At 42.4% G+C, this 576,716-nt stretch overlaps 1 protein-coding gene across 1 annotated transcript; it reads right to left on the bottom strand.

Annotated features, from left to right (window-relative positions):
- Nucleotides 1–207,576: 207,576 nt before the first annotated feature.
- LUZP2 (leucine zipper protein 2) lies at nt 207,577–530,679 on the bottom strand. The gene is made up of 12 exons (XM_075280836.1): nt 530,362–530,679; nt 347,448–347,565; nt 345,014–345,084; nt 339,759–339,840; nt 339,094–339,156; nt 294,642–294,704; nt 292,344–292,406; nt 262,658–262,732; nt 260,761–260,910; nt 230,578–230,673; nt 209,561–209,638; nt 207,577–207,915 (listed from the first exon to the last, which is right to left on the bottom strand). The coding sequence occupies exons 1-12, from the start codon at nt 530,424–530,426 to the stop codon at nt 207,811–207,813; spliced, it is 1,029 nt and encodes a 342-aa protein (XP_075136937.1). The 5' UTR covers nt 530,427–530,679; the 3' UTR covers nt 207,577–207,810.
- Between the last annotated feature and the right edge of the window lie 46,037 nt (nt 530,680–576,716).

The following is a 576,716-nucleotide window of genomic DNA, read 5'->3' as shown; positions in this document are numbered from 1 at the left end:
TCTATGTATATGTGTCTATGTATATGTGTCTATGTATATGTGTCTATGTAATATGTGTCTATGTATAGGTGTCTATGTATATGTGTCTATGTATAAGTGTCTATGTAATATGTGTCTATGTATAGGTGTCTATGTATAGGTGTCTATGTATATGTGTCTATGTATATGTGTCTATGTATATGTGTCTATGTAATATGTGTCTATGTATAGGTGTCTATGTATATGTGTCTATGTATATGTGTCTATGTATATGTGTCTATGTAATATGTGTCTATGTATATGTGTCTATGTATATGTGTCTATGTATATGTGTCTATGTAATATGTGTCTATGTATATGTGTCTATGTAATATGTGTCTATGTATAGGTGTCTATGTATATGTGTCTATGTATATGTGTCTATGTATATGTGTCTATGTAATATGTGTCTATGTATATGTGTCTATGTATATGTGTCTATGTATATGTGTCTATGTAATATGTGTCTATGTATATGTGTCTATGTATATGTGTCTATGTATAGGTGTCTATGTATATGTGTCTATGTATATGTGTCTATGTATATGTGTCTATGTATATGTGTCTATGTAATATGTGTCTATGTATAGGTGTCTATGTATATGTGTCTATGTATAAGTGTCTATGTAATATGTGTCTATGTATAGGTGTCTATGTATAGGTGTCTATGTATATGTGTCTATGTATATGTGTCTATGTATATGTGTCTATGTAATATGTGTCTATGTATAGGTGTCTATGTATATGTGTCTATGTATATGTGTCTATGTATATGTGTCTATGTAATATGTGTCTATGTATATGTGTCTATGTATATGTGTCTATGTATATGTGTCTATGTAATATGTGTCTATGTATATGTGTCTATGTAATATGTGTCTATGTATAGGTGTCTATGTATATGTGTCTATGTATATGTGTCTATGTAATATGTGTCTATGTATAGGTGTCTATGTATATGTGTCTATGTATATGTGTCTATGTATATGTGTCTATGTATATGTGTCTATGTATAAGTGTCTATGTATAGGTGTCTATGTAATATGTGTCTATGTATATGTGTCTATGTATATGTGTCTATGTATATGTGTCTATGTATATGTGTCTATGTATATGTGTCTATGTATATGTGTCTATGTAATATGTGTCTATGTATAAGTGTCTATGTATAGGTGTCTATGTAATATGTGTCTATGTATAGGTGTCTATGTAATATGTGTCTATGTATATGTGTCTATGTATATGTGTCTATGTATATGTGTCTATGTATATGTGTCTATGTATATGTGTCTATGTATATGTGTCTATGTAATATGTGTCTATGTATAAGTGTCTATGTAATATGTGTCTATGTATAAGTGTCTATGTATATGTGTCTATGTATAGGTGTCTATGTATATGTGTCTATGTATATGTGTCTATGTATATGTGTCTATGTATATGTGTCTATGTATAGGTGTCTATGTATATGTGTCTATGTATATGTGTCTATGTATATGTGTCTATGTAATATGTGTCTATGTATAAGTGTCTATGTAATATGTGTCTATGTATATGTGTCTATGTATATGTGTCTATGTATAGGTGTCTATGTATATGTGTCTATGTATATGTGTCTATGTATATGTGTCTATGTATAGGTGTCTATGTATATGTGTCTATGTATATGTGTCTATGTATATGTGTCTATGTATAGGTGTCTATGTATATGTGTCTATGTATATGTGTCTATGTATATGTGTCTATGTAATATGTGTCTATGTATAAGTGTCTATGTATAGGTGTCTATGTATAAGTGTCTATGTATAGGTGTCTATGTATATGTGTCTATGTATATGTGTCTATGTATAGGTGTCTATGTATATGTGTCTATGTATATGTGTCTATGTATATGTGTCTATGTATAGGTGTCTATGTATATGTGTCTATGTATAGGTGTCTATGTATATGTGTCTATGTATATGTGTCTATGTATAGGTGTCTATGTATATGTGTCTATGTATATGTGTCTATGTATATGTGTCTATGTATAGGTGTCTATGTATATGTGTCTATGTATATGTGTCTATGTATAGGTGTCTATGTATATGTGTCTATGTATATGTGTCTATGTATATGTGTCTATGTATAGGTGTCTATGTATATGTGTCTATGTATATGTGTCTATGTATATGTGTCTATGTAATATGTGTCTATGTATAAGTGTCTATGTATAGGTGTCTATGTATAAGTGTCTATGTATATGTGTCTATGTATAAGTGTCTATGTATAGGTGTCTATGTATATGTGTCTATGTATAGGTGTCTATGTATATGTGTCTATGTATAGGTGTCTATGTATATGTGTCTATGTATATGTGTCTATGTATATGTGTCTATGTAATATGTGTCTATGTATAAGTGTCTATGTATAGGTGTCTATGTATAAGTGTCTATGTATATGTGTCTATGTATAAGTGTCTATGTATAGGTGTCTATGTATATGTGTCTATGTATAGGTGTCTATGTATATGTGTCTATGTAATATGTGTGTATGTATAAGTGTCTATGTAATATGTGTCTATGTATAAGTGTCTATGTAATATGTGTCTATTAGAGATGAGCGAACACTAAAATGTTCGAGGTTCGAAATTCGATTCGAACAGCCGCTCAATGTTCGTGTGTTCGAACGGGTTTCGAACCCCATTATAGTCTATGGGGAACAGATACTCGTTAAGGGGGAAACCCAAATCCGTGTCTGGAGGGTCACCAAGTCCACTATGACACCCCAGGAAATGATGCCAACACCTCTGGAATGACACTGGGACAGCAGGGGAAGCATGTCTGGGGGCATCTAACACACCAAAGACCCTCTATTACCCCAACATCACAGCCTAACAACTACACACTTTACACACTCAATACCACCTCTCTGACAGTAGGAAAACACCTTGAAACATGTGTATTTGGCACTTGCAGTGAGGAGAGCTTGTCACCAGCAGTGAATTTGGCCCTTGTAGTAAGTTGAGGTTGGCACCAACATTTGTTTTGAAAATCAGGGTGGATTGAGCCTCTAACCAGCAGAGTTTGGGCAAATTCATGGTGGAGGGAGCCTCTAAAAACCCCAGTTTGGACCAATTCATGGTGGAGGGAGACTCTAAAAACCCCAGTTTGGACCAATTCATGGTGGAGGGAGACTCTAAAAACCCCAGTTTGGACCAATTCATGGTGGAGGGAGCCTCTAAAAACCCCAGTTTGGACCAATTCATGGTGGAGGGAGCCTCTAACCAGCCCAGTTTGGACCAATTAATGGTGGAGGGAGCCTCTAAACAGCCAAGTTTTGGGAAATTCATGGTGGAGGGAGCCTCTAACCAGCCCAGTTTGGACCAATTCATGGTGGAGGGAGCCTCTAAACAGCCCAGTTTGGGCAAATTCATGGTGGAGGGAGCCTCTAACCAGCCCAGTTTGGACCAATTAATGGTGGAGGGAGCCTCTAAACAGCCAAGTTTTGGGAAATTCATGGTGGAGGGAGCCTCTAACCAGCCCAGTTTGGACCAATTCATGGTGGAGGGAGCCTCTAAACAGCCCAGTTTGGACCAATTCATGGTGGAGGGAGCCTCTAAACAGCCCAGTTTGGGCAAATTCATGGTGGAGGGAGCCTCTAAAAAACCCAGTTTGGACCAATTCATGGTGGAGGGAGCCTCTAATTAGCCCAGTTTGGACCAATTAATTGTGGAGGGAGCCTCTAACCAGCCCAGTTTGGACCAATTAATGGTGGAGGGAGCCTCTAACCACCCCAGTTTGGGCAAATTCATGGTGGAGGGAGCCTCTAACCAGCCCAGTTTGGACCAATTAATGGTGGAGGGAGCCTCTAAACAGCCAAGTTTTGGGAAATTCATGGTGGAGGGAGCCTCTAACCAGCCCAGTTTGGGCAAATTCATGGTGGAGGGAGCCTCTAACCAGCCCAGTTTGGACCAATTAATGGTGGAGGGAGCCTCTAACCAGCCCAGTTTGGACCAATTAATGGTGGAGGGAGCCTCTAAACAGCCAAGTTTTGGGAAATTCATGGTGGAGGGAGCCTCTAACCAGCCCAGTTTGGACCAATTCATGGTGGAGGGAGCCTCTAAACAGCCCAGTTTGGGCAAATTCATGGTGGAGGGAGCCTCTAAAAAACCCAGTTTGGACCAATTCATGGTGGAGGGAGCCTCTAATTAGCCCAGTTTGGACCAATTAATTGTGGAGGGAGCCTCTAACCAGCCCAGTTTGGACCAATTAATGGTGGAGGGAGCCTCTAACCACCCCAGTTTGGACCAATTCATGGTGGAGGGAGCCTCTAACCAGCCCAGTTTGGACCAATTAATGGTGGAGGGAGCCTCTAAACAGCCAAGTTTTGGGAAATTCATGGTGGAGGGAGCCTCTAACCAGCCCAGTTTGGACCAATTCATGGTGGAGGGAGCCTCTAAACAGCCCAGTTTGGGCAAATTCATGGTGGAGGGAGCCTCTAACCAGCCCAGTTTGGACCAATTAATGGTGGAGGGAGCCTCTAAACAGCCAAGTTTTGGGAAATTCATGGTGGAGGGAGCCTCTAACCAGCCCAGTTTGGACCAATTCATGGTGGAGGGAGCCTCTAAACAGCCAAGTTTTGGGAAATTCATGGTGGAGGGAGCCTCTAAAAAACCCAGTTTGGACCAATTCATGGTGGAGGGAGCCTCTAATTAGCCCAGTTTGGACCAATTAATTGTGGAGGGAGCCTCTAACCAGCCCAGTTTGGACCAATTAATGGTGGAGGGAGCCTCTAACCACCCCAGTTTGGGCAAATTCATGGTGGAGGGAGCCTCTAACCAGCCCAGTTTGGACCAATTAATGGTGGAGGGAGCCTCTAAACAGCCAAGTTTTGGGAAATTCATGGTGGAGGGAGCCTCTAACCAGCCCAGTTTGGACCAATTCATGGTGGAGGGAGCCTCTAAACAGCCCAGTTTGGGCAAATTCATGGTGGAGGGAGCCTCTAAACAGCCCAGTTTGGGCAAATTCATGGTGGAGGGAGCCTCTAACCAGCCCAGTTTGGACCAATTAATGGTGGAGGGAGCCTCTAAACAGCCAAGTTTTGGGAAATTCATGGTGGAGGGAGCCTCTAACCAGCCCAGTTTGGACCAATTAATGGTGGAGGGAGCCTCTAACCAGCCCAGTTTGGACCAATTAATGGTGGAGGGAGCCTCTAACCAGCCCAGTTTGGACCAATTAATGGTGGAGGGAGCCTCTAACCACCCCAGTTTGGACCAATTCATGGTGGAGGGAGCCTCTAACCAGCCCAGTTTGGACCAATTAATGGTGGAGGGAGCCTCTAAACAGCCAAGTTTTGGGAAATTCATGGTGGAGGGAGCCTCTAACCAGCCCAGTTTGGACCAATTCATGGTGGAGGGAGCCTCTAAACAGCCCAGTTTGGGCAAATTCATGGTGGAGGGAGCCTCTAACCAGCCCAGTTTGGACCAATTAATGGTGGAGGGAGCCTCTAAACAGCCAAGTTTTGGGAAATTCATGGTGGAGGGAGCCTCTAACCAGCCCAGTTTGGACCAATTCATGGTGGAGGGAGCCTCTAAACAGCCAAGTTTTGGGAAATTCATGGTGGAGGGAGCCTCTAAAAAACCCAGTTTGGACCAATTCATGGTGGAGGGAGCCTCTAATTAGCCCAGTTTGGACCAATTAATTGTGGAGGGAGCCTCTAACCAGCCCAGTTTGGACCAATTAATGGTGGAGGGAGCCTCTAACCACCCCAGTTTGGGCAAATTCATGGTGGAGGGAGCCTCTAACCAGCCCAGTTTGGACCAATTAATGGTGGAGGGAGCCTCTAAACAGCCAAGTTTTGGGAAATTCATGGTGGAGGGAGCCTCTAACCAGCCCAGTTTGGACCAATTCATGGTGGAGGGAGCCTCTAAACAGCCCAGTTTGGGCAAATTCATGGTGGAGGGAGCCTCTAAACAGCCCAGTTTGGGCAAATTCATGGTGGAGGGAGCCTCTAACCAGCCCAGTTTGGACCAATTAATGGTGGAGGGAGCCTCTAAACAGCCAAGTTTTGGGAAATTCATGGTGGAGGGAGCCTCTAACCAGCCCAGTTCGGACCAATTAATGGTGGAGGGAGCCTCTAACCAGCCCAGTTTGGACCAATTAATGGTGGAGGGAGCCTCTAACCAGCCCAGTTTGGACCAATTAATGGTGGAGGGAGCCTCTAAACAGCCAAGTTTTGGGAAATTCATGGTGGAGGGAGCCTCTAACCAGCCCAGTTTGGACCAATTCATGGTGGAGGGAGCCTCTAAACAGCCCAGTTTGGGCAAATTCATGGTGGAGGGAGCCTCTAAAAAACCCAGTTTGGACCAATTCATGGTGGAGGGAGCCTCTAATTAGCCCAGTTTGGACCAATTAATTGTGGAGGGAGCCTCTAACCAGCCCAGTTTGGACCAATTAATGGTGGAGGGAGCCTCTAAAAAACCCAGTTTGGACCAATTCATGGTGGAGGGAGCCTCTAATTAGCCCAGTTTGGACCAATTAATTGTGGAGGGAGCCTCTAACCAGCCCAGTTTGGACCAATTAATGGTGGAGGGAGCCTCTAACCACCCCAGTTTGGACCAATTCATGGTGGAGGGAGCCTCTAACCACCCCAGTTTGGACCAATTCATGGTGGAGGGAGCCTCTAAACAGCCCAGTTTGGGCAAATTCATGGTGGAGGGAGCCTCTAACCAGCCCAGTTTGGACCAATTAATGGTGGAGGGAGCCTCTAAACAGCCCAGTTTGGGCAAATTCATGGTGGAGGGAGCCTCTAACCAGCCCAGTTTGGACCAATTAATGGTGGAGGGAGCCTCTAAACAGCCAAGTTTTGGGAAATTCATGGTGGAGGGAGCCTCTAACCAGCCCAGTTTGGACCAATTAATGGTGGAGGGAGCCTCTAACCACCCCAGTTTGGGCAAATTCATGGTGGAGGGAGCCTCTAACCAGCCCAGTTTGGACCAATTAATGGTGGAGGGAGCCTCTAAACAGCCCAGTTTGGGCAAATTCATGGTGGAGGGAGCCTCTAAACAGCCAAGTTTTGGGAAATTCATGGTGGAGGGAGCCTCTAACCAGCCCAGTTTGGACCAATTCATGGTGGAGGGAGCCTCTAAACAGCCCAGTTTGGGCAAATTCATGGTGGAGGGAGCCTCTAAAAAACCCAGTTTGGACCAATTCATGGTGGAGGGAGCCTCTAATTAGCCCAGTTTGGACCAATTAATTGTGGAGGGAGCCTCTAACCAGCCCAGTTTGGACCAATTAATGGTGGAGGGAGCCTCTAAAAAACCCAGTTTGGACCAATTCATGGTGGAGGGAGCCTCTAATTAGCCCAGTTTGGACCAATTAATTGTGGAGGGAGCCTCTAACCAGCCCAGTTTGGACCAATTAATGGTGGAGGGAGCCTCTAACCACCCCAGTTTGGACCAATTCATGGTGGAGGGAGCCTCTAACCACCCCAGTTTGGACCAATTCATGGTGGAGGGAGCCTCTAAACAGCCCAGTTTGGGCAAATTCATGGTGGAGGGAGCCTCTAACCAGCAGAGTTGGGGGAAATCAGGGTGGAGGGAGCCTAGTATTAGCAGAATTGTGCAACGCTTATGGTGGATGAGTATGAGGATGCGGAGGAATTGGAGAGGTTGAGTACAGACATGGAGTTTCATGTTGGGGTGCTTTACACAGGTGGGCACAAAAATGACGGCTCTACCCAGTGGTGGTTCATTTTTATCAAAGTGAGCCGGTCGGCACTCTCAGCTGACAGACGGGTGCGCTTGTCAGTGATGATGCCACCGGCTGCACTGAACACCCTCTCAGATAGGACGCTGGCGGCAGGACAGGACAGCACCTCCAAGGCATATAGGGCAAGTTCAAGCCACAGGTCCAACTTCGACACCCAATACGTGTAGGGCGCAGAGGGGTCGGAGAGGACAGGGCTGTGGTCGGAAAGGTATTCCCGCAACATGCGCCTATACTTCTCACGCCTGGTGACACTAGGACCCTCCGTGGCGGCACTTTGGCGAGGGGGTGCCATCAAGGTGTCCCAGACCTTAGACAGTGTGCCCCTCGTTTGTGTGGACCGGTGAGAACTTGGTTGCCTACTGGAGGAACTGCCCTCCCTGCCGCCAACGTCACATGCTGGAAACATCTCCATCATATTCTGCACCAATTGCCTGTGGCAAGCATTGATGCGATTGGCCCTCCCCTCTACCGGAATAAAAGACGAGATGTTGTTTTTATACCGGGGGTCAAGGATAGCAAAGATCCAGTACTGGTTGTCCTCCATGATTTTGACAATACGCTTGTCGGTTGTAAAGCACCCCAACATGAACTCAGCCATGTCTGCCACAGTGTTAGTTGGCATGACTCCTCTGGCCCCACCGGAAAGTTCAATCTCCATTTCCTCCTCATCCTCCATGTCTACCCATCCGCGCTGCAACAATGGGACGATTCGAAGTTGCCCGGAAGCCTCCTGTATCACCATCACATCATCGGACAACTCTTCTTCCTCCTCCTCCTCCTCCTCCTCCTCCATTAAACGCAGTGAAGCGGACAGATGTGTGGACCTACTCTCCAGCTGTGACGGATCGGATGCTATCCCTAACTCCTCTGTGTGATCTGAGTTATCCCTGATGTCAATCAGGGATTCTCTCAGAACACACAAGAGCGGGATTGTAAGGCTCACCATCGCATCCTCAGAGCTCACCCTCCTTGTGGACTCCTCAAAGACCCGTAGGATGTCACAAAGGTCTCTCATCCATGGCCACTCATGGATGTGAAACTGAGGCAGCTGACTTTGTGGCACCCTAGGGTTTTGTAGCTGGTATTCCATCAAAGGTCTCTGCTGCTCAACCACTCTATTCAACATCTGAAACGTTGAGTTCCAGCGTGTGGGGACGTCGCACAAAAGCCGGTGTTGTGGCACATGCAGGCGTTGCTGGAGAGATTTTAAGCTAGCAGCGGCTACTGTCGACTTGCGAAAGTGGGCGCACATGCGCCGCACTTTCACCAGTAGCTCTGGAACATTGGGGTAGCTCTTTAGGAAACGTTGCACCACTAGGTTGAAGACGTGGGCCAGGCATGGAACATGTTGGAGTCCGGCAAGCTCCAGAGCTGCTACCAGGTTCCGGCCGTTATCACAAACGACCATGCCTGGGCCCAGGTGCAGCGGCTCAAACCATATTGCCGTCTCATCGAGGAGGGCATCCCTCACCTCGGAGGCAGTGTGCTGTCTGTCCCCCAAGCTGATCAGCTTCAGCACAGCCTGCTGACGTCTACCAACGCCAGTGCTGCAACGTTTCCAACTCGTAGCTGGGGTCAATCTAACAGCGGAGGAGGAGGCGGTGGCGGAGGAGGAGGCGGTGGCGGAGGAGGAGGCGGTAGAGGAGGAGGAGGAGGGGGGTGTTCTTCTCGTGTCCCTGCCAGGAATGTTAGGCGGGGAGACGAGGTACACCGGGCCAGTTTGGGAAGCAGTCCCAGCCTCAACTACATTCACCCAGTGTGCCGTCAGTGAAATGTAGCGTCCCTGTCCGCATGCACTTGTCCACGCGTCGGTGGTCAAGTGGACCTTTGTGCAAAGCGCGGAACTAAGGGCCCGCCTGATGTTGAGTGACACGTGCTGGTGCAAGGCGGGGACGGCACACCGGGAGAAGTAGTGACGGCTAGGGACGGCATAGCGAGGTGCCGCAGTTGCCATCAGGTCCAGGAAGGCGGGAGTTTCAACAAGCCGGAACGCCAACATCTCCTGGGCCAGCAGTTTAGCGATGTTGGCGTTCAAGGCTTGCGCGTGTGGGTGGTTAGCAGTGTATTTCTGCCGCCGCTCCAATGTCTGAGAGATGGTGGGTTGTTGTAAAGAAACGCCTGATGGTGCCTTTGATGGTGCAGGAGAAGGAGATAAGACAGGACCAGGGGAGGATGAGGTAGAAGTCAACAAAGTGGCGGAGGCAGATGAAGTGGTGTCCTGGCTCGTCCTCTGGAGTGCATCGCCAGCACAGTCAGCAGTGGCAGTGGCAGAGGCAGAGGCAGAGGCAGTGGCAGTGGCGTGAACGGCAGTCGGCCTTTGTCCTGCCGTTGCTGCCTGCCACTGATTCCAGTGCTTGGATTCCAAATGACGGCGCATTGAAGTGGTGGACAGGTTGCTCTTCTCAGAGCCCCTAATCAATTTCGAGAGGCAAATTGTGCAGACAACACTATATCTGTCCTCGGCGCATTCCTTGAAAAAACTCCACACCTTCGAGAAACGTGCCCTCGAGGTGGGAGTTTTTCGGGGCTGGGTACGAACTGGAACATCTTGGGAGATTCCGGGTGTGGCCTGGCTTCGCCTAAGCTGCTGACCTCTGCCTCTGCCTCTAGCTACCCTTTTTGGTGCTGCACCTGCCTCAACATCCACACTACTTTCCCCGCTTGACATCCCCCCTGTCCAGGTCGGGTCAGTGTCCTCATCATCCACCACTTCCTCTTCCAACTCCTGTCTCATCTCCTCCTCCCGCACAATGCGCCGGTCAACTGGATGCCCTGACGGCAACTGCGTCACATCATCGTCGATGAGGGTGGGTTGCTGGTCATCCACCACCAAATCGAACGGAGATGGAGGAGACTCTAGTGTTTGAGCATCTGGATACAGATGCTCCTCTGTTAGGTTCGTGGAATCGTGACGTGGAGAGGCAGGTTGAGGGACAATGAAAGGAGCGGAGAACAGCTCTGGGGAGCAGGGACAGTTTGGGTTATTGTTCTGTAAAGCTTCGGAATTTTGGGAGGAAGGAAGACAAGACTGTTGGGTAATAGGAGGAGAGGAGGCAGAGTCTGACTGGCTGCTGGACAATGTGCTGTAAGCGTTCTCTGACAGCCATTGCAAGACCTGTTCCTGGTTCTCGGGCCTACTAAGGTTTGTACCCTGCAGTTTAGTTAATGTGGCAAGCAACCCTGGCACTGTGGAGTGGCGCAATGCTTGCTGCCCCACAGGAGTAGGCACGGGACGCCCTGTGGCTTCACTGCTACCTTGCTCCCCAGAACCATTCCCCCGACCTCGCCCACGGCCTCGTCCACGTCCCTTTCCGGGAGCCTTGCGCATTTTGAATTCCTAGTTAGAAATTGGCACTGTATACCAGTAGTAAAAATTGTGGGTGCACGTAACCCCAATATATTCTTTGAATTCCCAGTCAGAAACTGGCACTATATGGCAGTAGCAAGAAATGAGGGTATTTGTATTCCCAATATACTCTTTGAATTCCCAGTCAGACAATGGCACTGTATACCAGTAGTAAAAATTGTGGGTGCACGTAACCCCAATATATTCTTTGAATTACCAGTCAGAAACTGGCACTATATGGCAGTAGCAAGAAATGAGGGTATTTATAACCCCAATATATTCTTTGAATTCCCAGTCAGACAATGGCACTGTATACCAGTAGTAAAAATTGTGGGTGCACGTAACCCCAATATATTCTTTGAATTCCCAGTCAGAAACTGGCACTATATGGCAGTAGCAAGAAATGAGGGTATTTGTATTCCCAATATACTCTTTAAATTCCCAGTCAGACAATGGCACTGTATACCAGTAGTAAAAATTGTGGGTGCACGTAACCCCAATATATTCTTTGAATTCCCAGTCAGACACTGGCACTATATGGCAGTAGCAAGAAATGAGGGTATTTATAACCCCAATATATTCTTTGAATTCCCAGTCAGACAATGGCACTGTATACCAGTAGTAAAAATTGTGGGTGCACGTAACCCCAATATATTCTTTGAATTACCAGTCAGAAACTGGCACTATATGGCAGTAGCAAGAAATGAGGGTATTTATAACCCCAATATATTCTTTGAATTCCCAGTCAGACAATGGCACTGTATACCAGTAGTAAAAATTGTGGGTGCACGTAACCCCAATATATTCTTTGAATTCCCAGTCAGAAACTGGCACTATATGGCAGTAGCAAGAAATGAGGGTATTTATAACCCCAATATATTCTTTGAATTCCCAGTCAGACAATGGCACTGTATACCAGTAGTAAAAATTGTGGGTGCACGTAACCCCAATATATTCTTTGAATTCCCAGTCAGAAACTGGCACTATATGGCAGTAGCAAGAAATGAGGGTATTTGTATTCCCAATATACTCTTTGAATTCCCAGTCAGACAATGGCACTGTATACCAGTAGTAAAAATTGTGGGTGCACGTAACCCCAATATATTCTTTGAATTCCCAGTCAGAAACTGGCACTATATGGCAGTAGCAAGAAATGAGGGTATTTGTATTCCCAATATACTCTTTGAATTCCCAGTCAGACAATGGCACTGTATACCAGTAGTAAAAATTGTGGGTGCACGTAACCCCAATATATTCTTTGAATTCCCAGTCAGAAACTGGCACTATATGGCAGTAGCAAGAAATGAGGGTATTTATAACCCCAATATATTCTTTGAATTCCCAGTCAGACACTGGCACTATATGGCAGTAGCAAGAAATGAGGGTATTTGTATTCCCAATATACTCTTTGAATTCCCAGTCAGACAATGGCACTGTATACCAGTAGTAAAAATTGTGGGTGCACGTAACCCCAATATATTCTTTGAATTACCAGTCAGAAACTGGCACTATATGGCAGTAGCAAGAAATGAGGGTATTTATAACCCCAATATATTCTTTGAATTCCCAGTCAGACAATGGCACTGTATACCAGTAGTAAAAATTGTGGGTGCACGTAACCCCAATATATTCTTTGAATTCCCAGTCAGAAACTGGCACTATATGGCAGTAGCAAGAAATGAGGGTATTTGTATTCCCAATATACTCTTTGAATTCCCAGTCAGACAATGGCACTGTATACCAGTAGTAAAAATTGTGGGTGCACGTAACCCCAATATATTCTTTGAATTCCCAGTCAGAAACTGGCACTATATGGCAGTAGCAAGAAATGAGGGTATTTGTATTCCCAATATACTCTTTAAATTCCCAGTCAGACAATGGCACTGTATACCAGTAGTAAAAATTGTGGGTGCACGTAACCCCAATATATTCTTTGAATTCCCAGTCAGACACTGGCACTATATGGCAGTAGCAAGAAATGAGGGTATTTGTATTCCCAATATATTCTTTGAATTCCCAGTCAGACAATGGCACTGTATACCAGTAGTAAAAATTGTGGGTGCACGTAACCCCAATATATTCTTTGAATTACCAGTCAGAAACTGGCACTATATGGCAGTAGCAAGAAATGAGGGTATTTATAACCCCAATATATTCTTTGAATTCCCAGTCAGACAATGGCACTGTATACCAGTAGTAAAAATTGTGGGTGCACGTAACCCCAATATATTCTTTGAATTCCCAGTCAGAAACTGGCACTATATGGCAGTAGCAAGAAATGAGGGTATTTATAACCCCAATATATTCTTTGAATTCCCAGTCAGACAATGGCACTGTATACCAGTAGTAAAAATTGTGGGTGCACGTAACCCCAATATATTCTTTGAATTCCCAGTCAGAAACTGGCACTATATGGCAGTAGCAAGAAATGAGGGTATTTGTATTCCCAATATACTCTTTGAATTCCCAGTCAGACAATGGCACTGTATACCAGTAGTAAAAATTGTGGGTGCACGTAACCCCAATATATTCTTTGAATTCCCAGTCAGAAACTGGCACTATATGGCAGTAGCAAGAAATGAGGGTATTTGTATTCCCAATATACTCTTTGAATTCCCAGTCAGACAATGGCACTGTATACCAGTAGTAAAAATTGTGGGTGCACGTAACCCCAATATATTCTTTGAATTCCCAGTCAGAAACTGGCACTATATGGCAGTAGCAAGAAATGAGGGTATTTATAACCCCAATATATTCTTTGAATTCCCAGTCAGACACTGGCACTATATGGCAGTAGCAAGAAATGAGGGTATTTGTATTCCCAATATACTCTTTGAATTCCCAGTCAGACAATGGCACTGTATACCAGTAGTAAAAATTGTGGGTGCACGTAACCCCAATATATTCTTTGAATTACCAGTCAGAAACTGGCACTATATGGCAGTAGCAAGAAATGAGGGTATTTATAACCCCAATATATTCTTTGAATTCCCAGTCAGACAATGGCACTGTATACCAGTAGTAAAAATTGTGGGTGCACGTAACCCCAATATATTCTTTGAATTCCCAGTCAGAAACTGGCACTATATGGCAGTAGCAAGAAATGAGGGTATTTGTATTCCCAATATACTCTTTGAATTCCCAGTCAGACAATGGCACTGTATACCAGTAGTAAAAATTGTGGGTGCACGTAACCCCAATATATTCTTTGAATTCCCAGTCAGAAACTGGCACTATATGGCAGTAGCAAGAAATGAGGGTATTTGTATTCCCAATATACTCTTTGAATTCCCAGTCAGACAATGGCACTGTATACCAGTAGTAAAAATTGTGGGTGCACGTAACCCCAATATATTCTTTGAATTCCCAGTCAGACACTGGCACTATATGGCAGTAGCAAGAAATGAGGGTATTTGTATTCCCAATATACTCTTTGAATTCCCAGTCAGACAATGGCACTGTATACCAGTAGTAAAAATTGTGGGTGCACGTAACCCCAATATATTCTTTGAATTACCAGTCAGAAACTGGCACTATATGGCAGTAGCAAGAAATGAGGGTATTTATAACCCCAATATATTCTTTGAATTCCCAGTCAGACAATGGCACTGTATACCAGTAGTAAAAATTGTGGGTGCACGTAACCCCAATATATTCTTTGAATTCCCAGTCAGACACTGGCACTATATGGCAGTAGCAAGAAATGAGGGTATTTGTATTCCCAATATACTCTTTGAATTCCCAGTCAGACAATGGCACTGTATACCAGTAGTAAAAATTGTGGGTGCACGTAACCCCAATATATTCTTTGAATTCCCAGTCAGACACTGGCACTATATGGCAGTAGCAAGAAATGAGGGTATTTGTATTCCCAATATATTCTTTGAATTCCCAGTCAGACAATGGCACTGTATACCAGTAGTAAAAATTGTGGGTGCACGTAACCCCAATATATTCTTTGAATTACCAGTCAGACACTGGCACTATATGGCAGTAGCAAGAAATGAGGGTATTTGTATTCCCAATATATTCTTTGAATTCCCAGTCAGACAATGGCACTGTATACCAGTAGTAAAAATTGTGGGTGCACGTAACCCCAATATATTCTTTGAATTACCAGTCAGAAACTGGCACTATATGGCAGTAGCAAGAAATGAGGGTATTTATAACCCCAATATATTCTTTGAATTCCCAGTCAGACAATGGCACTGTATACCAGTAGTAAAAATTGTGGGTGCACGTAACCCCAATATATTCTTTGAATTCCCAGTCAGAAACTGGCACTATATGGCAGTAGCAAGAAATGAGGGTATTTATAACCCCAATATATTCTTTGAATTCCCAGTCAGACAATGGCACTGTATACCAGTAGTAAAAATTGTGGGTGCACGTAACCCCAATATATTCTTTGAATTCCCAGTCAGAAACTGGCACTATATGGCAGTAGCAAGAAATGAGGGTATTTGTATTCCCAATATACTCTTTGAATTCCCAGTCAGACAATGGCACTGTATACCAGTAGTAAAAATTGTGGGTGCACGTAACCCCAATATATTCTTTGAATTCCCAGTCAGAAACTGGCACTATATGGCAGTAGCAAGAAATGAGGGTATTTGTATTCCCAATATACTCTTTGAATTCCCAGTCAGACAATGGCACTGTATACCAGTAGTAAAAATTGTGGGTGCACGTAACCCCAATATATTCTTTGAATTCCCAGTCAGAAACTGGCACTATATGGCAGTAGCAAGAAATGAGGGTATTTGTATTCCCAATATACTCTTTGAATTCCCAGTCAGACAATGGCACTGTATACCAGTAGTAAAAATTGTGGGTGCACGTAACCCCAATATATTCTTTGAATTCCCAGTCAGACACTGGCACTATATGGCAGTAGCAAGAAATGAGGGTATTTGTATTCCCAATATACTCTTTGAATTCCCAGTCAGACAATGGCACTGTATACCAGTAGTAAAAATTGTGGGTGCACGTAACCCCAATATATTCTTTGAATTACCAGTCAGAAACTGGCACTATATGGCAGTAGCAAGAAATGAGGGTATTTATAACCCCAATATATTCTTTGAATTCCCAGTCAGACAATGGCACTGTATACCAGTAGTAAAAATTGTGGGTGCACGTAACCCCAATATATTCTTTGAATTCCCAGTCAGAAACTGGCACTATATGGCAGTAGCAAGAAATGAGGGTATTTGTATTCCCAATATACTCTTTGAATTCCCAGTCAGACAATGGCACTGTATACCAGTAGTAAAAATTGTGGGTGCACGTAACCCCAATATATTCTTTGAATTCCCAGTCAGACACTGGCACTATATGGCAGTAGCAAGAAATGAGGGTATTTGTATTCCCAATATATTCTTTGAATTCCCAGTCAGACAATGGCACTGTATACCAGTAGTAAAAATTGTGGGTGCACGTAACCCCAATATATTCTTTGAATTCCCAGTCAGAAACTGGCACTATATGGCAGTAGCAAGAAATGAGGGTATTTATAACCCCAATATATTCTTTGAATTCCCAGTCAGACAATGGCACTGTATACCAGTAGTAAAAATTGTGGGTGCACGTAACCCCAATATATTCTTTGAATTCCCAGTCAGAAACTGGCACTATATGGCAGTAGCAAGAAATGAGGGTATTTGTATTCCCAATATACTCTTTGAATTCCCAGTCAGACAATGGCACTGTATACCAGTAGTAAAAATTGTGGGTGCACGTAACCCCAATATATTCTTTGAATTCCCAGTCAGAAACTGGCACTATATGGCAGTAGCAAGAAATGAGGGTATTTGTATTCCCAATATACTCTTTGAATTCCCAGTCAGACAATGGCACTGTATACCAGTAGTAAAAATTGTGGGTGCACGTAACCCCAATATATTCTTTGAATTCCCAGTCAGACACTGGCACTATATGGCAGTAGCAAGAAATGAGGGTATTTGTATTCCCAATATACTCTTTGAATTCCCAGTCAGACAATGGCACTGTATACCAGTAGTAAAAATTGTGGGTGCACGTAACCCCAATATATTCTTTGAATTACCAGTCAGAAACTGGCACTATATGGCAGTAGCAAGAAATGAGGGTATTTATAACCCCAATATATTCTTTGAATTCCCAGTCAGACAATGGCACTGTATACCAGTAGTAAAAATTGTGGGTGCACGTAACCCCAATATATTCTTTGAATTCCCAGTCAGAAACTGGCACTATATGGCAGTAGCAAGAAATGAGGGTATTTGTATTCCCAATATACTCTTTGAATTCCCAGTCAGACAATGGCACTGTATACCAGTAGTAAAAATTGTGGGTGCACGTAACCCCAATATATTCTTTGAATTCCCAGTCAGACACTGGCACTATATGGCAGTAGCAAGAAATGAGGGTATTTGTATTCCCAATATATTCTTTGAATTCCCAGTCAGACAATGGCACTGTATACCAGTAGTAAAAATTGTGGGTGCACGTAACCCCAATATATTCTTTGAATTACCAGTCAGAAACTGGCACTATATGGCAGTAGCAAGAAATGAGGGTATTTGTATTCCCAATATATTCTTTGAATTCCCAGTCAGACAATGGCACTGTATACCAGTAGTAAAAATTGTGGGTGTATATAGCCCCAATTCTATTGCTAGGGGACTTGCAGGGTATTTCTGGGGTGAAGGTGGGGGGGCACACCGTTGGAACGGGTATCGGGGTATATATCGGGTATACGGGAATACACTGACAGTGTATTCCATTCAGGATCCTGGGAAAGCTGGGTTGCGGCGATTGAGCCCGTCAGTGCCACGTTACACTGACAAGCTTCTCCCTGGAATTTAGCTCTTACAAGAGCTGTTGGTTGTCTTCTCCTTCCTATCCTAGCCTGTCCCTGCCTACCCAGAATCTAAGCCCTAGCTAGCTGGACGGAAACCTCCGTCCTCGGTGAATTGCAAGCTCAGAATGACGCGAAGCTGGGCGGCGCTGTTCTTTTAAATTAGAGGTCACATGTTTTCGGCAGCCAATTGTTTTTGCCTACTTTTTTCAACGTCACCGGTGTCGTAGTTCCTGTCCCACCTACCCTGCGCTGTTATTGGAGCAAAAAAGGCGCCAGGGAAGGTGGGAGGGGAATCGAGTAATGGCGCACTTTACCACGCGGTGTTCGATTCGATTCGAACATGCCGAACAGCCTAATATCCGATCGAACATGAGTTCGATAGAACACTGTTCGCTCATCTCTAGTGTCTATGTATAAGTGTCTATGTATAGGTGTCTATGTATAAGTGTCTATGTATATGTGTCTATGTATAAGTGTCTATGTAATATGTGTCTATGTATAAGTGTCTATGTATAGGTGTCTATGTATAAGTGTCTATGCATATGTGTCTATGTATAAGTGTCTATGTATAGGTGTCTATGTAATATGTGTCTATGTATATGTGTCTATGTATAGGTGTCTATGTATATGTGTCTATGTATAGGTGTCTATGTATATGTGTCTATGTAATATGTGTCTATGTATATGTGTCTATGTATAGGTGTCTATGTATATGTGTCTATGTATAGGTGTCTATGTATATGTGTCTATGTAATATGTGTCTATGTATATGTGTCTATGTATAGGTGTCTATGTATATGTGTCTATGTATAGGTGTCTATGTATATGTGTCTATGTAATATGTGTGTATGTATATGTGTCTATGTATAGGTGTCTATGTACAGGTGTATCTCTGTATGTGCATACTTATCTGTGGCACGTGGTCCAGTATGGGGGGCTCCTGTTATAAATCGCGCACTGATGGAGTTTTTAGTTATGTTACTGCTTTTGCGCTTTCCCTATGACACGTCTTGTTCATCCGTGTGGATGTGAAGTCCATAGATAAGTCCATAGATATCACAGCCTTGTGAACCTGGCACCAAAGAAATGGCCGTAGTGGTGACATCGCTATGAGAGTGATCGTGTCATTAACATGGATGAAGGAGCAGCAAAGAGCGCACAAGTCTGGGGGTGGAATCGATAAGACTCCTGTATAACATGCACTGAGAATTCTGTATTCAGTTCGCTGATCGTTCCTCCTGTTGGTAACAGGGCGCCGCCTGTAGGCAGCAGGTTATAGAGCAGGTGGAGCACAGGCGGACGGATCATGGTAGAAAGATTCTGGAAGAATGAGTCATTTAGTATTGTAATTCTCTGCTTATACTGAGCCTAGGAGTCCGATGGGCGGTGCTATCTATTGTGTACATTAAGATAACTGTCAACCAGTCTAGGGGCATATTCCAGGATATTCCAGATGGGGGTTCTAGGAGGACACATATTGTGTGTGTGGGGGTATATATCATGTATGTGTGAGGGGGAGCATATTGTGCATGGGGGAGTTTACCCTCATACACTTCAGTATCATCTAAGTACTCCACCATAGTATAGCGCCCAGGTCCTACACAGTATAGTGTCCCCTATGTGGCACCATAGTACAGTGCACCCCATGTCCCTCATAGTATAGTGTCCCTCTAAATGTGCCCACATAGTGCAGTGCCCCCAGGTCCTACACAGTATAGTGCCCCCTATGTGCCACCATAGTACAGTGCACCCCATGTCCCACAAAGTATAATGTGGTAAGCACTTTGCATTTCAGTCTTTACCGATCCTTGAACTCTCCACTTCTTCTTTGTCCTACTTCTGAGTGATTCTGCAAACCCAAAAGCGCGGTGAACCTTGGAGCAGTAAGAGCTGCAAATCATCCTTACTGCCTCTCCCAGGACCCCCCCAAAACCACTACCGATGCCAGCATCCATTGGGTGAGGCCACTGAATCATCATTGGGAAGAGCGGTGATTAAACCGCCCCTTGTGTTTGCTCCTAGACCCGCCCACTGGACTCCTAAGCTTAGAACTTAGAGAGATACAAATGAATACATTAAAATTTAAATTAAGTTCTACTAAAAAATTTCCCAGAAAAGAGGGGGAGGGGGGATATGATGTGACATCATCTATTGTCAGTAGTGATGTAATGATGGCTCACTATAGGTGTTATTTTTCAAGGTGTCTTGTCTGTGATGTAAATGAGTGGACCAAGGGTCCCTTTAAGACCAGTGATTGTCCCATTCTTAATATCGTAAGCAGAGGGAGATCTCTTCCAAGTATTATGGCATTGTAATAATTTTGGTGCCCTGCAGAGAATTGTATAAATACAGGATAATAAAAGGTGATCGTTCACTTTTAAAGGGATTTTGCAGCTTCGGAGTCTTCATTCCCTGTAATCGGCCCCGGCCCATGTGACTTCACACAAATGTCTATGATGCAAATCTCCGTGAAGGAAATTGAAATGCAATCTAATCTATTGGCATATTTGTAGCCGAGCTCATCCCGCAGACAAATCTGATGCGGCAATGTTATTAGAGCCAGCAGATGACAATGATTCATATTTTATGTAGGTATGATCAACAAATGTCCCATTGTTTTATACAAACTGTCTTTCAAGGATGTGCCAGTTTTACGAATGTTGGCAGCGTCTGAATGCAATTCACCTGAGAATTAGGCAGAGCCGCCGTCTGGATTCAGTCACATCAGTTTTTATGCCATTTCCTAAAATTGTCTCCACTGCTGAAAGTGAATTATAAGTAACAGCTTAAAGTCAAATCTCTTCTCCGCCTCATTCCTCAGAGACTTGGTGTAACGAACCAGGTTTGACCCCAAAAGCCCCCAAAAATCGAAAGATTGGGGACAAATTAAATGTGTTGCCGAAAATTATTATACTCAGGGGTCTCTCCAGATCTCAGAGTATAAGGTGGAGGCCCAAGGGAGGTATAAAAAACTAAAAAAAAAACATTCCTACTCGCTTTCCCTCATCTCTTTCCAGCAATTGGAAATCTGTTGATATCATGCGCCTGTGGTTACCAAAGTGGCTGTGATTGGGCCACAATGGTCACATGAGCATGCCATGATTCCAGGGCCGCCACACCCACTGTCTGAAAAAGTAGAATGTTTGCTTGTTGCAAAGTTGAGCCTTCCCTTTAAGGTTTGCTTGCTTGTTGCAAAGTTTGAGCCTTCCCTTTAAGGTTTGCTTGCTTGTTACAAAGTTTGAGCCTTCCATTGTTTGTTGCAAAGTTGAGTCTTCCCTTTAAGATTTGTTTGCTTGTTGCAAAGTTGAGGCTTCCCTTTAAGGTTTGTTTGCTTGTTGCAAAGTTGAGCCTTCTCTTTAAGGTTTGTTTGTTATACAGTTGGACCTTCCCTTTAAGGTTTGTTTGTTACAAGTTGAGCCTTCCCTATAAGATTTGTTTGCTTGTTGCAAAGTTGAGCCTTCCCTTTAAGGTTTGTTTGTTGCAAAGTTGAGAATTCCCTTTAAGATTTGCTTGTTGCAAAGTTGAGCCTTTCCTTAAGGTTTGCTTGTTTCAAGTTGAGCCTTCCCTTTAAGCTTTATTTGCTGGTTGTAAAGTTGTGACTTCCCTTTCAGGTTTGTTTCTTGCACAGTTGGACCTTCCCTTTAAGGTTTGTTTGCTTGCATTCATTGCTTTGGGCAGATTCTTACTACTGGGAATGAATATTTCTATATAATATTTCTTCTGGCTAAAGGTTACTGGTATTTTCCCATCGGTGTCCTCGGGGACGGTATTAATGTCACGCGTTCGGTATCTATGTGTGTGATGATGGGATAATTAAGTGGTGCTCATCTATAATAGATCATCATTGAAGGCTACAGGGATAATTAGAAAGTATATACGTATGTTCTATATACTAACAATACGCACCATTACGAGTCCCTAAAGGCAGAGGTTCAATAGTAATGTCAGACTTCACATAGTAAAATATTCAAGTAATAATTTAAAGAGATCATTGGAATATCAGAGGAATTAGGAGATTATGACGACTTCTAGTATCCGACATAGAAAGATCATTCAGGTCTCCATAAGGCATCAAGAACCGAGCCTTATAGGTCTCCATATATGCTCCAGGTTGTATATTGCTGTAATATGACATGCATAGCAATCTATGAGGCCACGCTGCAACCCTGCGCCCCTCTCATTTACTACCAAAGCCCAATTACGGAAAAACATTGTAACACATTCCAGGAAGAAAGTAGATCTGAGATTCGAGGCTTCCATTGGTCAGACAAGATTTACATCTCAGGAGCCTGAAGTCATGGAAAGTCTGCAGAATGCCATAACAGACTGCAACTCGCAACGCAACCACTAGGTGGCCACACTGACACATATAGGATAGCCCAGAGTATCGCGACATCATGTATTTTTGAAAAGCTGCTCATCTTAGCCCCAAATCTTGAGTTATGTTGAGCCAAGAAGAAAGATATGGAAGGAAGGCTTTAAAATATGTGCTTGCTCTTACAAGAACATTGATGGGTGCACAAAAGTTACATTTTATTACCCTAATCAAAAGCATAATTTAATATTTCTGGGTGCTTTGCTATGGCTTTGCTATAGCTATGCCCCTGCCCCAATGCAGAATCGGTAACAGGGCTCCCACCTACCACATGCAAATTATAATACTGGTGCCATCTTATGTGCCAGAGGGGTCTTTGAGTGACTTCTGCTTACTTGCCAACTCTCCTGATACATAAAAGAGCAATAACAGTCTCGGAGTAACAGAAGAGTAGGCAAATCTCCCATCCTTGGTAGACTACACCGACCTCCACCAGGCTCCCTGTCATTGAGGAGAACAAGGGAACATGACCTACATAAAAGGGACTTGTCAGGGTCACTCCAAATGCAGCATGACCTCGTGTAAAACAAAAATTGCAGCACATAAAGTGTGACCGTCCTCATGAGGAACGGCAGACCTGGCATCTCACATCTAACATTACAGTATATGCAGTATCTTATAAGGCGTCCTCTCATCCCTAAAAACAGGGAAATCCTAAACAATATTACACGTGTTGTTTGGTCTCCACAATTCGAGGTAACATTACGGTATTATCATATCCACACTGCTACTTTTCACGAAATAACTTTGCCACCTGTACGTTCCGATTTTTTGCAGCGGTCACCGGGTCACTGGCAGATTGATTCCCTAAGGTAACGCTGACTTTAAGCAGCGACGCGGTCACATATTTTCCCCGCAGCCCTAAACCTTCGTTTACATTTCCTTTTCTTGGTTTCCTGGAAATGATATTTGCTCGGTGTTAAAGTATTGACAGCGACAATCATAACTATCTTTCCATACTGTCTGCAATAACCATTATCTCGCAGCACAAGTGAGATGGATACGGCCAGAAGTAGCCTTTAAGAACCCACAAGTAATAACCACTGATAGATTGCATTGTCCTCTGCCAACATTATCACTGACTTGTCAAGTAAGTCTGTATTATTCCCACTTAAATGGTGATATATGGCAGCATGATTTTGGCAAGAAGCTTTGGTTAATTTTGTATAATACAATTATTTGGCTTGGATTGCAGAGAGCGCAGAGGAAGACTTATCAGACATTTTCTTACGAGTTGGCACAAATATGAGCAGCAAACATGTGTAACGGAATATATTACTGAAGAGTAATCGCTCTGAAAACACAGAGGTATATTAGGGAGAAAAAGAGTGCAATAGGTGCAATATGCAAGGTGGGACGGAAACAGCAGCTGGAGAACAGCAGAGGAAAAGCAAACACTTATCTAATGACAACTACCCTGGTGCAGGCGCAATTCTGCAGTGACACCAGAGCAGTGCACCTTGGCATCATTGCACTTGCACCCCCAATCCATAAGAAGACCGATCCATAAGGAGTCCTGATCCATAAGGATCCCTGATCCATAAGAAACCCCGATCCATAGAGAGCCCCCAATCCATAAGGAGCCCTAATCCATAGGAAGCCCCAATCCATAAGGAGCTCCGATCCATAAGGAGTCCTGATCCATAAGAAGCCCCGATCCATAAGGATCCCTGATCCATAAGGAGCCCTGATCCATAAGAAGCCCCGATCCATAAGGATCCCTGATCCATAAGAAACCCCGATCCATAAAGAGCCCCCAATCCATAAGGAGCCCTAATCCATAGGAAGTCCCGATCCATAAGGAGTCCTGATCTATAAGGAGCCCCAATCCATAAGAAGCCCCGATCCATAAGGAGCCCCGATCCATAAGGACCCCTGATCCATAAGAAGCCCCGATCCATAAGGACCCCTGATCCATAAGAGGCCCCGATCCATAAGGAGTCCTGATCCATAAGGATCCCTGATCTATATGGAGCCCCGCTCCATAAGGTACCCCACTCCATAAGGACCCCTGATCCATAAGGAACCCCCGATCCATAAGGAGCCCCGATCCATAAGGAGCTCCGATCCATAAGAAGCCCCGATCCATAAGGAGCTCCGATCCATAAGAAGCCCCCGATCCATAAGGAGCCCTGATCCATAAGAAGCCCCCGATCCATAAGGAGCGCCAATCTATAAGGAGCCCCCAATACATAAGGAGCCACAATCTATAAGGAGCCCTCGATCCGTAATAACCCCCGATTTATAAGGTGCCCTGATCCATAAGGAGCCCCCGATCCATAAGGACCTGTTGATAGTTTAGTGTCCCAAACTTACACGACACTGATTTTCGTTGAAATCTAAGCATTAAATTGAGAAAATCAGATCTTTTGTCATGTTACCGCCTTTTCGCCCTAGTTTTGCTCCCACACATAATAAGATTGTTCTCCAGCTTTTGTGAATATATAGTCCAGCAGGGCTCATCTTGACATTTTCTGCAGTGCGATCTAATCACAGAACACAACACAAACCATTGAAATTGTCAGGACGAACGTCTTCAGAATAATGTAGTTAATACAATAAGTGCCGGGCGAAGCCTTGCCGCATTGTACGGTATATAAAGTCGCGCGTTGCTCTTTGTACTTGTATTTATATTCTGGTAGGTTTTTGCTTTGAATAACAGAATTAAAACTCTCTTTGTTGGAAAGCGTTTTGCTAAGCAGAAACTTGGATGACAAATCACTTTCCTTCTCTTTACCATACTTTAATAAGAGACGAATGACTAAGGGAAACGAAGAAAGAGGCGAGACGCAACGAAAGGAGAAAACAAAGCAGAATTGTGATGATGAATTGGGGCTCAACAGGGAGAGGGTTAAAACAATTTTCTCATAATTTCGAAATCCTTGGTGGTCTCTGCCCTATAGTATTGAAAGGGTCAGGCTGGGTCACACCTGTGCGGGGTCTCCGGTCAAAAGACTCCATCACAGCGCCTGCATTAAGGCTAAAGCCCCACAGGACGTCCTGCAGAAAATCACACTGGCAATTGCAGTTCTTCCCATTGCAACTTTGGACAGAAAGTTTGCAAAATTTTTCTCTGCAAATTTTTTGTTGCAATTATAACCAATGTGGGAACCACTGGCGTTCGTGTAGGTAAAATTGACATGCTGTGATTTCCAAAACCGCAACGTATGACTTTATGATTCAGCAGACGTCATTATTGCCATTGGGGTCCACTGGATTTCCTTATGTGTCCTTGTGTGCTTTTTTAACCCTTTCCCGACATTTGCCGTAATAGTACGGTGCATGCCAGGTGTGTAACTATGGTGGCCGCCATAGCCGCCAGGTGTCTACTGCTTTACGCAGTAGACAACAAGCGCTAATGGAGCATGCTCTGGCGCCACGGTTTTCCCGGCGATGCATGGGCGCCTCTATTTTGCCGGTGATCACCAGCGCCTGGAGCATGCTCCAGGGCCAACATAACGTTTCCATGACACCCGGGAGCCTTGTAATGGAGCCAAATCTAAACACAGAGTCCTTTGGAACTGAACAAAATTCACCAGCAGTGTTTTTGGCCCTTTGGGTGAGTTGAGCCTTGCACCAGCGTGTGTCCCTAAGTTCTGCTCTAAGTTGCACAAAGTTCCACTTGACCACCGACGTGTGGACAAGTGCATGTAGCCAGGGACGCTGCATCTCAATCACAGCACACTGGCTGAATGTAGTTGAGGCTGGGACCGGGTCACAAACTGTGGCGGCCTGCCTTGTCTCCCCGCCCAATATTCCTGGCAGGAGTGCTGAAACCCAACCCTCCTACTCCTCCGCCATTAAATCGACCCCAGCTACGAGCTGGAAACGCTGCAACACTGGTGTGGGGAGACGTCAGCAGGCCGTGCTGAAGCTCATCAGCTTGGGGGACAGACAGCACACTGCCTCCGAGGTCAGGGATGCCATCCTGGATGAGATGGCAATGTTTTTTGCCCCGCTGCACCTGGGCCCAGATGCAGGTTGGCGTATGTGGTAATGGCCGGAACCTGGTAGCAGATCTGGAGCTTGCCAGACTCAAACACGGTCCACACATGGCCCACGTTTTCAAATTATTGGTGCAAAGGTTTCTAACAACTTACCCTAATTTACACAAGCTAAATTGGGGAATACATATTCGATCGAACGGTGTTTGCTCATCTCTACTAAAAGTCTGTGCTGATGAGATCCTCCAACAGACCGAAACAGTGCTGTCCACAGCTGGGATTATGTTCCTTTTGGAATAGATTTACTGGTTTGACTAAACATCGCATCACACCATAAGTCTAGTTGCAAAAGTCAGGCATGATGTTTAAGGGGGCTGCCCCTGGAGGGCAGCAAGCAGAGGAACTGTTTTCCTAATTACATCCTGGAAAACAGTTTTGAATATTTCCCATAATCCCCTAGTGGAGCAAAAACGGCTTTGTAAGTCTCCATACGCCTGCAAAGCTGCTCTCTCCTTAAGGAGTGGTATTATCCCCAGAACCTATGAAATATTGGGTCAGAATTTTCAAAGTGTCTTGAGCCATATTGTTACAATAAACCAAACACAGAAAAAACTAGAACAAAGTGCCGTCATCTCCACTGTCTTTGCTGTGATCTCCACATATTGTTACAATGTCTAACATTCCACCACTTGTTATTTGACACATTTTTGGTTCATACTGTTGCAACGTAGACCACACCCCTTTCCTTATAGACCGCATTCTCTTTAAACTGAAGTGTCTATAACATTTGATAAATGTAACTCCCATCATATTAGATCATTATTCCAGAATTCTGATACATTTTGCTCCATAAATATCTCCCAAGAAGTCGCACCAGCAAACACTTCTTCAAGAAACTTTCACTAACTCTATCTTTGAACGGAAACTTTTAGTAAGCGATTTTTTTTGTGTTTTAAGCATTAATTTCGTCGAGTCAGACACTTTAGTCATCCGGCTGTGTTTGCTAGCATTGTTCTTCTATTGGCAGGGACCTCAGATAATAGGATGGGTCTTGGGCTTTGTGAATCCATGTACACGCAGCAGCTCTTTGTCCTTCTATGTGGTCTGTATTGTCGATGCAGGTAGCTTCTTGCTTTAAATAACAGAATTAAAAATCTCTTTGTTGGAACTCTTTTTACTAAGCGAAAAACCTGGAAGAAAAATCACTTTCATTCTCTTTACCATGCTTTAATAAGAGATGAATGACTAAGGGAAACGAAGAGAGACAAAGAGAGCGGTGATAGGGAAAATGGAGCTGAATTATTATGATGAATTAACCACACAGTAAGCGCCGCGCTCTCTTATCAGGGAGATGGGAGGCAAGAAAATGAAGTAGCACTTCAAGGAAATAAAAAGTAGCAAAACAGTTTCAAAGGAAAACAAAATATGTCGCTGAAAACCGAGCTGGGAATTCGAGACTGGAAATGAAGGGGGTCTGAGGTCAATCTCCAAAGTGGAGGACAGTCAATGCAAAATCTACTATGTATACGGAGTGTCTGATGTGTCACAGGGGTCGCTCTAGGCACCAGTGTCCAGTTGGGTGTTCACACCCTTTAGCTATCCCCTGCTATCGGAGACAATTTTCCACTGGTGCCCTGCCATGTCAAAGCTTCCTATATACTGATTACTATATGTAGGGCAGCATGGTGGCTCAATGGCTAGCCCTAGGGCCAGGGGTGTAACTTGAGGGGGTGCAGAAGGTGCAGTTGCATCCAGTCCCAGGAGCTTTAGAGGGCCCATAAGTAATGGTATCAGTATTGAGATTGTAGCTTCCATCTGGCCCATTAGCCAAGGAAACCCGCAGATTACCTGAACCACACAAAGGAGATTAAACTCCTTAACACACATAACCATCACTATCAAGAATTTGGTAGGGAGCCCCAGGCAAAAGATTGCACCGGGGCCCAGAAGAATTTAGTTACGCCACTAACTGCCACCGTGGAGTTCTAGGTTCTAATCCAACCAGAGACAACATCTTCAAGTTGTTCATATGTCTTCCCAGTGTTTGGTGGGTTTCCTCCGGGTACTCTGGTTTCCTCCCACTCTCCAAAGACATACTGATAGGTAATGTGGATTGTGAGCCCTGTATGGGACAATGCCTGTAAAGCGATGCAGAATAGATAATAAATGTTGCACCCTTTAGAATGATATCTATATCAGTTTATTGTGTGCTATATACATAGACCAATATACGGAGGACAGAATATAGACTGATTCTACTGAGATTGGTCAAGTCGTTTGTGAATTTCTCAACTGACTCATCCCCATTTTGTTTTATCGCACCACATCTTCCATGTCTCCCATTGCACAACAGCAAATGCAATTTTTTGGAACCAAAAATATACTTCACCCTATACACTGAATCTATTATAGTGATCAGTATCTCAGCCTGCAACAAACCTCACCTTTGTCCCAAATCTTGTTGGATTCCACCATTGGGACACTAATCCTAAGGACCTGTGGGTGGTTCCGTGTCCCAAATCGACCTGACAAGTTCCCTTTCATCTCTACCCTATCTATATAATTGAAACTGATTCATCCATAGCAATGAAATAGTGGGACAGACTTTATTTCTATCTATAAAGGAGTTTTATGGAACTTTCTATCCCACGTCCAGGACATAAGTCGTTTCATGGAAGAGATTGAGAAGTAATGAAAAGTCGAGAATTAACAATGGTACTTGACGGAAAAGTTTCAGGCTCTTTTACGAGCAATGGCAAGATTCTTTGTTCAATCCATCCATATTTAATACGGCTAATCATTGTAATATTAACAATTATTCTAAGTACAGAAAATTGTCCCGAAGCATTTCTAACTTGACATTTTTCCACTCTTAATTGTCAGATTCTTCAGAGAGTTAATTTCAGGCACATAAAATAGCGACTTCTCCAGTCTATAAAAGATGAGAATTGTCTCCGGGAGGACGGATCAGCCGCCATAGCAAGTCACTTTACTGGAAATGGAAGATTTTTTTTATACATAGGGGAAAGGCAATAGGTTTTTAGTTTTATTGTGTTTTATATGTAGATTTATTTGGCGTAGAAAAATATGAAATATTCATAACAGAGAATTAAATGTAAGAAGGCGACTACAATGGCAGAAAGTTCAAAACAGATTCTGAATAATTAATAGATTGTGTCTTCTAGTAATGACATGATATTCTAAGAACTTATGGTATAAATCCATCCTTATATGGTACTGGCGTCGCTTTAAGATCAGTTTTTCCAGATCCAAACTTAACTCTAAATCTTCTGCATTTATGGAAAATGAAGCGATAAAATTCTGGCTACCTGCAACCACCACTAGGGGGAGCTTGAGAGCTGAAGTCAATAATAAAAGAACGTGCCGGAAGATCCTAAGCGCACCTTAGTTCATTCTGAATCCGATGTATACTTTGGATAGTTGTCAGCCTAATGCTGACTCAGTCTACAGCTATCCCTCCCAACCCTCCATACACATGCAAATGTCCCCTTGTCACTGTCACTGGTCTAGGTGTAGAGGACGTCCCCTTGTCACTGTCACCGGACTAGGTGTAGAGGACGTCCCTTTGTGACTGTCACAGGCATAGGTGTAGAGGACATCTCCTTGTCACTGTCACTGGTCTCGGTGTAGAGGATGTCCCCTTGTCATTGTCACCGGTCTAGGTGTAGAGGACATTCCCCTGTCACCGGTCTAGGTGTAGAGGTCATCCCCTTGTCACTGTCACCAGTCTAGGTGTAGAGGACGTCTCCTTGTCGCTGTCACTGGTCTAGGTGTAGAGGATGTCCCTTGTCACTGTCACTGGTCTAGGTGTAGAGGACATTCCCCTGTCACCGGTCTAAGTGTAGAGGACGTCCCCTTGTCACTGTCACTGGCCTAGGTGTAGAGGACGTCTCCTTGTCACTGTCACCAGTCTAGGTGTAGAGGACGTCCCCTTGTCACTGTCACCGGCCTAGGTGTAGAGGACGTCCCCTTGTCACTGTCACCGGTCTAGATGTAGAGGACGTCCCCTTGTCAATGTCACTGGTCTAGGTGTAGAGGACGTCCCCTTGTCACTGTCACTGGTCTAGGTGTAGAGGACGTCCCCTTGTCACTGTCACTGGTCTAGGTGTAGAGGACGTCCCCTTGTCACTGTCACTGGCCTAGGTGTAGAGGACGTCCCCTTGTCACTGTCACCGGCCTAGGTGTAGAGGACGTCCCCTTGTCACTGTCACCGGTCTATGTGTAGAGGACGTCTCCTTGTCACTGTCACCGGTCTAGGTGTAGAGGACGTCTCCTTGTCACTGTCACCGGTCTAGGTGTAGAGGACGTCTCTTTGTCACTGTCACCGGTCTAGGTGTAGAGGACGTCCCCTTGTCACTGTCACCGGTCTAGGTGTAGAGGACGTCCCCTTGTCACTGTCACCGGTCTAGGTGTAGAGGACGTCCCCTTGTCACTGTCACCGGTCTAGGTGTAGAGGACGTCCCCTTGTCACTGTCACTGGTCTAGGTGTAGAGGACGTCCCCTTGTCACTGTCACCGGTCTAGGTGTAGAGGACGTTCCCTTGTCACTGTCACCGGTCTACGTGTAGAGGACGTCTCCTTGTCACTGTCACCGGTCTAGGTGTAGAGGACGTCTCCTTGTCACTGTCACCGGTCTAGGTGTAGAGGACGTCCCCTTGTCACTGTCACCGGTCTAGGTGTAGAGGACGTCTCTTTGTCACTGTCACCGGTCTAGGTGTAGAGGACGTCCCCTTGTCACTGTCACCGGTCTAGGTGTAGAGGACGTCCCCTTGTCACTGTCACCGATCTAGGTGTAGAGGACGTCCCCTTGTCACTGTCACCGGTCTAGGTGTAGAGGACGTCCCCTTGTCACTGTCACTGGTCTAGGTGTAGAGGACGCTAGGTGTAGAGGATGTCCCCTTGTCACTGTCACCAGGCTAGGTGTAGAGGACGTCCCCTTGTCACTGTCACTGGTCTAGGTGTAGAGGACGTCCCCTTGTCACTGTCACTGGTCTAGGTGTAGAGGACGTCCCCTTGTCACTGGTCTAGGTGTAGAGGACGTCCCCTTGTCACTGTCACCAGGCTAGGTGTAGAGGACGTCCCCTTGCCACTGTCACCGGTCTAGGTGTAGAGGACGTCCCCTTGTCACTGTCACTGGTCTAGGTGTAGAGGACGTCTCCTTGTCGCTGTCACTGGTCTAGGTGTAGAGGACGTCCCCTTGTCACTGTCACCGGTCTAGGTGTAGAGGACGTCCCCTTGTCACTGTCACTGGTCTAGGTGTAGAGGACGTCCCCTTGTCACTGTCACCGGTCTAGGTGTAGAGGACGTCCCCTTGTCACTGTCACTGGTCTAGGTGTAGAGGACGTCCCCTTGCCACTGTCACCATCCATAGATGTCTTCGATACCTTTTCTCTAAATTGAATAACCCAAAGTTTATTAATCTGCCATGGCCATGTTTGGTTAGTGATTTGTAGAGCGTAAGAATGTTCTTCTCATGACAGTCGAGGCCTCTTTTGATGCATCCCATAATTAAAATAATTGAATCTGAAACTTTTGGAAAACTGATAACAAACCCATCTCATTACAATCCGATTCACTAAAACCATTGAGACTTTTCCATGCCTTTAAGGCCAGAAAGCTGATATACAAGCCATGATAAATTTCTACTAATATTTTTTTAATTCCACTTCTCGACTTGCCTAATTTTATGTTTCGGAGGCTGCTGTCATTTTTTGCATTTTAGATGTCTACCAGGCACCAACGATTGTTGTAAAACTGAATCCAAAAGTTTCTTTCTGAAACTCCCCTAAGTGCCGTCTCTACAACAAGGTATTAATCATTCTTCTCGAAAGCATTGTAAAAATTTTATTGCAATCATTCCCTTGGCACAGCGAATATGCCAAGCTCCCTGGAGACACCGCAAGAGCAAATTATACATTTATTAGAAGATGCCATCAATGATTTAACGGAATGCATGTTACTGGTTTCATTAGATACAAAATGGCTATTTTAATGAGTGTAGATGTGTAGCCCGCGCCCTAGGAACATGTCTAATGAAAACAGTCTGCTCCCTCACAGACCGAGCCCCTTCATTGGCTCCATTTGTTTTAGACATTCGATATACATAATGTAATAAATAAGATACAAATGCAAAAAAAAAAAGTTACATTTCACCATTGGGCATCTTGTCAGATTTACATCTCACCGAATCCTCTTTTTTTTTGTAGTTTTTTTAAATGTATTTTAGAATTGCATTTGTAACATTAATGATGGAACGATGACGTCACACTGTAGGCACATGGTGATGCCATATTTCATTTTTGACTTACCATGGGTTGGAAATTAAACACCATTGCCGGGCAAACTTTGGCCAGTAAGGTTAACATGGAAGGAATCAGGGCCGTTTTAACACAATGGTAGGTCCTGTGCAAAGATTTTATAAGGGGACCCCCCAAAATCACCACCACTTAGAAATACCTGATCTGCACAAATTGCCCCCTCAATGGTCCCCACATACTCCTGAGTGGCCCCATTCAATATTCCCTTTCTAATGTTCCCCTTCAGGTTGTATTGCACAAAATAATACAGGAATTCATGACCCCCTTCAGGTTGCCCCCACAAATTGAGGTCTATCTACCCCCTCCAGCATAGCTGCCCCCCCCCGTGTCACCCCTCCCCAAGTTGCCCCCACCATCTCTTGCCCCCATCTGGTTTTCCCCCACAGCATCATGTCCCCCACACTGACATGTCCCTTCCACGTTGCCTCCTCAGTATCATGTCCCCTCCAGACCCCAGGTTGCCTCCGCAGTATCAAGCCCAGACCTCCCCCCCCCCCCCCCCGCCCAATTCATATTCTCACCCCAGGTTGTCCTCACAATATCATATCCCCTCACACTGATATGCCCCCCTCAATTTGGCCCTACAGTATCATATCTCTACCTCAGGTTGCCTCCACAGTATCATGTGTCCCCCCCAGACCCCAGGTTGCCCCCGCAGTATCAAGCCCAGACCTCCCCCCCACACCCATATCATATCCTCACCCCAGGTTGTCCTCACAGTATCATGTCCCCTCACACTATGCCCCCTCAATTTGGCCCTACAGTATCATATCCTCACCCCAGGTTGCCTCCACAGTATCATGTCCCCCCAGACCCCAGGTTGCCCCCACAGTATCATGTCCAGACCCCCACCACCACCGCCCATATCATATCCTCACCCCAGGTCGCCTCCACAGTATCATTTCTCCCACTGTATTTATCAAAGAAAAAAAAACAAATAACAAACCTTAATACTCACTTTTCCCAGTTCCTTGTTTCACTCTTCTCTAAGGTTGAGCGGTCAGGATCGGAAAAGATCTGATTCCGAACGGCGATCGAGTAAATTTCACGATCGCGATCGGAATTCCGATCCTGATTTTTCCCAGTGGGATCAAGGTCGGAGTTTATTTCCCACAATGCTTGGCTACTGTCCAATCATTGTGGGAAGAGCTAACATTAGGGTTGAGTGATCTGGATTGGGAAAGATTGGATTCTGATCTTCACGATCGCGATCGGGATCATCTGGAAAATAATCAAAAATCGGATTTTAAAAACGATCTTAAAATTCTCAAGATCGGCTCAACCCTACTCTTCTCTTTGGATCTGGATTCTCTAAGCAGTAACAGGTGCCATGTACAGTAAGTGATGTCACTGCAGGACACCTGGAGCAAAGACAGTGGCTGGGGGGTGAAGTGGGGAGCCACCGGCGTTGATGACTTGGGGTAGCTCAGAACCATTGCCCTGGACAGCGGAAAAGCAAATGTCCTGCTGTCCAAATGGAGCCCCTGCTACCATAGGGCCTGGTGCAAGTACACTGTTGGCCCTATAGTAAAAGCAGCCCTGGAAGGAAGATGATGAGAAGGTGATGTGTCGGGGTTTAGGGCCATTTGCCTCTACTAAGTGTCCAATCTCTGCTTGTGAAGAACTCCAGACTAGGCCTAGGAAGTACAAGAGTGGATGACGAATCCCAAAAATTTCAAACCCTGAATATTTTGCAAAATTTGTAATAAATCCATCTCATTACGAGCCAGTGATGATGAGACGTCTGCGACCTCTGCCACCCCTACATCAACACCGCTTAAAGGGACGCATCCACGTTGCCAAGTTGTTTGATGAAGTCTAAGGCGAAATGGAATAAAGTTCTCGCTCACTGACTGCACGTTGCAAACCCTATAATTATAACAGACATCTTCATTAAATAATTTGGGCATCATCTGGGCATGTGATAAAACTGATTTATCTTTTGTGCCTCGGTAGGAAATCTGAGTAAAATTGTAATATCGCAGCATAAATATGAAGATATCACATCACTGTAAGTGAGCGGTCATTAATCACAGCAGACTCGGCGTCTCTATTATTCTCTTATTGTGGATGCGAGCGCCCGCCTGTGCCTGGAATACAGTCTATAGGGCTGCTAAACATGCAGATCACACCTTTATGGAAGAACATGCAGAGTGGCCATAATAAATTCTGCACCGCGCATCCCCCGGCCGCGCTATATTGCTACATAGTGGAAGCAGCCAGGGAATTATTTCAGCCTTGGGAGCGATATATCGCTTCATATACTCAAAGCTGAACCTAATTACATTTTAAATAACATTGAATGAGGTAACCGATAAGGGAATTCTGACCTTAACTACTTCGCCATTCAGCGGATAAATCAAAACCACAGAGAAGAGAAGAGCGTTCCAAAAAATATTGGATGTTTGAAACCTCCGGAATTCTGTATCGTTTGGTTCAGTTCTTGGGAAAGAAAAGCTTTTGGGGCGATCGGGTTTCTATTCCATTGTTTGGGTCATTCATTGAGACATTCTAAAGTATCAATTTATAATATATTTGTAAGGGGGTATTGACATGAATGTTCTGTATGTCCATTACTCTTATCCATCATTGGATGGGAGTGATGGACTTTAACATCGAGAGTGATGGACACAGACAGAAATCATCCATCCAAGAAGAAAAAGTCTCCCTTGCCCCTTGTTCACATCATTCTGTAATTTAGGCTGATTAGATTAGTGTAGGGATTAGCTTTTATTCCGGACAACCCCTTTAATTTTTTTTATTATCGTCATTGGATTCTGGAATTTTTTATATTTATTTATACAATGCACCATTGAGTCTTGGGAGCTTTTTCCGAGCCCCAGGTAATAGGAATAGAGCAATTGGATTACTTGGATGAGCTCACCCCTCGTTCACATCCGCATGGGGGTCCCCCCAAATGGAATATCAAACGCATTGGCAAGTGGTGTGCAGTGAAAACACACGGACCCCATAGACTATAATAGGGTCCGTGTGCTCTCCACATGCACAAATCATGCGGACATGAAAGTAGATCACGAAGTAATTTTCTGTCCGTATGTACCGCGCGGAACGCACATGGACCTCATTATAGTCTATGGGGTCCATGTGCTTTCACTGCACACCACTTGCTAATGTGTTTGGTATTCCGTTCGGGGGGGACCCCATGCAGATTACCAAACGCAGAGGTGAACAAGGGGTGAGCTCATCCAAGTTCCTGTTACCTGGTGCTCGGAAAAAGCTACCAAGCCTCAATGGTGCATTGTATAAATAAATATAAAAAATTCCAGAATCCAATGATGATAACAAAAAATTAAAGGGGTTGTCCGGGATAAAAGCGAATCCCTACACTAATCTAAACAGCCTTTATCAAAAACATAAATTTACCCATATTCCTGGGGCAGTTATGTGACCACCCCAGGGTCATGTTATGGTCATCTGGTGATGATTTGTTTCCCTGTTTCTGGAAATGGAGTGTCCCTACTACTCCCCTCCCCCTCCCTCCAACCCTATCATACTTACCTCTCTTCCTTCCAGACTTTCGGCTTTTTACTGTCATGCTTATTCATCTTTGTGCTGCACGGAGGAGTTTTCCTTCCATCTGAAAAGTAAAAACAAACAAACGAAAAAACGGAATGTAGAGGAGAGTAACAGACACTTAAAGGGAACCTCTCTTAAAGGGAACCTGTCACCTTTATAATGCAGACTTATCCCTGGCATAATATTATAGAGTAGAAGAAGCAGAAAAGATTAATATATCATTGTTTAGTTAATTTTTAATTTCATTTAATTTTTTTGTCTTTTGAATTTGTTAGGAGTCCAGTGGGCGGTCCTACTTAATGATTGACATAGTAACATAGTTAATAAGGTTGGATACAAGTCTATCAAGTCCAGCCTATAATCTTGGTGATCACATGGTGAGACAAAGCTTTTTTTTTCTTTTTCTTTAAATAAAAAAAGTTACAAATTTCTACAAATTCATTCTAATTGGCTACAATAAAAGTGTTGTCACTCTCGGAAGACAAGGATGGAAAATAAATCAGAAACTGTCAGGAACAGGACGGGACAATGGACACAAAAAAAATGCAGACTTTGTTTTTACTCTTTGTGTATTTTTCACTATAAAACAGCCTTCTGCTCATAAAAAGGAAAATTTAGCAATTTTTACAACAGTGATTTGCAAGCTGATGGAATTTTCTCCATAAAAGCAAAACTTTTCTTTTAAGAGGAGAAAGAAATCTAAGGATAAAGTAAAGGCTGGTGATCAGCGGCAACACAATTTACGACTATAAAGAGATTATTTAGAGGGTCGGGGCAGATGTGACTTCTCTCTGCAGATGATACATAGCACATTACTCAACAGAGGTGCAAATGGTCACAGGGCAGGGGCCAACAACTCACAGGGACCCATAGAAAATTCACCAAAGGTCTCACCCCCAACTCTGACTAATGGGCTACATTGTATTAAACTATAAGTCATTGTAATTGTAGAATTTTTAAATAGTAAAATCTGTCTTTCTGCAAACCAGACCCAGCATATCACCCCAGTCCTGCAGATAGATAGGTTACTGTCACCAGACCCAGCATATCACCCCAGCCCTGCAGATAGATAGGTTACTGTCACCAGAACCAGCATATCACCCCAGTCCTGCAGATAGATAGGTTACTGTCACCAGACCCAGCATATCACCCCAGCCCTGCAGATAGATAGGTTACTGTCACCAGAACCAGCATATCACCCCAGCCCTGCAGATAGATAGGTTACTGTCACCAGACCCAGCATATCACCCCAGCCCTGCAGATAGATAGGTTACTGTCACCAGAACCAGCATATCACCCCAGCCCTGCAGATAGATAGGTTACTGTCACCAGACCCAGCATATCACCGCAGCCCTGCAGATAGATAGGTTACTGTCACCAGAACCAGCATATCACCCCAGCCCTGCAGATAGATAGGTTACTGTCACCAGAACCAGCATATCACCCCAGCCCTGCAGATAGATAGGTTACTGTCACCAGAACCAGCATATCACCCCAGCCCTGCAGATAGATAGGTTACTGTCACCAGATCAGCATATCACCCCAGCCCTGCAGATAGATAGGTTACTGTCACCAGAACCAGCATATCACCCCAGCCCTGCAGATAGATAGGTTACTGTCACCAGAACCAGCATATCACCCCAGCCCTGCAGATAGATAGGTTACTGTCACCAGAACCAGCATATCACCCCAGCCCTGCAGATAGATAGGTTACTGTCACCAGAACCAGCATATCACCCCAGCCCTGCAGATAGGTTACTGTCACCAGAACCAGCATATCACCCCAGCCCTGCAGATAGATAGGTTACTGTCACCAGACCCAGCATATTACCCCAGCCCTGCAGATAGATAGGTTACTGTCACCAGAACCAGCATATCACTCCAGCCCTGCAGATACATAGGTTACTGTCACCAGAACCAGCATATCACCCCAGCCCTGCAGATAGATAGGTTACTGTCACCAGAACCAGCATATCACCCCAGCCCTGCAGATAGGTTACTGTCACCAGAACCAGCATATCACCCCAGCCCTGCAGATAGATAGGTTACTGTCACCAGAACCAGCATATCACCCCAGCCCTGCAGATAGATAGGTTACTGTCACCAGACCCAGCATATTACCCCAGCCCTGTTAATAGATAGGTTACTGTCACCAGAACCAGCATATCACTCCAGCCCTGCAGATACATAGGTTACTGTCACCAGAACCAGCATATCACCCCAGCCCTGCAGATAGATAGGTTACTGTCACCAGAACCAGCATATCACCCCAGCCCTGCAGATAGATAGGTTACTGTCACCAGAACCAGCATATCACCCCAGCCCTGCAGATAGATAGGTTACTGTCACCAGAACCAGCATATCACCCCAGCCCTGCAGATAGATAGGTTACTGTCACCAGAACCAGCATATCACCCCAGCCCTGCAGATAGATAGGTTACTGTCACCAGAACCAGCAAATCACCCCAGCCCTGCAGATAGATAGGTTACTGTCACCAGAACCAGCATATCACTCCAGCCCTGCAGATACATAGGTTACTGTCACCAGAACCAGCATATCACTCCAGCCCTGCAGATACATAGGTTACTGTCACCAGAACCAGCATATCACCCCAGCCCTGCAGATAGGTTACTGTCACCAGAACCAGCATATCACCCCAGCCCTGCAGATAGATAGGTTACTGTCACCAGAACCAGCATATCATCCCAGCCCTGCAGATAGATAGGTTACTGTCACCAGAACCAGCATATCACCCCAGCCCTGCAGATAGATAGGTTACTGTCACCAGATCCAGCATATCACCCCAGCCCTGCAGATAGATAGGTTACTGTCACCAGAACCAGCATATCACCCCAGCCCTGCAGATAGATAGGTTACTGTCACCAGACCCAGCATATCACCCCAGCCCTGCAGATAGATAGGTTACTGTCACCAGTACCAGCATATCACCCCAGCCCTGCAGATAGATAGGTTACTGTCACCAGAACCAGCATATCACCCCAGTCCTGCAGATAGATAGGTTACTGTCACCAGAACTAGCATATCACCCCAGCCCTGCAGATAGATAGGTTACTGACACCAGAACCAGCATATCACCCCAGCCCTGCAGATAGATAGGTTACTGACACCAGAACCAGCATATCCCCCCAGCCCTGCAGATAGATAGGTTACTGTCACCAGAACCAGCATATCACCCCAGACCTGCAGATACATAGGTTACTGTCACCAGACCCAGTATATCACCCCAGCCCTGCAGATAGATAGGTTACTGTCACCAGAACCAGCATATCACCCCAGCCCTGCAGATAGATAGGTTACTGTCACCAGAACCAGCATATCACCCCAGCCCTGCAGATAGATAGGTTACTGTCACCAGAACCAGCATATCATCCCAGCCCTGCAGATAGATAGGTTACTGTCACCAGAACCAGCATATCACCCCAGCCCTGCAGATAGATAGGTTACTGTCACCAGACCCAGCATATCACCCCAGCCCTGCAGATAGATAGGTTACTGTCACCAGTACCAGCATATCACCCCAGCCCTGCAGATAGATAGGTTACTGTCACCAGAACCAGCATATCACCCCAGTCCTGCAGATAGATAGGTTACTGTCACCAGAACTAGCATATCACCCCAGCCCTGCAGATAGATAGGTTACTGACACCAGAACCAGCATATCACCCCAGCCCTGCAGATAGATAGGTTACTGACACCAGAACCAGCATATCACCCCAGCCCTGCAGATAGATAGGTTACTGTCACCAGAACCAGCATATCACCCCAGCCCTGCAGATAGATAGGTTACTGTCACCACAACCAGCATATCACCCCAGCCCTGCAGATACATAGGTTACTGTCACCAGAACCAGCATATCACCCCAGCCCTGCAGATAGATAGGTTACTGTCACCAGATCCAGCATATCACCCCAGCCCTGCAGATAGATAGGTTACTGTCACCAGAACCAGCATATCACCCCAGCCCTGCAGATAGATAGGTTACTGTCACCAGACCCAGCATATCACCCCAGCCCTGCAGATAGATAGGTTACTGTCACCAGTACCAGCATATCACCCCAGCCCTGCAGATAGATAGGTTACTGTCACCAGAACCAGCATATCACCCCAGTCCTGCAGATAGATAGGTTACTGTCACCAGAACTAGCATATCACCCCAGCCCTGCAGATAGATAGGTTACTGACACCAGAACCAGCATATCACCCCAGCCCTGCAGATAGATAGGTTACTGACACCAGAACCAGCATATCACCCCAGCCCTGCAGATAGATAGGTTACTGTCACCAGAACCAGCATATCACCCCAGCCCTGCAGATAGATAGGTTACTGTCACCAGAACCAGCATATCACCCCAGCCCTGCAGATAGATAGGTTACTGTCACCACAACCAGCATATCACCCCAGCCCTGCAGATAGATAGGTTACTGTCACCACAACCAGCATATCACCCCAGCCCTGCAGATACATAGGTTACTGTCACCAGAACCAGCATATCACCCCAGCCCTGCAGATAGATTAAGGTCACCTGAAACCATGTTTTCCCCTTGTGAATTGGTGTGTCTGTTGCCGGATATATTGCTGTTTTTCTTAATATACATATAAACTCCTTGGAGCAACAAGGGCATTGCCATTGCTCCAAAAAGGTTAGTGACACCACCTTAATTGCTCCTAAGAGCTAATTTCCATGTTGACACTACACATATGAGAAGATAACCCGACCACAATAAAGGACATCATGAACAGACTGTCACCACTAAGATGGTTAGAGAAAATCTTTAAAAGGGGTCATTCACACGGAGTAACGACGGGCATGTATCACAGCCGTACACGCCGGCGTTACGGCAGACTGCCAAACACTTCCCATTTACTTCAATGGGAGCGCTTGTAACAGCGGCGTTTACGAGCACTCCCATTGAAGTGAATGGGAAGTGTTCGTCAGTCTGCCGTAACGCCGGCGTGTATGGCTGTGATACACGCCCGGCGTTACTCCGTGTGAATGACCCCAAAGTCTGCAAAGTTTTTACTTATTTATATTTGCAAAGAGATTTACCTTTTATTGTCTATAAATGTTAATTTGGTTCTTTTCATGGGAAACCCCTTTAAGCTAATAGTATTAGGTCATAGCAGTGACTTCTCTACATCAACCTCTCTTTGATATATAGATATTATACTGTATATACACGATACGTAACAGTCGGCCAGCAGAGAAGTCATTCAGCGTTTATTAATCACCCATTGGTTTCCTTATTGTCCTGTTAGTTAGTAGTAATGATTAGAGATGAGCGAACAGTGTTCTATCGAACACATGTTCGATCGGATATCAGGGTGTTCGCCATGTTCGAATCGAATCGAACACCGCGTGGTAAAGTGCGCCAAAATTCGATTCCCCTCCCACCTTCCCTGGCGCCTTTTTTGCACCAATAACAGCGCAGGGGAGGTGGGACAGGAACTACGACACCGGGGGCATTGAAAAAAATTGGAAAAAGTCATTGGCTGCCGAAATCAGGTGACCTCCATTTTAGACGAATAGTGGATTTCAAATCCGGGTCATATGAGAATGTGAACTTTGTGACTATGAGACAGGGATAGCTGTACAGGCAGGGATAGCTAGGGAGAACCTTTATTTAGGGGGGAATGTTATTAAAAATAACTTTTTGGGGCTCTATCGGGTGTGTAATTGTGATTTTTGTGAGATAAACTTTTTCCCATAGGGATGCATTGGCCAGCGCTGATTGGCCGAATTCCGTACTCTGGCCAATCAGCGCTGGCCAATGCATTCTATTAGCGTGAACTGAGTTTGCACAGGGGTTCTAGTGCACCCTCGGCTCTGCTACATCAGATTGCTACATCTGATGTAGCAGTGCCGAGTGTGCATCAGATGTGTAGTTGAGCAAAACTGACTCAGCACTGCTAAGTCTCTGCATTCGCATAGGAATGCATTGGCCAGCCTTCGGCCAATCAACGCTGGCTCTGCCGGAGGAGGCGGAGTCTAAGGTTGGACCTGAATGGAGACTGGTGTGGAGCGATCTTAGACTCCGCCTCCTCCAGCAGAGCCAGCGCTGATTGGTCGAGTTCCGTACTCTGGCCAATCAGCACTGGCCAATGCATTTCTATGGGGAAAAGTTAGCTTGCGAAAATCGCAAACTGACAGGGATTTCCATGAAATAAAGTGACTTTTATGCCCCCAGACATGCTTCCCCTGCTGTCCCAGTGTCATTCCAGGGTGTTGGTATCATTTCCTGGGGTGTCATACTGGACTTGGTGACCCTCCAGACACGATTTTGGGTTTCCCCCTTAACGAGTTTATGTTCCCCATAGACTATAATGGGGTTCGAAACCCATTCGAACACTCGAACAGTGAGCGGCTGTTCGAATCGAATTTCGAACCTCGAACATTTTAGTGTTCGCTCATCTCTAGTAATGATAAGTATTCTCCTTTGTTGTCAATGTTCCTACAGTGCGGTTATTGTACAAGCAATGGAATTAATAAATTGGTGGTTGAAGTGTCCATAGTGCTGTTATTATATCCACTTGTAGCTTCCCTTGGACATCCAAACACTTATTTGGCGATATTCCACAGCACTTGTAGTTATTACTCACATACGGTGTTGCGGCTGCCGCCACTGCTGCCAAGTGTTGTTGATAAGTTCCTTGTTATACTGTAACTGCTACCCAGCGCTATAATAACCTGAGCTTCTAATAATCAGTTGCCAAGCACTGGCGCTCACCACCCATGTGAACGATGTAGATATCGGCCGATGCTCTTTGGAGAATCCATGGTCCCCTGTCTCACTCATAAAGAGGAATCAAGGATAAGTCAGGAAGGATAAGGATAAGGAGAAAGTCATCCTATACTACTATGTCTAGTGCCTGTTCTCATGTCTCTTACTTGTACCTACTTCTATTCCCTGTTTCTGCAGAACACCTCAGACCTAATGCTAAAATGCACCGTCCAGGACCTTAAGCCCTTGTAAACTGCTGCAGATTACACTGGGGAAGGTATTAAGGACCTGGGGACTGACTAAGAAACAAGGGGAACTATGGGAACCTGGTAAGAGGCCAAGGAGGAACAGGGACAAGATAAGGCAGAAGAACAAGGAAGAGACCAGTAGTTCTGGTAATATCTGCAGGAAGCAGAGCATGGTTAGTACAGCAACCCATACTAGAAAAGACAGGTCACACTGTGATCATGTCAATTACTGAAGAAGGTAAAAAGCAGGATAAGGATAAGGAAAGACACTGAGAGTAGACAATAGGGTTGGGCGATCGGGATCGGAAAAGATCGGATTCTGATCGGCGATTGAGTAAATTTCACGATTGCGATCGGAATTCCGACCCGATCTCTTCCAGCGGGATCCAGTTCGGAGGTTATCTCAAGATCGGCTCAACCCTAAAAGTGACTTTTCCCATAGAGAAGCATTGAATAGGGTTGAGCGATCGAGCAAATTTCACGATTGCGATCGGGATCAGCTGGAAAATGATTGGAAATTGGATTTTAATATTGATCCTGAAATCTCAAGTTCAGCTCAACCCTAGTAGACAACTATTACTATTGAAGGGAGTGTCTGTCAGTCAATGTAAAGAGTAAAAACAATGACCAGAGTGACCCTTAAAAAGAGTCATCGTAGGATATAGAGATAAGCACACCAGTTTGTAACGAACCAGGATCTTTACGAATATCATGTGGGGTTGACATTATGGTACTTGTATCTAAGAATCGTGATACTGGTGCACCCTCATGACCAATGCAACCTAATCTCAGGCTTCAGTGGTCCTTCAGGGTCGGCAAAGTTATTTGGGGTCTGGAAGAGGATGAGGGCCCGCACTGAATGCTGCAGCAGAGCCCAGGAGAGGTGAGTATGAGTCTTTTATACTTTGTCTCCATGTATTGTACCCTGGGTCTGTGTGTTTGTGAACCTGATCTAGCTCGAGTAGGTCGATAGGTTGTGTTGGATATTGCAGCCATGACGTGAGTCTCATCGAGGTGCAATTCCACTCTTAGCCTGCTTTACCAATGGGGCAGTGTGTTGGAAGACGACAGCTATGTTTTCTAATCTTATACAACTTCTTTTATCCCAAAGTCCTGAATCAGATCAATAACATAAGTTACCAATAAGATGCCAAAGCGTGCCGGATACGGTTTCAGTATGTTGGAACCTCCAAATAATTACTGTAAATAAAGCCAACACGTTTATTAGGCAGAAGATTACACTCAATTATAGCAAACCGCTGCGCGTTCCGCACACGACCAACACGTCCTCAGCAAATATTACTATGTTATAAGAGTCAACACAATATTTTGCCTTATCCCTTTCTAACTGTACATAATTCTGATGGAGAATAGCACTTAACAGTAATCTCTAAATTAATTTCCAGCAGTCTGAAAAAACGTTTAAGCACATTTTCACGTAAGAGGTAATTAGTGTTTATGTCCTTGTTTATCCACATCACACCGGCGCTGCTATACCGAATCCATCAAGCCTGGGTATACGGCTGCAATATCTCACTAGGTAAGCTTGGCTGGGTTCAGAACTCAGACTGCTGAACTCCATGACGTAAGTTTGCTATCTAATGATTCAGAACAAAGACTTGTAACAAAGCACATCAGACGGCTACTAATGGCAAGTGAACACAAAAACTATTCGGATTCAGGGGGACGTTGGGGAAAAATAAACTGTAGTGTCTAAGTGTAGTCACCGAAGAGAGTGATGTAGCAGGGGCGATACAAATAAGATCAAGGATAGTGGAGGATGGGGAAGAGGCGTGAGAAAAAACAGCATCATACTATATATATATCTGCATAGAGGGATGGAACACTGGTTTATACATTTAATGCAACGGAGTCCTTGCTTATAATTTGTGTGGCTGCATCTTCCACTAGGGGGAGCCCTAACTGCTTTCAGGCTGATTGCAAAGACCATAATCTGTCTTCTCCTGTAGTGTCAGACTGGTCCTGCAGAGCACCAGAGCTTCCTTTGGTGAGCCCAAGTAATGGTCCAGCAGAAGACACCCAAATATGAAGGGTACTATGGGGTAATCAGAGGGTGGGAGCTCAGAATTAATTTATATGGTGAGTCTAAGGATGCTGTAGCATGCTATTAAACAAGTTTAACGTGACCAAAATTTAGCAAGGTTTTTTGTGATGCATTCCTGATTTACAGGACATGTTCCTGATCTGATCCCATTTATTCCCAGGGTCCCACCAAATCTTCTCGTGCTAAGCACTACCCTTCTGGCCTGGTATTATAGAGAACCTCTAAGACAACTTATTCTGATGTATTGGACAGCAGGGTATGATAGAGAGAGTAAACTGAGTAATTCTTGACCAGACTCCTAGAAGAGATCACAAGACTTCCCAATCCCAAGTGGCACTGATATGAACTGGCAGAGACATGATCAGTGGAAAAGCTGAGGTCAGGACTGGCAGAGTCCATGCACTATGGTTAGCAGACCAGAGGTCAGGACTGGCAGAGTCCATGCACTATGGTTAGCAGATGAGAGGTCAGGACTGGCAGAGTCCATGCACTATGGTTAGCAGATGAGAGGTCAGGACTGGCAGAGTCCATGCACTATGGTTAGCAGACCAGAGGTCAGGACTGGCAGAGTCCATGCACTATGGTTAGCGGACCAGAGGTCAGGACTGGCAGAGTCCAAGCACTATGGTTAGCGGACCAGAGGTCAGGACTAGCAGAGTCCATGCACTATGGTTAGCGGACCAGAGGTCAGGACTGGCAGAGTCCAAGCACTATGGTTAGCGGACCAGAGGTCAGGACTGGCAGAGTCCATGCACTATGGTTAGCGGACCAGAGGTCAGGACTAGCAGAGTCCATGCACTATGGTTAGTGGACCAGAGGTCAGGACTGGCAGAGTCCATGCACTATGGTTAGCGGATCAGAGGTCAGGACTGGCAGAGTCCATGCACTATGGTTAGCAGACCAGCAGTCAGGACTGGCAGAGTCCATGCACTATGGTTAGCAGACCAGAGGTCAGGACTGGCAGAGTTCATGCACTATGGTTAGCAGACCAGAGGTCAGGGACGGAGGCACAGAATACAATAGCAAGAAAACACCTTTTATAAGTTAGGAAGCTTTTTGCTCAGGTCCCTTTCAGTGGATGAAGGTGTCTTAAACAACAAACAGGTATAGGAAGCAGGTTAGGAACAGATTATGGGATCCCACAGCTACTTAAAGGGCAAGTGCAAACTCCCTGCAGGCAGGGACTGGAGTACAGAGCACATGGCCTGAGTGGACTGAAAAATAATGTTGGAGGCCGTGACTTTATGGAACTACAGGTGGGCACATCTTTATTATGACATGACTTCCCTGACCCCCTTGTGTACTGTTTATGATGCTGCATATGCAGTTCTATATCACCTCCATGACCGGTCTAGCACATTCTTATTATTTGCTCTCATTTGGTTTTCTGTCCTTTATACTGATGTGTCCAGCTTAAAAAGTTAATACAATATTGCAACATTCTAGCAAATCCCTAGACACCAGGCGGTCACAGATAGACATGTGTAGCATTCTATCTTGTGACAGAGTATCATAAGACAATGTTATATTGGAAACTGCTCAACATCTCTGGGTATCTTGAGTCAAGAGAGAAGGTAAGAAAGATACATTTGTAACAATACTTTGCACTAGATGGATAGATCTAGAGTCATGGAGTCGATAAGTAACATTTCCTTCCAAAGTACAGCCATAAACTTTTAATGTCTCAGCTTATCATATACATTCATGGATGGAGCGATCCCACAGATGTCTTCTCTATAGGATGATATAAAACTAATGTAATTGTTCTAACAAGGAAATTTAAAAGCAATTTGGAAGTTCGAGAAAGTTAGTCAGTAGCTAAAAGAACCCGAATATCATTGCTATTATTTAAGACAGTATTTGATTTGCCAGTCAATGGAAAGGAAAGGTCTGTGTCTGTAATGAAGAGATAATTTAGATACTACGAGGTGAAAGATGTTGTGTAATAAAAATCCCACTGAAGCCTTTAATATCACTAATTGAAATGATAATAAGCCGACATTAACGTCATGCCTGAAAGGCTAATGCATTCACCTTCAGCTTCGTTTCTGCCAAAATGATCAAGGAATGGTTTAGAATAATGTTTAAAGACGGATACATCCTAAATAAAGAGAGTTTTCAATGAGATCAAATGAACAATCAGATCGGCTCAGCGTTCCGTCCTGAGTCTAACAATTGGGATGACACTCTGTTAGAAGGGACAAGGCTCAGATCCAGATGTGACCCCTTTGTGATTTTGTCTTCTGTTGTATGGAGAATCACATCGCCTTGTTCACTTGTCTCAATCTGAAACATTGTAGCAATAAATAATCAAAGCAAGTTTTCTCATTTGAATAATATAGTAACATACTTACAAATGACAATTGACTTCTGGAATGGAAGTGTCTGGACTGAGATACTCTCAGACCGAGGTCATTGACTCGGTGAGGCACCTTCTATGATCAGATATAGCAGTCTTTCTATGTGTTTAAAGGGGTTGTCCGACATGTTTTCATGACCTATCCGTAGGATAGCGGATAAATATATAATTGGCTGTTGGCCCCTCAACAATCTAAGTCAAGGCTATAGAGAACAAGGGGCCGGAAGCAGATAACTTCAGCCCCCGAGTAGTGGCTTGGTGCCAGTTCCAAAGCCCAACTCCCATTGAAGTTAATTGGAGCTAAGCTGCAGCACGTGCAGCGGCCGCGACATAGGGCAAGGAGACAACTGCTTCTGGCTCAATGTTGTATACACTACGGACATCGGAAGCGGACCTCAAACAGCTGATTAGTGGTGGGGTCACCTGTGGGCAATCCCTTTAAGGAAAATTCAAATTATCAGCTAGATAAAAACAGATGGAAACACTCAGCAGTCAGATGTGTAGTCCTGGATCGTCTCTGCAGGCATCACTTCTTACTTAACTCTTCTTGTCGCAACCATTTCTCATTTCAACATTTTTGGTTTTTACTCCCACCTTCCAGAAAGCCAAGACAGAACTTTTTTCAGAGCCGTACAAGGGCTTATCTTTTGTGGGATAAGTTATATTTTGTAATGGTGCTCCTTTATATAATTGCATGATGTTCTGGGGAGTGGGAGAAAGATCAGAATCGAGAATTATTGGGGGAAAAAAAACTAAATTTGCAACATTTTCTTTAGGGTTTTGCATTTATGGTGTTGACTGTGTAGTAAAAATGACACATTACATATAGGGTTGAGCTGATCTTGAGATTTCAGGATCATTTTTAAAATCCGATTTCCTATAGTTTTCCATCTGAACCCGATCCTGATCCCAATTCCGATCCTAACGTAAGTCAATGGGATTTTTAAATGATCGAAAATCGGATTTTAAAAACCATCCTGTTCACTACACAGTGTGGAGTCCAAAAATTGAAGGCTTCAATTTTTGGACTCCATGCTGTGTAGTAATTAGAAAATCCCCTGGCTACAAAGTCCCCCCCACTTACCTGCACAGAACTGCTGCTGCTCCCCGTTGTTCTCGGTCCGGTCCTCTCTCATTCACAGGCCTGCAGAGCGCCGTGCACGCCCCCGCCTCCCAGGCTAGTGTTACAGATGCTGGGAGTAAGCGGGGCTTGTGGCTTAGGAGAATGTGAGCGGGTACAGGGCAGGGAGACGTCAGTGCATCACTTACGTCTCTCCTCCCAGTACCCGCCCACACTATCCTAAGCCACAAGTCCCGCCTTCTCCCAGCATCTCTAACACTAGCCTAGGGAGGTGGGGGCGCACACGGGGCTCTGTGGGCATGTGAATGAGAGAAGAGGAGCGAGAAGAACATGGAGCGGCAGCAATTCTGTGCAGGTAAGTTGAGCGATCGGGATCAGAATTCCGTTCCCAATATTTTTTAGGTTTGATCGGAACCTGATCACGATCGTGAAATTTCCTCGATCAGGATCCGATCTTTTCCGATCCTGATCGCTCAACCCTAATTACGTATATTCCGTGGGTTGGAATGATCATGAGGATACCAAATTTATACATAGTGTTTATTATGTTCTAATCTTTCGATAGGACTTCTGGGTGGGTTTGGTTTCATGAGACAACCCCTTTAAGTCACTACAAATAAGAATGTTACTTTGTTACATATCCTTGCTAAATCCTGCAAGATGTATCATCAAATTTTTTTAAATGTATCTTTTTTCTTTTAACATGACAGGATTATTTCCCTCTAATATCTCATCCACCTCCAGTACTTTCGGCTTATCCTATAAGAGCTTGTGTCCCTTAATACTTTGCGAAGGTAATCACACCCCACCAAGTCGCTTATTCTCGCCTCTCATACCTAGTCATCATCTATTATAAAATCAATAGAATGCTTATTTGTCCTTGTGATCTTTCCTTGGACTGAGCCTGAAATCTCCACTTGAAGATTCCAAACATCTGTTCGCCCCATGTTTTGTAATTATTAACTGCGAATCCGAATAAATCTGCTCACAGAATCAATTTTAATCCACTTACTTGAGACTTAGCGCTGCTTTTCTCTGCTGCAAATAATTGTACCCATAAGGTTTTTCAGCTTAATAATGATGTGACAATAAACCTACTCCGAAGAAAAGGCAATCGTATATCTTGGATATTGGACGGCGAGTATTAATAAATTACAAGATTGATTGAATTTTTGAAGTGGGAGCTAAGGACTCGGTCTGCATTTAAAAGAACGCGGTGTTTTTCTTGCTATAGGCAAGGTCCGCTCTGAAGAATTTTTCATCACTCGGGTTTTTTTAGTTTGCCGTGTTGTGTCGCGGAGGATAAAGACGAGATCTGCTAGAGAATTCAGTTTGTGCAAAGCTAAATATTGACAGGCTGCTTTCATGTGTGTCTGCTGATGTCTGGGGGTTAAGTAGAGCGAAGGGTTAACTTAAAGGGATTGTTTAGTTGGAAGTCAAAAAGTGTTGAAAAATAAACTTACTGAATAATAGTCAGGCAGAACAGAAAAAGACAGATTTATCATGGTGGGTAATTCTGGGGGATATATTTGGCACAGCTTTAGACTGTCTAGTCCTGGCTTAGTTTTTGATATCAAAAGAGGAACACGAGTGGGATTCCAAATGATCGGACACTTACCTATTACCTAGTTTGTGATACATTGTGACTGTAGATAAACTGAATTAATAATAGACATAACAGTTACAACATTCAGCAGCTATAGCACAATGGGTCCCATTCCCATATTGGTCTTATGCAGGAAGATGAATGGGCCTCATCAGCAGGGTGTCAAGTCATGGACTCAAGCGGGACGCTTATTTTTTCGGAGTCATGCTGCAATCTTATCCTCCCAATGGGAGGTAGAATTAGGGTGGAATTCCGATTTTTGGGTGGAATCCATCTCAAACTCAGGCCAATACAAACCTGCGCTTGTTGCCCATTCAGCGATTCCATCCCCCATTCCACTTGAAAAATGCGGAGAGAAAAGTCTTGTTGCATGAAATCCAGTGGAAACCAGGTGAACTCCCATTATAGTCTATGGGGCTTGTCAGTTTCTGTGGGTAGTTGATTTTTAAGGCCCCATTCACACGGGACGCAGAATGGCGAATTTGGCCCCGAGAGTGATGGGCCAAAATGCGCCTGCCATGACTGTCATGGCTTCCCCCTCCGGAGTAGACTCAAATGAATGGGCCTACTCCGGAGGGTGCTGTCGCGAGGTGTAAACCAGGGCTGAATCAGCCGCAGAGTCCGCCTCAAGAAAGGACAGCTCGCTTCTTTCTACATAGACTTCCATTGTGAGGGGGCGGATTATGACGTTGATTCAGCACCATAATCCGCCCCCTCTTGGCCCATGTGATCTAGCCCTTTGTGGATTGGTTTTCCGTTTTGCACTTTGCTTGGGATCCAAAAAACGGAAACCCGAGGTGTGAACCTAGAATCAGCTACAATTCCACCATGTGAACAGGTCCTTGCTCTGTTTAGTATCAGTTTATTGTTTATTCATGAAAAAATTTTCAACAATTATGCATTGAACTGAAAAAGAAGATGTAAGGCCATGCCATATCTGGAAACTCAAAAATTGCAAAAATTTGCAACTCTCAGCAATTACGGTATACTTACGGAAATACTAGCATTTTTCATATAGGCATAACAGACACAGAAAGTAGACAGAGGAAAGCCCGGAGGACTTTCTGCAAAAAAAAGCAAGTTGCGTTGGCACCGTGGTATTTTCTGCAGCTTTTTTTCCCAGTGATTTGCTGCATGGCGCCTTGGCCTTAACCACAATTTAGAAGAATTTCAAAAAGTTGAACTTTTTTTGTGCATTGTGAGCCCTGTATGGGGCTCACAATGTACTTTTTTTCCCCCTCCCACCCTATCAGTATGCCCTTGGAGTATGATAGGAAATCCATGCAAACGCAGGGAGAACATACAAACTCCTTGCTAATGTTGGCCTTGGCGGAATTCTAACCCAGGACTTCAGCGCCACAAGGCTGCAGTGCTAACCAATGAGCCAATGTATTGCCCCAGTGCAAAAAAATTGTATGTTTACAGTTCAGGAATGTCTAGAGCTAACCATGGTGGATCTTGTTCTACCTCTTAATTTTTTTATTCCGACACTTCTTCTTTATCTTCTACTGATGAAGAGGAGACATTTATTAGGTTTATACCTTGCACTTTTTTGCCCCCCTCCCCCCCCAACTCTTAATTAGACAGGATCTAAGATAAGTCGTCTTGCATGGGCTTAAAATACGTCTGGTTATGTCATGGCAAACACATCCAGAACTTTTTATTCAATAGCCAATGCCCTTTGATGTTAAATTCTCTTAAATCACATCAACAGATATTCTCCATCTATAAAGCTGCCATGATTTGAAGCATATTTAATGGGTTCATTTTTTTTCTTTTCAGCTGTACAAAAATAAAAAAAAGTGAAAGGTTATTCAGTGAAACCCTGAGCGGAGGAGCGTTATATCTTCAGCAATGCCTGGCAGGTATACAAAAAAGAAGAGAGAACCATGAAAATCATACAGATTTCTGAATTTTTTAATAATATTACACTAAAAGAGGATTTGTCAAGTCCCCTGACGTGTCTTAGTAAACACTGGAATTCTCCACGACATAACAATACTGCTACATTTTTTTCTTAGGATTTTGGGTAGTGGTATTCCTCTACTATTCCTCTACTATTCCTCGAGAGGCCAAATGGGTTGCCAGTAGGGTTGAGCGATCGGGATCCGAAAAGATCGGATCCCGATTGGCGATTGAGTAAATTTCACAATCGCGATCGGGTTCCGATCCCATCTAAAAAAGATCGGGATCAGAATTCCATTCCACTCAACCCCTACCTGCAACTTAACTTAACTGTGACTTACCTGCACAGAACCGCTGCCGCTCCCCGTAGCTCCAGGTCATTGTTCCCTGTCTTCTCCTCTCTCATTCACATGCCGACAGAGTGCCATGCACGCCCTCGCCTCCCTAGGCTAGTGTTACTGTTGCTGGGAGTAGGCGGGGCTTGTTGCGGCTTAGTAGAGTGTGGGTGGGTACAGGGTGGGGAGATGTGAGTGATTCACTAGGGGGCGTGTATGGCACTCTGCCAGTGTCTGAATGAGAGAGGAGAGAAACGGACAGAGAACAACAGGCCGGAGCTCCAGGAATAGGCGTACACACTGGGTGGGGAGGCGGCATCGGTTCTGTGCAGGTAACTGGAAAGCCTGGGGGACTAAGTAGCCGGTGGGTTTTTTAAATCACTACCCAGCGTGGAGTCCAAAAATTGAAGCTTTCAATTTTTGGACTCCACGCTTTGTAGTGAATAGGATCATTTTTAAAATCTGATTTTTGATCATTAAAAAAATCCCATTGACTTGCGTTAGGATTAGGATTGGAATTGGGATCAGGATCGGGTTCGGATGGAAAATGATTGGAAATCAGATTTTAAAAATGATCTTGAAATCTCAAGATCGGCTCAACCCTAGTAGTGGTGTTCCTCTACTACTCCTCGAGGAGCCAAATGTTTTTTGTTGTTGTTGTTGTTTTTCTTAAAGGGATCCTATCATTAAAACTCAATTTTTCGTCCCTAATACGTAGGAATAGCCTTAAGAATGGCTATTCTTCTACCTTTAGATATCTTCTCCGCGCCGCCGTTCTGTAGAAATCCCGTTTTTCGCCAGTATGGAAATTAGTTCTCTTGTGGCACTGGGGGCGTCCCCAATGCAACGAGAGAACTCTCCAGCACCGCCTCCATCTTTTTCAGGAACGGGTCTTCTTTGTGTCTTCTTCCAGCGCTGGCTTTAAACTTCTAGGCCTCTGGCCTCGGGCAAAGCCGACTGCGCATGCCTGCTGGCCACAAGAAAATGGCCGCCTACACAGTATTGTAAGTGGCCATTTTCTTGTGGCCAGCAGGCATGCACAGTCGGCTGCCTGAGGCCTAGAAGTTTGAAGCCACCGCTGGAAGAAGATGCGAAGAAGACCCGTTCCTGAAGAAGATGGAGGCCGCGCTGGAGATTTCTCTCGCAGCATTGGGGACGCCCAAAGTGATGCGAGAGAACTCATTGGCATACTGGCGAAAAACGGGAAGATATCTAAAGATAGGAGAAGAATAACCTTTCTTAAGGCTATTCCTACGTGGTAGGCAGAAAAAAATTAGTTTTAATGACAGGATCCCTTTAATAAATAAAAAAGCAGAAGATAATAAAAAATTCATTCATTCATGGAAAGATAAAAGACTTGTAGCCCTTGGAAGCGCCCTAAAGTTCAAAATAAGCCCAATATGTAAGAAATTACGTGAAGTTTTTCTGATATATTTTTCCTATTCGAGTCACAGGAGTCACCAAGAACTTTTTCCAACACATAAAATGTAAATTTCAGTCTTGATTGTAAATACCGGAATTCTATGTTAATGTGAAAGCGAAAAGTGGTTGATTTATTTTAATAGGATCTCGAAAACTGCCATAAAAACTTCTTGCACTTGTTTTATTTTACAAGCAATTTACACCCTTTTTAGAAGCTGATAAAACAGTCGACTAATTATTGCAAACATTGATGAAGGCCCCGCGAGCCGATCAGGAGAATCATCCGAATACACAACCACCTTCTTATCACACAATTGGCTTCTCATTGGTTTTAACTACAAAGATTGTTAGGAAGAAATTTTGGCTTATTTTAGAACTTTTTAATTGTCTACTAATAATAATAATAAATTTGGTCCATAATCATGCAATTAAATCCAGCCTCCAATTTATTCATACAACAAATTGACAATTGGCTGTGAAGCAACCACCCATACCAATGTATCCGGGCACTGGTGACAACTCATCAGCACTGGTACAGTGGCAACATGGCGGTTCTGCTCGGTAAAAGGTCATATCAACAACAACAATCCCGGGAACATCCAATGAAGATGTGTATGAACTGCAGATGTGGCCTAGGTGGTTAATGCTTCCATCCCGCCTTCACCAACTCCAACCCCAGCTAAAGGGGTGCTTACACTATCTTCATCCTACTGGGTGGCTGGCTCATTGCCTTGGCTCCTAGCCTGGCCGGCAATACCCAGCACCTAAAGGATTCAAAGCTCCTTTGGCCTTTCTTTTTCCATCCATGTGAGTAGACTAAGTGTTCCGGTGACCCTTGTGGGTCCTGTTGACTATGCTAAGCTGTAATGAAGCACTGGCGACTAGTCAACAGCTCTTGGATAATGGCCATATGGCTGCTCCACTGTGGCTGGCAGTGTACTCCTTTGTGGTCAGTGCAACAATCTCCTCACCAGCTACCTTCTGGATATTGAACCATGCAAGTCACTTCAAGATCCTCAATGGCAATCTGCTCACTTCTATCCCAAGTGCTTTGCACTTCATGACTGTTACTGATTGTTTCAGCATTATGTCCTGGTCATGATGCAATAAACTACTTCTTCTTCTTCTTCTTCTTCTTCCTCCTCTTCCTCCTCTTCTTCTTCTTCTTCTTCTTCTTCTTCTTCTTCCTCCTCCTCCTCCTCCTCCTCCTCCTCCTCCTCCTCCTCCTCCTCCTCCTCCTCCTCCTCCTCTTCTTCTTCTTCTTCTTCTTCTTCTTCTTCTTCTTTTTCTTCCTCTTCCTATTCTCCTTCTTCCTCATCCCCTTCTTCTTCTTCTTCTACTTCTTCCTCCTCTTCTTCATCTTCTTCCTCTTCCTTCTCTTCTTCCTCCTCCTCCTCCTCCTCCTCATAATTGTGTGATGTTTTATATTCAGATACAGTAACTGTTTTGTACTTCTCACATTTTGCATATTCTTATATCTGCACCTTCCATATTCTGGGAGACGTAGTGAAATCCTTAGTAAAGTGGATCTCAATGTCCTCAAGACTTCTGTTTACTTTTCTTATTTTCTTTGGCCGGTCTTACATTCCTTGCCGTCAGATGCTTCAGTGATCAGACTTATGTAGTCGGCTTTCTACCTTAAATAATTTATTATTATACACTGTGACCACTCTGGCAATTTGTCTTAAGCAAGTCCGTAACCAGTTGCGAAACGCTCACTAACTTTCACAGCCAACTTTTAAACTTTGCTGATGAACGTATTTGCAACTCTTGACATTTGAACAATCCAACTTTATTTATTTGCCTATAACTAAATGGCTTTCATGCAGAACAGACAGTTAAGGGTATAGAGTTTGGCTTCTTAGAGGAATAATTTTGCACCTTGCAAGTAATCTTAATTCGAAGAGACAGTGCCAGCCAGGTTGACAGAGGATGTAGAGTGAGACAAAATGCACCTTCCTGAAGTCTGAAGCCGGTCTGAGCCTCAATTGCGCTATACATCAAAACACGGACATGCTTTAAAGTGATGGAAAATTGCCATAGAATGACCGAGGAAATAGAATAATGGATTGGAAAGTACATCCAAATAAAAGTGGTGAAAAAGCCAAAGCTAAAGGAAAAAGATCTAATATTTATAGCGTAATAATAATAATAATAATAATAATAATAATAATAATAATGTTTATTACAAGGGAGCTTACTTTTCATCAGCGCAACTGCAAGTGCTGTGCAGTTAATGCGCACGGACCCCATAGACTAAAATGGGGTCCATGTGCTTTAACTGCACAGCGCTCCTCCTAAACACTCTCCTCCTGCTACTCATGGACTTGGTGACTCTCCTTTAGTGGAATAGTGGTTTCCCCTGAAACGAGCATTTTTTTCCATAGACTATAATGGGGTTCGATATTTGATCGAGTAGTTGAATATTGAGGCTCTACTCGAAACGAATATCGGATCTTGAATATTTCACTGCTCGCTCATCTCTAGTCATTTCCACCTCGTTACTTTGTAACTTTTTATCGTTATGTAAATAAAAGTCATATTTCATACTTACCTTCTAATTCATGTGGATCCTTTCTGGTTGACGCTGGATTTCTACAATAACATTATATTTCCCTTTTTTCTGCTGCTCATGTTCCAGCTTTGCTGTGCAGACTGGATAAGAGTCAGCAGAGACAACTCATTATTATAAGAGTGCGATGGGTTTCAAGAAGTTGTCCAGGATTTTTTGGAATGTATGGCTTATCCTTAGGATGGGTTTTAGTCCTAATGTAATGTAGTTTGAGGGGGTTCTGACGCTCCGTTACCTTCTGAAGATTATGGAGTATATCTTTTCCAGATCCATATAAATGCATTGGACCGGATAAGTCCTTACTCATTGAAATCAATGTAAGATGAAAGACGTTTGGATGCCATCCTAGTGTCTTATATTAAAAATCGTGACCCCCTTAGGCTTCATACTTGGCATTAGTTTTAATAATATTGTACTGTAACAGAATCTACTATATAAGCAGGGACGGATAGGACTATGTAAAATACAGAATATAACCACAGTATTATCTTCACATATTATATTTTATCATAATCCCTTACCATAAGCCTATTAATGATATTACTGTCCCCCAGGACCTTTAATATATGTTATCACCCTTTCCCTTTAATATGTCATACGCTGCTTGAGTCTCTTTGTTATACCCCTAATATACTGCTAATGTGGGACTAATGATTTCAGACAGTCGTGAATAAGCCATACATTACACTTCACTAATATTCTAATTATATGTAAGATGACATTTATTATGAAGCATCACCGTGATTATCACAAGTAAGACAATGGCTGTAATGTAGGATCAATATCAGCATAAGATGTCCCATACATTGGGCTCTTCGGTGTATAATAGGCAATGGTCACTACGGGCGTAACGCAGCGTTAACGCGGCGTAATCGCGCACCGTAAAAAACCGCGGCGTACACGCGACGTAAACGCGCCACAATGCGCGGCGCGTTTACTCCATGTGAAGGGGCCCTAAGACTAACATCTCCTACGCCAGTCTTCATTCCTCCACTGGTTCCTGAATTATTCAGGGGCTCTGGTATATTCCTAGTTCAGGTGCACTGTGGGAGGTCCCTGCACCCGAAATGAAATCTATGCCAGTTCTTGGCATAGGTTATAGAAAATTTGTAGGGTCATCCCTACCCTGGCCTGCCCACTTTTGTAAAGATCTCAACCCTAGAATTAGATGCCCCCAATCCAATTAGTTATATGGACAATCCTCTGACTTGTATTAGCAGAGGTCCATCAGTAGTGTTAAAGAAGGGGGCCGCCATCAATGTGGCCGTGTATGATATTGTTATCCCGGCCACCATGTATCAGTTCCGGTATAGGGTGGGGCAGGGAATAACAATATAATAAATGGATACATTGATAGCTGCCCCTCTCTATTGCACTTAGCACCCCTGATGGACCTCTGCCAATACATAAGTCAGAATAGAAACACGTTAGGTGTATCCATAGGACTGATTGAATTGGGGTCGCCAAGTTCTAGGGTAATGCTGACTGTCCGGCATGCATAGATGGTATAGGAGCAGGCAGAGAGATAAGATTCTGCCTAAAAAACTCTATGACTAATCCATATAGAGATATTGGGGAGATTTAGCCCATGGCTGTACTACAATGGCAGCCCATTGATTTTGATAGAAACTATGTAATACTTGATTTTCCCAGTGAGGGTGGAAATAGTGGAATTCAACACTTTCTGCGCGCTGTTACAAAACTTTACATAATACAATGCAATTTTGGGAAAGAAAATGAAACACAATGTTCCTCTTTAATTCTTAGTTAGGATCACTGGTTTGCTGTCTACGGTTTCGGTACATCTCGTACACTCCGGTAACAATTAGTTGACAGGGTTTTAGCTGCAAGTTCATAAGTACAGGAAGCAAAAACGGTAAAGTGTATTTTCTTACTATTTAGGCAAATCCTTCCCTAATTATTGTCTATTCCTTTCGAGTTCTGTATAAAATACTAAGAAATACAAGAAGAAAATGCAAAGGCAACGCAGGAAATTATTATTTCTTTACTAATTGAAAATATAAAAAATACTATTTTCCTAAATTGTCTCCATTTTCCTGCTGTATATTGTATTTACTATAGGATCTTGTTGTTTCATGGGTCTACAGCAAGCAACACAAACAGTGCACAGGGGAGCTACACTGTTTCCACGGCTTAACAGTTATGGAAACAATGTAGAACATGTGAATGGTAACACCCAGTTGTCAATTTACGCAGACTACCAGGAGAATAATGCAACTCTAAATTCTAAAAATCATGGTGTTAGAGTTACAGGATTATGGGCAATGTTCCAAGTTTTCCATTTTGGAAATTCTAAATCTAAAAATTCCACCCCTGTAAATAGGCTTTGTTGACCTCCTTAGAACATTGGAGCCGATTTACTAATTAAAATTTGATAAAATGCTATGAAATGTCATGGCTAAAAACAACTACAACACTAGGGCAGATTTACTTATCCCCCTTTATAATCTGGCATGGGATTTCCCATGTCCCATACTCTAGCAATAGCAGTCCCGGTTCAGACCAATTTGAAACTGCTGGTTGAACCTTGTGAATATTTGTGAGATTTTTGAGTTTTGCCAGGTTTTGTTGGATTAGTCTGGCAAGGCCACTAGGCAGTGCATTGAGCAATCTGATTCTAGCTCCATCCACTGTGTAGTTTCAGCACATTCGGCTGCTATGAACTGTTGATCAATGGGGGTGTTGGCTGAAGGACCTCCCATTGATCTGATATAGATGTCCTACAGAATATTTAGAATAGTGTTTACAAAGAATGGCTTTTGTTTTGGAAGACCTGCCCTGTCTTATGTAACACAGAAAATATATTGATCTGAGTAGACATTGGGTAGACAGTGTTTAAAGGGGTGATCCAGTTTTATGGTCTATCGTTGGGAACCCAGGAACCCTACAAATCATCAGCATATCCACTTCAATGGGGCAGCACTCCAATTCCTACACTTGCCAATACAGTTGGTATGGTGGTTGAGTATTTGGCTCTCCCGCATTGCCTTGGTCGTCCTATGGATAGGCCATCAATCTTAGAAACTAGAGAATCCCTTTAATTTCCCCGATGGTGGCACGTACTGCCAAGGTCTTCCCCAGATTACAATTCATCCCTGGGAGTCCCAGCAGATTAACCCATTCTTCTTATAAGTAGGGACCTCATTTGATCTTCATCGAGGCAGACAGGTTGGGATCACCTATAATTTATACTCCGCCATATCTCCCATCCATAATCAGTTATGTCGTATATTGTGAGTCCCCAGCACATACTCATATAGCCGAAGGGCAGTTTTTAGGATCCTTTCCGCAGAGAAACCTCAGTACTATTTTCAATTATGGGACTTCCTGACTATGAATGATATTGCAATTAGAGAAGTGGCACAAAAATCTATGGATGTGTAATTATTGTGACACAATAGCTTTCCTAAGATGGATGGCGCGTTAACATGAAGATGAAAAATATAAGATCAGTAAGAAAAACAGAACTGCAAAACAGGTTTATATAAGGAAATATTCATTTTACTTTACACTGGGGTCTTATAGGCAACGGACTCAAATAAAATTTTTATTATGACACTAGACATCATTCTCAGCTCACTGAAGAGTTTGATGTCAAGAAAATGATGACATACTTTGATGGTTGACTGTAGAAATGCTGCGCTATTGGCAGGTAGGAAATGGATGCGGACCTTTGGCCCAACGGAGGAAATTATTACCATGCCTCACTCTCAGAGACGAGCAAACCAGTTTGTAATGATCGGGGTTGTCTGCAAATTTTCAAAAAATCTCAGGTGCAGACAAACCCAAGTAAAATCTGGATATTATTATAAGATAAGATAAGATAATCCTTTAATAGTCCCACCTTAATCTTCAGTCCCAGGATTAAGTGAAGGCCTCAGGAAAGGTGTGGCAAAATCGTAAACACTGGTAGGACTGTCACTTCATGGCACTCCGCCATCTTCCCGTCTCCTGAGAAACTTTATGGACATTATGATGGTTTGGTGCAAGTGTTATGAAGACAGCAGGCCACACGTGACTGATGAGGTTCTTCACCATCTTCTGGTCTCCTGAGAAACTACAGAAACTATGAGGGTCTGATGCAAGTGTCATGAAGAGAATGGTTCACACTTTACTGTTGAGGTCCTCCAACATCTTCCAGTCTCCTGAGAAACTTCATGGACACTATGATGGTTTGGTGCAAGTGTCATGAAGACAGCAGGCCGCACGTGACTGATGAGGTTCTTCACCATCTTCTGCTCTCCCGAGAAACTTCACGAGCACTATAACGGTTTGATATAAGTGTCATGAAGACAGCAGGCCACACATGACTGTTGAGGTCCTCCACCATCTTCAGGTCTCTTGAGAAACATCACGGACACTATGATGGTTTGGTGCAAGTGTCATGAAGACAGCAAGCCACACGTGACTGATGAGGTTCTTCACCATCTTCTGGTCTCCTGAGAAACTACGGAAACTATGAAGGTCTGATGCAAGTGTCATGAAGACAATGGTTCACACTTTACTCTTGAGGTCCTCCAACATCTTCAAGTCTCCTGAGAAACTTCATGGACACTATGATGGTTTGATGTAAGTGTCTTGAAGACAGCAGGCCACATGTGACTGTTGAGGTCCTTCACCATCTTCTGCTCTCCTGAGAAACTTTATGGAAACTATGATGGTTTGATGCAAGTGTCATGAAGACTGCGGGGCTTACTTGTCTATTGAGGTCCTCCACCATCTTCTGGTCTCCTGAGAAACTTCATGGAAACTATGATGGTTTGATGCAAGAGTCATGAAAACAGTGGGTCACACTTGACTGTTGAGGTTCTCCACCATCTTCCAATGTCCTGAGAAACGTCATGGACACTATGACTGTTTGATGTAAGTGTCGTGAAGACAGCAGGTCACACATGACTTGAGGTTCTTCACCATCTTCTGCTCTCCCAAGAAACTTCACGAGCACTATGACGGTTTGATGCAAGTGTCATGAAGACAGCAGGCCACATGTGACTATTGAGGTTCTCCACCATCTTCTGCTCTCCTGAGAAACCTCACAGACACTATGATGGTTTGATGCAAGTGTCATGGAGACATCAGGCCACACGTGACTGCTGAGGTCCAATCACAAGCCTCAAAGATCCCACAGGGAAGCTGACATTAGAAAGGATGACCACAATGGAGCTCCAGAAGCCATAAATGAAGCCAGGAGAGGTGATGGTAGCTGAGTACCAGTTTTTATTATTCACCTGGGTCTTCATTTTTTATGCTCTGGAGTCAAATGGACCCTAAAATATAAAAAAGCACTTCTTGTTTGAACCGAACAAGTCACCTATCGCTACTCGCTCTCTGTCTATACAGAACATGTACAGATTTGATAGCAGACCTCGGGGCCATTGGTAGGATCTTGTTCCATGTAGCAATCCATCAGAAACCTGCAATCACATCATGAAAGGAACCCTCGAGTTCTTGTGCAATACAAAGGTAGCACCAAAGATCCAGAATTGTTATTTAATGGAAAATCCAGGAATTGACTAAAACATACAAGCCAGGAAAGCTGATACGCCGTCTTTAAGGTGGACTGATACTGTACTTGTCCTATACAGATGGAAGGTAGACGCGCTAAACCCCATCTGGCAGAAGTAAGAATATTCTTGTATATCTTGTACTGTAGTTGCAGTTATCCCTTTTAATATAGAATGATACATCTAATCTGAGAAAAATCTTTTTGCACACGACTGAGCTCCCAAGGACTGTAATTAAATAATTACCTTCACCTCGCCTGATTGATTGATTATACATACATGTTCCTTAATGTATGAAGCAATTTACCACTGAATTGATTTGATTTGCATAAACTTATTCCAGCCTTGGTTACTAAATAGAGAAGAAACTAAATAAAGAGGTTTCCGCCGCTTTGCAGAACACACATCTATCAATTAAAATCATCTCGTTTTCTTGCCTTCAACAAAAATGAAAAATAAATCTGAATTCTGGGCTTGACTCATTTAAAGGGAGACCGATCCAGATAATGGTGATGGATTCTATAGGACTTAGTGATCACCAGGGTTTTATGAATAAGAAATTGGTCAATGGACACAATAGGATATGGATACAATTACAGGTTTATAGTAACACAAGTTTAGTTATGTCTCGTCCATATTATGGCCCCAATATGAAGAGCTATGGGGTGTATAGGTGTGTATGATAAAGTAAATCCATCCAGGACTCCTAGGAGAGATCGTAAGAGTCCTGATTACTCCGCCCACACAAAGTGATTGACAGCTCTCTTTGTTTCATTGTATCAGAAGACTGTCAATCACATGTGGGATCATCAGAACCTTCACTGTCTCTTCTAGGACTCCCCCTACATAGTAGGAAAGCGCTATCAGCTTGGGCTCAAATGGACCACTACTAAGGACGTCTTCTGTACAGTTATTGTATGACATGTTGCATTGTTTTATGTTGTTTCAATCCTGTTACAACCGGCCGTTTGCACTTTATAGCTTTATTGACCTCCTCAGCTCTATAGGTTAGATAATGGAAGTTAAAAACCAGGAAGCCCTATATCACTGGACCCCAGACTCGAGAAGTATTCGTAACATTGGTGTTGATTCACTCTCTACAATACTTACAAGTGAGGAAAGTTAGGTATCCATGGTCATGGCATGTTCTGTATTTCCTTAATAGTGGTTGGAAAGGAGGACTAGATTCCAGGGTTGGCCACAGATTGCCACAGTGGAAAGGGTCAGACGACTAAGGAAGGGGTGAAGAGCCATAGCCACTGCTTTCGGTGTATGCAAAGTGCCATATATGCGGAAGCTGCCGCTGTTAGTGAATTGTGCCTTCATGTTGTTCTGTGACTAGATGAACCTAGTGCTGCGATTTCAGACTGCTTCCACTGATCCGGCTTTCTGGAGCTTTATTTGACTTAACAACAAGGGCATGTTGTAACACCACCACATAGGAATCTGAGGAGCATGGAGTGCCCTGGGAGATCCTACATCATTAACCCAGTGCAATCCCCTCACCAGTCCTGAGGGTTGTAAGAAGATTTGGTCTCAAAAGACAAAGTGACCAGCTTGAGCCTCCTCCTGATTGTGTCATCTCCAAACTGTTGCACCACCGGTCCCTGCAAAAGAAAGAAACCTTGTAGCTATATGGAGAGCAGAGGTGGTGGTCACACAAGGACGTTGGTACCCAATAGCTCCCCTGCCATAGAAGAAGACACTGATATCATATATGTTACATTGGTTACAGAATTTGCATTTTATCTCTTGCAGGAGGGAGCGACGTTCCTTTTGTATAGCCATTACTGATACATTGTAACTTGGCCTTTCGCTATTAGAAGGACATATTAAAATGACTTGTTTTCTCAGATGTAAGCGGAATCTTTGACCCTCACATTGTTACACGTCGCTTCGAGGTCCCTGGAATCTGAAGATATTTGTGTAGCCGTCAATCATCCGTACAAAGATTCCGAATGTCAAGGCGGAGATAAAAATCTAAACATCAAGGAATTTAATGAAGAGAGGAACGGCTAGAACAATGGAGGCTGAAGTGTGGACATAACGCAGTAATTGTATTTGTGGAATTTATCTTATTGCTAATTGCTATCTCTGGGGGAATCGTTTTACTTACTAATAGAGATAGGAAAATGATCTGTCAGGTTGGAGATTTGCAGAGAATCCGGCTGCTTTACAGAATTAGGAAATGTTTTCTAGATTCTCTGTAATTGTTAAAGGGACCTGCCATCCGTTCCATACAACTGTGGTGAAGGAGGATGGAAACAGCAGATATCCCAGCTGTATCTCTTATATCATTACATAGTTAGATGGCATGGTAGCCATGTCAGATCCAGCTGTCACTGTATACTCCAAACGACTCCTCATCATAGGAGCGTTGATGGGATGGAACAGGGGGGATGGGAACTTTGTTCTAACAACCAGTAAGGTTTCCATCCCCTACTGTTAGAACGTTTATCACCAATCCCATAGACACAGCTGGAATATTCTTCTGACGGATTGCTTTAATAAAAGCCTCACAGCTATAGTGCCTATGACAAGTCGCCTTTCATCTTGGCTAGGTTGGATTTCGCTCTCTTTGATGGTCTTGGAATATCGAAAAACTTTCTAAATGTTTGATCAAAAGGACAATCAGATTGTAACTCAAGAGATGGAGGCAACAATAGTTTGTGCTAAAATTAGATTAGAATAGAATGGCTGATTTGTGACATCACAGTATTTAATAGTGACATCACAAGGGTGTATTTGGGCATCACAATTGTTGAATGAAACATCATCAATGGGCAATTGGTTAAACATGGCATCAATATAGTTAATTGTGACATCATAACAGAATAGAGTAACATCTCAAAGAGGTCTTGGGATGTAATTGATTAATTGTAACATTGTAATGACTAATTGTAACATCACAATGGTTAATTGTCATATCACAATGAGGTATTGGGACATAGAAGGGGCATAATACCCCAATGGTTAACCATGATATCAAAATGGAGCATTGTAATAGCACAATAGGTCAGTGATCCCCAACTCGTGACCTCCCATCTCTGTGGCTCATAATGGAAATCTTCAGTTATGGCCATAAACACTGATATGATATAAACTAAATACTGGCAATATAGAATATGTTACACGGATAGGACATGGACATCATTAGGGACACGGATAGCACATGGACATCATTGGGGACACTGATAGCACATGGACATCATCAGGGACACGGATAGCATACAGACATCATCGGGGACACGGATAACACATGGACATCATCAAGGACAAGGATAGCACATGGACATCATCGGAGACACTGATAGCAGGTGGACATCATCAGGGACAAGGATTGCACATGGATATCATCAGGAACATGGATAACACATGGACATCATCAGGGACTAGGGTGGAGTCGATCTTGAGATTTCCGGATCGATTTTAAAAATCCGATTTCCGATCATTTTCCAGCCGATCCCGGCCGTGAAATTTGCTCGATCGCCGATCGGAATCCGGATCTTTTCCGCTCCCAATCGCTCAACCCTATCAGGGACACGAATAGCACATGGACATCATCAGGGACATGGATAGCACATAAAATGCACTAGTATGTACAGTCTATACAACCAGCCCGTGAACAAGCTTGTGATCACGTTCCATGTCCCCCCATGCTGAGCACTTAGACTGCATTGAAGATAATAGGTAAATAGGTTAGGAATGGTTTACCAGGAATTCTCTGACATTTCAATGTCTTGTAGGGACCGAACGTCTCGGCTAAATTCCTTTTAGAGGAGAGAGGATTAAGCGTCTTAACAGTCCCGACTTTCAGCCCAACTCCTCCGTATTTGTCTACTGCAGGGATTTTACATTAAGTGCTTAATAATTCCAAAAGATATTTTTGTGTCAAGAAGACGTATTGAGATTCTTCTCAGAAGTCCCCCAAGAAAAAAAAATTGTCAGTTTTTCTCTCATCCACAGATCTCGGCTGCTCGGCAGACATTAGTATTCTTCTGTAGTGTCGACCCTTTGTCAGCCAATTTGCATCCTAAACCTGTTTATCCTTAAAGCTCACAATGAAAGTTACCAATAGATTTCACAATGAAAGCCGTAAACTATTCAGCCGGCGCAATTACCAGACGTGAGGATCCAAAACCGATTCACCTAAGGATACATTATAATCTGATGGTCCTCACATCTCACAGAAGCAAACATAACGATTTTTTCATGAAATGTGTTTTGATTTTTATCAATATATTGTTTTGCAACTATTTTTTTGTAACAATATTTCAGACTATTTTTATGATTTTTTAAATATTTATGTAATATTGGCACATATTATGGGGAATTAAATATTTTATACATTTGTTTTATGTGTTATATTCTTATTTTTAGGATCTTTCGTCAATAATTAGACCCATGTGTGTATGGGAAGACGGGAGCAATGCTAACTGACAGGTACTGATTAGGGTCGGGATCGGGATTGGAAAAGATCGGATTCCAATCGACGATTGAGTAAAATTCACGTTCGCGATCGGGTTCCGATCCCGCCTAAAAAAAGATCGGGAACGGAATTCCGATTCCATTTGCTCAACTTACCTGCACAGATTCACTGCCACTGCTGCTCCACGTTCTTCTCGCTCCTCTTCTCTCTCATTCACAGGCCTTCAGAGTGCCGTGCGCCCCCGCCTGCCAGGCTAGTGTTAGAGATGATGGGAGAAGGTGGGGTTTGTGGCTTAGGAGAGTGTGGGCGGGTACTGGGAGGGGAGACATGAGTGATGCACTCACGTCTCCCTGCCCTGTACCCGCCCACACTCTCCTAAACCACAACAAGTGCTGCCTACTCCCAGCCTCAGTAACACTAGCCTGGGAGGCAGGGGCACGCACGGTGCTCTGCCGGCATGTGAATTAGAGAGAAGAGGAGCGAGAAGAACGGGGAGCGGCAGTGGCAGTGATTCTGTGCAGGTAAGTTGAGCAAATGGAATTGGAAATCCGTTCCCGATCTTTTTTTAGGCGGGATCGGAACCCGATAGCAAACGTGAATTTTACTCGAGAAGAACGGGAAGTGGCACCGGCAGTGATTATGTGCAGGTAAGTGGGAGGTACTAAGTAGCCGGGGGATTTTTTAATCACTACACAGCGTGGAGTCCAAAAATTGAAGCGTTCAAATTTTGGACTCCATGCTGTGTAGTGAATAGGATCATTTTTAAAATCCGATCTTCGATGTTTTTTCTATATTCATTCCGAGCCATACTTTTTTTTTTTCAGCTCACAAACCCTTCCAGGACTTGTTTTTTGCCGGACACTTTTCACTTCCTAATGTCACCAGTTAATATTCTAAGCAATAAACTACAAAGCTGGAAAAAAATCAGAACGGGGTGGAATTGATAATACGATGCAGTTGCATCATTTTCTCATGGGATTTCTTCTTACGGCAGTGAAAACTAATTGTTACCTCTATTCTCTGGATCAGTACGTTATCAGTGATACAAAATTGACATAGTTTTTGTTACTTTGTTAATATTTTTATACTTATATTTTAAAAAATGATGCATGGTCATATCATGAAACCTGTAACTTTTTATATTTCTATGCATGGAACCGTGTAACACATCTATCTTGTAGGGGTAAGTTGTAGTTTTATTTATACTATTTTGGGTCCAGTCCCATTTTTTCTTGTCTATGGTCCCAACATGAGATTCGGTCGTTAGCTGCCTCCACTGAGTAACATTGTGAATGATTCGGCAAAATAAACCTATCGTGTTCAACCCCTTTAATCATTTCATTGCATATTTATGACCAAGGTTCAACGAGTCAACTTTCTGCAAAAATACAATGTGTCAGGTTTTTCTTCTTATTTTTTTCTTCCTTCCGTAATTTGAGACCAACATGTTTTTCCGCCAGATCTTGGCACAACTTACGGTCCTGTAAAATGGTGTTAACTACTTTGTTTTTGATCAATAAATCTCTCCATGTACAACCCGTCATAGCAGCCGATGCTTCGTCCAAAAGGCACCACGAGGGGTACGATTTACTGAAACTAGCGCTGGTTACTAAGTAGCAACATCTTTTCTAGAGCCACATGGAGGCAACACAGATTGAGTTTAGATAATCAACACATTTTCAGGTCTCACCGAGGATCTACAGTCCCCACACTGAATCCCATCTGCTCCAAAGTCTTCATTCTCTATATGTAATTTGAATGTTTTCATCCAAATGGAATAAACTATAACTATAGAGTTTCACAAAACACGTTGACTTCTATACCATAAAAGCCGCACACTGTTCTAGCACTTATGTCTTCATCCGCCAGCAGTGTATAATCCTGGAAAGCTGTACATTGCATGAAACCCCTCATCATTAGTTATGGCCCCCACTGAGTAACATAAGGACGGTATAATTATGGTTTTGTTGATCCAGGAAGAAAACTTTTCCTAGAATTCTCTGAAAAATTAAGCCTTTGATTGTCAATCTACAAAGATCGTAATAATCAACCATTTCTTTAAGTCCTTGTTTTCCTAAATTTCCGTTTCCTTGATGAGTTTCCATGTTCTCGTGATTTTGCTGTGTGATTTAGACAAAATGTCCGAAGACGGCTGATTTTAATATTTCAAAGGAAGATGAGGGGAATTGATATTTGGCACATAATTCTACTGAAGTTTATAAAGCCACTAACTCAAACAACTTATGCATTGGGTTCATTATTTTATTCTGGGGTCTGAAGTATTCCTATTTTTGTCAATATACAATGGAAGCTTATAGAGCAATAAGAGCATTACTGGTGCTTCAAAGAGAAAAACGGCAATGTCCCCATTGCTCCAAAAAACTCATTTGCATATTGACAAAACTGGCAATAGATTGTAAATGGTGGAAGCGATTCACAAAGGGTAAACAACATTTGATTCAGGTGACAGTAACCTATCTATCTACAGGGCTGGGGTGATATACTGGTTCTGGTGACAGTAACCTATCTGCAGGGCTGGGGTGATATGCTGGGTCTGGTGACAGTAACCTATCTATCTGCAGGGCTGTGGTGATATGCTGGGTCTGGTGACAGTAACCTATGTATCTGCAGGGCTGGGGTGATATGCTGGGTCTGGTGACAGTAACCTATCTATCTGCAGGGCTGGGGTGATATGCTGGGTCTGGTGACAGTAACCTATCTATCTGCAGGGCTGGGGTGATATGCTGGGTCTGGTGACAGTAACCTATGTATCTGCAGGGCTGGGGTGATATGCTGGTTCTGGTGACAGTAACCTATCTATCTGCAGGGCTGGGGTGATATGCTGGGTCTGGTGACAGTAACCTATCTATATGCAGGGCTGGGGTGATATGCTGGTTCTGGTGACAGTAACCTATCTATCTGCAGGGCTGGGGTGATGTGCTGGGTCTGGTGACAGTAACCTATCTATCTGCAGGGCTGGGGTGATATGCTGGGTCTGGTGACAGTAACCTATGTATCTGCAGGGCTGGGGTGATATGCTGGGTCTGGTGACAGTAACCTATCTATCTGCAGGGCTGGGGTGATATGCTGGGTCTGGTGACAGTAACCTATCTATCTGCAGGGCTGGGGTGATATGCTGGGTCTGGTGACAGTAACCTATGTATCTGCAGGGCTGGGGTTATATGCTGGTTCTGGTGACAGTAACCTATCTATCTGCAGGGCTGGGGTGATATGCTGGGTCTGGTGACAGTAACCTATCTATCTGCAGGGCTGGGGTGATATGCTGGTTCTGGTGACAGTAACCTATCTATCTGCAGGGCTGGGGTGATGTGCTGGGTCTGGTGACAGTAACCTATCTATCTGCAGGGCTGGGGTGATATGCTGGTGACAGTAACCTATCTATCTGCAGGGCTGGGGTGATATGCTGGTTCTGGTGACAGTAACCTATCTATCTGCAAGACTGGGGTGATATGCTGTTTCTGATGACAGTAACCTATCTATCTGCAGGGCTGGGGTGATATACTGGTTCTGGTGATAGTAACCTATCTATCTGCAGGGCTGGGGTGATATGCTGGTTCTGGTGACAGTAACCTATCTATCTGCAGGGATGGGGTGATATGCTGGTTCTGGTGACAGTAACCTATCTATCTGCAGGGCTGGGGTGATATGCTGGTTCTGGTGACAGTAACCTATCTATCTGCAGGGCTGGGGTGATATGCTGGGTCTGGTGACAGTAACTTATCTATTTGCAGGGCTGGGGTGATATGCTGGGTCTGGTGACAGTAACCTATCTATCTGCAGGGCTGGGGTGATATGCTGGTTCTGGTGACAGTAACCTATCTATCTGCAAGACTGGGGTGATATGCTGGTTCTGATGACAGTAACCTATCTATCTGCAGGGCTGGGGTGATATACTGGTTCTGGTGATAGTAACCTATCTATCTGCAGGGCTGGGGTGATATACTGGTTCTGGTGACAGTAACCTATCTATCTGCAAGACTGGGGTGATATGCTGGTTCTGATGACAGTAACCTATCTATCTGCAGGGCTGGGGTGATATGCTGGTTCTGATGACAGTAACCTATCTATCTGCAGGGATGGGGTGATATGCTGGTTCTGGTGACAGTATAACCTATCTATCTGCAGGGCTGGGATGATATGCTGGTTCTGGTGACAGTAACCTATCTATCTGCAGGACTGGGGTGATATGCTGGTTCTGGTGACAGTAACCTATCTATCTGCAGCGCTGGGGTGATATGCTGGGTCTGGTGACAGTAACCTATCTATCTGCAGGACTGGGGTGATATGCTGGTGACAGTAACCTATCTATCTGCAGGGCTGGGGTGATATGCTGGTTCTGGTGACAGTAACCTATCTATCTGCAAGACTGGGGTGATATGCTGGTTCTGATGACAGTAACCTATCTATCTGCAGGGCTGGGGTGATATACTGGTTCTGGTGATAGTAACCTATCTATCTGCAGGGCTGGGGTGATATGCTGGTTCTGGTGACAGTAACCTATCTATCTGCAGGGCTGGTGTGATATGCTGGGTCTGGTGACAGTAACTTATCTATTTGCAGGGCTGGGGTGATATGCTGGGTCTGGTGACAGTAACCTATCTATCTGCAGGGCTGGGGTGATATGCTGGTTCTGGTGACAGTAACCTATCTATCTGCAAGACTGGGGTGATATGCTGGTTCTGATGACAGTAACCTATCTATATGCAGGGCTGGGGTGATATACTGGTTCTGGTGATAGTAACCTATCTATCTGCAGGGCTGGGGTGATATGCTGGTTCTGGTGACAGTAACCTATCTATCTGCAGGGATGGGGTGATATACTGGTTCTGGTGATAGTAACCTATCTGCAGGGCTGGGGTGAAATGCTGGTTCTGGTGACAGTAACCTATCTATCTGCAGGGCTGGGGTGATATGCTGGTTCTGGTGACAGTAACCTATCTATCTGCAGGGCTGGGTGATATGCTGGTTCTGGTGACAGTAACCTATCTATCTGCAGGGCTGGGGTGATATACTGGTTCTGGTGATAGTAACCTATCTATCTGCAGGGCTGGGGTGAAATGCTGGTTCTGGTGACAGTAACTTATCTATCTGCAGGGCTGGGGTGATATACTGGTTCTGGTGATAGTAACCTATCTATCTGCAGGGCTGGGGTGATATGCTGGTTCTGGTGACAGTAACCTATCTATCTGCAGGGATGGGGTGATATGCTGGTTCTGGTGACAGTATAACCTATCTATCTGCAGGGCTGGGATGATATGCTGGTTGTGGTGACAGTAACCTATCTATCTGCAGGACTGGGGTGATATGCTGGTTCTGGTGACAGTAACCTATCTATCTGCAGCGCTGGGGTGATATGCTGGGTCTGGTGACAGTAACCTATCTATCTGCAGGACTGGGGTGATATGCTGGTGACAGTAACCTATCTATCTGCAGGGCTGGGGTGATATGCTGGTTCTGGTGACAGTAACCTATCTATCTGCAAGACTGGGGTGATATGCTGGTTCTGATGACAGTAACCTATCTATCTGCAGGGCTGGGGTGATATACTGGTTCTGGTGATAGTAACCTATCTATCTGCAGGGCTGGGGTGATATGCTGGTTCTGGTGACAGTAACCTATCTATCTGCAGGGATGGGGTGATATGCTGGTTCTGGTGACAGTATAACCTATCTATCTGCAGGGCTGGGGTGATATGCTGGTTCTGGTGACAGTAACCTATCTATCTGCAGGGCTGGGGTGATATACTGGTTCTGGTGATAGTAACCTATCTATCTGCAGGGCTGGGGTGATATGCTGGTTCTGGTGACAGTAACCTATCTATCTGCAGGGCTGGGGTGATATACTGGTTCTGGTGATAGTAACCTATCTATCTGCAGGGCTGGGGTGAAATGCTGGTTCTGGTGACAGTAACCTATCTATCTGCAGGGCTGGGGTGATATACTGGTTCTGGTGATAGTAACCTATCTATCTGCAGGGCTGGGGTGATATGCTGGTTCTGGTGACAGTAACCTATCTATCTGCAGGGCTGGGGTGATATGCTGGTTCTGGTGACAGTAACCTATCTATCTGCAAGACTGGGGTGATATGCTGGTTCTGATGACAGTAACCTATCTATCTGCAGGGCTGGGGTGATATACTGGTTCTGGTGATAGTAACCTATCTATCTGCAGGGCTGGGGTGATATGCTGGTTCTGGTGACAGTAACCTATCTATCTGCAGGGCTGGGGTGATATGCTGGTTCTGGTGACAGTAACCTATCTATCTGCAAGACTGGGGTGATATGCTGGTTCTGGTGACAGTAACCTATCTATCTGCAGGGCTGGGGTGATATACTGGTTCTGGTGATAGTAACCTATCTATCTGCAGGGCTGGGGTGATATGCTGGTTCTGGTGACAGTAACCTATCTATCTGCAGGGATGGGGTGATATGCTGGTTCTGGTGACAGTATAACCTATCTATCTGCAGGGCTGGGATGATATGCTGGTTCTGGTGACAGTAACCTATCTATCTGCAGGACTGGGGTGATATGCTGGTTCTGGTGACAGTAACCTATCTATCTGCAGCGCTGGGGTGATATGCTGGGTCTGGTGACAGTAACCTATCTATCTGCAGGACTGGGGTGATATGCTGGTGACAGTAACCTATCTATCTGCAGGGCTGGGGTGATATGCTGGTTCTGGTGACAGTAACCTATCTATCTGCAAGACTGGGGTGATATGCTGGTTCTGATGACAGTAACCTATCTATCTGCAGGGCTGGGGTGATATACTGGTTCTGGTGATAGTAACCTATCTATCTGCAGGGCTGGGGTGATATGCTGGTTCTGGTGACAGTAACCTATCTATCTGCAGGGCTGGTGTGATATGCTGGGTCTGGTGACAGTAACTTATCTATTTGCAGGGCTGGGGTGATATGCTGGGTCTGGTGACAGTAACCTATCTATCTGCAGGGCTGGGGTGATATGCTGGTTCTGGTGACAGTAACCTATCTATCTGCAAGACTGGGGTGATATGCTGGTTCTGATGACAGTAACCTATCTATATGCAGGGCTGGGGTGATATACTGGTTCTGGTGATAGTAACCTATCTATCTGCAGGGCTGGGGTGATATGCTGGTTCTGGTGACAGTAACCTATCTATCTGCAGGGATGGGGTGATATACTGGTTCTGGTGATAGTAACCTATCTATCTGCAGGGCTGGGGTGAAATGCTGGTTCTGGTGACAGTAACCTATCTATCTGCAGGGCTGGGGTGATATGCTGGTTCTGGTGACAGTAACCTATCTATCTGCAGGGCTGGGTGATATGCTGGTTCTGGTGACAGTAACCTATCTATCTGCAGGGCTGGGGTGATATACTGGTTCTGGTGATAGTAACCTATCTATCTGCAGGACTGGGGTGAAATGCTGGTTCTGGTGACAGTAACCTATCTATCTGCAGGGCTGGGGTGATATACTGGTTCTGGTGATAGTAACCTATCTATCTGCAGGGCTGGGGTGATATGCTGGTTCTGGTGACAGTAACCTATCTATCTGCAGGGATGGGGTGATATGCTGGTTCTGGTGACAGTATAACCTATCTATCTGCAGGGCTGGGATGATATGCTGGTTCTGGTGACAGTAACCTATCTATCTGCAGGACTGGGGTGATATGCTGGTTCTGGTGACAGTAACCTATCTATCTGCAGCGCTGGGGTGATATGCTGGGTCTGGTGACAGTAACCTATCTATCTGCAGGACTGGGGTGATATGCTGGTGACAGTAACCTATCTATCTGCAGGGCTGGGGTGATATGCTGGTTCTGGTGACAGTAACCTATCTATCTGCAAGACTGGGGTGATATGCTGGTTCTGATGACAGTAACCTATCTATCTGCAGGGCTGGGGTGATATACTGGTTCTGGTGATAGTAACCTATCTATCTGCAGGGCTGGGGTGATATGCTGGTTCTGGTGACAGTAACCTATCTATCTGCAGGGCTGGTGTGATATGCTGGGTCTGGTGACAGTAACTTATCTATTTGCAGGGCTGGGGTGATATGCTGGGTCTGGTGACAGTAACCTATCTATCTGCAGGGCTGGGGTGATATGCTGGTTCTGGTGACAGTAACCTATCTATCTGCAAGACTGGGGTGATATGCTGGTTCTGATGACAGTAACCTATCTATATGCAGGGCTGGGGTGATATACTGGTTCTGGTGATAGTAACCTATCTATCTGCAGGGCTGGGGTGATATGCTGGTTCTGGTGACAGTAACCTATCTATCTGCAGGGATGGGGTGATATACTGGTTCTGGTGATAGTAACCTATCTGCAGGGCTGGGGTGAAATGCTGGTTCTGGTGACAGTAACCTATCTATCTGCAGGGCTGGGGTGATATGCTGGTTCTGGTGACAGTAACCTATCTATCTGCAGGGCTGGGTGATATGCTGGTTCTGGTGACAGTAACCTATCTATCTGCAGGGCTGGGGTGATATACTGGTTCTGGTGATAGTAACCTATCTATCTGCAGGGCTGGGGTGATATGCTGGGTCTGGTGACAGTAACCTATCTATCTGCAGGACTGGGGTGATATGCTGGTGACAGTAACCTATCTATCTGCAGGGCTGGGGTGATATGCTGGTTCTGGTGACAGTAACCTATCTATCTGCAAGACTGGGGTGATATGCTGGTTCTGATGACAGTAACCTATCTATCTGCAGGGCTGGGGTGATATACTGGTTCTGGTGATAGTAACCTATCTATCTGCAGGGCTGGGGTGATATGCTGGTTCTGGTGACAGTAACCTATCTATCTGCAGGGCTGGTGTGATATGCTGGGTCTGGTGACAGTAACTTATCTATTTGCAGGGCTGGGGTGATATGCTGGGTCTGGTGACAGTAACCTATCTATCTGCAGGGCTGGGGTGATATGCTGGTTCTGGTGACAGTAACCTATCTATCTGCAAGACTGGGGTGATATGCTGGTTCTGATGACAGTAACCTATCTATATGCAGGGCTGGGGTGATATACTGGTTCTGGTGATAGTAACCTATCTATCTGCAGGGCTGGGGTGATATGCTGGTTCTGGTGACAGTAACCTATCTATCTGCAGGGATGGGGTGATATACTGGTTCTGGTGATAGTAACCTATCTGCAGGGCTGGGGTGAAATGCTGGTTCTGGTGACAGTAACCTATCTATCTGCAGGGCTGGGGTGATATGCTGGTTCTGGTGACAGTAACCTATCTATCTGCAGGGCTGGGTGATATGCTGGTTCTGGTGACAGTAACCTATCTATCTGCAGGGCTGGGGTGATATACTGGTTCTGGTGATAGTAACCTATCTATCTGCAGGGCTGGGGTGAAATGCTGGTTCTGGTGACAGTAACTTATCTATCTGCAGGGCTGGGGTGATATACTGGTTCTGGTGATAGTAACCTATCTATCTGCAGGGCTGGGGTGATATGCTGGTTCTGGTGACAGTAACCTATCTATCTGCAGGGATGGGGTGATATGCTGGTTCTGGTGACAGTATAACCTATCTATCTGCAGGGCTGGGATGATATGCTGGTTCTGGTGACAGTAACCTATCTATCTGCAGGACTGGGGTGATATGCTGGTTCTGGTGACAGTAACCTATCTATCTGCAGCGCTGGGGTGATATGCTGGGTCTGGTGACAGTAACCTATCTATCTGCAGGACTGGGGTGATATGCTGGTGACAGTAACCTATCTATCTGCAGGGCTGGGGTGATATGCTGGTTCTGGTGACAGTAACCTATCTATCTGCAAGACTGGGGTGATATGCTGGTTCTGATGACAGTAACCTATCTATCTGCAGGGCTGGGGTGATATACTGGTTCTGGTGATAGTAACCTATCTATCTGCAGGGCTGGGGTGATATGCTGGTTCTGGTGACAGTAACCTATCTATCTGCAGGGATGGGGTGATATGCTGGTTCTGGTGACAGTATAACCTATCTATCTGCAGGGCTGGGGTGATATGCTGGTTCTGGTGACAGTAACCTATCTATCTGCAGGGCTGGGGTGATATACTGGTTCTGGTGATAGTAACCTATCTATCTGCAGGGCTGGGGTGATATGCTGGTTCTGGTGACAGTAACCTATCTATCTGCAGGGCTGGGGTGATATACTGGTTCTGGTGATAGTAACCTATCTATCTGCAGGGCTGGGGTGAAATGCTGGTTCTGGTGACAGTAACCTATCTATCTGCAGGGCTGGGGTGATATACTGGTTCTGGTGATAGTAACCTATCTATCTGCAGGGCTGGGGTGATATGCTGGTTCTGGTGACAGTAACCTATCTATCTGCAGGGCTGGGGTGATATGCTGGTTCTGGTGACAGTAACCTATCTATCTGCAAGACTGGGGTGATATGCTGGTTCTGATGACAGTAACCTATCTATCTGCAGGGCTGGGGTGATATACTGGTTCTGGTGATAGTAACCTATCTATCTGCAGGGCTGGGGTGATATGCTGGTTCTGGTGACAGTAACCTATCTATCTGCAGGGCTGGGGTGATATGCTGGTTCTGGTGACAGTAACCTATCTATCTGCAAGACTGGGGTGATATGCTGGTTCTGGTGACAGTAACCTATCTATCTGCAGGGCTGGGGTGATATACTGGTTCTGGTGATAGTAACCTATCTATCTGCAGGGCTGGGGTGATATGCTGGTTCTGGTGACAGTAACCTATCTATCTGCAGGGATGGGGTGATATGCTGGTTCTGGTGACAGTATAACCTATCTATCTGCAGGGCTGGGATGATATGCTGGTTCTGGTGACAGTAACCTATCTATCTGCAGGACTGGGGTGATATGCTGGTTCTGGTGACAGTAACCTATCTATCTGCAGCGCTGGGGTGATATGCTGGGTCTGGTGACAGTAACCTATCTATCTGCAGGACTGGGGTGATATGCTGGTGACAGTAACCTATCTATCTGCAGGGCTGGGGTGATATGCTGGTTCTGGTGACAGTAACCTATCTATCTGCAAGACTGGGGTGATATGCTGGTTCTGATGACAGTAACCTATCTATCTGCAGGGCTGGGGTGATATACTGGTTCTGGTGATAGTAACCTATCTATCTGCAGGGCTGGGGTGATATGCTGGTTCTGGTGACAGTAACCTATCTATCTGCAGGGCTGGTGTGATATGCTGGGTCTGGTGACAGTAACTTATCTATTTGCAGGGCTGGGGTGATATGCTGGGTCTGGTGACAGTAACCTATCTATCTGCAGGGCTGGGGTGATATGCTGGTTCTGGTGACAGTAACCTATCTATCTGCAAGACTGGGGTGATATGCTGGTTCTGATGACAGTAACCTATCTATATGCAGGGCTGGGGTGATATACTGGTTCTGGTGATAGTAACCTATCTATCTGCAGGGCTGGGGTGATATGCTGGTTCTGGTGACAGTAACCTATCTATCTGCAGGGATGGGGTGATATACTGGTTCTGGTGATAGTAACCTATCTATCTGCAGGGCTGGGGTGAAATGCTGGTTCTGGTGACAGTAACCTATCTATCTGCAGGGCTGGGGTGATATGCTGGTTCTGGTGACAGTAACCTATCTATCTGCAGGGCTGGGTGATATGCTGGTTCTGGTGACAGTAACCTATCTATCTGCAGGGCTGGGGTGATATACTGGTTCTGGTGATAGTAACCTATCTATCTGCAGGACTGGGGTGAAATGCTGGTTCTGGTGACAGTAACCTATCTATCTGCAGGGCTGGGGTGATATACTGGTTCTGGTGATAGTAACCTATCTATCTGCAGGGCTGGGGTGATATGCTGGTTCTGGTGACAGTAACCTATCTATCTGCAGGGATGGGGTGATATGCTGGTTCTGGTGACAGTATAACCTATCTATCTGCAGGGCTGGGATGATATGCTGGTTCTGGTGACAGTAACCTATCTATCTGCAGGACTGGGGTGATATGCTGGTTCTGGTGACAGTAACCTATCTATCTGCAGCGCTGGGGTGATATGCTGGGTCTGGTGACAGTAACCTATCTATCTGCAGGACTGGGGTGATATGCTGGTGACAGTAACCTATCTATCTGCAGGGCTGGGGTGATATGCTGGTTCTGGTGACAGTAACCTATCTATCTGCAAGACTGGGGTGATATGCTGGTTCTGATGACAGTAACCTATCTATCTGCAGGGCTGGGGTGATATACTGGTTCTGGTGATAGTAACCTATCTATCTGCAGGGCTGGGGTGATATGCTGGTTCTGGTGACAGTAACCTATCTATCTGCAGGGATGGGGTGATATGCTGGTTCTGGTGACAGTATAACCTATCTATCTGCAGGGCTGGGGTGATATGCTGGTTCTGGTGACAGTAACCTATCTATCTGCAGGGCTGGGGTGATATACTGGTTCTGGTGATAGTAACCTATCTATCTGCAGGGCTGGGGTGATATGCTGGTTCTGGTGACAGTAACCTATCTATCTGCAGGGCTGGGGTGATATACTGGTTCTGGTGATAGTAACCTATCTATCTGCAGGGCTGGGGTGAAATGATGGTTCTGGTGACAGTAACCTATCTATCTGCAGGGCTGGGGTGATATACTGGTTCTGGTGATAGTAACCTATCTATCTGCAGGGCTGGGGTGATATGCTGGTTCTGGTGACAGTAACCTATCTATCTGCAGGGCTGGGGTGATATGCTGGTTCTGGTGACAGTAACCTATCTATCTGCAAGACTGGGGTGATATGCTGGTTCTGATGACAGTAACCTATCTATCTGCAGGGCTGGGGTGATATACTGGTTCTGGTGATAGTAACCTATCTATCTGCAGGGCTGGGGTGATATGCTGGTTCTGGTGACAGTAACCTATCTATCTGCAGGGATGGGGTGATATGCTGGTTCTGGTGACAGTATAACCTATCTATCTGCAGGGCTGGGATGATATGCTGGTTCTGGTGACAGTAACCTATCTATCTGCAGGACTGGGGTGATATGCTGGTTCTGGTGACAGTAACCTATCTATCTGCAGCGCTGGGGTGATATGCTGGGTCTGGTGACAGTAACCTATCTATCTGCAGGACTGGGGTGATATGCTGGTGACAGTAACCTATCTATCTGCAGGGCTGGGGTGATATGCTGGTTCTGGTGACAGTAACCTATCTATCTGCAAGACTGGGGTGATATGCTGGTTCTGATGACAGTAACCTATCTATCTGCAGGGCTGGGGTGATATACTGGTTCTGGTGATAGTAACCTATCTATCTGCAGGGCTGGGGTGATATGCTGGTTCTGGTGACAGTAACCTATCTATCTGCAGGGCTGGTGTGATATGCTGGGTCTGGTGACAGTAACTTATCTATTTGCAGGGCTGGGGTGATATGCTGGGTCTGGTGACAGTAACCTATCTATCTGCAGGGCTGGGGTGATATGCTGGTTCTGGTGACAGTAACCTATCTATCTGCAAGACTGGGGTGATATGCTGGTTCTGATGACAGTAACCTATCTATATGCAGGGCTGGGGTGATATACTGGTTCTGGTGATAGTAACCTATCTATCTGCAGGGCTGGGGTGATATGCTGGTTCTGGTGACAGTAACCTATCTATCTGCAGGGATGGGGTGATATGCTGGTTCTGGTGACAGTATAACCTATCTATCTGCAGGGCTGGGGTGATATGCTGGTTCTGGTGACAGTAACCTATCTATCTGCAGGGCTGGGTGATATGCTGGTTCTGGTGACAGTAACCTATCTATCTGCAGGGCTGGGGTGATATACTGGTTCTGGTGATAGTAACCTATCTATCTGCAGGGCTGGGGTGAAATGCTGGTTCTGGTGACAGTAACCTATCTATCTGCAGGGCTGGGGTGATATACTGGTTCTGGTGATAGTAACCTATCTATCTGCAGGGCTGGGGTGATATGCTGGTTCTAGTGACAGTAACCTATCTATCTGCAGGGATGGGGTGATATGCTGGTTCTGGTGACAGTATAACCTATCTATCTGCAGGGCTGGGATGATATGCTGGTTCTGGTGACAGTAACCTATCTATCTGCAGGGATGGGGTGATATGCTGGTTCTGGTGACAGTATAACCTATCTATCTGCAGGGCTGGGGTGATATGCTGGTTCTGGTGACAGTAACCTATCTATCTGCAGGGCTGGGGTGATATACTGGTTCTGGTGATAGTAACCTATCTATCTGCAGGGCTGGGGTGATATGCTGGTTCTGGTGACAGTAACCTATCTATCTGCAGGGCTGGGGTGATATACTGGTTCTGGTGATAGTAACCTATCTATCTGCAGGGCTGGGGTGAAATGCTGGTTCTGGTGACAGTAACCTATCTATCTGCAGGGCTGGGGTGATATACTGGTTCTGGTGATAGTAACCTATCTATCTGCAGGGCTGGGGTGATATGCTGGTTCTGGTGACAGTAACCTATCTATCTGCAGGGCTGGGGTGATATGCTGGTTCTGGTGACAGTAACCTATCTATCTGCAAGACTGGGGTGATATGCTGGTTCTGATGACAGTAACCTATCTATCTGCAGGGCTGGGGTGATATACTGGTTCTGGTGATAGTAACCTATCTATCTGCAGGGCTGGGGTGATATGCTGGTTCTGGTGACAGTAACCTATCTATCTGCAGGGATGGGGTGATATGCTGGTTCTGGTGACAGTATAACCTATCTATCTGCAGGGCTGGGATGATATGCTGGTTCTGGTGACAGTAACCTATCTATCTGCAGGACTGGGGTGATATGCTGGTTCTGGTGACAGTAACCTATCTATCTGCAGCGCTGGGGTGATATGCTGGGTCTGGTGACAGTAACCTATCTATCTGCAGGACTGGGGTGATATGCTGGTGACAGTAACCTATCTATCTGCAGGGCTGGGGTGATATGCTGGTTCTGGTGACAGTAACCTATCTATCTGCAAGACTGGGGTGATATGCTGGTTCTGATGACAGTAACCTATCTATCTGCAGGGCTGGGGTGATATACTGGTTCTGGTGATAGTAACCTATCTATCTGCAGGGCTGGGGTGATATGCTGGTTCTGGTGACAGTAACCTATCTATCTGCAGGGCTGGTGTGATATGCTGGGTCTGGTGACAGTAACTTATCTATTTGCAGGGCTGGGGTGATATGCTGGGTCTGGTGACAGTAACCTATCTATCTGCAGGGCTGGGGTGATATGCTGGTTCTGGTGACAGTAACCTATCTATCTGCAAGACTGGGGTGATATGCTGGTTCTGATGACAGTAACCTATCTATATGCAGGGCTGGGGTGATATACTGGTTCTGGTGATAGTAACCTATCTATCTGCAGGGCTGGGGTGATATGCTGGTTCTGGTGACAGTAACCTATCTATCTGCAGGGATGGGGTGATATGCTGGTTCTGGTGACAGTATAACCTATCTATCTGCAGGGCTGGGGTGATATGCTGGTTCTGGTGACAGTAACCTATCTATCTGCAGGGCTGGGTGATATGCTGGTTCTGGTGACAGTAACCTATCTATCTGCAGGGCTGGGGTGATATACTGGTTCTGGTGATAGTAACCTATCTATCTGCAGGGCTGGGGTGAAATGCTGGTTCTGGTGACAGTAACCTATCTATCTGCAGGGCTGGGGTGATATACTGGTTCTGGTGATAGTAACCTATCTATCTGCAGGGCTGGGGTGATATGCTGGTTCTGGTGACAGTAACCTATCTATCTGCAGGGATGGGGTGATATGCTGGTTCTGGTGACAGTATAACCTATCTATCTGCAGGGCTGGGATGATATGCTGGTTCTGGTGACAGTAACCTATCTATCTGCAGGACTGGGGTGATATGCTGGTTCTGGTGACAGTAACCTATCTATCTGCAGGGATGGGGTGATATGCTGGTTCTGGTGACAGTATAACCTATCTATCTGCAGGGCTGGGGTGATATGCTGGTTCTGGTGACAGTAACCTATCTATCTGCAGGGCTGGGGTGATATACTGGTTCTGGTGATAGTAACCTATCTATCTGCAGGGCTGGGGTGATATGCTGGTTCTGGTGACAGTAACCTATCTATCTGCAGGGCTGGGGTGAAATGCTGGTTCTGGTGACAGTAACCTATCTATCTGCAGGGCTGGGGTGATATACTGGTTCTGGTGATAGTAACCTATCTATCTGCAGGGCTGGGGTGATATGCTGGTTCTGGTGACAGTAACCTATCTATCTGCAGGGCTGGGGTGATATACTGGTTCTGGTGATAGTAACCTATCTATCTGCAGGGCTGGGGTGAAATGCTGGTTCTGGTGACAGTAACCTATCTATCTGCAGGGCTGGGGTGATATGCTGGTTCTGGTGACAGTAACCTATCTATCTGCAGGGATGGGGTGATATGCTGGTTCTGGTGACAGTATAACCTATCTATCTGCAGGGCTGGGGTGATATGCTGGTTCTGGTGACAGTAACCTATCTATCTGCAGGGCTGGGGTGATATACTGGTTCTGGTGATAGTAACCTATCTATCTGCAGGGCTGGGGTGATATGCTGGTTCTGGTGACAGTAACCTATCTATCTGCAGGGCTGGGGTGATATACTGGTTCTGGTGATAGTAACCTATCTATCTGCAGGGCTGGGGTGAAATGCTGGTTCTGGTGACAGTAACCTATCTATCTGCAGGGCTGGGGTGATAGGCTGGGTCTGGTGACAGTAACCTATCTATCTGCAGGGCTGGGGTGATATGCTGGTTCTGGTGACAGTAACCTATCTATCTGTAGGGCTGGGGTGATATGCTGGTTCTGGTGACAGTAACCTATCTATCTGCAGGGCTGGGGTGATATACTGGTTCTGGTGACAGTAACCTATCTATCTGCAGGCCTGGGGTGATATGCTGGTTCTGGTGACAGTAACCTATCTATCTGCAGGACTGGGGTGATATGCTGGTTCTGGTGACAGTAACCTATCTATCTGCAGGACTGGGGTGATATGCTGATTGCTGTTAAATCTTCCACCACTCCAATGTGGCACCTCTAGTGGTCAATGGCAGTTTTTGTTATGCCTACTGCACCTCCCTGTCTTTACCGGCCCCATTGGTTTCCTGTGTGTATGATACGTCATCGTTGCACAGACCGGTGGGGAGCAATGTGACTGCGACACTGGATGGAGCCTCAGTAGATATAACGGGTTTGCTAAAGCTCATCCCTTGCCGTGCTGTTAGATATTTTTTAATCCAAGCCCATCCCTTTAATTACCGTTAGTCGTTTATTTTTGCACTTTGTATTTGATGAGAACTGTTTTAATTATTATAAGCATTAATTACTATAAGGGTCCTCGTGTGCCTCGAGAGCTCTCCTTTTATGCTCTTCTGTAGTGTTCAGATCCTGTAGATGGCGAGGTCAGGACACGCGATGGGCGCGCTCTGGAGTCTTCTTCTCTAAGTTTACGCACTTCGGGAACAGAATCACTGGCGACGATTCGGAAACATTCATTAGTTGTTTTGCACAATGAAATATTGGAAAATTCCCAGGGTTTGATAATGAGCGAGTCCAAATCTATCGAATCTGTGCAAACACATTAACCATGTGACACCTGACGATGTCTCCTCTCGCGAGTGTCCTTGTGTTACCTTCACACTATATTTTAATCAATTGCCTTTGTTGCATTTTTGTGGAAAGTTCTGATAATAAAGATCCAATTCTCTGGGATTGCCTTAGAGTGAAAGCTATGACATCATCTATTATCAGTAGTGGATGCAACGATGGGTCACTTGGGGTGTTATCTTCTATTGTAATACTCTCTGTCCTGGCTGAGATGTAAGTAGGGTGACTTTGGAAAGGAAAACCTACAGAATTGGCCAGTGGTAGTCTATTATTATTGACTTAGTGGTCAGAGTTAAAATTACAGGTTATAGTACTCTATAGTTACATGCTTAGTGTTTAATGTACTTTAGTACAAAAAATTCCTTAAAGTGTAATTGTCTCATTTTATGTAATTTTTTTTTTTTTTGGCTAAGGTGTTGGGGGTTGTGAATATTTTTGTAATAAACTTTACTAACCTATCTAACTTTGTTTTAGTTGAAAGCTGTAATAACTTTGCTAAGCATTGCCAGGAAGACTCTGCCCTACCCCTGTACTCAATATAGTATATAGAGCTGAAGCATTTACAAAGGGGGGTTGGTCATTTCACATGGCTGTATTTTGGGTGTTTTACTACATTGAAAAATAATTCTGCTAAGATTCTCAGATCGCATATGCTAGGTGATATAAGACCAAAGATTCAGCCATTTGCAATGACCACCCCCCATTAGTAAACACTTCATGTCTGCATATTCATAACATAACTATGTACAGACTTTCCTTAGTAACAGCTCAGTTAGAGGGATGCTAAGGAAAAAGCTACAGCCTGTTTTCTATTAGAAAGGAAGTTACATAGGATAATAAAGTATATTACAAACATGGTTACCAACCCCCCCCCCCCCCCCGACACAATAGGAAAAAAAAAATATATATATATATATATATATATATATATATATATATATATATGTATATATATATATATATAACTATTCTTTACACAGTACATGTCATTGGTATCGATTGCACTGCCCCTTTAATTATGGCACAATTAAGTTTCCACTTTTGTAATATTCTGTCTAGATAGAGGAGATATCCTCGCCGCCTCGGTGTTGCTGAGAGCCGCTGAGATATTGTGCTAAGTGTTCTCACTTGGCTTTCTTTACCTCCTTAGCAACAGAATTCACACTGACAGTTCTTCAGAGCTCGCTGCCGTATTAAAAATTCACAAAACAGACAATGAGAAGTCGCTGACAACATGACAACATTGTATAGACTGTATTATGAAGCAAATCCCCGGGAGACTGGACCCGGGCCTGAATGCATTTATTTGTCCCTCTCCTAAGGTTAGGTTCACACCTCATGTGGACTCGATGTTCACTGTATAGGTTGGGACATAGCTCTCATGTATATATCTTGTTGTGTATATGGTGGTATACATTTGTCTTAGTTTTTTGTTTTTTTTTCATAAAACAGAGATCACAGTAGTTTTTTTTTTTTTAAAAAATTGGGTACAAAAAGGGGCTTAGTGTATGATCATTGGAGGACTGTCTATTGGGACCCCAAATGATCAGAAGTGATCCTTGAGTTCCCTATGTGAATGGAGCAGAGTTGTGCAGTGGTGTGCAGTGATATGCAGTGATATGCAATGATATGCAGTGGTGTGCAGTGTTATGCAATGATATGCAGTGGTGTGCAGTGATTTGCAGTGGTGTACAGTGATGTGCAGTGCTGTACAGTGATGTGCAGTGATGTGCAGTGGTGTGCAATGGTGTGCAGTGGTATACAGTGATGTGCAGTGATGTGCAGTGGTGTGCATATGGTGTGCAGTGGTGTGCAGTGGTGTGCAGTGGTATACAGTGATGTGCAGTGATGTGCAGTGGTGTGCAGTGTTGTGCAATGGTGTACAGTGATGTGCAGTGATGTGCAGTGCTGTACAGTGATGTGCAGTGGTGTGCAGTGATGTGCAGTGGTGTACAGTGATGAGCAGTGCAAGTCATGTCTCCATTAACTTATGTGGCACTTTGAGACGTGCGATCTTCGACGGTCCCATAGAACTGAATGGATTGGTGATCAAGCATGTGCACTAAGACTCCATTCACATATTGAACTTGGGTGCACTCGTGCACCTCAGCTCCCACAGGATGGAGAATAAGTGTCTGGTCACTGGGGGTCTGACTGCTGGTGCCCCCTGTGTGGGGACCTCGAAGCAGTATTATACTGTGTGGAGACCTCCAATGGAGCATTATACTGGTCTATACTATATGAGAGACACTAAGTGGACATTGTACTGGGTGGGGGCTCTAATTTGGCACTGTACTATATGGGGGGGGGGGGGCTAGACAAAATAGTTTAGCATGGTTCTCTGTTTTGTTCTAAATTTTTGAGGTGTAATGGTCATGGTTTGTAAATATGGAAAGTGTTCTGAAAAACTTTTCTTTCTAAAAAAAAATGCAATATTCTGGGAACTCCCACGCTCAAGTGTAAATGGGTAACACATTATAACCATTGTGTGCACAGAGCCTTACGTGATACATAGAATTATTAATGGATCTTGTTGCTCTTAGCAACCAATAAGGGCTCAGACCTAATTAACTATGTAAACAAGAACGTAAATAATAAAGACATTCCAAGAAGAAATCTGTGGCTTTTCCTCCCATTTTAATATGCAAATGTTGTGTTTATTCAGCTAATTTGCATCATTTGCATTGCATCTATTTGTGTACAGATGTGCTATCCTGGTGTCTCCATCGCTACCGAGATCAAATGTAATAGATGGCTGTGAATTGTAAACATGAATAATCTCAATAGCACTTTATTGCAGAATTGAAATGACATAGGAGATGCATAAAAAAAGAAACGAGCCTCCGGTGGGTCCTGCAGCATCTTGACTAAAACAAATTATTTGTATGCAGCAATAATATACTTAAAGCCTTCTGTGCAGCATCGGATAAATTACCTGAAGTGTTCCTGCACAAACCCCTATAGATTACAATAGAGAGACTTACAAAAAATTGCACAGGTCGGTGTCCAGCTGATAAATTGAGGAAACTACTTGGATGAGCCACGGTAATGTCCACTATCACTTTCTTAATCCCTTGAAAGTGGGGGCATAGTTGCAAAGGGTGCGGGGGTAACTCTGATGGACTTTGGGACCCTCTACCATATCAAAAATACCACTATTGTAAATTACACAAGGTAAGTAGGGGCCACATTATAGATCTTGCATTGGGGGTCAGAAGAGGCTTAAGTTGCCTGTTTGCTTGGAAGAGGTTTCCAGCCAAAATGGAAAACCTAGGGGTAGCGGGAGATGTAGGGAATATATATATATATATATATATATATATATATATATATATATATATAAAGCAACACCAACCACCTCCAGTCCTCAGTTTCAGCATCTGTTCCGCTCTGTTCTGTGCAAGCACTGACTTGACTCTGATCAGAAGGTTTCCATGCTATGCTCACATGTTGGGTATCAGGACCCTGTCTAAGCCTCTCACCTCTGCCAGATCAGTCCTCTCTGCGCCAAGCTGATGAGATGTAAATACATTGAAACAGCTGTCCTTGGCTGAGAAGACTGTATCTGATATAATCCCAACATCATTGCAAGCAAAGGCCTCTGAGAAGGTCGGCATGATGTTAAAGGGAGCGCCCTCTATAGGTTTGTTTGACTGAGACTCTGTCTTCCTAATTACATCATGGAAGATAGACTTGCACATTCTCAGTCAGCGCCCTCTATTGGTCTGCATACTTGAGGCACTGGCATCCTAACGAGGGAACGTTGCAACCTAAGAGGGTTCACGATGACCCATTTAATAAATGCAACCTCTCGTTTACCTGTGACAATAGTTGCACTGTATTAATCCGATTATAGTGTAAAGGATACAATAACCTCACATATGATACACTGTACGAATCCCAAAGGACACTACAAACAATACGGCTTTGTTAATCATCCCATACTCTTTTTGGATACCTTATACTTAGGATTCCTAACCCCAACTATTTCATGCTCGGCGCCCACTTGTCCATTGTTTTTAACAACTTGTAGCGCTGAATCTCATCAGTAATAATCATGAGCAGTAAATCATTCATCCCCCAACGCCATGTCATTCCTGCCCTCACACAATATCCCATTAATACAATATGATGTATGTGAGGATCAAGGGACCGCTACTATTTGACTCATTGTCTCTTTTTGACATCAGAACACCTTTGCGAAATGTTAGACTCCATAATTTAGACGTTTCCAATAGCCGGGTAACCTTTAGCACAGGGACGCCGTTCATCCTCATGCAGATGACAATTCAATTTTACTTCTTTTTTTTTTGGAGTTGATACCGGCAAACCCTTCACATGTGATAAGAATTCATTTACTCATAATTAAAAGTGATTCATACAGCGTACAGTCAATTAGACGCCAGAATTAAAAAAGAAAGTATTTTAATCAGCTGAAAAGGAAATAATCAAGGTAAGTGAATGCTGAAACCGTTACAATTGTTTCACTCTGCGGGAACTTGTTTGGTGGTTTCATTTTTCATCGCTAATCCCCATTTATTCTTAAAGGGAGTGTGCACCACCAGAATTGCTTGTCATGTACTATAGACATGCATGGCTAGAAACGCGCGGCGTCTGCAGCCAACCTTAATCAATGCCAAATAAGTGTGCACAACATATCATTGATCCATCCAGTATCTGGTGTGCTTTAAAACCCAAAAAGGAGGGTGGATTGGGTATTGTGCCCTGTTTAATTCTTTGGGCAAAATGGCCATTCCTCCAAGGTTCCTTTGCAAATAAGGTCATTTAAGACCTCCTCTATTTAGCTTTGCCCCCATACTTAAAGGGGTATTCCCATGACGCTTGTTCACTAACCTGCAGGCTGTTGTGCCCTCTTCACTTCCTGCTTTTCTCGACAAATTGGTGGGCAGGGTTTCACTTGCATGGGTTTGGTTGTAAATGAATTACCACAGTGTGAAGCTGATGTAACATAGCTGGATTTGAGTCAGTTTGCATTACATACAGAGGTAACGGACTCCCTATCTCAGCCCTTATCAGCCAAATTCAATTAAACTGACTGATAAGAGCTCAGAAATCCCGGAGCTCTCTGAGAAGCTCTGCTACTTAAAAGACACAAACAGCTCAGAGCTGCTCTCAGCCCCTCCCCCCCTGAGAGCAGGCAGCTACATCACTTGACAAATGAGCAGATAATCCCAAGGGCCATAGAAACTAAGTGTAAACAATGAAGTGAATAAAGTAAGATAGCGGCCAAACAAAGCAGTTTTGATAAAGCAATGTATTTAGGAAAAGTCTTACATCCACCTAAACTAGCAGTATAGATAGGATCCTTGTGATGGGACAGCCCCTTTAAAGGTTTAACTACATCGTAACAATCCTACAAAATGGCGACCTTTCTTAGGCTTCACCCCAAGTCCAGTTTTAGTGTATCCAGTAGGTTACTAAACTAGAATGTTATCATTTAAAGCGACCCTATCAGATTTGTTTGGGATGCTAAACTAACCACAAGTCTTTATGGACTGGTGGTTAAGTGCCCCAAATATCCTTACACTAACTCAGTCTTCGGACTTGGGTTAACCTTTTATACCTGTCTTAGTGATGACTCTCATCAGGCTCATCTATGGTGCTGCTTGTTTCTGCACAGTTGCTCAGCTTCACTGCGCTTGCGTCGGAAGTTCAGCGCATGTGCACTGAATCTACAGTGGACTGCTCTGACTTCAGTACAAGAGCCAGGACTGTGGGAACTGAGAAGGATGGAATAGGATTGTTTGGGACACTGTGGTTGGCTTAGTGTCCAAAATAGACCGGACAGGTTCCATATAAACCTCGTCTATCCACTAAATCAGAGAAATGGACAATTGATGGCTAAGTATAGCAACAATGTAACAAAATGGGATTCCGGGGTGTACGACTGCGTTAGTAACAACCACCTTAGGTATAGCAAGGGTTATCCTGAACCAGGCATCACACTTTAGATTCCGTACCCACTGACCTTATGGTTTCTATACATCTCCCAGTTTATATAACAAGGCCCCTATAAATGACTCCATATATAAACCCTTGTTAGGAAAAAATACACTTACTTAGAAATAATGACAAAAAATCAATTACTCCCTTATTTTCTATAAAGACAATCTAGGGAGAAGAAAAACAATCCAATAACATTTAGCTAGGAGGTAGGTGACACTCCAGAGTAATACAATCTACTGTCTACCAACTAAGGTCTACTGAAGGACATTCATCGGGTTTTTCTCCCATGCTGAGAATTCACTAACAAATAATGATTTGTTTATAATAGACAATTAGTTCCTCCCCCTCACAGGGAATTCGGACTGTTAAAGGGATATTCCCATCTCCAGGATTGCATTAAAAGTTGCGGCTTAAGATAACTGAAGTGTTTTACTCAATACATTGCTTATACTCATTAAGCCACCTCTGCATTTCAGCAGCAGTGGTCAAGAAGGGGACATCACTCCTTGTACCCAACCCCTCTATTCTTCTTACTATGATTTTTGGATACTGAAGCCTTCTGTCAGTTCTGCTTAACTACTGATAAGGATTTGTACAGGCTTGGAGTAAATCGCACAGACTTAGCCTATCCACCGAGTGGTCACTGAAATCATGAAGTAGAGGGGAGAAAAGAGAGGACAGCAGGTGAAACCATTACATGGAAAACCCATTTAATCTATGACATAGAATCCCCTCTCCTGCCCCCTAAATATACTATGATAATATATGGAGTACAGCAGTGACAAGTGTAGGGGAGAGCAGAGGTACAGAGGAGGTCATTCAGATGCCCCAATAGCACCAGGAGGATAACATGACTATAAACAGCAGGTATGTAGCCCTGTTACAGATTCCGGTTTTGGGCACAGTCTGCTCCAGAATTACACCTCTGCTATACAGTGTGGACCATAGAGTTGTGTTGATACTGTCATTGTCCTTAAAGGGGGTTTCCAGGCAATTTTTTTTTTTTTAAAGGTCTTAGTGCTATTAATGGGTTAATAAGTGCACCCATATAACTAGCCATGTTTTGAGTGATTTCTGGGTGTGTCTAAGAGAGCCTGGCATCTTCTGCATTTGTTTACAGGGTGTAGCTTCCTGCTGCCTTAGCTCATACAATGCATTCTGGTAGTTGTAGGCTCTTACACCATATCCCTCTCACTCCTCCCCCCTCCCTCTCTAATATCCCCCACTCTCCCTAGCTATTCTTCCCATTGTTAGTCCTTCCTAACTCATTCAGCCCACCCCCACACCTATTATACTTACCTGTCTTCTTGCTGTCTTCCTTCTGCAGGGAACGCACAGGACTGTGCCCGTAGCCTTCAGTAGGTCTCTATGCACAGGCTCCCAGTTGTGCAATAGAGATGTATTGTCGGCTTCAGCGCTAAGCCAGGACTCTGGTTCTATTGCGCATGCGCGTGCAGACATCAACTCTGGCTCTATTCCCTGGAGAAGGAAGCCTACGCAGGAAGAAGATAGGTAAATATGATGGAGTGGATTGGGGGGAGTAGTAGTAATGATCCATTTCTGGAAATGGGGAAATGGATCGTCACCGGATAATCAGAAAATGTCCCTGGGTCGGTAACATGACCACCCCAGGGATATGGGATTACGTACTTTAGAAAGTAGGAGGGGGAGGGTATTTAGATTAGTGTAGGGTTTTATAGTTATCCCGGACATCCCCTTTAATTAAAGCATTTAATTAATTTATTTATTTACATCATTCTAAGGCTATTAAAAAAAGAAACTTTTATTGTTTGGACAATCCCTTTAGGTGAAGAGTATGCGCACCTTTAAAATAGCCGAAGAATTTATATTTTTCTATAAAATAAAAAAAAAATTACATTCCGTTTATTAGATGTGAAAAACTAAAAATGACGGCAACAAAAAAAAACCCTTTATTGTTAGAAAGAGGAAATTAAAGATGAAGAGATTAGTTAAGGACACAGAATTGCTCATTTCTTGATTGCAGATGTTACATTTCCAACAACGACGCGAGATTCATCACGATCATAACATTTAAGGTTTGTCGAGATTTACAATATCGTGTTTGTATTTGCAAATTAGAAATTATCTGGAGGTTAAAGGTTATCTCTGGATGGTGCAGGATTTATTATAAATGGTATCAGTTATTTTGCTAACGTTACACACAAGCGATTTTCCTAATAGGAAGTTGTATAGTTATTATGTATTCCATGGGCCTGAACTGCAAACTTGTCACAGTCCTAGTTTTTCCCCTCCCCATATTCACATAATGATGTTTAGTTGCAACAAGCCCCATGATTGGTGGGGTTTTGACACTCATGACCACCATAGGTCATCTTAGGATTTAAGTTTTTTATGGCTTATTCGTAGGGTAGAGCATAAATATGTGATTGATGGGAGTGCCACATCAATGAGCTGTACAGGGCCACTTCCATGGGTGATACTTTATATAGCACAGGCCAGAGGTAGTTGGCTCAGTGCCCGGTATCGAGGACGGGCACCCGACTTGCAGTTCAGTTCCTATTGGCTTTGAGCTGAGTTGCAGTACCGGCACATGACCACTATACAGGAATGGGCGCTATCTGCTTCCTGCCTCTTATTGAGTATAGTACAGGTACTGGCATTGGCCCACTACAGCAGATTGGTTTGACCATTTAAAGATAAGCCATAAAAACCTAAATCCCAGACAACCCCTTGAAATTTTTGCTTGATGGGAGCTGAGCTGCAGTACTGGCACATGACCACTATACAGGAATCAGCGCTATCTGCTTCCTGACACTTATTGAGTATAGTACGGGTATTCGCCTTGGCCCACTACAGTACAATGTAATGGTCATTAAAGGATAAAATAAAAATCCTGGACAACCCCTTGAAATCTTGGCTTGATGGGAGCTGAGTTGCAGTACCGGCACATGACCACTATACAGGAATCAGCACTATTTGCTTCCTGCCTCTTATTGAGTATAGTATGGGTATTGGCATTGGCCCACTACAGCAGATTGGATTGACTATTTAAAGATAAGCCATAAAAACCTAAATCCCGGACAACCCCTTGAAATCTTTGCTTGATTGGAGATGAGCTGCAGTACCTGCACATAACCACTATACAGTAATCGGCACTATCTGCTTCCTACTTTTTATTGAGTATAGTACGGGTATTGGCATTGGCCCTCTACAGCAGATTGGATTGGCCATTAAAGGATAAGCCATAAAAACCTAAATCCTGGATAGCCCCTTGAAATCTTGGCTTGATGGAGGTGAGCTGCAGTACTGGCACATGACCACTATACACAAATCGGCGTTATCTGCTTCCTGCTTTTTATTGAGTATAGTATAAGCATAGGCTTGGCCCACTACAGCAGATTGGATTGACTATTAAAGAATAAGCCATAAAAACCTAAATCCTGGATAACCCCTTGGAATCTTCGCTTGACGGGAGCTGAGTTGCAGTACCGGCACATGACCACTATACAGGAATCGGTGCTATCTGCTTCCTGCCTCTTATTGAGTATAGTACGGGTATTCGCATTGGCCCACTACAGCAGATTGATAAGTCATGAAAACCTAAATCCTGGACAACCCCTTGAAATCTTGGCTCATGTTTCAACAAGAAAACCTTTGTCGGCTCTTTTGCTAGAATAACTTTACGTCTCTCTACTAGAGTAAAGTCAAAATACAGAAATTCTTTATTTTCGCTTAATTTTATAGCCCTCATTTGCTGCGTCAGTATTTTTCTAATTTAAATATATATTTCCTCAAAGACCTCGGTCAGCAAAAGTTCCAGACTTTCAATTTATATTAACAAGTAAAGTGTAAAGTAGTTTATGTTCTTAAGAAACAGAATCAGCGGCGACTTCTTAGACAGGAATGAGAAGTAGTCAGCGATTCTGCGGCGCTCGTGCTTGTCTATTAGATTCTTCTGTCTTTTGAGTCCCTTTTGCTGACAAACAGGAGCTTAATGTTTCCTCTAATGCTTCATCAATAGAAAATCACTTTGGAGCTTCCTCGGTGCCTTAGGCCTCGTACACATGGAGCGGTACCAGTGGGCGCCGTATGTTACCATCTTTATGACATTATCTCTACATATGGTTTTCCTCATGGGCAATGGATGAATTCTTTGTGGGAAACTTAATAAGACTAAGACATTTCACAAGTCAGTCTTAGGCTTTGGGGCCATTTCTAGACCATTTTTCTTTACTTTTGAATGGCCATCCAATCTTTTTCTTCTCTAGCCCCACCTTTCCTGGACAATTTATTAGCTTCAGCACCCGATTTGCTAAGCAGGTGGGTGATCCTTGACAGTGTGTTTCAGCCCAGCCCCGCCCACCTGACAATAGAGAGGCTAATTAGCATATTGGGTGTTGAAAAGAACACAAATGGCTCAGGAATGGCGGGGACACATCACATCTGTTCTGTATCAGTGGGGCAGCTCTTAGCAAAAGATGCAAAACGTTGGATGAGGTGGAGATGGAGGAAGGAGCTGTCCCCACTTCTGATGTGTCTGTTATAGTAATTACTTGTATTGTCCATGTTACTTCATAATATCTAATTAATCCTCTGCATTTCCACTTACAAATTTGGTTTCATTATAAGTTTTCCAAAAATTTCATATCTGGCCGATCCTGAGATTTTTGGAATTTGCCGCCTGCAAAAATAATCAAGGCCCCTTGGAGGTGCAAGAAACAGCCCACACTCACCAATCAGGTCCCGTCTTCTTTCCTTGTGTCCTTTGGACCCGTGCACAGGGCCCAGGATACACAATATGGATCCCGAATACCTGATTTGATCATCTGAATTAACAAATGACAGATTCAATTGTGGGGAAAATGAAAAGAAAAACAAAATATCAGACAAATTGTCAAAAGTAGTCAATGACTAAAACATCGCTCTGCCTGGTGAGGGTCGCCCAGCAGTAGAACTTGTGTATTTCGTACCAATCAGTTTATCGCTATTGTCACACAATCTTTAATTATTGTAATAATCCAGTTCTCCTGCAGCAAAAAAACACGTTCCTAGCATGAAGAGGAGAGCAGGCCGGCAATTATCCACAAGGACACGAATATTACAGGTTGCTTGTTTATTAACCATTTTGGTTCTGCTAGGGAAACACAATGTATCCATTTTTAAACACCCCCCCCCCCCCCCCCAATTTGTATCTACAAATAAAGGGGGGATTTAATAATCAAAATTTAGAGCCAAACGTCTTCAAAGTGGAATATTAATGTTATCAGAGATTTTTTTACTGACAGTCTTAGCTTAAAGGGGATGTCGCTAGAATCAAGTATATCAAGCCAGGCCCGCAGATAGATAGGTTAGTGTCTCCTAAATCAAATGTTTTTTTTTTTTAACTTTTGAATCAGTGCCATGGTTGCCGAGATGTTTTTTTTTTTTTTGTCAATACTCAACTGAGCTCTTTGGAGCAATGAGGACAACAAGAATCCAAAGAACTAATCTGAATATTCAAAAGGAATTTTGGTAACAGAGGCACTGATTCACTAAGGAAAATACTGTTTGATTCAGATGAACATAACCTATCTATCTGCGGGGCTGGGGTGATATGCTGGTTCTGGTGACAGTAACCTATCTATCTGCAGGGCTAGGGTGATATGCTGGTCCTGGTGACAGTAACCTATCTATCTGCAGGACTGGGGTGATTGCTGGTTCTGGTGACAGTAACCTATCTATCTGCAGGACTGGGGTGATATGCTGGTTCTGGTGACAGTAACCTATCTATCTGCAGGGCTAGGGTGATATGCTGGGTCTGGTGACAGTAACCTATCTATCTGCAGGGCTGGGGTGATATGCTGGTTCTGGTGACAGTAACCTATCTATCTGCAGGGCTGGGGTGATATGCTGGTTCTGGTGACAGTAACCTATCTATCTGCAGGGCTGGGGTGATATACTGGTTCTGGTGACAGTAACCTATCTATCTGCAGGGCTGGGGTGATATGCTGGTTCTGGTGACAGTAACCTATCTATCTGCAGGGCTGGGGTGATATGCGGATTCTGGTGACAGTAACCTATCTGCAGGACTGGGGTGATATGATGGTTCTGGTGACAGTAACCTATCTATCTGCAGGGCTGGGGTGATATGCTGGTTCTGGTGACAGTAACCTATCTATCTGCAGGGCTGGGGGGATATGCTGGTTCTGGTGACAGTAACCTATCTATCTGCAGGGCTGGGGTGATATGCTGGGTCTGGTGACAGTAACCTATCTATCTGCAGGGCTGGGGTGATATGATGGTTTTGGTGACAGTAACCTATCTATCTGCAGGGCTGGGGTGATATGCTGGTCCTGGTGACAGTAACCTATCTATCTGCAGGGCTGGGGTGATATGCTGGGGTCTGGTGACAGTAACCTATCTATCTGCAGGGCTGGGGTGATATGCTGGGGTCTGGTGACAGTAACCTATCTATCTGCAGGGCTGGGGGGATATGCTGGTTCTGGTGACAGTAACCTATCTATCTGCAGGGCTGGGGTGATATGCTGGGGTCTGGTGACAGTAACCTATCTATCTGCAGGGCTGGGGTGATATGCTGGGGTCTGGTGACAGTAACCTATCTATCTGCAGGGCTGGGGTGATATGCTGGGTCTGGTGACAGTAACCTATCTATCTGCAGGGCTGGGGTGATATGCTGGGTCTGGTGACAGTAACCTATCTATCTGCAGGGCTGGGGTGATATGCTGGGGTCTGGTGACAGTAACCTATCTATCTGCAGGGCTGGGGGGATATGCTGGTTCTGGTGACAGTAACCTATCTATCTGCAGGGCTGGGGTGATATGCTGGTTCTGGTGACAGTAACCTATCTATCTGCAGAGCTGGGGTGATATGCTGGGTCTGGTGACAGTAACCTATCTATCTGCAGGGCTGGGGTGATATGCTGGTTCTGGTGACAGTAACCTATCTATATGCAGGGCTGGGGTGATATGCTGGTTCTGGTGACAGTAACCTATCTATCTGCAGGGCTGGGGTGATATGCTGGTTCTGGTGACAGTAACCTATCTATCTGCAGGGCTGGGTGATATGCTGGTTCTGGTGACAGTAACCTATCTATCTGCAGGGCTGGGGTGATATGCTGGTTCTGGTGACAGTAACCTATCTATCTGCAGGGCTGGGGTGATATGCTGGTTCTGGTGACAGTAACCTATCTATATGCAGGGCTGGGGTGATATGCTGGTTCTGGTGACAGTAACCTATCTATCTGCAGGGCTGGGGTGATATGCTGGTTCTGGTGACAGTAACCTATCTATCTGCAGGGCTGGGTGATATGCTGGTTCTGGTGACAGTAACCTATCTATCTGCAGGGCTGGGGTGATATGCTGGTTCTGGTGACAGTAACCTATCTATCTGCAGGGCTGGGGTGATATGCTGCTCCTGGAGACACTAACCTACATTTCCCAGTTATCTTGATAATTTTTTACCCAGGAGGAATGATAATTAAGAATCCTAACATGGCTGATTAATAGGTTTTATAAGAATCTTCAGCCTAAAGTCAAAGCTTGACTATAACTTCCCTCCACAATCCCAGCTCTTATATTAAACCTTTTGCATTTTTTAAAACAAACAACAAGAAAACTTAAGATTTGTTATTTAGTACTGAGTAACTTTGATCTTGCTTCTTATTTAGCCTGCAAGGAACATTAAAGTGTGATGAATGGTTATTGTCTGGCTTAGCCTCTTATCTCTCCCTAATTCGACTGTTATGCATCAAACAAATTACCTTTTTAATATCAAAACAGAAAGCGCTTTATATTCGCTTCGTCTCTTCATTAAACTCTTTCAGGCACATTCCTGGAGACTGGGAACCGTTTATTAAAAATACAAGAGTAAAAAGTAAAAGAAAATGGAGAGAATGTGGATGAGGCGAATAGAAGAAAAAGAAGAGGAACAAATTAGCAAAGAAGAAGAAGAACTCTGAACCTTCTGCGTTGCAAATTGATGACTGATAAAAACTGAGGGTGCGGAATCTTCATGAGCAAATAGATGGGAATATGACAGCAGGATCAGACTACATAAGGTGTATCTGTAGTCTGTCACCATGTAGATACATAGGTCTGCATAGAATCTGTAGACTCAAAATGCTAGGAGAAGTTTAGTTAGGACTATTTGCAACTTTTCTGAGCTAGGGGCAGTTCCCATAGGTGAGACCAGGTATCACACATTGAGGACAACCCTATGGATAGACCATGAATATCTCTATGGGCAAACCCCTGTAACTTGTTACTTTTCCGTGTTCTTTAGCTTCTATCCGACTCCTGTGCAGGGACTGAATGTTCTTCCAGTTTATTTGGCTGATTTAATTACCACGACATGTTTCCCTTTGGTTGATTTCTACATTATAATAAAATATCTACAGCAATTACCCAGGCAAAGCCATAGATGTTACAGACGTGGACATTGCCTGGTAATAAGGTCACAGTTTGATGTTATTCTACTCTCAATATAATCTTGTTAAGAGAAATTGATTTTTATTGTGGATTACACCGAGGAAATAAATACAGACGCGAAAGTGTTCACGTAAAATCATTTGCTGGCATTGGTTGGATCTTTTTCTTACCTATAGCTAATGTGTACATACTGATAACATGACAAGTATAGTTAACAGTGCAAGTCCTAAAAATATATACAGGGCGATATGTATAGGATTGTTGAGCTGTGATATATAGGGGTATAGGATAGAGGAGAGAAGCTGAGCTGTGTGATATATAGGGTTATATGATAGAGGAGAGAAGCTGAGCTGTGTGATATATAGGGGTATAGGATAGAGGAGAGAAGCTGAGCTGTGTGATATATAGGGTTATAGGATAGAGGAGAGAAGCTGAGCTGTGTGATATATAGGGTTATAGGATGGAGGAGAGAAGCTGAGCTGTGTGATATATAGGGTTATAGGATGGAGGAGAGAAGCTGAGCTGTGTGATATATAGGGGTATATGATAGAGGAGAGAAGCTGAGCTGTGTGATATATAGGGGTATAGGATAGAGGAGAGAAGCTGAGCTCAGTGATATATAGGGTTATAGGATAGAGGAGAGAAGCTGAGCTGTGTGATATATAGGGTTATAGGATGGAGGAGAGAAGCTGAGCTGTGTGATATATAGGGGTATATGATAGAGGAGAGAAGCTGAGCTGTGTGATATATAGGGGTATAGGATAGAGGAGAGAAGCTGAGCTGTGTGATATATAGGGGTATAGGATAGAGGAGGGAAGCTGATCTGTGTGATATATAGGGTTATGGGATAGAGGAGAGAAGCTGAGCTGTGTGATATATAGGGGTATAGGATAGAGGAGAGAAGCTGAGCTGTGTGATATATAGGGGTATAGGATAGAGGAGGGAAGCTGATCTGTGTGATATATAGGGGTATATGATAGAGGAGAGAAGCTGAGCTGTGTGATATATAGGGGTATAGGATAGAGGAGAGAAGCTGAGCTGTGTGATATATAGGGGTATAGGATAGAGGAGGGAAGCTGATCTGTGTGATATATAGGGTTATGGGATAGAGGAGAGAAGCTGAGCTGTGTGATATATAGGGTTATAGGATAGAGGAGAGAAGCTGAGCTGTGTGATATATAGGGTTATAGGATAGAGGAGAGAAGCTGAGCTGTGTGATATATAGGGGTATAGGATAGAGGAGAGAAGCTGAGCTGTGTGATATATAGGGGTATAGGATAGAGGAGAGAAGCTGAGCTGTGTGATATATAGGGGTATATGATAGAGGAGAGAAGCTAAGCTGTGTGATATATAGGGGTATATGATAGAGGAGAGAAGCTGAGCTGTGTGATATATAGGGGTATAGGATAGAGGAGAGAAGCTGAGCTGTGTGATATATAGGGTTATAGGATAGAGGAGAGAAGCTGAGCTGTGTGATATATAGGAGTATAGGATAGAGGAGAGAAGCTGAGCTGTGTGATATATAGGGGTATAGTATAGAGGAGAGAAGCTAAGCTGTGTGATATATAGGGGTATATGATAGAGGAGAGAAGCTGAGCTGTGTGATATATAGGGGTATAGGATAGAGGAGAGAAGCTGAGCTGTGTGATATATAGGGGTATAGGATAGAGGAGAGAAGCTGAGCTGTGTGATATATAGGGTTATAGGATAGAGGAGAGAAGCTGAGCTCAGTGATATATAGGCTAATACAGAGAACATCCTGACAGGACACCTGGGATAGATAGCGAGATTCCTGATTATTCTACACACACACAGTGATTGATGGCTCTCCTTGTATTAGGGCCTGTGCATATAAACCTGTCAATCATCCTGTGTGTGGGCGGGGCTTCTCTTAGGAGTCCTGTCCGGATTTACTTTGCTTTCAATGATATAGTTCCCCTCTCTCATTAAGTTTGCACCAGCCCAATCCATCCAGATTTACCAAAACCTTTCTGAAACATGTGCTTGATTCCTACCGCAAAGGGCGCAGGAAGGGGTGGGGGCGGTGGAGGAGCATTGTACCCACGAGTGAATGTTATTCCTCAGATATGTGCTCAGTAATTGAATTTCCGAACAGAAGGATTTCAATCAGTTTCAGGGCGATTTCACTTTGTGCGTTATTGTAGTGTTTGCCTTGTTCTGACCATTGTGCGACATAGTGTAACACTTCACCCTGTATAACGGCACATTATAGGATTCCTAATATCCATTGTCGTTTTATTCCTTCCATAAGTGTCTGGCAATGACTTCCCTGCATATACAGTAACTTCATTGTTTCCAATCATACAAATATCAAACCTTGCTAAGACGTCTTTTATCATCTCCTTGGCCTTTCTGCACATTCTGCTACTTCATAACATTATCGCATTAACATTTGCTTTGCATCTCACAGCCTGAAGAATCTGATAAGAAAAGGTTGAGTACAAGCTAAATTGCTTTTTTCCCTGTAGCCGCCAATGATTTGTTTTTATTAACAGGATTTTTTTTTTTCAATTAAAAGATGCAATTTGCTGATTTCACGCTGAGAGGTAAAATTCAAATCCGGGATTTTTTTTTTTCCTAAAGTGTCCAAAGTACGGTTGCCATGTTGATGCGGGGGTCTGAAGTCGCCTTAACTCCTGTGTAGTTCCTAATACTGACTATATAAAAGAGACCCGTTGTCGCCGCTCATATACACGAAGGGATTTATTGTATCATTTTTAAGAAATCTTTAGCAACAATGTAAGATAAAAGAATCAAGGAGCCCTTAGCACAGAAAATGTACGGAACCAAAGAATATCCCAAACGAGGGGGGATTGGGAACCTGAAGTGGCCCCATCTTGTGAGCAGGTCACACCTTCACCCCGTTGTATTATCCAGTCTTTCCTATAGGTTAGTAAGTTACTAGGGTTGAGCCGATCTTGAGATTCCAGGATCGTTCTTAAAATCCTATTTTCCAGCCGATCCTGATCGTGAAATTTGCTCGATCTCCCATCGGAATACGACCTTTTCCGATCCCGATCGCTCAAACTTAATGTTAGCTTTTTCCACAATGATTGACCAGTAGCCAAACATTGTGGGAACTAACGTGAGACCTCGATCCTGCTGAAAAAGATCAGGATCGGAATTCCGAAATTGAAATTGACTCAATCGTCGATCGGAATCCGATCTTTTCCCATCTCGATCACTCAACCCTATAAGTTACTGATTCCCTTCCCATATGAACTATCCTCGGGCTTCTAAAACTTTATCTATTTGTTCTCATCGGATCATCTAACATGACACCGGGGCCCCACCAGCAAAGTGAGACAGTGCGGCCAAGGCCACATTTTTTTGTTTTTGTTTTCAAAAAGTTAGTGTTTTTAGATATTTAAAGCATTTAAAAAAAAATGTTAAACTTGGGTTGACAAACACATCAAGTTTATGTTATGTTTATGTTATGTTAAGTTATGATTCAATGAAAAACCTCCCAAACACTATGAACGGGGCTTCATCCCTACCCCGCTCCTCTGAAGTCCAGTTCTTGTATTTCCGAATGTTAATCTGTCCTTGAGGTTTTTTTTGATGGAAGTGACTCCTAAAGCAATGCCTGCCTGGAAAAGAAAAGGTGAGGCTGATAAGGTCAAAGCCGTGTTTATGACTAATTGATGAATAACGCTGGGTAACTGTCGTCGTCCTAATTAATTAGGCTGAGTGCCAGCAGTAAGGAAATGACACCAGACACACAATGTTGGTATTAGTTCCTCTCTCAACCAAGGAGGAAAAACTGACGCACTTTTATTAAAAAAAAAAAAAAAAAAAACCATGGGGTTAAATAGTAACAGAGTGGGGGCCACACGGTGGCTCAGTGGTTAGCACTGCAGCCTTGCAGCACTGGAGTCCTGGTGTTCAAATCCCACCAAGGGCAAAAAAAAATTTTGTATGTTCTCCCCATGTTTGCATGGATTTCCATCCCATATTCCAAAAAAGATATACTGATAGGGAAAAAATGTACATTGTGAGCTCTATGTGGAGCTCACAATCTACAAAAAATAAATAAATAAATAAATAATAATAATAATAATAATAAAAATAGTAACAGAGAAAGGAAGTGATATAACAACAATGTAAGTTTTCATATTCATTCCTGATTGGTATGGTACATTTCAATCAAACAGAAAACATTTAAGCAGTTCCATATATATAGCCAGCTACTCCCGGTCCTGCGTGGTCACCTTGGAGAGCGATCTTCTGATTGCAAGCCAAGCATTTGTTTTTCTTGCACCCATCCTGGATGCAGGCGCCATCTTATCATATACCTTTATACAAGTTTCAAGCATGAGCAACTGTATCTAGCATTCAGCTTTTAATGATAACAATGATTTTCATACATTGCATGATTATCACCTTCACAGTGACCATGAGACCTGTGTCATGCCAGCAGTAAAACTTCCTGAGACCCTCCATGTTTGGGGCTGATTTTCATCCAGGGGTTCATTCAGGGGTGAACCTACCCCTTTCGCCGCCCGAGGCGAACTACAGAAAGCCGCCCCCCCCCAGGAGGGGGCAGAGCGGAGGGGGCATGGCAGAGCGGAGGGGGCTGGCTTAGTACAGAGAGCAGGCAGAGAGCAGGCACGGAGATGACCTGCTCTCTGCCTGAGCGTGAGGGGAGGCTGCTGGAGCAGCGCTGCTTCAGTGGCCTCCCCAAACCACCACTCGGTGCTAAGCCAGCTTAGGTAATCAAAAATGCCGCCTTCCCTGGGGTCCTGACATAGCGCCGCCTGAAGCGGTCGCTTCAGGTCGCCTCATGGGAGGTGCGGCGCTGGGTTCATTCACAGTTCCCAGGAATATACACGGGTAGCTAAACATTCTCCAAGAACATTCTACCAACCATCCAGGAGTAATTTGGTGATGAACTATTATGCCAGCATGTAGGACGACCATGTCACAAGGAAAAAGTGATAATTAAGTGGCTCAGAAAACAAAACTTTAAATTTTGGTTCCATAGCCAGAAAACTCCCCAGATCTTAATCCAATGGAGAACTCATGGTCAATCATCAAAAAAAAAAAACAGGTGGACACAAAAACACAGAAATTGTGTTAAATTCACAGTACTAGTCAGGTAAGAATGGTTTATCCATCATGATGTGGCCCAGAAGTCTTGGAAAATAAGGAGTTGTTCGCAGGAAGGAATTCAATCCAGATTTGGTGGATTCTGTCCCCTGGCATGTTCTGCCCAGATGGTCAATCTTTCTGAGGATGTTGCAACTGATTTATCTGCAAAGTCCCTGGCAGAAAGCTGCAATGAGCAGCCCATTAAAGGCTCCATTAAAGGCTCGAAAATACTGGTCAAAGTAGTTCCGCATGGTGAGATATTGTGTATGGTAAAATGGCAGACTTCAAGATGGAAACTCAACAGACCCATCATGGCCAGTGGGATTTATCAAGCGCAGTTTGTGTTTGCATCATCTTTAATCTTCTGCTCCATTTTAGGAATAACAACCTTGGAATGAAGACGGAATCAGCTGTATAAAGAAATCTACACATGTCAACCACGTAAGCCAGTATTCTGATGGGGTCATTGTGGTCCATCGATGACCCATTGGCCAAACCTCCACCCCATCTTGTTCGACACTTTTTGTGGCGGAACGCAAATATATTTTTCTATTTTCGATTATTCATTGTTTTAATTCGAGTCTATCTAATTTTTCCTGATTTCTCGTTATCTCTTACACCCTTCGTGTGATTTCTTTGGTGCCTGTTAATAAGATCTGCCGCATAAAAGTCTTGTGTATTGTTACAGCACATAAGAAATAATTCACCATATGGATGTAACAAACCCCCATGGAATACATTGAAGATTTAGCATTGTGCTTAATAGCTTCTCTGCATGCAACATGGAGGTGTTGCAAGTGAAAAGCGAGGAATTAGTATTATTAGATGTGACGCAATAGGACACATATGGTATTGAAAGGTTCTATAGAAGACAGAGCTTAAGGAATGGATTTCTCTATTTAAAGGAATACTAAACATAGGAAAAGCACAAAACATTCCAGCTCTTCTTCTACTAATCTTTCTTTTCCTTTCTTCTGTTTTTAGATGTAGCAAAGTTTAACCCAAGACTAATAACTTTCTTCAGTGCGACGTCTTGTTGCATAACACAACACAATGCACTAAGAAGCTATAGGAAGAGTCAAGGCAAAGTTCATGTGTGGAGTTCTAAATGATACATTGCTGTAGGTGTAACCAATATCATAACTATACAGCAGAAACATATAAAGAAATCTTCCCTTCATCTCCCAGGAGTCAGTCTTGTCCACTCCTCCTCGCCAGGTTGTTGGACACTTGGCCAATGGTCCCATTCCCTTGGTTAAACCATTGCCTCAGTCTATTTCCAGCAAAAATTAGAATGGATTAGATGGAAATCACCCCACTAATATAATAATAAGGATCAGAGTTGCAACAGTTGCCACCAACTGGGTCCAGAAGCCAAAGGAGCCCACAGGTCGCCCTCAACACAGTCTGTGCGTAGCAAATGTATCCCCCTGTCCTCTGGTGCACTGGAGCGAGAAGATTTGTGATACACAGCCTGCCACTGTCAGAAGAGAGCAAAGGATAACCCTTGGTCAGCAGTATATAGTCAAGAAGGGATTCTATTTTATCAATATTTATTGATTTATTTTGTCTGATTTCCCATGTAGCCGTCACTGATACATTTAAAGGCGCTATGCAGCCTCCTAACCTTAACCGTAGGGCTGATCTGGGTCCTCTACGTCCCAACATCTCTTACAGTTCCTGATCCCTTGGGGTTCATGTGACCACCAGGTCGGAGGGGAGCAGCATCATGGCAGTTTCCATGTTAACTGAGCACCATATAGATATCAATCAGGAAGACAGGGATGATATTGAATCACCCCCCCCCCCCCTTTCTTTATAGGGCCTCCGGCTATCGTTATAGTCGGTTCTCCGGTTCTGCAGCGATTTTGTGCAGCTGCTTAATGCAAGGACATGGGGGGAGGGTTCCTTTAATTCTAAAATAACACCCATCCTTACCACCTTTATGTTCTGAGAAGATCAATGAGCTAAGAAAACAAAAATCTCCTTATGAACTTCCTCCTGTCTCGAGCAGCCGCACTGTTATTAACACTCTATAGGAAAAGCACCAAGATCGCCATCCATCTTATGAATTGAGAGGGCTTAAGAGCTTCTCGGGATGAGGAAGTAATTTCTATGCAAATTGCCTATGGGGAAATAAACAATAGATTAAGTGATATATTTGGATAGCCACTCAAACAATATCTGTACGCCAAAGTATTAAAAATGTTCTAGACCAACAAGTCATTATTGCTGGGAGAAATTTATTGGACGTTCCCCCGGTGTATAGTTCTCTCCGCATGAAGGATTCGCTTTATAGAGTCAGCCGTAGCAACAGGTCAACATCAAAAATATACGGCCAGTTCCTTTGCTTGAGGTCTATGAATAACGACGATGGGAATTTCCATGGAACTCGAGAATTGCCTGACTTAGATAAGACTGCGAGAACACTTCTAGAGCGATGGCTGGAAAAAGGAGGAAGATGGAGCCAAAAAGAGATCCTGGAAGGGAAAAATAAAACGTGGGTTTGTCCTAAAAAAAAAATCCATTAGATACAATTGTCATATCAGTTACATGGAAATAATGACAGTCAATGATACGTCGGCCAGTCCGTCTTCTTCTCCCCCAACTTTTTGGAAGCCTTTCCGAGATACCCCGGTAAAAAATACTTAAAGGGGCTATTCCCTACCTAATCTTGGTGTTACCATCTTACCCTCTGTGTTTTTTACTTATATGAATATATTATGGGATCAATCAATTATTATTTATATCTATTTTGTTATTTTTGCTCTTATCTTTTTGGGGGGATTTTTGGATGAACTCTCTCGTTGGTGGCCAGAACAGATGTTGAGGTATATCGGTGGTTAATGCTATCCCCATCAATAATAGATCAGCAGGGTCTGACTACCAGGACCCCTACAGATCAGCGCAGCTCCTGATAATGGCCGGAGTCACACTGCTCACTTGCTACCTGGGGTTATACAGTTTGTTAACATAGGCTATCGATATCAGATCTGCAGGGGTCCCACACCTGGGACTAGCGGATGCAGATCTAATAGTGATGGTTTATCATAATGCAACTTTACCTGTCCTAAAAGGACCTTTCTCCACCTCCAATAATTTTGGCACAGTTGGACATTTTTTTCTTGCCCTCGCTATTAAAAAGCAATCAATGTTGTTATTTGTAGTGTCTAATATTCTATTTAGACTCTGTACTGTCAGGAGGGAGGGGTCAAGCAGAAACAGACAAGGGGGTGTGGTTATGAGCTCTGTTAATGGCTGGAGCTCTGATTCACTTCCGCGACTGATGCCCCTTCCCCTTGTCCCCTTGCCTTCCAGTAGGGGCATACCTACGTTCAGCCTGGCTGCATTCACAACAGGGTCAGGGTCAGTGGGAATCTCAGCCATCAGAGCTCCACCGATCTTAGGGATTGATGATACATATGCTTTGTGACGTAACAATGATCACTGGTATAGTCAACGACAACCGATGAAAAAACCCTTTGCATAATATCCTATTGATTATAGTGAATAAAGAAGACGAAGGATATATAGGGTTGGATTTAGACAAAGCAAATGGAGTCTATTGGACACACCAACAAGTATGGCGGGTGAAGGTTAGAGCCTCAGTACTCGAGAGAGAATTTCTGGTTGATGGAAATATTATATTAATTCACACAGCTATTATGTGCAGCGCTAATAGATCTCACATCCTTGTATCCTTCGTATGACAAACAATCAGAAATGACAAGTCTTTGTTAGAGAAAAAATTCTGCAATGACTTAATAAACATGAACTAATAATGACATTCATCAAAAGAAACATCAAGAACTGAAGAACTGATGGAAATGAGTGCTAGAAGTGAATATCAAAAGATGACCCGGAAATGATAAGTCCGCGTTGTTTTTGGCAGAACCTTACACATACTGGGATGCTGAAACTACTTCATACAATCAATTTGGCAGGTTTGAGATCTTCAGTAAATCAAGGGAATTTGATTCTCAGAGGCTGGAAGCTTAGCGTCTGATTTGATGCATACTTTGGTGCGGACACCACCCCGAAATCCATGCCCAATCCAATAACAACCCCCCTCAGGTGCACACGAAAGGGATTTGTGCAACCCTGAATGATCGATATAGAAAATTTCAGCATTAGGTTTTGGTCACAAAAAGTCAGATTTAGACTTTGGCCAGACTTAAGATCATCGGGTCTTTCAATCACGTTAGTCAATGGAGTCAGATTGTGACCCTGAGGGTGAGACTGCAAATTCTAATTGCAAAAAAAATTGAGCAATGCTTGACAGTTTTGCAACTAGTAGAGAGATAAGGTGACTGTCGATCCTTGCTCATCGGCAAATCAGAAGCCAAGGCCAAAGCCACCACGTAGACCTAGCCTTAAAGTAGCTGAGCTAGTGAAGAAATGGAGAGCACGTGAATGGTAGGGTTGAGCGAACAGGATCGGAAAAGAATGGATTCCGATCGGCGATCAAGTAAATTTCACGATCGTGATCGGAATTCCGATCCCGATCTTTTCCGGCGGGATTGAGGTCAGAGGGTATCTCAAGATCGGCTCAATCCTATTCATGTATATATCATAAATAGGGTTGAGCGATCGGGATCGGGAAAGATCAGATCCCGATCGGCGATCGAGCAAACATCACGATCGGCTGGAAAATGATCGGAAATCGGATTTTAAAATCGATCCTGAAATCTCAAGATCGGCTCAACCGTAGTGAATGAAACCATTCACAGGTCCATCTTTTCAAGGAATGAGATATACTGGAAATATTGGATGACCTATGTCTGTCTCTCTCAACGTCTCAACTATGCAAGTCTATAGGTCCAGGAAAAAACACCTGACATCATCTATGTCTTCTCCATGTTTCATTATATTTTCAAAGAAAACAAGATATAGATGTTGGAATCCATTATGGCTTGTGGAAAAAATTGGATGGTACACAGACCAAATGCTATAGCTGAAGATTGAAATGCATCAGGATGTACAACATCCATTTGTTTCATAGCATTAACAACGTATCGTTCATAAGAAACTGTGATGACAATATGTGGAGACAGGATCGGTGAGGATAGACCTTCTGTATGCACAGCAACCAATGCTAGAAAAAAGAGGTCACACTGTGATCATGTGACTTTTTGAAGATGGTAAAAAACAGGATAAGAAAAGACAACTATAAGACAACTATACTATTGAGGGGCTGGTTTTTCAGACAATATATAGAGTTAAAAAAAATCTCCAGCAAGTCCCTTTAATAGGAGTGTAAACCTTTATGGCCACAAACCAATGAAACAATGTAGAAACAATCATATAGAGGGGTCAATTCTGTTTTACCTTAATTGCCAAGCAAATAACTGCACATATGGGAATAACTGGCCACAACTCTCCACCACCAGTGTGGGATTTATAGATCTAGGTGAGTGGTCCTGGTCTACGCTGTTTCTGTAATTCCCATAGAGATGAATGGGAGCTGTGGAAACAGTGTAGCTGTATCTGTGGAGCTGTGACAACAATGTAACTCAACTGTACTAAACTCATACTCATCTGTCATTCTAGAACTTGCAGAAGTTTTTGGGACTTTCAACCAGTTCTTATAATCTCAGAAGTGATTTGCAAAGATGGGAATAACCCTTTAAATCTACAGACATTTTGCAAGCTCTTCTAGTGAGTGAAGACAAGCTACTAATAGGATTCGGATCCTTGTATTCTCCGCTCACATATCTTATAGATAAATCCTTTACTGGTCATTTACGCTAAAGCAAAAATAAATAAATCCTGAATCAACATTTCCTACTTAACAAGACCCCATTGACCTCCTCCCGAACGCCTCCGAAAAGCTCATCCCCGCAGTATACTTTGGCATATTATGAGATTCTTGTCTTGTATTGTGAAGTTATTTTTTATCCATATTTAATCTTTCATATTGACCGGAGGAATACATTTCCTACCAGCTCAATATCTGAGTAACCGTCTTGGAGAAAATGGGATTCTTTGCATTTTGAGAACTTTGATTCTTCGTGTAGGTCATTATTCATGTTCTGCCGAGGAGTAACTCACAAGTCTCTTGTATAGATCGCTGTGTCTATTACATACATTACAAAACAAGTCTCTGTCCTTTCCTTGAAGGTCAAGCAAGAACACTGTACTTCTTAAATACTAGATCTGTAAAATAATGAAAACTACTTTAGAAGAAGAAAAGAATATCCTGAAACCAAAAATAAGTTACATTTGGTGAAAAACTAGAAACATTAAGTTTAGATACAATTAAACCAAACACTACACAAATGGATACATAGAGATGTCTCAGCAAATGTAATGTATGTAAAGATGGCTTTCATCCATGGGTATTCAGGGTATTGAGATTGGTAGTTGGCACATCTACACATTTCGTGCCACATGATTGGTCGATGGCTGATGTGTCCTGATATTTAACCACTTCATGGCCAGGCACATATTCATGTTTTTTTGGTACACGCCATTTTGAAGGCAACCAGTGTTTTGGCGGAGGTGCGATAGACATTGTTCACTTTTTATATTGCCCTTGGGGAAGAAATCCCGTGCTCAGACTTCCAATGAAATAATAATCTGATTTTGTAGAAAGTCAGTAAGTAAAGTAGCAGAAAGCTGATCATAATATTAATAATGGAGGATGATGAGATGTGTGTATGGCCATTTGGATGGGAAAAAGTAAGTCAACAGTGAAAAGCAAAATGTTAAAATTAAAGGGCTTGTCCAGCTTCAGACCAATATCAAGAGACAAATGTTATGGCTTATATAATGAAAAGTTACAATTTTCCAATATACTTTCTGCATCAATTCCTTATATTTTTCTAGATCATTGCTGGTTGTCGTTCATTCTGCTTACTTCCAGTGGATACAAATGAGTCCATAGTCATGTGATCTACAGTCCATAGTCATGTGATATACAGTCCATGCTCATGTGATATACAGTCCATGGTCATGTGATATACAGTCCATGGTCATGTGATGAACACACAGGTGCACAGATCGTTACAGTCACAGCACAGTAATCAGACATCTTCCTGGTAACGAGCCGTGCACCTGTGCTCATCACATGACCATGGACCATGACCATGGACTGTACATCACATGACCATCACATATTGTAGATCTTTTCATCATTGAAACAATAACATTTGAATGTCAATGTTGGTCTGAAAATGGACAACCCCTTTAAGGTTGGATTCAGAGGGCCATACGTGGTCCGACATTGTCCTCACTGTATCTCAGTCATCTATGTTATAATGTTTTGATTTCCACAAGGCTATTGCCCCATACTCAGATGCTGCTGTGCGCCCGGGGCAGTAGACCCAGGATGGGAATGGAATACCCTTGGTGGGGCTGGAACCGACAGCATCGTGTATCTTTGGTTTAGTTGATATGTTGTCAGTCCATGAAATGTATCCATCAGTCTGAATTGGCCCTAATAAAGTTAAGTTACAAACAGATAGAAAAGTAACACAAATATTGCTGAAGATGATGATGAAGAGGAGGATGGGGATGAAGAAAACCCAAATAAATCAATCAATAAAACAGCAAAACAAGGGACATGTACAAGGCACAGGGAGTATGACAAGCATAGCGATTTGTCAAGCAGGGACACAACTTGTAATTTTCTTCTTAGCCTGTAATTTCTGCTTTATTCCGGCTGTAATCTTCCCTCCATCGCAGTGATATTTGCAAGCTGCTAGATCAATATTCCACACTTCTGATTTTTTTCCTAATCACGCAGAGACATGAATAATTATTGCAGCCCCTGCCGTGAATGATAGCATACAGTGCGTTCTATTTGTTGACATCCTTCATCCGCTAATTGTTAGCTGCAAACTTAAATTATGGTGTAAAGATCAATAAATCCAGTGTTCCTAACACTGTGTAGTCGGCAAATTAGACAGGAGACGGCTGGGAAGTGGCAGATCAGCAGTTGCATGGAAGGTTTCGGCTCGGATATTTGGATCCGGGGTTGAGATTTGAATACCTCAATAAACTTATGTTTGTGTCAAGTACGTTCAAGATTTCTGCCAATCAGTGACATCGCATTTACTGAAACTTGTCTTGTCTTGTCTGTACACATACTGGGGAAGGCTTGATAGTGAAGAAGCGGCATAGCGGGCGCCAGCCAAAATGTGATCTGCAACATATCTGAAGCCCTGAATAAATCTGTCACTGTAGTGCGGATATAGAACTATACATTACATAGGTAAACCGCAGCCATTGCCCGAATAATGGTCATTTTATACCCAGTGCTAAGAGGGGCTTTAAAGGGGACAATTCCCCAAATTCCTCAAATTCTTGGTATTCTTTCATAGATTCTGCCCCATTGATTCTGACACGCCATTCCTGAGTAATTCATACTTAGTTTCAGCATTTCTATCTACGCCGATTCTGCCAGAGGAGGCGGAGTCTAGGATCAGTCCACAGCAGTCTCCATTGTGGTCCGGTTTTGCTTTGTCTTGTAAACTCCTCTTTAAAATCCAAATAAAATTCTGTATTTGTCCTTTAACGTTATAGAGAAAGTTTTCACCTTTTTCCCGTAGATTATAATGGGCACTAATGGCTTTGAGTCTTTCCGTCTGATATTATTGTGCAGAGTTTCAGATTTCAGTATTTTCTTGGTTAGGAAAATTTGAGTAGTCGCAGTTAGTTTGACAATGGATTACGTTACTTATCACATAACCTATTTGGCTTCTCAGACAATGACCTACTTCTGGTAACACGTCAATCTGAGACAACGTTCTCTATTGTCATCCGCTGAATATACACAATTACATGGGGAGAAATGTTTCTGGGTATCTGTTAATGATTTCAATAAGAGTTAGCCTAATATAAGAGACTAATGAGAAGTTTGGTATATCTCGCCATCTTCTATGGACTTACCTACAGATTTCAGCTCAGAAGGTCCAGGGAAGACTCTAAGGAAGGGAATCAGGAAGAGAATATGTGACTGTATCCACCATGGTGGTGAGTGGGGGAAATTCATCAACCAAGGTTGCCCAAATGTATCTTAAAGGGTGCGCTTAAAGGGGTTATCCACTTTCTGCAATTGATGGCCTATTCTTTACAGAGGCCACCAATATTAGATCTACCTATGGTAGTGAAGCATAGACTTCAATGGAACAGCACTGCAGTACCTACTACACTCACTGCCATAATTTATGTGGCAAATGAACAGCCTAGCGACAGGTGTCCGACCCCCACAGACCTAAAAATATGACCAGCAGTTGCAGAAAGTGGAGAATCCCTTTAACTCCTTCCCAGTCCTCTAAAAATGATATCACTTTTACTTTTACCGACTATATTCTGCATGGTAAATCATATACAGTTCCTTTAGGACTAGTCACAATGTATAAATGTAACAATAATGTAAACAATGTAAACAATAATGTAAACAATAATGTGACAATAATGTAAACAATAATGTAACAATAATGTAAACAATAATGTAACAATAATGTAAACAATGTAAACAATAATGTAAACAATAATGTGACAATAATGTAAACAATAATGTAACAATAATGTAAACAATAATGTAACAATAATGTAAACAATGTAAACAATAATGTAACAATAATGTAAACAATAATGTAAACAATGTAAACAATAATGTAACAATAATGTAAACAATGTAAACAATGATGTAAACAATAATGTAACAATAATGTAACAATAATGTAAACAATAATGTAACAATAATGTAAACAATGTAAACAATAATGTAACAACAATGTAAACAATAATGTAACAATAATGTAAACAATGTAAACAATAATGTATCATTCACAATATCACGTATTCATCCATCAAAATCCCATCCTAATTACAAAGCAATAAGATAATCTGTCCCGTGTAAAGCGCGTCTCCACCTCCAGGCGTTCATTCACCTTGTGCTTATTCCCCTCGCTCGTCATGAAGATCACTCGCCATACACCAGTTAATCTTCGCTACTCATGTCAATTAACCTTTATCCAATTTGTCCTCCAAAAAAATCCAGCGAGCGCCCTGGCCATGGAGGTTCGCGCTGCGTAGATAATTGGGCTACCTACATCTGGAGCCATTACCCAGTTTATAATCCCATATTAAATTGACCTTATTAAGTTTGGATTTATATTCATTGGCTTATAATTAAATTCCCAGACTTCTCGCTCCTGCAGATTATGTCACACAAAGGTTTGCAAACAAAGCGATAAATACCCGGACTGTAGAAGTCATTACTGACCCAAAAGATCTGCAGATATTGTAATGGCAAAAATTACAGGTTAAGAATATCTGAGCTGGTTATAATATGATTTATGACTTATCTTAGCTGGGAGCTTCAGCCACTGAATACAGTGGCTCAGTGGTTAGCAATATTGACTAGTTATTGTGTGCAGGCCAAGGACAATACTTGCATGGAGTTTGTATGTGTTCCCCACCTTTGCATTGGTTGCTCTAGGGGTGATCTGATTTCCTTCACATTCCAAAGACACATTATAGGGAATTTGGGTTGTGTCCTATTTTTGTCCATCTTCACATACACTAACAAGCCTATGAGGTATGTATGAAAAGGACAGCCGCCATTAAAAACAAACCTTTTTGAAACCATTTTTGTCAATGGCCATGTGACTGTTGCTTAAAGGGGTTGTCCTGTCTCACGGATCCTATATACACCGGTAGCTTATGTAAATTGAAGAGTTTTCCTATAGACATTGCTTTAGCAATGCTGCTTTGTTTTCCTGCCATATAAACTTATTCCTCCCAATGTTTACACATCGTTTCCATAGAGCCGGACCTGTGTGATAGGACAGGACAGATGATGTCACTCACTGCTCTCACTGCTAATTGCAGTTTGCTGATAAAGCCCTGTCTATTAACTCTCTATCTAAACTCACAGATAACACTGAGTCCATTCTCTAGAAGTATGTGTATATTATTTCATCAGCATTGATATAAAATGTCTGGTAATATTTATAAGTGTTGTGATATTCCATAGTGTCCTATTCAACACGCAGGGGGGAGGCGGTGACTTTAGCTGTATGATACAGAATGTATACAAGAAGTAAAGCTGCTGAAACAGGGAGATGGAAAATCCCTTTAAGAGCTTATGATCTGAAATCTTAAAGGGTAAATTTTTTGCACCAGTCTACAGATGTATATAGATATACAGTACAGTGCAAAACATTCTCAAGGAGAATTAGAGGTCAGACATCTTTCCTCTGTGGATACATTGTAGCAATCAATGTAAATCACAAAGTATCTTATAATGACCTTTATTGTAATCAGCTACACAAAGCTAGGACGATGACCATGGAAGATGTGGCCAATGTAATATACTGGATTATACTGGAGAATACTTAAGGCTCCTAATTCAGCCGCTGCCGAAAACAAAAGGAAAAAAAAAGAGAAGTTTCCTTTACTCATCGCAATTAAATCCATTTAATGTGTCCGTGAAAGTGCGAGAGCGGCTTAAAAGCTCCGTCGTACTGATAAATAATACAACACAACCCTTCACCTAAATGTAAAACCCGCCAATGTGTAAAAACGTCTCCTAGGATTAGGTGGCAAAATCATACTAAACAATATGTCAGAAGAAACATCGAAATGTAGAAGGAGCGCGACGATGAACATAAAGATATAAGGGGGGGTCGGGATGGTCAGGGGTGGATTTTACTATCTGGAGATTGATGTCTATTCCTTGAAGGCTGCGGGCAGAATATCAAGGAGGTGAATTTGGTGAACGTTACATTTCTTTACACAATCTTTAGTCTTCATTTACTTGTAAACAATGTTAACCCTTTCCTGCCAAAGTCATTTTACTCCCATTTTATTTTTTCCATTCACATGATGAGGGCTTATTTTTTGCGGGACAGGTTGTAGAAGTTCTTTAAAGCACAAAACGCTGAGTTTTAGCTACAATAAACCACTGTTTACAATGGGAGTCATCCAGGGCATCTCTATAAGGAGCACCCTGCTATTCATGTTACTCTGATGATCGGAGGGGTCGGCCATCTTTCATTGACTGTTTTATTTGGCTGGTTGTTCCTCCTCTTGCACTAGGTAAGTGTGGGCACTCATTATTTACCTTATTTTATGTAACACCAGACAATCCTTCACATTGGTGCACCCTTCTTTTTTTCTTTTGGTTTTATTTTTTTCCACGTTGCAAAAATTGAGCTTTTTTTGTTGCAGATTTTGTTGCTATTTTTTAGTCAAATCCAGGACTGAATAGAGTAACAGGGAGAACTATGAGAGCATCCGACATATTCTCTATTCCTTTTGTAACCATTTTTGGCTTTGACTCAAAAAACCGCAACAAAATTTGCAACAAAAAAAGCTGCATTTCCGCAACGTGGGGCCTCAGTCTTGCATTGGTATTCCAAAAAAGACAGCTGATTTTAGGTTTTTGCTCTTAGGATATTAGATGGCTTGATTTACTGCACATTTTACATTACAAAAAAAAAATTTGAAAAATGGGGAAATAATCTATTGTGTATTGTTTAGAGATGAGCGAGTAGTATTCGATAGAATATTACGGTATTCGAAATACTCGTACTTGTTTGAATTCTATCGCTATTTGCAGTAAAGATTCGATTCAGAACCAGCGTTGATTGGCCCAATGCTATACAGTATATAGCATTCAACAAATCAGCGCTAGTTCTGCAGCAGGCTCGTCCTTGCTAGTCGGGAGAGCTGGCAGCTTGCGTTAGGCAGGAGCTGACTTTTTCTCATAGGAATGCATTGACCAGCGTTGATTGGCTGAATGCTATAAAGTGTACAGCATTCGGCCAATCAACGCTGGTTCTGCAGCAGGCTCATCTGTGAGGAGGTGGAGTCTAAGATTGGACCACGATGGAGACTGCTGTGGTCCGATCTTAGACTCCGCCTCCTCACAGACGAGCCTCCGGCAGAACCAGCGTTGATTGGCCGTATGCTGTACAGTGTATAGCATTCGGCCAATCAATGCTGGTTCTGCAGGATGAGTAAGGGCCGGTTCACATTAGCACTTGCCTCCCGTCCGGAAGGAGTCCGCAGAAGGACCCCCCCCCCAATGGAATGCCAGTGCAACTGCAAGTGCTGTGCAGTTAAATTGCATTGACCCCATAGACTATAATGGGGTCCGTGTGCTTGCTGCGCACTGCCCACACAAATAATTCATGCGGGCAGTGCGCTGCAAGCATATGGACCCCGTTACAGTCTATGGGGTCTGTGCGCTTTAACTGTACTTCGCTCCTCCTAAACACTCTCCTCCTGCTACTCATGGACTTGGTGACTCCCCTTTAGTCGAATAGTGGTTTCCCCTGAAACAAGCATTTTTTTCCCCATAGACTATAATGGGATTCGATATTCAATCGAGGAATCAAATATTGAGGGGCTACTCGAAACGAATCTCGAATATTTCACTACTCGCTCATCTCCAGTATTGTTGTACAATCCTCCTTTCGTCATTGAGCTGTGAGAATCAGCTTTGCGCCATTAGCCGCTTTTATCTCTTATTTTCTCTCCTTTAAGGCCTCGAGCCCGTCTGAATAACAATAACGGCAAATTCCTTTATTATGACACAATCCCGAGCCCTCCATTATTATTCTAAGCAGTCACCGCGTATTGACAAACGCTCGGAAACCTCCTGAAAGCCGAGACGTAATCTCCGGGGATTGGACGTATTATTGCTCTTAAGTATCTTATTATTAGTCTTATTAATTTTAATGCCGACAATAGAGACAAGGAACGAGTAAATCCTTACAACTTAACCATGACATTGCCGAACGGAAATTCTATGAAGTTCTATTATTGCCAAAGCCAACGACTGTCTACGATGATAACTGGCACCAGCATCAGGTTTTCCCAATGTTTTTCCCTAATTGCAAAAAATCATCATTTCTTTTGCAGGCTGCATAGAGCAGCCTGCAACAGAAAGCGATTGCAGACAAGCCTGGGAGCCTTGTAAAGGCTCCCGGCTGTCATGGCAATGTGACGTCGGCACTGGAGCTTGCGCTAGGCGCCGGCAATCACCGGCAAAATGGTGGCGCCCATGCGCCGCTGGGAAAATGGTGCCTCCGGCGCCTTTGACCGTGGCGCCGGAGGGGTTAATGCCTCCAATCAGTCCCAAGACATTAGCGCCGGTTGTCTACTGCTTAGAGCAGTAGACACCCGTTGGCTATGGCGGCCAGCCGGCTCCCGGGCGGTCACCATAGTTACACACCCGGCATGCGCCGTACTATTACGGCGGATGTCGGGATGTCCGCCGAGGGCTGCAAACTATTGTCCCGAGGGCCGCAGTTGGCCTGCGGGCCGCGAGTTTGAGACCCCTGGCATAAAGGATGAGTATTGGAGCCGTTTCAACCAGCTGATTGGTGGGGGCGCCAGGGTTGTAACAATCTGATATTAAAAGTCTATCCTAACAATAGGCCATCAAGGTTAAAGCCCTGAAACTTTGAATAGTCAACTTGTATCGGCAGGGAAAAATTTCCCAAAATGTCCCACTTATTCCCGCACCCCTTAATTCCATAACCACACCTTTAATGTTTATGATCACACCCGCACATTGGAAATTGTCAACTCGCTCTTCAGACATTATATTAGGCCTATTTTTTTTTTTTTTTTATGGTGGGGGGTTAGGATCCCAATAGGCAGATTCTATAGGATAAGGCAGGGGTAGGGAACATACGGCTCTCCAGCTGTTGCAAAACTACAACTCCCAGCATGCATACTTGCTCTGCTGTTCCCATGGTCTATGGAGCATGTGGGAGTTGTGGTTTCGCAGCAGCTGGAGAGATGAAGGTTCCCTGGGCCTGGGATAAGGGATTGCATACATGTTATATTCACCTTCCTTCCTTCTCGGACGGGTGAGCTATTTCCTATATTTACTCCAGGGATATATTAATACAAGGATAAAGGCCTGATGGGATAAAAGACCTTGGCTTCTCCTTTCTTCTTCCTTGTAATATATCCCTTTACTACGAGGACAATGTCTTTGTCTCAGCCGCATTTTGCCTTTAAGTGGACATTTCGGTCTTTAATAGGATCATGAACTTCAAAATGCATGTAATGTACTTTCTCTCCTACTGCCCTTTGTGTGAAATGTGATTCCCAACCTGAGCAAGTTAATTGAATTCGGCACTTTATTGTGTGAACCTCAGGTTGAAGAGGACATTGTGCAGCGAGAATCAGCCATGGACTTGGCGGAGGTTTGTAAAGCTTTGCAGCTAGAAATAAAAGATAGATTGTAGACGGAGAAACGCGTTGGCCACATGGCTTATAGTGGTGTCAGCAAGAACACACAATGTTGCGCTTTTGTGGGAAATAATTTTGTCCCTTAATGACTGGGTTGTTTTAGGTTGAGGCTCCACGTTGCGGGAATGTAGCTTTTTCGTTGCAGTTTTTGTGAGCCAAAGCCAAGAATGGCTACAAAAGGAATGGAGAATATCCAGGGAGTTCTTAGGGCTAGTTCACACGGGGGCAGATTTTGACAGCGGATTTCATCTCAATATTCACCTTCACACAATGGTGGTCTATGGAGACCACTAGCGTTCTTTTTTCCACTATCGGCATGCGAGCTGCCCTTTCTTCAGGCGGAAGCAATCTCCGGTGTCAGCCCATTCATTTGTGCCGGAGGGGGAACAGTCGTGGTAGGTGGGTTTTGACCCGAGAGTGACGCGGCTCCCCACGTCCTCTTTGTGCCCATTTTTGGAGGATCCATTATATTCCCTGTCTTCATTCTGAGCATGGGCAGAGAAGAACGAAGAGCAAAAAATGGATTGCAAAATGGACACAGATGACTATCCATAGGTTGGCCCTCCATAGAACTCAATGTTAAACAACCCCTACAAATATAAATATGACTCTTTTCATGTAAAAGCCCCTTTAATTCTAGCCATACATCCTTATAGGACAGAGGGATTCCTTCCAATGATAATGCCACATCCTCTACAGATGTTGGTAGCGATTGGGTTACAAGCATTCCTCCAGGCCTCTTTATATGTTTCCTAAACTTCGTAACTTTGTAACCATTTGCTTTTCATACATCACAAGTTTCTATTAAAGTCTCGCAGGAAACGTTGATATTTCGCAGTTAATATCCCTATCAGTGAAACCGCAAGAACCTCCATTAATTTGATTGATGAATTGATCACATCTTTATCCTTAGCTGGAGCGAAAGACGATAAACTCATCCTTCTGATATTTTGCTTAAAGGCAACATTTATTAAGTATCAAAGACTTGTGTTTCTCCAAATAGAAGGTGTAATTAAAGTAGGACTTGGAGTGTGGAGGAACCGGAGAGAAACTCGAGCGTATTCTATCATTCCCGCTGCTTATTTCCGGAGGAGATTCTACTGTTTGCTTGAGATTCAGATCTGAGGAAGAACTTCTTTATCTATGAATCTTTTCAATGTCTCGGGAAAGGCCGGGCTTTCAATATGGGACTTGGCCATGCAGGGAGAAAGCTTTGGAAAGATCTCAGATTCATTTTGTGTATAAGCGACAGTGAAAGCGACGAGACTAAAATCCATGAACGGAAGCGGAATGTCAATTTTTGTAACAATTTATAAAGGGCTGGAATTCACCTAAAATAAAGAAAAATACACCTAAAATTTTTACAAAATTGCTTTTTATTAGACACCATTGTACATATAGCATGCATCGCAACTTACGTCCCCCATGGACTTACCTTAAGGATATAGACTGGTTGTAAAGCTGCTATGCCAAGGTTATGAACTTATTTGACTAAGTTCCTTTCCTGGGTGAGTAATGATACAGATAAGGGAGTCTTGGTAGACAATATAGAAATTGACATTTCAAGCAAATATTACAGTGGGATGATAGATCGGGCTCTTTCTTAATATATGATTTCATTCATTACTCATATTTGTCACTGTGGCCTCTGGGTCATAGCTGACATTAATCTTACCTCACGGAGACACCGCTTCATTTAGGAAAAACATACAGAGTGTTTATGGGAGCAAGAAAGTCAACAGCGACAGAGCTATTAATACTACCTATGCTCCATATTACAGATTACAATCAAGAGAGTGGCGGACCCAGTGGGAAAGTCTCCCATCCCTCCTCCTTGAAAATAGAGTGCTAGCTCAATGAAATGCTGGAACTCCATTCACTGCTATGGGGCTGCCACACGAGCGCACTCCATTCACTGCTATGGGGCTGCCACATGAGCGCACTCCATTCACTGCTATGGGGCTGCAACACAAGCGCACTCCATTCACTGCTATGGGGCTGCAACACAAGCGCACTCCATTCACTGCTATGGGGCTGCCACACGAGCGCACTCCATTCACTGCTATGGGGCTGCCACATGAGCGCACTCCATTCACTGCTATGGGGCTGCCACACGAATGCACTCCATTCACTGCTATGGGGCTGCCACACGAGCGCACTCCATTCACTGCTATGGGGCTGCCACATGAGCGCACTCCATTCACTGCTATGGGGCTGCCACACGAGCGCACTCCATTCACTGCTATGGAGCTGCAACACAAGCGCACTCCATTCACTGCTATGGGGCTGCAACACAAGCGCACTCCATTCACTGCTATGGGGCTGCAACACAAGCGCACTCCATTCACTGCTATGGGGCTGCCACATGAGCGCACTCCATTCACTGCTATGGAGCTGCAACACAAGCGCACTCCATTCACTGCTATGGGGCTGCCACATAAGTGCACTCCATTCACTGCTATGGAGCTGCCACATGAGCGCACTCCATTCACTGCTATGGGGCTGCCACATGAGCGCACTCCATTCACTGCTATGGGGCTGCCACACGAGTGCACTCCATTCACTGCTATGGGGCTGCCACACGAGCGCACTCCATTCACTGCTATGGGGCTGCCACATGAGCGCACTCCATTCACTGCTATGGGGCTGCCACACAAGCACACTCCATTCACTTGATAATGGAGGACCCCCGACCCCGTCTCACGGTCCCAGTAAATAGACAGATAAATTCATATGATCTCTCCATTCCCTCCATATCAGCCGATACAATTGTTATACATAGATCAATATATTTTGACCCGCTCTTCCCTCCCCGTCACGTTCTTCTTTCTCTTGAAGGCGACTACTAATAGTTAACTTCCTTTGATCCTCCTGCGTTTGTACAAGTAATGCACTTTATAGAATAGTACATTCATTTTGTTTTCATTTGCATTGAAGATATGCAAAAATTCTGCCCGCAATGAATGTTGAAGGAATAAAACAGAATAAAATTGCTTTCTTCTCCTCTCGCTGCATTTAATTACTATAAATGCATTTCTTCTGATCTCACCTAGACAAATGGAAAGAAATATCATGTCAGCATCCCTTTAAAGGCGCGCGGGGCTGATGAGAACGTGAAGAATGCTTAGCTTCTCATAACCGCCTTTCTCCATACTCACAGATGCAATCTTCTCCGAATTACACAGACAGAACTGCAGGGGACGGCAATTTTGGTTAATTGCGGAGAAACACTGATGTATGTCTTTTACTTGTACACAGTTGTAAATATAACAATAGCAAATTGTGCAAGTACAAAGTGTTTCTTGCAGTCGTTGTGAGTCCTTGGTTAACTTAGACGAATGTCTGGCTGACTGGTTAATCTGGGTGGATCTATATTACAGGGGTTTCCAACACTTGGACACTAATGGTTTATCCTTGTTAGGTTGGTGGGTGAGGGTTTACTTCTCCGCACCCTTACCAGGAAAAACAATATCAAACCCTGCACCCTTACCAACTAAAGGACCATTCACCATCTCCACCAAGTCTTGGCATCCTTCATTAGATGCCGATCCACCGATTCCGGCACAGTTGGAATCTCTTCTGTAGTCCCCACTAATCCTGTAAGTTTCAGCACCCAATATGATAATTAGGATTTCCATTGTAATGCTGGACTACAACAAAGTCTGGGACCACCCTTGTGACAATAAAGAGTCTGACAGCAACAGTGAGGTCTAGAGAAAATATTCCGACCACCCGGGAATCAGCGGAGCGGCGTCCATTAAAGAATCTAAAGCATCGGATGACCTACCGTAAGGATTGGTCATTCATTTAAAGTTACCAGAAAATCCCTTTAATTTGGGTTGGATTTGATAGAATTCATGAACCTGTTGTGGAGATCCATGAACAAACAATGACCCCTGTGATCTGTAGAATTGAGCTGCAGTACCAAACACGACAAGCCCTTTAGAGTCCTTCATTCTGCTGACTGGTTTGGGATCTTACCTACATACACTATGGGAAGAATATGTAAATCTGTCTTCCATGATGTAAATAGGAAGTGCCTCAGTTATGCAGCCCACTAGGGGGCGCTCCCCTTAACATCATGCCTGACCTTCCCAGAGGCCTTTGCTGCAATGATGTGGACAGCTGTTTCAATCTATTTGGATCTCTTCAGCCCGGCGCAGAGAAGACTAACTTGGCAGAGGTGAGAGGCTTCTAGACAGGGTTAAGGGGATATCGTCACTCCTAAGAGGTCTTTTTCTTTACCTCGAAACGCGTCAGCTTTTCCCTTCTTCATTGTTATGGACCTTTTGTGACATGAACAAATATTTGCATCCTTTTATGGATTTTTAGTTGATGCAATAAAAGCTATGTTTTATGGAATTGGATTGGAGCTGGATTCCTCTTTTCTCATGCATTTTCTATGATAGTCTCATGGCCGGCGGGCAGTGATCACGTGCTTCCCCTATTCTTAGATCAAGCATTACCATTAAACCCAGTGGGACTATATATTTCTTGTGGAAGTTTCAAGTAAGTGGGCTGTTTAATCTCCTTCCCCATTCCCCTTCGTTGTTGCATGATATCTAGGTTAGTTCGATGTTCTACAAGTGGCTTTAAAGAGATAGTTTTGTTTCTTCTGGAGGGAAGTTGAGTTGCATACTCTTAAACCAATAAAGCCCAAAGTGGTGCAAGTTGGAGTAATACTAACCAACATGTCTAGTAAACTCTAACCAACATCAATCCTAAAAGGGCAAGAAAGCCCCAAGGGCTAGTGGGATGACCGTGCTCCCTGGTCCGACACAGACGACGGAAGTTACCTCAACTGCACTATTGTCTCGATCGGCTTATATTTTTGGAAACGCAGAATGTATTTTGGTAAACAAAACACCAAGACGTTCATGATGCCGATCACTTGAGGTTTGTCACTGATCTTCTTAGACCTGAAGACAAGTCCTCTATTAAGTTACTGTTCTCATTATAGAACCTGAGCCTATAAGAAAGGCTTTTCTATCCCAAACATACAAACATTCCTTTTCATTTTATACAATCCATCTGACTATAATAAAACTCTATTATGATACAATGTAACAAAAACATTTCAACAGAAAACAGTAATAAAAGGCCCTGACAAACAGGCATTCAGTACAAATCCCATTATACACAATGACAAGATGTTTCAATCATATAATAGGTCTATTAGTAGCAAAAAACAACATATATAAAACCTAAAAGAAACATTATAGATAATAACAGTACAGTAAATAGACATCTTCCATAGCCAGACCCCAGGAGAGAACAATACATTACAGAAAGTCACATAATGTTCCCTGATGTAAACTCACTTAGTATCTATAATTTGCCTTTAATCTGTCACATCCCTTTAATGTCATACCTGCCGGCGAGATACAAACCAAGGGCTGGAGGGAATGAAATCCTTCATTTTTGTGACTCCCTGGCTGAGAACATTGCCCCGGCTGCTGCATCTTCTTTCCTATGTCCGTCTCATTGTCATGCAGGAACGGGCACGGGATGATAAAACTGACAGATGTCCTGATTGAATCAAAGCACCGATATTATTTCCTATCCGTTAATCCAGTGATTCTCTCCCAGCACAAAGGAAGGCGCTTAGGCCAAAAACACTCGCCTAAGGATGATCGATTCCTACCCTTGAAATACATGTTAGCACAATGCACTTAAATAAACCAGAGCAAATTCTATAAGGGACACATTAGGGGTGGAATTAGCGGTAGGAACAATGAGACGTTCACTGACAGCAAGCGGGGATTGGATCCATACTTCACCCTCATTTACACTGTCAATCAATGGGAAGAGCCTGTTGTAAGTAAATGGAGACACTGTCTGATCGCTCATCTCCTGACTATATCCGTGAATTGCGCAGCGCTTCGAAACAGCAGGCATCAATTTTACTAACTGCGTTATTACAGAAGATTCATAGCATGGCGTTAATGTCAAGCTGTGGATATCTAGGTAAGTGGATATGGAGTCTACTGTATCGGAGTGGAATTAAACAATATCTGCTGGTCTATGCTCTAATGATTTTAATGAAGACTCTCACCACCTCCAGGTCTTTACATCCTTCAATAGGTTCCAGGCCGCTGATTAGGGAGCACTTGGATTTTTTTCTCTAGCCCTTACCATTACAGAGCAATCCATGCTGTTAGTTTCAGCTCAAATAGGCTCTATACTGTCAAGTGGGCGGGGCCAGGGAAGGAGCCTAATTGATAGAGACTGCCCACCTGACAGGAGAGAGCATAATTGGGATGGAAGTAATAGAAATGATTGTTCGGGATCGGTAAGGGCTAGAGAGAAAAATCCAACTGCGTCAGAATCAGTGGAGCGGAGTCTATTAAAGGATCCTATCATTAATATGCATTTTTTTCTGACTAACACATAAGAAAAGCCTTAAGAAAGGATATTTTTCTCCTACTTTTAGATGTCTTCTCCAGGTCACCTTTCGGTATAATACACTTTTCTTTGGTATGCAAATAAGTTCTCTCGAAGCACTGGGGGCGGTCCTCACTGCTCAAACAGCACTGGGGCATCTCCAATGCTTCGAGGGAAATCTCCAGCAACACCTCCTTCTTGTTCAGGAACGGCCTCTTCACGCGCCTTCTTCCGGCACTGGGGTCAAACTTCTACGCATGCGCAAGTTGGCTCTGCTGTCAGGCCTCGGGCAGCAGAACTGACTGCACATGCAGGTGGCCATTTTTTTGTGGCCGCTTACGCGAGCATGTGCAGTACGCTTCTGTAAAAAAAAAAGGCCTCCCGCGTGTGCAGTGGGCTCTGACCAAGGCCCGACAGCAGAGCCGAATTGCGCATGCGTAGATGTTTGACCGCAGCGCTGGAAGAAGACGCGTGAAGAGGCTGTTCCAGAAGAAGACAGAGGCAGAGCTGGAGAGTTCTTTTTTCAGCATTGGTGACGCCCCCAGTGCTGTTAGAGCGCTGAGGACCGCCCCCAGTGCTGTGAGAGAACTCATTTGCATACAGAAGAAAACCAGGATTTCTTCAGAACAGCAGCGCAGAGAAAACATCTAAAGGTAGGAGAAGAATAGCCTCTCTTAAGGCTATTCCTACGTGGTACCCAGAATAAATTGCATTTTAATAATAGGATCCCTTTACGGAATGTAGAGATGCAAAATCTACACCAAAAAAGCACCTTTTTCCATGATACGGGGTCTCAGTCTTTGGTCCGGGACACATAGGGGGACTTGCCATTCATCCATGTGCATTAGCAGGACAGAGAATGAGATCGCACCAATTCTCCTCCGCAGGCTGCAAAAACCACAAAAATAAAAAATACACAAACAAACGCTGTTGCCCCAAAGGCTAAAGGTTAAAAAACCCTTGCAATGATGTAAATTCTGCCGTGTGGCTGCCCATGTGATCCCGCTGTCAGGGTTACAATCAGGGCCGCCGATAGGGCAGTATTACCGCTACTGGTGTCAGGGGCCCGGCCAAATTGAAAAATGGGGGGGGGCCTGGTTGTGGCCGGCCCCCTGGCGCCCACAGCAGCAATTGTGCCCTGGGACGGCGTCACTATAGTATAGTCGGGCAAGTGCCGGGGCCCACAGAGCCTCTTGGGGCCCCCCGGCACTTGCCTGTCCCGATTTCAGCTCATCGGCATCCGTCGGACGCCGATGAGCTGCATACATAAGCGATTAAAGCAGGAGCTCAGCTCAGCTCCTGCTTTAATGCTGCGCCCGGCTTCGGCGTGTGTAGGCGCGATGTGATGACTTCACATCGCGCTTACACCTGTCAGTGGAGTGAGAGGAGCGTCAGAGAGAGGAGCGGCGAGGGAGCGATGAAGGAAGGGGGTGAGTGTAAATAAGTGTTTGTTTTGTGTTTAACATAATGAAGGGGGCCCATGAAACTGGGGGGCAAATGAAGGGGAGGGGGGGAACGGCATGACACTGTGGAAGATGAAGGGGGTGGGAGAGAATGGCATGACACTGGGGCAGATGAAAGGGGGGGATGACATTACACTGGGGCAGATGAGGGGGGGAGAATGGCATTACACTGGGGCAGATGAAGGGGGGAGAATGGCATTACACTGGGGCAGATGAGGGGGGAGAATGGCATTACACTGGGGCAGATGAAGGGGGGGAGAATGGCATTACACTGGGGCAGATGAGGGGGGGAGAATGGCATTACACTGGGGCAGATCAAGTGGGAGAATGGCATGACACTGGGGCAGATGAAGGGGGGGGAAATGGTATTACACTGGGGCAGATGAAGTGGGAGAATGGAATGACACTGGGGCAGATGAGGGGGGGAATGACATGACACTGGGGCAGATGAAGGGGGGAATGACATGACACTGGGGCAGATGAGGGGGGAACGGCATGATACTGGGGCAGAGATGGGGGGACATGAAACTGTGGGCAGTTGAAAGGGGGAGAACAGCATGAAACTGGGGACAGAGATGGAGGGGGGACATGAAACTGGGGGCAGAGGAAGGGTGTGTATGAAACTGGGGGAGAGATGGAGGGGGGGCATATAATTTACAGGTGACTGTAGGAGGATTATACTGTGTGGGAGCACATGAAAATGAATGAGAATGGGTGGAGTCAACAGAAAAGTGGGCGGAGCTAAATTTGTTGCGGCGAGCAGAGCGCGCCGCACATTTTCTACCTCTTTCTACTGTTCAAAAGTTGGGAGGTAATACATAATTGGTATGTCACAAAATAAAGTGGTGTTAAAATGGCGGGGGGGGGGGGGGCAGACACTTAGGGTGTATGGGGCCCCAAAATTCCTGGTGGCGGCCCTGGTTACAATACTCAACCTGTACAGGAACCAGATTGGCTTGGCACAATGATGCCGGGACTATGATCCTAACAAAAAATAGGGTAAATATGTATTGTGGATCTGAGTTTATCTCCATTCTATAAAAATACTCTCATATCTTGTTTTACGGTGTTTTTTCATTGCTCGGTTGCTTTTTATCAACTTAATATTCTAAGGGTAATAAAAAAAAATAAAAGTGTGTTCCTGACTTTACGCCAGCTATTAACCGCGGGGAGCTTAATTTTATAGCTGCCTGTAAATAATGTGGAAAAACTTCTATTATATCACAGCACAGACCGACTGTGTTATTATGAATTAAAGGTTCTTTACATATTCATAGAGCGCAATCCCATGATGGCGTCCTAGAAGCAGAAGGGGGGATTTATCAACCCCTGGAGTACAAAAAGTCGTAAATCATGATGTGCACCGTATTTCAACCAACTATTGGTGTATTCCAAGTACTTGGTAGGAGCCATAAGCAAATGCATTCAGTATAGATCAATTTTGGGCCAAATTTTGCAAACATTTTTGGGATTTTTTTTTTATGAATCCCTTAAAATTGCTCAAAATGTAACTACGGCCTGTATCACAAGAAGAGGACCAAAGACAATAGTTCCAGGTTTCCCTATCCTTGTGATAGGCAGCCCCAGAATCTGAAGACTGTCATTGTCAGGAGCTCGTTCTCCCCTCCAGTGACAACAAGGACTTATCGTAAAACCTTCCCATGTATATTGACCACCAACAAGATCCATAACTCCAGAATAACAAGATCACACCAAATCCGGGATACTTAATGGCATACCCCGAATGTCCTGCCGGGGGGTCTTTATGTAGGTGAAACAGGGCAAAAGCTTGGAATGAGGATGAACAACACAATAACAAAGAAGAAGAATGATGGACCTATGCCCAAAAAATCTCCGTAGGTCTGACCACAACATGAAGGACATGAAAATTTCGATCTTGAAATGAAGTTTCAAATAAACTCGTGACATCCTCGATGTCTCATGGGTTCATTCCATTTTTGGAGCTAGATGAACCTCAAGAAATATATTTTGACAAATATTTGTGAGTTACGTCCACCCAGTTTGTTTTGGGCCAAATTTGTTCAGCACGGACTTATATTCACTCAATAGGTGGAGGCCCAGTGGAGGAGCGACAACTTACTAAACACCAATACTCACCTCTTCTCAGCTACTCACCTAGGGTCACATTGTCGGCATGTCCCACTTGACTGTTGAGAACTAGAGTTGAGCAATTGGGATTGAAAAAGATCAGATCCCAATCAGCGATCGAGCAAATTTCATGATCGCGATCGGGATCGGCTGGAAAATTATTGTATTTTGAAATCTCAAGATCGGCTCTACCTCAAAGGGACTTTTTCCATAAAGAAGCATTGACTAGGGTTGAGTGATCGGGATCGGAAAAGATCAGATCCTGATCGGTGATCGAGCAAATTTATGGAAAATGATCAGAAATCAGATTTTAAAATTGATCCTGAAATCTCAAGATCGGCTCAACCCTATTGAGAACCAATCAAAGGCTTTTAAAATAATACCCTAAAAAAGAATATGCTAATCATACCGTATCCTGCACGCTGGGTGGGCATGCACGGTCCTACGTCATCTTCAGCCACGCCTACATCTTATTTCTTCTTGCAGCGATGTCCTCGGGTCCCGTCTTCCTCATCTTCTTCTTCCGGCGTCATTGATTGTAATCCTGCGCCGGTGAAGTAGCAGGGGAAGAGTAGCAGGGGGACTGAGCATACTCAGTTCCCCTGCTACTGTTCCCTTGCTACCGCGCTGGCGCGGGATTGAAGACGAGGAAGACGGGACCCGAGGAATAGCAGGGGAACTGTAGCGGGGGAACTGAGCATGCTCAGTATGCTCAGTTCCCCTGCTACTGTTCCCCTGCTGCTGCGCTGACGCGGGGTTACAAGCAATAATGCCGGAAGAAGAAGACGGGACCCGAGGACATCGCTGCAAGAAGAAAGAAGATGTAGGCGTGGCTAAAGATGACGTCGGACCGTGCATGCCCGCCCAGCGTGCACGATACAGTATGATTATCATATTCTTTTTTAGGGTATTATTTTAAAACGGGGGGGGGGGGGGGTAGTTTAATATAACATTAGCAATGCCTGAATGCCCCTTTTTAAAGGCTATTCACGCATATGTGGGGCTCATACAGCATAATTTTGCTGATAGAGCCATTTAAGGTCTGAGGTAGGATTGGGTATCAAGGGGTTAAATACTCACAGATAAGACTCTGTGTACATGTCCATTGCAGGATATTTTTGTTGGTAAGGAAAACACACACCTTGGTAGAGTCTGATGGACCCCATTATAAAGCCGCGGTGGTCCCGCAAGCACTGTTGGTGGCCGTTGTCTAATGGATCTGCAATTACCTTGTGGTTTCCACTACAATGCAGATGTAAGCAGAGTCCTAATAGGATATGGATTAAAAAAGGAATTTATGATCAGAAAACAAAGTGTTATGTGCACCTTGCTGGAGATCTCCTCATCACGATGCTACAAGTACCACGATTGTAACATTTCTTGCACCACATTTCTTATGTACAATTTGTCTGTATCCAGATCTGAGCGTCACCACAGGCAGGGGATGTCCAACTCTGAATCTGAACTTATAACTTATGTTGTACGAAATAACTAAATATACATTTCCTTACCCGATGTGCTGATCCTAAACGACGAGCTGAGATATACAGAATGCAACATGTCTAATGTACAAGTCAAGGACACAGAAGTGAGATCTAAGAAGGGTTCAGAAGGATTCTTTACTGATACTTAGACATGGAAGAACAGCTTTTCAGTTTACAGTTGTTAGAAATGTAAACTCTTTCTTCAAGACATGGAGAGACCTGTTGGAGGAGGACTATCGGGGCTGCTTCTATTTGCAGAACTCCATCACTTCCTCACCATGTTCCAATAGGCCATTGCATGTTTGTCCTTCGTCCACTTCACTTTGGGCTCTTCGTGACTCTGTTGACTGGTTTCGCCTTAGTTGTTCCGCTCACTCGAATTTGCAATCTAAGTCTCCTGACTCCCAGTGCACCAACTTTAGACTTCAATGGAGGGCACCGACCTCTCCAGTGGGGCGGTGAAGTATCACTCTGGCCTCCTTACTACAGCAATGTACAACAGTGTAACAAATGGCACACGGAAGGTCACTGCCCTGTGACAAGGATTCCACTGGGTCTCTGGAGCTACAAGTTATACCTGGATGAGTTGGCACACATTAGATCACAGATTCCAATCAATGGAGTCCTGTACAGGGCTCTGGAGTCCGACTTGTGTTGTTGGAGCCAATTTTGGATGGAGTCAGAAAACTTACTGACTAGGGTTGAGCGATCGTGTTTGGAAAAGATCGTTTTCTGATCGGCGATCGAGAAAGTTTCACGATCGCGATCGGAATTCCGAACACAATCTTTTTATGTGGGATCGAGATCGGTGATCTTTTCCCACAATGCTTTGCTTAGCCTTCACACTGAGTATACGCTGTATACTCAGTGTGAAGGCTCCGCTGCAGTTCCATAGGAATGAATGGAAGCAGCCGGCACACAGCCTTAACTTCCTGCGCGCCTGCTGCCTCCATTCATTCGAAAGGTAGGCTAAACTAAACATCTCTAGCAGCTACTTACCTCTAGAGATGGCTGCTCCGGTGCCCTCCTTCTTCTTGCCCCACCTCCCAGGTTAGTTTTTAAAGGACTAGGTAGGCGGGGCTTGTGGCTTAGGAGAGTGTGGGTGGGTTCAGGGCGGGGAGACGTGATGTCTCCAATCCCATTACCCGCCCACACTCTCCTAACCCACCCACACTCTCCTAACCTGGCAGGGAGGGGGCAGTGAAGGCAGAAGAGCAGCGTGAAGTGGCAGCGAGGCAAAGAAGAAGGAAGGCACCGGAGCAGCCATCTCTGCAGGTAAGTGGACACCAGGGAAGACTAAGTAGCCAGAGGATTAAAAAAAAATCCTCTGGCTACTTTAGTGATTCACTACACAGCGTGGATACTAACAATTGTTAGATTCCATGCTGTATAGTGACTAGGATTGCTTTTAAAATCCGATCTCCGATTAATAAAAAAAATCCCATTGACTTGAATTGGGATCAGAATTGGGATCGAGATCGGGTTCGAATGAAAAATGTTCGGAAATCGGATTTTAAAATCGATCCTGAAAAGTCAAGATCGGCTCAACCCTATTACCAACTCCAGATCCAAAATTATGAACCATTATTTTTTATTATATTATATTTATTATATGATATTGCTATTATGTTTTATTATATTGCACATTAATGTCATATAATAAATTAGATGTATAATTAGTTTCCTATTTACTGTGATACAAATTAACCCCGTACCATTTTATTGAATTAGAGGAGCTTTATTGCTTCTGTCTGACCAAGCCATTTACGAAGGAGTCAAAATAGAGGAGTCGGATTCAATGGCTTAGCGTCCCTCCTCCACATCCCTGGTCCCATATATGGATCCCCCATTTCTAAGAGGTTTATATAAAATTCCAAAGATGGTAAAACAATCCATTATAATATAAAACATCACTATCTACTATGTTTCCTTTTATCTCAGTACACCACTTGTACCGTCGTTGTTACGTCGCCGATGTCTATGTCCATCCATTAGACACACAATCTGAAATCCAATCTAGACACGTGGCAATGAATAGGCGAGATCTTGTTTTTTCTGCTCTATTTTGTTCCTCATTTATCTCTTCATACATTAAGGCTTCTTAATTAACTGTCTGTAAGGAGGGTTGGGACTGGTAAGTTGCTGCTTGAAAGCACATCAAAGCGCTCCATGGAAGCATACATCCATTTGTGTAATAATTACAGATAATGGAGACTGACACTCCACTTCAACATTAAACCAGAAATCTCATTTGGAGGTCACCTTTCTTTGATGGGTCTCTACTAGTCATTAGCTGACTTGAGAAATGTATCTCGTATTATTGTTAATTGCAAAGAAGGAATTGCTCAAAGGAATTGTGTGCTAACTGAATGTATATCAAACTAAATGAGTTATACATTTTAATATGTTTTGCATTTTAAGTACAGTAACTGGATTGACAAGTCATTATATAAAAAAATTAATTTTCGTGTCTTCAATTAAAATTACACGCAGCCTATTAACCAAGTTTCGCAACCGCTCTCTGTAGTTTATATGAGAAATATCCCATACTCTAGAAGGATGGTTAGATGATGGATACATTACACGTAATTAATAGACAGTATATATTGTGAGAACGCAAAGGGTGTGGTGTGGGAGGACAGATATGTTCCAGCCAAGCAGCTAAGGGGTGTATGGTAAGATTCCCACCAGGGAGGTCAGCTGACTAATCAAGGTTGTGTGTAGTGCTAGGAGCCTTGGCTCCACACTGACAGAGCTGACCTGTCCAAACAGAACCTCCAAACCAGGTTGTTACCAGAGCGAGAGTCTGGCAGCCAGGCTCCTGTATAGTCAGGGAGCAATTTCTTATGCTTAGTTAGTTCTCAGCCGAGAAGGCTTTTTTTTGTTTGTTTGTTTGTACCTTTGCAAAAGCAGTTTATGCAACTCAAGTGAAAATAAATGCTGAACTTGAGGGTAACCCAGTCTCTGTGTCCAGGTTTCCTGCACTGCTACCAAGCATCTACCTGAGCGATTTCCCACTATATGTATTGCGAGGGCGTAAATCTAGAGGCTTTGGAGAGCTGGAGAGCAACCCAAAAACAGGACCTTGACCACATCCATACCTGGGATCCAACTTAGACCTGGTTCACATCGGCGCATGGGTTTCCGTTCAGGGCGTCCACTTGGGGACCCCCTAAACGGAAACCTAATCCACATAAAAAAAGCAGTTATCTTAGAAAATCCATGGACCCCATAGATTATAATGAGGTCCATGTTTCCACTAAGTTTGTAGACAAAAACTTGTAACGCTTTTCTTGCCACATTTTTCATGCAAACAGGGTAATGGAATGATCCAAACGCAGATATGAACCGGGCCTAAGTCCCATAAAAAGAGCACATTAGAGAAGCAGAGTCTCTTAGAAACAAAGATTCACTCATCTGAGAAAAACTAGGTCTGAAAATAGTGTAACAATTTCAGAAAAATAATTGTCAATGTAAAATTGTGAAAACTTGAATTATCCCACAATCTACCGTGGATAATATCATGCAGAGAGTCACAGAATCTGGAGGAATCCGTGTGCACAAGGACAAGGCCAACAATCATCTCAGAATGTTTTTGATCTACGGGCCCTCGGATGGAATTGCATTAAAAACAGGCATGAATTAGTAATGCAAATCACTGCAGGGGCTCCATAATATTTCCAGAAATCATTGTCTGTGAACGCAGTTCTCTGCATTCTGCAAATTCAAAGCTGGATCATGCAAAGAAGAAGAATCAGCACAATCCCGAAATGTACTCTCTGGACTGGAGCTCCTTTATAACATGGACTGAGACAAAATAGAAAAACGTTCTGTGACCAGCGGAATCAGAATTGTAAATTTTTTATGGAAACCACAGACTCCGTGTCTTTACATTGCACCGGTATCCCAACTTTTTTGCAACCGTGATTCTAAATGGAAGCTTCTGCTACCCTGACATTGCTTTACTAACTTACTATGACTATCCAGTTACTGTCTGCTAATAACAGAGTTAAAAGATGAAGGTATTTCTTCAGTGCTCACAAGAACAGCTGCAGAGGAGTGATTGGGACTTTGTGTGTTTGTAATCATTTCTAGAAAGCAATTGCATATCTGTCAGAAGTGACAACGACTTGTGTTCCTCTTTACATGCAATGATTTCTATGACAACTAAGAAAAATGAAGCGTATCTTGTCCCCGAGTGAGAAATGACTGATAGAACTGGGTCATTAGATACACTGTCAGACACTTAATTAGAGATGGGCAAGGCGCAGGGAAAAACAAACCACCTTAAATTAAGACATCTTACATGGAGACACTTTCGATTTCCCCGCACACACGAGCACATACATGACAATGTCTCTTGTTATTACGGTTTTATTCCATCTATGTCGGGGGTTTTACAACTTACAATTGTTCTCTTTAGAAATAAAAACACTAAAGATTAACAGGGTTAGACGGTTATAAAGTGTCCAAAAAACATGGCTGCTCTTTTTCTAAAAACATTGTCACCTTTGTTTACAGATTGTATCCGGTATTCTACATAACCCATAGGTCGGTGTTCCTGGGAGAAAGCCACTATGTATTCTCTAACCGCCACTATGTATTCTCTAACCGCCACTATGTATTCTCTAACCGCCACTATGTATCCTCTAACCGCCACTATGTATTCTCTAACCGCCACTATGTATTCTCTAACCGCTACTATGTATTTTCTAACCGCCACTATGTATTCTCTAACCACCACTATGTATTCTCTAACCACCACTATGTATTCTCTAACCGCCACTATGTATTCTCTAACAGCCACTATGTATTCTCTAACAGCCAGTATGTATTCTCTAACCGCCACTATGTATTCTCTAACCACCACTATGTATTCTCTAACCACCACTATGTATTCTCTAACCGCCACTATGTATTCTCTAACCGCCACTATGTATTCTCTAACCACCACTATGTATTCTCTAACCACCACTATGTATCCTCTAACCGCCACTATGTATTCTCTAACCGCTACTATGTATTCTCTAACCACCACTATGTATTCTCTAACCGCCACTATGTATTCTCTAACCGCCACTATGTATTCTCTAACCACCACTATGTATTCTCTAACCGCCACTATGTATTCTCTAACAGCCACTATGTATTCTCCAACAGCCACTATGTATTCTCTAACCGCCACTATGTATTCTCCAACAGCCACTATGTATTCTCTAACCGCCACTATGTATTCTCTAACCGCCACTATGTATTCTCTAACCGCCACTATGTATTCTCTAACCGCCACTATGTATTCTCTAACCGCCACTATGTATCCTCTAACCGCCACTATGTATTCTCCAACAGCCACTATGTATTCTCTAACTGCCACTATGTATTCTCTAACCGCCACTATGTATTCTCTAACTGCCACTATGTATTCTCTAACCGCCACTATGTATTCTCTAACTGCCACTATGTATTCTCTAACTGCCACTATGTATTCTCTAACCGCCACTATGTATCCTCTAACCGCCACTATGTATTCTCTAACTGCCACTATGTATTCTCCAACAGCCACTATGTATTCTCTAACCGCCACTATGTATTCTCTAACCGCCACTATGTATTCTCTAACCGCCACTATGTATTCTCTAACCGCCACTATGTATCCTCTAACCGCCACTATGTATTCTCTAACCGCCACTATGTATTCTCTAACCGCCACTATGTATTCTCCAACAGCCACTATGTATTCTCTAACCGCCACTATGTATTCTCTAACTGCCACTATGTATTCTCTAACCGCCACTATGTATTCTCTAACCGCCACTATGTATTCTCCAACAGCCACTATGTATTCTCTAACCGCCACTATGTATTCTCTAACCGCCACTATGTATCCTCTAACCGCCACTATGTATTCTCTAACCGCCACTATGTATTCTGTAACCACCACTATGTATTCTCTAACCGTCACTATGTATTCTCTAACCGCCACTATGTATTATCTAACCGCCACTATGTATTCTCTAACTGCCACTATGTATTCTCCAACAGCCACTATGTATTCTCTAACTGCCACTATGTATTCTCTAACCGCCACTATGTATTCTCTAACTGCCACTATGTATTCTCTAACCACCACTATGTATTCTCTAACCGCCACTATGTATTCTCCAACAGCCACTATGTATTCTCTAACCGCCACTATGTATTCTCTAACCGCCACTATGTATCCTCTAACCGCCACTATGTATTCTCTAACCGCCACTATGTATTCTCTAACCACCACTATGTATTCTCTAACTGCCACTATGTATTCTCTAACCGTCACTATGTATTCTCTAACCGCCACTATGTATTCTCTAACCGCCACTATGGATTCTCTAACCGCCACTATGTATTCTCTAACCGCCACTATGTATTCTCTAACCGCCACTATGTATTCTCTAACCGCCACTATGTATTCTCTAACCGCCACTATGTATTCTCTAACTGCCACTATGTATTCTCTAACAGCCATTATGTATTCTCTAACCGCCACTATGTATTCTCTAACCGCCACTATGTATTCTCTAACCACCACTATGTATTCTCTAACCACCACTATGTATTCTCTAACCGCCACTATGTATCCTCTAACCGCCACTATGTATTCTCTAACCGCCACTATGTATTCTCTAACCGCCACTATGTATCCTCTAACCGCCACTATGTATTCTCTAACTGCCACTATGTATTCTCTAACCGCAACTATGTATTCTCTAACCTCCACTATGTATTCTCTAACCGCCACTATGTATCCTCTAACCGCCACTATGTATTCTCTAACCGCCACTATGTATCCTCTAACCGCCACTATGTATTCTCTAACCGCCACTATGTATTCTCTAACTGCCACTATGTATTCTCTAACCGCCACTATGTATTCTCTAACCTCCACTATGTATTCTCTAACCGCCACTATGTATCCTCTAACCGCCACTATGTATTCTCTAACCGCCACTATGTATTCTCTAACCGCCACTATGTATCCTATAACCACCACTATGTATTCTCTAACTGCCACTATGTATTCTCTAACCGTCACTATGTATTCTCTAACCGCCACTATGTATTCTCTAACCGCCACTATGGATTCTCTAACCGCCACTATGTATTCTCTAACCGCCACTATGTATCCTCTAACCGCCACTATGTATTCTCTAACCGCCACTATGTATCCTCTAACCGCCACTATGTATCCTCTAACCGCTACTATGTATTCTCTAACCGCCACTATGTATTCTCTAACCACCACTATGTATTCTCTAACCGCCATTATGTATTCTCCAACAGCCACTATGTATTCTCTAACCGCCACTATGTATTCTCTAACCGCCACTATGTATCCTCTAACCACCACTATGTATTCTCTAACCGCCACTATGTATTCTCTAACCGCCACTATGTATCCTCTAACCGCCACTATGTATCCTCTAACCACCACTATGTATTCTCTAACCACCACTATGTATTCTCTAACCACCACTATGTATTCTCCAACAGCCACTATGTATTCTCTAACCGCCACTATGTATTCTCTAACCGCCACTATGTATTCTCTAACCGCCACTATGGATTCTCTAACCGCCACTATGTATTCTCTAACCGCCACTATGTATTCTCTAACCGCCACTATGTATTCTCTAACCGCCACTATGTATTCTCTAACCGCCACTATGTATTCTCTAACCGCCACTATGGATTCTCTAACCGCCACTATGTATTCTCTAACCGCCACTATGTATTCTCTAACCGCCACTATGTATTCTCTAACCGCCACTATGTATTCTCTAACCGCCACTATGTATCCTCTAACCACCACTATGTATTCTCTAACCACCACTATGTATTCTCCAACAGCCACTATGTATTCTCTAACCGCCACTATGTATTCTCTAACCACCACTATGTATTCTCTAACCGCCACTATGTATTCTCTAACCGCCACTATGTATTCTCTAACCGCCACTATGTATTCTCTAACCGCCACTATGTATTCTCTAACCGCCACTATGTATCCTCTAACCGCCACTATGTATTCTCTAACCGCCACTATGTATTCTCTAACCGCCACTATGTATTCTCCAACCACCACTATGTATTCTCTAACCGCCACTATGTATCCTCTTACCGCCACTATGTATTCTCTAACCGCCACTATGTATTCTCCAACCACCACTATGTATTCTCTAACCGCCACTATGTATCCTCTAACCACCACTATGTATTCTCTAACCGCCACTATGTATTCTCTAACCGCCACTATGTATTCTCTAACCGCCACTATGTATTCTCTAACTGCCACTATGTATTCTCTAACCGCCACTATGTATCCTCTAACCGCCACTATGTATTCTCTAACCGCCACTATGAATTCTCTAACCGCCACTATGTATTCTCTAACCGCCACTATGTATTCTCTAACTGCCACTATGTATTCTCTAACCGCCACTATGTATTCTCTAACCGCCACTATGTATTCTCTAACCGCCACTATGTATTCTCTAACCGCCACTATGTATCCTCTAACCTCCACTATGTATCCTCTAACCGCCACTATGTATTCTCCAACCTCCACTATGTATTCTCTAACCGCCACTATGTATCCTCTAACCGCCACTATGTATTCTCTAACCGAAACTATGGATTCTCTAACCGCCACTATGTATCCTCTAACCTCCACTATGTATCCTCTAACCGCCACTATGTATTCTCTAACCGCCACTATGTATTCTCTAACAGCCACTATGTATCCTCTAACCGCCACTATGTATTCTCTAACCGCCACTATGTATTCTCCAACCACCACTATGTATTCTCTAACCGCCACTATGTATTCTCTAACCACCACTATGTATTCTCTAACCGCCACTATGTATTCTCTAACCGCCACTATGTATCCTCTAACCGCCACTATGTATTCTCTAACCTCCACTATGTATCCTCTAACCGCCACTATGTATTCTCTAACCGCCACTATGTATTCTCTAACAGCCACTATGTATCCTCTAACCGCTACTATGTATTCTCTAACCGCCACTATGTATTCTCCAACCACCACTATGTATTCTCTAACCACCACTATGTATTCTCTAACCGCCACTATGTATTCTCTAACCGCCACTATGTATCCTCTAACCGCCACTATGTATTCTCTAACCGCCACTATGTATCCTCTAACCGCCACTATGTATTCTCTAACCGCCACTATGTATTCTCTAACCGCCACTATGTATCCTCTAACCGCCACTATGTATTCTCTAACCGCCACTATGTATTCTCTAACCGCCACTATGTATCCTCTAACCGCCACTATGTATCCTCTAACCGCCACTATGTATTCTCTAACCGCCACTATGTATCCTCTAACCGCCACTATGTATTCTCTAACCGCCACTATGTATTCTCTAACCGCCACTATGTATTCTCTAACCGCCACTATGTATTCTCTAACTGCCACTATGTATTCTCTAACCGCCACTATGTATTCTCTAACCGCCACTATGTATTCTCCAACCGCCACTATGTATCCTCTAACCGCCACTATGTATTCTCTAACCGCCACTGTGTATCCTCTAACCGCCACTATGTATTCTCCAACAGCCACTATGTATTCTCTAACCGCCACTATGTATTCTCTAACCGCCACTATGTATTTTCTAACCGCCACTATGTATTCTCTAACCGCCACTATGTATTCTCTAAGCGCCACTATGTATCCTCTAACCGCCACTATGTATCCACTAAGCACCACTATGTATTCTCTAACCGTCACTATGTATTCTCTAACCGCCACTATGTATTCTCTAACCGCCACTATGTATTCTCTAACCGCCACTATGTATTGTCTAACCGCCACTATGTATCCTCTAACCGCCACTATGTATTATCTAACCGCCACTATGTATTCTCTAACCGCCACTATGTATCCTCTAACCGCCACTATGTATTCTCTAACCGCCACTGTGTATCCTCTAACCGCCACTATGTATTCTCTAACCGCCACTATGTATCCTCTAACCGCCACTATGTATTCTCTAACCGCCACTATGTATCCTCTAACCGCCACTATGTATTCTCTAACCGCCACTATGTATTCTCCAACCACCACTATGTATTCTCTAACCGCCACTATGTATTCTCTAACCGCCACTATGTATTCTCCAACCACCACTATGTATTCTCTAACCGCCACTATGTATTCTCTAACCACCACTATGTATTCTCTAACCGCCACTATGTATTCTCTAACCGCCACTATGTATTCTCTAACCGCCACTATGTATTCTCTAACCACCACTATGTATTCTCTAACCGCCACTATGTATTCTCTAACAGCCACTATGTATTCTCTAACCGCCACTATGTATTCTCTAACCGCCACTATGTATCCTCTAACCGCCACTATGTATTCTCCAACCACCACTATGTATTCTCTAACCACCACTATGTATTCTCTAACCGCCACTATGTATTCTCTAACCGCCACTATGTATTCTCCAACCACCACTATGTATTCTCTAACCGCCACTATGTATCCTCTAACCACCACTATGTATTCTCTAACCGCCACTATGTATTCTCTAACCGCCACTATGTATTCTCTAACCGCCACTATGTATTCTCTAACCGCCACTATGTATCCTCCAACCGCCACTATGTATTCTCTAACCGCCACTATGTATTCTCTAACCTCCACTATGTATTCTCTAACCGCCACTATGTATCCTCTAACCGCCACTATGTATTCTCTAACCGCCACTATGTATTCTCTAACCGCCACTATGTATTCTCTAACAGCCACTATGTATTCTCCAACCACCACTATGTATTCTCTAACCGCCACTATGTATTCTCCAACCACCACTATGTATTCTCTAACCACCACTATGTATTCTCTAACCGCCACTATGTATTCTCTAACCGCCACTATGTATCCTCTAACCGCCACTATGTATTCTCTAACCTCCACTATGTATCCTCTAACCGCCACTATCTATTCTCTAACCGCCACTATGTATTCTCTAACAGCCACTATGTATCCTCTAACCGCCACTATGTATTCTCTAACCGCCACTATGTATCCTCTAACCGCCACTATGTATCCTCTAACCGCCACTATGTATTCTCTAACCGCCACTATGTATCCTCTAACCGCCACTATGTATTCTCTAACCGCCACTATGTATTCTCTAACCGCCACTATGTATCCTCTAACCGCCACTATGTATCCTCTAACCGCCACTATGTATTCTCTAACCGCCACTATGTATCCTCTAACCGCCACTATGTATTCTCTAACCGCCACTATGTATTCTCTAACCGCCACTATGTATTCTCTAACTGCCACTATGTATTCTCTAACCGCCACTATGTATTCTCTAACCGCCACTATGTATTCTCTAACCGCCACTATGTATCCTCTAACCGCCACTATGTATCCTCTAACCGCCACTGTGTATTCTCTAACCGCCACTGTGTATCCTCTAACCGCCACTATGTATTCTCCAACAGCCACTATGTATTCTCTAACCGCCACTATGTATTCTCTAACCGCCACTATGTATTCTCTAACCGCCACTATGTATTCTCTAACCGCCACTATGTATTCTCTAACCGCCACTATGTATCCTCTAACCGCCACTATGTATTCTCTAACCGCCACTATGTATTCTCTAACCGCCACTATGTATTCTCTAACCGCCACTATGTATCCTCTAACCACCACTATGTATTCTCTAACCACCACTATGTATTCTCTAACCGCCACTATGTATCCTCTAACCGCCACTATGTATTCTCTAACCGCCACTGTGTATCCTCTAACCGCCACTATGTATTCTCTAACCGCCACTGTGTATTCTCTAACCGCCACTATGTATCCTCTAACCGCCACTATGTATTCTCTAACCGCCACTGTGTATCCTCTAACCGCCACTATATATTCTCTAACCGCCACTATGTATCCTCTAACCGCCACTATGTATTCTCTAACCGCCACTATGTATTCTCTAACCGCCACTATGTATTCTCTAACCGCCACTATGTATCCTCTAACCGCCACTATGTATTCTCTAACCACCACTATGTATTCTCTAACCGCCACTATGTATCCTCTAACCGCCACTATGTATTCTCTAACCGCCACTGTCTATCCTCTAACCGCCACTATATATCCTCTAACCACCACTATGTATTCTCTAACCACCACTATGTATTCTCTAACCGCCACTATGTATTCTCTAACCGCCACTATGTATTCTCTAACCGCCACTATGTATCCTCTAACCGCCACTATGTATTCTCTAACCACCACTATGTATTCTCTAACCGCCACTATGTATCCTCTAACCGCCACTATGTATTCTCTAACCACCACTATGTATTCTCTAACCGCCACTATGTATTCTCTAACCGCCACTGTGTATCCTCTAACCGCCACTATATATTCTCTAACCGCCACTATGTATCCTCTAACCGCCACTATGTATTCTCTAACTGCCACTATGTATTCTCTAACCGCCACTATGTATTCTCTAACCACCACTATGTATTCTCTAACTGCCACTATGTATTCTCTAACTGCCACTATGTATTCTCTAACCGCCACTATGTATTCTCTAACCGCCACTATGTATTCTCTAACCGCCACTATGTATTCTCTAACCGCCACTATGTATTCTCTAACCGCCACTATGTATTCTCTAACTGCCACTATGTATCCTCTAACCGCCACTATGTATTCTCTAACCGCCACTATGTATTCTCTAACCGCCACTATGTATTCTCTAACCGCCACTATGTATTCTCTAACTGCCACTATGTATCCTCTAACCGCCACTATGTATTCTCTAACCGCCACTATGTATCCTCTAACCGCCACTATGTATCCTCTAACCGCTACTATGTATTCTCTAACCGCCACTATGTATCCTCTAACCGCCACTGTGTATCCTCTAACCGCCACTATGTATTCTCTAACCGCCACTATGTATCCTCTAACCGCCACTATGTATTCTCTAACCGCCACTATGTATCCTCTAACCGCCACTATGTATTCTCTAACCGCCACTATGTATTCTCCAACCACCACTATGTATTCTCTAACCGCCACTATGTATTCTCTAACCGCCACTATGTATTCTCCAACCACCACTATGTATTCTCTAACCGCCACTATGTATTCTCTAACCACCACTATGTATTCTCTAACCGCCACTATGTATTCTCTAACCGCCACTATGTATTCTCTAACCGCCACTATGTATTCTCTAACCGCCACTATGTATTCTCTAACCGCCACTATGTATCCTCTAACCGCCACTATGTATTCTCCAACCACCACTATGTATTCTCTAACCGCCACTATGTATTCTCTAACCACCACTATGTATTCTCTAACCGCCACTATGTATTCTCTAACCGCCACTATGTATTCTCTAACCACCACTATGTATTCTCTAACCGCCACTATGTATTCTCTAACCGCCACTGTGTATCCTCTAACCGCCACTATGTATCCTCTAACCGCCACTGTGTATCCTCTAACCGCCACTATGTATTCTCTAACCGCCACTATGTATTCTCCAACCACCACTATGTATTCTCTAACCGCCACTATGTATTCTCTAACCACCACTATGTATTCTCTAACCGCCACTATGTATTCTCTAACCGCCACTATGTATTCTCTAACCGCCACTATGTATTCTCCAACCACCACTATGTATTCTCTAACCGCCACTATGTATTCTCTAACCGCCACTATGTATTCTCCAACCACCACTATGTATTCTCTAACCGCCACTATGTATTCTCTAACCACCACTATGTATTCTCTAACCGCCACTATGTATTCTCTAACCGCCACTATGTATTCTCTAACCGCCACGATGTATTCTCTAACCGCCACTATGTATTCTCTAACCGCCACTATGTATTCTCTAACAGCCACTATGTATTCTCTAACCGCCACTATGTATTCTCTAACCGCCACTATGTATCCTCTAACCGCCACTATGTATTCTCCAACCACCACTATGTATTCTCTAACCACCACTATGTATTCTCTAACCGCCACTATGTATTCTCTAACCGCCACTATGTATTCTCTAACCGCCACTATGTATTCTCTAACCGCCACTATGTATTCTCTAACCTCCACTATGTATTCTCTAACTGCCACTATGTATCCTCTAACCGCCACTATGTATTCTCTAACCGCCACTATGGATTCTCTAACCGCCACTATGTATCCTCTAACCTCCACTATGTATTCTCTAACCGCCACTATGTATCCTCTAACCGCCACTATGTATTCTCTAACCGCCACTATGTATCCTCTAACCGCCACTATGTATCCTCTAACCGCCACTATGTATTCTCTAACCGCCACTATGTATCCTCTAACCGCCACTATGTATTCTCTAACCGCCACTATGTATTCTCTAACCGCCACTATGTATCCTCTAACCGCCACTATGTATCCTCTAACCGCCACTATGTATTCTCTAACCGCCACTATGTATCCTCTAACCGCCACTATGTATTCTCTAACCGCCACTATGTATTCTCTAACCGCCACTATGTATTCTCTAACCGCCACTATGTATTCTCTAACCGCCACTATGTATTCTCTAACCGCCACTATGTATTCTCTAACCGCCACTATGTATTCTCTAACCGCCACTATGTATTCTCTAACCACCACTATGTATCCTCTAACCGCCACTATGTATCCTATAACCGCCACTATGTATCCTCTAACCGCCACTATGTATTCTCTAACCGCCAGTATGTATTCTCTAACCGCCACTATGTATTCTCTAACCGCCAATATGTATTCTCTAACCGCCACTATGTATCCTCTAACCGCCACTATGTATTCTCCAACAGCCACTATGTATTCTCCAACAGCCACTATGTATTCTCTAACTGCCACTATGTATTCTCTAACCGCCACTATGTATTCTCTAACCGCCACTATGTATTCTCTAACCGCCAGTATGTATTCTCTAACCGCCACTATGTATTCTCTAACCGCCACTATGTATTCTCTAACCGCCACTATGTATCCTCTAACCGCCACTATGTATCCTCTAACCGCCACTATGTATTCTCTAACCGCCACTATGTATCCTCTAACCGCCACTATGTATTCTCTAACCGCCACTATGTATTCTCTAACCGCCACTATGTATTCTCTAACCGCCACTATGTATTCTCTAACCGCCACTATGTATTCTCTAACCGCCACTATGTATTCTCTAACCGCCACTATGTATCCTCTAACCGCCACTATGTATCCTCTAACCGCCACTGTGTATTCTCTAACCGCCACTGTGTATCCTCTAACCGCCACTATGTATTCTCCAACAGCCACTATGTATTCTCTAACCGCCACTATGTATTCTCTAACCGCCACTATGTATTCTCTAACCGCCACTATGTATTCTCTAACCGCCACTATGTATTCTCTAACCGCCACTATGTATCCTCTAACCGCCACTATGTATTCTCTAACCGCCACTATGTATTCTCTAACCGCCACTATGTATTCTCTAACCGCCACTATGTATCCTCTAACCGCCACTATGTATTCTCTAACCGCCACTATGTATTCTCTAACCACCACTATGTATTCTCTAACCGCCACTATGTATTCTCTAACCGCCACTATGTATTCTCTAACCGCCACTATGTATTCTCTAACCACCACTATGTATTCTCTAACCGCCACTATGTATTCTCTAACAGCCACTATGTATTCTCTAACCGCCACTATGTATTCTCTAACCGCCACTATGTATCCTCTAACCGCCACTATGTATTCTCCAACCACCACTATGTATTCTCTAACCACCACTATGTATTCTCTAACCGCCACTATGTATTCTCTAACCGCCACTATGTATTCTCCAACCACCACTATGTATTCTCTAACCGCCACTATGTATCCTCTTACCGCCACTATGTATTCTCTAACCGCCACTATGTATTCTCCAACCACCACTATGTATTCTCTAACCGCCACTATGTATCCTCTAACCACCACTATGTATTCTCTAACCGCCACTGTGTATTCTCTAACCGCCACTATGTATTCTCTAACCGCCACTATGTATTCTCTAACTGCCACTATGTATTCTCTAACCGCCACTATGTATCCTCTAACCGCCACTATGTATTCTCTAACCGCCACTATGAATTCTCTAACCGCCACTATGTATTCTCTAACCGCCACTATGTATTCTCTAACTGCCACTATGTATTCTCTAACCGCCACTATGTATTCTCTAACCGCCACTATGTATTCTCTAACCGCCACTATGTATTCTCTAACCGCCACTATGTATCCTCTAACCTCCACTATGTATCCTCTAACCGCCACTATGTATTCTCCAACCTCCACTATGTATTCTCTAACCGCCACTATGTATCCTCTAACCGCCACTATGTATTCTCTAACCGAAACTATGGATTCTCTAACCGCCACTATGTATCCTCTAACCTCCACTATGTATCCTCTAACCGCCACTATGTATTCTCTAACCGCCACTATGTATTCTCTAACAGCCACTATGTATCCTCTAACCGCCACTATGTATTCTCTAACCGCCACTATGTATTCTCCAACCACCACTATGTATTCTCTAACCGCCACTATGTATTCTCTAACCACCACTATGTATTCTCTAACCGCCACTATGTATTCTCTAACCGCCACTATGTATCCTCTAACCGCCACTATGTATTCTCTAACCTCCACTATGTATCCTCTAACCGCCACTATGTATTCTCTAACCGCCACTATGTATTCTCTAACAGCCACTATGTATCCTCTAACCGCTACTATGTATTCTCTAACCGCCACTATGTATTCTCCAACCACCACTATGTATTCTCTAACCACCACTATGTATTCTCTAACCGCCACTATGTATTCTCTAACCGCCACTATGTATCCTCTAACCGCCACTATGTATTCTCTAACCGCCACTATGTATCCTCTAACCGCCACTATGTATTCTCTAACCGCCACTATGTATTCTCTAACCGCCACTATGTATCCTCTAACCGCCACTATGTATTCTCTAACCGCCACTATGTATTCTCTAACCGCCACTATGTATCCTCTAACCGCCACTATGTATCCTCTAACCGCCACTATGTATTCTCTAACCGCCACTATGTATCCTCTAACCGCCACTATGTATTCTCTAACCGCCACTATGTATTCTCTAACCGCCACTATGTATTCTCTAACCGCCACTATGTATTCTCTAACTGCCACTATGTATTCTCTAACCGCCACTATGTATTCTCTAACCGCCACTATGTATTCTCTAACCGCCACTATGTATCCTCTAACCGCCACTATGTATTCTCTAACCGCCACTGTGTATCCTTTAACCGCCACTATGTATTCTCCAACAGCCACTATGTATTCTCTAACCGCCACTATGTATTCTCTAACCGCCACTATGTATTCTCTAACCGCCACTATGTATTCTCTAACCGCCACTATGTATTCTCTAACCACCACTATGTATCCTCTAACCGCCACTATGTATCCACTAAGCACCACTATGTATTCTCTAACCGCCACTATGTATTCTCTAACCGCCACTATGTATTCTCTAACCGCCACTATGTATTGTCTAACCGCCACTATGTATTCTCTAACCGCCACTATGTATTATCTAACCGCCACTATGTATTCTCTAACCGCCACTATGTATCCTCTAACCGCCACTATGTATTCTCTAACCGCCACTGTGTATCCTCTAACCGCCACTATGTATTCTCTAACCGCCACTATGTATCCTCTAACCGCCACTATGTATTCTCTAACCGCCACTATGTATCCTCTAACCGCCACTATGTATTCTCTAACCGCCACTATGTATTCTCCAACCACCACTATGTATTCTCTAACCGCCACTATGTATTCTCTAACCGCCACTATGTATTCTCCAACCACCACTATGTATTCTCTAACCGCCACTATGTATTCTCTAACCGCCACTATGTATTCTCTAACCGCCACTATGTATTCTCTAACCACCACTATGTATTCTCTAACCGCCACTATGTATTCTCTAACAGCCACTATGTATTCTCTAACCGCCACTATGTATTCTCTAACCGCCACTATGTATCCTCTAACCGCCACTATGTATTCTCCAACCACCACTATGTATTCTCTAACCACCACTATGTATTCTCTAACCGCCACTATGTATTCTCTAACCGCCACTATGTATTCTCCAACCACCACTATGTATTCTCTAACCGACACTATGTATCCTCTAACCGCCACTATGTATTCTCTAACCGCCACTATGTATTCTCCAACCACCGCTATGTATTCTCTAACCGCCACTATGTATCCTCTAACCACCACTATGTATTCTCTAACCGCCACTATGTATTCTCTAACCGCCACTATGTATTCTCTAACCGCCACTATGTATTCTCTAACTGCCACTATGTATTCTCTAACCGCCACTATGTATCCTCTAACCGCCACTATGTATTCTCTAACCGCCACTATGTATTCTCTAACCTCCACTATGTATTCTCTAACCGCCACTATGTATCCTCTAACCGCCACTATGTATCCTCTAACCGCCACTATGTATTCTCTAACCGCCACTATGTATTCTCTAACAGCCACTATGTATCCTCTAACCGCCACTATGTATTCTCTAACCGCCACTATGTATCCTCTAACCGCCACTATGTATCCTCTAACCACCACTATGTATTCTCTAACCACCACTATGTATTCTCTAACCGCCACTATGTATTCTCTAACCGCCACTATGTATCCTCTAACCGCCACTATGTATTCTCTAACCTCCACTATGTATCCTCTAACCGCCACTATGTATTCTCTAACCGCCACTATGTATTCTCTAACAGCCACTATGTATCCTCTAACCGCCACTATGTATTCTCTAACCGCCACTATGTATCCTCTAACCGCCACTATGTATCCTCTAACCGCCACTATGTATTCTCTAACCGCCACTATGTATCCTCTAACCGCCACTATGTATTCTCTAACCGCCACTATGTATTCTCTAACCGCCACTATGTATCCTCTAACCGCCACTATGTATCCTCTAACCGCCACTATGTATTCTCTAACCGCCACTATGTATCCTCTAACCGCCACTATGTATTCTCTAACCGCCACTATGTATTCTCTAACCGCCACTATGTATTCTCTAACTGCCACTATGTATTCTCTAACCGCCACTATGTATTCTCTAACCGCCACTATGTATTCTCTAACCGCCACTATGTATCCTCTAACCGCCACTATGTATCCTCTAACCGCCACTGTGTATTCTCTAACCGCCACTGTGTATCCTCTAACCGCCACTATGTATTCTCCAACAGCCACTATGTATTCTCTAACCGCCACTATGTATTCTCTAACCGCCACTATGTATTCTCTAACCGCCACTATGTATTCTCTAACCGCCACTATGTATTCTCTAACCGCCACTATGTATCCTCTAACCGCCACTATGTATTCTCTAACCGCCACTATGTATTCTCTAACCGCCACTATGTATTCTCTAACCGCCACTATGTATCCTCTAACCACCACTATGTATTCTCTAACCACCACTATGTATTCTCTAACCGCCACTATGTATCCTCTAACCGCCACTATGTATTCTCTAACCGCCACTGTGTATCCTCTAACCGCCACTATGTATTCTCTAACCGCCACTGTGTATTCTCTAACCGCCACTATGTATCCTCTAACCGCCACTATGTATTCTCTAACCGCCACTGTGTATCCTCTAACCGCCACTATATATTCTCTAACCGCCACTATGTATCCTCTAACCGCCACTATGTATTCTCTAACCGCCACTATGTATTCTCTAACCGCCACTATGTATTCTCTAACCGCCACTATGTATCCTCTAACCGCCACTATGTATTCTCTAACCACCACTATGTATTCTCTAACCGCCACTATGTATCCTCTAACCGCCACTATGTATTCTCTAACCGCCACTGTGTATCCTCTAACCGCCACTATATATCCTCTAACCACCACTATGTATTCTCTAACCACCACTATGTATTCTCTAACCGCCACTATGTATTCTCTAACCGCCACTATGTATTCTCTAACCGCCACTATGTATCCTCTAACCGCCACTATGTATTCTCTAACCACCACTATGTATTCTCTAACCGCCACTATGTATCCTCTAACCGCCACTATGTATTCTCTAACCGCCACTGTGTATCCTCTAACCGCCACTATATATTCTCTAACCGCCACTATGTATCCTCTAACCGCCACTATGTATTCTCTAACTGCCACTATGTATTCTCTAACCGCCACTATGTATTCTCTAACCACCACTATGTATTCTCTAACTGCCACAATGTATTCTCTAACTGCCACTATGTATTCTCTAACCGCCACTATGTATTCTCTAACCGCCACTATGTATTCTCTAACCGCCACTATGTATTCTCTAACCGCCACTATGTATTCTCTAACCGCCACTATGTATTCTCTAACTGCCACTATGTATCCTCTAACCGCCACTATGTATTCTCTAACCGCCACTATGTATTCTCTAACCGCCACTATGTATTCTCTAACCGCCACTATGTATCCTCTAACCGCCACTATGTATCCTCTAACCGCTACTATGTATTCTCTAACCGCCACTATGTATCCTCTAACCGCCACTGTGTATCCTCTAACCGCCACTATGTATTCTCTAACCGCCACTATGTATCCTCTAACCGCCACTATGTATTCTCTAACCGCCACTATGTATCCTCTAACCGCCACTATGTATTCTCTAACCGCCACTATGTATTCTCCAACCACCACTATGTATTCTCTAACCGCCACTATGTATTCTCTAACCGCCACTATGTATTCTCCAACCACCACTATGTATTCTCTAACCGCCACTATGTATTCTCTAACCACCACTATGTATTCTCTAACCGCCACTATGTATTCTCTAACCGCCACTATGTATTCTCTAACCGCCACTATGTATTCTCTAACCGCCACTATGTATTCTCTAACCGCCACTATGTATTCTCTAACAGCCACTATGTATTCTCTAACCGCCACTATGTATTCTCTAACCGCCACTATGTATCCTCTAACCGCCACTATGTATTCTCCAACCACCACTATGTATTCTCTAACCACCACTATGTATTCTCTAACCGCCACTATGTATTCTCTAACCGCCACTATGTATTCTCTAACCGCCACTATGTATTCTCTAACCGCCACTATGTATTCTCTAACCGCCACTATGTATTCTCTAACTGCCACTATGTATTCTCTAACCGCCACTATGTATCCTTTAACCGCCACTATGTATTCTCTAACCGCCACTATGTATTCTCTAACCTCCACTATGTATTCTCTAACCGCCACTATGTATCCTCTAACCGCCACTATGTATTCTCTAACCGCCACTATGGATTCTCTAACCGCCACTATGTATCCTCTAACCTCCACTATGTATTCTCTAACCGCCACTATGTATCCTCTAACCGCCACTATGTATTCTCTAACCGCCACTATGTATCCTCTAACCGCCACTATGTATCCTCTAACCGCCACTATGTATTCTCTAACCGCCACTATGTATCCTCTAACCGCCACTATGTATTCTCTAACCGCCACTATGTATTCTCTAACCGCCACTATGTATCCTCTAACCGCCACTATGTATCCTCTAACCGCCACTATGTATTCTCTAACCGCCACTATGTATCCTCTAACCGCCACTATGTATTCTCTAACCGCCACTATGTATTCTCTAACCGCCACTATGTATCCTCTAACCGCCACTATGTATCCTCTAACCGCCACTATGTATTCTCTAACCACCACTATGTATTCTCTAACCGCCACTATGTATTCTCTAACCGCCACTATGTATTCTCTAACTGCCACTATGTATTCTCTAACCGCCACTATGTATTCTCTAACCGCCACTATGTATTCTCTAACCGCCACTATGTATCCTCTAACCGCCACTATGTATTCTCTAACCGCCACTGTGTATCCTCTAACCGCCACTATGTATTCTCCAACAGCCACTATGTATTCTCTAACCGCCACTATGTATTCTCTAACCGCCACTATGTATTCTCTAACCGCCACTATGTATTCTCTAACCGCCACTATGTATTCTCTAACCGCCACTATGTATCCTCTAACCGCCACTATGTATTCTCTAACCGCCACTATGTATTCTCTAACCGCCACTATGTATTCTCTAACCGCCACTATGTATCCTCTAACCACCACTATGTATTCTCTAACCGCCACTATGTATTCTCTAACCGCCACTATGTATCCTCTAACCGCCACTATGTATTCTCTAACCGCCACTGTGTATCCTCTAACCGCCACTATGTATTCTCTAACCGCCACTATGTATCCTCTAACCGCCACTATGTATTCTCTAACTGCCACTATCTATTCTCTAACCGCCACTATGTATTCTCTAACCGCCACTATGTATTCTCTAACCGCCACTATGTATTCTCTAACCGCCACTATGTATTCTCTAACCGCCACTATGTATTCTCTAACCGCCACTATGTATTCTCTAACCGCCACTATGTATTCTCTAACCGCCACTATGTATTCTCTAACTGCCACTATGTATTCTCTAACCGCCACTATGTATTCTCTAACCGCCACTATGTATCCTCTAACCGCCACTATGTATTCTCTAACCGCCACTATGTATCCTCTAACCGCCACTATGTATCCTCTAACCGCCACTATGTATCCTCTAACCGCCACTATGTATTCTCTAACTGCCACTATGTATTCTCTAACCGCCACTATGTATTCTCTAACCGCCACTATGTATTCTCTAACCGCCACTATGTATTCTCTAACCGCCACTATGTATTCTCTAACCGCCACTATGTATTCTCTAACCGCCACTATGTATTCTCTAACCGCCACTATGTATTCTCTAACCACCACTATGTATTCTCTAACTGCCACTATGTATTCTCTAACCGCCACTATGTATTCTCTAACCGCCACTATGTATCCTCTAACCGCCACTATGTATTCTCTAACCGCCACTATGTATCCTCTAACCGCCACTATGTATCCTCTAACCGCCACTATGTATTCTCTAACCGCCACTATGTATCCTCTAACCGCCACTATGTATTCTCTAACCGCCACTATGTATTCTCTAACCGCCACTATGTATCCTCTAACCGCCACTATGTATCCTCTAACCGCCACTATGTATTCTCTAACCACCACTATGTATTCTCTAACCGCCACTATGTATTCTCTAACCGCCACTATGTATTCTCTAACTGCCACTATGTATTCTCTAACCGCCACTATGTATTCTCTAACCGCCACTATGTATTCTCTAACCGCCACTATGTATCCTCTAACCGCCACTATGTATTCTCTAACCGCCACTGTGTATCCTCTAACCGCCACTATGTATTCTCCAACAGCCACTATGTATTCTCTAACCGCCACTATGTATTCTCTAACCGCCACTATGTATTCTCTAACCGCCACTATGTATTCTCTAACCGCCACTATGTATTCTCTAACCGCCACTATGTATCCTCTAACCGCCACTATGTATTCTCTAACCGCCACTATGTATTCTCTAACCGCCACTATGTATTCTCTAACCGCCACTATGTATCCTCTAACCGCCACTATGTATTCTCTAACCACCACTATGTATTCTCTAACCGCCACTATGTATCCTCTAACCGCCACTATGTATTCTCTAACCGCCACTGTGTATCCTCTAACCGCCACTATGTATTCTCTAACCGCCACTATGTATCCTCTAACCGCCACTATGTATTCTCTAACTGCCACTATCTATTCTCTAACCGCCACTATGTATTCTCTAACCGCCACTATGTATTCTCTAACCGCCACTATGTATTCTCTAACCGCCACTATGTATTCTCTAACCGCCACTATGTATTCTCTAACCGCCACTATGTATTCTCTAACCGCCACTATGTATTCTCTAACCACCACTATGTATTCTCTAACTGCCACTATGTATTCTCTAACTGCCACTATGTATTCTCTAACTGCCACTATGTATTCTCTAACCGCCACTATGTATTCTCTAACCGCCACTATGTATTCTCTAACCGCCACTATGTATTCTCTAACCGCCACTATGTATTCTCTAACCGCCACTATGTATTCTCTAACCGCCACTATGTATCCTCTAACCGCCACTATGTATCCTCTAACCGCTACTATGTATTCTCTAACCGCCACTATGTATCCTCTAACCGCCACTGTGTATCCTCTAACCGCCACTATGTATTCTCTAACCGCCACTATGTATCCTCTAACCGCCACTATGTATTCTCTAACCGCCACTATGTATCCTCTAACCGCCACTATGTATTCTCTAACCGCCACTATGTATTCTCCAACCACCACTATGTATTCTCTAACCGCCACTATGTATTCTCTAACCGCCACTATGTATTCTCCAACCACCACTATGTATTCTCTAACCGCCACTATGTATTCTCTAACCACCACTATGTATTCTCTAACCGCCACTATGTATTCTCTAACCGCCACTATGTATTCTCTAACCGCCACTATGTATTCTCTAACCGCCACTATGTATTCTCTAACAGCCACTATGTATTCTCTAACCGCCACTATGTATTCTCTAACCGCCACTATGTATCCTCTAACCGCCACTATGTATCCTCCAACCACCACTATGTATTCTCTAACCACCACTATGTATTCTCTAACCGCCACTATGTATTCTCTAACCGCCACTATGTATTCTCTTACCGCCACTATGTATTCTCTAACCGCCACTATGTATTCTCTAACCGCCACTATGTATTCTCTAACCGCCACTATGTATCCTCTAACCGCCACTATGTATCCTCTAACCGCCACTATGTATTCTCTAACCGCCACTATGTATCCTCTAACCGCCACTATGTATTCTCTAACCGCCACTATGTATTCTCTAACCGCCACTATGTATCCTCTAACCGCCACTATGTATCCTCTAACCGCCACTATGTATTCTCTAACCGCCACTATGTATTCTCTAACCGCCACTATGTATTCTCTAACCGCCACTATGTATTCTCTAACCGCCACTATGTATTCTCTAACCGCCACTATGTATTCTCTAACCGCCACTATGTATTCTCTAACCGCCACTATGTATTCTCTAACCACCACTATGTATCCTCTAACCGCCACTATGTATCCTATAACCGCCACTATGTATCCTCTAACCGCCACTATGTATTCTCTAACCGCCAGTATGTATTCTCTAACCGCCACTATGTATTCTCTAACCGCCACTATGTATTCTCTAACCGCCACTATGTATCCTCTAACCGCCACTATGTATTCTCTAACCGCCACTATGTATTCTCTAACCACCACTATGTATTCTCTAACCGCCACTATGTATCCTCTAACCGCCACTATGTATTCTCTAACCACCACTATGTATTCTCCAACAGCCACTATGTATTCTCCAACAGCCACTATGTATTCTCTAACTGCCACTATGTATTCTCTAACCGCCACTATGTATTCTCTAACCGCCACTATGTATTCTCTAACCGCCAGTATGTATTCTCTAACCGCCACTATGTATTCTCTAACCGCCACTATGTATTCTCTAACCGCCACTATGTATTCTCTAACCGCCACTATGTATTCTCTAACCGCCACTATGTATTCTCTAACCACCACTATGTATTCTGTAACCGCCACTATGTATCCTCTAACCGCCACAATGTATTCTCTAACCACCACTATGTATTCTCTAACCGCCACTATGTATTCTCTAACCGCCACTATGTATTCTCTAACCGCCACTATGTATTCTCTAACCGCCACTATGTATTCTCTAACCGCCACTATGTATTCTCTAACCGCCACTATGTATTCTCTAACCACCACTATGTATTCTCTAACCACCACTATGTATTCTCTAACCGCCACTATGTATTCTCTAACCGCCACTATGTATTCTCCAACCACCACTATGTATTCTCTAACCACCACTATGTATTCTCTAACCGCCACTATGTATTCTCTAACCGCCACTATGTATTCTCCAACCGCCACTATGTATTCTCTAACCGCCACTATGTATTCTCTAACCGCCACTATGTATCCTCTAACCGCCACTATGTATTCTCTAACCGCCACTATGTATTCTCTAACCGCCACTATGTATTCTCTAACCGCCACTATGTATCCTCTAACCGCCACTATGTATTCTCCAACCACCACTATGTATTCTCTAACCGCCACTATGTATCCTCTAAGCACCACTATGTATTCTCTAACCGCCACTATGTATTCTCTAACCGCCACTATGTATTCTCTAACCACCACTATGTATTCTCTAACCTCCACTATGTATTCTCTAACCGCCACTATGTATCCTCTAACCGCCACTATGTATTCTCTAACCGCCACTATGGATTCTCTAACCGCCACTATGTATCCTCTAACCTCCACTATGTATTCTCTAACCGCCACTATGTATCCTCTAACCGCCACTATGTATTCTCTAACCGCCACTATGTATCCTCTAACCGCCACTATGTATCCTCTAACCGCCACTATGTATTCTCTAACCGCCACTATGTATCCTCTAACCGCCACTATGTATTCTCTAACCGCCACTATGTATTCTCTAACCGCCACTATGTATCCTCTAACCTCCACTATGTATTCTCTAACCGCCACTATGTATCCTCTAACCGCCACTATGTATTCTCTAACCGCCACTATGTATTCTCTAACCGCCACTATGTATCCTCTAACCGCCACTATGTATTCTCTAACCGCCACTATGTATCCTCTAACCGCCACTATGTATTCTCTAACCGCCACTATGTATCCTCTAACCGCCACTATGTATTCTCTAACCGCCACTATGTATTCTCTAACCGCCACTATGTATTCTCTAACCGCCACTATGTATTCTCTAACCGCCACTATGTATTCTCTAACCGCCACTATGTATTCTCTAACCGCCACTATGTATTCTCTAACCACCACTATGTATCCTCTAACCGCCACTATGTATCCTATAACCGCCACTATGTGTCCTCTAACCGCCACTATGTATTCTCTAACCGCCACTATGTATTCTCTAACCGCCACTATGTATCCTCTAACCGCCAGTATGTATTCTCTAACCGCCACTATGTATTCTCTAACCGCCACTATGTATTCTCTAACCGCCACTATGTATTCTCTAACCGCCACTATGTATTCTCTAACCGCCACTATGTATTCTCTAACCGCCACTATGTATTCTCTAACCGCCACTATGTATCCTCTAACCGCCACTATGTATTCTCTAACCGCCACTATGTATCCTCTAACCGCCACTATGTATCCTCTAACCGCCACTATGTATTCTCTAACCGCCACTGTGTATCCTCTAACCGCCACTATGTATTCTCCAACAGCCACTATGTATTCTCTAACCGCCACTATGTATTCTCTAACCGCCACTATGTATTCTCTAACCGCCACTATGTATTCTCTAACCGCCACTATGTATTCTCTAACCGCCACTATGTATCCTCTAACCGCCACTATGTATTCTCTAACCGCCACTATGTATTCTCTAACCGCCACTATGTATTCTCTAACCGCCACTATGTATCCTCTAACCGCCACTATGTATTCTCTAACCACCACTATGTATTCTCTAACCGCCACTATGTATCCTCTAACCGCCACTATGTATTCTCTAACCGCCACTGTGTATCCTCTAACCGCCACTATGTATTCTCTAACCGCCACTATGTATCCTCTAACCGCCACTATGTATTCTCTAACTGCCACTATCTATTCTCTAACCGCCACTATGTATTCTCTAACCGCCACTATGTATTCTCTAACCGCCACTATGTATTCTCTAACCGCCACTATGTATTCTCTAACCGCCACTATGTATTCTCTAACCACCACTATGTATTCTCTAACTGCCACTATGTATTCTCTAACTGCCACTATGTATTCTCTAACTGCCACTATGTATTCTCTAACCGCCACTATGTATCCTCTAACCGCCAGTATGTATTCTCTAACCGCCACTATGTATTCTCTAACCGCCACTATGTATTCTCTAACCGCCACTATGTATTCTCTTACCGCCACTATGTATTCTCTAACCGCCACTATGTATTCTCTAACCGCCACTATGTATTCTCTAACCGCCACTATGTATCCTCTAACCGCCACTATGTATCCTCTAACCGCCACTATGTATTCTCTAACCGCCACTATGTATCCTCTAACCGCCACTATGTATTCTCTAACCGCCACTATGTATTCTCTAACCGCCACTATGTATCCTCTAACCGCCACTATGTATCCTCTAACCGCCACTATGTATTCTCTAACCGCCACTATGTATTCTCTAACCGCCACTATGTATTCTCTAACCGCCACTATGTATTCTCTAACCGCCACTATGTATTCTCTAACCGCCACTATGTATTCTCTAACCGCCACTATGTATTCTCTAACCGCCACTATGTATTCTCTAACCACCACTATGTATCCTCTAACCGCCACTATGTATCCTATAACCGCCACTATGTATCCTCTAACCGCCACTATGTATTCTCTAACCGCCAGTATGTATTCTCTAACCGCCACTATGTATTCTCTAACCGCCACTATGTATTCTCTAACCGCCACTATGTATCCTCTAACCGCCACTATGTATTCTCTAACCGCCACTATGTATTCTCTAACCACCACTATGTATTCTCTAACCGCCACTATGTATCCTCTAACCGCCACTATGTATTCTCTAACCACCACTATGTATTCTCCAACAGCCACTATGTATTCTCCAACAGCCACTATGTATTCTCTAACTGCCACTATGTATTCTCTAACCGCCACTATGTATTCTCTAACCGCCACTATGTATTCTCTAACCACCACTATGTATTCTCTAACCTCCACTATGTATTCTCTAACTGCCACTATGTATCCTCTAACCGCCACTATGTATTCTCTAACCGCCACTATGGATTCTCTAACCGCCACTATGTATCCTCTAACCTCCACTATGTATTCTCTAACCGCCACTATGTATCCTCTAACCGCCACTATGTATTCTCTAACCGCCACTATGTATCCTCTAACCGCCACTATGTATCCTCTAACCGCCACTATGTATTCTCTAACCGCCACTATGTATCCTCTAACCGCCACTATGTATTCTCTAACCGCCACTATGTATTCTCTAACCGCCACTATGTATCCTCTAACCTCCACTATGTATTCTCTAACCGCCACTATGTATCCTCTAACCGCCACTATGTATTCTCTAACCGCCACTATGTATTCTCTAACCGCCACTATGTATCCTCTAACCGCCACTATGTATTCTCTAACCGCCACTATGTATCCTCTAACCGCCACTATGTATTCTCTAACCGCCACTATGTATCCTCTAACCGCCACTATGTATTCTCTAACCGCCACTATGTATTCTCTAACCGCCACTATGTATTCTCTAACCGCCACTATGTATTCTCTAACCGCCACTATGTATTCTCTAACCGCCACTATGTATTCTCTAACCGCCACTATGTATTCTCTAACCACCACTATGTATCCTCTAACCGCCACTATGTATCCTATAACCGCCACTATGTGTCCTCTAACCGCCACTATGTATTCTCTAACCGCCACTATGTATTCTCTAACCGCCACTATGTATCCTCTAACCGCCAGTATGTATTCTCTAACCGCCACTATGTATTCTCTAACCGCCACTATGTATTCTCTAACCGCCACTATGTATTCTCTAACCGCCACTATGTATTCTCTAACCGCCACTATGTATTCTCTAACCGCCACTATGTATTCTCTAACCGCCACTATGTATCCTCTAACCGCCACTATGTATTCTCTAACCGCCACTATGTATCCTCTAACCGCCACTATGTATCCTCTAACCGCCACTATGTATTCTCTAACCGCCACTGTGTATCCTCTAACCGCCACTATGTATTCTCCAACAGCCACTATGTATTCTCTAACCGCCACTATGTATTCTCTAACCGCCACTATGTATTCTCTAACCGCCACTATGTATTCTCTAACCGCCACTATGTATTCTCTAACCGCCACTATGTATCCTCTAACCGCCACTATGTATTCTCTAACCGCCACTATGTATTCTCTAACCGCCACTATGTATTCTCTAACCGCCACTATGTATCCTCTAACCGCCACTATGTATTCTCTAACCACCACTATGTATTCTCTAACCGCCACTATGTATCCTCTAACCGCCACTATGTATTCTCTAACCGCCACTGTGTATCCTCTAACCGCCACTATGTATTCTCTAACCGCCACTATGTATCCTCTAACCGCCACTATGTATTCTCTAACTGCCACTATCTATTCTCTAACCGCCACTATGTATTCTCTAACCGCCACTATGTATTCTCTAACCGCCACTATGTATTCTCTAACCGCCACTATGTATTCTCTAACCGCCACTATGTATTCTCTAACCGCCACTATGTATTCTCTAACCGCCACTATGTATTCTCTAACCACCACTATGTATTCTCTAACTGCCACTATGTATTCTCTAACTGCCACTATGTATTCTCTAACTGCCACTATGTATTCTCTAACCGCCACTATGTATCCTCTAACCGCCAGTATGTATTCTCTAACCGCCACTATGTATTCTCTAACCGCCACTATGTATTCTCTAACCGCCACTATGTATTCTCTAACCGCCACTATGTATTCTCTAACCGCCACTATGTATTCTCTAACCGCCACTATGTATTCTCTAACCGCCACTATGTATTCTCTAACCGCCACTATGTATTCTCTAACCGCCACTATGTATCCTCTAACCGCCACTATGTATCCTCTAACCGCTACTATGTATTCTCTAACCGCCACTATGTATCCTCTAACCGCCACTGTGTATCCTCTAACCGCCACTATGTATTCTCTAACCGCCGCTATGTATCCTCTAACCACCACTATGTATTCTCTAACCGCCACTATGTATCCTCTAACCGCCACTATGTATTCTCTAACCGCCACTATGTATTCTCCAACCACCACTATGTATTCTCTAACCGCCACTATGTATTCTCTAACCGCCACTATGTATTCTCCAACCACCACTATGTATTCTCTAACCGCCACTATGTATTCTCTAACCACCACTATGTATTCTCTAACCGCCACTATGTATTCTCTAACCGCCACTATGTATTCTCTAACCGCCACTATGTATTCTCTAACCGCCACTATGTATTCTCTAACAGCCACTATGTATTCTCTAACCGCCACTATGTATTCTCTAACCGCCACTATGTATCCTCTAACCGCCACTATGTATCCTCCAACCACCACTATGTATTCTCTAACCACCACTATGTATTCTCTAACCGCCACTATGTATTCTCTAACCGCCACTATGTATTCTCTTACCGCCACTATGTATTCTCTAACCGCCACTATGTATTCTCTAACCGCCACTATGTATTCTCTAACCGCCACTATGTATCCTCTAACCGCCACTATGTATCCTCTAACCGCCACTATGTATTCTCTAACCGCCACTATGTATCCTCTAACCGCCACTATGTATCCTCTAACCGCCACTATGTATTCTCTAACCGCCACTATGTATTCTCTAACCGCCACTATGTATTCTCTAACCGCCACTATGTATTCTCTAACCGCCACTATGTATTCTCTAACCGCCACTATGTATTCTCTAACCGCCACTATGTATTCTCTAACCGCCACTATGTATTCTCTAACCACCACTATGTATCCTCTAACCGCCACTATGTATCCTATAACCGCCACTATGTATCCTCTAACCGCCACTATGTATTCTCTAACCGCCAGTATGTATTCTCTAACCGCCACTATGTATTCTCTAACCGCCACTATGTATTCTCTAACCGCCACTATGTATCCTCTAACCGCCACTATGTATTCTCTAACCGCCACTATGTATTCTCTAACCACCACTATGTATTCTCTAACCGCCACTATGTATCCTCTAACCGCCACTATGTATTCTCTAACCACCACTATGTATTCTCCAACAGCCACTATGTATTCTCCAACAGCCACTATGTATTCTCTAACTGCCACTATGTATTCTCTAACCGCCACTATGTATTCTCTAACCGCCACTATGTATTCTCTAACCGCCAGTATGTATTCTCTAACCGCCACTATGTATTCTCTAACCGCCACTATGTATTCTCTAACCGCCACTATGTATTCTCTAACCGCCACTATGTATTCTCTAACCGCCACTATGTATTCTCTAACCACCACTATGTATTCTGTAACCGCCACTATGTATCCTCTAACCGCCACAATGTATTCTCTAACCACCACTATGTATTCTCTAACCGCCACTATGTATTCTCTAACCGCCACTATGTATTCTCTAACCGCCACTATGTATTCTCTAACCGCCACTATGTATTCTCTAACCGCCACTATGTATTCTCTAACCGCCACTATGTATTCTCTAACCACCACTATGTATTCTCTAACCACCACTATGTATTCTCTAACCGCCACTATGTATTCTCTAACCGCCACTATGTATTCTCCAACCACCACTATGTATTCTCTAACCACCACTATGTATTCTCTAACCGCCACTATGTATTCTCTAACCGCCACTATGTATTCTCCAACCGCCACTATGTATTCTCTAACCGCCACTATGTATTCTCTAACCGCCACTATGTATCCTCTAACCGCCACTATGTATTCTCTAACCGCCACTATGTATTCTCTAACCGCCACTATGTATTCTCTAACCGCCACTATGTATCCTCTAACCGCCACTATGTATTCTCCAACCACCACTATGTATTCTCTAACCGCCACTATGTATCCTCTAAGCACCACTATGTATTCTCTAACCGCCACTATGTATTCTCTAACCGCCACTATGTATTCTCTAACCACCACTATGTATTCTCTAACCTCCACTATGTATTCTCTAACTGCCACTATGTATCCTCTAACCGCCACTATGTATTCTCTAACCGCCACTATGGATTCTCTAACCGCCACTATGTATCCTCTAACCTCCACTATGTATTCTCTAACCGCCACTATGTATCCTCTAACCGCCACTATGTATTCTCTAACCGCCACTATTTATCCTCTAACCGCCACTATGTATCCTCTAACCGCCACTATGTATTCTCTAACCGCCACTATGTATCCTCTAACCGCCACTATGTATTCTCTAACCGCCACTATGTATTCTCTAACCGCCACTATGTATCCTCTAACCTCCACTATGTATTCTCTAACCGCCACTATGTATCCTCTAACCGCCACTATGTATTCTCTAACCGCCACTATGTATTCTCTAACCGCCACTATGTATCCTCTAACCGCCACTATGTATTCTCTAACCGCCACTATGTATCCTCTAACCGCCACTATGTATTCTCTAACCGCCACTATGTATCCTCTAACCGCCACTATGTATTCTCTAACCGCCACTATGTATTCTCTAACCGCCACTATGTATTCTCTAACCGCCACTATGTATTCTCTAACCGCCACTATGTATTCTCTAACCGCCACTATGTATTCTCTAACCGCCACTATGTATTCTCTAACCACCACTATGTATCCTCTAACCGCCACTATGTATCCTATAACCGCCACTATGTGTCCTCTAACCGCCACTATGTATTCTCTAACCGCCACTATGTATTCTCTAACCGCCACTATGTATCCTCTAACCGCCAGTATGTATTCTCTAACCGCCACTATGTATTCTCTAACCGCCACTATGTATTCTCTAACCGCCACTATGTATTCTCTAACCGCCACTATGTATTCTCTAACCGCCACTATGTATTCTCTAACCGCCACTATGTATTCTCTAACCGCCACTATGTATCCTCTAACCGCCACTATGTATTCTCTAACCACCACTATGTATTCTCTAACCGCCACTATGTATTCTCTAACCGCCACTATGTATTCTCTAACCGCCACTATGTATTCTCTAACCGCCACTATGTATTCTCTAACCGCCACTATGTATTCTCTAACCGCCACTATGTATTCTCTAACCACCACTATGTATTCTCTAACCGCCACTGTGTATTCTCTAACCATGTACAATCAATTAGGGTTACAACAAATATCTTATTCAGTTAATAGGACACAAGAGGGGCATAAGTAGAAGGGGTGCGGACAGTGCAAACAGACCCCCTAATGCATCGTACTACCAGAAAAACAACCCAAACCAACAACCTGCCTCTATGAATCTCCAGTATTTTATAACCTTCACTCCTAGGTAGTGATAACAATGGTCCCATAGCCCAATGGTGGCGTGACCAGTAGAAGTGGGGGGTAGTCAGGAACAAACTACCAAATAGACAGAACCAAACCGCCCCACATGTGAATTAACTATTTACATATTAAAATAGCCAATAACATGCCAAAATAAATAGGCAACAGCTCGTCAGGTACACGGGACACATTTCCTATATCAAGAAACCCCAGACATTACAGAATACCACCTAGGAGTGAGAATTATATCGGGGCTTTATAGAGGTAAATTGGAGGCCTGGGTTGCCCTGTTTGAGGTGGGTGTGACTATGCCGAGTGATAGTGGGGAGCGTTAGGGTGTTAGCCCTGTATCCATTAGTAACTATTCTAATTCTGTGATGCTTCTTTATCAATGAGGTCGGATTCCATCTCTACTTTGTATAAGAGCTGCCATACTACGTATACAGTGGCCGCTACAGGACATATGAATTTATACTTCTAGTTTGCCTGGAAATGATCTCATAGAACAATTTTCAGAATAAAGTTGCCAATATCTTGCACTACAGCTGCTAAATAGATGGCATGCAGCTGGACAGACCCATGTAAGAAACGCAGAGACACGCCGGGGTGCCTTGGACTGATCGGCAGGTGTAACAACAGTCAGAACATTCCAGAACATGCCAGTTATAATAACTATTTTGGACACGTATCCCTCGAAAGTAGACTCATTGGACAAACCCACCGAATTAGAGTGAGTGAAATTAGGTGTAAGGCAAGAAGCAGAGCCATCCCCCGGCAGCCAGCTGTTCATGGTATTCCTGTCTTATTAAGATACTCATCAACATTCCTTCAACAGCGAGAGATTGTAAACATTAGCCGAATATCACTGATGGCTGATCTATAATTCCATGTGTCCCACATCCCAGCCACCTGCAGATCTGGCAGGCGAGCGCTCTTATTCTCCAGAATATCACATGTTGGACAGATCCTTTACTACTCTTGAATATTTCATTTGCTGTGTATTACATTTAGTGATGAGAATGAGCAATCATGAAATCCCTACTGAACATTGATAATGATTGTTTGTTAGTCATGCTGTAATGGAGTGGAAGAATCTGCTGAAAGCATTGCTTTATGATAATGAGCGAAACTGTGCAAATTCCCTCATTTTAATCTCAATCATGGATGATTAAGCATAGGATGGCAGAAATCTGTCTGCTGTAGGAAATTGAGATATGCAACAAATTTGCTCATGCTCATCTTCAGAAAGATAACAAAAATTCTATATTACCAGATTTTGAAGTCACGTCCACCATATGGACATAGATAGTATAAATGTCTCCGGACAAAATATCACTAAATCCTGTAATTTCGCTAAGACTGGCCTCGCACCACTTAACTCAGAACATGTCAAGCCAAGAGTGTAGGTAAGGAAGGATATAGATGCAAGACTCCAAAAACACAATGGGCTGCGATGTAAAGGGTGAAGACAAAACGTGGTGTGTTCGCACTCACCTAAGACGGGAAGACTTGTAACCTATGTACCACCATCACTTCTCCATTGATCTTTGGTCCAGCAGTCATCGCTCAGGTCCATTGTATGTTAGATCTATTGCCAATGTAGCCAGAAGTCTTGAGTCATTAGTTGCAGGCGTGTCAATGGTGTCAATACATATTGAGGTTATGTTTCGTCATGGCCAAGTTTTGAGACCAACCCAAATTTTGCTTTTTTACAAAGTTTGCTGCTTTGGTGTTTTTAGGTCTTTTAGTAGTCAGATGTCTCTTTGGTGTACTAAAGTACAATTATAAGCTTTTTATCGACAGGTTTTGGCAAAGACTCGATATTTACCGTGTTGACCCTCATCTCTCATGACTGTGATTCCCCCTGGCATGATGGATATCGGTGTTTGGACCAAATCCTGACTCATGACGACTCATTCTCACCTAATCAGAGCTTGGAGTTTATCATAGTTTCTGTTTTTGTTTGGCCACTTTTTTTTTGCCAATGCCAATTCTCAATAGGATTAAGTTTTGGAGAGTTTCTGGCCAAGGCCCCAATATTTCAAAGCTTTGTTCATAGAGCCACTTAACTATCGCTGTGCCAGGTGACATGGTGCTCTATCATCCAAAATACATTGTCCATCACTTAGTTGCTCTTACATGGCGAAGAAAAGTTTCTCTTGGAGAATGTTTAGATTCTATTCTTTATTGAGGGCTGTGTCCTTAGCCAAGTTGTCAGTGAGCCCATTCCTTTGGATGAAAAGCAACTTCACACATGAATGGTGTCAGGATGAGAAACAACTATGAGTGTGATCATGAGTCCTGTGTCATGCCAATAATAAAGCATTCTGAGACCGGTCATGGGTTGGGTTGTTTTTCATCCAAGGAAGTGAACTTGATAACATTTTTGCCTAATAGCACCATAAATAAGCAACAGTATCTAGACATCCTCCAAGAGCAACGTCTCCCAATGAGCCAAGAAGCCGATATCCAGCATACCAGGACAAGTTTCAGGTGTCTAGACAAATGAGGGTCAACACTGTAAATATTGAGTCTGAAATTGTGATGCAAGTTATCACATTAAAGACAAAAATCAAGTATTTGTTTAAATAGGTATGTGTACAGACCAAAAATAGTAACAAGGGATAGAAGTGGGATTTTAGGTACACTAAAATGTAACTTTTATTTGTTTAATTAAAAAGTTTCAGTGATAACAAGTAAATAAAATACGTTCAAAAAAAGGCATGTTTGGTGTGTCTTTTCTGCCCACACTCACCCCAGCTTCACTCCTAATATAGCAGTGTAGGTGATTAAACTGAATCCCTTAAATCCCCGCCTACAGACATCAGATGTAGCAAATGTAACATATATAGCACCACATACAAATGTCAACCACTCAATATTCGATTCACTTGTAGTGGCTAAGGAGGGGAAATGGCATTGCTATACTCCATTTAGAGCTAGTCTCGGGCAACTAGAACACTCAGCTATTTTTCTTGTGAGTTACAATCACCTAGAGACTAGAATACACATGCCACCAAACTCACTGTGGACCAGTATATAAGAAAGCGCCCAAAGTCATACATTCATCACTCCACTTAATTTGTTGTAGCTTGGAGAGGGGGGATGACATTGCTATACTTAAGTTTGGGCTAATCTCGGGCAGTTGGGACCTTTAGCTCTTTTACTTGTAAGCCACAGTCACCCACAGACTCATACACACATGCTAGATAGATCGCTATAATAAGCGTATAGAAAAGGCCTGACGCGTTTCAATTAACTCCAACATGGAGCTAAATCATCAGAGGCTCAATAGGAACGTGCTGTAAATACAGCGCTGTTTAAACGAGCTTCATACACGCTCGGTCGGTCATAGTTTTTGACCGCGCTGGGCGCTCACCAGAGCCGGGTATTTAAACCCAAAAACTCCGCCTCCTGCGCTCGCGTCAAAGGGGGCGCGACTAATGATGTCATTGGCGCCTCCCTCCTATGCCGACACAGGGAATGCCTCGCCTTACACTTCCAACAGCGGGGCGGGATTAGAACAGCGCGATATGCGCTCTAAAGGGTCAGACCTACGTCGCGGTACCGCTCCGTCAGTACACAACTTAACAAGTGGACGATCAGGTAAATAATTGTGCCCTCAAAGGACCGATCCTCCGGTCTACATGATGCTCTGATATATTAAACGGAATACATCACCCGATATGGACTGTACATGCCACAACCATTGGATGAGGACTATATACTGTCAGTAATAAGATACATTATTAATAACTGCACAGATCAATAACCCCATGTTAAAATATGAGAAGCATGGATTCAAACAAATTGGGGAATGGCCAGAATAATTTCGCTACAATCCTAAAAAAGATCAAAAATACATCTATATCTACATGTGTATAATAGAATACACACAGCACTTAGAAACCTCTAAGATAGTATTTATGAATGGCTAAACATTCATTCCATATATAGAACTCTTTTAAGATGGTATCTTTAGATTCTATATATAAGAAGCATAGGATATGTATTCGTTAAGGCCCTTTGGATGTACCGAGTCCATTAGGAAAATCCACCTTGTTTCCCGTTGGATCACTTTTCTATCAAAGTTGCCCCCTCTTGGGGATGGCAACACTTTCTCAATGCCTTGAAACCGAAGACACCCCACATCTCCACCATGCTTTTCTCTTACATGCCTTGAAATTGGGGTCACTTCCTCACGTAATACATCATTGATGTGTTCACGGATCCTCCTGCGGAACTCCCTAGTTGTTTTTCCAACGTATTGGAGTCCGCAGGAGCATGATGTTAAATAGACCACTCCTGTTGTCTTGCAATTGATGAACGATTTGATGTCATAACTTTTATGAGTATTGGCAGATGTAACCACCTTGCCTTTTTTAATAAATTGGCATGCCTTGCACATCCCACAAGGGAATGTGCCCCTAATTTCTGCCCGCTGTCTATCCAACCAAGTATCAGCCGACACTTCTGGGGGCAAAAAACTGTTCACCAACCTATCCTTTAGATTCGGACCTCTACGGTAGGTAATGCTTGGTTTAATACCCACCATAGAGCCTAGCAAGGGGTCCGTTCTCAAAATGCCCCATGAATTGTTCAAAATCTGCTTGATCCGTTCAGCCGCTCCATCATAGGTCGCGACCATCCGGATTTCTGCCAACTCCTGTTTTTTCTCCCGCGGATTAAGAAGCTGTGTGCGGTCTATACTTAATGCATGTTTGTACGCATTCTTCAACACCTTATCTGGATATCCTCTTCTCTTAAACCTGCCTCTCAAGTCCCTGGACATGGTCTGAAAATCCGAAATATGGGTACAGTTTCTTCTAACCCTAAGGTATTGACCCTTAGGTATCCCAGATTTTAATGGACTTGGATGCCAGCTACGCCAATCCAAGAGAGAGTTGGTAGCAGTTTCTTTTCTATGCACACAGGTCCGTAGCCGACCTGATGGCTCTTTAGAGATAGTAAGGTCCAGAAATGTCATCTTCTCTTTTTGTATATCATAGGTGAAGTACAGCCCCAGATCATTGATGTTTAAGGACCCCACAAAGGATGTGAACTCCTCCCCGGGCCCGTCCCACAGTATGAACACGTCATCAATGAAACGGACCCAGAGGAGAATCCGCTGGGTCCAAACATCCATAGCTTCGCAAAACACTCTCTCCCTCTCCCACCAGCCCAGGTAGAGATTAGCGAACGATGGGGCACAGGGGCTCCCCATCGCCACTCCCCTGAGCTGGTGGAAGAGTTTACCGTCAAAGGAGAAGGCGTTCCGCTCCAGGATAAATCGCAGGAGTCTGAGAACAAATGCATTGTGACCATCAAATTGGCCCCCACGTGTGGCCAGGAAGGCCCCGACAGCCCCACACCCCAAATCATGGGGTATGGAGCTATACAGGGCCTCCACATCCAAGCTCGCCAGCATAACACTTTCGGACACCTGAACGTCCTCAAGTCTGCGAAGTATATCCATAGTATCCCTCAAGTATGATGGTAAACTTATTACGAAGGGCCTAATGATGTCATCCACATATAGACTGGCATTTTGGGTTAATGAGCCAATACCAGCTACAATAGGACGCCCTTTTAAGGGCGAGAGCCCTTTATGTAATTTTGGCAGAGCATAGAATGTAGCTTGGATTGGATGTTGGGGTATTAGAAAGTCTCGCTCAGCGGCACTAATGAGGTTACTGTTCTTTGCCTCATTCACTATCAAGGTTAGTTCATCATAATAACCCTTGATATCGGCCCTTTGTACTATTTCATAACACTTAGGGTCTAATAGAATGTCATAGCACATGCGAGTGTATTGATACCTATCTAGTATCACCAAGTTTCCCCCCTTGTCCGATGACTTAATAATTATTTTTGTATCATTTTCCAAGTTCATCAATGCCCTGCCTTCAGTCCTAGTCAGGTTAGATGATGAAATGCTATGGGATCTGTTCTCCGCCAATTTCATAATCTGGTCTGTAGTCACCTTTAAAAAGACTTCAATTGCTCCATCGTCCCCTATTGGTGGAAACTTAGTTGAGGGACAATGCCTTGTAGTAAATGGCCCTTCGCCCACTGTTTTCTGACCCTCACTACACAGTTCATTCAGCGTATCAAGTATGGGTAGATCCTCCTCAGTAATCCCCAATTCAGTGCATCTACGTTTGTCAGACATTTTAAAAAATTTTCTCCATTTTAGCTTGCGACAAAACAGATGTAAATCTTTGATCCACATGAAAGGGTCAAACCTGGGAGTGGGCACAAAAGACAATCCCTTTTTCAATACACTAATTTCATCATTTGTAAGGGCACGACTAGAAAGGTTGACTATTTGCATATCATCCTCATATCCCCTAGACCCATCCAAAACTACTTTCGATTTCTCAGCAGGTAGTCTGAAATGGGTGGGGCCTGGGATAAAAAACCATTTCTCTTTTTTGAATTGAAGTCTCTCTTCCTTCGATTAATACGGGGATTAGGACTCATATTTGGATTGTCAGACCTCGAAAGATCACTTCTATTTCTTGGGTTACTAGGATTTTTGCGGATATCACTATCAGATCCATCATAATCAGATGATGAAATTTCTGTGTCCACTGTATTTTTTCCCCCCTCCTTATTTTGGAAATCAAACACTCTTCCCTCTTTGAAATCGGTTAAATCTCTTTTAAACTGATAGTGCTTACGTTCTTTTGTGTAAGCCACAAATTTTTCAACCGTTTGCTGTAGAAGGAGTTCCTTCCGCTCATAATCAGGGTTAGAACTAAATTTTTTTACAGATTCTATACTTTCTTGTAGGGACTTAGAAGTTAATGCCAATATATTTTTCTCCTCCTCCAAAATCAAGTTCATAAAACGGAGTGAGGACCCAATGGATTCCTTTTCCCATCTAGCCAAAAGCTCTGTCGTTCTAACTCTGGATGCAGGTGTTAAATTGATTCTCAACCCACGTGGAACTATTTGGTGTTTTAGATATGTTTCCAATGTCTGAATTTCCCAAAAGGACCTAAGGTTTTCTTTATAAATTCGAGTAGTCTGTCTAAACGCAGCTGATATGCTGAGCGATACTGTTTGACTAGGAAGATCTGCCTCCGAGAACACTTCTTTCGAATCATTTAACCACTTGTCATAGTTTAACGTACCTGACAGAAAACCTGCCATGTCTAGACCGTTATTACCCACACTTAAGACAAAAATCAAGTATTTGTTTAAATAGGTATGTGTACAGACCAAAAATAGTAACAAGGGATAGAAGTGGGATTTTAGGTACACTAAAATGTAACTTTTATTTGTTTAATTAAAAAGTTTCAGTGATAACAAGTAAATAAAATACGTTCAAAAAAAGGCATGTTTGGTGTGTCTTTTCTGCCCACACTCACCCCAGCTTCACTCCTAATATAGCAGTGTAGGTGATTAAACTGAATCCCTTAAATCCCCGCCTACAGACATCAGATGTAGCAAATGTAACATATATAGCACCACATACAAATGTCAACCACTCAATATTCGATTCACTTGTAGTGGCTAAGGAGGGGAAATGGCATTGCTATACTCCATTTAGAGCTAGTCTCGGGCAACTAGAACACTCAGCTATTTTTCTTGTGAGTTACAATCACCTAGAGACTAGAATACACATGCCACCAAACTCACTGTGGACCAGTATATAAGAAAGCGCCCAAAGTCATACATTCATCACTCCACTTAATTTGTTGTAGCTTGGAGAGGGGGGATGACATTGCTATACTTAAGTTTGGGCTAATCTCGGGCAGTTGGGACCTTTAGCTCTTTTACTTGTAAGCCACAGTCACCCACAGACTCATACACACATGCTAGATAGATCGCTATAATAAGCGTATAGAAAAGGCCTGACGCGTTTCAATTAACTCCAACATGGAGCTAAATCATCAGAGGCTCAATAGGAACGTGCTGTAAATACAGCGCTGTTTAAACGAGCTTCATACACGCTCGGTCGGTCATAGTTTTTGACCGCGCTGGGCGCTCACCAGAGCCGGGTATTTAAACCCAAAAACTCCGCCTCCTGCGCTCGCGTCAAAGGGGGCGCGACTAATGATGTCATTGGCGCCTCCCTCCTATGCCGACACAGGGAATGCCTCGCCTTACACTTCCAACAGCGGGGCGGGATTAGAACAGCGCGATATGCGCTCTAAAGGGTCAGACCTACGTCGCGGTACCGCTCCGTCAGTACACAAACTCTTCCACCAGCTCAGGGGAGTGGCGATGGGGAGCCCCTGTGCCCCATCGTTCGCTAATCTCTACCTGGGCTGGTGGGAGAGGGAGAGAGTGTTTTGCGAAGCTATGGATGTTTGGACCCAGCGGATTCTCCTCTGGGTCCGTTTCATTGATGACGTGTTCATACTGTGGGACGGGCCCGGGGAGGAGTTCACATCCTTTGTGGGGTCCTTAAACATCAATGATCTGGGGCTGTACTTCACCTATGATATACAAAAAGAGAAGATGACATTTCTGGACCTTACTATCTCTAAAGAGCCATCAGGTCGGCTACGGACCTGTGTGCATAGAAAAGAAACTGCTACCAACTCTCTCTTGGATTGGCGTAGCTGGCATCCAAGTCCATTAAAATCTGGGATACCTAAGGGTCAATACCTTAGGGTTAGAAGAAACTGTACCCATATTTCGGATTTTCAGACCATGTCCAGGGACTTGAGAGGCAGGTTTAAGAGAAGAGGATATCCAGATAAGGTGTTGAAGAATGCGTACAAACATGCATTAAGTATAGACCGCACACAGCTTCTTAATCCGCGGGAGAAAAAACAGGAGTTGGCAGAAATCCGGATGGTCGCGACCTATGATGGAGCGGCTGAACGGATCAAGCAGATTTTGAACAATTCATGGGGCATTTTGAGAACGGACCCCTTGCTAGGCTCTATGGTGGGTATTAAACCAAGCATTACCTACCGTAGAGGTCCGAATCTAAAGGATAGGTTGGTGAACAGTTTTTTGCCCCCAGAAGTGTCGGCTGATACTTGGTTGGATAGACAGCGGGCAGAAATTAGGGGCACATTCCCTTGTGGGATGTGCAAGGCATGCCAATTTATTAAAAAAGGCAAGGTGGTTACATCTGCCAATACTCATAAAAGTTATGACATCAAATCGTTCATCAATTGCAAGACAACAGGAGTGGTCTATTTAACATCATGCTCCTGCGGACTCCAATACGTTGGAAAAACAACTAGGGAGTTCCGCAGGAGGATCCGTGAACACATCAATGATGTATTACGTGAGGAAGTGACCCCAATTTCAAGGCATGTAAGAGAAAAGCATGGTGGAGATGTGGGGTGTCTTCGGTTTCAAGGCATTGAGAAAGTGTTGCCATCCCCAAGAGGGGGCAACTTTGATAGAAAAGTGATCCAACGGGAAACAAGGTGGATTTTCCTAATGGACTCGGTACATCCAAAGGGCCTTAACGAATATATATCCTATGCTTCTTATATATAGAATCTAAAGATACCATCTTAAAAGAGTTCTATATATGGAATGAATGTTTAGCCATTCATAAATACTATCTTAGAGGTTTCTAAGTGCTGTGTGTATTCTATTATACACATGTAGATATAGATGTATTTTTGATCTTTTTTAGGATTGTAGCGAAATTATTCTGGCCATTCCCCAATTTGTTTGAATCCATGCTTCTCATATTTTAACATGGGGTTATTGATCTGTGCAGTTATTAATAATGTATCTTATTACTGACAGTATATAGTCCTCATCCAATGGTTGTGGCATGTACAGTCCATATCGGGTGATGTATTCCGTTTAATATATCAGAGCATCATGTAGACCGGAGGATCGGTCCTTTGAGGGCACAATTACTTACCTGATCGTCCACTTGTTAAGTTGTGTACTGACGGAGCGGTACCGCGACGTAGGTCTGACCCTTTAGAGCGCATATCGCGCTGTTCTAATCCCGCCCCGCTGTTGGAAGTGTAAGGCGAGGCATTCCCTGTGTCGGCATAGGAGGGAGGCGCCAATGACATCATTAGTCGCGCCCCCTTTGACGCGAGCGCAGGAGGCGGAGTTTTTGGGTTTAAATACCCGGCTCTGGTGAGCGCCCAGCGCGGTCAAAAACTATGACCGACCGAGCGTGTATGAAGCTCGTTTAAACAGCGCTGTATTTACAGCACGTTCCTATTGAGCCTCTGATGATTTAGCTCCATGTTGGAGTTAATTGAAACGCGTCAGGCCTTTTCTATACGCTTATTATAGCGATCTATCTAGCATGTGTGTATGAGTCTGTGGGTGACTGTGGCTTACAAGTAAAAGAGCTAAAGGTCCCAACTGCCCGAGATTAGCCCAAACTTAAGTATAGCAATGTCATCCCCCCTCTCCAAGCTACAACAAATTAAGTGGAGTGATGAATGTATGACTTTGGGCGCTTTCTTATATACTGGTCCACAGTGAGTTTGGTGGCATGTGTATTCTAGTCTCTAGGTGATTGTAACTCACAAGAAAAATAGCTGAGTGTTCTAGTTGCCCGAGACTAGCTCTAAATGGAGTATAGCAATGCCATTTCCCCTCCTTAGCCACTACAAGTGAATCGAATATTGAGTGGTTGACATTTGTATGTGGTGCTATATATGTTACATTTGCTACATCTGATGTCTGTAGGCGGGGATTTAAGGGATTCAGTTTAATCACCTACACTGCTATATTAGGAGTGAAGCTGGGGTGAGTGTGGGCAGAAAAGACACACCAAACATGCCTTTTTTTGAACGTATTTTATTTACTTGTTATCACTGAAACTTTTTAATTAAACAAATAAAAGTTACATTTTAGTGTACCTAAAATCCCACTTCTATCCCTTGTTACTAAGTTATCACATTAAAGTGATCGGATTTATGTTTCTGCATCCTAATAAAAAACAAAAATCCAGCCACTACTCCTCGTCCTTCTCACCATATAAAGGTCTACCATTAACTTACCATGAATTTGGTTAAGGAATCCGTTTTTTCATACAAACAAAACCCTTGCAAAGCTAAAAGTTACAACACAACATATCCACTGGGTGGAAACACTTAGCCATAAAGTGATACAATGTTACAAAACACTATTGTCTTGAAAGGCCAATGATCTTGTGATGCTCAATAGTCCAAAAGTAAAGCTAAGGCTGGACACTTCTGTATCGCGCTCTGCCACTTCTTTCTTATGACTACAAGCATTTTCTCGCTATTTCCTTCCTTTGTAGTTTCCAGACAACCAACTCCTGTAAGTAATTCAAAGCTAAATTAAGACGGATTGAAAACAAAGGAAACTTTTCTTAATAAAAATGCAGAAAGATATTGAAGAACATATAAATAATTCATAATCGATTTCCATTTGCGGTTACAGTGTAACTTCTAAACACAAATGACATTTGGATATTACAGAGGGTCACGTTCGTCTCAGCAATGCCTCCGTGTTCCTATAGCAGCAGTAATTATAGTGCAGTATATTGCAGGTGATTCCATATGACACAAGTTTAAGAAGTGTCTGATTCTCATCTTCTACAACTCCATTAAATGTCAAGGTGCATGGGCTTCTGAAATACATTAACTTTAATTCAGCGGATGGTTTAGTAGCTGTGATATTTATTGCATCTCTATGTATGCTCTACTAGTCGGCTTCTGTAAGGACAAGGAAAGTGTTGGAAGGACAAAAAGTTAATAAACATCAAGTAACGGATCTAGTTCTTCCCATGGTTGGTTTCCTACGCTTGGAACTTTAAAGGGGATGGCATTTTTATTTATAGACTATTCTTAGGATGTGACACAAGTATCTGATTTGTGGATCAGTTGTATGAGGCCGGTTACAATGTTTGGACTTTACGCGGTCGGAATCAGATGACTCTGAGCCCTGGAAAGTGGTCGGTGCCAGTACTGAAGCTCAACTCCCATCGAAGTCCATCAGAACTGAGCCAGGAAGAAATGTGACCAAATCTGCATAAATCAATAGAATAAACTGATTAATGTGTCTAATCAGAAGAAATGCTACTTTCTCCACTTACATTCCTCTTTTCCTGATATCCCTCCAAACACTGACATTCACTCTGAAAATTCTGCTGAAGCTGTTTTACTAGAGGACTTCAGCCTACAGAAGTGAGAAAACTAGCTCATAACTAACCAGGTTCATTATCAATTTTTAATCATTTTGAGTCTATTCGTCATGTTATCAGCAAAACCCAACCACACTGATGAGACTGAATCCCAAGCCCCAATGGAGGAGGCTGCTGACGCTGGAAAGGGCCTGAAGAAGACATCAAGGGACAGCCAGATAGAACCCAGGAGAGGTGAGTAAGATTGTTTTATGGTTACTCACCTGCCCTGGACCTCGGCTTATTATACTATAGAGTAAATATGGAGGACACGACTCTCTGACAAACAGATCTGGTGCCAGAAATACTAAAAATAATAATTCATGCACTCAGGTACAACTCATGTAGTGAATCAATTTATTTCCAACTGCATAATGTGTGACGTTTCGGCCTGTGTAGGACCTTCCTTAGACATCAGATTTCTTTGATATGTAGAAGACTATAGCAAGATGAAGAAAATTTCGGCAAGGCAAATTTGCTTGGTGTGAAATCCTACTATATTCTTCTATTACTCTAGGCAATCCAATGTCTGAGGAATGTCCTACGTAGGTCGAAACATCACAAACTGTGTGGATTGCCTTTACATTGATTGACTACATGACCTGTACCTTAGTGCAGGAATTATTTGTACGACTATCCTCGGAAGAGACCCCAGGGTAGAATAGCAGGTCCCAATTCGAACTGAACAAATTTGTCCAAAACTAAACCGGTGGGTGAATCTTATGAGTATTTGGCTCAGACATCACTCGAGAGGCTTCAAGAGTAGAATGGGAAGTTTCTATCTCACCCCAACTGCTTTTTCCACCCAATTGTTGGTCAGAACTTCTTCATACATGTTCTATAGGTCTCTGCTGAATCTTTTGAGTGACAGACAGCAGATTCTCCTCTACGTTATATGCAATGTAGGTGAGACATCATAGCTATTAGTTTCCAAGGACAATTGAGAATTAGAGGAAAACTCATAAAAATGCAGCAAACAAGTTCTTGTTCTTCCTCATGTACACACACTGTACTATTGATTTATGCAAAGTTTGTTAAAAGGTTAGAAATTCTGTAAATATCAGCAAGGAAACTATTATAGTTGGGATAACCCCCCCCCTAAGTCTATGGTAACATCTTATAGATAGAATTGTTCCCCCACATATTTATATCAATTATATCTAAATAGCAAAATAAATACAGGATACATTCTGCTGATGTATTATATGGACGGGATAGAAATCACATTTTACTCTCCCCCTGTTACATTCAGTGAAATTGTGAAGCTTAATGCAAAAGATCCTAATAACAATGAGGTTCTCCGTCTTATTAATGATCTGTTTCTGAAGGATATAATGTTTCTCTGTGTGTAAGAGCCTCGGGGACTTTACTTATTCCATAGTTACATCTCATTGCTACATTCTCTGTGTAATGTATCTATAAGCTGCTAAGGTTTGCTTGGTGGACAGTGGGGCAGATCTATGAGACCGGTCCAACGATAAAGAGATAGATTCCCCGATGGGCCCCTGTGCTAGGTGGGCCTACCACTCGCCCTGGCATGGCATAGTACACTCACTGTACACATATATACAGGTTACACCATATTGTGAGTGTCAATGGAATGTCATAGGAGGTTTCTTCGTACACAAATGTTACATCGAGTAACAAGATCAGATGGAATATTTAACTTGGAGAAACAATGAAAAATGTAACAGCTTTACAGAATGTGATACTAACAATATTGATATTCTAAGAGCTGAGAAGTAACAGTGGGTGGATTTGCTTTGGTTCTGTGGATTTGGCTTTGTTGCCTGCAGTCAGATATAAAATATTCCAGGTCAATCATTTTTTCATTGTTAATGGCCTTAAGGTACAAAATGATGATAAAAGAGGTGTGATGAAAGTGCGTTCAAACCCCAAATATCATCTGCACTAATGTAATCTGTAATATGCGATGTGTAATAAGAGAATCAAATAAAGAATCATTACAATCTGATTTATCGCAATGGCTACTTCTTCAGGTGCACGAACCACTGTATGCAGGTATAACATGACACAGGTGCCCTATATGTATAGGTTATATCTCGAGGTGAGGGAGCAGGAGAAACTTTCCAAGAATTTGGAAAATTCTAAAATTATCACCACCATGAAAAAGCCTGGAGAAAGCGGAGCACATGGATAACAATGTCTTCCCTCCTGTTTGTTGTTCCTGGTTTCTATGGTCATCATCTCTTGGTTTATGTATGTGCAGGATTTTTTTTTTAACAACTTTTGCCTTGTTTTTTAGATTAGTGTGAATGGTAATAGAGGTTGCATTATACTGCATGGGGGCACTAATGGGGCATTATACGGCATGGGGGTACTAATGGGGCATTATACTGCATGGGGGCACTAATGGGGCATTATACTGTATGGGGGCATTATACTGCATGGCAGATTAATGGGCATTATACTGTATGGGGGCACTAATGGGGCATTATATTGTATGGGGGTACTAATGGGGTATTATACTGCATGGGGGCACTAATGGGGCATTATACGGCATGGGGGCACTAATGGGGCATTATACTGTATGGGGGCGCTAATGGGGCATTATACTGTATGGGGATATTAATGGGGCATTATACTGCATGGGGGCACTAATGGGGCATTATACTGTATGGGGGACTAATGGGGCATTATATTGTATGGGGGTACTAATGGGGTATTATACTGCATGGGGGCACTAATGGGGCATTATACTGTATGGGGATATTAATGGGGCATTATACTGCATGGGGGCACTAATGGGGCATTATACTGTATGGGGGACTAATGGGGCATTATATTGTATGGGGGTACTAATGGGGCATTATACTGTATGGGGGACTAATGGGGTATTATACTGCATGGGGGCACTAATGGGGCATTATACTGCATGGGGGCACTAATGGGGCATTATACTGCATGGGGGCACTAATGGGGAATTATACTGTATTGGGGCATTATACTGTTTGGGGGCACTAATGGGGCACTATGCTATATGGAGGGCACATTGATATGGTGGAACCTGATTCTACTCCATTATTTCAGATACTTATTTATGTTGGACTGATGTGATCTGATGACTTTACTGGAGGAGATTTATTAAACACACATTTATCCATTAATGCAACAAAGGGGTGTGGCCTATTGAGTAAGGGGTGTGGCCTAAGTTGCAACTTTTTGCGGCAAGAACTTTTAAGCCAAATAATAATTGGAGTAATATAAACTAGACAGTGCAATAATACACCATACAGCAACAAGCTCCTTGGTAAATCTGGTGTAGTTTAAGACTAAACCTCAGACGACAGTAAATCTTCCCTATGACAGAACATTCATTATTCTGATTCCTTATTATGTATCGGACATGCTGTGCTTTTATGTTGTTATTTACTAAAGATATAATGTTCAAAAAAATATATATATATCTGCAGATGTCCCAGAATGTTGCGGCTTGTTATCTCTGCTAGAATGTTACGACATCAGGCACCGTATATAAGGGCCCCGCACGGACATTCCCTCCAGGGTTACAGGTGTCAGTGTATTGGAGACGTTGCAATGTTGGTGAGCAATATAAACGTATCAGTTATTATAGAGAAGATGGAGGAGATTCCTGACCAAAAATATAGACACCTGGTCAAGGAAGTAAAGCCAGCGGTCAGGCCTTATCAATCTGTAGAGGTCTCACGTTGGCCCAATCTGGTCTGAGAGTTTGATTTCATTGATGAATTATTATAGTTTATGATTTAAAAAATGTATCAATAATTTTTTTTTGTTTTTCTTGTGTTTTCTGACTGGTATATTATAGGCAGATCAGCCCGGGGTCCTGGTTACTTTTCTGACCGAGAACAATACCTGTAAGGAGTTTTTATGTTCTCCTGGGTCTGGTGCGTTTCCTCTGGGGTCCGGTTTCCTCCCAGTCCAATAGCTCAGACCTGATAGTGAATGTAGATTGTCAGCTCTTCTGACGACAGTGATGACACAGGCAAACACAGGCATAAGTGTGAACGCCCCTAAAGCTGACGGTCTGTAGAATCCCTGTCCTTTCCCAGGGAGCTGAAGGCCCGCCCCTTGTCTATAATTACCTATAGTATGTAAATCGAGGTAATATCCTGTTTCCTGCCATTGTTATATTAGTAACAGTTGTTTCTGATTTATATTTAGCTGTGTATATTCCCATCTCAGGAATCCTATCTATACGGTTAGCTTATGTAAATGTAAGAGTTTTTCTAAATACTTTGCTTTAGAAATTCTGCTTCAATTATGCGCTAGGTGATATTATTCCTCCCATTGCTTACACATTGTTGTCAAGGCACCAGGCCTGTATCTAATACCTGGTCCGGTGACATGAGTCACGGTTCTCTGGGGGCAGAGTGATTGGGATTATGCTTGTTGTTGTCAGAACAATCAGGTCAGCTAATTAGCTGATAAAGGTTCAGACAGTGTCCATATCTCTCTATGTGAGCATAATGATAACATTAAATTTACTGTAAGTCCGTTGTCTGTCTCGGTAGGATTTTTTTCTCTCCAAACCTATGTAATGAAATATGCATTTACTGTGCATATTATTCTAGATTTCTAGTAATCATAATAAATAATCGCTCATGGTAGAGACAATGTCTAAATCTTGTGAGGTATTTCTTAATGTCCTGTCCATTGAACAGGCTAAAACACCCCCCAGCTTGTGGAAGAGTACAGGAAGTGAGAAAAAGAGACAGCAGGCAAACTGCTGATGCCCCCCAGCTTGTGGAAGAGTACAGGAAGTGAGAAAAAAAGAGACATCAGGCAAACAGCTGATGCCCCCCAGCTTGTGGAAGAGTACAGGAAGTGAGAAAAAAGAGACATCAGGCAAACAGCTGATGCCCCCCAGCTTGTGGAAGAGTACAGGAAGTGAGAAAAAGAGACAGCAGGCAAACTGCTGAGGCCCCCCAGCTTGTGGAAGAGTACAGGAAGTGAGAAAAAAGAGACAGCAGGCAAACTGATGATGCCCCCCAGCTTGTGGAAGAGTACAGGAAGTGAGAAAAAAGAGACATCAGGCAAACAGCTGATGCCCCCCAGCTTGTGGAAGAGTACAGGAAGTGAGAAAAAAGAGACAGCTGGCAAACTGCTGAGGCCCCCCAGCTTGTGGAAGAGTACAGGAAGTGAGAAAAAGAGACAGCAGGCAAACTGCTGAGAGATGGAGATGGGAAAATACCTTTATTGCCCATAGCTCTAGTCCTTTGCATCAATTACAGAAGTAGACAGCTGTAGAGATTCTATAGAAGGCCACACAGCCCGGAGCCCAGATTTACTATTGTTAGGACTGTGATAAATCTGGTTTATCTTTACACTTTCCAACTATTAGTGAATCTGCGCGATTCACTCTGTACATGAGGTCTAACGCTTCTTTTCCGGATACATAATCTAGTCCTGTGTCCCAACCCCATATCCACAATACAGCAGTACCCGCGTATTGGCAAAGTATGTATAGATCTGATAGCTCGTCCATCAGTGAGTATATTTACCATGTAACGCGATGATTAGACGTGAAGATACGAGACTTTTCTCAGTATCGTAATTAAAGAACTTAGCTGCTTAAGAGAGCATGCGAACAGAAAAAAGAAGGATTACACGCTCAATGGCAATATATTGACACGAGCAGCAAAAAAAAAAGAAAAAAAGCCCATTAATTGAACTTAGTAATGAAAAAGCTGAGATAATGAAATCACTGACACCGCAGATGAGCCAAAGGCATGCCATAAAATTAAATAATTGGATTAGGACGCTGGCGGTATTTAAAGGAACGCCTGACCAAACATTGAAATGTGATCTCAGATTTTAAATACTGTAGAAATAACAAAGAAAACGAAAAAAAAAAAAAAAAGGGAGCAAAGCAAAGAAACAAAGTCAGTATGAAAGTGGAACTATATACTGGAGGCTATTCAGGAAGACAAGTCAGAACAGCGCCACCCTTGTCCTTAGGCTGATTCTGGTATTGCAACTCATCCCTGTTATTTTGTATCGAGATATATTACAGTATTAGTATTCAGGGGCGTAACTACCCGGGTAGCAGCTGCCATAGGGCCCTGGACATTTTTTGGGTGTTTTTTTTTTTTTTTTTTTTTTTTTAATAGGCCGTAATGGGCCCTATTTACTTACTGATCCTGGCAGGGGATGGGATCCGTAAGTGACGCCGCAACCCCCACAAACACTATTATTGTACTCGGGGGTCTTTTGTCTGCTGAGCATTTTTGTAAATGTTCAGTATTGGGCTGGATTTTTAGGAATGGCAGGTAGGATTGGTAGTGGGACCTGTCATTCCACCCCCCTCCAGTCCACACTTTGGGGATGTTCTGGCAGTGACTCAGCTGCAGAGTCTCCTCGTCAAGGAGGCTTAAGAAGCCAGCTCCAGCAGCAACACTTTGGCAGAGTTTTGCTGGAGAGCTGACAGAGAGGTCATAGTTTTGGAGCTGTGTCCTGAATGATTCTACTGGCTTTTGATTTCTGTTCTTCTAGGTGAGGTCACCTATTCTATGTTTAGTTAGTGCCCGTCTGGGCAGGGATTTATTTTTGTATTGTTTCCTTTTGTTGCTGCTCTACCTTTATGAGTGAAAATAAACTCTACCCTTGTTTTTGGACTAAAGAAACTGGACTTGTGTGCCTCCGCCGCCCCACCTAGCAAACCCCGACCCTGACAGCGGATACATAGTATATACAACAAAAACATGTATCATGTGTAAGATACGTTGCCTTCCAAATCTCAGCGCCGCAGATGTTTGTTTTTTTTATAAAACCTTCAATAATCGATCCAACCGTAATTTTTCTCTTCGTATTTCCCGTTTCCCGTGCATTCCTTTTATGAATACCATTTAAGCTGTCAATGTGAAACAACGCCATTAAGTCAAGCGCGTAATGCTCGACATCGCCAGGAGCGACGCCGTCCACATCCTCACCGAGCGCGTCCCTGCCTAAGTTTTATTTGTTTAATACAATACAGAGGTTAAGACTGGAAGGAAGGAATTCATCGGGAGGAAACGACGGCCCCGGAGGATAATTTGTATTTCTCTACTTAAATTTTGGAGGAAGGTTTATTGGCTTGTTTGTGCTCGCGTTGTTTTAGGACATGGCGGCGCTCTGGACGCTCTAATCATATTACAGCGCTCGTATTAGGGAAGTCTGTTTCTATGACAACAGAGGCCGTCGAAACAAAATGAAACTGTTGCACATGGCTCTGTCTTTTGTGGTTTCTTCCTTTTCAGGCACTTAGACATTTCATTAGTTTTAGCTTTTTAACCACGTGGCGAATATCTAATTATTAAGAGGATCATGTGACCCCGGGATTGTGTCAACATGTGGTTTCCAAAATGATTACAGCTCTACAAGATTCTGGTCTTCGAAAATTGTCATATGTATGTTACTATCTGTAGGACAACGGCAATCCTCAACCTGACTATTACAGCATCTGGAGAATCCTATGACCTATGTGCGCGACTTTCTTTTTTTTTTTTATATATATATATATATATATATATACTTTATTTTGTGCAAGGTTTTACAATTTTCCATGAGAAAGTGTCAGTATCAAGGCAGAAATAATACAAAATTACAAAATTGTGGAATAATGTAGTCGAGACATATGATAAACAAAGAACAAAATATGAGAGCCTAGTAAACGCAAAAAGGCAATAAGGTAATAGTGCAATAATGTAATATAACACATTGAAAGTATGAGAACAACAGCTCTTATATTTCAGTAGTTGGTATTCCAAGTAATTGGGTGGAAGGAAGAGGGGGGGGGGAGGAAGTAAGCACATAAAAGGGAGAGTAGAAGTATGAAAGAAAACGGGAAGACGGAGATGGAAAAAGGTCAATCAGCCAGTATCAGTTGTCTTAGGTAGCGACGACTATCAACAAAGGAAAGCCATGGAGACCATAATTTGAGGTAGCGATCATGGGTCCTGTTGGTCCAACTCACAATTTCCTCGAATTTAGAGAGTTGAAACACTTTCTCCAACCAGAGTTTGATCGAGGGTGGGCATTGTTGTAACCAGAAGAGAGGAATAAGGATTTTTGCTGCTTCCAAGAAAATGGTTGGTAAGTCTTTTGAGGAAGGACAAAACTCATTCTGCGGTAGAGATAGAAGCACCAGTTCTGGAGTCAAAGGGGGGCAATGTCCAACGATAAGTGAGATATGTGATTCGACTTGTTCCCAGAACGGTCGTATCTTTTCACATCTATGTGCGTGACTTTCTGCCGATGATTAGACCCAAATTAATTGAGTTAATTAGCGGAAAGTTTCCAGATCGATCTTGGCACGATTGAGTAGAATGCTAATTTCTTCAGGGTTCTTCTGTGTTCTCTTAAAATGGGAGGTAGAAGGCTAAGTTCACACGAATTTGGTGTGGAGGCCGCCAAAAAACAGCTATCCGCAACTGGATGCCGATGCAGTGCACTGGCATCCATTAGTGGAATTCCACTCAAGATTATGCCCAAATGAATGGGCCTAGTCCAGAGGGAGTGACGCGCCGCGGTCTCCCATGGCTGATTCCGCCACCGAAGATAGGGCACGTCGCTTCTTTTTTGCGCAAGGGGAACAAACCCGCTTGCGGAAAAACGAAATGCCCAGCTCCCGTTGAATTCAATAGAAGGTGGTATTTAATCCAGAATTTGACGCAGAATCCACGCCAAATTCCAGACCGAAATCCGCCGTTTGAACTTAGACTAATCATGGCAGAATTTGTTGCTGAATTTTTAGGAATTTGAAGCTCAATTCACGTGAACATGCATCCCGTGCAGAGTCTTCTGTAGCAGCTATCGCAGAATCTGCTGTGGAATTTGCAAATTCCAACCGGCCAGGCAGTATTTTCCATCTCACTTTCACTTCATTGACAATTTTCAGGCAGAATCTGCTTGAAGATCGAGCACAGGAATGGGGGCCAAATTTCAGGCAGAATTTGGAGCTGATTTTGAGACACAATCCACTCCAAATTCAGTGAGGGCAGTGTGTCCTAGTCGTCATGTTCTTCTCCCAATTATTGTTTTTAGCTTTCTTTTCCTTCACTTTATATGACCCTTCAATTCACATTAAAAAATACATTCATAATACATAAGTCAAATATCTGGTGCCCTATTGTTTAATCTTTTGGTGGCGGTTCCTCTAATCCTCAGTCTTCTCTTCATAAAATACCTGTATAATGACCCCCAGTCCATACCACCCCATGCACATTGGGGCAGATTTACACCTGACAATCCAGAATTCTATTGTGGGCCAAAAAAAGACTTTAGATACATTTTGGAATTGGATTGGAGTTGAGTCTTGTTGGGAAAGGATTGATGCACCAAACAGGTGGTGTAGACTGAGCCAGACCGTCTAGTGTAAATGTGCGCCATTAGGCAGGATTCCTAACTCTGTCCCTATGTTTTTTATTAGTCTGAGACCCGCCTCCCTAATCTTGAGTAGACCAGCTAAGAAAAGAGGGAGAATATGCAAATAAGAATATGCAAATAAGTCCTTCTTTTTAGAAAAGGAACACTTGCTCTAGCACCACTTTTATAAAGATATCTCCCTATTGATCAATGCCTGCTTTCCCTGAAACCTAGCACCACCATCTGGCAATATATTGAAGCCAGAAAAACACAGTAAGGATCCATCTACAGACAATCTCGAGGTTCTTGCCTGGGTGGGGGAGAGGTCGTAGCCAGGAGTCAAACAGAATATTATATATCATTAAGAAGACATCCCCTTACGGTGTAACAGGGAGCTATGACACCATGGGCGCTCTGCTAAGAATTCTGGGAAAAGAATATGCAAATAAGTCTAGCAATGCACAATGTAGCCAGTGGTTGGTGGCCATGATACAGGAATAAAACGGAGACAGGGAACTGGAGGATCGGTGCCAGGAAGATTAAACCGGAGGTGACCAGGTATTTTATCTAGGAGTTATGGGCTTACAGTGAAATTTTTATTGTGCACCAGATGGCGGCTTTAAGATTAAAGACTACAGATTAACATCCTAGTATAAACCATTTTTGTGTGTTATTTTGTTGTGTGGAAAGTTATGTCAGAGTTTTCTATTTCTAGTTAGGAGAATATACAAGGATCTTCAGGTAGGTCCGGGCTTCATGATAGGGTCAACCCCATGTGGATGGTACTTTGGAGTCAATTATTTGGCCCCAGGATCTGTTACCTATTGACATATTGGTCCAATCTTATTGATGATATGTCCTGTATGTCCAATGACCTCAACCTTAAAGGGGTCTTAGTCTTAGCCAATCCAATGGAATTAGAAAGTCATGTCTGCTTTTTGTCCACATTGGTGCTTTAAGTGTCCTCAGGTTTCGTGTGCTTTGTTGCAACTTCAATGGAGCTGCAATACCAGACACAACCTATAGAGAATGGTCACTCTATATCTGCCATGTTCTTCTCATCATGTGCATCCCCTTTAAATAAATCATTCTTCCTACAGAATCAAGAAGACGATATCACGCCAGGAAATTAAATCAGAGTTGGAAGAAGAAAAAAAAAAATGATCAGATAAACACGTCCTGGTAAATAATTGAATATCCTCCAGTCCATGAGAATTTTTGGCCAATCAGTCAGCTATTAGCTCTTTTGGAGTGTGTCGAATTAACCCCGTGACCTTATTTTCTAATTAACTGAATGTCTCTGGCTCTCCCCTCTTCATTTTAATGGAGCCAAATTCCTTGCATAGAGATGACAGAGCTCGCCCAGGCTTAGCGCGGCGCGCGGCGCGAATCACATTGTATCTACTATACACACTGGGCAATATTTCACAATGTGTTTGTTTTCTGGAATGAAATCCAAAATGAGATGTAGCTTTCTATAAAGGGAGAAGACGCGGATAAACAGGATCCATTACACACTTTGTTTCATTATTTGTACAGCGATTTAATATTGATGAGGGAACTTGTCGTATTTATACCAAACGGGCTTCATCGAGGATACAATGTGTTACTTCTGTTTCTATGAGAATTCTGTCTTAAAGGGAAAGTCAGCAGCAATCTATTACTATGAAACTCCTCTATTACTCCTGCAGCTTCCTGCAGAAGGGAAGTGTATGGAGACGGAGCAGAGCTGAAGTGGTTAATGTTTTTATTTTAGGATTTATGGATGGAGATCTTTATTGATGGACAATTTGGAATCTATGAAATATCAGAATCAGAAACTTTTCCTAGTAGCATAAGAAGGAAGTGAACATGTAACATTTCATTGTTCTATGCTTCTGTGCATGCAACAATTTATTTGGAGTTCTGCGCCCCAAAAATGCAACTTTGTCGACAATAAGAACATATTAGTAAATTAAAGATTTTATCCAGTTTTGTGGAAAACTTTTAGATGTTTGTAAAGGTCACCCGGCAGACCTAGGAGAGGTGTATAAGCATAGCAACTGGTCTTACTCGCCTCTCCTGGGTTTCATTGCCAAATCTGTATGTGTGTTCTTCCGTGCGAATGGGGACTCCAACACAGATGTGACCCCAGTCTTATCTTCACTCATTTGACTTGGACTGAGCTGCAGCATGGCCATGTGACCAATGGACGTGATGTCACTGCATTAGAATAAGAAATGGAGCTTAAAATCATAATCCTTGATGACTCCTTTAATTAAAAAAAATCAAATCAAATGTATTTAGAGCTACATGAAGCCAATGGAAGCCCTGAAATAATAACAGGTGAGACGCCCATCAAGTAGCTTTGCTTCATGTTAGTGTAGCCTTTCCCTGCAGTGCCCCCACAGGTAAAATTAAGTATTACATCCTTTACCATTGTAATTGGCTGTTCATATATGGCACTTTATACTCCAGGTAATTGAATGAGGCGCCCCTTTAATTGCGGCTACTTTGTCTCAATAGGAAGAGATGGTATAAGAACTTATGAGACAATGCATGCCCTACTAAGAATTCTACTAATGAGATTATCCCTTCTAACCCCCATCTAGACCTGCTCTGCACTGATGAGAGGTAGGGTCCCTCTTCTTTTTGGAGGAGATACCCTGGCTTGGCTATTATTACCAGATTATTCTCATAGGTTTTTTTTTTTTTTTTTTTTTTAAACCCTGCATTGATCTATAGGGAGCTCCTTTCCTAAGGTTGCGCTAGAGCTCGTTCCTCTTTTCCATCAGTGATTCACATTTGCATATTCCTAACCCATTATGGTTTTAAAATGTTTCTCCAAAACCTGTCCACTCCTTAGAATTTTGTTATTGTGAATGATAGGAAGGTTTTTTTTGTGTTTTTAATAGGCATTTTATGTGATTTTTTTTCCCCTTTTTTTTAAAAAAAATATGTCCTTTGTACTTTTGATTGTTCAACTTTGCAAAATCAAAAAAGTTGCCAAAAAGTAAGCTGGGTTTTGCGGCGGTCGACTGTCAGACGAGTGGCAGAAGTTCTTTCCTGTTCCATCTGACCCCTCTTCTCATATGATCCATCTTTAATCCAGTCTCCATTGTTCCCCTTCTATATTATCAGCTTCCAGCAGCCTTGTTAAGCTGCGATTTCTGATCCAGTGGAAATGTCGCCATTCTTAATAATGCGAAGCTTTCTGTAAGACACACACTTCCCCGTCTACAGTCAGAAAGTAAATCTAATGAATTATTCATGGCAGGGGAAAAAAAAAAAGGTAAAATGTTCTGCCGATAACCTCAGGTATGTAAAGCTTACAATTTGGAGGCAGCTGATAAAACTGGCAGGTTGTTAAGAAATAGGAAACATAATATCAGTAATCCGACATCAGCTTTAGAATAAGAAAATTCGGGTAAACACATTGGATTCTATAATGTTTATTTAAAGGCGGTTTTTATGGCGGTTAGATAGCGGGCGCTCGTAAATCCATACATGGAGGTGATGTCACTTACCCTATCAAAGCGAGGACGAGGATATTAAAACGACTGCACTCTAAGAAGCCGTTCCAGCTGGCATCACTAAATTTAGCTGTGAAGTGTGACATTGGGGAATTTCATGCAGATCCCTCTCAACAGCGCTGGCAAAAGCCAAAGGAATACAATGTCATTACTGGATTCTCATTCATCGGCCCCTGTGCGAGACACAAACATCAGTTGTTACAATGAATTCATCCTGTATCCCGTATAGCGCTAGAGTTTATAGATTCCGATTTGTATTGTGTTACTAGTTTATGGAAACAGGTTTTATTTGTATCAAAGCTTCTGCTATTGAAAGTTAAAGTATTAGGGTTGAGCCGATCTTGAGATTTCAGAATCGATTTTAAAATCTGATTTCCGATCATTTTCCAGTCGATCCTGATCGTGAAATTTGCTCGATCACCGATCGGGATCCGATCTTTTCCGATCCTGATTGCTCAACCCTAGTCAATGCTTCTCTATGGGAAAAGTCACTTTTAGGGTTGAGATTTCAAAATCTGATTTCCGATCATTTTCCAGTCGATTCTGATCGTGAAATTTGCTCGATCGCCGATCGGGATCCGATCTTTTCCGATCCTGATTGCTCAACCCTAGTCAATGCTTCTCTATGGGAAAAGTCACTTTTAGGGTTGAGATTTCAAAATCTGATTTCCGATCATTTTCCAGTCGATTCTGATCGTGAAATTTGCTCGATCGCCGATCGGGATCCGATCTTTTCCGATCCTGATTGCTCAACCCTAGTCAATGCTTCTCTATGGGAAAAGTCACTTTTAGGGTTGAGATTTCAAAATCTGATTTCCGATCATTTTCCAGTCGATTCTGATTGTGAAATTTGCTCGATCGCCGATCGGGATCCGATCTTTTCCGATCCCGATCACTCAACCCTAGACAGTATGTATTTATCCATAGGATTCAACAATTGGATAAGCAGAGGAGTGGACTCTATGGGCACCATTTGGGGGTATTATTCATCCGGTGCTATTGTTATAACAGCAATCTTTTTGAAGTTCAGTATTTTTGGGCACTTTCTAACTCAGCAGGTGCAATAAGGGGGCATTGACTTCTGTGTCCTTCTGTCCCTTTTTTCGGGATTTCTTGCAGCACCATAAGAACAGAAAAAAAAGTCAACAATAATCTCCATAGGAGCCCATTGACTGTAATGGGGGTAACCAGTTGACCACTATTTTTGGCCTGCCATCATGGGACAAAAAAATGGGGTTTGCAGAACTTTTTAATTTCTGACGACCTCTGCACCCTAGATACTGACACAGATGTGAGTGTAGCCTAATATTGGCAGATTGGGGAACAACAATTACAGATTTGGGAGTAAGAGTGAGGGGAACGTAGTATCTACTACTATAGGGTCACTGTGTATTGGTAATATTGGTCTACTATAGGGTCACTGTGTATTGGTAATATTGGTCTACTATAGGGTCACTGTGTATTGGTAATATTGGTCTACTATAGGGTCACTGTGTATTGGTAATATTGGTCTACTATAGGGTCACTGTGTATTGGTAATATTGGTCTACTATAGGGTCACTGTGTATTGGTGATATTGGTCTACTATGGGGTCACTGTGTATTGGTAATATTGGTCTTTGTGTAATGGTTTGTATCCAATAACATATGGTGGTATTATTGAACACCTATGTAGCAGGGGTGTTCCAGGTCATGGTGTGGCCGTATTATTGGTGGTTTTATTGGTAATAATTGTCTTTGTGTAGTGACTGTGACTTAGCCATATAATATCTGCCCTGTCTTATTGTCACCATATGGAAGTTCATGGTATTTTCTTTATTGTATTCCGCAGGAAAAATGTTGCGAGGTCTCAGCTCAGGGACGTAGCGCTCATATAAAGTCACTTCTCCGTGATTGCCTAGGAGATGTATGAATGCTCTTATGAGATTTTTCTGGAGTGTTTATCTGCTCAGTTCTTATTCTCTCCCTGTTTTTGTTTGTATAATTGATTTGTTACTTTGAGGACACTCAATATGTCACTGCTAAGGCAGAATGTTCCTTTGTGGGTTTTTTTCTTTATCTGGATGTAATGATGACTCTCACTGTGTATTATGCCTGTGTCTTACTACCAATGGAGATGAAAGATCCATAAAAAACACTCTATCTGCATCTGAGGATCTATGAGAGACCCATCCATGAGAGACCCATCTATGAGAGAAATATCCATGAGAGACCCATCACATGAGAGACCCATCCATGAGAGACCCATCTATGAGAGACCCATCTATGAGAGACCCATCCATGAGAGACCCATCTATGAGAGAAACATCCATGAGAGAGCATCTATGAGAGACCCAACTATGAGAGACCCATCTATGAGAGACCAACTATGAGGGACCATCTATGAGAGACCCATCTATGAGAGACCCATCTATGAGAGACCCATCCATGAGAGATTCATCTATGAGAGAAACATCCATGAGAGACCCATGACATGAGAGACCCATCTATGAGAGATCCATCTATGAGAGAAACATCCATGAGAGACCCATCCATGAGAGACCCATCCATGAGAGACCCATCCATGAGAGACCCATCCATGAGAGACCCATCTATGAGAGACCCATCTATGAGAGACCCATCTATGAGAGACCCATCCATGAGAGACCCATCTATGAGAGACCCATCTATGAGAGACCCATCTATGAGAGACCCATCTATGAGAGACCCATCCATGAGAGACCCATCTATGAGAGAAACATCCATGAGAGACTGATCTATGAGAGACCCATCCATGAGAGACCCATCTATGAGAGACCCATCTATGAGAGACCAAATCTATAAGAGACCCATCTATGAGAGACCCATCCATGAGAGACCCATCTATGAGAGACCATCTATGAGGGACCATCTATGAGAGACCCATCAATGAGAGACCCATCTATGAGAGAAATATCCATGAGAGACCCATCTATGAGAGACCCATCTATGAGAGACCCAACTATGAGAGACCCATCTATAAGAGACCCATCTATGAGAGACCCATGGAGAAGATGTTCTGATTTGTCTTTAATCCCAGACAATAGTGAACTGCATTATAGTCAATATGTCCGCCAGCGTCTGCAGATAACCAGTATTTTAATGGTCTGACTCTCCATTGTAACAAGAGGGAACTTTTTAATTAACCCATTATGACCTTGCTGCCAATTTTGTTCAACTCCATGCAACCCCTCCTAACCCATGTGACCAAAGGAGCACCAAAAATCCAGAATGATTCTTATTTGCCAAATCAAATCTTGTTACAAATCAGAACAACTACCCAAATCTGCCCAAACACCTGCAAATAGTTTTTTTGTTTTTTTTTACATTTTGCTCATTTCCAGCAATGACATTTTCCGATAACATTATTTCCTAAACTAAAAATGTCACTTGTATTGTTGTGAACGTCAGAAACACTAAATGCAGATTTAACCAAACTGTGGAAAAAAAGGGCGACTGCAAAATCTCCAAAACACAAAATAACAATAAAAGGTTAATAATACTGATCGCAAAATTGTGAGAGTATTGAGAGTCGACAATGGAAATGAAAGGCATCCGGTTATTTGGGATGGAGATTGCAGCGAGGCGTCCTTGAGTGCGATGTTATTGTGTGTGAGAAACTATGTAGCAATATCACTGGGTGACGAGAAGAAGATTCGCAAGGTGAGTTTATACACTGTAGCAAAATAACAGCCTTGTAAATTATCTTGCAAATAAAGTAGTGAGTTCAAAATAGCTGCGGTTATTTCGAGTACTGCCACCTACATTAGCACCTCGAAGATTTACGATAGAAGGAAGTCGTGGAGGGATTGGAGACTCTGAGATGTTTTATAGACTCTGATATAGTCTGTAAGGAGGGGGTGCACATAAGGAAGGATTGGGGAAATCTATTATTTATTATACTGCACTTGTTCAAATCCAAGGCTAAGGGTAAGTTCACATAGAGTTTTTTTTTACAGGTGGAGGTGTAATCTGCCTCAAAATCTGCCTCAAAAACACCTCCAAACTCTCCCACTCACTTCAATGGGCGTCAGACATATTGTTATTCAGTCTGTTAATTGATTTATTGCTTCCTTCTCTGCAGTGGCAAAGCCTAATCTGGAAACATAGCAGTGTCAGCAGAGCTTTATCCCCAGTGTAGCAGAGCTGAGCAGCTTCAGGTTTTTGCGTGTATTTTCCAGCAGCATACTCCTCCCCCTTCCCTCTCCATAGACTCCTATATAGTTCTTTAATAAGAGATATCACAAAGTCTCCTATATTCACCTGTACTAGCTATTCACTTATAAAAAGCTGCTTTAGGCATACCATGCACATTAGATACAGTAGTTAATGTGTATGGGGCTTCCCAAGTCTCCCCAATGGTAGATGTCTGGGCAGATAAATATCAGTCAATTGGATTTTAACTGCTATATTGTTGATTCTTGTTTCTTTAGAAGAACCTACACAACAATCAAGGAGCAACATAGAAAAATTCAGACAGGACGTTGCTTTGCACTGCGGGGTGATTCATGTTATAGAGAGACTTTGTCTTGGTAGATTTTACAATTCTGTCTGCAGGCAGCCACCACTAGGGGGAGATATACATTTCCCCCTCCTATTTAAACGTCCACTCATTTTGTTAAAGTTCAGTACAATGTCACAACATTCTAGCAAAAGCCTCCACAAGCTGCAATTCACATGACAATCACTGGATGGCCACAGATAGACATATAAAGGAAATACATCTCACAATATCAGGTTTCCAAGAGCCAAAAGCCAGGAATTCTAAAGAAGGACGCATCTGTAATCTCATGAGCATCTGTAGAGTTAGTCCCATACTCAGTAGTAGGTATATATTCTTGTATCCTTAAATTCTTATATGTAGCAGCTTCAAGTAGTCGCTATGACATTTGGACTACTAGGAATGGGACTGGGACTCTGATGCTATGGATAGCTCTATCCATTTCATCTTTGAAGCTTCTCACTTGGCCTATACTACTTATCCAAATATTAGGTTGCACATTTTTTTCTACTCTAATGGCTAATTGTACAATAACAACTTATCTGCAGGATCAGTCATACATGTATGGTCGCCGGAGCTCTAGGACTAGAGATCAGACAACTGGTTCATGACATGCCAGGTTTATTGCAAAGTTTTGGGATTCTCCACCCACAAATGACTATTATATTCTGACTAGGGTTGAGCCGATCTTGACTTTTCAGGATCAATTTTAAAATCCGATTTCCGATCATTTTTCATTCGAACCCGATCTCGATCCCAATTCTGATCCCAATGCAAGTCAATGGGATTTTTTAATTAATCGTAGCTCGGATTTTAAAAGCAATCCTATTCACTATACAGCATGGAATCTAACAATTATTAGTATCCATGCTGTGTTGTGAATCACTAAAGTAGCCAGAGGATTTTTTTTTTTTAATCCTCTGGCTACTTAGTCCCCCCTGGTGTCCACTTACCTCCAGAGATGGCTGCTCCGGTGCCCGGTGCCTTCCTTCTTCTTTGCTTCCCTGCTGCTTCACGCTGCTCCCTGCCCCCTCCCTGCCAGGTTAGGAGAGTGTGGGCGGGTACTGGGAGGGGAGACGTCACATTTAGCCTCCCATTCCTATGAATGGAGGCAGCCGGCGCGCAGGGGGTTAAGGCTGTGTGCCGGCTGCTTCCATTCATTCCTATGGAACTGCAGCGGAGCCTTCACACTGAGTATATAGCATATACTCAGTGTGAAGGCTGAGCAATGCATTGTGGGAAAAGATCACCGATCTCGATCCCACATAAAAAGATCGCTCTACCCTAATTCTGAGGTCTCTTGAAATTTCCAGGGTATAATAAGTGGAGGAGGTGTGGAAGCTTAGAAAACACTTACACTCTTGTGCCCTCACTTTTCCTGGGCTCCCTTATCAGTGATGATGCTGAAGATGGTGACTTATGAACCTGCAGAGCATCTCCTCTAAACATAAAACAGCATGTACAAGAACAGAATATCTAAGTAGTGGCATCTGACCAGAATTTGCTAGCACTCTCCTTGGTTGTACTGTATGTTGGAGACACTGCGTATGTTCTATATTGGTAAATGATCTTCCCACAGTAGGCCGAATGCTGCAAGTCTGACAAAATGCAAAAAGTGTAGCAAACCTGGGACGAAGCAAAGGTTAAAGATTTACAAAGGGATTCTCCAGGATTCGAAATTCTGGCTGCTTTCTGTCAGAACTCCACTTTCTTCTTTGCAGATAGTGACATCATGTCTGATGGGCGCATGGCCATGTCAAAGTGAAGTCCCATTCAAATGGGCTACTGAGTCAGGGTTGATGAGTCATGGGCTCCTCAAGGTGACCGAGCAATGGGCTACACTCCCAGGAGCAAACTGCCCCATTGCTCCCATCACGGGGAGTGGTCGTTCTCTCCTGTAGAGCCACCCACCAGGTCAGCAGTGTCTGGAATACCCATTCCCTTTCCCATCATGGATATCCTGGGCAACTCCTGATGTCAGTTGATGACTCCAAAGGTGCAACTCTAAAATGTCAATGGTGCAACTCTCAGGGATGACTCAGAAGAGTCATTGAGAAAGCTATGACTGTTTGAAGACCTGCACTTATCCACGTGACACAAGCCTATCAATATGTTACACTACACAAGTCATACACTAACATAGTCCAATATGCAATAAAGTGAGCTAGAGTAAGGCAAGCCATGACTAAGTCCCTCCCCTGCCTATCTATGTGACTATGTGGAGTAAGGAGAGAACACCCATCTAGTCATCTGCCCCACCTTACGCTAGACCAGGGTGTTATCCATGTGTCCTACTAAGTGAAGCCCCCACCCATTGTGACCAATAACACCCCAAACCCTTTCTAGGCTTCTCTTTCCCCCTACTTTGCATTACTGCCCAGGTCTATTATCTTTGCCTACTTACTGCCTGGGCACAAGCGGTGTATCCGCACCCGCACAAACCAATTATATGCAACCATCCATAGCTATAGAATAAATTAGAATATAAAGGCGTCTGAGCTGCTATAGGCAGCAGGTGGCAGGAAGGCAATAGAGGACTGATCTCTCTCAAAGTCAGAAAACAAATGTATAAGTACATTTACCTGCGCGGCGCTTCATTAAGCACAACTTGTAATGAGGATGGCGGAGCAGTCACCGACTCTTACAAGAACAAATGGTGCTGCTGCATTTCAGGGCTCAGCCAGGGCAGATGCGTCTTCAGTTCAGCAGAACAGTTTGTTGTGGGCAGCCCGGGGCTTTATGGCTTGTGATCACTCAGTGGAAAATGTGGACTTTGGCATGGAGAAGTGAACAGCTCACATAGCAATGGAAGGAAGATTTCTGCTCTGCAACTATCGCTTGTGTTTGCCCTGACAGGCACGTGGTTACTATAACAAAGTGCTCGGGTGCAGGATCCGGCGACATGATATAGTCAAGATAAGAATAAGAAACAATATAGAACAATATAGAAACAATTTACAAATAAGAGAGAAAGAATATACTGTATACACAGATAAGTGGATTGTACTGGGATGTATGCATGTGATGGATGGGACGACAGCAAGCCAAAAGTTTGCAAAAAAAGAGACGTTGTAATGTCATGCAATAGCAAGAAACAGGTCAGGGCCAAGTCCAATATCATAGAAGTATCCAGAACCTTGGATTATTAAAGGGAAAGTCCAGGGAGATTTATTTTACTTACACATACAGGGGTTTGTTGATGCCAGATCTGGGAGTTTTGGGATTAATTCTTATCCTAGATCACAACATTGGAACAAGCACCAGAGCCCAGGTTGATCCACCCCTTCCCCCCCCTTCCATTTTCACATATAGTTACCTGCATTATGGGGCTGGCACACTATAGAAAGATCAGTCCATACAGCACAGGTAGCGACTATCTATGGAAACAAGAGGAGGAGATATCCGGGGGCTGAGGACTAGATACAACCACATGACCTGGGGTCCAAACCAGTCAGCAGAAATAAAACCCTGGCACATGGAATTAAAATAAATTAGTGGGGGCAAGAGCTGGCAGCAAAAGCAAATACAGATGAAGCATCCTTATATAAACAGAGTTCAGCTTCTTTCCTCTATCATATACCCCTATATATCACACAGCTCAGCTTCTCTCCTCTATCCTATACCCTTATATATCACACAGCTCAGCTTCTCTCCTCTATCCTATACCCCTATATATCACACAGCTCAGCTTCTCTCCTCTATCCTATACCCCTATATATCACACAGCTCAGCTTCTCTCCTCTATCCTATAACCCTATATATCACACAGCTCAGCTTCTCTCCTCTATCCTATACCCCTATATATCACACAGCTCAGCTTCTCTCCTCTATCCTATACCCCTATATATCACACAGCTCAGCTTCTCTCCTCTATCCTATACCCCTATATATCACACAGCTCAGCTTCTCTCCTCTATCCTATACCCCTATATATCACACAGCTCAGCTTCTCTCCTCTATCCTATACCCCTATATATCACACAGCTCAGCTTCTCTCCTCTATCCTATACCCCTATATATCACACAGCTCAGCTTCTCTCCTCTATCCTATACCCTTATATATCACACAGCTCAGCTTCTCTCCTCTATCCTATACCCCTATATATCACACAGCTCAGCTTCTCTCCTCTATCCTATAACCCTATATATCACACAGCTCAGCTTCTCTCCTCTATTCTATATATCACACAGCTCAGCTTCTCTCCTCTATTCTATATATCACACAGCTCAGCTTCTCTCCTCTATCCTATACCCCTATATATCACACAGCTCAGCTTCTCTCTTCTATCCCTATATATCACACAGCTCAGCTTCTCTCCTCTATCCTATACCCCTATATATCACACAGCTCAGCTTCTCTCCTCTATCCTATACCCCTATATATCACACAGCTCAGCTTCTCTCCTCTATCCTATACCCCTATATATCACACAGCTCAGCTTCTCTCCTCTATCCTATACCCCTATATATCACACAGCTCAGCTTCTCTCCTCTATCCTATACCCCTATATATCACACAGCTCAGCTTCTCTCCTCTATCCTATACCCTTATATATCACACAGCTCAGCTTCTCTCCTCTATCCTATACCCCTATATATCACACAGCTCAGCTTCTCTCCTCTGTCCTATAACCCTATATATCACACAGCTCAGCTTCTCTCCTCTATTCTATATATCACACAGCTCAGCTTCTCTCCTCTATTCTATATATCACACAGCTCAGCTTCTCTCCTCTATCCTATACCCCTATATATCACACAGCTCAGCTTCTCTCTTCTATCCCTATATATCACACAGCTCAGCTTCTCTCCTCTATCCTATACCCCTATATATCACACAGCTCAGCTTCTCTCCTCTATCCTATAACCCTATATATCACACAGCTCAGCTTCTCTCCTCTATCCTATACCCCTATATATCACACAGCTCAGCTTCTCTCCTCTATCCTATACCCCTATATATCACACAGCTCAGCTTCTCTCCTCTATCCTATAACCCTATATATCACACAGCTCAGCTTCTCTCCTCTATCCTATACCCCTATATATCACACAGCTCAGCTTCTCTCCTCTATCCTATACCCCTATATATCACACAGCTCAGCTTCTCTCCTCTATCCTATACCCCTACATATCACACAGCTCAGCTTCTCTCCTCTATCCTATACCCCTATATATCACACAGCTCAGCTTCTCTCCGCTATCCTATACCCCTATATATCACACAGCTCAGCTTCTCTCCTCTATCCTATACCCCTATATAACACACTGTTCAGCCTCTCTCCTCTATCATATACCCCTATATATCACAAAGCTCAGCCTCTCTCCTCTATCCTATACCCCTATATATCACACAGCTCAGCTTCTCTCCTTTATCCTATAACCCTATATATCACACAGCTCAGCTTCTCTCCTCTATCATATACCCCTATATATCACATAGCTCAGCTTCTCTCCTCTATCATATACCCCTATATATCACACAGCTCAGCTTCTCTCCTCTATCCTATACCCCTATATATCACACAGCTCAGCTTCTCTCTTCTATCCCTATATATCACACAGCTCAGCTTCTCTCCTCTATCCTATACCCCTATATATCACACAGTTCATCTTCTCTCTTCTATCCCTATATATCACACAGCTCAGCTTCTCTCCTCTATTATATACCCCTATATATCACACAGCTCATCTTCTCTCTTCTATCCCTATATATCACACAGCTCAGCTTCTCTCCTCTATTATATACCCCTATATATCACACAGCTCAGCTTCTCTCCTCTCCTATACCCCTATATATCACACAGCTCAGCTTCTCTCCTCTATCATATACCCCTATATATCACACAGCTCAGCTTCTCTCTTCTATCCCTATATATCACACAGCTCAGCTTCTCTCCTCTATCCTATACCCCTATATATCACACAGCTCAGCTTCTCTCTTCTATCCCTATATACCACACAGCTCAGCTTCTCTCCTCTATCCTATACCCCTATATATCACACAGCTCAGCTTCTCCCCTCTATCCTATACCCCTATATATCACACAGCTCAGCTTCTCCCCTCTATCCTATACCCCTATATATCACACAGCTCAGCTTCTGTCCTCTATCCTATACCCCTATATATCACACAGCTCAGCTTCTCTCCTCTATCCTATACCCCTATATATCACACAGCTCAGCTTCTCTCCTCTATCCTATACCCCTATATATCACACAGCTCAGCTTCTCTCCTCTATCCTATACCCCTATATATCACACAGCTCAGCTTCTCTTCTCTATCCTATACCCCTATATATCACACAGCTCAGCTTCTCTCCTCTATCCTATACCCCTATATATCACACAGCTCAGCTTCTCTCCTCTATCATATACCCCTATATATCACACAGCTCAGCTTCTCTCCTCTATCATATAACCCTATATATCACACAGCTCAGCTTCTCTCCTCTATCCTATACCCCTATATATCACACAGCTCAGCTTCTCTCCTCTATCCTATACCCCTATATATCACACAGCTCAGCTTCTCTCCTCTATCCTATACCCCTATATATCACACAGCTCAGCTTCTCTCCTCTATCCTATACCCCTATATATCACACAGCTCAGCTTCTCTCCTCTATCCTATACCCCTATATATCACACAGCTCAGCTTCTCTCCTCTATCCTATACCCCTATATATCACACAGCTCAGCTTCTCTCCTCTATCCTATACCCTTATATATCACACAGCTCAGCTTCTCTCCTCTATCCTATACCCCTATATATCACACAGCTCAGCTTCTCTCCTCTATCCTATAACCCTATATATCACACAGCTCAGCTTCTCTCCTCTATTCTATATATCACACAGCTCAGCTTCTCTCCTCTATTCTATATATCACACAGCTCAGCTTCTCTCCTCTATCCTATACCCCTATATATCACACAGCTCAGCTTCTCTCTTCTATCCCTATATATCACACAGCTCAGCTTCTCTCCTCTATCCTATACCCCTATATATCACACAGTTCATCTTCTCTCTTCTATCCCTATATATCACACAGCTCAGCTTCTCTCCTCTATTATATACCCCTATATATCACACAGCTCATCTTCTCTCTTCTATCCCTATATATCACACAGCTCAGCTTCTCTCCTCTATTATATACCCCTATATATCACACAGCTCAGCTTCTCTCCTCTCCTATACCCCTATATATCACACAGCTCAGCTTCTCTCCTCTATCATATACCCCTATATATCACACAGCTCAGCTTCTCTCTTCTATCCCTATATATCACACAGCTCAGCTTCTCTCCTCTATCCTATACCCCTATATATCACACAGCTCAGCTTCTCTCTTCTATCCCTATATACCACACAGCTCAGCTTCTCTCCTCTATCCTATACCCCTATATATCACACAGCTCAGCTTCTCCCCTCTATCCTATACCCCTATATATCACACAGCTCAGCTTCTCCCCTCTATCCTATACCCCTATATATCACACAGCTCAGCTTCTGTCCTCTATCCTATACCCCTATATATCACACAGCTCAGCTTCTCTCCTCTATCCTATACTCCTATATATCACACAGCTCAGCTTCTCTCCTCTATCCTATACCCCTATATATCACACAGCTCAGCTTCTCTCCTCTATCCTATACCCCTATATATCACACAGCTCAGCTTCTCTTCTCTATCCTATACCCCTATATATCACACAGCTCAGCTTCTCTCCTCTATCCTATACCCCTATATATCACACAGCTCAGCTTCTCTCCTCTATCATATACCCCTATATATCACACAGCTCAGCTTCTCTCCTCTATCATATAACCCTATATATCACACAGCTCAGCTTCTCTCCTCTATCCTATACCCCTATATATCACACAGCTCAGCTTCTCTCCTCTATCCTATACCCCTATATATCACACAGCTCAGCTTCTCTCCTCTATCATATAACCCTATATATCACACAGCTCAGCTTCTCTCCTCTATCCTATACCCCTATATATCACACAGCTCAGCTTCTCTCCTCTATCCTATACCCCTATATATCACTGAGCTCAGCTTCTCTCCTCTATCCTATAACCCTATATATCACACAGCTCAGCTTCTCTCCTCTATCCTATACCCCTATATATCACACAGCTCAGCTTCTCTCCTCTATCCTATACCCCTATATATCACACAGCTCAGCTTCTCTCCTCTATCCTATACCCCTATATATCACACAGCTCAGCTTCTCTCTTCTATCCCTATATATCACACAGCTCAGCTTCTCTCCTCTATCCTATACCCCTATATATCACACAGCTCAGCTTCTCTCCTCTATCCTATACCCCTATATATCACACAGCTCAGCTTCTCTCCTCTATCCTATACCCCTATATATCACACAGCTCAGCTTCTCTCCTCTATCCTATACCCCTATATATCACACAGCTCAGCTTCTCTCCGCTATCCTATACCCCTATATATCACACAGCTCAGCTTCTCTCCTCTATCCTATAACCCTATATATCACACAGCTCAGTTTCTCTCTATCCTTTTCTGATAGGTCAGTATAAATCATCAGGTTTTCTTTAAAAGACAATTCCAATTTTAAAAAAAACATGAGCAAATGTCATTTCTATAGAGAGGCAATGGATTTTCAATAAAACATGTTTATTCTTACAGGAAACCTTATTATTGCGGGGTGACATCACCATGTAGCAGAGAGGCCGTATTAGTGCGTTTCTGTCTCATAGACTTACATGAAAAATTGTTTTAATAAAATGCTTTGGGATTTGGGATTGTGCGAGCTCGCAACAGGAAAATGTACACACTTGCTGATATAACCACTTTGTGTTACTGATGTGCCCACAAATGCACTTATGCTGATAAAATAACATTATCTAGTGTAACTTGTTAAATCTACTTTACTATGAACAGATTTGCATTAAGCAATGTATTCCCCATGTAACAGGGAAGCAGTTAGTAATTCTCTTCATATCCCAGGGTGCTGAGAGTTCTTCTCCATTCACAGCGCTGTACATGTTGTATGTTGTTGACTTGATTATACTGTAAGGTCTCATAGGATGAATATTCCTTAAAAACACGTATAAAATGCGGAAACGCTTTGATGGGTTTTCCATTGTGACTTATTCACAGAATGTATAATACAGAGGGTTAATGCTTGTTGTCAATGCTCAACAGCAGATTTCACATCTTACAGCTTCAATTCAGTCACTCTTGGTTTCCAAATTTACTGCTGAATATTGGGCGCGTAGGTCGACCCAACTGTATAATGCACCAATTACCGAAGTAGCAACGGAATCTACGGAATCTACGTTTGGTGTATCAACTTGTTAGCTATGGAAGATACAAGTGTTACAATTTGCTCACAACACTCTCAAACCTTGAAGTTTTTTATACCACACCTTCCCCGGCTCGCTCATGGAATCGTTGACAATCCCCAGTCTCATTGCTTCTAAAGGAGCCATTGACTTTTAATAGTTGTCTGATGAACATATTTAGATGTTATTGGGTTACCGAAAAGGGATTCTAAATGTGGAACCATTAAAAAAAAATACATTTTATCAAAATTCGTCAATGTCTTGCAATGACATTTTGGATCCCATTGTTAAGGGCTCATACACCTTCAAAGACTGTAAATGAGATGCAATTCCTCTCAATTCACCCCTAGACATGCAGACCTGAATCAGTCAAGTGTGCAATTGGTTTTGATGAGAAGAGACGAGTTGCTGCTGTCAAATATTCCTAATTGATCGTTACGTGAGTTGGGCAGATTTTGGTGCTACAAAGTATCCAATGAAAATCCCCATTCAATGACAGCAAAGTAAGATTTCCAAATGTTTATGAGTCCACTTAAAACTGTTTTTTTTTTTTTTTTTTTTTTTTTGAAGGTCTCCGTCTGTGCCAAATCAAAAACACCAAGTGCACGAAAAAAGTGTGGGTGCCACACTAAAAAAAACGTGCCCAGGATGCTTGCCAAAAAACGCACCCTTCCCCTAAAGGGGAGAGAGGTTCCTGACTCAAACTCTTCCCCACAAGGACCAAAAGGTGACCGAGTGGGGTCGAGTATCCGAAAGGGCCATCTGCCGGAGCAGGATGGCCCTACCCAACACATCCGTTTTCCCCTCGGGCTGCCACCACCAAGGGTACTCAGGATTACCAGTCGCCAAATTTCTCTCCGGGCTGCCACCACCAGAGATACTCCTTGGCTCAGGCAAGAAGTCTGCGCCTGCCCTGGTTCCCCAGGACAGGTCAGCTGAAAGAGGGGAGAGACCCATTACAGGCCTCATCTCCAGACACCGTCAGGAAGCGTCCCAAAAGGGTACAGCATCCCTTCGTCGACACACAAAAAGGTGACAGAGTGAAAATAAAAAACGTGAGAAAAACACTTAATAAGTGGTAAATTGCCCTTTCAGAGCCCGGTTTACCGCCAGATCTATAAAAATTACTCCAATGCTGGTAAACCAGGCATTAAGGAGTGGTGTGCTCAAATAGGTGTATTCCAGTGCCAAGCAATAGTGCCCAAATCAGTGGGGTTCCCAAGCCCAGTGATTTAAGGCACCCTGGGGGCCACTCAAACCCCAGGGCACGACACCAGAGACCTTCGAGCGCTCCCCGACCTCCAGCCAAGATCCATGACACCAAAGTACCAAAGTGCCAACTGTTAACTTACACATCGTAGGAGAAATCCTAGAGGTAGACCCAAAGAATGTCAAAGGCTTCTGGTCCAGCATACAAGTACCCTGTTTTGTACTGATGAGGGCAACAATTCCACTAAAGTTGTCTGTAGATGGGTATTGTCTACATCCCTTGTAATGTTTCAAGACTCTTTTATAGGACAGACATTGACTTACAAAGTCACTACTTAGAAGCAGCATCAAAAAGACACCTTACTTTTTTTCTGTAGGATAATGTATTTGCCTCCATCTTTTCTAGAGACTTGCGTCCGGTCCGGTAAGGTTGTTGGATCTCTACAAGGGAATAAATCACTTCTGGAAAGGTTTTTCATCTGGATACCTTGTATCCTGTTCATTAAAATAGCCGTCTATGGATGGATGGCTCTTCTTTTTGGAAGACTCTCTGGTTTTGGTAGAATCTATGGTCATGATGCAAGGTCCTGTTATGGGTTATATAGGTTATATAGGTTATATAGGGTTATATATGTTATATATGTTATGGGTTATATAGTCCTGTTATTGGTTATATAGTAGCCCCCTACAGATGCTATTGGAGAGAATGTTGCTTCCTTCTAGAGGGGGGCATGCCACATGCAGATGCAGATCCTTAATACTCAGATACAAAGCCCTCATGAACACAGATGTAGCCTAATTTGCTCTAACCGAAATATCCCTTTAACACGTGAATGGAGCTTGTTCAGATACGTTGCCCCTCCTGGTCCTATTTCACTAACCTATAAAGAGATGAAACTTTGTATCTAGAGCTCTATATGTCTGACATGTACAACTGTTCAAGTTTCTGAACATTCATCTAAAATTTGTAATAAGAGCAAGCGATGATGAAATGATTTTTGACAATCATGTCAAGCAAAAAAAAAAAAAAAAAGTCTTATTTTAAGCTGCAGCGTGACTCATCCTCGCTCCAATTGGGTCACGTCCGCTCCTCCGAGATAGGCACCTGCGAGGTACAATTAACTAAGCTGACTTTGCTTTTTAACGGAAGAATTTCCCTATTAATTACAGAAAAAATCTATTCATGCAGGCTTGCTTTAATTGCTACAAATTGCCAAACAGAGGACTGGCACAGGTACAAAAAGATTACTGTGCATTACTGCAGATCTCCCAACCGTCTGCGTCTCCTTTCTTGGTCAAACTAAAGAATTGCTTCTCTGCATTCCTGTAAGGGAGCAGACAGGGAAAAAAAATGCTGTGTTTGAAAAGAAAGACCTAATGTTATGGCCCTGGGCAAATTACAAAATTAAAATGTATGTTGAACGTATATATTTCTAGCTTGCGCGGATACAAAGTTTCCAATTCCTGCTGCTCGGTATATCAGGCCATTTCAAAAATAAACCAGTTATCAAAGGGAATTAAATTGACCGCGTCATACATGGCCATGGCCGTACTTTACTGATCTCCAGTTTGGTTATAGCCTTGAAGCCCTGTAATTTACCCTCCCCCACTGCGTGATGAAACAGACACAAATAGGGGAGTTAACTTATCACTTTGCAATAGCTTGTCACAAAACCATTTTGTGTTTCGATAAGCTGCTTATCTTGTGATACGCATAGGTGGACAGTTTCAGCAAAGAGGAGGGGGAGGGGGGACACATCTATATATGGATTCTACAGTCTATTATGATATGACATATACATAGGAAATGTAACATTAAAGGGTCTAACTAAAATCTCAAAACAAATGATGGGGTTACGATTAGAATTCACTGCAGCCAACTGTAAACTATCATTGTAGCTAGCTTTGTAATCCCACTTTAGAAATAGTTTGTTTCCATCCCTATATTAGTTTCAGTTCTCCTAATAGGACAAGAGGTAGGGTCGAGCTATCGTGTTCGTAAAAGATCGGATTCCGATCTGCGATCGAGAAAATTTCACGATCGCGATCGGAATTCCGAACACAATCTTTTTAGGTGAGATCGAGATCGGTGATTATTTCCCACAATGCTTTGCTACTGGCCAAGCATTGTGGGAAAAGCTAACAATGTTAGCCTTCACATTGAGTATACGCTCCGCTCATTCTGAGCGGAGTGTATACTCAGTGTGAAGGCTCCGCTGCGGTTCCATAGGAATGAATGTAAGCAGCCGACACACAGCCTTAACCCCCTGTGCACTGACTGTGTCCATTCATTCTAATGGGAGACTAAACTAAACATCTCTAGCAGCTACTTACATGCAGAGATGGCTGGTCCAGTGCCCGGTGTTCTCGTTCTTCTTCGCCTCGCTGCCCCCGCCTCCCAGGTTAGCGTTAAAGAGCTAGAAAGAAGGCGGGGCTTGTGGCTTAGGAGAGTGTGGGCGGGTACAGGGCGGGGAGACATCACGTCTCCCCTCCCAGTACCCGCCCACACTCTCCTAACCTGCCCTCACTCTCCTAACCTGGAAGGCAGGGGGCAGAATCACATGCCCTTGTCTTGTATTTAGCACCTGAATACACCGGACTCATGAGCTGCCTGACTCTCTAGCTGTTCATTTCAATCGTATTTTATCCAGCCATGCTGATGTTAATATTCAGCGTATTGTAAGCATAGCAGCCTCATTAGAACCTGTTTCATAATATATGAGACACAGCTTACTGAAGATGGATTTATACACTTGCAATTGAACTCTACAATAAAGCCGTCTTTATAAAATTTCTTCTGCTATAGAAACAATAGGTATCAAAAGAAATTCCAAGACAAAGTGTAAGAAACAGAAGTATTTGTATTTGTAATAAGCTAAAAAGGAAACATTCATGTTCAACAAGTATTCCTCTATCCACTGTCTTACAAAGCATTTCTTCAAACATCCAAAATCTATTTCGTTATTGCTAAAAACTATTAACAAATGTAACATATTTATAACAGTTTTTATTTATAACACTATCGTACGGTACAAACATCCATAATTTAGTGAAAATAAAACATCATGCGGCTTGTAGAAACGTAGCGCATCTTCGTGCTTTCCCAGTCCAAAAAGAAACTGAAGATGACTGCAAATTGAAAATTTTTGAAATGTCATTTTACAGAGGTTTGTCTTCTGTTCTATTCAGGATTCCGCTGTTTATCTTGTGCTCTTCTACTGAATTATTACCCTCTGGTTTGGTCCAAGGAGGTCCATGTAAATGCTTGGGGTGAGAAAACAGCGCAAAAGACAAGTGACAACAAGTTAATATATTGGTGACTGCCATAAACTACAAAGCCAACGATATTGCAAACTTGTAATTACATTCAGTAAAAAATGACCAAAGGAAAAATTAAAAATTTTTAGAAGCTACTTGAGGCTTCATTCACATTTTCATCGAAGTCTCCACATGAGACTCAGTCGCACATTCTGCCAAAAATTGGCGGGAATTTTCTCTCCGCCGGTTTCAGTATAATACAGTTGCAAACCTGCAGTTTTAGCAGGCGGGTTCTCCATCGTTTGTATCTCAGGGTGGAGATGAACAATGGAGAGCAGGTGCATGTGTGACCCTAGCCTGAACCAGTGATCTTTGGTGACAGAAGTCAAGCTCAAAGTCGCCATGGAGCCCAAACCTTAATGACAATCCTACAAATTCCATAAATAACATATAATTTGGTAAATCTTCATATTTCATCTTTCTTTGTTATGAGAAGACAAGTTAACAAACATTGGAATAACAAAGTATTCCCTGCACTGGTTAAGCTTTGTTACTAATGTACAGTCTGGTCAGGGCAGCTCAGGAGTCCAGGACTCTGCTTCCTCTTCTGCTCTGAAGCTGCCCCAAATCTCAATGATGCCATTGACTCCATTTGGGCTGTAGACCCATTGAGTAGAGTGGAATTGGTCACATGTCTGAGAGCCAGCGCATCAGCAGAGGAAGCCAAGGAACAAGTTCTGACCTCTCCAGCTGCCGTCCGCATAGGTAACTTTGGGGGGCCAGGGTAAATTCAAGTAATAAAGCTTAACCAGTGCAAGGAATGGTAGGTGCAGGGATCGGTAGGTTCAGGGAATGGTAGGTACGGGGAATGGTAGGTACAGGGAATGGTAGGTACAGGGAATGGTAGGTGCAGGGAATGGTAGGTTCAGGGAATGGTAGGTTCAGGGAATGGTAGGTTCAGGGAATGGTAGGTGTAGGGAATGGTAGGTGCAGGGAATGGTACATGTAAAGAATGATAGGTGTAGGGAATGGTAGGTGCAGGGATCGGTAGGTGCAGGGAATGGTAGGTGCAGGGAATGGTAGGCACACGGAATGGTAGGTGCAGGGAATGGTAGGTACAGAGAATGGTAGGTACAGGGAATGGTAGGTGCAGAGAATGGTAGGTACAGGGAAAGGTAGGTGCAGGGAATGGTAGGTGCAGGGAATAATAGGTGCTGGGAATGGTAGGTTCAGAGAATGGTAGGATGTAGGGAATGGTTGGTAGGTGCATGGAATGGTAGGTGCAGGGAATGGTAGGTGCAGAGAATGGTAGGTGCAGTGAATGGTAGGTGCAGGGAATGGTAAGTGCAGGGAATGGTAGGTGTAGGGAATGGTAGGTGCAGAGAATGGTAGGTGCAGGGAATCGTAAGTGCAGGGAATGGTAGGTGCAGCTTTATTACTCTGTAGATAACCCCTTTAATAAATGTGGTATAAAGCATATACAATATTTTCCAGGGCAGATTGCAGCAGAGTTCTGGAACATTTTCCATAATAAATCTATTCCACTAGGTTTAAATTATATACAGTTTATGAGGTGAATACATTTCAAGCAGAACTATATCTATTTTACCTGAAATAACTTTAAAGTAACTGCAATAAGGATGAAATGTACCTGAAAGCTGGCTTCTAATTCAATGGTTTTGTTTGTCAGCGTAGCATTAATGTGATGTAATCGGCAGATTGTTCCATCCTGAAGCAAAAAAAGAAAGAAAAAATAAGTAATAGACATGGCTTGGGTAGAAGGAAATAGCATTTAAAGCGTCAGATGGAAATGACTAATACAGAACTTGGAGAAGTATTTGCAATAGACGTGACCTCTGTAAATAGCATCATGATGCCCTGTAGACTGGAGATACACCAGAGGCAATGAGTAAACTATCCTGCTGTCATAAATCACAGTGGAGAATGGCTCCTGATGGTGAAGGCTACCAGGTCATCCACCATAGAGTTCACCTGTAAAGGATGACTAAGAACCCATGTCAGATGTCACAAACCAACTCCCGGGCGCTCTCCATGAGGAATAGAGCAAATATGAAATATGAGATCCCGATTGGCGATCGGGCAAATTTCACGATTGGGTTTGGCTGGAAAATGATTGGAAATTGGATTTTAAACTTGATCCTGAAATCTCAAGATCGGCTCAACCCTACTCTTTACACCCCTTGACCCATGGTACCCTATTGGTAATGGTAACATTCTTACCCCAGGCCACCATTAAGCTTATGACTTTTTGCAATGCCAAATCTGCCTGTTGATGATACTATTTGCACATAAATGAACGTAGATCTCTCGTTCCGTCTATTTACATACATAGTGTATCATTTTTCTGTCCCACTAGGAAATGTTTCTATAAATCGTTACAATGCGGATACTTTTGTCATTGACAATATGTTGTCTATAAAACGGCACTAAATCTTTTGCCGACCTGACATTTATGGAACCAGCTGCTTTCTGTGGCAGTAAAAGATACAGGAGATCTATACATTAGTCACGGGGGGGGATAGAATAATTCATATGTAACATGAGGATTGACTTCAAGGAAGTTCTGCTCCGGATAATTCCAGACATTAATGAATCTTCTTTATCAGTAAATAAGAATTTACTTGTCATATTGGATGATGAATCCCGAGCCACATAATGTGGGATAGAGGGGAAGCGTATGGGGAGTATATAAATTTTCCTTTCCTGTTATCAGTATGGACAACAAATACACACAGTATTCCGCACAACTGGAACTCTTGTAGCCGGTGAATTATGTTTTTCTTCTTAAAGTCGATGTCCGACCTGGAGATCAGAAGTTATATGTACTGTACAAAAGGTTTAGGCGGGCATGGGGAATACTGCAAAGTAAGAATGTTTTCAAAAAACAAAAATATTCATGGATACATTTTTGTAAATAAACAAAATTAAGTTAAATAAATAAAACAAAAATCTAAAATTCCCTTTGCCCTTTGCCTTCCATTCATTCATTCATTCATTCAGTTTTTGGCAGAACTGGGCAGGGAGGTTGTTCCCGCCGCCATCTTGGAGAACCAAGCCCAGATCTTCGGTGGATGTTGCTTGCTCCAGTCCGTCTGTCTCTTCATGTCATCCCGGACAGACTGGACGATGTTGAGATCAGGGCTCCGTGGGCTCCATTTAATCACTTCCAAGACTTAACCTTAAAGCTCATTCATATGCCCTAGTTTCTTATCCATGAGCTGCACAAAATAGGACATTCTCTATTTTTTAATGGCTGGGTCTATTTTCATGGACCTGATTTGCCCATTGAGGTAAATGGAGAAAAATTGGACTCTGCATGGATCTGTAAAAAATAAGGCTACGATGGGCACCAATTGGGCTTAGAGGACGATGGGCACCAATTGGGGTTTAGCTTGAAGCTCCTGACCTATAGTGTAATTGTTATGTCTGAACCCACATCAGACATTGACTAGATGGAAAATAATAAAACAAATGTTAATATGTTGTAGAATTGCTTTAGAACTTTTTTTTAGGGGGGGTTATTACTAAATTTATAAAGCCTCAATACTCATAATTGAATGAGTTAAATGGAGGAAGTACAATTTGTCCTGCAAAAAAACAAGCCCTTATACAGCTGGCTTTCCATGGGGGGGGGGGGGGGGGGGGTAAAATACTCCCATTCTCAGGATTGGTGCGGGTCACAGGAGTAAATTCCCCACATAATTTATTCTATGCCCCTTTGGTAAGTTTGGTGACATGTCATAAGGACTGGGGTCACCACTGGCCACAAAAGTTACAATTACTTTATATATACAGTATATATCTTTGTGAAATCCCGTCCCATCTCTACAAGAGCTCCAGTTCTTTAAATTAAGGTTGAGATTCTTTGATTGTCTCCCTGTACTTTAGGACATGCTCTAGATTCTGTTTTCTGCGGGTTCTAAGCATTGCTAGATTCCTCGGCGATTGATCTTCATTTCGCTCTACTTCACTATTACAACTTAATGGCGGCGTTCTGGAGATGGAGGCTTTTAGATATTTTATATAATGCCGTATATTACAAGAGAACAATCGGAGGGAGACAATAAAAGAAGTTCTTCTCTAAATGACCTCCAAAGTCAAGACAGGAAGAAAAACATTGACGGAGAAAGAATAGCCGTATAAAGCTGTCAGATTCTCCTGTAGTCAGCTTTATTTGCCGAGCCCTCGCCACATTGCGCGGCCTCCTATTTATTTAGCTTGGTGTCAGTGTCTTTAAGGTGACGCTATGAAGGATATTGTCGAGCCGGAAGGTTAGTTTGGAAATAGCTCGCAACTTTTTGTCATTCTTATAGTATTTTATAAAAAATAGTAAGAAACACATTTATAATCTGTAACATTACAAAGAATGGCGAGGCTCCCCATTACACACAGCACCTTGTTTTGAAGGGATTGTCCACTTTTCTCAATCCACATCAGTTTACAATGATAAGCCTTGGAACTTAGTGTCCATTTACCTCTTCATTGTCTCTATGTAAAGAGGTGAAGATTAAACTTCTCTTGGGCTGGAGAACATAGATGGCCATAGATGTAGGGTCTCTTCGTCAGGACAGTTTATTGCAATGTGCCGATTATTGGGCTTTCTTGCAGGTGCATCATGTTGGATGGAACTTTATTTGCACCCAAGAGTGGAGTTATTGTGGCACAACCCCAGTTATGATGCCTTGCAAGCTGCAGCATGACTCTGAGGTTACACTGGGATAAAGGCACGCTATGTAAGCGTGACCTCTCCACTATTATGGGGCAGTCATGGTGGACATCAGTTCACACATGGAGTCTGTTTGGTGGTTTGGTCTGAGTTATCCTGAGAAGCAGCTACAATGTCACAAGGGTCCAGAAGCAATTGTAACTAGGGTTGAGCCGATCTTGAGATTTTAAAATCCAATTTCCGATCATTTTCCAGCCGATCCCAATCATGAAATTTACTCGATCGCCAATCGGGATCCGATCTTTCCTTATCCCGATCACTCAACCCTAGTCGATGCTTCTCTAAGGGAAAAGTCACTTTTAGGGTTGAGCCAATCTTGAGATTTTAAAATCCGATTTCCGATCGTTTTCCAGCCGATCCTGAAATTTGCTCGATCACCGATCGGGAGACGAACTTTTCCGATCCTGATCGCTCAACTCTAAGTGTAACCTATGGGAATAGGACTGATGCCTGTTGTCCTGTAGGAACTCCAGGTGACTGAGGTTAGGTGAAGAGCGCCGTAACTTTGTTATAAGCTGAACCTTACTTTGTATCCCTGGAGTTACGTTCAGTGAGGTTTTGGTTCTGGTGTTTGATCATCTGGTGGTTTTCCTTCTGACATGACTACACTTCACCACCCACTCTGTTAGGGCATGGTCATTAGAAGCCCATCTGGTTTGAGTCAGTTATAACATCTGTAAACCCATATGTGTCCTTGTAAATGACCGCAGTAATAGCACCAACACCTTCAGGAGAGGACCAAGATGACTTTAGAGCATGGCGGCATAATGACTAGCAATGAGACGGGTTTCTTACAAATTTTCCAAAAATTATGGGGTCAACAGAATCAAAGATTTTGGGGGGTTGACACCCATGAACAGTGGCCCAGAGGAGATAGAGAAAAATGCCTCATACTCATACTCTGAGATATTTTTTAATTTATTTTAATTTAATTTTATTTATTTATTTATTTATTTATTTTTTCTGCACCTCCGCTGGGCCTTGGGTTGTTATTTTTATAATCTGGGATCTGAAAAGGTCCGAGAGTATAATTAAAGCCCTTTTGGCATAGACCAAACGAGTTTGACCCAAACCAGAAAATAATTTGGCGATTGGGTGTTACCAGTTAGGGGTGTGACCAGTCATGAGATAAGCCCCTTTATCACAGAAATAGTAACACCCCAATGTATTCCTATACTCCCTGGAGGAACACCGGAGGAACAACACAACACAGATCTATAAGAGAAGATGACGTGTCCTTGTTCAAGCTATTTTACCAATGCGGCCCCCCTAAAGATTCTTTCCACCGTCTTCCATATTCCTTAAAATTACATGTTTACCTCCTCCCTGCTATAAATGTGAGGATAGCTTTGGTCGCAGACATTTCCCAGACCCCATTGTTGTGACTGAGACTGCAGATTAATTATACATTCACATCCTTCTGTTGCTAAGAAACATTTATATTTTCTGCTCCGCTGCGCATATTCTAAGGTTTTAGAAAATGTTAATCAATCGGCAAGAATTAAAATTTTAATAAGACCAGCTTTCCCATCTACCATCCTACAGATCGGATACTGTCAGATACATTAGGCTCCGGTATATTCTTTCCAGATATTCACATCTGGGTTTGCCTATTGATAAGCAGCCGGTATAGTCCTACTGTAGATCTTCACTGACAACAATGGGATCAGGACGTAATTTAACCAGATACAGCACCTATGTTGTCCATGTGCTGTGTATGGTATTGAAGCTCAGACCCTTCCGGAGAGCACTGACTGCAATACCTGACACAGCCTATGGACATGAGTAGCGCTGTTTCTGGAAGGGAAAAGAAACTTTGTTTCTATTTATGTGTGTATCGAGTCTAATGGTCAGTCGTCAGACTTATCGAGAGTATCCACACCCATGGAGGAAAAGGTGGAAAATCAATGAGCGGTAATGTTGGGCGATCCTCATAAATATTTGCAGCATTCGCCTGGCACTTGTTCAGTCCGAGCTCTTCAGACCCTACAGTATGAGTTTAGTCCTAGGGGAGGTGAGTAAACATAACAAACAGTCTTACTCACCATGCCCGGGCTCTGCCACAACGTCTGATGTGGGATTCCATCCTCTAATCCTCTACGTGCCTCTTCTGGCCTCCTGAATGACATCAGAAGCTCAGGTGACCTCTGCAGCCTATGATTGGGTCACATGGCGCATGACAACATCATAATCGTTGTGTCTTGATGACAGGGAGCTCCATGTGGTTTGTGGATGGAGAGAAAAAAGCCCATCAGTAATTCAGTTGTGCGCTCTTTGTTTCGTTTTCTGATTATGTGTCTGTAATTTTAACTCTTTACTGAAAACTAATTTTCCCAGCATGCATTCTAAAATCCAAACAGCCAACAAACCACAACTAAAACCACCCATGAAAAAGTGGAAAGTGGACACTGAGAACATGGAAAACTAGAAAGCAACTTCATATCCAGTAGACAATGGTGCCAGCGCAGAGTTTTGGATATGCTCACTATGATGTGTCCAGTCCTCAAGGACATTAATCAAACCAGAATAGACAAGTTTTGGAGATGACCACATCTTTAACTCTTATGACTCCAGGAAAATAATAATAATAAAAATAAAATAAAATAATAATAATAATAATAATTGTATTCTGAGCTACTAGAGGAGAATCCTTGGTTCAATACCTGCATAGTGACCATTAGGGGATCACAGCAAACTTGCCCATTCTGGCTTGATTAATGTCCTTGAGGACAGGATACATCAAATCAAACATGCCCCAAAATTCTGCATTTGCACAATTGCCTACTTATGTAATGAAGATCCTCTTGTGATAGGCTGGTGACATCCTTAACTCTGAGTTCCCTTACTAGTGGGGGCGATGTCTGAGTTTCCTTACTAGTGGGTGCAATGTCTGAGTTCTCTTACTAGTGGGGGCGATGTCTGAGTTCCCTTACTAGTGGGGGTGATGTCTTAGTTCCCTTACTAGTGGGGGCGATGTCTGAGTTCCCTTACTAGTGGGGGCGATGTCTGAGTTCCCTTACTATTGGGGGCGATGCCTGAGTTCCCTTACTAGTGGGGGCGATGTCTGAGTTCCCTTACTAGTGGGGGCGATTTCTGAGTTCCCTTACTATTGGGGGCGATGCCTGAGTTCCCTTACTATTGGGGGCGATGTCTGAGTTAACTTACTAGTGGGGGCTTTGTCTGAGTTCCCTTACTAGTGAGGACGATGTCTGAGTTCCCTTACTAGTGAGGGCGATGTCTGAGTTTCCTTACCAGTGAGGGCGATGTCTGAGTTCCCTTACCAGTGGGGGCGATGTCTGAGTTCCCTTACCAGTGGGGGCGATGTCTGAGTTCCCTTACTAGTGGGGGCGATGTCTGAGTCCCCTTACTAGTGAGGACGATGTCTGAGTTCCCTTACTAGTGAGGGCGATGTCTGAGTTCCCTTACTATTGGGGACGATGTCTGAGTTCCCTTACTAGTGGGGGCGATGTCTGAGTTCCCTTACTAGTGAGGACGATGTCTGAGTTCCCTTACTAGTGGGGGCTTTGTCTGAGTTCCCTTACTAATGAGGACAATGTCTGAGTTTCCTTACTAGTGAGGGCGATGTCTGAGTTCCCATACTATTGGGGACGATGTCTGCATTCCCTTACTTTTGGGGGTGATGTCTGAGTTCCCTTACTAGTGGGGGCGATGTCTGAGTTCCCTTACTAGTGGGGGCGATGTCTGAGTTCCCTTACTAGTGGGGGCGATGTCTGAGTTCCCTTACTAGTGAGGACGATGTCTGAGTTCCCTTACTAGTGGGGGCGATGTCTGAGTTCCCTTACTAGTGAGGACGATGTCTGAGTTCCCTTACTAGTGGGGGCGATGTCTGAGTTCCCTTACTAGTGAGGACAATGTCTGAGTTCCCTTACTAGTGAGGACGATGTCTGAGTTCCCTTACTAGTGGGGGCGATTTCTGAGTTCCCTTACTATTGGGGGCGATGCCTGAGTTCCCTTACTATTGGGGGCGATGTCTGAGTTAACTTACTAGTGGGGGCTTTGTCTGAGTTCCCTTACTAGTGAGGACGATGTCTGAGTTCCCTTACTAGTGAGGGCGATGTCTGAGTTTCCTTACCAGTGAGGGCGATGTCTGAGTTCCCTTACCAGTGGGGGCGATGTCTGAGTTCCCTTACCAGTGGGGGCGATGTCTGAGTTCCCTTACTAGTGGGGGCGATGTCTGAGTCCCCTTACTAGTGAGGACGATGTCTGAGTTCCCTTACTAGTGAGGGCGATGTCTGAGTTCCCTTACTATTGGGGACGATGTCTGAGTTCCCTTACTAGTGGGGGCGATGTCTGAGTTCCCTTACTAGTGAGGACGATGTCTGAGTTCCCTTACTAGTGGGGGCTTTGTCTGAGTTCCCTTACTAATGAGGACAATGTCTGAGTTTCCTTACTAGTGAGGGCGATGTCTGAGTTCCCATACTATTGGGGACGATGTCTGCATTCCCTTACTTTTGGGGGTGATGTCTGAGTTCCCTTACTAGTGGGGGCAATGTCTGAGTTCCCTTACTAGTGGGGGCGATGTCTGAGTTCCCTTACTAGTGGGGGCGATGTCTGAGTTCCCTTACTAGTGAGGACGATGTCTGAGTTCCCTTACTAGTGGGGGCGATGTCTGAGTTCCCTTACTAGTGAGGACGATGTCTGAGTTCCCTTACTAGTGGGGGCGATGTCTGAGTTCCCTTACTAGTGAGGACAATGTCTGAGTTCCCTTACTAGTGAGGACGATGTCTGAGTTCCCTTACTAGTGGGGGCGATGTCTGAGTTCCCTTACTAGGAGGGCGATGTCTGAGGTCCCTTACTAGTGGGGACGATGTATGAGTTCCCTTACTAGTGAGGGCGATGTCTGAGTTCCCTTACTAGTGGGGATGATGTCTGAGTTCCCTTACTAGTGAGGACGATGTCTGAGTTCCCTTACTAGTGAGGACGATGTCTGAGTTCCCTTACTAGTGAGGGCGATGTCTGAGTTCCCTTACTAGTGGGGATGATGTCTGAGTTCCCTTACTAGTGGGGGTGATGTCTGAGTTCCATTACTATTGGAGGCGATGTCTGAGTTCCCTTACTAGCGGGGGCGATGTCTGAGTTCCCTTACTAGCGGGGGCGATGTCTGAGTTCCCTTACTAGTTAGGCCAATGTCTGAGTTCCCTTACTATTGAGGGCGATGTCTGAGTTCCCATACTAGTGGGGGCAATGACTGAGTTCCCTTACCAGTGGGGGCGATGTCTGAGTTCCCTTAGTAGTGGGGGCGATGTCTGAGTTCCCTTACTAGTGGGGGCGATGTCTGAGTTCCCTTACTAGTGGGGGCGATGTCTGAGTTTCCTTACTAGTGGGGGCGATGTCTGAGTTTCCTTACTAGTGGGGGCGATGTCTGAGTTCCCTTAAACTGTTCTTTTTATTCCACTTCTCTTACAATTCGTTGAATACAAAGCTCTGCAGTAAATTAATATTCTTTCATCCCTAACTCTTTTCTATAGATCTTAGTTTTACGTCCTCAATGTCACTGTGAAATACAACCAACCTTCTATTTCATTGCCTGTTGACAATAGTCCGCTACCTTATGAAGTTCAGAAAGGGTCAACCATGTTTCACAGCCAGAACATGTTACATGTCAGAAATCTGTGACCTGAAACAAGTGATTTAATTTCCCCGAGGTTCTTCTACACAATATGTAGCCTTCACAAACACACAATACGTTCCATATTCTGACACTTACACATAAGCTATTTACAAAGATGTAAACTGGAAATATTTAAGATAATCCAAGTGTCTGATATCTTCATGGGCTAGAGCTGGGTAAGAATTATGGATGGAAGTTTATAATGGGCTTACATCCAATCTTCTACTGACCACGACTTAAGGTACTTTTATACTCCATTGGTGTTAACATTGTGACTAGAAATGAGAAAACTGGTCCGGATCAAACCAGCAAAAGAAGTAAAGAATTGGATCAGGGAGTTGAAAGCCAACAGCCCAAGCTTTCTTTATGGTCAGCTTACAAAAATGTCGTTGCGGTTGACAATGATCTGGCCAACATTAGACCTAAAGCCCCCGAACCAAAGCCTCGATTGTGGAACCTTGAAGACATTCCGTCAACTATCACATGGACAATGTCATTGGCGCCAGCCAATTTTGCTTTTAGAAGGTTGGAATGAACTAACTTAATATAAGAGACTATAACATCAGCATATACCGGAATGAATATTTTAATACTTACTGTGTTATTATGTTGCCCTTTAACTTTTTGCAACTCTTCAAAAACGAGTAGTTTTCTTTTAAACCACAGTAATGTTAACAGCACCGAAGCCTACGCAAGACACAGCCAGACACTGACAGTAGGAGATGTAGACTAAATTGATGTTTCAGGGGAAAATTACATGCTAGAATTGCCTTTTCCTACACTTAATACATAACTCCCACTGCCCTTTAGTCCTCCACCTCCTTTGCGGTACATTAATTATAGAAATAAACAAGCCCATTTATTACAATGTTCTAAGTAAAGTTTCTCAGTACTTTAAAAAAAAAATTTGTAGACAGCAGCCATAACAATGTAACAATTAGCAAAAAATAGAAGAGATTCATTACAAGCAAATGGAAGCTTAATTATGGAAAGAACGGAGCTCTAATTAAGTGTAAATTGTGTATCACGGAGAAGGGGCTGCAGGGCACGGCGACGCTGGAACCCCCAGGCAAGTTAAGGTAACTCATTAAATACTGACATGGGATGTACTGGAAAAATAGCAGATATTGTAGTTAGTGGCCGAGCTAAAAAAGAGAATAAATCCGTATACTGAGGAATAGATGATATGGAGGAAACATGGGGCACACGTCTGAGACCTCCACCATTTACCACTCTTGTACATTATGTTCTAGTTATGTTTCCATCCTGAAATCTCAAGATCAGCTCAACTCTAGTCACTATTTTTGCCTCCGAGAAAAATCTTAAAAAGAGGTCTCGTGATAGTGCAGGAGCCTTGTTTTGGAAAAAGTATTAGAGTTTGTTGACTCTGTACAGTCAATGGTGACGAGGGGACCGTGCAGGTATGTGGCTAGCAATTCTAAAGGGAGTCTTTCACCAAAACCCAGGTAGTGAGTTTTCCCTTTAATGCCGCTCGCTAAGTTTTCTGATGCTGAAATGTCAAGTTACTGTATACATTTTGTCAAGTTACTGTATACATTTTGTCAAGTTACTGTATACATTTTGTCAAGTTACTGTATACATTTTTACATTTATCTAGCACAAGGTTCACACCTGCATTGAGATTTCCATTCTTCAGGTCTGCTCAGGGACCCCTACAACGTAAACTCAATTTTCTTAAAAAGCAGTTACAGGAAACCTGTGGACCCCATAGACCATAATGGGACTTTTCTCTCAAGCGGAATGGTAGACAGAATCCCCGAGTGGTCATTGATCGCAGATGTGAACCTAGCCTTAAAGGGGTTCTATCATTCAGAAAATGGATTTTGACCTATAGCCTTTAAAATGGCTATTCAGGTGCTGCCTCCAGTACTTCCAAAGAGCCCCCCTCTGTTTTTAGTAAAAATCGATAAAAATGATATGGCTCACTGAGCACCCTGGGCATTCCCCAGGGCCGGCAAGCACCCTTCACGTCATACCTCTATAACGCCCCTCCGTTGCTTGCACTCCAAAAGATCTCCTCCTCCACACTTGTTGTGCCGACTACATCCTCTATTGTTTCGCTCCTGGTGCTTCCAATCCTGTACATGCGCAGCAACACTCCATTCTGAGCGCTACTGTGTATGCCTGAGCACCATTTTCTTGTAGAGAACTGCACAAGCGTACTGCGCATGCGCAGCACACTCTATGTTTCCTACAGTGCTTGGTGGTTGCTCTTACGATTGGTCATTGAGAACCGGAATCTTCGAGCGACTCCACGGACGCCACATTCTAAGTAATTCCTTACATCTTCCTTCGCTCTTCTATAAACACCATAAAAGCAATGTGATATTTTGCCGTGTGTTTCCCGATTTCCCTTAATGTCAGCTTATTGAGGTGAACCTCGGATTACTTTATGGTCTACTGGAAATGAAGAAAACAAGCGATGAGTTTACAGATCAATCATTTCAAAAACAATCTCCCTATTTATCTCTGACATTTTACAGTTCTTTACAAACCTTAAGAGAGGCGGAAGACCGAAGAATTCTGATGTGATGTCTGAGAAGGTCACGTAGATTTACCTCCAGTTTGCGGCGTGTTCCTGATGGATGTAAGGAAAGGTCAGACAATTTGGGCTTGGTGTGATCGCGCTGACTGCTACACGCGCTGCGCCGTGTCCGTGCGGCTTACTTCTTGTTTGTTTTTAATATTTTTTAGTCTCTTTTTGTCGTCGTTAATATATTTTGCTAGACTTCTAGTCGCCCTATCTTATCTGCTGCCTCCGTGTTATCAGATATTCACCCAGTAGATAAAGACATTGGTTGTCTGAAGATTTAGTCTAATCGTCTCACATTATCTGGGCTGTACTGAACCCGAACGTAATGGAACGATGGTGAAGAGGAAAAGTGCTTGTAAATGCTGCTAAATCCACTTTGTAGCAAGACGGACGGACAAAATCCTTCTCCAGCAGGGTTGTACTCCATATTATAGATGGCCTATAGGTCAGGCATCATTTATACCAGTAAACTGGGCTAGCGGATTGCAAATATGGCTAGGACTTGTCCATGTCTCTTCTAGGAAAGTAGTGAGGGCAGCTCAAAACAGAAAAAGTTGCAAATTTTTGACTAAAAAACAATTCAATCGAAAACTTTGTGACTTATTATGCCTTATATATCAGAGAACTTATACACAAGGCCAGTGGCGTAACTACCAGGGAAGCAGCGGAGGCGGCTGCCACAGGGACCGGGACATTAGGGGGCGACAGCCGCTACTGCTGCATTTTTTTTTAATCGGCCGCTACCGGCTAGAGTTACTCCAGGGGCCGGGATCGGTAAGTGACACCACGGGCCCCACAAACATCATTATTATACTCAGGGGTCTTTTCAGAACCCGAGTATAATGATCGGAGGCCCGGGAGAGGTAAGCGAACATAACATACACTGTTACTCACCTCTCCAAGCTCCACGAAGGTTTCGGGGCCTACTTTTGTGACGTCTCAGACGTCACATGACCGGGGCCTGCATCCTTTTGCATTGTGTCGCAGGCCCCCGGTCACATGACGTCCCTGACATCATTGAAGATAGCCGACAGCGGGGTGTGCAGGGATAGATAAGTAACAGTGTTTATGTTTGTATCCCCCTCTCGGTCTCCAATTATTATACTCTGGGGTCTGAAAATTGTTAATGGGTGTCCACAATGGAGGATAATACTGTGTGCAGGGGCCACTATAGGGCATAATACTGGGTTATGGGGCCACTATGGGGCATAATACTGGGTTATGGGGCCACTATGGAGCATAATACTGGGTTATGGGGCCACTATGGGGTATAATGCTGTGTGCATGGGCAACTATGGGGCATAATACTGGGTGATGGGGCCACTATGGGGTATAATGCTGTGTACAGGGGCAACTATGGGGCATAATAATGCATGCAGGAATGCGGGGGGGGGGTTGTTCAGGGTCTTCGGTGTCAGTCGGGGGGGGGGGGGGCATTTCCAAGGTTCGCCACGGGGCCCCGCTGTTCCTAGTTATGCCACTGCACAAGGCAATGATAAATCTACCTCTTTTTGTCTACCAGTTATCTAGAAACTACGACCCCTAGCATACCCTGGTCGCGGCAGGCTGTGACGACACGCTGGGGGTTATAGTGTTACAACAGCTGGAGAGTATATTAGTATTACTGTAAATCACTAGGCGTGCCTATAACTTTTCCTTGACATGGCAGGTCTTCTATCAGGTGCGGTTCTTACCATTACAGAAACATCACATCTCAGACATCATTTGATCAGACATGTGAAATTTTAATAGATTTTTTTATACAGCATACAAAGCAGTAATTTACCGTATCACGTTTGTCACATAAGAGGTTGCAGACCAGACCCCGGACTCTATATTTACATTTCATATAAAATATATACAATTATTACAGGATATAAACAGTTAATATATATATATACACATATACAAGAGACCATTTCTATAGCTCCCATTACACACAGCTATGGACGGTAACAAGGATGGGAAATCGAACTCCAGAGATTGTGCAAAGGTAACAAAAGCCATGAAAAAGTTCATCCAAAACGTGGGATTAAGCCAAACCCTTGTACAGAACTCCAAAATGCAACATGTCATAACAAAGTGTCCATATCTACCCCATGGGCTGTTACAAGGGGGTCACTTTCATTCAAAGCTTATGAGCACATGAAGAATAGTTTATCATTCCAGTGATCGAAAATGACGTAGACATTCTGCCTAACCCCTTCCTCCATGGTAGGTACACTATTGGCCATGTTTTGTGTATACAGCTCCCATGCAAACCTATGTGCATAGACCGATCCAGTCGTCCTCTATTGGTCTATCCCATGTTTTGCATTTCTGCTGTATGAAGATGAATTTTAGCACTGGGGTCAACATGGAAGTAAAAGGGCTCCAGAGCAAAGATTCCTGTTCTATCCTCCATCCTGACCAAGGTTTATATGTAGAGATGAGCGAACACTAAAATGTTCGAGGTTCGAAATTCGATTCGAACAGCCGCTCACTGTTCGAGTGTTCGAATGGGTTTCGAACCCCATTATAGTCTATGGGGAACATAAACTCGTTAAGGGGGAAACCCAAATTCGTGTCTGGAGGGTCACCAAGTCCACTATGACACCCCAGGAAATGATACCAACACCCTGGAATGACACTGGGACAGCAGGGGAAGCATGTCTGGGGGCATAAAAGTCATTTTATTTCATGGAAATCCCTGTCAGTTTGCGATTTTCGCAAGCTAACTTTTCCCCATAGAAATGCATTGGCCAGTGCTGATTGGCCAGAGTACGGAACTCGACCAATCAGCGCTGGCTGTGCTGGAGGAGGCGGAGTCTAAGATCGCTCCACACCAGTCTCCATTCAGGTCCGACCTTAGACTCCGCCTCCTCCCGCAGAGCCAGCGCTGATTGGCCGAAGGCTGGCCTATGCATTCCTATGCGAATGCAGAGACTTAGCAGTGCTGAGTCAGTTTTGCTCAACTACACATCTGATGCACACTCGGCACTGCTACATCAGATGTAGCAATCTGATGTAGCAGAGCCGAGGGTGCACTAGAACCCCTGTGCAATCTCAGTTCACGCTAATAGAATGCATTGGCCAGCGCTGATTGGCCAATGCATTCTATTAGCCCGATGAAGTAGAGCTGAATGTGTGTGCTAAGCACACACATTCAGCACTGCTTCATCACGCCAATACAATGCATTAGCCAGTGCTGATTGGCCAGAGTACGGAATTCGGCCAATCAGCGCTGGCTCTGCTGGAGGAGGCGGAGTCTAAGGTCGGACCTGAATGGAGACTGGTGTGGAGCGATCTTAGACTCCGCCTCCTCCAGCAGAGCCAGCGCTGATTGGTCGAGTTCCGTACTCTGGCCAATCAGCGCTGGCCAATGCATCCCTATGGGAAAAAGTTTATCTCACAAAAATCATAATTACACACCCGATAGAGCCCCAAAAAGTTATTTTTAATAACATTCCCCCCTAAATAAAGGTTATCCCTAGCTATCCCTGCCTGTACAGCTATCCCTGTCTCATAGTCACAAAGTTCACATTCTCATATGACCCGGATTTGAAATCCACTATTCGTCTAAAATGGAGGTCACCTGATTTCGGCAGCCAATGACTTTTTCCAATTTTTTTCAATGCCCCCGGTGTCGTAGTTCCTGTCCCACCTCCCCTGCGCTGTTATTGGTACAAAAAAGGCGCCAGGGAAGGTGGGAGGGGAATCGAATTTTGGCGCACTTTACCACGCGGTGTTCGATTCGATTCGAACATGGCGAACACCCTGATATCCGATCGAACATGTGTTCGATAGAACACTGTTCGCTCATCTCTATTTATATGACCACATGCCTCCATAGTTGACCTCATTTTGCTGAAAATCTCCACACTTAGCCTAGTTCTGACTACCATGTTTAAGGATGTTGCAGTGACAATAGGAAAGAAACTCTATGTAGATTCCCAATCCTATCCGGGGCCGAGCCCTTCTTCAGAAGCCTCATGTATGGCTTGGGAGACGGGAGGGATAACTCTGTATCAAGGAACAATCTTGGCTCATAAACTTCTAGTTAACATGTTGCCTTGTTTGCCCTACAATGTGAAAGAAGCCAGATAGATGCAGCAAAATTTAACTTAACACTTAACATTAAAACTGCACACTAGACATGAAGTTTGATACTTTTTTGTTTTGTTTCGGCAATGTCTTGACATCAGTTCTATAAACCCTCTACGTCTATTAAGTCCATAGATTCTCATTTCTCATTTTATGTCCCTGCCCATCGGTGGGTTCACCACTTCATCAAATAATATTGAACTCACTGATAGATGCCCCATATTTCTGTTTATCCCCAATCTTTAACATCCACAGAACTGACCCTCGGTATGGCTTCAGATCTAGTGATCTCGTTACTCTGTAACATGTTGTACATGTAAATTCCTTGGAGGTAACTCAAAGGAATCGAGGTTTGCTCTTAAGCAACGATGGCCAAATTTTACACTATTTGTTTGGTGAATATTCATGAGGTTTTCCCATAGGTTTTGGTTTGTTCAGTCCAAACTGGAAGTGCTATTATTACACTCTGGGGTTCCTTCAGACCCCACAGTATAATACGCAGAGGTCCAGGGAGGCGCCAACAAAAAACCCACCCTACCCTACCCTATTGGGTGGCCGCTCTTCCGACATCTTGTCACATGCCCCAGGGTTATTATCAAGGTTGTAACTTGGTCTCAGAGGTCAGGTATGGGCCAATGTGAAGAATAAATACTAAGAAAGAAGACCGGATGCCCAGGACAGGTGAGGAAACATGAGTATCAGTAGGTTTTATTGTGTCTGCACCTCCATGTATCTGAATAATATAATAATACATTGTGACCAGCCGGGAAGAAGACGATGGACCTCGTTCACTTTTAAGCTGCTCTTTTAAAATGAAAGCTGAGCTCTGAATATTATAAAAAAAGGTGCCGGTTATCCTCTACAAACCACACAAGGAAAACAGGGTTTAGTTTTTGAGGTTTGCCCCATATCAATTGGCCAAGAATAAGTTCTGCAAGTTGCAAAAGGGCAGAAACAGAGCAGAGTTGAGGGCTGCCAAATGTGGCTTCACAGAAGAGAATCCCACCCGTCGGTGTTTCTCCTGTACGTAATGTTGCCAAGCATTGTTTTATACGTTTCAAGGGGTTCGGATCTGCTTATGTATAATAGAGACTGGATGGATCATCAGCTTATTGAAGGCTCAGGTGACTGTTGTTGCCCGTAGAATTCTATGGAATGGAGTGGGGGACTTACATAGTTACATAGTAGATGAGGTTGGATAAAGACATTAGTCCATCAAGTCTCAGTGTACAGTATTTGTCTCTGTGGTTTGTATGTTACTAATGCATGAATACTTTGTGTTTTCTATCAGTCTATACAGTATCATTCATCTCCGAGAGGTAATAGTCTAAAAGCATTAAAGGAACACTAAACCTAGTAAATCGAAGGTATACAGGAGATAACCCCCCCTTCACTGTCACCAATCTGCAGGATTTTCTGCATGTTTCTCATCTTGTAGAAAGACATGGGGATAAGTATCCTGCCGTTCTGTTCCAGTTTAGGTTGTGGATCTGCTGAGATAGTGGAATTTTACAAGGGCTGTGGCACAACAGAGAGGCTCCGGCTCCAGCCATACCCTTGTATATTGTTGTTTACATAGTACCTGGCAATGGGGATCCTATGGGCGTATCTTATACTTTGGTTACAAATATAGAAGGCATTTGTTTCCATCCACACTTCTTTATCATCTCCATAGAAGGAAAGTATGGCCAGGGATAAGACTACGTATTACTGTGTATTATCCTGTATCTGTATTACTAGGCTGCTGTAACATACTGAAATTTCCCCACTGTGGGACTATTAAAGGATTATCTTATCTTATCATATAGCCTCGACGGCTACCAGAACACCAAAGTAGAAATTTCATCTTCTGATGACTGTTTTCTGGAATCAGAGACTTTCCAATCAGATAGGTATGATATATCTAGATAGTATAAATGTCTGATGGGAAAGCTTCTGATCGCAGGTTCTACCACCTATCTGGAGAACATGGGCCCTACTTATAATATAAACTTAATATGGAACATCTTTGGTGCTAAAAATGCACCACTTTTACACCAATCTTGCAAATTGCCCGCAATGTATTGTGTTTGCATTGCATAAACTCCTGACTCTAAGGCTGAATATGATTTCCCAATGAAATAAAATGCAGCAGAATATGAAGATATTTATTTAAATAGAACACAAGCAATTAGTATAAAATACAGACAATCCAAGAGTTACCTACAACATGACATAAACAGTTGCAATGGGAGCCCCCGCGCCAAGGCTTCCACTATACATAGGCTCCATAAGTCTAAGGAAAGGAAATTACAGAAAATGCAAAATACAAATACTATGTACAAGTTCATTGTAACATAAGAATTGTATATACATATTATGATGTACACAGTACACCATGTGACATACAGGAGCATTATCGAAATACAAAGTACATCCTAGCTAAAAAACGGGGATTTCATCTTCTCATCTCATGGTATTTTGTGTGCTTGATACAATTACAGACATTTCTGTTCAGTTCTCAATGCAATAACAAACATGGTGACACAGGATGACGTTGTTACTAGATCTCATGTGGAGATACGGTATTGCTCAGTATTATGTCGGTCAATGGTCAGGAAAATCGCAACATGCTGTTAATTTTTGACATTTTAGATTCTTATTTCTGAAATTTAATTGTAGCCATTTTTTCCAATTTAAATTGCAGGTTCACTTTAAAAAATGACTTTAAAAAAATAAGTAAAATAAACATAAAATATTTGTCACAAAAGGAATGACAGGCATTCACAATAAATGCATAATACTTCATTAAATGGAGTCTGCCAGCAAAAAAAAAAAAAATCATCTAATTTGCAAATGGATTAAAAATTTATATTTTTTGCAACATTTTCACTTAAAAGGATATTTCCACCCGGTTACTATTAACTCCCAGATAACCAGGTAAGTGGCTTAGAAGGTATTTTGCTGATGGCAGACTCCATTTAGCCCTGTAATAATATGGAATGTTCCAGAACAAGAAGTATCCGACCACGGCAATACCGTGATAGCATGCATTTAACTCCTCAAATCCCACATTCGCATTGCAGCATAGTGTATGGGCCACCAAACCCCAGGGTTCAAAACTCCTAGGGGGTATTAAAATAAAAATAAACATAAAAATTCTAAATATCTTATTGCCCTAGTTAACGTATCAAAATAAATAAATGTAAATCAGAATTTCTGAACTACGATGCCATAACAGAAGATATCAACATGGCTGAATTGATGTTTTACCTCTCACCAAAAAAAAATAAAAATAAACAAACATACGTTCCCCAAAAGGGTACAACTAAAACCTACAATGCCCCTAACAACTAAAGACACCTTACACAGCTCTATAAGTGGAAAAATGGAAATAGACTTAGGTGATGGGAGTTGGATTACGGCAACGGACCAAAATTTTTGCAATTTTTAAAACTGTTGAATTTTTGTAAATTTATTTAAACATAACAAAAACTATATAAATTTAGTATCGTGATGATCATAGTGACCCACACAATATACATAAGATGGAAGTTAACCCCATAAAAGCAAAAAAACGTAAGAAAATGGCTCAATTTGATTTTTTTTTTTTTTTTTTTTTTTTTTTTACAGCTTCCCAGTACATTGTACTAAATAATTCTGAAAAGATGGGCCAGGAATCAGAGGAGACACATTTATTGGAGTCAGGTGTTTTGACTATTGATTGTGCATTTATTGTGAACCTTATGGTGGCTCCGATGATTTAGTAATAGAACTATAAGAACAATCTGTTCTCATGTCACCACATTCTGCTCTTCCCCTATATATAGGGAATACATCATGTTCCTTATCACCGCAGGCTACATGTCTAGTCACTTAGTAGTCCCTTTACAATAACTGGATGCCAGTTATTTTTTGCAGCCATTTCTTGTTCCATAGATCTGAATGTGATTTGTAACAATCCATGCACATGCAGATACAGATCATTCAAATGTATGGAAGTTGGAGCCAATTGTCTGGCAAGTGTGAACATACAGTCCGGAGCACTATAGACATGTTCATGTACATGTATGTCCTCTCTTACCTGTCCTCTTGACTAGATATCTACAAGTCCTAAGTGACCTAAGAGATAATACAAAGACTTATGCCATTTATCCTACTTGTGGCCACTCTGTTCGGGGCGCCATGAAGGGGCGAATTTCAAAGCTTTTCTGATCATATTGGGTTGAATCAGTTTCATGAGATATTGGGTTAGACAACTACACTGGAAAACCAATCAGTCTGGTCACATCTGTATAGTCGGGAGCCCTAGAACCAGCCTGGACCTTTCCATATAACAGTAACATGGTTCTATATTTTAGAGACAAATACATTATGTTAATCCTAATCATTATCTTCATAGACAATCTGTTTAATATTCTTTTCTATGTTTATTTTATCAATTTGATTCTTTTTCCATTTACCTATTTGTTTAAGTGACTTTCAAAGTGAACCAGAATGTGATTGATGGAGAAGACTGAGCTGTGTGATCTATAGGTTTATAGGATCTGGAGCGGGATATCTAAGTAAGAAGCAAGATGAAAAAAAATAGGCAACACTCCAATATAAAGAATAGGAGATAAAGCAGGAGAAACCACCTGGAACATTCAGCTGAAGAATCTATACTATTAGCAGGTTTGTATTATGTATCACTCTTAGACCTGATGATAACTCAATAGGATCCATCTGAAATTGTGATTCTTTGGACACCTTTTGGTATTTTCTCTCACTTAAATACACATATATTTGGCCATATAACTTTTTGTAATTGATATTTAGTTATTAAATGTATTTTTCCTCAAATGTTCATCTTCTGCAGCCATTACACATGTGTTCCCCTACATTGCAAGCTGCTCATTGCCTCCTCTCCACTCCTGATGAATGGCGGCTTCGTGAGGTCTCAGATGAGCAGAAAGAAAGGTAACAAGTCGCCTTGACTGTAATAACATTGACTATTGGGATTGATGAGTCTGTAATGTAGGAGAATGCATGCAGACTGCAGAAGACAAAGGCTTTAATAAAACTATATGACCAAAAGGAGCCCCAATAATAAACCCTGGGGTGTCACTATTTCCAGTGGGAGGATCAGAACAGATTCGGCCATATGAATGGTCTATGCATAGATCAGCTCATCTCCTTTACAGCAAATGACAGACATAATCAGGTCTGATGAAGATTTGACACTGTCGATGGCTACAAACCTTTCTATAGACATACAGTGTTGGACGCAATGAGGTATTTTTTGACATGACAAACATGTTTTACACTGTGCTCAAGGGAAACAGGCGAGAGAAACTTTTTGACTGAACATTGGTGTTGGTTAAAGGAGTTTCCATGACTAGAGAAACATGGCTGCTTTCTTCCAGAAACAGCGCTACTCCAGGCCAAAGGCTGTAACTGGTATTGCAGCTCTATTCCATTGACATGGATTGAACTGAGCAGCAACGCCAAACACAACCTGTGGAGAGACATTGAACTGTTTTTGGAACGAGCCGTGGTTTTCTAATCCTGAATTCCGTCTTTAACTGAAGCAAAAGTTTGTCTAATACAAAAGTCATCCATTTGTACAGTCTATGGCAAAGCAGGGAAAGGACTTCATGGCTCAGGATTTTTGGTAAAATGACATGTGCTTACGTTGCGAGGGGAATCACAGTTCTTATCGTGTTGGGAATCTTTCTTTACGACTTCGGTGGAATTTGAACTTGTATTTGAAGGTTCGGCCATCTGACCCTAGAGGAGGAGGAAACGTAAAGGAACAGTCATTGATTTAGACTATGGACACAGTGAAAGATCAGGAAACACGTCTTAGTAAGTCCCTGCAGTGAAACATTGTTGCATTTATTTCCAAATCACAACGTCATCTACATTCAGACTTTTATTGGTCACATGATCTTTTCTCTCTTGCGCAGCCACAACTCAGCTTTCCGTCCTCCTTCTTTCTCTTTCACAGTTTGCTAACCATGTGCACTCAGTTTATTTGCCCACATGCAGCTTTCTGCAATCTCCTTGGGATTTCGGAATCCTCTTCTCTAGTCCTGTCTGTCTATGGATTTCCCATCACAGAACTATACTCTGATAAGAAAAACTGTCTGTGTTTTGGACTAAGCACTCGACACCTAGAAAAGGCTTGTGCACAAAAGAGGGAGGTGGAAGGTCCCATTGGTCTAAGGTCTTTTCTATGGCAGACTTTGCTGAGAACAGGACAGAGCAGCTTGCAGTGCATAGAAACACTTGCAAACTGCAGAAGATAAATGGTAAGAAATTGTAACAAATGTAAAAATTATGCTATTAAAAGATATGCAATGGGCACACAACGTTGCAGAGGTGACCATGGTGTTTATCAATGTTTAGATCTGCAATTTGTTACTAGAAATACTAGTAAATATTAAATAATCTAAGTAAACCTAATCAATAAAGTGACCATTAGGAAGTCTGAAGTGTAGGGAGCGAGGCAGTGCACATGTCCGTCATAGCAGGGAGGAAGTGAGGGGCTGCAGGAAAGATTAGATCCTTGGTGAGAAGAGAGCAACCAAATGGTTCATTAGCATATCAGCATTAGCATAAAAGCTAGATAGAAGCAATAAGTGTTATTTACATGAGCCCCAGCTACATGACTGTTCTTATCGGTCTATAGGGATTGCTCTGGTGACTCCCTGTAAAAGCTAAATGAATAAAACCTGAAACTATTAGTCTTAGCTCTCATCTACATTGTAGTATCCATTTGTGGCGGAAAAAGGATACTACAAAAAAATGTTGCGCCTATTACAGATATACTGTATCTAGTTTGTGTTTTGTGACTATTACAGATTTCTACTTGTATTAACTAAGGCAATTTCTCATGAAACCCTTTCAATAGCCCTGTAAATGGCTCCAAGGAAAGGCCAGATCTCTACACCATGAGCATTTTCCAGCCGATCCCGATTGTGAAATTTGCTCGGAATCCGATCTGCCCCAATCCCAATCGCTCAACCCAATTGTATATTATATATACAGTAGGGTTGAGCCGATCTTGAGATTTCAAAATCCGATTTTCGATCATTTTCCAGCCGATCCCGGTCGTGAAATTTGCTCAATTGCTGATCGGGATCTGATCTTTCCTGATCTTGATCCCTAATTATGAGCCCTACTGGGGACAAAGAGTGATGACAATGCTTGGAAAGTGATTAATTAATAAAATACAGTTTTTGTCCATCCAGGTAAGGTTTTGTTACCGATTTCTTGTCCGGTTGCCCCATATAGGTGAACGCAACTAATTCTCCTCTAAATGTTCTAAGAACAATGTGATTTGGCTTCCGTTTTTGTCCCTCTTAGACCACATGGAGCCGCAGTTTATCGCCGGATTACACATAACAGTTGAATACTGTGCAAAAATGCTTTTAACCTCTAAAAAGTTTCAACACCTAAAATAGCTAATAAAGATACAATGTCTTGAAAAGATTTCTGTCTTCATTTTCTCCTTGTGTGCACAAACCGTCGTACTATTGAGAAACATGTAAGTGCCTTTCAGACTGTAGAATAGCGCAGATTACATTCATTTTGATCTGCAGAACATTTGTAAAGACCTTTACTCATGATAAAATAACCACTTTTATACTCTCAATATATTTCTTTGTGCCGAACATGGAAAATTGCTCCACTTATAAGCAAACATGTTGAGGCTGCTCAGATCGGGAAGAATGGGGATTATTGATTCCCCCCCATGTAGGGTAATGTGTAAGGTCACATTCATTTATGATAATAGCAATCCCTATCATCGGTCATGTCCAAGGGAAAAGAAGCTTTGTTGGCTTTTCTGGAAGACAAAATGTAATTAAAAATAGATGTTTTATGGAAACCCAATTTATCGTATTACAAGGGGTGCAGAATGGCAAATAACGGAGAAAGTCACCCGGTGATGTCATTACAAGGATTAGATATTCGAGGTTCATCTTTATAGTGTTATAATGTTTCACATGAGATTGTTAGAGTTGAGAAAAGATATTGTTGGAAACATTTTACTTAAAGGAGTTTATTACAAACAACACTTCTGCATTCCACCAGGTGGGAGGATCTGAACCGGAGTCATCTGCTGGGACCACCAAAAACCAACAGTAAGAGGAGCTTTGTCCCTTATGTGATGGGTGCAGTGTTGGGCACTTGTGAGGCATTCCTGTCCTTGACTATCACTCCATCGGATATTAACAGAGCGATGGTCATGCAAATGTACTGATGCTCCGTTCGCACAGCAAGTTTGGAGTCCCCTGTTTTTGTCAGTCCCAGCAATCGGACCACTAACAATCAGGACCCAAACCTGGATCCACAGGGTAGGGGATTAGGGTTGAGCCGATCTTGAGATTTCAGGATCGATTTTAAAATCCGATTTCCGTTCATTTTCCAGCCGATCCGATCTTTCCCGTTCCCGATCACTCAACCCTAATTGTACAGTAGGGTTGAGCCGATCTTGAAATTTCAAATCTGATTTTCGATCAGTTTTCAGCCGATCCCTATCACGATCGTGAAATTTGCTCAATCGCCCATCAGGATTCGATCTTTCCCAATGGGCTATCACTCAACCCTATATGGCCACGGTAGGGAACCTTCGGCTCTCCAGCTGCTGTGAAACTACAACTCCCATCATGCTCCATTCACTTCCATGGGAGTTCCAAGAACAGCAGAGCAAGTATGCATGCTGGGAGTTGTAGTTTTGCAACAGCTGGAGAGTCGTAGGTCTGCTACAGGGGATACATATTGTATTTAGGGAATCCCCTTTACACCGAAGGTCCACGTTATGAGTTTTACGGTACCTGCAAAGTGAATGGGATATGCATTGCAAAAAAGTATGTTTTCAAAAACTCTTGGAGTTTTGCAAATCACAGCATGTCAATAATACCTGCAGAATTTCTGACACTTTCCCTATAGGTATAACAAGGGCAGAAACTCAACAAACACATAATGGATAACACTGACATAATGAATTTCTGATGCAATTTTTTTCTGCAGTGTTTTTTCTACTGCGTACTGAGGAGCGTGACATCAGCCGGACGCCGGAAGAAGATGTCAGGGAGCCACTGGATCATGAAATTTGCTCAATTGCCGATCGGGATCCGATCAATCCCGATCCCGATCGCTCAACCCTAGTCAATGCTTCTCTATGGGAAAAGTCACTTTTAGGGTTGAGCCACTCTGGAAATTTCATTTTCCAGCCAATCCCGATCACTCAACCCTAATAAGGGGCGATACAATGCCAAGGGGTAACATATCTCGAATTGTTTCATGACTATGACATGTTTGCTCACCACATACAATTCTCATGAAATTCATCATTTCACATCAATTTCAGAATTGCAATTTTTTTGTTTAGCCCAAACAAATCCCAGGATGTAATGAGACACATTTCAGGTACCTGTTTGGATAGGTGTGAAAGTGCGTCCAAAGCCGGCAAATGTCTCTGCTGGAGACTGATAATTGTCTTAGGGGACGTGTTAGACTTTGAGGTGGGAATTAGGAAATGATGAAATTATTCTCCTCTGGCTGCAAAACCAAAGATATTTCTTACATGAATCCACTTAATATATAGAAGGAGGTTTTATAGGGAGAAGCGTTTACTGTATAACCATAAGCAGATTATTTCTCCATTATTTCTCCATTATACACAGACATTTAATTATGTTTTTTTGCATTTCTTTTTCCCTAGGAGTTGATGTCGCATTCACTGTATAATAAGTTTATTGTCTGTTTTTTGTTGTCCACCTGTAATTTGTTTTTCCAACTCCTATTGGCACCTGAAATACATGTAGGTCCGGGGTCATGTATAGGTGGATGGTGCCCGATCAGGGTCGGAGGGGTCCCATAGCCACCACAGTTAGCTGGCCGCATGGTCCATGATCAGTGGCCCCTCTCTGATAGGACTATAGAATATGGCTATTGAGCTCTGCCAGGGGTAGGGAATGGGATCAATAGTCATTTAGGGATTGTATCACAGATGGTTATTCTGTAGGATTGCAGCTTATGGAATAGCGATCTATTGATTGCACCTTCAAGCCCTCGGGAGATGGGCAGGAGGGTGAGAAAACTTTTAAAAAATATATTTTAAAAGTCAACAAAATGTATTAAACATATTTAGACTCCAGATCAGATCACTAAACAAATGTAGAACCCATTTCATCCTCATATCAGCCATGTAAGGCAGATGATTGGTGATCCCCAGTGGTGACATTGCACCTGACGGTAGACATTGCCATCCTCCAGGCTCCAGCCATATGGATTCACATATGTGGGTCATAACCTACCAGTGGAGGACCTCTGCTATATACAATAAGATATAACCTACCAGTGGAGGACCTCTGCTATATACAATAAGACATAACCTACCGGTGGAGGACCTCTGCTATATACAATAAGATATAACCTACCAGTGGAGGACCTCTGCTATATACAATAAGATATAACCTACCAGTGGAGGACCTCTGCTATATACAATAAGATATAACCTACCAGTGGAGGACCTCTGCTATATACAATAAGACATAACCTACCAGTGGAGGACCTCTGCTATATACAATAAGATATAACCTACCAGTGGAGGACCTCTGCTATATACAATAAGATATAACCTACCAGTGGAGGACCTCTGCTATATAAAATAAGATATAACCTGCCAGTGGAGGACCTCTGCTATATACAATAAGATATAACCTGCCAGTGGAGGACCTCTGCTATATACAATAAGATATAACCTACCAGTGGAGGACCTCTGCTACATACAATAAGATATAACCTACCAGTGGAGGACCTCTGCTATATACAATAAGACATAACCTACCAGTGGAGGACCTCTGCTATATACAATATTATATAACCTACCAGTGGAGGACCTCTGCTATATACAATAAGATATAACCTACCAGTGGAGGACCTCTGCTATATACAATAAGATATAACCTACCAGTGGAGGACCTCTGCTATATACAATAAGATATAACCTACCAGTGGAGGACCTCTGCTATATACAATAAGACATAACCTACCAGTGGAGGACCTCTGCTATATACAATAAGATATAACCTACCAGTGGAGGACCTCTACTATATACAATAAGACATAACCTACCAGTGGAGGACCTCTGCTACATACAATAAGATATAACCTACCACTGGAGGACCTCTGCTATATACAATAAGACATAACCTACCAGTGGAGGACCTCTGCTATATACAATAAGACATAACCTACCGGTGGAGGACCTCTGCTATATACAATAAGACATAACCTACCAGTGGAGGACCTCTGCTACATACAATAAGATATAACCTACCAGTGGAGGACCTCTGCTATATACAATAAGATATAACCTACCAGTGGATGACCTCTGCTACATACAATAAGACATAACCTACCAGTGGAGGACCTCTGCTATATACAATAAGATATAACCTACCAGTGGAGGACCTCTACTATATACAATAAGACATAACCTACCAGTGGAGGACCTCTGCTACATACAATAAGACATAACCCACCAGTGGAGGACCTCTGCTATATACAATAAGATATAACCTACCAGTGGAGGACCTCTGCTATATACAATAAGATATAACCTACCAGTGGAGGACCTCTGCTATATACAATAAGATATAACCTACCAGTGGAGGACCTCTACTATATACAATAAGACATAACCTACCAGTGGAGGACCTCTGCTATATACAATAAGATATAACCTACCAGTGGAGGACCTCTGCTATATACATTATTATATAACCTACCAGTGGAGGACCTCTGCTATATACAATATTATATAACCTACCAGTGGATGACCTCTGCTACATACAATAAGACATAACCTACCAGTGGAGGACCTCTGCTATATACAATAAGATATAACCTACCAGTGGAGGACCTCTGCTATATACAATAAGATATAACCTACCAGTGGAGGACCTCTGCTATATACAATAAGACATAACCTACCAGTGGAGGACCTCTGCTATATACAATATTATATAACCTACCAGTGGATGACCTCTGCTACATACAATAAGACATAACCTACCAGTGGAGGACCTCTGCTATATACAATAAGACATAACCTATCAGTGGAGGACCTCTGCTATATACAATAAGACATAACCTACCAGTGGATGACCTCTGCTATATACAATAAGATATAACCTACCAGTGGAGGACCTCTGCTATATACAATAAGATATAACCTACCAGTGGAGGACCTCTGCTATATACAATAAGATATAACCTACCAGTGGAGGACCTCTGCTATATACAATAAGATATAACCTACCAGTGGAGGACCTCTGCTATATACAATAAGATATAACCTGCCAGTGGAGGACCTCTGCTATATACAATAAGACATAACCTACCAGTGGAGGACCTCTGCTATATACAATAAGACATAACCTACCAGTGGAGGACCTCTGCTATATACAATAAGATATAACCTACCAGTGGAGGACCTCTGCTATATACAATAAGATATAACCTACCAGTGGAGGACCTCTGCTATATACAATAAGACATAACCTACCAGTGGAGGACCTCTACTATATACAATAAGATATAACCTACCAGTGGAGGACCTCTGCTATATACAATATTATATAACCTACCAGTGGAGGACCTCTACTATATACAATAAGATATAACCTACCAGTGGAGGACCTCTGCTATATACAATAAGATATAACCTACCAGTGGAGGACCTCTGCTATATACAATAAGATATAACCTACCAGTGGAGGACCTCTGCTATATACAATAAGATATAACCTACCAGTGGAGGACCTCTGCTATATACAATAAGATATAACCTACCAGTGGAGGACCTCTGCTATATACAATAAGATATAACCTACCAGTGGAGGACCTCTGCTATATACAATAAGATATAACCTACCAGTGGAGGACCTCTGCTATATACAATAAGATATAACCTGCCAGTGGAGGACCTCTGCTATATACAATAAGACATAACCTACCAGTGGAGGACCTCTGCTATATACAATAAGACATAACCTACCAGTGGAGGACCTCTGCTATATACAATAAGATATAACCTACCAGTGGAGGACCTCTGCTATATACAATAAGATATAACCTACCAGTGGAGGACCTCTGCTATATACAATAAGACATAACCTACCAGTGGAGGACCTCTACTATATACAATAAGATATAACCTACCAGTGGAGGACCTCTGCTATATACAATATTATATAACCTACCAGTGGAGGACCTCTGCTATATACAATATTATATAACCTACCAGTGGAGGACCTCTGCTATATACAATAAGACATAACCCACCAGTGGAGGACCTCTGCTACATACAATAAGATATAACCTACCAGTGGAGGACCTCTGCTATATACAATAAGATATAACCTACCAGTGGAGGACCTCTGCTATATACAATAAGATATAACCTGCCAGTGGAGGACCTCTGCTATATACAATAAGACATAACCTACCAGTGGAGGACCTCTGCTATATACAATAAGACATAACCTACCAGTGGAGGACCTCTGCTATATACAATAAGATATAACCTACCACTGGAGGACCTCTACTATATACAATAAGATATAACCTGCCAGTGGAGGACCTCTGCTATATACAATAAGATATAACCTACCAGTGGAGGACCTCTACTATATACAATAAGATATAACCTACCAGTGGAGGACCTCTGCTATATACAATAAGATATAACCTACCAGTGGAGGACCTCTGCTATATACAATAAGATATAACCTACCAGTGGAGGACCTCTGCTATATACAATAAGACATATGTTGATTTTGAATTGTTGTATTCTGACTATTTTCACTCTTATCATTTACATCTAAGACACATAGACTTAGTTCTGAGACTGTTATATCCTCCCATCAGTTCTCGGCACTCCGGTTATTTTTCTCTCTCCGGCTTTATACCGGAGAGTCTTCACATCTCTCACAAATCTGTTGTTATTTCCCTCTGTCGCCTTAAAACATCTTTAGCACAATCTTCTTTCCCATCCACTTTCCTATAATCTATTTCCCTTGCTCCATTACTTTTTGTCTGGTTATTAGCCTTAAAAATAACCCGTGGTCAGATGCGTAATGTGCTGAAGTTTCTGCAGGCGATACTTAGGATGATCTATAAAATAGAATGGCAATTCACTGTATATACCAACCCCGACTCCTCACTCAGGGAAACGAATGTCTGACTAATTAAACCCAGAGCTGCAAATTGTAAAGAAGCTCTAAAAACATCAAGGAGAAGAACTCCAAAGTGCAAGTTATTTGGGTTTTCCATAAAATGGCTATACTTAGATTAGAGGTCACTGAGGGTCACAATGAGCCATAGGGTGAAGATATTGAGGTTACTGCAAGTATGGAATGTAACTGAGCCTGTTGCCACTGAGGATTTTAGCAAATATTACATGTTTTAGACTCATTGTTTCCCAAAAAAATATCTTAAAAATGGAGTCTTTTACATGTAGTTAACCAATAACAGACGACCTGGTGTTCAAAGTGCATAACAATGTCCAGGTCCACCTTATGGGTTGAGGGTTGGTGGACACACAATCTACAAGTCACTCCTAAGATAATGTCTATGTGAGCACAATCCGCTATAAGTATCACCATACTGAAGTCCAAAGGAATATCATTGTTATATGAGCTGGCTGGAGAATTGGGACTCCGCATACATCATGGTGTGGGAAATGGATTCCGAATGTTAATGGAGGGAAGGTTGAAGTTTAGAGAAATTGTAGATTTGGTTATGTATTGTGTAGACAAGAGAAGATGTGATATGTATAAGTAACATAACATGACTGAGTATAAAGTTGTAACGTCAGTTTGGGCACAAAGATATTGGATATCTATATAGATAAGTCTTGTAGGAGGATGAGCTCTATGGACAGCAGCCGTCCCTTCAATTAAAGACACACTTGGTACTTAATCTTTAGAAATCTATCTATCTATCTATCTATCTATCTATCTATCTATCTATCTATCTATCTCCTATCTATCTATCTATCTATCTATCTATCTCCTATCTATCTATCTATCTATCTATCTATCTATCTATCTATCTATCTATCTATCTATCTATCTATCCATCCATCCATCCATCCATCCATCCATCCATCCATCCATCCATCCATCCATCTATCTATCTATCTATCTATCTATCTATCTATCTATCTATCTATCTATCTCCAGGCTGTATTTTTGCATTTCCATGTGTTCTTCTCTGTATTATTGTCAGTCTTTTGATCCTCCCTGATTTGATGGCTGTTTCTGATCAGTGATTACTTGGCTCCACACTGCCCAGTCTCCTCATGTGTCAGAGTTTGTAGATTAATTAGTTAATATTCTGCTTCTTTCTGTATTTACCGCTTGGACACATCACAATTCTGCTTCTATTCCCGGCTTTATATCTGGCAGATAAACAGAAATCACAGTCGCACACAAACCCACTACAGTGCCCTCCACTAAGTACCATGGAGAAGATTGTATTTACAGAAAGAATGATCTTTTTTTCTATATTTCACTCCGGCTGTAAACTTGATTAGATACGTAGCTAAACCCAATGCGCGGGGATCTGCTTGTTGATTTATTACATTACCAGCGACGCAATACTAGAGACCATTTTGTTTTATAAATCTGACAGCTTCAATGAATTCTCTTTCAGTAAATCTATTCTCTGTATATTTTATCTCTTTCCCACCAAATAAAAGAAGATTAGGTAATTCAGAAAATTAAATAGGAGTTTGAGGCTGTAGTGAAAGTCCTGGCTGCTAAATTCCCACTGACAGATGTAAAACTTGTAAAGCCGAGCTTAAAGGAATTTCTGGAGTAAACAGGAGGCGAATGTCTTCCTTAAGATTAACAGAAGGCGAGGAGCAAAATGCCAAAATGACACGTAGTTGTAAATGAGTTATTGGGATTGGAACACGAGGTTTGTAAATGCCAACGAGCAAAGTGTCTTCATTCATAAAGGATACAAAATGTATCGAAAATATGTCAGGAAGGCAACAAAGTTACCTCTCTCTCTCTCTCTCTCTCTCTCTCTACTTCTCCATCAGATGGGTTGAGATAGAGATGGGCGCACTGCTTTGACACGAGTGGGTTCACCCCAAATGTCCCAAATCAAACAATTTGGGATTGATTTGGCCATGGGACAGGCATTGCAGTAAATTATTATTCTCTAGGGTTTCCCTCACCTCCTTTGGGCTCCCTTGCAAAGTCTTATGTTCTCCTGGTGATGGCATGTGCCCAGGGTCACCATTGTGGCCGAATCATTCCAAGTATCTGTGTCCAAGACCTTTAAGAATGGGAACAACTAAAGGATCACAGGCTCTGGTGCAAAAGCTCAGCTTGGACTTCCCTGCTCGACTTCTCCTTGCCATTGTCCACTGTTGTGTCCCATCCATTTTAGTAACATTAAATGTATATCTGGGCGTAGATGGCCATGGACAATTGTTCACAATGTGTCTGTACAAAATCTTCCATTCCCATCCCTTGTCGGTGATCTCCACATAGCAATCACGCCATCACCTCCCTTGAACAAGCCATCCAAAATCCGGACCAAATGATATTGTTGCAATGATAGGGTTAATATTCTGCTTTCTGGCAGTGGAAGGCTGAGTATCATAGTTCTTCTGAGTGCAGTGTCCCAGAGGCCAGGGGTTGTGAATTCATGATGTATAGACTTCAAAAATAAGATCAAAGAAATGTATCCAGCCCTAGTGTGGGCGCCTTCCACATCTGGCAACCCCTTGGCAGCCAAGTTCCCCTTAGATGTCCTGAGATGTCTTAAGCAGATGATTTAAAGGGGGTTCTGACTTTTGGCATCTTGTTAAAACAGACATACAAAATCCCAGTGTTAATAAATCTGCTCCATTGATTTTCTATTGTGAGAAATTGGGCTTTTAAAAGAAATTTCCATAAATATGTGGACGAACATATGTAACAATGTAACAATGTAACAACCAAAGGTTTCCTAGTAGAAGTTTCTCCATAGCACTATTGGTTATACTTGCAATTTTTAATTTTTTTTTCCCAAAAATTACACCTTTATCCGCTGGTTTGTAAATTGGGAAATCAACTTGATTGTGAGCTCAATGTATAAAAGACTAACTCAAGCCCATAAACATTAAATACCTTCATCTACTCTAGAAACTCATTCTCACTGATGTATTTTTTACCTGTTTTTGTATCTCACATAGTAAAAGTAGATACAACCAGCGATCTTTACACTGATCTTATTGCGGCTTTGGTCTTGAGACATGTGAAATATGGAAGGCTGCATCGCTACGGCACAAGTTTAATCTCACAGATAGTATTATGGTTGTTTTTTTTTGGAAGGTGAATTAATATTTAATACCAAAAATACAGAAAGTGATTTACAATTAGAGACAGACCTGTAAATATCTGAGCACAGTCCAGTATATAAATGTCTCCACTTTAAGAACAGTCCAAGTGTTACTGAGCGGGACGAGACAAGTAGAATTGTCTCATCAGAACCAAACAAACATAGAATCCCCTGGGCGCACAGAAGGGGACAGACAAATGTGTCCAAAATAAGGAAGAAACAAGAACGAAGGGCAAATACAAATCAATTTCACAATGATGAGCACAATTAAAATACTTACTAAAAACATACAAGATATGACATTTTTTTTCCCTATCAGTCTGTCTTTGTAGAATGGGAGGAAATTCAGGGAGAACATACAAACTCCTGGCGGGATTCGAACCGCCAGGGCCACCACGTTGCCCTCTCGCTTGACAATTTTAGTAGCAAATTTACTACAACTAGAGGTGAACGAATCGAAAGTGATAAAGTGGAATTCGATCCAAGTTTCAGGAAATCTTCGATTCGCATCGAATCCGGATTTCCTCACACTTCGTGGTACAGAATGCACAGAGCCACTTGTGTAGGAATAGAATAAAGATGGCTGCCGAGTATGCGCAGAGCCGCTCAAGCAAATACAATGAAGATGGCTTCTGGGCATGCACAGTGCCACTCGTGTAGGAATAGAAAAAAGATGGCTGCCGGGCATGCACAGAGCCAACAGCGCATATACGACAGCGCTCTTTATTCTATTCCTACATGAGCGGCTCTGCACATGCCCGGCAGCCATCTTTATTCTATTCCTACACGAGCGGCTCTGTGCATGCCCGGCAGCCATCTTTATTCTATTCCTACACGAGCAGCTCTGCACATGCCCGGCAGCCATCTTTATTCTATTCCTACATGAGCGGCTCTGCACATGCCCGGCAGCCATCTTTATTCTATTCCTACATGAGCGGCTCTGCACATGCCCGGCAGCCATCTTTATTCTATTCCTACACGAGCGGCTCTGTGCATGCCCGGCAGCCATCTTTATTCTATTCCTACACGAGCGGCTCTGTGCATGCCCGGCAGCCATCTTTATACTTTTTCCTACACGAGCGGCTCTGTGCATGCCCGGCAGCCATCTTTATTCTATTCCTACACGAGCGGCTCTGTGCATGCCCGGCAGCCATCTTTATTCTATTCCTACACGAGCGGCTCTGTGCATGCCCGGCAGCCATCTTTATACTTTTTCCTACACGAGCGGCTCTGCACATGCCCGGCAGCCATCTTTATTCTATTCCTACACAAGCGGCTCTGTGCATGCCTGGTAGCCATCTTTATTCTATTCCTACACGAGTGGCTCTGTGCATGCCTGGCAGCCATCTTTATACTTTTTCCTACACGAGCGGCTCTGCACATGCCCGGCAGCCATCTTTATTCTATTCCTACACGAGCGGCTCTGTGCATGCCCGGCAGCCATCTTTATTCTATTCCTACATGAGCGGCTCTGCACATGCCCGGCAGCCATCTTTATTCTATTCCTACACAAGCGGCTCTGTGCATGCCCGGCAGCCATCTTTATTCTATTCCTACATGAGCGGCTCTGCACATGCCCGGCAGCCATCTTTATTCTATTCCTACACAAGCGGCTCTGTGCATGCCTGGTAGCCATCTTTATTCTATTCCTACACGAGCGGCTCTGTGCATGCCCGGCAGCCATCTTTATTCTATTCCTACACGAGCGGCTCTGTGCATGCCCGGCAGCCATCTTTATACTTTTTCCTACACGAGCGGCTCTGTGCATGCCCGGCAGCCATCTTTATACTTTTTCCTACACGAGCGGCTCTGTGCATGCCCGGCAGCCATCTTTATTCTATTCCTACACAAGCGGCTCTGTGCATGCCCGGCAGCCATCTTTACTCTATTCCTACACAAGCGGCTCTGTGCATGCCCGGCAGCCATCTTTATTCTATTCCTACACGAGCAGCTCTGCACATGCCCGGCAGCCATCTTTATTCTATTCCTACACGAGCAGCTCTGCACATGCCCGGCAGCCATCTTTATTCTATTCCTACACGAGCGGCTCTGCACATGCCCGGCAGCCATCTTTATTCTATTCCTACACGAGCGGCTCTGTGCATGCCCGGCAGCCATCTTTATTCTATTCCTACACGAGCGGCTCTGTGCATGCCCGGCAGCCATCTTTATTCTATTCCTACACGAGCGGCTCTGTGCATGCCCGGCAGCCATCTTTATACTTTTTCCTACACGAGCAGCTCTGTGCATGCCCGGCAGCCATCTTTATACTTTTTCCTACACGAGCGGCTCTGTGCATGCTCGGCAGCCATCTTTATACTTTTTCCTACACGAGCGGCTCTGTGCATGCCCGGCAGCCATCTTTATTCTATTCCTACACAAGCGGCTCTGTGCATGCCCGGCAGCCATCTTTACTCTATTCCTACACAAGCGGCTCTGTGCATGCCCGGCAGACATCTTTATTCTATTCCTACACGAGCGGCTCAGCACATGCCCGGCAGCCATCTTTATTCTATTCCTACACGAGCAGCTCTGCACATGCCCGGCAGCCATCTTTATTCTATTCCTACATGAGCGGCTCTGTGCATGCCCGGCAGCCATCTTTATTCTATTCCTACATGAGCGGCTCTGTGCATGCCCGGCAGCCATCTTTATTCTATTCCTACACAAGCGGCTCTGTGCATGCCCGGCAGACATCTTTATTCTATTCCTACACGAGCGGCTCAGCACATGCCCGGCAGCCATCTTTATTCTATTCCTACACGAGCAGCTCTACACATGCCCGGCAGCCATCTTTATTCTATTCCTACATGAGCGGCTCTGCACATGCCCGGCAGCCATCTTTATTCTATTCCTACACGAGCGGCTCTGTGCATGCCCGGCAGCCATCTTTATTCTATTCCTACACGAGTGGCTCTGTGCATGCCCGGCAGCCATCTTTATACTTTTTCCTACACGAACGGCTCTGTGCATGCCCGGCAGCCATCTTTATACTTTTTCCTACACGAGCGGCTCTGCACATGCCCGGCAGCCATCTTTATTCTATTCCTACACGAGCGGCTCTGTGCATGCCCGGTAACCATCTTTATTCTTTTTCCTACACGAGCGACTCTGTGCATGCCCGGCAGCCATCTTTATTCTATTCCTACACGAGCGGCTCTGCACATGCCCGGCAGCCATCTTTATTCTTTTTCCTACACGAGCGGCTCTGCACATGCCCGGCAGCCATCTTTATTCTATTCCTACACGAGCGGCTCTGTGCATGCCCGGCAGCCATCTTTATTCTTTTTCCTACACGAGCGGCTCTGCACATGCCCGGCAGCCATCTTTATACTTTTTCCTACACGAGCGGCTCTGTGCATGCCCGGCAGCCATCTTTATTCTTTTTCCTACACGAGCGGCTCTGCACATGCCCGGCAGCCATCTTTATTCTTTTTCCTACACGAGCGGCTCTATGCATGCCCGGCAGCCATCTTTATTCTATTCCTACACAAGCTAGGAGGACCAGGACATCACAAGGGGGTGATGCAATGCCAAAGCTAGGAGTAGAATAGCCTTTCTAAAGTAGACCCCCCCCCCCCAGTATGTGTATAGCACGCCAATATTACATTCAATATCAATAGCCAAACGTCATCATACATAATGAAGAGAATAGCAATAATGAAAACATATAATATACTAATTCTATGAAAATCTAGCAGTAATGGAGCGTATTATCGGTAATCACCGGCATTCTGGGGGGTTTCCACCTACTCAGACCCGCACTGTATCAGATGGAACAGAGAATTCCTTTATATAGAGAACTCGTTCCCCCCGACATAAGCTTCTATGTATCACATGGACAACCATTCATCTTAATGGCCACCAAACAAACTAAATAGCTTTCATGTTTATTTTGGAGAGCCGTGGTAAATACTGTATATCTAGCACCGATTGATCTGTAAGCCAATTTATGGTATTTTCTCATCTCTCCTCAGAATCCACTTGTAGGCACTTGCTATTCAGCTGAAAACCCGGGCAATCGCGATTCTATGGCACTCTACGTGCATTTACAAAAGAAGAACAAAGATAATGTAAGACCCTTGTTTGCACTTAAAACCCTTCGGCCGTACAGGGGAATAAGTCACCCGACTGCTGTGAGTCTATAGATCACTTGTACCTCTTAAATATTTAAATGTAAAAGCCCTCCAGACATCTAATTGCGTTCATACATACAATACATGTATAAATAAATCAACACGGGATTTATCTATAAACCATGCCGCAGAAACGCCAAGGACAAGATAATAGGATAGGAAATGACACGGAGGGATTTGAGCAATGACACTTACAATTTGGTTATTATCAAGGAGATGGAAGAGAAAAAAAACTAAATATTACATAGTTGCAAAGTGAAGACAGTTCATTTTAGCATCTAAAAGATTGTATAAGGACTGATGACTAGTGTTTGCCTCGTAGGGGTATCTATGACATGAGTTTCCTGGGTGTGACTAGGTCTACTCCTTCCATAATCACATCTTGGCAAAACATCTGCAGAGAGAAGTAACTGTGGTTAAAAGTCAAAGCTTGACCTTGGTCTGATTATTACAGCACCTCTATGTATATCATCTTTGTACAGTGCTTGCCTGATGGTTTTCACCTAAATTGGTGTCCTGAAACTTACATTCAATCATGCAGTAATTTGAAGAGCCATAGTTTTGTGTTTGTTGGCCACAATTTTGAAAAGCGCTCTCATGTCAAGCTTTGACTTTAGACCACAAATGCTTCTGTCTGCAGGTGTTTTGCTAGTTTTTGCAAACTGAAGTGTGATCATGGAATCAGTAGACCTCATTAAGTCAGTAAATGAGGTCACAAATGTTTCTACAAGGCACAACATTCATACATTTAATGCTAGAAACTGTGTGATAAATAATAAATACATATATAATAAAGTGCAGAGTATATTAACAATGTAGCGTGCGGGCTGTTCCTATGGCACTTGTTATATCTGTATCTTTCTTAGTCCCCTAGACAATGAATAAAGATGCAAGGTGCATACATGATCATTGCTCCCGTTGAGTTGCTCAGGATCCCCATTACTGAGGATTTTCATGGTGAGCCCCCTGGTGATCATGCAATGTTTTTGGGGCATAACTTCTGTAATTGTGCCCCATTGCATATTCATTTTCTGGCCTCCATTGATTTTATTTTCTTTGCCGGTAGCAAATACCCGGCACAGTAATAAGTCATATTAAGGTGCAGATTCTCAAGTATTTACTAAAAAAAAAAAATCTATGGACTCCATTTATCAAAATCATCTAACAATAAATCTGTCTTTGTTGCCCATAGCAAATAATTAGAGTTTCACTATCTGAGCTTTGATTGACTGCTGTGGGCAACAAAGACAGTTTTAGTGTTGGCCGATGCTGATAAATGAGGCCTTCCATCTTTTTCCTTGTTGTTTTTTGCCCAGTTCAAAGCCTGAGGGGGCGGTAAATGAGAGGCGGATTATCTCTTGGATGCTTTTTTTTATATTCCTTTTGTTATGCACCGCTGGCTCCCGTCCTGCACCAGACACAACGGAATGCGGAACTTTTTCCAGGATAAAACGTATCTGCACTACATGGAGGATTCACGTTATTTTGCAAAAAGTGGGTAAGGGGTAATATATGCATAGGTTAGTTTAGTATATGCATAGGTTAATTTAGTATTACATTTACTTTCCCCTACTTAATTCTAAGCATTTAAAAATGCAAAATAGGGTCATTAACAAAGCGATCATGTGATGGACATCAATGGTCCCCAATGGACACAATGTATCGCATTGACGATATCAAGTTCCATTGGGTTCCCATTATGGAGTCTCTATATTTTACCAAGGCTGTTGCTCCTATCGCAGCCTAAGCCACGACTTTCCAATTCATGTTATACTGTGAGTGCTACACTATATAAGATTAGCGAGTCATTTTACGAAAGTGTAATAGGTTACGTCCTCTCTGCAGGTGCCAAGGCTGCAAATAACAGGGCAAATCTTCGTACGTGTCGTTTCGTAGACCCGGACCAATGAGAATCTTGAAAATTTTTTACAATTTCGTTCTAATGAAAGGCTCACGGTTTCTTGGCTATGTGCAATTTCCAATACCATAAAGGTTCTGCAGTTGCCTGGAGACACTTTGTAGAGCCCGGCACGTCCGGCAGATCAGCAGTATTGGGAGGTTGTTTTGCTGTGTTTTGTGCTGCTGCAATTTAGGGTGAACTTAAAAATCTTTAGTAAATGCCAAAAAGTATCTCTCAAATGAAAGTAATACCAGTAAAATGGAATCAACAATCTCCATAGGAAATATTCATCATCATAAGTTTGTCTTGTGTTCCTTAAGTTGTGTGTTTAGAGCCATTTAGTGCACAAAATAATTCTATTTCTCCCTAATAATTCCGCTTTTTAGTGTGGATAAACCATAATCTACTTTTCCTCAAGTCAAACCACAGCAAACCCTCCAGTGTATCATACAACTCTCATTAAAAAATGCACAATTCATAGTTAACCCCTTCCTTGCCTCAATTTGAAAGAGCTTAAAGGGATCCTATCATTAAAAGTCATTTTTGTTCTGCCTATCACATAGGAATAGCCTTAAGAAAGTCTATTCTTGTCCTACCTTTAGATGTCTTCTCCACGCCGCCGTTCGGTATATAATCCGGTTTTCTTCAGTATGCAAATTAGTTCTCTTGCAGCACTGGAGGCGGACTTCAGAGCTCAAACAGCACTGGGGGTGTTCCCAATGCTGCCAGAGAACTCTCCAGCGCCGCCTCCATCTTCTTCAGGAACGGATCTTCTTCCAGCACTGGCTTTAAACTTCTAGGCCTCGGGCATCCAACTGCACATTTCTGCCGACCACAAGAAAATGGCCGTTTACAATACAATGTAAGCGTCCATTTTCTTGTGGCCGGTGGGCATGCACAGTCGGCTTTGCCCTAGGCTCGAGGCCTAGAAGTTTGAAGCCAACCCCGGAAGAAGACTCAAAGAAGACCCGTTCCTGAAGAAGATGGAGGCGGCAATGGAGAATTCTCTCGCAGCATTGGGGACACCCCGAGTACTGTTTGAGTGTTGGGGCCCGCCCCCAGTGCTGCGAGAGAACTCATTTGCATACTGGTGAAAGCCGGGATTTCTATGGAACGGTGGCACGGAGAAGACATCTAAAGGTAGGAGGCGAATAGCCTTACGTCTTAAATGGATCGGTACAAATATGGCGATACCAAATTGATGAAGTTTTTGTATATTTTAATACCTTAAAAAATCCCAAAAATTTTTGATATTTTTGTATATAGGCTGTATAAAATATCTATTATGAGGGGAAAGATGAAAAGTGGAAAAAATGGAACAAGAATAACCGCGCCTTCTTGGGATCTTGGTATTAGTAAAGATATTTTGCGTTAATGAGAAATTGAGTTCTTCTTAAAAAAGGGGGGTGACCGAGTCAAGTTGGCAGCGTTAAACTCAACCGATACTAGGTCGGTGCAAATATAGCAGATGTATATTGGATATACCAATGGGAAAAGTAAAACGCGCTCACTCGGACTGATTAATAGGTAAAAACAAAAAAGTGTTTATTTTGAAGATTACGCGTTTCGGGGTTTTATTCGGAGTCACACAGGATCCCACCCCTTCATCAGATCAGACAAGGTGATACACGGCTGTGCAGGGAGAGGGAAAGATATACTTTTTATGTATACCATTCTGCGGAATATGGGAAATGATTATGAATACAATACACTGCTAGCTAGTGCATTGCAATGTATTGTAAAATCCCTTTTGCTTCTATTACAGGCTGCAAAGCGCAGTCTGTAATAGAAATAGTATAAAGACAAGTCTTAGACCAGGGGCGGTCATTCAGCTCCTGCTCGGCCACCCTATTTAAAGACCCAAATTCTTAGTAGTTCTAATTTACCCAATATATATAGTAACATGATAAACATTGTCATACACTCTCCATTTTGTCTCTATATTAATTCAGCAGTTTACAATGGAGATGGCCGGGCGCCTCTTGCATCTGATTGATGAGGGTCTGACATGAAGCCCCCGCACGGATCAGGTGTACAGGGTCACTTACCATACAATATATGGTATATATTTATCTATCTACAGGTGTCCACCCTGCCAGGGGGGGTCAGCGTTCACTATAATTAGTACTTCCAATATTAATTTGTGTTTCCATAACGAATCAAGGAAACAGACTGCGGTTGGTGAGAATCAATGTAACATTTCTCACTGTTGACAATATAATAATACATTTCTGTACTAATTATTGTACTTTGGACCCTCGGGCTGGAAAAAAACGACATCAATGATATTGGAACTCTAAATGGAAAGGAGGTTTGCAGATGCAACAGCTAAAACATAATTGCTCATTGAAGCCCCGGAGGGTAAGTGATGTCATCCTGAGAATTCATTGTCCCGCTCACCTTTCAATGGTCTCAAATGTTTATCTCCATAAATTGCACATTTTTGGTGTCACCTTGATATAACGTGATAATATTCCCAGCCAGAGAAGATTGAGGTTAACTGTGTCATCACGTCCTCTATATTTATATCAAGTGTCGCCTTCTGTCGGAAATGCATCTGACATTTGTAGAATACCAAACGCTCTCTCGTTACATCACCAGCGATATTCATGGTCCGTCCTTAAACACGTTTTAGTTTTTTGTTTGGTTTATTCCAATCGTTTTTGTGTCTTTTTTTGGATTTATTTTTATGTTATTTTTAGTTTTGTATTTTGGTTTTTAAAAATTGGGGAAATTACTCTAAAATGCAATCGCTTGAGGAAGGGTATTGACCCGAAACATTGTATCTACAACACAATAACATTATTAAGAAGTGTAACCTCTCTGGAATGTGATTCTATTTCCTTTCTTCTACTTAAATTAGTGGTGGGGAGGTGGTTAACCCCTCACAGACCGTGCACCCTTCATGGACAGGCTACTTGAGTGCTGTCTACACTAACGTCTTGATACGGGAGGACTACAATCTCCGAGCACTTATTGTTACAGCTGATCTGTCCTCGAGTATACAGCCACTCCAGCACCCGACCATCACATGGGTTGGACTTGAGTCAGGCTGGGGTAGAGTCTCATCACGGCGGCTCCTATTGAATGCTTTGTATACAGGGATGGAAATAATCCTTGGTCTTTGCCCTGCTCTGCTCAATTTGGGAATAAGTGGCAAGTGGGGAGCAAAAATAGATTGCAACTTGCACACCAAAGGGGCTACAAATATTCCTGCCTCTACCATTTTTCCTATTAGTATGTCTTTGGAGTGTGGAAGGAATTCTACACAAACTGAGAGAGAACATACAAACTCTTTGCAGATGTTGTTCTTGGCAAGATTCAAACCCAGGACTCCAGCACGGCAAGGCTACAGTGTTAACCACTGAGCCACCATGTTGCTCCATCTTTCAGTTTTGTTTTTTTAACATAGAGGGAATAATAAATTCCTCTACTATCTGTCATTACGGTGCCTGGTATTTGCCATTGATGTTTGATGGGAATCTCCAGTCTTGCCATCAATCAGCCCGATGGGGTAAAGCTACAATATTACCCCCTGTACTTGTAGGAGTGTTGTGATTGGTTAATCCTCCCACCAATATTAAGAGTTCAGGTTACTGTAATGTACTTGATGCCAGTTATTCTGTGGTTTGGCTCCTCTCTGAAGGTCATTGTTTCCCTTTGCCTGGAGGACGCCGCGGTCCGCTCCCGTGTGCATTTCTGTTAATCACATCTTCATGTAGTAATTTTATTAAGAATTCAAATCAAAAGAAGAATAAAGCAATGATTGGACTCATCAGCGCTTACATTATGGAACGTCCAATGGGTATCAATGAAGCAGAGCTGAACTCGCTATGTAACGGCGTCTTGCTCCGATACAATTTACTGTATTAAAATGTCGGTAAAGTAACAACCACAATCACTGCTGCAGTTGTATATTAAATGTAGAGAATCCAGGGACTGTGAGTCAAACCTGTGGTTTTGGGTCTTTTTCCATCTTTTGCAAATGTATATTTTCACTCCCCATGCCTGCTGAGTGGGAAGGCTCTTGCTAGCGTGATGCTAATGCCCAGCTAGAGCGGCGCCATCCTCAGCATACCGTACGCTGGCCGACACGGAGAAATAATATGAAGCTGCATCTTCTCTTCCCGGCCTATTTACTGCATCAATATAAGTATAGATAATGATCGCTGAGGACGACTCTGAGCATTTACAGGGAGGGAGAGGCTGCTGGAAGATGCCACTTAATAGGAAAAATATATCTTAAAAAATTCATATATTTTCAAAAACTTTCTCATTTTTCCAATAATAGTGTAACAATTTGCAATCAATGAATCCGTTTGTGATGAGCAGGGCTGAATTTTCGCAAAAATGTGGGGTTAACTAAACCCCTAATATTTGGTGTTCCCCAAATAAGAGTCACTATTACACTGTGGAGTCTTTTTATGCCTCAGAGTATAATACCCCAGGGGAGGTGCATGAACATAACTTTTTTGTTTGTTTGTTTCTTTTAATGTAGTTTGTGAGCCCCATATAAGGATCACAACGTACATTTTTTTCCTATCAGTATGTCTTTGTAGAATGGGAGGAAATCCATGCAAACACGGGGAGAACATTCAAACTCCTTGCAGAAGTTGTTCCTGGCGGGATTCGAACTCAGGCAAGGCTGCAGTGCTAACCACTGAGCCACCATGTTGCCCCGTGTGCATGAACATAACATTATCATTATTCACCTCTCCTGGGCTTTGTTGCGTCATCCAGTGTGAGTCCTTGTTCTCTTCTGACCTCTTATGTTGACTTCTTGCACCAACCTGGAAGAGGTTTGAAAAGGATCGGGACCCAGATACCACAACAGAACCAGAAGAGGTAAGAGGTGTTTTTTATGTTTATACACCTCCCCTAGGCCTTAACATACTGCGTGGTCTGAACGCAACCTAATATGCAGCAGCTGGATGCAGGGGCTCCTCTAGAGCATTAAGAAAGAAGAGAGGGTAAAGAACAAGTATCAGCGGTAACACCAACTGAGCTCTGAATTTGCAGGTCCACAAGCAGAGAAAGAAAGTCTTGAGAATTAGATAAGAAATAGTACAAAATGAACCCTTGAATTGAGTGTCTGGCTATATGCATGGCTACCATCATATTCAAACCTCACCAGTAGAGTTGGCTTTGGACTCCCATTATAGTGATTATGGATTCCATAGGTCCTTCCCTTTCCCCCCAATCATACATACATATATCAATAGGGTTGAGCCGATCTTGAGATTTCAGGATCGATTTTAAAATCCGATTTCCGATCATTTTCCAGCCGATCCCGATCGTGAAATTTGCTCGATCGCCGATCGGGATCCGATCAATCCCGATCCCGATCGCTGAACCCTAGTCAATGCTTCTCTATAGGAAAAGCCACTTTTAGGGTTGAGCCGATCTTAATATTTCAAAATCTGATCATTTTCCAGTCGATCCTGATCGCGATCGTGAAATTTGCTCGGGATCCGATCTTTTCCGATTCCAATCGCTCAACCCTATATATCACCTATTATGTGGATAGACAATAAAGGTTACTTTTTGAGGGACAACCTCTTTAAAATATTGTACCATGAAGTCAAGTCAACTTGGATATCTGTGAAGGGCTCATTGAGTTAAGCAACAGCACCCAAGTGCAATCACACATCCACTAAACTGGGGGACTTGGGCCCGCCCACTGGACTCCTAAGCATAGACAGAACAGAGAAATAAATGAAGAGATGAGACGTTCTACTCAATCTTTTCCCAATAAACTATCCATCAATCTGTTCAGCTCCTCCTGCTCTATAGCTTGCCGCCTGCACTTTCAGGGTGACACTATCCCTTTAAATCAGGTGGATCAGTATACATAACATATAGTCTAATCTACTGTACCTATCACCAACTTAGAATGATTTCCACATACAAATCTATAAGTGTCCTGTAAGTCTGTATCCCCGCTAATAAAGCCATGGAGGTCGCTAACACATTAACTTCACAACTGGTTTATTGAGTGAAATAATTATATCAAAATTAATTGAAAACATTAAAGGGAAGATCTGGAAGAAAAACATTTGTGATGGTCTCCGAGTTAATGTTACATAGCTTATAAAATTTATTTCCATGAAGAATTGGGAAATTCGCCACGTTGTAAAGTTTACGAGCAGTTGTTAAACAGCAGAAATGTTACAAACAAACCAATAAAGAAAGAAAATGCTAATATTTATTAAGAAGTTGTTCTTAAAGGGATATTTATGGGGATCGACAATGTGTCACATGGGAATAAACAATGTGTCCAAGAAACTAAGCGCATGTGACCGCGTATTGTGTGGTTTTGCATTGTTTTATGGTGAAAGCAGATACTTAAAAGTGAAAACCATCGGGCAACAATCTTCAGCAGGTACAAGGGGAAGCCATCAGAATAAACCCAAAATAAGTCAATGGAGGTGGGAAATACTGGGCAACATGAAAGCCCGCACCGATAGATACAACAGCAATGATACATCAGAGAGATGCAATAAGCAGTTTTGTTACTTTTTGGTAAGAGGATTGTTCTCTAGCCCTGTGGCTCTCCCCATACAAGTAACTTTGTATCTCTTTATACTATATTCATTATCATCACTTGATCATTATTGATTGATAGGGATCCAATACCTAGTACTCCGGTGATTGAGCTGTTGAAGAGGTCGCAGTTTCCGATGCGCGCTGTGGCCTCTTCATTGAATAAAATGCAACATGTCATACATATCATGGAGATGTGCTTGGTATTTCAGCTTAGCCCCATTCATTGGCGTTGCTCTTGTGCCAAGTGAATAAAGAACATGGCAGAGAGGACTCCCTAAACTGCTGATCAGCAGGGGTTCCAGGTGTTAGACTTCTACCCATCCCATATTGACTTACTATCCTAAGTCCCACAAAATCCCTTTAATGATCATTTCTACAGTAGTATGAAGACTAGACCCTAACAGTCATAACTCAAGCCAAGTCTATGTGTCCTATTAGGTTATACAGATGTCAAAAAGGAGGAGCCCAATTTGGGATTCTACATTCTGTGACTGGCAGAGCTGACTTGTACATGTCGTGTATGAATTGCTATTCATTAGAACAGATGACATATATGACAATCCCTTTAAATATTTATACATATTTAGGTATACTAGCCAATTGGACAGTGATACTCCATGACATACAGTTCATAGAGACCCCGCTTCAAAGTCACCGCTGTGTTACCGCCCACTTGGCTGTTATACCCTAATATGCATCAACACGAATAGGGCTTATATCTTTGGAATAGCTGAACAGATTCAGGGTGACATCATCCATCGGGTATGCTGGACTAGTCCCAGTTCCTATATAAGTATTACATGGTGTAGATTCCCCCAGACACTACAGGGCTGTCTGATATACACCAATGTGCTGCGTCCTCCAAGGCGAGACATTCTCTTTGTACTCTCTGCTTTAGCTAATGGATGAAGGTCATAAAACAAGGAAATGCCCTGATGTGAAATAACTTTGCCTTGGAAAGGATTTATCTGATCCAGACAATCCCTTTAAAATTTACTTAGTTGGAACTTTCCCTAAAATGCAATGCAAAGTCTCTACTTGTAGCAGAAAGCATTGCCGGCCCCTCGGGAGTCCTTAGGAAGTGCTGCGGTGTAATCCCCTTCGCCTGTGCCTGAGATATAGAATATTTGGCAGCTCTCCATCGCAGCTAGACATCGCCGGTATGTTTACCTTCTGTCTTCTAAAATGCTCACTATACTGTGAAACTGCTATTTTTTCTTCATAGACCAAGCTGCAAGTTCTGTAACAGAGAAATTCCCAGTGCAATTGTCATCTAAAGCCGAGCCATCAGCTCTACTGACTAGGAGAAGCTCACAGTCTGCCAACTGACTGCTCCCCGAAGATGCAAAAGTTAGCCAAAGCGGCTCTGGTCAGAGTAATGGGAGCCATTGGGGAGTCCATGTCTTCTTCCTCTGCAACATCTGTTCCAAAAATGAATTTCACGGTGTTAAAACCACTGAAGCGTGAGGTCACAGGAAAGTGACTGCGCTGCTTAAGGAACTTAAAATCAATTGCAAGAATAAATACGAGAATGAACTGCCTGGGCCCATAAGTATAATGGAGAGTTAACAATTCACCGGGAGCAAAAAATAGGAAAAAAATGACTTTATTCGGTCTGTTATAGCGGAAAGTCAGGGACTGCACCAAGGGGGATGTAGTATTACATGGCACCCGTGGAAACCAATCATGTAATACATTGTGTCAGGTCTATATAAGTGGGGCATGCTTCAATTATACTGGGGGGACAGCGGATCCTCCAAGAAACCTGTCCTTATAATGTACTGGCCATTGTTCGCACTTCCGAAAAAGAAGGGGAAGCAGCTTCTTCCTCTAATCGGATGTACAAACTCTGCCCAACAGGGGAGTAACCAATAAGTGGTGCAGGGGTAGCCCCGAAACACGAGAGGCCCAATAGACCTCTCTACAACATAAGACACAAATAGGGTTGAGCCGATCTTGAGATTTCAGGATCGATTTTAAAATCCGATTTCTGATCATTTTCCAGCCAATTGTGAAATTTGCTCAATCGCTGATCTTTTCCGTTCCCGATTGCTCAACCCTAGTCAATGCTTCTCTATGGGAAAAATCACTTTTAGGGTTGAGCCAATCTTGAGATTTCAAAATCTGATTTCTGATCATTGTCCGGCCATTCCTGATTGTGAAATTTGCTCAATCACCAATCCGGATCCGATCCTGATTGCTCAACCCTAGACACAAGTGTTATAGATAGTAGAGATTGGTGAATTGGATTGTGCTTCAACTATCCCAAATATTCCACATGGTGTGACCCTACTCATGCCATAGGTCACCAGGAGGACCAAAAGAGGTAACGGATGGGGAGGATGAATACTTATTTTATTTTTTTACACTGTCCTGGCCCTCCACCTATTACACTCCCCCACAGTATAATAATGTCACATTAACATTGACATAACTTTTTCCTAATTTCAGTATAATACAGAGGTAGTGATATCGGTACAATATATGGCGGTATAAATTATGGATGTGTCCAATCGGTTACTAGTTTGGCTACAATGAAACTTCTCATGAAACCATTTCAACCTAATACTTCAACATTCTAACAAAAGCCTTGAGGGTACATTCCCCCCTCCCCCCATAGACACAGACATCTATATGGATATCTGCACACTAAAATGGGTTATCCAAGGCCTACAATGAATTATAATGCCCATCCTTATGTTAGGCAATTGATATGAGACCATTGGGGGTCCTACAATTGGAACTTTCACAATCATCTGTTCTCCGTAGACTTCTATATACTAAGGTACGGCCAGGCTATTATTCCATCTCAGCTCCCTTTCATTGCACAGTGTATGGAACCGTCTGCTTCAGGCTCTGCACACTATAGGAAACAGGTGATTGTTTGGATATGGGGTGCAGAACCCCCACCCATCTCATATCAATATCATATATTGATACTAGGTCTTGGATAACAATAGCACACAACATCGTTATTTACTGTATTGGTGCGTTATGCTGTTGGATTAGATATTTGTACAGTGTATGGATTCATTGTGAACCCTCAAAAGCGTAATGGGTCTACTGTACCCCAGTCTATGAGTCTGGCAAGTATATGGGGATACAGAAACGTGGTATATACCAAATACAATGTATCCAGTTCTATTTAGTTATTATAGTAAAAGAAACCTGGAGACTCTTCTCTATGGGCAGTGAAACATAATTGTATTCGCCTCCATCGAAAATAGAGGGACAGCACAAACAGATGATAGAAATTGTAGCGGCCACGCCAACTCTTTTATGTGGTGATAATTATACTTGAAACACAAAACCACATCATTTTCACAAGTACATGCTGATATCTAGCACAATATACTTAGAACTATGGAAAAATAGAAGATGGGAAAATTTCACAACATGTTCTATTTGATCTTTGGAGAAACATCACATTTTCACATCTCATTTTGGACAACAAGCAACATGAAAGCCTTTATTTAGTTAGTGTATATATATATATATATATATATATATATATATATATATATATATATATATATATATATATATATTGTACCGTCATGATGTCTGCAAATCATGTTGCCATGGACAGAAAACAGAAAAACTATAGCTTTGCATGAATGCTACAAGGAAAAAATCAGATAAAGAAAAAATTGGAGAAGGAAGAATTAGGGCTCAGCCGATCTTAAGATTTCAGGGTCGTTTTTAAAATCCGATTTCCGTTCATTTTCCATTCATATCCAATCCTGATCCCAACTCTGATCCAAATGCAAGTCAATGGGATTTTTTAAATACTCAGAGATAGGATTTTAAAAACAATCCTATTCACTACACAGCATGGAATCCAAAAATGGAACGCTTTAATTTTTAGACTCCACGCTATGTAGTGATTAAAAAATTCCCCAGCCACTTAAGTCCCCCCTGCTGTCCACTAACCTGCACAGAAGCGCTGCCGCTGCTGCTCCACACTGCTCTCGCTCCTCTTCTTTTTACTGTGCATGTCTGCAGAGCATCATATGTACCCCACCTCCCAGGCTAGTGTTACTGATGCTGGGAGTAGGCGGGGCTTGTTGTGGCTTAGGAGAGTGTGGGCAGGTACAGTACCCACCCAAACTCTCCTAAGTCACAAGCCCCGCCTTCTTCCTAGGTCTGTAACACTAACTTGGGAGCTAGGGGCACACACGGACCGAGAAGAAGCGAGAAGAGAACAGACGGGGAGCTCCTATTCAAGTAATAGACACAGAGCTACAGTACCCCAATATATCCCAATACCTCCCGTATAGCGTGGACGTTGCTGCTCTATGACTATTACTTGAATAGGAGCAGAACTGATTCAGGTCCCATCGGGCCGATCAATGCAGAGTCTTGGAAGGTTGAAAAGTGATCAGTATAAAAATCATTACTTAGGTCCAGAAAACCTCGGGGTAAATAGTAAAACTCAGAAATTCGATAATGTTATGCCATGCAAGCATCAAAATACTTTATTGTAATTGTCAATGGGATTTCAGACCCATTGGGCTCAATACAAATTCCTTCATAATAAAAAATATTAACTAAAAAAAATCTACTTTCTCTTTTCCTTTACCCAATGCCCTAAAATATTAAGGAACTCCAAGTAAAACTCGGCATTAATAGGAAGCCTTCCTTATAAAGATACATTTGGAGGCCTCGTCAGGAACACTTTGAAGGTGCGATACGTATGTGCAAAGTGTCAGTTTGGGTCCCTTATGGTTTAGTTGTTGCTTATCAAAGAGGACAGAATTCATAAGTATTCTACCACCGAGACTTCTCCTGCCAATATGTAGAAATCCATGCAGATGAATAAATGAATAACCTGCAGTGTAAAATGTGTTTGTGAGCCTGAAGGAAATGAGCAACTTCATCCCTAGTTCATGTAAGGAACCTGCTAATAAAATCCGAAAAACAACATTCCTCAAGTAGGAAATCATTCTAGAAAAAGATTGTCTATCTATCTATCTATCTATCTATCTATCTATCTATCTATCTATGTCCTATCTATCTATCTATCTATCTATCTATCTATCTATCTATCATCTATCTATCTATCTATCTATCTATCTCCTATCTATCTATCTATCTATCTATCTATCTCCTATCTATCTATCTATCTATCTCCTATCTATCTATCTATCTATCTATCTATCATCTATCTATCTCCTATCTATCTATCTATCTATCTATCTATCTATCTATCTATCTATCTCCTATCTATCTATCTATCTATCTATCTATCTATCTATCTATCTCCTATCTATCTATCTATCTATCTCCTATCTATCTATCTATCTATCTATCTATCTATCTATCTCCTATCTATCTATCTATCTATCTATCTATCTATCTATCTATCTCCTATCTATCTATCTATCTCCTCTCTATCTATCTATCTATCTATCTATCTATCTCCTATCTATCTATCTATCTATCTATCTCCTATCTATCTATCTATCTATCTATCTATCTATCTATCTATCTATGTCCTATCTATCTATCTATCTATCTATCTATCTCCTATCTATCTATCTATCTATCTATCTATCTATCTAATCTCTGCTGTTAATATATAGAACTGATCCTATTATGTACAAAAATTAGAATAAAAAAATTCTACAACATGGAAATAAAAGCAAATGAGAAGAAGTCAGAATGTGGTTTAGCTAGAAATAACTATCTGTGACACTTTCCCAGTTATTTCCTTGTATGTAGGTAATGGTCCAGTAATACTAAAGGTTTATTGTCTCCTAGAAATAGGAGGTGTGAGGTCGGCACAGAGTAACTCCTTATGTGCAGACTCCATGATCAGTTGATACTTTATATCTTTAGATATTTCCGCGGCTCCTCGGAGTAGATAGTAAATACCTGTGCGATTGGCGTCTCATCCGTCCCTCTCACAGACGTCGGCCGCTCGCTTGGCGTCGATGAGATGATTCTTACAATGGGAGGCTGATTGTGTAACACGGACGATAGGCAGAGCTGGACGGTTTCCTTCAAGGCTTTCAGTTGAGATTCCTGGGGAATAAGATCTTGGGGTCATTTGATTGTATATAAAAAAAATTCCAGTTCTCATTTTCAAAAAATAATGAGATTATATCAATGGTAATGGAGGATGATGATGATAAACCCAGTGAAATCCTTTTGAGTCAACATCTCGTAACTGTGACGGTCTAATAACTGGTTATAGAGATGCAATATATGAAATATCACTGGTGAATGGGACATAAGGAGTTAACCATACTGACTGCTGGCAGACACGGCTATCTTGGTACATAGGGGATGTAAGAGCCATATTGGCGTTATCCATATATAGTGACAAGACATTCCTATACTATTGGTATAAATGATCCACAATCTCAGATATGGAGACCTAAGAGAGAGTCTTGGGATGGAGTCCTTCACATGACTCCTCCAAATGGACACTTGAATAGCTGATGCTTTTATTTCTCCTGTATCCACCTTTATGAAGAGTTCAATAAATTTCCATCTTTATATAAGAAACCTGATACACCCTGTATAGGACAGACTAACACGTGCGTAAGAGATACTATATATACAGCAACAAACTATATGATGTAACATTGCAACATTGTATTCAGTATTTTCTGCATAAAGTTTCTCTATTGTTAACATTGTTATCAAGCGCCATCAATGGAATTTAACCCAATAATGAATGGACGTGTGACACAAGTGAAATCAAAACAAAGCAGAAAAGGAAGCAAATATGGAAATGAGTGCTAAAATGGTGCTTTAAAGGAGTTGTTTGTCCCTTCGTTCAAATCTGTGTTGGTATTCCTTCCGGGGGAGTCTACATGAGGACCCCTCCGAACGGAATACTGAGCGCAACTACAAGCTGTGTGCCAGTGAAAGCACATGGACCCCATAGACTATAATGGGGTACGTGTGCTGCCCACGCGTTGCCCGCACAAATCATGCAAGAAGGAAAGTAGATTGTGACTACCTTTCTGTCTGCATGCTCCCTGTGGAGATCTTGCAGCAAGCACATGGACCCCATTATAGTCTATGGGGTCTGTGTGCTTTTACTAGCACACAGCTTGTAGTTGCATTTGTTATTCTGTTTGGAGGGGTCCTCATGTGGACTTCCCCGGACTCAGATGTGAACAAGGGGTAAGGCCTCATGTTTTGGAGACTGATAACCTAACCATAGGATATGCCTTTATTATCTGATCACTGAGGTTTCGCCACCTGGACCCTGCTGATCTGCTGAGAGCTCTATATAATGGGATGATATTGTGGCACAGGTTTGGTGCAAGGTCCCTTCTCGTGGCAACCAAGCCCCGATCCACACCTAGCTCACTATATTGTATCAATATGGGATCGGTGAGGCTGATCTTTCGGAGACGTCTTGGACCAACAGATTCATTATAACCCGCACCAGTTTTCTAGTGTGAATTACAAAGCAAAACTGCACCAAAATTAAACTTTGCTACATGTTTGCATTGGAAAGCCAATCAGAAACGTTTCAATTCTGGTACGCGTGACCTTTCCGAAGTCCGCCAGAGTTATTAGGAAACTTTTAATAAATTCTGGCAAGAATTAGGGAATCTATTAAGTCTCGGATACGAAATGCCAGTCTTAATCAATTCCCCCATGTAATGAATGTGCGAGTTCCTTCGGAGCGAGCGATACCGGTATTAGTCGCCCTTCACTGCCTGGGTCCTGAATAAACAAGTGGGAATATTAGGATATTACTATATTGCCTAAATATTCCCCAGCCCATGGTATAATAAGAAGCCCTTACATTATCCAGCGACGCCGCTTCCATTTCTCTCTTGGCCACTGTTAACTTCTGCTCCAGATCCGTCAATTGTTGTGCCTGCGAAAGAGAACGAGAGAGAAGAAGCTGAGCCGCAACGTCAGGAGACACAAAGAGAAGCCGCCATTCATTGGGCAGGAATGCAAATGGCTGTGTAACTCATAAACATGTATGGCCATTTATAATGTGCTATTTAATTAACTAATTATGAACTCACAGATGGCGGCGCCGAATCATGGCCGCCGCGTTCTCCAGGAAAGTCTATTAAGATGATTTGTACTCTCATAAGTAAACATCTTAAGGCTTAGCATTTCAAAAGACTACACACATCATCTTCCCGGCACACACCTGCTTTATGGTAATACGGCAATCCTACATTGTCAGGGATGTAGGAAGAGAATACATGTTTTATTCCTTTGTATATTTATCTGTCATTTTATTTCTATGCTCCGTGCCCGCTGCCAAACTGGTTGAAACGGAGACAAGCGCATGAAAAATACATATTGTTTACAAGGAGCGTTTGCTTATAAATCCCCAGTAAAATATATGGGCGTAATATATTTTGCCAAGTAAATGTGTTGTTTCGGCGCACGGTTTTCCTCCGTCCTTACGAGATAAGGCGCCGATAGATATTGATGGCTCTTAATAACTCGTTTTTAACAACTCTTGTGAAAGAGATTTATGGACGATAGTTGTCACACTGTAACCAATGGGAATGAGACGTAAGAAAGCATTTACAAGCCAATGACTCGGGCGACGTTGTATACGGGGGATTTATATGTCATAAAAATCCTAAAAGCGATATAACGGGATTAAATTTATGTGCTGGGCAAGGGGTGAAAAAAATGCTGCCACCTAACATAGAACATTCAAGACTATCCCAAAAAGCTCTCAAACACAACTGGACCGTTTTGCTGTCTGGATCACGTCTAGTGGTAGTTGCCAAGAAGGAAATAGAGTAATATTGTCACAGCCTGCGGATACATTGTATGTTTTAATTCGTAAAGAGAGAACTGGCTTGAAACAAATTTTCCCAAAATTTTGGGATTAAACCTGAACTTTTTGCTATGTGATTCGCAAGAGCCAGTTAAAACGGTAGATGCCATGTGAATATATGGAGAAGGTGTAGGAGAAGAATCAGATGACCACAAGGAACAGACTTCATAAGCAAGAGCTAAGTCCTACTATAAAAGCATCTCCTGATCTGATAGTCCCATGAACAGAAAATGGACAACCATTAATTTACATACAGTTATATTGTATCTCATTAGAGATGAGCGAGTAGTGAAATATTTGAGATTCGATATTCGTTTCGAGTAGAGCCTCAATATTCGACTACTCAAATGATTATCAAATCCCATTATAGTATATGGGAAAAAATGCTCGTTTCAGGGGAAACCACTATTCGACTAAAGGGGAGTCACCAAGTCCACGAGTAGCAGGAGGAGAGTGTTTAGGAGGAGCGCTGTGCAGATAAAGTGCATGGATCCCATTATAGTCTATGGGGTCCGTGCCCTTTAACTGCACAGCGCTTGCAGTTGCGCTGATATTCCATTCGGGGGGGGGGGGGTCCCTCCTGCAGACTCCTTCCAGATGAGAAGCAAGCACTAATGTGAACCAGTCCTTACTCGTCCTGCAGAACCAGCATTGATTGGCCGAATACTATACAGTATATAGCATAGCATTTAGCAAATCAACGCTGGTTCTGCAGCAGGCTCATCCTTGCTAAGCGGGAGAGCTGGCAGCTTTCTGTTACGAGGGAGCTTACTTTTTCTCATAGGAATGCATTGACCAGCGTTGATTGGCCAGTGTACAGCATTCGGCCAATCAACACTGGTTCTGCCGGAGGCTCATCTGTGAGGAGGTGGAGTCTAAGATCGGACCACAATGGAGACTGCTGTGGTCCGATCTTAAACTCCGCCTCCTCACAGGCGAGCATCCGGCAGAACCAGCGTTGATTGGCCGAATGCTGTACACTGGCCGATCAACACTGGTCAATGCATTCCTATGAGCAAAAGTAAGCTCCCTCATAACTGCAAGCTGCCAGCTCTCATGACTAGCAAGGACGAGCCTGCTGCAGAACCAGTGTTCATTTGCCAAATGCTGTACACTGTATAGCATTCAGCAAATCAACGCTGGTTCTGAATCGAATCTTTACTGCGAATAGCGATAGTATTTGAACGAGTACAAGTATTTTGAATACCGTAGTATACCTACTCGCTCATCTCTATATCTCATCCTTCCACTTGCTTCTATATATCCATCTGAATGGATTGGGATGACCAGCATTGGGGATTTATGTTTTTCTTACACTTTTGGCCATTGTAACACAACACGCTACATTGTTTTTGTCGGTTTGGATTTTTTTCGCTAGTTATCTTGTGCCATTCATTACAGGACTATATGGAAACAACAGGAAAGGAAAGTAAGGACACAAGTAAATTTCTTCTGCGATGGCCTCTGCAGGGGATTGTACAGCTAGAAGCCGCTTCTTGGTATCTGGGTGATTGAGAAACTGTTCCGTCTCCAACGTCTTTGTCAGAAGAGTCTTTGTCAGATGTATTTTGCTCTGTTTTCTGTCTAACCACCGTAGGTCCTCTCTATCACAAATACAAAACCATTTCCCGCTTCCCTACTGTTGCATATTCAAAAACTAGCTTACGCAACAAATATAATTTAGAAAATCATAAAAAACCAGAAATAATGCGCTCTCTTATCCAACCCGTCACAGCTACAGTAAAAGACAACGATTACCGAGAAGAGAAATCATGTTTGTAGATTTAATGGTGACAAATTCAATGACACATTTCTTATTTCCATTACCTTTGGGGTAAATGAAGGATGAAAAACAAGGATAGTGAACCAGATGGTTATCTGTTCTTAATCTAAAATTAAAACGAAGCATCATGCAATTTATGCAAATGAAAGATTCTATAGCTTTGTAAGCCATCACTCATAAAGGACACAATGCTTTGGGGCTTTAGGAGTTTTCTTATTACTTTCCAAAAAAGATTTTCTTTCCGTTTTCTTCCTGAGCTGAAGTTGTAAATTGGTAATAAAAACATATGTGTATGGTAAGAGAGAATAAGACTAAGGCAATGTGGTCTTACTAACATGTAACAAGTGGTATAGTATATATATAACCATACAGGACACACTGGCCGCATTCTCTGTATGTTACACAGTTACATTCATAGTTACATAGTAGATGAGGTTGGATGAAAACATCAGTCCATCAAGTCCAACTAGGGTTGAGCGATCAGGTTTGGAAAAGATCAGTTCCCGATCGGCGATTGAGCAAATTTCACGATCGGGATTGGCTGGAAAATAATCGGAAATCAGATTTTAAAATCTCAAGATTGGCTCAACCCTAAAAGTGACTTTTCCCATAGAGAAGCATTGACTAGGGTTGAGCGATTGGGATCAGGAAAGATCGGCTCCCAATCGGCGATCGAGCAAATTTCACGATTGGGATCGGCTGGAAAATGATCAGAAATCGTATTTTGAAATCTCAAGATTGGCTCAACCCTAAAAATGGCTTTTCCCATAGAGAAGCATTGACTAGGGTTGAGCGATCAGGATCGGGAAAGAACGGATCCTGATCGGCGATCGAGCAAATTTCACGATCGGGATTGGCTAGAAAATAATCGGAAATCGGATTTTAAAATCTCAAGATCGGCTCAACCCTAAAAGTGACTTTTCCCATAGAGAAGCATTGACTACGGTTGAGCGATTGGGATTGGAAAAGATTGGATCCTGATTGGCGATCGAGCAAATTTCACGATCGGGATTGGCTAGAAAATAATCAGAAATCGGATTTTAAAATCTCAAGATCGGCACAACCCTAAAAGTGACTTTTCCCATAGAGAAGCATAGACTACAGTTGAGCGATTGGGATTGGAAAAGATTGGATCCCGATAGGCGATCGAGCAAATTTCACGATCGCGATCGGCTGGAAAATGATCGGAAATCAGATTTTAAAATTGATCCTGAAATCTCAAGATTGGCTCAACCCTAAGTCCAACCTATAACCCTACAATCCCTACAGTGTTGATCCAGGGGAAGCCAAAAAACCCCATGAGGCTCCTGCCAATTGCCCCATTTCAGGAGAAAAAAAATCCTTCCCGACTGCAATCTGGTAGTCAGTATAAAACCCTGGATCAATGTGTCCTTAAAATCTAGAATCCATAACTAGGGTTGAGCGATTGGGATCGGAAAAGATCGGATCCCGAACAGCGATCGGGTAAATTTCACGATCGTGATCGACTGGAAAATGATCGAAAATCGGATTTTGAAAATGATCTTTAAATCTTAAGATCAGATCAACCCTACGTATGACTTATTACATTTAGGGTTGAGCAATTGGGACTGGTAAAGATCGGATCCCAATCGGCAATCGAGCAAAAAACAGTCTTTTTTTGCATAAAGGATGCCCAGCGGGATACAAAAGCAGCATATAACCAGGTTAGATGTGAATTTGGTGATCGAAGACTCTTCAGACATATAAGAAAAGTGTTCAATAACAGAAGAGAACTTTCAAGGACTTTCGTTTATTGAAGCCTTCTCCATTTTTCGAAAAAACTGCTTTTATCATCGATAGTCCAAAAAATTTTTTATCTCTAAAAATTTAATTTTTCATTGATGTTGCAATAGGGAAAAATAGATGATAGGAGGATTGTGTACTGATCTCTCGGACTTTGAAGATCTGCATTGTTGCGAGATGTTTCTTCCTTTTTAGATGACAAACATCAGAAAGGTCTATAAGACAGTTCACGTACAATGGCAATCTGCATACCCAGAGCACCTTCAGCAATAAACATCTTGCAGGGGAAGTTAGCAGAGTAATTATTTTGTTTTATAATGACAAATTACTACATTAGACAGACCGAGCCACTGTTGTGCCTGCGCGGTATACTGGGAATAGTAATGAAAGCAAAGGTTTGCCATAGTCAACCTTGTTAATGTACAAGTCTTTGTTATACAGCCTCATCCTTAGAGTTTCCCGGCAAGGTCACCAACATTCAGAAACCTTCCATGTAAGAAATAGTATGAACCGAACTCTGGGTAAAGGATAAAATGGAGACTGGGCAAGTAAAGGGTTAAATGTACAAATACAGGGACAGCGCCTCTACCGTAGGATGCCCATCGATACCGAGGGTGTAAAAGCAATACCATTACTAAGACGACTGGATTATAATGTACAGCTGCAATTTTTGGAACATAAAATTGCTACTATGATATACAATAATTATCAAGCAATTAGTTATTTTCTGGTAACAGGTATTATACCTTCATTTACCATCCTGTAAGATTACACGGGTCACAGCAAGACGAGACGGAAAATGAAAACCTATTAAGATGCCCTGATTAGTATTTATGTATCCCTGGAAGAGGGATGGACCAGAAGGCAGATCGGCTGAGGACTAGAGTCACTTTGATGGGGCGCCAATAAATACAAATCATTGGGGGGTTCTAACCCAATAATCTGGGGGTAAATTATGGCCATGTTTGGTGCACTGCCCTTTGATCAGCCACTTTGTTTCTTCTTTGCCCCACCGGCCACTTGGTGGATCAGGATGGAGAATAAGGTGGGCTGGGGACACCTTGGCTTGATAAATTTACGACACCAGAATACTGGCATGACTTCTACCTGCAATCTATGCCAGTTCCTATCTGGTGTATATTCCAATGCTGGCACACAGGAATGTTCCTGAATTATTAAGACGTTGGAGCCTCTTCATGATTTAAGTGCACCTCGTGCCAGCCGGGGACTGGTGTAAAGAGTTCCAATCTTAATAAAATTGTTTCTGTTTCGACCCAGGAGCAACATAAAGCAACTGGTGCCAACATTGGGGAGACTTACAATTCCTCTTCTGCTACTTCTGGGTGTAGAAAAGTTTCAAAGGCTGGACCTCAGGCCATAAAGACCTCTGGATGGTTTAGTGTCCCAAATCACCTTGACAGGTTCCCTTTAAACCTTTAAGTACATTCCAATATTTCTGAAGGAATGAAGGAGCCCAATGGCCCCAAAGATTGTATTTCCTTGTATGATGTCCTTTCAGAGGCCCGTCATTGTTCTTGACTAGACATCAGCTCCAGTATGTCGGGGTGCACCTGGCCTCTCTGCTGCCTGAGGCGACCTATACATAGAATTCTTGACGTTATTGATCTTATGCTTCCTGTTCCCCTTCTGAATATCTCGTTCCTGTTCTAGAGGTGATGTACTAACACAGTCATTTGACCTCTCTTGCTGGTCACCCCTATGACCACTGGTTAGTATGATCAGTGCTAAAGCATTGGAACAGAGCTGGAGAATTGGTACGATGATATGACATCTTTTATTCTATCATTCTAAGGAGACAGTGAAACCTTGACAACATGATAACGGAATTTCACTGATATCAGATACTGAGGCAAACATAGGACATACTCCAATGGCAACTCAATGGTAGTTCCTGTGTAACCTGCCCTAGGCTCAAGCCAATGTTGCCTAGTTGTGATAATTAGCACGGGCAGCAACCTAGTACGGTGCTGTAAGTAATTTCTGATATAGTGATACCTTAGGGATACGCAGAGCTCCATTGAGCTTACCAAAAGCTAAAATCTTGGCTTTATCTGTAACTAATTCTGTAAAGATTTTAGTGGTTGCCCAGGGGAGGTGAGTAAAAATATCAAACTGTTATACTCACCTCTCCTGGACATCCTAGTGGCATCTGATGGTGCCCTGGGCTGCTCTTCCTACATTTTTTACCTCTGGCAAATTAAACAGACCTCCGGGGCTAAAAGAGACACCGGAACACCCAGGAAACGTGAGTACAGGTTGAGTATAACAAACTGTTATTTTTACTCACCTCCCCTGGACCTCCATTTATCATACTAAGGGGTCTAAGGAGACTACGAGTATAATAGTGTCTTGTGGGTCGATTCCTGTTCTATCGGACTTGGTTCACTTAACCCTTTACTGGCCCCCAGTTGCCTTTGCTGTTCCTGAGCTAGCTCTCTAGGTCATGTGACCGCTCTAGTAGGTCTCTACTGTGACCAGAGACCAATGAGGGAGGGGCCAAGAAACATCAGAACTGGAGTGCTGGGGGATGGGTGAGCTGAGTTTGACTCTATTCTAAGATGTTTTTAAAGCCTTGTTACTAACAATAATCTAATAGATCTCCACCGGAATTTATTTTAGTCTTCTACCATTGTAAGACTATTGAGCCGCACATAAATTAAAATTGAATTCCGTCTCTGGCTCTGATATAATTCATGCGTTAATATTTGCATATTTTGTCACTTTTTTATACAAAAGTAATTTAATTTGCTGTTTGATCAAAACTTTCTATTTATTCACCGTTTTGTATTATTAATACCCTTCATACGATTCGCGGGTGATTAAGAACGCTTTCAGACGATTTTAATGGTTTTATTTCAACTCTTGTGTTATTTGTGGAATGGTACAGATTCCTTTATCCGCTCACGATCTTCGTGTCTCCCCATATTTTACCGTATTTTAGAAATGAAATATTCATGATTTGACCATCGTTTCCATCGAGTCCTTTCAATTGACTTGTCCTAATCCAGTTCCATTCTGTCAAATTAGATTCCGCTCTATTTTCCTAAATAACTCAAGCATGATACTGGGAAATTTTAGAAACACGAAGAGAACAACAAAAATAGAACATTTCTCCCATGACCAAGTTCAGAATCGAAAGCCGTGTCTAGGCTGTGGCTTTGTACTAAAACATAAATGATAATATATTTGCTTACATTTAAAGGGGTTGTCCAGAAATTGGACAAATCACAAAAAAGTCTAGGGAATAAAATCAATCAATCAATCAATCAATCATATTCACCTCTTGATGGACTGATGTCTTCATCCAACCTCATCTACTATGTAACTATGTCTCTGCACTCCATGTGACTGGTGTCTGGAAATCACCCAATGACATCACTCCCATGTGTCATTGGGTCCCTTCCTGAGGCCACTGATTGGTCTCAGTGGTCACGGTCATAGATTCCCATGCAAAACTTGCAACAATGTTTCCATAACTCCCATACTTTAGAATAGAGAGAGCCACAGTCATCTACCGCCATCTTAATCACCGCCATGATTAGGCGTCATGTATATCAAGGTTTGGAGGTCCTTGGTTATAAAAACTTCTTTTTCTATTCATTCCCCAGAATGCCTAGTCCATCATGTATGATAACAAGGGCTGTCAATACAATACAATACAATACAATACAAACAATACAATACAATACAAAAGGCTTTATTGGCACAACCGAAGATACATTTGGCATTGCCAAAGCAAAGAGTGTTTGGGGGTGGAGTGGGTGGTTTGGAGGTATAGTAGTCTTTGACTCTTTGTCTCTTTGTTTTTGTTTGGGACATGTGTGTATGGGCGGGCGTAGGGTGTGTGATTAGGTGGGGTGGTAATGAGGTATAATAGTCTTTGGGGTCTTATCTTCCCCTCATTTGGTGACAGGTGGCAATCTTTGTATGTAGACATGGTACCCCTTCTGACCCATATCTACTGCATCACCTCTCTTCCCACCAAACCAGTATGCTACTTTGCACTTATAAGGAGCAATGACCCCAAAACAGCTGTCTGTGGATGTCTTCCTTTCAGAGGAGATCTTCTGGTTTAGCTTTAATCCCAGACAACCAAGGCAGTCTCACAAAGGAGAAATAATATCCCTTCTGTCCCACATATTGGTTTTTGTGTTTGGACAGCCCCTAGTCTAAACCTTGCACAATCACTGTGGTGACATTATATGATGCCCACCCAAATGCATAGACATCATACAATAACTGGTTGTAGTGAATCCACCAAGGACATTCTTCTTCGTGGCCCTTCACTCTGGCTCGTTACCTTAGGTTGGGCACTGAACTATTTGATATCCAGATTGGACTAATATTGTACTTTTTATCACTTTACCATATTCAATCCTTTCTTTCTTTCTTTCTTTCTTTCTTTCTTTCTTTCTTTCTTTCTTTCTTTTTTTCTTTCTTTCTATGTTATTTTTGAATTCTTTTTCGAGGACACATTATTAGAAATATCACATTCTATCATTAAATTACTCATTTATATTTTAATCCGGATACATTGTCAGGCTGTTTCCACATCTGCTTAGAAATCTCCATCAACAATTACCTGCTGCTCAATCTTCTCTAATAAAAGTCGGAGCCCCCTGATGGAAACTCTAAAGACCCCATTATAGTCAAAGAGTCCATTGGGTGCCATTGGCACCAGACATGTCAAGGATCTGCAACGTCTGTTATCTCTGTTGTTCTGCTCCTATGATGAAGCGAAACATTGAAAACAACCGGCGCAGATGTGAGCGCAGACTAATGGTTAAAGTTTTTCTTATCTCAGGTATCTTTGGAGACAAGTAATTGCTTCTAGTTAAGAGCTGTAATTTCAGTATTATTTTCATTCTCTAGGACTGGATCATTGGCTGGATAGTTATCTTAATTATCCCCCCTGCGATTTCTCACTTTCATATTAGATCCGTATTAAGCTGTTATAATTATTGTGATATTCTGTAATTATTTGTATACATTTCTGACATCTATGAAGAATAATCTAATGGGTGGACGTCACAGCAATATCTATTAAACAAAGTATCTTAGTATATTATCTTGTGTCTATTATCTTCGTATATGTTTATGCTAATGTATTTCATTTATAGATAAATGACACAGAATATAGAGTGACCCAGAAAGTGGAGTCCATCGTATCATTTTTATGGAAATAAATCACTTTGTTTCTTAGTATTTCTTCTATGGTAGAGTGTTGTGGGCATGCTCTGTCATGGTGTTGTGGGCATGCTCTGTCATGGTGTTGTGGGCATGCTCTTTCATGGTGTTGTGGGCATGCTCTTTCATGTTGTTGTGGGCATGCTCTGCGATATGGGCAGAAGTTTCTTTGCAAGGATGGGAAGAGGGAAGAAAGCTGAATTGTGTCTTGTTATGAATGTGATCTCACTATCTATTCCACCTCTATTGTAACATTATAAAAGAGGTGTTATCTTTCATTGTAATATCTATAAAATATAAAGTATCAACTTATGCTGATGGACTTTTTGGAGATTTTATTGACATGATCATGAAAAAGCAAATTTTTAGTTCAGATTACACTCAAAGCACTGGGTCAACAAGGTGGCTCAGTGGTTAACGCTGCAGTCTTGCAACACTGGAGTCCTGGGTTCGAATCCTGCCAGGAACAACATCTGTAAGGAGTTTGTATGGTCTCCCCATGTTTGCATGGATTTCCTCCAAAGACATACTGATAGGAAAAAAGTACATTGTGAGCCTTATATGGGACTCACAATCTACAAACAAAAAAAAAAAAAATCTACATTAGCCACAGCAGTCCTCCAGGGCCACTGATGTCATTCAGAAAATCAGTAGAGGCATTTAGAGGATCGTGACACGCTTCAGACACAGCTAAGGAGCCCAGGAGAAGTGAGTAGGACTCTTTGGTATGTTTTCCTCTCCTGCTGTACAATGGTCTTACCAAAAAAGACAACAAACTAATAAAACTAAAAAAAAAAAAAACAATTGCAAAAAACTTTGCAATAACTTTCTATAGTTTTTCTGTTTTCTTGTGTGCTATGATGTTAAACTGTGATGGTTTAACCAAAAGGTTGTCTCATTATGTACATGTATCTCCTATCCACAGTATCGGACTGGGCGCTGTGATCGTCAGATCCCCCAGGGATCAGGAGGATGGAGGACCACAAGTCTTGTCTTGTGGACAGGGTAAAAGAGTCTTTAACTGGAAAACACCTTACACAACCTTATTTTGTGATGTTATACACTTGCTATCCTATATGTGTCCTTTTGGGGATATTCTCTGGGAGATAAGATGTGATTTGCAGCTTTCAACTCTTTTGTGAGCATGCCATGATATTGTATCTAATTGGCTTCATGAGAAATGGCAACCAGAGCTTTAATCAAACTGCAAATCAGTTAAATGTGGCTACATCTGTATCTGTATTTCCAAGGTTCAGGTAGACCAACGCCAGCAAGGACAGTGATTCCCATTGTACAAACACTGAGGCACTACAGTAGAGTGTCTACGGTCCCAAGCCTATCCTAAACTTTTAATTTGCCAAACTCCAGGGAAATGTGAGATCCATAAATACATGCTGACCACATACAGGCGCAGAATTTGCAGGGATTTCCTTTGATTAAGCATCAAAGTAATGAGCAAATGGGAATTTAATAATCTTGCTTATCACTCAGGGCACATTGAAATGTTACATTAAGCTTCAGCAGTTCTGTACGTAACAGTTAAGATTTCTTCTTTTATTTCCCCTCGGTATTATAAAGTCCATTAAGTCCCATTTTAATCAGTATTTTTCCCAAACTATGCGAAATGGATATTATACAAATAGTTTTAATATCAAAAATTGTATTAGTAGATTAGAATATCTCACGTTTCTTGGTGCTTTTATTTCTTATATTATAACAATGTTTCCAGGGAGCTTTGTTATTCTTCCTGGAAACTTATGTAGAAATTGGAAACTATGCTGATACACTATCTGTAACCTGGAATAGCGGGACAGCACCTGAAATGCAGGACTGTCCCACTCCATCTAGGAAGGGGCCCCAAATACTATAGGGCTATGTTAGGGCTCCCTCTACTACGACTACTTCTACTTCTGCTACATAATTAAAAGATATTTATTGCATCTTGCAGATGTACAATGTCTGCCCGTCCTCCTATGAATGTGATCATCTTCAAAGCTTAAGATCGCAGCGTTGTCTTTGTTTAAAAAAATATGAAACCATGAAAAAGTTGCAGAAAAAACTTGGTCATTATGGCAAACAAATGAGTCTAAATTCAGAATAATTGTTCCCGGCATACTTGATTGAATATTCAAGGTTGAATTCTTGAAATATCCACACAGATGGAATCCATCCTATATTACATCTAATGTATCCTCGCTACATCTGTCTGTTTTGTTCTCAGGGCTGTCTGGTTATGCTCGATACATAATTGCTTTTGTGGGAAAATTACTTCTAATATAAAAACTAACTAAGCATACAGAAGTATATTTGATGGTGAAAGATGTACAACAAGGTATTTATTCCATAACCATGACTCTATTAGTAGATCATAGACCCCTCTCCATAGAATGTGAGACAAGAAAAATGGGATAATAAGATATACGCAAAAATATATAAGTATAAGTAGAATAAAAATGTCTTAATCTGACATCAAAGAGACAGAAAAGTCCAGAAACTTCTGTATGTCTGATGTGAGCCCAAACTCTTCAAGATTGTAGACTTTTTGTCTGGATCAGTGATTCCTACCCAGTTTTTCTCCATGAACCCTGAAAAATATTTCCCACCTTGAGGAACTCCTTCTTCTTTAGAAATGGCCTCTCTGCACCTCTTCTTCCGGAGCTGGATTCAAACTTCTAGGCTTCAGGATTTGGGCAGAGCAGACTGCGGCCACAAGAAGTTTGAAGAACTTCCTGAAGAAGATGGAGGCGTCGCTGGAGAGTTCTCGCGCAGCATTGGGCATGCCCCAAGTGCTGTTTGAGTGCTAGGACCCACCCCCAGGGCTGCGAGAGAACTCATTTGTATAAGATGAAAACTGGGATTTCTACTGAACGGTGACATGGAGAAGACATCTAAAGGTAGGAGAAGAATAGCTTTTCTTAAGGCTATTCTTATGTGTGATCGAGAAAAAATGTGATTTAATGATAGAATCCCTTTAACTCTTGCTATTTTATTGTTCCTTTAAAGGGGTTGTCCCATCTCAATGATCCTATCGATACTGATAGTTTATGTAAATTGAAGCCTTTTCCTAAATATATTGCTTTAGATTTTCTGCTTTGTTTGCCTGATATGTGAATTTATTCCTTCCATCGTTTACACTGCGTTACCATAACCACGGACCTATAGGACAAGTGATGTCACTCACTGCTCTTGCCGTCAGGGCAATCCATTCAGATAATTGAGTTATCTGATAAATCTGAGTCCATTATCTCTCCATTAGGGTTGAGCGATCGTGTTTGGAAAAGATCGGATTCCGATCGGCGATCAAGAAAATTTCACAATCGCGATCGGAATTCCGAACACGATCTTTTTAGGTGGGATCGAGATCAGTGATTATTTCCCACAATGCTTTGCTACTGGCCAAGCATTGTGGGAAAAGCTAACAATGTTAGCCTTCACACTGAGTATATGCTCCGCTCATTCTGAGCGGAGTGTATACGCAGTGTGCAGGCTCCGCTGCAGTTCCATAGGAATGAATGGAAGCAGCCGGCACACAACCTTAACCCCCTGCGCGCTGGCTGCATCCATTCATTCTAATGGGAGACTAGCTAACATCTCTAGTAGCTACTTACCTGTAGAGATGGCTGGTCCGGTGCCCGGTGTTCTCGTTCTTCTTCACCTCGTTTCCCCCGCCTCCCAGGTTAGTGTTAAAGAGCTAGTGGCTTAGGAGAGTGTAGGCGGGTACAGGGCGGGGAGACGTGACGTCTCCTAACCCGCCCACACTCTCCTAACCTGGGAGGCGGGGGCAGCGAGGCGAAGAAGAACGAGAACACTGGGCACCGGACCAGCCATCTCTGCAGGTAAGTGGACACCAGGGGGGACTAAGTAGCCAGAGGATTAAAAAGAAATCCTCTGGCTACTTAGTGATTAAAAAAAAAATCACTACACAGCGTGGATTCTAACAATTAAAGCGTTCAGTTGTTAGATTCCATGCTGTATAGTGAATAGGAATGTTTTTAAAATCCGATCTCCGATTAGTAAAAAAAAATCCCATTGACTTGCATTGGGATCGGAATTGGGATTGAGATCGGGTTTGAATGAAAAATGATCAGAAATCGGATTTCAAAATCGATCCTGAAAAGTCAAGATCGGCTCAACCCTAGTCTCCATGTAAACACACAGATAACACTTTGTTCTGTACAAGCATCTATATATTATCTGACCTGAATGGTTCTGTGTCTGTTCAGCAAGAGGGAGGAAGGGGGGGGGGGGGGGAGAAATACCGGAAGTGAGAAGCAGACACTGCACGCAGCCTGGCTGAAAGGCCGACATGGGAACAACCCTTTAAGCAAAACTAAAAAATGGAAATAGTCCAGATGTGAACACGGCCTTACGTCTGACTTTACATTTGGCCTTGCAAAACCTAAAAAGCGAAGTGAACAATCCGACCGGTGTCTTCTTTTAAGAGATTCTGACATTGCCTTTTTGCCGGGGGGACTCCGGACTCCTGTAACAATATGCACATTGTATTAATAAGCGCAGTGTTTCACTTCAGTCTGGAATTCCATTTCTGACTTCAACCATCAGGACTGAATGGAGTCTTTTAAATATGTATGGCACACAATATTCAAGTTGGGCCACAATCAAAATTAACTTCAAAGGTATGTCAAAAATCCTTAAGGCCACTTTATGTGCTTGTGGAAAACTTTTAAATTGGATTTTGCAGTTCATTAAACATGTAATAACATTTTTATTGCTCGAGGCTGCTTTATGAAACATATGCAACAATTTGCCAGTGGGTTGAGTTACCGAGCAGAACAATTATACCCCGGCATTTTAACTGGCTATGCTTCAGCACGTCGGGCTCCGGAGCGCGTTACGATGGATCAGAAGTGAATAAAGGATTGGGGGATTGTTATTTCTTTGTTCTCCAAAGTCAAATGCAGATGCAAATGATTAAAATGACAAAACTCTAAGAATGGCAATAATGTAAATGTAATGTCCAAAAGTGCAATGGATACAAATGGATACAATTCCAATCCATTCAGTTCTTTCAATCAGTTTGATACTTTCTCTTATTATTGTTATTATTTCATATTCTTCAGAGCTAGATACAGAAGAAAACAGGATGGAAAATACAGATGTAGCAGAGCTAAATGTGTCAGTTCCGTTCACCCCAACCGGGTATAAAACAGCAGTAAAAAATTTACGTTTTTTGCAGCCATTGTCATAGATTTGAGTCTATTGAGGGATCCTTGACAATGGGTAACAATAAGACGTGACCGATTGTTTTAACAGGCATTAAATTCACTGTATGTGATTGGGGGCTATTCACATAATCCCATTCATATACAGTAATTTAATGCAGCCATGTCATACCTAATATATATATATATATATATATATATATATATATATATATATATATATATATAGATGATAAAGGGCAGAGATGTAGATTAAAGCTCCTGGGCACCAATGCCAAATCTGTAATGTGGCTCCTCTTTACCCTGTACCATTTAGAGTACATGGGAAAATTTGGGGCCAGGTATCCACTGCTACTGCTGCATCCCCTATAGCTATGTCCCTGTTAAAGGGGTATTATGGTCACAGCAAGTTACCCCTATCCAATAGATATGAGTTAACTTTCTGATCAGTGGTGGTCCAACCACCGAGACCCCTACCAAGCATGTCTACTGGGGTGTTTTGCATGCCATTTTTGCTGGTGCCGCTCCATTCAGTTCGAGAAGCAGCCTCATTGAAATAGAAGTAGCCGGATGCTGTGACCAATGGAGGGCACCCCAGTTCTCATTGATGGGGTTCACATTCCATGATGAATATGGGGTGACCTGTGACTGGACAGCCCCTCAACTGTTTCCTTTGTGCATTATTAAGTATAATCTATGGGCAGCATGTAATGGAGGAGGCGAAAATCTAATTCTGGGAAAAAGAAATTTGGAATTTAGATATTGAAAACCTGTGCAAAGGAGACTCACATGAGAAGCCCAAGCCGTGCCCATATTATAATGGAGAAAGAAATGTATCTGCTAATCACTCAGATAGACAGACTGCAGAATAAGCAAAGAGAAAAAAAAGTTTTCCATCCCCAAATTTTAGTTTTCAACCACAGGCTAGGTCATTAGTATATATATATATCTATAGGGAGGGGTCCAACATGAATCCCGGTCAGACCAGCTATTCCCGAAAGCCTCTAGGAGCAGGTGCAATAGACTGGACGCATGCACAGGTAATAGGAATGGTACTGCAATGCCTAGGACAATCACTATACAGTGGACGGACTGAATAGGAGCAACCTGTGCATGCAACCCCCAACAGATCACATACGGAGAAGCTGCCCTGAGTGCTACAGGAACTTTCCCTCAAACCAATATATCAATCAGTGCCTGGTCCGGAGGATGGACACGTACATAGTAATTTTATATTAGAATGCATTTCCTAAGGTTTATATTATAGGCTGCTGGTGGCTTTGCCTTGCTGATGTGTGAAGGACCAGTGGTCACATGACCATAAGGCTCTATGACTACAATGACAATGTCAAGGTGTTACAATGGGTAGAGACATCATAGGGGGTATAAATACCCAACACAGCAAAAATATATCCTTCTCCACTAGGGGGCGGTATAACAAGTGGTAACATAGCACAAAAATAGTGATAGTCATAAAGATGAAACAAAGTTACCAAACATCAATGTGTCATATATTTGATTCAACTGACTTGATACATTCCCCTGATGATACATTGTCTCTGTCTCGTAATCTCTGGGCATCGTTTACTTTCCTGCGGAATACAAGGTCACTATGAGAGCACAACTACAGCATTTACACTAAGTGCATGAAATTTATGCAAAAACCAGAGAAATAATCCACTTAAGGTCTGGTAATAGACCCTGCTCGCCGCTCATGGAGTCTCCAGGTCCTAGGTCAGAAGATGAACCGTAGGTGACACTAGATGATACTGATAATGCAGAACAATTGCAGTATACATTGTATAAGGAGATATTCCATCATTTCCAGCTGTAATTTATCCAACAATATCATCAAATCCCAAGGGACACCTGTAGAACAGCAAGCGCCACCATAGACATGACGTGACTACAGGGGGGCCCAGCTTGTTCGGTTCAGCTTCAAGCAATTTGTATGTAGATATTATAAATTATTTCACCACGCTACATTTCCCTAATAAGATTCATGGAAACTGTATCATGTAACTATATACCCGCACAGCTTAGCTTAACTGCTAATTTCAGAATGAAAGGTATCTATGTACATGGCGAAGAACTCTTCAGGGCATCCCAAGGCAACAAAGACAGCTTTATAATGAGATTGTGGAGCCTATTAGAGATGCAGATGTGATTCTCGGCGCGTCTTGATGGTTATTTAGAAAAATAAATAAATATACAAAATCGTAGACGGCTTCTTAGTCACACTTGGATGTCACAGCAGGTATAGGTGGGTTATATGGAATGTCATGAGTATTAATCATATATGGAGAACGTAACGCACCAGGGACTCGCTAGGTGTAATAAAGCGTTAGTCCCGGCAAACAATGCAGATATTAGGTTCTGTATGACAAAAATGAATAACCTGATATAATAGAGGATACACTAATATATACTGTCAGTAGACGATTACCGAGGATACAGCTGTGTTTACATTCTGTTTGCCTAATAATATTAATACAATGTAGACAGTGAGGGTATAACGTACGGAATAAAAATAGAAATTGTACAGGTGGGAGGTACTGAGTGCACGACCATACGACCGTAATCTGCTGAGGAGTGGTTCGGGTGTGTAGGGTAGTGGACTGGAGGAGGACTGGAGTAGTCGTCACCTGCTGGAGACCTTAACATCAACGGAGGACAAAAAATTGATAGGGTAGGACCAACAAGGAAGGCACCACGCTTAATCCCAAATTTTTCCAGAAAACTGGTTGAAATAAAAGCTTTGTGTTTTATGGAAAAATTTGGGAGTAAACGTGGTGCCTTCCTTGTTGGTCCTACCCTATCCAAAGAGTTACATTTGTCTCCACAGACTTACGTATTTACAAACCGAATGACTACTGGGTGGCCAATGGCTTAGACTCAACGCGACCATGAGACTTGCAAGTTCCCTATACCATAGGTCCACCATAGGCTTGCAAGTACCTCATAGATCACGGAAGGCTGTGGCCAAGCATGCACTAGCTTTATATTGACACGGAACACTCGGGGTCACTTGTAGACGCCCATTCTATGATCCTAGCAACATAGTAACAGAGTAGATGAGGTTGGATGAAGATGTAGATCCATCTAGTTCCACCTAGAACCCTACAAGCAATCTCCATGAGACTAATGCCAGTGGTTCCACGTCAAGGCAAACAAATTCCTTCCAAATAGGTCAAATCCCCAATGATCTGACCCTTATACTGTGGACAGGAGATGAGTGTATATCAGATATTAACCAAATTCTAATATACAGTAATCAAACATCATAGACATTTTTAAAGTAAAGAATAAAACCTTCCCACATCATACAATATGGCATTGTCCATTGTCTTCTTCTCTTCTGTGTGATTTAGAAGATGGAACCAGGCGCAATGAATAACTGTTGCGTCCCAAAAACTTTTGCTGATGCAGCCGTGCGGTGACATGGCGGCTATTAATATGTTTTATGTGATTATGCTTGCCATTGTCTTTGCATTATATCACAGCCCTTAAATTTAGTGTCGCCGGTGTCTTGACATTTCATATAGAAGACCATTTATTTCTTACTTTCTCAGAAGCATTAACTTTCTCATGGGCTGACAGTCTAACAAATGGCACCAAGTTGCCGCTATTCATTTTACAATCCTTGAGATATTCTTCTGTGTGTTTTTCTTTTAATGGGGGGATTGAAAAGCAGCATTTTATCATCACTCCCTGACACCGGCGCAGGAGATGACAGCTACAATTGCTATTTAAATGCGGCATCCGGATACAAAATAGGTTTACAAAATAAAGCTACTTCAGTCGTCTTCAGGAGTGCGACCTTGAAATGATGAGACGGGACTTTTTAGTCTACCGAAAATTGAATAAATGATTTTTTGCATCGTTGTCATTTTAGTTTCCACTTCCAGAACATGAATTTTTATTAAAAATATAAAGCAACATGGTCGAAAAATGCAACATCTCATCTATAATGTGTGAAATATTCATCATGGTAAAAGTAAGGCAACGCCAATGACTATGGGTTCTACTATCACTAACACGACTCCTAACATCAAAAACCGACAGACTCTGCATCAACTAGACAGCCAGGAGGCCCCAAATAGTGGCTAAGGACACCTGAACACAGAGGTGCACTGTCTACCAATATGTATTTGGACACCCAGTAAAGTTCTGCAGAGGTGGAGTTATGGTCTGGGGGTGTTTCTCCTGGTAGGGTACCCTAAACTCAACGCCAACGCCTATTGTACTATTTTAGATAACCATGTGCTTCCTACATTATGGCAGTTCTATGGGTTGCAACAATGTTACTTCAACAGTGACAATTCCAGCTGTCATGTAGCAAGGTCTACCATGGCTTGGTACAGTGACAATCAGCCTGTAGCAGGCGTCCAAAATCGGTCAAAGAACTTACCTGTCTTCTCCAAGCCACTAGCCGTCATACAAGGACTTGTGGAAAGCCTCGGAGGGTTGAGGCTGTAATTGCCGCTCGTGTGTCCGAATACTTATTGGTAGACAGTTTAGATTTAGCATTTCTAAATGACTGGAGGCCCCTCTAATACTGTCCTCCTAGTGTCCGACACACCACACACAGTATAGTATCCCCTGATAGTATAATTCCCCTTCAGTGCCCCACACTGTATAACCCCCACACATATTATACTGCCACCTTAGTGGCCCCCATACATGCCTGTGATATCAGCTGTAAGGCCCCGTTGTTCCCATTATGCAGCAGCTTTCGGAGTTATTGCACTGAATGTCCAGACATAAATAGTATTAGGACGTCGGGTTAGGGAACATATTGGGCGGAAGAGAAAGAGCCAGTGGGGAGATGAAGGATTACTTAATATCGGCTGCTACCTATTGAAATAACCCAATGGGGAACCAATTGGAGCAAAAAACCTGCCAAATGGTATATGGTGCCTTGTCTCTGGGTTGCATGGTGGAACATACCATCCCTGCTGCGGTAGATGCCAGGACCCAATGAGCTTGCAATCAGGGTATTCTCATAGATTTTTGGTTTATTTAAGTTCTACCCCCTGGACCACCACTTTTAGGCAGGGTTTGCCTAAACCCCCTTCCTTTTTGGGCTGCTACAATCCAAATTTGCCAAGGTTGTTTCAAAAAATTTCAGACAATCCCAGCAAATTCTGTTGGCTAGTACCTATGTCCTGTGGTCGAGGATTGGGCAGAACACTCCAACCCAAGGCCCAGCATCCACCTGGAGTCCACCATGGGAGTCTTTCCCTTTACCCTTCAAACAACAAACCACCGACTCACAATTTCCAAGTTGAAGACGGCAGATCATCCGCGACATTTCAATCTATTTTATTCCCATCGACTGTACATGATATAATGTTATATGCCATTCAGCGTGAAGAACTGTACATAACAGCTGAAAATAAATTCTGCATCATAAAAGAAATGCATTTCATCCTCTCAGACATCCGGGCGATGAGATAGATGCAGTGTTTTTAATAGATAAAAGTGTTCGGGAAAGTCATGGAGCTCGGAAGCCTTGGGTGGGAGAGGAGATCTAATTACTCTGCCCATAGAAATCCTTTAACAAATAAATATTTCCCCGAAGGGAGTCCGCCGGCCATAACTTTGTCATAAATCAACCTGCGCTGCCATATTATAGGACTTAGGTAGAATATTCCGTCATCTGTCAAGCTATACCCTCAGGCTCCAAAACATTAAAACACAACCATAACACGAAACCTTCTCCACCACAACCGCACGGAAACAGAGTACAAAAATAACGAGTAATGATATGGCAATGGCTTCAGATATGGGTCAGATTTCTGCAAAATAGCGTAAGTAGCCTCAGAAATCGGCACTTCGAAGAGGCAACTTTTCTATTGGGACTTATAACTTTAGGTATACTTAGGATAAGTCATCAAGATCAGATTGGTGGAGGTTCGACACCCGGCACCGCAACAACCATCTGACAGAAGCTGCTGCCTAAAGGAAGACTTCAGGCAAAGTCATACACCAAGTCCCTCGTGCTGGGACTGAGGGATCGCTATGTGATATAGGGAAGCGGAGAAAGCCAAAAACAAAACATCTCTCCGACCCTGCGTGATACAACTCACAATGCCACAATGTATTTGCCTTCAATTTGCTAAATACATTAGAAATCTGGGTCAAGTTAAGCCAAAAACTGTCACATACTGTATACATATATTTATACTGTATAGTATGTGCATTATAGACACAATTTACACCCCATTATGGTGACTCAGAGAAAGGGGGTGCAGATCATACAAAATGAGCTCGTTTTACAATGCGCCCACACGCTCCGAAGCTGAACTTATCTATTCACACCATGATATAATTAGCATATCATAACTTTTTTGCAAACATGTTGGAAACAAGATATTCCTTTCAAGTGTCTGCAGCTTTTTGCAAAAGTTTAGTGCACAGACCAGCTATGGAAATTGAAATTTTGTGAACCATATACAGGTGTAGGTGACCCGCTCCCTGATTTGTTACTGTATATTAGGGAGCGCTGTATGTGGGTTGTGTTGTAGACACTTTGGTAACTTTTTAAAATAAAAGCTTAGAGAAAATAGAAGCAGATAAGAGAAAAGGACGGGGCTTAAAATGTATCAACGCACTCCAAAATTGCTCTTCTTTATCTGGATTGCTACATATTGTGCATAGTTTTTGGACTCGTTCATTGTCAACATTCAACAAAAATACTTGGTATAAAGTTATCTATTAGAGTGTCTGCAACTTTTTGAAAAAGTGTACAAGACAGACCAGCAATGAAAACTCAATTTCTTAAAGGGATCTTTTTTTTTTTTTTCCTATCGGTGTGGTTTTTTTCGTAGAATGGGAAGAAATCCATGCAAAAAGGAGGAGAGCAGGATTTGATCCCAGGACTCCAGCACTGCAAGACTGCTGTGCTAACCACTGAGCCACCGTGTTGCCCCTTTCTTAAAGAGATTCTATCATTAGAATCTCTTTTTTAACTAAGTACATGTCAGAATAGCCTTAAGAAAGGCCATTCTTCTCTTACCTTCTTCTCCGCCGTTCCTGAGAAATTTCTTATTTCTTCCATGTATAAATCAGTTGTCAGACAGCACTGGGGGACTCCCCTGTTTTGTCTGAAGACTCTCCAGTGACGCCTCTGTCTTCTTCTCCGGACCACCTCTTCGCCGGATCATCGGCCGCATCTTCAGCCGATAGCCCCAACTGAGCATATCTGTCGGCCATTTTCCTGTGGCCAAATGGGCGCTCGTGTAAGAGGCCACAGGAAAATGGCTGACGGACATGCCTAGTTGGCGCTTTTGGCTGAAGATACGATCGATGACCCGACGAAGGAGCAGTCTGGAGAAGAAGACAGAGTCATCGCTGTAGAGATTTTGGACAGCACAGGGGACGCCTCCAGTGTTGTATGAAAAATCACCTACATATGGAAGAAGTAAGAAATGTCTCAGGAATGGTGGCGCAGATCAGAAAAAGAAAGGTAAGACAATAATAGCCTTTCTTAAGGCTATTCCAACGTGTATTCTAATGACAGATCCCTTTAAATATTAGGAAATCCAATTCATCCTTATTTGGCCGCTATTCCTGATACTTTTGCTCTCAGTTACTCTCCATAATGGTTTGGGCTCTCGTTGTAGATTATTAACACAACTGGGAAAAGCTTTCTGATGATTTCTGGCCAGATGTGTTTCATTCAGCAGTTGCACCATTATAAGAGAACTCTTCTGATTTTGTGCTAAACATCTGCTTAGTTCTGATTTCTTCCAAAATCATCAATTGTTCAGATGAGCCTTTTATATCTGCATGAAAATGATCCATTCACTAGATTCCCGAAGAGTAAACCAACGCCGCAACAATGTTATAACACTATACAATAACTTTCTATACATTCTAGCCTGATTTCATTATAACTGCTCCCATATAGTTTGCGCCATGTGTAATCACTCACCAAGAGTCATCTGGACAGGGCTGGTCTGGTGATCAAGAGTCATGGAGCCCCAGATATTGGTGCAGCCATTCTGCATTGGTTGATGGTCAATTGGTGGAACAATCCACCGAACAAACACCAACCCGGGACGGCCGGGACAGCCAGGACCTCCTGGCTCTGGCCTCCTGGTCTGTTGACGAAGAGTCATGGAGTCCCAGATATTGGTGCAGCCATTCTGCATTGGTTGATGGTCAATTGGTAGAACAACCCACCAAACAAACACCAACCCGGGACAGCCGGGACAGCCGGGACCTCCTGACTCTAGTCACACCAGCACTGCCCAGATGACTCTGCATGAGTGATTTACATATAGCACATGCTCTTTATCCAGTATAGAAATGGACAAGTATAGGCAATACCAAGTACTATAAGCTCATGGTATTGGTTTACCCTCCCTAAATCTAGTGACAGGTTGTTTTAACTCTTCATACTCTGGTTGTATAAACCAGACTTACTACACCATAGAGTCCATCGATACAGTCTAGGTGTTAGCAGAGACAGATTAAGACCACTATGGGCCCTGGGCAGTGTGAAGATTGTAGCCCCCACCAGGATAAGGTTTTCGGGATTGATAATCAGACGAATGAACAATTATAGGAATGCTCTTTCTCAATCATATCCAAATGTTAGGTTGGGTTTATACTTTGTCCATGCAATGTGTGCAACGTTCACCCATGATGCAGCTAATCCCAGGATCATATGAGTGTAACTGATAGAAAGTTCAATGGTCATGGGGTACAGGAAGGGGCACTTTACTGTGAAAGAGTAACAGATCCCCTCACTAGGCTAGGAGTATGGGAAGAATATGAAAATCTGTCTTCCATGATGTAAATAGGAAGACAGTGCCTCAGTCATGCAGCCCACTAGGGGGCGCTCCCTTTAACATCATACCCCGACCTTCCCAGAGGCCTTTGCTACAATGATGTGGAATTTTATCAAGGACAGTCTCTCAACCGAGGACAGCTGTTTCAATCTATTTGGATCTCTTCAGCCTGGCGTAGAGAAGACTAACTTGGCAGAGGTGAGAGGCTTCTAGACCGGGTTAAGGGGATATCGTCACTACTAGGAGTAGTCACACACTGCCCGCACCATGATGCTACCCTCTTGAAGCTGTGCCTGTATATACAGGTACATGTAGAAGTCTAATGGCACTTGGCATGTGGTATACCCTTGTTTAAGTTGGTGACAAATTTGGTTTACCATGGGCCCCAGCAATCTCCATATTATAATCCACTACTGGGTGTATTGAACATCCAAAATACTGACAGCTGAGCATATAGTCCTACACACTCGAGTCAATTGGATAATGTTCTAATGTATCCCCATCATCTGGTCCATCATGGCCGGTCCCAGGACTCTGAGACCATCTGTTAGGCTTAGGGGCACAGAGATGAATCTTTCACTTTTACCTTTTGCACAGTTACTTTATACTACACAATGTAATTTATAGAGGTTTTAATATATTTTTTTTAGACTAAGGGTTTCTCTTTAAACTAGTCAGCTTAGTATTGTTCCTTCTGAGTCAGAGCATGACTAATACAATTGAATAGCTGCCAATACTTATATTGTCTCTCGGAGTAAGCCGATTAGAAGCTCCGTGTGGGCTACGTCTTATCAAGGGGAATGGCGGAGAAAAACTCCTAGACGGAGACTTGCGGAGGGTTCAGCACGGAGCTCCTAAGAAGTAGCAGCACTCACAGACGGGACTTATCTCTGACTGCAGAACCCTGCTAAAGGGCATTTCACTGGAAAGTTACTTTTCCTGTTTCGACAGCAGTTTTACTACTAAGATCCCATAAATTTTCTAAGAAATAGGTTCTTCAGAAGCTGCACCGTGCACTGCATGACTAAGGAAGCATTCGAGAAAGAAACATTATTGCTTAGTCTATCAGCAGAATCTCCAGAACTTTCTTCTTGAATTCTGAGCCTCTGTTCTGTTCCTTCGCTGTATCATGTGACCTGTACTCTGACAATAACTTCTTATAGTGTCTTTCTTCTCTTTATACATTGTTATGAGATGTTTAATGTACAGTTAAAAGTTTTAGGTAGCAAATGTTGCAAACTAAGATTTAGAAAGTGTTAATAGAAGGGTTCATAGTTTGTCTTGGTCAATTAAAAGTAGGAAAAAAATAAAATGTAAATCTCATTAATATTCGGTGTGACCTTTGCCCTTTGGAGGAGGAGTCCTGAAAGTGATGATCCGGCCCCACAGATATAGCCCTGACCTCAACATCCTCCAATCCATGAAGAGACAGCAACATCCACAGAAGATCTGGGCTCCAAGATGGTGTCGGGAACGAGTTCCATGCCCGGTTCTCCCAAAAAACGGTACAGAGAAGAACTGATGGAAGGCAAAGAGCAAAGGTCACCCAAATATTGATGGGATTTACAATTCTTCTTTCTTCATTGCCTTGATTTTATTAACTCACAAATATAAGCTATTAACCCTTCTATGTCTGAAAGCGTTCTACATTGTAACATGTTTTCCTCACATTCCATTGCACAGTACTATAGACACATGTGGAAGACTGACTACTGAGGGGGTTAATATTCAATAAGAGGTTCTTCAGCAGCTGAAGGAAGTAGTAAAAGTTGTAATATGTCTATTCTTAAATCTCCAAAAATATAACAATAGCCTGAAGAAGATGCTAGAACAGCGTCGAAACGCGTAGCCATATCACTTTATCTTCTGTCTTCTGGAACCATTACAGTGACAATACCAAATAACTTTGCACTCGCTCTTCCTTCAGTAGCGCTTACCAGATCCCGGTTTTTATTCCCCTTCTCCTATCTGTTTTACAGAGTCACATGAGACCTTTCCTCCGTTTCCAGTGTTTAGGACGCGGTTTCATTCCATGAAGCAAGGTTATTTTGTTACTGGATATTTTCTTTTTCGATATTATATGGAGATGAGCTTTAGGATGGGTCTAATAATCTTCCTATGCCATATGCCTGATCATTAGACGCCTAGTCATGGGGAATGAACACCCACAGTGTCGTAGACTTGTGAAAACCAGAACGTGAGAACGTAGTCATGTAACAACCTACAGAAGATGGAACTTAATGAACTGAGCCATCAAGGCGCTAATAGATTCTCCCCAAAAATTGTCATCGCAATACTGAGTGACCTGAGTCATGATGTTTAATCGGTGAATCGCGTCAACAAGTGCGCACCTTTGTTTGCAGGAGGCATAACATTGGCCGGATCACTGGCTCTAAATTATTCCTTTTACGAAGTGGATTGAATTCCATGCTGAAATTTAAAGCAACTTTCTATATTTAAAGTAACCCTCCAACGTTTTTTAAATTTTTTGACCCATCAGACAGGGGCATGACGCAGTTTGCAGTTAGAATGTGTTCTTCTGTCCAATTGGCTGCAATTGTCATCCACTTTGCGCCAGTCCTTATCTGTGTCATTTGACTTACAATAAGACTAGGGTTGAGCCGATCTTGACTTTTCAGGATCGATTTTGAAATCCGATTTCCGATCATTTTTCATTCGAACCCGATCTCGATCCCAATTCCAGTCCCAATGCAAGTCAATGCGATTTTTTTAATAATCGAAGATCGGATTTTAAAAACAATCCTATTCACTATAGAGCATGGAATCTAACAATTGAACGCTTTAATTGTTAGAATCCACGCTGTGTAGTGATTTTTTTAATCACTAAGTAGCCAAAGGATCTATTTTTAATCCTCTGGCTACTTAGTCCCGCCTGGTGTCCACTTACCTGCAGAGATGGCTGGTCTGGTGCCCGGTGTTCTCCTTCTTCTTCGCCTCGCTGCCCCCACCTCCCAGGTTAGGAGAGTGTGGGCGGGTACTGGGAGGGGAGATGTCACGTCTCCCCGCCCTGTATCCACCCACACTCTCCTAAGTCACAAGCCCCACCTTCTTCCTAGCTCTTTAACACTAACCTGGGAGGCGGGGGCAACGAGGCGAAGAAGAACGAGAACACCGGGCACCGTCCCAGCCATCTCTGCAGGTAAGTAGCTACTAGAGATGTTAGCTAGTCTCTCATTAGAATGAATGGACGCAGCCGGCGCACAGGGGGTTAAGGCTGTGTGCCGGCTACTTCCATTCCTTGCTATGGAACCGCAGTGGAGCCTTCACACTGAGTATACACTCCGCTCAGAATGAGCAGAGCGTATACTCAGTGTGAAGGCTAACATTGTTAGCTTTTCCCACAATGCTTGGCCAGTAGCAAAGCATTGTGGGAAATAATCACCGATCTTGATCCCACCTAAAAAGATTGTGTTTGGAATTCTGATCGCGATCGTGAAATTTCCTCCATCGCCGATCGGAATCTGATCTCTTCCGAACACGATCGCTCAACCCTAAATAAGACCCTTCAGCTGACAGTGCAAGAACCTAGGTTCTCTATTCATTCCTATGAAAGCCCCAGTGTGAGTGTTATAGTATGCACCCGGGCCCAGAAGACGCATGTTACGCCACTGACTGAGTATCTATCTAATCGGCAAGAGAAAACTAATTTTGTGAGAGTCACTTTAAGCCACCAAATTAATAATGTATTAAAATTGGCGTATTATCTTAATATATGAACGGACTGGCGCAGGGACCGATAGATTTATGAAGAGGCCGTGGTCTCATTATAAATCTGTTGGAGGTCCCGGGGCCGGAATAGAAACCAACGCAAAGTAGGAAATGGCACAGATTTCCATTCTAAGGGGGCATTCACATGATGTAACTCAGCGCTGATTCTTGCATGATAACTCGCGTAAGGATCAGCGCTGTAAAACTTATGTGTGTTATAGTGCAAGAATCAGTGTCGCGTTACATCGTGTGAATGCCCCCTTACTCAAGCCAGGAAACTGGAGTGAGTTTTGGTAAATCAGGCAGGTCGAGACAGGGATCACGACATGAAGCACATTTATGGTACAAGAAAGGGTCTTGCACCAAATATCATCCCAGTTTTCTGGCCTAGATGATGTGATAAATTCCACCCAGTGAATTTGTGAGTCTAAGCAACATTGATAGGGTCATTATTAGGAAGAAGACATTGGTTTTCCAACCACATCCACGGGATAGGTCATCCATCAGTATGTATTCAGTGGGGCTCTGACACCAAGTCCTGGCACAGATCAGCTGTTTTTCAGTCTCCAGGTTGTCGGAAGCTCATGCAGTGGATGAGAGCACAGGCAGGATGACCCTGTGAAAAGTTATTTGAATAAGAGAAGCCTGAATGTGCTCCCCGTCCACTGCAGCAGCTTCTACTTCCCGAACAACTGACCTGCGGTGTCCTCTACCATGGATAGACCATCAGTATGGCTCGGTGGATGCCACATCTGTAACGCACTACATACTAATGGGAGACAAACACTGGATTACTATATCTGCATACATAAAAATGATTGCACCTAAGTTATTTCTGATTATGTCACCAGCACACTCGCCATTCTGCAGAGACATCCATGGTCCTCCAAACATATCGTGCAGGCGCAAAAGCTCATAGCAATGCAAGACATAGATGTATGAAATCCGAGCTTGCAAATATCTTAATTAATTCAGACGGAGACCATTTCCTCACGTCTTAGCTGCCTCGTCTTGTATATTTCAGTAAGACTGCGTCGGAGGGAATGTTAAAGTGGCTTCACTTCTTTTTTTATTACTCTTAGAAAATGGAAATTCTGCCTACATTTAAGAACAACATTTTAAAGAAGCAAAACTCCAACAATGTGTCCGATATTGTGCAGCAAAGGCCATGAGTATAGAATTGAGGGAGACATGGATGAAGCCATCTAAGAGAAAAAAAACAGACCTTGTGGCCCAAAGTAACCAATCACAGCCCAGGGTGGTGAAACATAAACGCTGCACCACGATGGGTTGGTCAAATAAGATTTTTTGGTTTATCTTTACAACAGGTTCATTTAGAACAAACATTTCCAAAAGTTTTCTGAGAACAAAACTTTTGGAGTTTGTTACCCTCGAAACACTGTTATAATCTGGGGTCTCCTTAGGGGAGGGGGTGCAAAATAGCCAATACCAAGGCCAAGGCCCATGTTGCAACAGGCCTAGACAGCAAAGACCAGGTCATAACAGTTATCCAGAGATAGTGAACATGGATGTATTCTGCTTCACAGAAAGTGACATCATTAGGGTTGAGCGATCGGGATCGGAAAAGATCGGATTCAAGTAAATTTCACAATTGCAATCGGAATTCCGATCCCGATCTTTTTCAGCGGGATCGAAGTCGGAGGTTAGCTCAAGATCGGCTCAACCTATAGAGAAGCATTGACTAGGGTTGAGCGATCAGGATCAGAAAAGATAGAATTCCGTTCAGCGATCGAGCAAATTTAATGATCGGGATCGGCTGTAAAATAATCGGAAATCAGAATTTAAAATCGATCCTGAAATCTCAAGATCGGCTCAACCCCAAACATCATGTTAGTGGGTCACATGGCAGTGCTACAGTTCAGTCTCATTCAAAATGTTTCCTCCTGCATTTCCTGCTCATTCCTCCCCGCCCTTCTCCATAGACTTCGCTGATGATCTTATGCCACTGATCTTGTAATATATCAAACCAAAAAGGAAACTTAAGAGACATCTGTAACAATGTTTCCATGTGTTTGCCCCTTATTAATGTCCCTAAAATTCTTTGACAATAGACTCCCGAGTTTAATCAGATTTACTGACCTCATAAAACCTATAATTTAATGGGGTACACAACATGACATCCCAAATAACAGAAACCTTCCAAGTAACCTTGCCATGGCAGGAAATACAATTGGATATAAGTGTACCTTGGAAACTAAATCTTTCTTTCCATACCGAAGCTCTTTCAGTTGGGCCTGTATACGTTTAGACTGAAAAAAGAAGAAGAAAAACCGCCATAAATAAAGCAGATAACAATAAATTCACCGTCGCACTTCTCGCTTTACAGGAAATCAAAAGGGTTAAGCTTGTAAATGACCTGCCGATAAACAATCACAGAAAATTATCTCAGATGAATGACTTTTATTCAGAATCTCGAATACTAGCGCTGCGCCAATAAGCCTTCGAGCGTTAGATATTCATGGAGACGGGATTGGAGAATTGAACAAAAAAAAAGAAAAAAAAAATCTCAATTCAATGATGTCTGTATCGAAACATGCGTGGAAATGTCATTGCGTAATTCATAAGTCGATAAAGCTGTATTAGAATATTCATCTATTATGTTATGTAAACTGTATGTATCTGGTTTACTCCGTGTTACATGTATAATACGATAAAGAAGGAGTATACAACAGGTGGGCAATGGTCTAAACCTGGGCCAGGTATATACTAAGTATCCAGACCATGCAGAACATAGATAATATGTATCAAGGACAGAACTTTCACAATGGCCATGACATCAGGTATTGGGGCTTCCTGGAGTCTCATTATATTGTAGGACGATGCCTGAGTTCTGATTTCTGGGATTTTGCTAAATGTAGGGACTGTTCAGGGGTCTTATTGACTGTAGGGGCTAATCTGAGGTTTTATTAGTTGTAGGGGGGTAATTGGAGGTCTTATTAAAGGGATTCTACCATTAATACCTCTTTTTTTGTGGATAAGACGTCAGAGTAGCCTTTAGAAAGGCTATTCATCTCTTACCTTTAGATGTGGTCTGTTCCTTAGAAATACTGGTTTTTACCATATGTAAATTAGTTGGGGGTGGGCCCCAGTGCTGAAAATGCGATGGGGGCGTCCCCACTGCAGCTCAAGAACACGATCCTGCGACGCCTCTATCTTCGGCTGGATCCTCCCCTTCTGTTGTCTTCCTCCTGCGTCACCTCCGACGCCTGTGCAGTTGGCTCTGCCAGTGATACACTAGTAGAGCTGACTGCACATACCGGCCATTATTGGGAGGCCACTCTTGCTCTTGTAGTTCAATGCAAGAGCAGCCTCCCAAAAATGGCCGCCGACTGGCATTCGCGCTCAGCTCTGTTGGTGTATCACTGGCAGAGCCAACTGCGCAGGCGTCGGAGGTGACACAGGAGGAAGACAACAGAAGGGGAGGATCCAGCCGAAGATAGAGGCGTCGCAGGATCGTGTTCTCGAGCTGCAGTGGGGACGCCCCCATCGCATTTTCAGCCCTCGGGCCCACCCCCATCACTGTGAGATAACTAATTTGCATACTGGTAAAAAAACGGTATTTCTAAGGAACAGCGCGGCGGAGACCACATCTAAAGGTAGGAGACAAATAGCCTTTCTAAAGGCTATTCCGACGTCTTATCCACAAAAAAAAGAGGTTTTACTGGTAGAATTCCTTTAAATTTAGGAGCCGCTCGGGGTCTTATAAATTGTAGGAGGTAATTGGATTAAATCTAGGCATTGGTCTACAGTCTTATGAAGTAGAGGAGCAGATCTGGGATCTTATTCATTGTAGGAGTAGAAGACAAGTACCAGATATATTTTTTCATCAATTCGCCCGGGACACTGACTAGTCTATAGGGCTGGTGCTGTGTTTGTGCACTTGCGCACCCATGACTATTAGTGGCCACTAGAGATGGGCGAACCCCTTTGGCACTGGCCAAGTTCAATCTGAATATCCCAAATTGTCTTTAACAAAACTGAATAGTTGGGGATTTGTTTCGGGTGAACCAATGCCGTCACTTTGATTGTGGGAAGTTATTATATTCTGGTGTCTCATGATAGAATTCCAGGGCACCAGATGGCAGGGGTGATAAATCTACAAAGCAAGAACGTGTAGAAATCAAAATCAGAAAGGTGATCAAATACGTTTCTTCAGTTGGGGGTAACCTGTGGGTCCCTCTGGCTGTGACTATATGGACCCTATAGTTAAGCTGAAGCTCCTTTGACTGCGCCCCTTGAACATATTTGATCCCAAACTCTTTTTTTAGAAACATTTTCATGTTTATTTGCTTTATTTCTAAGCTATTATATAAAAAAAGATGAAGTGGTTCTTTCCATGCGCGTTCTCTTCGTTCAATATCGCTGAGCTATACAATACACACAAAACTCTGAAATACAATGTATTAAACTTTTACTGGGATGCAAGTGAAATGCCAAGTGAATTCAATTTGCTTTGAGCCATTACAAGCGCTCGGTGCACTCACCTCCTCAGCTCGGAGACCGCACAGCTTACTTCCTGACATCAGCTTGTTCTTCAAACTTTTGTTCTAGAAATAAAACAAATCTATTTAGATGATAATGGAATAATAGGAGAGGTTTTCATTGCTCTTCGCTATTGAAAATGGATCTGAACATCCACAAAACCAAATCTGATAAGTGTTTTATTTCCTGCATCAAGGTCAACATCAAAGTTGTATCAGTTGTATTACATGGATGAAGCAAATGTATCAGATTGTGTCAGTTTGTTTCACCATAATGAACGTTCCTTCAGTCACAGTGTTTATTCGAAAAAAGTCAGTGCCCCAATATCAGATATTGATGAGCTCTCATAATAATAGGCCATGGATATTGCAAGCCTGGAAAACTGGTCTAATGATTAATTGCAATAATGTCATTACAAGTAGACAATGCTTATCACATTGCTCCTCGGGGGCGGGGTTTGTACAGTCAGGTATAAAGCTGCTGATGTCTACTTTGAGAGGTATAAAATATGGTTAGAGGATACCTGTATATGCATTTATGGGGATACAATTGGGGATACGATGGCCATCATTTCAGTGATGGACTCACATGGTGGACAGTGCTGGCATCAGATGTACAAAAAGGAGAGGAGCTCCCAGTTGTCAAATAAGCTGATCAGTGGTGCTAACAAGAATCCAACCCTCACAAATCCAGATGTGTTGGCCTATTTTATCCTTTAATGTAACTTACTTTGTCCATTTGTTTAGGCTGGGGGTTTCAGGTTGGTTTCCAGTCCAGGTCATGTGACATTAACCAGCTCCTGTCCACTATGTTGCTTTGCCCTCTCCTTCCTCTTCGCTTTTCACAGACTATAGTAAAGCAGCCCCCATAGAACAGGTAACTCCCTGGAAGTACTGGAGATAAGGGAGGTGACAAAGAGACCTGGAGGATGGGGACAGGTTCTGATCATATGACCCAAGGTTGGAACAAGTCAGTAACCTCAAGGTCCAGCTTGAGTGAATGTATGTTGAATTAAAATCCCTTTAAATGGAATATTCCACTCTTATCAAGATCTATAGGATAATGGCTAACTTGCACATGGATGAGGTCTCACTACTCCGCCCCTTGCCCATCATGACAACATGTGAGTTTTGCCTCCTGTTCTGAATGGAGTCGGCAGCTGAGCACTTTTTTTTCCGGCTGTTTTTAAACCCCTTTAATGATGTATCACCCCATGCTTATTTTAATTTGCAAGCATTTCTCTCTTTTTTTTGTAAACTGTTCTGACTAAGTGTCCTCTGAATATTTACTAATATAATTTATCAATTTGTTGCTAAAAATTTACTTCCTAAAATTCATTTATCCATTTTGAAAGACAAATCTTTTACATGGCATGGTTTCTATAAGGTACCGGGGTCCATACGTCTTATGGCTGGACTGGGTGACCAGTAACCTACATAATCCACATCAGTCCTCAATGTCAAGCAGCAGCTGCTAAAGTCAATAAAGTTTTCAGCTGCATAAAAAGATAAAATGTGACCCAGATATAGTGTGATATTGTCTTGGTATAAAGTCATTGTAAGCTCTGGTATTGGATGAAGGAGTCAGAGGTGTTGGGAAGATGAACCAGAAAGGATTTTAAGGTGTGAAACTAGAATTACAGAAATGGGTCAGGAGGAGTTCTGTCTGTCACTTTATGTCTGTCTCTCTCTGTCTGTCACTCTCTGTCTGTCTCTCTCTGTCTGTCTTTGTCTCTCTGTCTGTCTCTCTCTGTCTGTCTGTCTCTCTGTCTGTCTTTCTCTGTCTTTCTCTCTGTCTGTCTCTCTGTCTGTCACTTTATGTCTGTCCCTCTCTGTCTGTCACTCTCTGTCTGTCTCTCTCTGTCTGTCTTTGTCTCTCTGTCTGTCTCTCTCTGTCTGTCTGTCTCTCTGTCTGTCTTTCTCTGTCTTTCTCTCTGTCTGTCTCTCTCTGTCTGTCTGTCTCTGTCTGTCTGTCTCTCTGTCTGTCTTTCTGTCTGTCTTTCTCTGTCTTTCTCTCTCTGTCTGTCTTTGTCTCTCTGCCTGTCTCTCTCTGTCTGTCTGTCTCTCTCTGTCTCTCTCTGTCTTTCTCTCTCTGTCTCTCTCTGTCTCTCTTTGTCTGTGTGCCTGTCTCTCTCTGTCTGTCTCTCTCTCTGTTTCTCTCTCTGTCTGTCTCTGTCTGTCTCTCTCTGTCTTTGTCTCTCTGTCTGTCTCTCTCTCTGTCTTTCTCTCTCTGTCTGTCTCTCTCTGTCTTTCTCTCTCTGTCTGTCTCTCTCTGTGTTTCTCTCTCTGTCTGTCTCTGTCTGTCTCTCTCTGTCTTTGTCTCTCTGTCTGTCTCTCTCTCTGTCTTTCTCTCTCTGTCTGTCTCTATCTGTCTCTCTCTGTCTTTGTCTCTTTGTCTGTCTCTCTTTGTCTGTCTGTCTCTCTCTCTGTCTGTCTCTCTCTCTGTCTGTCTCTCTCTGTCTGTATGTCTCTCTGTCTGTCTCTCTGTCTGTCTCTGTCTGTCTGTCTCTCTGTCTTTTTTTTCTTTTTGTATAAATCCCATCTTGTAACTTTGTCGCTATTCGGGACAACTACACTGAATCGCACTTTTTCATTTGGATACTGTATTCCAGACAATGTAACGCCAGATAGAAATGTAACAAAGGTTTATTTGTTGTCTCATTGATTACTTTGCCCATCACGATGTGTTAGATTGGTTAGATTTACCGAGAGTCCTTGGACAATTTTTTTTATCCTACCCTGTAATATCAGAAATTGTTGTGTTGAATAAATGACAAATTGACCTCTCAGCGCTGAAATCATAATGAAAATATACATTGAGTTCAATCTCATTACACCCGTAAGAGAAAGAATCATCGCACCGCGCGTTCCAGTATTGAAGATGATCACATTGAAATGCAAATGTTACAAAGTACTTAGAGAATAGAAAAATATTACTGACAATGGAAGTTAAAGACCAATGTCAGGATTCATGAATGTAATTAGTACATGTGAATAGTCGAAGATAATTAGAAAAATCCAAAGAAAAATCTAAGCAATGTTTAGTCTTTAAAGTCAAACTCTAAGCTAATTTTCATTAGTAGTGACATGAACTGACTAGGTTGGGTCATGCAACATACTAGAGGAGGGATTGGGTAGGAGAGAAGGAGGTACGGAGAGGGGAGTGGGAACGTTATCAGAACACATGAAGCCGCTACTATGGTGAATTTGTAGACAATTAAAAGTTAAACAATTAAAATTTTGCAACATATTAAATATTTCCTCTATCTTATGTTAAGTTCCAAACAGCGTTCGGTTTCCCATTCTTTGTATTCACTTGGGGACCATTCTACCACTTGTTAGAGACCTAGCCTTGACTTTTTGGGGTCAGATTATATTCTTATGTATTTTTTGTTCCGTCTGATAACTACTGACAGCAATATTTTTTCACAGCTAGGATATAATGTTCTAAGTAGTGGGCAATTTGTCAAAGTGACTATCCTTCTTTTAGCCCAATGATCCCCCCTCTGAATGTCCGTCAGCTGGGTGATATGCCTCTCATCACGGAGATATGTCTAACAGTCAACAATGTCTCACCAAGAGGTACACTACCCAAAAGTAGCCTCTGAGAGTGGGGGGAGAACCCAGAACCATACTGGAAGGTGTTGGGAAAAACAGGTAAGTAAAACATTCCCTCGTTCTGGGGATTGCAGAAAATCCTATTTAGATAGGAAAGGGACAATTATACCTTTAAAGCAACACGTGTTCTTAAAACAGATATTTATGAGCCGGTTTACTGTACACACTTGTCGACTTGATTTATGTAAGTGGTCAGGGGTCAAACACTAATTGATCTAAGCGAATTAATTAATACATTGAGATTAGGTTACAATAACTGCAACATCCACATAGGAGATCTGCAACAGCAACAAGCTGAAGTACACAAATGTGCAGAGCGAAACGTACAAACGTACATTGTATCACATAGACTTAGTGATTGCTACAATTATCTGTCAGAGACGCAACAACATAATCACGTCTACATTGACTGCTGTTACTATTAGCCCAGACAATACGCTGAAATGCTGCAGAGAGAATCAAGTTGCCACTACGACAGGTATATATATATATACACTGCTCAAAAAAATAAGGGAACCTTCCAATAACACCTCCTAGATCTGAATGAATGACATCTTCTCATTGAATACTTTGTTCTCTACAAAGTTGAATGAGATGACAACAAAATCACACAAAAATCATCAATGGAAATCAAATGTATTAACCAACGGAGGCCTGGATTTGGAGTCACCCAAAAATTGAGGTGGAAAAACACACTATAGGCTGATGTAACCTTGATGTAATGTCCTTAAAACATGTCAGTAGTGTGTGGCCTCCACGTGCCTGTACATCCTCCCTACAATGCCTGGGCATGCTCCTGATGAGGTTGCAGATGGTCTCCTGAGGGATCTCCTCCCAGACCTGGACTAAAGCATCTGTCAACGCTGCCAGGTCAATGCTATGGCCAGGATGGAATATTCAGGTGTTTCCAGAATGCAGAAGAGTTGTGTTCAAAAAAGCAAATATATCAATGGCCTTCCTCCATATTATATCAGATAGCCTATATTAGCCAATCAAAGGTCCTTTATTTGTAGCCTCACTGACATACACACAGTTTTAGACTAAGTTTCCATAACAACCCGGCCATTGGTGTTGTGAAGTTTGGATAACAACCCATATTCACAAAAGCAAACATGTCATCACTGGCTCCACATCAAGAGGCTTCATCCATATCACATTAGATAACTTTCATTATCCGATTTCAGCTTATAGGTTAATCATTCTTGACTTCACTGACATACACCTAGTGCAACTTCTTATGTACACAAACACAGCAGCTGACTCTGAAGGACGGGCCTACAGAAAACCTAAGGATGACAACTCCAGTAATAGTAGTGTTTGTGCAGATTTAGAGGGACAAAGAAGACTATAGTTACAGTGTATGCACAGCACATTACATTCTATCTATCGGTGTATTGTGTTGTGAATTTTCTCGTGAAATCCATTATTGTTCATGACGTTCTTCCATTTGCACATGCCATGTTTTCCAGACTCATTCAATAATTCTAAGTGCTCATTTGACTCCGGTGTTAAAAAAGAAAGGCTTTGCACGTTCGCTAGTGTAACCTTGAGTATACCTCTTTTATAGTCAGCATATGGTAAATGTTTACATGAAAAACCCATCTATAGAAGACATTACGCACAAATCGGCATTTTACAATAGTGTTTTACTTGAAATTCTCTCATGGACAACATTATAGAAACACATTTACCATATGCTACATCTAAATTCAGTATACACAAGGTTATAATAGCAAACCTGTGAAGAATCCCCATTATATGATGTTACTTTTTGCATTCTAAAGTTATAGTGGTGTAGATACAATCTTACAGAACTTCATAGGGGGGGGGGGGGGGTACAAATGCTCATTACGGGGGTGTTGGGCTTCTAGAACACAGCATTACCATGCAACACTATGAAATACAGGACAGAGTGTTCTCAGCCCGGGGCAGCCCTGTGGCTCAGTGGTTAGCACTTACAACACTGGAGTCCTGAGTTCAAATCCTGCCAAAGACAATATCTGCAAGCAGTTTGAACGTTCTACCCCTATATGGAGCTCATAATCTACACTAAAAAAATAATGTTTTTGGCCCAAGACAGATTCAGCAACATTCGTTTTTCCATGTCTTTCCATCCAAGTTTTAACCAATATGATTGTTTTCCTTTCTCTTTAAAGGGTCTTGTCATTGGGATGGGATTCGATTGGGAGGCTTCAACCTTTACCACATTTGTCTTCAGACTGTAGATGAAAAAGTCAATCACAGATAAAGGGAAGAAATTGCAGAGCAGAACCAAAACAATTGCAATTGTCTATATTCAAATCTGACCCCACCCCCGAGGATCTTCTAGGATTATTTTTTTTTTTATACTTTTGTATGTGGATTATTAGCCACATATAAAGCTCACATCACAATGTACATTTTTCCCTATCAGTATGCTTTTGGTATATGGGAGGAAATCCATGCAAACACGGGGAGAACATACAAACTCCTTGGCAGGATTCGAACCCAGGACTCCAAGGCTGCAGTGTACTGCTAACCACTGAGCCACTGTGTTGCCCCAATGAGCTTGTAGGATTATTGTCATTTCCCTAAAAAGATGATTATCTCTGTATTGCTTCATCAGTTTGTGGTCATACAGACATGTTTTTGCTCCTACCACAAGGCCCTACATGGAGGTTTTATTGGTGCGGGAGACATTTTGGACCTGACAGACTCCCTTTAACAGTGGTCTAGTTTACAGACCTCACATTGCAGTATTAGTATGCACAGGAGCCAAGGACTTTAGGCTTTGCTCACCAGTAACATTACGGCTTTCATTAGTAACTGAGCCTTGACAGCTTTACAACAGATCCTAACAAATTCTGACTGATCCCAATAAATCCTGACAGATTTCATTGACTTATGACGCGGTCAATCTGGCCATGAAAATATCCTGGAAACCTTGACAGCATCCTAAAGGTCTCACTTATTAGCATGAACGGAGCCTTATATTTTGTATTCAACTTAAAAAAAAAAGAAGAAAAACTATATATTGTCTGAATACATTTGCTAAAAGTGTTACAGTATCTGCCACAATTGAGTTATTACAAGGTTCTTATGTGGAGTTGCGTCGCAGAACACGTCCTTGTTTTGTATCGAGCCTGGGAATAAGAAAAGACGTCTAGACTAGAATTTCGTAGAACTCGACGTAGTTTGAGAATCAGCGCGTGTGTCTGCAAAAAAATCATAAGGAATATGAAAAAAGTAAACATGTTGCTGAAAGCAGATGGTAATCTATGAATTAGCTTCGTTATATTTGTTTTAATTGCATTTCAATAGCAATTATACGAGCAAGAAAAAAGAAAGGCAACATCTGCTTTTCCATCGCTAAATGGTCTTTTTATTCTTAATCCAAGAGGTAAAATAAAATTCCGACATAATTGGCTTTAAATTAATTTTTCATATCTGCATGAAATACATACCGATGAAGAATAACCGTGCCCAAATTACAATCGGATATAATATCGCGCAGTGATCGGGACAAGGGAAGATGACGGACTGGCAAAAGTCTCAGCGACTGACACAGGTAACAAGTGGTCGAGGTGACGGGTTTACGCTGATACAATGTAGAATCTTGAAAGCAACGTTTCCACATTTGCCTAAAACTTTTGCACGGTACTTTAAGATCACTTCTTCTGCAGCCTTGTCCAAAACACTGCAGGGAGTCAGAAGGTAAGCAGGGTAATGCTGGAGCAACCCTTTAAGAGCCGTCAAATATCACAAAAGGAAAAGAAACAATTGTATATAATAAAGAAGATATTTTGCAGTGTTTGGATCCCGGAGTCATCTTTTCTCTCCCCTCTCCAGTAAAATGCATCTAAAAAGTAAAGTGTTACGAAAGCGCCGGGTCTTATCTCCGCAGGCTCATTGCATCTACCGGGGAATAGTCAGGCTCGGTTCTGCGGACAAAGTCTAATCAAGTCAAGCATTTGTATAAGAACACTCTTCTCTGCGGTAACCAAGACCGTCACCTTATTACACATTGGAGGAGTTGATGACTAACTAGAACGCTCAACATTAATCTGGCTTTTGATGCCCGTACAATATGCTAAGCACCATTTCATGCCCTCTTCACATCCTCTTAGCATGTCTTATCCTTTTAGACAGAGGAGTGATGCGGAGTTTGGAGCATTAAATCTGATATTCAACTTCATTCCTTGGTTCTTCTCTTATGTTCTTTTATTTATTTCTGTTACTTTGCTGGTTACGTGATATATATATATGCATACATTGTATAGATACATTAATCCTCTATCACATGTATCTCTATATGTACATTCTATATATACATTAATCCTCTCTAAATATATGTATACACACACACGGACATGCAGATATAGCAGAGATAACTCAAACTGCAACAATTGGTTACACTGTTGCAGCCTGGTATCACAGAAAATAACAAAAACCAATATAAAGTCCTTGAAAATGGTTTCTCCAATAACTTTTGATTGTTTCATTGTTGCTATCCCAGTGTTACCAGTTGCAGATGTCCAGGTTTACTCTGCTATATCTGTATATATAAACTCATTTCTGTTGTCTGTTCTTTACACTTTGGCAAATGACTTGATCAATCTGCAAATTCTGGTTACAAATAAATCTGGTGTTTACAAAAAGTGTCTTACCATTCTCTACGTATTCACAAAACCAAACTTATATCACTTCTCTCTTCCACATCAAGGACCGTCTTCCGTATCCTATCGTGTGATATATATTTTTATTTATATAAACAAAAAAGGAATGGAAACTTTTCTCATGTCTATTTTTCATGTACGACTAAAAAAATCTTAAAGGGAAGTCACATCATGGCGGCGCCTATATCCATATACACGTATACAGTGATCAGAAAGATGGGGACAGTCACAAATTGTTCCTGCCTTCTCTCTGGGATGTCCGACTGGTGTAACAGCTTGAGAATGGACTGCTTGGGCGTATAAAGTCAATGGGCCGTCTGCAACGAGTGAACAGAACTTTTATTGTGACTTATAAACAATTGTTGATCACTTTAACTTGATTTTCTTCCATTGCTTACAATGGCTTTGGTAGCGAGTTATTACTCCAAAAATATAACAATAAAAATATTTCAGTAATGTTACAATATAACCAAAAAGTATATAACGCCTGGTGTATAGCACATACAGTCCTATGAAAAAGTTTGGGCACCCCTATTAATCTTAATCATTTTTAGTTCTAAATATTTTGGTGTTTATAACAGCCATTTCAGTTTGATATATCTAATAACTGATGGACACAGTAATATTTCAGGATTGAAATGAGGTTTATTGTACTAACAGAAAATGTGCAGTATGCATTAAACCAAAATTTGACTGGTGCAAAAGTATGGGCACCTCAACAGAAAAGTGACATTAATATTTAGTAGATCCTCCTTTTGCAAAGATAACAGCCTCTAGTCGCTTCCTGTAGCTTTTAATCAGTTCCTGGATCCTGGATAAAGGTATTTTGGACAAACAATTCAAGTTCAGTTAAGTTTGATGGTCGCCGAGCATGGACAGCCCGCTTCAAATCATCCCACAGATGTTCAATGATATTCAGGTCTGGGGACTGGGATGGCCATTCCAGAACATTGTAATTGTTCCTCTGCATGAATGCCTGAGGATTTGGAGCGGTGTTTTGGATCATTGTCTTGCTGAAATATCCATCCCCGGCGTAACTTCAACTTCGTCACTGATTCTTGAACATTATTCTCAAGAATCTGCTGATACTGAGTGGAATCCATGCGACCCTCAACTTTACCAAGATTCCCGATGCCGGCATTGGCCACACAGCCCCAAAGCATGATGGAACTTCCACCAAATCTTACAGTGGGTAGCATGTGTTTTTCTTGGAATGCTGTTTCTTTTTGGACGCCATGCATAACGCCTTTTTTTATAACCAAACAACTCAATTTTTGTTTCCAAAATGAAGCTGCCTTGTCCAAATGTGCTTTTTCATACCTCAGGCAACTCTATTTGTGGCGTACGTGCAGAAACGGCTTCTTTCTCATCACTCTCCCATACAGCTTCTATTTGTGCAAAGTGCGCTGTATAGTTGACCGATGCACAGTGACACCATCTGCAGCAAGATGATGCTGCAGCTCTTTGGAGGTGGTCTGTGGATTGTCCTTGACTCTTCTCACCATTCTTCTTCTCTGCCTTTCTGATATTTTTCTTGGCCTGCCACTTCTGGGCTTAACAAGAACTGTCCCTGTGCTCTTCCATTTCCTTACTATGTTCCTCACAGTGGAAACTGACAGGTTAAATCTCTGAGACAACGTTTTGTATCCTTCCGCTGAACAACTATGTTGAACAATCTTTGTTTTCAGATCATTTGAGAGCGGGCTGTCCATGCTCGGCGACCATCAAACTGAACTGAACTTGAATTGTTTTGTAGAAAGAAATGGTCCAAAATCCCTTCATCCAGGATCCAGGAACTGATTAAAGGCTACAGGAAGCGACTAGAGGCTGTTATCTTTGCAAAAGGAGGATCTACTAAATATTAATGTCACTTTTCTGTTGAGGTGCCCATATTTTTGCACCGGTCACATTTTGGTTTAATGCATATTGCGCATTTTCTGTTAGTACAATAAACCTCATTTCAATCCTGAAATATTACTGTGTCCATCAGTTATTAGATATATCAAACTGAAATGGCTGCTGCAAACACCAAAATATTTAGAACTAAAAATGATTAAGATTAATAGGGGTGCCCAAACTTTTTCAAAGGACTGTATAGATACGCCCTTACATATCACAGAAGCTTACAACCCCTAGGACATAATGTAAGAAAACAGAGAGATCTTTGCAAATCCAGACGTTGATATTATTTATGTCTGTTGTGAATCAGCAACAAAATGACAAATTTATGGTTTTAGGTCAGTTTGATAAAATAACTTTAATTCCTCGTGAGAAACATTCAGCGCGCTGTGATATATAGAGCGAGACCATTGACTTCATAAGATTGCGCTCCGGCCCAGTATAACTATACCATTGTGACATAACACCGAAGAATTCTTATGTCTGGAAACATTGTAGGATATTTGTAAAAAATGCTTTATAAGAAATAAAAAGTTTCTATGAACATTATTACAATCAGTCAATGACGTAGAGAAGTAAGACATCTAGAATTATTATCGGAGACCCAAAGGAGGTAACAAACATAAAAAAAAAAAAAAAAACACTGTTACTTACCTCTCCCGGGCTCTGCCACACTCCCCGCTGATTTGGGCTTTCTCTAATGTTGGACCAGACATCACCTGAGCCAGGCCAATGTTGTTACACATAATAAAGACTGGCCTGGCCCAATGTGATGCCTGGGTCATCATCAAATAGGCCCGAAGGCTTCCGGAGCCCGGGAGAGGTAAGTAACAGTGTTTTTTATGCTCCCTGGCCTCCCTTGGGCCTCTGATCACTATACTCTGGGGTCTGAAAGGAGTAGTGTGAATAGTGAATTGGGGTTCATTGGCCCGAAGTCTCATTTTCTGATCCTCACTCCTGATCCCAGCCGCCTCCACAGAATGGAAAGTACAGGCAGGGGCCAGGATCGGTAAGTAAATCGGGTCCAATAACTGCTGGGGTTACTGAAGCAGGTAGCGGCCTATTAAAAACCAAAAAAAACAGGGCCCGTCAGGCCTCCTAATGTCCTGGGCCTTCTGACAGCCACTACCGCAGCTATCCTGGTATTTATGCCAATGTTAACATGCTATGTTTTTTAGCAACACGTGCTTATTAGGGTTGACCAATCGGGATAGGAAAAGATCGAATTCCGATCAGCGATCGAGTAAATTTCACGATCGTGATCGGAATTCCGATCCCGATCTTCTCCAGCAGGATCGAGGTCGGAGGTTATCGCAAGATTGGCTCAACCCTAAAAGTGACTTTTCCCATAGCGAAGCATTGACTGGGGTTGAGCGATCAGGAGTGGAAAAGATCAGATTCCGATTGGGCAAATTTCACGATCGCGATGAGGATTGGCTGGAAAATGATCGGAAATTAGATTTTAAAATCGATCCTCAAATCTCAAGATTGACTCAACGCTAGTGCTTATTCCTGCCATAATGGTGTGTTCCCATGCTCCTGCCACTTTATACTCTACCGATTTCGTTTTATGTTTAATCTAAATTTTGCACAATTTTGCACAAATTTTCCTGTGCAGGACCATGTAAAACACAAAAACCAATATAGGAACTAACAATACATAGATCCTCCTCCAATGCCATGAAAGAACATGAAGACAGAAGACACAGATATGTCCCACATGGGCGATCCCAAATGAGGTCACCGAGTAGGTTGAAGAATTAGCCCAACCAAGTTCATACAAGCCATGATCCAATAGTCAGTCCATGTCTTGTATTACTACATGATGACTAGAGTATTGGTGCATAGTTACACCTGTGGGCTGCAGGAACTTCTTCCATTAGGTATATACCCTTGTACTGTCTTATGAATTAATACATAATTTTATATTAGGTAACACTTTAGGATATTTTTGACAATCCCTAATTTTGCTACAGGTCCGGCCACTGCAGGAGAAATGTAATATTACTTGGGGTCATTGAAGTGAATGTCCGACTGTGTAATACATAGAAAGGCTTGGCCTGTCACTAACAAGTAGGTCTGGTTGTCCCTCCCTGAGATAACCCCTCTAGAGAAAGATCTGTCAAATTTGGAAAATTGTTGGGTTTTCCATTAAGGATAACAAAGAACCGAATCGTCCGAGCCTTGGTGGTGAGATCTGGCTATACATTGTAACCAATGACGTGAGACCTTCAAGCCACCAAATCCCACTCAAGATGGCCAATCTGTAAGTGACGGCTTCATCCTCCCCCGGGATTCGACATTCATAAAACACGCGCCGTGTTATCTGTTAGCATTAGAAGTATTTCATATATTACTGTTCCCGTTCCATCGCCTGCAATATTTTTCACATTCTTGTTTAGTTTCTACTTTGATATGTGAGTGAATTTCGGCTTCCAGAGATATTACATAGTTGCAGGCTAATTTAACTAGTAAAACATATTGCTGCAAAAGCACTTGCAAAATGAATTCGGCTCGGGCTTGTTGTAGTGATTTAATAGTAATGTTTCAGCGCGTCGCGAGGAAAGGCAGATACACTTTCTTATTAAAAATTGATCATCTTCCCTCGGTTGTAAATGCTGCTGTTTTGTGAAATATAATTAGCAAATGAATGTATCCACGTCTCTGAACTCTGAGAGACGTCATGGAGCGTTCTCATAAGCTCTCATTTCGGGGAGATCATCTTCACTTTACCTTTCCTTGTAATTACTCTTATAATTTCAATGTTCTACTTGATGTAACATTGGGGACTCGTACTAGTAACAATGGAGGACTACCGGTCTTGTACACTGTAGAGCACTTCATAGGTCATTGGCTTAATGTTAAGGGAATCTGTCACCAGAACCCAGAATGTCAAACCTAACACCCAGATATGGGGATTAAGGTCACCTGAATTATATGGTGTTTCCCTCTTGGGAATTGGTGCATTTGTTGCTGAGATATTGTAAGTTTTGTCAATATGCAAATGAGCTCTTTCGAGTAAAATAGAGTTGCCGCAATTCTCATTGGAGCAACATCAAAGCCCTTGATGCCTCAAAGAGCACCGATTCACAAAAGGAAAACAACATTCGATGAAGGTGAATCTGCCTATCTGTGGGGTTGGGTTGATATGCCGGCTTCTGGTGAAAGACAAACACCCATATCACATGACTTTAACCCACCAATGACAGCTTGTCCAGGATAAATTGATTTTAATAATATAAGCTAACACCCTCCATGTATCTACCTTCTAAATTACTTACTGTACCAAAAATCTACTTACCTGTCTTCTGGTGTGGATCTTCTGGAGTGGCCAAAACCTACTCTTTTTGAAGGTTGCCGGCCATGCCTGCACAATGCAACCGGAATTTCAGCTACTGCACATGCTGGCTTTATGGCTCTATTACACTGGCATGGATGACCGGCAGACATCAAGAAGAGGAGGTGCCCACCATATGAGGTGACACCCTATGCCCAAAAGGTCCTTTCCTGAAGACAGGTAAGTATGATGGGTTATGGGGGGTTTGAGTTAGTCAGGAAGGTCTACTAGTGTTCAGGCTAGCTCGGGAGACGGTGAAGGGATGTGAGTGAGAAAGGGAGGAGGTGTGAGTCAGCTCTGAGTGTCTCAAATTATCATGGTAGTTGAAGGAAAACAGAATAAGATGACCATGTAAACAAAGGCAGAAGATGCCAGGAGCTCACAGAGAAACTCAGAAATAATTCAAGACACTGCTAAAGGTATTTGGTTGCACTTATTAACCAATTAATATCACTTAGAACACAATTACTGACCTTTTTAAAAAAATATTTGTTTTTCCCCAAAAAAACCCTCTAAAATGATTACATTTGTCATTCGCTAGATCAGCCACTCCTGGTCATTGACAACAGGTCACTTGCAGGGTTGAGCGATCCGGATCGGGAAAGATCGGATCCGGATCGGCGATTGAGCAAATTTCACGATTGGGATCTGCTGGAAAATGATCGAAAATCAGATTTTAAAAACGATCCTGAAATCTCAAGATCGGCTCAACCCTACTCACTAGACTAGAAAAAGAGTTACGGGACATTTTTGTGCAAATCTCCTAAAAAGTTCATACACAATGTTTAGGGCCAATCACAGCACTTTGGATTCCTAGAAAACGTATTCTGCAAAAATTGAATTGGATTTGGTGGCCAAGAAGAAGTGTAAGGAAGGACACAGAATGATTGCTGTCAATTCATAGAAAAAGAACCAATTGGTACAAAATGGGCAGCAATCTGTGTTTGTATAGAAGGGGTTGCCTGCAGGTTATCTCATCACACTCTGGGGTAATCCTAATCTTACCTATTAATACCCATCACACATTGGCAGTTTCCTTGTGTAAGGGCTTACCTGCTATCGCCACACTTTACTTATTTAATGATTTTCTATTCCGGTTCCACTTTCCATTTTACACCCACTATGCATATTAGCAATGTCGCAGGACCGGTGTAATTAGCACACTCGTAATTAAATTTGCAATGAACTGACATTCTGCTCATTAGCGACAGGTCAGATCTTCAGAGTTCAGCCCGTCACCATTTAGGTATTTTTAGATTCTTCCTAATTTAGCAGATAAACATCTTTAAAACATAAAGTGATCCTGGAAGAGGCTGCCAATGTGAATATGTAAAAGCTCCGCACGGTAAAGAGAGCGCCCAGACTTGTGTGATGGGAAACTTACTTGTATCAACTTATAAAATATGTAAATTCACTAAAAACTTTTAATTAAAAATATGCTAAGTATCTATGACATACATTGTGCTAATGTTCTATCGCTTGAATATTTTTAATGGTTTCTCCCTTCACTAAAGAGGACATCGCATCTCGTACAAGCAATTATGTCTTTGTTTCAGAAATTCTGTACAAAGTGGACGGAGTCTTTGGTGTCCGGCGTCATCCTCTGAAGGTTCCAGGGTCAGCGGTCGCCAGGAACAACTGATCATTGTGAGGTCCGGGGAGGGGAGGTCCGGGGAGGGGGGGTGAGAACCAACAACTCTGATATTATTGACCCGTCCTGATGATGATTAGTATCAAAACTGGGACAGAGATCTGCAAAATGACGGGTGTCGTAAGGTGTTACTTGTATATAGTGGTTAGTACCTTGTCAAATATGGTTCAAATAAAGATGACTAGGGAACCCACAACAGGGTAAAGGGTAGTCCAGAGTACACTAATGTGCATGGGGGGGGGGGGGGGGGCAAAGCCTAGCCTAAAATCATAGAGAAGCTGCTGTACTAAAAAATGTAGAATAGATTGCTACTGGTTGATGTATAGCGGTATCAGAACACACATTGTATCAGAAACTACTATTTATGTATGTGTGTATGTATGTATGTCTGCATGTATGTATGTATGTGTGTGTGTATGTATGTATGTATGTATGTATTTGTGTATGTATGTATGTGTATATGTATGCATGTGTGTGTATGTATGTGTGTATGTATGTCTGCATGTATGTATGTGTATGTATGTATGTATGTATGTATTTGTGTATGTGTATGTATGTATGTATGTATGTGTATATGTATGCATGTGTGTGTATGTATGTATGTATGTATAGATATGTGTATGTATGTATGTATGTGTGTGTGTATGTACAGTGTTGGCCAAAAGTATTGGCACCCCTGCCATTCTGTCAGATAATACTCGTGTTCTTCCAGAAAATAATTGCAATCACAAATTCTTTGGTATTATTATCTTCATTTAATTTGTCTTCAATGGAAAACCACAAAAAGAATTGTCAAAAAGCCAAACTGGATATAATTCCACAGCAAACATAAAAAAAGGGGGTGGACAAAAGTATTGGCACTGTTTGAAAAATCATGTGATGCTTCTCTAATTTGTGTGATTAACAGCACCTGTTTCTTACAGTACCTGAGGCACCTAACAGGTGGTGGCAATAACTAAATTATATATATATATATATATATATATATATATATATATATATAACAAAATAAAATATGCATGTGTGTATGTGTGTATGTATGTATGTATGTATGTATGTATGTATGTATGTGTGTATGTGTGTGTATGTATGTGTGTGTGTGTATGTATGTATGTGTGTGTATATGTGTGTAGGTATAGCTGCAGTTCTGTCAAAGCGCTCATTATAATCCCTGTCTACCCCTGAAAATGGTTGTGAAAATAAATTTCAGAAATGGACCATTAAGCAATAGAAGAAAATGTCCTGGTCTGATGTGTAATGTTTTCTCTTACTGTGGTAAGCTGATGGAGGTGATGTAATGGTCAGGTCAATGATCTATTGGGATATCTCGGGTCCTGTCATTTACTTATATTAATGTTACTTTGACACTTAAACATTGTTGCAGACGGGGTACGCTAGATAGTAACAATATTCCCCATACACCGACCTAAACATTGTTGCAGACCAAATACAGCCTTACTATATGTTGTAAAGTCATTAGTCTCTTTTATTAGGATATCGAGCCCTGCCACACTGCAAAAATGGTTTGGGAATGGTTTAAATAACATGACAAAGAGTTTGCGGTGTTGACTTGGCCTCCAAATTCCTGATAACTCAAAGTATATTTGGGATGTGCAAGAAAATGAAGTTTGATCCAATGCCAAGTTACTATCACCTTGATACCTGATAACACCGGACACCTTGAAATGTCTTGCGGAGTCTATGTCTCACACTTACTAAAATATTAGGTCAGCTTTAATATTAAGGCTGTTTTCTGGAATGAGTGGCATCTGATACTACATTTCCCATGTAGAGCCGGCCCCAATTTGTACCAGAGATAAGAACCATTCACGAGAGGTTTCAGAATCCAGATCTTGGTGAGAGAACCTTCCAATTCATAAAAGAGTTTAAATAAGATTTTACTCTGTTACTCAAATTTCTATAAATTTTAATGTAGGTCATGGAAGAAGAATACGGTTGTACAATCAGTATGGAAGTCTGAATTGCCGGCTTCAGAAAGAATCGCTCTATTTTAGCAAGGAAAAAAAAATCTTCACAGCTTTGAGCATTTTGCAACTGTGAGAAGTTGATTAGTTTGTATGAGCCATTATTTTTTTTATCACAACCCATCCAGCCCTGATGGATCGCATAGATCAGTCCTGAAAGGTTCCTTTCAACATCTACAAATTTCATAGCATGGAGTTTTCCAATATCTTCAGTCTTGACAGAGTTTATTTGTAAGATGAACAGTCTCAAGACTCTACGAGAAGGACCATCAGAGTGCAGCAGCCTCAATTCTATCTCAGGATGAAAAGAGGAATCAAAATAACTTAACTCTTTGGGGTTGGGTTGATATTTTGGAAATTCAAAAAAAATAAATATCAAAAATATAAAGAAATTTTCCAAATCTTCATATTATTAAAAGAAGGCACAGCAAATGGTTAATATTTTTCACTGTGACTTTGTGAGATTGTGATGTTCGAGTGCAGATCTGTTGTTGAGATTTCTCGTTCTTTCGTTTTTCTTGCATTTTCTGGCTACATCACCATAATTGATGTCAACAAATTACAAATCTTTAGGATTCCAATTAGATCCTGGTTAGCTAAAAACTTTCAAGCCGTTAGAACTTGCAACTGGGGATGAGCCGATCTTGAGATTTCAGGATCGTTTATAAAATCAGATTTTTGTTCATTTTCCAGCCAATCGTGATCGTGAAATTTGCTCGATCGCTGATCAGGATCCGATCTTTCCTGATCCCGATGGCTCAACCTCAAATGCAATAAGTCATGGGTAGGGTTGAGTCAAACTTAAGATTTCAGGATTGTTTTTAAAATCCGATTTTCAATCATTTTACAGCTGATCTCCATTGTGATCGTGAAATTTGTTCAATCGCTGATCGGGATCCGATCTTTCCCGATCGCTCAATCTTACTTATAACAGTGAATCTGTAAAATACTCCAATACCATCCTATAACTGGTTCTGGTTGAGGTTAGATGGTAAAAGTTCCTTTTCTAACCTTCTGCCACCAATGTGATATGACCCTGGGTTTCCAATAGGTCGGCAGGACAGTCAGGAGACCTAACGGTGAATTCCTAATCCAGAAGTCTTGTAGTATATTATATACACATATTAAACTTCTTTTTTTTTTCCAATTTTGTTATTTTGTAGATAAGAAACATGGAATACAAGGATATGTCTCACAATCCAGGAAAGATGCACAGGGGGTGGGGAAGGACTTATGTAAGGATGGGTGGAATCGTAACATGAGTGACGAGAGGTAGGAGATATTAGGATATTATTGATTGGGCTGGACATCTGGGACTTGAAGAACATTTACAAAAAGATGCTTTTGGCTACATTCCCATGTTGTAGAATGAGGCTTAAAACAAATAAAAAAAACAGGACACCGAGCGCCCCATTGTGTAATTCAATTAGAAATTGAGAAAAGGAGGAAATATGTGACAATCTCACCTGGTGGGGTTGTGGGGAAGCACAACACCTTTATATGCGTTGGAACCAATTTGTCAGTGGGTTCCTCTCTGGGTGGCAAGCTGATTCTTCAACACCCGGAGGTGTACAACGGATAGAAACAAGGACCAATCCCAATCTTTCTCTTAGGAGATGGGAAGATTAAGAATCGCGCTTCCACAAGGTGGTCAAGAATTGGAAGTTTTATTGGCAACAATCACACAACGCGTTTCGGGCGCATACACGCCCTTTTTCAAGTGTATATTACTAGAGATGAGCGAACACTAAAATGTTCGAGGTTCGAAATTCGATTCGAACAGCCGCTCACTGTTCGAGTGTTCGAATGGGTTTCGAACCCCATTATAGTCTATGGGGAACATAAACTCGTTAAGGGGGAAACCCAAATTCGTGTCTGGAGGGTCACCAAGTCCACTATGACACCCCAGGAAATGATACCAACACCCTGGAATGACACTGGGACAGCAGGGGAAGCATGTCTGGGGGCATAAAAGTCACTTTATTTCATGGAAATCCCTGTCAGTTTGCGATTTTCGCAAGCTAACTTTTCCCCATAGAAATGCATTGGCCAGTGCTGATTGGCCAGAGTACGGAACTCGACCAATCAGCGCTGGCTCTGCTGGAGGAGGCGGAGTCTAAGATAGCTCCACACCAGTCTCCATTCAGGTCCGACCTTAGACTCCGCCTCCTCCGGCAGAGCCAGCGCTGATTGGCCGAAGGCTGGCCAATGCATTCCTATGCGAATGCAGACTTAGCAGTGCTGAGTCAGTTTTGCTCAACTACACATCTGATGCACACTCGGCACTGCTACATCAGATGTAGCAATCTGATGTAGCAGAGCCGAGGGTGCACTAGAACCCCTGTGCAAACTCAGTTCACGCTAATAGAATGCATTGGCCAGCGCTGATTGGCCAATGCATTCTATTAGCCCGATGAAGTAGAGCTGAATGTGTGTGCTAAGCACACACATTCAGCACTGCTTCATCAAGCCAATACAATGCATTAGCCAGTGCTGATTGGCCAGAGTACGGAATTCGGCCAATCAGCGCTGGCCAATGCATTCTATTAGCCCGATGAAGTAGAGCTGAATGTGTGTGCTAAGCACACACATTCAGCACTGCTTCATCAAGCCAATACAATGCATTAGCCAGTGCTGATTGGCCAGAGTACGGAATTCGGCCAATCAGCGCTGGCTCTGCCGGAGGAGGCGGAGTCTAAGGTCGGACCTGAATGGAGACTGGTGTGGAGCGATCTTAGACTCCGCCTCCTCCAGCAGAGCCAGCGCTGATTGGTCGAGTTCCGTACTCTGGCCAATCAGCGCTGGCCAATGCATTCTATTAGCCCGATGAAGTAGAGCTGAATGTGTGTGCTTAGCACACACATTCAGCTCTACTTCATCAGGCTAATAGAATACATTGGCCAATCAGCGCTGGCCAATGCATTCTATTAGCTTGATGAAGCAGAGTGTGCACAAGGGTTCAAGCGCACCCTCGGCTCTGATGTAGCAGAGCTGAGGGTGCACAAGGGTTCAAGTGCACCCTCGGCTCTCCTACATCAGAGCCGAGGGTGCGCTTGAACCCTTGTGCAGCCTCAGCTCTGCTACATCAGAGCCGAGGGTGCGCTTGAACCCTTGTGCACACTCTGCTTCATCAAGCTAATAGAATGCATTGGCCAGCACTGATTGGCCAGAGTACGGAATTCGGCCAATCAGCGCTGGCCAATGCATCCCTATGGGAAAAAGTTTATCTCACAAAAATCACAATTACACACCCGATAGAGCCCCAAAAAGTTATTTTTAATAACATTCCCCCCTAAATAAAGGTTCTCCCTAGCTATCCCTGCCTGTACAGCTATCCCTGTCTCATAGTCACAAAGTTCACATTCTCATATGACCCGGATTTGAAATCCACTATTCGTCTAAAATGGAGGTCACCTGATTTCGGCAGCCAATGACTTTTTCCAATTTTTTTCAATGCCCCCAGTGTCGTAGTTCCTGTCCCACCTCCCCTGCGCTGTTATTGGTGCAAAAAAGGCGCCAGGGAAGGTGGGAGGGGAATCGAATTTTGGCGCACTTTACCACGTGGTGTTCGATTCGATTCGAACATGGCGAACACCCTGATATCCGATCGAACATGTGTTCGATAGAACACTGTTCGCTCATCTCTATATATTACCAATAAAACTTCCAATTCTTGACCGCATTGTGGAAGCGCGATACTTAATCTTCCCATCTCCTAAGAGAAAGATCGGGATTGGTCCTTGTTTCTATCATGTTGTAGAAAGAGACTTTTTTATTGCAGATTTTTGAAGCCAAGTCATTTAACAGGGCCAACCATGGAGTTAGGTGGAAGGAGGTGCAATTTTGAGTTTATGAGGCTCTCCACCTATTTCCAATGTGCTGTGGCAATGGGACATGACCACCCTATGGGAGCCATAGTTCCGATTCCACTATATTTTCTAAAACAAGAGTCAGAGTATGTGGGGTAAAGTTTGGATCATCTGATGGTGTTAGATGCCATCTTGTGAGGATTTTGTACAATGTCTCTTTGACGTTATTTGCCCGAGACGGAGTTGGCTTTGTCAAAAATGTGTTGCCAGATGTTGGCAGATAAAGGTCCCAGCTTTCTCTCAGATCCAAGAAATGTTCCAGAATAAGAATCACCATGAAATTGTTCATGCAATAGTGAAATGAAGCCCTTATGGCAAGATGCCTCAAAGAAGGTTATTCTGTTATCATGGGAGGTAAAGGTGAGAGGGGTGAGGAGACATCTAAAATGTTACCTACTATAGATGTATCTCACATGTTCTTGTCACAGAATGAAGCTGTGTCTTTAAAGGGAACAAAGAGCACGAACAGATGTATTTTGTCACTTTGCTTAGAAACAGAATAACCTTCTACGTATGGAAGTCACGTATAACATCTTATAAGTAACAATAAAAGAGAGAAGGAAGTTGCTAAATGTAATACCTTCCTGTCAATGAGGAGCCGGTGACAGCTGTTCTCCTCACCTCCAGACAGGAACAAATTAAACAAATGCACAATTTACTGTTGCAGATATGGGCTCACCACGCTGGATACAGCCCTTATAAAAGGCATTATTAAATCAAGCAATGAATGGGATATAATAAGACGTAAGGTTAAGATATCATCTTCATTCCATGACACACCGTGTTGTGCAGCAATAACAGCAATGACATATGGAACACTGCATGAGATGTGAGAACACTAAATATAGACATGTGTTTGCCGGCACAATATTTAATTGTCTATAACAGTTCCTATAGAAACAATGCAATAGATACTATTATAATATCATAGTAACATGGTCAGCAGCATTGGGTAAAGAGTCAGGTCCATCTATTCCAACCTATACACTTGCCAAGTTGGTCCAGAGGAGACCTCACTTGAACTTGTACAACTTTTCAGCCATCACCGCTTCTTGGTCTCACCTCTGACTATGGTAAAACCTTTTTAGGTCTAGACATAGAAGACCAATGGAAGATACACATTACCTACCCTGGTTTAGACCCAAGAGTATAAAAGCTGAGGCCCAGGGGAGGTGCATAGACATAATCAATAGGAATACTCACCTTCCTTGGGCTCCACCATGGCATCCAGTATGGGACCTCATCCTGTTTTGGTCTTCTCCAAGCTCCTGAGTGGCATCAGTGGTCCCCAGACACACAAAGGTCAGTGATTGGGCTTCAGCTGTCAAGTAGGGTACACTGACACCATGGTGTTTGTGGATCAGAAAGCAATTTTCAATAAAATTGGGAATTTTTTTTTACATAAAGGAATGACTATAATGATATTAAAGGATACTCTCATCTCCAAGATCATATTTAGACTTGTAGCTTAAACTGATTGAGGTTTTACCCAATACATTGTTGTCACCCAATACATTCTTCCTTCTTACCAGATACTTATTATACATCCTCATGGTTTACATCTCCTATATTTCAGACCACTGCTGCCAGCCAGGTGTGGTGGTTGAGGTGGGGTTCTCAGTCCCAGTTCTTTGCTATCTGTATTTTTTTCACTGTTAATGACAGCTAATGGGGTCTTCTGTCAGCTCTTCAAAGTACACTTACTGCTGAGGCCAATAAGAAGTAGAACATTGCTTGATCTGTTATTTCTGTATATAAATCCAGAGATAACAGCATGTAGTCTATAACAAGCACGGTCTTGGAGCCCATTGATGAACTGACCTGTAAATTATAGAGGCTAAGTCTGACCACCAGCTTGTAACTAAAACCAGGAAGTGGAGGGGAGAGGAGAGAGAAAAACAGGTGAAACCCCTAGGGTATGTTCACATGGCAGAAAGTGAACCGGAACTGGAAGCAAACTTCTTCCTTAAATCTCTCTGACCTTCCAGCTCTCCATTGCAGCTTGAAGTCACTGGATAGTCTCATATGAATGGGAATGGCAGAGAGTGGTTGGCTCCTTGATCTCCTAGATACTCAATGACAGGTTGGGTGGCAAATTGGACACATGCCTAGGCTGTTGCACAAAGCTGGAGACTCAACGGGAGCTGAATTTATTGATTAGAGGGAATTGATGAACTGACCTGTAAATTATAGAGCCTAAGTCTGCCAACCAGCTTGTAACTAAAACCAGGAAGTGGAGGGGAGAGAAGAGAGAAAAACATGTGAAACCCCTAGGGTATGTTCGCATGGCAGAAAATGAATAAGAACTTGAAGTGGACTTCTGCCTTAAATCTCTTTCCAATTCCTGGCTTTCCATTGCAGCTTGAATTCATTGGATAGTCTCAGATGAATGGGAGTGGCAGACAGTGGCTAGCTCCTAGATACTCAATGACTGGTTGGGTGGCAAATTGGAGATGTACCGGTTGGCTTCCTGAGTCTACTGTATAAAGCCGGAGACTCAACAGGAACTGAACTTATTGGTTAGAGGGAACATGAAGTAAGAAGTACCTTACAGGAATGAAGAATGAAGTTCCTTCCCGGCTTCTTCATTACTCTGCACACTTGAAATGTATTCTTTTCCTCTTTTGCCATCTAGTTAGTCAGACTAATGATCGAGATAACATTTACTGTAAGGGACTAGACTTGTAATAAATCCAGACGCGCAGATGAATTGTTCGGGACAGATCGCTCCCACCTGGTACGACTGATATTATTACAGAACTCGACTCCCTTCTATCTCCCTTTAATAGGAGAGTCATTTATAGCTGATAGATATTTCTCATTAATAAACAATTTTTAATAAAAAATATGATGAAAAATATGTCAGACCATCTGTACCATTCTCTTTACTTTGACTTTTTTTTCTAATTTATTTCCAAACCTGTTTTAGCGGAGATAACACACGAAAAAAATATCTAACAATTTGAAACTCAGATTTGTCGCTTCTGCTGTTTCATATTAAACTTTGTTCTGCGGGAAATTAATTTAATGAAGTGATATTAAGTGTTAGACATGGAAAGCGTTACTTTAAGGAAAAATACCAATAGTTCCTAACATGTGTTAGTCTAATATAAGAAATGGTAGCCTTCACATTACCCAAACGTCTTGCCTTTTGCATATCTTTCAGCAGCTCATGCCATATGCTGCACATTTCTGTAGAGGACAGTTCTATGTTTGATCCGTGTAGACAAAGTATGCAAATTCATAACCTGTTACTGTAACACCATGAGACCTGAACTACCTACCTACCTACATCTTTGTCTGCTCATCTGATGTCATGGATACTGTACTCTAACCCTTGTCTGTAGGATGCACTGGCCCTTTAAGAAGTTGCAAGTCTTTTGCAGTTTGTTTCCTGCTACTATTTGCATTCTCAAAATCTTTCCTTTTGCAAAGGTGTTTCTCTGCCTGTTTAATAATTTCCTGACCTTGAACCTGTTCCTGCACGGATGCTACTTGCCCTGACCTCTGCCTGTATACTGACTCCGATCCATTTGTCCTACCCTACCTGCCTGATCACCATGCTGAATGTACTCTGCCTAACCTGACCTTCACCTGTCCTCTGACCACATATCTTCTCTGTCCTTTCGGTACCACGCCCCAGTGTCTCTAAACACACCTAGATCAGCTGTTACTGTATGGAGACTGCTCTTAGAGGTAGCAACCTGGTAGTTCCTTGCCGCAAAAATTAGATTCTTGAATAGAGTTTAAAATTTGTTGTAATGTAGTTGTATGAAAGCAGGTGATACCAAGGAACCCTTATAGGGATAACTGGTTTGAGGGTCGGAGAGCAGTTTATTCCATTCCTTTCTCCATTGCTCCTTCTGTAGCACCTCCCACTACTTGGTCTTCCCCCTCGATACTTTATTGTTTCAGGGCAGAACATGCAAATCACTGAACAAAAATAAAAACGCAACTTGATACAATTCCAAAAATTCTTACGTCATGCTTATATATAGTGACTATCCTAAGATGTTTATTAGCTTCATCCACTTGCAGACTGCACCCAAGTAGTAGAAAGAGAAATGCAACAGTTTGTATGGCTTACAAGGCGCTGATTTAAACAAGCAAGCAAGCAGGTCTATATACTTTCCATTAAAATGGTGCACTATGTTAACAATAGGTGCACTGTGGCGTGCTGTCCTAAGATAATCAGTGATACAGCAAATATATCCACCAATGGCCTCAAATAAAAGTCAAAATTCTGAGAAAAAAGTCACCATCCGAACATTTTATCTCAGTTTTGTGTTATTGGATACATTCATTGAGCCCCGGGATTCTTTGTTGCTTCCATATCACACGCCTTTACCTATGGACAGTTCTATCTTCTCACAATAGAAGCAGCAGGATTTCCGGCCACATCTCCATGTATATTATGTATCAGTAGATTAAAAGTTTGCTTTGGATAGTGAATACATCGTATTTAGCAACAGGGTTCCCTGAATGGCGCATTCTCTCAATGCAGTTTCATTATTATCAATAGTCTTCTATGTATTAAAGAAATATTCATTTCAGATCATGGGGAGTTCAATTTTAAAGCTCGTCTGCTGTTTTATATATTTAGACAACTTACACTTTTTATGCACTTCAGAATTAGTTGGCTATTCTACTCTGACCATGATTTTCATTATCTGACACAGCACGGCACAGCATTTCGTGGCGATGTTACGTATCACGAGTGGAACCACGCTGGAATTCATGAGACAGAACTAATCTAAAGGATAAGAATATTGAGTATAATAATGTAGAAACATATTATAATCAAAGAATATCGAGTACAATAATGAAGAAATATAATCGTAGACCCATACATTGTATATATAGAGGATAAATACTTGATCATTGAGGTCTGATGGTTGAGACTCCCACCAAACCCAAGAACAGGTGGTCCGTTCCCCCCACTTCACATTCAGCCAGACCAAAGCCAAGCTGAATGAAGTCCGTGTTTGAGATGCTGAAATCTCGAGATTGGCTCAACCCTGGTGGTGCATTCTCTGGGGTCTTCAGACATGACTGGTGGTGGATGGCGCTCCCATTCACTTTAAGTCCTTTGGTTACATGAGGAAAACTAACTAAACTAATGATAACACTGGGTTATAGTTTAATGACATCAGCATGTCCCATGTGACCACTGAGGTGTGTGACATCATTCAGAGGTTGGAAGAAGAATGAAGATGATGCCGGGGCACTGACGAACACCATCGGGATCCCCAGGAGAGGTGAGTCTGTTTGTTATTTGTACTCACCTTCCCTAGACCTCACAGTTCTCGAGGCCCCACAACATCATAGAAGAGGCCAAAAGTGGCCCAAAGAGGGCTGAGCACCCCAGAGAATGTGCCACTAAAGTTGAGCCGATCTTGAGATTTCAGGATCGATTTTAAAATCTGATTTCTGATCATTTTCCAGCCGATCCCGATCATGAAATTTGCTCAATCGCCAATTTGGAGTTGATCTTTCCCGATCCTGATCGCTCAAACCTAGTCAATGCTTCTCTATGGGAAAAGTCACTTATAGGGTTGAGCCGATCTTGAGATTTAAAAATCCGATTTCCAATCATTTTCCAGCTGATCCCGAAATTTGCTCGATCGCCGATTGGGATCCGATCTTTTCCGATCCCGATCGCTCAACCCTATGCACCACTTGTGTTGGGATCCCAGGAGAGATGAGATAAGGTGAGTATTAGCATGACTTCATTGCAATTCCTCTGGTCCTCGGCTTATTATACCCCTTGGACTGAAGAGACCCCGGAGTATAATAGTGACTTATGGGCGGCAAAATGGTAACATTGTAACAAACCCGTCTCATTACCAGCTCATTTATAAGTGCACCAAAGGGAAGTCACCAAAAGTTGTAAAAGAAAACTAAGCTATTAAAGAAACAAATTCCGCCAGCCCTTAGTTAATGTCTACATGAAACGTTGAGTTACAGCACAAATGGTTTGATATTCTTGGCTTGTGCATGTTTTTAAGTTAAAATGTGTTTTCTCCCCCTTGATGTGCAAAGCTGAATTCCGACCCCTGCTGCTTTCCTGTAACCAATCAGCAATGCATTGTGGGTTCTAAGTTGACAATTATATAGTTAGAGCGAAGCTTTTAGGTCACGTCTGACAGCAACATGGAACTAAACCAAACTATGTTTCCAATGGCAACAATGTATAAAATAATTAGGTGTAAAATAGTAAAGTATAGAAGATTTCTGTTTTAAAGGGGAAAGTCCGGCCAGATAAGATCTCCGATATCAGAACTTTTAGGCTGATACATACACGGGGTAAACTCCACAAAAGCAATCATCATGCATGCTTTATGCACAGGGGCTCAGGGTTAACTTGGCTACTTTTTTCTAAAAACAGGTTCAGACCTAATCTATTGTTTAAGAAAGTAGCCATATTCTTGTAACCTTGCTATATCAGCCCTAACTCAGATGTGTCCTACCTTAACTTTTCTTTTAGCTGGATATGTGTCATAAGATAAGAAGTCGCTCACAATATATTACAATATATCACAAAGAGACATGCTATCACTAGGGTTGAGCGATCGGGATCGGGAAAGATCGAGCAAGTTTTACGATCGGGATTGGCTGGAAAATGATCGGAAATCGGATTTTAAAATCAATCCTGAAATCTCAAGACCGGCTCAACCCTAGCTATCACAAAGTCATATGTTTTCTAATCTATATGGTACTTTGCCTAATGTAAAGTAAAATTTGCAACATCAGGGCAGAATCCAGGGGCCAACACAGGTCTCTCTCAGATTCTTTGATCATCTTCCTGATTCCCATTGTTGTCTGACATTCTGTGTGTCGGAAGTTTATAAGCCTTATCCTCTGGTGCATTGTAGTGAAACATTTATGACATACAGCCTTCCACTGTCAGAAAGGAGAACATTAACCCTTTCATGGAACTAAAAAAAATAGCAGAATATAGTGAAAGAAGGATTCTGTGGGGAAGGATGTAGCACTAAAGGGGCCATGATTACTATGTGGGGATATGATGGGAATCCTGTGTGCTCAGACATGTTGGGATGAAGTCATCATGGTGGTCTGGGCTGAGAGAGAAGGAATAATGCATATACCTTTGTAAATTTACATCTTGCATACATTTGCATGTCTCAGCATTATTTAGAACACCCGGACCCTACAGCTTCTCTCTTAAACAGCACACTATAGGATCTTACCCCAGTACCATAATATTAACAATTAATTTCCGTGACACATGACATCTGCTCGGCGCTCGTCTGGCCTTCTCACTGCTCATTCTCTTGAAATTGTTTCCAAAGTGGCGCTTTGCCTCCCTAAGCCCTGTAATCAGCCCCCAGCTCCCGGCTACGTGGAGAATATTGAATCTTCCAGCTGCCTTACTGTCTCGTGAGCACAGAGCTGTTGACAGTAGTAATATTTGCTTGCCTTCCCCTTCGTGACAGATTTTAGTTGTTTTCGAAAACTGAAATGTCAATGTAATACAACGCAACGGTTGATTTATGCTCCGTACAGTACGGTGAGATATTAATGAAAAGTAAGTCATCCTAACATCACCTATAAGGCCTGAAGCCAAGGCAAGAGTCTACACAAATCAGCTAAGCTTTAAGACATTCCATTAGCCATTCTTATGTCTGTATATAAGATTTACCAGGGAGCAATAAGTATTTGTTATAGGGGTTATCCGGGAGCGGTGATATCATGGGGGGTCCCGGGTGTCGGACCCAGTAGATCTAATACTGATGGGCTTTCCTAAGGAGAGACCACCAACACTACGAATGGCTGAACCCCTTTAATGTAATACAAGACTACTAGGGTCGAGCCGATCTTGACTTTTCAGGATTGATTTTGAAATCCGATTTCCGATCATTTTTCATCCCGATCTCGATCACAATTCCGATCCCAATGCAAGTCAATGGAATTTTTTACTAATCGGAGATCGGATTTTAAAAACAATCCTATTCACTATACAGCATGGAATCTGAACGATTTAATTGTTAGAATCCACACTGTGTAGTGATTTTTTTAAATCCTCTGGCTACTTAGTCCCCCCTGGTGTCCACTTACCTGCAGAGATGGCTGGTCCGGTGCCCGGTGTTCTCGTTCTTCTTCACCTCGCTGCCCCCGCCTCCCAGGTTAATGTTAAAGAGCTAGGAAGAAGGCGGGGCTTGTGGCTTAGGAGAGTGTGGGAGGGTACAGGGCGGGGAGACATGATGTTTCTCTTCCCAGTACCCGCCCACACTCTCCTAAGCCACAAGCCCTGCCTTCTTCCTAGCTCTTTAACACTAACCTGGGAGGTGGGCGCAGTGAGGCGAAGAAGAACGAGAACACCAGGCACCAGAAAGAAGAAGAAAAAGAAGAAGAAGAAGAAGAAGAAGAAGAAGAAGAGGAAGAGGAGGAAGAGGAAGAAGAAGAGGAAGCGGAAGAGGAAGAATCGAAAGAGGAAGAGCAAGAAGATGAAGAAGAAGAAGAAGAAGAAGAAGAAGAAGAAGAAGAAGAAGAAGACAGCCATGTTTTCTACTTGTACATAAATCATAATTCCTAAAATATTACAATGTATTATCCCTTTATCATTTTATGTATTTTGGCTGCAGAAACTCTTCTATTGTAATCTTATTAAATGCGCATTAAGTTTCTTTAGCAATGACCTTTACATAAACGTCCGTGTCACTAATATCAGAACTAAACACATCAGATGGCTTTGCCCTGTCCCAATAATGTAATGTCTCTGGTGTTACATTTGCTGCCGTCAGTACTCATCTATAAATCACGAGCGACTACAATGTATCTGTACCACCAGAAATAAGGTGCAAGCCTTCCTATATCCCTAACAGGAGGCTGTAGATGGCAGTATGTTACAGCGGAGGTCACGGCGGCGGTGGTGGTAAAACTTAATTATGGGGAATATTTCAACATCTTTCTAGCTCTTTAGTCCTTATTACATTTTATTTGATGTTCGATACAATGATTTGGTCTCCATTCTATGTATTATTGCAAACAGGAGATTAAATGTACAAATAAAAAAAAGCAGATATTAATGTGATACATAAAATTTCATTAGGGATATTACAAGCCCATGATGAATTAGTGGCCCCTATTGGAAATTTCCACCAGGTTTCACGCTGGTAAATTATGCACTAGGTAGTTTAGTAACAACGAACATGACGTATCATATACTGTTGGCGGCAATAATATTGTTAATTAACTTCTATGGAGTTATGAATATCGCTGAATGGATTAATTTCTAATTACTGCTTTGCATTTTTCACCTATTATGAGAAGTAGAAATGCCGAGGACTTGACTACAAGGGAAGGAAAAAAGGAATTTAATGAAGACTTCCTAGGAGATCGGCGTCTCTGACCGCCGGTGATCACGTAGGGGTCACATTTATACATCAGATAGGTGTCAGACTGATTTTTCCAGTCTCCTCTTTACACATGCATGCTTGGATTGTCCAAGTGTATGTGTGGTCATTGGTAGTCATCGCTTGTCATGGCTCTTCTCCCTTGAAAACCGGGAAAGGCATTTGCACATTGGTTCTCCTTGATGGAAGAAGAAAAACTCACTCTAGCGCCACCTTTTGTAAGGAAGCTCCCTAAAAGTCTAGACACCGAGAGACATTATCTAGGAGACTCATCTCCATACGGGTATTTTGGGGACCCTTATCAAACAGGTATGGCTAGGTGAAAGGTCATATACGTAGGTCAGGAATACCTATGTCTCCTTAAGTAGATGTCACCGTTATAGATTATCTTATGGCTTGTGCAGTCTAGCTGACTATACATCCACAGCCACATAGGAGCAGGCAGCTCAGGAGTTGGAGGTTAGTAAGGAGACCGCTCCGTTCTATTAGAGAGTCAGCTTATGGGCTATGTGTTCAGTACGCCTTTGTAACTTGTGTTGTCTGGACTATATCAATTCTTTTTGGGGAGTCTGGCTGTTGAGTCTGTCTTCTATTATTCTATCCCCTGATGAGTCCCTTCACCTTGTGATGAAATATCTATATAGGGAAAGTTTAGGATATGTACTAGGGAATTCTTAGTCCTGCTTTTCATCGTGAGCTTAGAGATAGTTTGCCTCCTCAACAAATGAATGGGACTTGTCCTCCATATAATGCTGTGGAATATAAGACTTAATCTCATCAATGGGAACATTCTGTAATTCCAAGTTCCATCAGAATCGCGCTAAGGCCATTCCATTTTGTATTGGTCACTCTGAAGGTTGGATCTATACCAGGGCAAACTGGATACCCGAGCAGCCCTATAGAATGTTTGGTCTTCTGTTTGAGTTAGGTGATACCAGTCTAGTTAGTGGTTTTATGGATATAATTGAATCTTGTTTCAAAATCAATGTGTAAAGCCAAACACACCGTGCATTTGTCCCTGAGTAACCTCCCTTAATAATGAGAGGTCCTAAAGACCAGACACTCCCAGACGATACAGTGAAGATCCAGAACTCCTTGTTCCATCTTTATATCATCATTTCATTCTTATATTATTCCCCACTATTTATAGACAGTATAGATATATCTCATGCTTCTTACACTCTATCTGCGCTATTTATTACATGATCCAAGCTTTATTATCTTAGATATTAGAAGAGCTGCAAAAACATAACATAAGCCTACAAGTGTGTTTGATTCTATTGCATAGTTCCAGGGTTCCAGGCACAGAATATTCCATGCTGTCCTATAAGATTCTGAGCTACATGTGTGATACCTGCAACAACCTGCGGATAGATTTGGTGCCATCTGTTTCATCATTAGCACCAGTGGGGTTTTTTGTGCAGGAACTGCCAAAAGTGTCCAACATGCGGAAACATATGTCATTACTCTATGGTCATCACAATAAGCATAATCTAAATATGGATGGAGAGTAAACCCCTTGGTTTGTTTTACAATTTGTTTTAAGTTGAGCTGTGCAAATTTTTTTTAGAATATTTACCATAATTGGTGGCATCCAATATTTTGAGCACCTCAAGTATTCATGTAGGCACAAGACATTTTCTATGAACAGAAGTCTCACTTTTGAATGTAGGTTATAGTTACGTTCACTCTCAGCCTTCCTGAAATTTTAAGTATTCCAACTTCTTAAAACACAAATTCAATAAAATATTGCAAGGAAGTAGCAGAATCCTCTATAGTCAGTAGTTTACACCACAACCACTGGGTGCTCACATATATCAGAAACTTCCTCCAGCAGATTATCACAAAATCACTTATTTTCCCCAAAAATGGTTACCTGCTGGGGTGTCAGGTTTTACAAAACTGTTTGCAAGTCTTTTCTATCGGTGCAATATCTTATTTGCAACATAAGTGACTGTTTTTTTCTTCTGTTCTGCTGAATTTCTATTGACATTATCAGTGGTGGCTTCCATAAAAGGCTTTAGGATGCTGCTAAGTTTTCCCCATCGATTGACTCGTTTGTACATTTTACTGACACATCTGAGGACATCTTTACCTCCCTCTGCAGGGGAAGAGTAAGAGGACATTGCTGGCTCTTCCCCTTCGATTGCACCTTTTTTCTTGATCTCTTCTCTCTCTTTTTTCCTCACTTGGTGCCTTTCAATTTCTTTGTGTGGGTTCAGAATCCCCGGCTGCACTAAATACTCAGACTTGTTTCTATGACTGTGACGCTCCCTCCAAATTCTTCATTCCAGCATCTGTCTTGTACTCTGTTTTATGTGACCTTTTGCAGGTTTTGCATAAGAAGATTATTTATTCTTGACATTTGATTGTTCATTTTCCATTTTGTACAAATAATTGGGGACATTTTAAAATTTTTGATGGGGATTTCAACCTTTGAACACAACTAATTGACTGATCATTGCAGATCAAGGTTCATACATCACATACAAACCCCTGATTTTAGAGATAGAAGATGGATTTGGTTTAATTGCAGAAGATTGGCCAGCATTGTAACATGTGGCCGGCCAAGTCCAACAGAGAAAGAGTTGCTTTATATTTTGTTCTGTAGTCCATAGATGGCTCTTAAACATGACAACTCAATCTATGACATTCATATGCCCTAATAAGCCACATGGAAGGAGGTCATTGAGTCAAATTCTTTAAAACTCTATAAATAGAAATGAGTGAATCTCCCAACTATCTGCTTGGTAAGATTTGCTCAATTCAGGGGAAAGTTTTGATTCAGTTTAAATAAATTTGCTCTGAATTAAGAAAGGTCCCAAATGATTTGAAAAGCTCCTTCTCAAAAAGCAGGAGCCGGCTCATCAATTCAGATCAATAGCAGGCCGACTCAGCAATTCAGATCAACAGCAGGCCGGCTCAGCAATTCAGATCAATAGAAGGCTGGCTCAGTAATTCAGATCAATAGCAGGCCGGCTCAGCAATTCAGATCAATAGCAGGCAGCTCCTGTATTCCTAGACATACTGTAGCAAGAGGTGGAACTGGTTTGGATTGGTTGTAGTGCTTAACTGGGCCAATCATAGTCAATTATTGAAACTAGTCTCCAATGGCTAGTCCAGGATTCAGCAACCTTTGGCACTCTAGCTGCTGTGAAACTACAACTCCCAGCATGCTCCATTCACTTCCATGGGAGTTACAAGAACAGCAAAGCAAGTGTACATGCTGGGAGTAGGGTTCCCTACCCCTGGGCTAATCCATTTTATAGCTAATATTAAGCACAATATCTGATTGGCCACAGTGTTTTGGTGCATAATACTGGAGCAAACATTGCCAGGACTGGTCTGGCCATTGAAATCAATATGTAGGGGGCAGCTCCTACTATGCCTATGGATGCTGGAGCCCTCCGCTATTGATTTTAGTGCACTGAAGATACAAAGTTGGTTCCAAGTATTTAGAGTTGCCCAAAGCAAATAATACATGTTTTGGATTCTAATCACAATCATGTATTGTGGCTAAGCTTCAGCTTTTCATCCAGGACTCCAGAAATGTTATTTCATGGGAGCGAACAGGTAAATAGTAAGATTATCTGTAAAGATTCGGCATCGAGCTCTACCCAAAAGTTTTCTTTTATTTTCATGTCCAAAGTGAACGCTTTCTAAAATTAAAATGTTTCCTGCCCTTGGCACAGTAAACCTTCCTGGACTTGCAATGTAAGAGTCTTATTGCCTTGCAGCCACCAGCAATACACACAGTAAATAAACCGCTCAGTGCCTATACCGTATAGAATGTCTGCAACCATCTATTACAGAATCTGGAGAGGTAAACTAAGAAACATTTAAAGCAAAGAAACATTTCTGCCAAGGCACCGGCAGCTCCTTAAAGTTGTATTTTATCCGTGACTTAGGGAGATATATTTAGAGAGGTGTCTAAATACAGATGTAGCAAAGATTAAAAGGGTTCTCCAGGCAAATTACATTAATGACCTATCCTTAGGATAGGTCATCAATATCAGATCGGCAGGGGTCCAGCACTGCAGTAGGAGCGGAGCTGCAGTAACTTACCGGAGTCATCTGCTTCTGTTCTCCAAATAGCACCCGCTAAGATCAGCTGATCAGTGGGGGTCCCTAGAGTCAGACCCCTGACAATCTGATAGTAAAGACTTATCAAAGACTAGGCAATCAATAGCATTTGCCCAGAAAACATCTTTAAGTTGACATCTAACTTGTTAACGACACTGACCCAGATTTACTAATAGTTAAACAGTATAAATATAGGCAGTCGGAAAATTCACCAGATTTATCACAGTGGCGGATGAATTACTTTAAGCTAGTCGCAACCCGACTCACAAGCTGTTTGCTACAGTCTACTGGAACAAGCACAGCGCCATATACAGTATAGTGGCTGGTAAAGGCATTGCAAGCTAAGTGGCCCCTATCAGTGGCATAACGATTGTGGTTGCAGGGTGTGCGACCGTGACCAAGCCCGGCAGAAAGATGGCCGGAGCCCCGGACCCTTATGATAGTGATCTGGAAAGCCTGGTTCCCCGACCATTATACACGCTCTTATTGGAAAGGGGCCTGGCAATATATCCAAAACAGCTATCAAATAAGACTAATTCACCAAGGAACAGATACAACCTTATTTTCTATGAAGGTTTGTGTTCAATGAGTCATAAAATGTGCAAATTACACAAAATTAGACAAAATGTTTCAAAACGTATTTGCTAAAGAACCAAATAGTAAATGTGTACTTTAGCTTCCCCTGTTTTGCTCTACTTCAGATGTACAGCTTCTATTAACATGACCATAGCATGTAAGAGGTTAAAAGTCAGGATTGGTATTATCCCATCTGTGCTGTGCATTAAATATAACTGCAATAGATACGTTGTTGTTGTTGTTGTTGTTGTTGTTATTACTTTGTTACATTGTTTTTCTAAACTATAAAGAGCCGCAAACATTGTGTCAGTTTTTAGTAGTTGGCGCCGTGGATGCCCCTGTAGAAAGCTTCAGTTTATAAGTCCCCCCCAGAGGTAAACCTCTCTGTGTCCTCGATACACCTGTGAGAAATGATGGAACATTTCTAATCCCCAGCAGGAGACGAGATAACCTTAACAGTCGCCTGTTGGGCAGGAATGTCTTAGTTCATGCTCAATGATACACTTCCAGTTTATAGCCTGTCTTTAAGGAAGGAGCAGCGGTAAGTTTTGACTGCCGGATCTCACCAGCCCGAAGGTCTTATCAGTCAAGAGTCCAGAGTAAGTGGCCACCGCCGAACACCCGTCATTACCGAGGGATCCAGAGATTAATGCTATTAAAGCAGCCTCAGAATTGAAACGAGCTGTGAGCCAGTCCCGGTCATTTTCAGCTGTCTTAGATTTCATTCCTTGTAATGTTGTCAGTCAAAGGGCATTATATTCATAATGTTATATCTGACACCTAGCCATCCAAATTTGGATACATGTTGCAATTTTATAGCAGTTTTTGCAGCAAAAAGTATTTTACGTAGTCGGCCCTGACAGAAGGACCTGCACAGGTCACATGACCATATCTATACAGGTCCTAAAGCCAAAAGGCCCGGCAATTAGACTACACAGAAGAGGACAGTGGGTACGTGTATGGGGTCTGTGCTCAGGTGAGGGAAGGTATTAGTTTAAGGGGTCTTGTGTCTTCATTCTTGGGTCTGTTCTTAGAGGGTCTGGTTAGAGGACTTTATTTATTTTAGGGTCCTGGTCTGGGGTCTGTATTTATTTCGGGGATGTTCTGAAATGTGTATTGGTTTGGAGAGTCTACTCTGCAGGCTGTAGTAGTTTACAGGAGGGTCTGGAGTTTGTACTTGTTTGGAGAGTCTGAATTTATTTGCATCCACCGTATTCTATCTATACAAGATGAGCATCACATGGGGTGTTGTCGATAGAACGGTGCTTGCATTAAAGTGTCATGGCGTCATGTGAACATTGTTGGCCAATCACACCCCATCGAGCCCTTAATCGTCATTGAGCAGACTGAAGGAGACTGGAAGGGGAAGCGGAGGGTACGTCAGATGCCGCCATGGAGCCCAGGATAGGCTGGAGGAGATGAGTATATGTTTGTATTATGTTTCTGCACCTTCTCGGGGCTTTTACTTACTCTATGGTCTGAAAAGAACCCAAAATATAATAAAAGCACCTGAAAATGTGGATGAACGTTGCAAATATTCACAATGTTGCGATTTGAGCCCATTCCTATTACCCATCTCTCTGCTCATCTGTCTTACATCGAGTCGAGCTATCTTTTCCCCTCCACTACCTTAATAATTTCCAGATTTTTATCTAATGCAGACTCCTACGTGGATATGGATTCACACGGCGCGGCGGAGATGAAAGGCTGCCCTTGTTACGATACAGCCAGGTAGCATTTAGAGTATTACAATTATTTATGTGTAAATAAAAATGTTCTTTGTATTTCACAGCAGGAAGAAAAACTTCAGACACAAAACATTTCCGAAAATGTAATCAATTTTCCATTCCATTTTTTTGCTTTAGATCTTCTAAACGGTACCCAAAATGCGCTCAATTTACATTTCCTCCTGCGACACCAAGAAGGGGAAGCAATTTTATCAGATGCTGTCGAGTATAAGCCAGCTGTGTTCCTGCGCGGTGGCGGAGGTTAGATATACTATAGTTGCACCTGGGAAGTCATGAGCATCAGATAAAACAAGCCAGCCGTGAATATTTAGCTAAGACACTGTAAATCTCATTGTAAGTGTTCCTCCAGGATATTGATTGATCTTGCTTAAAGAATAACCTCCTGCATCCTGTCTGCAGGTTACTCGGCGCACTTGTTTGGGTTTTGTATAGGATTATTGTAGACTTGGATCTTCCTGCTCTGTCTTCTGCTTTAACTCGTCTGCTTAGAATATAAATCAGATGTAACAACAGCGGGGGCCCCAAAGATGGAATAATATTTGATTTAAAGGGCATCTTGGTTTTTCTATGTTTATGGACGAATTATTACAATACCGTATGATAAATGTGTTCTGCGCTGGGAGACTGCGGGTTTCTTCCAGTAATTCAGATTAAATCCAATTATGTTTATTAGTATTCAAAAGGGGAATGGCCCTTGTCCAGCCCTAGTTCAATACCAGCCTTGCAGCAGATGGGACACACGTGACGTCATATACCTGTAAGGCTGCGCTGTATATGATTGGTCAGAACATTCCCTGCAGACAGAGATATAACATGAATCTCCGGGGCACAATCTGCATCCGACCCCCAATTATAATGTATTATTTATAGGGCTGGTCTCGTTATAATGGGAAGAGACATCTTATGATCTCCCTGACGCTCCTGAGTGTGGATGTGACAGTATTCTGCACCCTCTATGCACCTCTACTCCACGTACCCTCATACAAGTCATTTCCCTAGGCCAGGTCTTCTCAAACATTTGTCTACTCACCAGTAAATCAATAGTCTCTGGACCTTATAAGCAAAGAAATTCCACTATGTGAAATAAAGCCTTGAAGTGTCAACCAAAAGCATCCCCAATAGTACTACAGACAACAAAGGGGAAGAACATAACGTCCCAGAAGAGCCAAATACCACCGTGCACCTCCAGCAGAAGCCGGGACCCCTTCTTGTCCTTCCAATACTGGCAGCAATATTTCTGCCTGGAAGGAGGGCGTCAGATGAGCTCTCCAGGCTCCATTGTTATATCTCAGAAGTTTACTTATAGTCACCATACTCCCACAGAACCACATATCGGGGTAGGACCTATGTACCCATAGTCATGTGACCATGTCGTCAATGCAGGTCCTAACCTCTTTTAGCCATGAAAACTGCTAAAAAATGCAAAACTGGCATAATCAGTGCAGCTGGTGCTTTGGGATTCTTGCTTTGGTACCAATGTCTGGCATTGATGGGGATCGGCACATGATCAGTCAGTGAATTTCACCTCACCAGCCAGCTACACCTTATAGTTTGGGATGCCCTGCTTTTCTCGCTTTCATTTAAAGTGAACATTATAATTTATGCAAATGTCATATCATGAGCTAATATTAAAGGGGTTGTACCATGTTAGGAGGGTGTCCCTTATGGATAAAATGGGGCATTTACATAGAGAAAAAATGGGGTCCTCACCAGTCAGACCCCCAATGATCATGAAGTTATCCCCTACCTTAATGCAAGGACATAACTATAATCTGTTACCATCCCTTTAATTATAGCCTGAAAATATACTGGTAGATACATATTTAAGGGCGGGTTCACATCTGTGCCCCATCTCCAGTTTAGCCAATCTGGTCAGTTTCCATTTTCTTCCGTACGAAACTGGACAGGAGAATGGTCACTTGAATGGGTTTGCAGAGGTGACCGCCCATGTGCGTCTTCTGTTGGACATGCAGGATGGTTTCCCCGTGGCCAACATAAGATCCACATGGTCAGTTACCTCTAACTCCAAACCCCAAACCCATTCAAATATATGGTTTCGAAAGCTGACCGCCGGTTTGGCCGACTGGACAATGTACCCATTAGGACGGGTTCACATCTGCGCCCGGTCTCCAGTTTAGCCAATCTGGCCGGTTTCCGTCTTCTGCCCCACAAAACAGGACAGGAGATGGAAACCGGCCGGAGTGGCTAAACCGGACACCGGGTGCAGATGTGAGCCCACTCTAATGGGTATATTGTCCAGTGCCCGTTTTGAAGCTCTGTCTGGTATTTCAACCTTATTCCTGTAAAACAAATTCTAATTCTAGACCTCTTACAAGAAATGATCCTGTTCCAAAAGTCCCAGAAATAAGATTGTAATGAAAGTAACTATTGATTCCAAACCAAACCTATATCATCTATAGGAGATTCAGGGCTGTGCTAAAGGACATTATTAACATGTCAACGTATAATATGAGAATGTTCCAGCGAGTATGACAGGGGTGTCGCAACATTTTGCTCGCACAGACCTGTCAAGGCTTAATACACCTGAAGACATCGAGTATTGGACACATTAAATTAAAAGCTTCAAAGTGAAATGAAATGTTGTATCGTTACAATTCCAACATGTAATAGACATCCTTTAGAGAGTCCTTTCATGAGTCTGATAGCTCTGGGACAGAAACGCATCGCAGTCAGCCGCCGCGCAGACACACAATCAACCAAGTGCTAAAAAAAGACATGCATTATAGTAAAGGCTGGACGTGACAAACAGGTGCCGTTTTGCACCCAAAGTAATTATGTAATTATGTCATATGAATATTATTTAATATCAATACAAATGTACTAATCGTGTTTACCAAGACAATCAGTCTAAAGATGTTCCAGATTTAGAGATTTATCAAAAATGCTCAAGCGGAGTGATACATTTGTTGCATTTTTCTATCCTGGCTCATGCCACATGGGAACGCTGAGATCCGTGATCAGACCTAAGTGGCGCTCCATCGTTTCGGCAGTCCCCCAATAACCAATGACATCATGAGAGGTGAAGAAAGTCTTTATCATGTTGCTGCTCCTCCCCTGGACCTCTGGTGACTATACACTGAGGTCTGTATACAGGTGTGTCCTGCCTTACATGGTCTCTTGGCTGGATATGCCCAGATAGGGTTAGCACAAATAAGCAGCTTTTCTAAAAGCAACATGATTTTTTTGATACATTAATACAAATGGATATAATGAGGAATGAGAGAAGGTGACATTTGCAGTTTTCAAGGCTCCTGTTAATATATTGTGATCTCTTGTTGTTAAATAGCACATCAGACACCAAAACTACCTGCACTTTACTCAGGAATGGTGAGGGATACAGAAACAATCCCAACTGTGCTGGAATCGATTGTCATGGCGCCTATTAACAGATGCCAAGGATTAGAATTTGGTCTTTTTACTGCTACTGTTTATACTATTGGACAATACTTTGAATGTGCAGCATTTACTATAAAATCCCATCGAGGGCTGCTTAAACTGAATAGAAGATATTTTCTACACTTGCTCCTGGGCAGACCTAAGGTACAACGTAAACATTTCATGCAGTGTACAATACCCAGACATGTGCAAGACGCTTTAACTTCATAAACTATCACCTTACTACCTCTGTGCAAGGAGTATTCCCTAAACTACACAAACACTGATAAACTTCTGCAATGTAAGGTCAGACGCTGTACAAGTCAGGAACAGGAGCAACGCCAAAGGCATCGATGTCAAATAATGTAAAATTCATTGTATACAAAAGGAGTTGTTCATTTTTTTTATTTTGTCAGCTTACACATAGTAGCCGAGCGGTCTCTGGGGCTCGCAGATACTTACATTCCTCTATTAGAAAATGCTCAGTGTTTCCATGGCCAAACCTTGCAACTTATTGTTATACTGAAAAATACATGAATTCTAAATTGTAGGAAGTTGCTACCTGTTTCCCTTGGTGGTGTAGATTTAGATTGCCTGACTAGTAGACATCAGGTGGTCGGGGTGCGAGATCTGAAACAATTGTTAGAAGTGGGAGACTGTATCGGAAGGATGAGAAATAAGCAGCCAAGGATTCCATCGAAGAAGCAAACCATGCCAAAGATTGGTCTTCTATGCAATGCTGATGTCATCTATTGCTTGGTGTTTCGGGAGGGGGCAGGAACCCATATGGCAGCCAATTGCATTTCTTTCGTTGCTAGCTAAACCAGTGACAAGATGCAATTCATACTGGCTTTTGGCACTTATAAGGTATATTTGACCATGTCTGTGATGTTTCGTTTGCAAGCTCAGTTCCCCTACCTATGAACACTAGATACAGTAACCAAAACATCACAGCAGCACATGACCTGGTTGAAGCCCCCCAACCTTCTGTCTCTATTCCTCTTGCCTCGTGCAGCGGGCTTGGACTGGCACACTGATAGCTTACACCCAGCGTCTTTAACTCCTTCCCCTACAAGAGGAATACAATACAGAGGTAATGTACTAACATCAGATGTGGGAGTGAAGTCTACAGAGAGCAGAGAGCGACGTAGCTGATGTATATGTACTGTGGTCTGAATGTGCAGCATTAGGCAAGAGGAGGAAGGAGTAGAGACAAAGTATGGGAGGCTTTAAATGGATCATATGCTGCTGTGACGTTTCGTTTGCTGGCTGCTGTGCTCGCAGAGAAGGCTCACATGACCTGAAAGTAAACCCGATAATGGATGTACATTAGTAATTGCTTTATATTGATGAATCCTATTATAGGCACATTATTTTTTAGAAACCGGATATCACCTTTAAAGTTTGCTGCATCACAATACAATATGTAATGCACTAAATGTCAAGGTAAAGTTTGCCACATCCTGACACAGTATTTATGTAATATGTCAGTGTCAAGTTAATTTTTCTCTGCATCATTGTACTCTATGTATTCTGCTGAGCATCAAGATAAAGTTTGCTCTATCTACAGATTGAATTACACAAATGTATAATTAAGTCTTAAGTCTTATCCAGTTCCCACTTGACAAAAATGGAAAGTAAACTTCCCGGGTGAACTAGGCTGAGATTGAATTGTAAACCAGACCTGACACTTCTGAGGACCGGGTTTACACTGATTTATCAGGACTGATTGCAAAAATGTAAATCATGAGAAAATATGCTTCTTCAATATTAAAGCCATGGCTCTGAGATTATATTAGATATGAATGACCTGAATGTCATTGGGCCTGGACGTGAAGTTGATGAATTCCTGTTCCCTAAAATGGAAGCCTTAATGAACGTCTCAGGTTGTGGAATTAGAAAAGTTCTAAGGAGCGATTCATAAAAGTGCAAGAGATGGCTGAGAAGACAAGAGAGGAGGAAGAAAGGAGGCAAATGGACAATGTCTTCGCTTGCCCTCTGTGTCATTATGAGATAATGAAATGCAAATTGTTTCCTTCATCGCAGTGCAGATACAATCCATAATCTAAGATTGTTGGGAATCTTGGAAACTTCCATTAGTGTTGTACAAATGCAAGGACATAATATATAATACTGTGGATTAAAAGCTTGTGAGTGGAATACAATGTATCAGTCCATATGAATAGGAACAATATAATAATAATAATAATAATAATAATAATAATAATAATAATAATGGAAATAGCAACATTGTATAACAATAGTAACACATATGGATAGTTATAATCAGGATAATCAATGTCCATGTGTCTTACTGGGACCCCATCATATGAGACACTCCGTGTGAGTAACTCTCGCTCTGCCAGACCTGTCTTGTCTATGCGTTACAAGTACAGACGTTCTATCAATCGCGGCCATGTAATGTTACAATGTATATATCACTGACTCCGCTTGTCCTGAGACACCACTGGCAATGGCTTCTATTGTCCATGTTGAGATACAATTGCCCAATCCTTCTTTCTCCTTATAGCGCATGGACACTTTAAATACTTCACCTATACATAGCGCTAAGTATATTTTACTGTCCTATGTATTTATCCTGACATGTGCGGGGCCGTCCTCTTTTGTCGACCTGCTTGTAATTGGGGAAGATAGTGCACTTTAGGTAGTTTTTCTGAGCTGAGGAGTGTTATTGCTTCAAGTATAACATCCTCTCCCAAGTGTAGCTTGAACTTGTTTCTTTTTCTTATTGCGATGTCTATCATCCACCTCATTGTTAACAAACAGACAGTAGAAGATGGGACGGAGAGAATGAAGAATATATTCACATTATCACTGCGGGAGATGTATACGGTGCGGGGACCTCTATAATGTCCATATGACCTACAGCATGTAACCAATATTATTAGCAACATCTTAAACCCCCTTCAACTACTGAATAAGTGAAGTCCTCTATAGATTATGGTATTATACACTATATACTATGGAGTTATAACGATTAGGGGCACTTGAAGTATTTCAGGTCATTCTTGGATGAGATTTCCTACTACTTATATAAAAGAGAAGGTTACATTGATGCCAAACAAATTAAGTTCCCAGAAGTCAGTAAGACGGCGGTTATATTGTATTTGGCGAGTCGTTATAGACATAACATTAGTTTAGTCTGTTTTTTTATGCACATTTTACTGCTTAATTACTTGCTATAAATTCTATGTACTTTGCAATATACTTTATACGTCGGCTCCTGATCGATCATTGGGCCAAGTCTGGATTAAGCAGAACTGCACCTAGCGAAGGATGCAAAGAGTTGGAACTGGTGCAGGGGGTGGAAGGTTCTCTATAAGACTAAACATAGGCCTTGTAGCTGATGAAACAATGGCAAGATCGAAGGTTGGGGGTGGGGGAGAAAAATAGTCAGTCTGGGCAATGCTGTCCAACTTTCCCCCAAAATTTTTTTTTGAACAATTACCAAAATTTGACCAACCAAATGCAATTTTTTATGAACAACCTAAGAGGCTTATGACCACTAATAATTGGGGTATAAGTTATACATGGATCAACAAAGGCCCCCAACGTATCCACCGCACTCCCACTCTGCCCTCTTGTCTCCGAAGTGATAGGAATGGCAATGAAATCTTATATGTAAAACAATTTTGGTGCACAGAATTCTTATTTCATAGAGCGATGTTTTTCTGGAGTAGACATTGCTTTCAAAAACATCAGTCACAGGCCCAGATGTGTTACAAATGTTTTTGTTTTTCTAGGCTGAGGCCTCACGTTGCAGAAACACAGCTTTTTTTGTTGCAGATTTTGTTGCCATTTTTTGAGCCAAAGCCAAGAATGACTACATAAGGAATAAGAAGCACATAGGAAGCTCTTATACTTCTACCCTCTGCTCAATCCACTCCTGGCTTTGGCTAAAAAAAACTGCAGCAAAATCTGGAACAAAAAAAGCTGCATTTCCGCAACGTGGGGCTTTAGCCTTAATGTTCTATGTGATAACATGGACAAATCACACCGGCTTCTTGGGATTCTACTAAACGATACTTAGACCATCAATTACTGTAGAGCTGACGGTCACTTAGGTAGTACAACCGTCTGAGCCGCCGCTCTCGGAACCAACAAGACTATGTATTCCCACAATCAGGTTTAACAAAAAGGTCTAAAATTCAATTATAAACACAATTACAATAATGTTACTGTATAAAGTGAAGCCAATTACAATCATTAAACTTTACGTTACACTCTGTATTTACTGTACCTCATTTTGTAGATCTCGGATCATTTTACTTTTACGTTCCATTTCAGTTTTTAAGAAGTTTATCTAGAAAAAACAATAAAAATAGTGGCAGTCACTCATGATAGAAGATGTCACTCATTATAAAAATGTCTCGGGTTCCAACCTGTATTTCTAATTAGCGGAAACTAGAAGAGAGAAGAGATACAAAGAAAGACGAACACAAGGTTAAAAAACCAAATCTAGTGAATCACATAGAACATTGGCAGCGCAATCCTACAGACCCCTCTTAAAGGAGAAGTTCAGCCCAGGCAGCATTCACTGACATGATCCTTTATTTGTTGGGTGTAAATGTGCAACGTACGTCCGCCGGGCTAAAGCCACCGATAGAGGGAATAAATGCAATATCTTGAAAAACATTGGTCGGTAATGTGAACAGGAGCTTCCATTACCCTAAATATCCAAGGCTTGCAATAAATGTTAAATTCCCCATTACCCCGTCGCTCTTCGCTTTTGCACACAAAGCCAGAACATTAGAAAGAGAATAAGCTTTTATGTCACTTCAAATGCCTTCTACTTCACTTTAACACCCAACAAAGGAGCAGCGACCGAACATACAGATCACAAACAGGAAAAAGAAAGATGGTTGGAAAAAAGTAATTGGAGGGTCACATGATACAAACACTTACCGTGGCCTGCTGCTTCGCAGCCTTTTCAGTCGCCTCATTAAGTTGCTTTGTGAAGGTTTCCTGCAGGGATTTCATCTCTTCCCTAGTTTATTAAAAAGAAAGCGCCATGCATTTAGAAAAAGCCTTATTTGTTATTCGTGTTATATTTTTTGTACATGTTTTTTAAATTAAAGATAAAAAATAAAAATTTAGGAAATGGCAATAATATAAACAAGGCTGCCAAAGCTCGGCTACCTGCGCAAAGTGTTGCAGAATTTTTCATTTGGTTCACGATTGAGACGTGTTCTACCCCATTGTACTCGCTATGTTTATCAAATTCTAATATTTGTTATTATGTTTCTTCTACCAAGGCTTATTGCTTTGGAAATACACATATATCAGTTTGAAAAAGCTCTGATTTTTAAGTGAATTTTTAGATTTTTTTTAAGGAAAAGATTTCCACTAGAGATGAGCGAACCAGTTTGGATCGAACCCAATTCTACTTGAATTTTTAAAAATTTACGGGCTTGACCCAAACTTAAACTTTGGTGATTGGTCACCCACAAACTGGAAGTGAAAGAAGGATCACACTGTATCTAAGAATACTTATCCTACTTAGAAATTGTTTTTGATGAGGTTCTTAAAAAAATCAAGGACTGTAGATATATAGTCCTCCTATAGAGATGCTTAGTCCTTTGGCTTCCAAAGTCATCTCACCATCTTTAAAACAACGTCGGTACCCATCCATGGCCCAATACACTTCTCAGAATCAAGGGCTCCTCAGGGGCTCAATGTGTTACAAAAACCATATGCAGTGATATACAAAGGCAAAAACAGCACACAACTGAATGCATAAACCTTTTAGATCCCAGTGCTCCACTGGTGCAAAGGTAGGCGCCTTTCCAGTTAGGGTCCAAGTTGGGATGAGCGAACTGATTCAGAACAAATTCAAGTCTTCCATCAGTTTCAAATTTTGGGGTTCTTCACCCACAAAACACTATTATACTCTAGAGTCTCCTCAAACCACACACTTGGAATCTTTTTCCGATCTCCTTATTTGGGGTACGCTGATGTCACACTGGGTCAAAGTTTTGGACCATAAGGTCAAACATCACGAATATTCATCAGAAGGAATTTCGTGAGGTTTGTCCACCTTCTGTCAGAATCCTGTATTTTGCTAGTCTATCACTAGTGGCCGCTGTTACTCTTACTTTGAAATATTGTTGCACTTCCACTCCTCACCACTGGAGGCTACTGTGTTCATCTTAGGACCTATCTGTACCAGTGAGAAGTCTTCTTGTTTTCTGTTTTAGGCCTATTTATACCCATGAGGCACGACAACACTGTGCTTGAGAGTCCCGTTACGTTACTGGTATCCGGTGGTCAGATGAAATAAGCCAGGAGCAGATGGGTACTGAAGAGCAGTGGTCCAAGGTGCAGCTTGATGAGTAGAAGACAAGGACAAGAACGCTATGGAGTAGAAACAGTCTGGGGAAGACTAGAAACAAGTCACAATACTCGAGCAGAACGTTGTAGTGCCTCATAGGCCCAAACAGAAAGCAAGATGCCTTCTCACTGGTACAGATCGGTCCTAAGATGAACACAGCAGCCTCCAGTGGTGAGGAGTGGAAGTGCAACAATGTCATAGTAATGGGAATAGCGGCCACTAGTGGTAGAATAGCACAATACAGGATTCTAACACTTTCATTGCCAAGCAGGGAAGTATTTTGACCCAATACTTTTTCCAAAGCTGACATGTGCAATAAAGAGTGGCAAAGAGAGCCTGTGGTCCAATAGGATGTACGATATGAAGGCACATGGGCTGGGACAATGACATCACATTGGCAGCATCTTACTGCTGCATTCAGTCACTAGTCTCAACCATTGCTAGAACAGAAAGAAATTTAACATGTAGGTATTCTTTGTTTCTGTTATTTTCTACCCAACTATTTCTATGCCCAAATGTTTTATAATCTCATATAATCCCTATATTACCATAGAGGTGCACAATTACAGGAAATTCAGCCAGGCCATGGAGTCTGAACAGGGTCCAAGGCTCTCTGTGCCCCATATGAGCAGACCAAGGATACCAATAATAATTGGATAGTCTTGTAACAGATTTTGCATTGCATTGCATAATACACAATGCATACTGCATTGGCTGACAATGGGAACTATCACTGGACCAAGTCTTTGTCCTTCCCCGGATAGGTATACAATAGCAGAAAACGCGTTTCGCCAAATCTATCTCCCGATCCCTCAAGAAGCCCATAAAGAAGACCGCAGACACCTCAAAAGCCTACGGAAACTTTTACCTAGGTGAAGTCGAATAAGATTAGCCATTAGCCTTTTATTTAACCCGGCTTGTATTTTCGATGGCAAAGTCCTTTAACATGCTCGAGTTATAAAAGTTTTATTTTGTTTGACAATACGCTCTCATTTTCTTCAGAGGTTTTGGCGTCTAAAAAATGTATTTATTAAATCTTCAATAGACTCCGCTCAAGTAGAAAATAGATTAATTTTACAAATTGAAAAAGCCGTCTGAGTGTACAGAAGTCCGTATTTCAGTAAAGTCACATCGCAGAAAGAAATGAACTCACGGAAATGCTAAAGAATTACAGAGCGAGGCCGTAAATTCTCAGCCCAGTTCTGGTGGTTTTATCACAAATGTTTTACGATCTTGACATTTTGGTCTTACTATGGAATGGGCTTTAGAACTTTTGATAGTTTTCATCCTAATAAAGCGTCGTCAGGACCGCATTGACTTCCCGGATCTAAAAGCGGGATGATTAAGAGAAGAGTGCCATAATGTCAGACTTATCCTAAATCTTCGAAGAAGGTTTGCAGATTCTAATAAACTCAAATATCAAAGTATTACTAAGTTATAAAGTGACAATTCTTCAAGAACTGGAATTCCATGGCAGCGTACCAACTATGTTATGAGTGAAAGTAGAGTCATATGGTAGTAAGTAATTGCGATAAGGAAGTTGGGAAGAATGTGAGATTTGCAGCTTACAAGACTGACGTCATATGCACAAAGTAACTGTGTAACCTCATTCTGCCATACACATCCATGCTCAAGGTGCTTGGTAGGGTTGAGCCGATCTTGAGATTTCAAGATCGATTTTAAAATCCGATTTCCGATCATTTTCCAGCCGATCTCGATCCTGATCGCGATCGTGAAATTTGCTCGATCGCCGATCTTTATCCGATCCTTTCCGAACCCGATCCTCAATCCTAGTCAATGCTTCTCTTTGGGAAAAGTCACTTTTAGGGTTGAGCCGATCTTGAGATAACCTCCGATCTCGATCCCACTGGAAAAGATCGGGTCAGAATTCTGATCGCGATCGTGAAATTTACTCGATCGCCAATCTAAATCCGATCTTTTCCGATCCCGATCGCTCAACCCTAGTGCTTGGGCATGTGTGCAAAATGGGAGTTTCTGCCAGACGGCTCTGGTGGTAGCTTAGGACCCCGAAAACAAAAGGGTCAGCAGATGAGATGGGTGAATCCTTGAAGAGTCAGGAGATTTTTGGGTTCAGGTGGCTCAGGTCTTTGAATCAAACAAACTCATATAGAACTGAACGTGAAATTGTTATACTTCAGAGCCCAGAGTTAATAGGTAGAAGCCCAGGGGAGGTGGAAGTCATAAAAAACATGCATGCTCACCATCCCTCATCTCTTTTGGACCTCCTGATGGTGACTGGTGCTCTCTCTTGGTCATCATGGCTGAAGCCTGTTATTGACTACATGCTCATGTGATAGCTGTGGCCCAATCAGAGGCCTCAGTTGTGACCTCGGGTGCATGGACTCAAGAGATGAGGGTGAGGTGACTATAATTTGTTTCATCATTTTCCCCTCCCCATGTCCCTCACCTATAATACTGTGGGGTCTGAAGAGACCCCATAGTATAATAATTTACTGCAATGCAGAGAAACATCCCCAATTGTTTCATTCCATTAAATAACTAACAATTCTGGATATTCGAGTAGAGCCGGGCTCTTGCCAAAGTGGTTCGCCAATCTCTAGAAGGCAGCTGAGATTGAAGTGGTTGCTCCTTATCTCCTCTGATATCAACAGTTGGGAGAGAGTCGGAAAACATACACAAATATTTGATGGTTGTCTGGTCCAGCCAAAATGTATACATTTATCAAAAATCATCTGTTGTGTGTGGATTGATTGAGGTTGCCCAGATACAATACGACTTGCCAAGTAATGTCCGTTTTTTGAACAGCCATCTTAAAAACAATGCGAGTGAATGATTGTGTTCACCAGTCTGTTCTTTTGATGGACATAAAAATGGTAAATAAAAAGACAGTATAATGCTCCTTAGCGCCCCCCTTTACACATAGTATAATACCCCCACAAAGAAAGGGCATACGCTGCTGTCCTCTAAACCCTGATACCTTACAATAGCGGCAGCAGAGATCAGGGATTGCCCCTGCTGCTTGCACAGATATGCAGATATAATTTGTCATCCCGGTTGCCGCTACTGTAATGTATCAGGTTTTAGGAGACAATGGTCGTTAGATGAATGTTAGTGTCCATTCTTTGTCATAATAAAAGGACCAGGAGCTGGAGTCCGGACGTCTGGTGGACACGGTTCATGTTTACCTGGGAAGGGGATAACTTGCTGATTGGTTTTGTCCCATTGCTGGGAACTCCACCAATTGAGACAACTGGGGTGTTTGTAGTGCTCACTTGGTTATCTCCTACAGCCTCCATTCACATGAATGGAGCAACCAACCAACAACTCCACGCACGAAAGAGATACAAAACATTCCACTTCTTGAGATTGGTGGGAACCTGTATATATATTCAGTACAGGGAATGCTCTGATGAGCTTTTCCATCCATGCCTAACCCCTTTAACACCTGGCACCCCATATATACTGTACATACTGTATACTGTATCTGTTTGTGATTGTGTAATTAGATTATTGCTCAGGACTGCATCGTATTCTATTTCTATTTTCTTGACACTTTGTTCCCAATACAATGATAATTACAACAGAAAGATAAACCATTGGAGACAATCTCCTCCACAATAGCGCGGCGCTCTCGCCGCTCATACACCAAGTCCTTCTTTTTACAAGCTTATAATTATTCTACACGGACTATAAAAGCGAAGCTTTCAACATGACATCAATAATATAAGAGTACCCCATGCGAGCGCCAAATTAGTTGTTTCATTAAAATCCTTTGTTGCAAACAATGACACAATTTGTCCGGGCATTCCACAATTACAGGATGTTACTTAGCTTTTTGTTTATTTACCTTTGTTTTTCTTCCAACTCCAAAAGTTTCTGAACATCATTCTTGGATGACGCTTCATTGCTTTTCAAAGACTAGAAAATAAAATATTTGACTTCATCATGTTCGCTCAGAAATACGGTAATGAAAAATGCCATTGTTTTTCAAAGACCAGAAAGTAATATATTTTAATTTATCGCGTCTGCTCAGAATTATAGCGATGGAAAAACACACGGAGAAGGATTCTGGCTGGGAAGAAATCAGAAACCGAAAAGAACTGACACGTCTGAGGGTAAAAATTAGCTCAAATTAACGAGGTAGAAAAAAAATCGGAATCTTCTTCTTCCGTTTTTTTTTTTTTTCCTTTTGTTGTTGATGCTTCTGTTTCCCGTATTGGAGATCTCTGCCAAAATTATAATTGATTAAAGGTGGGAGCCTCGGGCCGTACGGTTTGCCAAGTTTCAGCATGCCAAATAAAATAATAACTTAGGAAAAGTAATTAATGTAAAAGATGATGCAGAGCGTGAAGTGTAGATGGATGGCGTCTCCGTGTCCACAAGATTTGTGTTCCTTATTGCTTGTGGACATATTTATAGACCATATGATTAGGTCTGTTATTACAAGCTGATGGCCTATACGTTATTTGTATCAGTATAATGAAGGCAGGAATACAAAGTATTAAAGGGAACCTGTCATATTACCCATGGAGACTGAAGTGCCAGCAGCAGCATGCTATAGAGCAGGAGGAGCAGAGCAGTACTTTCCCTCTTGATTTAAAGGTGTTTTCCCATCTCAGTGTTTCAGCAGTCTACCTGCAATCTCTTCTTTTCACTTCCTGCCCCCCCCTCCTCTTGCTAAAGTGGCCTGAGAAGTATCACAATACTTATGCAGATCAGATAATATGCAGATGCTTGTACAAAATTGACTAAGTGTTATCTATGTTTACACAGAGAGATAACAGACTCAGCTTTATTAGCAAAACTGCAATTAGCTGAGAGCAATGAGTGACATCACTTGTCCTACAGGTCCATATTTATAGCAACAATGTATAAACATTGGGATGAATAAGTTCACTTAGCAGGCAAACAAAGCAGCATTTTTAAAACAATATATGTAGGAAACATCTTCAATTTACATAAACTACCAGTATAGAGATGATCCTTTGGATGGGACATCCCTTTTAATATATCCCAAGATGTGTAATGCTACATGCACAGATTAAGAACATGAATTTTTGATACTTTGTCAGGAGATGTCTATGCTACATTTCCCTTTGTGTAGCCACCAAGTGGTCCAGCCAGTTCTATAATTGTGTCTGTACCTAATATATCTACACTGATCCTCCTGCTCAGTAACATGATTCCTGTAAATCAAGACTGAATTTTGATAATGGCAAATTTTTTTTAAGGGGAGTCTGTTATCAGGAAATATATTATAAGTACTTTGTAGAAATTATTCTACAGTTTCCATATATTCCTCACGGTGGGACTATTAAAGGATTATTTTAATATTCAGCATTTAGGGAATGCCTTAGTTAGTCTGGACCTTGGTCTTGGCTCTAGATTTACAAGGACAGCACTGAATAATATTGTGATTTGCATGACAATGTGGTTACAAAGTTGAATAATAGCTCGATTTACAATGAATTTACTGCTGACAGGCTCCTTTTAAAATGTACTTCCTGCAAGTGAATATAAGAAACTTTGTAATATACCTTATTACTAGTGTTAGGCTGCTCTCCTCCTCCTTAACTTCACTCAGACTGTTTCCTTACATAGAAGCCTCTCCCTACACATAGAAGTCTATGGAGGAGGAAGATACAGAAGAGCTCTCTCACTCACAGCCCAGAACAGTTTAGCAGCTCTAGGCTCATATGTGTGTATACACTTAGTATATAGCCAGTGCCACTTTATTATTATTTTTATACCTTCTTTGACAGCTATAGAAAGAGAGTGTTTTAAAGGGGTGTGGCTAATAAGAGTTGTAAAATAAAAAAATCATGCAGACTATCACCTGGTATAATAAGAAATGGAGATCAAGGAGAAATGACTGTCATAAAATGTTTATCAGAATTATCCAGGCTATGGTGTTTCTATGGATTTCAAAGCCGTACAATAAAAAACATTGTGGCGACAAAAACAGGAAAACAAATATATTGTGAAGGAACAGGTTAAAATATTTGAAGATTCCCAGCTGCTGAGGTGTGATAGAAAGATGAAGAGAGGACTTGAAATAACATTGCATGTGAATGGCCTGATAGCGCGACTTTCCTTCTGAGCATTCCATTCCACGACTTGTTACATTGTTTACTATTACATTTCTGTTATACAATCCAAAAATGGATATTATGTTGCAAATAAAGACAATCTATCCGTATTCAGCATTCACATAAATTATTCTTTACTTCTATAGATTTTTCTTATTAATTCAAGCTTAAATTTAAAAAAACATGTCTGACCCGTAAATTTCCTTTGATGCCTTCAAGCTCCCGGGATGTTTTTGAAAGCTGCCGGAGGATACTGCTTCTCTCCATAAAAACTTCCTTTAGTTGTTTTTCCAAGTCATCATAGCCCTGTCTAGCAAAAGAAAAGACAGAAGTCAGTTCCATATTCTTCATGGTGACTAATTCTCCAATTAGATGGTAAACAGAATATGTCGTTCCCAAATAACATGAAAAGGTTATGCTTGTTGTGCTAACATCAATCTGTCATGCTGGTCAGAGAACATGCACATACGGGACGGAATACAAAGTACAACAACTGACATAAATCATCCTTTGTTTTTTAGCCGATTTTTCATTGTTTACTCGCACGTTCCGAGCATAAAAAGCGAGAACAAAGCCCATTTCTCCTGTTTTAACCACTATGTGACCTAGACTTTGCCCGCGCGGCTTACCTATAGCATTCTACCTTGTAATGACATTACTTTATTCTTACTGGAATCTGAGAATGGACTGGTAATTCAATATTGGAGTAAAGAAAAAAAATCTATTTTGAAAATAAAGAAAAAGAAATTTAATGTGAAATCAGATCAACTAGACAAATGTTAAACAGCGACTTCAGGACGGAGCTGAAATTTTAATGGCCGTCCTTAACCCGGCCGACGTTCTAAGATCTAAGGTTTGCTACTTTTATCTAATCAAACCCATAATAACTCAGTTTCTGACTGTCATTTTGATTGCATAAATCACTGGGTTCAGGTAATAGCTTTCGTAACCACACATCCCATGATATCTTGCCCAGGAATCACAAAGATATGGATGACCACATCACATCATTCACGAGGAATGTTCGCTACAGTATCTATAATACTCAGAATTGTTCCAAAGCTATGGGTATAAGGTACAGGAGAGGCAGCATTTATGTCACAGGCAATGTACAAACAGTGCCCCACTATAGGGAAAGGAAGGTATTGTAGGTACTAATAGTACAGAATTATAAACTTATTAAAAGGGTTATATATTGGTGACTGTGATGAAGAGACCATCAGTTATGTATTTCCAATCCTGTATTTTTCTTTTGTGTATCACACCTGGTTCATATTAACCCCTCTGGACAGGTATATGGTATATCTGCATTGTAAGCAAGCCCAGTTTGTTGTATCAAATCCCTTTTGTAGTTCCAAGCCTAGCTCCATTTGCATACCTGTGCTAACCTCATTATCCCAAAGGAACATCCTGGAGTTGTGTATTGAAAAACCACTGAATACACAAAACACAGACTTGAGTTCTGTAAGCAAACTTCAAAGGGAATATGGTTTTCTGATAATATTTTCCAAGGAGGACATGCCGCCATTGCACCATTAAATTCCTTGTATGCAACAGGCGGAACCGAATGCTTCAATGCCAAACCCGGTAGTGTTGGGAGCAGGGGAAAGGTGCAGACATTGAACTCATTACCCAAAGGGAATTGGGGTGTCATTCTTGGTGTCTACATGATGGGGATCTAGCCACAAACCCCATCATACCCCTCGCCTGACTCTATGGTCATCTGAAAAGGGAACTATGACAATATATGGATATTTGGTTTCAAGGATGGAGAGTTGGACTTCCCCCCCTAATGACATCACTCAGAGAGGAACATGGGAGGATACTGGGGGAGTTCAATGGACTCCCCTGAGGAGACAAGGGGAGTTCTGTCCCTGGAAGCCATGTGAGAAGATTGACGATCTCTTACTGACTTAAGCATGCACCTTGAGGCCTGGAAGTGAGACCCCAGTGAATGAAATACAGACACATGTTGGTATTGTTTATTTTCTATATTTTATTTCCATTTTATTTTATGTATTGTATTGTTCTTTTATCTGTATTTGCTTGTCATCGACTGATATGTAATTCTGTATATGTTGGTGGCTAGTACTTGGGTTAATAAATATATAAAATTTATAAAGCTCATTTCGTATTATCCTATAAACCCAGTCACAACCAAGTGGAAAGTAAGAAAGAAGGGTGATCACAAGCATGCCAAGCGACTTGGTATAGCCATATCCTTCACATTGATGGTCACGCGGCTTGGTAGGGCGATATCCTTGACAGTGACCAATTCTTAAGATAGGCCAATAGTATGGGATCTGTGGGAGTCCAACACACTAGACCCCCCACCAATCAACTACTAGAAGAGACCACGAAGGTCACTCATGCTGTGGTCTGTTCCCTGTGCCAATGGTATCACACTAAGTCAAATTCAAGTTAATGGGGCTGAGCTGCAATACCAACCACATCCCCTACAACATGTATGGCGCTCTGCTTGATATTTAGTGGCCACCATAATCTCAAATGTTGTGGTCTCTGACTCATCTAGGAACACAAAAATTAAAACTACATGACTCCTGGTATTCCTGATCAATACATGATAAAAATCACTTGGTCACAAACCGGCACAAACAAACCCTATCATTAAGGAGTTAAATAAAACAACAAAAAGAATCCTTACTCACCAAGTAGCAACAATTCTTCTATATCGGAAAATCAAAGTAAAAGGATGTGAAGATATCGCCTGCGGCCTTCTTTTGTGCTCCCGAGCTTTGTCAGAGCCTTTTCATTGTCTAGTTCCTCTACTGAAGTGGATTAAATAAAAGAGCTGTGCCTGCCGTCCGCCACCACTAGGGAGGCCGCTCACTCATTGCAATGGTCAATGTGGAGAAGGACATGTATGGCCAGTAGCAATGTCCTTGGAGGTTTCAGAGCTAGAACAAGGTGGTTTTATATATAAAAGGATTATCTTCATGAAGCAACCTCTTAAAGCCATAATATTAGCACACAACAAGGATTTGAGAGACCTGACTACCAGAGGACAGAACCCATCTGGCCAGAGTTAGACCGGCAGCCTACCTAAGGGGTGGCAAGTCATTTGAATGATCAGCATGTAATAATGCATGTAATGTCATCTGTCTGCCACATGGCTGCGGAGTTACCTTCTCTATAAGATGCTCGGCACTTACATTTCCTGATCCCGCCATTGAGTCTGCCTGTAGGGTTTGCACAAACCTTTTTCCTGCTTTTTCCTTTACTGCTACTTACAGGGGTTCTCCCATCTTCTCCTTATTTTCAGTTTGCCTGCTCTCACTTCTCACTTCCTGTATTCCTTCACAAGTTGGGGGTGTCCGATTGACAGGACACTATGAAGTACATCACAAGATATAGCCAATGCCTTTACCATCAGAGATCATTTATTATGATTACTAGTAGGAGCGTACTGCGCCAATACACTCAATGTAGCAGATCACTGGAAAATGGCCCCCTTGCCCGAACCCAAAGTGGCAAAGCCGATTGCACATGCGTGATGTTTGATATATGTAAAGTGCTGCATCCGATGCCTTTGAAAGGCAGAAGTTCCAAGGTAGAAGAGGAGGGAGATGATAGGAAGCAGTGGAGAGTTATGACGCGGGGGTGCTCGGTGCACTGAGAGAACACCCCCAGCACTCGGTGATCCTAATTTGCATAAGAGAAGAAACAGAACTTTGCAGAAATGGGAGGAGAAGCAAAGAATGAAAGGTAGGAGTAGAAAAGCCCCATATAGGACTCACAATGTACATTTTGTCTTACCAGCATCTCTTTGGAGTATGGGAAACCCATGCAAACAAGGGGAGCACATGCAAACTCCTTGCAGATAGTTTGTCCTTGGCAGGATTCAAACCCAAGACCCCAGTGCTGCAAAGCTGCTGTGCTAACCACTGAGATACCATGTTGCTACTTAGACAATGCCCTTAGGAGTGGTCAGACAAGTTTGGTGGATCAGTGAGTCCACAACCAGCTGTTTATTACAGACAAGTAGCAGAAATATTCCCTGGCCAGGACATTAGTCAGATCAAGAGGTTTCTTATTTAAGAATGGGCTTAATTTGAGGATACATCCATTTTAAGCCATTTTTCCAAAGAGATGGATGACTTGAGGAGTACTGGCACTGTGCGGAAATCTTCTGATTGGAGCTTTGGCACTTTCTACCATTTATACTGGGTGCAAGGAGTCATTTATTATATCTACAAACTGTATTTTTCATGACTGTAGGTTAGCAGACTGTAAACTCTTATTTTTCTTTTCTGTCTAATAACACTGAACATGTCCCTTCAGACTCCCAGCAAAAAATAATCATCGAAGACAAGACTGGCAAGAACTTCAATGAATGATGAGCAGTTACTCTTTAGAAACTTCAATAGCGTTTTTTTATTTTGCTGGTGCAAGTTAAGGACAGTTATGTCTGAAAGAAAACTTATTCTTATAGGAAAAATCAGAAAATGATAACATAACTGGGATTCTGTGATTTTATTGGAGCGGACTCCAGCACTGAAAGTGGGCAAGAAATGGAGAGTCCAAAATTGCTTCCCACCTTGGGATAGAAATAGAGCCTGATTATAAAATATTTGATATTCTTTTGAAGTATTACTGCCATATATTGTATTATGTGCACTCTAGGTATTTACAGACAAATAATTAAGATTGGGTTCACATCAGGACTTGTTTTCTGTTTGGAGATTCTGGCCCCAAATCCACTTGAAAAATGTGGAGAGAAAAGTCCTGCGGAAACCGGACGGACCCCATTGTAGTCTATGGGGACTGCAGGTTTCTGCATATAACTGCTTATTACATAGATTGGGTTTCCGATTATTGGGTCCCCAAGTGGACCGAAAAAATGGAAACCCAAGTGGAGGTGTGAACCTACAGAAATACAAATGAGTCGATATCTAATGGTGGTCCAAATTTCAATGCCTTTAGTATATAGGACCCTTTTAGGGGGGACTGAATGCCTGTGCGTAGGTTTTAATAAATGTTTTGTTTCTCATGTATTAAGAATGGTGAACAGGGAAAGGTTAGTTAAATATTGGTCCAATAACCTAGGATACCAGATAATACAACACTCCCAAATGTGTCCATCTCCTTATCTTAACTTGAATCATGTTGAAGATTTCAGTTGCTCATAAAACCAATTCAGGACTGCAACATGCTAACTAATCTCTTGACAGCAGCGCCATACCTCTAATGAGGCGAGGTGAGGTGGCGGCCTCAGGCGGCATTCTAGAAGGGGCGGCAGCTGCGTCAATTTAATTTTTTTTAGGTGCTGAATACAATTCCCCTACTTAAGAACTCTCTGTAAATAGCTGCGAAAAAGAATGCTGGTCAGACATGTGTTACAGGTTTATTGATTTGTTTCAGTGGATAGCCTGATACAACTGCAGGAGTTTAACATCTGATCACCAGGATGGTGAAGAGGTGTTAGGGAATTGCTAAATGAGCAATTTCCCAGTAACTGCTGCTGGAGCCTGGAAAGAAGGGAAAGGGCAGAGACAGTAAGTCCTAATACTAAACCCAGCCCTGGTCCCTGCCTATTTGCCTCGACTACCCTAGGACAACTGGGCGACAGTCGCTGCCTATGTTGGGAGTGAGAACACAGAATGTAGACAATACATACAACAACGGATAGCAACAGCGGGGACCAAAGGTCCGTAACAGGGGATCCACGCTCACTGGTAATGATGTAAAAGCACCAGCCAGGGATTTCAGGAAGAAAGACCCTTTATTTGAGGTAAGTAGAAAACAGAAGGCACAACGCGTTTCAAGGCCTTTCTTAAGTGCAAATTAACTGTCCAGCTCTGCACACACTTCTCGGATACAGGCGACACACCGGCGTCCACACCTGACCGCACTTCCGGAAGCTAATTTTAAAGTTAAAGGGGTTGTCCAGAACAATAAACCTTGTTATCATCATTAAAGTGTTCCTGGTTAGATCAACAATAAGGAAGTTCTGATGATGATGATGATGATGATGATGATGATGATGATGATGATGAAGACTCTTTATATTAAAAAAATAAGATACCACCTTGAAGTTATTATTCTAAGAACTGGTTGTAGACAGAATTATGTGATATCCTTAAGACTATGAGCTTGTTCTTCAGAGTACGAGCTGTTGTAGCAGAATGTTGCGAGCTTTAGCTAACACATGTGAAACATCTCACGTCCGTGCTTGAACTTGTGGATTTCATCTAATGTGCAGTAACCATAACAATGAAGCACTTTTGCATACATAGTAATAACACATCGGAGTTTAGAAGTAACTAGCCTATCAATTTCTGTACATGTGCCAAGGTGCGGGACAGGATTCTATTGCATCTTGTTAGCTGCTGAAGATGAGATTTCATTTCAATACCTCAGAAAGGACATTTATAGCTATTGAAGTGAATCACAATGAAATATCCCGAAGACAATGTCATGATAAAAGAGAAATACGCTGCATTCTGGGTAATTGCTATTTTAGGTTTCATTTTAGCAGCTAACAAGCAGATTGCAATTGGTGTGATCTGGAAGGATTCTTTAGCAAAATCGCAGAATGAAGAATTAGATTTAGTACATCGCTATTACGGGATATTACAGCACTCGGGCTTATACGGAGAACATTGCTAATGCTTTGTGGTAATGCACAGACATTGCTTTACAGAGCTTTGTAACTTTTTATTAACTTCAAAGTAACTTCATTGTAACTAAAATATAAAATGTATCAAATATCACTGTTTATTCCGTGTGTCTCCATGCTTACAGACCACAAATACATTCTACGTAGTCACGTCCCTGTTGATCAATACGGTGCAGCTACTGATCCCGATCAAACTCACGGATGGTGCTCCAAAAATAAACGGGATTTAGATTCTCCTTTGTTCATTCACTTTATAATTGACTAGTAAATCATCTAGTTTTGGAACGCCGTCTTACTTTGAAGCATTTAGTCCACAGCTGCCTAAAACATTTGCACGGTCCTGTGTGTGTAAGCGAGCGAGATCTTAAAAAATAGATGGTGTTTTTGGGAACGGGTGCTGCAATTGTATTCCACACCCTCACAGCTGCCTTAATGTATTGGCATTTGTATTATGGCCACAATACCGATAAGCCACCCAACGTTCCTCTAGGTTTGGGCCACCATAATAGAAACGTGGCCCTAGAAAGTTCCTCAATCTCAGAAACGGATGGATTAGGATTTGCGTTCCACGTCGCGAGCGGTTGTGTTTTCGTTATTTCTGTTTAAATAAGGTTTGTAATGTTTGCTATGACATTTCCATGAAATGTAGCACAGCAGAAAATTGCAAAAGTTACTTCATAATGAGGCAACACACTGAATGCGGAGCAGATCACTGCAGTCTCGGCTGAATGGAATCTGTTTGTTAAAAGACGTTAACACGTTCAATTAAATGAGTAACATTTCATGACCTGAAATACAATAGTAATATCAAAACACAGATGCCTGGGAGTCTCGTGGAAATTGCCTACAAGAAGCGAGACGTCTCCAAAGATAATGGGGGATCTTTTATCTTGTCTATAATGAAAACTGGTGTTGCGATGCTAAGGATGCACGTCACTGATGAGTTTTACCAGGTGCCGCTCCACTACTACTTATACCTAGGCGTGGCATTACACGCACCACTAATCCGCTAGCAACTTTCATCACCCGGAGGCTTCTAGAACAGAGGATCAGTATAGGGTCTGGGTGTCGGACCCCCACATATCACATCCTGATGACCTATTCTTTGGAGAAGTCGCAGGTATGAAAATTTTATCTGTGGTCAGAAAAATCCTTTAACAATTTTCTCATGATTAGGGTTGAGCGATCAGGATCAGGAAAGATCGGATCCCGATCGGTGATCAAGCAAATTTCATGATCGGAATTGGCTGAAAAATGATCGGAAATTGGATTTTAAAATCAATCCTGAAATCTCAAGATTGGCTCAACCCTAGTCATGATCCAGAATTGAAATCTACTAGAGATGAGCGAGTAGTATTTGATCGAGTAGGTATTCAATTGAATACTATGGTATTCAAAATACTCGTACTCGATTGAGTACCACTCACTATTCAAATGGAAAAATTTGATGCAGAACCAGCATTGATTGGCCGAATGCTATACAGTCGGCCAATCAACGCTGGTTCTTCTCCTACCTTTAGAAGTCTTCTCCTCGCTGCGTCCCTGCGGTGTCTTCCGGCTCTGAATTCACTCTGCCAGGCATCGGGCCTGGGCGGGGCCGACTGCGCATGCCCGCGCTACAAGAAAATGGCCGCTTTTACTGTAAGCAGCCATTTTCTTGTAGTGCGGGCATGCACAGTTGTCTATACCCAGGCCTGATGCCTAGCAGAGTGAATTCATTGCCTGATGACACCACAGGGACGCAACGAGGAGAAGACTTCTCTGAAGATCCAGCCCGACCCTCACTCGTGGACTTGGTAAGTTCAGTTTGATCGAATGTTGCCTACCCCTGAAACAAGCATTCTTCCCCCATAGAGTATAATAGGATTTGATATTTGATTTGAGTAGTCGAATATTGAGGGGCTACTCGAAACAAATATCAAATATTGAATATTTAACTACTCACTCATCTCTAAAATCTACCAGAACTGACACTACCTTAATAGGAAAATCTATGTCATGTTGCGATGCCGGAACCTCCAGCAACATTCCCATCCACCTGTTCCAGGGTGCATGTCTATTAAGTACATGATAGGGAATAATCCGCAGTACAGTAACCAGGACCCCCATTACAGACTTGTCAGCAGGCGAGAAGGGACAGTACAAGTAGATTTTCCACACTTAGTCCCCAAATCACGACGACCTTTTATTACCCTCCTAACAGTCCTGAAACGAATTTTATTAGGATTTTTTTTAAAAAAATTGTCACCCTAGTAAATGCTCCTGTGTCCCATTTTATGTCTAAGACAAAATAACAGCTTTCCCATTCGGTGCCAGGATCGCAATAATTCATCGCTGTTAATCCTTTGTGAGCAATTTCCTTACCAAGCAAACTAATTCCGTAAAGGGAAGCGCTGAAGATACGAAGAGCGTTTCATCTATTTTTTTTTTTTTTTTTCATGGAGAAATTTAAAATTTATGCAAATATGACATTCTTATAAGAGTAAATAAACAAATCATGGGGAGAATATATTAGAGGGAATGCTGAATAGGTTTTCTGGAACGGTTCACGGAGCAATCACTTGAACCGCCTTCGCGAGCTCGGCTGTTGACATTAGTCGGTGGTGCATTTAATAATAATCTATTAATCTCTTTAGCAGATTTATCCATCGCTGGTAAAATAGACCCTTTATCGGCAGCGAGAGAACGATTATTAAATACGCCTATAGGAACTCCTACTGGTAACATTCGTAACAACGTTCGGTAACACAGGCCTGGAATGAGGAATCCGATGTAAGGTGTCCTGATTAATGTAGTTAGTCCTTGCAAAGAGAAGATTAAGATGTTTTAAAGTTTATATTAAATTTAAATTAAAAAAAATTGTGTTCTATGTATATAGGGATATTCTTGTAATACTTATGTATAGAAATTGCTGAATCCTAAGGGTTAATGACACACCCATATACGCCCACCGAGGTATCGATTACTCTATAATACCCCCATATACGCCTACTGAGACTTGGTATAAGAAGACATGATGGATGCAATAAAGGTATTGGTCTCTGTGTTGAACACATCATAGACTCGAGTCATTATCTATACATCATCCAATATACTTAAGTGGTCCCATTGAGACCACCCCTGACCACCAAAAACTTACATAATAAAATGTAACCTACAGACTTGCAATATGTAACTGGACACTTCATGAGTTAAATGCACGGTTGCAGCAAATGTTGACTTGACTTTTCCAATGACTTTTGTTGTCTTAAGGGCCAATTTAAGGTATTAATTGCATAGAGTATCAAGTTAAACCTTGCTACATCTTTACAGCTCTTTATTCTATATTAAACAAATATCAAACCCATTCAGACCGTAACTATAAAACTACAAGAAAACAAATACAATAAAGAGGACAAGTGAAATACAAGTGTAAAGACAATAATATACATGTCACCAACTGCGCTACTAAACATGATGAAAACATCTATAAATGAACGTAAAATATGTAAATGATCCAAGCTGCTCCTATCGGCAAATTGGGCCAGTTTACACATCTGCCAGTCGTCTCCATCCGAGACCAGTAACACAAATTGTAATTCTTCTGATACGAAGAGATAGATCTTGTGCACCTGCTTATCGGCTTCTATTTCAGTCCTCTGTCTGTACGCATGGCTGAATATCAATCACTTCTCGCTATGACATCACATATGGACAAGTATAGAAGTATAAGATACAAAAGGAGACATAAATACATTTTAATTCAAGTCATGACAGTAACTTTATTACTAGATAGTAAACCAGGCAATATGGAAAAAATCTATCATAGGAAAGTTTTCACACAGTGGGGATGAGGGGTGGTCCAAAACCGGGTCAGGAGGGGATTCCCTTCATGCAAGTTCTCAGGTGTAGAGGGATGAGGTTGAGGCTCATATTAGTTGCAAGGACTGTTTACGCACCAAACAAGTGCCACAAGCCCTGATCCAACCCCCATTGTGCAAATGTCGGTGGGACGGGGCCGATAACCCAAAAGATTTATCATTGCTCCCTCCGGTTTACGGCCATGAATTAGAATGGAAATCTCTGCCAGTACCAACCTGCTGTAGATTTCCATTCAGGCACAGAGGTCAATGGATACGTCAGTCTTTAGACATTTGCGCTGCTATGTGAGGTTTTGGCACGGTTTTTGGTGGTGTTGGGTTTTCTATTGGTAAACCATGTACAATAAATGTTTCACAAATTTCAAACTCCAACAAGTGACACCCTCTTGAGTTATCAGATCGCCATTCTCAATACATGGAGGTTATTTAGTGAAGTGACTATGTCCTAATGCACATGGTAATGAAAAATGGCCCCTGTGATACCCAATTTTGCAATAGCCATGTCATGTCCTATGATTAGGGGCTACCTCTGCCTATTTTAGTGGCTCTTTTATACCTTGCACCAAATGTATTACTACCATGCACCATTTTTTAGAGTATTTTGTGCTGATACCCTGTTTCCCCGAAAATATGACAGTGTCTTATATTAAATTCTCTTGACCTGTCTTATTTTCGGGGGAGGTCTTATGCAGCAGAGGATAATCGGCAGTTATGCCAGCGCTTCCTTAGCGGGGTGCCGGCATGACTGTCGGTTGTAGGTGGTCCATAAGGTGAAGGGGGCGATGTCTTATTTTCGGGGAAACAGGGTAGCTTGACTTAGAAAACGCACTATAAAATTTTTCAGCAAACTCTACAGAATTGCAACAAATTTAGGAATGAGAACAAGATAGTTTGATAAATTTGTCACAAAAAATTTCAATGGAATGAAATAACTCAATTAAAAAAACAGTGGCTAAAAAAATCCCCTTATGATAAATCAGCCGTATTGATTTCAGTGTTGATAGTCACATGGCCATGTTTTTGGTTTTTTTGGAACTTTTTATCAGAATGTCAAAAAATTGTCTCATTTTTGTCCATTTTCACAGATACGTCAATAGACTGATGGGATCAATAACATAAGCAAAACTGATGAGAAAAAATGGTGGATGTGGCTTCCATTTTTACAGTTGGTTTTTCCATATTCATGTTTATGTAGCCTATATGGGAGACAGGGATATTCAAGTCAATAGGAAAGATATACTCAGCGTTTCTTAATGGGTGTTTTTGTTTATTGTGTCATTTTTGCTGAAGTTGAGTTAAAAAAAATCAATTAATTTTTTCAATTTTTTCAATTTCAATTTAATTTTTTTCACGGACCATTAAAAACTGATGGGGAATGGACCTCATTCGCTTCTATCAATTTTTCTTCAACCTGCAATCATACAATAAGGGCGAGTTGTATCCAGTAAAGATAAAAGATAATGCAATTCACATCAGTCAGAATGAAATAACCCGTCCACTTACTGTAGATCACGGCTGATTCTGTAAATTTAGTTTTATGTGACCTGCGGACCCGAAACAATCTGATGTTAAAGGGAGTTGAATCGACAGGTCGGAGTCAGGGCTAAGGCTGAACGCAACATGATATGGACAACACCAAGGACCTAAGGAAAATAACATGGCCCTATAATGTATGGGTGCTGATTGTTCTGTGATCGAAGGGGGTCCCCACCATACTTTCCCTTTGAACGGAGTGATCAGCATTGATTGTGGCATCCAAGGGGTTAAACAATAGAAATGAGAGGTTCTTGTGATCTCTGCTATTACAATGATTACCCCACCAATACATGCTAATGAGTCTCCATGGCACCCTTAATCCATAAATATGGCCAGATTGACCATTAGGGTATGTTCACTCGGCGGAAAATGGTTTCCACGCGGCATCCTGATTAAGCCCGAATGGATGGACCTAAACAGGAGCTTGTCTCGAGTAGGGTTGAGCCAATCTTGAGATTTTAGGATCGATTTTAAAATCCGATTTCCGATCATTTTCCAGCCGATCGTGATCATGAAATTTGCTCGATCGTTGATCGGGATCCGATCTTTCCCGATCCTGATCGCTCAACCCTAGTCAATGCTTCTCTATGGGAAGAGTCACTTTTAGGGTTGAGCCGATCTTGAGATTTTAGGATCGATTTTAAAATCTGATTTCCAATCATTTTCCAGCCGATCACGATCACGATCATGAAATTTGCTCGATCGCCGATCAAGATCCGCTCTTTCCTGATCCCGATCGCTCAACCCTAGTCAATGCTTCTCTATGAGAAAAGTCACTTTTAGGGTTGAGCCAATCTTGAGATTTCAAAATCTAATTTCTGATCATTTTCCAGCCGATCCCGATCGTGAAATTTGCTCGATCGCCGATCGGGATCGGATCTTTCCCGATCCTGATCGCTCATCCCTAGTCAATGCTTCTCTATGGGAAAAGTCACTTTTAGGATTGAGTCGATCTTGAGATTTCAAAATCTGATTTCTGATCATTTTCGAACCGATCCCATTCACGATCATGAAATTTGCTCGATCGCTGATCAACATCCGATCTTTCCCAATCCGGATCGCTCAACCCAAGTCTCAAGCCGTGGATGCCGTGGCTGACTCAGCCGCAGAATTTGTGGCAAGATAGATCATATCATATCGCTTCTTGTTTCTGCTACTAGCTAACAAAAAAAAAAAAGCAAGCGGTTCCCATTGAAGTCAAAGGAAGCCATTTTTGCAGGCGGATTCCATGCCAAAATCGGACTGCAAAAAACTCGATGTGAACATACCCTTAGTTTTACACTGAAAGTCAATGTATTGTTTTGCAATATTATTTCCCGCCCCCTAGTGGCACAAAAACAAAACTCAACAAAAATAAAATGAAATTTTTTTAATAGCCAAAAGTTTCTCGACACATTATTTCATAAAAGGAAACAGTTCACATGTAAATCAGCAGCGCCGCTGTTTGTTACAAAAAAACTTGTCATAACAATTCGTAGAACCCAGATAATATATTATTATATAAGAACCATTGTGCGTTCACTGTTCTTGTTCTTTACTGCCTTCTAAAAAATAATAAGAATCGGCCAATTAATTCGATGTTCTCTGAAATGTTGCCAATCAAAAAACAAGGCGTAACGCGTTACATCAAGGAGAACTAGAAAATAAACATTGTTAAGGAAACTGCAGCCGCTAACTAACATGTTACAATGTTGTCTCTAATTAGGGGGATCCTAAACTGTCTTCACACCAGGTTATGGGGGGGACATCTATAATACATGTATTTGGTGTTGTTGTGTTTGTAACAGTCGCAACAAAATTTTTCTATCATTTATTATACGGCAAAAAATAATAATTCTTTTCTAAATGGTATAAAATGGATCCATTAATTGCCGGACACTAACGGATCCCCAGGGATCTCATTGACTGTAATTGTGTCCATCAGATATGGATAGGGCCTCTCTTATCGGTCCTATTGATTGGACACATTCAGATATCAAAAGTGTAGCGACCTTTCTAAACACTACATGTGACACGTTATCTAGCTATGCTAACTATCCTATTGTGCCTGTATGTGGCCATCCAATGTGTGTGTGTGTGGGGGGTGGGGAATTGCAACGTTTAAAGGTTTTTTGTAGCCTGTGATACAAATGTATTGAACTGGTTTCAAGACAAATTGGGAGTTTAAAGGGATTCTACCATTAAAGCAACTTTTTTTCTAATTACCACATTGGAATAGCCTTAAGAAAGGCTATTCGTCTCCTACCTTTAGATGTGGTCTCCGTCGCGCCGTTCCTTAGAAATACAGGTACTTACCAGTATACTAATGAGGTCTCGGCAGCAATGGGGGCGTCCTTCTTCTTCATCTGTCTCCTCCCCTTGTCTGTCGTCTTCTATCTTCGTCATGTCTGACGCCTGCGCAGTCGGCTCTGACAGCAAGACCCTGTTAGAGCCTGCGCATGCCAGCTGGCGGCCATGTTTCCAAGGCTGCAATTGCGCGCATGTGCACTACACTCCTCACGTCTTCGCGGAACGGAGTGTACTGCGCATGCTCAGTAAGGTCCGTACAGCCCTCAAAAGAGCGAGTGAACTCATCCAGGCGTCAGAGGGCTGTACGGACCTTACTGAGCATGCGCAGTACACTCTGTTCCGCGAAGACGTGAGGAGCATAGTGCAAATGCGCGCAATTGCAGCCTTGGAAACATGGCCGCCGGCCAGGAATGCTCAGTCGGCTCTAACAGAGTCTCGCTGTCAGAGCCGACTGCGCAGGCGTCAGACATGACGAAGAAAGAAGACGACAGACAAGAGGAGGAGGCAGATGAAGAAGAAGGACCCCCCCCATTGCTGCCGAGACCATATTAGCATATGGTAAGTACTGGTATTTCTAAGGAACGGCGCAACGGAGACCACATCTAAAGGTAGGAGACGAATAGCCTTTCTTAAGGCTATTCCGACGGGGTAATTAGAAAAAAAAGTTGCTTTAATGGTAGAATCCCTTTAACACAACTGGGAATCGGTTGCATGTGGACACATTTGTATCTGTTATGGTATCCGATTGGCTGCAGATGACAAAATATAACCTGCAATTTTATTATGCAAGTGGAGGATGCTTGTTCCAGCTAACTGATGTAATGGCACTTATTGGTAATGGTCCATATTCCCTCCAAAACAAGTAGCAAAATATTAGCAAATATTCACTAACAATCCAAAATGAGACCAATAGAAACGATCGCCGATCCCACCAAAAACAAGCCCTCACAACTCCGATGAAGGAAAAATGAAAAGTTATCAAAATATGGTGGAACTAAATGAAATTATTTTTGGCTGATTTGGTGATTTTATTATTATCGCTGTATTTACTGGCGGAATGAACCTTTTTTTCCCCAAAATTTCATGCAAAATTTAGGTAACAAAAAATGGCAAAAGTGACTTTCTTGCCATCCCATTAGGAAAGAGCTAATAAAATGTGACCAATAAGCTCAAGGTTTCCCATAGTGGGGCAATGGAGAAGTACAACTTGTGTAAAACTCAAGCCCTTCAATGTGACAATGGGAAAACCATAAATATGACAATGTCCTCAAGTAGCGGACGTCACCGCCATTTTTACGTTACGCTGTTCGTATGTTGCGCTCTTTCTTAGTGTCAGTTTTGTTCCTCTGATTTCTCCTTTGACAGTTACTTATTAGATTTCTATCCTAGTCATTTCTAGCCTTACCACATAGGCATCGGGAGCCGAATCTCCCAGAAGACTGATCACTAGATATTTGGATCATCCAGTGTTGGGTAATGGGTTTTACTGTAATCTTCCCTTGTGTGGCTTACCAAGGTTCGCATCTTCACCATGACAATATCTTCCTTCATCAATGTCATAAGGTCATTGTTACTCCACTGAATACATAGTTGCTACTCATCGTACACTTTGATACCGTAAATGTACAATGATCTTTGACCTCTGTGTTTGCAATGTTTATATGAATTCATTACAATGTTATTTTTTTACTAAAATGTACCAGTTTCATTAAGTTTATTATATTGAGGTGTCGAGTGTTCCATCTGCATAGCGTGTGGGATCATCGACAAGTGCAATGTGATGACCTGGTTCATGACCTCCGATACAAATGAGCAGTTTGTTTACACAGTGCGGTAAGATTCATGTTCCGAAAGGTAAAATGTTCCTTTATTAAATGGCATTAGAATTCTAAATCAGACATTTTACATCATTAAAATTTTTTCAGTTTTAAGCGGTTGTTACACTTTTTTGTATTCCATATTTGGCATCTGTATTAGGGTTGATTGATCGGGATCAAAAAAGATCGGATTGCGATCGGCGATCAAGTAAATTTCACAATCACAATCAGAATTCCGATCCGATTTTTTTAGGCAGGATCAAGGTCAGAGGTTATTTCCCACAATGCTTTGCTACTGGCCAAGCATTTTGGGAAACATCTCTAGTAGCTATCACTTACCTGCACAGATCCGCTGCCGCTGTCGCTCCCCATTCTTCTCGGTCCGTGCATGCCCCTGCCTCCCAGGTTAGTGTTACAGACCTAGGAAGAAGGCAGGGTTTGTGGCTTAGAAGAGTGTGGGTGGGTACTGGGAGAGGAGACATGAGTGTTGCACTCACGTCTCCCTGCCCTGTACCCGCCCACACTCTCCTAAGCCACAAGAAGCCCTGCCTTCTCCCAGCATCAGCCACACTACCCTGGGAGGCAGGGGCACGCACAGTGCTCTGCCGGAGTGCAAAGAGAGAGAGGAGAGAACAACGGCCCGGAGCTCCAGGGAGCAGCGTACATATTGGGAGAGGAGGCATCAGCAGTTCTGTGCAGGTAAGTGGGGGGGGGGATAAGTAGCTTGCAGATTTTTTAATCACTACACATCATGAAGGCTTCAATTTTTGGACTCCACACTGCATAGTGAACAGGATCGTTATTAAAATCCAATCTCTGATTATTAAAAAAATCCGATTGACTTGCATTGGGATCAGACTTGGGATCGGCATCGGGTTTGAATGGAAAATGATCGGAAATCTGATTTTAAAATCGATCCTGAAATCTCAAGATTGGCACAACCCTAATCTGGATGTTACAGAAGAGGCTCTTGCTCTGGCCACAGCTATGGAATATAAAGCTGGAGGGAAGTCCACACTGCTACAATTGTGTCCACCATTACATTGGGTCTAAAATTGGTAAATTCAAGTTTCTCACTTCAAATTCAATAAAACAATAGACCAAGCTAGTAAAAACCTTCACACCGCAACCCTGACAGATGATGACAAAATCCTGATTTTTAAAGCTAGTCTTCCCATGCCATACATCTTGGAAAATTTTAAACCAAGAGGAAGGTTAGGTTATGTATAAAAGAAATCACCAAGAAGCTGATTGATATCCCAAATATACTGGCAGCAATGAGATCTTGACTAAGGCCACTCCCGATTTTGGCTTTCAAAAACTAAAAATATTGACCAAAAATGCTACTTTGTAATACACTTTGTACCATGAGAAATAAAATGACTTCATGTTTTGATTAGCGATTTGGAATTCCAGATGCAACGTTTACTACAAACCGTAATACATATTATAATAAGAAGAATAATGACGAGATATTATCCTAGTGTCCCTTGGCCATTACAAGCAAAGCATCCAGAAGGAATGGCCAAAATATTTCAGCCAGACGAGATGTAAGTAACAAAATGTCACATTGTAACAGCCGATTCCGTGGCATGAATTTATAATACCGAAGGTGAAAAGCGATAGGCTTTGGTTGGGTGCCAATTTGTGGAGGTCATTTGGAACATAGTGGCGGTGTTTGTTTAGCTTCGGTGTTGAATCTATTGATCTGTGTTCTGTCTAAATTCAGATGCCATCTAATGTCACAACATGGATATTGCTTTTGAATTGTTTTATACATGGCACAGCTGCTACCATTGCAAAACTGTCCAAGTAAATTACGCTTCTAAATGTCTTCAACATCTAATTTTGACAGCATGGCTTACGAACTAAAGAGCACAATCCTAAGACACGCCGTTCTATGTTTGAATTGGAATGTTATTTTTTTCCAAATTGTCGTAAACTGTATTTTTGTCTCCTCTTACAGTTGCTTATCTCCCCTAGAGAGAATTTTTAGATTTGTCAAAAACTATTATGGTCTGGTCGGGTTGTCAGCTCAACCCATCTACAACCTCCAGTAAGCGCGTGCGGTATTATTAATAACTGGAAATACCAGCCATAGCAGAATACCTTCTCCACGTTAAATTATTAAACAGATGCTGATACCAGGTATATCTTCTAATTGGCAATATTGTGAATAATATTCTCGGGTTAGCGCAGCAGGCTCCAAAATTAGAATAGCGTAGACAACCCTGCAATGCTGACGCGCCCTGATTAAAAATTAAAATGCTGCCTTGCGTGAAAAGTGCCGTCTCATATTAATAAGTGTGTCTTGGATTTTCTGGGTTATTTCAATATTCGCAAACTTCCCATTTGTACGGTGTGAGTTTGCTGTCAATAAGAGAAGAATTTGGTGGGAGAATATAGATGAAAATAAGGAAACTGGTATAGTTAAAAAAAAATTGATTATTTTTTGCTATTTGTAAAAAAAAATACTTTGGAAATTAATTTACGAAAAAAAAAAAAATTAAATATTTTACTTAATTTTTTTGCTTTAATTTGAAAAATTTTCTACATTTTTTAGAGCATTTTATTACTTAATATCCTTGTTTAGTTTTGTTCTAACTACTTTAACAATTGAAAATGACCCGTTGTCACCCCTTAAAGCGTTTAATACACTGGACTATTTAGCTAGTTCACTACAGTCTCTTACAGTCCTAAATATCTAGTACAGACAAATTTCAACAACGTCTGGATAATATTCATAATGAAAAGTAAATCAGTGGTAGGGTTGAGCGATCAGGAAAGATCGGTTCCCGATCGAGCAAATTTCACGATCAGTATTGGCTGGAAAATGATTGAAAATTGGATTTTGAAATCTGAAGATCGGCTCAACCCTAAAAGTGACTTTTCCCATAGAGAAGCATTGACTAGGGTTGAACGATTGGAATCGGGAAAGATCAGATCCCAATTGGCAATCGAGCAAATTTCACGATCGGGATCGGCTGGAAAATAATCGGATATCGAATTTTAAAATCGATCCTGAAATCTCAAGATCGGATCAACCCTAGTCAGTATTTTTTTTTTATACAGTGTTACTGTTGGGTTCCACAATGCGGTTCCTCAAACCTGCTGACTGGCTACACAGGGATTAGGAGTCTAAGGGATTCCCTGGTTTAAAGGGGTATTCCCATCACGCTTGTTCACCAACCTGCAGGCTGTATACTCTCTTCACTTCCTGGATTTCTCAGCACATTGGTGGGTGGGGTTTCACTTGCTCTGCTATCTGCTATGTTTGCAGTCAGTAATGAGGGATTGGTTGTAAATGAATTACCACAGTATGAAGCTGATGTAGAGGCTGATGTAGCAGAGCTGGATTTGAGTCAGTTTGTAATATATACAGAGGTACCGGATTCCCTATCTCAGCCCTTATCAGCCAAATTCAATTAAACCAACTGATAAGTGGAAGAGCAGGATTTAAGAGCTCAGAAATCCCGGAGCTCTCACCTCCCCCCTCCCCTATCTGAGGAGCTCTGTTGCTTGTCTTTGGCAGAGACATACACAGCTCAGAGCTGCTCCCAGCACTCAGCCCCTCCCTTCCCCTCCCCTTGAGAGCAGGAAGCTACGTCACTGGGGGAATGAGCAGCTAAGCCCACGGTCCGGGGCCCGTGGTCATAGAAACGCGTGTAAACAATGAAGTGAATAAATTAAGATAGCAGCCGAACAAAGCAGTTTTGATAAAGCAATGTATTTAGAACAAGTGTTAAAGCCACATAAACTAGCAGTATAGATAGGATCCTTGTTATGGGACAACCCCTAGATTGGCAGCATTCACCCTGATGCTTTAGTAGTGGAGTCAGAAATGTAGTCAAGGATTTTTTAGCTGACGAACATTCAGTTATGGGAGAAGAGCAAACTCAAAAATATAACTGAGGGTCACAACCTGAAGTATAACTACAAGCACCAGGCGGACAGCTCAAAGGACAAGCCAAGAGTGAGATCAGGAACAAGGTTAAGGTCAGGATCAGAATCAATACTGAGTGATTACCATTACACAGGAGCATAGCAGTAATAGCATAGCATCTCTGTCATTAGTCTAATACGTTACACAGGGCTATGTCCACGCAGATCCCGATACATCACCAATGCTTTGTGGGGTCAACCGATAAAGATCTGGACAAATCTCTCCAAGTTACCAACTGGCAACAAGCGTCGGAATAAAGTTATTTATTAAGATGGTTCCTCTCCAATAACCTTTAGGACAACAAAGTTGCAAGAAGTATAATATATGCAAATGTAAAATAGACAATACATTTCCATAATTTAATTATATTTCCCCCATAAAAGGTTAGCCATTTCTTACGCTTTGGAAGTTTATGGGATTCTACAAATTGCTCTCCGAGGAGATAGAAACTGACAGGAAAAGAGTAAATTCAAAGACTTGGGATAAAATGAAAGACTAATGAATATGTAAGACGGCAAAGTGTTAAACAGACTCTAAACCTTCGCAGCAGGTAGAAATGAAGGAGACTTCTTTTTTTATCTGCAAGATCAAATGTTTTTAACAGGACCACGTTTTATGAATTAGTTAAATCTAGTAACTCTACCTTTATGGATGGAAGAAATTTTGTATCGCTCATTAGCTCCTAACAAACTGCGGGCCATTGCTGGTGCACCTTTCCAAAATTGTAATTGTTTCAGAATTTAGATTTTCTAATACAGTGATACATTCTATCGGCAGAATTAAATTAAATGTCCAGGTAACCAGAAGCCACCGGGCTTGAGGAAAGGACCTTATCGTACGTTGCTTGGTTTCTTCGTCCTGACGCTATATAATATTTTTCATATTGGGTATACAGTTCATAGAATTTGTTGTTTAATTCATCTGCCTTTTTGTAATTATATATGGTTTTTTTTTGTTTTTTTTTGTACCGGGGTCCAATATTGCCTAGAATAGTTTCTAGGGTTGAGCGATCGGGATCAGAAAAGATCGGATCCTGATCGGCGTTTGAGCAAATTTCACAATCGGGATCGGCTGGAAAATGATCGGAAATTGGATTTTGAAATCTCAAGATCGGCTCAAAGTGACTTTTCCCATAGAGAAGCATTGACTAGGGTTGAGTGATCAGAATCGGGAAAGATCGGATTCCGATCGGCGATCGAGCAAATTTCATAATCGAAATCAGGATCGGCTGGAAAATGATCGGAAATCAGATTTTAAAAAACGGTCCTGAAATCTCAAGATTGGCTAAACCCGAAAAGTGACTTTTCCCATAGAGAAGCATTGACTAGGGTTGAGTGATTGGAATCGGGAAAGATCGGATCCCGATCGGCGATCGAGCAAATTTCACGATCGAGATCGGGATCGGCTGGAAAATGATCGGAAATTGGATTTTAAAAATTGATCCTGAAGTCTCAAGATCGGCTCAACCCTAATTGTTTCATGAAAAAGAAACAATTGAAACCTTTGTACAGGATATTGTTGCGTTATGTACATGTGTCCACTCTTTGACAAGGATTACAGTATAACAACGGGTTATCAAACTTGGAGTTCTTCACTTTGTAAAAAATGTCCCATGACCTATTTACACCAAGGCCTGTTAATGTGACAAGGGGGCGTGTGCTCTATGTCTAGAGGAAACAAAAAGTTGTGCCATAGTCATAGGCGGGGCTTCTATACAGTAAGGCTTCATGTACATGACCAAGGGTAAAGGCCAAGGCTCTTCAGGTGGGGGATGCAATGTTCTGTTACTTTCCGATGATTATAGACCTGGTATTATCCTGCTCTGTAACATTGAAACAAAGCAGAGCATAGAATCCCCCCATTGAAGTCAACACTCAGACACACTTGGATGTCACCCCAGTGCATTTTGCTAAAAAATTAGCCCCCATTGGCCTGTACACTTGGTTGTGAGCATTAGACCTAACCGTAGTGAGACTTTGGACCTACTTGATGTTGGGATGTCAGATAACTTAATCAAGTTCAAGTGGGGATTGGATGACGCTCTTGAACGTGAAAATTTTACGGGTTATTGGAATTAGTATTTTTTATGATAAGATATAGGGACTTGGTCCAATTGCTATATTTATAATCGAGAAGGATTTTTTTCACTTTATGGGGATTTTTGCCTTGCTCTGGATCAATTTGATAGATTTATAGCTTGGACTTGATGGACTTGTGTCTATCCAACCTTATCAAGTATTTTACGATATCACAATCTAGTGTCGAAATCGTTGATAGGCTGCAACCCACTAAGCAGTGACACGGAACAATGTTGTGCAGGATAATAAATAAGGGAAGACACATCGACAGTAAGTGACATAAATAAATAAGAGTGTCTATGTATAGATATAGAGACATATAGATACCCTAAAGCGTACACACATAGAAGAGGCAGATTCCATAGTCAAAGCTTAGCCCAAAGCAAGTGTTTTTAATATTAATGCTTGATTTACAGATATAGCAGCCCATAAACATATTCTTGTTGCGTTATTTTCATGTAATGGCACATTAGGAAAGACAAATGTCATAGAAAGTGAATGAAGGAAGGATTGTAGTGAGAACTAAATGCTCATTAATGTAATTTGTTCAATGACTGCTACATCTGTGCAAATGTCCTACAGCCCTCTATCAAACGTCCTTATAGCGGCTCAATAGAATACATAGAATACATAGAATAAATATAATACATAGAATACATAGTACATATAATACATAGAATACATAGAATAAACAGAATACATAGAATACACAGAATACACATAATAGATATAATACATAGAATACATAGAATACACATAATTAGAGATGAGCGAACACTAAAATGTTCGAGGTTCGAAATTCGATTCGAACAGCCGCTCACTGTTCGAGTGTTCGAATGGGTTTCGAACCCCATTATAGTCTATGGGGAACATAAACTCGTTAAGGGGGAAACCCAAATTCGTGTCTGGAGGGTCACCAAGTCCACTATGACACCCCAGGAAATGATACCAACACCCTGGAATGACACTGGGACAGCAGGGGAAGCATGTCTGGGGGCATAAAAGTCACTTTATTTCATGGAAATCCCTGTCAGTTTGCGATTTTCGCAAGCTAACTTTTCCCCATAGAAATGCATTGGCCAGTGCTGATTGGCCAGAGTACGGAACTCGACCAATCAGCGCTGGCTCTGCTGGAGGAGGCGGAGTCTAAGATCGCTCCACACCAGTCTCCATTCAGGTCCGACCTTAGACTCCGCCTCCTCCGGCAGAGCCAGCGCTGATTGGCCGAAGGCTGGCCAATGCATTCCTATGCGAATGCAGAGACTTAGCAGTGCTGAGTCAGTTTTGCTCAACTACACATCTGATGCACACTCGGCACTGCTACATCAGATGTAGCAATCTGATGTAGCAGAGCCGAGGGTGCACTAGAACCCCTGTGCAAACTCAGTTCACGCTAATAGAATGCATTGGCCAGCGCTGATTGGCCAATGCATTCTATTAGCCCGATGAAGTAGAGCTGAATGTGTGTGCTAAGCACACACATTCAGCACTGCTTCATCACGCCAATACAATGCATTAGCCAGTGCTGATTGGCCAGAGTACGGAATTCGGCCAATCAGCGCTGGCTCTGCTGGAGGAGGCGGAGTCTAAGGTCGGACCTGAATGGAGACTGGTGTGGAGCGATCTTAGACTCCGCCTCCTCCAGCAGAGCCAGCGCTGATTGGCCGAATTCCGTACTCTGGCCAATCAGCGCTGGCCAATGCATTCTATTAGCTTGATGAAGCAGAGTGTGCACAAGGGTTCAAGCGCACCCTCGGCTCTGATGTAGCAGAGCCGAGGGTGCACAAGGGTTCAAGTGCACCCTCGGCTCTCCTACATCAGAGCCGAGGGTGCGCTTGAACCCTTGTGCAGCCTCAGCTCTGCTACATCAGAGCCGAGGGTGCGCTTGAACCCTTGTGCACACTCTGCTTCATCAAGCTAATAGAATGCATTGGCCAGCACTGATTGGCCAGAGTACGGAATTCGGCCAATCAGCGCTGGCCAATGCATCCCTATGGGAAAAAGTTTATCTCACAAAAATCACAATTACACACCCGATAGAGCCCCAAAAAGTTATTTTTAATAACATTCCCCCCTAAATAAAGGTTATCCCTAGCTATCCCTGCCTGTACAGCTATCCCTGTCTCATAGTCACAAAGTTCACATTCTCATATGACCCGGATTTGAAATCCACTATTCGTCTAAAATGGAGGTCACCTGATTTCGGCAGCCAATGACTTTTTCCAATTTTTTTCAATGCCCCCAGTGTCGTAGTTCCTGTCCCACCTCCCCTGCGCTGTTATTGGTGCAAAAAAGGCGCCAGGGAAGGTGGGAGGGGAATCGAATTTTGGCGCACTTTACCACGCGGTGTTCGATTCGATTCGAACATGGCGAACACCCTGATATCCGATCGAACATGTGTTCGATAGAACACTGTTCGCTCATCTCTACACATAATACATACTGTATAATACATAGAATACATAGAATACATAGTATACATAGAATACACATAATACATATAATACATAGTATACATAGAATACATAGAATACACATAATATATATATAATACATAGAATACATACTACATATAATACATAGAATACATAGAATAAACAGAATACATAGAATACACAGAATACACATAATAGATATAATACATAGAATACATAGAATACACATAATACATAGAATACATAGAATACATATAATACATACTGTATAATACATACTGTATAATACATAGAATACATAGAATACATAGTATACATAGAATACACATAATACATAGAATACACATAATACATAGAATACATAGAATACATATAATACATACTGTATAATACATACTGTATAATACATAGAATACATAGAATACATAGTATACATAGAATACACATAATACATAGAATACACATAATACATAGAATACATAGAATACATAGAATACATAGTATACATAGAATACACATAATAGTAATATGCCGCCTCCCGTCTTACAGGTAAATACTTTCCTTCAAGGGCATCCTACAGTGACTTGATTTAGGAGTCAGCTGTAAGAATGACACAAACCAGATGTCGGAATTATCTTGAGAGATTGGATTTATCTATCGAAAATTGTATCTAATTGTTACATAAAAGAACTTTCAGAAGGATTTCGCTGGCATCACAATATTAAACCTGGCCCATCCAGTGCCCACAGATCTCACAGGGGAGTGCTCGGGGCCACAGCGATATCTGACTGTTTATGGCTAATGATTATATGTAATAAAATTCAAGCTATAGCTGTCCATCTTACACATTCTCCGTCATTTATTCATATTAACCCTGGCTTTCCTTATGCTACATTTGATATGAGAGAATAATGATTGATTAATGATTATTGTGGTTCTATACGGATTTCCTTACTAGTCCTCTCTAGTCTCTTACAGCCAAGAAATGGAAGGAGTTGTGGGTAAGTGTAATATCCATTCCTGCAACCACATTGTACGTATGTGTACACACAAAGTATAATGGTCACTTAACCCCTGTTTGTTCTATTGTGGCAGTAGAGGGTTAAAATATTGACACCCATACACTCATCAATACACCTGGCTGAGCTGAGTCTACCAGGACTAGGGGTGAACAGTTCTCATAAGTTTTGTTACCACTACATGTATGTGATTGTAGAATATCCCAATAAAGTTTGAAGTTTTAATTAACAATTTATTGCCATAATAGATTATACTTTTCCATTACAGACCAACATGTATATGTATCTGTACACACAAGACTCATCTCCATTTTGGTTAAGGATTCCAAATTATCTTGAAACTAATTTAACAAAATATCACAACATGTGACATATTATAGAGCCTTAATAGTGCATTCAATGTCCCACCGCTAATGATACATAGAAACAAATAGGGAAGCTATCAAATAACATGGTGATAATTGTCGCAAAACCAACCAAGAGGTCATGTGAAGAAGGATTATCTATCTATCTATCTATCTATCTATCTATCTATCTATCTATCTATCTATCTATCTCCTATCTATCTATCTATCTATCTATCTATCATCTATCTATCTATCATCTCCTATATATCTATCTATCTATCTATCTATCTATCTATCTATCTATCTATCTCCTATCTATCTATCTATCTATCTATCTATCTATCTATCTCCTATCTATCTATCTATCTATCTATCTATCTATCTATCATCTCCTATCTATCTATCTATCTATCTATCTATCTATCTATCTATCTATCTCCTATCTATCTATCTATCTATCTATCTATCTATCTATCTATCTATCTCCTATCTATCTATCTATCTATCTATCTCCTATCTATCTATCTATCTATCTATCTATCTATCTATCTATCATCTATCTATCTATCTATCTATCTATCTATTATCTATCTATCTATCTATCTATCTATCATCTATCTATCTATCTATCTATCTATCTATCATCTATCTATCTATCTATCTATCTATCTATCTATCATCTATCTATCTATCTATCATCTATCTATCTATCTATCTATCTATCTATCTATCTATCTATCTATCTATCTATCTATCTCTCCTATCTATCTATCTATCTATCTATCTATCTATCTATCTATCTATCTATCTATCTCCTATCTATCTATCTATCTATCTATCTATCTATCTATCTATCATCTATCTATCTATCTATCTATCTATCTATCTACAGTCCTATGAAAAAGTTTGGGCACCCCTATTAATCTTAATCATTTTTTGTTCTAAATATTTTGGTGTTTGCAACAGCCATTTCAGTTTGATATATCTAATAACTGATGGACACCGTAATATTTCAGGATTGAAATGAGGTTTATTGTACTAACAGAAAATGTGCAATATGCATTAAACCAAAATTTGACCGGTGCAAAAGTATGGGCACCCTTATCATTTTATTGATTTGAATTCCCCTAACTACTTTTTACTGACTTACTGAAGCACAAAATTGGTTTTGTAACCTCAGTGAGCTTTGAACTTCATAGCCAGATGTAGCCAATCATAAGAAAAGGTATTTAAGGTGGCCAATTGCAAGTTGATCTCCTATTTGAATCTCCTCTGAAGAGTGGCATCATGGGCTACTCAAAACAACTCTCAAATGATCTGAAAACAAAGATTGTTCAACATAGTTGTTCAGGGGAAGGATACAAAACGTTGTCTCAGAGATTTAACCTGTCAGTTTCCACTGTGAGGAACATAGTAAGGAAATGGAAGAGCACAGGGACAGTTCTTGTTAAGCCCAGAAGTGGCAGGCCAAGAAAAATATCAGAAAGGCAGAGAAGAAGAATGGTGAGAACAGTCAAGGACAATCCACAGACCACCTCCAAAGAGCTGCAGCATCATCTTGCTGCAGATGGTGTCACTGTGCATCAGTCAACTATACAGCGCACTTTGCACAAATAGAAGCTGTATGGGAGAGTGATGAGAAAGAAGCCGTTTCTGCACGTACGCCACAAACAGAGTTGCCTGAGGTATGAAAAAGCACATTTGGACAAGGCAGCTTCATTTTGGAAACAAAAATTGAGTTGTTTGGTTATAAAAAAAGGCGTTATGCATGGCGTCCAAAAAGAAACAGCATTCCAAGAAAAACACATGCTACCCACTGTAAAATTTGGTGGAGGTTCCATCATGCTTTGGGGCTGTGTGGCCAATGCCGGCATCGGGAATCTTGGTAAAGTTGAGGGTCGCATGGATTCCACTCAGTATCAGCAGATTCTTGAGAATAATGTTCAAGAATCAGTGACGAAGTTGAAGTTACGCCGAGGATGGATATTTCAGCAAGACAATGATCCAAAACACCGCTCCAAATCCTCAGGCATTCATGCAGAGGAACAATTACAATGTTCTGGAATGGCCATCCCAGTCCCCAGACCTGAATATCATTGAACATCTGTGGGATGATTTGAAGCGGGCTGTCCATGCTCGGCGACCATCTAACTTAACTGAACGCGAATTGTTTGTCCAAAATACCTTCATCCAGGATCCAGGAACTGATTAAAAGCTACAGGAAGCGACTAGAGGCTGTTATCTTTGCAAAAGGAGGATCTACTAAATATTAATGTCACTTTTCTGTTGAGGTGCCCATACTTTTGCACCGGTCAAATTTTGGTTTAATGTATATTGCGCATTTTCTGTTAGTACAATAAACCTCATTTCAATCCTGAAATATTACTGTGTCCATCATTTATTAGATATATCAAACTGAAATGGCTGCTGCAAACACCAAAATATTTAGAACTAAAAATGATTAAGATTAATAGGGGTGCCCAAACTTTTTCATAGGACTGTATCTATCTATCTATCTATCTATCTATCTATCTATCTATCTATCTATCTATCATCTATCTATCTATCTATCTATCTCCAATCTATTGATCTATCATCTATCTATCTATCTATCTATCTATCTATCTATCTATCTATCTATCTATCTCTATCTCCTTTTTATCTATCTATCTATCTATCTATCTATCTATCTATCTATCTCCAATCTATTGATCTATCTCCTATCTATCTATCTATCTATCTATCTATCTATCTATCTATCTATCTATCTATCTATCTATCTATCTCTATCTCCTTTTTATCTATCTATCTATCTATCTATCTATCTATCTATCTATCTATCTATCTATCAATCATCTATCTATCTATCTATCTATCTATCCATCTATCTCCTATCTATCTATCTATCTATCTATCTATCTATCTATCTATCTATCTATCTCCTATCTATCTATCTCCTATCTATCTATCCATCTATCTATCTATCTATCCATCTATCTCCTATCTATCTATCTATCTATCTATCTATCTATCTCCTATCTATCTATCTATCTATCTATCTATCTATCTATCTATCTATCTATCTAGCTATCTTCTATCAACACATCTACAAAAATCCTGTATAAAATTGCCTTGGTCTAAGTAAACTGCCTCGTGTGTTTATCAACATGGTGAAGCTCTGGGAATAGATTGCACATTTAGTTTAGGACCTGAGAGGTTTGTGCTTAGTATTCATGGAAACATTTTTCTTGAATTTTTAAATCTACATAGAGCAAGACAGAAAAATGATGCTGCTGACAGTAAAGCCCTTCACTTATACGACAATTCCGTCTTTTCTCAAGGAAGGACACAGTTACCAGAATTGCCATTTTGTCTCTTGCTCTGTATACAGAAGATGTATAATGTAACATATTTCATTCCTATGAATAGCAAGCAGTAAGCCTGCAGTCTCCTGGTAGACTGTATTACGCTGGCTGGATATATTACCCTTGTAAAGGAGTTTCTATTTATTTTTCAGACCACTCTAAAATATAAATAAATTCCTCATTATTGTAATTTTGTGCATTTTTCTTCTTCATTTACGATATATTATTTAAATTCACTTCCCAAGTACAGAACAAGGATAAAGCAGCAGAGATTTTTAGCTGGGGCTAAATGCTAACTATTGATAGTAATGTCATCTATTATATGAGAGAAGGGTTGAGCGATTGGGATCAGGAAAGATCAGATCCCGATTGGTGATCGAGCAAATTTCACGATCAGGATTGGCTGGAAAATGATCGGAAATCAGATTTTGAAGTCTCAAGATCGGCTCAACCCTAAACATGACTTTTCCCATAGAGAAGCATTGACTAGGGTTGAGCGATTGAGATCAGGAAAGATCGGATCCCGATTGGCGATCGGGATGGGAATCAGCTGGAAAATAATCGGAAATTGGATTTTAAAATAAATCCTGAAATCTCAAGATTGGCTCAACCCCATATGAGAGCTGAAAAATTATATTTTATCATGAACAGAAATAAAATTTGACAGGTGTCTATAGAGAACATTTCATCTGCTAAACAGGCCTTCAAGTCCATGTAATACCAATGTCTCCATCCTTGTTTCCTCTTAGATGGACAATAGTGTTGGGTGGACCTTGTAAGACTAACGAAAAACCAACAGATTCTGTTCGACCTGAACTTGTTCGGTCTTCTCAGAAACTTCTACTACTATAATCTTTGGGACTAAGATTTGGGTTTAGTGGCGACATGGACATGCACCTTCCCTGGTCTTCCAGTTGTGGAATTGGTTCATTGATGGCAACCCTCCAAAATGTTGGGTTCAGATGAAACTGGAGTTTTTTTCAGAAAATTTGCACTGAACTGAATATGTGTGTCACCAGATCAACAGCTTTTAGATACAACATGATATTGCAATACACGGAGCGGTTTTGATGTGTTTTGCAACCTGACAATCGTTTCGCTAGCCTGCCTCAGTATTGTATGAGAAATTACAGTCTTTGACCAAATCGACACAAGGGAAGGATGGACACATCTGTAGGTCAATTCCCTTTGTTTGATCGTGACCCCGGTCTGTATGTGTGCTAGATAAGGAGACAGAGCTTGTGTTCTCTAGTAAGGACATAGATTGATGGGAATAGTGACAATTTCTGTATTTTGCTGCTGAATATTTTGGCGCTTCATAAACAGCAGGAAATATTGTATAAATAGATATAATTGGCATTTCCTGATCTCTTAGGGGAAAAAAATTCAGTGGAAAGAAATTAAGATTCATAGAAGTTTCCCAGAAATAAAGTAGCTCAGGAATAGACGAGTCCGGCCATTTTGTATCTTACAGTCGCTGCCTTAGGGGGAATGGAATGTCTGATGGAAATTATTCTCTACTCACATATTACAAAGGGTTAAAGGAATGTATGACACATATATGTGTATACTCATGTGCAAGTTTTAGGCATGTGTGTAAAAAAATGCTACAAGATAATCCTTCTGTGGGGTCATATCAGCACTTTCAGGATTCCTCCTCCAAGGGACAAATACTACTTCTATTTTTGAACGTTTTCTTACTATGTTTCCACGCAACATTTGCAACATTCTGACTATGTTATCTATATATAGAGGTTGTACCTGTCACAGTGATCCTGCCAGTCATCTCTACAGATCAGGAAGTGTCATCCTATTGTTAGGAACATTAAGACATAAAAACCTTCTCTGATGAAACATTTATATAAGGACACAAGTCCGGATACATGAGTATGGCTGTACATGGCACTGATACAATATATACATTACTGGGGGGTAGCTGCATAATATATATGCTGAGGGGCAAAACAAATGGACAAACACCTATTGGGGTCAGTGGTCAATGTTTTGAGTGATCATTGATCTGTATCTCATCTATACTAATCTGCATTATTAATTGGTTTAATTAAGTGATGGATGTCTCATTGATTTGCCATTTATATTGTTGACACTCACTTGGATTCTTACAATTTTGCTGCCATGCATTAGCACTAAATGGGTTCTAGAATATTCTTTGTCCTGTTTCTGCTGACTCTGCAGTTTTTTCACTTTTCTTACGGATGCTACAATGTATTGCGTATTCTTAAGGATTGTCTTCACTTCATATATAACAATAACACTCCGTACCTTATCAATGACAATTATCCTTCATTGGAAAATCCAATAGGTATAAATAATGGATGTCCAAATTATACATTCAACCCCTGTGCTCCTTCTCCCTACCAGGGGTGAGTACAAAGTTTGGATATGTGTTATTTGTATCTATCAGGTTTTGGGAGGGGGCACCATCTGCATCTGTAATTCTAGCAGTGTTTAAGTCTGATGATGGATAAGAGCAATGGACTTTACAAACAAAATGTGAACTTAGTCTTACTTTGCAGAATTTTTTTCCAAACTTGCCTAAAATGTTTTCACAGTATTGGACATCCTTCTATCCATAGTGGCTACAATTACAGATATCTCCGTACAAATAGTTACCAATTAGCCTTATATTATAGTTATAGATGATCGAACCTCACAAGATTAATTTTGACAAAAAATTTGTGACATTTGGCCCACTGATTTGTTTCAGTCCAAATTTGTTTTGATAGAATCGGGAGTGCTCTCCTCACACTCCAAAGTGTAATAAGTGGCGGCCCGGGGGAGGTGAGTTACTATAACAGTTACACTTACCTTGCCTCACCTCTCCTGGTCATCCTTGCAGTGTCCCATGTTCCCCCGGTATCTTCAGGCCTCTTCTGGCCTCTGACTGACATCACATGCCCCAATCACAGGTCTCAATGGTGACCCTGCGGTATAGGATGTCAACCAGAGATCAGACGAGGCATGAAGAACCCTGGAACCACCGGATTCCTCAAGGAGGCCCGGGAGAGGTGAGGCAAGGTGAATATAACTGGGTGCCATGTAATTTCATCAGCCATAGGTCTCGTAAAGAACAATGTCATTGCTATAAACTACATTACAGTCCTAACCTGCAGGTCACATCCTGGAAAGGGGGAAAAGTGATACAAAAAAAACACCAAAAAAGATTGTTACAAAATGTAAAGATTAGAGATATTATAACATAGCATTGAATCTCTTGAGTTACTCGAGTGTGTTAGGTCATCCATCTCCAGGCACATCGCTGTGATCAGACCTGAATTTGCAGCAGTTTCGTACAATTAGGAGCAAAATTATATCTCATCAGAGTAAATGATTAAGTGATTTCTAACCATTTCAGCTGATTTTTTAACGCTCCTCGAACTTAGGGGAGAGTTGTAGATGAGTATAAGAGGCAGTGAAGCCAGATTCACAGTTTCTCTCTATGGCTGTACTGAGTGGGGGGTCTCTTTGTCATTTACTGCAGGAGCCGTGTGCTGTGCCCACTGAGCGGTCAGACGACTCCCCCCCTGCAGCTCCTTCCCCCTATCACAGCACGAGCCTCACAGAGAGGTGAAGAGACCGCACCATTATACGTCACCATTATTCGTCACCATTATACGTCACCATTATACGTCCTCCTCTTTATCTTTCTTCTGTGTTTTCCTTTCTGATGTTCCTTGAAAGGGTTTCTAGTAGAGATGAGCGAACAGTGTTCTATCGAACTCATGTTCGATCGGATATTAGGCTGTTCGGCATGTTCGAATCGAATCGAACACCGCGTGGTAAAGTGCGCCATTACTCGATTCCCCTCCCACCTTCCCTGGCGCCTTTTTTGCTCCAATAACAGCGCAGGGTAGGTGGGACAGGAACTACGACACCGGTGACGTTGAAAAAAGTAGGCAAAACCCATTGGCTGCCGAAAACATGTGACCTCTAATTTAAAAGAACAGCGACGCCCAGCTTCGCGTCATTCTGAGCTTGCAATTCACCGAGGACGGAGGTTTCCGTCCAGCTAGCTAGGGCTTAGATTCTGGGTAGGCAGGGACAGGCTAGGATAGGAAGGAGAAGACAACCAACAGCTCTTGTAAGAGCTAAATTCCAGGGAGAAGCTTGTCAGTGTAACGTGGCACTGACGGGCTCAATCGCCGCAACCCAGCTTTCCCAGGATCCTGAATGGAATACACTGTCAGTGTATTCCCGTATACCCGATATATACCCCGATACCCGTTCCAACGGTGTGCCCCCCCACCTTCACCCCAGAAATACCCTGCAAGTCCCCTAGCAATAGAATTGGGGCTATATACACCCACAATTTTTACTACTGGTATACAGTGCCATTGTCTGACTGGGAATTCAAAGAATATATTGGGAATACAAATACCCTCATTTCTTGCTACTGCCATATAGTGCCAGTTTCTGACTGGGAATTCAAAGAATATATTGGGGTTACGTGCACCCACAATTTTTACTACTGGTATACAGTGCCATTGTCTGACTGGGAATTCAAAGAGTATATTGGGAATACAAATACCCTCATTTCTTGCTACTGCCATATAGTGCCAGTTTCTGACTGGTAATTCAAAGAATATATTGGGGTTACGTGCACCCACAATTTTTACTACTGGTATACAGTGCCATTGTCTGACTGGGAATTCAAAGAGTATATTGGGAATACAAATACCCTCATTTCTTGCTACTGCCATATAGTGCCAGTTTCTGACTGGGAATTCAAAGAATATATTGGGGTTACGTGCACCCACAATTTTTACTACTGGTATACAGTGCCATTGTCTGACTGGGAATTCAAAGAATATATTGGGGTTATAAATACCCTCATTTCTTGCTACTGCCATATAGTGCCAGTTTCTGACTGGTAATTCAAAGAATATATTGGGGTTACGTGCACCCACAATTTTTACTACTGGTATACAGTGCCATTGTCTGACTGGGAATTCAAAGAGTATATTGGGAATACAAATACCCTCATTTCTTGCTACTGCCATATAGTGCCAGTTTCTGACTGGGAATTCAAAGAATATATTGGGGTTACGTGCACCCACAATTTTTACTACTGGTATACAGTGCCATTGTCTGACTGGGAATTCAAAGAGTATATTGGGAATACAAATACCCTCATTTCTTGCTACTGCCATATAGTGCCAGTTTCTGACTGGGAATTCAAAGAATATATTGGGGTTACGTGCACCCACAATTTTTACTACTGGTATACAGTGCCATTGTCTGACTGGGAATTCAAAGAGTATATTGGGAATACAAATACCCTCATTTCTTGCTACTGCCATATAGTGCCAGTTTCTGACTGGGAATTCAAAGAATATATTGGGGTTACGTGCACCCACAATTTTTACTACTGGTATACAGTGCCATTGTCTGACTGGGAATTCAAAGAGTATATTGGGAATACAAATACCCTCATTTCTTGCTACTGCCATATAGTGCCAGTTTCTGACTGGGAATTCAAAGAATATATTGGGGTTACGTGCACCCACAATTTTTACTACTGGTATACAGTGCCAATTTCTAACTAGGAATTCAAAATGCGCAAGGCTCCCGGAAAGGGACGTGGACGAGGCCGTGGGCGAGGTCGGGGGAATGGTTCTGGGGAGCAAGGTAGCAGTGAAGCCACAGGGCGTCCCGTGCCTACTCCTGTGGGGCAGCAAGCATTGCGCCACTCCACAGTGCCAGGGTTGCTTGCCACATTAACTAAACTGCAGGGTACAAACCTTAGTAGGCCCGAGAACCAGGAACAGGTCTTGCAATGGCTGTCAGAGAACGCTTACAGCACATTGTCCAGCAGCCAGTCAGACTCTGCCTCCTCTCCTCCTATTACCCAACAGTCTTGTCTTCCTTCCTCCCAAAATTCCGAAGCTTTACAGAACAATAACCCAAACTGTCCCTGCTCCCCAGAGCTGTTCTCCGCTCCTTTCATTGTCCCTCAACCTGCCTCTCCACGTCACGATTCCACGAACCTAACAGAGGAGCATCTGTGTCCAGATGCTCAAACACTAGAGTCTCCTCCATCTCCGTTCGATTTGGTGGTGGATGACCAGCAACCCACCCTCATCGACGATGATGTGACGCAGTTGCCGTCAGGGCATCCAGTTGACCGGCGCATTGTGCGGGAGGAGGAGATGAGACAGGAGTTGGAAGAGGAAGTGGTGGATGATGAGGACACTGACCCGACCTGGACAGGGGGGATGTCAAGCGGGGAAAGTAGTGTGGATGTTGAGGCAGGTGCAGCACCAAAAAGGGTAGCTAGAGGCAGAGGCAGAGGTCAGCAGCTTAGGCGAAGCCAGGCCACACCCGGAATCTCCCAAGATGTTCCAGTTCGTACCCAGCCCCGAAAAACTCCCACCTCGAGGGCACGTTTCTCGAAGGTGTGGAGTTTTTTCAAGGAATGCGCCGAGGACAGATATAGTGTTGTCTGCACAATTTGCCTCTCGAAATTGATTAGGGGCTCTGAGAAGAGCAACCTGTCCACCACTTCAATGCGCCGTCATTTGGAATCCAAGCACTGGAATCAGTGGCAGGCAGCAACGGCAGGACAAAGGCCGCCTGCCGTTCACGCCACTGCCACTGCCTCTGCCTCTGCCACTGCCACTGCTGACTGTGCTGGCGATGCACTCCAGAGGACGAGCCAGGACACCACTTCATCTGCCTCCGCCACTTTGTTGACTTCTACCTCATCCTCCCCTGGTCCTGTCTTATCTCCTTCTCCTGCACCATCAAAGGCACCATCAGGCGTTTCTTTACAACAACCCACCATCTCTCAGACATTGGAGCGGCGGCAGAAATACACTGCTAACCACCCACACGCGCAAGCCTTGAACGCCAACATCGCTAAACTGCTGGCCCAGGAGATGTTGGCGTTCCGGCTTGTTGAAACTCCCGCCTTCCTGGACCTGATGGCAACTGCGGCACCTCGCTATGCCGTCCCTAGCCGTCACTACTTCTCCCGGTGTGCCGTCCCCGCCTTGCACCAGCACGTGTCACTCAACATCAGGCGGGCCCTTAGTTCCGCGCTTTGCACAAAGGTCCACTTGACCACCGACGCGTGGACAAGTGCATGCGGACAGGGACGCTACATTTCACTGACGGCACACTGGGTGAATGTAGTTGAGGCTGGGACTGCTTCCCAAACTGGCCCGGTGTACCTCGTCTCCCCGCCTAACATTCCTGGCAGGGACACGAGAAGAACACCCCCCTCCTCCTCCTCCTCTACCGCCTCCTCCTCCGCCACCGCCTCCTCCTCCGCCACCGCCTCCTCCTCCGCTGTTAGATTGACCCCAGCTACGAGTTGGAAACGTTGCAGCACTGGCGTTGGTAGACGTCAGCAGGCTGTGCTGAAGCTGATCAGCTTGGGGGACAGACAGCACACTGCCTCCGAGGTGAGGGATGCCCTCCTCGATGAGACGGCAATATGGTTTGAGCCGCTGCACCTGGGCCCAGGCATGGTCGTTTGTGATAACGGCCGGAACCTGGTAGCAGCTCTGGAGCTTGCCGGACTCCAACATGTTCCATGCCTGGCCCACGTCTTCAACCTAGTGGTGCAACGTTTCCTAAAGAGCTACCCCAATGTTCCAGAGCTACTGGTGAAAGTGCGGCGCATGTGCGCCCACTTTCGCAAGTCGACAGTAGCCGCTGCTAGCTTAAAATCTCTCCAGCAACGCCTGCATGTGCCACAACACCGGCTTTTGTGCGACGTCCCCACACGCTGGAACTCAACGTTTCAGATGTTGAATAGAGTGGTTGAGCAGCAGAGACCTTTGATGGAATACCAGCTACAAAACCCTAGGGTGCCACAAAGTCAGCTGCCTCAGTTTCACATCCATGAGTGGCCATGGATGAGAGACCTTTGTGACATCCTACGGGTCTTTGAGGAGTCCACAAGGAGGGTGAGCTCTGAGGATGCGATGGTGAGCCTTACAATCCCGCTCTTGTGTGTTCTGAGAGAATCCCTGATTGACATCAGGGATAACTCAGATCACACAGAGGAGTTAGGGATAGCATCCGATCCGTCACAGCTGGAGAGTAGGTCCACACATCTGTCCGCTTCACTGCGTTTAATGGAGGAGGAGGAGGAGGAGGAGGAGGAAGAAGAGTTGTCCGATGATGTGATGGTGATACAGGAGGCTTCCGGGCAACTTCGAATCGTCCCATTGTTGCAGCGCGGATGGGTAGACATGGAGGATGAGGAGGAAATGGAGATTGAACTTTCCGGTGGGGCCAGAGGAGTCATGCCAACTAACACTGTGGCAGACATGGCTGAGTTCATGTTGGGGTGCTTTACAACCGACAAGCGTATTGTCAAAATCATGGAGGACAACCAGTACTGGATCTTTGCTATCCTTGACCCCCGGTATAAAAACAACATCTCGTCTTTTATTCCGGTAGAGGGGAGGGCCAATCGCATCAATGCTTGCCACAGGCAATTGGTGCAGAATATGATGGAGATGTTTCCAGCATGTGACGTTGGCGGCAGGGAGGGCAGTTCCTCCAGTAGGCAACCAAGTTCTCACCGGTCCACACAAACGAGGGGCACACTGTCTAAGGTCTGGGACACCTTGATGGCACCCCCTCGCCAAAGTGCCGCCACGGAGGGTCCTAGTGTCACCAGGCGTGAGAAGTATAGGCGCATGTTGCGGGAATACCTTTCCGACCACAGCCCTGTCCTCTCCGACCCCTCTGCGCCCTACACGTATTGGGTGTCGAAGTTGGACCTGTGGCTTGAACTTGCCCTATATGCCTTGGAGGTGCTGTCCTGTCCTGCCGCCAGCGTCCTATCTGAGAGGGTGTTCAGTGCAGCCGGTGGCATCATCACTGACAAGCGCACCCGTCTGTCAGCTGAGAGTGCCGACCGGCTCACTTTGATAAAAATGAACCACCACTGGATAGAGCCTTCATTTTTGTGCCCACCTGTGTAAAGCACCCCAACATGAAACTCCATGTCTGTACTCAACCTCTCCAATTCCTCCGCATCCTCATACTCATCCACCATAAGCGTTGCACAATTCTGCTAATACTAGGCTCCCTCCAACATGATTTCCCCCAACTCTGCTGGTTAGAGGCTCCCTCCACCCTGATTTCCACCAACTCTGCTGGTTAGAGGCTCCCTCCACCCTGCTTTCCCACAACTCTGCTGGTTAGAGGCTCCTTCCACCATGAATTTGCCCAAACTGGGCTGTTTAGAGGCTCCCTCCACCATGAATTGGTCCAAACTGGGTTTTTTAGAGGCTCCCTCCACCATGAATTGGTCCAAACTGGGCTGGTTAGAGGCTCCCTCCACCATGAATTGGTCCAAACTGGGCTGGTTAGAGGCTCCCTCCACCATGAATTTGCCCAAACTGGGCTGGTTAGAGGCTCCCTCCACAATTAATTGGTCCAAACTGGGCTAATTAGAGGCTCCCTCCACCATGAATTGGTCCAAACTGGGTTTTTTAGAGGCTTCCTCCACCATGAATTTGCCCAAACTGGGCTGTTTAGAGGCTCCCTCCACCATGAATTGGTCCAAACTGGGCTGGTTAGAGGCTCCCTCCACCATGAATTTCCCAAAACTTGGCTGTTTAGAGGCTCCCTCCACCATTAATTGGTCCAAACTGGGCTGGTTAGAGGCTCCCTCCACCATGAATTTGCCCAAACTGGGGTGGTTAGAGGCTCCCTCCACCATTAATTGGTCCAAACTGGGCTGGTTAGAGGCTCCCTCCACAATTAATTGGTCCAAACTGGGCTAATTAGAGGCTCCCTCCACCATGAATTGGTCCAAACTGGGTTTTTTAGAGGCTCCCTCCACCATGAATTTGCCCAAACTGGGCTGTTTAGAGGCTCCCTCCACCATGAATTGGTCCAAACTGGGCTGGTTAGAGGCTCCCTCCACCATGAATTGGTCCAAACTGGGCTGGTTAGAGGCTCCCTCCACCATGAATTTCCCAAAACTTGGCTGTTTAGAGGCTCCCTCCACCATTAATTGGTCCAAACTGGGCTGGTTAGAGGCTCCCTCCACCATGAATTTGCCCAAACTGGGCTGTTTAGAGGCTCCCTCCACCATGAATTTGCCCAAACTGGGCTGGTTAGAGGCTCCCTCCACCATGAATTGGTCCAAACTGGGCTGGTTAGAGGCTCCCTCCACCATGAATTTGCCCAAACTGGGCTGTTTAGAGGCTCCCTCCACCATGAATTTGCCCAAACTGGGCTGGTTAGAGGCTCCCTCCACCATGAATTGGTCCAAACGGGTTTTTAGAGGCTCCCTTCACCATGAATTGGTCCAAACTTGGCTGTTTAGAGGCTCCCTCCACCATGAATTTGCCCAAACTGGGCTGTTTAGAGGCTCCCTCCACCATGAATTTGCCCAAACTGGGCTGGTTAGAGGCTCCCTCCACCATGAATTGGTCCAAACTGGGCTGGTTAGAGGCTCCCTCCACCATGAATTTGCCCAAACTGGGCTGTTTAGAGGCTCCCTCCACCATGAATTTGCCCAAACTGGGCTGGTTAGAGGCTCCCTCCACCATTAATTGGTCCAAACTGGGCTGGTTAGAGGCTCCCTCCACCATGAATTTGCCCAAACTGGGCTGTTTAGAGGCTCCCTCCACCATGAATTTGCCCAAACTGGGCTGGTTAGAGGCTCCCTCCACCATGAATTGGTCCAAACTGGGCTGGTTAGAGGCTCCCTCCACCATGAATTTGCCCAAACTGGGGTGGTTAGAGGCTCCCTCCACCATTAATTGGTCCAAACTGGGCTGGTTAGAGGCTCCCTCCACAATTAATTGGTCCAAACTGGGCTAATTAGAGGCTCCCTCCACCATGAATTGGTCCAAACTGGGTTTTTTAGAGGCTCCCTCCACCATGAATTTGCCCAAACTGGGCTGTTTAGAGGCTCCCTCCACCATGAATTGGTCCAAACTGGGCTGGTTAGAGGCTCCCTCCACCATGAATTGGTCCAAACTGGGCTGGTTAGAGGCTCCCTCCACCATGAATTTCCCAAAACTTGGCTGTTTAGAGGCTCCCTCCACCATTAATTGGTCCAAACTGGGCTGGTTAGAGGCTCCCTCCACCATGAATTTGCCCAAACTGGGCTGTTTAGAGGCTCCCTCCACCATGAATTTGCCCAAACTGGGCTGGTTAGAGGCTCCCTCCACCATGAATTGGTCCAAACTGGGCTGGTTAGAGGCTCCCTCCACCATGAATTTGCCCAAACTGGGCTGTTTAGAGGCTCCCTCCACCATGAATTGGTCCAAACTGGGCTGGTTAGAGGCTCCCTCCACCATGAATTTGCCCAAACTGGGCTGGTTAGAGGCTCCCTCCACCATTAATTGGTCCAAACTGGGCTGTTTAGAGGCTCCCTCCACCATGAATTTGCCCAAACTGGGCTGTTTAGAGGCTCCCTCCACCATGAATTTGCCCAAACTGGGCTGGTTAGAGGCTCCCTCCACCATGAATTGGTCCAAACTGGGCTGGTTAGAGGCTCCCTCCACCATGAATTTGCCCAAACTGGGCTGTTTAGAGGCTCCCTCCACCATGAATTTGCCCAAACTGGGCTGGTTAGAGGCTCCCTCCACCATGAATTGGTCCAAACGGGTTTTTAGAGGCTCCCTTCACCATGAATTGGTCCAAACTTGGCTGGTTAGAGGCTCCCTCCACCATGAATTTGCCCAAACTGGGCTGTTTAGAGGCTCCCTCCACCATGAATTGGTCCAAACTGGGCTGGTTAGAGGCTCCCTCCACCATGAATTTCCCAAAACTTGGCTGTTTAGAGGCTCCCTCCACCATTAATTGGTCCAAACTGGGCTGGTTAGAGGCTCCCTCCACCATGAATTTGCCCAAACTGGGGTGGTTAGAGGCTCCCTCCACCATTAATTGGTCCAAACTGGGCTGGTTAGAGGCTCCCTCCACAATTAATTGGTCCAAACTGGGCTAATTAGAGGCTCCCTCCACCATGAATTGGTCCAAACTGGGTTTTTTAGAGGCTCCCTCCACCATGAATTTGCCCAAACTGGGCTGTTTAGAGGCTCCCTCCACCATGAATTGGTCCAAACTGGGCTGGTTAGAGGCTCCCTCCACCATGAATTGGTCCAAACTGGGCTGGTTAGAGGCTCCCTCCACCATGAATTTCCCAAAACTTGGCTGTTTAGAGGCTCCCTCCACCATTAATTGGTCCAAACTGGGCTGGTTAGAGGCTCCCTCCACCATGAATTTGCCCAAACTGGGCTGTTTAGAGGCTCCCTCCACCATGAATTTGCCCAAACTGGGCTGGTTAGAGGCTCCCTCCACCATGAATTGGTCCAAACTGGGCTGGTTAGAGGCTCCCTCCACCATGAATTTGCCCAAACTGGGCTGTTTAGAGGCTCCCTCCACCATGAATTTGCCCAAACTGGGCTGGTTAGAGGCTCCCTCCACCATGAATTGGTCCAAACTGGGCTGGTTAGAGGCTCCCTCCACCATGAATTTGCCCAAACTGGGCTGTTTAGAGGCTCCCTCCACCATGAATTTGCCCAAACTGGGCTGGTTAGAGGCTCCCTCCACCATGAATTGGTCCAAACGGGTTTTTAGAGGCTCCCTTCACCATGAATTGGTCCAAACTTGGCTGTTTAGAGGCTCCCTCCACCATGAATTGGTCCAAACTGGGGTGGTTAGAGGCTCCCTCCACCATGAATTTGCCCAAACTGGGCTGTTTAGAGGCTCCCTCCACCATGAATTGGTCCAAACTGGGTTTTTTAGAGGCTCCCTCCACCATGAATTGGTCCAAACTGGGCTGGTTAGAGGCTCCCTCCACCATGAATTGGTCCAAACTGGGGTGGTTAGAGGCTCCCTCCACCATTAATTGGTCCAAACTGGGCTGGTTAGAGGCTCCCTCCACCATTAATTGGTCCAAACTGGGCTGGTTAGAGGCTCCCTCCACCATGAATTTGCCCAAACTGGGCTGGTTAGAGGCTCCCTCCACCATGAATTGGTCCAAACTGGGGTTTTTAGAGGCTCCCTCCACCATGAATTGGTCCAAACTGGGGTTTTTAGAGTCTCCCTCCACCATGAATTGGTCCAAACTGGGGTTTTTAGAGGCTCCCTCCACCATGAATTTGCCCAAACTCTGCTGGTTAGAGGCTCAATCCACCCTGATTTTCAAAACAAATGTTGGTGCCAACCTCAACTTACTACAAGGGCCAAATTCACTGCTGGTGACAAGCTCTCCTCACTGCAAGTGCCAAATACACATGTTTCAAGGTGTTTTCCTACTGTCAGAGAGGTGGTATTGAGTGTGTAAAGTGTGTAGTTGTTAGGCTGTGATGTTGGGGTAATAGAGGGTCTTTGGTGTGTTAGATGCCCCCAGACATGCTTCCCCTGCTGTCCCAGTGTGATTCCAGAGGTGTTGGCATCATTTCCTGGGGTGTCATAGTGGACTTGGTGACCCTCCAGACACGGATTTGGGTTTCCCCCTTAACGAGTATCTGTTCCCCATAGACTATAATGGGGTTCGAAACCCGTTCGAACACACGAACATTGAGCGGCTGTTCGAATCGAATTTCGAACCTCGAACATTTTAGTGTTCGCTCATCTCTAGTTTCTAGGGCTCTGAGATTCATTGTTACCGAGCGCAACGCCGTATATTGTATAGTGTCTGAATGGGCCTGAGCTGCAGCATGGTCATGTGACCAATAGAAGTCATCATTGCCTGAGAAGAAGTGGACAGTCCCAGAAAATCCCTTTAAGACACAGCCTCTTTTTATGCCTAAGTTATGGGATAGATTTATCAAATATGGCAGGTACCACCCAGTCTTGTCCTGACAGTCCATACAAATAGACTGAAGGGGTGTCCCAATTAGTATATCTTCACCTATGCATTTGGCTGTGGATCTAGCGGAGAGTCTTGGTTTGGGTCCCTGATCTTCCTGACCTTTGAATGTTGACCAATCACTGGCTGAATGGCAAGGCTCTATTGAAATGTAGCTACCAAATGATCCACGCATGTGAAGGCTGGAAAATCAGGGGACCCAAAGAGGTTCTCAGTAGGGACAGTGAAGTTTACTGTATATTTTAAGCCTCCATAGAGGTAAAAGTAATGGAACACCCCCTTAAACCCACACCAGAAAACTGGGGAGTTGCAGACCCGTGCACAATGCACCATTATACCCCCTATTTGGAAATTGTTGAGTTTCATGTAAAAATGCAATTGGAATAAAACTTTATCTCAAGTGGTTTCAAAAGTCTAAGACCAGAAAATTGGCATAGGGAGATGATAAATCCCCCCCCCCCCCATGGTTTCTATTTTCAAAGGCTCTGTAACAGATAGGGGGTTGTATTTCATCATTAGCCTATAATAAGTCCATCACGTTTCCATTTGTATACTGTATTGAACAGTTTAGCATTATATTCCTAAAATCAATGGAATAAAAAAAGCCCTTGTGGGCAGTGAGAGGGGCGGCCATAACCTGCTGGAGGGGAAGAGAACTCTGCTCTCCTTATACTGAGCGTTATATATTCACATGTCCTACTGATTTATACCAAGATTATAAGAAGAAGTCTCCTTTATACGTTATAACTCTCTACATCTCGTTTCACACCAGGTACAGAGCGTTTATAGACCGGACTGGGCTCTTTCATATGAACTATTTTGGAAAAATATTGACTGCACATCTACTGTCCGTGATTCACAAGTTTTCACAGATTCATAGCAAGGTCGTGTTGAGAAAGGAAGAAGGCAACAACGGGTAACAAGATCACTTGAGGATGGAACATGGATCGGAGAAGGATTATAAATGGAGATTCACTAGGATGGGCAATGTCCAACTTTATTATAGCCCTCAATACAGATCACTTATGTGAAAACAGCCTTAACCCCTTCCTGACATTCACCGTACTAGTACCGGGTGTTTAAAGATGGCGGCCGCAGCAGTCATGTGGGGCTTGTCTCTTCTTGGGACACAAGAAGAGATTGGAAGAGCCAACTGCTAGTGTAAGAAGATTGGACACCCAGGAACAGTGAAGAAAGGTTCCCTGGGCCTCTATCGAGCTTCCTTTGTTGGGTCTCCATTGGAGATGAGTGAGTAGTACTCGATCGAATACTATGGTATTCAAAATACTCGTACTCGATCGAATACCACTCACTATTTGAATGGAAAAGTTTGATGCAGAACCAGCATTGACTGGCCGAATGCTATACAGTCGGCCAATCAACGTCGGTTCTTCTCCTACCTTTAGATGTCTTCTCCTTGCAGCTTCCCCACGTCGTCTTCTGGCTCTGAATTCACTCTGCCAGGCATCGGGCCTGGGTAGAGCCGACTGCGCATGTCCGCTTGTAGTGTGGGCATGCGCAGTCGGCTCTGCCCAGTCTCGATGCCTGGCAGAGTGAATTCAGAGCCGGATGATGCCGCGGGGACGCTGCATGGAGAAGACCTCTCCAGCCCGACCCTCACTCGTGGACTTGGTAAGTATAATTTGATCGAACGTTGCCTACCCCTGAAATGAGCATTTTCCCCCCATAGACTATAATAGGGTTCGATATTCGATTCGAGTAGTCGAATATTGAGGGGCTACTCGAAATGAATATCAAACCTCGGACATTTTACTGTTCGCTCATCTCTAGTCTCCATTAATTGGAGGTCTGAAGAGAATCCAGAGTATTCTAGTGGTTATAGGGTGGCAAACACCAAATGTTTTGAACCCAAAATTTTTGCAAAACCCGACTCATTATGAACGGCTTCATCCATCTCTAATTAAGAGCTAGAAATTATATATATTCCACAATACACATATATACTCTACAATGACGTCATCTCATAAAGCAAAAAACAACACATTAACAAAAATTCTATAAGACAAAAGTAAGATTCTGTGTCCATTCCATGAACCTGCCCCGTCACCCATCGATCTTACCACTATCACCAGTCATAAATACCCGCACAGCAAAAAAGCTGCAAATAAAACCATTACGTTGTAAAACTAGAAAATTCAGCATTCATCCAATTACTGTCGACTATTGGAAAGCAAATATATTAATCAAGTTAAGTACCAGAAAAGTCAATTAAACGGCACTGTAAAAGCCCATTTATTGTTGGTTTTGAAGCCTTGTAAATGAAATATTTTCCTGGGACTGCCTGGTTAAAGGGCAGCTGTCTGCATGAATAATCTCGCCATTTATATTGTATCTTGACATTTATATCCATATGAAATATCTTGCTTATATTCACCATCAGAGTAAAATTCTCTGTACGGTGTTACAGGTCTGTGCGGAGTTGCAGCGACACGCAATAGGGCACCCATAGACTGACTTGTAGGGCGCACCTGAGATTTCATTAGCAGGAACACGGATTATTCTTTTCTGTAAAATGACAAGAAAATCCGACAGAAAAGAGAGTGCGCCGTGTTTCATTGGATTCCTTGTTACAGAGAAAATCTCCAAAGGCTTGGCTTCTTGGGAAAATGACATATGGAGTCTGAATATCTTGTACCCCGGGCTCCATGTGCCACCGTACCGGCTCCTGGGCACTGCCTAGTAATGATAAAGAACCTACTGACAAATAATACACCGCCATCACCGCACCAATGGATTCTTAATTGATGACCTAAGCTAAGGAGAGGTGACCAAGTAACTGTAACTTAACTTGACTCTTCAATGTTGTGTTCAGTGACATCTCGTTGCCGATCTTCAGATATCAGGATCGTTTTTAAAATCCGATTTCCAATCATTTTCCATCTGAACCCGATCCCAATCCCAATTCCGATCCTAATGCAAGTCAATGGGATTTTTTAATGATCGAAAAACGGATTTTAAAAACGATCCTGTTCACTACACAGCGTGGAGTCCAAAAATTGAAGGCTTCAATTTTTGGACTCTACGCTGTGTAGTGATTAAAAAATCCCCCGACTACTTAGTCCCCCCCATTTACCTGCACAGAATCGCTGCCGCTCCCTGTTGTTCTCGGTCCGATCCTCTCTCATTCACAGGCCTTCAGAGCGCCGTGTGCACCCCCACCTCCCAGGCTAGTGTTACTGATGCTGGGAGTAGGTGGGGCTTGTTGTGGCTTAGGAGAGTGTGGGCGGGTACAGGGCAGGGAGACGTGAGTGCATCACTCACGTCTCCCCTCCCAGTACCCGCCCATATTCTCCTAAGCGACAAGCCCCGCCTTCTCCAAGCATCTGTAACACTAGCCAGGGAGGCAGGGGCGCACACGGCACTCTGCAGGCCTGTGAATGAGAGAGGGAGCGGCAGCACTTCTGTGCAGGTAAGTTGAGTAATCGAAATCGGAATTCAGTTCCCAATCTATTTTAAGCGGGATCGGAATCTGATCGTGAAATTTACTCGATCATCGATCGGGATCTGATCTTTTCTGATCCCGATCGCTCAACCTTAGTGTCCAGTTAAACTTTGCTACATCTTAACATTTTATATCAATATTCTGCTAAATCTTAACCCACATGGTACTGGAGCATGAACACACTCACCAGTCTAACTATAGATTTATTTTCTTTATATATCAGGGGTTTTTTTGGGGGTTTTTTTATAGCAATTTAATGCCTGAATATGATGTCACACTTCAGGGTCTATCCATCCAGCCATTGTATGAATATCGATGTATAATAATAGGACTTGTTCTCCGTATTTCCTTGGATGTTCCTTTTGGCTTTTTAAGTTTCGCATTTTAGGCTTTTGCTAAGTGAACTGGCCCAGGAGCCTCAAACTATCCAAAAGATTATTAATTGTCTTGAAGTAGGTCCAGGTAATTGGTATTAAACTTCTAATTATCCTCCACTAATTCTTCCGAGGGTGAACCTGCCGTATAATTAGAAGCCGCCAAGTGCAGAACTCCGCTCGGATTATTAGAAACACGAGGACGATTCTTTCATGGCCAAGTTTTCCATTCTGAGTTGGGATATGAAGAGTAAAGAAAGCGAATGGAAATCTTTACCGTTTGCTCTTCCTTTTAGATATTAGTGTTGGTTCCAGATATTTTAGCAGGGTTTATTTTTAGACATTGATATAATTAAGGTAAAACATAAAAACTAACCATTAGGGTTGAGACGATCTTGAGATTTCAGGATCAATTTTAAAATCCAATTTCCGATCATTTTCCAGTGTGGGCAGGTACAGGGCAGGGAGACGTGAGTGCATCACTCACGTCTCCCCTCCCAGTACCCGCCCATACTCTCCTAAGCGACAAGCCCTGCCTTCTCCAAGCATCTGTAGCACTAGCCTGGGAGGTGGGGGCGCACACGGCGCTCTGCAGGCATGTGAATGAGAGAGGACAAAGGGGAGCAGCAGCGCTTCTGTGCAGGTAAGTTGAATGATCGGAATTCCGTTCCCAATCTATTTTAAGCGGGATCGGAACCTGATCGCGATCGTGAAATTTGCTCGATCGTTGATCGGGATCTGATCTTTTCCGATCCCGATTGCTCAACCCTAATAACCATTTTTTTATATATATTAGGTCATGGAAGATGAGAAAACTTAGAAAAAAACAACCACCTGTCCGGGTGATCCGGTGTTCCCAGTGATGTTCGGTCCTGCTGCTCAAGTGTTTCTGGCAGAAGTCCCCACCACACATGACCACTGAGACATCCATTAGGCCTCCCATCTGGTGAAGCCGACTAGGACTCTTATAGACTCTATGACGTAGGTACAAGCATGATAGTCTCTGAGCTGAGGGTCCATTCTAGGATTTCCAACCACTAATATGGTCTATATCAGGGGTGCCCAATATGTCGATCTCGATCTACCAGTCGATCATGAAGGACGTATGGGTCGATCGCGGGATCGGTGTCTGCGTGTTGACAGCGCAGGCTGAGAATCATCTGGCAGGCTAGGGTCTTGCACTCGTTCACAGTCAGGGCTGCGGCAGCCCCTCCTGCCAGTGTCCAGAGATGATTATCAGCCTGCACTTTCAACAAGCAGACACCGTAGAGCTGTCTCCTGCTCTCATGCTCCGCCCCGTCCACAGGCCCCGCCCATGACCCGCCCTGGTCCTGCCCCTGGCCCTCCCCTGGCCCGCTCCACCCACAAGAAGTGGGTAGTACATCTTATCCCTTGGTCAGTTTCTAAAGTAGCTCACATGCTCAAAAAGTGTGAGCACCCCTGGTCTATATCTTCTATCCTGCTGCCTTTATTTCTAGTGTCATTGATATTACCTATGATAACAGTGTTGTTTCTCCAGCAATGATATAAGTTGTATAAAATATATCCCATGGCAAGCACAAGCCATTGGGTAAATTGTTCCTATTACTCTGCTTTTATGCAGCTTGCACTGTAGACCGGCTTACAAAGGCAACCCCCTATGGTGTCCTACCACTGCGCCCCCAAACTGTGGCTGAACATTGTTATGTGTATAAGGAACAATATATCGAGTTATTTGCTATAGTCTCTATATTAAAGTACTGGAAACTTTCCAAACATATCTTTATTTCCCGAGTTTTTGCTACTCCTGTCTTAGCTCATTTCCTTTGAGATTCGGAGGCCTGTGGTTCCATTCATTGTTCTGGGGTAAGCACATATAAAGGAATAGAACTGGTAAAGTAGTTCAAGTATAATAGGTAAGGATCAAGCGCAAGTTGCCTTTTCTGAAGCATCTTCTGAAGTCTCACTAAAGTGTTCCTTAGATGATGTCCCTGGGGTGGACTTTCTTGTTGTTGAGCCTCAGGGGGAATCGTGTAGGAGTTTGAATATCTGGATTTTTTTTTTTTTAGCTGGGAGTCGTATTGTTTTCTCAATGGCGGATGAGCAGCAATTAAATACGGCTATGACTCATTTTAGGTCCATTATAGGTTTCCGTATCCAAAAAATAGTGTAATCGTATCGGCACCGCAACAAAAACATTACAAAGCAGATAAAGGAAAATAAAGGAAAACTTAAGACCATTAGAAAGAATGGAGGGGGAGGGGGATTTATTAAAACTGGATCTTCCTACCCAATTTAGAAGGGGAAAACAACCTTTGATTTAGGCGGCCCTAACCTAATCTTCTGAGCTGGCTTACATAGTAAGTCGGGTTTAAAAAAGAAATACATCCATCAAGTTCAACCAGGGGATGGGAAATGGCTAGGGATGAGTCGATCTTGAGATTTCAGAATCGATTTTAAAATCCGATTTCCGATCATTTTCCAGACGATTCCGATTGTGAAATTTGATCAATCGCTGATTGGAAGCCGATCTTTTCAGATCCTGATCGCTCAACCCTAGTCAATGCTTCTCTATGGGAAAAATCACTTTTAGGGATGAGCCAATCTTGAGATAACCTCCGACCTCAATCCCGCTGGAAAAGATCGGGATCGGAATTCCGATCGTGAAATTTACTCAATTGCCGATCGAATCTGATCTTTTCCAATCCCGATCGCTCAACCCTAGAAATGGCATGACAGTCTATATATTGCCATAACCATCAATGCTATCTTACTCTGATAAGGTATCTAATCATTTTCTTGAAGCTGTCTGCTGTGACCAGCCCCTGGGTAGGCTATTCCACACATACAGTCCTTACAGTGAAGAACCTTTGTCCAATCTTGAGATTAAACATTTGTAATCCAGGTGGAGGGATTTTACATGGAACAGCTTTTCCCCATATTTATTGTACTATATCTTGATACAGTGATTTGCTTACAGACACTAAATATTAACCCTGTAAATCTTATACACATTTCTGCATAGTATAATATATAACCAATTCCATATGGACGGAGACTCACTGCCTATAGTATAAGAACTGTTCGCAGAACCAAATCCTCCTCCTCCACATCTCCATGTTCTCAGTATTAGCAGCTATCAAGGTCTTTGTACATTGTTTTGCTTTGCTCTTTTAAGGACAATCACAGTTGCTATTGGTAATACTATAAACTTACTCTATAACAATCTGCAACTTTTAAATTGCAAACAATTATGTCAGAACAGAACCTTCCAATTCATTATTTACAAGTAGCGCCAAGTGTACAAGACACGTCTCTATCCTGAGAGCACCTGGAAGAACAGCAGCCTCCAATAAGTTGCATTTGTCCTTGTATCTTCATACTATTGCGAGATTAACTTGTGGTAGCGCTGAGACAAAAGGTGATGCCAAGTGACCAACGTGAAGGAAGTGGAGCAGAAATTCTGTCTCCCGCTGACTGCACACAAGGCTGCCTAATTCTTATCTGACCTCACTTTGTCTCAGGAAGGAAACGCTTATATTGTGCTTATATTATTTCTTTATTATTATCCCACGTTCAATGACAAACAGAACTTGTATATTAGCAATTATACTCGGAAAATGAACCCAAACTGATCAAAGTCACAAAAAAAGGGAAAAAATAAAAAAATAAATAGGATCAGAGAATATTTGCAAATGATTATGTTCTTATAGGCATATCAATTAATAGGAGCCCTAATGATTGGTCATATTGTGAAGTTTATAATCATGGAATCTATGAAAATACATTGTTATCTTTTAAAGCTTAATGCTAGATACAGTTCCTTATGCTTGAAACTGGTATAATGTTATATGATAAGATGGCGCCTGTATCCAGGATGGGTGCAAGAAAAACAAATGCTTGGCTTGCTGCCAGAAGACTCCCCAAGGTTACCACGCAGGACCGGGAGTAGCTAACTATCTATGGAACTGCTTAAACTTTTTCTGTTTGATTGAGATGTATCATACCAATCAGGAATGAATATGAAAAGTTACATTGTTGTTATATCACTTCCTTTATCTGCTACTATTTAACCCTGCGTTCTTAATATAAAGTGTGTCAGCACTAGGGTTGAGCCGATCTTGACTTTTAAGGATCGATTTTAAAATCCGATTTCCGATCATTTTTCATTCGAACCCGATCTCGATAACAATTCCGATCCCAATGCAAGTCAATGGGATTTTTTTATTAATCGGAGATTGGATTTTAAAATCAATTCTTTTCACCACACAGCATGGAATCTAACAATTGAACACATTAATTGTTAGAATCCATGCTGTGTAGTGAATCACTAAGTAGCCAGAGGATTTTTTTTTAATCCTCTGGCTGCTTAGTCCCCCCTGGTGTCCACTTACCTGCAGAGATGGCTGCTCCGCTGCTTCTCCTTCTTCTTCGCCTTGCTGCCGCTCCACGCTGCTCTTCTTCGCCTCGCTGCCCCCTCCCTGCCAGGTTAGGAGAGTGTGGGCGGGTTAGGAGAGTGTGGGCGGGTACTGGGAGGGGAGACATCACGTCTCCCTGCCCTGTACCCACCCACACTCTCCTAAGCCACAAGCCCCGCCTTCCTAGCTCTTTAAACACTAACCTGGGAGGCGGGGCAGTGAGGCGAAGAAGAACGAGAACACCGGGCACCGGAGCAGCCATCTCTGCAGGTAAGTAGCTACTAGAAATGTCATGTTAGTTTAGTCTCCCGTTAGAATGAATGGAGGCAGCCGGCGTGCAGGGGGTTAAGGCTGTGTGCCGGCTGCTTCCATTCATTCCTATGGAACGGCAGGGGAGCCTTCACACTGAGTATACACTATATACTCAGTGTGAAGGCTAAGCAAAGCATTGTGGGAAATAGTACCGATCTCGATCTCACCAAAAAAGATCGTGTTCGGAATTCCGATCGCGATTGTGAAATTTTCTCGATCGCCGATCGGAATCCGATTTTTTCCAAACACGATCGCTCAACCCTAGTCAGCACACGTTTTTTGGTTGGGAAAAGAACGAATACCAACATATAGAGTGGTGTGAGTTCTTTAGCGCCTGGCACTCAGCCTAATTCAGTAGGGCAATGACAGTTACCCGGGATTATCGGTCAATTAGTCATAAACGCGACTATGACCTTATCAATATCGGCCGTGATCAATGGTCATATTTACCATTCCCAGTAGCCAAGATACTATAGACTATACTGCTCTGAATAACAGTTTCTTTTCTTGGTTCTTCTTTGTTTCTTCCCTTTTATAGACCTGATAAATCGCCTTCCTACATCTTCTTTCTATCCTATACATAACACTATCACTCCTGACATCTTTCTAAATAAGGAATTAAACCTTCCTCACCTAGTTTTTGGTTGTATTTGCCGATCTCTCACCTTCCGTGACCTAAGTTACTATCCTATTCCTACTGCATTAAGAGAGAAAAAGTCTCGAGGAGTAATGTAATTCCTTAAGCCGGCGGCTCTCTGCAAACAATCAAATAAAAAATCCTTGGTGTCATTTTTTCCCCGCTGTATGGGCTGGAATTAAAGTGTTTTTGAATGTGCCCTTTTTCTGTTACATTTTTCTGTAGGATTTACTGCTCATAAAAGAAGTCAGATCAATAGTGCTGGAAAGTTAAATCCATTTATCTGGAGTGTAGGTAAAGAATAGAAAGCTGAATGTTCGCCTCTTCGCCTCCGTCTACTTTTCTGATCAAGTTGCCTTAATCCTGCTGGGAAACATGGTAACACGACTGTTTTTTACCTATTTATCCATGTCTGTTTACTGGTTTTGTCAACCCAGTTAATCCTGGAGAGCTTCCTGTGGGATCGGAGAGATGCAGTGCGAGAACATTTCAGAGCTACAACCAAAGACTATCCGCCTGATAGACAAGGAACCTGCTGTTCTGCAGGTAAATGGTCAGATTGGCAATTACCGAGGGGCAATGTGCGATCTACAATAGGCCGGTACATTATTACCACTGTCGTAAAGTCGCAACAAAAGTAGGGGATGTGGCAACATTGTAAATATTTTGCTAAACATGCAATGTATCATACAGGGGTGCAACTTAATGCAAAATATATACTGGGGCCCCACATAGCATATGCTATCTATAATACTGGTGTTACATAGATGGCTTTGGGCTCCCTCCATGGCCAGGGTATGGTAGCTATTACCACCTCTGCACCCCGATAGCTACGTCCCGATATCAAAGTAACATAGATGATAAGATTGAAAATAGACACAGGTCCATCAACTCCAACCTAGGTAGGACATGTCTGAATATATAAAGTTTGTTGACCTGTCTTGATACCACAAATTACTCAATCCCCTGAATACAGAAACTTTGTTGCCATCCTCTGCACCAGTCTATGTCTTTCCTATAACACGTGCCCAAATACACACAATAATCCATGTGTGATCTGACTAGTGACTTGTGTAGTGACGACGCTATAGTCTTCATGAACATCGAGACTTCTCTTGATTCATTCCATGATTTTATTAGCTTTACAGCAGCTGTCTGACACTGGTTTCTTAGGGTAAGTTTATTGTCCATCGGTGTCCCCAAGGTCTTTTCAGGGGAATCTAAAGGGTGAAAATGGCCATTTTTTTTTTTTATTACAGAACCTTTACTAGAGATTCCACTATTTCTCCCATTCTAATTTATCACAGATTACTTATTTTTCACCAGTCCTATATAACAGAACCTCTCCCAGCACTTTAGTGATTTATTCTTGTGGCCGGTGGGCATGCTCAATCGGCTTTACCCAAGGCCCAGCTCCAGAAGAAGACACGAAGAGAGGTTGTTCCAGACGAAAATGAAGATTTCTCTTGCAGCATTGGGGATGCCCCCAGTGCTGTATGAGCGCCCCCAGTGTTGCGAGAGAACTCATTTGTATACTGACGAAATCTGGGATTTCTACCTAACGGCGGCATGGAGAACACATATAAAGGTAGGAGAAGAATAGCCTTTCTGGTAGGCAGAAAAAATACAATTTTAATGATAGGATCCCTTTAACGTCAATGGAGCTAGACTTGAATTCTGGCGCCCCTCCTGTCCATGGGCTATACCTGGCATTGCAATTCATCCCTATTCAATTGCACAAGACGGACTTGCAAATGGACAAAATTGGCACTGTCTCTATGAATAAGATGACACCACGTTTTCATGACACGGCCAAAGACTTTACAGCCCTGTATAAAGGTACAGTATCCTACAGACAGTAATGTTCAGTCCTCCGGACAAAGTTGAAGCTTATAAAGCAAAAAAAAAAGCGAATTTACTTTCATCTAAAATGCTGAACTTTCCACCCCACTAAAATACGAGACTTGTAAAACTCCTCCGCTGGCTTAGCTGTTCCCGGGAAGAAGAAAACTTTTGTTTGTTATGTGTCATTAAAAGCCCCTCTCCATCCAGGAGGATTGACTGCGCATTTATTTCATGACCGGAAAAATAATTTCGCCTCGACATTGTCACACATAAAATAGCAATCCAATTCACACATCGAAGCCGATCTCATGCAGTAAATGAAATTTGTAGTGTAATTTTCCCTTACGGTGGAGGAGCATCTGTGGCCCGGCTCCTAGAAGCAGGTGTCTCTGCTCTGATCTTCATTAGAAAAAAAAAATAGAATCCAAGTCACTTGTTTCGCACTCAGCGAAAACGCCAGCGAGCTGCCTAATTGAATAGAACAAGAGGAATAGCTACAGCAGGAGCCTGTTGTCAGCCTCCCAAACAGATTGTATCCTCTGATTCCCTCATCAACATAAAACCCCGTAAAAACAGAAGCATTGACCAAAAAGAAGGCAGCCCGGGCTTTCATCCTAATTGACTGCCATTCAGGGTTCAGTCCCTTCTTGAACTAGAAAAAGAGATTCTGCAACATGTGCGAGGCGTAAGTGGTGACAATAACGGCTGCTAATGAGGATTCATTGGTGTCTCTTCATTTATGGCGTGCGATTTGCATGCAGCCGGGATGCAATTATAGAAGGTTAAATTAGCGCAAGGCAGCGGAATGACATTCCTATAGCCGGTGAGCGCGCCATGTATGAGCCAGCAGGTTTGCTGCTTTTTTTATGTTAACTTGAGCAACAAATGTAAGAGGAGGTTTTGGAACAGATTTTTCACTTTCTTTGAGGTCATTATATGGACATAATAGGGCCAAACAAAAAGCCAACAACTAGAAAAAACAATAAAATATGTTGGTTGACTTTGGGCAGCCTCATCGTTGATGTGACCACGATCCAAGAATAGAGATTTTTATTTGGGGATAAGGATAAGTAATAATGACCATCCTTCCAAAGAGTATAGAATGTAGCACATGACCCCAGACCTTTATTCTATATATTACCTATAATATCTTACAGATGTGTCCCTGGGCTTAACATGCTCCAAGTGGTGCAGGATGAGATGATCAGCACTGAATAAATACATGATTTTGCTGGAATTCTGTAATACTGCACTGATTTATTTATTTATTTATTTAATTTTCATGACAAAGTAGAATTTTTAAAGGGAGTCTATCACAAGGAACCAGCATACCAACCCAGTCTTGTTTGGTATTGGAGACCCTGACCCATTTACTTGGGGCTGGTTTATGGTGACAGACTCCCTTTACTATATTCAAGTAAAGGCAATGGTGGACACATCTGTACATGTCACTAATACTTAATTTTGTTGCCCGCTGGAAAGCAAAACGGTAGCTGGATCCTGACCCGGTAAAGGAATAATGCATGTAGTGAAGATCAAGTAAAGGGATAATGCATGCAGTGAAGTTCCAGTAAAGGGATAATGCATGTAGTGATGACCTAGTAAAGAGATAATGCATGTAGTGAAGTTCCAGTAAAGGGATAATTCATGTAGTGATGACCCAGTAAAGGGATGATGCATGTAGTGATGACCCAGTAAAGGGATAATTAATGTAGTGATGACCCAGTAAAGGGATAATTCATGTAGTGATGACCCAGTAAAGAGATAATGCATGTAGTAAAGTTCCAGTAAAGAGATAATGCATGTAGTAAAGTTCCAGTAAAGGGATAATGCATGTAGTGATGACCCAGTAAAGGGATAATTAATGTAGTGATGACCCAGTAAAGGGATAATTCATGTAGTGATGACCCAGTAAAGAGATAATGCATGTAGTAAAGTTCCAGTAAAGAGATAATGCATGTAGTAAAGTTCCAGTAAAGGGATAATGCATGTAGTGAAGTTCCAGTAAAGAGATAATTCATGTAGTGATGACCCAGTAAAGGGATAATGCATGTAGTGAAGTTCCAGTAAAGGGATAATGCATGTAGTGATGACCCAGTAAAGGGATAATTCATGTAGTGATGTTCCACTAAAGGGATAATGCATGTAGTGATGACCCAGTAAAGGGATAATTCATGTAGTGATGACCCAGTAAAGGGATAATTAATGTAGTGATGACCCAGTAAAGGGATAATTCATGTAGTGATGACCCAGTAAAGAGATAATGCATGTAGTAAAGTTCCAGTAAAGGGATAATGCAAGTAGTGATTTTCCAATAAAGGGATAATGCATGTAGTGATGTTCCAATATAGGGATAATGCATGCAGTGATGACCAAGTAAAGGGATCATTCATGTAGTGATGACCCAGTAAAGGGATAATGCATGTAGTGATGACCCAGTAAAGGGATAATGCATGTAGTGATGACCAAGTAAAGGGATAATTCATGTAGTGATGACCCAGTAAAGGGATAATGCATGTAGTGATGACCCAGTAAAGGGATAATGCATGTAGTGATGACCCAGTAAAGGGATAATGCATGTAGTGATGACCAAGTAAAGGGATAATTCATGTAGTGATGACCCAGTAAAGGGATAATGCATGCAGTGACGACCCAGTAAAGGGATAATGCATGTAGTGATGTTCCAATAAAGGGATAATGCATGCAGTGAAGTACCAGTAAAGGGATAATTCATGAAGTGATGTCACAGTATGAAGAAATACAGTGATGTCATAATATAAGTATATTATAAATGTAAGATGACATACAATGGTGTCATTAGTATAAGTTTTATGTAAAAGTAAAACCGTGCACAGTAATTTCATAACATAAGTATATTGTCAAAGGGCTCAAAGTGATGTCATAGGATAAGAATAATGTAAAAGGGTGCATAGTGATGTCATAGTATAAAGTAACAAGTCACCAAGCGATATCATAGTATAAGTATACTGTTCACAGTCATGTCATAATACAGGGATAATACATGCAGTATTGTGATGCCTTCCAAAGATGTTAGCATGTGCTTGTGGCCTCAAAGCATATGGAAAAGTGACATGTAATGCATGATGTCACAGCTGGTGTGATCTTACAAGAAACGGATGATGTAATAGCACAAGAAGTAATGCTGCAAGGTCCATGGCTGCACGTGGCTGTATTCTGTTTTCCAGGTCTCCTTTGATAGCCATCACATCTGCATCTTACTATATGTCCTTGTACATATAAGACACTTTAATCTATATTGCATAACATGTTAGATTGGTTCTAAAGGAATAACCGACATGTCTAAGACCTTTTACAATGTGTCTGAAAGTGACAAATATCTAATGGCACTCGCTATTATGTTGCAATGCCCTTTATGGCTAATCCGATAATAATCCTCACCTATGTGAACGCGTTTTACAGAATCCCCTTAAATGTGCTAGAAATAAGTTTGTGCACATAAAAGGTTTGAGAACTATCAGCGTCACAGCGAGTGTCCGACTCCCCGAGACGATTCGCACTCGTCTCTCCGTGGTCCGCACTCCAGAGAGAAATAATGGAGCAGATGGAGTAACTGATGGAGGCCATTTGTGAACTAAATAACTAAATTCTGTTATTGCGGGAGGTAACATGATCAAATAGAGCATGTCAGACAATGACTGCAGACAGCTACAACCGTTCCGACATCGGGTACTTGATTTTCCGAGCACAGTATCAAGACTCTTTCTCTAATGCTATGTTAATCTCCCGTCTACTTTAAAGGTCACTGGGACATTGTGGAGAAGTAAGTGAAGGACTTAATGGGTCTGTACAGAACAATTAAGCTCATGAAAGAGATTGAGGTTGCTATATACGGCATAAGCTCTCAACCAAGGACAGACTCAATGTGAGCAGGGCTGGAGGAATAATAAGACAGTCCTATGGCTACTTCTATGCTGTTGAAGTCCAATCATGAAAGACATGGAATCCCAGTTAGACACTAAACTTGAATTGCACCTGATGGAAGGATCGAAAAGCCCAAGAACGCACATTATCTGACAGGTAGTGTCACCCTCAGCATGTTGGTGTTTCTTTTAGCCAAATCTGTTCAGCTATTCCGAAGATATAAGCCTCTTTATTGTTGATGCACATATGCTAGCTGGTGTGTAGTGACACTTCATGACATAGATCACATTGAGAAACCCCAGTGTTATCACCCGCTTGGCTAGTAGACGCCATTTGTATCAACACTAAACTGTCTTATATCTTTGGAATAGCTGAACAGATATGGATAAGAAAAACACCAAATTGCCCAGAGTGACAGCGCCTATGAGATTTGGTATGTCATTGAACTTTTCTGATCTGATGACAGGGCTATAGGGATAGAGACAGAAAAGTCACAACTGGGTCCTGGAGCCTAACGGGAGCCAAAGCCCACCCTTACCAGATATTAGCAGCCCAGTATTATACATGGCATATAGTAGGTGGGTCACCCTGCTACAGAGTTTGGATTGGGGCTGTGGAATTTCATGTTACACTTCTGCTTTACAGTATAACCCCAATTTTAGGTGATGGTAATAATACCGTGGACTATGTTTATAGAATGCTACATGGTGACTTACTGTAGATGTAGGTGATGGGGATTTAGGTTTGGTCAGGGTAATAATGCAGAACACAGGTTAAGTTACTCTGCATAGGATCCGTAAAGCTCTGAGTCCAGGGGTCTTAGGGGGCCAGAAGGTGTCTCTTACTTATATGGGGCGACCGGTGCTCTAAGCGATACAATACAGCTTTTACACCCATAAGATATCTCTTACCTATATGGGGAGACCGGTGCTCTAAGCGATACAATATAACTTTTACACCCATACGGTGTCTCTTACCTATATGGGGAGACCGGTGCTCTAAGCGATACAATATAACTTTTACACCCATAAGATATCTTTTACTTATATGGGGAGACCGGGGCTCTAAGCGATACAATATAACTTTTACACCCATACGGTGTCTCTTACCTATATGGGGAGACCGGTGCTCTAAGCGATACAATATAACTTTTACACCCATAAGATATCTCTTACTTATATGGGGAGACCGGGGCTCTAAGCGATACAATATAACTTTTACACCCATACGGTGTCTCTTACCTATATGGGGAGACCGGGGCTCTAAGCGATACAATATAACTTTTACACCCATACAGTGTCTCTTACCTATATGGGGAGACCGTGGCTCTAAGCGATACAATATAACTTTTACACCCATAAGATATCTCTTACTTATATGGGGCGACCGGTGCTCTAAGCGATACAATATAACTTTTACACCCATAAGATATCTCTTACTTATATGGGGAGACCGGGGCTCTAAGCGATACAATATAACTTTTACACCCATACAGTGTCTCTTACCTATATGGGGAGACCGTGGCTCTAAGCGATACAATATAACTTTTACACCCATAAGATATCTCTTACTTATATGGGGCGACCGGTGCTCTAAGCGATACAATATAACTTTTACACCCATAAGATATCTCTTACTTATATGGGGAGACCGGGGCTCTAAGCGATACAATATAACTTTTACACCCATACGGTGTCTCTTACCTATATGGGGAGACCGTGGCTCTAAGTGATACAATATAGCTTTTACACCCATAAGATATCTCTTACCTGTATGGGGAGACCGGTGCTCTAAGCGATACAATACAGCTTTTACACCCATAAGATATCTCTTACCTATATGGGGAGACCGGTGCTCTAAGCGATACAATATAGCTTTTACACCCACTGAGATCAATATCGGCCGAGGCCCCAGCGATGCCCATAAATACAGACGTCATCTCCTATCGATTTAAGTTTCCGGGTCGGTTCCTGATTTCAGAGAACCTCCGATTCGGACCGATTTCAAAGTTTTTCCCAAACAGAGCGAATCACATCAAAACAAAATTTTGTAAGCCTCGCTCCTCTCTCCTTATGTTCTATTTTCACAGCAGATTTATTATTCTCTTTTTATCTTTATCTTTATTCTCTTTTCACCTGATATCTAAAAGCATAAAATATCTGTTTGCTAAGTCGCTTCAATTCACATTATTCCAAAATTTCAAGCTCCTAGCCTCCCGTTACCTGCTTATCCTCAAGAACCTTTCTATTTGTTTTTTCTCTTTTTGGAATAGCAGAAAATATAAAATTAGGAATGGATTGACAAAAAAATATAACTTCAAAGATTGACCACATTTGTCACACAGTCAGTCATCGCCCCTGAGCCCCTTCTTTATATTTTATTACATACTGCACGGAACAGACTGAATGACGGCATCAAACAACCCCCGCTGCCTCCAGGCGTTTTCTTGAGAACTACACAAGTTTCAAGACTCATCATGGGAACGTTCTATGGAAATGAGATTACTAATACGGGGGTCTGGAGTACGCTCGCCCTTCTCCGGGTTCACCTTCACTTTTTACATTGCCTCTGTGGATTTCTTTCAACTTTTAATCAGTCAACAAAACTTTCCTTCTGCTGTTTGACATGCAGCGGAGGCGCTTTAGTCTCGGATTCTGAAATTGTAGCAAGAGCTAGAAAAAAAAAGTAAAAAAAAAAAACTTTTGTATTCTGCATCTAATTAACGTTTTAAGCCTTTGTTTTGCATTGACCGTGTTGGAGTTGACGCCGCGGTTTCGTTCCTTCGCTTTCCTGTCCTGGTTATTTCGGTAAAATGTCAAAGTGAAAAGGTCACAGCTTCTTACGGTAACGCAGAATCTGGCTCAGACCTCAAATAGGATTATTATTTTTTTAAGAAAGGTGAAACAAAATTATTTGTTTAAGGAGCTAAAAATTATATGTATTCTTATCCGCCGTCCTACTGTCACTTCTTCTATTCCTGTGTTTCTTTGGATTGTAAGCTTATGTTACATGAGCAGAGTTCTATGGTTACTGTTACTTTATATAAGAGGATAGATATACTTATCCTTCCTTGCCTTCCCTCTTGGATGGATGTTTCCAAATATGTTTGTCACAAGATGATCAACTTTTCAAAACAATCTTGTTATGTTGAAAAATAACAGTTGTGTTGCAAATTGTAGCCCATGAAGAGTTTTGTTTTTTCCCAAGTATTGCATTGGTTTTATAAGAAATTTGGGTCCTTTGTCAACTTCAAGATACATTTTGAGTCCTCCTGTTCTTAAATATTGATAACCTACCATGATAGGCCCCCTCCCCATCAATACATATCTGTCCACAGCCCAAGGGAATGGATTCCTTATGGTTTTGTCACACAAGTTTTGTAATGTATAAAGTAAAAGACTAGAACTACCCAGTAACATTTGGTTACATATGAGCTGCTGTAAGATTGTGTAAGAAGCCAGTGGTATTCACGAGATTCCAAATGAAATTAGAATTACCCCAATTATTTATACAATTTAGACACAATAGTGAGTTTTAGTTGTACTTGGACATTTCTTGAACTTTGCACTGACGACCACCTAACTAGTTTAACATTGGGTGTTATATAAGTAAACTCTCCAGTTTTAACCCTTTAACCCATGAGTAGGGACCTTGTATTTGTCGTGGGGAGACTACCAAGTCGCTCCCTCTCGAAGTGGTCCTGGTGTAGGTGGCAGCTGACCCAAAGACCAGAGGGACATTGGAGCAAAGCACCAGTGTTTTAGGCGAAAGTGTGGTCAAGTCTGGTCCAAAGGTCAGGGGGAGGCAATGTAGAATCAGGATTGAGAAACAGGTCAAGGTCAATACATGGATAAATATAAGAACAGTAATAGAAGCGGAGTCAGAAATCAAGCAGAGGTGACAAAATGGTGCATCAATCAGGGACTGGAGATCCAAGAACGTTGTTGCTCAGACGCAGTATAAAGGGCTGAGCTGGTTAAAATAGACATGAGCTACTCGGGACTGGCTGGGAATGGTTATCAAGTAGATTCCTTAATCTCTCAGGTTGCTGACAAGGTTAGAAGCAGTGGAAGGAGTCAATACACAGCAGCCTGGAGAGTCAGGAACTGCACAATGTGAACTGGAGGTAAGTTGTCAGTTGAGTATGTAGGGAGAGATGGAACGTTGGAGAGCACAGAGTGCCGACGTTATAGTTCTCTAGTATCACAAAGCTCGAGAAATCAATGTAGAATAAGAATACTTGTAACTGTAGTGACTCCGCATGAACTACTACTGCTACAAGTTATATAAAACAGCAGGATTCTATGATAACACTGGTCAACAAATTTTCAAAAGTTGTTTGTTTCTGAAATGAAATGAGTCATTCCCTAATGATTTTTATGTGCTGAATTCAAATATCACAAGGAAAACTGTCAATTGGCTCTAGTTTCTATGATATCAAAGAGTTCTCATTTTACTGTTTTGTGAATTGTATAGAATATGATACATATTTATTACTTCTGCAATAATAGAGGTACAAGTTTACTGTTCTTAAAATTTTGGAAATATGTTCTTAGGAAACTTAGTTATATCTAAAATCAACTAATTTATAGTCATATCTAAGAATTTTTTACAAATGAAGTATGTTTATTGAACTTTGGAACGTAGATCCTTATTGAATTGCTATTCGGCTCCTTTACTCACGTCTCTTGTATTCAGACATGGGATTGTCTCTGATAATTGTCCAGCAGTAGTCTGCAAGCATTGATGGGTTCCATTTACCCTGATATCTCTTTTCCATAGTCGCAATTTCCTGATGAAATCGTTCACCATGTTCATCGCTCACCGCTCCACAGTTTGGTGCAAAGAAGTCTAGATGAGAGTGTAAGAAATGAATCTTTAAAGACATGTTACATCCCAGGTTTTTAGATGCCTTCAGGAGATTTTCAACCAACTCTTCATAATTATTTGCTTTGGTGTTTCCCAAGAAATTAGTCACGACTAACTTGAATGCTTCCCATGCAGTCTTTTCTTTGCCATGCAGCAAATGGTAAAACTTGTCATCTTGAAGAAGCATACGAATCTGAGGACCAATAAAGACTCCTGCTTTTATCTTTGCTTCACTCAACCTTGGAAACTTACAGAGGAGATATTTGAATGCCTCTTCATTTCTATCCATTGCCTTTACAAAATTCTTCATAAGACCAAGCTTGATATGTAAAGGAGGTAACAGAATCTTTCCTGCTTGAACAAGTGCTGGATGCATAACATTTTTAGTCCCTGGCTGCAGTGACTTTCTGAGTGGCCAGTCTCTTTTCTTGTAGTGTTCTGATCTTGCACGACTGTCCCACTCACATAGGAAGCAGCAGTACTTGGTGTCTCCTCCCTGTAGACCAAGTACTAGCGCTACCACCTTCAAGTCACCACAGAGCAAGACAGATGTTGATCATAGTTTATGCATCTCAAGAGCTCTTTCATGTTGTTATAGGTTTCCTTCATGTGAACAGCATAACCAATTGGAACTGATGGTAGTGCATTGCCATTGTGAAGTAAGACAGCTTTAAGACTTCGCTTTGATGAATCGATAAATAGCCTCCACTCATCGGGTTATAGCTGATTTTGAGAGCATCCATTAAACTACAAACGTTACTGCATACAACAAGATCACCCTCCATGAAGAAGAATTGGACAAGAGACTGTTGACAGTTCCTAAAGAAAGAAATTCGAACATCATCTGCCAACAGATTCCACTGTTGAAGTCTGGAACCTAAGCACTCGGCATTACTCTTGGGCAGGTCTAGATCTCTAACAAGATCGTTAAGTTCACTTTGCGATATAAGGTGCGGTTCAGTGGAGAGTGATGCAGGAAAGTCTGGATCTGACGAGGTAGATGGTTCATGACAAACTCCTTCTTCTTCCTCGTCAGTGGAATCGAGCGAGAATGTTTCTGGAGCATTTGGAACTGGCAATTCTTCAGAATGAGCTACTGGGCGTATCGCAGATGGAATATTCGGATACTGTAAAGTCCACTTCTTTCTTTTTGAAATTCCTTTCCCAATTGGAGGCACCTTGCAGAAGTAGCAATTGCCACTATGGTCAGATGGCTCTCTCCAGACCATTGGCACTGCAAACGGCATAGACTGTCTCTTCCGGTTCAACCACTGTCTGAGATTTGAAGAACATGTATTACAGCATATGTGTGGAGCCCAGCTCTTTTCCTGGTTGCCTATTTTGCAGCCAAAATACAGGCGGTAGGCTTTCTTAACCAAATATAAATAGAAATATAAAATGCACGTCTATATCATGAAAAGTAAAGCCAATTTTAAAATTTTAGCATCAATTTCAATCTCAGCACCCCAAAATTAGTTAAGAACAACTGGTTTGATGCCCGAAACATTTTGGCTGTTGACTAGTGTAATCTGTCACAAAGTATCCATCCTATGTGTCTACCCAGTGGTCATGCTATGAACTACATTCTGTCCATGGTTTTACTAGTGCATCATAAGAGTTATTGAATTGGTTTAATGATACATATGAGTCTTTAACCAAGTTTATACTAACTTAAAGGGGGACACATATAAAATCTAAATACAGTCTATTTTTTATGGTTATTCATGGGTCAGGTCATGATCTTACTTCCTATAAGGGAAACATTGGGTCTTGTATAACTAAATGTTGCCATAGACAGATGGGTGAACCTTGTGAGATACCAAAAGTGATAAGTGATTATTATGTTTTGGGGGCTCTTGTCATGGCAATATAATGGTGATGTATCCAAGTGGGCTGCTGATGTCACCCAGGAGGTCAGAAGAGGTGAATGTACACCCACACCATGGGGGAGCCCAGAAAAGGTGAGAGAAAGTGGGTTTGAGTATTGATTTCTTTTCCTTCCCTTCCCTGCTTATTATATGATCTGCAAGTAGTGAGGTTTACCGAAATAAACCTGGATTGTTTGAATGGATCGCTCATCTCTTACTGCCATATAATCCTATACCAAGACAGAATACAAAGTGTAACTCGAGAGTTAAGGCATTAACTACATTGTAGCACAGAACTGTAAGGATATGTTCGTGCCACGGAAATTGTGCAAACTGAAAAAAATCAGCTATGGGAAGCTGAATTGAATTCTGGTTGAGCAAATTTGCCACTCAGGCCATATTTTGCTGCCTCCTATTCGCTTTGATGGGAGTTATCAGACAGAATCTAGCTGAAAAAAATATCAACATCTGTCGTAAATTCATCCTAACTTGACTCTTCCAATACCATTCGTTGTGTCCTGTGATCAGTTATGATGTTGCAGTGAGTTATCATTGTCTAGTTACATTTTGCTACATTCTTTTTGTGGTTGTTCAGTTGCAGGAAGAAAACACCATTGCAAATCTTTAAAGCTTGACCATGGCCTCCTATTCGTAGCGATGGGTCTGTATGTCAAGCTATTTCTGCCCTTCCCCAAATAAAAAAAAATATGACTCGCTTGTTAAAATTTATGTCTGGAAACCTTTCCGAATGTGTCCCGGTAATGAGGACGTGGCATTTGCAGATACAGAGCAGGTGAGGTTCCCTTGTAACTAACCACACTTTGCAACCTCATAAATCTCATTCCGCTGCTTAATTTGTATAATCATTTCTAATTCTCCCCTACAAAATCCTTCACCGTTTTTATGGAGCCACCGAATAGCCCAAAGCAATTTTTCTTCATAAAATTAAGAACTGTGATCTAGCATATGCCGAGCAACAAGTCTAATGAGAGGAGGTGCCAGAGCTCAAACAATGGAAGAGGCTTTGTATGCAAGTGATCTCGGATGAGGCTGCTCTTCTAATAACATACCGCCATCAGACGTAGAGTAATCTGTGATCATTCACTGGCCAAGAAATATCTGTAATGTTTTATATCATGGCAGGGCTAACTATGAACACATCTAGAAAATGTTCTATAATTCATTAAAGAGGATTTTCAGACTTGAAAGTCAATATCTGGTGGGGGTCTAGCACCCAGCACCCTCACAGATCAGCGATTCTACCGGCTAATGCACAGAGAATTGGGCAGGAAGCTGACAGCTCCGCTAGACAGAGAATAGGGCTGTGTGTGCTGATCGGTGGGGGTGCTGGGTATCAAATTCCCACTAATCTCAGGTTACTAATAGCAGTGATTTACTCTGGTTTGTCTAAATAGAACTGAGAACTTGGGGTTTTTTACCATATTTTCTAAAAAAATCCTGGCTTATCCTTTAAGACCGTCTCCAACTGTGTATAGCAGTTAGTAATGAAAGATGACTAGCCTCTTACACCGACATCTCCTGCCCTCGGTGACATCCGGTGATTACACCGCATCTACTGGACTAACAGTTTCGATTTTCAGTGTCACGGAGGTTTCTTTAAGTATCAGAAGGCCAAACGCTCACGGCTCTTGCTGACAGTCGCTCAGCTGGTGGTTTCTATCAAAGAAAGTACACAATTATATTATATCAAGATTATATATCAAGATTATATCTCCTGGCAGTATAATTGGATAGCTGGAACCTTTGTGGTGCCCCGCAGGGCTGATGAGGACCTGAACTGTGGATTCTACCGGCTTTCTATGCGGCAATCTGTGTTTTATGGGAAGACAACATTACCTTGTTAAAATCAGTATTCCGCCAGGCGATGTTTCTCCGGCATAGACATTTTGGGACATTGTAGATTATAACATCAGCTAGCTTGAAAAATTGTGCGCAGCCATTCAGTGACTCAGAAATGACCTTGAAATGAATGAACAAACATGCACAGCGAGGCAGGTGATATGTCGCGACTACTTATGTCATGTGTCTCCGTATAACGCTGCAATAGGCAGCCTGTCTGCTCGCTGCTTTATGGCAGAACCCTTGGAAAATCTGCATTAAATCCCATTAATCTGGATGTATTAACATGGATTAATAGGTAGATTTACATATAAATGTGACTGCGGATTTGTAGCTGATTTCACCTTGAAATAGAGAATACGAAATCTACGAGACTACAGCACCTTACCTTACGAATATTTGCGAAATGAATCTTACAAGGTTCCTTCATTTCTCATATTATATCTTTAAGGGTGGGTTCACACCTGCGCTCATCATCCAGTTTGCACAATCCGGCCGGTTTCCATCTCCTGCCCTGCTTGTCCAAACCCAAAGTTTTTGAGAAATTTGTGATAAACTTGATTCATTCCAAACACATTCATTCATCTCTACTGCTTAACTTCTGCTTCACATACCCAAAGGACAAGTAAGGGAGGACATGTCTTATATCGGTCTGTTAACTGGTCAGCAGAACCCTGAATGGCGCACACTGGGGACAGTTTTAGTTACTATGTCACATGCAGCATTTTTGGGATGTTCGTCAAAATTAGAGATGAGCGAGTAGTGAAATATTCGAGATTCGAGATTTGTTTCGAGTAAAGCCTCAATATTCCACTACTTGATCGAATATCGAACCCCATTATAGTCTATGGGAAAAAATGCTCGTTTCAGGGGAAACCACTCTTTGACTAAAGGAGAGTCACCAAGTCCACAATTAGCAGGAGGAGTGCTGTGCAGTTAAAGCGCACGGACCCATAGACTATAATGGGGTCCGTGTGCTTGCAGCGCACTGCCCACATGAATGATTTTTGTAGGCAGTGCTCGGTAAGCACATGGACCCTATTATAGTCTATGGGATCCGTGCGCTTTAACTGCACAGCGCTTGCAGTTGCGCTGATATTCCTTTCAGGGGGGTCCTCCTTTGGACTTCTTCTGGATGGGAGGCAAGCGCTAATGTGAACCGGCCCTAAAAGCAAAGTGGAAGGAGCAGGACAAGGCGCAGGGAGAATGATAGACCTGCAGGATAGTATTGCAGCATCCCTCATGTAGAACCAGCGTTGATTGGCTGAATGCTATACGGTGTACAGCATTCGACCAATCAAAGCTGGTTCTGCTGGAGGCTCATCTGTGCCAAGGCCGAGTCTAAGATCGGACCACAATGGAGACCAATCTTAGAATCCGCCTCCTCATAGAACCAGCATTGATTGGCCGAATGCTGTACACTGTATAGCATTCAGCCAATCAACACTGGTCAATGCATTCCTATGAGAAAAATTCAGCTCTTGCATAACCGCAAACTGCCAGCTCTCCCGACTAGAAAGACAAGCCTGCTGCAGAACCAGCTATAGCATTCGGCCAATCAACACTGGTTCTGAATTGAATCTTTACTGCGAATAGGAGTAATATTCAGTGGAGTACGAGTATTTCGAACACCGTAGTATTCTATCACATATCTACTCCATCAAATTCTCGCTCATCTCTAGTCAATATAGAACATTCACTTATTTGGACTTTTCTGGCGTGATAACCGTAGACTCTATAACTTTGAAAAACCTTACAAAAATGCAAGACAAGCAAAAAAACTTGGAGAAAAACACTCTGTTGATACAGATTCTGGTTTGAGTGAAGGAAGTCTTCCATCTTTATTGCCTCATGATATTTACACCCCGAGACGAAGCCATGGGAATGTAGTTACTATATTCAGGTATGTATAGCTCGTATAGATCACTTTGTCTACGCCATTCACAAACCCATAAAAGCGCAGACATTTTATCCGAGACTGTAATACAGATATTTATTTTCATATACTGTACCCACTGCTTATTTTATTTCCCAATTTACTTTTTTACGGCTTCATAATTTTATCTTCCTCCCTTTGAAACATAAAAAGCCTATTATTGAAGTAGCGGCGGCTCACCAGACGAGAATAGCGTAACCGGAGAATGGCTGCCCTCAACTTGTCAACAACTGTGTTTTTTAATAAAGTGTTTTCTTTTTCTTTTTTTATGTCTGACTCTATAGAAAAGTCCACGACGCCATTGAAAACCATGAATGGCGCCTTCTCTTCTTTGATTCTCTGATAGACGAGGAGGAGCTGATAAAGCTCGAGCTTTATAAAGGAAGAAACCAGCTAGGGGACTGATAAAAATCATATTGTGAACTCCAGAAAGTTACAGGATAACATTGTTGCAACTTCTTTGAACCATCTTATAAAAAAAATGATGGATGTGCTGCAAAACATCTGTCCACGAGAAGTCTGAAAACGTTCCCTCCTTGAGGTGTTTCCTAGAGACAAGGTGTTAGTCTGAATTGGTCGAGTCCGAATATCAGATTCTGGATGTTTCTGAACATCAAAGCGAAGATCTGCCACTTTGTGGTGCAAAATGTCTCGAAGAAACAAGATGACTTTTGAAAGCAAGCCTTGGCATTTGGAAACCAGTGGTTGCTTCACTTTGGTAAGAGTTATATAGTATGTTATTGTAACGGTAGTCGATGGTTGTTCCAGAAGACAAAGACCAAAGCCTTAGCAGTTGACCTCTGTATTTCTTCTAGATCCATCGTCTCCCCATTCTATTGAGGGTTCTTTAGTCTCTGGATTACTTACATCCATACATGTTAGTATCATCCATCGCCACCAGACAGTTAGAATATCAATGGGATTCAGATGAAATTCCCCAAAACTTGTGAAACATTTGTTTGATCGCATTTCTGGCCAATATTGAGACATTTGGGACACATCTGGAAAGTTTGCTCATGTCTAAAATCTTATGAATATTGTAGCCAAGGTCTTACTATATTTTTTTAGCAGTCGCCATGAATAACAGAATGAATGAGTGTTTTCTGGTATTGTTACGTACATTCAGGTCAGAAACATACAAAAACAATAAAACCACTTACGTAACAAATATCTAACTCTCCTACAAACCATGAATTATGTAACTATTGCATTCTTCTGCTTTTGCGCCACATAACATCCTGAATCCAGCTCTGCTACTGTATCCTATTGCTTTATTCTCTATCATACACTCACAGGTATAACCTGAAGCTCCTTGGTGCCATCTCATGATCTGTAATGGAGTCCCTACCTACCTTGTGCCATTTAGGGTACTGGTATATTTAGGTGGCCGAAGGACTTTTCATGACCTTCTCATGGCTCAGAGCCTGGTAGTGATTGCTATCATTGCACCCCTGTAACTATGCCCCTGCATGCATCTGTACATTCCCAAATTTAGAATGAGCCCCCCTATGCTATGCTGCCCGGACATAGGACTCCTGTATCTTCTCTGCATACACAATGATTAATAAGACTCTGTAATCACTCTGATTGTGCAGAGGAAGGAGTTTACAGATTTTACCCATAATCCTGACATTTAAAGAGTTTCTACATAAAAATACTGAATGGAATAACAGAAAACTTTACAAAAAAATTACCAATCCAGCATCCACCTATATCATTTACTGCATTCTAGGTTCTTCGTTTGGGGGTCGGACACTATTTTACACTTCTCGAGTCAGCGATTTATATCCCTGCCCTATCCTAAGCTCCACAAGATAGACCATTGTAGATAAGGTTGGATAAAGAGACAAGTGTATCCAATCCAACCTATAAACCCACCAGGATGATACCCCACAAAGCTGACGCCAATTGCCCCATAAGAGAAAAAAATTCCTCCCAACAACAAATATGACAATTGGATTAAATCCCTGAATCAACATCTTAACCCCAAACTTTGTAGCTGCCATATCCTCTGATATTCTTCCTCTAGCGAGGTATTCGATACTATGTTTCGAATACTATTCGAATCAACTCTAGTTATCAGACATCTCCATACTCCATGACAATGTCTTCCCGTGCTCCATAGAGGACCTAACAAATTCACTTTAAGTAGTTGTCTGTCTGGAAACGCGTGGCGCCTCTGATGAGCCGATGTTCTATTTTGAGTAGTACGACCTTGCTTTACCCTCCCTCCTCATTGTGATTATAAGGTTTTTATCCACAATGTCTCAAATATCACTCATTAAGCATGCACAACAACCTTATGTGTATTCATCGAGATCTGTCTTCTAATAAATCACAATGAACTCTTTAAGACATGTGAGCAAATGAATGACTCAATTAATGGTAACATTACAATGATCTTGAAAAGGGACATATGTGAGACCAAAAGACAAAAATTCATCAGAAGCCAACATTGCCGATCCCAGTGACGTCTCCAGCGATCTGTAAAAGCAATACGATATTAATGAAGAACGATCACTCTTCATAATCGCTCACATTCTGACGTGTCGGATTGCAACGTAGTCAAACAGTTTCCCTTTTAAATCGTCGTAATAAAGGTCGTTCAGATATAAAAATGGAGTTTTTTATTTTTTTATTTTTAATGAATGTCAGAATAGCGCTGCTGGGATTTAAGGCGGAATTGTAAATCCCAAGCAGGTTTGATGTATGAACTTTTTAACATCACTATCTTCTTGCTTCGCTTTGACAGTTGCCTCAGATAGAGTTATTAATGCTTAGATGCTGAAATTGGCTGGCCCATATGCCATATGACCTAGCCCATATGTCAGACTTCCACAGGCATACAGAAAGAGAGCTGAGTTAATCTGCGCTACTAGAAGACTGGGATTTCTATCAGGCATAGAAAAGAAAAGCTACAGAACTGTGCGCACAATAGGACTGGTTTGGAGGGTTCCTTCAGATATGTGGGTCAGTAGCTGAGCTGATCGTAGAGGATAGCGAGTGTCACGCCAAGAGTAAAGTGAGACTTCCTTCTCAATGTCACTATGCAATACTCATACAAAGAGAGTTTTTCTCCTTGATCCTGTTGCAAAGCAAAAGAAATGTCTGGCGTTTGTGTGTTTTTCCTCATTTGCCTATTTGGAGGTCCATTCTTCAGAAGGTGGATGGGACAACCCAGTCTTGGACCTTTTCTTCAGAGGCCCCATTGAAGGTTCTCTAGTTATCACTCCCACCATACACTCAGCCCAACCTACATAAATACACTGTCTAACAATAAGTATTTGGACACCCAGTAAAGTTGGAGTTACGGTCTGGGGGTGTTTCTCCTGGTATGGACCCTTGGTCCCAGTGCTCGGTAAACTCAATGCCGATGCCTATTGCACTCCAGTATTTTTGATAACACTGTGCTACCTACATTATGGCAGTTCTATGGGTTGGACCAATGTTAATTCCAAGATAACAACGCCAGCTATCATGTAGCGAGGTCTACTGCGGCTTGGTACAGTGACGATCAGGTTAACCCACTGGACTGGCCCACCCAGAGCCCAGATTTGAACCCTATCGAGTGGGACGAGTTGGTTTGCTGAAATAAGGGGTGCAACAGCCAACCAAAATTGATGAAAGAACTTTCCTGTCTTCTCCAAGTCAAATGGAATAAAATACCACTAGCCATCATACAAGGACTTGTGGAAAGACCCGGAGGGTTGAGGCTATAATTGCCACTCGTGATTCTCTTTACTAGAAATGAGCGAGTAGTATTCGATCGAGTAGGTATTCGATCGAATACTACGGTATTCGAAATACTCATACTCGATCGAGTACCATTCGCTATTCGAATGGAAAAATTTGATGCATAACCAGCGTTGATTGGCCGAATGCTATACAGTCGGCCAATCAACGCTGGTTCTTCTCCTATCTTTAGAAGTCTTCTCCTCGTTACGTCCCCGCGGCGTCTTCCGGCTCTGAATTCACTCTACTAGGCATCGGGCCTGGGCAGAGCCGACGGTGCATGCCCGCGCTACAAGAAAATGGCCGTTTTGACTGTAAGCAGCCATTTTTTTGTAGTGCGGGCATGCACAGTCGGCTCTACCCAGGCCCGATGCCTAGCAGAGTGAATTCATTGCCAAATGACGACACGGGAAGAAGACTTCTCGGAGGATCCAGCCCGACCCTCACTTGTGGACTTGGTAAGTTCAGTTTGATCGAATGTTGCCTACCCCTGAAACGAGCATTTTCCCCCCATAGACTATAATAGAATTCGATATTCGATTTGAGTAGTCGAATATAGAGGGGCTACTTGAAACAAATATATACAGTATTTAACTACTCGCTCATCTCTACTCTTTACCACAGGTGTCCAAATACTTATTGGTAGACCGTGTATAGAGGACAGGACCAATGCTTGACACTTCTGGTATTGGCTTATCCTCCCAAGAACAAAAGAATTGGCATCTTGGAATCCAACAGTTCTTATTTCCCTCGGGGGAAGAGTTGTCACATATTAAATACTTGGCTCATCCTACAAAAAAATATACATTGGGACAACTTGAATCTAATGTATATGCTGATCTTAAGTTGCCAAAGTCAATGCTTAGAAATCGAGTCAGGTTATTGTGGAAGCGTCTAGGACCAAGCCTCGAGAACTCTTCCCTTATCTGCTGTAGATCCCTTTCCCCTAATTATTTGATACTTAGAATGAGAAAATGAGAATAAGAAACAATGTGTTTGCTTTATGACATATCAGGCATTCATATATTTTTGGGGGTACTACTTAACAGCGGCTTTAGTGACTAAGCGAAGTGACTTTTACAGGAATCCGACTGTCAAACTTGTCCCAATGTTTTTCTAAATTGGTAGATAAATTCTGACATTTGAAAAGAGATGTAACAGCTCAGTGTTTAATTTCTACAACTACTAAAATATAATTGGGTCTCTCAAACCTAAGTAAAATATGGAAAGTACAACGTCGGTGACATATTCCCTCGTGTTGGTGTTGTTATTTGTATTCAAGAAACACATAAGACGGAATTCAGGATTAAAAATGCGCTAAAAAATACTAAACCCTCTCGGCTTGTTTCGTGACAGTGCATGGCCCCTGAGACATGGCTGGGGTTCATAAGGGGATGACCGTTGTTCTTGACCACTCACTATGTGTCTGAAGGAAGAGGCAATTTGTAAAAAAATATATTGTACAGAAGTTGTGCTCTGAAGACCCTAATGAATTACATTACAGGGGCTCTTCCGCCTCCCCCAAGCACTTCCCGCTCAACTGTAACCATTGTGTTACAGAAGAAAACAAAGCGATACACAACATTCCATTCTTAGGTAGGTCACTCTCGTACAGTTATATGTTACAATACCACAGAACCCGCTTATATCTTTAGTGAAAGTTTATTTATATATGGCAAGGTTATAGGGTCATCTATCAGTATACGTCTCATTTACATGATAATGAGGCAGAGCACGTAGGCGACGTTTCATTGGAATTGACGACCTTTCTCAGGTCTACGCTGTGAATAAAAGGAGATACAATATAGACGTCATATATGAAAGTCAAATAGACTTCTCTATAGGTAATGAGAATATTTACTTAGGTGAGTATAGAAATAACCAGGAGAATCGCTTTATGTTAGAAACCGTAGGGAAACCGAACAAATTAGGTAAATGGCTTACAGGGTAAGCAGACACATATAGTAATACAGTATATAGTACTTGTAGTGTACAAATATGATAGGTCAGGATTGACAAGATCATTCATATAAACTATCAGCCCTGAACATATCAACACTTCATCTGACCATGGACCAAAAACTCCAATCTGGTAGATCACATCTTTAGAAAATATTCCTCCATCCGACATTGTAAGCTTTTAGATGTATAATGGATGTAGATGGACCATTGACGGACCATTAACCATTGATGAACCATTGACTGTTGATGAACTACTGACCATTGATGAACCATTGACCATTGATGAACTATTGACCATTGATGAACCATTGACCATTGATGGACCATTAACCATTGATGAACCATTGACCATTGATGAACCATTGACCATTGATGGACCAGACCATTGATGAACCATTGACCATTGATGAACCATTGACCATTGATGAAAGGCAAAGGGCAAGGGTCACACTAAATATTAATGGGATTTAGGTTTCTCTTTTGTTCATTCAATTCTTTTTGTTAATTTAACAATAGACTATTAATATGACTAACCTCCTGCACTGTATATTGTTCTGATCTGATACACAGAATATACATTGTTATACATAAAAGCAGGTAGAATTGCTTGTGTTCCCTGGTATGTGACTGATTCCAGGTTGCAGCTTTCGCATGCTTATATATGGAGTGGCACATGTCAGAATAGATAGGTATCGTGGCTGGCTGAGTAGTATAGAGCGGTATTATTTCTGGTACACAATGAATAGCGCTGCTGTTTACCAGCCGGATGCGTCTCCTCCTGCTGTGAGCGTTCAGCACAATGATGGCTTACAATGCAATCAATTTTGAAGTCTGGAATTATTTTGGGGGAAGTTTTTGTGCGAACCTCCAGTACTTCGGGCTCTAGAGAACAGGCTTATGACAAATCCATGTAGCAATCTTCTATACGGCTTTGGCAGCTATGTACCCGTGCAATATCTAGATTTGATTGATTAAATGTAATATTGTGTATAGTTGTGGTGATTGCCCTATGATATTGGCGCTGTGATACCTTAGTGCATACGGACTGAGGTTTTAATTAAAATTAAGTGTGGTTTTTGTTTTTTTTATTATTTTCAGATCAAATTAACAGATAAAATTGATGACACGTTCCCTATCCAGCAATGGTATATACGTTATTGTATCATCTTATGTAACTGTATAGTCATGATAACATTGAGTCAATATGGAATATGTCCATGTCCTATAATATCCCCTTCGTTCTCAGACTTGTGTGCATTGCCTGATATCTGCACTTTATCTCCCATTATAGCAGAGACTATTCTGTTCTGCAAGGACAAACCAACAATTGGACAATCGGTGGAGTTACATTGGGGTCCTATAGGTAAGATGGTCCATTGTCACCCAAATTGAGGATCATGGTATCCATATGAATTCCTAGCTCACAGTTATCAGTATAGAAATACATACACATTTAGGATTTATCTTCATGTTAATCATAAAATGACTCCCAAAGGGAAATCTTAATCCACTGTAAATAGAGATGAATGTATCAATTCGAGACAAATCAAATTTGTTACAAAGTTTCAGATTGACAAGCAATGTTTCTATTTCACCCTCACTGATTCAGGGTGTTCTGTGATCGGGGTTATTGGCGCTCCCATATCCATCCCCATTTACACCAGTTTTCCGCCATAAATGATGCCTTAAATCAACGTCAACTATAAACCGCCAGAGGTTTCGGGGTAGACAGAGCATCCATCTGACCGGAATCTCATCATGAATTATGCAACTCCTGACGGAGTTGTCAAGACAGACGTACAATATGCCAGTCTTGATGAATCCCCCTCATTAGTTGCGCTGGTAGTCATGTCAACAGAATAAAACATACCGCAGGCTATATGGGGAATAATATGCTAAGCCGGTGTTACGTGACAAACAAACAGAAGCCATTGAAGAGTCGTTGAAAGTCAAGTTAACCCTATGTGCTTACGGTGTTGTTAATGTGTTTTGTGTTCCTTTAATCTGCTATTACAGTATTTGTTGTTTTGTTTTTGCATTTATTTAAAGGGATGAGCTCAAGTGTTCATGTCACAGGATATCATAGGTTCTCCGACCCCCAGGACTCCTTGGAGATAAGCATTCCCGCCTTAGATGTTTATGGTATAGTCACAAGATGGAAATATCTCTGTAATAACAAATCTACTTGTTGCAGTTGTCGAATAAACGTTCATTACATTATCGAACGTTCATGTTGTGATTTGCGTAGGATGGGCGCTTCCTCTTCAAGGCAAATGGAAGCCCCACTAAGCATTGACTAAGAACAAGACAACAATACCTGCTACTGCCCAAATCTATGGAGCCCAAGTCCCTGTAACATCTGTAGACATTTATCACGTTACATAAGCTGATACTTTGTAACATCAGATCATGATACAAGAGATATAATAAGTAACACATCTCGTATTCTTCTGCTTAGTTTATCTAGAACTCTTCTGTGTCCTGTTACGTTACAAGGGGCCATTGATTTTTTGTTGTTCCTCTCCCGGGACCCTGTGGGGGGGAATCGACAGAAAGGAATGTGTCAGGAAATCCACTGGTGGCATGAAATCCCCAAAGTCTCCCAACTAGGTTTTACTCTTAAACATGGCAGAGATTCAAAGAAAATAGATTTTTACAAAGAAACAAGTAACAGGGGGAGTCTTCACCCCTCGCCTAACTAGATGCCATAATTGAGTCTGTCCCGGGGCATCTACCGGGATGTTTTTTCCTTCCTAGCTCAGTTTGATTGACAGATCCTTCGCTATTTGCATAGATGATCCTGTCAATCTAACTGAGGGTCCTGTCAATCTAACCAAGGGTGAAAAATTGGAAGGAGATTCCTCCCGGCAATGTTATCTGTAGCTGCCTGATTTGTCTAAAACTCTGCAGTGTTCCAAACTAGTAAAACACCGGGAACCTGTCGGGATTCCTGCGGACAATGGATCAGCCAGGATGTGTCTTGGAGACAGATTCCCTTTATTCTTTGCAGCACCACCACAGGAGAAACAAATCATTATATGGCGGCCATTGAAATAGATGGACTGTCCATGTGATGTGCGATCTTCTAAGTCCTCTAGAAAGGATGATCTGTTGATTTGTAAGGTTTCAATTCATCCCCTCCTTATGTGGGGAAACCAGGGCCAGATCTATCTTTCCATCAGAAACACTGCCTGTCCCATAGACTTATACGATGGGTGTCAAAAATGCAAAATGCAAAAAATAAAATAACAATGCATCAAAAGAAAACAATAATTTTTGTTGCATTTCTTGCTCTGTTGTGTTTTTTTCTTGGCGCTTTTAGCTACAATTTGTTATTTGTGGTCTTAAGCTTAAAGACTTATTATTTCCATTGAATCCACTGAAAAATAACACAAAAAAAAACAGATCTACAGGAGCACTGCATTGGGTATTTGCCTGCAGAATTTACAGGGAGCAGCTGCTGCTAACAGGAAGGTTATTTTTGGAACAAAGTACACATGAGCCTGCAAAGAACTATGAAGAGCTATAATTCAGGATGGTTGTACAATGAACTCCAAGAAAATCTGTGTCAGATGATGCATACACAAGTAACCTAGCAGCATAATACAGGAAGCGTCAGGTGTACTGTGAGCCCGGCGAAGCGCTATGTACAATATATAACACTCGATGCACGTGTTGTTCTAGCACTTTGCCTTGAATACATGTATCTAATATTCTAAGTACACAGAGCCCTGACAAAGGGAAAATGCAAAAGAAATCCTGTAACCACTGAATAGGGAAGGGTTGTTCTGCCTCCCATACGTATCAATGGCGAGGGCTGTGTAGGATGAGTAGCTGTAGTTTCCACATATAAGAAGTTACAATACTGAAACGATGTTCTTGGATTTCCAAAACTGTAACAGCCTGGAATGGAGCAAAAAATTGTACAATTGTATTATTTATTCCTTATCCATATAGAGGATAAACTGCTGATCGTTGGGGGTCAGACCACTGAGGTACCCGACTATCCTGAGAACAGGGGGTGTTATACTGCAGCACATCCACTACATTCAGAGATAGCCAAGTGTTATACTTCAGCTATTTCCAACCATCTCACTGATATAAATAGAATAGGGGAACATCTGCTTCCAATGTTACATTGGGGAAGGCCATGCACAAATTTGCAACATTTATGCCTTGTAGACCAGAAATAAATCTGCCTCAATGACACAACGTCACAAAACAATATTGTCGTAAAAAGTGAATAGTGTCATGATACGCATCTTATACATGGACATATCCAACAAAGAGGTAGATTAAGTGAGGACACATCTGTCCTTGGCTCATCCGAGCTCCTTAGGGAGTCACTTAAACATGTTCTTAAGGATATGAGATCCATTATAGAGTAACTACAGAGACTAAAGACGACAACCTGTCTAGGTCAGCGAGACCAGAGACCCCACACATACATCTGTTTAGTTATAGAATCCAAGGGCACGGCCCCCCGGTATTAGGTAGACGTCACTGGCACGATAGTCGGAGCTGTGATGGCACTCTCTTTAACTGTCTCACTATTTTCTCTTTAAAGGGACGCTCCGGGGATTATTTTTACTCATTATATCATCTTTAAGATCATCTCCTTAATAGTAATCTTTGTGTCTTTCCTTAGTTACTATCTACTCTCCCACCAATCGTTCTATTCCTATGTGTCCCCTTTTTTGCGTAAATATGCAATTGTGTTTAAACCACGCCTGACGAAGGAGCCTCGGCAGCCTGGAAAGCTTGCAATCTCTCATCATTTACAAAAGGTATCCACTACTGAAGACTCTCAATTTTTTATATTTCTTTCCTTATCCTGATTTTTTTTTTTTTTTTTTTAAATGTAGATTGTGAGCCCCATATAGAGCTCACAATATACATTTTTCCCTACCAGTATGTCTTTTTGGAATAGGGGATGGAAATCCATGCAAGCACGGGGAGAACATATAAACTCCTTGCAGATGGTTTTATGTCCTTGGCGGGATTTGAACACCAGGACTCCAGCGCAGCAGGGCTGCAGTGCTAACCACTGAGCCACCATGTGGCCCCCTTCCTTATCCTGATTTTCACCTTCTTCAATAAGTCACATAATCATGGTGCGACCTGTTTTTCTAGCATGGGTCCCTGTACGAACAGAAGGTCTGCAGATACTATTGAGAGCCACCATGTGCCCCCAGCTCCTGCCCTCTGTTCTCCCACTCTATTTCTTCTGCCACAATGTATCCTTGCTCCTCCTCAGCCTCTCACATCATCTGCTCCCTATACATCATCTAAATTGAGCGCTTTTTGGGTTAACTCTAAGTCATTAAAAGCTGTTCTATGGAAAAATGAATTAAAGATAAATGACATCAGCAGATAATGATTATTTACATCTGAAGAGGTTCCAGGAATTATCAACTAAAAAGAGGCGCAGACAATCTATGATGACTCAATTCCTCGAGCCGCGCGGTGCCGGAGCAGTCATTTTCACATTTATCTTCAGGCTTCACAACGCGATCGTGTTTGCATGAGTTACTGTATCTGAAAGAAATGTAAGTGCATGAATCCATGGTCAATTTGATAACGCGTTCTGGGAATGAAAGCTACAAAATGTGACATTTGCTGATTGACAGCCTTTTTCTGAAAGCCGTACGCGGGGAAGCGCTTTATGTTACATGTTACAGATATGTACTTTAACAAATGGCACTTTAAGCTAACCGGAAATTTAAAGACCAATTCCATTACAATATAAGAGACGACATCCATCAGCCCTTTCCAGGGATCACAAACAGATGTCGGAGGAGTCATTAATATAGAAGATGAGATAGATTTGGTGGCAATTCCACAGACACAGATAACATCGAGGAAATGGATCAAACTAGTGCAAATGAAAAGTGAAAACATTAGTTATAGCAACCAATTTGATTCTAGGGCTGATGTTTCTACGGAACATCTAAAGCCTCATCCATACAGAGACACAGATTACAGACCCATAGGGATCCTGTGCGCCATTGTCTGGTCTAAAAAATCACCCATGTGTCTCCGTATAAGCCCATTGGGCCCATTATAGTCCATGGCTGCGGTATTGGAGACTCTATCCGTCACTTGTACCTTCCTCTATTCTTTGCAAATATCCTCCAATTTGTTTAATAATCTTTAATATGGCCATAAAGATCTGATTCAAGCTAGTTATATATACAAACAGCAGATGCAAAAAATCTGGAATTTCAGGGATTTGTTCGTCATCTGGTATTCTGTCTTTTTCCGAGGCTGCCGGCCATATCCTCCAGTCCCCAGGTCACCGCTGAGGTTTGTCATTGGGCTAAGTGCAAAAAAATTTCCTTGTAAACCTAATGAGGTTTGACCATCACTAGTTGGGAGGAACAGTTTTCGGAGAATTAAGTGTTCGGCTATACAATGTGTGCTACTTTAGCGTATCAGTAGGACGAACCCCTAGACCCCCACCACATATGGTACTTGCATTAGTTACTTCCTCCTTTTGCTGTCTTCCAAGACCCCAAACACTTAATGGACAGATATTATCAATCTATTATTATGTGCATTATTGGTGGACCTTGAAGCTCCTTAGACTTATACAGTCCTATGAAAAAGTTTGGGCACCCCTATTAATCTTAATCATTTTTAGTTCTAAATATTTTGGTGTTTGCAGCAGCCATTTCAGTTTGATATATCTAATAACTGATGGACACAGTAATATTTCAGGATTGAAATGAGGTTTATTGTACTAACAGAAAATGTGCAATATGCATTAAACCAAAATTTGACCGGTGCAAAAGTATGGGCACCTCAACAGAAAAGTGACATTAATATTTAGTAGATCCTCCTTTTGCAAAGATAACAGCCTCTAGTCGCTTCCTGTAGCTTTTAATCAGTTCCTGGATCCTGGATAAAGGTATTTTGGACAAACAATTCAAGTTCAGTTAAGTTAGATGGTCGCCGAGCATGGACAGCCCGCTTCAAATCATCCCACAGATGTTCAATGATATTCAGGTCTGGGGACTGGGATGGCCATTCCAGAAGATTGTAATTGTTCCTCTGCATGAATGCCTGAGGATTTGGAGCGGTGTTTTGGATCATTGTCTTGCTGAAATATCCATCCCCGGCGTAACTTCAACTTCGTCACTGATTCTTGAACATTATTCTCAAGAATCTGCTGATACTGAGTGGAATCCATGCGACTCTCAACTTTACCAAGATTCCCGATGCCGGCATTGGCCACACAGCCCCAAAGCATGATGGAACCTCCACCAAATCTTACAGTGGGTAGCATGTGTTTTTCTTGGAATGCTGTTTCCCTGTCGTCCCTACCAGCGGCACAATGTGGGGTATTTCGTGCCCCTGTGTGCTGGTAGGACAGGCGGAATTTTAATTAGCCATGTATTAATTTCACATGGCTTGTTCCCTTTAAGAGGGCACAGATACCTCCCCCCTGTGCGTTTTTTTCTGTCCTGTGTAAAGGATCGGACAGGTGGGGAGGACTCTGTGTCCTCCTAAAGAGAAAGAGTAAGAAGAAGTTTCAGGTACTTACCTGCTCAGACCTGTTCAGGTGTCTTCAATGATGCACTCTGCCCCTTTGGACTTCTGTCGGTCCTGCAAAGAGAATAGGTAAGATTAAAGTTACCTATTTTGCCCACCTCCCTCACGCAATCCTACCTCCTGTTCCCCGGCATCCAGTCCTGCTGGGCTTCGGAGCCGCGCGCAGCCAGCCGGCGTGTTCGCGCGGCTCCATGAGGTGAACTTCCGGTTTTCGCGGAACCTTTCCTCTGTGTAGGAGGGTTCCGGCCGGTCGTTTAGAAGTATAACACCGGCAACTTCCGGTTTTCGGCATTCGCCGCTCCGGGACCACGCGAACAGCAGCGTTGGACACTGGAGGTCCTCAGGAGATTAAGGTACGTGCCAATGTAGTTGGCTCAAAGGGGGAGCGTGACTTGAAGGGCTAGGAGTGTTATGAAGGGCAAAGGAACGGAGCTTTTGACTAAGGCCACGCCCCTTCCGGATATGGGGCTGTAAAAAAGGGGGCAGGTTGCATCCCTCATTGCCTGCTAGTCTAATCCCTAGCTGGTTTCTCCGCTGTGGCTTGTGGTTACCGCTTCAATCTGCATTTATTCTACTGCAAACTCTGCTGAAGGTTGGTAAGTGGCCTGCAGAAGCTGGGTGAGTCTCCTCATATGGTTCCTTGAATGTACTCCTCTGATGTTTCATATTCCATGCTTAGGTATCGCTGAAAGCTAGCTTCTATTTGTCATGTCTTCCTCTTCTACCCCTCCCGGGGATCAAGTAAGACGGAAGAAGTCTTCTAAAAGGAGACACCTGGCTTGCATTGATTGTGACGTTCCACTACCTGATGGTAGGTGCGGTTTTTTCGTCTGCTAATTCTCCCAATGGTGGGAGTATCCTGAATGTCATTGTTTTGCCTTTAGGCTATGACTGGTCACGCTGCCAGCAATGCAGGGGACCTCTGCGGGAGGAACCCGTTACCAGTGATATGGTAGCATGGGTCAAGGAGTACATGGTGAGTACGGTTGCCGCAAAGAGGGGAAGGGTCCCCTCCGGCTTCTAAGTATCCTTGTGTTTTTTGCAGGATGATTCTTTAAAGGATATCCGTACTTCACTGGCTCAGCTCACCAAGAAGCAGCGCGTGGAAAGGCGTTCTGCTTCACTGCCCTCCCTGGAGCGCCTCCAGGTGGAGGAGGTGTCCATATCATCGGACAACCAGTCCTCCTGTACCAGCAGACCAATTTTCCATCGGGAAAAGACTAATAAACTGCTGAAGGCCATCCGGTCGTGGGACCAGGTTGGCGAGGGGGAAGCCTCTGCGTCCACCTCTGGGAAGCGGAGGGTTTTCCAAGTGGACGCCTCCATGGCCAGCCTAATGGAACAAGAATGGAAGCAGCCGGAGAAGGCTTACGTCACCACCAGAGCTTTCAAAGCAGTGTATCCGATTGATCCCTCCCAGCTGGATCGCTGGGGTCCGCCACCCAAGGTGGATTTAGCCATCTCTAAGCTTTCCCGTCGCACTGTCGTGCCCATCGATGACGGGTCAAATCTTCAGGATTTGCTTGATAGAAGAGTGGATTCAACGCTCAAGAAGGCGTATTCGTCTGCTTCAGCCCAGGTGACGGTGGGCATCGCCTCAACGGAAGTAGCTGATAAGCTTCAAGCCCGGCTGGACCGCCTGGAACGGGATATCGACTCCGGGGTTAACAGGGACGACATCCTGGCATCCATGGGGGAGATCCGTCTCGCTACGGATTTCCTGAGAGAATCGGCAAGACAGCAGGTGAAGCTGGCTTCCAAGGCCATGGCCCTCAATACCGCCGCCAGGAGGCCCTTGTGGCTCAAACCTTGGCGGGCTGATGTCGCCTCCAAGTTTTCTTTGTGTTCCCTCCCCTTTCAACCTGGGAAGGTTTTCGGCCAAGGGCTGGACGATCTGATGGAGGGATTGGCTGATGGTAGAGGGAGATCACTACCACAAGCAACCAGAGAAAGAAGGCCTCCCCCTTCTAGGGGTCGAGGCTCCACGTCTCAATACAGGCCTCAACAAGGAAGCCAGAGACGCCCCAGATACCGTCCGAAAGGGGCGGGTCGCGGGATCCCCAAGGAGGACCCTAAGAAGAAGGGGTTTTGAGGAGACGCCGCTCTCTGTGACCAGCTCTCCCGTAGGAGGGCGCCTTTCGAATTTCCTTGTGGCATGGCATCTTCACATTCTGGACCCATGGGTCTTTCAAGTTGTTCAGCGAGGATACGCAATAGAGTTCTCCCATCCTCCGGTGGATCGTTTCATCACTACGCGGGTCTTACCAGCCCTACAACAAGACTGCCTGGAGGCTTCCGTCGCAGAATATCTCTTAAAGGGGGCCCTGGAAAGGGTCCCTCCTCCCGAAGTGGGTCAAGGAGTTTATTCACCCGTGTTCTTGGTTCCAAAGTCCACAGGAGGGTGGCGGATGATTATAGATCTTCGGTTCCTCAACCTCTTCATAAAGAAAAAACCTTTCAGGATGGAGTCCATAGACTCAGTAAACAATTTCCTATTGCGCAACGAGGTCATGGTCACCCTGGACCTGAAGGATGCCTACTTACATATCCCCATCTTCCCGCCACACAGGAAATATCTACGTATAGCCGTTCTTATGGCTGGTCACAGAGAGCACCTACAGTTCACTGCTCTGCCATTCGGCATATCGTCAGCTCCGTATGTATTCACCAAGATGGTCGCACCAGTTGCCGCCGCTCTCAGACTTCAAGGCCTCTTCGTGGTTCCCTACCTCGACGACTGGCTTATAAAAGCTCAGTCTACTTCAATTCTCCATCACCACCTCCAGATAGCCATCGCCTTCCTCCAGGAGTTAGGTTGGCTGATCAATTGGGAGACGTCAGAAATAGTGCCATCCACCCGGAAGAAATTCCTAGGGTTTGTTCTGGATTCCCAGAGCATGCAGATTTTCCTATCTCGTCCAAGGCGAGCAAAAATAGAAGCTTCGGTTCGGGGCCTCCTCAGGTCCCGATGGATCACCATTCGCACCGCCATGCGGGTCCTAGGCCTGATGTCTTCTTCAGCCAAGGCGGTCCCTTGGGCTTTATGGCACTTGCGTCCCCTTCAGATGGAAGTGTTGAGAGCCTGGAACGGATCTCCACGGGGACTGCACAGGAAGATCTGCCTTTCTCCCGGTACCCGTCTTTCCCTCAGATGGTGGAGACACCTGAAAGACGGAAGGTCCTCGGTTCAACCTCGTTGGACCCTGTTGACAACAGATGCGTCCCATTCGGGATGGGGAGCCCACCTGGACGGCAGGACTGTCCAGGGTCTGTGGAGGAATCCAGAGGTAGGAACCTCCAACCTGAAGGAGCTAAAAGCAGTGTATCTGGCGCTGAAGTACTTCGCCCCCTTTCTCGAAGGGAAGGCAGTCAAGGTCCGGTCAGACAATATGACGACGGTAATATACTTGAGCAAACAGGGCGGCACCAGGGTTCCAGCCCTACTGAGAGAGGCGAACTTGATCTTCACGTGGGCAGAGAAGAATCTGACCCACCTATCCGCTGTTCACATCAAGGGCTCCCTGAACATAGTAGCGGATCAGTTGAGTCGGGGTATCCCTGTATCAGGAGAATGGTCTCTCAATCAAGACATATTCCATCAGATTGTCCAAACATGGGGCCTTCCGGATGTCGACCTCATGGCAACCCGACTCAACGCCAAGGTGGAAACCTTCTGCTCTCTGTACCAGGAGGACAATGCCTTGGCAGTGGATGCCCTGTCCATCCCATGGAGGTTCAGGCTGATATACATTTTTCCTCCAGTTTCCATCATACCCAAGGTATTGATGAAAATCAGACAGGACCAAGTCTCGGGAATTGCCATAATCCCGTTCTGGCCGAAAAGGACTTGGTTTGCCCAGCTCATGTGGATGAGTCAAGGCAGGTATTGGAGGCTTCCCCCCCTCCCAGATCTGGTGACACAAGGAGAGCTGAGACACCACGATCTGAGGAGATTCAATCTGACAGCCTGGAGGTTGACCAGTCCCTATTAAGGAATAGAGGACTGTCTCAAGGCGTCCTAAGGACTTTAGCCAGCGCCAGAGCCACCTCGACCAATAAGAATTACCGTAGGATCGGTAATATTTTCCAGGCCTGGTGCACGGAACACGAAGTGGACTCCTCCGATCCCCCTGTGAGGGCGATCCTGGATTTCCTGCAGGACGGCCTAGACAGAGGGCTTGCAGCTTCTACCCTGAAGGTACATGTAGCCGCTTTGTCCGCCTATCTGGGGAGGCGGTTGTCTCAGGATCCTTTAGTGAGCACCTTTATCAAAGGGGCAACTAGGCTGAGACCAGCAGTTTCTGCTCCTGTCCACCAATGGGACCTCAGCAAGGTCCTAACGGCACTTTGTGTTGCTCCATTCGAACCTCTGGAGGAGGTGGATCTAAAGTGGCTGACCTATAAGGTATCTTTTCTCCTCGCTATCACCTCGGCAAAAAGAGTAGGGGAGCTTCAAGCACTCTCATTGGAAGCTCCTTACATTGCCTTCTTTGAAGACCGTGTTCAGTTGAGATTTCTGCCAGGATTCAGGCCGAAAGTTTCTTCTAGGGCGAATGTGAGTCAGCTCATTTGCTTGCCAACCTTTTTTCCCGTGCCCACTTCCCCTGAGGAGGAGAAGTGGCATACCCTAGATTTAGTCCGGAACCTGCAGATTTACCTTCAGCGCACACGCGCTTTCAGGAGATCTGAGAACTTGTTAATAAATTATGTAGGGGGCCATAAAGGCCGCAAGGCTTCTAAGGTCACCATCTCTCGCTGGGTGAAGGAAGCAATCAAGTTGGCGTTTGTGAGTCAGAACTTACCTCCGCCGACCGTCCTAAGGGCCCATTCGACGCGGGCAGTATCGACCTCTTGGGCAGAGGTCAAGGCTCTCACCTTGGACCAGATTTGTGCAGCAGCATCCTGGTCTTCAGAATTGACCTTTGTGAAGCACTACCGACTTGATCGGTATGGCTCAGAAGCTACTGCCTTCGGGCGTACTGTATTACATTCTGCTTGTGTTTAATCTCCCACCCTTATGGGGATTACTTGCTATTTCCCCACATTGTGCCGCTGGTAGGGACGACAGGGAACAAAGGATTATGTAGATAATCTTGTTTCCCTTAGTCCTAACAGCGGCACAAGGATTCCCCCCCTATTGTTGTTTATTTTGGAATGTATGTATTATTACTTGTTATTTACGCACAGGGGGGAGGTATCTGTGCCCTCTTAAAGGGAACAAGCCATGTGAAATTAATACATGGCTAATTAAAATTCCGCCTGTCCTACCAGCACACAGGGGCACGAAATACCCCACATTGTGCCGCTGTTAGGACTAAGGGAAACAAGATTATCTACATAATCCTTTGTTCTTTTTGGACGCCATGCATAACGCCTTTTTTTATAACCAAACAACTCAATTTTTGTTTCCAAAATGAAGCTGCCTTGTCCAAATGTGCTTTTTCATACCTCAGGCAACTCTATTTGTGGCGTACGTGCAGAAACGGCTTCTTTCTCATCACTCTCCCATACAGCTTCTATTTGTGCAAAGTGTGCTGTATAGTTGACCGATGCACAGTGACACCATCTGCAGCAAGATGATGCTGCAGCTCTTTGGAGGTGTCTGTGGATTGTCCTTGACTGTTCTCACCATTCTTCTTCTCTGCCTTTCTGATATTTTTCTTGGCCTGCCACTTCTGGGCTTAACAAGAACTGTCCCTGTGCTCTTCCATTTCCTTACTATGTTCCTCACAGTGGAAACTGACAGGTTAAATCTCTGAGACAACGTTTTGTATCCTTCCCCTGAACAACTATGTTGAACAATCTTTGTTTTCAGATCATTTGAGAGTTGTTTTGAGTAGCCCATGATGCCACTCTTCAGAGGAGATTCAAATAGGAGATCAACTTGCAATTGGCCACCTTAAATACCTTTTCTTATGATTGGATACATCTGGCTATGAAGTTCAAAGCTCACTGAGGTTACAAAACCAATTTTGTGCTTAAGTCAGTAAAAAGTAGTTAGGCGAATTCAAATCAATAAAATGATAAGGATGCCCATACTTTTGCATCGGTCAAATTTTGGTTTAATGCATATTGCACATTTTCTGTTAGTACAATAAACCTCATTTCAATCCTGAAATATTACTGTGTCCATCAGTTATTAGATATATCAAACTGAAATGGCTGCTGCAAACACCAAAATATTTAGAACAAAAAATGATTAAGATTAATAGGGGTGCCCAAACTTTTTCATAGGACTGTAGTACTGCTGGTAGATACATTGTGTCTTATGACATCAGTATATGGAAAAGCAAAGATTAAGTTCCCAGGACAGGGCCCAAGTGGTTTTACAAATGTGTCCTCCATACCTAAGATCTTATCTAGACCTGTCCAGACACCTATATCAGGAGATAGCTAGCATTTACAGATAATGTTTTTGATATTATATCATAAACTCATATCCTGCTTGAGTCTATAGATACATACTGTAGAGATAGATAGATAGATAGATAGATAGATAGATGATAGATAGATAGATAGATAGATAGATAGATAGATAGATAGATAGATAGATAGATGTGGCTGCTCATTGTTTGGTGAACTGCAGCATGAAAGTGCTTTTGTTACCATCTTCCATTCCATTGGAATCCACTTTTTGACCAATTTTCAGCTCAGGTAAAAGATACATTTGATTGCAGAAAAAAGTAACATTTAAGCCACTTTACTTTGTATTCATGACTAGAGATGAGCGAACACTAAAATGTTCGAGGTTCGAAATTCGATTCGAACAGCCGCTCACTGTTCGAGTGTTCGAATGGGTTTCGAACCCCATTATAGTCTATGGGGAACATAAACTCGTTAAGGGGGAAACCCAAATTCGTGTCTGGAGGGTCACCAAGTCCACTATGACACCCCAGGAAATGATACCAACACCCTGGAATGACACTGGGACAGCAGCGGAAGCATGTCTGGGGGCATAAAAGTCACTTTATTTCATGGAAATCCCTGTCAGTTTGCGATTTTCGCAAGCTAACTTTTCCCCATAGAAATGCATTGGCCAGTGCTGATTGGCCAGAGTACGGAACTCGACCAATCAGCGCTGGCTCTGCTGGAGGAGGCGGAGTCTAAGATAGCTCCACACCAGTCTCCATTCAGGTCCGACCTTAGACTCCGCCTCCTCCGGCAGAGCCAGCGCTGATTGGCCGAAGGCTGGCCAATGCATTCCTATGCGAATGCAGACTTAGCAGTGCTGAGTCAGTTTTGCTCAACTACACATCTGATGCACACTCGGCACTGCTACATCAGATGTAGCAATCTGATGTAGCAGAGCCGAGGGTGCACTAGAACCCCTGTGCAAACTCAGTTCACGCTAATAGAATGCATTGGCCAGCGCTGATTGGCCAATGCATTCTATTAGCCCGATGAAGTAGAGCTGAATGTGTGTGCTAAGCACACACATTCAGCACTGCTTCATCAAGCCAATACAATGCATTAGCCAGTGCTGATTGGCCAGAGTACGGAATTCGGCCAATCAGCGCTGGCTCTGCTGGAGGAGGCGGAGTCTAAGGTCGCTCCACACCAGTCTCCATTCAGGTCCGACCTTAGACTCCGCCTCCTCCGGCAGAGCCAGCGCTGATTGGCCGAAGGCTGGCCAATGCATTCCTATGCGAATGCAGACTTAGCAGTGCTGAGTCAGTTTTGCTCAACTACACATCTGATGCACACTCGGCACTGCTACATCAGATTTAGCAATCTGATGTAGCAGAGCCGAGGGTGCACTAGAACCCCTGTGCAAACTCAGTTCACGCTAATAGAATGCATTGGCCAGCGCTGATTGGCCAATGCATTCTATTAGCCCGATGAAGTAGAGCTGAATGTGTGTGCTAAGCACACACATTCAGCACTGCTTCATCAAGCCAATACAATGCATTAGCCAGTGCTGATTGGCCAGAGTACGGAATTCGGCCAATCAGCGCTGGCCAATGCATTCTATTAGCCCGATGAAGTAGAGCTGAATGTGTGTGCTAAGCACACACATTCAGCTCTACTTCATCGGGCTAATAGAATGCATTGGCCAGCGCTGATTGGCCAGAGTACGGAACTCGACCAATCAGCGCTGGCTCTGCTGGAGGAGGCGGAGTCTAAGGTCGGACCTGAATGGAGACTGGTGTGGAGCGATCTTAGACTCCGCCTCCTCCAGCAGAGCCAGCGCTGATTGGCCGAATTCCGTACTCTGGCCAATCAGCACTGGCTAATGCATTGTATTGGCGTGATGAAGCAGTGCTGAATGTGTGTGCTTAGCACACACATTCAGCTCTACTTCATCGGGCTAATAGAATGCATTGGCCAGCGCTGATTGGCCGAATTCCGTACTCTGGCCAATCAGTGCTGGCCAATGCATTCTATTAGCTTGATGAAGCAGAGTGTGCACAAGGGTTCAAGCGCACCCTCGGCTCTGATGTAGGAGAGCCGAGGGTGCACTTGAACCCTTGTGCACCCTCAGCTCTGCTACATCAGAGCCGAGGGTGCGCTTGAACCCTTGTGCACACTCTGCTTCATCAAGCTAATAGAATGCATTGGCCAGCGCTGATTGGCCAATGTATTCTATTAGCCTGATGAAGTAGAGCTGAATGTGTGTGCTAAGCACACACATTCAGCTCTACTTCATCGGGCTAATAGAATGCATTGGCCAGCGCTGATTGGCCAGAGTACGGAACTCGACCAATCAGCGCTGGCTCTGCTGGAGGAGGCGGAGTCTAAGATCGCTCCACACCAGTCTCCATTCAGGTCCGACCTTAGACTCCGCCTCCTCCAGCAGAGCCAGCGCTGATTGGCCGAATTCCGTACTCTGGCCAATCAGCACTGGCTAATGCATTGTATTGGCTTGATGAAGCAGTGCTGAATGTGTGTGCTTAGCACACACATTCAGCTCTACTTCATCGGGCTAATAGAATGCATTGGCCAATCAGCGCTGGCCAATGCATTCTATTAGCGTGAACTGAGTTTGCACAGGGGTTCTAGTGCACCCTCGGCTCTGCTACATCAGATTGCTACATCTGATGTAGCAGTGCCGAGTGTGCATCAGATGTGTAGTTGAGCAAAACTGACTCAGCACTGCTAAGTCTCTGCATTCGCATAGGAATGCATTGGCCAGCCTTCGGCCAATCAGCGCTGGCTCTGCCGGAGGAGGCGGAGTCTAAGGTCGGACCTGAATGGAGACTGGTGTGGAGCGATCTTAGACTCCGCCTCCTCCAGCAGAGCCAGCGCTGATTGGTCGAGTTCCGTACTCTGGCCAATCAGCGCTGGCCAATGCATTCTATTAGCCCGATGAAGTAGAGCTGAATGTGTGTGCTTAGCACACACATTCAGCTCTACTTCATCAGGCTAATAGAATACATTGGCCAATCAGCGCTGGCCAATGCATTCTATTAGCTTGATGAAGCAGAGTGTGCACAAGGGTTCAAGCGCACCCTCGGCTCTGATGTAGCAGAGCTGAGGGTGCACAAGGGTTCAAGTGCACCCTCGGCTCTCCTACATCAGAGCCGAGGGTGCGCTTGAACCCTTGTGCAGCCTCGGCTCTGCTACATCAGAGCCGAGGGTGCGCTTGAACCCTTGTGCACACTCTGCTTCATCAAGCTAATAGAATGCATTGGCCAGCACTGATTGGCCAGAGTACGGAATTCGGCCAATCAGCGCTGGCCAATGCATCCCTATGGGAAAAAGTTTATCTCACAAAAATCACAATTACACACCCGATAGAGCCCCAAAAAGTTATTTTTAATAACATTCCCCCCTAAATAAAGGTTATCCCTAGCTATCCCTGCCTGTACAGCTATCCCTGTCTCATAGTCACAAAGTTCACATTCTCATATGACCCGGATTTGAAATCCACTATTCGTCTAAAATGGAGGTCACCTGATTTCGGCAGCCAATGACTTTTTCCAATTTTTTTCAATGCCCCCAGTGTCGTAGTTCCTGTCCCACCTCCCCTGCGCTGTTATTGGTGCAAAAAAGGCGCCAGGGAAGGTGGGAGGGGAATCGAATTTTGGCGCACTTTACCACGTGGTGTTCGATTCGATTCGAACATGGCGAACACCCTGATATCCGATCGAACATGTGTTCGATAGAACACTGTTCGCTCATCTCTATTCATGACATGTCAGAGACTAGGGAAATTGCCATAAAAAAGAATACATTTGTAAGTTTAAAAATAACATTTAAGCCACTCGGCTGCTTCTTATTCATGAGATGTCAGAGTCTAGAGAAATGGGCAACAAAATATAGCAAGGAAAAAGTTATTTATCCAATATAGTCTGGGATCTGGATCAGGAATCTGCAGATCGGGGGGATTTCTATCATTGTTCTTTTGAATTACATTTAGTGAATACTGTATGAAATCTATTCGGGTCATCTGATAGTTTTCAGAGCCTTCTGATGCTGGATCCTGCGCTCGGTGTACATTGCAGTACAGACTGTATCAGTAAGATGATGGGTGGGCTCGATGTCTGGCTGACGTCTAATCTAGTCCCATGTCTCCATCATGGTTGATACAAAGACACATCAGGGGGCCGCCTTACTACAGATCTGTCCTCTATTTGCTTTCCACTTAGTTAGACATATGGAGATATAGGTGTCACATGTTAGACACCTTCCGAAAGCAACATGATCTCCCAACATACAGAGATACTAACTAGCCTATTGATGTCCACTCTATGGAAGAAAGTGTGAATTTCAACCTTGCAAGACTTTTGCTAGCCTGTTGTGATTTTGTGTTGAATTAGTTTAATAAAAGTGTGCATTAGTTAACTAAACTGGAGCTCAATCAAGTCTGGTCACATCAGTCTCAAACTAAGCCAGATAGCCATTCCCTATATACAATGTATTGTCCTTTACCCTTGGCATGACATGTCCAGATATGTGTGTTACAAAATAACTTTTTTTTTTCAATGTAATTTTGCAATACTCATGGGATAAATGGGGTCTGCATTGATGTCATAATGTTTACATCAAAGTATCACAACATTAACATGCCCCACACAACTTCTGAGGGTCATCATGGGCCTCTGCACCCCCTGGGGCCACTGACATCACCCAAGATGCTGGAAGAGGCCAAAAGAAGTCAGGAAAGTAGACCGGGAGCCAGTCTCTCTGGGGTTTACAGCTGTCATCTTAGAGTAGTCATACGATGTCATCAATACAGCCAAGTAACTGCAGACTGGGAGGACAATGCAAAGAATGCACCAGCTAAGTAACCGGTACCTTCACTGTATCCTCCCACTTTTTTACAAAGTATCTGAGCTAAGACACTTAAGGTTTTATAGGTATAGCAGATCCTTGTACTATACACAGAGCACCCAATGGCCTTACAGTTCCGAGCTACAGCAGCATAATCATTAGATGGTCCATAATATTTGGTACCATGCCCTATATGCTTCTATACAGCATCATATTACATAGATATTCTCCCCAGTACTGTGCAGGATACCTATGAAGCTGTCATAGGGTGCCATATACCTTTACGACTTCTTGATTCCACCTACGTTTAACTCAGAACTTGTACAAAGCTACAATACAATGTGCACAAGCCCCAAACCAACAGACAAGTCATACTGTAAGACGTTCTTGAAAAACTTACTGGCCCTGAATTCTTATGACTTTGCCCTGTTTCCTTGTTTCTTGTTGGCGTGACCTCGTATAACATAGAGAGTCTGCAAGTGAGCATGCCAAGTCAGTCTCTACTATGAATGCAAATTGAAATCTGTTCCTTTATGTACCCTATGTGTCGTTCTCCACTGAAAAGTCTAAAAATACCTCCTCTGCCAAACCAAAAAGTATTTTTTTGGACTGAGTCCAGTCCGCCTGTGTGAAAATGATGTTATAAGACAGATGATGAACAAATAAAACCGTAGCTATTGACCTGAAACTTTCAGAAATGAACAACCGCATATTCAAGAAAGAAACGTCTAACCAGAGAAACCTAAGGCAACTTATTGCAATTCTTTGATTGGTTTCTCGATATCTATAACATTCAATCTATTCCTATCAAAACACATAAAGTCCGGGACTCGATCCAGAATAAAAACCAATACTATTCTTATCCCCAGCACGGATACAGCTTACAGTAAAATTCACTTATGTGTTTCAGGCCCATTGGAGCTCTTAGTCATAGCAGAGTAAAACATCGAGACAAGATCTACAAACAAGGTGTTACCGAGACAAATGGCGAAAATATGAATCGCTTAAAAGACATGGGCAGAATTCTATTAGGACGCTTCTAATGAAAACATAAAGACTCATTCCAGAGCATAAAAGGATTATATTAAGGTTATTGAAATAAATTAACTTAGCCCTAAAATCGATGCACAAGAAGGTCAAGGGATAAGCAGAGGTGATTTGTCTTCAGCGCCAAGAACAATACAATGTGACCAATAAATCTGCGGAATCAGGTTAATTAAAGACAATGGAATGAATAAGTATCGATATAAAAATATCAAACATGTCAGGTCACCTTTGCTTAAGCTGTGGAAATAGTTATCTATTCAAATTTCATGAGGTCGAAGGGCTCGGGAAGAAGCTGCTCAGAAATTGGATTGGTTATCATTTTATCAAAATTTGCAACAATATTGCCTTTTACTTCCTACTGTCAATAGTGCATGAGCGATGAATCCTCTCCATTATATCTAACAACTTGCTCCTCCATACGGACCATAGAGGTTGCACCAGTGACGGGCCCAGAAGCCAAGAGGTCCTCAGGTCACCCTACTCTTGGGTGGAATAAACTTCTTTGGTCTCCTGATTCCCTTGGATGGCTGGCAGTCTATTGTAAATGTGTTACCCCTGAGATCTGGTGCACTGAAGCGAGTCAATTTATGCCCACTGTCAGGAAGTTGAAAATGAACCATTTCATGGGAAAAAAAATAGCAGATAGTCAAGAGCATATAGTTAAGGGTGGAGTTTTCAGAGGCGGCTTTGGCACAAAAAGGGGCAAATTTAGAACGCAAGGAGGGTTGGAAGGAGACAGGAATGATGGGTAGCTTGTAGAGATGAGCAAGTAGTATTTGATCGAACACCTCGCCGCCATAGGAATGTGTGTAAGCTGGCCAACACCAAAGGGTTAAGCGCATCGACTATTTGATGTGTTTAACCCCTTGATGTTCGGCCGCTTACACGCATTTCTTTGGCGGCGAGGTATTCGATCGAATATTACTCGCTCATCTCTAGTAGCTTGTGTGCACATCACTTGAAGAAGTCTTCATGGAAGTCTGGGCCAGATATGGAAAAGGAAAGGGAAATGGAGGGGATGTGGCTGACGGTTACATAGAGAAATTTTGCACCGAAAGCCCATGATGAGTTCTTGCGCCAGAGCCCTTAGTTATGTCCTGGCCTCCATATTTGTATGGCTTCATATAAAAGCCCAAAATTTGCTAACTTATTGAACTCCAATAACATAAAATAACCATAAAGAGCGGTGTGTGTATAGACAGAAATAGTACCTTCTAGAATCCCCACCACTCTATTGATAGCAGTCCCCACCAGTCTCTGCTTATTTCTTGCATCATCAATATCTATCATACAACCACTGCAGCCAAAAACTCGCCTCTGGATCATGAACTATACAGTCCAGCCTCACCACTGTCATACAAATGAAGTTTGGTGAATATACACTGCGAGAATTCAGCAGCGTTGTTCCTGTATATATTCCAAACATGAGTTCCATATTTAGTTTGTCCACAGGGCCGAATGGACAGAATTTCAGTAAACAGTCTCTTTCCTAAAGCTGGTTCCTGACATTAGATCTCAAGGATAAATAATGAAGTAGTTAAACTTAGCAGAACATCGCACTTGTGTCGTATTCTCAAACATTTCCTAGGGTAAGAAAAGTTCCAAGCGACCTTTCAACCACTGCAAAACTTCTAACCGTGTCATCGTTTTTGGAAAAGTCTCAAGGTTACTTGCAGATTATATCCTCATAGAGAATAAATGAAATCAATAAAGGACTGGGCTTGTTTCATAATCTTAAAATAGTTGTGCCCTTCTCTCCACCTTCCTGTATTCAGTGCCGATAATATTGGGTCAATCGATATCAAGTGTTACGGGCAGCTACTTCGGTACGATGGATAGAACGGAAGCCTAATTTCACGCTCCTGTCGAGCACCTTGAAATGGAAGCTTATTGTACGCTCTCTCTTCTAAATTTACAGACTTTCCAAGTCAAGTATACAAGTTCACAATTGCAATTTTTCTCTTATATGGCAACAAAAACCAAATGTGGCAGAAAGTCAGCCAAATACCCCTCGAAACAATGTAGAAAACTGACGTCGATGAGATAATATGTTTCCCACGGCCTATACAAAGTTTAGAATGTTTACCGTAAGCGAATTCCATTGGATACATTTATTCCATTGGATACATTTTCATCCAATTTTGTGCAAATAATTTCCGTGCAATATACAACGTTTCCAAGACAAGAACATAAAGTCTTGGAGGAACTGTATCCAAATCTAAACAAAAGAAGATCCATTACCAGAGGAATCTACAAAAATTCAGACAACTACACAACGTGGGCATTACAAAAGATGGGTCAAATCCATTCCATCACTTGCACATTCGGAATACTTTGTGTTATCCGTCATTTATTCTGAATTATAGTTATTAGATCACATGACCTATGAAGAATAAAGCACTGCGACTATAGACACTTATGTGACAACAGAACATTTTGCCTATTGTGTCTCCGAACATTCTTCGAAATCCTCCAAATTCTAAAAAAAAATGCAAATCCTTGCAACTAGTATCTTGTATCGTTGGGACGAAGCTCCTTTCATATGTTTGAGATCTAATCTAATCACATACAGAAGATTCCGACACTCTTGGTTTTAACTTGTCAGAAAAAGCATTAACGGTGACCCGCGCCGCCCCACGTGACCCGCTTCTGAGTTGTCAGAGGTCGCTGCCTTATTCGGTGAACTAGAACTCAGGCTTTTAATGTATTCAGATGGAAGACAGAACAAAGTTCTCCTAGGAATGCATTGAGAGCCCGAGTTCTGCTTCATTCAATAAGACAGTGACCTCGAGCAGCTCAGAAGCGGGCCATGGGGGGCAGCATGGGTCAGTGTATCTGCTGGATATTACAACGAGCAAGTTTAACCCTTATTCCACCCCACTGATCCATCTATGTGAAAAGGAGGGGGCAATTAAAAAGTGGACTTACAAAAATGCCCCATTTACACACACTATACTCTCTCACAGTGGCCCCTCCATACAGTATAATGTCCTATAGCGGCCCCATACAGTATAATGTTCCAAAATGGCCTCCACACAGGATAATGTGCCATTCTGACCCCTTACAATATAATGTCCCACAGTGTTTTAGACACAGTATAATGTCCCATAGCAACCCCTGCAGATAGTGTCATGTACATATCATCCCCTGCACAGAGTTTAGTGTCCCATAGCGGCCACGTGACACAGTATAATGTCCCATAGGAGCTACTTCAAACAGTATAATGTCTTATAGCGGCCCCTCTACAAAGTATAATGTCCCATAATAGCCTCTCCACACACTATAATGTCCCATATTGTCCCCACCACACAGTATAATGTCCCATAATGGCCCCTGCACACAGTATTATGTCCCATAGTGACCCCTGCACACAGTATTATGTCCCATAGTGGCCCCTGCACACAGTATTATCCCCCATAGTGGCCCCTACACACAGTATTATGTCCCTTAGTGGCCCCTGCACACAGTATTATGTCCCATAGTGGCCCCTGCACACAGTATTATGTCCCATAGTGGTCCCTGCACACAGTATCATATCCCATAGTGACCCCTGCACACAGTATTATCCCCCATAGTGGCCCCTGCACACAGTATTATGTCCCATAGTGGCCCCTGCACACAGTATTATGTCCCATAGTGGCCCCTGAACACAGTATGATGTCCCATAGTGGCCCCTACACACAGTATTATGTCCCATAGTGGCCCCTCCACACAGTACTATCCCCCATAGTGGCCCCTGCACACAGTATTATCCCCCATAGTGACCCCTGCACACAGTATTATCCCCCATAGTGGCCCCTGCACACAGTATCATATCCCATAGTGACCCCTGCACACAGTATTATGCCCCATAGTGGTCCCTGCACACAGTATTATCCCCCATAGTGGCCTCTGCACACAGTATTATGTCCCATAGTGGCCCCTGCACACAGTATTATGTCCCATAGTGACCCCTGCACACAGTATTATGTCCCATAGTGGCCCCTGCACACAGTATTATGTCCCATAGTGGCCCCTGCACACAGTATTATGTCCCATAGTGGCCCCTGCACACAGTATTATGTCCCATAGTGGCCCCTACACACAGTATTATGTCCCATAGTGGCCCCTGAACACAGTATTATGTCCCATAGTGGCCCCTGCACACAGTATTATGTCCCATAGTAGCCCCTGCACACAGTATTATGTCCCATAGTGGCCCCTGCACACAGTATTATGTCCCATAGTGGCCCCTGAACACAGTATTATGTCCCATAGTGGCCCCTACACACAGTATTATGCCCCATAGTGGCCCCTGAACACAGTATTATGTCCCATAGTGGCCCCTGCACACAGTATTATCCCCCCATAGTGGCCCCTGCACACAGTATTATGTCCCATAGTGGCCCCTGAACACAGTATTATGTCCCATAGTGGCCCCTGCACACAGTATTATGTCCCATAGTGGCCCCTGAACACAGTATTATGTCCCATAGTGGCCCCTGAACACAGTATTATGTCCCATAGTGGCCCCTACACACAGTATTATGCCCCATAGTGGCCCCTGAACACAGTATTATGTCCCATAGTGGCCCCTGCACACAGTATTATCCCCCATAGTGACCCCTGCACACAGTATTATGTCCCATAGTGGCCCCTGCACACAGTATTATGTCCCATAGTGACCTCTGCACACAGTATTATGTCCCATAGTGGCCCCTGCACACAGTATTATGTCCCCATAGTGGCCCCTGCACACAGTATTATGTCCCATAGTGGCCCCTGCACACAGTATTATGTCCCATAGTGGCCCCTGCACACAGTATTATGCCCCATAGTGGCCCCTCCACACAGTACTATCCCCCATAGTGGCCCCTGCACACAGTATTATGTCCCATAGTGACCTCTGCACACAGTATTATCCCCCATAGTGGCCCCTACACACAGTATTATGTCCCTTAGTGGCCCCTGCACACAGTATTATGTCCCATAGTGGCCCCTGCACACAGTATTATGTCCCATAGTGGCCCCTGCACACAGTATTATGTCCCATAGTGGCCCCTGCACACAGTATTATCCCCCCATAGTGGCCCCTGCACACAGTATTATGTCCCATAGTGGCCTCTGCACACAGTTTTATCCCCCATAGTGGCCCCTGCACACAGTATTATGTCCCATAGTGGCCCCTGCACACAGTATTATGTCCCATAGTGGCCCCTGCACACAGTATTATGTCCCATAGTGGCCCCTGCACACAGTATTATGTCCCATAGTGGCCCCTGCACACAGTATTATGCCCCATAGTGGCCCCTCCACACAGTACTATCCCCCATAGTGGCCCCTGCACACAGTATTATGTCCCATAGTGACCTCTGCACACAGTATTATGCCCCATAGTGGCCCCTGCACACAGTATTATCCCCCATAGTGACCCCTGCACACAGTATTATGTCCCATAGTGGCCCCTGCACACAGTATTATGTCCCATAGTAGCCCCTGCACACAGTATTATGTCCCATAGTGGCCCCTGCACACAGTATTATGTCCCATAGTGGACCCTGCACACAGTATTATGTCCCATAGTGACCCCTGCACACAGTATTATGTCCCATAGTGACCTCTGCACACAGTATTATGTCCCATAGTGACCCCTGCACACAGTATTATGTCCCATAGTGACCCCCGCACACAGTATTATGTCCCATAGTGGACCCTGCACACAGTATTATGCCCCATAGTGGACCCTGCACACAGTATTATGTCCCATAGTGACCCCTGCACACAGTATTATGTCCCATAGTGACCTCTGCACACAGTATTATGTCCCATAGTGGACCCTGCACACAGTATTATGTCCCATAGTGACCCCTGCACACAGTATTATGTCCCATAGTGACCCCTGCACACAGTATTATGTCCCATAGTGGCCCCCGCACACAGTATTATGTCCCATAGTGGCCCCTGCACACAGTATAATGTCCCATAGTGGCCCCTGCACACAGTATTATCCCCCATAGTGGCCCCTGCACACAGTATTATATCCCATAGTGGCCCCTGCACACAGTATAATGTCCCATAGTGGCTCCTGCACACAGTATTATGTCCCATAGTGGCCCCTGAACACAGTATTATGTCCCATAGTGGCCCCTGCACACAGTATTATGTCCCATAGTGGCCCCTGCACACAGTATTATCCCCATAGTGGCCCCTGTACATAGTATTATCCCCCATAGTGGCCCCTGTACACAATATTATGTCCCATAGTGGCCCCTGCACACAGTATTATCCCCCATAGTGGCCCCTGCACACAGTATTATCCCCCATAGTGGCCCCTGCACACAGTATTATGTCCCATAGTGACCCCTGCACACAGTATTATCCCCCATAGTGGCCCCTGCACACAGTATTATCCCCCATAGTGGCCCCTGCACACAGTATTATGTCCCATAGTGGCCCCTGCACACAGTATTATCCCCCATAGTGGCCCCTGCACACAGTATTATGTCCCATAGTGGCCCCTGCACACAGTATTATCCCCATAGTGGCCCCCGCACACAGTATTATGTCCCATAGTGGCCCCTGCACACAGTATTATCCCCATAGTGGCCCCTCCACACACTATATATTACAGCATAGCTGTGTCACAACAATCACGGCATAGAGGTCATGTTGTAGAATAGAGAACTTGACTTGTTCCATCCTGTTGACTTGAAACACCTAAATTGAACATTACAAAAACTTTGTGTTTGATGCAGAATATATATCTATATTTTATTTGCCTGACTTTTTTATTCACTTTTTAACTGTTATTTATTTTTTAACCTGTTACATTTCAGCACTCGATATCTCCGATCCGATATCCAGGCGGCCACACATCGGTTCCCCCATTTTCCGTCGAGAACAAGTCGGATAAAAATAAGAGCTCATTAAAATATGTTAATACGTCTTCGACAACAGGTCGTGAATTATTCATGAGCCGTTTGACAAATTTTCTAAACATGCAAATTATCTTTATTGCTCAGCTAATTTTCACTTTTCGTTTTGTATGAGAATTTTTGTTGCTTACTCACAGCATGGATGCTAATGTTTAATTAGAAATTGATGAACACTAAGTTTTGCTAATTAAATCAGCCCAAGTAGATTTAGATTGACGTCGTGGTAGGTATCCGGATGAAACGACTGTCCCGCTACATCGAATGCCCAACATTTATCAGTTCAAAAGTAAAAGACCCCTTATTGACAACAGCGAGCCGAGACCCAAAGTGGATTATTACAGCGTACGGCGGATCCGCAGCTGCCGCCGAGCTAATTAAAGCCTTCGAATGAGCCACAATACTTTAAATACTGTTTTATACAATGTTACATTATGTTCACATAGTCATCGCCATGGACTGGACAACAAACAAGCAATTATGGGCTGTAATTGGGTTTAAATGGAGAGACGTGAATGTTTGTGATTCACCGACAAACTGCTGGGGGAAATCTTCAGAAATGATCATCTACTCGTAAGTGTATAGAACCTTCCAATCCTCAAAGGATAAACCTGATCCATTGTTCTTCATTGGGAAACGTAATTTTCATTGGTGACCAATGAGGATCTAATTTTTGCGATGGGATAACTTTTAGGCAGAACTGTTTACCAAAACAGAGACCAATGGATCCTGTTCCTGTACAATTTTTTGGAGACGGATGCAAGATCGTAGTGGAAGATACTTTGTGTCTATCCAAAAAGAATGGGAAGACGTGGATCCAGTTGTGATCTCTTTGGACGTCCATTTGCATCTGTTTTTGTATGCACTGAACAGATATGAAAAAAAAATAGTAATGTTTAAGTAACGGAGCCCAAAACATGCTTATTAATAATATGGCACCCATAACCTGCCATACGAGATTATTGCACCCCGATATTATACAAAGATATATGGAGCTACGAGAATCATCAACAAAACTATTGGATCAAACTTCATTACGTGTCGAACTAAGATGAGACCTTCTCCCTAGAAACATTGCTTTGATTCACACAGACAAAGATGGCGGAATAAAATGTTGACCGGTCCATGCCTTGTATGGCAAACTTACAATGGTTGGTTGACTTAAAGGGATCTTATCGTTGAAAGTAAATTTTTGTCCCTAACACGTATAAATAGCCTTAAGAAAGGTTATTCTTCTCCTACCTTTGGATGTCTTCTTCAGGCCGCCATTCGGTATATAATCTGGTTTTCCTCAGTATGCAAATGAGTTCTCTCACAGCACTGGGGGCGTCCTTAATACTGCGAGAGAACTCTCCAGCACCGCCTCCATCTTCTTCAGGAACGGGTCTTCTTCGTGTCTTCTTCCGGGTGTTGGCCTAAAACTTCTAGGCCTCGGGCCTATGCAAAGCCAACTGCACATGCCTGCCGGCTGCAGGAAAGTGGCCACTTACAATACTGTGCAAGCAGCCATTTTCTTGTGGACTGTGGGCATGCGCAGCCGGCTTTGCCCGAGGCCTAGAAGTTTGAAGCCAACCCCCGGAAGAAGACGCAAAGAAGATCCGTTCCTGAAGAAGATGGAGGCGACGCTGGAGAGTTCTCTCGCAGCATTGGGGATGCCCCCGGTGCTGTTTGAGTGCTGGGGCCCACCCCTAGTGCTGCTAGAGAACTCATTTGCATAGTGGCAAAAACCGGGATTTCTACGGAACGGCGGTGCAGAGAAGACATCTAAAGGTAGGAGAAGAATAGACTTTCTTAAGGTTATTCCTACATGTTTGGGAGAAAAAAATTAGTTAAATGATAGGATCCCTTTAAAGGAAACTGGGTCTGCACCAGTGCAAGGCTTTAGCAAATAACTGCAAATCCAAAGTAGAAACTGCAACATTAACACGTCGCAAAAAGTTGGCTTTGGCTCTTAAAAACAACAACAAAAGAATCTGTAATTAAAAATCAGTGTTGCACAACGTGCGACCGCACCAATCCCATTTCTCCACCTTGTGCCTCCTCTCCACTAACATATAATATATTCACGGCAATATGCTCTGACAACTCCCCTCCTGTAGACACCGGACATGTGTCTGAAACGTAAATTTACACCATTTGTGGAACCATTTCTGACAGAATTCTGCCGCATATTGCTTCATAAATCTCCCCCTGGATTTCTCTTTTTTTCTGGACAACATATACTCTCCCTGTCCGCACAAACCTTGGGTGCTTTATCTACGACCGGCTTTACAGCCTCACATAACTCCGATGTATTACAGGCTCCTCTACCATTTTATTGCTTTTGACAGAGGTTTAAAACGTGTTCAACGGCTGAGAAAATGAAGCTCTAAGAATCAGATTTTTGTGTCCCGACTGTATCAGCGGATCTTGTACATCCTACTTATTGTTTCTTTCCCCTGGTGACATAATTCTATATTGTAACACAATCAGATGAGATTGGTCAGGGGGGCAGAGATTTAACGTCAGTCTGGCAAATATATCAGCGCACGGGTTGTAAAGCAAATGTCCCGATGTCACATACGGAGGAGGAAAGGAAAATGGTGGATACATCGTGACAATGAGACAAATAGGAAACCAGAGAATGTGATGTAGCCAATGTCTGAGACATAGAGATGGTCACTAGTTTTGGGAAGGTTGGATAGAATATTATTGCAATGTCTAAATGAATAAGACTAAGGTCACTGAACCTGTATAGCAATGTACGGAGGCTGTAGGGCTCCCTGGTATATCCTTTGTGTTCCACCATGCATTGTATATACAGAACTATTCTCCGTACATATTGTATCCCATGAAGCATGCTATAATTGTCTTGTATAGAATCTGACAGTACAACCTCTCTATGCCTCTATATGAAATCGCAGGCATATGGAGATACAGTAGAAGCCCCCAGCACTTAAAGGGAAGTCTTATTGAGCCTAATTCACCTAATAGGACAAGCTCAAGGCTCCTTTTAAGTCCATTCACTACAAACACAAGATATTCCAGATTCCAGAGAATGAACATTAAGTGTGTTGGAGTTTTGTTAGAAATCCCATCCAAAATCTTACAGCAAGGCTTTTCTTACTGCAAAAGAACGTCAAAAACTGACTGTTATGGTCAATGAGGTCTATGGTTTGGCTTCCTGTAAAATCGACTGTTATGGGTGTTGGGGAGGAGCTCCGGTACTGCCGACCCCTTACTCTACAATGCTCCAAGGGGTTTAGCTCCTGGGTGAGAAACAGCAATGGTCATTGTAATATTTCATTAGCATTATGGCCAGCCATTGTTTTTTTCAGTACAGCTGATTGTAAAGGATTTCACATTCTCCTCCAACCACTGTTGATGGGTGGCCTTAGCCGGTGTGATGTTCACTTTAAACTAAACTGCCTATCGGTATCTATAGAGGTAACAGATGTATTTTTCTAGCTCTTTGCAGTTAAGTGCACCTTGAACAGGTGACAGAAAGCTCCATTAGACATCGATCACCATGAAGAGAAGGGAATACAAGTGATGGAAACTAGAACTAATGTCACCAGCTTGGCCACTACAGCTAAATTGCAGAGGTGGTCTGAGACCTGGGCAACAGGCTGTAAACAGTGAGTTGGCATAATGAGTAGTATCTGGAAATGGTGCAAGATAGATAATGCAATGTGTGGGGTAAAACACTTCAGTTAGCTTAAGTTTAAATGACCCTAGAGATGGAAATATCCCTTTAAGAAACCAGACCTGTGATATTCATTCAAGGTGGCAATCTTTGTCTCATGATAGAATTGTTTCTTTGTCCTTTGTAATACCTATACAAATATGGGAAAATAAAACTCAAGATGAAAAAGTCTGTTCTTAAAGTGCACCAGCTCCTAAAGTGCACCTGTTTCTAAAGTGCACCTGTTCCTAAAGTGCACCTGTTCCTAAAGTGCAAGGTCTCCTGAAGTGCACCTGTTTCTAAAGTGCACCTGCTTCTAAAGTGCACCTGTTCCTAAAGTGCAAGGGCTCCTAAAGTGCACCTGTTCCTAAAGTGCAAGGGCTCCTAAAGTGCACCTGTTCCTAAAGTGCAAGGGCTCCTAAACTGCACCAGCTCCTAAAGTGCACCTGTTTCTAAGGTGCAAGGGCTCCTAAAGTGCACTTGTTTCTAAAATGCACCTGCTTCTAAAGTGCACCTGTTCCTAAAGTGCAAGGGCTCCTAAAGTGCACCTGTTCCTAAAGTGCAAGGGCTCTTAAAGTGCACCTGTTCCAAAAGTGCAAGGGCTCCTAAAGTGCACCAGCTCCTAAAGTGCACCTGTTTCTAAGGTACAAGGGCTCCTAAAGTGCACTTGTTTCTAAAATGCACCTGCTTCTAAAGTGCACCTGTTCCTAAAGTGCAAGTGCTCCTGAAGTGCACCTGTACCTAAAGTGCAAGGGCTCCTAAAGTGCACTTGTTTCTAAAATGCACCTGCTTCTAAAGTGCACTTGTTGCTAAAGTGCAAGTGCTCCTAAAGTGCACTTGTTTCTAAAATGCACCTGCTCCTAAACTGCACTCGTTCCTAAAGTGCAAGAGCTCCTGAAGTGCACCTGTTTCTAAAGTGCACCTGCTTCTAAAGTGCAAGGGCTCCTAAAGTATACCTGTTCCTAAAGTGCACCTGTTCCTAAAGTGCACCTGCTCCTAAAGTGCACCTTACTATGACTGAATAACAGCACATACAAATGAAGCAGGAAGACAAATGCCTACAAAGGTAACACAAAAGGCAAGGTGCCGACCTTGCAGCATATCCTGTATCCGTACGGCGGTTGCACAAACACAGTGGAGATGAATCGTTATTCTACTACAATGCTCTCCCCTGTATTAGAAGAATACGGATTGTTAAGGTTATACTCCAGCAATATTATTTAGAAAGCCCCATCTATTAGACACTGCTCATAGCCTTCAAGTACAAATTATGAAGTGTCAGGACGGAGGGATATTCTCATTTAAAAGCAGTGGAGTGGAACAGATTTCAGCCTCTTCACAGCGGCATGTCTGCAGGTTTTAATGCCGTGATCTGTGTGCCATACAGAGCGCACTCTCTTGAAACTGCTCTGGCTCTTATCTTGCGATGAGCTGACATATCTCCAGTGCTGAGTTCAATGGATCTCTCAGGTCATAACCAACCGGATGTGGTGTGATTGATGCCACGATGGGCTATGAAATCCCTTCTCCGTCCTCCGAGCGGACTGATAGGAATGAAAAGAGCAACTTAAAGCAACAATATAAGGGAATTGTATAAAGAAACACGTATGTGATATATAAATCTAGAGCGAAATGATATATATGATGCACGTGCATGTGTTAGTAGGATATTAGTTATGTCGCCCATATCTTATTATTTAACTAGACCTTTCATTAGATCTGACCAACCCCCATCTGATCGGCGCCGTTACCCTGACATATGGGTAACTTATTATATTATATCAGTTTCTGGATTTGTAGCTAAATCTGCCTATTGTATATGTTACTGTTACTTTCATAAATGTGTTAGTATGCATAATAACCGGGTATTATACATAATAACCAATGAAGGTGGTTAATACGATACTTATTCACAAATTACATATACAACTTATTCTTAAAGGTTCCCTCTCTTCCCCAATGTAGCTTTTCAAAGTGAACACTCGCCATTCTACAAATGTACAACAGGGTGCAGAAATGGGTTAAATATTGGACAGACAAAAAAGACAGGAAAATGTACGAGCAGATTTAAGTTTTCATTAATGGAGTTGCGATGACCTTTGTAGTAAATTTCTCGGCTTAGAATTAGAAGCTGCTTTTGCACTTATAATAAGAGACTAATCTCGTGACTCTAATATTGGGCCGGCTTTACGTGAAATCTGTGATTTTTTTTTACTTTTCTCTTGATATCTGAATCAGAGTTATTAGCTTTTGCTTCAGTGAAATGTCACGTTCAATCTCTTTTATCTTGGATTTAATTTGGGTAAAATTTACGTCATTTAATTTTTTGATTCTCAAACTTACAAAAAGACTAAAAGATGATTAGAAGGCAATGTTAGTAGGATAATAAAGTTGATTTAAAGGAAGGTTTTACCTCCGAACCCTTATAAGGCTGGAGACATGTTGAGTTTTTGTGGGGTTTTTTTTTGCATATTTTGATGTATCTTTTTGGGTTAATACCAGGAGTAGAATCATCAGGAATGAGAAGTATGGCATGAGTTATGCCTAAAGTCTATGACAGCCCCTGACCCTACAAGGTGGAGGCGCAGCAGAATTATTTAGAAGTCGGAGTCATCAAGTGCCACAGAGGGAATGGACAAAGACTGGCATGCAAAATATCAGTCTTAACACATTCCTACATTGTGTGTTCTCTGTCTCAAGAAAATGTTACATTGTTGCTCACCCTTCTACCATGTTTGTTCAAATAGGTCCAAAGATCTTCTCTGATTATGTTCTTATAGGAGATTTATCATTACAGACACTTATCCCCTATCCTGTGGGTCTTGAAAGCCTTCTTGAATCCTCCATGTGAATGAAGCACCAGTGGGTATGAACGACCATTCACTTCCATGGAACTTCAGGACCTCAATCTCTGGAAGCCCCACAAAAGGGAATGGGGCGTGAGCACTGGAAATTCATTCAAATAGAGGACATGAGGGCAGACCTCCACTCTCCTGATTGCTGAGGATTCCAAAAATGAAACCCATTTACCAGCTATTGTGTGGAATATCTTTAATCTGTACTAACAACCCCCCCACCCCCATCCCATATTTATAGCAGTAGCAGATATTAGTTTCATTTCAGCAAAGGATTGAATTATGAATTTCTATTCGTCCACTAGCAAACTTTTGGGGACTTACTGCATATCATTTATACATTGAACTCTTAAGTCTATGTCATAAATTAAAGGAGTTGTCTAGCCATGTAAAAATTTTATAGAACTGATATGCTTCCACCCATCCTTTCCAGTCCTCCACAGCTCTTTGTATCCTGGCTTCCAGTGATGATTTCTACATCTGGCTGTAGCCACTTTCTGACAGGTCACCGCCATAGCCAGTAATTGGCTCCCAATGTCACATAGTCCATTTCGGGATGTGACCATTGGAAACCAAGAATCAAAAACCACCATGGGACAGAGGAGCATTGCAATGGGACTAAGGCGCATTCGTTAGGTGACCATTATTTATTTTATGCTATAAAAACATTCTAAGAGGTTTATTTATTTTTTTTATTTAACACGGCTGCGCAATCCCTCGATGAGATTAATCAGATGAGAATGTCAACGCTAACCAATAGGGTTGAGCAATCGGGATCACAAAAGATCGGATTCTGATCGGCAATCGAGTAAATTTCACGATTGGGATCGGATGGAAAATGAACGGAAATCGGATTTTAAAATCGATCCTGAAGTCTCAAGATCGGCTCAACCCTACTAACCACAATACCACAATATGGCGCCAATAGGTGAAACTTCATTCTGGACATATTTTGTGGTTGATCAGAAGGTTCATCGTTCACATGGGATCGGTACGAACTTGTGTATAATTACGAGCCATATCTATAACTTGTATCACAGATATGCTAAGTACCAAAACCGATTACAATTACTGGATTATTCTAATTGTTTCATTGTTTTTAGTATGTTGAACAGTTGTACCACAATTAGTATATTTTTAGCATTTGTTCATCTTGTTTAGATTGTTATTCAGACATTGTTGGAGAATTCTATTAACTAAAAGTTTTAACTTTTATTTACTTTTTAATTGCTTAAGTCCATGAAGCCGTCTTAAAGGGGCAGTCTAGTGATTGTTCTGTTTATAACTCATTATATAACATCCTCTCTGTAGTTTTCAACTCACAGGGTCTTTTCTTACCTTTTCTTTCCCCTCATTCAATAATAAGTCACATGATCATCATGTGATCACTTTTTTCCAGCATGGGTTGGGGTGTAAACAAGAGGTATCTCTATCGCTGGTGCCTACAAATGTTACAGAAATTGTTAGGTGATCTCAGATTCATCAACGTTCTCCCATGATTCTCCTACCTCTCACATAATCTGCTCCCTATACCCCCCCATCCTACACACACACAATGCCCAGTATATAGATGCACAAGTATAGGACCACAAAATACTTCCGGCCCCTGAGTATAAAGGTGGATGCCCAGGGAAGGTGTAAGACAATAAAAACATTTACACCTTCCCTCATCTCTTTTGTGCCTCCTGTGCATCCGTCTCCTGGTTATGTCATGCGCCAAAGATCAACGTCATGTCATGCTCGTTGCATCCATGTGACTACTGTTGGCGTATGACTTTGAGGAGAGGGTCAGATAGATAGACCCGCGAGAAGACCAAAAGAGGTAAGAAAAGGTGACTATAATTTTTGTTCACCTCCATTGGACTTCCATGTGTTGTACTCTGGGGTCTGAAAAGATCCCACGTTATAATAATTTATCACATTGCACCTTTATTTCATCCCAGACAGATCCCCAATTATTCGATTTTGTTAAAAACTGAACAGATTGGATGTTCCTGAGGGTTCTTCTAACATGAGCCCAGAGTGTCTTACTATGAGCATTAAGGTTGAGCCGATCTTGATAGTTCAGGATCGTTTTTAAAATCTGATTTTCGATCATTTTCCAGCCGATCCCGATTGTGAAATCTGCTCATCGCCGATCGGGATCTGGATTTCAGGATCGTTTTTAAAATCCGATTTTTGATCATTTTCCAGCCGATCACGATCGTGAAATTTGCTCGATCGCTGATCGGTATCTGATCTTGTCCGATCCCGATCGCTCAACCCTAATGAGCATCTAATACACAACATTACAAGAAGGTTCATCTGATACCTGTTCTCATCCTTAGAGTTCACGCAATAATTTATAACTTATTCTGAGGACAGACCGGAATGTTCTATATTAAGAGGATCTTTATATATCTCTATTTACATATCCTTATAGTTAAACTCTCAGCGAGCGCACATCATCAGCGCCTCATTTAAATTCATTAAAACCCGGCATAATTTCCGCAATCCGTCTTGTAGTGTCAAAAAAAAAAAATAAAAAAATAAAAATAAAAATCACAAATACAATTAAAATGAGCTAATATTTGCCTAGCTTTTCCTTTTAATGAATATATTTATATATCCCTCTGTTGGAGAAACAACTCACTAAGAAATCGTTTAGCTAAAAAGCGAAATGCAGACGGAAAATTCTGCGCGTTAATTAAATGTGCGGGAAAATAAATTAGCAAATGTTTTTTTAAAGATGTATGGATGCATTTATACGCTCATTTATGCCAGTGTTAATTTATTAGACGATGTATTAATATGCTAAAGGAGAACCAAACGGCGGCTCCTCTCATCCACTACAAATTATATAATGCATCTAAGGGGGGGCACAAATAAGCTCACGGTGACGATGAGGAACAGATACAGTAAGTGGGAGGAAGTAACGACTGATGCGATACAATAGAACTGGCTCAGGTTCTAGATGGATAATCTTATTGACTATGGAACAGACCAGGGATACATTGTATCTACTGAAAGAGTAGCTGAGGCTCCAAACAGTTTCCTGCAGATGTGGTTGGGAAATGTTCAGCAAATAAATTGGATGACATGGTAATATATAGGCAGACCTAATACTAAACAGACTGTAAGACTAGTAATAATAGAAGGACAGACTAGATGGGCCATGTTGGCTTTTTCATCCATCGATCTGACATGATTCCAGTACATTATATGTGATGTGTTAAATAGAAATGAGCGAGTAGGTATTCGATAGAATACTATGGTATCCGAAATACTCGTACTCGATTGAATACTACTAGCTTGCAGTAAATATTCGATTCAGAACCAGCATTGATTGGCCGAATGCTCTACAGTGTACAGCATTCGGCAAATCAGCGCTGGTTCTGCAGCAGGATCGTCCTTGCTAGTCGGGAGACCTGGCAGCTTGCTGTTATGGGGGAGCTTACTTTTTCTCATAGGAATGCATTGACCAGCGTTGATTGGCTAGTGTACAGCATTCGGCCAATCAACGCTGGTTCTGCCGGAGGCTCGTTTGTGAGGAGGCGGAGTCTAGGCTCGGACCACAGCAGTCTCCATTGTCCGAATATCAGATCTCAGATCTTGAATATTTCACAGTTTGCTCATCTCTAGTGTTAAACTCTAATCTTAAGTATTCTTTTACACATTTACATTTGGTTTAAATAGGTTGGGGGCTCCGATATTGAGGTGGAAAATTCAGTTGATGCAGATAAAAGGACACTTGATATAATGTTAGCCCAACCTATCAATTTTGGTGGGATTGGATGACTGTCCCCTGTTGTCCGAGGAGATAAGGACAAGACATTTGGTTTCAACAGGCCAAGTCTTCTTTGAGTAGAAATAAGACACTACAATAGGCGTCTGACAGCAGATTATTCCTCTCTCCTCATTATAAGCACATGCATACTTGGTAGAGCTGGGCTTGCATGTGTATGTGCATGCATGTACTTATAGATACAGTCGGCGTAGAAGTAATTCTTTTGCCTGTGGCCATATTGATACCTAGTTAACAGTCTAATGATCTTTTTATACCCAGAATTCAACTTTAGCAAGGGGCATCCTCTGTTTCTAGAAGAAAGAAGGCTTCCGTGTTATATCATTGGATTCTTTACTATGGCGCGCTCAGTGCTAGGACATTTGTCTGCATTATATGGCAGTAAGGTGGCTCAATAGTAAGTACTGTAGCCTTGCAGTGATGGAGTCCTAGGTTTCAATCTGACCAAAGGAATTTGTATGTTCTCCCTGTGTTTGTCGATTTCCTCCCACTCCAAAGACAAATTGATAGGAAATGTAGATTGTGAGCCCTATAGGGGAAAGTGATTGACAATATATGTAAAGCACTGCGGAGTATGATGGAGATATACGGAAGAAAAACAAATAAAGATGTTAAAAGCTCCTGATGTTACAAGAGGATATGTATAGGGGTCAGTGATTCACTCCATTATTGATACATACAGAATGACATAGTCAATGGTCTTAAAAGTCATCCGAATCCTAATAAATGATCATAAAAGCTCAATACCATTTCCTTGACCCCGTCTGTGCATCCTCCGTAAACTTTATTGATCAATTTCACTGTCATATCCTGACTAGGAAAAAAAAAACTTGATAAGTGCATTGTCATTCATCTGAATCAAAGTCCCGCTTTACTTGTACGGTTATGATACATTCCACATACAGTTGTACATTAAGTAGCACGTTTTATTCCGGAATGCATCTTGGAGAGCTTTGTCTGTATGCAAATGAGCAAAAACTAATTTTGAACTATAGTGAAGAGCACATACTGGATGATGCACCCTTTCTATTTGCAGAACTCTGATAATGTATTGAAGTTCCTTTTTATTACAGTGATCAGAGTTAGGATTTTTTTTTCTCTCCAATTTCAGTTGAAAGAAAGCAAATTTAGAGCGATGTTATTTTATCTGACCTTATGGTGCTGGAATCCCATGTGGACCACACCAAAGAGGTTTCATTTAGATCTTATATGTTTTAAATTATTAAAGCGACATTACAGGGATGTATAGATATTAAGATATTCAGCCTATAGGGACTGCTGTCAGCCGCATCAGAAGTTCATTTGTCGATTATCCATTTGAATCCAATGCAGAAAATGTGCAAAAATATCCAAGAAGTTCTCGCCCTTCATCTCCTTTTCTTTCATCCTATTTTGTTATATATTAAAATTAAAACTGAGGATTGTCTGGAGCAGTTGTTTCTGTCCTATCTGGGGTAGCACTGGCTGGATCAGGAGTTTCTGTCTGATCTAAGGTAGGACTGGCTGGAGCAGGAGTTTCTGTCCTATCTGGGATAGGACTGGCTGGATCAGGAGTTTCTGTCCTATCTGGGATAGGACTGGCTGGAGCAGGAGTTTCTGTCCTATCTGGGATAGGACTGGCTGGAGCAGTTGTTTCTGTCCTATCTGGGGTAGGACTGGCTGGATCAGGAGTTTCTGTCCTATCTGGGGTAGCACTGGCTGGAGCAGGAGTTTCTGTGTTATCTGGGATAGGACTGGCTGGAGCAGGAGTTTCTGTCCTATCTGGGGTAGCACTGGCTGGAGCAGGAGTTTCTGTGTTATCTGGGATAGGACTGGCTGGAGCAGGAGTTTCTGTCCTATCTGGGGTAGCACTGGCTGGAGCAGGAGTTTCTGTGTTATCTGGGATAGGACTGGCTGGAGCAGGAGTTTCTGTCCTATCTGGGATAGGGTAAATATGGAGGAATCATCCAGCAACGAAACCAGGATATGAAATCAATTCCTTTCTTTATTTCATGTTCGTAGAAAATATATCAAAAAATAAAATAAAACATGCAGTCTACAAGGAATAGAAAGCTTGCGTCAGACTGACGCGTTTCGGATATGTCTATCCTTTCTCAAAGTCTGATCATTGTTGAGACACACACCTTCATTTGTAGTTGCTCAAGTCAGCCCTTCACCTGATGTTGATCTAAATTGATGAAGCTTGCTTGTGTGCAAACCACAAATGATGCGGCAATAACAATAAAAACACATATAGATACATAGAGTGCATAAATACATACTAGACAAAACAACGTAAAAACTTTTACTACATCAATGCTAAAAATACACATACTAATTCATTTGAGATTCATCTATCTATACATATAAGTATTCATACTCCAAATATATCTAGATTAATGACATACAAGAACGATACAAAAGATTTTTTATCTACTGAGCAAGAAAACCATTTACAAGCTTCAGATAATTACCCAAAGTCCTCAGAAGCATATAATAAAATACACCCCTATGGAATTGATGGATTTTGGTATAGAGAAATGTGCAATACCTAAGTGGATCTTGCAACATAAATATCCTGTCTCACTTGTTATTAACCCAAAAGACATTCCAAGCAACGGACAAAAAAGAGAAGAGGAGAATATCCCCTATGCTTTTATGAACACATAGCCAAGTTTTTATAATAAGAACACACATTTTATGGAACAGAATCACATTTATTCATTTGTCGCTGTTTCTTGATTCACTGTATGGGTTATTGCCCTCAACAAAGATGGAATCCCAGTCATCATGTGTCCAATTGCGCATGCTCTTAATTCTCAAGGGATTCAACTTCCTGCCCCTAACAAATATGGGGCTCCGTCGGTTCTTAACATTACTGCGCATACTCCAAAAGCCTTCACAAGTTAACGAATCATTGGCCCGGAGCATGTATGCCGTTGTGACACTAAAAGGTAAGTAAAACATACTGGAATCAATGTTAAGTATGCAGATATATGTATTGAAAATTTTTAAATATATCAACATAAGTTACACTCAATCATTGAGAGATCGTAACCTATGTCAGACCCTCCATGTGGCTGCACATGTAGTTTAACAATTATGCATATTCTAAGTAGATACATATGCTTTTAATTGACTCTTTATTACCATAAAAAATACCATAATATGTGTTGAAAAAACCCCATCATAACTTTTTATGTTGGTCAATGATGTGCAAGCTGCACTTATGCTATAAAATTACCCAAAACATGGAATACTGACACCCATCTATACATGGAGAACCAGATGTAATTTGTTTACAAAATATCCAAGAAGTTCTCGCCCTTCATCTCCTTTTCTTTCATCCTATTTTGTTATATATTAAAATTAAAACTGAGGATTGTCTGGAGCAGTTGTTTCTGTCCTATCTGGGGTAGCACTGGCTGGATCAGGAGTTTCTGTCTGATCTAAGGTAGGACTGGCTGGAGCAGGAGTTTCTGTCCTATCTGGGATAGGACTGGCTGGATCAGGAGTTTCTGTCCTATCTGGGATAGGACTGGCTGGATCAGGAGTTTCTGTCCTATCTGGGATAGGACTGGCTGGAGCAGGAGTTTCTGTCCTATCTGGGATAGGACTGGCTGGAGCAGTTGTTTCTGTCCTATCTGGGGTAGGACTGGCTGGATCAGGAGTTTCTGTCCTATCTGGGGTAGCACTGGCTGGAGCAGGAGTTTCTGTGTTATCTGGGATAGGACTGGCTGGAGCAGGAGTTTCTGTCCTATCTGGGATAGGACTGGCTGGATCAGGAGTTTCTGTCTGATCTAAGGTAGGACTGGCTGGAGCAGGAGTTTCTGTCCTATCTGGGATAGGACTGGCTGGATCAGGAGTTTCTGTCTGATCTAAGGTAGGACTGGCTGGAGAAGGAGTTTCTGTCCTATCTGAGGTAGGACTGGCTGGAGCAGGAGTTTCTGTCCTATCTGGGATAGGACTGGCTGGATCAGGAGTTTCTGTCCTATCTGGCGTAGGACTGGCTGGATCAGGAGTTTCTGTCTGATCTAAGGTAGGACTGGCTGGAGAAGGAGTTTCTGTTCTATCTGGGATAGGAATGGCTGGAGCAGGAGTTTCTGTCGTATCTGGGGTAGGACTGGCTAGAGCAGGAGTTTATATGTTATCTGTGGTAGGACTGGCTGGAGCAGGAGTTTATATGTTATCTGGGGTAGGACTGGCTGGAGCAGGAGTTTCTGTCCTATCTGGGGTAGAGCATATCAGGAGGCATATGGAGGAAATATTGGTCAACCATTGCTGTCTGACTGTGGTTTAGAGGTATCTAATCTCTTTAGAGACGGTTTTGTAACTTTTTCCACCTTGATGAGCATCAGAAACTCTTCTTTTGAGGTCCTGATAAATCTCCTTTGCTTTTGCCATGATACAATTATTTTAATAATACAGGTCGCCCACTCAAACCCAAATATCATCCCATTGATTGAAGACACCTGACTCCAATTTCACCTTCAACCTATCTTCTAATCCTAGAGGTTCACATACTTTTGCCTCTAACAGATAGGTGATACTTTTCTTCTATAACTTAATGACCAAATCTGATATTTTTCGACTGATTTGTTTGATTTGGTTCTCTCTACTTTTAGAACATGAGTAAACATTTTGATGTAGATTTATATCAAATTTATGCAGAAATATAGAAAATTCTGAACAGTTCCTAAACTTTCTCTCACCGCTGTATATTTATTACCTAGAAATTGGAGCTACGAGATGAATATTTTTTTGTCACTGGTCATGAGGACAAGTCAGATATCAATTCCACCACCTAGATAAATTAAAATATAACTTGGTATTCTCTAATTGCAAAACCAATATGGCGTCTCTACTTATTTTTGCTTCAGGACCTTCACCATCCTTGAGTTGTTCTAAGACTATTAAAGATTGTGGCCCCCACCAGACTGAAGTGGTCAGGGGCTTCTAAATGAGGGATTATCTGCTGAATGATCATTCATAGGAATACTCAATCTCATTTGTGTAAGGTTGGCGTTATATATTGTGGATACAATGTATACTTGGGATGCTGCCGAATCCCGGGATCAGATGAGTATAGATGATGGAAATTTTATTTTTAATGGAGCTGGAACTTCACTGTGACTCCTTGACTATACAGGAGTAGACAAGCTGCACCCACACTGCGACACTGCCCCCTTGACTGTTTCCGACGCCTTATTATCGGTGACCATTTAACCTCTTTATTTCATAGTTTCCAATGAGAATCATTCCCAAGAAGATACATTTTGTCCGGTGCCTTCACAATGAGATCAAATCCAGTTAGATGTATGACCAAACAAAAACATAAAGAAACACAACACGATTCACCCCGTTGCGCCTGCATTTTTATGCAAAGTATACAATAAAACGGGAAATTTGCTTATTGCCTCCATTAAGCTCCACAACTCCATAGATTTTCCTCCAGCCATTGGGGAGCTGTTATGGTAAAGAAGAAAGGCAATGAACTGTGCACTATACAAAGAGGTCTCCAGCACAACCTCAATAAAGATGCCATGAACTGCATTAACCACAAAACCGCAAAGCCTGAGAGTTATAATAAAATTCCAGCAAGCAAAAGACACCCTTGAGTTTTAAACAAGCACAAATGTGATTTTAGCCAAAGCAGCTCATTTTAACTCCGCACAGCGCTGTGCAATCCCACTGCGAATCCACTGCCCTAAATTACTAGGAAAAACATCTCGGAGGATGGTAAAGAGCTCGAAAAACAAAAGTTCATCTTGGAGACAACTAATCATTACAAATGAATTGCTTTAAACACATATTAACACAGCAGTGGTGGGGGCAAGAAAACCCAACCCGAACAAGGGACCGTGCATGGAGAACGCAATAAAGAGTCTTCCATCATTTTCCTTCATTTATGTTCCCGGCTGATTTCTGTGTTATGTTATGTTGTACAACGTTCTGGGAATTATAAGAGTATAAGATGAAACCTAATGGCAGCCATGGCCAGAGGAGCGGATGGCGGCGCTATAAAGAAAGTTATTGAATATACTGAATTACTAGATGTTTGTCAATGTGACCTGGAAGGGAGTCTGTCAGGGGTAAACTGAGGTCAAAGCCTGGGCAAGTGAAGGCAAAACAGCCAAAGCACTTCCTATAGATTTGCATATGAAGGAGACATCAATTTACACAAAAATGGGTGAAAATAGAGGCACATGTGCAAACTGAAGAATCATCTCTACAAGGCACCTGACTTAGGCTTATAAATAATTCACTCCTGACAGATCTTCTTTGAGCGGACTGTGGCCTTTTTGTTAGAAATGATCTCTTTGTGGCAGCCGTGATCATCTGTAATCTATGGCAGAATCTGGCAAAACGTGTTCAATTTCCATCACACTGCCCCCACAGGACATATAAAGCATTACATGTGATACATATACAGAGCTGATCCATCCTGCTCCTCTTTGATCTCAGATAATGAGGATCTTGAAGAATAAATCCTCCACTCATTTACTCAGGATTCCTATAAAGGGAATTAAAAATAGTTTTTGACAATCCCTTTAAGACTCGGACTGCACATCGAGGAATGCTTTCATACTTCCCTTGTCTAATCTGTTCTTGTCATATGTTGGAGGAATCGCAGAATGGATTAAACAATACAGACAGATCCATCTAATGACAAATAATGGATCCCAAGGGACCCCCAATGACTATAATGGGTTTCGTCAGGTTTGAGGCAGAGGTGAAAGTAACCTCATGCAATTTCCTGTAATATTCACTTTGCTGTAGAGTTACAGTGATGAAATCTGAAATTCCAGCCCAGTTGTCCTTTGTGTGTTCATTACCTGCATGTTGCACTATTACACCCAGTCCCACCACCTATAAGAGAGCCATCCAGGCCAGTCATTGTGCGCTTGACAAAGGACAACTTTGTGTCCGAAACGCGTTGTGCCATGTTTTATTACCATTAAAGAAGAATCTCTGAAATTGCTTGGCCTTCGGCCTGAATCTCATCAGTTTGGTCCTTGATCTGCTGGCCACAACCTATAAGTCAGACATAAGCCTGATGAAGGGTGAGAAGACCAAACCATTGCTTATCTAAGGCACATAGAATGGACTAGCCGTACCTCGTTGAATCTGATGTTTGGCCTCAATAGAGTAAAATCTTGGAATAGCCAAATACTGTCCTAATACTTACTCGGGGTGACAACAAATATTTGGTTACATCGAAACAACATCTTAAAGGAGGTCTATATTTCTAATTCTCTCTATATCTCTAACTGTTACTATACGTTTCTTGGTGGCAGAGAGGTGATACATGTCTATGTACATAGTTACATTGTTACATAGTAGCTGAGGTTGGATGGAGACATCAGTCCATCAAGTCCAACCAGAGGGAGGCAAAAAAAAAACCATGAGGCTTAGCTATAGAGAATGTATCAACCTTCTGGTTAGTGTAGAGTTGTATCCCCTTCCTCCATTATGAGAAGGAGCCTGCACTTTAATTAATAAACCTTTCTTAAGTTTCCTTGGCAGGTTATTTCACAGTCGAACAATTTGAACAATGCAACAGCCGCAGCACATGTTCAATCCCCAGCACTGCCGGCTCTGTCAATAGGTAGAACAAAGACTCTTCATCATTAGGAAATACTGTTTCCATCCCCTCCGGAATTACCAAAACATTTTATTGAGCGCTGACCAAAGATTTCCCCAGAAACCCAGAGGAAATGGAATCTTTTGTACTGACAGAAATCTACTATTAAGTTTACTGTATGTCCTTAGAAAAAAGACCAGACGCTTTTTTTTTTTTTTTTTTACCAAGGGTAGAGGAAAGAAAGTAAAGATTGTCGATGGATAAAAGATCGCCCCTGTTATTCTTCTGTGCTAAGTTCTTTGAAATGGTGAAGAGGTCACAATGGCTGGAAAGTGGAAAAATTGGACATTGGAAATTATAGACTGGATCAATTAGGGCAAATCTCTCATAGAAAGAGAGGAAATGGCGTTCTTACTGCAAGGAGTTTCCTATTGTTCTCGAGAACTCAGACACTTTCAAGAAATGGTCAGTAATAACCAGCAATCATTATTACAGCTTCTCGGCAGGGCTAAGAGGCCACAAAGTGCTCTCCTACCAACCCGGATTTTTTTTTGTATTTCATTGCATTTAATGTTTATGAGGTTGTCAGGCTTCTATGTACAGTATAAAACTTTTATATCGGTTATTCTTTTCGAATAGATATTGTATATTCAACATTTGTATAGGAGACTTAGATTCACGTGTGCGGAACGTAGGTGGTGGTTTTCTCATAGTTAAGCCATTTATGCTCCTTCTTCCTAATTCATCAGACATTGTTACCATTGTGTGCCATATTAGTGATGGAGTGGAGCCAAATGGATGGAGTTGAGCCAAATAGATGGAGTGGAGCCAAATGGATGGAGTGGAACCAAATGGATGGAGTGGAGCCAAATGGATGGAGTGGAGTCAAATGGATGGAGTGGAGTCAAATGGATGAAGTGGAGTCAAATGGATGGAGTGAAGCCAAATGGATGGAGTGAAGCCAAATGGATGGAGTGGAGACAAATGGATGGAGTGGAGACAAATGGATGGAGTGAAGCCAAATGGATGGAATGGAGACAAATGGATGGAGTGGAGACAAATGGATGAAGTGGAGTCAAATGGATGGAGTGGAGACAAATGGATGGATTGAAGCCAAATGGATGGAGTGGAGACAAATGGATGGAGTGGAGTCAAATGGATGGAGTGGAGCCAAATGAATAGAATGGAGCTAAATGGATGGAGTGGAGCTGTAGTCCAGTCCAATGTCCTGGTATCGACTAGCCTGCTACTATATTACCTTCTATCTCCCCACAGTACAAGATATATTGCCACCTTGTTACAGGACACAACTTGTTACCAATAAATAAACACAATTTTGATTCAGGTAAAATATTTAAAGCGTACCTTACATTATAAAACTATGTTTCAAAACGTATAGTATAGGCAAATTGAAATGTTGTAATAGATCACACTAAAGAAATATCTTTCCTTCTACACTTTTCAGACAGATTTTTCTCCTCTTTCACAAAACTCTTATCTTATCAAGATAGACTTGCACATTTTTAGTCAGCGCCCTCTATTGGTGTGCATACTTGAGACACTGGCATCCTAATTACATCTTAGAAGTCAGATTTGCATATTCTTCCCATGTAAACTTGTATCTCTAATAGTAACCCTATTTATATTCAGCCTCAGCCACAGAAGTCTATGGAGAGGGGAGGGAGGAGTAGGAGGTTCCCGTTATTTGATTTGTTACCTCGTCCTTGATTGCGGTGGGGGATTAGCTTAAAAGATAAAGTGGAGTTCAAAGTTACAGATTTAGCTGAGTTTACTCCACTTAGCACAGAAGACTACAAAGAAGTCAGTGGAAAGTTATTATGTTATTGACATGATAAGTGTATACAAAAAGTGTACAGTGTAAAGTTTGTTGTATCTGTATATTGGTTACAGAATGTAGCTACAGTTTAGCAGATAAAGTATTTGTGTCTCCTACTCCCCTTCCCCTCTCCATAGACTTCTATGTCAAAAGCAGGTTAATGGAATTATAAGCATGTTTATTAATGGGATATATTATAACATTTCTGATATTCAAATGCAATACTAAGTTACGAAAATTTATTTGGCGTTACGCTTTATGTTATTTTAGCACTCAATGGTTCCTCTCGCTATCTCCATAAGCACGCATGGAAGTGAACAACCAGCGAAGATAAGACTAATGATAAGAGATAAGATAAGATATGATAAGATAAGATAATCCTTTAATAGTCCCACCATGGGGAAATGAAATACATTTTTTATAGCTAAAAGCAGTTCCAATTAAATTTCAAGCACATTCTAAGCAATATAAGAGAAGTAAAAACACATTCATTACTAAAAACATATTATCCCGATTTAATGAATTGAGTTTGTGTAAATCCCCATTGCTATTATTCATAACATAATAAAATTAAATTTTAATATCCATCATTATTTAATAAATGTTTTCCCTGTGTTGTTTGACTTTGTCTGAGTCTCGCACCCCCTCCCCATCTTATTTCAGTTGTTTTACACTAGACCGGATCTACTGGGGCTTAGGATCCACTTTCATTGATAGAACAAGTTGTAATTTTTTTCCATGCTCATGTATTGCTGACTTAGGATAAATCATTGTGTCTCTAGGAAGCATTTAGTGAATCAAAGGCACCGATGGATCAATTCTATCGAGAAACCCATGACATTGGGAAAGAATTCACGTAGCAAGAATTCGGAATGTACAGTAAGGTTAGGCTCAGATCGCAACAATGTAACTCTGTATCCCCATGTGACAACTTCCATAGACAATCACAGAGAAGGACACAGAACGGCTTCACCTTTGACATTATCTGTTGGACATACACTTTTTTCTTGCAACTCACACATAGACATGCACACTTGGCTCAACTTTGTATGCATGTTAATTTGAGTGTGAAGTGAGAGATGAGCTATTGCCTTTTAGTGGTGAATCCAGCAGATTGAAATGCGGTGTGCTGAATCCATCTTTCCATGGCCATGATTGAGAGTCAAGTAGCTCCCATACATATTAGCCAACATATCCCGACATAATCAGCCAAGGTCTGTGTGATGTGTGTGAGCATTGACTATTCCCATCTCCTGAATCTTATTTAAAGTTGAAGCTTAAGCTAAATGATATGGTTTTCCCAATACATTGCTTTATCTATCTTTCCCAATTTACCAGGTACAGATGAATATGTGTCTTTAGTGATTGTTTAGCTTGTAGACCACTTCTGCTATATAGGGGCAATGACCAGGCTAAAGGTTAGTCCCTGTCTCCCTTCGATGTGAATGCTGGCTAATGGAGCATTCTGCATCTCTGCAAAGTGCCCTTTGCTGCTGAGCCCTCCATAAGAGCTAGAATAGTGTTTGATTAGTGACTCTGTTACTTCTGTAGGTAAATCCAGAGATAACTGAGTAGCTTAGTCTTGGAGTCAAGCTGGCCTCAACTGTCCATCCCATAGGCTAAGCCTGCCCATCAACTTCTTACTGAAACCAGGAAGTGGAGGGGAGAGGGGACAAGAGAGCAGGTGAAACCCTGAGATGGGAAAAACACTTTAAAAGGAATCTATCAGCTCCTGCAAGTATACTCCATTGCCACCACCATCTTAAAGGGCTCATCACAGTGATAAACCATCTACCTTTACTAGATTTGTCACTTCTGTAAATCTGGAGAAAAAAAAAATCGACATCTCAACATCTAAAAAAGTGACTTCTATAATAAAGGTAAGGTTTTTTTAATCATTATAATGTGCTCAGGGGATGTTCCTTCTCCATGAACACAATAGCCCTATAGCATGTCACTATATTACATTTTCCCTGGGCTCGTCACATCAGCCCTAGTACAGGCGGTTTTATATTGTTATATTTTATATCGCTTCTCATGATGGAAAACTACAATATATTACACATTCTTGCCTTACTTCACTTTTTGTAAAAAAAAAAAAAGTGTTTACAGATCTCAAACTAAATGGAGCTTGTTGGAACTGTAACAAGATAAGTGGGAAGAGATGAGCGCTGCTCTGAGGTGGCGTCATGTACTAAGCCACTGCCATTTGCTTCCATGAATCAATATTATTCTGTCTCCGTCATGTAAACAGAAATGGCGATAAAGTTTCCAAAATCATTAATAGAGCGACAGAACTTGTAACAGAAAGTAACATCTCAGGTGGAATTGCTACAACACACAGACCAACAATTTTCCACCTATACAGATCTTTTATGAGACAAATCTCACTCGAGGTCTCTACATAGCAAACATTGTCTAAACAATTCAGATACATTATATAGTAAAGGTCTATCACCTCCCCCAAACATACTCAACCCCCACCACTGCATTACAGGGCACATTACAATGCTAAACAACATACTTGTCACTTTTGGAGATTTGGAGAAACAACTTTGAAGTCTAATGGATTTGCCTAAGACTTCAAAGATGTTTTTCTCCAAATCTATGAAAGTGATACTTCATGATGTTTATTACTGTAATGTGCGCTGTTACACGGGGTGACAGTCAATAGAATCCCTTTAAACTTCAAGATGCTAAGAGACTGATACAGGGATGCTACATTTTGCAAAAATGGTTTGCGTCCTCCCTAATAGTTGCATCCACTGAATTGAGATCAGGGACCCCAATTCTCAAGAAAGATTAGGTTTCAAGAAGTGGAAAACACATCTATTGGATATTTATAGTATATCCTGTTGGTATAGAATAGATGTCCTTGATAACCTTTTAAGGCTTAGGCCCCACGGGATGTCCCGCAACCAAAAAGCACTGCAACTAGGGTCGAGCGATCGGGATAGGAAAAGATCGGATTCCGATCGGCGATCGAGCAAATTTCATGATCGGGATTGGCTAAAAAAAATGATCGGAAATCGGATTTTGAAATCTCAAGATCGGCTCAACCCTAAAAGCGACTTTCCCATAGAGAAGCATTGACTAGGGTTGAGTGATTGGGATAAGGAAAGATCAGATCCCAATCGGCGATCGAGCAAATTTCATTGGGATTGGCTGGAAAATGATCAGAAATCGGATTTTGAAATCTCCAGATTGTCTCAACCCTAGCTGCAACGCATCACTTTAAACAGAAAGTTTGTGGAGTTTTCCTCGGTGGACTTTCTGTTACAATGATATCTATGGGGAAACCGCCAACAATTTCGTAGATACATTTCCAAAACTCCGGCGGTTTTGGAAATCACAGTGCGTCTACACCGCAAAGTTTTTACCGCAAAGTGGACATGGGATTCACTAGAATCCCATACAGTTTGCGCTTACTGTAAAATGCTGCAATTTTTCCTGTGGCATTTCTGGTGCAGGCAAATTGCGGCATTCCCATCTCATGGGGCCCCGGCCTAAAAGTTTAAAATTTGCTGGCGAGACCTCCTAGGAATGGATCCACACTTGCACGTCCTCCCATGTTTCAAGTGTCCAGAATTCTTCTATCCATGACGTGGTGACTTTTTCTATTCCCATTTATAATTTTTACCAACCTGTCTCTCCGAAGGTCTGAATAGCTTTACCCAATCCTTCAGGGGACCCAGGGAACCCCATTCTCCTGACAGTCCCATTATATGGGGCTAAGTGTTGTAAAACGCCTTTAAACAACCAGAGATTAACCTCGTGGCAGACCGAGCGCTGTTCACACATCTGACATAGAAATTTGCATTATCCGTGATAAGACATAAATTCACCGAGACCGAACCAACCTACAGTAATTCCATTTCTAAAGTTTAATTAACCCTCCCACGAAGATAAAAGCAGATATGGAATTGTGTGATGTTCATGGTTTGTCTAAACACACGTAAGAAATGAATTTCAAATTCCAATAAGCTACAACGCAAAGACGACCAATTTATGTCAACGGCGCTCGGCATGGGGCTGCGCATTATGCCGACGCAGCAGTTATGGAAGGAGAATGAAGCTCATGAGATTGGATTAAGTATTATTTAAAGAGAATGCTGCACTATTAACGTGGCCATAGATTACGTGGAATCAATTTTACCAAGTTAAAGTATTCTCGCTGCACAAAACCCAACACAACGATCTATAAGCGTCCGTATCAAATCCACATGAATCTTTCGGATTTTTTCTAACTTTATTTTGCAGATGTAAGCAGGTTGAGCCATTGCGGCTTGACACAACAGATCCGAATATTAGTAATATATTGTGAAAGCCATATTGCATTGCTTCCCCTTATTAGCATACCTTGTAAATTTCAATATCACACTTGACTGGGAAGATGGTGAAAGGACTTTTTTCTCAGTATCCGCTTGGAATACGTAAACTGGTTCGCCATAAGGTGAGCGCAAGAAGATGAATAAAATATCACTGCTGTGTTACAAGTGGCTTTTGGGAAGGATCACAGGACTGTCAGGCATCGCGTCCGTATCATCGTAACATAAAACAGTTGGTGGCCAAGGACAAAATGGAGCCCATTGGGGGCAAAGATTTCAGAAAGGATTTGCCTTCTATTTGCAACTTAATGTGTATATACAGAATACAGTATTGGCATTTACCATAGAGAGACATGAGATACATTGTACTGGATAGTAAGGGGAGTCTATACGCAGAACCCAGATAGATAGATCAACTGAATCAAATAGTAGGTGTGAAGCAACCTCCCCATCCACACAGATAGCGGCCACCCCTTCACCCTTATTATTGGAGTCATCTCCCATGTTTGAAGAGGAGATTTTCTTTGTAGCTCTTCTTTTCAGTAAAAAGTTTTATTGTAATTTGCTTTTTTGTTCTATAGATCTCAAGGATTTCTTACTTGGATTATTGGACTTGTGTTACCATCTATGCCTTGCCTTACTTCAATAAATTGGAACAATCAAATAGCTGCCACCACCCACGACGTAGGGTAGATAAGACCCTGATAGACTCAGAACACTGACATTATCATTGTCAGGGAAGTTCTAGAACACGATGGAAACAGAAATGTAACAAAATCTAAGTGGGGATGTCTGGAGCCAAGGACCATCTTATTATATGCGATGATATAATGTATGTGCAGGACTAAGGACAGAGTAAGACGTAATAAAAGGACATCAGACAAGGAAACAATATACTAAATAAAAAAGGAATAAATAAAGATCAGGTCTCTTAGGCTTAGTTCCCACGAGGGGCGTAAAGGCGGATTTTGGCACCAAGAGGGATGCGGGGAGCCGTGTCACTCTCGGGTCAAAACCCGCCTGCCATGACTGTCGTGGCTTCCGAAAGTCGTGACTCCCACCCCAAAAGAATGGGCCGACTGAGGAGGTTGCTGCCGCGACGAAAGGGCTGCCTGCTTCTTTTTTCCATGAGCGCCAACATGCCGCTCATGGAAAAAAGTAGCCTGGCGGTCTCCATAGACCACCATTGTGAGGGGACAGATTATGACATAGATTATGCGCCCTAATCCGCCCCCTTTGTGCCCGTGTGAATGAGCCCTTACATGCCAGGCCTTGGAGACCAGCAGAAGAATTGGACAGAACTACGGAACTGGGTCACTTTCCAAGTAACTGACTAAGGGCGTCCTATCCATCATACATTTTTGATGGCCCTCTAACTTTGCCCCTTTCTTTTTGGGTATTATATGGTATTATTTTAAAATATATTTAGACTGACAGAGGTCCCAGTCTTCAGACCCTCACTCATCATAAAATGATAAAAAAAAAGACAAAAAAAATTAAAATAAATATAAATAAAATAAATTAAATTAAAATAAAAGCTATTAATTGTAATATTTTTATTATTCATTTAAAAAATTAAATATCAGCCAAGCCGATCTGTATTTGGCAGCAGAGACGCTCACATAGCGATAATGGTGGACCACATTGCTACTGACCCCGATGCATTTCATGTAATGCTCAGCGTTGGTTAGATCTCTGCGTGTTTGGCCTTTGATGCTTCCATACATTATATTATTATGTACAGCGGAATGGATAGTCAGTGTTTTTTTTCTATTTTATCGTTACCCTTTAAGAGCAGCCACCAGCACCTTTAGTACCGTCACATAATGGCACGGAGCGTGAATAGAGCTAATTGCTTCAGGAACTCCGCAGCTATTGAGATTACTCGGCTAAAACTTTATCAGCATTCATACATAATTCTCTAATTCGTAGTTGTTAAAGCATTTACTGTTCAAATAATTTAGTAGCTCGGGCGATTATTTATTCAGCGCTTAAGCTGATATAGACCCGATCGCTGTAACACTCCGCGGCTCGAGAGCTTAATGCTGTAACACTTTACATCCTTACACTGCACCGTGCAGCCCAATTTCTGAACGTTCTCCTTAAGTAACCCCTCTCCAGGTTTTGATACATTTCCTTAGACAATAGACTAAGTTTAACATTACAGTTAACAAGTAAAAAAATCGGCTACAGCAAACTTTAACTTGACCTTTTATGGACTTTGTTGTGTAGCGAGTTCTCCAATTCGCGAATGTTACATTTGTATCATGTGACATTATAATATCGTCTTCTTATAGGAACCATGAACGTGATGATGTGGGTATAGAGGAGAACGTATGGCCCAGTAAACATCTCAATTAGACTTGACAGTGTCCACAGGGGCTTATAGATTTCCCCGTGTCCAAACCATTACTGTGTGTTCTACTTCATATCTCAAGGACGGAGAGGCCTTACGAGAATCGACATCAACTGCAAACACTGTTTCATTACTGTACACATTAGAATATGACCGAAGGCCCCGATCTTATATTTCACTAGATTACAAATTCTTCATATTCCAGCTGTCTAATGGGACCGTCAGTAGAGCAATTGTCTGTTTCCTAAGAAAATCCATTCCACTATCGTTTTGGACACACAGAGATACTAGCCCATAGAATTTTCTTATATGTGTTGTCCAGCCACCAAAAAAATTCAATAACCACATAGAATGGCATAAAATAATACAAATAGTAACAATGGGCTTATCTGCGCATTTCCCAAGTGACGTAGCTGCCTGCTCTCAGGGGGGAGGGAGGGGCTGAGTGCTGCTTATGTCTGACAAGTAATGGAGATTCTCAGATAGGGGAGGGGGGAGGTGAGAGCTCCAGGATTTCTGAACTCTATCTCCTGCTCTTCCACTTATCAGCCAGTTTAATTGAATTTGGCTGATAAGGGCTGAGATAGGGAGTCCGGTACCTCTGTATGTAATGCAAGCTGACTCAAATCTAGCTCTGCTACACCAGCTTCATACTGTGGTAATGCATTTGCAACCAATCCCTCATAGCAGATAGCAGAGCAAGTGAAACCCTGCCCACCAATGTGCCAAGAAATCCAGGAAGTGAACAGAGCACAGAGGCTGCAGGTTATTGAACAAGGGTTATGGGAATACCCCTTTAACTCTTTTCATCTACATGGTAGGAGATAAGTTCATACTTACTGGAGGTCCGACTGCTGGGACCTCCATTAATCAGGAGATCAGGAGTCCGCAAGTGCCTCTGAGTGTCCCATGTGAATAAAACTTTGGTATGCCCCAATCACTTCTTCAGGACTTACGTTACAGAAGTCTTCGATAGTCTCATAGCACTCGAGGACACTTGTGGGCTTCCATTCACTGGGGTGGGGGTGCAATGATCAGACCCTGGTGATCCTTTGATTTAGGTGTAGGGAGTAAATGTCCCTTTAAGGAAAACCCCTTTAAGGATTGTGGGTATTTTTGTAACTCTCCTACTATAATACAGTGGACAATGCTTTGGCTTCCAGGGTCACTAGTGATTGGTTGTAGCAGTCGCGTATTCTTGGGTGTCCTCTGACTTCTTACTACAGCGCAAAGTGCAGGACTCGGTGGCATGAAAGTGGGAAAGGTCAGGAATCGGTGGGATGAGAACGCTTTCTATACAATACATGACATTGCTTTGTACATACTTGTGTGCGCTTTATTTTTTTTATATTATTTTAATTTGTTAGACAAGCTCTTTAAATAAAAAGCTTTAACCCCATTACTAAGATTCCCAATTGCCATTCATTTTAATATTATACATTTAGCCTCGTAAACCTCCAATATATCGATAGTTCTCTCGTTTATAAGCTTCAGAGATTCTGGAAATTGCTCCTTGTTGAGCTGCCTATTGGCACAGAGAACATGCAGCAGCCCAATCCGCCCAACTTCAGCTTCGCTTTTTGACCTACAAGGATACATTATGTTGGTCTTCATTATTAGTCTGATTCATGAGAAAATTAATGACCACATTTGACTAAGAAGCCCATGAATTTAATCACTGCCAGCACAAGAGTCGTCGGGAACCCTTGTTAATCAGTGACCTTTGTCTTCCTTGGAAAAATACAACTTTCCATGGAAATTAAATCTTTGCATGTCATTAAACACGTCACATTCATGTGGTATTTTTTTAAGAAAAGATATTAAGAGTTGTGGATTATATATAGAATAACTTCATGTCCCTATTATTATTTTACATGAGGTCCTCGGGCACAGAAACTCTAATATGGTTTACAATGTGTTGCCTTATTGAGGACTAATTTTGCTATTGTTATTGGCCTTTTCCTCTTGTTTCTCCTCTTCATCTCCCCTATACCAGTCCCTTATTGATTAGGTATTGCCCAATAGATGGCCGTCTATAACCTGCCCCCTCCATCTCTAACCTAACCTTCCAATATCTTCCATATGAAATGTCTGACCCTCACTAATCCTCCCATCTGGAGTTTTTATGTTACTTTTTGCATCAAATGTATCAAAATGTTTCAGACTGGTTCATAACTTTGTAGCGATTCTCTTAGAGGAGGTTGTAAGAATTTCCTAAGAATTTTAGATACGTTTTAAAATCCAAGTTAAAAGTTTTGTGGTCTTGCATAAAAATGGATCAACCACATGGTCAGGCAAAAAACTCAAAAAATTGTGAACAGTAGAGATGAGTGAACTTCACGAGATTTGCTTTGATGAGTATTAATGAGGTTTGGTCCTCTGTTGTGTTTAGTGCTTTTATTATGTTCTCGGACCCCATCACAGGTCTCGGCTGTGACTCGGGCTCACATTTTGGGTGGAAGTGGCCGGATGAGAATATCGGGGGGGCGGATACTATAAGGATGCCAAGGGGAGGTGCAGCAATCAGAGTATAACTGTTTGTTATGTTTACTCTCCCTTACCCTGGGCCACCACTTATATTCTGAGGTCTAAAGGGGATGTACCCCAAAAGTTTCAGCTACAGGTGTATAGGAGCCGAAACTTTTGGAAAAATGTCTCGAATCTGGAACAATACGACTCGGTTTGCTCAACCCTAGTGCAAGGTCAAAATAAATATGACAGGTCAATAAAACATGCCACAAAAGAAATAATAAGTCAGACTGTCATTGAAAATTTGTCATACTTTGATCTAACAAAATAAGATGTAACTTTTAATCATGGGACAGCAAAGGTCTGGACAAAAATCTGCAAAAACGTGTTCTTCAAGGCTCTCTGTATATCTGTATACATATATATATATATATATATATATATATATATATATATATATATATACAGTGTGTATATATATAGAGAGAGAGCAATCTTCCACAGACTGCAACATGCAATATACCTCTGCCATCATTCCTAGTAGAGCTGGTTGCGAATCAGTTTCTGCTATTTAATAACCTGACATCGAGTTTTCTAGAAAAGCCGGTGTGAATCATGAGGCTGCAATCTGCTGGATCATGTTAGGTCAGTGCAATGTATAGGTCTATAAATATAACTGAAAAATAACTAAAAATAACAGACCGTACACTAAAAGTATTAGTCTAGAATTCTAGACAGTCTACACTTCCTCCTAAGACTCATTTTCCAAAAATACAATACTTTAGAGAATTTCCAGTGAAATGTTCCCCTTCCCCGATCTCTGCTGAATATTGAAAAATGTAAATTGGAGGTTTTCAAATAAAAACACTCGCGCCTCACTGATACAAATTTACTTTTAATATCTTGATTTCGAGAGCAATAAATAATTTTTTTAAATATTTTTATTTTTATTTTTGACAGACCAATAGCAGCTGCCAGTGACATCCAATGCCCGGCTCTGGCACCCCAGAATCATGGTGGCTGTACTGAAAACCTCCACTATATTCTAGATGGGAGATCGACTTACAGCTGCGCATCTAGAGAGGTTCAATAAACTAATCTGGGGTTTACCCTATATAGCATTGGATATAGCTAACCTATCCCCAGCCCAGCCAATCTCAAGGAAGCTTCTATATACTTCCCAATTAACCTCTTCTTGCCCTGCATCCTACAGTTTTAAAACAACTAAAACTATTAATAAAATATACAAAAAGTATCCGTTTATCTTCTATGACTGCAAACATTCTCCCAGTAAGTTTTATCCATTATGTGACGTAATCTCTATGGAATACGACTTTGCACTGATTTATATTGTATCTTACACAATGTCGGACCTCCAGCAGTGCCTACACCAGGATCATCTGTAGTTGTACAAATTGCAAATGTGAATGACTATGTCGATGTTTTGTTGGTGAATAAAGCAAATCATGTGACGCTATTGTAACCTTGAACTGAATAGAAACCTTGAAGACTATGTGTCATGTCACTTCTTTGTAGTAAATGAATAGTTTTTGTGTCTATAAGAAACTTTATAATATATCTTATCAGAACAAACATATTCTCTCTTCTCCCTTGCTCAATTCACTGCACAGGACTGTCTTCTCTGAAGCTAGACGGCAGTTTGTATAAAGCTATGGAGAGGGGAGGGGGAGAGAAGTGAGCGAGAGGCAGAGAGACATAGAAAGACATAGAAAGACATAGAAAGACATAGACCTCCAGGACATAACATTTCTATCTCATCAGAACTTTATTTACATCTATATTGCTCAGTATTCTTAACACCTGCTGAAAACACCAGAAAACTGCTAGAAGTCTGCTGAATAATTACTACTGCCTGTAGCATCATGTGTATGTAGTGGGCTGCCTGTAGCCTCATGTGTATGTACTGGGCTGCCTGTAGCACCATGTGTATGTACTGGGCTGCCTGTAGCACCATGTGTATGTACTGGGATGCCTGTAGCATCATGTGTATGTACTGGGCTGCCTATAGAATCATGTGTATGTACTGGCTGTCTTTAGTATCATGTGTATGTACTGGGCTGCCTGTAGCATCCTGTGTATGTACTGGGCTGCCTGTAGAATCATGTGTATGTACTGGGCTGCCTGTAGAATCATGTGTATGTACTGGCTGTCTTTAGTATCATGTGTATGTACTGGGCTGCCTGTAGCATCCTGTGTATGTACTGGGCTGCCTGTAGCACCATGTGTATGTACTGGGATGCCTGTAGCATCAGGTGCATGTACTGGGCTGCCTGTAGAATCATGTGTATGTACTGGGCTGCCTGTAGAATCATGTGTATGTACTGGCTGTCTTTAGTATCATGTGTATGTACTGGGCTGCCTGTAGCATCCTGTGTATGTACTGGGCTGCCTGTAGCACCATGTGTATGTACTGGGCTGCCTGTAGCATCCTGTGTATGTACTGGGCTGCCTGTAGAATCATGTGTATGTACTGGGCTGCCTGTAGAATCATGTGTATGTACTGGCTGTCTTTAGTATCATGTGTATGTACTGGGCTGCCTGTAGCATCCTGTGTATGTACTGGGCTGCCTGTAGTACCATGTGTATGTACTGGGATGCCTGTAGCATCAGGTGCATGTACTGGGCTGCCTGTAGCATCATGTGTATGTACTGGGCTGCCTGTAGCATAATGTGTATGTACTGGCCTGCCTGTAGCATCATGTGTATGTACTGGCTGCCTGTAGCATCATGTGCATGTACTGGGCTGCCCGTAGCATCATGTGCATGTACTGGGCTGCCTGTAGCATCATGTGCATGTACTGGGCTGCCTGTAGCAACATGTGTATGTACTGGGCTGCCTGTAGTATCATGTGTATGTACTGACCTGCCTGTAACATCATTTGTATGTACTGGGCTGCCTGTAGCATCCTGTGTATGTACTGGCCTGCCTGTAGCATCATGTGCATGTACTGGGCTGCCTGTAGCATCATGTGCATGTACTGGGCTGCCCCTACCTCTCCATAGAGCCTGATCTATGTGTGAGATGCAGCTTATACTCAGTGAAAACATATCTAATCAGTTTAGCAGACATGAGAGGGCTAATAACAGTAGATAGAAGCATATTCCTCTGATAAGATATATTACATTCCATTAAAGGTGTTGTCCAATGAAGAGAAGTCAATGGGACGTTTGTCAAACCCTATGGACTGGGTTCCATTGAAGGGGTTGTCCCACAAAGTGTAGACAACAGAACCTTTCTCAACGTCCAAATTCAATATGAATGTAGGAGGGACTGGTGGTGTCGGTGTACAGCCCTTGGCTATCTCTTGCGCTCCCATTGAACTGAGTGACATCGGTCCCCCTTACATTCAAGTTGAATTTGAAGCTTGAGAAAGGTCCTACTAACTACACTTTGTGGGACAACCCCTTTAGTGTATCCCAGTCCATAGGGTCATTTTTCAGTCTGCAGAGTGTAATGGCTACCATAATAAATTCCAGTGGAAATCTTAAGTCTGTTGTGGCCCCGTATTGCCTGTTATCAGTAACAAGAATCAATTGTTAAATATTCTACCATATACAAGCATACATGTAATAATTAGCACAAGTCATTGACATCATGTCAGCCGGGGTCTCCCACATTACAGCAGATACATTATCAAGATGCAAATTCAACTTTTCAAAATCTGAGCTCAACTTCATTGCAGAATTTTATCGGCAAATTCTCAGAAAAAAACTTTGAAGCTTAGCAGCTAAATGCCTCTGATTGGATCTAATGTATATTTTATGGTACAGTATTTTACAGAGTTAGGAAATTATTTGCATTCTTAGACATCTCCATATGATTTCGTTTTCTACCATAAAATTGCAACCATTTAACGAGAAAAGCATCCTGAAAGTAGAAGACAAATTGATACTGTTAGCCTAACCTCGGCTGAAAGTAATGCTTTCTCAGATGAGACGAGATTTCAGTCTTATTCAGTCACTTTCCATAATGTAACTTTAGAATGTTACAAAATGCTGACAATTTACATCTCAAGTACTCAAAGCCAAAATATTGCTTAGAATACTAAGAATACCCGGCATCGCTCTGCACAGCCAAAGTAATGGGAAGGAATCAAAAGTCTTTGGCAGAATTCGAACCCAGGACTCCAGTGTTCCAAGGCTGTGGTGCTAACTAGTGTTGATTTGAATAGTATTCAAAATCATGTTTCAAATACCTTGCTCCCATAGGAATGAATGGGAGCGGGCAAGGGGTTAAGCACCAGCCGGCGCACGGCCGCTCCCATTCATTCCTATAGAGAAGCTATAGTTTTGAATACTATTCGCTCATCTCTAGTGCTAACCACTGAGCCACCGTGTTGCCCCATTATCCAGATACTCTCAGCAAGTAACACAAATGTTTTTTGTCATGTTGAAAGAAGCCACAGCACCTGGAAGAAACCTGCAACCTACGACAGGGAAAGCGAAGAGTATGGCTGACGCCCCACGTTGTGGAAACGCAGCCGTTTTTTGTTGCGGTTTTTAGAACCAAAGCCATGAATGGCTACAAAAGGAATGGGAAATATATAAGAAGCTCTTCTACTTCTTCCTTCTGCTCAACCCACTCCTGGCTTTGGCTCAATAAAACCGCAACAAAATCTGCAACGAAAAAAGCTGCGTTTCAGCCTAAATCTCCTTATCCCTAACCCTGAACTAGATGTAGATTACCGTATAAAAGAAAAAGTAATAATACTCTGATACTATTAAAATGATAGGACACTGGTAATAAATGAAAAATATCAAATCTATTATCATTCATATAGAGAAGCTTTAATGTGGTTTATTATATAAAAGTAAAGGAAATCTACTGGAAATTACATAAATAATTAAAAATATCATTATCATCAAAAAACGTAATTGTGCACTTCGGGCTTCTCTGGGGCTGTATAATTGTGACTTATTGCTTCATTATATTAAAAGTCCAGGATTCTACGTGAACTTAATGTTACTGAATAGATACTTATAAACAGAGATGAGTGAACACTATTCGAAACTCCCATTTCAAATAGCACGCACCCATAGGAATGAATGGACGCAGCCAGCACGCAGGGGGTTAAGCAGCCGGTCGCCGGCAAAGTCTGCGTGCCGGCCGCTTCCATTCATTCCTATGGGTGCTTGCTATTAGAAACGGGCGTTTCGAATAGTGTTTGCTCATCTCTACTTATAAACCTTTTAGAAGGATTTTTTGATATAGGGTTATAGGTTGGACTTGATGGACTGGTGTCTTCATCCAACTCATCGACTCATATGTAACTATGTAACTGTTAATAGAATATCCGTTAAACGATGGAAATAGCAAGATAAATGATGGATATCCGCACATATAGGATATGACACTGAGGATCGGGGGTTACCGGAATATCCCTTTAAATGTAGGTTTACCAAAAATGAACTTGTACGTTTCACACTCAACACTACTATACACTACAGTATATACCTCCTAACACTACTATAATATAATCTACATACATGGTGCTAAAAGTACACTAAAGAGTGAACTGGAAATGTGCAGTGTCTGTAGAATGTGGCGCCTTGCGATTATTGAGACTTCGTTGCGGGTATAATTTTGTTTGGAAGGGCTAAAAGACAATGGCGGGTAACACAGCACCCACTGCAGGATAATTGTAACTCCTATGCCAGAGCGAGTACGGTGTACAGTTACAGCACATTAGACAGCTTATTATACATCCAGCTGTATGCCTCTGACCCCAAGATTTGCAGGATTCTCTTTATATAATGCCAACGCGCTGCAATTATACAAGTGCAAATTACTGCCTTGGAAATGAGCAAGAAAAATGCCGAGCTCCACGAGAAAATCCAAACTCAATAGAAAATGTAAAATGTAGCGGCGCGAGGTTGTCTGATTATGTTAACAAGCATTTATTTGTTTGTACACCTTTATTAGATGAACCCATGTACAGTCACAAAGCGAGAGATCTGCCGAGACGAGCGCAGGCGCCTATTATGGACGAGGACTTTTCAGGCCGTGTATAATGATTTCATAGGATTGGTGCAAAGTTCTGAGAGAATCATCATCCCACATAAAGAGGCTATTAATCTAGCTGTTTTACCTTATATTTCTAAAAATGTCAAATAGAAATGGAAAAATGCGCTTCCCATGCCCTGGCAGTCCTGTCATTATAAGGCACCTGATTGGTGTTGAAACATGTTGCCTTTTACTGTCATTGGAATCAATAAAGTTACATTTTATTTAAGAGGATTCTGGCACTCCATCATTTTCCAGTAGTGCTTTGTATTTTCCCAATTTTTCCATTTATAGTTCACGTTTTCCACCATCTTTTTCAAGGTTGGTGTCCAGGTAACAGCTGTAAATGTAGCTAGTGGGTTCTCACTGAGGACAATACTACAGGGGTTGGGTATCCTTCTTTGTACAGCTATTTCTAGGCACCACATGGCCGACGGGGTAATGCCAATGGCCCTGTGTATCACTATGCCTATAGCTATACCCACCCGTATTATGGCCCCAAAGATGAGTAGGAGGACTTCTATATGAAAAATGTAAATACAAATAATCTCAGAATGAACATACCCTTACACTGTAATGTCACAAACCAGGATCAAATTACACATTTTCCAAAAAATTCAAAACATTTGTGGGTGATTGTTATACTCTGACAAGGTTTGCCCATCACTATTGCAGTCCAATGGCGTCCATACTATTCAAGCTCCAAACACTGACACACAAGCTCCACGCACTACTCTTAGAGATCTCCGCCAGTCCCAAGGAGTTTGCACAAAGTGGCAATGCACATGCTCAATGTCTGTTCCATTCAAAGATGGAATAGAAAGGATCTCATTGGAGTGATTGGCAGGGGTCCAAACAGTTGACCCCCAACTGATCAGATACTTGTCATCTATCATGGGGACAAAGTGGGTGAAAATTTTTGACTACTGGGAAAACCCCTTTAAGGTGGGATTTTTTTTTTAATTTGGAAAAATATCCATTATCCATTGAACATTCCAGAGTCCAAAGGCGTGCTCAAATACTCTGGGAAGATTTATCTGTAGATACAATGTTTCCAAAATGAAGAAATTTGTGTTTTTTAGTCCCACCTATGGGCAGGTATCTTGAGAATGTCCAGTCCAAGGTATATCATGAAAAACCCTCTAGGAGCATTCAAGAGGCTCCCAAATAAAGGGAACTGACAAATCTCCTGTATCTGCTGCATTGTATTCTGGACGGGGGAATCTTATGTGCCGGTCATGACACAAAAAAGGGGAACGGCTAGCAGATTTTTGTGCTTGTGTCACAAATGCAGAACGGATTATGGCCGCCGCAACTCTCCGCTCCCTGAAAACCCTGCCAACAAAAGTTGGAGCAAATGTACTATATGATCCAGCGTGAGGCGGACCGTTACTTTGGGCATTATAGAGCATAAGAGAATATCTATGTAATATAAATGTCATTGGTTAACTGAAATATATAACAGTCACCAATTAAAAAGTCAAGATTGTTTCGTCCTTCTTGTATGTTGCTGTGTACAGTGTGCGGGGGGTTAATATTCGGCAGCTCCACACAACATATTAATATTCAGCAGCCGGCGCACTGTCATGATGTAGTCCCATGCCTGGTTACATCAGTCAAATTACATTAAACTGCATGACCAATATAGGCTTCGGGGAGGCATGATCCGAATGCTAAAGCGACGTTTTGTGTGCTAGAAATTGACATCTTTTTATTCTCTTTCCATTGTGACTCGCTTCACAAATGCTTTCAGAGTTGAAGGTGAAGCGTTTTATGCACAATGCATGTTATTTCCTATTAACTTTCTATAATAGATTTCAGATACTAGGGCTGCAGGCGCGACGGGATCTCTGCAAAGGGAGCCATCACTGGACAGGCACATCAGGAGATCCGTCCGGGGAGGTTCTCAGCATCTGCTCTTGGGAAACGGATCACTAAATGTACAGTAGTTTAGGGTGAGGTGCGAGCAGATCTGCTTTACATAACCCGTGCACTATTATATTAGATCTGCTCAGGTAGGACTGGACATGGAGGGTTTATTCCTATAGGGGAAACTGACGGCGTCCTCCTTGTGGTGCAACATTATGCTAGAACACCATCCAGCCCGACGCCCTGACGGCCCGACGCCTGAGCAGAGCCGACTGCGCATGCGCGGGCATGCCCGCGCATGCGCAGTCGGCTCTGCCTAGGCCGGATGCCTAGGCAGAGTGAATTCCAGCCGGAAGACGCCGCGGGGACGCTGCACGGAGAAGACTTCTAAAGGTAAGAGAAGAACCAGCGTTGATTGGCAGAATGTATAGCATTCTGCCAATCAACGCTAGTTCTGCATCGAACCTTAAACTTCGAACAGCTAGTAGTGTTCGATCGAGTACGAATATTTCGAATACCGTAGTATTCGATCGAACACCTACTCGATCGAACACTACTCACTCATCTCTACTGCTGATCATTCATTAGGGGCAAACTAATATGGGGGCCACATGATACTCTGGAGTCTGAAGATACCCCAGAATATAATAGGTGGAGGCCCAAAAAATAACAAGCCCTTCATACTCACCTTCTTTACCTCTTGTTTGCCTCCTCACAGTGTCGGGCGCTCTCCTGGTGACGTCACGCCTCCAGTGTCACATCTAAGACTTGTGATTGGACCTCCGTGGTGACCCCGGACACATAATCTCACCGAGGAGTCCAAGAGCCATTGGGAAACCATTGGGAAGCCCAAAATATTTAAAGGAATGACAGTATATTTTTTATTTTTGGACCACCCTGGTCCTCTACCTATTATAATCCATGACTTGGGGTCCTGTGTAGGTATCTGTTGGTTTGTCCTATATTCTCGTGGAATCCATCAATGGCCTGTTTTCTGACTTGTCTGTTCATCACGTTCCACCTGTACCCGCTGCTGACTTTGGCTTGTCCTGACTTTGTTCTGAGCTGTTCCCCTGCAACAATGTCCACATATGAGATATAAAGTGTGAATACTGTTGAGGTTACTTAGATACGGCCAAAAATCTGCGGGTCTACGCGACGCTGTCTGTCCATCAACTGTCTAATAAAGTTCTATAGTCTAAAACCTGTAGAGCAAAATGGTTACATTTCTGTGGAGTTCCTGTTTCATTTCTCCCCAGGTAGTAGATACAAAATACATTGATTGAGACTAGCCGGGACAGTGTTTCATCTCCCATAGAACAGAAGAGAAGGGATGTAAATTCTGCTTTCCTGAGTTACGACCAGGAGGCCACAATATGCGAGCAGCGTGACAAACCTAAGACTCATAAATAGCTTAAATTAACCATACAAGAAAAGCATATCATCTATTATTTAAGCCGTGATTTAATCTACTTTACAGTGTACTTTGCCATCCTAATGACACCAGCACCATTGGAATCTAACAAATGCTTACAATTCCCAACATTTATCATGTACTTTTAGCTCTGAGACAGCAGGAGGGCGGAGGAAAGACAACGGCTCTACAATAACCATTACAGAACCTGAGTCTGATAGAAAGCGTTACATTGTTTTTGTATTAGATTTTTAAAAAATTGCTTCCTGAAACAGCTCCCCTCATGTCCATGGTCGTGGCTAGTATTGCATCTAAATACTACATTGTATATATTAATGGAGACGAGCTGCAGTCAGGGCTGTGGAGTTGGTAGTCTAAAACACCAGCTCTAACTCTGACTCCGCTCTAGTTTCCCAGCCCGATTCTGACTTCTATTCCAACTCCTGCTCTGACTCGGGGAGAACATACAAACTCCATGTAGTTGCTTTTGTCCAGATTCAAACTCAGGTCTACAAGGTAACAGTGCTAGAAATTGAACGACCGACCATGCTGCAAATACGTTTATGGGGAAACCTAACCTGGCATCCAACTATGTGGCCACAAGATCTTAGCGCTAAACCTAAAGAAACATCAATGGAACGGAAACCAAAATATAAGGATAGCAAAGGGATAATGGCTACATTGAAATTGCATTTGTAACTATAGCCCCTGAACATGTCATCAAAACTTTCTCTTTTATATCAGACAAAACATAACAAGTCTTTAGTTGGAATCATTTGGAAGAACGTTCATGTGTCTTGAAATTACTGGTACGCACCTGTTATGGCGCCCTCTAGTGTTCTTTTAGGTAACCTCAGAATGTCCACCTTACGTGTTCCATTGAGGTGGTCGCACATGCTCAGTAGCTCAGTCTCACTGGTCAGATACTCTTATATACAGATGACCCAGTTATTGTCCAGGTAAGTCAGTAATTAACTAAAGTCTAGGTACATGGGAAGAATATGCAAATCTGACTTCCATGATGTCATTAGGAAGCCAGTGCCTCAGGCATGCACACCAATAGAGGGCGCTGACTGAGAATGTGCAAGTCTGTCTTCCATGATGTAATTAGGAAGACAGAGTCTCAGTCAAGCAAACCAATAGAAGGCGCTCCCTTTAACATCATGCAGACCTTCTCAGAGGCCTTTGTTTGCTATGAAGTTGGGATTATACCAGGTACAGTCTCTCAGCTAAGGACAGCTGTTTCAATGTTCTTGCATCTCATCAGCCTGGTGCAGAGAGGACTGACCCGGCAGAGGTGAGAGGCTTAGACAGGGTTGAGGGGATATCGTCACTCCATAAGGAGAGAACCACCATTTAGGTGTGTGGAGTCTTATTAAGCCATGAGCGCTCCACTGTGCAAAGTCTATAAAGTCTAGGTAGACATTCTGATAGCCAAGCAAGCCAAAATGGTCAGGGACACCATGAGGATTATGTAACAGCAATATCGAGGAACACGAGCACTTTTAGAATGATTTATTAGAACATTTCCATGGAGTGGTCAATGTAATATTACATAATGTGCCAACCTCTGTAACCCACCTGTCCACCATGATTGGATACGCATATTAATTCTATACTGAGCGGTCTATAGGCAGCTGTCCAACACCTGCTCAATCGACATCTCCACCAATGGTTGACCTTAGGGGATCTCGGTTGACTTCCTAGACATAAGACGTTCCTTGTAATGATGGATAGAGCCGCTCTGGAGGACGCGTGTGGCCAGCAGTACAGTATATATTATTATGCTTTAGGGATTGCGCTGACATTTTCCTTTGCTCTCCTTCTACTGGGTATTGCAGATAAACTTTGCACTACTTAGCACTAGAATGGAGCCATCTGTTATGGAGTGGAAGGCAGCTGTTGTCTGATTCTGCTTTGCTTCGCTGAAGCCAAATTATTAAACTTGCAATCCGTAAATACTTTTTTTCTCATTAAAATAACGCTTACTTGTCTTTTACACAGCGGTTACACACATTTGTGTGAGAACCAATAAAATATTAAGCTCAAGAGTTGTACGAATTACAATGAAATCCTCCAAGGTCCTCTTCATGGTGGGCTTTGTGATATGTACTTGATGTTTGCACTGGGAAAGGCTCCGTAGGGCTTCATTCACCTGACGGACGCCCAAAGAGCGTCCTTATAAGTAAGGACTAGTGTAGAAGACAAGGTCTAAGCAATTCCATACAATGATATCCAATAAAGAGGAAGGGAAGGTTCACACTAATGAGATTTTATTTATGTTCCTCTTATCAATCACAGGGTGACAGCAACAGACATTAAATAACAAGGTGCACCCAGAGCCCCATCCATCAGTTATCCATCTGCACTTACCCCAATGTAAAGAAACAGCATCCATCATGTGTTTTACATTAGAGTCAATGGAAACGTAGAGAGGTGGAGGTGCCTCCATCAGTGCCCATTACTCTGACACAGTTAATGTCCGTTGCTGTCATCCTATGACATAAGTAGTCTAAGCTTTGGTAGTAGGATACACTCCAGCCTTCTTCTAGAGGTATATATCAGAAGCTTTTCCCGGCATATACTGAATATCATATAATGTGATCGGGCTTTATAAATCAACTTAAAGATGTGAAAATAATGTTAAAAATGTTCATGTACCAACCACCTTCAGCATCTTGGTGTAGGACTACATACAGTACTGTACATGAAAAGGTTGGCTGGATTGATAGATTGACAAATTGTACACTCTCTGATTATAATTGTACACTCTGATTATACACAACTCCGACAGTCTGCGACCCCACGAGTTTGGCAAAGAGCTCACTTGTCCAGTAGAACCCATAGTATGACACAACAGTTATGGGGATGAACGAGGGTCCATGTGATACCGGAACAGACCGCCACTACAGGACCTGCATATGCTGCAGAAACAACCATTCAGATATACAGTATAGAAGGGATTTATGATGCAGAAATGTCTACAATAAATCTGCCAGAGTTGTCTACATTTAATTTACATCTTGTTCCTGTAGTAAGCCATTAAATGGATCATCTCACAAGAATCATTTATCATTTACCCACAGGACGGGTGATGAATGTGTAGTTGGAAGGAGTCCGACCACCGAAACTTCCATAATCAGGTCCAGAGACCTCTGTTCTCGAGTCATGTGAATGTCTCTCCGAATCAGTAAAGTTATATACTGTATACTCTGCCACTTATTGCCTGAGTCTCGCTGCTCTCGTTGATCTTCATCAGTCTCATAAACATTGTATGAAATCTAAATGACCAAAGGTACATGTATATGTCTTCAGACCGAGGGGCTCAGGACCCTCGCCACTCATATATGTATATGTCTACAGACGGAGGGGCTCAGGATCCTCACCACTCATATATGTATATGTCTTCAGACCGAGGGGCTCAGGACCCTCGCCACTCATATATGTATATGTCTTCAGACCGAGGGGCTCAGGACCCTCGCCACTCATATATGTATATGTCTTCAGACCGAGGGGCTCAGGACCCTCGCCAATCATATATGTATATGTCTTCAGACCGAGGGGCTCAGGACCCTCGCCACTCATATATGTATATGTCTTCAGACCGAGGGGCTCAGGACCCTCGCCACTCATATATGTATATGTCTTCAGAGTGAGGGGCTAAGGACCCTCACCACTCATATATGTATATGTCTTCAGACCAAGGGGCTCAGGACCCTCACCACTCATATATGTATATGTCTTCAGAGCGAGGGGCTAAGGACCCTCACCACTCATATATGTATATGTCTTCATACCGAGGGGCTAAGGACTCTCGCCACTCATATATGTATATGTCTTCAGACCGAGGGGCTCAGGACCCTCGCCACTCATATATGTATATGTCTTCAGACCGAGGGGCTAAGGACCCTCACCACTCATATATGTATATGTCTTCAGACCGAGGGGCTCAGGACCCTCGCCAATCATATATGTATATGTCTTCAGACCGAGGGGCTCAGGACCCTCGCCACTCATATATGTATATGTCTTCAGACCGAGGGGCTCAGGACCCTCGCCACTCATATATGTATATGTCTTCAGAGTGAGGGGCTCAGGACCCTCACCACTCATATATGTATATGTCTTCAGACCAAGGGGCTCAGGACCCTCACCACTCATATATGTATATGTCTTCAGAGCGAGGGGCTAAGGACCCTCACCACTCATATATGTATATGTCTTCAGACCGAGGGGCTCAGGACCCTCGCCACTCATATATGTATATGTCTTCAGACCGAGGGGCTCAGGACCCTCGCCACTCATATATGTATGTATTCAGACCGAGGGGCTCAGGACCCTCACCACTCATATATGTATATGTCTTCAGAGTGAGGGGCTCAGGACCCTCGCCACTCATATATGTATATGTCTTCAGACCGAGGGGCTCAGGACCCTCGCCACTCATATATGTATATGTCTTCAGATGGAGGGGCTCAGGATCCTCACCACTCATATATGTATATGTCTTCAGAGTGAGGGGCTCAGGACCCTCACCACTCATATATGTATATGTCTTCAGACCGAGGGGCTCAGGACCCTCGCCACTCATATATGTATATGTCTTCAGACCTAGGGGCTCAGGACCCTCGCCACTCATATATGTATGTATTCAGACCGAGGGGCTCAGGACCCTCACCACTCATATATGTATATGTCTTCAGACCGAGGGGCTCAGGACCCTCACCACTCATATATGTATATGTCTTCAGAGCGAGGGACTCAGGACCCTCACCACTCGTATATGTATATGTCTTCATACCGAGGGGCTAAGGACTCTCACCACTCATATATGTATATGTCTTCATACCGAGGAGCTCAGGACCCTCGCCACTCATATATGTATATGTCTTCAGACCGAGGAGCTCAGGACCCTCGCCACTCATATATGTATATGTCTTCAGACCGAGGAGCTCAGGACCCTCGCCACTCATATATGTATATGTCTTCAGACCGAGGAGCTCAGGACCCTCGCCACTCATATATGTATATGTCTTCAGACCGAGGGGCTCAGGACCCTCGCCACTCATATATGTATATGTCTTCAGACCAAGGGGCTCAGGACCCTCACCACTCATATATGTATATGTCTTCAGACCGAGGGGCTCAGGACCCTCACCACTCATATATGTATATGTCTTCAGACCGAGGGGCTCAGGACCCTCGCCACTCATATATGTATATGTCTTCAGACCGAGGGGCTCAGGACCCTCGCCACTCATATATGTATATGTCTTCAGACCAAGGGGCTCAGGACCCTCGCCACTCATATATGTATATGTCTTCAGACCGAGGGGCTCAGGACCCTCACCACTCATATATGTATATGTCTTCAGACCGAGGGGCTCAGGACCCTCACCACTCATATATGTATATGTCTTCAGAGCGAGGGACTCAGGACCCTCACCACTCGTATATGTATATGTCTTCATACCGAGGGGCTAAGGACTCTCACCACTCATATATGTATATGTCTTCATACCGAGGGGCTAAGGACTCTCGCCACTCATATATGTATATGTCTTCAGACCGAGGAGCTCAGGACCCTCGCCACTCATATATGTATATGTCTTCAGACCGAGGAGCTCAGGACCCTCGCCACTCATATATGTATATGTCTTCAGACCGAGGAGCTCAGGACCCTCGCCACTCATATATGTATATGTCTTCAGACCGAGGGGCTCAGGACCCTCGCCACTCATATATGTATATGTCTTCAGACCGAGGAGCTCAGGACCCTCACCACTCATATATGTATATGTCTTCAGACCAAGGGGCTCAGGACCCTCGCCACTCATATATGTATATGTCTACAGACTGAGGGGCTCAGGACCCTCACCACTCATATATGTATATGTCTTCAGACCAAGGGGCTCAGGACCCTCGCCACTCATATATGTATATGTCTACAGACTGAGGGGCTCAGGACCCTCGCCACTCATACATTTATCACCTATCTTCTTTCTAAGTGACAAAATGTCTGTACATAGTTATCTACATAGACAGGTCACTGCCTCCTGCAAATTCAGCACACTCTTCTACCCAGTGGCGTAACTAAAGTTTTGTGGGCCTCGATGCAATCTTTTGTCCGGGGCCCCTACCTTATCCCTACAGTAAACTCTTGATAGTGGGGCTAAAGAGTTTAATCCACTTTAGTGCAGTTGGGGTAATCTCTGGGTCTCCTTGGCTTATGGACTGCAATCGCAATGCTGATGCCAATGCTTATGGGCCCCAATGCGACTGCACCTTCTGCACCCCCTCCTTGGCATGGACCATTCCCATGATTTTATTCTTGTCATTGGATTCACACTCTTAAGACTCTAACACAGTAACACAGTACGTAATCCTTTACCAAAACCCCAAAATGATGCAGATAATGTTGCATGGAGGCGTTCAGTCATCTTCCTGTCTCAGCCCCCTAGCGAGTTTCCAAGACTGGGTTGGGAATTGCTGCTCTAATGTATTGAATAGGCAAGTCATTGTCTCCTGCAAAATCAACACCCTCCTCCTACTTCTGCAAAGTTTAAGAGACTCGACTTCAAGGTGTTCCAGAAATGTTCTATTTCTAAGGATTTTTTCTTACTGGGGCATGAGATAGTACAGACTATGCAACTTCTATCGTCAATTAAAAACTTTTCGGCATCTCATATGAACTTCCTGTATCATTATAAGTGTAAGCTTTGTACCCGCTAAGGTTGTCGAAATAAGATGTTGGTCAGACGTAGATATTTTATGACTACAGTGTTTGAAAGGAATAAAAACCCTTTATTTATAATACTGTAACACATATCATTTTGTTTTATTACTTATGGTCTCCAGACACCTTGGAGCTGTTCTCGGAATATAAATGATTTGTAAGGATTTCTCCTGAGCGGTTGCATCATATAACCATAAGCCTGTGCACTAAATTGTAGCGTGTCACTCCGGTGTAAAGTCTGCAAAGTGTAAAAAGTAACAAAGAAAAAGAAACATGAAATGAATGAACTGTCTCTAGCTAGAGATGAGATGCCGCATGCCTTGGTCTAGGAGACCGGTCCAGATTGGATGCTGATCTTGGTAAGCTTAGATATAGGAGGTCAGTGAATCTTGAATATTGAGTAAGGGGAGTTATAGGTTATTGGGGTCTCAAGATATTGTAGAACTGAGAGGAGGATGCCAAAGTAAGGTAAAGGAGAGAGTAGCTGATGGTGTAAGCTGTGAGAAGAAACAAATAGTCCCCACTTGGGACCACTATTCTATTGGGAAGACTAACTCTAGTTCTGGTAGTAGACTTAGTCCATCAATTACGTGGACAACCCTACAGTGGAAGGGACGGCATGTCACCGTAGTCTATTAAGTGGCTTCTGCTAATAAAAGCATCTGTTTTCTGGAGATTAGAGAAATTGAGCCAACTTTGCAAGACAATATCCTAAAGGGGTTACCCAGTCGTTCCAATTTTTAGAAAACCTCTAGAAATGTTGTAATTTCAAGAAGTAACGCCCCCAGCCGCTCCTGTTCCAAACTTTCTCTCCAGTCTCTGTACCTCCTGCCCCAGAGACAATGTCCTGACATGGACCAGTGGTGACCTATCTGTGTTGGGACAAGAAGTGCAGAAAATGGGGAGGGACTGGAAAATTTCAGAATGGGAGTGGTGGGAGAGCACTAAGGGGAATTATTTTATTGTTTTATAACATTCTAAGACTATGTTCACACGCAGACATTTTCGTCAGGTGGAAAAAAAAACTGCCTGAAGTGAATGAAGCAGATTTTTTAAGAATTTTTTCTCAAACTCTTGTGGTTGCAACTCCAGGTCCTGCGACCAGAACCTGCACCTTCCTCTCCCATTGATACCACTAGTTTCCTGTACTATTAGGGGTATTTAGTCATGCCCCCATTGCACAAGTAACTGTAAAAATGTTAGCGGAGACAGGAGGTGGTGCAGCCTGGGGGCTCTTTTTGATGTAACCAGGTGTTGGAACCAGTTCAAAATCTTTACATCCAACATGTAAAACCCCCAGAGGAAGGAAGACAAACATATTCTCCGGACAGACCCTTCAAATGGCTGGATTTCAGTGCCATAGTCTATTGGTAGGACATTCCAAGATGCTCAGCATTATGTCTTATAGGATTCTGATACGTAAACCGAGTACCAGCTACTTACTGGTCATGTATCTCTCTCCCTTTTGTAAACTATGTAACTGAAATGATAGAAGATGAAATCTTTTCTGTGTCACCACCTAAATGTTAATGCCGTTCCTAGAAGTCCCCTCTTGATGACAATGACACAACACATACCAATCTATTGTACACAAATCTCACATGTTCATCATGAATGTCTTTACTAGATTCAATACGACGGCGAATCCGGTCAACCCACATTTTCAGTTCCATTTTTTTATGAAGCCACTTTGTATCTTTGGGTTATGAAGAGAAATAAAGTCTCATTTGCAACAATGTAATTGTCGTTTGAGTTTCCGAGGCTTAATGTTCTCTTACAAAGCCTTGCTTGTATACTTGTACATGGCGAGACATCAGATTGGCTCTACGCTAAGTCTACTCTACAGATTTCTGTTTGTTAGCTCATTAATGGCCAAAACAAACATCAGCTCCGGTAACACCAAGAAAGCCTCATCACTATTGTCTTAGGAATGACTTCTGGAAACCCCGCACATGAAAATCTTTTATGAAAAGCCAATTAAAGGAGTTGATAAAAGCTCTGTAAGTGACGATCAGCTCCAACGCTTGTATCTGTTATTATACCCCCCGGAGCAATCGATATCACAGGCGCTAATGTCTCAAGGACAAGATGTGATCATTTGGTATTTTTAGTGCTAATGGTTTGCAAAACATTATAATATGATAGGCTCATTGAGCAATGGCCACATCTATCAGTCACACCATACCAAGCCTACTTATTAGAATTTATAGGGATTGTCCAATGCCAAAAAATCATGTCCTGTACCATGCAAAGAGAACTTGCACGGTCGCAAATAGATTTGTTCTCTTGATATAGATCATATTGAGTCCAATGTTGGTATTAAAGATGATTGCTCCAGACTTACAGAGGACCAGTTCATGCTGCAAACCTTAAAGTGGTTGCCCAAGAGCTGAAGCAAACTCAGGGTGCAGCCAACTTATGTGGGTTCCCAATTCCTTACCAGTGACTGATGAGGCCAGCTATCGGTCTACATGGTCATGTGAGGCTCTCTACTTTTAGTGTATGGATCACAGCACAAGAGGGAAAAGGGACCAAGGCTTGGAAATAAGTACCAGGGATATAGATAAGTATGGGTTTTTGGTTTTCTTTTACACCCATTGTTCCCATTCCTGCGTTTTCTCCAAATCATGGACAACCCCTCCGATGAAGCCTCATACACATGCATTGTATTTAATGCTGAAACAAATACTCGATACAAGAAGAACAATGTTGGGTTTATTAGTTTCTGTGCCAAAGCTTATGTGACAATCTTCTGCCAGAATGAGCCTTTCTCGTTCTCAGTTTTGAACATTTGCTTCCATACAATTCCTTATATGTGACTATACTCCACTATTAGGCACGTGGCCCTAGTTTTCTCTGAGAAAAATGTGGCTGGCCAATCGCCAAGATCCTTAACCAATTAGTATGCCAAGTTGGACACAGAAGGGCTCGTCTGATGCTTTTATTAAGTAGTGTTATCTTTAAGTGGCCTTTAAAGCGAGTGTATGAGACTGCGGGGTGTCAAGAATTCGCTAAGCTTTTAAGCCCAAGGATAGAAGTCTTGGTTGTTATTCAACGTCTTGTGCAATGACTGGCCGAGGGATGCAAACCTGCTGCAGATCCTGCTGATGCCATACATGACATCATTTACTGTCAGTTCTATGTTTCATGATAGATATTCATAAGTATGGGGTGCTCAATCGCTACAAACAACTCCGAAGCGTACGAGGAAAAGGGGGGCAAATAGCTAAGATCAAACTGATAGCCCATAATAAGGTTCCCTGGAATATTCTTTCCCCTCCACCCTTGTGTTAAAGGGGTTCTCCAGCCATATCATTGTTTTATACTACCTTGAAAGCTAAATAATACTAGAAGGAGTAATATTCACCTTACCGACCCCCGACGCTTCCATTACTATGCTCCCCGATACACCATCAGTCTCTGGGACATGATTTCCAGTAATGGTGTCCCAACACAGACATATGACTGCTGGACTTCCACTTGTTGTACTGGAGATCTGTCAATACCATTGAGGTCACATCTGTGGCCAGTGGTTAGTTGCATGTATAATGATCACGTAGCAGCAGCGTTCTATGATATGTGGTTACGGTCCGGTATTACACATGCATATATCCATGTCTGGCTGCAATCTATAGAGACTAAGACTTGTGTACAACTGGAACTCAGAGGAAACGGAGTTTCGGGGATCAGTAAGGTGAGTATGACTTCTCTTAGTGTGGGACATGGTGGGAAAGCCTCAATTGTACACTCATTGTTAGAGCATGGTGGGTTTTTTTCCCATAAAAGATTCCTGTTAGCTATTTGTAAAGAGGATAAGACCAACTTGGCTTGGGCTTCCTCTTTACAATGGTCTAATATGGGATTTTGTACGCTGCCTCTGTGTAACCTTCCAGACAGCTGATATTGTTCAACATGACTTTAGGGCACATATAGTGCCAACTCTACCATAAGAATAAGAATAGTAACCCAATGGTGATCTCTGTGTGTGTATGCACTAAGGTTGAGTGATCGGGATCGGTTAAATATCGGTTAAATATCAGATCCCAATCAAATTTCACGATCGGGATCAGCTGGAAAATGACCAGAAATCAGATTTTGAAATCACAAGATTGGCTAAATCCTAAAAGTGACCTTTCCCATAGAGAAGCATTGACTAGGGTTGAGTGATCGGGATCAGGAAAGATCGGACTCCGATGGCGATCGAGCAAATATCATAATCGGGATCGGCTGGAAAATGATCGGAAATTGGATCGGCTAAACCCTCGTATGCATCTAACCCTAGAGGTTGGGAACCCCACTTATTCCTGAGAATGGGAGACCAATGTCCCCAGGTTATATGGAACAATGACTACACGTGAGCACAGCTGCTCCTTACCATCTTTATGGGACTGAAGACATAGCCTATTTCCACCTTTGGCCATCTTAGTCAGTCCTATAGACTTTGAATGGCAGTAAGCATGTGTGTCTGTCCCTTAAAAGGAGGGCACCAAAGCCTGAATTGATGGGGGTCCAAGTGTTGGCATACCAGTGACCAGTCACTTATCTCCAGGATAGATTGTTCTGGTGGAACTAAAGCTTACTAAGAACCAGAGCGTTACATGTATTCTGAAAATAACCCTTTAATGCCGCGAAAAGATAAAATTCTGCAGGAAAAAAAACTCCCTTTCTACGCCCTTATGGAGACATTCCATGACTGATGATATTTCTCTTTACAATACGAAGAGCCTTGAAGATGATTAAATGCTGAACTACTTGGTGCCTCCTTGAGCAATTCTCGAAGAATGGGCTCCGCACCTTAAACCTCCGCTCTAAAGACGGCTGTAAGTGGGTTAGATATGCAGCAGGAAAAAAAATAACATGATTTACTTTACTCCGAGTTTTATTGTTTCCATTAATCCGTTCAGCAATCGCGGTCCAGAAAGTAATGTGTCGCCGGAATAATATTTCTTCCACAAAGTATAAGCCGGGCTTCTTGCTGAATCAGGTGTAAGGAGCCAGCCAGGTTATGCTATTTACTTTACAAGTGCTTGCATATATTTTGTCTCTGATTTTTACTCTATTCTGCAATGTAGTTGCCAAGGCATATATAAATAAGAAATCTCTTCCACTTCATCTGCATGTTTATAGGCTTTGCTTAGGAAATTGTAACGTTGCGGCGCCGATCCCTGTCATTATGGGGGAGTTCTGACTCTTCCTCCCCTTATGTGACTCACATTTCCTATCCGATGCAACGTTTAAGGAGAGACAGCGGTGAATTTATTTATTTATTTTTTACCCTTTTACATAAAATATATGTTTTTCCAATTTGCAGTCTGTTACCAGTAGCTTGGAAAACCTAGTAATAAACCTGGTAATACCGGACCGCAACCACATATCATAGAACGCTGCTGCTACGTGATCATTATTCATTGCAAACCAGTCCAAAAGAAGCACATTTACAAGATGGGATACATAATACAACACAGGAGGATCTATGTCGGGGGATGTGATGGCTAAGATGTGCAATACCAGTTGGGACGTGGCAGATTCTGCATAAGATGTCTTATACTTCCATTGTAGCATCCATGATCAAAAAGGACAAAGCAGATACACAAATCCATACGGCTAAAGTTGTTAAAATTTACAATTTCAACTGCAATGAATCACAATGAACCTTCACTGAAGCCAATGCAGCGTCCATATTACGTCCGATATTCAACATATTCCATATTTGTGTCCGCTTGTTGCCAGTCTATGAATGGTTTTTCATTGAAGGAACATTTTTAGAAATATAACTCATTCCTCACCTGGTGTGATTGAACACTTGGATGAAAATGTATATGGCTGTGCCTACACTATACATCTATCCATTCAACAAGTAGCCTACTTCTATCTATTCAATATGGTCACCACCTTCACCAACTCCAGTTCTTTGCCAATAGCGTGCTCCGTTCCATTGATTCTGACGCAATTGGATTTTTTTCTCTAGCTCCCGCCATTCCTGAACAATCGGCGCTGGTAGTTTTGGTGCATGGTTAAGTCACTTGTTTTTTTTGGCCAGGGTTCTGCTCAGTAAGTCTCCCTCAGTGTGTCACCATCCCATGTGGAATAAGTTGCCTTATATACCGAGCTATGAAAATTCCTCTATAGTGTCCCTTGATGCAACACGTCATGATTTTTGATGTTCATATGGAATCCACACTCAGGTCCATGTGGATGAAGTTATAAACTTAGTGGAATCCCGGAATTCTAAACAATAAGTTACATTTATTAAGAAATTGAATGTCACCAAAAAGCAATGAGTTCACTTAATAGATGCGCGGCGCCTGATCCGGCACTTCAGATCTACCCAGGATACCTGAGATTTATAGTGTGAGACTCATGTCTTGAAATGTATTAGCGAAATGTCAATGTCAGTCAATGTCAATTCTTCAAGTCAATTAAATGTACATGTTCCCCAGTAATGAAACCATTTTCCATATAAGTGACTTTCTCTTCTATAGTAGATGACTATTAACCATTTATCTTCCTACAGAACAGACCATTTTGTTATCATTGTATTTCTTATGTAACAGAAGATTATCAAGTCTGAAACATTTGTATTAGAGATGGGAAGATCTTGGGAGATTTGTTTCATGAATATTTGTTTTGGCCTTATCTGCAAGTGATATCATAATTAATAAACTGGGGGGTCTGTTCACACCCCTTACTATAATAAGTGAGGTCCAGGGGAGGTACTGAAACATAATAATCATTTATACTCACCTTCCCTCACCTCTCCTGGTCACTTGGGGTTCTCATTGGTTATTTTTCCGCCTCTTTCATCTTCCTGGGGAATGTCATGAGTCCTGGGGGACCACTGGGGTTTATGATTTGTTATCAGCAGTCATAATGAGTGTGTTAACCTTTTGTAGAACTTTAATACAATTGTCATTATTTCATGCCTTACCCATCCTCAAAGGTAAAGCTCCTGAGTCCTCTGGAGCTTGTGACACCATTCAGGCAACCAGGAGACTTGAAGATGACTGAAGAGGAAATCAATGGAAGCCAGGAGAGGCGAGGGGAGATGAGTCAGGAGAGATGAGGGGAGATGAGTCAGGAGAGGTTAGGGGAGATGAGTCAGGAGAGGCGAGGGGAGATGAGTCAGGAGAGGCGAGGGGAGATGAGTCAGGAGAGATAAGTGAGGAGAGGTGAGGGGAGAAGAGTCAGGAGAGGCGAGGGGAGAAGAGTGAGGAGAGGTGAGGGGAGATGAGTGAGGAGAGGTGAGGGGAGAAAAGTCAGGAGAGGCGAGGGGAGATGAGTGAGGAGAGGTGAGGGGAGAAGAGTGAGGAGAGGTGAGGGGAGATGAGTGAGGAGAGGTGAGGGGAGAAAAGTCAGGAGAGGCGAGGGGAGATGAGTGAGGGGAGGTGAGGGGAGAAGAGTCAGGAGAGGTGAGAGGAGATGAGTCAGGAGAGGTGAGGGGAGATGAGTCAGGAGAGGTTAGGGGAGATGAGTCAGGAAAGGCGAGGGGAGAAGAGTCAGGAGAGATGAGGGGAGATGAGTGAGGAGAGATAAGTGAGGAGAGGTGAGGGGAGAAGAGTCAGGAGAGGCGAGGGGAGATGAGTCAGGAGAGGTGAGGAGAGATGAGTGAGGAGAGGTGAGGGGAGAAGAGTGAGGAGAGGTGAGGGGAGATGAGTGAGGAGAGGTGAGGGGAGAAAAGTCAGGAGAGGCGAGGGGAGATGAGTGAGGGGAGGTGAGGGGAGAAGAGTCAGGAGAGGTGAGAGGAGATGAGTCAGGAGAGGTGAGGGGAGATGAGTGAGGGGAGGTGAGGGGAGAAGAGTCAGGAGAGGTGAGAGGAGATGAGTCAGGAGAGGCGAGGGGAGATGAGTGAGGAGAGGTGAGGAGAGATGAGTGAGGAGAGGTGAGGGGAGATGAGTCAGGAGAGATGCCAGAACGTAACAGCGATAGTGGCAAATCCCAAAGATTTGGGATGAACTAAAAGTTTTGGAAAATTCAGGTCAAATCTCATCTCAAACATATCTAACTGTATTCAGTGAAGTTAGACTTCATTGGGTGGACAGGAGAAGAAGAATATCTAGCTGTGTCCTCTCTTACATTTATTCTTAACTGTATTGCAAAAACACATGAATTTTGTGATACTCTGTCACATGATATCTGAATGATATCTGACTACCTGTAGCTACTTATTTGTTTGGGGATGAATTGCAGCCTGTAAAGGGTGTTGTTCAAACTTCACCATATTTGATTGAATTAGCCAGACAGAAGCTAATGTAAAAGAATAGACATCCATAGATTGCCTTCCTGGGGCCTTGTGGCAAGTATGGAGAATACTATGACTGGTGCTAATGAAGGAACTGTGTCTTAAACCTCTTGAGGAGTACAGTATCTATATTACAGTATTATAAGGGTACAATGGCGGTCACAGTTATAGGTTACTGTGTCTATCATTGTTCGGAGAATGTTCTAGTTGTCTCTATATGGATTTGTTGTATCTATCACTTATAAGAGGGCACAATCACTAAAGTATCTCAGCTATGATAGAATGTGGTTGGCGGTATGGAGGTATGTATAGGGACACAATATAGACATGTATGTTCACCTGTAACATCACAAGTGCTCGTCCTTGGGAATATGTAAGGAATGACTTGTAAGGCCAGATCAGCTTTCTTGTTCTCGGCATTTGTCACATTATGGAATGACATGTGAATTCCTTCTTTTGTGGCAATATTATCCTTCTCAGCCTTTCAGATCTTCGCTTTTTGATTCCTTTCATCTTACTAGTTATCTAGTCTAAATGTAAGATGATAAATGTATTGTTATAAAGCAGATGCAGCGAATGAAAAATGCTATAAAAATGAGACAATACAGGAGACGGCGATTTTTCATGGGAGCGCAGCGTAATACTCCGAGTGTCTTATCACAGTAAATCAAAACATTAAAGAACAATGACATTACTTCTGCAAGAGAAGAACTAAGACTCGGGAAGTTTTCTAACATGTGAATTGACAATATTTTTATTTGGATATTTCTCAATGAACTTCAAGGTCTTGACCAGGATGAGAAACAAAATCCTCTGCCAAAAGCAAACCCAAAAACATCGCCGGGCCATTGGCCTGATTTTTACTATTATTTATTGCTATTATTATTATTGCTATGTCCTACTTACAATCTTTGTAACAATGTAACAAAATGCAGAATATCTTTGAAGCCAATGGCTACACTATCAGTGTCAGGCTTGCGTTGCGAGGTAACCTGGCACAGCTGCGACTCATTTATACAGATTAGCACACCATATTAATACTTGATGAACTGTAATATCTGCGCCATTTTAATTATTTAGGAATAAATAGGCACAGGTGCACATTTCAGGGTTATCTCGGAGGTGCATATTTACCACCACCAGATATCAAATGGAAAAAGATTGAAAAATAGTCATAAAATTGGAAGAAATGTGGGGAAATTCGGAACGCTTCGTGATAAGGGACTTGAAATTTTAGCAGCCGACTCCTTATAACAATTACATGTACATGGTAAGTCGGGTTAATATGTTGGGTAGCAGATTATAGGTACAAGTAGTCTTAGTAATCAGAATCGCACAGCTAGTAGGAGAGATGAAAGAATGTATCAGAGATATAGGTTAGAATTCGGGTGTATAAGGGGAACATTCCTACTCCACCCCCAGATCATGAATATGTGTATACAGAGCCGTCAATCAGCGCCTTAAGGTATAAATAGGGAAAGTAAAGCGGAGCGCTGACCTCATATATACATTGGACTCATAAACTATGGATAGAACATGAGCACTGGACTCATATATACACCTGGCACCTAAGGCCACAATGAGCAAATATTTAAGTAATACAGAAAATGATCAACCTGCTGAGCTCCTCCTGTCTATAGCACACATCCTGCAGATTGAGCTGCATTCAATAGGATGGGCTCCAGCTAAAAGGATATTCTCATCTATGGCTGAGACAAGAATCTCTGTGTCCCCGGCCACTTGTTTCAGACACAGGTGAATGTGTGCATGGTCTGTTCTATGTTGTACCATAGTAGTAAATAGGAGTTATGACTGTAGCTTTACCCAGCGAGCTTTGCTGTTTCAGTAACTCCTATTTACCTCTATGTTATTACAGAAGAGGCCTAATACAAAAGCTTCAGGCTGTTTCTGTAAATCCCAGCTTCATGGACACGACTTACAGAATGACATTCCCATCTCAATCACTACTGGATGTCTTTTACTTTATCTGTTACTTTGTCTTTTACTCTTTGTTACTTTGTCTGTTACTTTGTCTGTTACTTTGTTACGTTGTCTTTTACTTTGTCTGTTATGTTGTCTGTTACTTTGTCTGTTACTTTGTCTTTCACTCTGTTACTTTGTCTTTTACTTTATCTGTTACTCTGTCTGTTACTTTATATGTTACATTGTCTTTTGCTTTATCTGTTACTTTGTCTTTTACTTTATCTGTTACTTTGTCTGTTACTTTGTTACGTTGTCTTTTACTTTGTCTGTTACGTTGTCTGTTACTTTGTCTTTCACTCTGTTACTTTGTCTGTTACTTTGTCTTTTACTTTGTCTGTTACTTTGTCTTTTACTTTGTCTGTTACTTTGTCTGTTACTTTGTCTTTTACTTTGTCTGTTACTTTGTCTGTTACTTTGTCTGTTACTTTGTCTTTTACTTTGTCTGTTACTTTGTCTGTTACTTTATCTGTTACTTTGTCTTTTACTTTGTCTGTTACGTTGTCTGTTACTTTGTCTTTCACTCTGTTACTTTGTCTGTTACTTTGTCTTTTACTTTGTCTGTTACTTTGTCTGTTACTTTGTCTGTTACTTTGTCTTTTACTTTGTCTGTTACTTTGTCTTTTACTTTGTCTGTTACTTTGTCTGTTACTTTGTCTTTTACTTTGTCTGTTACTTTGTCTGTTACTTTGTCTGTTACTTTGTCTTTTACTTTGTCTGTTACTTTGTCTGTTACTTTGTCTGTTACTTTGTCTGTTACTTTGTCTTTTATTTTGTTACTCTGCCTGTTAATTTATCTGTTACTTTGTCTGTTACTTTGTCTGTGGGTTGTGTCTTGAATTAGACCCCATTCCCATGAACACTTGGCCTGGAATACTGCACAGATTATAAATAACTTAATATTACTGTACTGTGTGACCTCTTGTGTCTGCTCCATCAGAACATTACTATGCGATGTCTTCACCCTTTATTCCAATATTTCATTAAATCAAGTCAGAACAATATTGTGAGGCGCGAGCAAAAATCTTGCAAGATTGCAATTCGCAAAAGAATCAATGGGCGGCCACACATAGCCTCATAGAGTCATTCTGGGATACAATGTTACCAAACAGTATTGTCTTGAAAAGGTAACGGAAGCAAATATCTGTGCAAGGTAAAGGAGAAGACATCAGTGCTCGTGAAGGGATCCGACACAGCAGATACGCTCAGATCACTGATACAGTATCACTTATTGTATAGAATGTAATTGAACGTCGGAATAAAAACTTAAATACCAGTTTCCTATAGAATAATCTAAACTCCCATATAATATGTATAAAGGAATAAAAATAGCTGTCGCTCAGCAAAGGAGACGGGAAATCCAATCACAATATTGCCATGTCCTTGTCTGCGCCTTGTCACTCAACTCCCATCCAAGTACAAAGAGTAAAACACTGCAAGTGACGAAGTTCCAAGATAATTCATCAAAATTCCTTGAAGACACAAAAGCGCCGGGATCCAATGATATATATCACACAAAGAGATATCATCACCATCTGAAAGGAATCAATAGCTATCAACTGGAAATCTTAAGAAAAGGGAATATGGCTCATTGTGAAGAATAGCGCTTCGCTTTTTCCCGCGTAATTGATCCTGGCCGCAATTATCGATGGCGTGAGGACGGCTTTAGTGACAGTCAGGCCTCTCCGCTCGCAGAGCAGCAGCTTTCTAACACTTCTGACTTTTGAAGCCTTTCAGTCCACAGCGGTCGCCTGCGCGCCAGGATCTATTAGAGACACGCACTATAATAGCGGCCGCCGCACCAGATTAAACTTTAATCCCTTATCTGTAAATGTCACACTGAGCCGATGGCGTTTGTTACCGGGCCGCCATTTTAGGAGCTTTGAAGATCATTAGAATAATATTTTAGGATATTTACAGGTCAATAGGCAAGAAAATCATAAAAGTAGAAAAATCTTCAAATGTCTTTGGGGTTAAATTTCTATTCATGGGAGCTGAGGAAACGTAAAGGGGCGATGCAGAGTATACAATGGCGTACAGTCTATAGAGAGTATCTTATAGAGCAGGAGGAGCCGAGCAGAGAGATATGCAGATTTATGGATCTCAGTCTCAGCTCTTTCAGAGTATAGGAGTCCAGTGGGCGGTCCTAATAGAGGATTGTTACATATCTCTATGTGCAGTGGGCGGTCCTAATAGAGGATTGTTACATATCTCTATGTGCAGTGGGCGGTCCTAATCAGTGATTGTCACATATCTCTATGTGCAGTGGGCGGTCCTAATTAGTGATTGTTACATATCTCTATGTGCAGTGGGCGGTCCTAATCAGTGATTGTCACATATCTCTACGTGCAGTGGGCGGTACTAATAGAGGATTGTTACATATCTCTATGTGCAGTGGGCGGTCCTAATCAGTGATTGTCACATATCTCTATGTGCAGTGGGCGGTCCTAATCAGTGATTGTCACATATCTCTATGTGCAGTGGGCGGTCCTAATCAGTGATTGTTACATATCTCTATGTGCAGTGGGCGGTCCTAATCAGTGATTGTCACATATCTCTACGTGCAGTGGGCGGTACTAATAGAGGATTGTTACATATCTCTATGTGCAGTGGGCGGTCCTAATCAGTGATTGTCACATATCTCTATGTGCAGTGGGCGGTCCTAATCAGTGATTGTTACATATCTCTATGTGCAGTGGGCGGTCCTAATCAGTGATTGTCACATATCTCTACGTGCAGTGGGCGGTACTAATAGAGGATTGTTACATATCTCTATGTGCAGTGGGCGGTCCTAATCAGTGATTGTCACATATCTCTATGTGCAGTGGGCGGTCCTAATCAGTGATTGTCACATATCTCTATGTGCAGTAGGCGGTCCTAATCAGTGATTGTTACATATCTCTATGTGCAGTGGGCGGTCCTAATCAGTGATTGTCACATATCTCTATGTGCAGTAGGCGGTCCTAATCAGTGATTGTTACATATCTCTATGTGCAGTAGGCGGTCCTAATCAGTGATTGTCACATATCTCTATGTGCAGTGGGCGGTCCTAATCAGTGATTGTTACATATCTCTATGTGCGGTGGGCGGTCCTAATCAGTGATTGTTACATATCTCTATGTGCAGTGGGCGGTCCTAATCAGCGATTGTTACATATCTCTTTGTGCAGTGGGCGGTCCTAATCAGTGATTGTTACATATCTCTATGTGCAGTGGGCGGTCCTAATCAGTGATTGTCACATATCTCTATGTGCAGTGGGCGGTCCTAATCAGTGATTGTCACATATCTCTATGTGCGGTGGGCGGTCCTAATAGAGGATTGTCACATATCTCTATATGCAGTGGGCGGTCCTAATCAGTGATTGTTACATATCTCTATGTGCAGTGGGCGGTCCTAATCAGTGATTGTCACATATCTCTATGTGCAGTGGGCGGTCCTAATCAGTGATTGTCACATATCTCTATGTGCAGTGGGCGGTCCTAATCAGTGATTGTCACATATCTCTATGTGCAGTGGGCGGTCCTAATCAGTGATTGTTACATATCTCTATGTGCAGTGGGCGGTCCTAATCAGCGATTGTTACATATCTCTTTGTGCAGTGGGCGGTCCTAATCAGTGATTGTCACATATCTCTATGTGCAGTAGGCGGTCCTAATCAGTGATTGTTACATATCTCTATGTGCAGTGGGCGGTCCTAATCAGTGATTGTCACATATCTCTATGTGCAGTAGGCGGTCCTAATCAGTGATTGTCACATATCTCTATATGCAGTGGGCGGTCCTAATCAGTGGTTGTCACATATCTGTATGTGCAGTGGGCGTTCCTAATCAGTGATTATTACATATCTGTATGTGCGGTGGGCGGTCCTAATCAGCAATCGTTACATATCTCTATGTGCACATTTGCTTTCCAGTCACAATACACAAATTCTACAGAGTTCTATTCTACAAATTGTTGTATTACTAGACTTCTATTCAAATGAATGGTCAGTCAATGAATAAACATTTCCCATTCAATAAACATTTCTATTAAGTGAATGTCTATTTTTATTTTTCCATCATAGTTTGTGGGATACCCCTTTAAGGATTGTGAAATGTTGTTTCTAAATACCGTTGTCATTGCTGATGACATGAAAAGATCGATGCGGGTCAAACATCCGAACCCTTGTAGTGACATAAATATGGAATGGATAACACATATCCACATGGGATCTCCAGAGTAATAGCAATGCTCCGCCATAGCGCTGAGCTCTGGGTACTAGAGGACGTCTCAGGTAGGAGATTCCCTTCTCTAACGTCCACATGTCATAGTAACATGGTAGGTTGGTAGGACGTTCTCGGCCCCTCTATTGGAGCCGGACCGAGGGGCTACCACTGAAACTGGGACATCCCTGAAGACTTCACAGTTATAATATAATAGGAATTTTTTTAATACATTTTTCTAGCATATTTGGAGAACACCTGTCACTCCTTTATAAGATACTCAGTCTTTGAAGATTATCATATCACGCTCATCTCAATGAGAAATGAGTAACAAAAAAATTGGATTCCTACGTTACGCCGAGCCGACCACGTGTGTATAGAACCTAGAAAACAGACTTCCAAGGAAACAACAGCTGTTTCTATGTTTCACTTATTTATGGAATGATACATTTTGGATTGCTGAAGGATTCGCTGCTGAGACCCCAATGATCAAAATACTGATCCATGACTCCGATCCTGTGAACCAGTCCATCCACCATGATACATTGTATATGGCCATGGCTGAGACATTGTATATATTGTAACACATGGATTGTAACAACTTGCTGTTAGAAGGTTTTTTTGCTGCGCGGAGGCAAAAACCTCATTAACCCTGACGTAATGTTGTTGTACAATTGAATTAGAGAAAGTACAAGAGGTGCGAATGTTGTATTACCATTGTCCTATACCGAGGATCACATAATACCAGATCTAAATATGCTCTTACCTGGCAGGATCAGAATGGAGAGTCAATAACTTTCTAGGAATAAATTAGATACAAAGTAGAAAAAATGTATAAAACAAACTTTATATAAAACCATATACTGAGAACTGAAATGAGCGTCCTGGATGGATGATGGAGTTGTAAGAACGTTCCCCTATCCCCTAGTGGTGAATCTAACAATACATTTTATCCAAACCAATAGAAATTCAATGGTTTTAATTAATTTATAATACATATTTATTTTAAAAATTTCCTTAATAAATCTTGTATTTCTACTTTTCATTACTGTACGGTATTAACGACCAAAGTAACACGGAAATCAATCCATTGTATCGCCTGGAGTCTGCAGAGTAATCTATTATTAATCATTCACAGACATGTTGAATGTATATGGACTTCATTAGGATGTGTGATCTAAAATAATGAGAGAAATTAGAGTTATTCATATCCAATGGAGATTTGGGCAATAGACGGTATGAAGAGTTGGGTGAAAGTGTTGTTTGCAGGAGCCTTATATTCGGTTGACGTTTCAGAACTGGATTATGTGATGGTGGGAGAGACTAAGATTGGGCGCTTGGGTTTGGGTTCAATCCTTGGGGGGATAAGTCACCAAGCCAAGCTGACATGTTTATGGATTGTGTCATGAGAGAGCAACAACTATCTGAAGCATATGGCCGGCCGAGGCCAACTAAGGGTGGCCGCCGCAATACAGACAATATAATACTGCTGTCTGAAGACGGCCTCAGTGGCTTATTATTAGATGGTCTTCTTGGCCATTTCTCCCCAAATTTATAGCAAAGTAAGACATTGCAATGTTACAGACATGTCTACACATAACCCTTCTCCCATTCGGTTAAGGAGCTCAATTTCTAGTGGAATGAAGTCAACCCAATGTCGTGATAGGATTAAGAAGTCTTGAAGGACTACAAATCATCTTATTCTTCTGCCACTGGATGGACAAGCATAAATACATATAGGATAGACGGCATACGAGTGGTTTATAACAAGGCAGGTTTATTGAGAATTTTCTAACAATTTCAGGTTCTATATATTGCTCTTGCACCATCCACCAAATGGACTCAAGAGATTTGGAGGATACAGATAAATACATTGAGTAGAGTTGAGCGAACTAGTCTAGAAGGAACCAGATTCAATCTGAATTTTCCAAAAGTTTCTGGCTCGATAAAACCCTATTTTTTTTTTGTTTGTCACCTATTAATCACTACTCTGAGGTCTCTTTATAACTAACAATATAATAAGTGGAGACCTAAGGAAGTGTAGAAACATTATACGTACTGATACTCACCTTCTCTTTCTTGGGCTCCCTTGCCGTCCTCTCCAGACTATAACAGTTGCATTTCTGGTTCGGTCCGAAACTAAGTTAGCAGACGAATGTTGCAACTGTTTACAAAGCAAATCTCGTGAGGTTCCCCCATCTCTACTGATCCTAATATCAGGTTGTACTTAGGAAAGCTGCTTATCTTGTGATACACATATCTGGACATAGAAGGTATTCCTGTATCTTCTGGGCCAGGAGTGTGAGCTGGAATAGGATCACTAGTAATACAGTTCTGATGGTTTTGACTTTATGTATTACGGTCACACATTGATAGAGTTTCTGACTTATTGATATCAAAATCAGGCCTGGATGGTAAAAGGGGGAAACTTCTACTTCTTCTACTCTTTGTACAACCCACTCTCGGTTTTGGCTTCAAAAACTGCAACAGAAACTGGATACAATGTCCTAATTCAAGTTCTTTTGAGAATTTGTTTGTTGCTCTAAGAACCTCGTTGTTTGGAATCCCAGATATGAGTTATAATCTTTATGGAATCCTTGAATAACTTGTAACTTGCCTGCGGTGATGTAACAGGTAAAATGAAAGATCAGATTGTACCTTGTACTATTGTATGTTCTTATAACAGATACATTAATAAAGATTACATGCTATTTCATTTCAGTTGTTCTTTTTCTCTATAGATATTTCCATGTAGTACCTACACACATCGGATTCTAAGACAGAAACACTTTGTAGCCACTTCCCCTTTGGCTTATAAAAACGAGCCATTCTTCTGTACTAATTCATATAAGCTACTGGAAAATGGGTTGTAGGAACCTGACAACCATTAAATCCAAGTAAGCAGAGACACCACAATGAAGGGACTATTAGTAGAGCACAAAAGACTAACAATGGTGGAGGAAGAGAAGAGTCATTGTAAACACACCTACAGGTGGGAGACAAGGTGACCCAAGACCAATCTCTACAGTCAATTACAGAAGTGAGAAACCACCAAGCACAAAGAGTTTCTTTAACAAGTGAACTATTGTGCAGATGACGGCTCTGTTCACTCGGAGGTCCACTTTACGCTGTTCAGGGAAGGGTCGGCGTGTGAAACTGGATGAGCATGCAATACCTTGCCAGATGTTGTTTCTGCCAAAATGAGCAAGTTTTCAACACAGATTTCTAAAAAATTTTGAACGATACTTTGTAGCTACATCGATTTATTAGTGTTTTTGTTTAATTGCATCCTTTTTCTCCGTATTTTCTGTCTGGATACAATAAAGCACTTTCTGCCTCTCCATTCAAAATGGAAGCGTCTTAATGGATGTCGTTCTCTCAATTCCAGAGAGATTGTTACAGAAAGTTGGTGCCTTCATCGACGCTCTATGAAAATCCATTACGATTTGTCTCCACACTCGTAGAATCCTCCACACTAAGAGCCCTGGGTAGAAGACGGCTGCTTGATGAGCCTCTTATTGTCACTCCTATTCATTTGTTCATCACACTACATTTAGTTTTGACACTACTTAAGGAAGTGGTAGAGTGTTGTAAAATCCAAGGTAGAAAACATTTTAAGCGTTGGTCGTCATGGAAACGCTACGGTAAGATCATCAACCTTTAAAATAATAGTGTGATATACAAGCAAACAAGTCACGGGATAGAAAATCACATTAAATTACTGATACAAAGTTTAACTGTTGCCTGGAAATTCTGTAACCAATTTTACAATTCGAGCACCTGCATTCTGAAACATCTCCCGGGGCAAGTTACCTTCTAAGCACTCGTATAGTATTTCTGTGCAATAGAATTATTGTTTATTAACTTATTATGCCGATGACATCTGTTTCCACTTCGCTTTGTTTGTTTCAGAGAACAGTCGTCACTTTCTTAGGCAACGCTGATAAGAAAAATCCATTCAGTCTGGTGGACCTGGCCATCCTTTATGTATAAGGTTATGCATCCAATTGTATGTGCAACGCTGATGGGGGGGGGGGTAGAAATATTCCAGGGGTGAGACAGAAGGTACCAGCTGTGATAGCGTTCCAATACAAGCCAATGCACTTGCACAAACTTCATGCAAATCCAGGGTCCCCTGACAAAATGTGGTGCTGCACTTAACCCAGTTTGGTGGGATCATTCTGTAATTGATACAGCTGCCGAGTCAGCCAGCCAATGATTAGTAAGTATCCTACATAAGCACCGTATATTATACTGCACAATTCCTGCTGAATTTGCCCTCTCCTGGATGTCACCTCTGGCAGGATTGTGCGCCTTGACGAAATTCAGATGGGAAGGGGCAATATCAAACTGCAAATTTGCACCTAGGTGAAGAGATTGCTCGATTGAGTGCATTGTTTCTGTGTGACCACTCCTGGTCTGTTTATGCTTTACACCCAAAATTGCATCATATTTAGTAACAGATCGCTCTGGAAAACTTGGAGCAATAACGACATTTACTTTAAGAACAAGATGTACAAAAAGTATCAAACAGGAAAATCTGCGTATAGTAAACAGAATCCAGCAAAGAACACAAAGTTGCTACCTCGATTACTATTGCAATTACGGCATGCAGAGCAAACATTCAGTCATTTACACATGTGGCCGCTTATTACAATATAACTGCTGGTATAAATACTGTATATAGCTGAGCGGAGCAGAGCAGTAATATGTACTCGACTAAACTGGTCATCCAGCAAATAACTTCATCACAAGATACAATAACAGGAATCTGTTCTCAGGAACCGAGTGAAGATCCGGGAAGATGGATGGAAAATGTTTCCAACTACTTTAAGTAGATTCATGACCTTGTCAAGGCTGAGACATTATAAGGCTTGTAAGGCTGAGACATTGGTAGACAACACCTAAAGTAGAACTGTATATACTGTATCCACAGGCACTGGGGAAGACTTATCAGAAGAGGAATTTGTAAAGTCAGCCTTAATGGAGTCTGTGCCATAAATTGTAGCAAATTGATCGGTTTCTAAATCACTTCCAATTACAGATTGAGATTGCAACAATTTGCTCAACTTTTAAAGATAGCTGTTGGATGGGGCAGCAAGGTGGCTCAGTGGTTAGCACCATAGCCTTGCAGCACTGAAGTCCAGGTCGGCAGAGAGTAAGTCTTGTTTGCAGAACTTTTCTCTCTGCATATTACAAGTGGAATGGGAGACGGAATCCAGAACGGAATCCAGCCTTAATAAATATGGCATGAGCGCCAGAAGTCTAACTCCAATTCTACCAAGGGGTTTCAGCTATTCCTGGAGTGTCCCTTTAAACACAATGACAACAATGTATCACAATCACGCTACATGGAATGCAATAAAAGTTCCATAAGATTAAATTAGGAAGTTGCATTTGTCACATTGTCCAGTAAATCCTGACACCGCCTATATCTCGAGGGGTTATATCTGATACCTACAGTTCACCTTGAAGTAACGGAAGAGCCGTCAGATGCTCAATTAGTACAAGATCTGCTCGTGCACCTGCTACATCGTCTCCACACTTCTCGCCGGCCTGACCCAGGGCAAGCAAGTTCACAAAGTAGGACAGGATTTTGTATGTCATATCTTATACTGTATGACAACGAGAGACAGCGGGTCCGGAGAGACACAAATATATGGGCTTTGCAAGGAGGTGAATTTATCTTGAGAGAATTATTCTTTTTGAGTTCACTGATACACATATAAATCAATGACAGCAAAGAAAACATATACAGAATATATGTATAAATATAGACGCCGAGGACACAGCGAGAGGGACGACGGGACTTGTCTGCTTTCACCTTCATAGTGTTATTTTTTTTTTTGGACCTGAATTCTATTATTTAGCATTTTTATATGCACATAAAGTATTGTGCAAAAGTTTTAGACAAGTTTGGAAAAAGGATGCAAAGTAAGGGGTTGTCAATTAGCGAAACGAAGCCAATTAAAAAAATCTCATCAATATGTGGTAGGACAACCTTATATTGCTTTTTAATTTTTTTGGTACTTGTAGACAGTTTTTGAAGGTTGATCCAAACATCTAGGAGAACTAAGCACAGATCTTCTGTAGTATAGGCTTCCTCCAATCCTTCTGTCTCTTTGTGTAATCCAAGACAGATTTGGTGATGCTGAGATCAGGGCTCTGCGGGGGCCGGATCATCACTTCCTGGACTCCTCCCCCACAGGGCAAAGGTCGTACCAAATATTGATGTAAGGCATAAAGATAAGCTCCAACCAGAGAAGGAAAGTTGAATCCAAAGTCAGAAGATAAGTAAAAGCTAAATTTTTATTCGTAATCCATTAAAACAGGAGGAATTACATGGTAACTGTTAAAACCAGTAGGTTAAGTCTTGCAGCACGACTTATATAGCTTTTTCTTTTTTGTTTACATACCAAATATTGATGGAATTTCTATTTCCATTGTAAATGTATATGTGGACTCAGGGCTAGATCAGGGAGCCTGGCGCTATACTGAGGATCACAGCATTATACTCTATAGGAACCCAACGATCCATCAAATTACGGAGATATTCTGCCCCAGAACTGCATAAACAACCCCATTCTGATGTATGTAACTCATGTGTCACCTGTGAACAAAGCCTTATAGCTTATCATAACCGATGCATGTCACAGATTGCAGAAGTATTCATGATATATGATGTGAAGGATGGAGACAGGCAGCAGAAAATAGGAGAGATCGCTCCCTTCTGACGTCTATTGGACCAAGTTACATCTTAACATATAACCGCGCACTGGAAACATTGAGACATTTATCAAAGAGTGTCAAAGGTTGCAAATAGTAAGAATGATGCAAATAAGCCCATGGAGTAATATATCGCTGCAATATACAAGGCATTAGACACTTTCTCCTATACATGTATAGAAATAACAACAACAACCCTCATCATATAGAGAGTGGAGGTCACAATGAGCGAGAATACGGCTACACGGTGACCTTGGCCATGACCTCCATTGTGTGACTCAAGATCGCCAAATGGGGTTGTATTACGAATCCTAGTGCGCTATGATAGCGAGGATTCACAATGTGACCAATAATGGAGGAGTAGTAGAGCGATCCAGCGATATCCGGTTGCATGATGACAGTCGCACCTTATATTTATCACAAACCTATATATCAATCTATTCGGCCTCTACAGCTCTGTACAAACATAGCAAATTTTAACGTAACACTCGTAGGTGATATCTTATTCCAGAACACAACTAAAGCCATTGAAACAATAGAATTAGAGTTTAGCGCCAACGTTGTGATAACCAGGGCCAAAGCTGCACCGAAATATTTCTACGCAAATGAATAGGTGTGTAACGTTAGATCAGACAGTCCAGTAATGCATCAGATGTATCACGCAGCGTTCTACACTTTGATAAATCTGGCGCAGTCTAAAGCTAGTCTAGATTTGTTCACAGTATTAGTAAATTTGTTGGACAGTCAGAATAGTCAGGGTTAAGCGATTGGGATCGGGAAAGATCAGATCCCGATCGGCGATTGTGCAAATTTCACGACTGGGATCGGCTAGAAAACGATCGAAAATCGATTTTAAAAACGATCCTGAAATCTCAAGATCTGCTCAACCGTAAAAGTGACTTTTCCCATAGAGAAGCATTGTCTAGGGTTGAGCGATCGGGATCGGGATAGATCGGATCCCCATCAGCAATCGAGCTAGAAAATTATCGGAAATCGGATTTTAAAATCAATCCTGAAATCTCAAGATTGGCTCAACCCTATTGGTCACATGACACAGCGAAGGGCCAGAAGGAAGTTGATAACCCACAAATACATTACCGGTCAAAAGATTGCTACAATTTATATTAAGTGTCTTTGTATTGGGTTATTATTTTTGAAAAAAATGTAGTTAAACTTTGTTACATTGTAACATTCCGTCAGCAAATATCTTCTTAGAACCGGCGTCTCATGTTCTCTGGATTCACCGGCCATCTTTAGCCGTTCTTCTATAGTTTTATTTGTATTACTAAACCCACCAAAAACATCTAATCCATATTGACACCGAGAAGTATTAACTTAATGATTTCCAGTCCGGAAGTGAAGGCGCCAATCAATGGCGGCGGCGTACTGTACATCGACTACACCTATCAATACGTCTTAGCATTGCAAAATAAAAGTCAATAATTAGCCCCACAAATGAGTGGACTCAGAAGAAGACTTCAAGACTATTTAATGAGGAGCCGCTCTATATTCCATCACCTGTGACGAGAGCGCGCCGTAATTCCCCAGGAAAGGTTTTACTACTCCACCGGGCCGGACACTCGATGGATACATCACGTCAGACAACTTTTTCTTTCCAGAAAAAGTCCAGGCGACAACAAACACCCACCATTATAATTTATAGCCATGATTGATATGGATTCTAAACACCACTGTAAGTAGACAAGAAGATGGATTTCACGAGCACCAGGGACTTCTGCTGCATTCTGTAGTTTCGCCAAGTACGGTACACACTTTATAAAATCACTCATCAGAACAACATCTCCTCTCCCCGCAGTGATTGTCAAACTTCATAAAGGTTTTATCAACACTTTCCGCAAATGTCGGCATAAGAATTATTTCTAAAACTGCAGAAAATTCACCCGCCATTCCCAATGATTTCGGTTTTAGAGGAGTTTTCCACTAGAAAAGGGAAATTGCTCAAATATATCGCAACATTTTTTAAATGGTCACCCAAAAAATTGCATTAAAAATTAAATTTTAAAGTTTTAAGTCCCTCTAAAGCCTCCTTGTGCTGGTGGGACTGGAACTCTATTCACCTCTTCGGGATGGCTCTCGCTACTGGAGGTTAAAGTTCAGGCAGCCCCATAGTAGTCTATGGAGCGTTGGCCACACAAGCCTACTGGTGCTCCATTCACAATGAAGCTTTAGAAAGACTTTTGGTCATTGGGGGAACCCAGCAATTGGACCCCAGAAATCGTACACATATCCCTGTCCATATAGGGGATGTGTCCATAACGAGACAACCTCTTTAAGAATGGAGCAGTCTTAATAAGGCACATGTCCTTGGTAAGACATTAGCACTGGAGTATGAAGTTCAGAAACCGATGAGAGATTGGATAACAGCAGTATGGCAGAATCGGGGGACACGGCTCCTTATTCTTTATGATCAGAGAAGAACCCACAGACTTCCAGAAATTTGTGGACAATCCTCATCCATCTCTAGTGGACTCATCTGTAATTTCATCATTATGTGACCCCTGATCTCAATCTCTCACATCGGCTGCTGTGTGGACTGGACATTGGCTTCCTTATATTCATTCCTATAAGGCTGAGATTGAGCATTTCAAGGAAGTGGATGGAAGCCCAAAGAAGTGTATGGAAGCCCAAAGAAGTGTATGGAACCCCAAAGAAGTGTATGGAACCCCAAAGAAGTTTATGGAAGCCCAAAGAAGAGGATGAAAGCTCAAAGAAATGGATGGAAGCCCAAAGAAGTGCATAGAAGCCCAAAGAAGTGGATGGAAGCCCAAAGAAGTGGATGGAAGCTCAAAGAAGAGGATGGAAGCCCAAGGAAGTGGATGGAATCCCAAAGAAGCGGATGGAAGCCCAAAGAAGTGGATGGAAGCTTAAAGAAATGGATGGAAGCCCAAAGAAGAGGATGGAAGCTCAAAGAAATGGATGGAAGCCCAAAGAAGTGGATGGAAGCCCAAAGAAGTGGATGGAAGCCCAAAGAAGCAGATGGAAGCCCAAAGAAGTGGATGGAAGCCCAAAGAAGTGGATAGAAACTCAGAGAAGTGGATGGAAGCCCATAGAAGTGGGCTCACAATCTAAATCAAAATGAGTTTAGGTCCGCATGGCTGAGGCTATGAAAATCTGAGAGTCTTATCGAGGGTCTGACCGGGGGGGCGACATGCCCCAATCCATGAATAAAGCGTTGAATTACTCTTTCATTTCGCTATTACTGATCACAATTGCAGGTTTTTCTGGTCGTTCTTCTTTAAATGCTGCCAGGATTTATGGAGGGAGATTTCTGCCACCCCCACAGAGTGACTGACGGCTTATCTTGTATGTGTTTGTATACTGGGAAAGCTGTCAATCACTGAGCCTGGAGGAAGCAAAACTCAGCGGCTTCTCTGCCAGTCCTTGTAGCATTAAAAAAGTAGGTTTTTTTCATAAAAATACTGTATTCCGATATACTGTAGAAAATGGAGAAATCGCTGAACTCAACATTTTCCACCTTGTCGTTTGTTGACCTCCAGAGGGGAAGTGATGGAGCCCGGACAGTATATATAGACAGTATATATGTGATACGTCATGTTCTAACAACCCACAGGCCCACTATCCACACCATGATCTAAGGGGTACTGAGTGCTATAGGAGATTTAGGGTGCACTGGTGTAACCTCAGGGCTCGCAGTGGCCGGGTGCAGAAGACAAGGGGCCCACAGATCGCCCCCAACACACTACAGCTAATACACTTCTTTAGGTTGGGGTCCCAACGTTGCAAAGCAGCATTTATTGTTGCAGATTTTTCGGCCAGAAGTCAAAGAGTTGTGAAATCTGCTTTCAGATTTCCTTTGATGACAGACAGTCCCTGAATCATAAATGTATTCCCCCCGCCCTCTGGTGAGCTGGAGAGAGAAGAATTAATGACACCCCCAATAAAATAACCCTGTAATGAAAAAAATCGAAGTTGGTCAACATAGAGTCAAGGAGGGATCTGGAAAAAGCTGTAGGGGCCACAACTACTATGTGGGGGGCACTGACAGGTGATGGGTATGACGGGAAGCTTGGGGGGACATGTTGTGAAGAAGCTGAGATAGAAAAGTAAATGTAAGTGCTGATGAACTGCACTAACGAGGTGCGGCTGACGATGATGAGCATAAATTACACTAGGGGGCACAAGTGCACCTGGACCCATACAAATAGGTGCAATGCTTCCTGGGAAATAGGATATGCAGATCAGCTCTCTCCTGGACAAAAGCTGTCTCTGTAGCGCCATCCAATGGAGGTAGTTACTTTATAACTTTATAATATGCTCCCCCTCCCATGTGAATATGATGCAGTCTATCTAGGATGACCTGAAGAGACAGACGGACTGGAACAAGCAACATCCACAGAAGATCTGGGCTTAGTTCTCCAAGATGGCGGCGGGAACAACCTCCCTGCCCAATTCTGCCAAAAACTGTCTGCAAGTACCGAGAAGAACTGACGGAAGGCAAAGGGCAAAGGTCACACCGAATATTATTGATGGAATTTCCATTTCTATTTGGTTCATTAATTTACAAGAATAAACTATCAGCGTTCTCTTTGATCTCATTCACCCATTGCAGGATGTATTGCACACTTACCTAACACTTTTGCATAGTACTGTATACATCAACCCGCTCAGCTCCTGTTCTATATTATGTAGCCTGCAGATTGGGCTGTAATAACACTATATTGTCAATGTGTCAGGTCCCCCTTAAAGGGATATTCTGGTAGTAAGAATAGAACAAGACGTTCTGCAAATATCAGATAAACTTTCTCTATCGGTTCCTTAAAGTTGCAAACAAGCCACTCTCTGGTACAGTATATAGAATGTATCCTGTATATGTTATATAGAATGTATCCTGTATATGTTATATAGAATGTATCCTGTATATGTCATATAGAATGTATCCTGTATATGTTATATAGAATGTGTCCTGTATATGTTATATAGAATGTATCCTGTATATGTTATATAGAATGTATCCTGTATATGTCATATAGAATGTATCCTGTATATGTCATATAGAATGTATCCTGTATATGTTATATAGAATGTATCCTGTATATGTCATATAGAATGTATCCTGTATATGTTATATAGAATGTATCCTGTATGTTATATAGAATGTATCCTGTATATGTTATATAGAATGTATCCTGTATATGTTATATAGAATGTATCCTGTATATGTTATATAGAATGTATCCTGTATATGTTATATAGAATGTATCCTGTATATGTTATATAGAATGTATCCTGTATATGTCATATAGAATGTATCCTGTATGTGTTATATAGAATGTATCCTGTATATGTCATATAGAATGTATCCTGTATGTGTTATATGAATGTATCCTGTATGTGTTATATAGAATGTATCCTGTATATGTCATATAGAATGTATCCTGTATATGTTATATAGAATGTATCCTGTATGTGTTATATAGAATGTATCCTGTATGTTATATAGAATGTATCCTGTATATGTTATATAGAATGTATCCTGTATATGTTATATAGAATGTATCCTGTATGTGTTATATGAATGTATCCTGTATATGTCATATAGAATGTATCCTGTATATGTTATATAGAATGTATCCTGTATGTTATATAGAATGTATCCTGTATATGTTATATGGAATGTATCCTGTATATGTTATATAGAATGTATCCTGTATGTGTTATATAGAATGTATCCTGTATATGTTATATAGAATGTATCCTGTATATGTTATATAGAATGTATCCTGTATATGTTATATAGAATGTATCCTGTATATGTCATATAGAATGTATCCTGTATGTGTTATATAGAATGTATCCTGTATATGTCATATAGAATGTATCCTGTATGTGTTATATGAATGTATCCTGTATATGTGATATAGAATGTATCCTGTATATGTTATATAGAATGTATCCTGTATATGTTATATAGAATGTATCCTGTATATGTTATATAGAATGTATCCTGTATGTGTTATATAGAATGTATCCTGTATATGTTATATAGAATGTATCCTGTATATGTTATATGGAATGTATCCTGTATATGTTATATAGAATGTATCCTGTATATGTTATATAGAATGTATCCTGTATATGTCATATAGAATGTATCCTGTATGTGTTATATAGAATGTATCCTGTATATGTCATATAGAATGTATCCTGTATATGTTATATAGAATGTATCCTGTATATGTTATATAGAATGTATCCTGTATATGTTATATAGAATGATAGAATTGTATCCTGTATATGTTATATAGAATGATAGAATTGTATCCTGTATATGTTATATAGAATGTATCCTGTATATGTTATATAGAATGTATCCTGTATATGTTATATAGAATGTATCCTGTATATGTTATATAGAATGTATCCTGTATATGTTATATAGAATGTATCCTGTATGTGTTATATAGAATGTATCCTGTATATGTTATATAGAATGTATCCTGTATATGTTATATAGAATGTATCCTGTATATGTTATATAGAATGTATCCTGTATATGTCATATAGAATGTATCCTGTATGTGTTATATAGAATGTATCCTGTATATGTCATATAGAATGTATCCTGTATATGTTATATAGAATGTATCCTGTATATGTCATATAGAATGTATCCTGTATGTGTTATATAGAATGTATCCTGTATATGTCATATAGAATGTATCCTGTATGTGTTATATAGAATGTATCCTGTATATGTTATATAGAATGTATCCTGTATGTGTTATATAGAATGTATCCTGTATATGTCATATAGAATGTATCCTGTATATGTTATATAGAATGTATCCTGTATATGTTATATAGAATGTATCCTGTATATGTTATATAGAATGTATCCTGTATATGTTATATAGAATGTATCCTGTATGTGTTATATAGAATGTATCCTGTATATGTTATATAGAATGTATCCTGTATGTGTTATATAGAATGTATCCTGTATATGTTATATAGAATGTATCCTGTATATGTTATATAGAATGTATCCTGTATGTGTTATATAGAATGTATCCTGTATATGTCATATAGAATGTATCCTGTATATGTCATATAGAATGTATCCTGTATGTGTTATATAGAATGTATCCTGTATATGTCATATAGAATGTATCCTGTATATGTTATATAGAATGTATCCTGTATATGTTATATAGAATGTATCCTGTATATGTTATATAGAATGTATCCTGTATGTGTTATATAGAATGTATCCTGTATATGTTATATAGAATGTATCCTGTATATGTTATATAGAATGTATCCTGTATATGTTATATAGAATGTATCCTGTATATGTTATATAGAATGTATCCTGTATATGTTATATAGAATGTATCCTGTATATGTTATATAGAATGTATCCTGTATGTGTTATATAGAATGTATCCTGTATATGTTATATAGAATGTATCCTGTATGTGTTATATAGAATGTATCCTGTATATGTCATATAGAATGTATCCTGTATATGTCATATAGAATGTATCCTGTATGTGTTATATAGAATGTATCCTGTATATGTCATATAGAATGTATCCTGTATATGTCATATAGAATGTATCCTGTATGTGTTATATAGAATGTATCCTGTATATGTCATATAGAATGTATCCTGTATATGTTATATAGAATGTATCCTGTATATGTTATATAGAATGTATCCTGTATATGTCATATAGAATGTATCCTGTATATGTAGCAGTATTGTTCTCAGGATAGACCGTATAGAGAATTAGACAAATCCTTATGGTCTGTGCTGATTGCATGGACGCCTTTGTTTGCATACAAAGCATGTGATATGGCAGCGTCTACATTGTTAGGATCAGTCATTCAGTGTCCTATTGATTCAGATTGATTGCACTTTAAATGGCATAAATATATATGGGCAATCCGCTGGGAAAGCATTGTAAATTGAAGTGGACTAACTGATTGGAAAAATTGGGAGGGGGACGATCACATCATAGTATTGTAAATAATATACATTTCTATACCGCAGAACAGTAATGACTGTTAAAGGACCCCCAACCTTAAGTGTGTTTCCCCAAGATAGCAATGTAACACTAATCCACAGCATATCTGATAAGTGCCTGATTGGTGGCGGTCTACCCCCCCCCCCCCCCCCTGCTATAGAGGAGTCTGTCATCAGAACCCAGCGCTCCAGATAAATAAGTGAGGGTCACCAGAATCCAACTGTTATCTCCCCTTGTGGATTGGTGCCGCCATTGCTGAGATATCACTGTATTTGTCAATAGTCAAAAGAAAACTTAGGAGTGACAAAGTCATTCTCACGGCTCCAAAGATGTAATCAGCAACACCCTCATTACTGCAACAAGCTCATTTGCATATTAACTGGGGGCAATGACTCACACCTATCTATCTGCAGGGCTGGGGTGATATGCTGGTTCTGGTGACAGTAACCTATCTTTCTGCAGGGCTGGGGTGATATGCTGGTTCTGGTGACAGTAACCTATCTATCTGCAGGGCTGGGGTGATATATGGGGTCTGGTGACAGTAACCTATCTATCTGCAGGGCTGGGGTGATATGCTGGTTCTGGTGACAGTAACCTATCTATCTGCAGGACTGGGGTGATATGCTGGTTCTGGTGACAGTAACCTATCTATCTGCAGGGCTGGGGTGATATGCTGGTTCTGGTGACAGTAACCTATCTATCTGCAGGGCTGGGGTGATATATGGGGTCTGGTGACAGTAACCTATCTATCTGCAGGGCTGGGGTGATATGCTGGTTCTGGTGACAGTAACCTATCTATCTGCAGGACTGGGGTGATATGCTGGTTCTGGTGACAGTAACCTATCTATCTGAAGGGCTGGGGTGATATGCTGGTTCTGGTGACAGTAACCTATCTATCTGCAGGGCTGGGGTGATATGCTGGGTCTGGTGACAGTAACCTATCTATCTGCAGGGCTGGGGTGATATGCTGGTTCTGGTGACAGTAACCTATCTATCTGCAGGGCTGGGGTGATATGCTGGTTCTGGTAACAGTAACCTATCTATCTGCAGGGCTGGGGTGATATATGGGGTCTGGTGACAGTAACCTATCTATCTGCAGGGCTGGGGTGATATGCTGGTTCTGGTGACAGTAACCTATCTATCTGCAGGGCTGGGGTAATATATGGGGTCTGGTGACAGTAACCTATCTATCTGCAGGGCTGGGGTGATATGCTGGTTCTGGTGACAGTAACCTATCTATCTGCAGGGCTGGGGTGATATATGGGGTCTGGTGACAGTAACCTATCTATCTGCAGGGCTGGGGTGATATGCTGGTTCTGGTGACAGTAACCTATCTATCTGCAGGACTGGGGTGATATGCTGGTTCTGGTGACAGTAACCTATCTATCTGCAGGGCTGGGGTGATATGCTGGTTCTGGTGACAGTAACCTATCTATCTGCAGGGCTGGGGTGATATATGGGGTCTGGTGACAGTAACCTATCTATCTGCAGGGCTGGGGTGATATACTGGGTCTGGTGACAGTAACCTATCTATCTGCAGGGCTGGGGTGATATGCTGGTTGTGGTGACAGTAACCTATCTATCTGCAGGGCTGGGGTGATACATGGGGTCTGGTGACAGTAACCTATCTATCTGCAGGGCTGGGGTGATATTCTGGTTCCTGGTGACAGTAACCTATCTATCTGAAGGGCTGGGGTGATATGCTGGATCTAGTGACAGTAACCTATCTATCTGCAGGGCTGGAGTGATATACTGGTTCTGGTGACAGTAACCTATCTATCTGCAGGGATGGGGTGATATATGGGGTCTGGTGACAGTAACCTATCTATCTGCAGGGCTGGGGTGATATGCTGGTTCTGGTGACAGTAACCTATCTATCTGCAGGGCTGGGGTAATATGCTGGGTCTGGTGACAGTAACCTATCTATCTGCAGGGCTGGGGTGATATGCTGGGTCTGGTGACAGTAATCTATCTATCTGAAGGGCTGGGGTGATATGCTGGGTCTGGTGACAGTAACCTATCTATCTGCAGGGCTGGGGTGATATGCTGGATCTAGTGACAGTAACCTATCTATCTGAAGGGCTGGGGTGATATGCTGGGTCTGGTGACAGTAACCTATCTATCTGCAGGGCTGGGGTGATATGCTGGTTCTGGTGACAGTAACCTATCTATCTGCAGGACTGGGGTGATATGCTGGTTCTGGTGACAGTAACCTATCTATCTGAAGGGCTGGGGTGATATGCTGGTTCTGGTGACAGTAACCTATCTATCTGCAGGGCTGGGGTGATATGCTGGGTCTGGTGACAGTAACCTATCTATCTGCAGGGCTGGGGTGATATGCTGGTTCTGGTGACAGTAACCTATCTATCTGCAGGGCTGGGGTGATATGCTGGTTCTGGTGACAGTAACCTATCTATCTGCAGGGCTGGGGTGATATATGGGGTCTGGTGACAGTAACCTATCTATCTGCAGGGCTGGGGTGATATGCTGGTTCTGGTGACAGTAACCTATCTATCTGCAGGACTGGGGTGATATGCTGGTTCTGGTGACAGTAACCTATCTATCTGCAGGGCTGGGGTGATATGCTGGTTCTGGTGACAGTAACCTATCTATCTGCAGGGCTGGGGTGATATGCTGGGTCTGGTGACAGTAACCTATCTATCTGCAGGGCTGGGGTGATATGCTGGTTCCTGGTGACAGTAACCTATCTATCTGCAGGGCTGGGGTGATATATGGGGTCTGGTGACAGTAACCTATCTATCTGCAGGGCTGGGGTGATATACTGGGTCTGGTGACAGTAACCTATCTATCTGCAGGGCTGGGGTGATATGCTGGTTGTGGTGACAGTAACCTATCTATCTGCAGGGCTGGGGTGATACATGGGGTCTGGTGACAGTAACCTATCTATCTGCAGGGCTGGGGTGATATTCTGGTTCCTGGTGACAGTAACCTATCTATCTGAAGGGCTGGGGTGATATGCTGGATCTAGTGACAGTAACCTATCTATCTGCAGGGCTGGAGTGATATACTGGTTCTGGTGACAGTAACCTATCTATCTGCAGGGATGGGGTGATATATGGGGTCTGGTGACAGTAACCTATCTATCTGCAGGGCTGGGGTGATATGCTGGTTCTGGTGACAGTAACCTATCTATCTGCAGGGCTGGGGTAATATGCTGGGTCTGGTGACAGTAACCTATCTATCTGCAGGGCTGGGGTGATATGCTGGGTCTGGTGACAGTAATCTATCTATCTGAAGGGCTGGGGTGATATGCTGGGTCTGGTGACAGTAACCTATCTATCTGCAGGGCTGGGGTGATATGCTGGATCTAGTGACAGTAACCTATCTATCTGAAGGGCTGGGGTGATATGCTGGGTCTGGTGACAGTAACCTATCTATCTGCAGGGCTGGGGTGATATGCTGGATCTAGTGACAGTAACCTATCTATCTGCAGGGCTGGAGTGATATACTGGTTCTGGTGACAGTAACCTATCTATCTGCAGGGCTGGGGTGATATATGGGGTCTGGTGACAGTAACCTATCTATCTGCAGGGCTGGGGTGATATATGGGGTCTGGTGACAGTAACCTATCTATCTGCAGGGCTGGGGTGATATGCTGGTTGTGGTGACAGTAACCTATCTATCTGCAGGGCTGGGGGGATATATGGGGTCTGGTGACAGTAACCTATCTATCTGCAGGGCTGGGGTGATATGCTGGTTCCTGGTGACAGTAACCTATCTATCTGAAGGGCTGGGGTGATATGCTGGGTCTGGTGACAGTAACCTATCTATCTGCAGGGCTGGGGTGATATGCTGGATCTAGTGACAGTAACTTATCTATCTGCAGGGCTGGAGTGATATACTGGTTCTGGTGACAGTAACCTATCTATCTGCAGGGCTGGGGTGATATATGGGGTCTGGTGACAGTAACCTATCTATCTGCAGGGCTGGGGTGATATGCTGGTTCTGGTGACAGTAACCTATCTATCTGCAGGGCTGGGGTGATATGCTGGGTCTGGTGACAGTAACCTATCTATCTGCAGGGCTGGGGTGATATGCTGGGTCTGGTGACAGTAACCTATCTATCTGCAGGGCTGGGGCGATATGCTGGTTCCTGGTGACAGTAACCTATCTATCTGAAGGGCTGGGGTGATATGCTGGGTCTGGTGACAGTAACCTATCTATCTGCAGGGCTGGGGTGATATGCTGGATCTAGTGACAGTAACCTATCTATCTGCAGGGCTGGAGTGATATACTGGTTCTGGTGACAGTAACCTATCTATCTGCAGGGCTGGGGTGATATATGGGGTCTGGTGACAGTAACCTATCTATCTGCAGGGCTGGGGTGATATGCTGGGTCTGGTGACAGTAACCTATCTATCTGCAGGGCTGGGGTGATATGCTGGTTCTGGTGACAGTAACCTATCCATCTGCAGGGTTGGGGTGATATGCTGGTTCTGGTGACAGTAACCTATCTATCTGCAGGGCTGGGGTGATATGCTGGGTCTGGTGACAGTAACCTATCTATCTGCAGGGCTGGGGTGATATGCTGGTTCTGGTGACAGTAACCTATCTATCTGCAGGACTGGGGTGATATGCTGGTTCTAGTGACAGTAACCTATCTATCTGCAGGGCTGGAGTGATATACTGGTTCTGGTGACAGTAACCTATCTATCTGCAGGGCTGGGGTGATATGCTGGTTCTGGTGACAGTAACCTATCTATCTGCAGGACTGGGGTGATATGCTGGGTCTGGTGACAGTAACCTATCTATCTGCAGGGCTGGAGTGATATACTGGTTCTGGTGACAGTAACCTATCTATCTGCAGGGCTGGGTGATATGCTGGGTCTGGTGACAGTAACCTATCTATCTGCAGGGCTGGGGTGATATGCTGGTTCTGGTGACAGTAACCTATCTATCTGCAGGACTGGGGTGATATGCTTAGTCTGGTGACAGTAACCTATCTATCTGCAGGACTGGGGTGATATGCTGGGGTCTGGTGACAGTAACCTATCTATCTGCAGGGCTGGGGTGATATGCTGGGTCTGGTGACACTAATCTATCTATCTGCAGGACTGGGGTGATATGCTTAGTCTGGTGACAGTAACCTATCTATCTGCAGGGCTGGGGTGATATGCTGGGTCTGGTGACAGTAACCTATCTATCTGCAGGGCTGGGGTGATATGCTGGGTCTGGTGACACTAATCTATCTATCTGCAGGACTGGGGTGATATGCTTAGTCTGGTGACAGTAACCTATCTATCTGCAGGGCTGGGGTGATATATGGGGTCTGGTGACAGTAACCTATGTGCCTTGATGCTCCACTTACATTAATCCCTCGAGCTACAATATTAGTTGGTTTTTGGACAGCCATTGTACCTTGACACTGTTACACTTTGGGAAACCAGTAGTTGATTCAGAAAACCCCAAAATCTCACCAAAAATATGAATAAATGAGGACTAATTATCAAATATAAGTAGAAATGCAGCATCAGTTTAACACATAAAGCCAGAAAGAATGGAGCTGGAGTGTCCTGAAAAGTATATAATGAACCCCCCAAATAACATGGAGGTGCTCTCCATAGGTGTCTAATGAAGTATCTGATCCTGGCACAGGTTTAACAAAGTACAGAAGATGTAGTACTGCACTCTACTATAGGGAGGTGCTACTGGTCATCCGGTCAGTATATATGCCCCACTAATACAGGGGTTTTACCAGGGAAATGCTCATAAATTGTTGCAGCCTCCCTCCAAGTATCGCTTGCTGGTTCTGCTTTCTAGATATTTCTGGCTTCCACTCTCTGCTGAGGATCCGGTATCCTGAGGCCATTGTAACTTCAGGGACCGCTGCGTCCTCTACTGAACCGCTGGAGATAGAGGAATGCTGTCCTGTACTTGGTTATCTTTGGGATTCCTATAGACATTGATTTGGGTGGCCATACATTGCTCCAATCATATAGGACCCCTGTTCTCATGAGTGGTGGGGGACACATTGCTGGGACCCCTGATGATCAGGGACTTATCACTAAATAGATTTTTTGGAAAAACTTGAGAAATTCTTTATCTAGAATAAGAATAAAGGATTAATTTTTTGCGAAACAGCGCTATCCTTTGTCTTGGACTGTGTTTAGTATTGCAACTCTATCGCTTTCACCTTAAAGGGTTTTCTGGTCCCAACTGCATATTTGATTCTATGGATTGACATGTGGGGGACCCGGCACAGATCAACTGATCGACTACGTCCAAGCACCAAAAGTTACAGCAGTGGACAGGACTGGAAGAAGCTCTGCAACTAATCAAGTAATAGGATGGGAACAGCAATACCCCTATACGGGAGTCAGGACTACAACTCCGCACAGGTTCCTAGAAGAGGAGGAGAGATTCCTCCAGCCTGGTCCATAGCAGAAGCTTCTGGCACATGGAAGCAGCTGGATCAGTGAATATGGGGTCCGGGTGTCTGATCCCCATAGATCAGATACTGATGACCAGTCTTTTAGTTTGGGCATCAGTATTAAGAATGCATTTGGGTGTCTTTATTGAGTTTGATCGGCAATACTAGCCAAAACCCATTGGCACGAGCTCTGGAAAGTAATGGACCCTTCAATCTATCTCTAGACTTTCTGGAGCAAAAAACTTTCCGTAGTGTCTTCAGACGGGAGTTTGATAAGAAGCCAGGAAGTATGGCCGCCCCCATGGACTCCTACATTGTATCTTATATATCTCGTGTTCTGATCATCTCCATTTCCAAACCTATGGGCAGATGATATATACGGCTCTTCTTTGTGATCTGACCATAAACTTTGTCCCTTTAAGAACATCTTCAGCCATTGTACACACACCATTCATTATAAGAATGTTACTTCACCCATCTCTTGGCTTCCTTGACCCATTGTCACTATGGAGTCTTTGTGGCAACCCAAGAACACACAAAGTCAGTTCACCCCGACCTAAAGTAAGAGCTGTCGGCTCTTCCACTGGACAATTCTCCATCTCTCCATCGCTCACATTGACATGCAATTGTTTTAATAAGGCAATGAATGAAAGATTGTGGAAGGCGGAATCCTAAGGGGGGTTAATAAATAAAATCACACGATGTGTCCTTCTGGATGTGATTGGTGGGAAGGGCAGAGCGAGGGCAGACTGCACACTGCATGGTGCAGCCACACAGAACAATGACAGATATTGTACCGTCCACTGAACCAACTTTTCATCATTCAAACAGATAAGCAAGACTTTGTATAAGGCGGCGATATTCCAGAGACAGCCTAGAATATCAATGCTACCAGCACTTTTATAATAAATCTGCTTCCCTACAAAAAAGACCCTATTAGCCTTCTTAACCCCATCATGACCAGATATTCCTCAGCTTGATCCAATGGACACTTACCCTATAGGCAGAACATCTTCCAACCTGCTCAGATACAGCAGAATGCAGCAGAACCGAGGCCCAAATTCCATGATCCTGTACATTGTAGCAGCACAGAAATCTTCACATTGATACTCAATGATACTACAAACACATGTCACAATAGACATCACCGTGGAACAGGTCAGCAATGCCATAGATATGAGCCAGATACCAAGGCAATGGCAAAAGTCAAAGTAACAAAGCAACTTTACCAAAGTGTTTTTGATACCCGACATCATGACATTAAAAAATCGAATCGAAAATCAATTTTTCACCCCCCTCTAGTCAGCAAGTGGTTAATTCAGCAGCTCTCCTACCCATAGCCATGGCACAGAATTCATCCAAATTCTCAAAAAAAATGCCTTCACCCTATTGCAATAACCCGGCAACTTGAACGGATTGCGTTACAGCGTTTAACCCCTCCAGCGCCGACCTGCAGAATCCACTCCACATACACAGCGCTCTGTGCAACCCAGGCAGATGTAGCCAAAGTCCCCAATGGCAAGCACAGAGCCGTGCAGGCTGCAAAAGCCAACAATGATCATGGAAAGCGGCGTAGTATCCCACACAATGCTCCACAATACTCAACATGCTTTCTCTGCTCACCTGGTGCTGAAAACCATCGCAGGCAAGAGGAGAGATAGGAAGTAGCAAGCAGGGATAGATTTCATGCTGCAGCTCCCCTGGTCTGTGGCTTGGAATTCTTTCCTCCCACCGAGCCTTGGTCTATAGTATAGAAAGCCCTTCCTCAAGGCAGGATGTTCCAGTACAAAGGAGAAGGAAAACGCAGACAGACCAACAGACTGGCTAATGAAAGCAACTCTAAGCTAGATGCAAGCTCCAAGTGTGATGTCACAGGCAATGGACCTGCTGCTGCAAGGATCCTTGCCTGATAGTCTGTGATTATTCAACACTGTGACTCTATTGATGTCCTCAGGGGGTTGTTATTACTAGCAGTTTAAGTGGCAACCGGGGAGAAAGGGGAGTGTGCAAGGGGGGCTCTTAACTCTTTGCACAATGGCACGAATCTATGATCACCCCCCCCCCCTGTGTTGTGGAATAATTAGTGCAGGGCTCGTGCCTGGTGGACTTTGCACCCAATTAACCAAAGACACCATTTATTTATTCCCATCCTATGGCACGCAACGCGCAGAAGGTAAATATTAAACAACTGATGATACATACATATTACCCATGGGACGCTGCGCATAAATAATGGATCGCGCCGCACATAGATCAATGGCAGGGTGCTGGCATTCTTTGAAAGTGCAAATTGTGCTGGATAGCATTCAGCATGCTGTAAATAAAATGGATATACGGCTCGCGGTGAGATCTGCGCCCTGCCATCGTAAACAAAGGAGGGGGTTAAAGCCACACAAAGATTTTTCGCAGACCATTGTACTTTATGAGTAATGGGAATCTAATATGGAGATCATCATTAATATCTCTGGTGCTCAGCTTTTATTGAAATAAGTCACCATTATACTGCTGGTCCCATTGCCATAAATAATGCAGTCAAATGAAATATTAAATCAGATGTAGCAGAGCTAACCTGACACTATGCGGAGTGTGATATCGAAGAATACAATAGAAGCCAATGGAAAGAATATTATGTTACCATTCTGTGCCATAGTGACTATAACCTGATGTATATGTATGTATCTCACTGTGATATATATATATATATATATATATATATATATATATATATATATATATACATACGTATATACTGGAGCAGGGAGATGGCTGGTACAACAACTGGACAACCACCCAAATAATAGGCAAGAACAGTTTATTACCAACCCTGCCCCTTCTGGATCACTATATATATATATATATATATATATATATATATATATATATAGTAATGGGAGTCACCATCATGGGACTAAACCCCCAGTCATATGACCAGGGTTCTGGAACCACAGAAAGTGAAGAAAACCACCAGTAATTGCCTAATAAATACATTATATTTTGTCTTTCCCCAAAGCAAACACTAACCCTGCCCCCCACTCTACTGGCCGCCTGCTGGGACTTGCAGTACTCCCCGGACAGTCACTGATGAACTAATAGACCGACAGCGCCCTATCCAGCATAGCCTCTAGGCTGCAAATGGTGCCGAAAGCTTTCTGCATCATTTACTGTATACAAGGCTCTAATATTGCGCCCTCCATGATTGATGATACGTAAAAAGAAAACTTCTGCTCGGGTCATTTCATTTGCAACTCGGAGCCATCACCAAATCTTGTAAATATCCCCCTCGTAGCACAAAGCCGTTCCCTGACGGTATCTCTGTACATGAAGATGCATCTGGTGAATGGCGGCAGGGGATCATCTGTAGGATAAGGGTTTGGGCAATAAATCTCCATTCTGGAACTGACCTCATTTATTACAGCCGAATCTCTAATTGTTACAGATTTTATAATGCGCCATAATTGTAGCACAATGACAATGATACAAATCCTTAAAACAATGGGGAGATATAATGTACATAACAGGATATACTGGATAGCCTGGCCTACTGGATTGTTATAGAAAGGCCATAGAGGGAGTCCGGAAATGTGCCAAAATGTCAGCTCAAAATATTGGTCCAAAGTGAGGCAAACAAGAGGTACCCTATAGGGGATGGTGGTCTTCTTAAAGAAAAGTAAAGTAAAATGTTCTGTCTACTCAAAACTTGGATGGAAATCTAAATGAAATAGTCCCCACCGTTCCAACAAACGTTGCAGTAAGAAACTTTGTAACAACAAGAAAGAAATGTTTCTTTCTGACCTTCACTCTGTTTCCTCCTCCACTTCTTTAAACCACCTTTGGATACCGACTATAGGTCATATGGCTCAGATAACGCATGTCTATAGAAGTCTATGGAGAAGGGAAGGGAAAGGAGAGGGCAGGCAAAGGGAGAGATAAGAGAAGAAAGACGATGAATAGAAGCGTTCTATCACAACCAAAGCACTTTACTTGCATCAGTACATGTCAGTACTTCTCTATATATGTCCTGCACGATCCTGTAACTGATTTTGAGTGAGATGGTCAAAGAACAGATTCTAGATATAGCATGAAGAGGAGGAATCTGCAGAATATGATGTAAATAATTACCAGATATAGTGTTACTCCACATATACACCCAGGTAACAACTTATCCAGAAAGTCATCTGTGACAGCAGAATATAGTGTATACAATGACCAGATATAGCATGCAGAGGAGGAATCTGCAAAATACAAGGTATATAATGACCAGATATAGCATGCAGAGGAGGAATCTGCAGAATACAGGGCATACAATGACCAGATATAGCATGCAGAGGAGGAATCTGCAGAATACAAGGTATATAATGACCAGATATAGCATGCAGAGGAGGAATCTGCAGAATACAAGGTATATAATGACCAGATATAGCATGCAGAGGAGGAATCTGCAAAATACAAGGTATATAATGACCAGATATAGCATGCAGAGGAGGAATCTGCAGAATACAAGGTATATAATGACCAGATATAGCATGCAGAGGAGGAATCTGCAAAATACAAGGTATATAATGACTAGAGATGAGCGAACACTAAAATGTTCGAGGTTCGAAATTCGATTCGAACAGCCGCTCACTGTTCGAGTGTTCGAATGGGTTTCGAACCCCATTATAGTCTATGGGGAACATAAACTCGTTAAGGGGGAAACCCAAATTCGTGTCTGGAGGGTCACCAAGTCCACTATGACACCCCAGGAAATGATACCAACACCCTGGAATGACACTGGGACAGCAGGGGAAGCATGTCTGGGGGCATAAAAGTCACTTTATTTCATGGAAATCCCTGTCAGTTTGCGATTTTCGCAAGCTAACTTTTCCCCATAGAAATGCATTGGCCAGTGCTGATTGGCCAGAGTACGGAACTCGACCAATCAGCGCTGGCTCTGCTGGAGGAGGCGGAGTCTAAGATAGCTCCACACCAGTCTCCATTCAGGTCCGACCTTAGACTCCGCCTCCTCCGGCAGAGCCAGCGCTGATTGGCCGAAGGCTGGCCAATGCATTCCTATGCGAATGCAGACTTAGCAGTGCTGAGTCAGTTTTGCTCAACTACACATCTGATGCACACTCGGCACTGCTACATCAGATGTAGCAATCTGATGTAGCAGAGCCGAGGGTGCACTAGAACCCCTGTGCAAACTCAGTTCACGCTAATAGAATGCATTGGCCAGCGCTGATTGGCCAATGCATTCTATTAGCCCGATGAAGTAGAGCTGAATGTGTGTGCTAAGCACACACATTCAGCACTGCTTCATCAAGCCAATACAATGCATTAGCCAGTGCTGATTGGCCAGAGTACGGAATTCGGCCAATCAGCGCTGGCCAATGCATTCTATTAGCCCGATGAAGTAGAGCTGAATGTGTGTGCTAAGCACACACATTCAGCACTGCTTCATCAAGCCAATACAATGCATTAGCCAGTGCTGATTGGCCAGAGTACGGAATTCGGCCAATCAGCGCTGGCTCTGCTGGAGGAGGCGGAGTCTAAGGTCGCTCCACACCAGTCTCCATTCAGGTCCGACCTTAGACTCCGCCTCCTCCGGCAGAGCCAGCGCTGATTGGCCGAAGGCTGGCCAATGCATTCCTATGCGAATGCAGACTTAGCAGTGCTGAGTCAGTTTTGCTCAACTACACATCTGATGCACACTCGGCACTGCTACATCAGATGTAGCAATCTGATGTAGCAGAGCCGAGGGTGCACTAGAACCCCTGTGCAAACTCAGTTCACGCTAATAGAATGCATTGGCCAGCGCTGATTGGCCAATGCATTCTATTAGCCCGATGAAGTAGAGCTGAATGTGTGTGCTAAGCACACACATTCAGCACTGCTTCATCAAGCCAATACAATGCATTAGCCAGTGCTGATTGGCCAGAGTACGGAATTCGGCCAATCAGCGCTGGCCAATGCATTCTATTAGCCCGATGAAGTAGAGCTGAATGTGTGTGCTAAGCACACACATTCAGCTCTACTTCATCGGGCTAATAGAATGCATTGGCCAGCGCTGATTGGCCAGAGTACGGAACTCGACCAATCAGCGCTGGCTCTGCTGGAGGAGGCGGAGTCTAAGGTCGGACCTGAATGGAGACTGGTGTGGAGCGATCTTAGACTCCGCCTCCTCCAGCAGAGCCAGCGCTGATTGGCCGAATTCCGTACTCTGGCCAATCAGCACTGGCTAATGCATTGTATTGGCGTGATGAAGCAGTGCTGAATGTGTGTGCTTAGCACACACATTCAGCTCTACTTCATCGGGCTAATAGAATGCATTGGCCAGCGCTGATTGGCCGAATTCCGTACTCTGGCCAATCAGTGCTGGCCAATGCATTCTATTAGCTTGATGAAGCAGAGTGTGCACAAGGGTTCAAGCGCACCCTCGGCTCTGATGTAGGAGAGCCGAGGGTGCACTTGAACCCTTGTGCACCCTCAGCTCTGCTACATCAGAGCCGAGGGTGCGCTTGAACCCTTGTGCACACTCTGCTTCATCAAGCTAATAGAATGCATTGGCCAGCGCTGATTGGCCAATGTATTCTATTAGCCTGATGAAGTAGAGCTGAATGTGTGTGCTAAGCACACACATTCAGCTCTACTTCATCGGGCTAATAGAATGCATTGGCCAGCGCTGATTGGCCAGAGTACGGAACTCGACCAATCAGCGCTGGCTCTGCTGGAGGAGGCGGAGTCTAAGATCGCTCCACACCAGTCTCCATTCAGGTCCGACCTTAGACTCCGCCTCCTCCAGCAGAGCCAGCGCTGATTGGCCGAATTCCGTACTCTGGCCAATCAGCACTGGCTAATGCATTGTATTGGCTTGATGAAGCAGTGCTGAATGTGTGTGCTTAGCACACACATTCAGCTCTACTTCATCGGGCTAATAGAATGCATTGGCCAATCAGCGCTGGCCAATGCATTCTATTAGCGTGAACTGAGTTTGCACAGGGGTTCTAGTGCACCCTCGGCTCTGCTACATCAGATTGCTACATCTGATGTAGCAGTGCCGAGTGTGCATCAGATGTGTAGTTGAGCAAAACTGACTCAGCACTGCTAAGTATGCATTCGCATAGGAATGCATTGGCCAGCCTTCGGCCAATCAGCGCTGGCTCTGCCGGAGGAGGCGGAGTCTAAGGTCGGACCTGAATGGAGACTGGTGTGGAGCGACCTTAGACTCCGCCTCCTCCAGCAGAGCCAGCGCTGATTGGCCGAATTCCGTACTCTGGCCAATCAGCACTGGCTAATGCATTGTATTGGCTTGATGAAGCAGTGCTGAATGTGTGTGCTTAGCACACACATTCAGCTCTACTTCATCGGGCTAATAGAATGCATTGGCCAATCAGCGCTGGCCAATGCATTCTATTAGCGTGAACTGAGTTTGCACAGGGGTTCTAGTGCACCCTCGGCTCTGCTACATCAGATTGCTACATCTGATGTAGCAGTGCCGAGTGTGCATCAGATGTGTAGTTGAGCAAAACTGACTCAGCACTGCTAAGTCTCTGCATTCGCATAGGAATGCATTGGCCAGCCTTCGGCCAATCAGCGCTGGCTCTGCCGGAGGAGGCGGAGTCTAAGGTCGGACCTGAATGGAGACTGGTGTGGAGCGATCTTAGACTCCGCCTCCTCCAGCAGAGCCAGCGCTGATTGGTCGAGTTCCGTACTCTGGCCAATCAGCGCTGGCCAATGCATTCTATTAGCCCGATGAAGTAGAGCTGAATGTGTGTGCTTAGCACACACATTCAGCTCTACTTCATCAGGCTAATAGAATACATTGGCCAATCAGCGCTGGCCAATGCATTCTATTAGCTTGATGAAGCAGAGTGTGCACAAGGGTTCAAGCGCACCCTCGGCTCTGATGTAGCAGAGCTGAGGGTGCACAAGGGTTCAAGTGCACCCTCGGCTCTCCTACATCAGAGCCGAGGGTGCGCTTGAACCCTTGTGCAGCCTCGGCTCTGCTACATCAGAGCCGAGGGTGCGCTTGAACCCTTGTGCACACTCTGCTTCATCAAGCTAATAGAATGCATTGGCCAGCACTGATTGGCCAGAGTACGGAATTCGGCCAATCAGCGCTGGCCAATGCATCCCTATGGGAAAAAGTTTATCTCACAAAAATCACAATTACACACCCGATAGAGCCCCAAAAAGTTATTTTTAATAACATTCCCCCCTAAATAAAGGTTATCCCTAGCTATCCCTGCCTGTACAGCTATCCCTGTCTCATAGTCACAAAGTTCACATTCTCATATGACCCGGATTTGAAATCCACTATTCGTCTAAAATGGAGGTCACCTGATTTCGGCAGCCAATGACTTTTTCCAATTTTTTTCAATGCCCCCAGTGTCGTAGTTCCTGTCCCACCTCCCCTGCGCTGTTATTGGTGCAAAAAAGGCGCCAGGGAAGGTGGGAGGGGAATCGAATTTTGGCGCACTTTACCACGTGGTGTTCGATTCGATTCGAACATGGCGAACACCCTGATATCCGATCGAACATGTGTTCGATAGAACACTGTTCGCTCATCTCTAATAATGACCAGATATAGCATGCAGAGGAGGAATCTGCAGAATACAAGGTAGATAATGACCAGATATAGCATTCAGAGGAGGAATCTGCAGAATACAAGGTATATAATGACCAGATATAGCATGCAGAGGAGGAATCTGCAGAATACAAGGTATATAATGACCAGATATAGCATGCAGAGGAGGAATCTGCAAAATACAAGGTATATAATGACCAGATATAGCATGCAGAGGAGGAATCTGCAGAATACAGGGCATACAATGACCAGATATAGCATGCAGAGGAGGAATCTGCAGAATACAAGGTATATAATGACCAGATATAGCATGCAGAGGAGGAATCTGCAAAATACAAGATATATAATGACCAGATATAGCATGCAGAGGAGGAATCTGCAGAATACAAGGTATATAGTAACCAGATATAGCATGCAGAGGAGGGATCTGCAGAATACAAGGTATATAATGATCAGATGTAGCATGCAGAGGAGGAATCTGCAGAATACAAGATATATAATGACCAGATATAGCATTCAGAGGAGGAATCTGCAGAATACAAGGTATATAATGATCAGATGTAGCATGCAGAGGAGGAATCTGCAGAATACAAGATATATAATGACCAGATATAGCATGCAGAGGAGGAATCTGCAGAATACAAGGTATATAATGACCAGATATAGCATGCAGAGGAGGAATCTGCAGAATACAAGGTATATAATGACCAGATATAGCATGCAGAGGAGGAATCTGCAGAATACAGGGCATACAATGACCAGATATAGCATGCAGAGGAGGAATCTGCAAAATACAAGGTATATAATGACCAGATATAGCATGCAGAGGAGGAATCTGCAGAATACAAGGTATATAATGACCAGATATAGCATGCAGAGGAGGAATCTGCAAAATACAAGGTATATAATGACCAGATATAGCATGCAGAGGAGGAATCTGCAGAATACAAGGTAGATAATGACCAGATATAGCATTCAGAGGAGGAATCTGCAGAATACAAGGTATATAATGACCAGATATAGCATGCAGAGGAGGAATCTGCAGAATACAAGGTATATAATGACCAGATATAGCATGCAGAGGAGGAATCTGCAAAATACAAGGTATATAATGACCAGATATAGCATGCAGAGGAGGAATCTGCAGAATACAGGGCATACAATGACCAGATATAGCATGCAGAGGAGGAATCTGCAGAATACAAGGTATATAATGACCAGATATAGCATGCAGAGGAGGAATCTGCAAAATACAAGATATATAATGACCAGATATAGCATGCAGAGGAGGAATCTGCAGAATACAAGGTATATAGTAACCAGATATAGCATGCAGAGGAGGAATCTGCAGAATACAAGGTATATAATGATCAGATGTAGCATGCAGAGGAGGGATCTGCAGAATACAAGGTATATAATGATCAGATGTAGCATGCAGAGGAGGAATCTGCAGAATACAAGATATATAATGACCAGATATAGCATTCAGAGGAGGAATCTGCAGAATACAAGGTATATAATGATCAGATGTAGCATGCAGAGGAGGAATCTGCAGAATACAAGATATATAATGACCAGATATAGCATGCAGAGGAGGAATCTGCAGAATACAAGGTATATAATGACCAGATATAGCATGCAGAGGAGGAATCTGCAGAATACAAGGTATATAATGACCAGATATAGCATTCAGAGGAGGAATCTGCAGAATACAAGGTATATAATGACCAGATGTAGCATTCAGAGGAGGAATCTGCAGAATACAAGGTATATAGTAACCAGATGTAGCATGCAGAGGAGGAATCTGCAGAATACAAGGTATATAATGACCAGATATAGCATGCAGAGGAGGAATCTGCAGAATACAAGGTATATAATGACCAGATATAGCATGCAGAGGAGGAATCTGCAGAATACAAGGTATATAATGACCAGATATAGCATGCAGAGGAGGAATCTGCAGAATACAAGGTATATAATGACCAGATATAGCATGCAGAGGAGGAATCTGCAGAATACAAGGTATATAATGACCAGATATAGCATGCAGAGGAGGAATCTGCAGAATACAAGGTATATAATGACCAGATATAGCATGCAGAGGAGGAATCTGCAGAATACAAGGTATATAATGACCAGATATAGCATTCAGAGGAGGAATCTGCAGAATACAAGGTAGATAATGACCAGACACTTTAAGCAATGCCTCCTATAATTACAAGGAGACCTGAAATGATCCTACACTGTAATAATCAATATATCCATTTTATAGGTATTTTTGCATTGAGCAGATGCCAGCTCACTATGATTATATAAGATGTATATGTAAAAGCCTAGTTATCATGCCATGTTGTAACATATGTATCTGTATGACAGGATGACAAGCAATACACCTATTCTAAGCACAAACCTTGCATTATTCAACCCTACAGACAAGACCGAACAAAGCAGAATTCACAATTCCAAGTATAATATGGAACATTCATGTCACAGCCGTTCCTGCTTTCACTCATATACTTGTATTCACTCCCACTGGTATCCACATATACATTGCAGTGGTGCAGTCCATACAGGGCTTAGTCCTCACCCTCCCGCACAGCCTGTGCAATATAAAGGGCCCCCTTCCATTGCAGAAAACAGTTTTTGCTGTGTCCTTCTTTGTCACTATATAATACAACCATATCATATAGTCATGTACTTAATGTTCAAGTCTTAAATACATTGTACAAGCTGGTACATCATGGTGGAGCCGAGTATGGACAGTTCACTTCTGCAACGTAATGGCATTCAGTGCTATAAATACAGGAGAACGGGTGTTTAATGGTTAATTCTAACATAGTAATATGGCTAAAGAGGTTTTCCTGCCATAACAGCTTGCAATATCATCTTTCCATAGGATATGTCTGGTCTGTAAGTCTGGTCATTGGGGAATACCCCAACAAATCACAAGAATGGGTGTCCCGTGGCCCCTGGCTGAAAGAAGCAAAGGACATTACTGGTGCCGCTCCATCCAAGGTCTAACAGAACGACAGAGGTGATGTCTCTAACCACTGTACTCAGCTGTCTCCGCAGTCCCATAGACATTACATGGCAGACATCACAATCATTGCTCCATTGGTGGTTCTCTTGGTATACAGGAACTTATCACCTAACCTGTGAGCGAGTTATAAATTGTTATTATGGGACAACCATATGTGGACATATCCTTTCCACCCTAATATATTACTATAGAATTAAAGGGACACTTCTTCTATTACTGGTGTGTCCCATTGAAAGGAGAGATTTCCAACCTGAGGCTTCAGTCAAACTGGATGCAAAAGCCGTACCTCATGATCAATAGTAATACAGTGGTCGGACCGACACCAATTGCCACATTACTCCTTATCCTTTGGGTAGAGGGGGTAACTCATTGTGACCAGAATCTCACCTGTTCCCTGGAGTCATCCTACCAGAATCCTGGAAGCAATAAGCAGTTCCACCATTAGCCCAGTCTACGCTCACCTGTCGACCTGTCTCACCTGTACCCTGGAGTCATCCTACAGGACCCTATTAATATACAGGTCACTTTTACTATACAGTAATAGGATAATATAATTACCACGTTTGCAATATCTCCACCAAATATGAAGCATGGGCCCTACAGATTGCAAAGGCCATTGGGTATGTGAAGGGGGAGGGGGGATTATGGATCATTCCAAGGGTCCAAAAGTAGAAGGAAGCTCATTTGTTTCATGACCATCTCCCTGTATGGACACCCCTGATGGAAGGCTATTGCTTGGTAACCTCATAAATACTTGGATCCTGCCCTTATATAATCTACAGAAGCATCTCTCCGACAAGACCCGCACGCGACCCCCATGATGAGATCATCTATGACTTTCACTTTAGATTATTATAATGCGCCAAGATCTTTATTTCTGCTGTAGAATCGCTGCTGTAGGCGAACGTTATATGTGATTGCGAAAGACACTTCAATATGGGCGATCATAGGGCTCATTATAAGAATATGCAGTAAGGGACATGACATAAAATACCGGGGGCCGTTCTCTGTTATTACATGGCCGGGAATATCATTGTCATACCAAGTTCTTCTTAGGTCAATTTCATCATTTGCAAATTGGTAAATTGGTGAACAATGGCGGAGGAATCACTGAAAAATGGAATCCAAAAGATAAAAAAGGGGGTAACATGCCATATAGTCTCACCGGCACATAGAGAGACTGCAGGGTTCTCTGAAAGACGGTCTAAGGGGCGGCTCAGAATTGTGCCAATTTGTTTTATTGTTCTCTTATTCCCTTGTATGGATGTATATCTTATATACCAACTGTGCTAAGTGTGTAACATACTGTATCCATTACTGTATCCATGTGATGTATTATGTGTATTATGTGCTGTTTGTGGGCTGCTGGACTGCACTGGTCCTCGCTGATGTCCTCTTGTCCTGTCACAGTAACCGGCAGCAAGAATATCAGGTCTATGAGCAGACAACAAACAGAAAGAAGTAGCAGCATTGCAATGCAATACAATACAGTAGGCTAAGGAAGCTGGCATGTGTATGGGCAGTGTGACGCTCAAGTCATGTTCCAAAATCCAGATGGGAAAAACCAAGGAAAGGAAAGGGCTAAACCCCTAAGACCTGCATATGATGTCAAGTCAATTTTTAAGGCTTTGTCCTGTCCTTTGGAGTTGTGTTGGCTAACTGGAGACCAGGGTGGGCTTGATCATCAAGAAGAATTGGTGGTCAAAGGGGCTCATCCACCAGAGTGGAGTCCCCATAGACATGCAAGATAGTGGGTGACCTGACAGATTCCTACAAAGTCTCATATGGGGAGCGGTGGCAATAGCTATTGTTAACCAAGACCTGGGCAGTGTCACGGACAGGAGATGAGAGACAGTCACTCACCCAGACTGCTACAGACTGGTAATATCTTAAGAAATTATATATATAGAAAGGACACAATTCTTGAACATTTGAAGGGACTAGAGCCACCACACACTTGTATTATAGTCACTACCTAAATTTCATGATAGTAAAGACATATTAGGGAATTACCAGCGGAAACCTCTCCTCCATGTCAGGTCCTCTAGAGTTCATTCATTAAAGTGAGTGACACATTGTAATGTGAGTTTATATCAGAATCCTTTGTCACGTTGCGTTACTGTTTGCCACTTATGGGGCCATTCACACGGAGGAATTTTTAGATGTGTTGTAACATCTCAGATTCGTCTCCAAATATCCCCCCTGTGGAACCTGTTAAATGCTGGAAAAGAGTCTTTGCTTTCAGCTGTAGGTTTGCAGGCTGCGAATCCTCAGATACAATGGGGCTGAGCGGGACAAACCTTGCACAATGGGTTCCATAGCTGATGCTTAATTGGGGTTTCACCACTTGGGGACCCCAAAAATGGAAACCCAATCTTCTTAAAAAAAAGTGGTTAGCCATGGAAACCCACAGACCCCATAGGCTATAATGTGCGGGTGTGTTTACACTTGGTTTCTGGCCCGAAACAAATGGACAGAAAATTTCTACAGGATTTTTCTCTATTCCTATTTCAAGTGGAACTGGGGTTGGAATCCCCAATCAGTCACCGAGTCCAGTGTGTATCGAGTCTTAATCAGATGCAGAATCTGCGGCAACATCTTAGCCTTAGAGGATATTGTAGCAACATCAAAAAATCTTAAACATTTTGTCTCTCTCCAAGGTGCTGAACATGAAGACGATAAGTGAAATATCAAATAATATACGTTATGATACAGTGCTGGATGAGAAGGTTAGGATTCTGAATTATTCAGTATAAAAAATAAAAATATAATTAAAAAAATAAATTAATAATAATAATAATAATAATAATAAAATTAATAAATCTTATACAATCTAAAAATCTTTAATAAAATGTGAAAAAAGCCTAAATGTAATTAATAGATTAATATGAAAATCGAACATGAAAAAATGCAGAACAATGAATGTCTGAATCCATTTCCATATTATAGACTGACTTGCATAGATTGTCATTTTGCTGCAGAAATCTTCATCTGCAGAACGTCCATTAGGGGGGGTTATTGTGCTCAGGATTCCAGGGCTGCAGTAAAACCTCAGCAATGTGTATCAGTGACTGGGAATATATTCATGAATAATAGGCATTATTACAAGTATCAATGTTTCGACACACATTCACACAAAATATTCATCCGTCTATACATATTTAATGCAGCATGCAATGCAACACCTTAAAGAAACCAAGTTTGCTGTCTTGATGTGGTATTGAATACAGATGAATACATTCTTAATCCATTGTCCTATCTGATATACATGTGCGGATATTTCATGCCGCCTCTATTGATTCCTCTGAAACCCAACAAATGGAGAATCTTAACCCTTGTGAATCAATTCTAATATATAAATCATGCAAAAATAATCAGATTTACTAATCCTCTTTAATATTTAGAGAGTGTAAGCTAAGACTGGAGAGGGTGAAAATGCTCCAAATTTATCATTGCGGCTCATGCGGAAAAATAATTCTTAACCCCCCCTCTTAACAGTCGCATTAAAATTGCAAAAACCGACTCGAAAATGACATTTTCTTTATTACAGATTTAAAATTTATGGCCCAAGTAAATATTACTGGCAAACAATCCCATAAATGCTGGAAGTAAATGTTAACGCTTTAGGGATCAAGTCCATTTTAGCCTGAAACCAGTTACATTACCCTCCCCCCCCCCAATGAGGCAACGACCGTTAATTGTTACATTTTACTTTAATGTTGCACTATGAGATGTATAATATACTGAATACATAGTATAATATACTGAAGACATAGTATAATATACTGAATACATAGTATAATATACTGAAGACATAGTATAATATACTGAAGACATAATATAATATACTGGATACGTAATATAATATACTGAAGACAATATAATATACTGGAAGACATAATATAATATACTGAATATATAGTGTATGATACTGAATACATAATATAACATACTGGATACGTAATATAATATACTGAATATATAGTATAATATACTGGATACATAATATACTGAATATATAATGTAATATACTGAAGACATAGTATAATATACTGGATACATAATATAATAAACTGAATACATAATTTAATATACTGAAGACATAATATAATATACTGAATACATAATATAATATACTGAAGACATAATATAATATACTGAATGCATAGTATAATATACTGAAGACATAATATAGTATACAGAAGACATAATATAATATACTGAAGACATAATATAATATACTGAATATATAGTATAATATACTGAATATGTAATGTAATATACTGAAGACATAATATAATATACTGAATACATAGTATGATGTACTGAAGAGATAATATAATATACTGAATGCATAGTATAATATACTGAAGACATAATATAGTATACAGAAGACATAATATAATATACTGAATATATAGTGTATGATACTGAATACATAATATAACATACTGGATACGTAATATATTATACTGAATATATTGTATAATATACTGGATACATAATATACTGAATATATAATGTAATATACTGAAGACATAGTATAATATACTGGATACATAATATAATAAACTGAAGACACAATATAATATACTGAAGACATAATATAATATACTGAATATATAGTATAATATACTGAATATGTAATGTAATATACTGAAGACATAATATAATATACTGGATACTTAATATAATATACAAAATACATAATATAATATACTGTAGACATAATATAATATACTGAATACATAATATATGTAGAGGAGTTTCCTTTATTATTGCAGTCTTTCGTTTTTTGCTACACCCAAATTCTTATTTGCTTTAGCAGCTGCTACTGGATATTGAGTAATGCTGCTTAGCTTGCTTGTAATGCATATACCCAGCCCACATCAAGTTCTCTTATCTTACCCTTTATGCCTTCCCTTACCTTTCTTCTTGACTTGATATGATCCATGATGAATATTACATGCTGACCAGTTCTGAAACAAAATCCAGATCGAAGAGAATTCCCTCATTCTCCTCTAGTTTGGTTGTTTCCCTGTCCCCTTCCCTCTGCTAAATGAAGTTTTATTGTGATAATTCCTCATTTATCAGTCTCCAGATGGTCAGCGGACAAAGTGATTCAGATGACACGTGTATGTAGAAGTCTATGGGGAGAGGAGAGAGCAGGAAGTGCGGCACATAGAAACATAGACTTAGTCTGATGCTGGAGCTACATAGAAGCTTTTTATCACAACCAAATGATAGTGATGATGTTTTGCCTGATTTTGGTGCCATTTCTGATTCCTGCTCTATGTACGAGCTACAGTGTGCGGCACCTCCACCCACCAGCTCAGAGAGAACTGCAAAATCCAGCTATGGCACGTAGATTAGAAAATAGATATACATTGCAGAATATAAGCCATATAGTGAACAGAAATAGTGTAAATCGGGGCCACATGGTGGCTCAGTGGTTAGCACTGCAGCCTTGCAGCACTGGAGTCCTGGTGTTCAAATCCTGCCATGGGCAAAAAACCATCTGCAACTAGTTTGCATGTTCTCCCCGTGTTTGCATGGATTTCCATCCCATATTCCAAAAAAAGACATACTGATAGGGAAAAATGTACATTGTGAGCTCTATGTGGGGCTCACAATCTTCATTTAAAAAAAAAGAAAAAAAGAAATAGTGTAAATCAGGAGTAGGGAACGTACGTCTCTCCAGCTGTTGCAAAACTACAACTCCCAGCATGCATACTTGCTTTGCTGTTCTTGGAACTCCCATGGAAGTGAATGGAGCATGATGGGAGTTGTAGTTTCACAGCAGCCGGAGAGCCAAAGGTTCCCTACCCCTGGTGTAAATCCTCTTAATGACAATGACACAAACATTTTAAGAAAAAGTTGTGAAATGTTAAGAGTGGACACATCCATTGGATTGGTCGGCCCAAGGAACCATCGGGCGTTCAATAAATAAGAGTTTCTTATCTAGAGATTTCCTTTAAGGCTAGATTTTATTTCCTTTTATGTTATTTCTTACATCTTATCGACAAGTTAGACAACAAGAAGTTACCAGCCAGACTGCTACATGTGTATAAGAATAGCATCGGCAACGTACAATCCCATTTCATTGCTCAGACACTGTGAAAAATGGGTTTTCAGTACCAGGAGACTTTGTGCCAACATAACACAATAACATTCGTCTTTATGATTTTTTTTTTTCAACAATCTTATTTTCCGATATTAAGCAAGATATGGGCGATGAAAGCGCTCACATAGGTAACATTGACTTTGCAGTTAATATTGCTTTCCAAATTTAAGATGGGCTTAATAGGTTTTCCAATCAATCCATGCCTCACACCCATCGTCCATACATCGTGCCGGGGCACCGAGGGAAATCTATCGGCTTTTTTTGCAGCAAGTACATTTATAAAAGAAACAAAAGGTTTGCTGGAGCAAGTGTTACTCCGGTAATATATTGCTAAAGATTCATTGAATTTTCAAGGAATAAATCCTCAAAGCAAATCCCATTTACTAATAGAAACCCTTATCTGCGAGTTTCTCGAAAAACCTGCATGGGTGTAGTTTGCAAAAATGGAAATTGAAGAAGTAAATAATGGCAGCCATATATCCTAGGTAATTAAATAAAATCCCCCAAAAATACTTTCCTGCTTCAGAATTATTAATGATATTGAATTTGCAAAATGTTGCAAAAACATATTTGCTCTTGAATCATCTTATCCAGGCTGCAAACGCACCTAAGCGGGGGAGAAATCCTACAAAATACATACAGGACATTGTACAGATGTAGCAAAGTTTATATTGACACTTTGTAGCTCCAGTAAACTTTCACTTGACTTTGTTGCCAGTCTAATGCCATATTGTATTGCCGCTGAGTTGGATAGTGCAGCACAACCACTATACGGGGTACAAAGCCATCTGAACAGAAAAATCAGCCCTAGTGTGACTCTGGGAATGGAAAAAAAAAATCTGATGGCTTTTGGAATGTGGGAAAAAAAGAGAAAAATCTAAAAATTTTAAAATGTCTGTAGCAGGAGTTAATATATGTGAATAGCACCAATGTATAAAGGGGGATTCTGGGCTGCACAACTCCTCTGGTCTCTGCAAACAGCTGATCAATAGGGTTCTACGGTGTTGGACCCCTACCAAGGTTTGGTTGGGGTCTCTTCATTAGTCACATGACCTGTTCAATGTTGGGTCCTATTCAAGTGATACCAAGTACAACTTCTATATAATATATGAAGAAGCCAGAATCCTTCTCCGAACACTATGGTCTCTTCAAACATGTGATCGGCAGAGGTCCCTGGTAGAGGATCCCAGCCGATCTTCAATTGATGACCTAGCCAAGCCTTAAAAATCACTTTAATAACATTTGCATTTACAGTATCGGAGAGCCGCTTGTAATACGTTTAGTATCTGTGTGCGTGTCACATAACCAAGACAGATTTTTATATCTTGCAATTATGTAACGAAGATATTGAAACATAGTGTCTGTTGTTATCACTAAGATTAATAATCCTTCATTGCTCCTGTACTAATGCTTTAAGAAGAACTAAAGATCTCCATACTCCCTTAATAGCTTTTCCTCTGTCCTCCACCATATACATGCATGCTCAGCATAGCCGAGTGTTCATGTGTTCTGAATAGGGGCACGGGAGTGAAACACTTCCAGACACCTCCTACAGCACCTTATAGAATCTGCCCTGAGAAAAAAGAGCCGGACATTACAATGTAACATAGTCCATGGAAGTCGGGTCCTCCAGATGGCGATCTGCTCTGACTTATAGAGCGAGGTCCTGATTGTTTGACCAACTCCCATGACCTTCACTTTAATGTTATTTATTTTATGCTTTAGGTTTTTCAATCTACGATACTGTTATAAACCTCCACTAATAGCACAATACACGATACATAGGATGGGGAAGAATAAACCCGCGCCGTGGCATTAATATACTTAAGAGTTTCTCTCTCCTTGTGGCAAACAATGTGACCTATTTCTGAACCATGGTAACAAAACCTTCTTAGCTAGAAAAACATGAGGGCATAGGAAGCATCTCCATGTAATTACAAGTAAAAATAGATTGTTGTATCACACTGCTTCCTGCAGAAAAACAAGCTGCCGCCATTAATTTCTGCTCAGTCGCATGTTATTCAGATCCAGCAAAACAATGAAGTTTACAATCCTAATAATTAAGAATGGAATGAAAAGCAAAGGACAGAAGCTACAGAGGTCATACAAGCTAAGAATTCTGGGAACTAAGTCCTTTCTGGTCGTTAAGGAGAATTTGTTGTTCTAGCACCACCTTTTGGAAGGTAATGCTGTATAAGTCAATGCTTGTTTTGTTTTTGTTTTTTTACGTAATAGTATACTCCTACAAATGAGGATGGGTCCCTCTTCCTTTTAGAAGATCTATTCTGGCTTGACAATATTCTTGGATTATGATATAAGCAACAAGCATTGTTCTATAGAGAGCTACCTTCCATAAGGTGGCGCTAGAGCAAATTCTCCTTCTCCACCAAAGACTTGTTTGCTTATTCTTTCCTAGAATAGCAAAGAAAAGGCAAATAAGTATCCAGTGCGATAGTGAGTTGACCGTAATTGCAGATTGTGGGGATAACGTCTATCCTTAGGGAGAGACCACCTGTAATTGCAGAGTAAATGTTAATTTATGTGGGTGGATCCCAAAAACAAAAACAAAAACAAAAAAAAAATAGAATATTAGTTGAAGTGTTCAGTGCATCAGCGATGTGTATCAAGGTTTTTTATCATCATGTATCTGATTCCCGGATTCCTAGTATGTCTTCCATCTCATTTGTAGTTCTCATCATTACTTCTCTTCAGTCTTACCTTGACACCACTCAGTCTTAGACCTAGTCAGGCTTTACTCTCTATACCCCGGAACTAACTGTAACCGCTCATAAGGTGACAGTCTATATTGTCTGTGCACAACAATCCTGTGGTCTTTTCATTGCAGCCCGAAGTAGACTTAACTGTGACAATAAAAGTCACCGCAGTATCTAAAGTGTTTGCTTGATAAAGGAGGACTATCTGGTTTAGTCCATCAACCCCTGTAACAAAAGTACTAACACATAAAAACCCTTGAATTTATTTAGTTTCACTGTATTTGTCCAGCAGAATAAAGATAACTTCTTTTCCCTGCACCTTTGTGTGTTTACTTTCCATCACAAAGCAAATAAAAGCAATAAGTTTTATGTACCACAAAATGATGCTAAAAAATTCAGATTATCCCCAAAAAAAACAAGACCTGATATGATTCTAAAGACAGAGAATGAAAACAGTTATGGTTCTTGAGTAACTTTAAAAACTTGCCTGGAATGATATTCTGGGGTTAAATAGAAACAAGAGAAGAAGGAAAATTAATAGTAACAAGATAGGAAGAATTTAGGGTTTTTTTTGGATTCCAACCTTAAAGTGACACTACAGATTTTGTTTTGTAGCTATAGAAGATAGTAAAGAAGATTAAAATTGTAGTCATCCAAGTCTAGTACTTGTAGCCATGTCTACTTCCTTTATCATAGACCTAGGGAAGAGCAAACCAGTTTGTCATATTTTTTTCTAAAATGTTAGATTAAACATCCATGAACCACTATAATAATCTGGACTCTTTATAAAAACAAGATTATAAGTTTCCAAGGCCCAGAGGAAGTGGATACACATAAGAAACCTTCATTCCCACATCTGGGCTCAGTTTTGGACAGTGACCTCCTCTCTGCACACAAATCTATGCTAGAATGTAAAGGTAACACTGTGCGACTTACAGAAAACAAAACAAAGTATCTACAAGTTACCCTGACTGCTTGTTACATTGTATCAGTCATAGAATGCTTTATAATGTTGCATTGATGGGGCCATTAAACAAGCCCCCCCCGCATAGAATTAATATGATCTCGGCATGTAAATTTTCACATACAAAACAATAAATAGATCATTAAGAAGGATTTGTCTAGGAAGTTTCCATCATGATGACAGTAAGTGATGATCAAGGATCCTGGTAAATCACAGCAGTCAGTATTCACAAGTTCTAGGGTTACTAGTTTTCTGAGAATCAGGATAGCGTGGGCTCGATGTGCATCATATCTGCTACTAAATGCAATAAATAATTGTATAAAATATTAGATGGGAATTATAATAATTAATAAGGGATAAAAAAATATAAGAAAATAACAAAAAAAATCATCTACAGAGAATTGCTGCATTTTTTGGACATTGTCTGTGTTGTTGTAGCGTGCATCGGTGTGCGGTTATTTTACTATGGAGTTGCATAGATAGACATGAGATAGATAGATAGATAGATAGATAGATAGATAGATAGGAGATAGAGAGATAGATAGGAGATAGATAGATAGATAGATAGATAGATAGATAGATAGATAGATAGATAGATAGATAGATAGGAGATAGGAGATAGATAGGAGATAGATAGATAGATAGATAGATAGATAGATAGATAGATAGATAGATAGGAGATAGATAGATAGATAGATAGATAGATAGATGATAGATAGATAGATAGATAGATAGATAGATAGATGATAGATAGATAGATAGATAGATAGATAGATAGATAGATGATAGATAGATAGATAGATAGATAGATAGATAGATAGATAGGAAATAGATAGTAGGAGATAGATAGATAGATAGATAGATAGATAGATAGATAGATAGATAGATAGATAGAAGATAGATAGATAGATAGATAGATAGATAGAAGATAGATAGATAGATAACGGATCTAGTTACAGTATTTCCATCTAATGTTCTCTATCACTCATTGCTTTGCCTCTGGATATTTTGTAATCGATCAATCAGTTTTCATTCCGAGCTCCAGGATTTTATATTTTTCCAGCACTCGCAGGGTTTATTGACTTTCTATTGACGGCATCTTTGACTTCTTTGCGGCACTGAATGGCTGAATAAAACATGAGGTTGTGTAATTATAATAATTTGATGAGCACTATGAATAATAAATGAGGGGAATTATTTACCACGTACACACATCTCCATTTAGAGAATTAGAAGAACATAAATTACAAGATAAATATGTGGAGTATTACGAGTTCCTTGGCCCCATTATATTATGTCATAAACAGAAAGACTCCGCTCCGGCGCTGGTTCGGGGTAAATACACATTAGCTCTATTCAAGCCTTAAGGTTTCTATGACTATCAGGTAGACAACACTGGCTGGGTCTGCAAGGATTGAGAGAACTTTAAGGCTCAGATCCAGTCGTAGATCTGTCTCATCATTCAACTCAATACAGTTAAGGCATCGAAACCCTGCAGAGCTTCAGTCTTTGCCTGTGATTGTCTAGTGCAGTTGGGATCTACTTAGAGAAGGACACTTCCTCCTGATCTTCTGGTTCTCACTGCTTACTATTTCTTCTGGTTTACCTTTCTTGGCTTCTGACTTGGATTTGTCTAGTGCAGTTGGGATCTACTTAGAGAAGGACATTTCCTCCTGATCTTCTGGTTCTCACTGCTTACTATTTCTTCTGGTTTACCTTTCTTGGCTTCTGATTTGGATTTGTCTAGTGCAGTTGGGATCTACTTAGAGAAGGACACTTCCTCCTGATCTTCTGGTTCTCACTGCTTACTATTTCTTCTGGTTTACCTTTCTTGGCTTCTGACTTGGTATTGGCGTTGACCTCTTGGCATTGACTTTCGGTTTGGAGTAAACTGTTCTGATCCTCACTTTTGGCTGCTATCTGCTCTCCTGCTATGTCCTTGGCTAGATTGTTGCTGCCTTTATCTTCCTATTAGGTAATTGGGTTTGTTCTTCATCTTGCTAGTGCACCTGCTGTTCTGCTTCTCCATGGTCCTGTAAAATGTCAAGCCACCGCATGCACAGGCCACACCTTGGAAAGCCTTAAAGATGTCACCCACTGCACCTCCTATAGAGCCAACAGAGCTCTGCTTGTGGGAATCATTCTGCTGCCTGTGCAGAACACGTTTGATGGAAAAGTTGTCCAACGACTCATTAAGAGCAATTAAAGTGACAGTGACGAAACCCAATCAGTATTATAATACAGGTATATGAGGCATCCGAATTAGTAAAACCTGGTTTACTAGGACAACACATAGAAATGTAAAGCCTAGAGCATGGACAGATAGTGATACGAGGCTGATCTCAAGTGAGGACTCCTGGTTATGTCATAGGAGTCCTACACTACAAAGGGTTGGGGAATAACGCATAAGTGTCAGATTACTGGGGTCCTCCATTCACAAGGAGGCTTTGGAGGGGACTTTCTGCCTCCCAGTCTCCGCACAGCCCCTTTAAGTCTCTCTATGGAAGGGGGTAGCTTCCATCATCCATATACACATTACATTATTGTTTCCTCCATTGTTCCTTACGGTATTTTGCAGAACGAATATTTGAAACAATGTAATAGATACAAACATGTTCATTTTATAGCCAGGAACCAAAACTTCATTTTCTTGCAGACATTTTCCGGACTTGTTGAATACTGAAAGGCGATCTCTTAAAGAAGAGGTTTTCTTTGCTATTTCCTACTTTTCACAATGTGATGCGACCACAACATCAATTTTCTGCCTGGAAAGCTTCGCTGTATCCAGTAATAACTCAGGATATGACATGTGCAGGTAGTCAATGCAAATTCTCTCCACTCGATAGAAATGGAAGGTTAATTGTAGATCCCCCAGAATAACCTGCATTTGCCACCATGGCCGACGAGGACTATTCCATTTGTTTGCGTATCTAGGTTGCCTTTCTGCATTGTGGAAACTCATTATACTGGATCTTTCTCTTTGTCTATCTTTGACTCAACATAATTTAAGTTGTCATAGGAAGATCTGCCCATATAACAATTCCAACATGAGGGTCATAGACAAGATGAAGAGGACACTCGATGCCCTTCCTTTTCAATCTATATCCGTGCCTATACATGTTTCAGGTCACTTACTTGCAACATTGCATTTATTTAGAAGACAATTCTATATGCTGGGACATGAAAGCCCGAAGATTGACCAGAGCCTGGATCTGCCTATTGATAGAATATTTGGAATGGACCGGCCAGGGGGAACAGATTGTCCGGAAAGTTTAAACTTAAAATTTAAATCTGTTTATTAATTCTAAATCTATACTTAATTTGTATCTTTTATGGAAATAATTTGACCTCCTATTTCCCACGTAAACCAATACGTACTTAAAGGGATCCTATCATTAAAACTCTATTTTTTTCTCCCTAACACGTAGGAATAGCTGTATGAAAGGCTATTCGTCTCCTACCTTTAGATGTCTTCTCTGGGACGCCGTTTGTTATAAATCCTGGTTTTTGACAGTATGCAAATGAGTTCTCTCGGAGCACTGGGGGCATCCCCAATATTTCCAGAAAACTCTCCAGTGCCGCCTCCATCTTCTTGTGGAACGGCCACTTTGTGTGTCTTATTCCGGCGCTGGCTTCAAACTTCTAGGCCTCGGGCCTAGGGCGAAGCCGACTGCACATGGCTGCTTACACAGTATTGTAAGCGGCCATTTTCTTGTGGCTGGCCCGAGGCCTAGAAGTTTGAAGCCAGTGCCGGAAGAAGACGCGCAAAGAGGTCGTTTCAGAAGAAGATGGAGGCGGCACTGGAGAGTTTTCTCACAGCATTAGGGACGCCCCCAGTGCTCCAAGAGAACTAATTTGCATACTGACGAAAACCAGATTATATACTGAGAAGACATCTAAATGTAGGAGAAGAATATCTTTTCTTAAGGCTATTCCTACGTGTTAGAGACAAAAAATTGAGTTTTAATGATAGGATCCCTTTAATGCCTAGATGAAATACCTGGGGTCCTTCTTCTTAATCTTTTTGTTACAGTTCCTTTGATTCCCAGACCAATCTTTAGTTCTCAAAAATGACCACCATCTTGGGACAACACGATGGCTCAGTGGTTAGCCTTGCAGCGCTGGAGTCCTGGGTTTGAACCCCGCCAGGAACAACATCTGCAAGGAGTTTGTATGTTCTCTCCGTGTTTGCATGGATTTCCTCCTATTCTACAAAGACATACCACCATCTTCTAAGACTAGTTGCATTGTGTTTTGTTAGTCTAAGAGATGAGCAAACCAGAGTCTAATGAGCGAGGTCTGTTGTGAATGTTCCAAAAATTTTGGATTAATCCAAACAACCATTTTTTGGGGGAGAATCATTGTTATACTCTGGGGTCCATATAATAATGATTCATGGCTGGCAAACCTGAGAATGATCCTGGCAAACCCAATCCAACTCTTCTATCTCTTATCCCTTATGAAAACATAGGGCAGCAGTTGCCAAGTGCCAGTAATTTAAGGCAACGTTTTCATAAAATATTGCTTGATTTTGGGATCCCGGGCCAGGGCAGCGTCGTCTTATAGTTTAAGCCTTTCCACAAAACACTTGATTTGTTATTCCTCTTGACAAGTGTTGAGGGTTTGTTAAAAAAGAAGTCAAAATCGGGGACGTGTGACATTTCCACCCACCTTCATAAAGTTGGCTATGGCGTGTAAAGGGCACGGGTGTCTAGACTTTCAAACTAATCCCATTTCCAATGCTCGGTGAACTTTTGTTAACCCATCATGTGGCCGAAAGGTAGAATTAGAGTAAAGTAGCGGAGGTTTTCTTCCAGTTTGTGAAAGCCTCTCAGTGTGAGACAAAATGTAACAACCATTCAAAAGGGCAAAGCTACAGATTAAACTCGCCGGCAACTTTAATTGTAGAGTACAGCTAGTTCGCGGAAACTTCGCCATCTGAATAGCGACAGTGGGAAGCTAAAGGTTACCTAAAGCCTTATTAAAAGGTGACTAGCTTAAACTATGGCTAAAGTGGTTTAATAGCCTTTCAGTATAAAGCTTGTTGTGAAAAAAAAATGGAGAAAGAGAAAGGCGCCAAAGATTGACGTGTGGCCGACTAGACTCAACACAAAAACAAAACACAATAGAGCGAGCCCGAGGGGTTTGTTCCATTCGAGCCACAATGAATGGAGAGAAATGTATGTAAAGAGAAAGTAAGATTAATATAACAGCGAAACAGAATGCTACTCCACAACCCTGCCATTAGGTTGTCTGAAATTATTACAAAATTCACCATAAAGCACAAAAAACGTAGAATAGGAACCGCCACGTAGAGAATACATCTAATCTAAACATACAAATGCTGTGTTCATGTTTCCTGGACTGTCCCTTAATAGGAGTCACGTTCTGCCCTCAATCCTTGTCACAAATGACGGTCCCAAGTGGACAATGCAGCAAAGTAATAATAGGATATGGTGAAATAAGAAAGAAGGACATCCAATGGACGCCATAGTTAAGACACTATCGGTGGCTGCCATGTTGGTGATCCTTTTGATCATATGGTTGTCCATGTACTGATACAGCAGACTACTAGGGTTGAGCCGATCTTGACTTTTCAGGATCGATTTTGAAATCCGATTTCCGATCCTTTTTCATTCGAACCCGATCTCGATCCCAATTCTGGTCCCAATGCAAGTCAATGGGATTTTTTTACTAATCGGAGATCGGATTTTAAAAACAATCCTATTCACTATACAGCATGGAATCTAACAACTGGACGCTTTAATTGTTAGAATCCATGCTGTGTAGTGATTATTTTTAATCTCTAAGTAGCCAGAGGATTTTTTTTTTTTAATCCTCTGGCTACTTAGTCCCCCAGGTGTCCACTTACCTGCAGAGATGGCTGGTCCGGTGCCCGGTGTTCTCGTTCTTCTTCGTCTTGCTGCCCCCGCCTCCCTGGTTAGCAGAGTGTGGGCGGGTTAGGAGAGTGTGGGCGGGTACTGTGAGGAGAGACATCACGTCTCCCTTCCCAGTACCCGCCCACACTCTCCTAAGCCACAAGCCCCACTTTCTTCCTAGCTCTTTAACACTAACCTGGGAGGCGGGGGCAGCGAGGTGAAGAAAAACGAGAACACCGGGCACCGGACCAGCCACCTCTGCAGGTAAGTAGCTACTAGAGATGATAGCTAGTCTCCCATTAGAATGAATGGACGCAGCCGGTGCGCAGGGGGTTAAGGCTGTGTGCCGGCTGCTTCCATTCATTCCTATGGAACCGCAGCGGAGCCTTCACATTGAGTATACACTCCGCTCAGAGTGAGTGGAGCGTATACTCAGTGTGAAGGCTAACATTGTTAGATTTTCCCACAATGCTTGGCCACTAGCAAAGCATTGTGGGAAATAATTACCGATCTCGATCCCACCTAAAAAGATCGTGTTCAGAATTCCAATCGCGATTGTGAAATTTTGCAAACACGATTGCTCAACCCTACAGACTACATGTTCCACTATAAGGACTCTCTTTATGTTTATATCTATTCATTACGATACATGAAAAACTTCAGTAAAATGTTACCATCCTCATCCAGAGACCGGAAAAAGTACAAGCACATGAAACCATCAACAAGTTGTCCATAAGACCCTAAAAATAATTGCTTTGAACTGACCAAGGCTTCTTATAGGAAATCAGAAATCTCATTTTTTTCCCACATTCTCCTGTCAGATCTAGACCCCGGGGCTAATACATTGTAATAAGTGGCTTCAGTATCTCCACATGTGCTACAGTGTATACACACCGGCCATAGTCACTGCTTACTACAATGGACAAGGAACTTTTTAAGACATTTGTTATTAATGTTATTTTTGCTTTCTGGAGCCTTAAGGGATATTGGAATGATGAACGTCACAGGGGGCGTCTGCAACATTATGTTACGTTCTATATATCATGTTGGTGTCAGGAGATGATTGACCTGTTTATCACTGAAATACTGAGCAGGGACATTACTTATTAGAGCAGTATTAATGAAATAAACAGGCGTCACAAATCACCCCCTACGGGGTGTGTAAGGGGGCGCAGATGCACAGCTAGAACTTTTGGATGGTTAAATGGGAAACACAAATGAATGGGCTACATTGGTTAGGATGGTTTGTTATGTTATTGATAAACGTATCATGAGTTGTATTGTATGATTATGTGATACAAGTCATCGTGCAGACTCTGTACTGTACACTGAGGATGAACTATTTGGTGCACATGTGTTGCATCAGTAAAGAGGAAGTTGTTATTGCTCCTCCATTGACATCATCCATTGTCTAGGTTACCTGGGACAGGAATCACTCTGTAACGAATATTTGCAAAATGACTCTCACAAGGTTTGTCCAACACTATTGTCTACAGTCTCTTCCTTTAGACCAGGGGTAGGGAACTTTGGCTCTCCAGCTGTTGCAAAACTACAACTCCCAGCATGCATACTTGCTCTACTGTTCTTGGAACTCCCATGGAAGTGAATGGAGCATGCTGGGAGTCGTAGTTGCACAGCAGCTGGAGAGCCAAAGGTTCCCTATCCCTGCTTTAGACCTCGGATGACTCTTGCTTGGGTTATCCAACACCACTTTCTAGTCTCTTCCCTCCAAGGAGTCGGGCTGATCATTCTCTTCCTTCAGGATTGACCCATTTTGCAAATTTTGCAAGTTTTTCTTCGCCCAATCCCGGACTCTTTACTTATTAAATCCAGATCAGAGACTCGATTTTTTATAAAAAATATGTCACATCAGGTTTATTGCACAGAAGTCTATTTTTAAGCCACAACCTATCAGTTATTTTCTGCACGTTGCTAATGTCCGAAGCTTTTGTTTCCATAGGTGTGAAAGAATTGTAAATGCTGCTAATGGCGCCAGGTTTTGCTTCCAGCTGCCTGAACTCAACATCAGAGACCCTGGATAATGGACGACGCTACATTAATGCGAGTGTATTAGACCTGTATATCAGAATGATCAGTCTGTGTCCTCGGACCCCTCCCCATGTGATAGGAAGAACCTTCAGGACCTGGAGACGGTGAAAACATCTGATTGTGCAGATTAATATTAATAAGATCAATTAGAGGTGAAGTGAATATTTAACTTGTGTGGACAATTAATAATGTATCGGTACATGGCATCGGACAAATCTGGAAGTAACACACATCCGTATCCATCCGCACTGAGAGTAGAGAGACTAGAAGCTTATTCATTGTAAACAGCTTAATAATCTTCACATTTTGTAATTTTGACATTTTGCAAATTAATATTTTATCAATTATAATTAAATTACAAATTAACGGTTTTCCATTTTGATAGAATTCAGATATAATGTTGATTTATAGTATTGAGAAGAGCCGGCGCTGGTTTTGTTTCTGTAGAATCCGTGCTGCAATAATTTACTGTCTATTGTGACTTGTTTTCCTTTGTGTATTTCTCCCAATAGATAGAAAACTGCGAGAAACTACTAAACTATCAGGAGAGCCGGGGTGCAAAAGCCGACCCCACATCCTCCATATCAATACACACAGTGATGTCACAGTACAGGGATAATACACACAGTGATGTCACAGTACAGGGATAATACACACAGTGATGTCACAGTACAGGATAATACACACAGTGATGTCACAGTACAGGGATAATGCACACAGTGATGTCACAGTACAGGATAATACACACAGTGATGTCACAGTACAGAGATAATACACACAGTGATGTCACAGTACAGGATAATGCACACAGTGATGTCACAGTACAGGATAATACACACAGTGATGTCACAGTACAGAGATAATACACACAGTGATGTCACAGTACAGGATAATACACACAGTGATGTCACAGTACAGAGATAATACACACAGTGATGTCACAGTACAGGATAATGCACACAGTGATGTCACAGTACAGGATAATACACACAGTGATGTCACAGTACAGAGATAATACACACAGTGATGTCACAGTACAGGATAATACACACAGTGATGTCACAGTACAGAGATAATACACACAGTGATGTCACAGTACAGAGATAATACACACAGTGATGTCACAGTACAGGATAATACACACAGTGATGTCACAGTACAGAGATAATACACACAGTGATGTCACAGTACAGGATAATACACACAGTGATGTCACAGTACAGAGATAATACACACAGTGATGTCACAGTACAGGGATAATACACACAGTGATGTCACAGTACAGAGATAATACACACAGTGATGTCACAGTACAGGATAATACACACAGTGATGTCACAGTACAGAGATAATACACACAGTGATGTCACAGTACAGGATAATGCACACAGTGATGTCACAGTACAGGATAATACACACAGTGATGTCACAGTACAGAGATAATACACACAGTGATGTCACAGTACAGGATAATACACACAGTGATGTCACAGTACAGAGATAATACACACAGTGATGTCACAGTACAGAGATAATACACACAGTGATGTCACAGTACAGGATAATACACACAGTGATGTCACAGTACAGAGATAATACACACAGTGATGTCACAGTACAGGATAATACACACAGTGATGTCACAGTACAGAGATAATACACACAGTGATGTCACAGTACAGGGATAATACACACAGTGATGTCACAGTACACAGATAATACACACAGTGATGTCACAGTACAGGATAATACACACAGTGATGTCACAGTACAGGATAATACACACAGTGATGTCACAGTACAGAGATAATACACACAGTGATGTCACAGTACAGAGATAATACACACAGTGATGTCACAGTACAGGATAATACACACAGTGATGTCACAGTACAGGGATAATACACACAGTGATGTCACAGTACAGGATAATACACACAGTGATGTCACAGTACAGAGATAATACACACAGTGATGTCACAGTACAGAGATAATACACACAGTGATGTCACAGTACAGGATAATACACACAGTGATGTCACAGTACAGAGATAATACACACAGTGATGTCACAGTACAGGATAATACACACAGTGATGTCACAGTACAGGGATAATACACACAGTGATGTCACAGTACAGAGATAATACACACAGTGATGTCACAGTACAGGATAATACACACAGTGATGTCACAGTACAGAGATAATACACACAGTGATGTCACAGTACAGGATAATACACACAGTGATGTCACAGTACAGGATAATACACACAGTGATGTCACAGTACAGGATAATACACACAGTGATGTCACAGTACAGGATAATACACACAGTGATGTCACAGTACAGGGATAATACACACAGTGATGTCACAGTACAGGATAATACACACAGTGATGTCACAGTACAGGATAATACACACAGTGATGTCACAGTACAGGATAATACACACAGTGATGTCACAGTACAGGATAATACACACAGTGATGTCACAGTACAGAGATAATACACACAGTGATGTCACAGTACAGGATAATACACACAGTGATGTCACAGTACAGGATAATACACACAGTGATGTCACAGTACAGGATAATATACACAGTGATGTCACAGTACAGGATAATACACACAGTGATGTCACAGTACAGGATAATATACACAGTGATGTCACAGTACAGGATAATACACACAGTGATGTCACAGTACAGAGATAATACACACAGTGATGTCACAGTACAGGATAATACACATAGTGATGTCACAGTACAGAGATAATACACACAGTGATGTCACAGTACAGGATAATACACACAGTGATGTCACAGTACAGAGATAATACACAGTGATGTCACAGTACAGGATAATACACACAGTGATGTCACAGTACAGAGATAATACACACAGTGATGTCACAGTACAGGATAATACACACAGTGATGTCACAGTACAGGATAATACACACAGTGATGTCACAGTACAGAGATAATACACACAGTGATGTCACAGTACAGGATAATACACACAGTGATGTCACAGTACAGGATAATACACACAGTGATGTCACAGTACAGAGATAATACACACAGTGATGTCACAGTACAGGATAATACACACAGTGATGTCACAGTACAGGATAATACACACAGTGATGTCACAGTACAGAGATAATACACACAGTGATGTCACAGTACAGAGATAATACACACAGTGATGTCACAGTACAGAGATAATACACACAGTGATGTCACAGTACAGAGATAATACACACAGTGATGTCACAGTACAGAGATAATACACACAGTGATGTCACAGTACAGGGATAATACACAGTGATGTCACAGTACAGGATAATACACACAGTGATGTCACAGTACAGGATAATACACACAGTGATGTCACAGTACAGGGATAATACACACAGTGATGTCACAGTACAGAGATAATACACACAGTGATGTCACAGTACAGAGATAATACACACAGTGATGTCACAGTACAGGGATAATACACATAGTGATGTCACAGTACAGAGATAATACACACAGTGATGTCACAGTACAGGATAATACACACAGTGATGTCACAGTACAGGATAATACACACAGTGATGTCACAGTACAGGATAATACACACAGTGATGTCACAGTACAGGATAATACACACAGTGATGTCACAGTACAGGGATAATACACACAGTGATGTCACAGTACAGGATAATACACACAGTGATGTCACAGTACAGGATAATACACACAGTGATGTCACAGTACAGGATAATACACACAGTGATGTCACAGTACAGGATAATACACACAGTGATGTCACAGTACAGAGATAATACACACAGTGATGTCACAGTACAGGATAATACACACAGTGATGTCACAGTACAGGATAATACACACAGTGATGTCACAGTACAGGATAATATACACAGTGATGTCACAGTACAGGATAATACACACAGTGATGTCACAGTACAGGATAATATACACAGTGATGTCACAGTACAGGATAATACACACAGTGATGTCACAGTACAGAGATAATACACACAGTGATGTCACAGTACAGGATAATACACATAGTGATGTCACAGTACAGAGATAATACACACAGTGATGTCACAGTACAGGATAATACACACAGTGATGTCACAGTACAGAGATAATACACAGTGATGTCACAGTACAGGATAATACACACAGTGATGTCACAGTACAGAGATAATACACACAGTGATGTCACAGTACAGGATAATACACACAGTGATGTCACAGTACAGGATAATACACACAGTGATGTCACAGTACAGAGATAATACACACAGTGATGTCACAGTACAGGATAATACACACAGTGATGTCACAGTACAGGATAATACACACAGTGATGTCACAGTACAGAGATAATACACACAGTGATGTCACAGTACAGGATAATACACACAGTGATGTCACAGTACAGGATAATACACACAGTGATGTCACAGTACAGAGATAATACACACAGTGATGTCACAGTACAGAGATAATACACACAGTGATGTCACAGTACAGAGATAATACACACAGTGATGTCACAGTACAGAGATAATACACACAGTGATGTCACAGTACAGAGATAATACACACAGTGATGTCACAGTACAGGGATAATACACAGTGATGTCACAGTACAGGATAATACACACAGTGATGTCACAGTACAGGATAATACACACAGTGATGTCACAGTACAGGGATAATACACACAGTGATGTCACAGTACAGAGATAATACACACAGTGATGTCACAGTACAGAGATAATACACACAGTGATGTCACAGTACAGGGATAATACACATAGTGATGTCACAGTACAGAGATAATACACACAGTGATGTCACAGTACAGGATAATACACACAGTGATGTCACAGTACAGGATAATACACACAGTGATGTCACAGTACAGAGATAATACACACAGTGATGTCACAGTACAGAGATAATACACACAGTGATGTCACAGTACAGGGATAATACACACAGTGATGTCACAGTACAGGATAATACACACAGTGATGTCACAGTACAGGATAATACACACAGTGATGTCACAGTACAGGGATAATACACACAGTGATGTCACAGTACAGAGATAATACACACAGTGATGTCACAGTACAGAGATAATACACACAGTGATGTCACAGTACAGGGATAATACACATAGTGATGTCACAGTACAGAGATAATACACACAGTGATGTCACAGTACAGGATAATACACACAGTGATGTCACAGTACAGGATAATACACACAGTGATGTCACAGTACAGAGATAATACACACAGTGATGTCACAGTACAGGGATAATACACACATAGTGATGTCACAGTACAGAGATAATACACACAGTGATGTCACAGTACAGAGATAATACACACAGTGATGTCACAGTACAGGGATAATACACACAGTGATGTCACAGTACAGGATAATACACACAGTGATGTCACAGTACAGAGATAATACACACAGTGATGTCACAGTACAGGCTAATACACACAGTGATGTCACAGTACAGGATAATACACACAGTGATGTCACAGTACAGAGATAATACAGACAGTGATGTCACAGTACAGAGATAATACACACAGTGATGTCACAGTACAGGATAATACACACAGTGATGTCACAGTACAGGATAATACACACAGTGATGTCACAGTACAGAGATAATACACGCAGTGATGTCACAGTACAGAGATAATACACGCAGTGATGTCACAGTACAGGATAATACACACAGTGATGTCACAGTACAGGATAATACACACAGTGATGTCACAGTACACGGATAATACACATAGTGATGTCACAGTACAGAGATAATACACACAGTGATGTCACAGTACAGGGATAATACACGCAGTGATGTCACAGTACAGAGATAATACACGCAGTGATGTCACAGTACAGAGATAATACACAGTGATGTCACAGTACAGAGATAATACACACAGTGATGTCACAGTACAGGATAATACACACAGTGATGTCACAGTACAGGATAATACACACAGTGATGTCACAGTACAGGATAATACACACAGTGATGTCACAGTACAGAGATAATACACACAGTGATGTCACAGTACAGAGATAATACACACAGTGATGTCACAGTACAGAGATAATACACACAGTGATGTCACAGTACAGGATAATACACACAGTGATGTCACAGTACAGGATAATACACACAGTGATGTCACAGTACAGGATAATACACACAGTGATGTCACAGTACAGAGATAATACACACAGTGATGTCACAGTACAGAGATAATACACACAGTGATGTCACAGTACAGAGATAATACACACAGTGATGTCACAGTACACGGATAATACACATAGTGATGTCACAGTACAGAGATAATACACGCAGTGATGTCACAGTACAGAGATAATACACAGTGATGTCACAGTACAGAGATAATACACACAGTGATGTCACAGTACAGAGATAATACACACAGTGATGTCACAGTACAGGATAATACACACAGTGATGTCACAGTACAGGATAATACACACAGTGATGTCACAGTACAGAGATAATACACACAGTGATGTCACAGTACAGGATAATACACACAGTGATGTCACAGTACAGAGATAATACACACAGTGATGTCACAGTACAGGATAATACACACAGTGATGTCACAGTACAGAGATAATACACACAGTGATGTCACAGTACAGGATAATACACACAGTGATGTCACAGTACAGAGATAATACACACAGTGATGTCACAGTACAGGATAATACACACAGTGATGTCACAGTACAGAGATAATACACACAGTGATGTCACAGTACACGGATAATACACATAGTGATGTCACAGTACAGAGATAATACACACAGTGATGTCACAGTACAGGGATAATACACGCAGTGATGTCACAGTACAGAGATAATACACGCAGTGATGTCACAGTACAGAGATAATACACAGTGATGTCACAGTACAGAGATAATACACACAGTGATGTCACAGTACAGGATAATACACACAGTGATGTCACAGTACAGGATAATACACACAGTGATGTCACAGTACAGAGATAATACACGCAGTGATGTCACAGTACAGAGATAATACACGCAGTGATGTCACAGTACAGGATAATACACACAGTGATGTCACAGTACACGGATAATACACATAGTGATGTCACAGTACAGAGATAATACACACAGTGATGTCACAGTACACGGATAATACACATAGTGATGTCACAGTACAGGATAATACACACAGTGATGTCACAGTACAGAGATAATACACACAGTGATGTCACAGTACAGGGATAATACACGCAGTGATGTCACAGTACAGAGATAATACACACAGTGATGTCACAGTACAGGATAATACACACAGTGATGTCACAGTACAGAGATAATACACACAGTGATGTCACAGTACAGGATAATACACACAGTGATGTCACAGTACAGGATAATACACACAGTGATGTCACAGTACAGGATAATACACACAGTGATGTCACAGTACAGGATAATACACACAGTGATGTCACAGTACAGAGATAATACACACAGTGATGTCACAGTACAGAGATAATACACGCAGTGATGTCACAGTACAGAGATAATACACACAGTGATGTCACAGTACAGGATAATACACACAGTGATGTCACAGTACAGGATAATACACACAGTGATGTCACAGTACACGGATAATACACATAGTGATGTCACAGTACAGAGATAATACACACAGTGATGTCACAGTACAGGGATAATACACGCAGTGATGTCACAGTACAGAGATAATACACGCAGTGATGTCACAGTACAGAGATAATACACACAGTGATGTCACAGTACAGGATAATACACACAGTGATGTCACAGTACAGGATAATACACACAGTGATGTCACAGTACAGGATAATACACACAGTGATGTCACAGTACAGGATAATACACACAGTGATGTCACAGTACAGAGATAATACACACAGTGATGTCACAGTACAGGATAATACACACAGTGATGTCACAGTACAGAGATAGTACACACAGTGATGTCACAGTACAGGGATAATACACACAGTGATGTCACAGTACAGGATAATACACACAGTGATGTCACAGTACAGAGATAATACACACAGTGATGTCACAGTACAGAGATAATACACACAGTGATGTCACAGTACAGAGATAATACACACAGTGATGTCACAGTACAGGATAATACACACAGTGATGTCACAGTACAGGATAATACACACAGTGATGTCACAGTACAGGATAATACACACAGTGATGTCACAGTACAGGATAATACACACAGTGATGTCACAGTACAGGATAATACACACAGTGATGTCACAGTACAGGATAATACACACAGTGATGTCACAGTACAGGATAATACACACAGTGATGTCACAGTACAGAGATAATACACACAGTGATGTCACAGTACAGGATAATACACACAGTGATGTCACAGTACAGAGATAGTACACACAGTGATGTCACAGTACAGGGATAATACACACAGTGATGTCACAGTACAGGATAATACACACAGTGATGTCACAGTACAGAGATAATACACACAGTGATGTCACAGTACAGAGATAATACACACAGTGATGTCACAGTACAGAGATAATACACACAGTGATGTCACAGTACAGAGATAATACACACAGTGATGTCACAGTACAGGATAATACACACAGTGATGTCACAGTACAGGATAATACACACAGTGATGTCACAGTACAGAGATAATACACACAGTGATGTCACAGTACAGGATAATACACACAGTGATGTCACAGTACAGGATAATACACACAGTGATGTCACAGTACAGAGATAATACACACAGTGATGTCACAGTACAGAGATAATACACACAGTGATGTCACAGTACAGGATAATACACACAGTGATGTCACAGTACAGAGATAATACACACAGTGATGTCACAGTACAGGATAATACACACAGTGATGTCACAGTACAGAGATAATACACACAGTGATGTCACAGTACAGAGATAATACACACAGTGATGTCACAGTACAGGGATAATACACGCAGTGATGTCACAGTACAGGATAATACACACAGTGATGTCACAGTACAGAGATAATACACACAGTGATGTCACAGTACAGGGATAATACACGCAGTGATGTCACAGTACATGGATAATACACACAGTGATGTCACAGTACAGAGATAATACACACAGTGATGTCACAGTACAGAGATAATACACACAGTGATGTCACAGTACAGGATAATACACACAGTGATGTCACAGTACAGAGATAATACACACAGTGATGTCACAGTACAGGATAATACACACAGTGATGTCACAGTACAGAGATAATACACACAGTGATGTCACAGTACAGGATAATACACACAGTGATGTCACAGTACAGGATAATACACACAGTGATGTCACAGTACAGAGATAATACACACAGTGATGTCACAGTACAGAGATAATACACGCAGTGATGTCACAGTACATGGATAATACACACAGTGATGTCACAGTACAGAGATAATACACACAGTGATGTCACAGTACAGAGATAATACACACAGTGATGTCACAGTACAGGATAATACACACAGTGATGTCACAGTACAGAGATAATACACACAGTGATGTCACAGTACAGGATAATACACACAGTGATGTCACAGTACAGGATAATACACACAGTGATGTCACAGTACAGAGATAATACACACAGTGATGTCACAGTACAGAGATAATACACACAGTGATGTCACAGTACAGGATAATACACACAGTGATGTCACAGTACAGAGATAATACACACAGTGATGTCACAGTACAGGATAATACACACAGTGATGTCACAGTACAGGATAATACACACAGTGATGTCACAGTACAGGATAATACACACAGTGATGTCACAGTACAGGATAATACACACAGTGATGTCACAGTACAGAGATAATACACACAGTGATGTCACAGTACAGAGATAATACACACAGTGATGTCACAGTACAGGATAATACACACAATGATGTCACAGTACAGGATAATACACACAGTGATGTCACAGTACAGGATAATACACTGTACACTGTTGCGGTTTCAGATCTGCTATATTTCCCTATACACTGTACATTTGTAGGTATGGCAGTTACATCAGCACGATATCTATAGGACAAGCAGTCTTGTGTTGCATTTAGTTTTTTCTCTTCCCGAAAATTATTTCAGGATTATTAGGGGGAGTTCACATGAGTTAAGTGCCGCGTGATGTGGCACGTAGACGATGCGGGACCCTTTGCGGGCCGTACACGCTCCCATTGATTTCAATGGGAGCGGGGATTGTATGCGCCGCGCTAGTTTGCGGCCGTGCATTTATTTACGGCCGCAAACTAGTGCGGTGCATACGATCCCCGCTCCCTTTGAAATCAATGGGAGCGTGTACGGCCCGCAAAGGGTCCCGCGGTGTCTACTTGCCACATCACGTGGCACGTAACTCTGTGTGAACTCCCCAGTGCAACACTGCAATCTAATCTCCAGCCCATGTACAGTGCGGAGCGCCCAGAGGAGCCTTGTTTTAGCTGCATTTAGTTTCACTTCTTTCTGTTACATTTGCTTTGTTTCCTCTCCTCTGCTCCAAACAAAAGGAACACAATCGATCTGATTTCTCAAGTCTTTTAATTATTCCGCTTGTTCGGCAAAGTGCGATTGCAGAGACGGCAGCCCCAGCGTTGTTGTCATGTTTCCATATCAAAGGCTTTCCAGTAACGTCTTATCCCGTTCACAAATCACTAGCCCTTTCTTACAAGATGTAGTAGAAGGTTATGTCAATAATAACTCAGAGACTTATACTTTTCATTTTTTCCTTCTTGCTACAATCTGCAGTGTGCAATGTTTTAACCTATCCAGATATAACAGCACTTACCATCATGGTGAACATGAAGCTACTTTACTGCCTGGGGGGAGGTAACCCTCATTTTGGATTATTTCACCACCAAACACATTCACAGTATAATCCTGCTGCCCAGAAAGTCAACATTTAATCCAAATGCAAATGAGATGTTAGGTGCACCCATAAGGTGGCAATAGGGTTAATCTCCCCAAACTGCGGCCTTAGGTGGGTCCATAGGCAGAGTCCCTGCCCAATATTGGTCTCCATCTCATTGGGCACCTTCTGTTTATTATACATTGGGCTATCGGTTTCTCAGATACTCTGTTGCAAATTGTGTTTGGCTGGGAGTTCAAGTGAAGGGGTGAAACATCAGGTATGTTGAGGAGTTGTACCCCAGGAGGAGTTTTAAGGTGATATCCTTGGGTACAGTTCATCACTGGCTGCAGGGTTTTGAGATATGTTGGATTACATGTTACAAGGCATTTGCTTCTTTCTATTTGGAGAGAATCCATTTGGGTTCCACCATAATAGCCAGCACAACACAGAAGTAGGAGTCCCGGTCTGTGAATTGTTGGAAGTGTCACCTCTAGGGATACCTACTGGTTCATATGAGTGAGACCCCTGTTTTGTGTACCGTATCCTGCATATATCCCTCCCTACTTGTGAACCACCATTACGCTAAGTAAAGTCTCTGCACCGGTAAATAAAGAGCGTCTGATGGACTATTTGGCCCTGCAACTAGCACAGAAAACAGGAAAACTCCTGGTATGGTGTGGCCAGTCTGTATTATCCAACGTGACTGTTGCACTGAGCAGAAACCTCACACATCAAGGCCATGGCAGACTCCACCAACGCACCCATTTATACTTGTAGTCACCACCCAGATGTAGGTAAAAACAGATGTTCTGGCTAATACAGGTGTGAAAGCCGAGCCCCAACCCAACCACACTCTGACTATTCCAGTCCCATTTTTAGAATTGGCCTGAACATCGAGAAATTGATTACAAAAACCCAACTTTCGGTCTCGCACTGACATGCACCAACGTTGCAACTTTAGCATGATTTTTTTTTTCACAAACTTACCCCTCTGTGTGGGCGAAGCCTTAAAATCTGCACAGTCGCTCTGACCGGTTTCGATGTTTCCTAACATGTAAGAACCTCCCTTATTAGCCCTAACCAGGAATTAAAGGTCTTGAGACAAGGCGATTGTATGGAGATACTAAATGTCCCTGAGATTCTTGTTAATCCTGAGCTTTTCTGTTCTGAATTTCTGACAGAACATTTGTTTCGGGGACGTGGCTACCTGAACCTGAGAGAGGTTTTCATGCTTCAGCTTTATACATTAACATCCTTCCAGCTCTGTATTTCCTTCTCATTACGTCTCGCGTCTTGTGCCACCTAAGGACATTTGTTCTCTTCAGTTCTATCAATCTCACATGTCTAGGACTAGTCAGATACCTCCGCCTGACTATTCCAGCTAATCAAGCTCACTTCTTGTCTTGCGCGGCGCCCGCTCTCTAGTAATTAGCAATCAAAAGATCTGTGACATTAAATTTTTAGTCTAATGAATACGAGAACAAAGTGCGTCTAAGAAAGCGTGAGCTCATTCCAGGCGGCATAGGGCATATTGATGCGTATAGAATAAGTGATTGATGCATTACCATCTTAAAGGTGTCAGGATTGAAGAAGATAAACCATTCATGGCTACATCGAGAAAAGAGAAAAAAAGTTCTTCATTTGGGTCACGGTTGACATTAGAAGAATAGGATAATGGTGGAAACGGAATGACGGACCCTCGAACAAGACATTGAAATGAGAGAAATTTAGAATAAAATTGGGTCACCCTGCAAGTTTATATCCATCGACAGAAAAGTGGAAAGGGGCTATAGCAAAAAAAAAAATTCGTTAAGAGGAGTTGAGATGAACAGAGCGGTTCCAAAAAAGCTAAGTTCTCTATAAGCTTTCCAAAAGTTTGAGGTTCCCCATCCACAATTATAAGATGGGATCTCTTCAGGCTCAGAGTATAATAATTGGAGGTCAACTAATAAAGAGCTCATTCTCGTCTTATCTCACCTCTCCGAGGGTCTCTGCTGTGTTCCTGCTCCCCATCATCTCCTAGTGTCTTCCAACTCCTTGGGTAAAATCAGTGACCTCAAAGGGCCTCAATGTTATTATGCTTGCAATTTGTGAGAGTTCACCCTTAAAGAGGTTCTCCAGGGATAACAACTCTTTGACAAGTGGCCAGGGAAGGGGAAAAACAAAACATACCTATCCCCGGCAATCCAGTGTCCCAGGCTGGTGTCTGGTCAGTGGCTCCCTGGGGCTTGTTCTGGTGGAGGTCTTTGCTGCACATGCCTATTGGGGTCAATCAGTGGCCTATGGATGATTGGTCTCAGCTGTCATGTGCGTCAAGGATTTCTGCTGGAACAAGTCCCCAGGCACCGCTGGTCTGGACAGCAGTGGAGAACATTGGAGGGACGGGGACAGGTGAGTATGGGTTTTTTGTTTTCTTCACCTTCCCTGGCCTCCTGGTAAGAATCTTTAATTATTGTACACCCCCTTTATTCAATGGCATTTGTCTCTCAACAGTTCAGAACAAGGTCACTGGATTCCTGGATGGAGTAGCTTTAGAGGCAGCTCAGGTGTTCCTCGATTTAGTTTTTTCACAAGGATGGTATACTCCCAAGCTCCTAGCTGGTGGGGTGGTCTTACAGATCTGGTCATCCCACTAAAAGGCAGAAATCCAAGAAGAGCAAATTTGTGGAAGTCTATATCTAGCCTAAACATTGGGCTGCCATATACCATTGGTGCATAGACCATCTGTGAGCAGTACACAGCCTGGAGGCTGGAGAGGGCAACTGAGCAGAGACCGAGCCCCAGGGTGCACAGGGGTATGAGTTCAGAGGAGTTTGCATTGGCAGTGTAATAACTGGTCTGTGACTACAAAGTAGGGGCAGTCACAGTAATGAGAGTACAAGCTCCATGTATCAGACAAGGAGACTCCCCTTTCCCAGGCCAAACAGCTGAGACATCATTATTTTTCTTTACTTCTTATCAAGTTGTTCTTCTTTTTGAAGCTACGTGACACCGGTAACCCAATTGTTCTTTCCGTCCCATTCTCGGCAGGTCACTTTATCTCTTGGAGCATTGCCTGAAATATAAATCTCCATGCACCACATTAGCCCTATTACGTGCACCTAAGGCTTTACATGGAGTCATCCAGTAACCCTGATCAGTACTAATAAGGGGCAAACACCCCGAACAGAGCGGTCTACAGATCGGCCTTCTTTGGTTGGCCTGGTAGGAACTAATACAACACGTCAGTAATGGATTTTGCTAAACATTGCACAGATTTGTATCATTTAATCAGAGAATTGTATTTCTGCTTCTCTAATAACAATGTATTTTATTTTACTAGGTCATTATGGATACATTACATCCCCAGCACATGATATAACCCATCTCTACCGCAGGTGGGGGCTGTTATTTAGTGAGGTCACAGCATGCCCTCAGGAAAGCTCATAAGACTATGGACTATAAAAAGCACAAAAATACAGTATATAGTAATAAGGTAAATCAGTTTAGCCGTAAATGTATGGGTTTCTTTATCAGGCCATATTTGACTTCCAAAAAGTGACACCGGGGCCAGTTTTCCTCTTTCCTTCATGACTAATTTGCATATTCTTTTCCCAATTTGTATAACCTGTAAGTCTCTGTCCATTACAAGATATTGTAATGAGGAGATATAATACCCCCTCTGACCTATAGCTATGACCTCTGACTTACCCGGCCAGTATGATGCTTTGGACTGATGAGAGTCAATAATAACCCCAAAACATCTGTCTGTGGATGGGTTTCCCTTCCCTTTGACTTGTCCTTCATTCTAGATCTTGCCAGTATGTTTTTCCAAAACCATGCATTGATGTATAGGGATCGACCTTCCGGTAGGCGGTGCTAGAGTAAGTTTTCCTTTATCCGTCAAATGCAATAATGTTTCACTTTCAGTTGTCATATGGTTGGTTATATTGATGGGAAAACCCTTCTTAGGCCACAGCACTCACCACAAACATAGATGGAAATGCACGAATCCGGTGGTGACTTCGGTCCGCCGCCATCATTATAAGAGATGCCATTCATCGGCTGATCATAAAAGTCGCTAAATGAAACATTACACAATAAAGCAAACAAATGTAGGGCGAAATGTAGACAAAGCCCTAATGGACCGTTCCAGCTGAGCTTGTTAGTGAGGACGCCGCACAATTTGCATTCATTGGTGATGCGCGCTATTGTCGCTCTCTCATTTAGAGCTTTGTAATAGCAGAATAAAAACCTTCTAAATGCTGAGAATTGCGAAATGTGACTAAGGAGCCGCGTTTCTTATTGCCTGACTAATTAGTAACGGCGAGCCCGGCGGATCAGCTTTATATGCAGACTATTTTGCTATTTTGACGTTCCGTCTTCCCCTATATGTCATTTCTATGTCTTACACTTTCTAACACGCCGGCTCCGATCTCATTGTGTAAATTAAACCTAAATGTTCTGTCTCTTGTAAATGCCTTTAAAAGCTTTAATTTGCTATTGATTTTTATGAGTTTTTCATGGCAGTAATTTTCTTTAAAGATACTTTAGAAGGAAATGGAGCCCGGCACGTTGTGTGCAAATAAATGATGGCGGCAGATACGACTCTATGGGATCGCTGTGGTGTCATTTATACGTTACTCACCAAGTGGTTTCATTGGTCAAGCGCCATAAATTTCCCACTTTAGAGATTGAATGTTATAATGTTGTGTAGCCTGAATCTAGGGTCACACTGGTGCTTGGGTTTATATTCTTGGGGCCCAAAAAACGGAAACCCAATCTACTTACGGAAACCTGCGGACCCCATAGACTAGAATGGGGGCCACTGGGTTTCCGCCCAAAAAGTGCAAAGAGATCCTGCTCTCAGGACAGAATCCAAGTGCTGGTGTGAACCCAACAGGTCAAGACAATGGAAGATACGAAGCGATGAGCAGCGCCCTGTAGAGAATACCTGCTGTGGAAAGTCGTGTTGCATCATTGTATTGGTGTATAGGCTGTTTTCTAATGTTTTATACGGTTTTAGGCTATAGTTTGTGTGCATAGAGGTTTTGGCTGTAGTGTAAACCAGCAAAGTGAATGAGATTGCGTTAATCTTATCCACACCTTGTAGGAAAGAAAAAAGTAGCGAGAAATCTTTGTTTTCCAAAAATTGCAAAATATTGAGTGTTTTCCCTAAATATTTAATAGAGGATGAAAAACGCAGCAAAAAATTGAACACTGGATAAAACGCAACGTGTTTTCACTGTGTCTTTTCCAATTGTTTTACTACAAGGGCAGGGGGTTTGTGCCGCCTGAGGCGGACGTCAGAAATCCGCCCTCTCCCGGAGGAGGGGGCAGAGCGGGGGAGGGGGGGCGAGTGGAGGGGGCGGTGTCGAGCGGAGGCAGAGAGCAGGCAGGGAGAGGACCTGCTCTCTGCTATGCGTGAGGAGGGCGGCCACTGGAGCAGTGCTGCGTCCACAGGGAGGTCCAATCCACTGCTTGCTTCCCGTGCCGGGCTGCCGAGACGGTGATGCTAAGCCAGTCCAGGACAGCTTGTCCTGGACTGGCTTAGGTCAGCAAGAATGCCGCCCTCCCCTGGGGCCCTGGCATAGCGCCGCCTAAAGCAGTCGCTTCATGGGAGGTGCGGCGCTGTACAAGGGGTCTTCGTCTAATAATGTTTTTTGCACTTTTTAAGCTTTAGGCTGGTGGGGAGAAGGGATTGGTGTCAACACAACCAACACAATGGCATGGGCCCTGCGGTAGGGGATTGCAGTAGGACCTTTTTTTTAGTCGGACACATATTGAATTATTCCAACAGGTAACAGATGCTATTTTACCCCTTGATACTGACTCCTTCACGCCCGCTCCTTTTCAGCCTCTGGAGGGCGCTGAGCACCATTTGCAGATACTGAACAATGGGGATAAGTAAGAACCTATTTACTATGTGGTTGAGATAAAAAGGGGTAATGTATAGTGTGGGAGCCATGAAAGGGGGAATATACAGGTGCACCAGATAAGGGAGCAAAATACCATGCACGGCCCAATAAATAGGAAGCAGTAAAGGGGGTGTTATACTGGGGGAGAGCCAAGAAAAGGGGATTTTTTTGACTTCCAAATGGGTGAGCCATCCTGGTAAAGAAGGTGTGTGCTGTAACCATTATGATTTTGGGGGTTCTCAACATGAAAATCCCTCCCCTGCAGGTTGAGGGACTGATCAGCCTTGTTGCTGTGTAGATTGATATGGCCACAGCTCTGACTTTTCTAGAAGTTTGGAGGAGTTGTCAGAGTTTGCCCAGTCTATAGTCATGTGTCTCTCCCACCATCAAGAAAACTATCTCTGTCTGGACTCAGCCCTTGTCCACAACATGTCAGTGCACACAAGGCTCCTATCATTCCCATCCTCTTCAATCCCTCCTTGACTATATACTGTTGACCAACTGTCACTTTAAATGTTACTTTTCTCCTTTCAGACAGTGGAATGCTGTGTATCACTTCATTGCACCAGAGGGCAGGGGGATACATTTGCATAGGCTAACAGTGATCAAGAGAAATCAGAAAGGAATCAATGACATTTAATCAACCTTCATGTGGTGAGGGTGACATGTTGGCCCTCCTGGCTGATGGGCCCAGTCACTGTCGAAACCCCTGTAGTTAAGGCAATATTCACATGACACTATTCCCATTGGTGGAAAAAATAAGAGTCCCACTGAGAAAGGGACTGATGTAAATCATGATCATTCTTTACAGAGCTGCACTGCAGAATGCAACAAAGCGAAATAAACACCAAGAAATACACGATACAATAAGAGTAACACTCCCCTGCAAATGTTTCCATCATTGCAAACTCGTAGAATTTTGTCTCAGTTTTGCATGGCTGAGATCTGCACTGCTTTATGTCTATTGATTCCTAACATGTAATGAACAAACACACATCTTCGATTATTAGCCTAAATATTTGCAAGCCGCAGCTTGACAGATGCAGCGAGCGAATCCCTTCACATATTCCAAGTTTAGAAAGCGGAGCCCGAAGTGTAAATAAACGTTGAAGCTGCTGCTTTTTCTGATATGTTTCATGAAGAAACCAATTAGTAGCGAGGTTCATATCCCCTGGTCTAGTACTCATAAACTCATTTCACAGCTGATGAAAATTCTTAAGGTGATGCACTCTAGAATGAGCCATCCGCGTTAATAACAAGGCGCCAACCGCTGGCATCTCGCCATGGTGAATGAGAAATGATAAACATATCCGAAGCCAATAAACAGAATTAGTCGAGACAATGGGAGAGACGGAGTAATGCAACGCGCCAGAATTCTGGCTCCAATGGAACCAAAAAATTGTTCTACATTCTTCTTCTCACATGTGGTTGCGTCTCGCTTGATAGAATGACTTGCCTCCTGGGAACGCGTTGGGGCTTAGTGAGTAAGAATACTACGGAAACAAGGGAATATGGAAGACGAGTGACCATGTTCTGGGGGCAGAAAAGCCAAAGCAATTACAACCAGCTTTGTTCTTTTGGGCTGAGTTGTGATTCGGTCTTCGTTGATCATCTTAATTTTCCCAATTGAGGTTCATCAGTTTTT

This window comes from Leptodactylus fuscus, chromosome 7, assembly GCF_031893055.1.
Source record: "Leptodactylus fuscus isolate aLepFus1 chromosome 7, aLepFus1.hap2, whole genome shotgun sequence".
Classification (NCBI taxonomy): domain Eukaryota; kingdom Metazoa; phylum Chordata; class Amphibia; order Anura; family Leptodactylidae; genus Leptodactylus; species Leptodactylus fuscus.
The sequence above is the reverse complement of the archived record's forward strand: the minus strand, read 5'-3'. Positions and strand labels throughout refer to the sequence as shown.

Bases quoted from the DNA above. Each gene is read 5' to 3' on its own strand.
- LUZP2 (XM_075280836.1), bottom strand. From the start codon at position 530,426: ATGAAATCTATCCCTGCTTGCTACTTCCTATCTCTCCTCTTGCCTGCG. The intron at 294,705-339,093 runs GTACAGTAAATA...TTTTATTTCTAG, and splicing joins TCCGAGATCTACAAAATGAG to AACAAAAGTTTGAAGAACAA. The intron at 292,407-294,641 runs GTGAGTGCACCG...TTCTTTTTTCAG, and splicing joins GCGGTCTCCGAGCTGAGGAG to TCTAAACGTATACAGGCCCA.